The following is a 576,716-nucleotide window of genomic DNA, read 5'->3' as shown; positions in this document are numbered from 1 at the left end:
TATCAATATTGATCCACTCTCTGGTTGGAAAGACTGTAAACAATCATGCAGAGCTTGTGAGAAAATACTTGGACTGTCTATGAAACCTTGTGGTAATCGAGTCCAAGTGTACTGAACTCCTCTGTATGTGAATGCGAATAAGTATTGACTGTCAGGGTGCAGAGGTACCGAGAAGAAAGCGGAGCAGAGGTCAATCACAGTGAAAAATTTGGCAGTGGGAGGGATTTGCATAAGGATGACAGCTGGATTTGGTACTACGGGGAATTGACTCTCAACTATTTTGTTGATCCCTCTTAGATCCTGCACTAATCGGTAACCCCTCCCCCCACTCTTTTTAACAGGGAAGATGGGACTATTTGCAGTGCTGGACGTCCTTACCAGAATGCCCTGTTGTAGCAAGCGCTCTATTACAGGGAAAACTCCTAACTCCACCTCTGGCTTCAGAGGATATTGTGGGATCTTTGGAGCTATCCTACCATCTTTTACTTGCACAACTACTGGGGCTACGTTTGCCATCAATCCAGTGTCTTGTCCATCCTTGGTCCAAAGTGATTCCGGTATCTGGGAAATCATTTCCTCTACCTTGGACGGACACCTATTTACAACAACAGTGTGTGATATTAATCTTGTTGGGGAGTCTAGCATATCCTGCGCTTCCTGAGCGTGGTTTTTGGGTATGTCCAAGAACACACCTACAGGAGTACAGTATATGACGCATCCCATTTTGCACAGTAAATCTCTCCCTAGGAAATTAGTCGGAGCCGATGCAGCCAGCAGGAAAGAATGCTTGGTATGCAAAGGCCCTATCGTAATCTCTGCAGGTTTGCTTAAAGGGTAGTGCTGTACTACTCCTGTTACTCCCATGGCTGGAATAGTTTTACCAGTGGTTCTCATGCCCACGGTCGAATTTATCACTGACTTGGCCGCCCCCGTATCTACAAGGAAATTTAGAGATTTACCAGCTACATCAATTGTGACCTCGGGTTCACTTCCAAGGTTCGCAATTAATTTCACTGGCTGTAGATTACAGGTGTGGCCTCGCCCCTATGGTGCATGGTGGCCTCCCTGCATTGCGCTGGCAGCTATTACCTGTGAAGGGGGTAAATGGGATCTATCAGTGACTTGCCAGTCTCTTTTTGGGGGATACCTTTTTGTTTCCCCTGCGTGTGGCTCATAGCTCCGTCTCTGCGGTCCTTGGTCCCAATTTCGTGTGTCATGTCGTTGTCTAGGGGGTTGATATGATTTTTGTGCATTCTTTGATCTACAGTCTCGTGCATAGTGTCCCTCTCTATGACAGTAATAACAAGTTACCACATTTGACTTACCCACAGGGGTCTGAGATTTATACTGAGGTGGCCTTGTGGTCAGGGCCTGTATACTTACGGCCATTAACTTATAACTCTGCGACTCCCTGTGTCTGGTGATATTTCGATCATGATCAATAGCGGCCTCTCTCAAAGTAGCCACCGACAGACCTTGCCAACATGGTTGGGTGGTCTGTACCCTCGTCCTCAATACTTCCTTTAAACCATCCATTAACACAGATACTGCTACTTCTCTATGATTCACATTTGTCTTAATGTCTTCTATGCCTGTATACTTAGCCATATCCTGTAGTGCCCGATGAAAATAATCAGCTGCTGTTTCTCCCTCTTTCTGTTTGATGGAGAAAATTTTGTTCCATTTGACAACAGCTGGAAAATACTCTTTTAACTGTAAATTTATTCTCTTTACATTATCTTGGTTGTACACATCCGTGAGGGGTACATCTTCATCTGATTTACAGTCAGCTAAAAATCTCGCTGAGTCGACATTGGAGGGTAAACATGCCCTCAGCAATATCTGCCAGTCTTTGTTATTGGGCTCCACAGTATTTCCTAGCTCTCTAATGTATTCCTGGCTTGCAACTAGATCTTTCCTAGGATCAGGGAATTCAGACACCATTGATCTTAATTCCATTCGGGAAAAGGGGCAGTGCATGGCAATGTGTCTGAGAGGAGTGACTCCTGAAGTGTCAGTTTTCCCATTTGGCACTGCAATTACCCTAACGGGATTAAGTCCAGTAACATCATTCTGAGTAGATTCTACAGCATGTGGTGAAATGGTTTCAGCATATTGTATGGTGCCGTACTTACCAGTTGATACGATCTCACCTGTCCCTCCACTAGGGGCCTTTGATACTAATCTTACGGGTTGGGCCGTGCCCACTGTTGTTTCTGCTATGGTGGCTGCTAGAGAGAGTGCCAATATTGTTGTTGGTTCATCCTCATGGTCACAATCCTGGGGAAAGTTTAAAACAGGGTACAGCTTGCACGGGTTAACATTAGCATCAACAATCTTGGTTACATTAGTCTTAACATTTATACAGTTACTAAGTGCATGTTTATCATTCACCAGTGTGCCATTCTCTGCAACCACCTTCTCTCCCGTTATGTATGGTGGTGGTGGCGCGGTGGCTATCAGTTTTCTGATAGGGTTAGATCCACCCGCTTGAGCCAATCCTCTTTGTATTTCACCTTCCTGTTGCCATAACTGTAAATAATCATAATGTTTGATCCGTCTCTTTGCAGATTTAATGAGACATATCCTTCTCCTTAGATTCTGTTACACCTCGGGACTAAAACTGCCTACCCGTGGGAACTTTTCCCCATCGTGCACAGTCATTCTTTCCCATTCATCGCACAAAACTTCTGTGTGTGAACCGTATTTCTCACACATTACATACCTTGCCGACCGGATTGGTCGGTTTACTAAATCAACCCGAACCGAGGTTGATCGCCCCCTACCTGAACAACTGGCCCCCATCTTTGCAGGTGTTGCTTTCACTACCTCTGACCTTCAAATCATGGTCTTCAGCGAACCCTTACAAAAACCAAGATGTCCGGGGTAGGCCGGCGGCGGAAGTTTACCGAGTACTCCACTCACTCGCCCACGTCGACCAATACGCCCACACACTGCTCTAGCGCTGGCGTACTCGACCTAGGGCCCCTGCGACCTGAACCTCTATTTACTGGAACATGTGGGTGTGATCCGAAGAGCACTTAACCCTTTCCAGTAACTATTGGTTGTTGGATAGTTCCCAAGTGACCAGCGAACTTCCCTTAAAATAAAAAAATTACACAAATCACGTTAGAATGTACAAATAGCGTTTATGACCCCTCTAGCGTACGCAAATGGTACTGGGTCAAGTTACTAACTTAATGCACACAATTACGTGCGGTACAATCGTTCTGCACATAAGCAACTAATCTTATGTGCGGAGCGACCAGTGGAATCGAAAATTGCGGCTGCGAATTCCTTCAGCCTGAGCTTAATGGCCTATATGGGTACCGCACCAACCCTTTCTGGTGTTGTGCTCTTTTACTCTTTATCTATAGCGGACTTCTTAGTCTGCTGTACCTGGACCTCCTGGTCTGTCTGGACCTCCTGGTCTGTGCTACAGTAGACCTCCTGGTCCGCTATACTCTAATGCTCTTTTTTAAATGTTTAACAAGGGATGCCTCCCAAGCCACCATGCAGTCACTTACACGTATGTACCTTCACGAGAACTCGATGATTTCCTTTGGTTCAACCCCAAAAATTAGAAACTTATATATATGTATACACACTCTTTCACCTCATATACTCTTTACTTTCGTTTCTGCGCAGAAATCCCTTTCATTCAGTATCACAGGCTAATCCCGAGGAGTTACAACTAGAGAAGGATCTATTAGCTTAAAATTTTGGACACTGAGATCGATTTGCGCTATTATCGCGTTGCCTCCTTATCGCCTAACTAAAACAATACTATCGTGTGATTTGTATTATGTGGGCATACCCAGATGCTCCGTTGCGTAATATACGCTCCGTGCGTCGGCCCTTGCGTCGCGTACACTAGTCCCGCCCTTTGTTAGAGACACGTGCACGCCAGCCAGGTATTTCCACAGAAATACAATTAACACGTTTTATATCAATGTAGATGATCTTTAACTGTAATCATCTACCGAACACCACACTAAACTTCCTTGTATCTTAGGCAAGCCGTGCGCGTGTATTACAAATTACTCCTTAACGTATTAATATTACTTTTAACTACCAATAGCAACACATCTTTCTCAGCACGTTATCAATTATGAAATGGCAAACAGGAAAGTGATATGTGAGAATACACAAATGAAAAGAAATACAGGTGTGTGCGTGCGTGTGTACGCAAAACAGAAATAAACAGTTTTAAAAGACACTAGCGTATTGTTCTTACCTCCGGTTCCGGATTCCACCAGCACTCCTTCAACGTAGCGAAACAGACGCTTATCTAGCCAGCACTACTGTATCCCGATACGAAGGGATACTGCCTTCCCGCCCTTGCTGACAGATAAAGTCTGTGTTCGCTAGTGCGGATATGTGGAGGACGGACGAGCCGCCAATTGATAAAGCTAACTATTTATCTTATAACATTCACAATAATGGGTAAGAGACACAGTACGCAATTGGCGTATGGGGTACCGTAAGGGTACGCACTTAGCGTATCATACGCTCAGCCGTGATCGAGACGCACATGCGACACGCTCGTTCACAGCTTAATGCGTGGTGTCGAGCACGCTATAGGCGGTTGACTACCGTAATGCTACGCTACAAGCGTAGCGGACGCTCGAGACCACGAGGAGATCACGAGCGGCGCAGACGCTCACAGGATGACAATCAGTAAACCTTGAATGTAACACACAGAAAGGATACTCTTATGCTGTAAACCTTGTACTGAAATACTGTAGCGATATAACGCTGCTTAACCTTGTTTATGCTAAAGCTGCTTGAGCGATCGAGATGCTCCTATTACCTTCTGCAATATAATAAACACACGATACCTTGCTAAGGTTCCAACACCTTTACTAACAAGCTTTCAGTTATATTGAAAAGGGGAAACAGTTACAAGTCATACACTACAAGCTAACATATAATTCTAACAGAATATCTAGACAGAAATATACAATAGCGTCACAAACTTATACTATAACAGAGAGAGAGGGAATGGCCAATACAAACAGAGAATAAGTTGGTTTGCAGAGAATTACTTACACACACTGGGAATGATCGCTGCGCAGCCTTCTGGTACCAGCTCCGAGTTAGTCAAGATGAAAACCGTTTGTGGAGAGTTAGAGAGCTGCCCAGGCTGGCTGATCTTATATACACTGAGTACAGTATACTACAAAGGGACCTATAATCTCATTGTTCATTGGACACAGGAATGTCTCCTCGCATCATAACAAAAGGTCATAGGTTAGTTTGAACAGGTGGGCTGCGACTATGTCAAACTGCTCAGGTGGGAGGGAATCTGAAGATTCCCGCCGCATGGGTAATGAATCGCAAATATAGTAAATGTCCAGAAAATACTAATGGCCATATCTATACGCAGGAGCGATTAATCTTTACCTAACCAGCACCGGATTATTGCTATTAAAATGTTCTTTAGTTAGGTACCAGACACAGCTATTCAAACCCTGTCTGACCCTTCGTACCATACAAAGAGGAATTCCTCTGTCCAGCGACCATTTACATTAAACAAACTTACAGTCATTATTAAGGGGAACATTATCTATAAAACATACTATTTGGTTTTATTATTTAACGATTGAGTCGCCCGCTAGACGCACACAAACTCTACCGTAAATGCACATACCACACGCTCGAGCACATGGCCGAGGCGCCATCACGCGGCTGCGAGTATCCGCACGCACAGGAGAGAATGTGCACGTGCAGCAGGCACGCGCATGGGGTGGATATATGGCAACGTGTAGCATGATATTTTTCCGACTTTGACAGGGTGGAGCCTGTGCAAGGGGCGGAACCTCAGCTGTACCAGCCAGGTAAAATAAATATCTTCTCTATCTTTGATTGGGGTGTAAGGAGGGTAGACCCGGCTAGGGCACTGAAGGGCCTTGAAACTGCAGTGCAATGCTCCAAAACAGCACTTCGCTGCATTGCTAACCATGCACTCCCTTCTGGTCTCACACAGTTTCTGCTCCCAGTGACTAAACTGCACCTGCTAAAGTTGTGGCAGTAGGCAGGTCTCTGCCCGAAGCTTCTGTTCTCTGTTCCACACTGAAGCTGGCTGTGCAGCCTCCGCACACACTGCCTTGTCTGCAGGACAGACAGTCCAACAGTCAGCCACCGCTTACACACTTTGATAGCAGAGATGTATCACGTGCAGCACTCGGCCCCTGGCATTTCTGGACTCGAGCATGCGGTCCAGATTTTCAGAAGGATCTGTAAAAACCGGGAGGCATGCCAAGGTTTGCGGGGCAGCGGGAGGGTCAATCAAAAAACGGGAGCCTCCCGCTGAATGCTGGAGAGTAGGCAACCTTAATGTAATGTGGTGCTATTCATGTTATGTGGTGCTATTTGTGTAATGCAGTGATATACGTGTAGTGCGGTGCTATACATGTAATGCGGTGCTCTACGTGTAATATGGTGCCATTCATGTAATAATGTGGTGGATATGTATGTAATCAGGGGCGGATTGGCCACTGGGACAGATTCTGCTGCACTGGTCCCATGTGTCTGTGTTTCACTACTTGCTCCCTCCCTGTACTGTATGTAGTGTGTGCTCCCTCCCTGTACTGTGCTGTATGTAATGTGTGCTCCCTCCCCTGTATTGTGCTGTATGTAGTGTGTGCTCCCCCTCCCTGTATTGTGCTGTATGTAGCGTGTGTGCTCCCTCTCCCTGTACTGTGCTGTATGTAGTGTGTGTGTGTGTGTGTGTGTGTGTGTGTGTGTGTGTGTGTGCTCCCTCCCTGTACTGTGCTGTATGTAGTGTGTGCTCCCCCTCCCTGTGCTGTATGTAGTGTGTGTGCTCCCTCCCTGTACTGTACTGTTCTGTATGTAGTGTGTGCTCCCTCCCTGTACTGTGCTGTATGTAGTGTGTGCTCCTTCCCTGTACTGTGCTGTATGTAGTGTGTGCTCCCTCCCTGTACTGTGCTGTATGTAATGTGTGCTCCCTCCCCTGTATTGTGCTGTATGTAGTGTGTGCTCCCCCTCCCTGTACTGTGCTGTATGTAGTGTGTGCTCCCCCTCCCTGTATTGTGCTGTATGTAGTGTGTGCTACCCCTCCCTGTATTGTGCTGTATGTAGTGTGTGGTCCCTCTCCCTGCACTGTGCTGTATGTAGTGTGTGTGTGTGTGTGTGTGTGTGTGTGTGTGTGTGTGTGTGTTCCCTCCCTGTACTGTGCTGTATGTAGTGTGTGCTCCCCCTCCCTGTGCTGTGCTGTATGTAGTGTGTGCTCCCTCCCTGTAATGTGCTGTATGTAGTGTGTGCTCCCTCCCTCCCTGTACTGTATGTAGTGTGTGCTCCTTCCCTGTACTGTGCTGTGTGTAGTGTGTGCTCCCTCCCTGTACTGTGCTGTATGTAGTGTGTGCTCCCGCTCCCTGTACTGTGCTGTTTGTAGTGTGTGCTCCCTCCCTGTAATGTGCTGTATGTAGTGTGTGCTCCCTCCCTGTACTGTGTTGTATGTAGTGTGTTCTCCCCCTCCCTGTACTGTGCTGTATGTAGTGTGTGTGTGCTCCCTCCCTGTACTGTGCTGTATGTAGTGTGTGCTCCCCCTCCCTGTACTGTGCTGTATGTAGTGTGTGCTCCCTCCCTGTACCGTGCTGTATGTAGTGTGTGTTTCCTCCCTATATTGTGCTGTATGCAGTGTGTACTCCCTCCCTGTACTGTGCTGTATGTAGTGTGTGCTCCCTCCCTGTACCGTGCTGTATATAATGTGTGCTCCCTCTCCTGTATTGTGCTGTATGTAGCGTGTGCTCCCCCTCCATGTACTGTGCTGTATGTAGTGTGTGGTCCCTCTCCCTGTACTGTGCTGTGTGTGTGTGTGTGTGTGTGTGTGTGTGTGTGTGTGTGTGCTCCCTCCCTGTACTGTGCTGTATGTACTGTGTGCTACCCCTCCCTGTGCTGTATGTAGTGTGTGCTCCCTCCCTGTAATGTGCTGTATGTAGTGTGTGCTCCCGCTCCCTGTACTGTGCTGTATGTAGTGTGTGCTCCCTCCCTGTAATGTGCTGTATGTAGTGAGTGCTCCCTCCCTGTACTGTGCTGTATGTAGTGTGTGCTCCCGCTCCCTGTAATGTGCTGTATGTACAGAGGCAGAACTCTGGGAGGCAACGGAGTCATCTGCCGCCGGGCTCCTGCTCTGAAGGGGGCACCTCTCCTCCCATTCTGTGACACCATTGAATTAATTGATAGCTGTCGCTGTCTTTTCAGTGGCCGACTTCCTGACTGGTCCCTGCACCTTACACATCACACCCTCTTTATTATACTGAATATACATATTTTACAAGTGTCATACCCAGGATTAAAAACCACAACCTATTACACTGGAAGCAGACACCTTATTGATGAAGCTGTTTGCTCATGTATAGAAAATATGAGAATTTTAACTATATGAAGCTACTTCTCAGACAATTACACGTAACTTCATATAGTAAGAATTCTCATGCTTCCTCTACAGGAGCAAATAGCTCCACCAGTAAAGTGCCTGCTGTCAGTGTAACAGGTCATTGGTTCTAATCCTGGGTATGACTGCTAAGAAATGTGTGATTTAAAATAAAAGACAATAAAATGTATAAATACAGTATATAATTTTTTTTCAGAACACGCACACACACACGCACACACACGCACACACACACACACACACACACACACACACACACACACACACACACACACACACACACATCTTTATCTTAATATAGGAAATAGGGGGGCACCAATATTTATCTTGCCTCCGGGCAACTGGGACAAACTTACGCCACTGTGTATGTAGTGTGTGCTCCCTCCCTGTAATGTGCTGTATGTAGTGTGTGCTCCCTCCTTGTACTGTGCTGTATGTAGTGTGTGCTCCCTCTCCCTGTACTGTGCTGGATGTAGTATGTGTGCTCCCTCCCTGTACTGTGTTGTATGTAGTGTGTGCTCCCCCTCCCTGTACTGTGCTGTATGTAGTGTGTGCTCCCCTCCCTGTACTGTGCTGTATGTAGTGTGTGCTCCCTCTCCCTGTGCTGTGCTGTATGTAGTGTGTGTGCTCCCTCCCTGTACTGTGTTGTATGTAGTGTGTGCTCTCCCTCTCTGTACTGTGCTGTATGTAGTGTGTGTGCTCCCTCCCTGTACCGTGCTTATGTAGTGTGTGCTCCCCTTCTCTGTACTGTATGTAGTGTGTGCTCCCTCCCTGTACTGTGCTGTATGTAGTGTGTGCTCCCTCCCTGTACTGTGCTGTATGCAGTATGTGCTCCCTCCCTATACTGTGCTGTATGTGTGCACCCTCCCTGTACTGTGCTGTATGTAGTGTGTGCTCCCGCTCCCTGTACTGTGCTGTATGTAGTGTGTGCTCCCTACCTGTAATGTGCTGTATGTAGTGTGTGCTCCCTCTCCCTGTACTGTGCTGTATGTAGTGTGTGCTCCCTCTCCCTGTACTGTGCTGGATGTAGTATGTGTGCTCCCTCCCTGTACTGTGTTGTATGTAGTGTGTGCTCCCCCTCCCTGTACTGTGCTGTATGTAGTGTGTGCTCCCCTCCCTGTACTGTGCTGTATGTAGTGTGTGCTCCCTCTCCCTGTGTTGTGCTGTATGTAGTGTGTGTGCTCCCTCCCTGTGTTGTGCTGTATGTAGTGTGTGCTCTCCCTCCCTGTACTGTGCTGTATGTAGTGTGTGTGATCCCTCCCTGTACCGTGCTTATGTAGTGTGTGCTCCCCTTCTCTGTACTGTATGTAGTGTGTGCTCCCTCCCTGTACTGTGCTGTATGTAGTGTGTGCTCCCTCCCTGTACTGTGCTGTATGCAGTATGTGCCCCCTCCCTATACTGTGCTGTATGTAGTGTGTGCACCCTCCCTGTACTGTGCTGTATGTAGTGTGTGCTCCCTCCCTGTACTGTGCTGTATGTAGTGTGTGCTCCCTCCCTGTACTGTGCTGTATGTAGTGTGTGTTTCCTCCCTATATTATGCTGTATGTAGTGTGTACTCCCTCCCTGTACTGTGCTGTATGTAGTGTGTGCTCCCTCCCTGTACTGTATGTAGTGTGTGTTTCCTCCCTGTACTGTGCTGTATGTAGTGTGTGCTCCCTCCCGGTACTGTACTGTACTGTACTGTATGTGGTGTGTGTTTTCTCCCTATATTGTGCTGTATGTAGTGTGTACTCCCTCCCTGTACTGTGCTGTATATAGTGTGTGCTCCCTCCCTGTACTGTGCTGTATGTAGTGTGTGCTCCCTCCCTGTACTGTGCTGTATGTAGTGTGTGCTCCCTCCCTGTACTGTGCTGTATGTAGTATGGGCTCCCTCCCTGTACTGTGCTGTATGTAGTGTGTGCTCCCCCTCCCTGTACTGTGCTGTATGTAGCGTATGCTCCCTCCCCGTACTGTGCTGTATGTAGTGTGTGCTCCCTCCCTGTACTGTGCTGTATGTAGTGTATGCTCCCTCCCTGTACTGTACTGTATGTAGTGTGTTTCCTCCCTGTACTGTGCTGTATGTAGTGTGTGCTCCCCCCCTGTACAGTGCTGTATGTAGTGTGTGCTCCCCCTCCCTGTAAAGTGCTGTATGTAGTGCGTTCCCTCCCTGTACTGTGCTGTATGTAGTGTGTGCTCCCTCCCTGTACTGTGCTGTATGTAGTGTGTGCTCCCCCTCCCTGTACTGTGCTGTATGTAGTGTGTGCTCCCCCTCCCTGTACTGTATGTAGTGTGTGCTCCCTCCCTGCAAAGTGCTGTATGTAGTGTGTGTTCCCTCCCTGTACTGTGCTGTATGTAGCATGTGTGCTCCCTCCCTGTACTGTGCTGTATGTAGTGTGTGCTACCCCTCCCTGTACTGTACTGTATGTAGTGTGTGCTCCCCCTCCCTGTACTGTGCTGTATGTAGTGTGTGCCCCCTCCCTGTACTGTGCTGTATGTAGTGTGTGCTCCATCCCTGTACTGTGCTGTATGTAGTGTGTGCTCCATCCCTGTACTGTGCTGTATGTAGTGTGTGCCCCCTCCCTGTACTGTGCTGTATGTAGTGTGTGCCCCCTCCCTGTACTGTGCTGTATGTAGTGTGTGCTCCCCCTCCCTGTACTGTGCTGTATGTAGTGTGTGCCCCCTCCCTGTACTGTGCTGTATGTAGTATGTGCCCCCTCCCTGTACTGTGCTGTATGTAGTGTGTGCTCCCTCCCTGTACTGTGCTGTATGTAGTGTGTGTTCCCTCACTGTACTGTACTGTACTGTATGTAGTGTGTGCTCCCCCTCCCAGTACTGTGCTGTATGTAGTGTGTGTGCTCCCTCCCTGTACTGTACTGTATGTAGTGTGTGCTCCCCCTCCCTGTACTGTGTGTAGTGTGTGCTCTCCCTCCCTGCACTGTGCTGTATGTAGTGTGTGCTCCTTCCCTGTACTGTGCTGTATGTAGTGTGTGCTCCCTCCCTGTACTGTGTGTAGTGTGTGCTCCCTCCCTGTACTGTGCTGTATGTAGTGTGTGCTCCCCCTCCCTGTACTGTGCTGTATATAGTGTGTGCTCCCTCCCTGTACTGTGCTCTATGTAGTGTGTGCTCTCCCTCCCTGTACTGTGCTGTATGTAGTGTGTGCTCTCCCTCCCTGTACTGTGCTGTATGTAGTGTGTGCTCCCTCCCTGTACTGTGCTGTATGTAGTGTGTGCTCCCTCCCTGTGCTGTATGTAGTGTGTGTTCCCTCCCTGTACTGTGCTGTATGTAGTGTGTGCTCCCCCTCCCTGTACTGTGCTGTATATAGTGTGTGCTCCCTCCCTGCAGGGCCGGCGACAGGGGGGGTCAAAGGGGACAACTGTACCGGGCCCCAAGGGTCAGAGGGGCACCAAGGATATGCCACTTAGTGACCGTCAGGGATGTGAGCCGTCTTGTCCAAATAGGTGGTGTGGGCGCAGCCTCAGAGTAATCAGGAGGGCGGGGGTAGCAAGTCTGCGCTGTATAGGACTGAGACAGCTGGCCATGTGGAGAGTGCCAGGGCTCCCTAAGGGCTCAGTACAAAAGTACAAAATGAAAAAGGGGGTGTGCTCTCTCTACAATGGAGCCTCAGAGTGACAGGAGCCTCTTACACACAGTCATTATGTGGCGCAAGTGTGCACCTGCTATTCCGGGTCCCTATCTGTTGCAAGCAGTTATGGGACATGGCAGCAGCTCCGCTGGGCAGGATTCCTGTGCCCTGTGCTGGCCTCTTCTGGTGGGGTGTGAGGGCCGCATGGTATCTGCTGTGTGGTGTGCGGGTCTGGATAGTGGAAAGTGCAGCGCAGGTGAATCTCTCCCCTGGGTAAGAGTGGATTGGTGAAGGTTTATATTGCTTTGGCATAGGGTAGGGAAGCTAGGAATGCAGCATGTAGTCATTGGGGACAGACAGACTGAGGGAGCCACAGCTGGGTTGGACACATGTCCCCAGCATGGACGTTATTTGTGAGAATATTCCAATATGCCATATGCTAACTTTGCACTAGTCGTGTCTTGGATGACATTAAATCACTTTATGCTATGAATGGAGTGCTGGTCTTGTCTGCAGCATAGCCCCTGCTGGAGCCTCTGTGTGTGGATAGATAGATAGATAGATAGATAGATAGATAGATAGATAGATAGATAGATATAAAATTAGATGGGGCCCCACAGATATCACTGTACGGGGCCCCGAGATTTCTGTTGCCGGCCCTGCCTCCCTGTACTGTGCTCTATGTAGTGTGTGCTCTCCCTCCCTGTACTGTGCTGTATGTAGTGTGTGCTCTCCCTCCCTGTACTGTGCTGTATGTAGTGTGTGCTCTCCCTCCCTGTACTGTGCTGTATGTAGTGTGTGCTCCCTCCCTGTACTGTGCTGTATGTAGTGTGTGCTCTCCCTCCCTGTACTGTGCTGTATGTAGTGTGTGCTCCCTCCCTGTACTGTGCTGTATGTAGTGTGTGCTCCCCCTCCCTGTACTGTGCTGTATGTAGTGTGTGTTCCCTCCCTGTACTGTGCTGTATGTAATGTGTGCTCCTCCTCCCTGTACTTTGAAACATATAAGGTAAAAAAAGGGGGTTTGTTGAATGACAAATCAATAAAATCAGAAGTAGATTAAAGCATGACAGCAGTGTCAGTAGACACTGAAAGTGGGCATATCAGTCCTTGTATATTTATATGTACAGATGTACATCAGGGAAGGGCATTGTAGCAGCATATGCATAAAGTCGCAGGTAAATATTAGCATAATGAAAAGCAAAGGAGGCCCCAACTGTGTCTATGTCAGAATCAGGACCTCTGAGGAGTAACCCCGCCATCTTGACAGGCCCCTCCCCTCGACAGACTTCGCCCGCAGTAGGGCTGCTTCCAAAAATTTCCCGGGCTGGTGTTCGATCCCAATCCGCCCCTGATCACAAGACACAAAAAAATCATGGTCTCCATGCAACCCATGCATCCAAATTGAAAACATCCTAATAGGCTAGCTGGGCCAGAGTATAAATGCAGCTCTGGAATTGGGTACAACTGGCTTCATTCATGTTCTGGTCACTTATAAGCAGTGGAGGTCCCAGAAGTGGGGCTGCAGTGCATCCAAATTTCCAATATAGTGAGCCATAACAACTGCCAGTGAGTCCGTTTGGGAAGACAGTTGGTGGCAGTTGGTGTGGCTCCCTTACTTGAAATTTGGACTGCTCTGCAGCCCCACCTCTGGAGCCGTCGCTGCTTATAAAAATCATTTGGTTTATACATTTACAAAAACAACTACCTAGCCCAACATAAAGAAACACAAAGCAATAATAGTATTTGACAAACCCAAAGAAAACCATTGTATTGAGCGATATACTACAGCATATCAGACCCTCTCACCACAGCCTCTGATGCCATGTCATTAGATGCTTACATGGACCAAAGAGGACCTGATCTACACCAAGGATAGTTGAGTATGGCATTATGTTTACAGGTATCGTGGATGCTACTGGAGAAGGGGATGTGAATGGCTACAGGGTATGTGTGAGTGTGCATGGGTGTTTATTAAAGTTGTACAATAACGGTGTGCACGTAATGTCTTTTCTTAATTTTTTTTTACATGGGACTACTATAGGAACCAGCGGGCCCTTCAATGCCCTGCATGCTGGTACTTGTGCTTCTCCAAGTACCAGCATGTCTGGGGAATTCTTTATGGGCTTTCATGTTGGTTAAGTCAACTAGTCCCAGTGATCACATAAATTAGCGATATTTTGCGACATATGACACCCAAACACAAACTCCCTCTGGCAGCATGCTGCACTTAGTAGTTTACTTTGCACCTGCCACTGCATGACACCCCCCGGAGCAGCAATAGACACATCTATAGGTGGAGCTAGATACACCCTTTGGGTGGAACCAGGCTTTTTGCCCGGGATGCTGCAGTCCTGAGGGTGCCGCTGCCGGCTGACCCTCCCACTGGTGCCGTGCCGTGCGCCTGATGTCATCGTGCACCGCACGACATTGTGGGAGCGGCCGCAGACACTAGAGGTCATAATTGACCTCTAGAGTCTGTGCAGTCATGACATCTCTCCCATAGATCCGAGGAGCGCCAGCCGGAGACGGAAGACAGCTGCAGCGGTCGGGAAGCAGGAGCGGGCTGGTGAGGTTTTTTTTTTTTAATTATTATTTTATTTTATTTTTTTTGTAAGCGCCGCTACTAGGGGCACAGCAACAGGGGACAAAACTACAGGAGCACAACTACTGGGGGCACAGCAACAGGGGACAAAACTACAGGAGCACAACTACTGGGGCACAGCAACAGGGGGGCAAAACTACAGGAGCACAACTACTGAGGGCACAGCAACAGGGGACAAAACTACAGGAGCACCACTACTGGGGGCACAGCAACAGGGGGGCAAAACTACAGGAGCACAACTACTGAGGGCACAACTACTGAGGGCACAGCAACAGGGGACAAAACTACAGGAGCACAACTACTGGGGGCACAGCAACAGGGGACAAAACTACAGGAGCACAACTACTGGGGGCACAGCAACAGGGGACAAAACTACAGGAGCACCACTACTGGGGGCACAGCAACAAGGGGCAAAACTACATGGGCACAACTACTGAGGGCACAGCAACAGGGGACAAAACAACAGGGGCACAACTACTGAGGGCACAGCAACAAGGGGCAAAACTACAGGGGCACAACTACTGAGGGCACAGCAACAGGTGCACAACTACTGAGGGCACAGCAACAGGAGGCAAAACTACAGGGGGCACAACTAATGAGGGCACAGCAACAGGGGGGCAAAACTACAGGAGCACAACTACTGAGGGCACAGCAACAAGGGGCAAAACTACACGGGCACAACTACTGAGGGCACAGCAACAGGTGCACAACTACTGAGGGCACAGCAACAGGAGGCAAAACTACAGGGGGCACAACTAATGAGGGCACAGCAACAGGGGGGCAAAACTACAGGAGCACAACTACTGAGGGCACAGCAACAAGGGGCAAAACTACACGGGCACAACTACTGAGGGCACAGTAACAAGGGGCAAAACTACACCGGCACAACTACTGAGGGCACAGCAACAGGAGCACAACTGCTGAGGGCACAGCAACAGGGGGCAAATCTACTGAGGGCACATTTACAGGGGTCAAAACTACTGGGGGCACAACTACCGAGGGCACAGCAACAGGGGACAAAACTACAGGAGCACCACTACTGGGGGCACAGCAACAGGGGGGCAAAACTACAGGAGCACAACTACTGAGGGCACAACTACTGAGGGCACAGCAACAGGGGACAAAACTACAGGAGCACAACTACTGAGGGCACAGCAACAGGGGACAAAACTACAGGAGCACAACTACTGGGGGCACAGCAACAGGGGACAAAACTACAGGAGCACAACTACTGGGGGCACAGCAACAGGGGACAAAACTACAGGAGCACCACTACTGGGGGCACAGCAACAAGGGTCAAAACTACATGGGCACAACTACTGAGGGCACAGCAACAAGGGGCAAAACTACACGGGCACAACTACTGAGGGCATAGCAACAGGGGCACAACTACTGAGGGCACAGCAACAGGAGGCAAAACTACAGGGGCACAACTACTGAGGGCACAGCAACAGGGGGGGAAAACTACAGGAGCACAACTACTGAGGGCACAGCAACAAGGGGCAAAACTACACGGGCACAACTACTGAGGGCACAGCAACAGGTGCACAACTACTGAGGGCACAGCAACAGGAGGCAAAACTACAGGGGGCACAACTAATGAGGGCACAGCAACAGGGGGGCAAAACTACAGGAGCACAACTACTGAGGGCACAGCAACAAGGGGCACAACTACTGAGGGCACAGCAACAGGTGCACAACTACTGAGGGCACAGCAACAGGAGGCAAAACTACAGGGGGCACAACTAATGAGGGCACAGCAACAGGGGGGCAAAACTACAGGAGCACAACTACTGAGGGCACAGCAACAAGGGGCAAAACTACACGGGCACAACTACTGAGGGCACAGTAACAAGGGGCAAAACTACACCGGCACAACTACTGAGGGCACAGCAACAGAAGCACAACTGCTGAGGGCACAGCAACAGGGGGCAAATCTACTGAGGGCACATTTACAGGGGTCAAAACTACTGGGGGCACAACTACCGAGGGCACAGCAACAGGGGGCAAAACTACAGGGGCACAACTACTGAGGGCAGAGCAACAGGGGGCAAAACTACTGAGGGCACAGCTACAGGGGGCAAAACTACTGGGGGCACAACTACCGAGGGTACAGCAACAGGGGGCAAAACTACAGGGGGCACAGCAACAGGGGGCAAAACTACAGGGCACAGCTACGGGGGCAAAACTACTGGGAGCACAACTACTGAGGGCACAGCTACAGGGGGCACAACTACTGTGGGCACAGCTACAGGGGGCAAAACTACTGGGGAACAAAACTACAGGGGGCATAACTCTACAGGGGGCACAACTCTACTGAGGGCACAGCTACAGGGAGCACAACTCTACTGGGGGCACAACTCTACTGGGGGCACAACTAAAGGGTGCAAATCTACTGGGGGCACAGTGGGAGTGGCCACAGACGCTAGAGGTCATAATTAACCTCTAGTGTCTGTGCAGTCATGACGTCTCTCCCATAGATCCGAGGAGAGGCGGCCGGAGACGGAAGACAGCAGCAGTGTTTGGGAAACAGGAGCGGGGCTGGAGAGTATTTTTTTTTATTATTATTATTATTATTATTATTATTATTTTAATTTTTTTTGTAAGCGCCGCTACTAGGGGCACAGCAATAGGGGACAAAACTACAGGAGCACAACTACTGAGGGCACAGCAACAGGGGCACAACTACTTAGGGTACAGCAACAGGATGCAAAACTACAGGGGCACAACTACTGAGGGCACAGCAACAGGGGGCAAAACTACAGTGGCACAGCAACAGGGGGCAAAACTACAGGGGCACAACTGCTGAGGACAGAGCAACAGGAGGCAAAACTACAGGAGCACAACTGCTGAGGACAGAGCAACAGGAGGCAAAACTACAGGGGCACAGCTACAGAGGGCAAAACTACTGGGGGCACAGCTACTGAGGGCACAACTACTGGGGGCACAGCTACTGGGTGCAAAGCTACAGGGGCACAACTCTACTGGGGGCATAACTCTAAAGGGTGCAAATCTACTGGGGGCACAGTGGGAGCGGCCGCAGACGCTAGAGGTCATAATTGACCTCTAGTGTCTGTGCAGTCATAACGTCTCTCCCATAGATCCGAGGAGTAGCGGCCGGAGACGGAAGACAGCAGCAGCGGTCGAGAAGCAGGAGCGGGGCTGGTGATTTTTTTATTTTTGTAAGCGCCGCTACTAAGGGCACAGCAACAAGGTACAAAACTACAGGGGCACAACGACTGAGGACACAGAAACAGGGGGCACAACTACTGAGGGCAAAACTACAGGGGCACAACTACTGAGGGCAAAACTACAGGGGCACAACTACCGAGGGCATAGCAACAGGCAGCAAAACTACAGGGGCACAACTACTGAGGACAAAACTACAGGGGCACAACTACCGAGGGCATAGCAAAAGGGGGCAAAACTACAGGGGGCACAGCAACAGGGGGCAAAACTACAGGGGCACAACTACTGAGGGCGCAGCAACAGGGGCAAAACTACTGGGGGCACAACTACAGGGGGCAAAACTACAGGGGCACAGCTACAGGGGGAAAACTACTGGGGGCACAACTACTGTGGGCACTGCTACAGGGGTCAAAACTACAGGGCCACAACTACAGGGGCACAGCTATAGAGGGCAAAACTACTGGGGGCACAAGTACTGAGGGCACAGCTACTGGGGGCACAACTCTACTGGGGGCACAACTCTTCTGGGGGCACAACTCTACTGGGGGCACAACTACAGGGGGCACAACTACAGGGGGCACAACTCTACTGGGGGCACAGCTACAGGGTGCAAAACTACAGGGGGCAAATCTACTGGGGGCACAACTACAGGGGGCATAACAGTGGCCACGCCCCTTCGCTATGAAGCCACGCCCTATTTTTACGCGTACCTACAGAGCGCACTGACTCTGTTTTGCCTGTCAGGGGGGGCTCCAAAGGAAACTTTCGCCCTGGGCGCCACAAAGCCTAGAACAGGCCCTGGATGGAACATGACACACCCCCTCGGTGGCGTGGCGCACAAACTCTCATACCACCTAGAGGCCCAGATGTATTAAGCCTTAACATGAGATACATCTGAGACACATAAGGAGTGATAAATGACCAGCCAATTAGCTTCCTAACTACCATGTCACACGCTGAATTTAAAAATAACAGTTAGGAGCTGGTTGGCTGGTCATTTATCACTCTTTATCAGTCTCAGATTTATCTCTTGTTAACGCTTAATACATTTGGACCAGAATCTCCCTGAAACTAGTTTCCAAAAGTAGGCAAGTACAGTATGTCACAGACACTCACAAATAATGATGAGACAAAACACGGGACAAAAACAGGACACACTTTACAACTGTGCAACCACACTTCACCACCAATGCATGTGTTCCCAGCGGTTTGTGGGTGTTTTAATAACAACATGGTGATGTCACTGTAGCATGTGCATTTTCTGATCAATCGGAATGTTTTGGGGGGTTTTGTCGCTTTATGGAGACTTGCGCGTCAAATTGTGCTTCTTGTGTTGCAAATTAAGGCATGAATTGGTTTGTGCTGGCAAGCGACGTCTGAGGCATTTTAGTAAGACTTATAGCGCATTCAAGTGCGACTTCCCATGCTAAAACGGCAAAATTTACACAAATCACACACATCAACATTCAACTACATACACTATCGGCAGACATCACGCAAGCCAAAATGCTTGTTAGTAAATGTGAGAATTTTGTTCAATGACATCACTCTGGGGGCAGCCCAGCATCCCCGGAGATGCTGGGCTGCCCCCGAAGCCTGAGCTTCCTGCAGTGTCGGCTCCTCTTCAATGACAGGAGCGGGAGCTGCAGGAGAATGTCACACCGCAGCACCCGCTCCTGTCACTGCAATGGAGCTGAAATGTTGTTGTCACCTTATCTGAGGGTGACACCAAGTGCGGGACGCATCCCCCTCCTGGTGCCACTGCCGGCGATGCATATGCAGGTGCACACACAATGCATATACAATTTACTGCACCGGGCTGCGACTATTCTCACCCGTAATCTCATAATTGTTACAGAACTCCAGCACAATTATATGAGACCCCTAGAGTGGGTCTTTGCCTACAACAGCTGCCTGTTGTACCATTAGTGTATTATGCACACTGCAGTACTTAGGATGCCACCAGGTTTTAAACCTCAAGCAGTAGGGGTGTATACAATTGATTGAAGACCACAGGATTATTGGCTGGAGTAATATACAAGCAGACTGGTAGTCAACAAGGAGATTGCACACAGAGTTTAAGCAGGATCTTGGTCTCAGCAACAACAGATAAGGCACTATGGGGGTCATTCCCAGTTGATCGCACGCTAGCTATTTTTTTGCAGCGCTGCAAACAGGTCAAAACTCGGCAAAACTGCTCATGCACCGCAATGCGCAGGCGCGTCATACGGGTACAAAGCGGATCGCTGCTGGGCAATGGATTTAACAAAGAATCCATTCGTACAGCCGATCACAAGAAGAGTGACAGGAAGAAGGTGTTTATGGGTGTCAATTTACCATTTTCAGAGAGTGGTTGGAAAAACGCAGGCGTGTCTAAATGTTTGCAGGGCGGGTGTCTGACGTCAATTCCAGGACCAGACAGGCTGAAGTGATCGCAGCGGCTGAGTAAGTTCAGACCTACTCAGAAACTGCACAAACTGTTTTTGTACCGCTCGGCTGCACAAGCGATCGCACACTTGCAAAGCGAAAACACACTCCCCCATAGGCGGCAACTATCTGATCGCAGCGCTGCAAAAAATAGCTAGCGAGCGATCAACTCGGAATGACCCCCTATGAGTGATGTACTGCTGTACACAGTGCAGTTGGAAAGAGAGCTTGCAGGCTGAGCTGTGGGAGCAATAGCAACAGAAAAGAAAGGCAAGGTAATAACCAAAAGGTAACAACAATAGCAAGACTAGGTAAAAGCACACAGTATCCACAGGAACGGTACTGGAATGAATCTGGGACACATACCAGCTACTTACAAATACTGTAGGTATAAGCCAGTGATCTCCAACCCGTAGCTCGCGAGCTACCGGTAGTTCGCCGTAGTATTTTCGGTAGCTCACAGAGCGCACAGGCTTGGGCAGTCACTGGCACTCCTCCTCCCTTCATTTTTCATATGGTGCCGGCCGTCAGCCAATCATAGCTCGTGGACCGGCAGTGGCGGCACCTGATTGGCTGCCGGACCGCGAGTTTTGATTGGCTCACTTACCGGCACCATATTTTAAATGCCTGCCGCCGCCGGAGACTCTGTCACCCTCACCGCAGCTGCTCTCTGGACTTCACAGGAGAGGCGCGCGCTGCGCTCTCCTCCCCTTCCGTCCCTCATACAGGAGGAGCAGCACCGGCGGCAGTAGAAGAAGCCAGCAAGGGTAAGCTCTGTGTGGGGCACTGTATCGGACACTGCGGGGGGGGGGGAGCATTTTGTCTGGCACTGCGGGGGGCATTTTAAATGGCACTGCGGGGGGAATTGTATCTGGCACTGGTGTGGGCACTGTATCTGGCACTGCTGGGGGGCATTATTTGTGTATCTGGCACTGCTGGGGGCATTATTTGTGTATCTGGCACTGCTAGGAGGCATTATTTGAATATCTGGCACTGCTGAGGGGCATTATTTGTGTATATGGCCCTGCTGAGGGGCATTATTTGTGTATCTGGCACTACGCAGGGGGGCATTACTTGTAGTTGTGAGGCCGCACCCACTTTTGTGAGGCCGTACCCACTTTCGCAGGAACGCACGCGCATTGGGGGGAGGGGGTAGCTCCTTCAGAGGTTTTATTTTCCGAAAGTAGCTCACACCCCAATTAAGGGTGAAGACCACTGGTATAAGCTATATCCAGCAGGAGTAAGCAGGGCTGACTTCCTTATAACAGCAAGGACCAATCAGGAGGGTCAGAATGGGAAGGAGGGCCACAATAATTAATGATTTCATGCAGCTGCAGCACTGCTTGTAGCCGGGCTTCCAGGCTGATAGGTTACTGCAGCCACCGTAGCTGTCCGGTGTCCCAGTTGCCTGGCAACGAGCGGGACTATCAGGCATTGTGGATGGCAGACACGGGCGTTTATTTACTAATATTCGTGTTTTGTCCGTTTTGAAGGGTGTTTGAACTCGAATGGTATCGGGTGCATTTTACTGCAACTTTTTGAATCCTGATACGGTCATTCACTAAGCTGCCGAGTTTTTCACAATCGCTTGATCCGATGTCGATGTGATTCGTAATATCAGGCAGTGTTTTACGGGAGTGATGAGTAAAACACTGCCTGAAAAATCTGTGAGATCCATGCAGGGCTTCATTGTGTACCTTAAAAAGTTCTTTAAATTCTTTAAAATCCTGGAAAAAATTGCGTGGGGTCCCCCCTCCTAATCATAACCAGCCTCGGGCTCTTTGAGCCGATCCTGGTTGAAAAAATATGGGGGGGGAAATGACAGGGTTTCCCCCATATTTAATCAACCAGCACCGGGCTCTGCGCCTGGTCCTGGTTCCAAAAATACGGGGGACAAACAGCGTAGGGGTCCCCCGTATTTCTGAAACCAGCACCGGGCTCCACTAGCTGGGGAGATAATGCCACAGCCGGGGGACACTTTGATATCGGTCCCTGCAGCCGTGCCATTAAAACCCCAACTAGTCACACCTGGCCGGGGTACCCTGGAGGAGTGGGGACCCCTTCAATCAAGGGCCCCCCTCCAGCCACCCCAGGACCAGGCGCAGAGCCCGGTGCTGGTTGATTAAATATGGGGGAACCCCTGTCATTTTTTCCCCCATATTTTTTCAACCAGGATCGGCTCAAAGAGCCCGAGGCTGGTTATGATTAGGAGGGGGGACCCCACGCAATTTTTTTTCCAGATATTAAACTAAACAGACCCTTTCCCATAGATAACCATGCACAGATCTCACTGATCCGTGCATGGTTATATCCAAACTCGACTGGAAAAAGCAGGTCTATTTTTTTGCTGCTTTTTTTAACGTTTCGAAAAAAAACAGACCCGCACTTGAGCACTCAGAAACTAACACCCAAATACGAATGAATAGTGAATACCCGTATTCTATGAAATAACAGCCGCGTTTGACCGATGGTCTATTCATTCGTATTTCGGGACGTTGTCATTCAAACCATTACGAATAGACCAGACACTGCCGAGATTGGTGCTTAGTAAATTCCCGGATTGGGACTTAGAAAAAAAAACACAAATCGACCAAACTCGGATTTTTAGTAAATACTGGCCATGGTGTCCTGGTTGCCTAGCAACAACCGGGACGTGCCAAGGAAACAAGCTGCCTGCGGCGGCTTGCTTCTACAATGTAATGTCTATGGATCGCCAGTGCAAATAGTCGCAAACGAGTCGTGGGTACAAATAGCCGCAGCTCAGATGAGTGTGGCTACATTTGTATACCTGTGCTTGTTCTAGTCTGCTTCCAAGCCTCCTGCATGCAGTGTCCTCACTATATATCCCCTGTGTTCTAAGCTGCAACTGACTGTCCAAGGAACTATGGGGGTCATTCCGAGTTGATCACTAGCTGCCGCTATTCGCTGCGTAGCGATCAGTGAAAAAAATGGCTAATCTGCGCATGCGTATGCACCGCAATGCGCACGCGCGACGTATGGGTACAAGGAGCATTGTGGTTTTGCACAGGTTCTAGCAAAGCTTTCAGTCGCACGGCCGAACGCAGGAAGATTGACATGAAGTGGGCGTTTCTGGGTGTCAACCGACCGTTTTCAGGAAGTGCTTAGAAAAACGCAGGCGTGTTGGGAAAAACGCAGGCGTGGCTGGGCGGGTGTGTGACGTCAAAAGCCGTCCCTCCATCGTTAGAATCAACGCACATGGGGGGTAATTCCAAGTTGATCGCAGCAAGAAATTTTTTAGCAGTTGGGCAAAACCACGTGCACTGCAGAGGAGGCAGATATAACATGTGCAGAGAGAGTTAGATTTGGGTGTGGTGAGTTCAATCTGCAATCTAAATTGCAGTGTAAAAATAAAGCAGCCAATATTTACCCTGCACAGAAACAATATAACCCACCCAAATCTAACTCTCTCTGCAAATGTTATATCTGCCTCCCCTGCAGTGCACATGGTTTTGCCCAACTGCTAAAAAATGTCCTACTGCGATCAACTTGGAATTACCCCCATGAAGAGTAACTACAGGGCTGGTCTTGTTTTGCACAAAATAATTTTGCAGGCGCTCTGCTGCACAAGCGTTCGCACTTCTGCAAAGCGTAAATACACTCCCCGGTGGGCGGTGACAATGCGTTTGCACGGCTGCTAAAAGTAGCCAGCGAGCGATCAACTCGGAATGACCCCCCCCTATAGCTGTAGTGCCGGATTAAACCCTGTGGAGGCCCCAAGGCAGTCGCAATCTTGGGGCCCCTCTCGCAAATTATCATTTTTAATTTTACCAATCAACAGTCTACAATCTGGAAACTGTAATATGAATCTGATGTCTATGGTTTATATACTTTAAGTTGTTAATGGGTACATTACATTAATACAGTACTTTATAGAGTCTTTAATGTAAATTTTATTTCTCTATCGTCCTAGTGGATGCTGGGGTTCCTGAAAGGACCATGGGGAATAGCGGCTCCGCAGGAGACAGGGCACAAAAAGTAAAGCTTTATGATCAGGTGGTGTGTACTGGCTCCTCCCCCTATGACCCTCCTCCAAGCCTCAGTTAGGTTTTTGTGCCCGTCCGAGAAGGGTGCAATCTAGGTGGCTCTCCTAAAGAGCTGCTTAGAAAAGTTTAGCTTAGGTTTTTTATTTTACAGTGAGTCCTGCTGGCAACAGGATCACTGCAACGAGGGACTTAGGGGAGAAGAAGTGAACTCACCTGCGTGCAGGATGGATTGGCTTCTTTGGCTACTGGACATTAGCTCCAGAGGGACGATCACAGGTACAGCCTGGATGGTCACCGGAGCCTCGCCGCCGGCCCCCTTGCAGATGCTGAAAAGAGAAGAAGGTCCAGAATCGGCGGCAGAAGACTCCTCAGTCTTCTTAAGGTAGCGCACAGCACTGCAGCTGTGCGCCATTGCTCTCAGCACACTTCACAGTCACACGGCAGTCACTGAGGGTGCAGGGCGCTGGGGGGGCGCCCTGGGAAGCAATGTAAACCTATTTTTTGGCATAAAATACCTCACATATAGCCTCCGGGGGCTATATGGAGATATTTAACCCCTGCCAGAATCCGTTACAGAGCGGGAGACGAGCCCGCCGAAAAAGGGGCGGGGCCTATCTCCTCAGCACACAGCGCCATTTTCCTCACACAGCTCCGCTGGTCAGGAAGGCTCCCAGGCTCTCCCCTGCACTGCACTACAGAAACAGGGTAAAACAAGAGAGGGGGGGCAAAATTGTGGCAAAATTATATATATTAAAGCAGCTATATAGGGAGCACTTATTATAAGGCTATCCCTGTCATATATAGCGCTTTTGGTGTGTGCTGGCAAACTCTCCCTCTGTCTCCCCAAAGGGCTAGTGGGGTCCTGTCTTCTTTAAGAGCATTCCCTGTGTGTCTGCTGTGTGTCGGTACGTGTGTGTCGACATGTATGAGGACGATATTGGTGTGGAGGCGGAGCAATTGCCAAATATGGGGATGTCACCCCCTAGGGAGTCGACACCAGAATGGATGGCTTTATTTATGGAATTACGGGATAGTGTCAACACGCTAAAGCAGTCGTTTGACGACATGAGACGGCCGGACAATCAATCAGCACCTGTCCAGGCGCCTCAAACACCGTCAGGGGCTGTAAAACGCCCGTTACCTCAGTCGGTCGACACGGACCCAGACACAGGCACTGATTCCAGTGGCGACGGTGACGAATCAACCGTATTTTCCAGTAGGGCCACACGTTATATGATTTTGGCAATGAAGGAGGCGTTACATATTGCTGATACTACAGGTACCACAAAACAGGGTATTATGTGGGGTGTGAAAAAACTACCTATAGTTTTTCCTGAATCAGATGAATTAAATGAGGTGTGTGATGAAGCGTGGGTTGCCCCCGATAAAAAACTGCTAATTTCAAAGAAGTTATTGGCTTTATACCCTTTCCCGCCAGAGGTTAGGGCGCGCTGGGAAACACCTCCTAGGGTGGACAAGGCGCTCACACGCTTATCAAAACAAGTGGCGTTACCCTCTCCTGAGACGGCCGCACTTAAAGATCCAGCAGATAGGAGGATGGAAAATATCCAAAAAAGTATATACACACATACAGGTGTTATACTAAGACCAGCTATAGCGACAGCCTGGATGTGCAGTGCTGGGGTAGCTTGGTCAGAGTCCCTGATTGAAAATATTGATACCCTGGATAGGGACAATGTTTTACTGTCTTTAGAGCAAATAAAGGATGCGTTTCTTTATATGCGTGATGCACAGAGGGATATTTGCACACTGGCATCACGGGTAAGTGCTATGTCCATTTCGGCCAGAAGAAGTTTATGGACGCGACAGTGGTCAGGTGATGCGGACTCAAAACGGCATATGGAAGTTTTGCCGTATAAAGGGGAGGAGTTATTTGGTGTTGGTCTATCGGATTTGGTGGCCACGGCTACAGCCGGGAAATCCACCTTTTTACCTCAAGTCACTCCCCAACAGAAAAAGACACCGACTTTTCAGCCGCAGCCCTTTCGTTCCTTTAAAAACAAGAGAGCAAAGGGATATTCATATCTGCCACGAGGCAGAGGAAAGGGGAAGAGACTGCAACAGGCAGCTCCTTCCCAGGAACAGAAGCCCTCCCCCGCTTCTACAAAAGCCTCAGCATGACGCTGGGGCTTCTCAAGCGGACTCGGGGGCGGTGGGGGGTCGTCTCAAGAATTTCAGCGCGCAGTGGGCTCACTCGCAGGTGGATCCCTGGATCCTGCAGATAATATCTCAGGGTTACAGGTTGGAACTAGAGACGTCTCCACCTCGCCGTTTCCTGAAGTCTGCTTTACCAACGTCCCCCTCCGACAGGGTGACGGTCTTGGAAGCCATTCACAAGCTGTACTCTCAGCAGGTGATAGTCAAGGTACCCCTTTTACATCAAGGAAAGGGGTATTATTCCACTCTATTTGTGGTACCGAAGCCGGATGGCTCGGTAAGACCTATTCTAAATCTGAAATCCTTGAACCTGTACATAAAAAAGTTCAAGTTCAAGATGGAGTCACTCAGAGCGGTGATAGCGAACCTGGAAGAAGGGGACTTTATGGTATCCTTGGACATCAAGGATGCGTATCTCCACGTTCCAATTTACCCCTCACACCAGGGGTACCTCAGGTTCGTCGTACAGAACTGTCACTATCAGTTTCAGACGATGCCGTTTGGATTGTCCACGGCACCTCGGGTCTTTACCAAGGTAATGGCCGAGATGATGATTCTTCTTCGAAGAAAAGGCGTATTAATTATCCCATACTTGGACGATCTCCTAATAAGGGCAAGGTCCAGAGAACAGCTAGAGATGGGACTAGCACTGTCTCAAGAAGTGCTAAAGCAGCACGGGTGGATTCTGAATATTCCAAAATCCCAGTTAATTCCGACAACACGTCTGCTGTTCTTAGGGATGATTCTGGACACGGTTCAGAAAAAGGTTTTTCTCCCGGAGGAAAAAGCCAAGGAGTTATCCGAACTTGTCAGGAACCTCCTAAAACCAGGAAAGGTGTCTGTACATCAATGCACAAGAGTCCTGGGAAAAATGGTGGCTTCTTACGAAGCAATTCCATTCGGCAGATTCCACGCAAGAATTTTCCAGAGGGATCTGCTGGACAAATGGTCAGGGTCGCATCTTCAGATGCACCAGCGGATAACCCTGTCTCCAAGGACAAGGGTATCTCTTCTGTGGTGGTTGCAGAGTGCTCATCTATTGGAGGGCCGCAGATTCGGCATACAGGATTGGATCCTGGTGACCACGGACGCCAGCCTGAGAGGCTGGGGAGCAGTCACACAAGGAAGAAACTTCCAGGGCGTGTGGTCGAGCCTGGAAACGTCTCTTCACATAAACATTCTGGAACTAAGAGCAATCTACAATGCTCTAAGCCAGGCAGAACCTCTGCTTCAAGGAAAACCGGTGTTGATCCAGTCGGACAACATCACGGCAGTCGCCCATGTAAACAGACAGGGCGGCACAAGAAGCAGGAGTGCAATGGCAGAAGCTGCAAGGATTCTTCGCTGGGCGGAGAATCATGTGATAGCACTGTCAGCAGTGTTCATCCCGGGAGTGGACAACTGGGAAGCAGACTTCCTCAGCAGACACGACCTTCACCCGGGAGAGTGGGGACTTCATCCAGAAGTTTTCCACATGCTTGTAACCCGTTGGGAAAGACCAATGGTGGACATGATGGCGTCTCGCCTCAACAAAAAACTGGACAGGTATTGCGCCAGGTCAAGAGATCCGCAGGCAATAGCTGTGGACGCGCTGGTAACGCCTTGGGTGTACCAGTCGGTGTATGTGTTTCCTCCTCTGCCTCTCATACCAAAAGTATTGAGAATTATACGGCAAAGAGGCGTAAGAACGATACTAGTGGCTCCGGATTGGCCAAGAAGGACTTGGTACCCGGAACTTCAAGAGATGATCACGGAGGATCCGTGGCCTCTACCTCTGAGAAGGGACCTGCTTCAGCAGGGTCCCTGTCTGTTTCAAGACTTACCGCGGCTGCGTTTGACGGCATGGCGGTTGAACGCCGGATCCTAAAGGGAAAAGGCATTCCGGAAGAAGTCATTCCTACCTTGATTAAAGCAAGGAAGGAAGTAACCGCGCAACATTATCACCGCATTTGGCGAAAATATGTTGCGTGGTGCGAGGATCGGAGTGCTCCGACGGAGGAATTTCAACTGGGTCGATTCCTACATTTCCTGCAATCAGGATTGTCTATGGGTCTCAAATTGGGATCTATTAAGGTTCAAATTTCGGCCCTGTCGATTTTCTTCCAGAAGAAATATCTCACATGGAAAGTGACCATGCTACTAGCCCTGGCTTCGGCCAGGAGAGTGTCAGAACTGGCAGCTTTATCTTACAAAAGCCCATATCTGATTTTCCATTCGGACAGGGCAGAACTGCGGACTCGTCCGCATTTTCTCCCTAAGGTGGTGTCAGCATTTCATCTGAACCAGCCTATTGTAGTGCCTGCGGCTACAAGCGACTTGGAGGACTCCAAGTTGTTGGACGTTGTCAGAGCTTTAAAAATATACATTTCAAGGACAGCTGGAGTCAGGAAATCTGACTCACTGTTTATACTATATGCTCCCAACAAGTTGGGCGCTCCTGCGTCTAAGCAGACTATTGCGCGCTGGATTTGTAGTACGATTCAGCTTGCACATTCTGTGGCAGGCCTGCCACAGCCAAAATCGGTAAATGCCCACTCAACAAGGAAGGTGGGTTCTTCTTGGGCGGCTGCCCGAGGGGTCTCGGCATTACAACTCTGCCGAGCGGCTACGTGGTCGGGGGAGAACACGTTTGTAAAATTCTACAAATTTGATACCCTGGCTAAGGAGGACCTGGAGTTCTCTCATTCGGTGCTGCAGAGTCATCCGCACTCTCCCGCCCGTTTGGGAGCTTTGGTATAATCCCCATGGTCCTTTCAGGAACCCCAGCATCCACTAGGACGATAGAGAAAATAAGAATTTACTTACCGATAATTCTATTTCTCGGAGTCCGTAGTGGATGCTGGGCGCCCATCCCAAGTGCGGATTATCTGCAATAATTGTACATAGTTATTGTTACCTAAATCGGGTTATTGTTGTAGGGAGCCATCTTTCAGAGGCTCCTCTGTTATCATACTGTTAACTGGGTTTAGATCACAGGTTGTACGGTGTGATTGGTGTGGCTGGTATGAGTCTTACCCGGGATTCATAAATCCTTCCTTATTGTGTACGCTCGTCCGGGCACAGTATCCTAACTGAGGCTTGGAGGAGGGTCATAGGGGGAGGAGCCAGTACACACCACCTGATCATAAAGCTTTACTTTTTGTGCCCTGTCTCCTGCGGAGCCGCTATTCCCCATGGTCCTTTCAGGAACCCCAGCATCCACTACGGACTCCGAGAAATAGAATTATCGGTAAGTAAATTCTTATTATTTCTTTGCGTATATTAATTTTTCATGATTTCAAGATCAAATTAATATTATTTTGATCCATTGTCGCGGAGCCCCTAAAAGACGTGGTGCCCATAGGCCAGTGCCTACTCTGCCTATTTGGTAATACGGCAATGTACAGCTGCCTCCACAGATACACGTCATAGTGTGTTATTTGTATCATCCTGACTCCAAGATTTGTTGCATCGTAATTCAGGACTGCTAACTACTGTACAGTTTGTTACTCTTTACTGTAGGCAAACACAGGGGGGGTTCCAGTTGCCCGTACCCCCTCCCCCCCTGCCTGGCCAGTGGCTACTTCATGCAGTATGAAGGAAGGAAATGAGCTGCTGCATATACAGTACCTAGTGGCAGCAGATTTTCGTACCAAGGGGGTCATTCCAAGTTGTTCGCTCGTTATTTTTTTCTCGCAACGGATCGATTAGTCGCTAATGCGCATGCGACTGCGCCAGTGCGACTGCGCCAAGTAAATTTGCTATGCAGTTAGGTATTTTACTCACGGCACTACGAGGTTTTTTTCTTCGTTCTGGTGATCGTAATGTGATTGACAGGAAGTGGGTGTTTCTGGGCGGAAACTGGCCGTTTTATGGGAGTGTGTGATAAAACGCTACTGTTTCTGGGAAAAACGCGGGAGTGGCTGGAGAAACGGAGGAGTGTCTGGGCGAACGCTGGGTGTGTTTGTGACGTCAAACCAGGAACGACAAGCACTGAACTGATCGCACTGGAAGAGTAAGTCTCGAGCTACTCAGAAACTGCACAGAGAAGTCTTTTTGCAATATTGCAAAACTTTCGTTCGCAATTTTGATAAGCTAAGATTCACTCCCAGTAGGCGGCGGCTTAGCGTGTGCAATGCTGCTAAAAGCAGCTTGCGAGCGAACAACTCGGAATGAGGGCCCAAGTCTGCTCTGTGTGTGTGTCTGTGGACCTGAGTGCTCAGTCACTGCACCAGTGTACATTATATCTGAAGTACTGTATTACATAAACTGCATTTCGTTTGGTACAGACTATAGCTTGTTACATTGCTAAATATGTGTAATTCATGGTCTGGCAACAAACGCTCTACATTCAGGCATTTGGAAACACCCCTCCAGAAATCCTGTTTTTGTCCCTGTTTACAGCTTCCTCTGTAAAGCTCCATACATTACCTGCAACACTAGTATCACTACCCATGGACAGCTTGCCTTTCCCTGTGGACTAAACTGATGCTACTGACTATTGCCAACTGGTTAGCTGCATCAACAGATACACATACAGTATACCTACCATGTATTTAAACTACCCATACTGAGTTCTTACAAGCAAGGACTCCCAACACACATCCAAAATCCCCACACCGGAACCCCGACCGCCGTCATCCCGAACGTAAGTATGCCGGGGTCTCCTACATTTTTCGGACAGCAACAAAGTGCATCACCGGTCAGCGACGGGATGGTGCAAAATATCCGATCGCGCGGGCATTCATAAGGTGATTGACAGGAGGAAGCCATTTATGGGTGGTAACTGACCGTTTATTGGGAGCGTCTGGAAAAACGCAAGCGTTCCCAAGCGTTTTCAGGTAGGGTGTCTGACATCAGCTCCGGCCTCAATCAGCCTGATGTGATCGCACTGTAGGAGTAAATCCTGGGCTGCGCATAGACTGCACAAAGTGGATTTTAGCAGCTCGGCGTACACATAGGATCGCACACTTGCATGGCGAATTTACACTCCCCCTGGAGGCGGCAACTATCTGAACGCAGGACAGCAAAGTTAGCAGCCCAGCGATCAGATCTCAATCACCCTCAATGCCCTGAGTCATGGTTGGCCGCATACCAACTCTCCATCGTGCACATGTGCTCTACTGGAATTGAACCATACTTGCCAACTCTCCCAGGATATTCGAGAGACTGAGAGAGTTTGACAATCTTCCTGAAGCTAGGCTGAAGCACAGTGTGATGACACTATTCAAGATATCAATCTCTACCAACCATGGAGAAAACACTGGTGAGAATAAGTAATGACTACATCTGGGATACAGTCACTTTACCGGCTGTCGGGATCCCGGCGTTCAGGAGACCGATGTCGGAATCCCAACAGCCGTTGAAATACCGGTCCTCGGAATCCCAACAATCGCTTGGTATTCCTTCTTGGTTGGTCGGTCCATGCCACCACTTAGAGTGAATAGAACCTGTGGCGAGAGAAGCGAGCCACTAGGCCCGATGCATGGCGAGCACAGGGAATCGCTGCCTCACTGCCGGGATTCCAGCAGATGGGATGCCGCTGTTGGTATAGTGAAAGCCGGCATCCCATGAGCCGGGATTTCATGTGTATTCCCTATATCTGTGTGTTGGAGATCATCTTTCTTGTAGTTCACATCCTCCTTGTTATCTGCTCTCCTACCCTACAACTTCTTTAGACTGTCTATCACCGCCTCACCACATTCCATTGCAAACCATTCCTTTCCCAACCCTCTCCAATTTGGTTTCTGGCACCTCCACTACACTGAAACTGCCCTCACCAAGGTCTCCAATGACCTTCCCATGGCCAAATCCAAGAGTCATTTCTCTCTGCTCATCCTCCAGACTCTGCCATCTTCAACATTGTGGATCACCCTCTCCTCCTAAACATGCTCTGCACCATTAGCCTCCATGACTCTATCCTATCATGGTTCAACTCTTACATTACCAACCTCTCCTTTTCTGTTTCTAACTCTGACAACCTCCCTTCAACTTCCTCTATCTATTGGAGTCCACCAATAATCCCTTTTCAGACTCCCTCCCTACTCCCTCTGCACCTCCTCCCTTGAAAATCTCATAATCTCCTGACTACCAACTCTTTCTGGATGTCATAGCACTTCATGAAACAACATGACCAAGACCAAACTAATTGTTTTTCTTCTTTTTAGGGTCCCTCCACCTGCTACCTGCTCTCTCTGTTGATAATATCACCGTTGGTGTCATTCTTGACTCCACTATCGTCTTTATTCCAACATTCAGGCCATCTCTCAATCTTGCCGCTTCCACTTCTCTGGAACATCCGCCTCTTACTTACCGCCAATGCTACCAAAACTCTCATTCATGCTCTCATCATGTCTTGTTTAAGCTACTGTAACCTCCTCCCCTCTGACCTCCTTCACTCTCTTGCCTCTCCGCATTTCAATTTATTCTTAACATTGCTGTCCAGCTCATTTTTCTCTCCCTCCATATAGCTTCTGTCTACCTCCACTGCAAATTGCTTCACCATTTCCCTATCCCACTCAGAAAGAATCCAGTTCAAACTCCTCTCACTCACAAAGTCACCACTCCTCCCCTCCTTACATTTCTAACCTCATTTCTGTCCACACTCCCTCCTGCCCTCTCTGCTCAACTCTGCCCAACACCTCTTCTTCACCCTGGTCACTTCCTCTCACAATCACTTCCATGATTTCTCTTGAGGTGCCCCCATCCTCTGGAACTCACTCCCTCGCTCGGACTCTCTATCAGTTTTCCAGCTTTAGATGTACCCATAAAAAGTACCTTTTTATCAATGTGTACCAGCTGCCTCACACTTGATACTTTTCTCCTCCACCCCTTATCCATATATGTGTCCCAGTTTGCCCTCCGATTGTTCATCCCTTCCCCTTTTTATGTAACATCATATGGGAGGGCCATTCTTACTCTTGTTCTTCCATGTGTGCTCTACTCATTTGTCATATTTACCCCTTAAGTGATTCTATATACTATATGTTGGATACAGGATCACTGATTACTGAAATGATTCCCACCTATAACAAACAACACTACAGATATGTTCTCATACAGCTTATCGGCAGTTACTCCAAAAAGCCCCTCTAGGCTGTCAAATCCCTTGTGACACTTCTAGCGTTGGGCGTTTTGTCTTTTATGTAGAAAATGTATCTTGGTGGCTAGGACACACCAGGAGACTATGCTGATTAATTTGATATGCAACACTTTGATATATGCGTGCGATGAGTCTCTGAATCTATATACTGTAGAAAGTGCTACAATGTAGCAGCCACAGCTTTTTTCCAATACAAGTTCCATTGTGCTCTATGGGGGTCATTCTGAGTTGTTCGCTCGGTACAAATCTTCGCATCGCAGCGATTTTCCGCTTAATGCGCATGCGCAATGTCCGCACTGCGACTGCGCCAAGTAAATTTGCTATGCAGTTAGGATTTTTACTCACGGCTTTTTCATCGTTCTGGCGATCGTAATGTAATTGACAGGAAATGGGTGTTACTGGGCGGAAACAGGCCGTTTTATGGGCGTGTGGGAAAAAACGCTACCGTTTCCGGAAAAAACGCAGGAGTGGCCGGAGAAACGGGGGAGTGTCTGGGCGAACGCTGGGTGTGTTTGTGACGTCAAACCAGGAACGACAAGCACTGAAATGATCGCAGATGCCGAGTAAGTCTGGAGCTACTCTGAAACTGCTACGAGGTGTGTAATCGCAATATTGCGAATACATCGTTCGCAATTTTAAGATGCTAAGATTCACTCCCAGTAGGCGGCGGCTTAGCATGAGCAAATCTGCTAAAATCCGCTTGCGAGCGAACAACTCGGAATGACCCCCTATATACAGACACAGTCACACACAATATACGACTAAGTTGCATTTTTGCAACATGGATAAAATATGCAGGAAATTTCCTAAACACTCCTACAGCGCATGCGTTAGACAAAGTATGCACAGACGCATGGTATCGGAAATGTGGTGGAAAAGTGATGGGAGTTCTTGGGCAGGGACTGTGAAATGGGCGTGTTAATGAAAGTGGCTGCATTTACAGACGCACAGGAGTAAGCATACAAGTCCATAGTCAGAAGAAGCTGTTCCCACCATAGGACTACTGATTATATTACTACTTGTACAGGAGCAGAAAGTGAAAGTCTCAGTCTTTGCACATTCCGGCCACACAGATGTACACAAGGAGGGATGGAGTTTGTAGCGGCATTTGTACATACCTCCCAACTGTCCCGAATACAGCAGGACAGTCCCGCTAATTTGACACTGTCCCGCAGTCCCACCCGCGGGCTGCAGTGATCACTGCTGCTCTGCTCTGCAAAGCAGCCGGTGAGCACTGAATAGATGCCGTGGGGCTGCTCAGGGAGCGCTGGGCACACCCTCAAAGTGACAAAAACAGGGTTGCAATGCTAGGCCCCGCCCCTCCCAAGGACCCACTTTTTTTTACGGCCGTGCCTCCACCGTGGCACAGGTCCCAAGTCCACAGACTCGAAAGTTGGGAGGTATGATTTGTATAAAGTTGCAGTAGACGCTGCTGCATGCGCTTCTGCTTCTAGCTCAGAATCAGGCCATTAATCTTCAGTTGGAAGAAAAAGTAAACATTTTATAATATAGTATATGTTTACAAGCACAAACTTCAAGTTCAAACTTACAAATTGAGCAAACATCTTAGTAGGTATAAAATATGCACCATGGAGAGAAAAAAACAAATGTAATTGAAATATTTTTGATAAAAAGTTTGAGGTCATCAAAGGCGGCAAGTGCATGTTATGGTGCAACATTTTCCCTTTCATGAAGCACTTGTGTGGTATTGTGGATTGAGAGTCACCCCTGGGCATAGGTGACAAAGGGGTCTATTTACTAAGCCTTGGAGAGAGTAGATGGAGATATAGGGGTATATTCAATTAGGGTCGGATCCATTCCGACATGCATTTGTCGGAATGGATCCGACAAGGGCTATTCAATGCACATCTCAATTCGACTTTAAAAAAGTTCAATTGAGATGAGGGATCGGAGAGAGCTGGGAGAGCCGCGGGCAGACGGGGGACAGCAGCGCTGCAGGAGGATGTGGCACAGCCGCCAGACCTCACGGCAGCGTCCACCCAGCTCCAACAAGCGGGACCTCACTTGCTGGAGCCGGGTGGATGCTGCCATGAGCGGCAGCTATGACACATCCTCCTGCAGTGATGTGCTGTAGCGCTGTTGTCCCCTGTCTGCCCGTGGCTCTCCCCTGTCTGCCCGCGGCTTTCCCCCCTCTCCTCCTCTCAGGTCCCTCATCTCAGTTCGACTTTTTTTTAAGTCGAACTGAGATGGTCGGAAACGGGGCCAAAACCTGTCGAATTTGGCCCCGTTTCCGTCAGAAGCACGTGAATCGGCAGCTATACCGCTGATTCACGTACTATTCGACAAGTCGAATTCGCTGACTTGTTGAATAAAAATGCTGGGGACTGAATAGGTCGTAACCCCTCCGACCTGAAAAAGTCGAAAACTGCCGTCTTTTCGACAAGACGGCAGTTTCGACCTTAATTGAATATACCCCATAGTACCAACCAGCCAGCTCCTTACTGTCATTTTTCAAACACAGCCTGTGACATGGCAGTTAGGAGCTGATCGGCTGGTACTTTACCTTAATCCACTTTATCTCTCTCCAAAGCTTAGTAAATAGACCCCCAGTGCACCCACTGCTGCCCTCTTTACCATAGGCTCCTTGCCCCTTGCTAGGGGCAAGGAGCCTATGGTAAAGAGCAGACATTAAGAGACATTAAGAGAAGCCATCACCTCCATCACCCAGCGCAGGTTTTTGTGCAGCTGTAGTAGCGTCCTTCCTCAGGCATCCAGCCAGAATCCCAGGCCTGCTTGGGCACAGCATGCCTCCACTGGCTTCCAGGTTGGCACAGCTCGATTGAACCTTGTGATCCTCAGCATAAGAGGGAAAAAAATCTTGTCCAATACAAAATGGAGTAGGATCACTAAGCGCACAAACTAGACAGTTCAAGATTCAGGAATGACAAAGAAGTGTTCACTGTCTTTCTATAATAAAAACTTCTATAGTTGGGGTGTTCTGGCGATTAATTTTGGGAATCTTTTCCAAATTACACAGCACATAGAAACAAAAAATAAAAAATAGAGGTACATAGGGGGTAATTCCAAGTTGATTGCAGCAGGATTTTTGATAGCAATTGGGCAAAACCATGTGCACTGCAGGGGAGGCAGATATAACATGTGCAGAGAGAGTTAGATTTGGGTGGGGTGTGTTCAATCTGCAATCTAAATTGCAGTGTAAAAATAAAGCAGCCAGTATTTACCCTGCACAGAAATAAAATAACCCACCCAAATCTAACTCTTTCTGCACATGTTATATCTGCCTCCCCTGCAGTGCACATGGTTTTGCCCAATTGCTAACAAAAATCCTGCTGCGATCAACTTGGAATTACCCCCATAGTGCATTTTGTTTGCTTTACTTCTCACCCATTGCACATATCACACTTCAGCCTTTAGATGGTGATGATGCCCTTCTCTCAGTATAAAATATCAGTTCTTATAGTGCTGAAAAAGCCGAACACCAACCTAATGGTTCATAAGGTCGTCAGTGTCTAGGTTGACCCCAAAAGGTCGACTTGCACAAGGTCGACATGAGAAAAAGGGCAACAGACGCAAAATGTCGACATAACAATGGTCATACTGTACATCTAAAAAACATATCCAAAATACGACCATACTGTACCTTACACAAGACTGTAATCCATGAATGGATTATTGCAACAGTCTCCTTACTGGTCTTCCCCAATAGGCTCTCACCACTACAATCCATTTTGAATACAGCTGCGATGCTAATCTTCCTCACTAGACGTTCACCATCTGCTGATCCGCTCTGTCAGTATTCAATCTAAAATACTTTTACTTACACATAAAGGTATTAACTAACTGCACCAACATACATCACTTCACTCATCTAAAAATATACCTCAACTCGACCTCTTCACTCTGCACAAGATCTGTATCCACATGCATTACTCGTGCCATTCATGCAGGACTTCCTTTGGGTTGCACCTACTCTGTGGAATGCTCTCCCACGCACAATGAGACTCCCCTCTAGTCTTCAAACCTTCAAGTGTTCCCTGAAAACTCACCTATTCAGGCAAGCTTATCACATTCCATAGCCACACACATAACCTTCATAGATCTTCCTATCTAATTACATCCCCTCTGTACAGTCCACACATCCTAACATACAGAATTTTCTTTTCCTTCAATTTGAAATGCTCCTGACCTCTAGTCAACATTGCTGTGTGACTATAGGTGGGTTCACACTTAGCGATAAAGTAAACAACGTTGTTTATTTTGACCCTTCCTCAGTGATGTTGTTTACTTAACAGCTAAGTGTGTATGCTGCCGCCAATGAGCAATGCGCAGCCCCGCGGGTCGTTAACGAGCTTCTGTGTCGGCTGTACATGCAGCTCAATTTGGAGTCATTGTCCCAAAACTGCATGCTCCGGCCGGTCACGGCATGATGTCACTCTGCGATATCATTAGTGATATCGCACAGTGTGTAGGCCCAATATCCGGTGGCCCAGCCTGGGAAACACTAGGCGACCTCACTCATCGAGCACATCGCCTAGTGTGTACCCACCTTATGTCATACAGCCCACCAAGAAACTCTGCAATCTGTCTGGACAATTATGCAATAGATAGCACCTATCTTTGTGTATCAATGCCTATTTCCCTATAGAGTGTAAGCTTGCGAGCAGGGCCTTCCTACCTCTATGTCTGTCTGTTATTACCAGTTTTGTGTTATCACTGTAGTTGCAATTGTAAAGAGCAACAGAATATGCTGCTCTATATAAGAGACTGTTGATAAATAAATAATTACCCTATATTGGGTTCACATGCATATCTCATACCCTTCCGGGATACTCTTGTGAATTCCAGTAGCTGGAGATAATTTATGCACATAAAAAAGAAAGAACATCTAGTGCAATTCTGGCATTGATAAAATGTAGTCACACAAAATGACATGCATCAAATATTAATAATAGTATCACAAAATGCCTACCAAATGGTATAGTATATGGGCATAATCAACAGATCAGTCCAACAGACTATATAATAAAAGACCAATTCCATAATTACAAACTACCTACCTGATGGATACGGAGATCAGGCATGTAACTAAAAACCCAGTAGCTCAGGTATGGATCACAGGGTCTACCCTAATTAGCCTGGTCGACAGTCATTAGGTCGACCACTATTGGTCGACAGGATTAAAAAAAAAAAAGGTTGACGTGGTTAATAGGTCAACACTGGAAAAGGTTGACAGGGACAACAGGTCAACACTGGAATAGGTCGAAATGTTAAATGGTCAACACAAAAAAGGTCAACACCATTTTTTCTGGGGTTTTTTGTGTTTTCGCCATCAAAGCACGTGGAACCCCAATTAGTGCACGGCATCCCCTCACTCCACTACCGCTGCACTCAGCACAGGTTACTATTCCCAATCATAGTCCAAGTGGATAATAAAGTATGAAAAAGTTGGAAAAGAAAAATAAGATTTTACACTTACCGGTAAATTTATTTCTCGTAGTCCGTAGAGGATGCTGGGACTCCGTAAGGACCATGGGGAATAGACGGGCTCCGCAGGAGACATGGGCACTTTAAGAAAGACTTTAGACTCTGGGTGTGCACTGGCTCCTCCCTCTATGCCCCTCCTCCAGACCTCAGTTAGAGAAACTGTGCCCAGAGGAGATGGACAGTACGAGGAAAGGATTTTTGTTAATCCAAGGGCAAGATTCATACCAGCCACACCAATCACACCGTATAAGTTGTGATAAACTACCCAGTTAACAGTATGAACAAACAACATAGTCTCGGTCCAAACCGATGAACTATAATATAACCCTTATGTAAGCAATAACTATATGCAAGTCTTGCAGAAGAAGTCCGCACTTGGGACGGGCGCCCAGCATCCTCTACGGACTACGAGAAATAGATTTACCGGTAAGTGTAAAATCTTATTTTCTCTAATGTCCTAGAGGATGCTGGGACTCCGTAAAGACCATGGGGATTATACCAAAGCTCCCAAACGGGCGGGAGAGTGCGGATGACTCTGCAGCACCGATTGAGCAAACAGGAGGTTCTCCTCAGCCAGGGTATCAAACTTATAGAACTTTGCAAAAGTGTTTGACCCCGACCAAGTAGCAGCTCGGCACAGCTATAGTGCCGAGACCCCTCGGGCAGCCGCCCAAGACAAGCCCACCTTCCTAGTGGAATGGGCCTTAACCAATTTCGGTAACGGCAATCCTGCCGTAGAATGCGCCTGCTGAATCGTGTCACAGATCCAGAGAGCAATAGTCTGCTTTGAAGCAGGGCCGCCAACCTTGTTGGCTGCATACAGGACAAACAGTGCTTCTGTTTTTCTGATCCTAGCCGTTCTGGCCACGTAAATTTTCAAAGCCCTGACCACATCAAGGGACTCGAAATCCTCCAAGTCACGTGTAGCCACAGGCACGACAATAGGTTGGTTCATATGAAAGGATGAGACCACCTTAGGTAGGAATTGAGGACGGGTCCGCAACTCCGCTCTATCCATATGGAAAACCAGATAGGGGCTTTTATGTGATAAAGCCGCCAATTCCGAAACTCGCCTAGCCGTAGCCAAGGCTAACAACATGACCACCTTCCAAGTGAGATATTTCAACTCCACTGTTTTAAGTGGTTCAAACCAATGTGACTTAAGGAAACTTAACACCACGTTAAGGTCCCAAGGCGCCACCGGAGGTACAAAAGGAGGCTGAATATGCAGTACTCCCTTCACAAAAGTCTGTACTTCAGGTAAAGAGGCCAATTCCTTTGAAAGAAAATGGATAAGGCCGAAATCTGAACTTTAATGGAGCCTAATTTTAGGCCCAAATTCACTCCAGTTTGTAGGAAGTGAAGAAAACGGCCTACATGGAATTCTTCCGTAGGAGCATTCCTGGCCTCACACCAAGAAATATATTTTCGCCATATTCGGTGATAATGTTTAGACGTCACGTCCTTCCTAGCCTTTATTAGCGTAGGAATGACCTCATCCGGAATACCTTTTTCCGCTAGGATCCGGCGTTCAACCGCCATGCCGTCAAACGCAGCCGCGGTAAGTCTTGGAACAGACAGGGACCTTGTTGTAACAGGTCCTGCCTTAGAGGAAGAGGCCACGGATCTTCTGTGAGCATTTCTTGCAGATACGGATACCAGGTCCTTCGTGGCCAATCTGGAACAATGAGAATTGTTCTCACTCCTCTTCTTATTATTATCCTCAACACCTTGGGTATGAGAGGAAGAGGAGGAAACACATATACCGACTGGAACACCCACGGTGTCACTAGGGCGTCCACAGCTACCGTCTGAGGGTCTCTTGACCTGGCGCAATACCTTTGTAGCTTTTTGTTGAGACGGGATGCCATCATGTCTATTTGGGGTAGTCCCCACCGACTTGCAATGTGCGCGAAGACTTCCTGATGAAGTCCCCACTCTCCCGGATGCAGATCGTGTCTGCTGAGGAAGTCTGCTTCCCAGTTGTCCACTCCCGGAATGAACACTGCTGACAGATCGCTTACATGATTCTCCGCCCAGCGAAGAATTCTGGTGGCTTCCGCCATTGCCACTCTGCTCCTTGTGCCGCCTTGACGGTTTACATGAGCCACGGCTGTGACATTGGCTGATTGAATCAGAACCGGTAGGTCGCGAAGAAGATTCTCCGCTTGACGGAGGCCATTGTATATGGCCCTCAATTCCAGTACGTTGATGTGTAGACAAGCCTCCTGGCTTGACCACAGTCCCTGGAAGTTTCTTCCCAGTGTGACTGCTCCCCATCCTCGGAGGCTTGCGGTTTACATGAGCTACTGCGGTGATGTTGTCTGACTGGATCAGAACTGGTCGATTGCGAAGTAAGATCTCCGCTTGATGTAGGGCGTTGTATATGGCCCTTAGTTCCAGGATGTTGATGTGAAGACAAGTCTCTTGACTTGACCAAAGTCCTTGGAAATTTCTTCCCAGTGTGACTGCTCCCCAACCTCGGAGGCTCGCGTCTGTGGTCACCAGGATCCAGTCCTGAATGCCGAACCTGCCGCCTTCCAGGAGGTGAGCACTGTGCAGCCACCACAGGAGAGATATCCTGGCTCTGGGAGACAGGGTGATCCTTTGATGCATTTGTAAATGAGACCCGGACCATTAGTCTAGTAGGTCCCATTGAAAAGTCCTCGCATGGAACCTGCCGAAGGAGATGGCCTCGTACGATGCCACCATCTTCTCCAGGACACGGGTGCAGTGAAGCACTGAACCTTTTTTTTGGCTTTAATAGGTTCCTGACCAGAGCTATGAGCTCCTGAGCCTTTTCCATCAGAAGAAAAACCTTTTTCTGTTCTGTGTTCAGAATCAGGCCCAAAAAGGTCAGACGCGTTGTAGGAACCAGCTGGGATTTCGGAATATTGAGAATCCAGCCGTGCTGTTGCAACGTCCTCACTGACAGTGACACGCTGTCCAGTAACTTCTCTTGAGATCTCGCCTTTATGAGGAGATCGTCCAAGTATGGGATAATTGTGACATCCTGCTTGCGCAGGAGCACCATCATTTCCGCCATTACCTTGGTGAAAATTCTCGGGGCCGTGGAAACGTCTGAAATTGGTAATGACAGTCCTGTACCGCAAATCTCAGGCACGCCTTTTGAGGAAGAAACATCGGAACATGAAGGTAAGCATCCTTTATGTCCAGGGAAACCATCCAATCCCCCCCCCCCTCCAGGCTGGCGATGACCGCTCTGAGCGCTTCCATCTTGAACTTGAACTTTTTCAAGTACAGGTTCAGGGATTTCAGATTCAAAATGGGTCTGACCAAACCTTCTGGTTTCGGAACCGCAAACAGGGTTGAGTAATACCCCTTTCCTTGCTGGAGAAGAGGAACCTTGACTATCACCTGTTGCAGGTACAATTTTTGAATTGCAGTTAACACTAACTCCCTTTCTGACGGAGAAGATGGCAGAGCCGATTTGAAAAACCGGCGAGGAGGCATCTCTTCGAATTCCAGCCTGTATCCCTGAGAAACAATCCCTATTGCCCAGTGATCCACCTGTAAGTGAACCCAGACGTGGCTGAAAAATCGAAGACGTGCCCCCACTTGATCTGGCCCCCCCAGGGAAGCCCCAGCGTCATGCGGTGGATTTTGCAGATGTAGGGGGGGACTTCTGCTCCTGGGAACTAGCTGTGTGCAGCTTTTTTCCCTTGCCTTTACCTCTGGCAAGAAAGGACGATCCCCGTACCTTTTTGCTTTTATTTGAACGAAAGGACTGCATTTGGTAATGAGGTGCCTTCTTAGTATGTTGTGGGGGAACATAAGGTAAAAAATTCGATTTACCAGCCATAGCAGTAGAGACAAGGTCCGAGAGGCCTTCTCCAAACAACTCCTCCCCCTTGTAAGGCAACAACTCCATATGCCGCTTTGAGTCGGCATCCCCCGTCCACTGTCGGGTCCACAAGAGTCGCCTAGCAGAAATAGACATAGCATTTATTCTGGAGCTTAGTAAACAAATGTCTCTTTGAGCATCCCTCATATATAACGCAGCATCCCTGATATGCTCTAGGGTCATTAGAATGGTATCCTTATCTAGGGTCTCAATCTCCGTAGACAAGGAATCTGTCCATGCTGCGACAGCACTACAAACCCAGGCCGATGCCATAGCCGGCCTAACAATAGTACCAGAATGTGTGTAAATGTACTTCATGGTAACTTCCTGCTTACGATCCGCAGGATCCTTGAGGGTAGCAGTATCCTGGGAAGGCAGTGCCACCTTCTTGGATAAGCGCGTCAACGCCTTGTCTACTTTAGGCGAAGATTCCCATCGTATCCTGTCCTTTTGTGGGAAGGGATACGCCATAAGAATCCTTTTGGGAACTTGTAGTCTCCTGTCTGGAGATTCCCAAGCCTTTTCGCACAATTCGCTTAGCTCAAATGAGGACGGAAAGGTGATCTCAGGCTTTTTCTCTTTATACATGTGTACCCTCGTGTCAGGGACAGGGGGTTCCTCAGTAATATGCAAAACCTCTTTAATAGCAATGATCATGTAACGAATACCTTTAGCCACTTTTGGCTGTAATTTTGCCTCCTTATAGTCGACACTGGAATCTGAATCCGTGTCGGTATCTGTGTCAGTGATCTGGGATAATGTGCGTTTCTGAGACCCAGAAGGTCCCGGTGCCACTGGGACAGGCATGGTCTGACTACCTGACTGATCCCTAGCTTCAGTCTTGTCTAATCTCTTATGCAATAAATTTACATTAGCATTCAAGACAATCATGCACTCCCCCTCCTCCTTAGGCGAGCCTTCATCGTCAAACATGTCGACACACGCGTACCGACACACTCCACACACACAGGGAAACTCTTTTCTGAAGACAGGTTCCCCTTTAGGCCCTTTGGACAGACAGAGAGAGAGTATGCCAGCACACACCCCAGCGCTATATGACCCCGGAGAAAAACACAGAATGTTTACCCAGTAGCGCTGCTGTAATGTATAATCGCCAATTATGTGCCCCCCCCCCCCCCCCTCTACTTTAAAACCCTCTTTCACCGTGTGTCAAGCAGGGAGAGTCCGGGGAGCTTCCTCTCAGCGGTGCTGTGGAGAGAAAATGGCGCTGGTGAGTGCTGAGGGAGAAGCCCCGCCCCCTCGGCGGCGGGCTTCTGTCCCGCTCAAACTTAATAAAATATGGCGGGGGCTCTTTTATATACATGTACAGTGCCCACCTGTACATGTATATAGTCATTTGCCATAGGAGAGGTATTCTATTGCTGCCCAGGGCGCCCCCCCTGCGCCCTGCACCCTTACAGTGACCGGAGTGTGTGAGGTGTATGGGAGCAATGAGGCACAGCTGCAGTGCTGTGCGTTACCTCAGTGAAGCACCCGAGGGCTTCTGCCGCCTCAGTAGTCTTCTTTCTTCGATTTTTCCGGCTCTGTGAGGAGAACGGCGGCGGCGCGGCTCTGGGATGAACGCCCAGGACGAACCTGTGTTCCACTCCCTCTGGAGCTAATGGTGTCCAGTAGCCGAGAAGCAGAGCCTATCATTTAAGTAGGTCTGCTCCTCTCTCCTCAGTCCCTCGATGCAGGGAGTCTGTTGCCAGCAGAGCTCCCTGAAAATAAGAAAAAAATCTAACAAAATGCTTTCTTAGCAGGAAACTCAGGAGAGGAGCCAGTGCACACCCAGAGTCTAAAGTCTTTCTTAAAGTGCCCATGTCTCCTGCGGAGCCCGTCTATTCCCCATGGTCCTTACGGAGTCCCAGCATCCTCTAGGACGTTAGAGAAATAAAAAATAAAAAAAGCTGCGTCGGACATATTTGTGTCAACTACATGTGTGGCAATGATTTGCACCTGTCGACTTTTTGAACCTGTCAGCCATATGCACTGTTGACCTTTTACATGTCGACCTAATGACTGTCTACCTTTTGTTCATGTTGACCTAATGCGTCTCAACCATTAAGGTCGACCTATCATCTGGATACCGGTAACTCCACAGTCTCAAAGTCAGATCAGCTGCGTGAGAAAGATAACTGTGAAACACGTTGATAGCACACTAGTGCACACAGGGGGGTTGCAAGTACCTAGAACCCCCCCCCCCCCCCCCATCCCCCTCCTGCTGCCGATATATCGCTGTAGGTGACCGATTTTTAGTGGGGCAGGTGGTGGCGGGGAGACAGAGGAGCTGTGTCAAGTGACACTGCAGCTGCTTTCTATTGAAAAAGACCTTAAACGTCCTGATGGACTTACCAATATAATGACTGCTACAAGGGCATCTAATAAAATATATTGTATACCTGGTGGAACATGTTAATACGTGTTTAATGGGGATCCTTTTCCCTGTATGGGGGTGTGCAAATCAGTCCACAATTTCCATATATGAACAGGTTGTACACCCTAGACACCGATATACACCTGGCTTTTTCGTCAAGAAATTAGTTACAACTGGTTTAAATCTCGCTACATCAGTACATACCATACTGTCCCTCAGATTCCTTCCACTTCTGAAACAAGACATCAATCAGGGCCGGTTCTGGACCTTGTGGCGCCCAGGGCGAAAGTTTCCTTTGGCAAATCCCCCCCACGACAGGTAAAACAGAGTTGGTCCGCACGCCCAAAAATAGGCTTCATAGGGACGGGCGTGACCACAGTTGTGTCCCCTGTAGCTGTGCCCCCAGTAGTTATGCCCCCAGTAGTTATGCCCCCCTTTAGCTGTGCCCCCAGTAGTTATGCCCCCTGTAGCTGTGCACCCAGTAGATTGCAGATTTGCCCCCAGTAGATGTGTTCCCAGTAGTTTGCCCCCTGTAGCTGTGCCCCCAGTAACTGTCCCACCTGTAGTTGTGCCCCTGTACCTGTGCCCCCAGTAGTTATGCCCCCTGTAGCTGTGCCCCCAGTAGTTATGCCCCCTGTAGCTGTGCCCCCAGTAGATTGCAGATTTGCCCCCAGTAGATGTGTTCCCAGTAGTTTGCCCCCTGTAGCTGTGCCCCCAGTAACTGTCCCACCTGTAGTTGTGCCCCTGTACCTGTGCCCCCAGTAGCACCGCTTACACGAAAAAAAAGAAACACACAATACTTACCAGCCCCGTTCCTGCTTCCCGACCGCCGCTGTGCTGCCCTCCGTCTCTGGCCACCTGCTCCTCTCTATGGGAGAGACTTCTCCATAGCAGCACCGCACAAGCACTAGAGGTCAATTATGACCTCTAGCGTCTGACAGTGGCGCCGGCTGCAACGGGCGCCCACACAGCCCACGGTGCCTGCTGCAGCTGGGGAGCGGGGTGCAGGTTGGCCTGTGGGGTGACTGCGGCCGCGCCCACTGGCCGCAGCGCCCTAGGCGCCCGCCCTGCTTGCCCGTGCCTAGAACCGTTCCTGCATCAATCTATTATTTTTAATTGATGGTAATTGTGCATCCTGTTGCACTGCAGGCCACAGACGTTTTGCTTCCCTTGTTAAATTGAGACTCTCCTCAGTATAGTTATTAACCCAAACAATAGAGTCTAGGGTTTCTACTTCATCCACATGAGGTAATGGAATCTTTGGGGCCAGTATTGGCTTATTCATAGCTACATTTAGAGCTGTGCTATTATACCCACGTTCAGTGCCGTAACTAGACATTTTAGTGCTGTGTGCAAGAAACAGCATTGCCCCCCCCCCCCCCCCCATTTAAAATAGGGCCGGAGCATGCGACAAAAATATAGAGGATTGGATTCATGGGGAAGGGGGGTGGATACAAAATAATTGTTCAAATGACGCCGCACAGTAGCACCACTTAACACATTACGCCAGGTAGAGTCCTCTTTTTTTCCACATTACGCCAGGTACTGTAGAGCTCCCTTTTACACAGTACGGCAGGTAGAGCTCCCTTTTACACAGTACGGCAGGTAGAGTCCCCATTTACACAGTTCAGCAGGTAGAGACCCCATTTACAAAGTACGGCAGGTACAGTTCCTTTTTACACATTACGGCAGGCAGAGTCCCTCTTTTTACACATTACGGCAGGCAAAGTCCCCCTTTTACACATTACAGCAGCAGAGTCCCTCTTTTTACACATTATGGAAGGCAGAGTCCCCGTTTATACATTACAGCAGCAGAGTCCCTATTTTTACACATAGCAGCAGAGTCCCTCTTTTTACACATAGCAGCAGAGTCCCTCGTTTTACACATAACAGCAGCAGAGTCCCTCATTTTAAACATTACGACAGCAGATTCCCTCGTTTTATACATTACGGCAGCAGAGTCCGCCGTTTACACATTACAGCCGCAGAGTCCCTCTTTTTACACATTATGGCAGGCAGAGTCCCTCTTTTTACACATTATGGCAGGCAGAGTCCCCTTTTTACACATAGCAGCAGAGTCCCTCTTTTTACACATAACAGCAGCAGAGTCCCTCTTTTTACACATAGCAGCAGAGTCCCTTTTTTTACACAAAGCAGCAGAGTCCCTTTTTTTACACATAGCAGCAGAGTCCCTCGTTTTACACATTATGGCAGCAGAGTCCCTCGTTTTACACATTACGGCAGCAGAGTCCCTTGTTTTACACATTACGTCAGCAGAGTCCCTCGTTTTACACATTACAGCAGCAGAGTCCCTCGTTTTACACATTACAGCAGCAGAGTCCCTCATTTTACACATTAAAGCAGGCTATCACTGGGGAGGGGGGCAGACTGCATACCTCCCAACTGTCCCAATTTTTTTGCGGGCCAGTCCAGTTTTTTTGGGTCTGTCCCGCTGTCCCTACCGCGGGCCGCAGTGTCCCGCGGTGGGGGGGGGGGGCAGTTGGGAGGCTCTCTGTCACTCGCTGCCGTGCTCAGTTCAGTGCAGAGCAGTGGTGAATAGACGCTGTGCGCATGCGCATAGCATCTATTCCAGTGAAGCAGGGGGACTGGAGGCATGGCCAGCAGCTCACAGAGCGCTGGCCATGCCCCGAATGTGGCGAAAATTGGAAGTGTGGCTCACGATCGTGTCATCCATGCAAGGGCACGCCCCCTTTTCAATAGACCACGCCCCCTTCTCAGCGCTGCGCGAAGTCCCTCCTTCACAAATCCAAAAGTTGGGAGGTATGAGACTGTCAGCTCTGCACAGCAGGCTGGGGAGTGGGAGGGAGAGCGCTGCTATCACACAGGACACTGCCAGGAGAGATACATTACCCCACTGCTGTGGATGCTCCCATTTCCTACGCCGTCCTCACACAGCGGCAGGACGCAGCCACCCCCCACTGTCCTCACATAGACAGCGGCATGACGCGGCCACCCCCGCCATCCTCACAGTAGCAGGACGCGGCCACCCCCACGCCGTCCTCACACAGCGGCAGCACGCGGCCACCGTCACTTTCATACCCTGCACTGCATGAGAGACATGGGACTGTGAGCCTCTCTAAGCCAGCGCTGCCAGTGCCTGCTGTCATCTCAAGGGCGGCCAATCGGGGACAAGGCACACAATGCGCTCCAAGTACAAGTGCGCTGTGTGCAATGCACACTTTGCACACATGTAGTTACGGCTCTGCCCACGTTGCAGAAATCTATTCCTCATCATAGCAAGATGTATCCTCTCAGTTTCTGCCTCATTGCATATCCTTGCAGTGAGGAACTGCGAGTAAGGCAGACCTTTCTTAAGAGGTACTGGATGAAAACTGCTTGCCTCCAGCATAGTGTTGCAGTCAGTTGGCTTTGAATATAAGGAAGTCTTAAGGATATTATTACTCAAAGTAACTTCTACATCTAAATAATGAATACTGGTTTCCTGCATCTCATATGTGAACTTGATATTAGGGTCTAAGGTGTTAACAACTCCTATCGACTCGACAAACTGTTCTTTCGTTCCTGACCACAACATGAAGACGTCAGCAATGTACCGGGTGAGGAAGCACATGTTCCCAGAGAAAGACCTCCCAAAGAACAAAAACCTCTCCACCCCAAACATGAATGTATTAGCAAACACTGGGGCGACGCAACTTCCCATCGCACACCTCAGCGTTTGCAAAAAATAAACATCATCAAACAGGAAATAATTACTGCTTATAGCCATATGCAACAATTTCAAAAAGAAAGACAAATCACGATATTCTTAATCAAGAATTATTTTCAAGCAAATTCTGTACGGCCTCTACTCACCTATACCATGGAATGTTCGTGTACAAGCTGACAACGTCCGCTCTACACAGCCAACATGGGGAGGGAGTTTCTCGTAATGATCTCAATTTAGACAAAAAAGTATTAGTGTCCTTAAGGTAAGTGTCCTGTGCTTGCACTACTGGCTGGATATAATAATCCAGGTACTTGGACACCTCGTAAAATAGTGACACATAGACACAATTGGCCTGGGTTTTTATTCCGCGCTGAGAGCCGCACCTCCAAGCTGCTACACTGTTCTACATGTGATGGCACCGGCCGCAGTTACATAGTGTTGTTGGGAGTGCCAGTCCTGCTTCTATCTATCTATCTATCTATCATCTATCTATCTATCTATCTATCTATCTATCTATCTATCTATCTATCTATCTATCTATCTATCTATCTGTCACTTACAGTATATGTATGTACATATATATATATATATATATATATATATATACACACACACACACACCTCATTATGCTTGGCTCCACCTCCTCTTTGGAAACCCCCATCACAAAACCTGCATTTGCCCCTGTAGCAGGACCTAAGAGCGTAACAAAAGCCTTCACACCAGGGACCAGCTGACTGTGTTCAGACTGGAATTTCTGTGTTTGTTTGTTTGTTTGTATTGTTTGTGCTATAAAAGGTTATAGGTGGTTTGGCAGTGTAACATATAAAAGGTTATAGGCAGTTTGGTAGTGTAACATATAAAAGGTTATAGGCAGTTTGGCGGTGTAACATATAAAAGGTTATAGGCAGTTTGGCAGTGTAACATATAAAAGGTTATAGGCAGTTTGGCGGTGTAACATATAAAAGGTTATAGGCAGTTTGGCAGTGTAACATATAAAAGGTTATAGGTAGTTTGGCAGTATAACATATAAAACGGTTATAGGCAGTTTGGCGGTGTAACATATAAAAGGTTATAGGTAGTTTGGTAGTATAACATATAAAAGGTTATAGGCAGTTTGGCAGTGTAACATATAACGGGAGTGTGGCCGGAGAGCCCCCAGCCACGAGGCAAATGGCCGCCCTGGCACTGAAGGGGTTAATCCTTAGTGCCCGGCGCCATTTGCCAAGACAAAGGGGCTCTTGGCGCCAAATTTGAATTGCATTTGCGGGCGCTAGGCGCCGTGTTTTATAAATGTATAAAATGTATTTTTATGTATTTTTAAATGTGCCGTGGTCCCGGACCCCTCCGGAGACCACGGCAGGGAGGACAGCCCCCGGCGCGCTCAGCAGAGTGTGCGCGCCGGGGGAGAGGAGGCAGCCTCTGACCGCCGGAGTCCGGGAGCTCCGCTCCCGAGCAGCGGTCAGTGTAGCCCCGGGCGCCCTGGAGTGTGCGCGCCGGGGAGAAGGGTGAGCGCTGCGGCTGGGAGCTCGGCTCCCGCTGCAGTTGCTCTATGTGAGAGCCGCCGCTGGGGGCCGGGAGCTCTGCTCCCAGCGCCTCAGCACAGCACGGGTGGCCAGCCGCAGCAGCCGGGACGGACGTCCCGGGCTGCTAGGCGGCGAGGGGGGTGCGCTGCAGCCCGGCTCCCCGCCGGACGCTGCAGCGAGGCCAACAGACAGGCGCCGCTCATGGGGGAACCGGGCTAGCCGGCTCCCTAGCGGCGTGGGCACATTAGGCGGGCCAGCAGGATGGTGAGCGCTGGGGTCCGGGAGCTACGCTCCCGGCGCCTCAGCGCTGAAACAAGCCAGGGTCACGGCGGGCCGGGACAAGTGTCCCGGTCCGCCGGGCTTATGGTACAGGGGGGTGCGCCGCTGCGTGCGGCGAGGCCACTGATAGTGCCACCCTGGGGGGACAGGGAGAGCCAGCTCCCTGGAACCCCAGAGGCAGAAAAGCAGGCTGGAGGATGGGGGAAGCCAGCCCCATACCTCCAGCACACAGAGAGCCCCTCGCAGCCAGGCTGCAGGGCTAGGGAAGGCACTGCAGTGCCTGAGTATGTAGAGCCTGTGCAGGGCACAGGCTCAGTGTATATTTAACAAAGGGAAATGTACAGTGTGATTCAAAAATGTAATGTATTTAAAGATAAAATGCACTTACTTGATTGTGTGTCCCAGGAGGGGGAATCCATAGCTGTGCAGGCTGATGGATTCTCCAGACCTTTTCCCTAAAAACGGAATGCATTCCCATCCAGCCTCACAGTTCCAATAGGGACAGGGAGAAAGAGAAGCAGCTCAGCTATAGAACAAGCTGAGGGGTTTCTTGGAGCTCCATGGAGATCAGCCGTAGTGAACCAGAGACCTGGACCGGGGAGCAGGCTGCCCAGCTCTGGAGCCCAAATCCAGGCTGCAGGCAGTGAGAGGGGTCCCGGGCAGGTTTCTGGAAGTCAGTTTAGGAGGGAAAAACTTCCCCCCAGCCAGACTGAACGGCACCGTGGGAGTAGCCTGCTCTCCAGATGGAGAGACAAAGGAGACCGGCCACTCCCCACTGTCCATTGGGACAATGTTAGGTGTGCATGAGTCCAGAGCATGCACAGCTCATGGGTAAACATTGATTGGTTGTACACCACAGGGCGGGCTTACCCCCTGTGGTAGAGGGTCTTGGAGAGGGATAAAAGGAGGCAGTTGGCCCATAGGAGTGTGTATTGTAACATCTTCTTCCTGCTGAAACATCTTAATTGTATGCTGTTGCCCACTAGCAATAGGGAGGAGCCTTTTTAAAGGTTATTTGAGCAATAAACACCTTTGCCTCAAGAAGACTGCTTCATCTTGTGACCAACAGGGTTAGGCCAAACCTAGCCCGTCCTCCGCCTGTCCAGGGAAGCACCTGACGTCTCCAAGCTCCGCCTTCCGCCAGCTACCGGTAGAGGCCTAGCAAGTGGCTAGTGGGGATTCGTCGACACCACACAGGTGTGGTAAAGCAGTGCGTCGGCACATACAGAGCAGAACCGTGGTTCCAAACGCCACGGCAGGTTAGGAGTTTGGTGGTGGCAGCAAGAACCCGCCCACAGCGCAGTGGGTGGAGTCAGTAACAGGCGGTTACTGACGGTAAGCGGGAATCCCCTATGTGGTCAGGCCTCGTGCGGCTTGACCTTCCATTCTGTGCGCAGTCAACGGGACGCGGAAGCTGCGAGTGCTTCCGTACGGTATCGTCCTGTCACAGGGATTTATGGTAAGAACTTACCGTTGTTAAATCTCTTTCTGCGAGGTACACTGGGCTCCACAAGGATTCACATCGGGGGTGTAGAGTATGCTCTTGATCCGAGGCACCAACAGGCCTCAAAGCTTTTGACTGTTCCCAAGATGCTCAGCGCCGCCTCCTCTATAACCCCACCTCCATGCACAGGAGCTCTGTTTCATTAACCAGCCCAATGCAGTAGCAGGTACCAGAGACGACAATCGCTCGTAGCCAAATACACCACACTCTCACCACAGGAGAGGGTGTCAGCGGCTATGCCAATACCAACACAAAGAAGCAAAGTGCGTCAGGGTGGGCGCCTTGTGGAGCCCAGTGTACCTTCGCAGAAAGAGATTTAACAACGGTAAGTTCTTACCATAAATCTCGTTTTCTGCTGCGGGATACACTGGGCTCCACAAGGATTCACATTGGGGATGTCATAATGCAGTTCCTTATGGGAGGGGATGCACTGTAGCGGGCATGAGAACCCGGCGTCCAAAGGAAGCATCCTGGGAAGCGGAGGTATCGAAGGCATAGAATCTTACAAACGTGTTCCCGAAGGACCACGTTGCCGCCTTGCACAATTGTTCAAGGGTCGCACCACGGTGGGCCGCCCAAGAAGGTCCAACCAACCGAATAGAATGGGCTTTAATGGTAGCAGGAACCAGACGACCAGCCTGTACATAAGCATGTGCAATCACCATTCTAATCCATCTGGCCAGAGTCTGCTTGGAAGCAGGCCAGCCACGTTTGCGAAAACCAAACAGCACGAAAAGAGAATCGGATTTCCTAATGGAGGAAGTCCTCTTCACATAGACATGGAGAGCCTGTACCACATCCAAAGACCACTCTTTGGCAGACAACTCAGGAGAATTAAAGGCCGGGACCACAATCTCCTGGTTAAGGTGGAAGGAAGACACCACCTTGGGTAAATAACCTGGCCGCGTTCTAAGAACTGCCCGGTCACGGTGAAAAATCAAATAGGGAGACTTACAGGATAAGGCACCCAAGTCCGAGACCCTTCTAGCTGAAGCAATAGCCAGCAAGAACAACACCTTAAGGGAAAGTTACTTAAGGTCAGCAGAGGTAAGAGGCTCAAACGGAGACTCTTGCAAGGCCTCCAAAACCACCGACAGATCCCAAGGGGCCACAGGTGGCAAATAAGGAGGCTGAATTCGCAACACACCCTGAGTGAATGTATGGACATCAGGTAGGGTATCAATCTTTCTCTGAAACCAAACCGACAAGGCTGAGATATGAACCTTGAGTCCAGGACTTGTTGTAGAAAGGCCAATAGTTTGGCCGTACTAAACTTGAAAACGTCATGATTGTGAGACGCACACCAAGTAAAGTAAGCATTCCAGACCCAATGGTATATCCGAGCAGAAGCCGGTTTACGGGCCTTCAACATAGTTTGAACAACCGCCTCAGAAAAACCCTTGGCCCTCAGGACAGAAGCTTCAAGAGCCATGCTGTCAAGGCCAGACGGGCCAAATCCTGGAAAACACAAGGGCCCTGAATGAGGAGGTCTAGTCGTTGTGGAAGTAGAAGGGGACGATCCAACGAGAGGCCCTGTAGATTGGAGAACCAGTGCCGCCTGGGCCACGCTGGAGCGACTAGAAGTAGGTTTCCTCCTTCTTGCTTGAACTTCCGTATTACTCTGGGCAGGAGTAACACCGGAGGGAACACATACGGCAGCTGAAAGTTCCACGGGATTGACAGAGCATCCACGAACGCTGCTTGAGGAACCCTTGTCCTTGCTCCGAAGACCGGAACCTTGTGATTGTGTTGAGACGCAATCAAGTCCACATCAGGGAGGCCCCACTTGTCCACGAGAAGTTGAAACACCTCTGGATGTAGGCTCCATTCTCCGGCGTGCACGTCCTGACAACTGAGATAGTCCGCCTCCCAGTTCAGAACGCCCGGAATGAACACTTCTAATATGGCCGGCAGATGGCGTTCTGCCCACTGAAGAATCCTTGATATTTCCCTCATTGCCATGCAGCTTCGAGTACCGCCTTGATGATTGATGTACGCCACCGTTGTCCGATTGCACTTGAACAGGTCTGTTCTGTATGAGATGCTGGGCCACTGTCAATGCATTAAACACTGCCCGCAGTTCCAGAATGTTTATCGGGAGTAGGGACTCCTCCTTGGTCACCGACCCTGGAGAGAGTGTTGTTCCAACACCACGCCCCAACCTCTCAGACTGGCATCCGTCATCAGCAGGACCCAGTTGGATATCCAGAAAGGACGGCCCCTGCTCAATCGTTGGTCCTGAAGCCATCAGCTCAGTGACAAGCGGACCTCCGGAGATAGAGAGATCATGTGAGATCTGATCCGGTGAGGCAGGCCGTCCCACTTGGACAGAATCAACTTCTGCAGAGGGCGAGAATGGAATTGAGCATACTCCACCATGTCGAAAGCCGACACCATGAGACCTAGCACTTCCATCGCCGAATGAATCGACATTTGCGGACGAGATAGGAAGCATTGGATCTTGTCCTGATGTTTCAGGACTTTCTCCTGAGACAAGAACAAACGCTGGTTGTGAGTGTCCAATAACGCTCCCAGGTGTACCATGCTCCAAGCAGGAACCAGGGAGGATTTCTTCCAGTTGATCAGCAACCCGTGGGCTTTCATGCACTGGACCGTCAGATCGAGATGACACAAGAAGTTCTGGGGAATTTGCCAGGATCAACAAATCGTCTAGGTACGGTAGTATCCTGACCCCTTGACGGCGAAGTGAAGCCGTCATGACTGACATTACTTTGGTGTAAACTCAGGGAGCCGTTGTCAAACCAAAGGGTAACGCCCAAAATTGGTAATGAAGGTTGCCCATCGCGATCCTAAAGTACTGCTGATGAGACACTGCAATTGGAATATGCAGGTAGGCATCCTGTATGTCCAGGGAGACCATATAGTCCCCAGGCTCCAAGGCCGGAACAATAGAGCGCAGAGTTTTCATACGAAACTTGGAGACCCGCACATACTTGTTCAAGGACTTCAGATTGAGAATGGGCCGCGAGGACCCGTTCGGCTTCGGGACTAGAAACAGTGGTGAATAGTACCCCTTGCCTCTCTGAGCCAGAGGCACTTGTACCACCACTTCTTTGGTCAGGAGGGACTGTACCACCGAATGCAGAGTGTTTGCTTTTGCCGGGTCCAGAGGAACATCTGTCAGGCAAAATCGATGAGGGGGACAATTCTTGAAGGGTACGGCGTATCCTCGAGTGACGACTTCCCTTACCCAGGTATCCGAAGTGGTCTTCAACCATTCCTGGGCAAAACCTAGAAGTTGGCCTCCCACCCTGGGATCCCCCAGAGGGAGGCCCGCCCTGTCATGTGGCAGGCTTGTCAGTTTTGGAAGCAGGCTGACGGGCAGCCCAGGGTCGCTTAGGTCTGGGCTTGGCAGGTCTGGAAGCACGAGTCTGCTTTGGGTACGCCTGACCTTTTGCTTTACCGGAAGGACGAAAGGGCCGAGGGAAAGTACTTTTAGCCTTCTGTGCGGAAGGAGCCGTACTAGGTAGGCAAGCTGTTTTAGCAGTAGCCAGATCAGTCACAATCTTATTGAGGTCTTCTCCAAAGAGAATGTCTCCCTTGAAAGGAAGCACCTCCAGGGTTTTCTTGGAATCCATATCCACCGACCAGGATCTCAACCAAAGGATACGTCTGGCCAAGATGGACGTAGTATCAGCCTTGGCCGCCAGCACCCCGGCATCGGAGGCCGCCTCCTTAAGGTACAGAGAAGCCGTGGTAATATAGGAGAGACATTGTCGAGCGTGCTCAGATGCATTGGAAGGATGTTCCGCCTCAAGCTCCTGAGCCCACGCCTCAACAGCTTCAGCAGGCCAAGTCACTGCAATGGTTGGCCTATGCACAGCCCTGTTAGGGTATAAATCACTTTTAAACAACCTTCCACACGTCTATCCGTCGGTTCCTTCAGAGAGGTGACAGTAGTTACTGGCAGAGCAGAGGAAACAACCATACGCGCCACATGAGAGTCAACGGGCGGAGGGGTTTCCCAATTCTTACATACCTCCGCAGAGAGAGGATAGCGAGCCAACAGTCTCTTGTTCGGTGTGAATTTTGTCCCCGGATTTTCCCAGGATTCCTGACGTATGTCAACCAGGTGTTCAGAATGAGGTAAAACTTGTTTAACCACCTTCTTACGTTTAAACCTATCTGGTTTCTTAGAGACAGCCTCAGGCTCAGGATCATCAGACACCTGAAGAATGAGCCTAATCGCTTCAATCAAATCCGGGACATCCACTAACGACTTTCCTTCCCCATCAGAAACATCTGTATCAGTGACTGTGGGATCAGTATAAGCACCATCCTCATCAGAGGATGTGTCTGGGATAGCAGTGGATTGGGAGGAAGTAATGGCCCGTTTAGAAGACGACTTAGTCTTAGGCGGGCGAGAGTGACACTTAGATTTAGTCATAGACCGGTTCAACTGCTGTAACTGAGTGGAAAGCTGATCTGCCCATGGCGGGTTAACAGCAGGGACCATAAACTGTTGCAGTGGCACAGGTGGTCCCACAGGGGGCGTCAGTTTAGTTACAAGCTTGTTTAACAATGTGGAAAATGTAGCCCAAGGTGGGTCTTGTGATGCCCCAGGTGCTACTGACCCACTGGGGGTAAGGAACCCCCTGAACCTGAACTCTTAGCTGCCATATTATCCTCCGTAACGTCCGCGGCCTCACTACCACGCAGTGTGGGAAAAGCCCCAGCGACGTTGCCACGTGTAGCAGACATAAGTATGTGCACAATATTTGGCAACCTGGTACAAAGTGTAGCAGCACTATACCTAGCAAGAACTCTCAGTAAAGGAGTTCAAGAGATATAAACTATATGGTGACTATAAATCACAAGTAAAAATACACTGCGAGTATATCTTGTGATACAATCCTATATGAAACAGAGAAACAGTTAAACATAAAGAGAAAAGGTCGCACAAGTCATTTCTATTTCTTCTAAATGACCCCCTTAAATTTTTACATTTTATTTGTGTGAATTATCTTCATTGGGGGGTGCTACCACAGGCAAAATGGGGTGATATGTATACAAAGGAAAGAGAACAGAGTTGCCTTTTTGTGGTGCACGACAAAAAGGCAACTCTGTTCTCTTTCCTTTGTATACATGAAACAGAGAAAACCTGAAAACACTTGGCCCCTTCAGGTATAGCAATATAGGAATAACCCATTGAGTGAAATAAAATACCCTTTAATAAGGCAACCACGCAGCAGCTACATGCACACACACATATATAGTCACAAACGTACCATGCAGAAATGATGTACCATAAAACTGCACTGGACTAGCAATACACAGTAATACTTAGTATGGTTATATGTGTTAACAATAGATATAACAAAGCACAGTTAATACTGGATGTATATCACAGGGTGTTTGTACCACACAACCCTGAATGGGTGTAGTATGATATGCCAGCGGCCGGGCTCCCGGCGACCAGCATACCGGTGCGGGATCCTGACCGCCGGCATACCGACAGCGTGGCAAGCGCAAATGAGCCCCTTGCGGGCTCGCTGCGGGCACTACGCGCGCCACGCTATTTATTCTCCCTCCAGGGGGGTCGTGGACCCCCAAGAGGGAGAAAAAGTGTCGGTATGCCGGCTGTCGGGATTCTGGCGCCGGTATACTGTGAGCTGGGATCCCGACAGCCGGCAAACTGAAGACCACCCCCCTGAATGTATGCACTCTTTCTTAACTGACACTGTCTTAGTGATAGGTAGAATACTTAAGTGTCCTGTAAGAAGCACAGCACTGGCTATCAGGCGGTTCTACAGAGGAGGATTTGCCTTAGCAGTCCTAGAAACAGCTCAGCTCAATCTGTGATGGCCACTGGTCAGACGTGTGAGGGTGAGATATGTAGCTCCAGGGCGGGAACATTGCAGAAATGGTGCCCTGGGACTGGGGGGAGGGGCCTCAGGTCCGACCTGCTCCCCCTGCTGGCATCTCCACCGGGCGCTGCGGGCAGTAAAAAGCGGGATTAATATAGTAGAAAAACCCCCAGACCTGTGCCCCTTAACTGTCCCTGGTGGCTAGTGGAGCGGCTGCCCAGTAATCAGTGTCCACGCAAGCGCGCACGCGGCCCGCCTCCTACGGCCGCGCTGGATCGCGGTAAAGTGCGGGCACGATGCCCCTTATCTCCCCCTTATCTGCGAACCCACGATCCGGGAGGACGGCGGCGTGTGTGTGACTGACCTCTGTGAAGAAACCAGCGCCTCTGCTGCAGTGACCCGGCAACCAGGTCGCGGGAGTATATAAAGACTCCTCTGCTGCAGCCCTTGTAGATGATGTAAAAGAATCTTCTTTCTTTAAAATAAAGCTAAGAATAGGCTGCCTGAGGAAGCCCCCTGTTAAGTGCCTGCTTACTGCATGGCACCAACTTACAAACTGAGCTCCCTGTACATGGAGGCAGGGTTATAGAGGAGGCGGCGCTGAGCATCTTGGGAACAGTCAAAAGCTTTGAGCCAGTTGGTGCCTCGGATCAAGATCCTACTCTACACCCCCGATGTGAATCCTTGTGGAGCACAGTGTACCCCGCAGCAGAAAAAAAGGTTATAGGCTGTTTGGCAGTGTAACATAAAAGGTTATAGGCAGTTTGGCGGTGTAACATATAAAAGATTATAGGCTGTTTGGCGGTGTCACATAAAAGGTTATAGGCAGTTTGGCAGTGTAGCATATAAAAGGTTATAGGCAGTTTGGCAGTGTAACATATAAAAGGTTAGAGGCAGTTTGGCAGTGTAACAAATAAAAAGTTATAGGCAGTTTGGCAGCGTAATGTATAAAAGGTTATAGGCAGTTTGGCAGTGTAACATATAACAGGTTATAGGCAGTTTGACAGTGTAACGTTTAAAAGGTTATAGGCAGTTTGGCAGTGTAATGTATAAAAGGTTATAGGCAGTTTGGCAGTGTAACATATAAAAGGTTATAGGCAGTTTGGCAGTGTAACGTATAAAAGGTTATAGGCAGTTTGGCAGTGTAACATATAAAAAGTTATAGGCAGTTTGGCGGTGTAACATATAAAAGGTTATAGACAGTTTGGCAGTGTAACATATAAAAGGTTATAGGCAGTTTGGCAGTGTAACATATAAAAGGTTATAGGCAGTTTGGCGGTGTAACAAATAAAAAGTTATAGGCAGTTTGGCGGTATAACATATAAAAGGTTATAGGCAGTTTGGCGGTGTAACATATAAAAGGTTATAGGCAGTTTGGCAGTGTAACGTATATAAGGTTATAGGCAGTTTGGCGTTGTAACATATAAAAAGTTATAGGCAGTTTGGCGGTGTAACATATAAAAGGTTATAGGCAGTTTGGCAGCGTAACATATAAAAGGTTATAGGCAGTTTGGCAGTGTAACATATAAAAGGTTATAGGCAGTTTGGCGGTGTAACATATAAAAGGTTATAGGCAGTTTGGCAGTGTAACATATAAAAGGTTATAGGCAGTTTGGCAGTGTAACATATAAAAGGTTATAGGCAGTTTGGCGGTGTAACATATAAAAGGTTATAGGCAGTTTGGCAGTGTAACATATAAAAGGTTATAGGCAGTTTGGCAGTGTAACGTATAAAAGGTTATAGGCAGTTTGGCGGTGTAACATATAAAAAGTTATAGGCAGTTTGGCAGTGTAACATATAAAAGGTATAGGCAGTTTGGCAGTGTAACGTATAAAAGGTTATAGGCAGTTTGGCAGTGTAACATATAAAAGGTATAGGCAGTTTGGCAGTGTAACGTATAAAAGGTTATAGGCAGTTTGGCAGTGTAACATATAAAAGGTATAGGCAGTTTGGCAGTGTAACGTATAAAAGGTTATAGGCAGTTTGGCAGTGTAACATATAAAAGTTATAGGCAGTTTGGCGGTGTAACATATAAAAGGTATAGGCAGTTTGGCAGTGTAACGTATAAAAGGTTATAGGCAGTTTGGGGGTGTAACATATAAAAAGTTATAGGCAGTTTGGCGGTGTAACATATAAAAGGTTATAGGCAGTTTGGCAGTGTAACATATAAAAAGTTATAGGCAGTTTGGCGGTGTAACATATAAAAGGTTATAGGCAGTTTGGCAGTGTAACATATAAAAGGTATAGGCAGTTTGGCAGTGTAACGTATAAAAGGTTATAGGCAGTTTGGCAGTGTAACATAGGTTGCTGCTACCAGCAGGTTTTAACTTGTGATCCATGTAAGGAATTAGATAATAATTATTAGGGGAAATTACCCGAAAAACTGTTTTACTGGATGGATTATGAATACAGACTGTTTAGTAACTTTAGTTGTATTGGCTGGTAGAACATACCTGTGAGCATAGTTCAGGAACACATACAAAAACAGCAGCCTACCAACCCCTGCAATAAGTGTCCTACTTACCAATGACAAATATGCCCAAGCCTTGGTATCTTTTAATCATACCATCCAGGATTCATGTTTGTGGAGGCCCAAGGGCACCTAGCAATAAAATTGTCAGTAAGATATACCAGTTGGGTTATTAAAAAGCATAATGGGCAAATACTCCCAATACCACAAATATATTAAACACACTGTAATGGACACAGTTCACATACAGTATGCTAGTGTGCTGCATGATTGTGATGTAGCTATGTGGGGGGTGAAAGGGGGGGCAATGTGTGGGGGTCCCAGAGCAATAACCCTGTCTGCCTGTTGTTAATCTTTATCAGTGAACAACAAACTGAGCTATATTTGTATCATGTGATACAAATCACATGAATCTAATGTAACCCAATGCAACACTATCTAAAGGATTACCTGCCTATTACTGAAGATGAACTTTAGAAGGGGCGAGGCATCACCCATCACATGATTTGTTTCCTCTGCAATTCGGGTGACTTGGTTTTCTTATGTACTGTATGCAGTCATGCTGATATGACTCATGTGAAATGTAGGGGATTTTGAACACACTGTGTTTTACTCTGTGAGTGAATGGATTACTACATCAACCAAGTATGATCACGAATGACAAGTAATGCTATTTCTCTGACGTCCTAGTGGATTTTGGGAACTCCGTAAGGACCATGGGGAATAGCGTCTCCGCAGGAGACTGGGCACAACTAAAAGAAAGCTTTTAGACTACCTGGTGTGCACTGGCTCCTCCCACTATGACCCTCCTCCAAGCCTCAGTTGGATTTCTGTGCCCGGCCGAGCTGGATGCACACTAGGGGCTCTCCTGAGCTCCTAGAAAGAAAGTTTATTTTAGGTTTTTTATTTTACAGTGAGACCTGCTGGCAACAGGCTCACTGCATCGAGGGACTAAGGGGAGAAGAAGCGAACCTACCTGCTTGCAGCTAGCTTGGGCTTCTTAGGCTACTGGACACCATTAGCTCCAGAGGGATCGACCGCATGGAACTGGCCTTGGTGTTCGTTCCCGGAGCCGCACCGCCGTCCACCCTTACAGAGCCAGAAGCAAGAAGAGGTCCGGAAAATCGGCGGCAGAAGACATCAGTCTTCACCAAGGTAGCGCACAGCACTGCAGCTAATGCCTCAGTTTGTATCATTTCATCATATCTGCGAAAAATTAACATATATACAGTGGGGCAAAAAAGTATTTGGACAGCCTTCGATTGTGCAAGTTGACCCACTTAAAAAGATGAGAGAGGTCTGTAATTTCCATCATAGGTACACTTCAACTGTGAGAGACAGAATCTGGAAAAAAAAAAAAACAGGAAATCACATTGTATGATTTTTAAACAATTTACTTGTATATTCTTGTGGAAAATAAATATTTGGACACCTACCAAGCAGCAAGATTTCTGGCTCTCACAGACATGTTACTTCTTCTTTAAGAAGCTCTTCTATCCTCCACTCGTTACCTGTATTAATGGCACCTGTTTGAACTGGTTATCTGTATAAAAGACACCTGCTCACACCCTCAAACAGTCAGACTGCTACCTCTCCACCATGGCCAAGACGAGAGCTGTCTAAGGACACCAGGGACAAAATTGTAGAGCTGCACAAGGCTGGGATGAGCTACTCGACAAAAGGCAAGCAGCTTGGTGAGAAGAGATCAACTGTTGGCGCAATTATTAAAAAATGGAAGAAATATAAGATCACTGACAATCTCCTTCGACCTAGGGCTCCATGCAAGATCTCACCTCGTGGGGTATCAATGATCTTGAGAACAGTGAGGAATCAGCCCAGAACTACACAGGGGGACCTGGTCAATGACCTCAAGAGAGCTGGGACCACAGTCACAAAGGTTACCATTAGTAACACACTACGTCGTCATGGATTGAAATCCTGCAGCGCCCGAAAGGTCCCCCCTGCTTAAGCCAGCACATCCAGGCCCGTCTAAAGTTTGCCAGTGATCATCTGGATGATCCAGGGGAGGATTGGGAGAATGTAATGTGGTCAGATGAGAGCAAAATCGAACTTTTTGGTATAAACTCCACTCACCGTGTTTGGAGGGAGAAGAATGATAAATGGCATCCCAAGAACACCATACCCACTGTGAATCATGGGGGTGGAAACATCATGCTTTGGGGCTGCTTATCTGCAAAGGGGACAGGACGACTGATCCGTATTAAAGAGAGGATGAATGGGGCCATGTAACGTGAGATTTTGGGCAAAAACCTTATTCCCTCAGTAAGAGCATTGAAGATGGAACATGGCTGGGTCTTCCAGCGTGACAATGACCCAAACACACCACCGGGGCAACTAAGGAGTGGCTCCGTAAGAAGCATTTCAAGGTCCTGGAGTGGCCTAGCCAGTCTCCAGACCTCAACCCGATAGAAAATCTGTGGCTACAGCCCCAAAACATGACAGATTTAGAGAAGATCTGCATGGAAGAGTGGGCCAAAATACCTGCTACAGTGTGTGCAAACCTGGTCAAGAACTACAGGAAATGTTTGGCCTCTGTAATTGCCAACCGAGGTTATATTACAAAGTATTGAGTTAAACTTTTTGATTGTCCAAATATTTATTTTCTGCAAGAATATACAAATAAATTGTTTAAAAATCATACATTGTGATTTCCTGTTTTGTTTTTTTTTTTTCAGATTCTGTCTCTCACAGTTGAAGTGATGGAAATTACAGACCTCTCTCATCTTTTTAAGTGGGTCAACTTGCACAATCGGTGGCTGTCCAAATACTTTTTTGCCCCAGTGTGTGTGTGTGTGTGTGTGTGTATATATATATATATATGTATACATACATGTGGTAAAAGAAGGGGGGGAATAGGGGTACCAGCGACTTACAGTGTCTACCAAATTAATATATCTATGAAGAATATAGCAGGATACGGTTTTAAAAAAGGGGTAACAATATATTTATTTATACAATTTATAACATAATGATGGGATAAAAAAGTTGGTAAAAACTTGATATGCAGTAAAAAAGATTTTTTTTTTAAAACATAAACGGATGTAATAAAAATTGAATGTATAATTTAGCTAGAATCCAAAATCACGTAAAATCAGTAAAAGCAATTTCATACTGATAAAAAGTATTTTAGGATGGTAAAAATGATGCTTATCTTTGAAGATGGAGAGTCAGTGGAGGTACACCCAACGCGTTTCGTCCTCAGACTTCATCAACATACATATACATATATACTACACTGCTCAAAAAAATAAAGGGAACACTGAAATAACACATCCTAGATCTGAATGAATGAAATATTATTATTAAATACTTTGTTCTTTACATAGTTGAATGTGTTGACAACAAAATCACACAAAAATTATCAATGGAAATCAAATGTATTAACCCATGGAGGTCTGGATTTGGAGTCACACTCAAAATTAAAGTGGAAAAACACACTACAGGCTGATCCAACTTTGATGTAATGTCCTTAAAACAAGTCAAAATGAGGCTCAGTAGTGTGTGTGGCCTCCACATGCCTGTATGACCTCCCTACAACGCCTGGGCATGCTCCTGATGAGGTGGCGGATAGTCTCCTGAGGGATCTCCTCCCAGACCTGGACTAAAGCATCCGCCAACTCCTGGACAGTCTGTGGTGCAACGTGGCGTTGGAGGATGGAGCGAGACATGATGTCCCAGATGTGCTCAATTGGATTCAGGTCTGGGGAACGGGCGGGCCAGTCCATAGCATCAATGCCTTCGTCTTGCAGGAACTGCTGACACACTCCAGCCACATGAGGTCTAGCATTGTCTTGCATTAGCAGGATCCCAGGGCCAACCGCACCAGCATATGGTCTTACAAGGGGTCTGAGGATCTCATCTCGGTACCTAATGGCAGTCAGGCTACCTCTGGCGAGCACATGGAGGGCTGTGCGGCCCCCCAAAGAAATGCCACCCCACACCATTACTGACCCACTGCCAAACCGGTCATGCTGGAGGATGTTGCAGTCAGCAGAACGTTCTCCTTGGTGTCTCCAGACTCTGTCACGTCTGTCACATGTGCTCAGTGAGAACCTGCTTTCATCTGTGAAGAGCACAGGGCGCCAGTGGCGAACTTGCCAATCTTGGTGTTCTCTGGCAAATGCCAAACGTCCTGCACGGTGTTGGGCTGTAAGCACAACCCCCACCTGTGGACGTCGGGCCCTCATACCACCCTCATGGAGTCTGTTTCTGATCGTTTGAGTAGACACATGCACATTTGTGACTTGCTGGAGGTTATTTTGCAGGGCTCTGGCAGTGCTCCTCCTGTTCCTCCTTGCACAAAGGCGGAGGTAGCGGTCTTGCTGCTGGGTTGTTGCCCTCCTACGGCCTCCTCCATGTCTCCTGATGTACTGGCCTGTCTCCTGGTAGCGCCTCCATGCTCTGGACACTACCTTGACAGACACAGCAAACCTTGCCACAGCTCGCATTGATGTGCCATCCTGGATGAGCTGCACTACCTGAGCCACTTGTGTGGGTTGTAGGGAGGTCATACAGGCACGTGGAGGCCACACACACTACTGAGCCTCATTTTGACTTGTTTTAAGGACATTACATCAAAGTTGGATCAGCCTGTAGTGTGTTTTTCCACTTTCATTTTTTTTTTTTATATATTCTTTATTTTGGTTTTACAGAAGAAATAAGGACATTAACAAGAGTACAACAAATCGTACAATGTAGAAACACATGGGTCAATAGACCAGTAAAATATAAAACATCCAAAATCCACACAAAAAACAAGACAAAGGTTAGAGGGGGGAAATGGGAATAAAATCAGGGAAGGGGAATGAGCGAGCTAATCAATCTTAACTAGATATAAGTTTGGGTTCCGTACAGCGAGGCGGGCTACCCAGATAAGCGGCATCATGCTGAGTCTAGCGGGATCTGGTCTTTGTAGGTAGAGGTAGATTTAAATTCCATCCAAGAAAACCACGTGGCGACATAATCGGCATGTGAGTCAAGGACTGAATGAAAAATATCCTCCATTGATCTATAAAATTCTATCCGCTGGAACCATTCTCGGGGGGGGGGGGGACTTCCAGTGGACCAGTACCACCGCTCTCGCTGCGTTATTGAGGTGTTTGAGAAGGGAGTGTTTATACTTTGCTAGTGGAATTGTAGTGCGGGAGAGCAACCAGAAGTCAATTCCAGTAGGAGCCTGAAACCCCAGGATCTTGGAGGAGATTTGCATTACCTGGCCCCAAAAGGTAGCGATCAGGGGACAGTCCCACCATATATGAATAAGGGTGCCACACTCCTTCCACATCTCCAACACAAGGGGGATACTGAGGGAAAGAACTTATGCAAAAGGGAGGGACAGCGATACCATCTAGTAAGCAGTTTATACTGTGTTTCAATAACTTCTAAGCTTGTAGAGCAACGGGACATAACTTCACAGTGTTTCTTCCAGTTAATATGTATCCCTCTAGGTGTAAGATCAGCATCCCATTTCTCGCAGAAAGCGGGATCACCGGGGAAACAACCATGTAGCAATATCTTATATAGACCTGATACAACATGTGAGGGTTCAGAGGATTGGGAGCACATTGCTTCAAAAGGGGTAAGACTACCAGTCAATGCAGCAGCTGTCCTGTGAGACAAAATAAAATGTCGAGTTTGGAGATAGAACCAGAAGTCTTTTCCACTTTAATTTTGAGTGTGACTCCATATCCAGACCTCCATGGGTTAATAAATTTGATTTCCATTGATAATTTTTGTGTGATTCTGTTGTCAGCACATTCAACTATGTAAAGAACAAAGTATTTAATAAGAATATTTCATTCATTCAGATCTAGGATGTTATTTTAGTGTTCCCTTTATTTTTTTGAGCAGTGTATATAAATATACAGGGTGATTCAAAAGTCGCAGTACACCCTTTTGTTTCAAAAACTGTGCAGGAAGTGGGAAAACTGAATACTCTAGTAAGGTATGATTGAGGTGGGCTATCTTTTAGGATATGTTCCGAACATGGGCGCCATCTTGAAATCGACCATCTTGAATCTAAGTCCGTTTTTTCAAATGAAAAGGGGGTCGTGTAACATGTCAAACAACATCAGATTTGAAATAGCAGTTATGGTTCAAAAGTTACAACACTTTTTTTGTTGCAGGTAACTGAAGATGGCTTTGACAAAAGAGGAGAGAATTGAGGTCATTTTTATGTCTGGCTAACAAACGTTGTGTGCTGCGTTGTGGGCTCTTCACAAAGGTTGACAAAACCATTGTTGTGGATATCTCGTCAGTAGCACTTTTTGGATGACCACTCCGTGACTTGTCAGCCACAGTCCCAGTTTCTCTGAATTTGGAAATTAGGCACCTGACAGTTTTATGTGAAATTGGAGGTCTTTCTGGATGCCGGTTGTTAAAATCTGCAGCTATGACACGGAAACTTCGTCCTCCAGACATCAAAATGACCTCAATTCTCTCCTTTTGTCAAAGCAATCTTCAGTTACCTGCATGTACCATATTCAGTAATTTCTATTTTTCTCTGACTCTCGTTAATCACGCACCGCATTGCACTAAGCTGCCCTTATCTTTGGGGGTAATTCCAAGTTGATCGCAGCAGGATTTTTGTTAGCAGTTGTGCAAAACCATGTGCACTGCAGGGGAGGCAGATATAACATGTGCAGAGAGAGTTAGATTTGGGTGTGGTGTGTTCATACCTCCCAACTTTGTCCCCTTCCAAAGAGGGACACACGCGCGGCGAAGCCGCGCACGCTCCCGGAAAAGGGGTGTGGCCTAAGTAAATGGGGCGTGGCTTCATGGGAGGACCCGCGATCGCGAGCCACGCCCCGTTTTCATCACTGAGGGGGCATGCCCAGCGCTCTGTGAGCCGCTGGCATGCCCCCTCTCCCTCTGACTTCAGTGAATGCGCACAGCGTCTATTCACCGCTGCTCTGCTAAGCAGGGCAGCGACAGACAGAGCCTCCCAACTGCCCCCCCCCCCACCGCGGGACACTGCGGCCCGCGGGTGGGACAGCGGGACAGTCCCCAAAAAACGGGACTGTCCCGCGAAAATCGGGACAGTTGGGAGGTATGGTGTGTTCAATCTGCAATCTAAATTGCAGTTTAAAAATAAAGCAGCCTGTATTTACCCTGCACAGAAATAAAATAACCCACCCAAATCTAACTCTTTCTGCACATGTTATATCTGCCCCCCCTGCAGTGCACATGGTTTTGCCCAACTGCTAACAAAAATCCTGCTGCGATCAACTTGGAATTACCCCCTTTGTCCAGTCACTAACCTTATGTGAGCAGCTTTCCCTGTGATATTGCCTACTGCTGGTGACTTGTGTGTTGCCTGGGCTTTGGAGTAGTATGAGACAGGGCAGCAGCAAAGGCCTGGTATAGGCAGTTGCTACCATTATGACATCACAGCATGACCTCACAGACAGACACACAAACTGACCAATGCATTTTATTTGTTCACTTTGTGATTTGGGCCCTGGCCCCGCAAGGGGTGGATTATTTTCACTTCAAACCCTGCCAGTATTTTAAGTAGGATAAATAAGGATATGTGTACAAAGTTTTGTCCAGATCCATCATGGCATGTGGGAGCCAATGAAGAACAAACACACATATATACTGTACATACATACTTTGACTTTGCTACTTGCAAAAAAAGCAAGTAGCTATAAATACAACGGGGCAAAACCATGCTGCACAGAAGGGGGGGGGGGGGGGGCGTAACTTGTGCAAAGCGAGTTAGATTTTGGTGAAGTATGTCCAAACTGAAATCTAAATTTCAATGTAAAAATAAAGCTTCCCAGCATTTGTGGGCTACATGCTGAAGCAGCCAGTACTTTCCTTGCACAGAAAATAATTAAAAATAAATGTATTTGCACCCTTTGCATTGCAACATGGTTTGTCCCAGATACAAGTTACAGTACTTGCTTGTTTTGCTTTACTTCCAAACCAGAATCAGGCCCATACCGTTCAGGTGTGTGCACACACATACATACAGGTAGGAAAAGACTGACAAGTGGCCCTTTTAACTGCTGTGGTGACATTACCCCTTTAAATGAAAGTCTGTCAGGTGCATGCTGGGAGAGTGGGCGGGTGACAATTGTAGGAAAGATCAGCAGCAGCAGCAGTTGGAGGAGTCCTGACTTCTGTGTAGGAATCAGAGCAGTGACAGCAGCGTCAGCAGAGAGGGGCACGCAGCAGCAGCAGCAGCAGCAGCAGCTGTAAGTATGATTACATGATATATGAGGAAGCAGCAGCAGCAGCAGCACTACAGAGTGTAGCCTGGGGGTCTGTGGTCACTGTGTCCCCTGCAGAGACCTGTAGCTGCACATCAGCTGGATTGCCTGTTGTCCTCGTGCCTATGTCCTCATGTGACAGCAGCTAATACTCTGTACTGTCCACACAGCAGATTAAGGGTGATGTATAAAGAGAGCAGAAGTTGCCCATAGCAATCTTTTGAAAGCTTATAACACATGCCCCTTAATCCACTGACTGTCTAAGGGTTGGTATCGTGTAACTGGTGGTACTGACTGCGGAATCCTGGCATTTAGATGCCCGGCGTGAGGTGCGAGCGCAACGAAGCCCCTTGCGGGCTCAGTGGCGAGCTGTGCTCACCACAGGTTGTATTTCCACTCTGTGGGTGTCGTGGATACCCATGAGTGTGAATAGTCCCTGTTAGTCGGCATGCCGACTATGGCGATTGTGAGGGGGCGGGATGTAGCCGTTGGTAATGTGAGGAGACCGCCGGTCACATAACTACATCCCCTTTCTAATCATTGCCTGAAAGACTGCTTCTGCGCATGACTCGTAGGAAGATACAGAGCCGGCACTAGTGAGGGTGGGTTAGGTGTGCGAGTGTCACAGAACGTCAACACTCACAACGGGGACACTGAGGCTGAACCCAGCATGCCAGACTGCTAATAAAGGGATGTGCTGCATTTTAACATTGTCCGCTTTACAACTTCAAAGATGATGGTAAAGCAACAGGTTAAAAGTTATCAAGCCGACGCTATTAAAATGCCGTAAATAACATTATTAACATGTCGGCATTCTCAGTTTCCCCGTCGTGAGTGATGACATCCTACTTGTTAGACATACCAGTAAGGGCATAAGGCTGGCAGGAGCATCTCTAGCAAAGGGTGGTCTTCAGTATGCCGAATGACGGGATCCCGGCGCACAGTATACCGTGCCCACAAGGGGCTCATTTGCGATCGCCACACTGTCGGTATGCCGGCGGTCGGGCTCCCGGCGCCGGTATGCTGGTCGCCGGGAGCCCGGCCGCCGGCATACCATACTACACCCCTAGCAAAGAGTAAATCCAATTCCTGCAGTATGAATGATGAGAAAAGTATGTTGGTAGGGGGAGTATTCATTAAGATGAACACTTATTTTATGTAAGGTGCCCATTCACCATTGAGGTCCCGCTGTGGCAGCCGTCCGCACTGAAACCGTTTGGAGCGTGATTGCGAGAAAGAACGGCAATTTCAGATGATATCCCATTTAGCCCCCGGACAGAGGTTATATTTATTTGTCCCTCTTCCTTCCCCAGCCCTCTCTGTACACGTGCACTAGGGGGGTCATTCCGAGTTGATCGTAGCTGTGCTAAATTTAGCACAGCTACGATCATCTTCCCAGACATGTGGAGGGATGCCCAGCACAGGGCTAGTCCGCCCCGCATGTCATTCTCCCCCCCCCCCGCATAAGTACAAAAGCATCGCACAGCGGCAATGCTTTTGTACTTGAAGAGTGACTGCCGGCCAGCGCAGCTCCTGCGGCTGGCCGGAAGTTACTCGTTGCTGCCCCGGGTCGCAGCGGCTGCGTGTGACGTCACGCTGCGGAACACCCCCCACACGGTCCGGCCACGCCTGCGTTGAATGGACCGCACACCAAAAACGGCGGCCCCCCAGCAACCGCCTCTGCCTTTGGCCGTCTGACATGCGCCGCCACATGCGCAGTTCCGACCCGATTGCTGCGAACAACTGCAGCGTGCAATTGGGTCGGAATGACCCCCTAAGTTCCTGCAGTTTCACTGCTTGTGAGTCTAAACTTTCACCTCGTGGCAAAGGCGTGTATTTTGGGGATTGCAGGGTTGGTGCTTATCAGAGCAGCTATTCTGGCAGCAGAGCAATACTGAATTGCTCTCATACATAGTTGTCTGCCACCGCTGTAATTTGCAAACTTAAGTTCTGCTGTGTCACAATAAGTGATAAGCCCCTGAATATCTTTTTGTAAAAAAAAAACCCAGATGAACAGTATATTAATTGGTGATTGTGCTTTAACGTAGCTGCAGTGTCTTTTTCTGTTGTCTCTCAGAACGTGTGCTGGTGAATGTTAGCACTATACCGAACCTGGGGGCATATTAAGAGAGGAGGGGACCCGTGTGTAGCCTCTAACCCCCCTGCCTCTGTAGCAAGCAGTGACCGTAACTCTGACCACTAGGTGGTGTGCAGGTCTCCAGGAGAATGGCGCAGTGGCCATTTTCACCGAAATTTTCTCTATTGCGCATGCGCAAAACACTGGGAAAATTTCAGCTGTGTAATTTTCCCGTAGACCTGCACAACCCCTTGCAGGCTTGCCACACTGCGGGCTCAGTGGTGACCTGTTGGCATTCCGACCGTCTCGATTGTGAGGGGGCGGGATGTAGGAGGAGGTTATGTGACCGACGGCCTCCTGACCACCAGTCACTTGACTACATCCTGGTAAATTAAAGTGTCCCTTTCACCCAGTAAGAAAAAAACATCAGTCAGTAAAAATAGGATCCCTCGCCCCTAGTAAAACAGTAACACGTACAGTGTGGCAAGCATGTGTGGCTTTGTAAATACTTGATTTTAATTCCCTCAGGCCAGAGCCTTAGGATCTCTTAAGCAACACACTACTTTATGGTCCTCTCCCCCCCATCCCTCCACTTGTCAAAAAAGAACTCCACATAGAAATGGGTTAGGCTGGGTACACATCAGGCCGATATCGACACTGTTTGCATATCATCTGATGTTCACGCTCTATTACGTACATCAGTGGGTCACATGCGACATCTTCCTGCCGACCGTGCTGCACGGCCAACCGGGCAATATTGCATGCGTCGCCAGGCATTTAATGAAGGACTGAACAGTCATCGTTCACTAAATCTTCCAGGTGTGTACCGGCAATCTGGCATGGTCCGAGGCACAGGGAAATCGCCCTGACCATTGGCCCGGTTGCTGGTTGTTCTGAAGTGTAGCCGCCATTAATTAATTATGTTGCACATGATGCTTCCGTGTTCTAAAGGAATTTTCATATAGCAATATGCGTCATTAAACAATGATACGCCTTTGTCAAGTTTTATAGAATTGTCCAATGCGCAGGCATGTCATAGGAGTACAAAGCAGATCATTGCTGAGCGATGGATTTAATGAAGAATCCATTCTCACAGCCGATCGCAAGGAGATTGGCAGAAAGAGGGCGTTTGTGGGTGTCAACTGACCGTTTTCTGGGCGTGGTTAGAAAAACGCAGGGGTGTCCAAGCGTTTGCATGGCGGGTGTCTGACCTCAATTTCGGACAAGATCAGGCTGAAGTGATCGCAGCAGCTGAGTAAGTTCAGAGCACAAAACTTTTTTGTAGTGCTCGGCTGCACATGCGCTCACACACTTGCAAAGCAAACATACACTCCCCTATAGGTGGCGACTATCTTCGCAGCGCTGCAAAAAATAGCGAGCGATCAACTCGGCGTGACCCCCATAGTCTTTCATTAGCAGAAGCACATCACGGTCTGTGTCCCAATGCGGTGCTGTGCTAGTTCTGTATGCCTGGGGTCCCAGAATTTGTTATTGGTGTTCCATGACTGTCGTATGCCATACAATAGGCTTGTTGTGTTATACGTGTATGGACACTATGCAATATCGCATACGATCCGGCTGATATCGGCTGGTACGCTGCAATATTGTATAGTGTGTACGCTTGATACAGGATACGATGCGCGCTCCCGTGGGGTCGTATCATGCATTGCACATTGGACCTGCATGCAGGTCCGACGTGCGATATTGCTTACGAGGGCCATGCTGCCGAATGCCGCATGGCCCTGCTCCTCCCCCCATCTCAGCCAACATCGACAAATGTGTATGCACTTGCCGATGCTGGATCCCGTCACGGATGACATCGCATGGTTTTCAGTGTTGTCCTAATGTGTACATAGCCTTAGCGTTGTTTTGGGAGATTGGCCTCTTGTATTCAGGTGCTAGCAAGTGTACTGTTTGTGGTTACATGCTACACAGAGGTGTATTGGAGTGCCACACACTATCCCTGTGCTAGCCTATGCTTAGGCGAGAGACTGGTGCCTATCACTGGGAGCTCCCTAATTTGTCTGCCTCACCTGTCCTGTGTTTGTGCTTCTGTTCTGTGCCAGGAATTGTTGTTCAGGAGCTGATAAAACTTACTACTGTTAAGACCATACAGTACTGTAACTGTGATATATATATTTTCCTAGAGGAAAGAAAGCCTAGATGAATGGGATTGCATACGTAATAGCGGTGGACGGGATGCCGGCTGTCAATATCCCGACCGCGGCATCCCGTCCACCAAAATGCCGGCAGCGGAGCGATCGCTAAGAGTCCCCTTGCGGGCTCACTGCGCTCGCCACAGGATTTATTCTCACTCTATGGCTGTCGCGGACACCCACGAGGTGGGAATAGCTGGTGCGCCGGGATTCTGGCTGGCGGCATGGTCGGTTGGCGGTATTTCGGCGTCTGTATCCTGAATGCCGGGATCCCGACATCCGGCATTTTAACTGCATTCCAATGAATGTACCTACAGCATGTAGAGTCACACATATCTCAAGGTCCAGCTCAAAACACGCTAGTATTTACATGTTAGGTGGGCAAATGTGTATCTTGGGCCCCATGATAGTGTAGAAATGGAGTTTGTAATAAATGTGAAGTCTCGAAACTGTATTTGTACACATAGGGGCATATCCAATTAGCGCACTGCCTGATTCAGTTACTATAGCTGTAGGAACCCTGCGCAACTCCCCAGAGACAGGATTTTTCCACGCATTAAGGCCCTCATTCCGAGTTGTTCGCTCGGTAAAAATCTTCGCATCGCAGCGATTTTCCGCTTAATGCGCATGCGCAATGTTCGCACTGCGACTGCGCCAAGTAAATTTGCTATGCAGTTAGGAATTTTACTCACGGCTTTTTCATCGTTCTGGAGATCGTAATGTGATTGACAGGAAATGGGTGTTACTGGGCGGAAACAGGCCGTTTTATGGGCGTGTGGGAAAAAACGCTACCGTTTCCGGAAAAAACGCAGGAGTGGCCAGAGAAACGGAGGAGTGTCTGGGCGAACGCTGGGTGTGTTTGTGACGTCAAACCAGGGACGACAAGCACTGAACTGATCGCAGATGCCGAGTAAGTCTGAAGCTACTCAGAAACTGCTACGAGGTGTGTAATCGCAATATTGCGAATACATCGTTCGCAATTTTAAGATGCTAAGATTCACTCCCAGTAGGCGGCGGCTTAGCATGAGCAAATCTGCTAAAATCCGCTTGCGAGCGAACAACTCGGAATGAGGGCCTAAATGTATCCCTCTGGATTTAAGGTATGGGGAAACCCATTCGATTCCGCATTCTGCATGGAATCAGTGGATACTTGCACTTTACCAGATGTAAAACTGCGTGGACAAAAGGCAAAATAATTGAATAGCTCCAAGCATTAAACATGGAGCTTTCCCAGCGTATTAAAACTCAAGCTTAATTAAGTATCCTATACATCAGCGAATAGTGTCTAAAAAAATGTGCAAGTTGCATTTTACAGGCTACATCCACAACATGGTCTCCTCTACGGGGTGTCCGGGATAGTGTGGGGTTTTATATGGAAATGTGCATTTTCAGCATACTTTTTATAGACTTTTTATATAGTGACAGAAGATTTTATGAATAGTGATCTTCTTTATGGTTTTGAAGTACAACTATTATAAAGTGTAAACAACTGTTGCTGTACGTACAGATGTGTCCACATACATCGAGCCTCCCTGCACGTTAAGCAGCCCTTCTAGTCTCGCCATGCCGTGGTGTGACTCTGTAGCGCTGAGCGTCTTTACACACAACTTTTTCCATTAAAATGCGTTTTATTTTCAAATTGCAAAATGATATGAATAGGACGCACATGTATCTACCGTTGCGTGGCGTATTGGGGCAAGATGTGTACCATTCTAAGCTGTTCTTCTGTTTGTTCAGAAGACCAGCAGTAAACTATAAATGGGAGCGCAAACAAATGCTTGAGACATTTAGCCAGGCAAATATCATTCTTGGTTAAAGTGCAATTCCATGAAGAAAAAAAATTCAGATATTCTAAAGTGTTATGTGACTACCATGGCAACCACAGTCACATGGAGCTGAGGTGCTTTGGAACATACCTCTCTCCTGTTTTCACTGTCTCCCTCCTCTGCCCTCACATGACCTGCTGAGCGCCTGTGTCTGTGTGGCAGCCAGTTAATGGTCTATTTGCTAAGCCTTGGTTAAAGTGGATGGAGATAAAGTACCAGCCAATCAGCTCCTAACTACCATGTCACAGGTTTGAAAAATGACACTTTATCTCCATCCATGGCTTAGTAAATAGACCCCAATTTGTTTTGTGACTGCTCAGTGCACTGTGCCCTCCTCATTCACTCCCTTCTGCTCTCGCATGGCATGCCAAGAGCTATAACAATGTGGAAGACAAATTTGTGTTCCCTCCAGACAAGTATTACACATGAGATAATGGTCTATAGGATAGTTAAGCATGTTGATGCTTACTTAAGTTAATTAAAGGTTACAAATGTGTGATTACTGCTTTAATTGTTGACTATAGAGATGTTACATTTATAATAAACTTCTGTAGCCTTAATTGTATTTCGTATTTTACTAAAACTATGATTTCTCTGACGTCCTAGTGGATGCTGGGAACTCCGTAAGGACCATGGGGAATAGACGGGCTCCGCAGGAGACTGGGCACTCTAAAAGAAAGATTAGGTACTATCTGGTGTGCACTGGCTCCTCCCTCTATGCCCCTCCTCCAGACCTCAGTTAGAATCTCTGCCCGGCCAGAGCTGGATGCACCTAGTGGGCTCTCCTGAGCTTGCTAGAAAAGAAAGTATTTGTTAGGTTTTTTATTTTCAGTGAGATCTGCTGGCAACAGACTCACTGCTACGTGGGACTGAGGGGAGAGAAGCAAACCTACCTGCTTGCAGCTAGCTTGTGCTTCTTAGGCTACTGGACACCATTAGCTCCAGAGGGTTCGAACACAGGGCCTGACCTCGATCGTCCGTTCCCGGAGCCGCTCCGCCGTCCCCCTTGCAGAGCCAGAAGACAGAAGAAGGAGATGAAATCGGCGGCAGAAGACTCCGGTCTTCATTAAGGTAGCGCACAGCACTGCAGCTGTGCGCCATTGCTCCCACTGCACACCACACACTCCGGTCACTGTAGGGTGCAGGGCGCTGGGGGGGGCGCCCTGGGCAGCAATAAGAGTACCTTTTGGCAATATATACACATAATACAGTCTGGAAAACTGTATATGTGTAAAACCCCCGCCATTTTTAGTCAGAAACAGGACAGAAGCCCGCCGCATTTTCTCTTCACAGCTCCGCTGGAAGGAAGCTCCCCAGGCTCTCCCCTGCAGTATCCTGGTACACAAAGGGTGAAAAGAGAGGGGGGGCACATAAATTTAGGCGCAAAATTTGTATATACAGCAGCTACTGGGTAAACACTGAGTTGTAGTGTAATCCCTGGGTTATATAGCGCTGGGGTGTGTGCTGGCATACTCTCTCTCTGTCTCTCCAAAGGGCCTTGTGGGGGAACTGTCCTCAAATAGAGCATCCCCTGTGTGTGTGGTGTGTCGGTACGCGTGTGTCGACGTGTCTGAGGTAAAAGGCTCCTCTAAGGAGGTGATAGAGCGGATATGTGTGTGAGAGGGTGTCTCCGTCGACAACGCCGACACCTGTTTGGATATGTGTAAGTGCTAAGGTGAATTTATTGCACAAAAGGTTAGGGAACAGACAGGAAATCTACCCATGTCTGTCCCTATGTCACAGAGACCTTCAGAGTCTCTCAATGCTCACTATCCATAATAACAAACACTGGTATCGACATGGAGTTTAACTCCACTGTCGACTACGATAATGCAAAGTTACAGCCAAGATGGCTAGAAGATATTCAATATATGATTATTGAAATAAAAGATGATTTGCATATCACTGATGACTCATCTGTCCCTGACACGAGAGTACACATGTTTAAGGGGAAGAATGCTGAGGTAAATTTCCCTCCTCTCATGAGGAAAAAGAGCGGGAATCTCCAGACAAGAGACGGCAGCTTCCCACAAGAGAATTCTCAGGCTGTATCCTTTCCCCACTAGGGCCAGGATGTGTTGAGAATCTTCCCCTAGGGTGTCCTGTTTGCACAGACGGTAGCACTTGCTATTCTCAGGGATCCTGCAGATAGCGTGCACATTCTAGTATACTACCCAGACCGGCGATTGTGTCGGCATGGGTTTATAGCGCTGTGGCAGCGTGGACAGGTACCTTATCAGCAGAGATTGAGACCCTAGTAAATATATTAAAGATGCTGTCTTAAGTGATAGATATATAGTTATAAAGCATGCCCAAAGAGACATGAGTATACTGGGTCCTAGAGTCAAAGCTATGTCGATCTCTGCTTGACGTGTCCTGTAGAATATGCATTGGACAGATGATGCCGACTTAAGAGGCATATGGAAGGCTGAGGATTGTGTGGAGAAGGGTTCTCGGGCCTGGTCTCCACAGCTATAGCTGGTAATTCTGCTAGTTTGCCTTATATTCCTGCACAGCCTAAGAAAGCACGGCATTATTAAATGCAGCCTTTCGAATAAAGAAACAAGAAAGTCTGAGGTGCGTCCTTTCTTGTCAGAGCCGGGCAGCTAGTTCCCAGGAACAGAAGTCCTCCCCGGCCCCTACAAAAATCCACCAATGTCGCTGGGGCTCCACAGGCGGAGCTAGGCCCGGTGGGGACACGTCTTCGTAAGTTCAGCCACAAGTGGGTTCACTCCCTGTTCGATCCCTGGGCAATAGATATTGTGTCTCAGGGATACAAGCTGGACTGTGAGAAGAGGCCCCTCACCGACGGCCCTGCGGGCTTCCCCCCCAAGAGAGGGAGCCAGTGTTAACTGCAATTCACAAATTGTATCTTTAACAGGTGGTGGTCAAGGGTCCCCTCCTTCAACAAGAGGGTGTTATTATTCGACCATGTTGTAATCCCGAAACCAGACGGTTCGGTCAGACCCATATTGAATTCAAAATCCCTGAACATATACCTGAGAAGGTTCAAGTTCAAGATGGAATCGCTAAGAGCGGTCAGTGCAAGCCTAAAAAGGGGGAGACTTTATTGTGAATCGGGACATAAGGGATGCATACCTTCAGGTCCCCATTTATCCACCTCATTAGGCGTACCTCAGAATTGCGGTACGGGATTGTCATTACCAATTTCAGATGTTGCCGTTTGGTCTCTCCACGGCCCCGAGAATATTCACCATGGTAATGGCGGATATGATTGTGCTCCTGCGGAAGCAAGGTGTCACTATTATCACGTACTTGGACGATCTCCTCATAAAAGCGAGATCAAGAGAGCAGTTGCTGAACAGCGTATCACTTTCTCTGGAAGTGTAACCGCAACACGGCTGGATTCTATATATCCAAAGTCGCAGTTGGTTCCTACAGCTCATCTGCCTCTCCTAGGCACGATCCTAGACACAGACCAGAAAAGGGTTTATCTCCCGATAGAGAGAGCTCAGGAGCTCATGACACTAGTCAGGAATCTATTAAAACCAAAACAGGTGTCAGTGCATCACTGCACTCGAGTCCTGGGAAGGATGGTGGCATCATACGAGGCCATCCCCTTAGGCAGGTTCCATGCGAGGACCTTCCAAGGGGACTTACTGGACAAGTGGTCCGGATCACCTCTTCAGAGGCATCGGTTAATCACCCTATCCCCCAGGGCCAGGGTGTCTCTCCTGTGGTGGCTGCAGAGGGCTCACCTTCTCGAGGGCCGCAGATTCGGCATTCAGGGCTGGATCCTGGTGACCACGGATGCAAGCCTCCGAGGGTGGGGGGCAGTTACACAGGGAAGAAATTTCCAAGGTCTGTGGTCAAGTCAACAGACTTGCCTTCACACCAATATCCTGGAACTAAGGGTCATATACAACGCCCTAAGTCAAGCGGAGATCCTGCTTCGCGACCAACCGGTTCTGATCCAGTCAGACCGCAGGGGTTCATGTAAACCGCCAAGGCGGCACAAGGAGCAGGGTGGCGAGATAAGAAGCCACCAGAATTCTTCGCTGGGCGGAGAATCGAGTAAGCGCACTGTCAGCAGTGTTCATTCCGGGAGTGGACAACTGGGAAGCAGACTTCCTCAGCAGGCACGACCTCCACCCGGGAAAGTGGGGACTTCATCAGGAAGTCTTCACGCAGTTTGCAAATTGATGGGAACTGCCTAAGGTGGACTAGATGGCGTCCCACCTCAAAAAAAAGCTAAAAAAGGTTTTACGCCGAGTCAAGGGACCCTCAGGTGATAGCTGTGGTCGCACTAGTGGGTGTTCCAGTCGGTCTATGTATTCCCTCCTCTTCCTCTCATACCCAAGGGCTGAGAATTGTAATAAAAGGAGGAGTGAAAACAATATTCTTTGCTCCGAATTGGCCAAGAAGGACTCGGTACCCGGAGCTGCAGGAAATGCTCTCAGAGGACTCAGGGCTTCTGCCTCTCAGACAGGACATGTTGCAACAGGGGCCCTGTCTGTTCCAAGACTTACCGCGGCTGCATTTGACGGCATGGCGGTTGAACGCCGGATCTTAGCGGAAAAGGGCATTCCGGATGCAGTTATTCCTACGCTGATAAAGGCTAGGAAAGACGTGACAGCAAGACTTTTTCACTGTATATGGCGAAAATAGGTTGCTTGGTGTGAGGCTGGGAAGGCCCTACGGAGGAATTCCAGCGGGGTCGATTCCTGCACTTCCTACAGTCAGGAGTGACTATGGGCCTAAAATTAGGATCCATAAAGGTCAAGATTTCGGCCCTATACATTTTCTCTAAAAATGAACTGGCTTCACTGCCTTAAGTTCAGACGTTGTTCCGGGGGTGCTGCATATTCAGCCGCCTTTTGTGCCACCGGTGGCACCTTGGGATCTTAACGTTGTGTTGGATTTCCTGAAATCCCACTGGTTTGAGCCACTTAAGACCATGGAGCTAAAATATCTCACGTGGAAAGTGGTCATGCTATTGGCCTTGGCTTCGGCTAGGCGTGTGTCAGTATTGGCGGTTTTGTCATGTAAAAACCCTTATCTGATCTTCCATATGGACAGGGCAGAATTGAGGACTCGTCCCCAATTTCTTCCTAGGGTTGTATCATCGTTTCATTTGAACCAGCCTATTGTGGTGCCTGCGGCTACTAGGGACTTGGAGGATTCCAAGTTGCTGGACGTAGTCCGGGCTTTGAAAATGTATGTTTCCAGAACGGCGGGAGTCAGAAAGTCTGACTCGCTGTTTATTCTGTATGCAGCCAACAAGGTTGGCGCTCCTGCTTCGAAGCAGACTATTGTTCGCTGGATCTATAGCACGATTCAGCTGGTTCACTCTGCGGCTGGATTGCCGCATTAAAAATCGGTGAAAGCCCATTCCACAAGGAAGGTGGGCTCTTCTTGGGCGGCTGCCCAAGGGGTCTCGGCTTTACAGCTTTGCCGAGCTGCTACTTGGTCGGGGTCAAATACGTTTGCTAAGTTCTACAGGTTTGATACCCTGGCTGAGGAGGACCTTGAGTTTGCTCATGCGGTGCTGCAAAGTCATCCGCACTCTCCCGCCCGTTTGGGAGCTTTGGTATAATCCCCATGGTCCTTACGGAGTTCCCAGCATCCACTAGGACGTCAGAGAAAATAAGAATTTTTCTCTAACGTCCTAGTGGATGCTGGGGACTCCGTCAGGACCATGGGGAATAGCGGGCTCCGCAGGAGACAGGGCACATCTAAAAAAGCTTTTAGGTCACATGGTGCGTACTGGCTCCTCCCCCTATGACCCTCCTCCAAGCCTCAGTTAGGTTTTTGTGCCCGTCCGAGAGGGTGCAATCTAGGTGGCTCTCTTAAAGAGCTGTTTAGAAAAGTTTTTTTTTAGGTTTCAATCTCAGTGATTCCTGCTGGCAACAGGATCACTGCATCGAGGGACTTAGGGGAGAGATTTCCAACTCACCTGCGTGCAGGATGGATTGGAGTCTTAGGCTACTGGACACTTAGCTCCAGAGGGAGTCGGAACACAGGTCAGCCTGGGGTTCGTCCCGGAGCCGCGCCGCCGATCCCCCTTACAGACGCTGAAGAGACGGCAGAACGGAGGTCCGGAAAACAGGCGGCAGAAGACTCCACAGTCTTCATGAAGGTAGCGCACAGCACTGCAGCTGTGCGCCATTGTTGTCACACGGCTCACTGACTCAGTCACGGAGGGTGCAGGGCGCTGCTGGGGGCGCCCTGGGCAGCAATATAATTACCTTTAGTGGCAAAAGAAATACATCACATATACCCATTAAGGCTATATGTATGTATTTTGACCCAGGCCAGTTTCTTAAAAACCGGGAGAAAAATCCCGCCGAAAAAGGGGCGGAGCTTATTCTCCTCAGCACTCAGCGCCATTTTCCTGCTCAGCTCCGCTGGTGAGGAAGGCTCCCAGGACTCTCCCCTGCACTGCACTACAGAAACAGGGTAACAAAGAGAAGGGGGGCATAAATTGGCGATATTTATATATTAAGAGCGCATATATAGTAAACAACACCTTCTAGGGTTGTTTTTATACATTTATAGCGCTTTTGGTGTGTGCTGGCAAACTCTCCCTCTGTCTCCCCAAAGGGCTAAGGGGTCCTGTCTTCGATTAGAGCATTCCCTGTGTGGCTGCTGTGTGTCGGTACGTGTGTGTCGACATGTATGAGGACGATGTTGGTGTGGAGGCAGAGCAATTGCCGATGATGGTAATGTCACCCCCTAGGGAGTCGACACCGGAATGGATGGCTTTAGTTATGGAATTACGTGATAATGTCAGCACACTGCAAAAGTCAGTTGACGAAATAAGACGCCCGGCAAACCAGTTAGTACCGGTTCAGGCGTCTCAGACACCGTCAGGGGCTGTAAAACGTCCTTTACCTCAGTCAGTCGACACGGGTACCGACACAGATGAATCTAGTGTCGACGGTGAAGAAACAAACGTATTTTCCAATAGGGCCACACGTTATATGATCACGGCAATGAAGGAGGCGTTACAGATCTCTGATACTGCTGGTACCTCAAAAAGGGGTATTATGTGGGGGGTGAAAAAACTACCTGTATTTTTCCCAGAATCAGAGGAATTGAATGATGTGTGTGATGAAGCGTGGGTTACCCCCGATAGAAAAATGCTAATTTCAAAGAAGTTGTTGGCATTATACCCTTTCCCACCAGAGGTTAGGGCGCGCTGGGAAACACCCCCTAAGGTGGATAAGGCGCTCACACGTTTATCAAAGCAAGTGGCGTTGCCGTCTCCTGATACGGCCGCCCTCAAGGATCCAGCAGATAGGAGGCTGGAAACTACACTGAAGAGTATATACACACATACGGGTGTTATACTGCGACCGGCAATAGCCTCAGCCTGGATGTGCAGTGCTGGGGTAGTGTGGTTGGATTCTCTGACTGAAAATATTGAGACCCTGGATAGGGACAGTATTTTATTGACTCTAGAGCAATTAAAGGATGCTTTTCTTTATATGCGAGATGCTCAGAGGGATGTTTGTACTCTAGCATCAAGAGTAAACGCGATGTCCATATCTGCTAGAAGAAGTTTATGGACGCGACAGTGGTCAGGTGATGCGGATTCCAAGAGGCATATGGAAGTATTGCCATATAAAGGAGAAGAATTGTTTGGGGTCGGTCTTTCGGACCTGGTGACCACGGCAACTGCCGGCAAATCCACCTTTTTACCTCAGACCCCTTCACAACAGAAAAAGACACCGTCTTTTCAGCCGCAGTCCTTTCGCTCCTATAAAAAGCGACCAAAAGGACAGTCTTATCTGCCGAGAGGCAGAGGAAAGGGTAAGAAAGGGCAGCACGCAGCCCCTGCCCAGGAACAGAAGCCCGCCCCGGCTTCTACAAAGCCATCAGCATGACGCTGGGGCTTTACAAGCGGACCCAGGAACGGTGGGGGGTCGACTCAAGATTTTCAGCAATCAATGGGCTCACTCACAAGTGGACCCGTGGGTCCTGCAGATAATATCTCAGGGTTACATGCTGGAGTTCGAAAGGTTTCCCCCTCGCCGGTTCCTAAAGTCTGCTTTACCAACGTCTCCCTCAGAAAGGACGTCGGTTTTGGAAGCCATTCACAAGCTGTATTCTCAGCAGGTGATAGTCAAGGTACCCCTCCTACAACAGGGAAAGGGGTATTATTCCACACTATTTGTGGTACCGAAGCCGGACGGTTCGGTAAGACCTATTCTAAATCTGAAATCCTTGAACCTGTACATACAGAAATTCAAGTTCAAGATGGAGTCACTCAGAGCAGTGATAGCGAATCTGGAAGAAGGGGACTTCATGGTGTCCCTGGACATAAAGGATGCTTATCTGCATGTCCCAATTTACCCCTCACACCAAGGGTATCTCAGGTTCGTGATACAAGACTGTCATTATCAGTTTCAAACGATGCCGTTTGGTTTGTCCACGGCCCCTCGGGTCTTTACCAAGGTAATGACCGAAATGATGGTTCTTCTACGAAGAAAAGGCGTATTAATTATCCCTTACTTGGACGATCTCCTGATAAGGGCAAAGTCCAGAGAACAGCTGGAAGTCGGTGTAGCACTAACCCAGGTAGTGCTTCAGCAACACGGGTGGATTCTGAATCTTCCAAAATCTCAATTGACCCCGACAACTCGTCTGCTGTTCCTGGGAATGATTCTGGACACGGTTCAGAAAAAGGTGTTTCTCCCGGAGGAGAAAGCAAGGGAGTTATCCGAACTTGTCAGGAACCTCCTAAAACCAGGAACGGTGTCAGTACATCAATGCACAAGAGTCCTGGGAAAGATGGTGGCTTCGTACGAAGCGATTCCATTCGGCAGATTCCATGCACGGACATTTCAGTGGGATCTGCTGGACAAATGGTCCGGATCGCATCTGCACATGCATCAGCGGATAGCACTGTCACCAAGAACAAGGTTGTCTCTCCTGTGGTGGCTGCAGACTGCCCATCCGTTAGTGGGCCGCAGATTCGGCATACAGGACTGGGTCCTGGTGACTACGGATGCCAGCCTACGAGGTTGGGGAGCAGTCACAAAGGGAAGAAACTTCCAGGGCGTGTGGTCAAACCTGGAGACGTCTCTTCACATAAATATACTGGAGCTAAGAGCGATCTACAATGCTCTAAGTCTGGCAAAACCGCTGCTTCAGGGTCAGCCGGTGTTGATCCAGTCCGACAACATCACGGCAGTCGCCCACGTGAACCGACAAGGCGGCACGAGAAGCAGGAGTGCAATGGCAGAAGCGGCAAGGATTCTGCGCTGGGCGGAGAATCATGTCATAGCACTGTCAGCAGTGTTCATCCCGGGAGTGGACAACTGGGAAGCAGATTTCCTCAGCAGACACGACCTTCACCCGGGAGAGTGGGGACTTCATCCAGAAGTTTTCCACATGATTGTGAACCGTTGGGAAAAACCAAAGGTAGACATGATGGCGTCTCGCCTCAACAAAAAATTGGACAGGTATTGCGCCAGGTCAAGAGACCCTCAGACAATAGCTGTGGACGCTCTGGTAACACCGTGGGTGTACCAATCAGTGTATGTGTTCCCTCCTCTGCCTCTCATACCAAAGGTACTGAGAATTATACGGAAAAGAGGAGTAAGAACGATACTGGTGGCTCCGGACTGGCCAAGGAGAACTTGGTATCCGGAACTTCAAGAGATGCTCACGGAGGATCCGTGGCCTCTACCTCTAAGAAGGGATCTGCTTCAGCAGGGACCTTGTATGTTCCAAGACTTACCGCGTCTGCGTTTGACGGCATGGCGGTTGAACGCCGGATTCTAAAAGAAAAGGGCATTCCAGAGGAAGTTATTCCTACCTTGATTAAGGCTAGGAAGGAAGTGACTGTACAACATTATCACCGCATTTGGCGAAAATATGTTGCGTGGTGTGAGGCCAAGAAGGCTCCAACGGAAGAATTTCAATTGGGTCGATTCTTACATTTCCTGCAAGCAGGATTGTCTATGGGCCTAAAATTGGGGTCTATTAAAGTTCAAATTTCGGCCTTATCAATTTTCTTCCAGAAGGAATTGGCGTCAGTGCCTGAAGTACAAACTTTTGTCAAAGGTGTACTACATATACAACCCCCAATAGTGCCTCCAGTGGCACCGTGGGATTTGAACGTGGTTCTAAATTTTCTCAAATCTCATTGGTTTGAGCCGTTAAAATCGGTAGAATTAAAATACCTTACATGGAAGGTAACCATGCTGTTGGCCCTGGCTTCTGCCAGGAGAGTTTCAGAGTTGGCAGCTTTGTCATACAAGAGCCCATATCTGATATTCCATTCGGACAGGGCAGAATTGAGGACACGTCCTCAATTTCTCCCTAAGGTGGTTTCGGCATTTCACTTAAACCAGCCTATTGTGGTGCCTGCGGCTACTAGCGACTTGGAGGACTCCAAGTTACTGGACGTTGTCAGAGCATTAAAAATATATATATTTCAAGGACAGCTGGAGTCAGAAAAACTGACTCGTTGTTTACATTGTATGCACCCAACAAGATGGGTGCTCCTGCGTCTAAACAGACGATTGCACGTTGGATCTGTAGCACAATCCAACTTGCACATTCTGTGGCAGGCGTGCCACAGCCTAAATCTGTAAAGGCCCACTCCACAAGGAAGGTGGGCTCATCTTGGGCGGCTGCCCGAGGAGTCTCGGCATTACAACTTTGCCGAGCAGCTACGTGGTCAGGGGAGAACACGTTTGTAAAATTTTACAAATTTGATACTCTGGCTAAAGAGGACCTGGAGTTCTCTCATTCGGTGCTGCAGAGTCATCCGCACTCTCCCGCCCGTTTGGGAGCTTTGGTATAATCCCCATGGTCCTGACGGAGTCCCCAGCATCCACTAGGACGTTAGAGAAAATAAGAATTTACTTACCGATAATTCTATTTCTCATAGTCCGTAGTGGATGCTGGGCGCCCATCCCAAGTGCGGATTGTCTGCAATGCTTGTACATAGTTATTGTTACAAAATCGGGTTATTACTGTTGTTGTGAGCCATCTTTTCAGAGGCTACTTCGTTTTGTTATCATACTGTTAACTGGGTTCAGATCACCAGTTGTACGGTGTGATTAGTGTGGCTGGTATGAGTCTTACCCGGGATTCAAGATCCTTCCTTATTGTGTACGCTCGTCCGGGCACAGTACCTAACTGAGGCTTGGAGGAGGGTCATAGGGGGAGGAGCCAGTACGCACCATGTGACCTAAAAGCTTTTTTAGATGTGCCCTGTCTCCTGCGGAGCCCGCTATTCCCCATGGTCCTGACGGAGTCCCCAGCATCCACTACGGACTATGAGAAATAGAATTATCGGTAAGTAAATTCTTATTATTCACCGGTAATTCTATTTCTCGTAGTCCGTAGTGGATGCTGGGCGCCCGTCCCAAGTGCGGACTCTCTGCAATACATGTATATAGTTATTGCTTAACTAAAGGGTTATTGTTATGAGCCTTCTGTTACTGAGGCTCAGTTGTTGTTCATACTGTCAACTGGGTATGGTTATCACAAGTTGTACGGTGTGGCTGGTATGAGTCTTACCCTGGATTCCAAATCCTTTCCTTGTTGTGTCAGCTCTTCCGGGCACAGTTTCCTTAACTGAGGTCTGGAGGAGGGGCATAGAGGGAGGAGCCAGTGCACACCAGATAGTACCTAATCTTTCTTTTAGAGTGCCCAGTCTCCTGCGGAGCCCGTCTATTCCCCATGGTCCTTACGGAGTTCCCAGCATCCACTACGGACTACGAGAAATAGAATTACCGGTGAGTAAATTCTTATTTCTCTGACGTCCTAAGTGGATGCTGGGACTCCGTAAGGACCAAGGGGATTAGCGGCTCCGCGGGAGACTGGGCACAACTAAAGAAAGCTTTAGGACTACCTGGTGTGCACTGGCTCCTCCCACTAAGACCCTCCTCCAGACCTCAGTTAGATTCTTGTGCCCGGCTGAGCTGGATGCACACTAGGGGCTCGCCTGAGCTCCTAGAAAGAAAGTATATTTAGGTTTTTTATTTTACAGTGAGATCTGCTGGCAACAGACTCACTGCAGCGAGGGACTAAGGGGAGAAGAAGCGAACCTACCTAACAGGTGGTAGTTTGGGCTTCTTAGGCTACTGGACACCATTAGCTCCAGAGGGATCGACCGCAGGACCCGACTTTGGTGTTCGTTCCCGGAGCCGCACCGCCGCCCCCCTTAAAGAGCCAGAAGCATGAAGAGTCCGGAAAATCGGCGGCAGAAGACTTCGGTCTTCACCAAGGTAGCGCACAGCACTGCAGCTGTGCGCCATTGCTCCTCATGTACACCTCACACTCCGGTCACTGATGGGTGCAGGGCGCTGGGGGGGGGGCGCCCTGAGGGCAATATAAGACACCTTGGCTGGCAAATCTTCACAATATATAGTCCCAGGGCTATATATGTGATAAATTACCCCTGCCAGAATCCATAAAAAAGCGAGAGAAAAGTCCGCCGAAAAAGGGGCGGGGCTTCTCCCTCAGCACACTGGCGCCATTTTTTCTTCACAGTGCAGCTGGACGACAGCTCCCCAGGCTCTCCCCTGTAGTTTTCAGGCTCAAAGGGTTAAAAAGAGAGGGGGGGGCACTAAATTTAGGCGCAATATATGTATACAAGCAGCTATTGGGGGAAAAATCACTCAGTTATAGTGTTAATCCCTGCATTATATAGCGCTCTGGTGTGTGCTGGCATACTCTCTCTCTGTCTCTCCAAAGGACTTTGTGGGGTCCTGTCCTCAGTCAGAGCATTCCCTGTGTGTGTGCGGTGTGTCGGTACGGCTGTGTCGACATGTTGGATGAGGAAGGTTACGTGGAGGCGGAGCAGAGGCCGATAAATGGGATGTCGCCCCCTGTGGGGCCGACACCAGAGTGGATGGATAGGTGGAAGGTATTAACCGACAATGTCAACTCCTTACATAAAAGGCTGGATGACGTAACAGCTGTGGGACAGCCGGCTTCTCAGCCCGCGCCTGCCCAGGCGTCTCAAAGGCCATCAGGGGCTCAAAAAACGCCCGTTACCTCAGATGGCAGACACAGATGTCGACACGGAGTCTGACTCCAGTGTCGACGAGGTTGAGACATATGCACAATCCACTAGGAACATCCGTTACATGATCTCGGCAACGAAAAATGTGTTGCGCATTTCTGACATGAACCCAAGTACCACATAAAAGGGGTTTTATTTATTGGGGAGAAAAAGCAGCCAGTGTTTTGTTCCCCCATCAGATGAATGAATGAAGTGTGTAAAGAAGCGTGGGTTCCCCCGATAAGAAACTGGTAATTTCTAAAAAGTTACTGATGGCGTACCCTTTCCCGCCAGAGGATAGGTCACGTTGGGAGAAATCCCTTAGGGTGGATAAGGCGCTCACACGTTTGTCAAAAAAGGTGGCACTGCCATCTTAGGATACGGCCACCTTGAAGGAGCCTGCTGATAAAAAGCAGGAGGCTATCCTGAATTCTGTATATACACACTCAGGTTATATACTGAGACCTGCAATTGCCTCAGCATAAATAGTGCTGCTGCAGCGTGGTCTGATACCCTGTCAGATAATATTAATACTCTAAGACAGGGATAATATTTTGCTAACATAGAGCATATTAAAGACGTCGTCTTATATATAAAGGATGCACAGAGGGATATTTGCCGGCTGGCATCCAGAATTAATGCAATGTCCATTCTGCCAGGAGGGTATTAGAAACCCGGCAGTGGACAGGTGATGCTGCCTGTAAAAGGCACATGGAGATTCTGCCTTATAAGGGTGAGGAATTGTTTGGGGATGGCCTCTGGAACCTTGTATCCACAGCAACAGCTGGGAAGAAAATTTTTTACCTCCGGTTTCCTCACAGCCTAAGAAAGCACCGTATTTTCATGTACAGTCCTTTCGGCTTCAGAAAAGCAAGCGGGTCAAAGGCGCTTCCTTTCTGCACAGAAACAAGGGAAGAAGGAAAAAGCTGCACCAGCAGCCAGTTCCCAGGATCAAAAATCTTCCCCCGCTTCCTCTGAGTCCACCGCAAGACGCTGGGGCTCCACAGGTGGAGACAGGTGCGGTAGGGGCGCGTCTCGGGAACTTCAGGGACCAGTGGGCTTGCCCACAGGTGGATCCCTAGGTTCTGCAAATAGTATCACAGGGATACAGGCTGGAGTTCAAGGCGACTCCCCCTCGCTGTTACCTCACATCAGCCTTGCCTGCTGCCCTCGGAGAAAGGTAGTACTGGCGGCAATTCACAAGCTGTACTTCCAGCAGGTGAAATCAAGGTACCCCTCCTTCAACAAGGCCGGGGTTACTATTCCAAAATGTTGTGGTACCGAAACCAGACGGTTCGGTGAGACCCATTCTAAAATTGAAAGCTTTGAACACTTATATACGAAGGTTCAAGTTCAAAATGGAATCGCTCAGGGCGATTATTGCAAGCCTGGAGAATTTCATGGTATAAAGGACATCAAGGATGCTTACCTGCATGTCCCTATTTACCCTCTTCACCAGGAGTACCTCAAAATTGTGGTACAGGATTGTCATTACCAATTCCAAGACGTTACCGTTGGTCTGTCCCCGGCACCGAGGTATTTACCAAGGTAATGGCCGAAATAATTGTCCCGTACTTGGACGATCTCCTTATAAAGGCGAGGTCCAGGGAGCAGTTGTTCGTCGGATTAGCACTATGTCGGGAAGTGCTACAACAGCACGGCTGGATTCTGAATATTCCAAAGTCGCAGCTGGTTCCTACGACGCGTCTACTGTTCCTGGGTATGGTTCTGGACACAGAACAGGATAAAAAGGGTTTCTCCCGGAGGAGAAGTCCAAGGAGTTGGCGTCTCTAGACAGAGACCTCCTAATACGTATACAGGTGTCGGTGCATCAATGCACGCGAGCCCTGGGATAGATGGTAGCTTCTTACGAAGAAATTCCATTCGCCAGGTCCCATGCAAGGATTTTCCAGTGGGATCTGTTGGACAAGTGGTCCGGGTCGTATCTTCAGATGCATCGGCGGATAACCCTGTCTCCAAGGGCCAGGGTGTCGCTGTTGTGGTGGCTGCAGAGTGCTCATCTTCTATGGGGCCGCAGATTCGGCATACAGGACTGGGTCCTGGTGACCACGGATGCCAGCCTTCGAGGCTGGGGGGCAGTCACACAGGGAAGAAACTTCCAAGGCTATGGAAAAGTCAGGAGACTTCCCTACACATAAATATTCTGGAACTAAGGGCCATTTACAATGCCCTAAGTCAGGCTAGACCCCTGCTTCAACACGGGCCGGTGCTGATCCAGTCAGACAACATCACGGCGGTCGCTCATGTAAACCGACAGGGCGGCACAAGAAGCAGGATGGCGATGGCAGAAGCCACAAGGATTCTCCGGTGGGCGGAAAATCATGTGTTAGCACTGTCAGCAGTGTTCATTCCCGGAGTGGACAACTGAGAAGCAGACTTTCTCAGAAGACACGACCTCCACCCGGGAGAGTGGGGACTTCATCCAGAAGTCTTCCAAATGATTGTACACCGTTGGGAAAGGCCACAGGTGGACATGATGGCGTCCCGCCTCAACTAAAAGTTACAAAGATATTGCGCCAGGTCAAGGACCCTCAGGCGATAGCTGTGGACGCTCTGGTAACACCGTGGGTGTACCAGTCGGTGTATGTGTTCCCTTCTCTGCCTCTCTTACCCAGGGTAATGAGAATAATAAGAAGGAGAGGAGTAAGAACTATACTCATTGTTCCGGGTTGGCCAAGAAGAGCTTGGTAACCAGAACTCCAAGAAATGATCTCAGAGGACCCATGGCCTCTGCCGCTCAGACAGGACCTGCTGCAGCAGGGGGCCTGTCTGTTCCAAGACGTACCGCGGCTGCGTTTGACGGCATGGCGGTTGAACGCCGGATCCTGAAGGAAAAGGGAATTCCGGAGGAAGTCATCCCTACGCTATTTAAAGCTAGGAAAGAAGTGAACGCAAACCATTATCACTGCATATGGCGGAAATATGTTGCGTACTGTGAGGCCAGGAAGGCCCCAAAGGAGAAATTTCAGCTAGGTCGATTTCTGCACTTCCTACAGTCAGAGGTGACTATGGGCCTAAAATTGGGTTCCATTAAGGTCCAGATTTCGGCTCTATCGATTTTCTTCCAAACTTGAACTGGCTTCACTGCCTGAAGTTCAGATTTTTGTTAAGGGAGTGCTGCATAGTCAGCCCCCGTTTGTGCCTCCAGTGGCACCGTGGGATCTCAACGTGGTGTTGGATTTCCTGAAGTCGCATTGGGTTGAGCCACTTAAATCCGTGGAGCTATAATACCTCACGTGGAAAGTGGTCATTCTGTGGGCCTTGGCGTCGGCCAGGCGGGTATCAGAATTGGCGGCTTTGTCATACAAAAGCCCTTATCTGTATTTTATATGGATAAGGCGGAATTGAGGACTCGTTCCCAATTCCTTCCTAAGGTGGTATCAGTTTTTCATGTGAACCAACCTATTGTGGTGCCTGCGGCTACTTGGGACTTGGAGGATTCCAAGTTACTGGACGTAGTCAGGGCCCTGAAAAGTATATGTTTCCAGGACAGCTGGAGTCAGGAAAACTGACTCGCTATTTCTCCTGTATGCACCCAACAAGCTGGGTGCTCCTGCTTCTAAGCAGACGATTGCTCGCTGGATCTGTAGCACGATTCAACTTGCACATTCTGCGGCTGGACTGCCGCACCCTAAATCTGTAAAAGCCCATTCCACGAGGAAAGTGGGCTCTTCTTGGGCGGCTGCCCGAGGGGTCTCGGCTTTACAACTTTGCCGAGCTGTTACTTGGTCGGGTTAAAACATTTTTGTAAGAGTCTACAAGTTTGATACCCTGGCTGAGGAGGACCTAGAGTTTTCTCATTCGGTGCTGCAGAGTCATCCGCACTCTCCCGCCCGTTTGGGAGCTTTGGTATAATCCCCATGGTCCTTACGGAGTCCCAGCATCCACTTAGGACGTCAGAGAAAATAATATTTTACTCACCGGTAAATCTATTTCTCATAGTCCGTAGTGGATGCTGGGCGCCCATCCCAAGTGCGGATTGTCTGCAATACTTGTTTATAGTTATTGCCTAACTAAAGGGTTATTGTTGAGCCATCTGTTGAGAGGCTCCGTTATATTTCATACTGTTAACTGGGTATAGTATCACGAGTTATACGGTGTGATTGGTGTGGCTGGTATGAGTCTTACCCGGGATTCAAAATCCTTCCTTATTGTGTCAGCTCTTCCGGGCACAGTATCCTAACTGAGGTCTGGAGGAGGGTCTTAGTGGGAGGAGCCAGTGCACACCAGGTAGTCCTAAAGCTTTCTTTAGTTGTGCCCAGTCTCCTGCGGAGCCGCTAATCCCCATGGTCCTTACGGAGTCCCAGCATCCACTACGGACTACGAGAAATAGATTTACCGGTGAGTAAAATCTTATTTTTAGCATACATTTGGAGATTACCAAATATAATCTAGTGAGTCTATGGGGTCTATTCAATTACAGTCGGAATTTCCGACAAGTTGGAAATAATCCGACACCCCCGGCCCCGATTCAATTGTGGGCGTTTCTGACAGGTTTTTGGTCCGTTTTCGCCAATCCGCCGATCCACGTGTTTTCCAACAAGTTGGAAAAACAGCACTAGAATTAAATAAGTCGAATCCAGATTTGACCTAAGAAAATTGCAAAGTGCTGTTTTTACGACTTGTCGGAAATTCTGACACTTATTGAATAGACCCCTATATGTGCTAATGACCATGTCTACTGTAACCTGGGCCTGGCTGGTCAGACACAGATTATGGAGTGTTGTATTTGCAGAGCATATGTAGGTAGGTTACCCTTTCCTCTGATTGGCTGGAGAGTGGCTGAAAATTCTAGTTTGTGAAATATCCAGTAATAATCTCCAGTGTTAGTGAAATAGTCTGGACCAGGCAGTTTACATGTCAGATAAGACACCAGCTTCCCATCCACATCACCAGGACATTGTACGGTGTAGCAGGAAATGATACAATTTATTCAGCCCATTTGATGGTCATTCAGGTCTGAAGCTGCTGCTGTAATTGCACATGATCACAGATAACAATTGTGGATTTAACGTGAGCTTTTAAGAAGTCACATGCTTGGGCTGGCCAGCAGCCAGATTGGGTGATTATCTGAGTGACAGCCAGTGCTTCCAATGCATCATGTACTGGAGAATCCTGTCTTACAAGAACCGCAGGAAACTTCTGTCTGGGCTCTCTGTCTTTTACTCCCAAATCCAGCATCTTAGCAGCATCATAAATATATATGCATTGGTATGGTAAATGAAGGTATTAAAGTTTTATTCTTTTTAATCTCTTACTTGTTTTTGAGTTGTACAATAATACAAAATGATTGGTATGTAGTCCCTGGGGGGAGTCATCGCTCCCAATTTACACTTGATCCGGGTTTACCCTTTTCCACTTGCCAAAAACACGGGTAAATGCGCGCCCCCGTGCATTTACCCGTGTTTTTTGAGCTAGTGGAATAGGGGTATTAAGACAGGGTTTAGCCGCGTAAAGCAGCAAAACCTGAAAAAACGAATAGGCGTGATTGGAAAAGTGCTATTTGGGCACGCTGAGTTTTCGCATATTTCAGCTCGCCACCTTGATCAGAAGCCCATTCGCCGTGGCAGACACATTTCAGCTGGCATCCCCTCATGGCATCTGAAATGTGTCTGCCGCCGCTAATGGGGTTCTGATTGAAGCAACAATTGAACAGCTCCAAAAGATGCTTATAAAATCAACTGAATTACCCCCATTATGTTGACATGGTCATTATATCGACATTGTGAATGTTTACAGTCACACTGTTAACATAACAGGGTTAGAGGCTACGATTAGGGTAGAGTTAGGGCTCTAACACTATAAAACATTATGGTGACATGCACAATGGGGGTCATTCCGAGTTGATCGCTCGCTAGCTGTTTTTAGCAGCCGTGCAAATGCTATGCCGCCGCCCCCTGGGAGTGTATCTTAGCTTAGCAGAAGTGCGAATGAAAGGATCGCAGAGCGGCTACAAAAAAATTGTGCAGTTTCAGAGTAGCTCCAGAGCAACTCGGCGCTTGAGATCACCACAGACTGTTCAGTTCCTGTTTTGACGTCACGAACACACCCTGCGTTCGCCCAGCCACGCCTGCGTTTTTCCGTTCACTCCTTGAAAACGGTCAGTTGACACCCAGAAACGCCCCTTTCCTGTCAATCACTCTGCGGCCAGCAGTGCAACTGAAAAGCTTCGCTAGACCTTGTGTGAAACCACTTCGGACGTTGTAAAAGTATGTCGCGCGAGCGCATTGCACCGCATGCGCAGAAGTGCCCTTTTTTTGCATCATCGCTGCGCAGCGAACATTTTCAGCTAGCGATTAACTCTGAATGACCCCCAATGTCCAAATAGCCACACTCAAAATGATTAGTTGATTTGTAAAACAGTAGGGCAGATGTATTAAACCTGGAGAAGTGATAAAGATTTGATAACGCATCAGCCAATCAGCTCCTGTCACTTTTCAAACCTGTAATGATTGGCTGGTGCGTTATCACCTTCCACTTATCACTGCTTTATCACTTCTCCAGGTTTAATACATCTGCCCCAATGTTATTAAACTAACAGGGGATAATGTACAATCAGAAAATACTTAAGCCATCCATTCAGAAATTAAAAGATCCCTAGAACCCAAACTAACATTTATCCTTTATGAATCAAAGTAATGTACATTTTCCGAGTTTAATGTGACATCAAGTCAATTAAAAAGTACGTCCTCTCTCCATTACAAGCATCTGAAGCACCTCCCACATCTGATGCAGGTTAAAAAAAAAAAAAGCATAAATTATTTTTAGCTACTGTGACATCACTGGATCCACCCCTTCATCTATATCAGCCAATCCACACAGCGCAAGTCTGCTAATCTGTCAGTCACTGTGTCTGCTCAGGTTGAAGCACCTCTAAAGGGCCCCATACACTACTGCGACATGTCCGTCTGACATGTCGCCGGCGATCACTCCCGGCAGCCACCCGGGGGGCAGGATCACCCAAGATACATCGTATGCTGCCCTTTTGCATACAATGTATCTTGGGCGATCCCAGCCATGCCTGCGGGGTCGGACCAGATTGAATGTGCAGCACATTCAATCTGGAGGATCCGATCCGATGCTCACGGGAACGTGCATCGGATCGGAAACGCCTCCAAAATGCCAGATTTCATTCGATATATTGATCAGAATGCCCAAAATCGGATGAAATCGGGCATTATCATCCTAGTGTATGGGCCCTTAACTTTACAGTGCAAAGGAGTGAAAACCATTAGTGGGTTTATTAAAGTACAAATGAAACTATTCCATGTATGTTATGTAACTCACAGCTTGTCAGATAGTGGTTTTACTTCATCTTTAAAGGGCTTTTTTTAAATGGGTAATACACTGTAGTTCTTAAAGTACATGTTTGTGAGCTGACAGCTATTGTGATACCTCTGAACGAAGTGTAATGTAATGCTATGAATAACATATCAGAAAGGTAAAAGAATCCAAAGTGGAACAGTTCACCTTAAATTATAACCTACCCATGTTGCAGTTTACCCTTTTACAGTGTAGATTCTATTTTATACCGTAGTAGATTGTTTTCAGTTTGACATTTACTAAGAATCTGTAGCATATTGTTTTATATCTATCTTCTTGCATGTGAGTCGTAAGAAATACTGATTAAAATGAGGCATTATTACAGCTCACAAAAATGCAAGAAAAACTATGTTTACGACATGGCCTGTTGAGGGCACTTAATTGATATACAGCATGCAATATGTGTCAATAAATGTGTAATCATGGGATTACAGCGCCAATGATGTTCATGAACCTGTACCGAAAGAGTTAGAAATGAGGCTAAGTAAAACAAATTTATTCAAGAACCGGTTATGTTAATGTTTCTGTACCGTCATCAGCTGACAACCCGAGCTGGGTTACTGTACACAACTACCAAGTGAAAATAGCACATTTCTCTAACGTCCTAATGGATGCTGGGGACTCCGAAAGGACCATGGGGAATAGCGGCTCCGCAGGAGACTGGGCACAGAAGTAAAAAGCTTTAGGACTACCTGGTGTGCACTGGCTCCTCCCCCTATGACCCTCCTCCAAGCCTCAGTTAGATTTTTGTGCCCGAACGAGACGGGTGCAGGCTAAGGGGCTCTCCTGAGCTGCTTAGTGTAAAAGTTTAAAGTAGGTTTTTTATTTTCAGTGAGACCTGCTGGCAACAGGCTCACTGCACCGAGGGACTAAGGGGAGAAGAAGCGAACTCACCTGCGTGCAGAGTGGATTGGGCTTCTTAGGCTACTGGACATTAGCTCCAGAGGGACGATCACAGGCCCAGCCATGGATGGGTCCCGGAGCCGCGCCGCCGGCCCCCTTACAGAGCCAGAAGAGTGAAGAGGTCCGGAAAATCGGCGGCAGAAGACGTCCTGTCTTCAATAAGGTAGCGCACAGCACCGCAGCTGTGCGCCATTGCTCTCAGCACACTTCACACTCCGGTCACTGAGGGTGCAGGGCGCTGGGGGGGGGCGCCTTGAGACGCAATAAAACACCTTTTTTTTTGGCAAAAAATACATCACATATAGCTCCTGGGCTATATGGATGCATTTAACCCCTGCCAATTTTTCCTAAAAAAGCGGGAGAAAGGCCGCCGAGAAGGGGGCGGAGCCTATCTCCTCAGCACACTGGCGCCATTTTTTCCTCACAGCTCCGTTGGAGGAAGGCTCCCTGACTCTCCCCTGCAGTCCTGCACTACAGAAACAGGGTAAAACAAGAGAGGGGGGCACTAAATTGGCATATAAATATATACAGCAGCTATATTAGGGAAAAACACTTATATAAGGTTATCCCTGTATATAAATAGCGCTCTGGTGTGTGCTGGCAAACTCTCCCTCTGTCTCCCCAAAGGGCTAGTGGGGTCCTGTCCTCTATCGGAGCATTCCCTGTGTGTGTGCTGTGTGTCGGTACGCTGTGACGACATGTATGAGGAGGAAAATGGTGTGGAGGCGGAGCAATTGCCTGTGTTAGTGATGTCACCCCCTAGGGAGTCGACACCTGACTGGATGGTCTTATGGAAAGAATTACGTGATAGTGTCGGCACTTTACAAAAGACTGTTGACGACATGAGACAGCCGGCAAATCAGTTAATACCTGTACAGGCGTCTCAAACACCGTCAGGGGCTATAAAACGCCCGTTACCTCAGGTCGATACAGACACTGACACGGACACTGACTCCAGTGTCGACGGTGAGGAAACAAACGTATTTTCCAGTAGGGCCACACGTTACATGATCACGGCAATGAAGGAGGTTTTGAACATTTCTGATACTACAAGTACCACAAAAAAGGGTATTATGTGGGGTGTGAAAAAACTACCCGTAGTTTTTCCTGAATCAGATGAATTAAATGAGGTGTGTGATGAAGCGAGGGTTTCCCCCGATAAAAAACTGCTAATTTCTAAAAAATTATTGGCATTATACCCTTTCCCGCCAGAGGTTAGGGCGCGTTGGGAAACACCCCCTAGAGTGGATAAGGCGCTCACACGCTTATCAAAACAAGTGGCGTTACCGTCTCCTGATACGGCCGCCCTCAAGGAACCAGCTGATAGGAAGCTGGAAAATATCCTAAAAAGTATATACACACATACTGGTATTATACTGCGACCAGCAATCGCCTCAGCCTGGATGTGCAGTGCTGGGGTGGCTTGGTCGGATTCCCTGACTGAAAATATTGATACCCTGGACAGGGACAATATATTATTGACTATAGAGCATTTAAAGGATGCATTTCTATATATGCGTGATGCACAGAGGGATATTTGCACTCTGGCATCAAGAGTAAGTGCGATGTCCATTTCTGCCAGAAGAGGGTTATGGACGCGACAGTGGTCAGGTGATGCGGATTCCAAACGGCATATGGAAGTATTGCCGTATAAAGGGGAGGAGTTATTTGGGGTCGGTCTATCGGACCTGGTGGCCACGGCAACGGCTGGGAAATCCACCTTTTTACCCCACGTCACCTCACAGCAGAAAAAGATACCGTCTTTTCAGGCTCAGTCCTTTCGTCCCCATAAGGGCAAGCGGGCAAAAGGCCACTCATATCTGCCCCGGGGCAGAGGAAGGGGAAAAAGACTGCAGCAGACAGCCTCTTCCCACGAACAGAAGCCCTCCCCCGCTTCTGCCAAGTCCTCAGCATGACGCTGGGGCCTTACAAGCGGACTCAGGCCTGGTGGGGGCCCGTCTCAAGAATTTCAGCGCGCAGTGGGCTCACTCGCAAGTGGACCCCTGGATCCTGCAGGTAGTATCTCAGGGGTACAAATTGGAATTCGAGACGTCTCCCCCCTCGCCGGTTCCTGAAGTCTGCTTTACCAACGTCTCCCCCCGACAGGGAGGCGGTATTGGAAGCCATTCACAAGCTGTATTCCCAGCAAGTGATAATCAAGGTACCCCTCCTACAACAGGGAAAGGGGTATTATTCCACGCTGTTTGTGGTACCGAAGCCGGACGGCTCGGTGAGACCCATTTTAAATCTGAAATCCTTGAACACTTACATAAAAAGGTTCAAGTTCAAGATGGAGTCACTCAGAGCAGTGATAGCGAACCTGGAAGAAGGGGACTATATGGTGTCTCTGGACATCAAGGATGCTTACCTCCATGTCCCAATTTGCCCTTCTCACCAAGGGTACCTCAGGTTTGTGGTACAGAACTGTCACTATCAGTTTCAGACGCTGCCGTTTGGATTGTCCACGGCACCCCGGGTCTTTACCAAGGTAATGGCCGAAATGATGATTCTTCTTCGAAGAAAAGGCGTCTTAATTATCCCTTACTTGGACGATCTCCTGATAAGGGCAAGGTCCAGAGAACAGTTAGAGGTCGGAGTAGCACTATCTCAAGTAGTACTACGACAGCACGGATGGATTCTAAATATTCCAAAATCGCAGCTGATTCCGACGACACGTCTGCTGTTCCTAGGAATGATTCTGGACACAGTACAGAAAAAGGTGTTTCTCCTGGAAGAGAAAGCCAGGGAGTTATCCGACCTAGTCAGGAACCTCCTAAGACCAGGCCAAGTGTCAGTACATCAATGCACAAGGGTCCTGGGAAAGATGGTGGCTTCTTACGAAGCGATTCCATTCGGCAGATTCCACGCAAGAACTTTTCAGTGGGATCTGCTGGACAAATGGTCCGGATCGCATCTTCAAATGCATCAGCGGATAACCCTGTCTCCAAGGACAAGGGTGTCTCTCCTGTGGTGGTTACAGAGTGCTCATCTCCTAGAGGGCCGCAGATTCGGCATTCAGGATTGGGTCCTGGTGACCACGGATGCCAGCCTGAGAGGCTGGGGAGCAGTCACACAGGGAAAAAATTTCCAGGGCTTGTGGTCAAGCATGGAAACGTCACTTCACATAAATATCCTGGAACTAAGGGCCATTTACAATGCCCTAAGTCAGGCAAGACCTCTGCTTCAGGGTCAGCCGGTGTTGATCCAGTCGGACAACATCACGGCAGTCGCCCACGTAAACAGACAGGGCGGCACAAGAAGCAGGAGGGCAATGACGGAAGTGACAAGGATTCTTCGCTGGGCGGAAAATCATGTGATAGCACTGTCAGCAGTGTTCATTCCGGGAGTGGACAACTGGGAAGCAGACTTCCTCAGCAGACACGATCTTCACCCGGGGGAGTGGGGACTTCACCCAGAAGTCTTCCACATGATTGTGAACCGTTGGGAAAAACCAAAGGTGGACATGATGGCGTCCCGCCTCAACAAAAAACTGGACAGATATTGCGCCAGGTCAAGGGACCCTCAGGCAATAGCTGTGGACGCTCTGGTAACACCGTGGGTGTACCAGTCAGTGTATGTATTCCCTCCTCTTCCTCTCATACCCAAGGTACTGAGAATCATAAGAAGGAGAGGAGTAAAGACTATACTCGTGGCTCCGGATTGGCCAAGAAGGACTTGGTACCCGGAAATTCAAGAGATGCTCACGGAGGACCCGTGGCCTCTACCTCTAAGAAAGGACCTGCTCCAGCAGGGACCATGTCTGTTCCAAGACTTACCGCGGCTGCGTTTGACGGCATGGCGGTTGAACGCCGGATTCTGAAGGAAAAAGGCATTCCGGATGAAGTCATCCCTACCCTGATCAAAGCCAGGAAGGATGTGACCGTACAACATTATCACCGTATTTGGCGGAAATATGTTGCGTGGTGCGAGGCCAGGAAGGCCCCTACAGAGGAATTTCAACTGGGTCGATTCCTGCATTTCCTGCAAACAGGACTGTCTATGGGCCTAAAATTAGGGTCCATTAAGGTTAAAATTTCGGCCCTGTCAATATTCTTCCAAAAAGAACTAGCTTCTGTTCCTAAAGTTCAGACGTTTGTCAAGGGAGTACTGCATATACAGCCTCCTTTTGTGCCTCCAGTGGCACCTTTGGATCTCAATGTAGTTTTGGGATTCCTAAAATCACATTGGTTTGAACCACTCACCACTGTGGACTTAAAATATCTCACATGGAAAGTGGTAATGCTGTTAGTCCTGGCTTCAGCCAGGCGTGTTTCAGAATTGGCGGCTTTATCCTATAAAAGCCCTTACCTAATTTTTCATACGGACAGGGCAGAATTGAGGACTCGTCCTCAATTTCTCCCTAAGGTGGTTTCAGCATTTCACTTAAACCAGCCTATTGTGGTGCCTGCGGCTACTAGGGACTTGGATGATTCCAAGTTGCTGGACGTAGTCAGGGCCCTGAAAATATATGTTTCCAGGACGGCTGGAGTCAGAAAATCTGACTCGCTGTTTATCCTGTTTGCACCCAACAAGCTGGGTGCTCCTGCTTCTAAGCAGACGGTTGCTCGTTGGATTTGTAGTACAATTCAGCTTGCACATTCTGTGGCAGGCCTGCCACAGCCAAAATCTGTAAAAGCCCATTCCACACGGAAAGTGGGCTCATCTTGGGCGGCTGCCCGAGGGGTCTCGGCTTTACAACTTTGCCGAGCAGCTACTTGGTCAGGGGCAAACACGTTTGCTAAATTCTACAAATTTGATACCCTGGCTGAGGAGGACCTGGAGTTCTCTCATTCGGTGCTGCAGAGTCATCCGCACTCTCCCGCCCGTTTGGGAGCTTTGGTATAATCCCCATGGTCCTTTCGGAGTCCCCAGCATCCACTAGGACGTTAGAGAAAATAAGAATTTACTTACCGATAATTCTATTTCTCATAGTCCGTAGTGGATGCTGGGCGCCCATCCCAAGTGCGGATTGTCTGCATTACTTGTACATAGTTATTGTTACAAAAATCGGGTTATTGTTGTTGTGAGCCATCTTTTCAGAGGCTCCTTCTGTTATCATGCTGTTAACTGGGTTCAGATCACAAGTTGTACGGTGTGATTGGTGTGGCTGGTATGAGTCTTACCCGGGATTCAAAATCCTTCCTTATTGTGTACGCTCGTCCGGGCACAGTATCCTAACTGAGGATTGGAGGAGGGTCATAGGGGGAGGAGCCAGTGCACACCAGGTAGTCCTAAAGCTTTTTACTTTTGTGCCCAGTCTCCTGCGGAGCCGCTATTCCCCATGGTCCTTTCGGAGTCCCCAGCATCCACTACGGACTATGAGAAATAGAATTATCGGTAAGTAAATTCTTATTTTCTCTGACGTCCTAGTGGATGCTGGGGACTCCGTAAGGACCATGGGGAATAGACGGCTCCGCAGGAGACTGGGCACATCTAAAGAAAGATTTAGGACTATCTGGTGTGCACTGGCTCCTCCCCCTATGACCCTCCTCCAAGCCTCAGTTAGATTTCTGTGCCCGGCTGAGCTGGATGCACACTAGGGGCTCTCCTGAGCTCCTAGGAAGAAAGTGTTTGTTAGGTTTTTTATTTTCAGTGAGACCTGCTGGCAACAGGCTCACTGCATCGAGGGACTAAGGGGAGAAGAACCGAACCTACCTAAGTGGTGGTAGCTTGGGCTTCTTCGGCTACTGGACACCATTAGCTCCAGAGGGATCGAACACAGGACCCGACCTCGTCGTCCGTTCCCGGAGCCGCGCCGCCGTTCCCCTTACAGAGCCAGAAACAAGAAGGTGGTCCGGAAAATCGGCGGCTGAAGACTTCTGTCTTCTCCAAGGTAGCGCACAGCACTGCAGCTGTGCGCCATTGCTCCTCATGCACACCTCACACTCCGGTCACTGATGGGTGCAGGGCGCTGGGGGGGGCGCCCTGAGCAGCAATACTGACACCTTGGCTGGCAAACTGGCACCATATATAGCCCCAGAGGCTATATAGGTGCTTTTTAACCCCTGCCAGAATCCATAAAAATGCGGGAGAAAGTCCGCAAAAAAGGGGCGGAGCTATCTCCTTCAGCACACTGGCGCCATTTTTCCCTCACAGCTCCGTTGGAGGGAAGCTCCCTGGCTCTCCCCTGCAGTCAATACACTACAGAAAGGGTTACAAAGAGAGGGGGGGCACAATTTAGGCGCAGTATACAATATATATAGGCAGCTATAAGGGAAAACACTCTTTATATGTGATATCCCTGTGATATATAGCGCCCTGGTGTGTGCTGGCATACTCTCCCTCTGTCTCCCCAAAGGGCTTTGTGGGGTCCTGTCCTCTGTCAGAGCATTCCCTGTGTGTATGCTGTGTGTCGGTATGGCTGTGTCGACATGTATGAGGAGGATAATGATGTGGAGGCGGAGCGAATGCCTGTAAATGTGATGTCACCCCCTGCGGGATCGACACCAGTGTGGTTGGACTTATGGAAGGATTACGTGAAAGTGTCAACTCCTTACACAAAAGGTCGACGACACAGAACAGCCGGCTACTCAGCTTGTGCCTGTTCCAGCGTCTCAAATGTCATGGGGGGCTCTAAAAACGCCCGCTACCTCAGATGGCAGAAACAGATGTCGACACGGATACCGACTCCAGTGTCGACGACGATGAGACTAGTGTACCCTCCAAATAGGTCCACCCGTTACATGATTGAGGCAATGAAAAATGTATTACACATTTATGATAATACCCCAGGTACCACATAAAAGGGTATTATGTTTGGTGACAGAAAACTACCAGTAGTTTTTCCTGCATCTGAGAAATTAAATGAGGTGTGTGAGGAAGCGTGGTCTTCCCCCGGTAAGAAATTGATAATTTCTAAACGGTTATTGGCAGCGTACCTTTCCCGCCAGAGGATAGGTCACGTTGGGAAACACCCCATAGGGTAGATACAGCGCTTACACGCTTATCAGAAAAGGTGGCACTACCGTCTCCGGATACGGCCGCCCTGAAGGAACCTGCTGATAAAAAGCAGGGGGTTACCCTGAAAGATATAGTCACACACTCGGGCATTATATTGCGACCAGCCATTGCTTCGGCATGGATGTGCAGTGCTCCCGCTGCGTGGTCAGTTTCCCTGTCGGAAAATAACTATGGATAGGGACAATATTTTGCTGACAATAGAGCATATAAAAGACGTGGTCTTATACATGCGTGATGCACAGAGGGATATTTGCCGGCTGGCATCAAAAATAAGCGCTAGGTCCATTGCCGCCAGACGGGGGTTATGGACTCTGCAATGGTCAGGCGATGCCGACTCGAATCGGCACATGGAAGTTTTGCCCTATAAGGGGGTAAAACTGTTTGGGGATGGTCTTTCAGACCTCGTTTCCACAGCTACTGCTGGGAAATCGACTTTTTTGCCACAGGCTACCCCACAACAAAGGAAAGCACCGTATCATCAAGTACAGTCTTTTCGGCCCCAGAAAAGCAAGAGGGCTAGAGGCTCATCCTTTCTGCCGAGAGGCAAAGGTAGAGGAAAAAGCTGCAGCGCACAGCTAGTTCCCAAGAGCAGAAGTCCTCCCTGCGTCCGGTAAGTCCACAGCATGACGCTGGGGCTGCTCAGGCGGACCCGGGTACGGTGGGGGCCCGTCTCAGAAATTTCAGCGCCCAGTGGGCTCTCTCACATGGATCCCTGGGTCCTTCAAGTAGTATCTCAGGGGTACAGGCTGGAGTTCGAGACGTTCTTCCCCCCGCCGTTTCCTAAAATCTGCCTTACCGGCACCTCCCTCTGCCAGGGAGGCGGTGTTGGTGGCTATTCAACACTATAATCACAACAAGTGATTGTCAAGGTGCCCCTCCTTCAGCAAGGAAGGGGTTACTATTCCACAATGGTTGTGGTACCGAAACAGAACGGTTCGGTGAGACCCATCTTAAAATTAAAATACTTGAACTTTTATATCAGAAGATTCAAGTTCGAGATGGAATCGCTCAGGGCGGTTATTACGAGCCTGGACGAGGGGGATTACAGGGTCTCCCTGGACATCAAGGATGCGTACCTGCATGTCCCCATTTACCCTCCTCACCAGGAGTACCTCAGATGTGTGGTACAGGACTGTCACTATCAGTTCCAGACGCTGCTGTTGGAGTTGTCCACGGCACCGAAGGTCTTTACCAAGGTAACGGCTGAAATTATGATACTCCTTCGCAAGAAGGAAGTTTTTATTATCCCGTACTTGGACGATCTCCTGATAAAGGCGAGGTCCAAAGAACAGTTGGTAGTAGGGGTAGCACTCTCTCGGGAAGTGCTACAACAGCACGACTGGATTCTCAATATTCCAAAGTCACAGCTGGTCCCGACGACACGTCTTCTGTTCCTGGGAATGATTCTGGACACAGACCAGAAAAGAGTGTTTCTTCCAGTGGAAGCACACGAGTCCTAAAAAAAAATGGTAGCTTCGTACGAAGCATAATTCCATTCGGAAGGTTCCACGCAAGGACGTTCCAGTGGGACAAATGGTCCGGGTCCCATCTACAGATACAACAGCGGATAACCCTGTCGGCAAGAAACAGGGTGTCGCTGCTGTGGTGGCTGCAGAGGGCTCATCTACTAGCAGATTCCGAATACAGGACTGGGTCCTGGTGACCACGGAGGCCAGCCTTCGGGGCTGGGGTGCAGTCACACAGGGAAGAAATTTCCAAGGAGATTTCGCTTCACATAATTATTCTGGAGCTAAGGGCCATTTACAATGCCCTAAGCCAAGCAAGGCCCCTGCTTCAAAACCAGCCGGTACTGATCCATTCAGAAAACATCACGGCGGTCGCCCATGTAAACAGACAGGGCGGCACAAGAAGCAGGATGGCGATGGCAGAAGCCACAAGGATTCTCCGATGGGCCACCTACACCCGGGAGAATGGGGACTTCTTCCAGAAGTTTTCCAAATGCGGGTAAACCGTTGGGAATGACCACGGGTGGACATGATGGCGTCCCGCCTCAACAAAAAGTTGAAAAGATATTGCGCCAGGTCAAGGGACCCTCAGGCGATCGCTGTGGACGCTCTAGTGACACCGTGGGTGTACCAGTCGGTTTATGTGTTTCCTCCTCTACCTCTCATACCCAGGGTGCTGAGAATAATAAGAATGCGAGGAGTGAAAACCATACTCATGGTTCCGGATTGGCCAAGAAGAGCTTGGTACCCGGAACTTCAAGAGATGCTGGCAGAGGACCCTTGGCCTCTGCCGCTCAGACAAGACCTGCTGCAGCAAAGACCCTGTCTGTTCCAAGACTTACCGCGGCTGCGTTTGACGGCATGGCGGTTGAACACCGGATCCTAAAGGAAAAGGGTATTCCGGAGGAAGTCATCCCTACCCTGATCAAAGCCAGGAAGGATGTCACCGCAAGACATTATTACCACATTTGGCGGAAATATGTTGCTTGGTGTGAGGCCATGAAGGCCCCGAAGGAGGAATTTCAACTGGGTCGATTCCTACACTTCCTGCAAGCAGGGGTGACGTTGGGCCTCAAATTGGGGTCCATTAAGGTCCAGATTTCGGCTCTGTCGATTTTCTTCCAAAAAGAACTGGCTTCACTGCCTGAAGTTCAGACTTTTGTCAAAGGAGTTCTGCATATTCAGCCTCCTTTTGTGCCCCCAGTGGCACCTTGGGATCTCAATGTGGTTTTGGCATTCCTGAAATCACATTGGTTCGAACCACTTAAGACTGTGAAATTAAAATATCTCACGTGGAAAGTGGTCATACTGTTGGCCCTGGCTTCGGCCAGGCGGGGTTTCAGATTTGGCGGCTTTGTCTTGAAAAAGCCCTTATCTGATTTTCCAGATGGATTGGGCAGAATTGAGGACTCGTCCTCAGTTTCTCCCGAAGGTGGTCTCAGCTTTTCACTTGAACCAACCTATTGTGGTGCCTGCGGCTACTAGGGACTTGGAGGATTCCAAGTTGCTGGACGTAGTCAGGGCCCTGAAAATGTATGTTTCCAGGACGGCTGGAGTTAGAAAACCTGACTCGCTGTTTATCCTGTATGAACCCAACAAGCTGGGTGCTCCTGCTTCTAAGCAGTCTATTGCACGCTGGATTTGTAGCACTATTCAGCTGGCGCATTCTGCGGTAGGATTACCGCAGCCTTAATCAATAAAAGCCCATTCCACAAGGAAGGTGGGCTCATCTTGGGCGGCTGCCCGAGGGGTCTCGGCTTTACAACTTTGCCGAGCAGCTACTTGGTCGGGGGCAAACACGTTTGCTAAATTCTACAAATTTGATTCCCTGGCTGAGGAGGACCGGGAGTTCTCTCATTCGGTGCTGCAGAGTCATCCGCACTCTCCCGCCCGTTTGGGAGCTTTGGTATAATCCCCATGGTCCTTACGGAGTCCCCAGCATCCACTAGGACGTCAGAGAAAATAAGATTTTACTCACCGGTAAATCTAATTCTCGTAGTCCGTAGTGGATGCTGGGCGCCCATCCCAAGTGCGGATTGTCTGCAATACTTGTACATAGTTATTGTTACAAAAATCGGGTTTTGTTGTGAGCCATCTCTTCAGAGGCTCCAATTGTTATCATACTGTTAACCGGGGTTCCTATCACGTGTTATATGGTGCGATTGGTGTGGCTGGTATGAGTCTTACCCGGGATTCAAAATCCTTCCTTATTGTGTCAGCTCTTCCGGGCACAGTTCCTAACTGAGGCTTGGAGGAGGGTCATAGGGGGAGGAGCCAGTGCACACCAGATAGTCCTAAATCTTTCTTTAGATGTGCCCAGGCTCCTGCGGAGCCGTCTATTCCCCATGGTCCTTACGGAGTCCCCAGCATCCACTACGGACTACGAGAAATAGATTTACCGGTGAGTAAAATCTTATTTTTTAAAGCTTTGTATTCATGTGATCAGATTTGATTATAACCCCGGGTGACTGCGCTGATGCTTTTAATAACCATTTTGTACATGCACATTGTGGGGAGGTCATTCAGATCTGATCGCTGCTGTGTGTTTTTGCACAGTGGACGGTCATATCCGAACTGCGCATGCGTAAGCACCACAATGCGCAGGCGCGACGGATGGCTGCAACAGGGATCGCCGGTCAGCGACAGGATTGTGCGAAGGATCCATTCACACGGGCGTTTGCAAGGAGATTGACAGTAAGAAGGCGCTTGTGGGTGGTAACTGACCGTTTCAGGGAGTGTCCGGAAAAACCGCAGGCGGGACCAAGCGTTTGAGGGGAGGGTGTCTGACATCAAATCTGGTCCCGATCAGCCTGATGTGATCACAGCGGCTGAGTAAGTCCTGGGACTGCACAAAATCAGTTTGTTCAGCTCTGCTACACATGCGTTCGCACACTTGCACAGCGAAAATACCCTCCCCCTGTAGGCGGCGACTATCTGATCGCAGGACAGCAAAAATCGCTGCTTAGCGATCAGATCTGAATAACCCCCATTGTGCGTTGTATAGTTTTGTAATGTGATAGTGGAACATCAATAAATGACAGGAAATCAGTTGTTGTTTATGGTGCACTCCATCTGATATTTACTAAAGGAACTGTGTAGACACATTAGAAACCTAAAGATACAAAATAGGGGATGTAGTTAATATCCCGGTGCTCAGGATCCCGATGGTCAGAATCCTGATGGTGAGTACTGGGGTTAAGATTAGGCACTAGGGGGCAGTTAGGGATAGGCTGTGGGAGGGGTGGGTTAGGATTAGGGTTAAAATACTTAATACAAAATAGTGTTATTTATTTTTCTCTAACGTCCTAGTGGATGCTGGGGACTCCGTAAGGACCATGGGGATTAGCGGCTCCGCAGGAGACTGGGCACAACTATAAAGAAAGCTTTAGACTACTGGTGTGCACTGGCTCCTCCCACTAAGACCCTCCTCCAGACTTCAGTTAGATTCTTGTGCCCGGCTGAGCTGGATGCACACTAGGGGCTCTCCTGAGCTCCTAGAAAGAAAGTATATTTAGGTTTTTTATTTTACAGTGAGATCTGCTGGCAACAGACTCACTGCTACGAGGGACTAAGGGGAGAAGAAGCGAACCTACCTAACAGGTGGTAGTTTGGGCTTCTTAGGCTACTGGACACCATTAGCTCCAGAAGGATCGACCGCAGGACCCGACCTTGGTGTTCGTTCCTGGAGCCGCGCCGCCGTCCCCCTTACAGAGCCAGAAGCAACGAAGAGGTCGGAAAATCGGCGGCAGAAGACTTCGGTCTTCACCAAGGTAGCGCACAGCACTGCAGCTGTGCGCCATTGCTCCTCATGTACACCTCACACACTCCGGTCACTGATGGGTGCCGGGCGCTGGGGGGGGGCGCCCTGAGGGCAATATATGACACCTTGGCTGGCAAATCTACATCATATATAGTCCTAGAGGCTATATAGATGTAAAATTACCCCTGCCAGTATTCCAGAAAAAGCGGGAGAAAGTCCGCCGAAAAAGGGGTGGGGCTATCTCCCTCAGCACACTGGCGCCATTTTTCCCTCACAGTTCCGCTGGAAGGAAGCTCCCTGGCTCTCCCCTGCAGTCTGAACACTACAGAAGGGTAAAAAAGAGAGGGGGGGCACTAAATTTAGGCACAGTATAGATATATATATTTGATATATAAATAAGCAGCTATAAGGGAAAACACTCATTTATAGTGGGATCCCTGTGTTATATAGCGCTCTGGTGTGTGCTGGCATACTCTCGCTCTGTCTCCCCAAAGGGCTTTGTGGGGTCCTGTCCTCTGTCAGAGCATTCCCTGTGTGTTTGCGGTGTGCCGGTACGGCTGTGTCGACATGTTTGATGAGGAGGCTTATGTGGAGGCGGAGCAAATGCCTGTAAACGTGATGTCACCCCCTGCGGGGTCGACACCTGAGTGGATGGTGCTGTGGAAGGAATTACGCGACAGTGTCGACTCCTTGCATAAAAGGTTTGACGACATACCTAATGTGGGACAGCCGGCTTCTCAGCCTGTGCCTGCCCAGGCGTCTCAAAAGTCATCAGGGGCTCTAAAACGCCCGCTACCTCAGATGACAGACACAGATGTCGACACGGATACTGACTCCAGTGTCGACGACGATGAGACTAATGTAACTTCCAGTAGGGCCACACGTTACATGATTGAGGCAATGAAAAATGTGTTGCACATTTCTGATGTTACCCCCGGTACCACAAAAAAGGGTATTATGTTTGGAGAGAAAAAACTACCAGTAGCTTTTCCTCCATCTGAAGAGTTAAATGAAGTGTGTGAAGAAGCGTGGGCTTTCCCTGATAAAAAGCTGGTAATTTCTAAGAGGTTACTAATGGCGTACCCTTTCCCGCCAGAGGGTAGGTCACGCTGGGAAACATCCCCTAGGGTGGATAAAGCGCTCACACGCTTGTCAAAGAAGGTGGCACTACCGTCTCCGGATACGGCCGCCCTGAAGGAATCTGCTGATAGAAAGCAGGAGGCTATCCTGAAATCTATATATACACACACAGGTGTTATACTGAGACCAGCTATTGCGTCAGCCTGGATGTGCAGTGCTGCTGCTGCGTGGTCAGATTCCCTGTCAGAAAATATAGATACCCTAGACAGGGACACTATATTGCTAAACGTAGAGCATATAAAAGACGCACTTTTATACATGAGGGATGCACAGAGGGATATTTGCCGGCTGGCATCCAAAATTAGTGCAATGTCCATTTCTGCCAGGAGAGGGTTATGGACTCGGCAGTGGACAGGAGATGCAGATTCCAAACGACACATGGAAGTTCTGCCTTATAAGGGTGAGGAGTTGTTCGGGGATGGTCTCTCGGACCTCGTTTCCACAGCAACAGCTGGGAAGTCTACATTTTTACCCCATGTTCCCTCACAACCAAAGAAAGCACCGTATTATCCGGTACAGTCCTTTCGGCCCAATAGGGGCAAGCGGGTTAAAGGCGCGTCCTTTCTGCCCAGAGGCAGAGGTAGGGGAAAGAAGCTGCAGCATACAGCCAGTTCCCAGGAGCAAAAGTCCTCCCCCGCTTCCTCTAAGTCCACAGCATGACGCTGGGGCTTCACAGGCGGAGCCAGGTACGGTGGGGGCCCGTCTCAAATTTTTCAGCAATCAGTGGGCTCGCTCACGGGTGGATCCCTGGATTTTTCAGATAGTATCTCGGGTACAAGCTGGAATTCGAGACGTCTCCCCCCCGCCGTTTCCTCAAATCTGCCTTGCCAACCACTCCCTCAGGCAGGGAGGCAGTGTTACAGGCAATTCACAAGCTGTATTCACAACAGGTGATAGTAAAGGTACCCCTACTTCAACAAGGACGGGGTTACTATTCCACAATGTTTGTGGTACCGAAACCGGACGGTTCGGTGAGACCCATTTTAAATTTGAAATCCTTGAACACATATATAAAAAAATTCAAGTTCAAGATGGAATCGCTCAGGGCGGTTATTGCAAGGCTGGACGAGGGGGATTACATGGTATCACTGGACATCAAGGATGCTTACCTGCATGTCCCCATTTACCATCCTCACCAGGAGTACCTCAGATTTGTGGTACAGGATTGTCATTACCAATTCCAGACGTTGCCGTTCGGTCTATCCACGGCTCCGAGGGTCTTTACCAAGGTAATGGCTGAAATGATGATACTCCTTCGAAAGAAGGGTGTTTTAATTATCCCGTACTTGGACAATCTCCTGATAAAGGCGAGGTCCAGAGAGCAGTTGTTGGTCGGGGTAGCACTATCTCGGGAGGTGCTACTACAGCACGGCTGGATTCTAAACATTCCAAAGTCACAGCTGGTCCCTACGACACGTCTACTGTTCCTGGGGATGGTTCTGGACACAGAACAGAGAAAAGTGTTTCTCCCGGAGGAGAAGGCCAAGGAGCTGTCATCTCTAGTCAGAGGCCTCCTAAAACCAAAACAGGTGTCGGTGCATCACTGCACGCGGATCCTGGGAAAGATGGTAGCTTCCTACGAAGCGATTCCATTCGGCAGGTTTCATGCAAGAACCTTTCAGTGGGACCTGCTGGACAAGTGGTCCGGATCGCATCTTCAGATGCATCGGCTGATAACCCTGTCTCCAAGGACAAGGGTGTCTCTGCTGTGGTGGCTGCAGAGTGCTCATCTTCAAGAGGGCCGCAGATTCGGCATACAGGACTGGGTCCTGGTGACCACGGATGCCAGCCTTCGAGGCTGGGGGGCAGTCACACAGGGAAGAAACTTCCAAGGACTATGGTCAAGTCAGGAGACTTCCCTGCACATAAATATTCTGGAACTGAGGGCCATTTACAATGCCCTAAGTCAGGCAAAACCCCTGCTTCAAAACCAGCCGGTACTGATCCAGTCAGACAACATCACGGCGGTCGCCCATGTAAATCGACAGGGCGGCACGAGAAGCAGGACGGCAATGGCAGAAGCCACAAGGATTCTCCGATGGGCGGAAAATCACGTGTTAGCACTGTCAGCAGTGTTCATTCCGGGAGTGGACAACTGGAAAGCAGACTTCCTCAGCAGGCACGACCTCCACCCGGGAGAGTGGGGACTTCATCCAGAAGTCTTTCAAATGATTGTAAACCGTTGGAAAAGGCCACAGGTGGACATGATGGCGTCCCGCCTAAACAAAAAGCTAGAAAAATATTGCGCCAGGTCGAGAGACCCGCAGGCGATAGCTGTGGACGCTTTAGTGACACCGTGGGTGTACCGGTCGGTTTATGTGTTCCCTCCTCTTCCTCTCATACCAAAGGTACTGAGGATAATAAGGAGAAGAGGAGTAAGAACTATACTCATTGTTCCGGATTGGCCAAGAAGAGCTTGGTACCCGGAACTTCAAGAAATGATGTCAGAGGACCCATGGCCTCTACCGCTCAGACAAGACCTGCTGCAGCAGGGGCCCTGTCTGTTCCAAGACTTACCGCGGCTGCATTTGAAGGCATAGCGGTTGAACACCGTATCCTGACGGAAAAGGGCATTCCGGAGGAAGTCATTCCTACGCTGATTAAAGCTAGGAAAGAAGTTACCGCAAACCATTATCACCGCATATGGCGAAAATATGTTGCGTGGTGTGAGGCCAGGAAGGCCCCAACGGAGGAATTTCAGCTGGGCCGTTTCCTGCACTTCCTACAGTCAGGGGTGACTATGGGCCTTAAATTGGGTTCCATTAAGGTCCAGATTTCGGCTCTATCGATTTTCTTCCAGAGAGAACTGGCTTCACTACCTGAAGTTCAGACTTTTGTTAAGGGAGTGCTGCATATTCAGCCCCCTTTTGTGCCTCCAGTGGCACCTTGGGATCTCAACGTGGTGTTGGATTTCCTAAAGTCACATTGGTTTGAGCCACTGAAAACCGTGGATTTGAAATATCTCACGTGGAAAGTGGTCATGTTGTTGGCCTTGGCTTCGGCCAGGCGTGTATCAGAATTGGCGGCTTTGTCATGTAAAAGTTCTTATCTGATTTTCCATATGGATAGGGCAGAATTGAGGACTCGTCCCCAGTTTCTCCCCAAAGTGGTATCAGCTTTTCATCTGAACCAACCTATTGTGGTGCCTGCGGCTACAAATGACTTGGAGGCTTCCAAGTTGTTGGACGTAGTCAGGGCCCTGAAAATCTATGTTTCCAGGACAGCTGGAGTCAGAAAGACTGACTCGCTCTTTATCCTGTAAGCGCCCAACAAGTTGGGTGCACCTGCTTCAAAGCGGACTATTGCTCGCTGGATCTGTAGTACGATTCAGCTTGCACATTCTGCGGCTGGACTGCCACATCCTAAATCTGTAAAAGCCCATTCCACGAGGAAGGTGGGCTCTTCTTGGGCGGCTGCCCGAGGGGTCTCGGCTCTTCAACTTTGCCGAGCAGCTACTTGGTCGGGGTCAAACACGTTTGCTAAATTCTACAAGTTTGACACCCTGGCTGAGGAGGACCTAGAGTTTGCCCATTCGGTGCTGCAGAGTCATCCGCACTCTCCCGCCCGTTTGGGAGCTTTGGTATAATCCCCATGGTCCTTACGGAGTCCCCAGCATCCACTAGGACGTTAGAGAAAATAAGAATTTACTCACCGATAATTCTATTTCTCGTAGTCCGTAGTGGATGCTGGGCGCCCATCCCAAGTGCGGATTGTCTGCAATACTTGTATATAGTTATTGCTTAACTAAGGGGTTATTGTTGAGCCATCTGTTGAGAGGCTCAGTTGTTATCATACTGTTAACTGGGTATTGTATCACGAGTTATACGGTGTGATTGGTGTGGCTGGTATGAGTCTTACCCGGGATTCAAAATCCTTCCTTATTGTGTCAGCTCTTCCGGGCACAGTATCCTAACTGAAGTCTGGAGGAGGGTCTTAGTGGGAGGAGCCAGTGCACACCAGTAGTCTAAAGCTTTCTTTATAGTTGTGCCCAGTCTCCTGCGGAGCCGCTAATCCCCATGGTCCTTACGGAGTCCCCAGCATCCACTACGGACTACGAGAAATAGAATTACCGGTGAGTAAATTCTTATTTTTTCTCACGTCCTAGATGATGCTGGGGTCCATATTATTACCATGGGGTATAGATGGGTCCACCAGGAGCCATTGACACTTTAAGAGTTTAATAGTGTGGGCTGGCTCCTCCCTCTATGCCCCTCCTACCAGACTCCGTTTAGAAAATGTGCCCAGAGGAGCCGGTCACAGCTAGGGGAGCTCTACAGAGCTTTCTTAGTAAAAGTTTTCTTGGAGTTTTTTGTTATTTTACAGGGAGGCTGCTGGCAACAGCCTCCCTGCATTGAGGGACTGAGGGGGGGAGCAGTGTCCATCCTACGGGGTCTGAGCCACTGTCTCCGCTGACTGGACATTGAGCTCCAGAGGGGATAGATCGCTCCCCGCCACAGTGGAACGCTCACCCCAGCAGCATACCGCCGCCCCCTTGCAGAGCTGAAGTGTGGCGAGTGAGTCACCCCCCCCCCCCCCCCAACAAGCGGGGGGTCGGTGTGAAGATGGTGACTACAGGGTAGGAGCGCAGTATTAACCGCGCTCCAAGGCAGCTCAGCGGTACATAGGTACGGCGCTGTGAGGGGCGCCCTGAGCCAGCGCCTGACCCTACGCTGACCATTTCAGCCTGTCGGGGTCTGCGGATCTCAGCCAGCACACAAAAACCTCAGGCCAGTATAATCTTGAAGAGCGGGAAGACAGCGCCATTAAGGGGGCGGAGCTTCTCCTCAGAGTGGACCCTGCAGCGTTTCAGCGCCATTTTCCTGCCTGCAGTCGGATGCAAGTGGAAGATCAGTCCCTCCAGTGCAACTCCAGCTATGTGTACGGTACCACGGGGTTGTAGAAGGGAGACAGTCAGCGCTGGTTTAGGGTCTCCCTATACCTGTAATAGCGCTGTGTGTGGGTTGGCTCCAATCTCTGTGTCTCTCTGCCATTCTTGGGGGGAAAACTCTGTCTACCCAGTACCCTGTGTGTATGTGGGGTGAGTGGTGTGTATTAGCAAACATGTCTAGAGACTCTGTTTCATATGCTGCAGAGGATTTATCTTCTCAGGAAGATCCCATCCCATGTAATCAGGATTGCACTGTTGTAGCGCAGATCCCAGCTAGAGAACCGGAGTGATTAGCCTCTCTTAGGGGGACTATTTCTCAGATTTCTGAAAGGGTTGCAAGAACTGAGCATGCAACTCAGGTATTGCAATCCTCTATGGTTGTATGGTCTGATACTGCTCCCTCAGGGTCCCCTGCGGTACATTCTCACAAACGTGCACTTGCCAAGATTATGCAGGATGACACGGACACCAATTCTGACACTTCAGACGGTGACAGGGATGTGTCGAGGGGAGCGGCATCACTTGCAAAGGGGGTGCAGTTAATGATTGAGGCCGTACGGGATGTGTTGCACATTTCTGACACAACTCCTGAGCAGGTTGAGGTGGCCTTTTTCACGGACAGTAAAAAGGCCCCTCTCACCTTCCCAGCATCTAAGGAATTAAATGCTATATTTGAAACAGCCTGGGAAAATCCGGAGAAAAAATTCCAGATCCCTAAGAGGGTCTTGTTTGCTTTTCCCTTCCCAGAGAAAGATAGAAAGAAGTGAGAGTCTCCACCGATAGTTGACGCCTCTGTCTCCAGGCTGTCAAAACAGGTGGTTTTTACCAGTCCCGGGATCTACCGCGTTGAAGGACCCGGCAGATCGCAAGGTGGATGCTACACTCAAATCCATTTACACGGCCTCTGGGGCGATACTGCAGCCTACTATTACCTGTGCATGGATTTCTAAAGCTATAGCCAGGTGGTCAATCACTCTGCAGGAGGACTTGACTACGATGGATAAAGGTGACGTTGATTTATTTTTACGTAATATTCAAGATTCTGCAGGGTTCCTGGCAGATTCCATGAAGGACCTGGGTTTCATGGCTGCGGGGATCCCCTCAATGTCCGTCTCGGCTCGCAGGGGTCTCTGGCTGCGCCAATGGTCTGCGGACGCGGAATCCAGGAAAAGTGTGGAGAGCCTACCCTATACAGGTCAAGCTCTCTTTGGGGAGGCGCTGGATGCGTGGATTGCCACGGCTACCGCGGGTAAGTCTCCTTTTCTCCCCTCAGCTGCACCGGCTACGAAGAAGTCTTTTACACCAGCCATGTCACAGTCCTTTCGGCCCGCGAGGCCTAGAAAGAACAAGCCTTCTCGCACCTTCTTCAGAGGTGGTCGTGCTAAAGGAAAAAAGCCTGCTCCCGCAGGTTCCCAAGACCGGTACCTCAAAGTCCTCCGCATGACGGTGGACAGCACAGCCTGGAGGAAGGTCAGGTGGGAGCAAGACTCCGGTATTTCAGCCACGTCTGGATGTCGTCTGGCCTGGACCCTTGGGTACAGGATATAGTGTCCAGGGGGGGTACAGGCTGGAGTTTCAAACTCTCCCACCTCACCGTTTCTTCAAATCAGGCTTACCAGCTCTGCCGGTAGACAGAACAATTCTTCTGGAAGCTATCCGAAAATTGGTAGTGTCCGAGGTCATTGTTCCAGTTCCGCCTCATCAGTGGAACAAGGGTTACTATTCGAATCTTTTCGTGGTACCGAAGCCGGATGGAGTTCAAATTCAAGATGGAGTCTCTGAGAGCTGTCATCTCAGGACTGACTGAGGGGGAGTTCCTGGTGTCCCTGGACATCAAGGATGCGTACTTCCACATTCCCATTTGGTCGCCGCATCAGGCATATCTCAGGTTTGCACTGTTAGACGATCACTATCAGTTTCAGGCGCTGCCGTTTGGTCTCTCCACGGCACCGAGGGTCTTCACCAAGGTGATGGCAGAGATGATGGTTCTCCGCAAGCAAGGGGTGAACATAATTCCGTATCTGGATGATCTCCTGTTCAAGGCGTCGTCCAGGGAGAAGTTGTTAATATCCATTGCTCAAGGAGCACGGTTGGATCTTGAACCTTCCAAAGTCTCATCTGGAGCCGACAAGGAGGCTGTCTTTCCTGGGGATGATCCTAGACACGGAAGTGCAGAGGGTATTTTTACCGGTGGAGAAAGCATTGGTGATTCAAACAATGGTCCGGGATGTCTTGAAGCCTACCCGGGAATCAGTTCATCAGTGCATCCGCCTTCTGGGGAAGATGGTTGCCACCTACGAGGCTCTGCAGTATGGAAGGTTTCATGCTCTATCCTTTTAGCTGGATCTCTTGGACCAGTGGTCGGGATCTCGCCTACATATGCACCAGAGGATACGTCTGTCACCGAAAGCCAGGATTTCGCTCCTCTGGTGGCTACAACTACCACACCTTCTGGAAGGCCGAAGGTTCGGAGTTCAGGACTGGATCCTTCTAACCACAGATGCAAGTCTAAGAGGTTGGGGAGCAGTCGCTCAGGGGGAAACCTTCCAAGAAAGGTGGTCGAATCAAGAGTCCCTTCTCCCAATAAACATCCTGGAGCTAAGGGCCGTATACAACTGCCTTCTTTAAGCAGCACACCTTCTACAGGATCGGGCTGTTCAGGTGCAGTCGTACAACGTGACCACAGTGGCCTACATAAACCGTCAAGGTGGAACGAAGAGCAGGGCGGCAATGTCAGAGGTGTCAAGAATCCTCCTTTGGGCAGAAAGAAACGCGGTGGCGATGTCGGCAATCTTCATTCCGGGAGTAGACAACACGGGAAGCAGACTTCCTCAGCAGACACGATCTCCATCCAGGAGAGTGGAGCCTCTATCCGGAGGTGTTCGAGGAGGCAACAGGTTGGTGGTGGGTTCCTCACAGACATGATGGCCTCCCGCCTCAACAAGAAGCTGCGGAGGTACTGTTCCAGGTTGAGAGACCCGCAGGCAGTGGCGGTGGACGCACTGGTAACACCGTGGGTGTTCACATCAGTGTTGTGTTCCCTCCACTTCCTCTGATACCAAGAGTTCTTCAACTTGTAAAAAGAACAAAGGTTCTGGCAATCCTCATTGCTCTGGACTGGCCAAGGAGGGCTTGGTACGCGGATCTGCTGGATCTTCTGTTGGAAGTTTCAAGGCCCTTACCTCTTCGGGAGGATCTGCTACTGCAGGGGCCGTTCGCTTATCAAGACTTACCACGGCTACATTTGACGGCATGGCGGTTGAGCACCAGATCTTAGCTCAGAAGGGTATCCCGAGTGAGGTTATTCCTACCCTGATACAGGCTAGGAAGGGGGAAACGTCTAAACATTACCATCGAATTTGGAAAAAATATGTTTCTTGGTGTGAATCCAAGAAATGTCCTGCGCTGGAGTTTCAACTTGAACGTTTTCTCCTTTTCCTGCAAGCAGGTGTGGATATGGGCCTGAGATTGGGCTCCATCAAGGTCCAGATCTCAGCTTTGTCCATATTCTTCCCAAAAAAATTGGCTGTCCTCCCATAGGTTCAGACATTTTGAAAGGGGTTTTGCACATCCCCTCGCCAACAGCACCCTGGGATATTGATGTGGTGTTGCAGTTCCTGCAATCTCATTGGTTTGAGCCTCTACAGGAGGCTGAAATCCAGTTTCTCACGTGGAAGGCGGTCACTTTGTTGGCCTTGGCTTCTGCTCGACGTGTGTCGGAATTGGGGGCTTTGTCTTGTAAAAGCCCCTATCTGATCTTCCATGAAGATAGGGCGGAACTTAGGACTCGTCCGCAGTTCCTGCCTAAGGTTGTATCAGCTTTTCATATCAACCAACCTATTGTGGTGCCAGTGGCTACTGACTCCTCAATTGCTTCAAAGGCCTTGGATGTTGTGAGGGCTTTGAAAATATATGTAAAGAGGACGGCTCGTCATAGAAAATCTGACTCTCTGTTGTCCTCTATGATCCCAAGAAAATTGGGTGTCCTGCTTCTAAGCAGTCGATTTCACGCTGGATCAGGTTCACCATCCAGCATGCATATTCTACGGCAGGATTGCCGTGTCCAAAATCTGTAAAGGCCCACTCTACTCGTAAGGTGTGGCTCTTCATGGGCGGCTGCCCGGGGTGTCTCGGCTGTACAGCTTTGCAGAGCAGCTACTTGGTCTGGGTCGAACACGTTTGCTAAGTTTTACAAGTTCGATAATCTGATGACCTCAGTTTGGTCAAGCAGTCTTGCAGGAGCCTCTGCGCTCTCCCTTCCGTTCTGGGAGCTTTGGTACATCCCCATGGTACTAATATGGACCCTAGCATCCTCTAGGACGTAAGAGAAAATAGGATTTTAATTACCTATAGGTAAATCCTTTTTTCGTAGTCCGTAGAGGATGCTGGGCGCCCGCCCAGCGCTTCGTTTTCCTGCATTGGTTTTGTAGTTCAGTACTGCCTGGTTCCTAGGTAAGTTCTGCGTTATTTACTGTTTCAGTACTGTTTCAGCTGTTGCTGAGTTTTCCGGCATGTTAGCCGGATTTGCCTGTTGTGTGAGCTGGTATGAATCCAGTAGCGGATCTTGCCATGGGCAAGCAGAACTTTTGCCCGGGGCGCTGCCTTCCGGAGGGCGCTGGCGCCATCCGGAGGGCGCCGCACCATGGCAAGATCCGCCACTGCTGTGCCCTCCGCTGCCCGCTGTGTCCCCCGTCTGTGCCTCCTGTGAAGGGAACTAGACGCGTAGCGTCTAGTTTCCCTTCGTGGAGAGTACCTTTTGCTGTGCGGTGCGCGATGACGTCATCGCGCACCGCTCAGCATTCAAGCGGCGCTACTAATGTACAGGGGGCATAACTGACCACGCCCCCTGTATTAAGCCACGCCCCGTTTCCTGCCCGAGGCGCAGAGCGGGCTTGAATCGGCCCTGTATGAATCTCGCCACTATCTGTGTATTTCTTTCTCTCGAAGTATGTTGTCTCCTCGGGCAGTTTCTAGACTGAGTCTGGTAGGAGGGGCATAGAGGGAGGAGCCAGCCCACACTATTAAACTCTTAATGTGCCAGTGGCTCCTGGTGGACCCGTCTATACCCCATGGTACTAATATGGACCCCAGCATCCTCTACGGACTACGAGAAAAGGATTTACCGGTAGGTAATTAAAATCCTACTTACTGTAATATGATTGTATATATGGGTGGGGTGTAAATCGGTGATGGAAAATCTATGAATCCCTGTCCTATATACATTATTACCTAAGGATACAGCTGCATGTTCAAGTATTTTTAAAGTATCTGTAGCTAATCTTATGAATTATTCTCATTCTCAGCAACAAATATCACTAATTGTATGATCTTCCTTTTGAAGACGGCTGCTCCAGCTATAGTCATTTATATTCAAAGATTACTGAGGATGGATGTGGCAGTCTGCACAGACTACTATTATTGTTCATAAATCTCCATGTTTGTTTATTTTTAAATATATATAATTTTTTTTTTTTTTTTTTGTCAAATCATTTATTTTGTTTCCTGACACTTCATGTCGTAAATTATTCTGTAACATGTGAAATACAGGAACTGCAGGGCAGGGATTAATGTGATACCTAGGCTATTATTAGCTGGGTTACATAATTCCTGACATATATAATCTGCATGCTTGCATATCCTTATTGATGTTGAATTTTTAAAGATGTAGATTGCTGGTATTATACTATATTTATACAGCAGCAACATATTGTACAACCAGAGAAAGAAATGAAACACCAATATATTCTGTGCGGTGCCCACCTTTTATGTCAAGCAGGATTATATACATTTTGGTTCGGATTTTTTATTTTGGGGGCCTTACAAAATGTTAAAAAAAATATATATATTGCATTGTGTACAAGTTCTTTCTCGCTTACGTCTGTGTTACAGTATATAAGGAGTTGCGGCAATGTACTTAGGTGCTCAGTAGTGTTGTATACAACAGACTCCCAGCTGACTGCTGTACATAAATAGACAGTTGTTTTTGCTGAGTGCTTGGGCTACTGTTCCTTGAATTTGTATCTTCTTTTTCTATTTCAGTGATGGAGAAGCAGCCACTTCCAGGGATGCAGGAAAACGCCTTAATTCGGAGCATTGAGGAAGAGTACAGGAAAGCATTCCAGTATATAAATAAAGGTCTGAACGCAGATGAAGCTGGTTACAAGCAAGATGCTCGCAACTTTTACATACAAGGCCAGGAGAATTTGCTCAGAGGATTAAGTGTCTCCTTGCAGGGACCAGAGTGCAGGGGTCCGGCTTGGGATACTGCCAGGCAGATGCAGGAAAAGATGCAGGAGACATTGGAGAACATAAACACAAGATTGAATATTTTGCAGCACAGTATGTCTGGTAGCCCTGCCGCGGGGGCATCAGCTCTATACCCATCGCTGCCCTTGAAAGAAAAAGAAAGGCCAGAGCGCCCACCACCCCCTCAGATGGCTCCATGCCCTTTAGAGCCAACCAATGGAGTCTCGTGTATAGCAACAGAAGCCACCAATCCCCGTATAGGAGGTGCAGCAGCCCCGCCAGCCTACACCCCCCAGGCCACAGATGGACATTACACCGTCTCCTATGGGACAGAGTCTGGGGAATGTTCCATAGTAGGGGATGACTTCTACTGTGTGTATGCACAGCCACCCCCAGTGCAGAGTCTGGGGGTAGACGCAGAGGAACTGATCCTCATTCCCAGAGGGGTTCAGATCTTCTATGTCACCCCAGATGGTCTGGTGAGTGCCCCCTCATATCCAGGGTATCTCCGCATTATAAAGTTTATGGATACCACCAGTGAAATGGCTCAGGAGCGCCCCCCTGCTTTCCTCCAGGTAAGGTACACAGCTAACCTTTAGTCTCTGACACTTGACACTGATTCTTATCACTATGTCGTCTACTGGTGTAGTTATGTTTATACCCCTTTTCCACTGCCTTTAAAAACACGGGTAAATGCGCCGTGGCGCGCATTTACCCTTGTTTTTTCGTAGTGGAAACGGCCCCCCCGGCAAATTCCCGGATCGACTGATCCGGGAATCCTACCCGGGTATTTTGCAGGGTTGAACACGTGTTCAACCCGGTAAGCTGTGTAGTGTGAACGGAAGCCGCGTCGTGGCGACACTGCTCCCGTTCACAGTGTATGGAAGGACGGCGCTGGAATATCATGTGATCTCCCAGCGCCGCCCCTGCCGCGTCAGCATCAGCGTCACCGACCTTGGTGAGCGCGCTGTGGGTAAGGGGGCTGTAGCACGGGTCGCAGCCATGTCAGGCTCCCGGCTGCGACCCGTGCTACAGGTGGATAAGGGGTATAAGTTACCCTGTACTTGTCCTATATTGTCTTCAACTGTAAAGGTGGGTACACACTAGTAGATATATCTGCAGATCAATTGATCTGCAGATATATCTATGTACGGATCGGGCAGTGTGCTATGCATACACACTGCCCGATCCGTCGGGGGACTGACGTCATGAACTGGGCGGGCGGGCGTGCGCCCGCCCAGTTCACCTGTCAATCACCGCTGGCCGCCGCAGCATGTGTACGGGCGGTCGGACAACCGCCCCGTACACACACAGCGACGCGCCAATATATCGTTAGATATATTGGCCGTCGGCTGTGCTGCGCGGCCGACGCGATACGTCTGTGAACGACGGAGTTCACAGACGTATCGGCCGTACACACTGGCCGACGGTCCCGCGATATATCGGCCGTTCAAGAGAACGGCCGATATATCGACCAGTGTGTACGGGCCTTTAGTCACTGTTTTCCTGTTTTGATTATCTGCATGTGTACTCTGTAATTGAGCGCTGCGGAACCCTTGTGGCGCCATATAAATAAAGCATAATAATAATCCTTCTGTCACAACACAGTTCATCTATTTATGTACTTAAACTTTCCCGGTCCTAAGTTGTCTTTAAGATGGACTATGTGATCCAGCACATCCGCTGACGTAGTGCTGACACACACACCGGGATTTCCCTTTTCAGAGTATGAGTTAAGCGACTGTACGTTTGTCACAGTCACATGAATGTATTGTAAAGTGACGTTTCCTGTGTATTGCTGTAATGGTTAGACAGCAATCCTACCCTGTCACGTGCTGCTGCTGTGTCTGCTGCTTATGGTGTCTGATGTCAGGTTACTTTGTCTTGTTGATGAGCTAAAGTGACTTGTACTGAGTAATGCTTTAACTCTCTGGACAAAAGGGAAACTAAAGTGTAGTGGAAATCCCTCAGAAATCTGGTACAACTTGACAAACTGGAAACCCTTTCCCAATTTTTTGGGTCTGTGCATGTTCCCAAATCATTTGTGTCCTATTGTTCCCATGTGCAGTGTTTGGAAGAAAAACCTTAGTTTTATTTATTTTCTTTGGTTCTTGTTAATAATGTCGGCATGTACCTAGAAATGCGCAAATGACGGCGCTCCCGATATGAGCTGTCATTTGCAATCACTGGACTTCTGAGTTTAGGACCTGGAGTCCTACTGCCAATGTGAAGTGAGATCTGGACACCGCGGGGCTGCTGGGAGGGATCTCTCTGGGGAAAATGGGGCGATAAGCCGATAGATTTCTATTGCCCACCAGGTCCAAGCTCCAGAATGCATTTCTTTCTAGAGCTTGGTACATATGGGAAATGCTGACAAAGCTCTGAAAACGACATTTTTTGAAGTTTTGGCCGCATTTTCAAGGTTAGGACATCCCACCTTTGTTGTTTTTGGCACAGATCAGTTTATAAGCCTGATTAAGAGTCAGACGCAGCAGCGTCCATCTTTTGCCCAGTCGTACATCTGCAACTTTATGCTAATACCACTGTCAGGCTCCTCCCCTGTGCCTCTGTGCACCTACTTTCAGCATCTGCAGCCAGCGCCGCAGTCATGCTCAGTGTGCCTTTAGCATCAGTCGCACCATGGTAACTAGTACCAGGCCCACACAAGGAGCAGATTCTCCATCAGATTATGGCCTCCAATGTGAACGATTAGGCGTTTGTGTACACAAACATTTCACCAACACTCCACAACACATCAATAAGACTGATCATCTCCGTGCGTCTGAATAGCCACCTCCCTGTCACCGCGCAGGAATTTCCAATCCATTGTCAATACAATTCTGTGCGCGTGCATCTGACATTGTAACGCTGACTTTCTATGAGCACAATTGGGGCACGTGTGCGGTGTGCAGGCATACTAAAAAAATTGCTCAACTACTTCAGACACTGACACAGTGGGGTATATTTACTAAGGTCCCGATTTTGACCGAGATGCCGTTTTTTCTTCAAAGTGTCATTTCGGTAATTTACTAAGCAAAAATCTCGGCAGTGATGAGGGCATTCGTAATATTTTGGAAGTCCTTGGAAAAAATCACGAATCAATACACCATCGGTCAAATACGCCTGTAATTTGGTAGAAATCGGTAATTTACTAAAAAGTGCAAATCACAAACACTGCCGACAATAGCCAAACACTGCCGTGATGAAATACAAATCGTGAAAAAGTGCTAAAAAAAAACAGACCTGCTTTTTTATCCCGTGTTTGTATAGGCATGCAGGGATCCATGAGATCCGTGCATGTTTATCAGTGGGAAGGGGATGGGAAAGTGTTTTTTTTTCTAAAAAAAATTGCGTGGGGTCCCCCCTCCTAAGCAAAACCAGCCTCGGGCTCTTTGAGCCGATCCTGGTTGCAAAAATATGGGGGGGAAAATGATAGAGGTTCCCCCATATTTAAACAACCAGCACCGGGCTCTGCGCCTGGTCCTGGTTCCAAAAATACGGGGGACAAAAAGCGTAGGGGTCCCCCGTATTTCTGAAACCAGCATCGGGCTCCACTAGCCAGATACATAATGCCACAGCCGGGGGACACTTTTATATAGCTCCCAGCGGCCCTGGCATTACATAACCAACTAGTCACCCCTGGCCGGGGTACCCTGGAGGAGTGGGGACCCCTTCAATCAAGGGATCCCCCCCCTCCAGCCACCCAAGGACCAGGGGTGAAGCCCGAGGCTGTCCCCCCCCCCTCCCCCCCCCCATCCAAGGGCTGCGGATGGGAGGCTGATAGCCGTTGTGTAAAAAAAAAAAAATGTTTTTAGTAGCAGTTCTACAAGTCCCAGCAAGCCTCCCCCGCAAGCTGGTACTTGGAGAACCACAAGTACCAGCATGCGGAGGAAAACCGGGCCCGCTGGTACCTGTAGTAGTAGTAGTAGTAGTAGTAGTAGTAGTAGTAGTAGTAGTAGTAGTAGTAGTAGTAGTACTACTACTAAAAAAAATACCCCAATAAAAACATAAGACACACACCTTGAAAGTATAACTTTAATGCATACATCCACACCTCCATATACACATACTTACCTTATGTTCACACGAGGGTCGGTCCTCTTCTCCATGTAGAATCCATGGTGTACCTGTGGAAAAAATTATACTCACAAAATCCAGGGTAGAAGCCTCTTCTTCTTGTAATCCAGGTACTTGTCAAAATAAAAAAACGGACACCCGACCTCGCACTGAAAGGGGCCCCATGTTTTCACATGGGACCCCTTTCCCCGAATGCCAGAAACCCCCTCTCACTTATGTCTAAGAGGGTTCCTTCAGCCAATCAGGGAGCGCCACATTGTGGTACCCTCCTGATTGGCTGTGTGCTCCTGTACTGTATGACAGGCGGCACACGGCAGTGTTACAATGTAGCGCCTATGCGCTCCATTGTAACCAATGGTGGGAACTTTGTGGTCAGCGGTTGACCGAAAGTAACCTCACCGCAGACCACAAAGTTCCCACCATTGGTTACAATGGAGCGCATAGGCGCTACATTGTAACACTGCCGTGTGCCGCCTGTCATACAGTACAGGAGCACACAGCCAATCAGGAGGGTGCCACAATGTGGCGCTCCCTGATTGGCTGAAGGAACCCTCTTAGACATAAGTCAGGGGGGGTTTCTGGCATTCGGGGAAAGGGGTCCCATGTGAAAACATGGGGCCCCTTTCAGTGCGAGGTCGGGTGTCCGTTTTTTTTATTTTGACAAGTACCTGGATTACAAATGGATTACAAGAAGAAGAGGCTTCTACCCTGGATTTTGGGAGTATAATTTTTTCCACAGGTACACCATGGATTCTACATGGAGAAGAGGACCGACCCTCGTGTGAACAATAAGGTAAGTATGTGTATATGGAGGTGTGGATGTATGCATTAAAGTTATACTTTCAAGGTGTGTGTCTTATGTTTTTATTGGGGTATTTTTTTAGTAGTAGTACTACAGGTACCAGAGAGCCCGGTTTTCCTCCGCATGCTGGTACTTGTGGTTCTCCAAGTACCAGCTTGCGGGGGAGGCTTGCTGGGACTTGTAGTACTGCTACTAAAAACAATAATTTTTTTTTACATAACGGCTATCAGCCTCCCATCCGCAGCCCTTGGATGAGGGGGGACAGCCTCGGGCTTCACCCCTGGTCCTTGGGTGGCTGGAGGGGGGGGACCCCTTGATTGAAGGGGTCCCCACTCCTCCAGGGTACCCCGGCCAGGGGTGACAAGTTGGTTATGTAATGCCAGGGCCGCCGGGAGCTATATAAAAGTGTCCCCCGGCTGTGGCATTATGTATCTGGCTAGTGGAGCCCGGTGCTGGTTTCAGAAATACGGGGGACCCCTACGGTTTTTGTCCCCCGTATTTTTGGAACCAGGACCAGGCGCAGAGCACGGTGCTGGTTGTTTTAAATATGGGGGAACCCCTATCATTTTCCCCCCCATATTTTTGCAACCAGGATCGGCTCAAAGAGCCCGAGGCTGGTTTTGCTTAGGAGGGGGGACCCCACGCAATTTTTTTTTTAAATTTAACACTGTTTTTTTTTTTTTTGTAAATAAAGGTGCACAATGAAGCCCAGCACGGATCTCTCAGATCCGGCCGAGATTCATTGTATTAAAGTCGGCAGTGTTTTACAAATCACTCACGTAAAACACTGCCTAAAAAAACGAATGACATCGACATCGGTAAAACCGAAAATGCAGAATACGGCAGCTTAGTAAATTAGTCGTACTAAATTCAAAAAGTTGCATATTTACTCTTTCGATGTCATTCGTGATTGAACTTTGACCTCAAACGGGAAAATACGATTTTTAGTAAATATACCCCAGCGTGTGACTCTAAATTGGGCCATATCTATGCAAGCTATGCTACATCTTTAGCTGCTCTATCTGATCATACCCGATCATGTCATACTTCTTACCCAATGATACCATACACAGAGCACTTGGTACTAGGCCATGGGTGGGCAAAGTGCGGCCCGCGGGCCGGATGCGGCCCGCTACCTCTCATCAGTGTGCAGGCTGGTAACTTTGTCTGGGGAGGGGGGAAGCTGGTAACTGTGTCTGGGGAGGTGGGGAGCTGATTATTTGGTCCAGGGAGTGGGAGAAGGGGGGCTGATTATTTTGTCCAGAGATGGGGGGAGCTGATTATTTTGTCCAGGGAGGGGATAGACTGGAGGGAAGATGATAACTGTTATCTAGCTCATACACTTGTGAGATATCAGGTACAATCCTTCGATTTCCACTGCATTTGTGAGATAAATCGAAGGATTGTATGCACGTTTTAGGTACCATGCGACGCAATGCGTGGTCACGATATTTTCTGTGCGGCCCTCGAGTATTCGCTGGAGTGTCAAGTGGCCCCCCAGCTGAAATAATTGCCCACCCCTGTACTAGGCCAAGCCCTAATATATTGTATCAGGAGTTCATTATCTCACGCCTCTATTGGATTATGGGGAAGAGTTGTCAAACAATGGTAATTTCCATGAATGTTGAGATGCAAACTGATTTACTAGCACCATCAAAGTAATTAGGTAAAATCTTGTTAAAAATATTTATTTTCTATTTTCAAGAAATTTTTAATAAAAAATAACTTTTGCCAATGGCAAAACAAGTAGCAAATGCCTTAAACAGGCACTAGATAGAGAATCTGTTGCAGTAAAATTAAACATAATTGGCATCGGCAAAAAAGTACAAATGTGTAATTTTGCCTAAAATGTATAAAGAATGATAGAGTGAAGAATAGGATGGGAGGGTGAGGGAGAAGGAATAGAGGCCAAGATGGGAACGGGAGCTTCACTACTTATGAACTGCTCCTGTACTTAAGTTCCCGCCACTGAAATTCCCGGCAAGTTGGATGCTTGATAATCAAGGACCATCCGGCCCCTGATGATGAAAAGGGCCCTAGGTACCAAATTATTGCCTTAGGTGCCAAACATTTTTTGGGCTTGGCTGGCGTTGTTGCATCAAATGCGACCCCACCAAGCTGAGTTTTTGCTGACATGGTTGCATTTGTGTCAACTTTAAGTCGGTCATCTCAGATGCAACTCTAATTTTTCAATTGGAAAGGTAGTCAAATCACATATCAAACAGATGCAGAATTTCATAAGAAAAATAAGTGTTCTTCATTTTAACATATCTTTATTCATTCTCGAGAGTTAACTGCGTTTTCTTGTGCAGGTACTTTGTTAAAACTCAAGAATGAATAACGATACATTAAAACAAAACACCATTGTTTTTCTTAGTAAATTCTGAATCCGTTTGATATGTCACATGATTACCTTCCCAATTACAAATAATTAGAGTTGCATCCAAGATGGCTGACTTCAAAATGGCCACCATACTGGTGACATACCCTAAAAAGTTTTCCCATCACTCCTATATCATATGCGTAGACACTGAATTGCTATTTCCGTATTCATTTCATTTTTATAATGGGGGTTTCCACACTGATGGACCACCCTGTATTTTTGTACATAAGAGCAGTTATCGATGGCGATCCTAGCCTTTTTGCTGAGTGAGATGCAATTGTCCCTGTGTTGAATGCTGTCTGTAGTAGCTGCGCTTAGAATGCCCAGGTGGCGAGTGCCAGCTAGTAAGGCCACTAGCAGCAGGTGCGGCGCTCGCCTGAATAAGGGTCTGTGTATTTGGAGCTATGTAAGTGGCAATCTACGGCATGCTCCCTTCCTATGTTATTAGGGGCTTCTGTGTAATTCAGAGATTAACCCTTGCCTGACTGTACTAGACAGGGCTACTGCATAACACCCGCAAAAAAGAGAACATTACTAGTTACTTGATCTGCTCTAATCGCTAGAGGAAAGCTCCTGCACACTAATTATAAGTAATATGCTCTGTGTAGTGTGACGTTGCGTACCCATTAAAGTGCTATGAATGACCTCCCAGGAGTGCTAAGTGGACTTGTTTATTACTGTGTAGGCTCTGTGATTAGTAAACACTGTCATATACTTATCTGTCAGGTTGTAAGAACAGGGCAAAGTTCCTTAGTCCACTATGAAGGTGACTGGCTGGGTGCCTGTCATTTAGTTAATGGACTTCCGTGCTCGCACTCCCCAGCCCTCAGCATAGTACTGATGGGGATGCTGTGTGTCAGTGGCACTTGTAATCATTGATATGGTATATTATATCCCAATAACATGGGCACAGAAATAGTCATTCCCAGTAGCACGCAGCAGGATTCTTACTGCTCACAAATTTATTGGTCTAAGTATACGAGGAACGTTTCGGTCCACACATGACCTCAATCACTCCATAACAAGTCCCCATACACGTGTGTGTGTGTGTGTGTGTGTGTGTGTGTGTGTGTGTGTGTATTAGTGACATATGGCCTTATACAGTGGTGCACACTGTCTCATGCATAGCTGTGATTTCATTTGCAGCGGACTTGCTAAAATATGCCAATGTCTCAGCCGCTGTCTGGTGCACAGAGAGACCCACTGCCAGGCTCTCACATCCTCCGCTTACATACAGAAGTGGGAACATAGGTTGCACATCGGCCACACCATTGAGCATCAAAACACTGTGCTGTCTCACGTAAGGTGCCGGGGCTTCTCTTGCTGCATATGCATTTGCAGTGGCTGACTATGACACCCCCAGAAAATGGCCCCGAGATGGCTGCATTTCTCTAACCCTCTCCCCCCCAAACGCTGACTACCTGCCCCTCACTCTGTAAATACCACTCCTTCTGAGATCGACATTGTAGCAATGGTGAATCAGGCCCATATCACAGTGCCCTCCATAATTGTGGCAGCAAATTATAATCAAATAATACAGATAGAATCAGCAAATCCTTTGTTCACAATCTGCTTTTAGGAAATGTTATGATCATTATCCTAGCTGTGATTTTATCACTGATCTATAAGGGTGCTGTACACCAGCTGCTGTGGAACTATACATCCCAGCATGCCCTGCCAAAGTTTCCGCAAGTCCTGATAGCAAAACTTGGCAGGGCACGCTAGGGATGCGTACTTCCCCCAGCCATTGGAGTGTCGCGTGCTGAATGTTCATACTTGTGTATGTTATTTTTTTTTTTTTTTATGGCCGTATAAAGACCCAGTGTGGGCCAGATGTTTGCCTGTTGGCCTGATTGCTGCTGTCTGGGGCACTGCTTTTTCTTCTGTTGGGTCTATACTGCAGCAATATAAAATAACTGAGACACGGACAGAGCCCATCTCACATCCTGTGAATACCACAAGTGTGTTCTACACTATAATGATTTAACTCCCTATGTTGGTGACATGACCCCCTGCACTCCCCGAACATGCAGCTCAACAATATAGTTAAAGTTGAGGTAGATAATGCTTGAACGAGAACGACCCGTGGGTGCGGGCAACGTTCAGACATGCACACTAGAAGATATGAACAATAGATCTTTTAAAAAAGATTATCGTTAAGATCGTCTAGTGGATTGCCCAGTGTGTATGGGGCTTAAGAGATGTACAATAACAAAATATTGTTACACCAAATGCCAGAAAAGAAGTCCACTATATTTTGTTCTATAGCCGAAGCAAATCTAATGCTAGGTACCCAAGACTCTTGCGTGCCAGCCTCTGCATATAGCTGCTACCTGCTACCATCTCCGATCATGGTGCGCTCTCAACTGCTCAGATCGCCTCATGATAGATTCTGCGTTATTTCCCTAGCTGATTAGTTGTTTTCATAATTGGATCTCCAATCCCCATACTGTTGTAGGTCATGTGACTCTGACCCGCCATATGCTCAGCCACCGCTAAATCCATGAAGAAAACTGCTAGAGTTAGCAAGACCAACCCCTAAATTATGGATGTGGCACATTCCTAATAAAACGCTGAAAACACAGACTGCTGTGGAACAATGTACTGCTCCATCTTTCTTAAAACAATTGTATTAATTCCTACTGTGTATACATATTAAATGAACACTGTAAAAATGATGTGCAATTTATATTTATGGGTAAACATAAAATTGAGTTTGGAAAACATTTGAAATGGTGTTTATGCTTTTATCCGTACAGAACTGTTGTTTGTTTGCAGGTGTGTGACTGGCTGTACCCATTTATGTGTAGCCAGTCCCCTGTTCTACGCACAAACACTGGGGTCTACATGTTCCCAGACCTGATGTCACAGGTGTCCGGCTCCTATGTGGGTGTGGTGCTCTCTGCTCAACTGCCGGCCGATGACCTGGAGCTATTTGAGGACCTGCTAAAACAGTTGTCTGATCTGAGAATCCAGGTAAGTGTAAGGAAACTCCAAAGAGAGTATACAGTGGTGCCCATTTAATGAGCACTGTATTGTTAGCCCCTCTAAAGAGATAAATAAAGAAATCAAGACTAACGTGTCCACTTTCTTATAGTGGTTTCCACCTATCACCTGATTTGCTCTATAGAGGACCTGTCGCATGCATGATGTTATACAGTAGGTGTACTTCCTACAGTATATCACTCTACACCGACCGCGCTGTTCTGCGTAATGCCCACAGTAGTAAGGGAGTTCCTACCACCCTCATTATCTGCTTCTCCTTCTCATACCAACCTGACTCGTCACAGAGGGATTTGCAGATTCTTCTTTAGTCTGAATGCAGCATTTTCCGTGAACTTTTCCTCCATTTCACTTCTTTTGAGATTCATGTATTACACTTGTTCCCTCAGGATTACCGTTATATATATACGCCACAGACTTTCATCTTCCCACAAGACTTTCTTGCTGTCTCAGCACCTTGGCTAACTTTAAGCCTCTCCTCAGAAGCTCCATCTATATTGTCTCATGGATGATCTTCCCCCTAGGCCAGTGGTTCCCAGACTTGGTCCTTAAGGAACCCCTACAGTTCATGTTTTGCAGGTCACCCAGCAGGTGCACAGGTGTATTCATTACTCACGGACACATTTTAAAACTCCACAGAGCTAATTATTTCACTTATGATTCTGTGAGTAGACCTGGAAAACGTGAACTATTGGAGTTTGGGAACCACTGCCCTAGGCTGGAGTCTCACCTGCTCACGCCATTCCTCCTCTGGTCTCAAACCGTGCCGTGGAACTACATCCTGGACCTAATATAAAAAAAAAAAAATGTTGGGCCTAATTCAGACCTGATCGTAACAGCAAATTTGTTAGCAGTTGGGCAAAACGATGTGCACTGCGGGTAGGACAGATATAACATGTGCAGGGAGAGTTAGATTTGGGTGGGGTGTGTTCAAACTGAAATCTAAATTGCAGTGTAAAAATAAAGCAGCCAGTATTTACCCTGCACAGAAACAACGTAACCCACCCAAATCAAACTCTCTCTGCACATGTTATATTTCCCCCCCCTGCAGTGCACATGGATTTGCCCATCTGCTAACAAATTTGCTGCTACGATCAGGTCTGAATTTGGCCCATTGACTTGACAATTGCTTATTTCCACTTTAGATGCAGCACCTCCACTACTGCCCTCCTCCTGTTACCGCAGAGAAACCCTTTTCTCCCTCAGGTTCTCTATTCATCTTGTCCGTGGCACTGCTATGTTAATGGTTGTTGTATTTCTAGTTGCACCATTAGTTCTCTTTCAATATGAGCCCTCAGCTGTTCTGGATATAGATGTCTGCATTGCTTTATGATCACTGCTAGGCTAGGACTTCTGCTCTTTTCCCATCCCTTATCATGCTGATGACACCAAGCTGTATTTATCAGCACAATATTATACCGGAATAACCATGTCCATGTGCAGCACTGGTACGCCAGCCTGACACGAATTATCTGTTCTTAAGTATAGATTTGATTCCTACAACAACTAAAACATATGAACAGGGATTCTTCAACAACCGCATCTTTTTAGCGTTTCAGAGAACTGATATTTTAAAGAATTCATTGTGTTGGGCCTTTGATTATTTAATAAACAGAGACACAAAAAGCCCTATTGTTGTGAGCACAATTGTGTTTCTTTATGCTGTGTGTGTGTGAGTGAGGCTGCAGAATCTCACATGGCATAGACTGGAGAACATCCAGTCTGGTACCAGACACGGACCCCTTATCCTTTGTTTCAGAGCTTCGCTGCAATATTCGTGAATATAAAGGAAAACACAGATATGTTACAATCTTGTTTGGTTTACTGTATCCCCAGTCTAGGGATGTTCATCCGTAACCATCAGTGCTTTCAGCTGGATGGTGGGTTTTTTATTTATTTTTTATTTTTTTATCAACCCAATTCTGTGAGGGCAATGGTGGAAGCGATCGCCGGCTTTGTTCTGGTGATTGTTGATGTCACTCCTCCTGGGTACACAACAAGCAGATCTGAGTCTGTAGCAGTGAACTTACACATGCGCAAACTAGTTCTCTCCATCGATTGGTTTGCAAAGATGGTTCCATCTTCCGCCATTTAATGCTAGTCTTTTGATCTTCATCCCTGCCCCGACCTATGCTGTATGTTACTTTTTTGTCCGTCTGTTTTTCTTCCTAACACCTTCCCATGCTGTTGACGCAGTTGAGCAGAAAGGAGGTGGTTCCTGGCACGCCAAACGCAGGGCATTATTTTCAAAGTGAGCACTGTGTTCTGCTTCCTCAGTTGTAGTACATATCCTGTGGTGTCACAGGGTCTTCCCCAGCACAGTGCACCTGAGACCTACATCCCGTCTCTCCTGCTGCTAATACAATTACTCCATGTAAATTGATAAACAGACGTAACGTCCAGGTTACATCAAATCAATTCATGTTGTAATGGAGAAGCTGGTCACACAAACCGGAGTTTCCCTAAATTAGAAAAAGTAATAGACTATAAAATCAAAACAATAAAAAATATTTACTGAACTGAAGTTACTTATGGGGTACTTGAAAGCACTAGGTTATTAATAGTGGTCATGAAGTAGTTAACAGAACATACAGTACATGGGGAATGGTTATATAATTGTCTGTTCACCCATATGGCAATAATGATGATTAAACTTTGTCTCTGCTATTCAAGCCCTCTGACACCTCTGGTGAAGTCATAGATTTGGCCCAAACGATACATATAGTTCCTATACCTGAGCCTGAGCCAGAACGAAAGGAGAAGGAAGACCTGCCGCCGTGGAGTGAGAAGGTAGCATCAGGAATTCTCCAAGGTAAGAAAGCAGAGAGGAAGCCAGTCATTCCATGACTCTTCCTCTTGTGCAGTCTTCAGTGACGTTTAGGAGGATGAATGAAATGTATAAGACCTGTTGGGGTGATATGAATAATGGACCAGTTTGTAGTTATCTCTGTATCCAGTTGCTAAGATGCAGGATCAGTTTTATTATGTGCACGTCCTGGCTACTGAAAAGCAAACGGATAAAGGGCTATAAAATCTAAGATGGCTTTAGATGCTGAAGGCGTAGAGGAAATGGTTTTAACCTAAGTAAATGTGTATATGGATCACTCTGCTCTGCTAGAGAACCTAACTAACTTGTTTGGTCTTGTAGGGGCCTCTTGGCTGAGTTGGGGTTTGGCAAAAGGAGCTGAGCTTACAGAAAAAGCCATCCACAAAGGTGCTACTAAAATAAGGGAAAACATTCAACCTGAGGATAAACCTCTGGAGGTCAATCCCACCGTGGCCAAAGGACTTCACGTGGCTAAGAAAGCCACCGGCGGAGCAGTTAAAGTCAGCCAGTTCCTTGGTAACAAAATTTGTTTTGTATTTATCATACATTGTATATCTGTACATTGTCGCATTTCTTATTACGTTATGTATATTTTACCCGGTCCATGCATCATGAACTAATTACTTCTGTATATGCTAAAACTGGATGGCAAATTGTAATCCAACCGCCGCTTCAGAGTCACAGGATGTTACCTAGTTATTGATTGACAGAGACCATGGGGGTTATTCAGGTTTACTAGCAAACAAAAATAGCACACTAATGGGCAAAACCATGTGCACTGCAGGTGGGGCTGATGTAACACGTGCAGAGTTAGATTTTGGTGGGTTATATTTCTGTGCAGGGTAAATTCTGGATGCTTTATTTTTAAAATGCAATTTAGATTTCAGTTTGAACACACCACACCCAAATCTAACTCTCTCTGCACATGTTACATCTGCCCCACCTGCAGTGCACATGGCTTTGCCCATTAGTGTGCTTTTTTGGTTTGCTAACAAACCTGAATAAGGCCCCATATCATCATCTCCATTTAGTTTTTTCTCAACTTTTCTATCATTTCTGTGTTGAATCGGAAGAAGGTGCATGCTTTTGGACAATATTTAAAAAATATACATGTTTAAGTTATTTTAAAATTGACATCATGGTAGACTAGTGAATGGGAGTAAGATCTGTGTAGGGTCAGCTTTAATTCAGAGCAATGTGGCATTGGATCTCTCATTTTGCCTCACACCCCCATAGAGGTGCACAGGAAAATGAGCGATGTTTCTGTAATTTCACTGTTATTCTGTGTGATGTGGGCAGCAACTCATCACTCCGAATTGAGTCGTCCCATGGGGGGGAGGGTAAATGGCTAAATAGTGACATTGATCATGAAGTTGATGGATGATGTGTAAGAAATATCGGCATCTCTGGAACAGAAGCACCAAGTCATGGTTTCCTCCCAGAAATGTCCTTCCAGTGCATCAGTTGAATGAACGCTGAAGGGACCAGATATGATGGAATCCTAGTGGGGAGGTAGGGGGTAAGTAGTAGTAGTACTCGTAGTTGTTGTAAGGAAAGTCACTAGTAGTAAGGAAGCTCCTGGCTTTGCTATGACCCAGGTAAACCTCTTTTCATATAGATCACTGATTCATGTATTGTAGGAAAATAAATATTAAATTATGGGTAAGCATGGATCTCCCCTCTCCCATATTTAATGATGTCGCATTTTTCCTTCTGGCACTAGTGGACGGTGTGTGCGCTGTTGCAAGCTGTGTTGGGAAGGAGCTGGGGCCACATGTAAAAAATTATGGAAGCAAGCTTCTTCCTGAGTCTCTGAAGAAAGATAAGGATGGCAAATCTCCACTGGATGGCGCAATGGTGGTAGCAGCCAGTGGCGTACAAGGTACTCGCATGATTACTGAGATATACAGTGTATAGGTGTATATATACTCCTGTGCCAGGAAAACTGAGACTAGTGATGTGTAGGTCCTCCTTTACAGCAACATGAAGGGACATGGACTCCACACTGAACTGCATCCCACATGTGTACCATTGGGTTCAAATCCGGCGAGTGAGGCAGGAATGCTGCTCCATTCATAATCTGGTGGCTACTGACCTGTGCGGTGGCACTAGGGTGGCCAATCCCGGGCCATTTTTTCAACCCCAAGGATCTGGATTGAAAAATGATCATTCCCGGGATTGGATTCTCTTCAGTGTGCCCCGCCCAGTCCACAAAACTCACCGTAACCTGGACAGGCGAGAGGCTGGGCCACTTGCTGGAGGAGGTGAGATGTGAGGCAGTGCAGGAGGTGAGGTCCGGCTGGTGGGCGGCTGGCTGCGCAGCGTGACCTCTGACTTCACGTCACGCTGTGCAGCCGAGGGCAGGGGGAGCTGAGCAAGGTAAGCCGGGCAGCGTCTGAGTCTCCTTAGGACACTCAACGCTGCCCGGCATAGAGAAAAGTAAAGTGGTGGCCAATCCTGAAATCCCCGGGATTGGAAGCTCCAATCCCGGGATTAAATCCCAGCCAATTTTAGGTCCGAATACTGGGATCCCGCCGATCCTGATCCCAGGATTGTCCACCATAGGTGGCACATTGTCGTGCTGAAAGAACCCACACCTGGCTTTGTGAATGAATGTATGAACAGATGTAAATAGGGGGCCATTCCGACCTCATCACACGCTAGGTTTTTTCGCTGTGGTGCGATCAGGTCAAAACTGCGCATGCGTATGCACCGCAATGCGCAGGCGCGTCGTATGGGTACAAAGCGGATCGTTGCTTAGCGATGGATTTAACAAAGAATCCATTCGCACAGCCAATCGAAAGGAGATTGACAGGAAGAGGGCGTTAGTGGGTGGCAACTGACCGTTTTCTGGGAGTGTTTGGAAAAATGCAGGAGTGTCCAAGTGTTTGCAGGGCGGGTGCCTGACGTCAATTCCGGACACGAACAGGCTGAGGTGATCGCAGCGGCTGAGTAAGTTCAAACCTACTCAGAAACTGCAAAAAACTTTCTTGTACCACTCGGCTGCAAAAGCGATTGCACACTTGCAAAGCAAAAATACACTCCCCTATAGGCGGCAACTATCTGATCGCAGCGCTGCAAAAAGTAGCTAGCGAGCGATCAACTCGGAATGACCCCCATAATCTGCAAGGATGGTTACATAGCAACTACTGGTCAGTGATGTCTGCAGATATACTGTATTGGGGTCCTTATGCATGCCAGCTTAAAACACCCCACACCATAACAGTGCCTTGTTGGAATGCGGGGTCCATTGCCTCGTGGATTTTTTTCACATGCGTAATCGTCCATTCATTGGCCCAGGCTACACGTTTCCAGGCATCCAGTGTCTGTGTTCACAAGCCCAGTCATTACACAGAGCCATGTGCTCTTGGGTCAGCAATGGGACCTGAGTGGGCTCTCGGCTCCTGTACTCCATAGAAGAAAGGGAATGTTGTACTGTTCAAACACTGATGTTGCTTGTGGTCCCAGCATTACATTTTGCTGTTATATGCGCCAATGTTGCATGCCGGTTGGATGTTAGTGTGTGCTAGACGACGCTGTCCATGATTGTTCAGAGTTTGTAATCAGTCCCAGTGGTGTCGCACGCTGGATGTCTTCCCGGATGTGAAAATCCAAATTTTGAGTTTATTTTGAAGATGGATCGACCCATCTCCCTGGAACGTACTTTCAAGCGTCGATCAAAGTCTCTTAAATTATTATAAGCTAACATCTTCACTACAAACTATACGACGACCGTTTGCAGATGTATCTGTAATGTAGGGGGTATGGTGGCATGTACTGGACTGAAAGCAGCTGTCTCAGTTTTTCAGGCACGTGTATATACTGTATTAGTTATTATTATTTCTCCACTTTCCACATTTATGCTTTTAATGTGCTTTTATATGTAAGGATTTGCAACAGTCTGGCTGGGCCTGGAGCATGCTGGGAAAACCATCGCTAAGAGTGTGGCCTCCGAGACTGTACACACTGTCAAGTACAAGTAGGTCTAATTGTCTGTTGTGACCTGTTATACTGAGCCATGCATAGTGCTTATGGTCCCGCACAGAGCTGAATAACCCAGGGTGTTCCCTCGCTGTCCATATTCTCCAGAATTTGGTTTGTTTTACATATTTATAGAACAATAACGTGCAAACCTAATTGCATCAAAATGAAGACCATTTTTATTTAATAGAGATTGCCAGGTATTAACATGGGGTCTGCTTGAGTAGAATCTACAGGAAAGAATGTGCCAAGCTCAGGGAGCTACACCCTATTTGCTATTCATACATTCTTTAGTAATTTCCCCCCCCCCACCCCCCCCCCAACGTATAAAAATAAGAATCTTTGGTGTCCTCATCAGCCATCTGTAACTAATTGGTGTCTGAAAAAATAAATAGTCGTGAAGAGACCCATCAGAATCATTGCAAACAATACAATAAATAATAGGGCCCATTTATCAATTAGTGATAAAACTGTCTGTGAAGGATAAAACTGGTTGTGTATGATAAATGGTGCCCGGCCAATCAGCTCCAAATTGTCATTTTTCAAACACATGACCGTTAGGAGCTGAACACATGACAGTTGGGAGCTGATTGGCTGGCCACCATTTATCATACACTTAGGGGGGGATTCAATTGTTATCACCCCCGATCTCCCATCTATAAGTGACGGGAGATCACAGGAGCGATATACAATAGATGTCCCCGATCGTGCCCATTAGTGTTGGATCACTTTTCACACATTTCAGCTTGCCACCTCCGGCGGGTGCGAGCTGAAGTGCAGACGCCGGGCGGCAGCCGATCGCGCCCCGACGGAGCTACATTTCAATAGCTCCATTCGACACCATCTAGTGGATGCCAGCGGGAATAAGATTTGAATTCCTCCCAATGAGTTTTATCAATGCCTGGATGCTAAAATAAGTCAATTAAAATACATGACAACTTTAATATGTAAAAGTTAACATGCAAATCTCACTTACTGTAAAATGCAGGAATTCTATTCTTTTCATGAGACAACAGTTGGAATTCTAATCAGACTGGCTACCATGCTAATAAACCTGGATATCTGGCAGGATGTAATAGTCAGAGTTCGCCCAACAAGTGCGATGCCAAATTTTATTTTTTTAAAGGGGCATTCATTTACAAGGTATGGTTTTGCCTTGTAAATGACTGCCCCTTTAAAAAAAAAAAAAAGTCTAAGTTCGGCCGACATCCCCCACGTTGGGCGAACTCTGACTCTATTACATCCTGCCCATCATGTCAATTTTGGCCAATGCCGGCCCTTGCTCCACATTAGCACTGTAATCCAGTTAGAAGCACTGGTGTGGCATGACGGGCAGGTAGCACTGGGACACAGTGCTACTGGGTACACTACCGCATCCCAAACACATCATCCATTTGTCCCTCTCCTGGATGGACTGGAAGGAGGTGGAAAAATGATGGCTTTGAATTACCTGTATAAAGTAAGCTAAACTCAGGTCCTCTATCAATCGTCCTTGTGACGTGTTTTCCAGGCTATAGTTTTTATTACAGGTTGAGTATCCCATATCCAAATATTCCGAAATACGGAATATTCCGAAATACAGACTTTTTTGAGTGAGATTGAGATAGGGAAACCTTTGTTTTTTGATGGCTCAATGCACACAAACTTTGTTTAATACACAAAATGATTAAAAATATTGTATTAAATGACCTTCAGGCTGTGTGTATAAGGTGTATATGAAACATAAATGAATTGTGTGAATGTAGACACACTTTGTTTAATACACAAAATTATTAAAAATATTGGCTAAAATTACCTTCAGGCTGTGTGTATAAGGTATATATGAAACATAAATGCATTCTGTGCTTAGATTTAGGTCCCATCACCATGATATCTCATTATGCTATGCAATTATTCCAAAATACGGAAAAATCCGATATCCAAAATTCCTCTGGTCCCAAGAATTTTGGATAAGGGATACTCAACCTGTAATATATTGGATGTTAATGACTAATTGAATGTACAGTCCTGTGTAAACCAAATCTAATACAAGTGTCTGGATGCTGCTGACATCACATGAGAAATAGAGTTGAAGGTTCTGTGATGCATTGGGCATATATGGTATTTGCTAATTATCTGCAGCTATAAGAGATGTGTGACATTTCCATTTTAGATATAAGGGACTCCATATGGATGAACCTCCAGCTACAAAACCTTAAGTGAATACCATTTATTTATCGCTTAATATGTAATTATGTCCTTTTATAATGAAGCCTTTTGTCTATTCAGTATTATACCCTAAAATCTATTCTTTAAAAATGATTACCTGCAATAATTGGTTCTGTGACTGCTGTTATCTCGTGTCTTCTGTTATTTTTCTCCTAAAATATTAATATTTCTATAGCTGCAAACTTCCATGTTACAGACTGGTCCTACAAGTGTTTCCTAGAGTAAGGGACCTATTTCCAGTCACTGGGTCAATTCTGGAAGTGGAATTATAACAAAACTGTATAATAGTTTCTCTGCAGACTATTATGAGCCAAATAAGCGGGTTGACTGCATATCCTTTGTCACTTACTTTTATTTTAGTATATCAGGCTCCAGAATGTCCCCATTTCTGTATTTCTAGAATTCCATTCCTGCCACTACCCCAATTATAATATACCCCAGTCACACCACTAGCCACTCTCCAAAGTTATTGCATACGGAGAGAAAATATTCATTGCAATTAAGATTGACAGGAGGGCTGAGAGTAGGTAAGAGAACCTAAACAATGGTCCTTTACTGAATGTTACATTCTACATTTCTACAAACCACATAGAACAATTATTAGAATAATTATTATTAGAAATACAAAGTGGAAACAACACTGAATGGACAGTTTCAGCTATAAGAGTATATGCTAAAACGAATGCACAAATCCATTACTACACTTTTTTTTCCAGTGAAAAATGATTTATTTGAGGGTATAATATCTCCCGTAAGTGTTCTAGAAAGACTGATGTAATCCTGTGTGTAATATGACCTGTTGCACTGAAGATCTGCACATTGTAAAAACTGAAGGAATCATCATTGGTTATACGTCTAAAAAAAGTATTATGCTGTTTTTGCATCCTCTGTACATTTTACACAAGGCGCATAGGATGTAATGCCGCAGAAACACATCCTCAGGTGGAGACCATGGAAGCCAGGTTACTGCTGTGGTGATGGGATGATACCCCAAGAGCTACAGGGGTAGGAAAGACTGGAAGTCCACTTGTGCTGGGCCCTGCTCTGTATGATCCTTCTTCTTTTACAGTTGCAGCATCTGACTCTGCATACCTGACAGTACAGATGTAGCACACTCTGGTGTTCCTCCAGCATGGTCATTATTAATGTGCCTTCGCTGCTATTAAATATAGGCTTCATCTCACATGGTATACTCATTTCTGCTCGTCTCTCTCACGTTCCTGAGCTAAGGGCCTGATTCATTACGGGGTCGCATCCACGATCCTCCTTGTAGATCCCCCGCTGATTGAGTCCTGCGCATGTGCAGAACGGGTCCTGCGATCGTGGTGCAGATATGTGAACACCTTTGCCTGACTGACAGGCAGAGGCGTTCGCAGGGAGGGACGGCCGGCATTGGAGAAAATGGGGGAGTGTCGCCCCCATGTTCCAGGAGTCGCAAGGCCACACTGCGACGGCAGGGTTGAGTAAGTTGAAGCTTACTCAGTCTGCCGTCGCAGATGAACATTGCAACCAATTCTACTGGAAATTATCACATAATATATATATAGCAGTGCTCCCCTCTCTCGTCCTCAGTTACTCACATGCCAGCAAGAAAATGAGGGCAGCGCAGGGGGCAGCCCCAGCGCTCAGGTGACCAGCAGAAACCCCAGTGGCGCCCCCAACCTCTGTCCACCCTGACCCTCTGTTGCTCCTGGCAGAGGACATTTCCCGATTGGGAGAGGGCTCAGAAGTACTATATCTGGCACAAATCTACCCATCTCTTAGATCTGTCCTGCATCTCACAGCAGCTACAGAGAACACTTCTGGTGCCCGGCTGGCGTGGTGGGCGAACTCTCTGGCACTGCCCCAGTGTTAACCACCTAGCCAGTGGCAGCAGCAGAGGTCACCCCTGACTTGTCTTTGGCTGGTGCCTTAGTGGTAGACACCTCCGGCTGCCAGATCACTTTCCAGAGTGCAGTCAGGTTCCCTTCTGTTTTCTTATCTGTGCAGCGAAATTGATTGGTAATTGCCGGGACAGTGATCCAGCAGCCAAGGGTGGCAATAGCCTGCAGCCACCATGGCTCCAGTAACTGTTACAATGTAGAATAGATGGCAGCTGTGCAACTATTCTTTTATTGTACACCCCATCACATCAGACAGCTGGGTGCAGTGGCTCCACTCTTCTCCAGCAGAGACACGAGGATGGGAGACAGACCGGTGGTGTAATGAGGTACAGTTATCCAGACACTGCGGGAAGGATCTGAACAGCGCCCTCTGCTGTACAAGCTGGTGTGTAAACGGCAGCTTGTGAAGAGATTTGGGTGCAGGTATGCCATCTTTGGACGGCCTACAGTTACACACAAATTCCCCAACCCCCCCCACCCCCCACCCCCCACCCCCACACAAAAGAAATGCTCTTTGTGAACATGATGAATTACATAATGTCCACACCCTTATACAAAAGTAGGTGGAAATATACATTTTCAGCTACAATTCTAGAAATTGATGATGAATAAACCCCTAAAGCTTCCATAACGATATAAAAATGTAACTGTACCCCTCCTTCCTCTGCCATCACGAAGGAGCTTCCTAACTGACTGGCTCAGGAGAAAGTCATTATTTATTTTAGCCAAGTGAGCCAACACAATAGCATAACACATTATACCATATGAAATCTTACGAGGAGCCACGTGTTGGTGCAGGACACAGTGGTGGAGAACATTTTATGATCACTATACAGCAGCTTCTATAACAACAGAGCGTGCTGCATTGTACTGACAGAGTAAGTAACGGATGACCCTAATGGTAATTCAATTGTGCTGAATCCAGGAAATTGGGCAATGATTAATGTCTGGCAATTTATTCCGATTGAATCTTAATTTCTCTAACGTCCTAAGTGGATGCTGGGGACTCCGTAAGGACCATGGGGAATAGCGGCTCCGCAGGAGACTGGGCACATCTAAAGACAGCTTTAGGACTATCTGGTGTGCACTGGCTCCTCCCCCTATGACCCTCCTCCAAGCCTCCGTTAGATCTGTTAGATCTTTGTGCCCGAACGAGAAGGGTGCACACTAGGGGCTCTCCTGAGCTTCTTAGTGAAAGTTTTAGTTTAGGTTTTTTATTTTCAGTGAGACCTGCTGGCAACAGGCTCACTGCATCGAGGGACTAAGGGGAGAAGAAGCGAACTCACCTGCGTGCAGAGTGGATTGGGCTTCTTAGGCTACTGGACATTAGCTCCAGAGGGACGATCACAGGCCCAGCCATGGATGGGTCCCAGAGCCGTGCCGCCGGCCCCCTTACAGAGCCAGAAGACAGAAGAGGTCCGGAAAATCGGCGGCAGAAGACATCCTGTCTTCACCAAGGTAGCGCACAGCACTGCAGCTGTGCGCCATTGCTCCTCAGCACACTTCACACTTCGGTCACTGAGGGTGCAGGGTGCTAGGGGGGGGCGCCCTGAGCAGCAATAAAAACACCTTGGCTGGCGAAAATACATCACATATAGCCCCCAGGGCTATATGGATGAATTTTAACCCCTGCCAGAATCCATAAAAAAGCAGGAGAAAAGTCCGCGAAAAGGGGCGGAGCCTATCTCCTCAGCACACTGGCGCCATTTTCCCTCACAGCTCAGTTGGAGGGAAGCTCCCCTGGCTCTCCCCTGCAGTCACTACACTACAGAAAGGGTTAAAAAAGAGAGGGGGGCACTAATTAGGCGCAGTATTAACAATACAGCAGCTATAAGGGGAAAAACACTTATATAAGGTTATCCCTGTGTATATATATAGCGCTTTGGTGTGTGCTGGCAAACTCTCCCTCTGTCTCCCCAAAGGGCTAGTGGGGTCCTGTCCTCTATCAGAGCATTCCCTGTGTGTGTGCTGTATGTCGGTACGTTTGTGTCGACATGTATGAGGAGAATAATGATGTGGAGACGGAGCAGATTGCCTGTAATAGTGATGTCACCCCCTAGGGGGTCGACACCTGAGTGGATGAACTGTTGGAAGGAATTACGTGACAGTGTCAGCTCTGTATAAAAGACAGTGGTTGACATGAGACAGCCGGCTACTCAGCTTGTGCCTGTCCAGACGTCTCATAGGCCGTCAGGGGCTCTAAAGCGCCCGTTACCTCAGATGGCAGATATAGACGCCGACACGGATACTGACTCCAGTGTCGACGGTGAAGAGACAAATGGGACTTCCAGTAGGGCCACACGTTACATGATTGAGGCAATGAAAAATGTTTTACACATTTCTGATAATACGAGTACCACCAAAAAGGGGTATTATGTTCGGTGAGGAAAAACTACCTGTAGTTTTCCTGAATCTGAGAAATTAAATGAGGTGTGTGATGATGCGTGGTTTTCCCCCGATAACAACTGATAATTTCTAAAATGTTATTGGCATTATATCCTTTCCCGCCAGAGGTTAGGGTGCGTTGGGAAACACCCCCTAGGGTGGATAAAGCGCTCACACGCTTGTAAGGGCTCTACCCTCTCCTGAGATGGCCGCCCTTAAGGATCCTGCTGATAGAAAGCAGGAGGGTATCCTAAAATGTATTTACACACATACTGGTGTTATACTGCGACCAGCAATCGCCTCAGCCTGGATGTGCAGTGCTGGGTTGGCGTGGTCGGATTCCCTGACTGAAAATATTGATACCCTAGATATGGACAGTATATTTTTGCCTATAGAGCATTTAAAAGATGCATTTCTATATATGCGTGATGCACAGCGGAATATTTGCCGACTGGCATCAAGTCTAAGTGCGTTGTCCATTTCTACCAGTAGAGGGTTATGGACACGTCAGTGGTCAGGTGATGCGTATTCCAAACGGCATTTGGAAGTATTGCCTTAATAAGGGGAGGAGTTATTTGGGGTCGGTCTTTCAGACCTGGTGGCCACGGCAACAGCTGGGAAATCCACGTTTGTACCCCAGGTCGCCTCTCAACATGAGAAGACGCCGTATTATCAGGCGCAGTCTTTTCGTGGACAAGCGGGCAAAATGTTCCTCATTTCTGCCCCGTGACAGAGGGAGAGGAAAAAGGCTGCAGAAATCAGCCAGTTCCCAGGAACAGAAACCCTCTCCCGCCTCTGCCAAGCCCTCAGTATGACGCTGGGGCTTTACAAGCAGAATCAGGCACGGTGGGGGGCCCGTCTCAATGAATTTCAGCGCGCAGTGGGCTCACTCGCAAGTAGACCCCTGGATCCTTCAGGTGATATCTCAGGGGTACAAATTAGAATTCGAGACGTCTCCCCCTCGCCGTTTTCCTAAAGTCGGCTTTACCGATGTCTCCTTCTGACAGGGAGACAGTTTTGGAAGCCATTCACAAGCTGTATTCCCAGCAGGTGATAATCAAGGTACCCCTCCTGCAACAGGGAACGGGGTATTATTCCACACTGTCGTGGTACCGAAGCCGGACGGCTCGGTGAGACCGATTCTAAATCTAAAATCTTTGAACACTTACATACAGAGGTTCAAATTCAAGATTGAGTCACTCAGAGCAGTGATTTGCGAACCTGGAAGAAGGGGACTACATGATGTCTCGGGACATCAAGGATGCTTACCTTCATGTCAAAATTTACCCTTCTCACCAAGGGTACCTCAGGTTTATGGTACAGAACTGTCACTATCAGTTCAGACGCTGCCGTATGGATGGTCCACGGCACCCCGGGTCTTTACCAAGGTAATGGTAATGATGATATTCCTTCGAAGGAAGGGAATTTTAGTTATCCCTTACTTGGACGATTCCCTGATAAGGGTAAGATCCAGGGAACAGTTGGAGGTCGGTGTAGCACTATCTCAGGTAGTGTTGCGGCAGCACGATTGGATTCTCAATATTCCAAAATCGCAGCTGGTTCCGACGACTTGTCTTCTGTTCCTAGGGATGATCCTGGACACAGTCCAGAAAAAGGTGTTTCTCCCGGAGGGGAAAGACAGGGAGTTATCCGAGCTAGTCAGGAACCTCCTAAAACCGAGCCAAGTCTCAGTGCATCAATGCACAAGGGTTCTGGGTAAAATGGTGGCTTCCTACGAAGCAATCCCATTCGGCAGATTCCACGCAAGAACTTTCCAGTGGGACCTGCTGGACAAATGGTCCGGGTCGCATCTTCAGATGCATCAGCGGATAACCCTGTCACCAAGGACAAGGGTGTCCCTCCTGTGGTGGTTGCAGAGTGCTCATCTTCTAGAGGGCCGCAGATTCGGCATTCAGGACTGAGTCCTGGTGACCACGGATGCCAGCCTGCGAGGCTCGGGAGCAGTCACACAGGGAAGGAATATCCAGGGCTTATGGTCAAGCCTGGAGACATCACTTCACATAAATATCCTGAAGCTAAGGGCCATTTACAATGCTCTAAGCTTAGCAAGACCTGTGCTTCAAGGTCAGCCGGTGTTGATCCAGTCGGACAACATCACGGCAGTCACCCACGTAAACAGACAGGGTGGCACAAGAAGCAGGAGGGCAATGGCAGAAGCTGCAAGGATTCTTCGCTGGGCGGAAAATCATGTGATAGCACTGTCAGCAGTATTCATTCCGGGAGTGGACAACTGGGAAGCAGACTTCCTCAGCACGACCTCCACCCGGGAGAGTGGGGACTTCACCCAGAAGTCTTCCACATGATTATAAACCGTTGGGAAAAACTCGACAGGTATTGCGCCAGGTCAAGGGACCCTCAGGCAATAGCTGTAGACGCTCTGGTAACACCGTGGTATGTGTTCCCTCCTCTGCCTCTCATACCCAAGGTACTGAGATTGATAAGATGGAGAGGAGTAAGCACTATATTCGTGGCTCCGGATTGGCCAAGAAGGACTTGGTAACCGGAACTTCAAGAGATGCTCACGGAGGATCCGTGGCCTCTACCTCTAAGAAGGGACCTGCTCCAACAAGGACCCTGTCTGTTCCAAGACTTACCGCGGCTGCGTTTGACGGCATGGCGGTTGAACGCCGGATCCTGAAGGAAAAAAGGCATTCCGGATGAAGTCATCCCTATCCTGATCAAAGCCAGGAAGGATGTAACCGCAAAACATTATCACCGCATTTGGCGAAAATATGTTGCGTGGTGCGAGGCCAGTAAGGCCCGACAGAGGAAATTCAACTGGGTCGATTCCTACATTTCCTGCAAACAGGAGTGTCTATGGGCCTGAAATTGGGGTCCATTAAGGTTCAAATTTCGGCCCTGTCAATTTTCTTCCAAAAAGAACTAGCTTCAGTCCCTGAAGTTCAGACGTTTGTAAAAGGGGTACTGCATATACAGCCTCCTTTTGTGCCTCCAGTGGCACTTTGGGATCTCAATGTAGTTTTTTGGGTTCCAAAAGTCACATTGGTTTGAACCACTTAAATCTGTGGAGTTAAAATATCTCACATGGAAAGTGGTCATGCTGTTGGCCCTGGCCTGGGCCAGGCGCGTGTCAGAATTGGCGGCTTTATCCTGTAAAAGCCCTTATCTGATTTTCCATTCGGACAGGGCGGAATTGAGGACTCGTCCTCAGTTTCTCCCTAAGGTGGTTTCAGCGTTTCACCTGAACCAACCTATTGTGGTGCCTGCGGCTACTAGGGACTTGGAGGACTCCAAGTTGCTAGACGTTGTCAGGGCTCTGAAAATATATGTTTCCAGGATGGCTGGAGTCAGAAAATCTGACTCGCTGTTTATCCTGTATGCACCCAACAAGCTGGGTGCTCCTGCTTCTAAGCAGACTATTGCTCGTTGGATTTGTAGTACAATTCAGCTTGCACATTCTGTGGCAGGCCTGCCACAGCCAAAAATCTGTAAATGCCCACTCCACAAGGAAGGTGGGCTCATCTTGGGCGGCTGCCCGAGGGGTCTCGGCTTTACAACTTTGCCGAGCAGCTACTTGGTCAGGAGCAAATACGTTTGTAAAATTCTACAAAATTGATACCCTGGCTGAGGAGGACCTGGAGTTCTCTCAATTGGTGCTGCAGAGTCATCCGCACTCTCCCGCCCGTTTGGGAGCTTTGGTATAATCCCCATGGTCCTTACGGAGTCCCCAGCATCCACTTAGGACGTTAGAGAAAATAAGAATTTACTTACCGATAATTCTATTTCTCGTAGTCCGTAGTGGATGCTGGGCGCCCATCCCAAGTGCGGATTGTCTGCAATACTGATACATAGTTATTGTTACCAAAAAATCGGGTTATTGCTGTAGTGAGCCATCTTTTCTAGAGGCTCCTCTGTTATCATGCTGTTAACTGGGTTCAGATCACAGGTTGTACAGTGTGATTAGTGTGGCTGGTATGAGTCTTACCCGGGATTCAAAATCCTTCAGTATTGTGTACGCTCGTCCGGGCACAGTATCCTAACTGAGGCTTGGAGGAGGGTCATAGGGGGAGGAGCCAGTGCACACCAGATAGTCCTAAAGCTTTCTTTAGATGTGCCGTCTCCTGCGGAGCCGCTATTCCCCATGGTCCTTACGGAGTCCCCAGCATCCACTACGGACTACGAGAAATAGAATTATCGGTAAGTAAATTCTTATTTATGCTATGATGATGAAATAAAAAAAACGTAAATTTAAAATGTGCAAATGATTTGCCAGGGACCAGTCAGTTAATTGATTGTGAAAACAACACTGACCTGCTTCTGTGTGTGACGTAGGTATGGAAAAGACGCCGGGCACGCTACTGACAATGCAATGAATTCTGCCATCAATGTTGGCGTCACTGCACTGAACATAGACCACATTGGTATAAAAGCAATTGTGAAGAAGACGGCAAAGGAAACCAGTTATACCATTCTGGATGATTACAAATTAATTGAGAAACAGGACAAGAAGGAGGAACCTCACTGAACCATTAATAGTGCTCTCCCTGTTGCCTTAATGTGTGACTCTAAGCTTTCTCAATGGAATGACCAGAATAACTGCGTGTTCCTCCATTCCCAGTTACATTTCCCGTCTGAGAAAGACCATTCTACTACTAGAAACTAGGATTGAGATTTTATGTCCGAATCTGAACCGTAAACTTGGGGCCTAAGAATTTTTTTTTGTGTTTTTTTTTTTTTTTTTCCAGTAGAGTAGATTGAAGTTATACTTGGGTCGTCCTGAGCTTCAGTATGTTCCATTACTCGGTTATTCTCTTTACCCACTAAACAGTAGACATAATAACAACTATGCGGTCAGACATTAGTCAGTTTTTCCTGCATCTTTTATCATGTAACACACATAAACTGCCACAATAAGGTCTGACATCTGTTCCAGCACCTTATGCACACTAAAATGACCCAATCGAACATCTCTCTGGTTGTTACAGAACAACTGCACTAAGTTATTAAATAAACCATTAAGTGTACTTGTATATATTGTGTTCTTCAGCAGAGTTCTCCCCACCGCAAAGACAATGGCTTACTGCTATTTTATATAGCTTGTTATAGTTTTGTTACTTTGAAAGAGCTTATTTCTAAATAGTTTGTATTTCTCTGCAGTTTATGAACAGTTGGATTATACTTTAGAAAGTATTATAGCGTGTATGACCCAGAAATCCACACTTCTCTATTTATAACCTACTAGAAGCCAATGTGAAATGACTACTGCAGTTTAGTTGATCATGCTAATTTATCACTGCCTAAACCTAACAACCCCCACCCCCTGTGCGGCCTGACCCTAAGGAGCACCGGCATACTTGCGTTCGGGATGCCAGCAGTTGGGATTCCGGCGCTAACATGTTGATCTATGTCTGGATCCCAGCTTCTGCATTCCAACCAGTGTTGGAAATTCCAGCCTCCTGCATCCTATATAACATACTGTATAACTAAAGGGTGTGGTTCATCAAATCGACAGTGTCTACGTCGACAATGTTTAGGTCGACCACTATAGGTCGACAGTCACTAGGTCGACATGGATGGAAGGTCGACAGGGTTTCTAGGTCGACATGTGCTAGGTCGACAGGTCTAAAGGTCGACATGAGGATTTTTTTTTTTTTGTGTGTCGTTTTCTTCGTAGAGTGACCGGGATCCCAAATTAGTGCACCGCTTCGCTCGCCATGCTTCGGGCATTTTGCCTTCGCTTCGCTCGGCACACTTTACCGTTCCAATCGTAGTCCACGTGGATCGTTAAGTATGAAAAAATTCAAAAAATGAAGAAAAAAAAATGTGAAAAACTCATGTCGACCTTTAAACCTGTCGACCTAGAAACCCTGTCGACCTTCCATCCATGTCGACCTAGTGACTGTCGACCTAAACATTGACACTTGCTCTAAAGTGATCTGCCTACATACAGTAATTCATTAAAACCAAGGCTAGGAGTGGAAAGACAGGACAATTGTTATGTATTGCTTTTATCAAAAGTGAGTCAGGGGATGAAAGCATATGTCTGCCTACTTGGCTCCTTCGCTTATTATGGGGCCGAGTCTCAGTCTTTAATGTATACATGGGAAGGATTTTGTTGCAAATGCTGCTACAAATGCCTTCCCTTGTGTACATCAGTGCAGCCGAACGTGTAAGGACAGAGATGCCCACTTTTAGCGCCCATGCATGCTGTAATACCGATTGGTGCATCCTTATACGCCACCATCAGTCGTACCATGGAAATTTGCACTATGGCAGGTGCAATTTGTCCATCTAACCAGGGCCTCCTATGCTTGTGGCTGTGCGTCTGTGAACGCGCCCTCTTACACTAGACACACTTATTTTTCTGTGCACTGCTAGCCACATCCCAGATACTGCCTGACCCGATCACAGCGCCATAGGGGTTTTCAGAATGTGTGCAGCTCAGAATACAGCCCAATATCCCAATAAAGTAGCAGAAGACCTGGCAGTAAATATAATAAAAATATAGATACAGGTTGAGTATCCCATATCCAAATATTCCGAAATACGGAATATTCCGAAATACAGACTTTTTTGAGTGAGATTGAGATAGTGAAACCTTTGTTTTCTGATGGCTCAATGTACACAAACTTTGTTTAATACACAGTTATTAAAAATACTGTATTAAATGACCTTCAGGCTGTGTGTATAAGGTGTATATGAAACATAAATGCATTCTGTACTTAGAATTAGATCCCATCGCCATGATATCTCATTATGGTATGCAGTTATTCCAAAATACGGAAAAATCCCATATCCAAAATACCTCTGGTCCCAAGCATTTTGGATAAGGGATACTCAACCTGTATATATAAATGTCTAGGTTAGGGTTTGAAAACGGTTATTTTACCATTTTCAGTTTTTTCCTTTTGTTTTTAAAATAAAGTAGAAATTTCTAAAACTAATACTCAACATCGTAAACCATTTGTGTTATTCATGGTCATATTGTCTTTGTTACAACACTGACATATACAGTAAAACACAATAAAAGATAATACTGATAGTCACTGTAAATGTACCTACAGATGTAGCCACCTTTGTCTTGACCGATTCTCCGCCTAGACGTCCGTTTAGTCACGCTAAGGCGATAGCTGAGTTTAATCACAGGCAGGCGCGTTGAGGCTATCTAGATACTCAGCATGCATTACACATCTCCACCACTGGGTGGCTAATGCTCCACTAATCCAGTACTTTCGATCGTACAGTATAGCGGCGGATTGATCTACCTGTACAGCTCTGGCAATTGGTCAGTGACGACTGTAATGTTAATACTGTAGGCGTAACGGGAGGCGGTGGAAAAAGATGGTGACCTACTGTAGAGTACTGTATGTGTATGGAGACGCAACTAATTGTGTAAAAGGAAGAATGTACAGTACAATGTATAAACACCGTGCTTTTAAAATACATGAGCGTCTGAGTTCCCTAAGGCATAATGGGAATGGAGGGCTAGCAGGAGGCGGTGGAAAATACCGTGCTTTACAAATGCGAGTGTCCGAGTCCTCTAAGGCAGGGGTGTCAAACTCAAATTCATCGGGGGCCGCATCAGCAGTTTGGTCCCCATCAAAGGGCCGGTTGTATCTGTAGGTCTATCCAAAATTTACCGCTCCACCTGCCTTATATGTGCCCAGCCATGTGCCCCCTTTTAAAGTGCCCAGCCATGTGCCCCCTTTTAGTGCCCAGCCATGTGCCCCCTTTTATAGTGCACAGGTCCCCATTTTACACATTGTGGCAGGCACAGGTCCCCATTTTACACATTGTGGCAGGCACAGGTCCCCATTTTACACATTGTGGCAGGCACAGGTCCCCATTTTACACATTGTGGCAGGCACAGGTCCCCATTTTACACATTGTGGCAGGCACAGGTCCCCATTTTACACATTGTGGCAGGCACAGGTCCCCATTTTACACATAGCGGCAGGCACAGGTCCCCATTTTACACATTGTGGCAGGCACAGGTCCCCATTTTACACATTGTGGCAGGCACAGGTCCCCATTTTACACATAGCGGCAGGTACAGGTCCCCATTTTACACATTGCGGCAGGCACAGGTCCCCATTTTACACATTGCGGCAGGCACAGGTCCCCATTTTACACATAGCGGCAGGTACAGGTCCCCATTTTACACATTGTGGCAGGCACAGGTCCCCATTTTACACATAGCGGCAGGTACAGGTCCCCATTTTACACATTGTGGCAGGCACAGGTCCCCATTTTACACATAGCGGCAGGTACAGGTCCCCATTTTACACATTGTGGCAGGCACAGGTCCCCATTTTACACATTGTGGCAGGCACAGGTCCCCATTTTACACATAGCGGCAGGTACAGGTCCCCATTTTACACATTGTGGCAGGCACAGGTCCCCATTTTACACATTGTGGCAGGCACAGGTCCCCATTTTACACATTGTGGCAGGCACAGGTCCCCATTTTACACATAGCGGCAGGTACAGGTCCCCATTTTACACATTGCGGCAGGTGGTGGAAGGAGGGAGAGAGAGAGAAAGAGAGGAAGGGAGAGGGGCTGACTTACATTTGAAGCGGTTCTCGCCGCTCTTCAGCCGCCTCTCCCTCCTCGTCTGCGCGGCTCCCTTCTCCCTCCTCCGACGGGGTTTCGTTGAATGACGCGTTTGCGCCGTGACGTCACGACGCAATCGCGTCATTCCGCGAAACCCCGCCCCCCCCGAGCTGGGCACTCGGGAGAAGGGGGTTTCATGGCGGCGGCACCGCGGGCCATCAGACGAGGTCTGGCGGGCAGGATTTGGCCCGCGGGCCTTGTCTTTGACACCCCTGCTCTAAGGCATAAACCAACACCAATGGGGTGGGGGCCGGGCGCTGTACTATCTGTGTCTGTATCGTATATACTGTATTAAATAATGCAGCGTAATGAGTATTTACTGTATGCAGCGTAATGAGACGCCTTAGTAAAGTAGTCCTTATTATATATTTCAGTATTGTATTTTACGGGAGACCACACGCATGCTCAGTGGTGATTGTAAAAAGCGACATCTGGTGGCTGATCGCAGGTATTACACGTAAAGGTAACGCCAAACGCTCTGTCTGCCTCCGTGCGATTAGGTACGCCTCTCTGTGACTAGGCGCGCCTCCCTACGCTGCGTATGCTCGATCGGGACAAACGCCTCAGCCAGTCAAGATAAAGGTGGCTACATCTGTATGTTCTAGACAGACTGGTGTGCAGCTCAGAATACAGCCCAATATCCCAATAAAGTAGCAGAAGACCTGGCAGTAAATATAATAAAAATATATATACAGGTTGAGTATCCCATATCCAAATATTCCGAAATACAGACTTTTTTGAGTGAGATTGAGATAGTGAAACCTTTGTTTTCTGATGGCTCAATGTACACAAACTTTGTTTAATACACAGTTATTAAAAATACTGTATTAAATGACCTTCAGGCTGTGTGTATAAGGTGTATATGAAACATAAATGCATTCTGTATTTAGACTTAGATCCCATCGCCATGATATCTCATTATGGTATGCAGTTATTCCAAAATACGGAAAAATCCCATATCCAAAATACCTCTGGTCCCAAGCATTTTGGATGAGGGATACTCAACCTGTATATATAAATGTCTAGGTTAGGGTTTGAAAACGGTTATTTTACCATTTTCAGTTTTTTCCTTTTGTTTTTAAAATAAAGTAGAAATTTCTAAAACTAATACTCAACATCGTAAACCATTTTTGTGTTATTCATGGTCATATTGTCTTTGTTACAACACTGACATATACAGTAAAACACAATAAAAGATAATACTGATAGTCACTGTAAATGTACCTATGTTCTAGACAGACTGGTGCCTTCTGTATGACAAAGTACACCTAATGGCAGTGCTACCATGACCAGAAAAACTGCAGCATTTCAGATCAGGAATGCATTGTCAATGTAACATTCCCCTCTCACACCAAAGCTTAGTACAAGGTGCATTGCACTGACTGTGTGTATCCTCACTATACCATGCTGTGTCCCATTACAGCACCAGGTGGCACTGTACTGCACATAATGTCACTACAATGGGTGGCCCATATGAAAATACCACTTCTGCATGCTTAACAAGAAATAATTTTCGATCTGCTTTATGACATTTACTTAAATGTTTCTGTAAAATAAATGCTTTTATTTTCCATATAAAATAAAGTTTATTTATTTGTGTAAAAGATTATACATTGTCATTATTTTCATACACAGTTGCACTTGTGATCTTAATTATCCAGCACCTCTCCTCAGCTGATCCGACTTATAAATCTAGCATTTATCTATGGTGGTGTTTTACAGGATTAGGCCTTATACTCTCCATAGCACTTGATTTTTTGAAATGAGAAGCTCAAACTCATTTTAACATGTGGCTGCAATCTAGCATTGTACTGACACTCAGGAGGTCATTGGAGATAACACCATTGACCGAAGGGGGTTATTCAGAGTTTGTAGAAGTTTTTGCTAAATTAGCAAAAACTGCTACTGATCAACTCGCATGCTGCTGGCTGCCCAGCACTGGGCAAGGCTGCCTATGTATGATGCCGCCCTGCATTGTGATTGCAAATACATTGCGATCGCAGATTCAGAAAATAGGAGGTTGACACCTGCCTACACAGCCTGGCTGCATATGCAGGTGCACAGCCACCATGTTTCCCATCGCAGGAAACTGCCATGACACGCCTGTGTTACCTGCTCCACCCCCCACCCCCAAAGCCAGTCAGTCATTTTGACCTTTGAACGTGTTCTGTGATATTTGGCACCATTAGCAGCAGATCCTAGAAGTTCTGTAAATTGCGAGGTTGGGCCTCCATGGCTCGTACTTGATTTGCCAGCACATCCCACAGATTCTCGATCTGATTGAGATCTGGGGAATTTACACATCAAGTCAACACCTTGAACTCTTATGATCTTCAAACCATTCCAGAACAATTTTTTGAGCCATCGGGGGAACACAGTTACCATGAAGTGATGTACTTGGTCTGCAGCAATGTTTAGGTAGGTGGTACATGTCAAAGTAATATCCACATGAATGCTAGGACCTAAGGTTTCCCAGAAGCACACTGTTCAGAGCATCCCATCCTATAGTATATTCTGGTGCCATCTCGTCACCAAGTAAATGACGTACATGCTCCTGGCTGTCCACATTATTTAAAAGAAAACGTGATTGAGCATTAATAACTTTTTAAGCAATTTGTGCTACAGTAGCTCTTTTGTGGGATCAGAGCAGATGGGCTAACCTTTGCTACCCATGCGCATCCTGGGAATCCATGACCCTATCGCTTGTTCACCAGTTCTCCTTCCTTGGACCACTTTAGATAGTTACTAACCACAAGCACCCAACAAGACATGCCGTTTTGAAGATACTCTGCCCCAGCCGTTTAGCCATCACAATTTGGCCCTTGATTTGTCACTCAGATCCTTAAGCTTGCCCATTTTTGCAGCTTCCAACACATCAACTTCAAGAACTGATAGTTCACTTACTGCCTAATATATCCCACCCCTTGATAGGTGCTATTGTAAAGAGAATTAGTGCTATTCAGTTCACCTGTCAGTTGTTTTTATGCTCCGGTTCAGGCATGGCCAACCCGTGGCTCTCCAGCTGTTATGAAACTACAAGTCCCAACATGCCCTGCCACAGTTTTGCTATTAAAAGGAATAATAAATAATAATCAGCTTTAGAACTCTGACCAGGGTGTGGCAGCTTAGATGGCTTTAGAGGAGTATTTAGAGGAGGGGGAATAGCGGCTCCGCAGGAGACAGGGCACAAAAAGTAAGCTTTTAGGATCACATGGTGTGTACTGGCTCCTCCCCCTATGACCCTCCTCCAAGCCTCAGTTAGGTACTGTGCCCGGACGAGCGTGCATAATAAGGAAGGATATTGAATCCCGGGTAAGACTCATACCAGCCACACCAATCACACCGTACAACCTGTGATTTGAACCCAGTTAACAGTATGATAACAACGAAGGAGCCTCTGAAAAGATGGCTCACAACAAGAATAACCCGATTTTTGTAACAATAACTATGTACAAGTATTGCAGACAATCCGCACTTGGGATGGGCGCCCAGCATCCACTACGGACTACGAGAAATAGAATTATCGGTAAGTAAATTCTTATTTTCTCTAACGTCCTAAGTGGATGCTGGGGACTCCGTCAGGACCATGGGGATTATACCAAAGCTCCCAAACGGGCGGGAGAGTGCGGATGACTCTGCAGCACCGAATGTGAGAACTCCAGGTCCTCCTCAGTCAGGGTGTGCCCCTGACCAAGTAGCAGCTCGGCAAAGTTGTAAAGCCGAGACCCCTCGGGCAGCCGCCCAAGATGAGCCCACTTCCTTGTGGAATGGGCTTTTACTGATTTTGGCTGTGGCAAGGCTGCCACAGAATGTGCAAGCTGAATTGTACTACAAATCCAGCGAGCAATCGTCTGCTTAGAAGCAGGAACACCCATCTTGTTGGGTGCATACAGGCTAAACAGCGAGTCAGATTTTCTGACTCCAGTCGTCCTGGAAACATATATTTTCAGGGCCCTGACAACGTTAAGTAACTTGGAGTCCTCCAAGTCCCTAGTAGCCGCAGGTACCACAATAGGTTGGTTCATGTGAAAAACAGAAAACACCTTAAGGAGAAATTGAGGACGAGTCCTCAATTCTGCCCTGTCAGAATAAAAAATTAAGTAAGGTCTTTTATATGATAAAGCCGCCCATTCTGACACACGCCTGGCTGAAGCCAGGGCTAATAGAATTTTCACCTTCCATGTGAAATATTTTAATTCCACAGTGGTGAGTGGATCAAACCAATGTGACTTTAGGAAACTCAAAACAACATTGAGATCCCAAGGTGCCACTGGGGGCACAAAAGGAGGCTGTATATGCAGTACCCCTTTTACAAACGTCTGAACTTCAGGCACTGAAGCCAGTTCTTTCTGGAAGAAATTCGACAGGGTCGAAATTTGAACCTTAATGGACCCTAATTTTAGGCCCATAGACAGTCCTGTTTTCAGGAAATGTAGGAAACGACCCAGTTGGAATTCCTCTGTAGGGACCTTCTTGGCCTCACACCACGCAACATATTTTCGCCCAATGCGGTGAAAATGTTTTGCGATTACATCCTTCCTGGCTTCGACCAGGGTAGGGATGACTTCATCTGGAATGCCCTTTCAGGATCCGGCGTTCAACTGCCATGCCGTCAAACGCAGCCGCGGTAAGTCTTGGAACAGACAAGGCCCCTGCTGGAGCAGGCCCTCTCTTAAAGGTAGAGGCCACGGTTCTTCCGTGAGCATCTCTTGAAGTTCCGGGTACCAAGTCCTTCTTGACCCATCCGGAACCACGAGTATCGTTCTTACTCATCTCCTTCTTATGATTCTCAGTACTTTTGGTATGAGATGCATAGGAGGGAACACATACCCTGACTGGTACACCCACAGTGTTACCAGAGCGTCCACCGCTATTGCCTGAGGGTCCCTTGACCTGGCGCAATATCTGTCTAGTTTTTTGTTCAGGCGGGACGCCATCATGTCCACCTTTGGTTTTTCCCAACGGTTTACAATCATGTGGAAGACTTCCCGCTGAAGTCCCCACTCTCCCGGGTGGAGGTTATGCCTGCTGAGGAAGTCTGCTTCCCAGTTTTCCACTCCCGGAATTAACACTGCTGAGAGTGTTATCACATGATTTTTCGCCCAGCGAAGAATCCTTGCAGTTTCTGCCATTTCCCTCCTGCTTCATGTGCCGCCCTGTCTGTTTACGTGAGCGACTGCCGTGATGTTGTCCGACTGGATCAATACCGGCTGACCTTGAAGCAGAGGTCTTGCTAAGCTTAGAGCCTTGTAAATTGCCCTTAGCTCCAGTATATTTATGTGGAGAAAAGACTCCAGACTTGATCACACTCCCTGGAAATTTTTTCCTTGTGTGACTGCTCCCCAGCCACTCAGGCTGGCATCCGTGGTCACCAGGACCCAGTCCTGAATGTCGAATCTGCGGCCCTTTCATAGATGAGCACTCTGCAGCCACCGCAGAACAAAACACCCTTGTCCTTGGAGACAGGGTTATCCGCTGATGCATCTGAAGATGCGATCCGGACCATTTTCCCAGCAGATTCCACTGAAAGGTTCTTGCGTGAAATCTACTGAATGGGATCGCTTTGTAAGAAACCACCATTTTTCACAGGACCCTTGTGCAATGATGCACTGATACTTTTCCTGGTTTTAGGATGTTCCTGACTAGCTCGGATAACTCCCTGGCCTTCTTCTCCGGGAGAAAACATCCTTTTCTGGACTGTGTCCAGAATCATTCCTAGGAACATTAGACGTGTCGTCGGAAAAAGCTGCGATTTTGGAATATTTAGAATCCACTCGTGCTGTCGTAGAACTACTTGAGATAGTGCTACTCCGACCGCCAACTGTTCTCTGGACCTTACCCTTATCAGGAAAGCGTCCATATTTCTTTTAGGAAGAATCATCATTTCGGCCATTACCATGGTAAAGACCCGGGGTGCCGTGGACAATCCAAACGGCAGCGTCTGAACTGATAGTGACAGTTCTGTACCACGAACCTGAGATACCCTTGGTGAGAAAGGCAAAATTTGGACATGTAGGTAAGCGTCCCTGATATCCAGTGACACCATATCGTCCTGGTTCGCTATCACTGCTCTGAGTGACTCCATCTTGATTTGAACCCTTGTATGTAATTGTTCAAATCTTTTAGATCTCACCGAGCCGTTTGGCTTCAGTACCACAATATAGTGTGGAATAATACCCCTTCCCTTGTTGTAGGAGGGGTACTTTGATTATCACCTGCTGGGAATACAGCCTGTGAATTTTTTCCCAATACTGCCTCCCTGTCGGAGGGAGACGTTGGTAAAGCAGACTTCAGGAACTTGTGAGGGGAAGACGTCTCGAATTTCCAATGTACACCTGGGATACTACGTGTAGGATCCAGGAGTCCACTTGCGAGTGAGCCCACTGCGTGCTGAAACTCTTGAGATGACTCCCCACCGCACCTGAGTCCGCTTGTATGGCCCCAGCGTCATGCTGCGGACTTGGCAGAAGCTGTGGAGGACTTCTGTTCCTGGGAATGGGCTGCCTGCTGCAGTCTTCTTCCCTTTCCTCTAACCCTGGGCAGATATGACTGGCCTTTTGCCCGCCTGCCTTTATGGGTACGAAAGGACTGAGACTGAAAAGACTGTGTCCTTTTCTGCTGAGATGTGACTTGGGGTAACAAAAGTGGATTTTCCAGCTGTTGCCATGGCCACCAGGTCCGATGGACCGCCCCTTTATACGGCAATACTTCCATGTGCCGTCTGGAATCTGCATCACCTGACCACTGTCGTGTCTATAAACATCGTCTGGCAGATATGGACATCACATCTACTCTTGATGCCAGAATGCAAATATCCCTCTGCGCATCTCGCATATATAGAAATGCATCCTTAAAATGCTCTATAGTCAATAAAATATTGTTCCTGTCAAGGGTATCAATATTTTCAGTCAGGAAATCCGACCAAGCCCCCCCAGCGCTGCACATCCAGGCTGAGGCGATTGCTGGTCGTAGTATAACACCAGTATGTGTGTATATACTTTTTAGGATATTTTTCAGCTTCCTTTCTCTATCGTCCTAAGTGGATGCTGGGGTTCCTGAAAGGACCATGGGGAATAGCGGCTCCGCAGGAGACAGGGCACAAAAAAGTAAAGCTTTTACCAGATCAGGTGGTGTGCACTGGCTCCTCCCCCTATGACCCTCCTCCAGACTCCAGTTAGATTTTGTGCCCGAACGAGAAGGGTGCAATCTAGGTGGCTCTCCTAAAGAGCTGCTTAGAGAAAGTTTAGCTTAGGTTTTTTACTTTACAGTGAGTCCTGCTGGCAACAGGATCACTGCAACGAGGGACTTAGGGGAGAAGTAGTGAACTCACCTGCGTGCAGAGTGGATTTGCTGCTTGGCTACTGGACACTAGCTCCAGAGGGACGATCACAGGTACAGCCTGGATGGTCACCGGAGCCGCGCCGCCGGCCCCCTTGCAGACGCTGAAGAGAGAAGAGGTCCAAAATCGGCGGCTGAAGACTCCTGAGTCTTCATAAAGGTAGCGCACAGCACTGCAGCTGTGTGCCATTTTCCTCTCAGCACACTTCACACAACAGTCACTGAGGGTGCAGAGCGCTGGGGGGGGCGCTCTGAGAGGCAAATAAAAACCTTATTAGAGGCAAAAAATACCTCACATATAGCCCACAGAGGCTATATGGAGATATTTAACCCCTGCCTAACTTCAAAAATAGCGGGAGACGAGGCCGCCGAAAAAGGGGCGGGGCCTATCTCCTCAGCACACAGCGCCATTTTCTCTCACAGAAAAGCTGGAGAGAAGGCTCCCAGGCTCTCCCCTGCACTGCACTACAGAAACAGGGTTAAAACAGAGAGGGGGGGCACTGATTTTGGCGATATTGTATATATATAAAAGATGCTATAAGGGAGAAACACTTATATAAGGTTGTCCCTATATAATTATAGCGTTTTTGATGTGTGCTGGCAGACTCTCCCTCTGTCTCCCCAAAGGGCTAGTGGGTCCTGTCCTCTGTCAGAGCATTCCCGGTGTGTGTGCTGTGTGTCGGTACGTGTGTGTCGACATGTATGAGGACGATGTTGGTGAGGAGGCGGAGAAATTGCCTGTAATGGTGATGTCACTCTCTAGGGAGTCGACACCGGAATGGATGGCTTATTTAGAGAATTACGTGAGAATGTCAACACGCTGCAAGGTCGGTTGACGACATGAGACGGCCGACAATCTATTAGGACCGGTCCAGGCGTCTCAGAAACACCGTCAGGGGTTTTAAAAAACGCCCATTTACCTCAGTCGGTCGACACAGACACAGACACGGACACTGAATACAGTGTCGACGGTGAATAAACAAACGTATTTCTCATTAGGGCCACACGTTAAGGGCAATGAAGGAGGTGTTACGTGTTTCTGATACTACAAGTACCACAAGAAAGGGTATTATGTGGGAGTGAAAAAACTACCTGTAGTTTTTCCTGAATCAGATAAAATAAAATGAAGTGTGTGATGATGCGTAGGGTTACCCCGATAGCAAATATTGGCGTTATACCCTTTCCCGCCAGAAATTAGGGTACGTTGGGAAACACCCCTTAGGGTGATAAGGCGCTCACACGCTTATCAAGTGGCGTTACCGTCTCCAGATACGGCCGCCCTCAAGGAGCCAGCTGATAGGAAGCTGGAAAAATATCCTAAAAAGTATATACACACATACGGTGGTTATACTGCGACCAGCGATCGCCATCAGCCTGGAGATGCAGTGCTGGGTTGGCTTGGTCGGATTCCCTGACTGAAAATATTTTATTCATGTAGAGCATTTAATAGGATGCATTCTATATATATGTATGTGAGATGCACAGAGGGATATTTGCTCTCTGGCATCAAGATAAGTGCGTTGTCCATATCTCCCAGAAGATGTCAGGGACACGACAGTGGTCAGGTGATACAGATCCCATACGGCAGATGGAAGTATTGCTGTATAAAGGGAAGGAGTTATTTGGGGGTCGGTCCATCGGACCTGGGGACCACAGCAACAGCTGGGAAATCCAACCTTTTTTACCCCAAGTTACATCTCAGCTAAAAAAGACACCGTCTTTTCAGCCTCAATCTTTCCTTTCCCATGAGGGCATGCAGGCAAAAGGCCAGTCATATCTGCCCAGACATAGAGGTAAGGGAAGTAGACTGCAGCAGGCAGCCCTTTCCCAGGAAAAGAAGCCCTCCACCGCGTCTGCCAAGTCCTCAGCATGACGCTGGGGCCGTGCAAGCGGACTCAAGGTGGGGGGGTAGTCTCAAGAGTCTCAGGGCGCAGTGGGATCACTCGCAAGTTGACCCCTAGATCGTACGAGTATTATCCCAGGGGTAAAGATTGGAGAGTCGAGACATCTTCTCCTCGCAGCTTCCTGAAGTCTGCTTTACCAACGGCTCCCTCCGACAGGGAGGCAGCATTGGAAACAATTCACAAGCTGTATATCCAGCAGGTGATAATCAAAGTACCCCTCCTACGACAAGGAAAAGGGTATTATTTTTCCACACTATATTGTGGTACTGAAGCCAGACGGCTTGGTGACACATAGTCTAAATCTAAAATGTTTTGAACACTTACATAAAAGGTTCAAATCGAGATAAAGTCACTCAGAGCAGTGATAGCGAACCGGAAAAAAGGGGACTATATGGTGTCCCTGGACATCAAGGATTACCTCCATGTCCAAAATTTGTCCTTCTCATCAAGGGTACCTCTGGTTCGTGGTACAGAACTGTCAATATCAGTTTCAGACGATGCCGTTTGAATTATCCACGGCACCCCGGGCCTTTTTACCAAGGTAATGGCCGAAAAGATGTTTCTTCAAAGAAAAGGCATCTAAATTATCCCTTACTTGCACGACCTAAAAAGGGCAAGTTCCAGAGAACAGTTGGAGGTCGGAAGAGCACTATCTAAAGTAGTTCTTCGACGGCACGACTGGATTCTAAATATTCCAAGAATCGCAGCTGTTTTCCGACGATACGTCTGCTGTTCCTAGGGATGATTCTGGACACGGTTCAGAAAAAGGTTTTTCTTCCCGAGGAAAAAGCCAAGGAGTTATCCGACCTGTCAGGAACCTCCTAAAACCAGGAAAGGTGTCTGTACATCAATGCACAAGAGTCCTGGGAAAAATGGTGGCTTTTTACGAAGCAATTCCATTCGGCAGATTCCATGCAAGAATTTTCCAAAGGGATCTGTTGGACAAATGGTCAGGGTCGCATCCTCAGATGCACCTGCGAATAACCCTGTCGCCAAGGACAAGGGTATATCTTCTGTGGTGGTTGCAAAAGGCTCATCTATTGGAGGGCCGCAGATTCGGCATACAGGATTTGATCCTGGTGACCACGGACGCCAGCCTGAGAGGTTGGGGAGCAGTCACACAAGGAAGAAACTTCCAGGGGGTATGGACGAACCTGGAAAAGTCTATTCACATAAACATTCTGGTACTAAGAGCAATCTAAAATGCTCTAAGCCAGGCGGAACCACTCCTGCAAGGAAAACCGGTGTTGATTCAGTCGGACAACATCACGGCGGTCGCCCATGTAAACAGACAGGGCGGCACAAGAAGCAGGAGTGCAATGGCAGAAGCTGCCAAGATTCTTCGCTGGGCGGAGAATCACGTAATAGCACTGTCAGCAGTGTTCTTCCCGGGCGTGGACAACTGGGAAGCAGACTTCCTCAGCAGACACGATATACACCCGGGAGAGGGGGGTCTTCATCCAGAAGTCTTCCACATGCTAATAAACTGTTGGGAAAGACCAATGGTAGACATGATGGCGTCTCGCCTCAACAAGAAACTGGACAAGTATTGCGCCAGGTCAAGAGATCCACAGGCAATAGCTGTGGACGCACTGGTAACACCTTGGGTGTACAAATCAGTATATGTGTTTCCTCCTCTGCCTCTCATACCAAAGGTATTGAAGATTATACGGTGAGGAGGAGTAAGAAATACTAGTGGCTCCGGATTGGCCAAGAAGGACTTGGTACCCGGAACTTCAAGAGTTGGTCACGGACGACCCGTGCCCTCTACTTCTGAGAAGGGACCTGCTACAACAGGGTCCCTGTCTCTTTCAAGACTTACCGCGGCTGCGTTGACGGCATGGCGGTTGAACGCCAGATCCTAAAAGGGAAAGGCATTCCAGAAGAAGTCATTCCTACCTTGATTAAGGCAAGGAAGGAAGTCACCGCGAAACATTATCACCGCATTTGGCGAAAATATGTCGCGTGGTGCGAGGATCGGAGTGTTCCGACGGAGGAATTTCAACTGGGTCGTTTCCTACATTTCCTACAATCAGGATTGTCTAGGGGTCTCAAATTGAGATCTATTAAGGTTCAAATTTCGGCCCTGTCAATATTCTTCCAAAAAGAATTGGCCTCAGTTCCTGAGGTACAGACTTTTGTTAAAGGAGTACTGCATATACAGCCTCCTGTGGTGCCTCCGGTGGCACCGTGGGATCTAAATGTAGTTTTAGATTTCCTCAAATCCCATTGGTTTGAACCATTGAAAAAGGTGGATTTTAAATATCTCACATGGAAAGTGACTATGTTACTGGCCCTGGCTTCCGCCAGGAGAGTATCTGAATTGGCGGCTTTATCTTATAAAAGCCCTTATCTAATCTTCCATTCGGATAGGGCAGAACTGAGGACTCGTCCGCATTTTCTCCCTAAGGTGGTATCAGCGTTTCACCTGAACCAACCTATTGTGGTGCCTGCGGCCACTGGCGACTTGGAGGACTCCAAGTTGTTGGACGTTGTCAGAGCCTTAAAAATATACATTTCAAGGACGGCTGAAGTCAGAAAATCTGACTCGCTGTTGATACTATATGCACCCAACAAGTTGGGTGCCCCTGCTTCTAAGCAGACGATTGCTCGTTGGATTTGTAACACAATTCAACTTGCTCATTCTGTGGCAGGCCTGCCACAGCCTAAATCTGTTAAGGCCCATTCCACAAGGAAGGTGGGCTCATCTTGGGCGGCTGCCCGAGGGGTCTCGGCATTACAATTCTGCCGAGCAGCTACGTGGTCGGGGGAAAACACGTTTGTAAAATTCTACAAATTTGATACCCTGGCAAAAGAGGACTTGGAATTCTCTCATTCGGTGCTGCAGAGTCATCCGCACTCTCCCGCCCGTTTGGGAGCTTTGGTATAATCCCCATGGTCCTTTCAGGAACCCCAGCATCCACTTAGGACGATAGAGAAAATAAGAATTTACTTACCGATAATTCTATTTCTCGGAGTCCGTAGTGGATGCTGGGCGCCCATCCCAAGTGCGGATTATCTGCAATACTGTACATAGTTATTGTTAACAAATTCGGGTTATATTGTTAAGGAGCCATCTTTAAGAGGCTCTTTCTGTTATCATACTGTTAACTGGGTTTAGATCACAAGTTGTACGGTGTGATTGGTGTGGCTGGTATGAGTCTTACCCGGGATTCAAATTGCCTCCCTTATTGTGTACGCTCGTCCGGGCACAGTACCTAACTGGAGTCTGGAGGAGGGTCATAGGGGGAGGAGCCAGTGCACACCACCTGATCTGGTAAAAGCTTTACTTTTTTGTGCCCTGTCTCCTGCGGAGCCGCTATTCCCCATGGTCCTTTCAGGAACCCCAGCATCCACTACGGACTCCGAGAAATAGAATTATCGGTAAGTAAATTCTTATTATCAGCTGGCTCCTTGAGGGCGGCCGTATCTGGAGACGGTAACGCCACTTGTTTTTATAAGCGTGTGAGCGCCTTATCCACCCTAAGGTGTGTTTCCCAACTCGCCCTCACTTCTGGCGGGAAAGGGTATACCTCCAATAATTTTCTATCGGAGGAAACCCACGTATCATCACACACTTTAATTTATCTGATTCAGGAAAAACTACAAGTAGATTATTCCCACCCTACATAATACCCTTATTTGTGGTACTTGTAGTATCAGAAATATGTAACACCTCCTTCATTGCCCTTAACATGTAACGTGTGGCCCTAAAGGAAAATACGTTTGTTTCTTCACCGTCGACACTGAAGTCAGTGTCCGTGTCTGTGTCGACCACTGAGGTAAATGGGCGTTTTTACAAGCCCCTGACGGTGTCTGAGACGCCTGGACAGGTACTAATTTATTTGCCGGCCGTCTCATGTCGTCAACCGACCTTGCATCGTGTTGACATTATCACGTAATTCCTAAATAAGCCATCCATTCCGGTGTCGACTCCCTAGAGTGTGACATCACCAATACAGGCAATTTGCTCCGCCTCCTCACCAACATCGTCGTCCTACATGTCGACACACACGTACCGACACAGCACACACACAGGGAATGCTCTGATAGAGGACAGGACCCCACTAGCCCTTTGGGGAGACAGAGGGAGAGTTTGCCAGCACACACCAAAAACGCTATAATTATACAGGGACAACCCCTTATACAAGTGTTTTCCCTTATAGCATTTTCACATATGTAATCATATCGCCAAATAAGTGCCCCCCCTCTCTGTTTTAACCCTGTTTCTGTAGTGCAGTGCAGGGGAGAGCCTGGGAGCCTTCCTCACAGCAGAGCTGAGCAGGAAAATGGCGCCGTGTGCTGAGGAGAATAGGCCCCGCCCCCTAAAACGGCGGGCTCTTCTCCCGGAGTTTGTGAGATCTGGCAGGGGTTAAATACATCCATATAGCCTCAAGGGCTATATGTGATGTATTTTAGCCATAAAAAGGTATAATACATTGCTGCACAGGGCGCCCCCCCCAGCGCCCTGCACCCTCAGTGACCGCCGGTATGAAGTGTGCTGACAACAATGGCGCACAGCTGCAGTGCTGTGCGCTACCTTATGAAGACTGAAAGTCTTCTGCCGCCTGTTTCTGGACCTCTGGACCTCTTCAACTTCGGCATCTGCAAGGGGGGTCGGCGGCACGGCTCCGGGACGAACCCCAGGGTGAGACCTGTGTTCCGACTCCCTCTGGAGCTAATGGTGTCCAGTAGCCTAAGAAGCAAATCCATCCTGCACGCAGGTGAGTTTACTTCTCTCCCCTAAGTCCCTCGTAGCAGTGAGCCTGTTGCCAGCAGGACTCACTGAAAATAAAAAACCTAACTTAAACTTTTATTCTAAGCAGCTCAGGAGAGCCACCTAGATTGCACCCTTCTCGGCCGGGCACAAGAATCTAACTGAGGCTTGGAGGAGGGTCATAGGGGGAGGAGCCAGTGCACACCACCTGATCCTAAAGCTTTTATTATTGTGCCCTGTCTCCTGCGGAGCCGCTAAACCCCATGGTCCTGACGGAGTCCCCAGCATCCACTTAGGACGTTAGAGAAAATAAGATTTTACTTACCGATAAATCTATTTCTCGTAGTCCGTAGTGGATGCTGGGACTCCGTCAGGACCATGGGGATTAGCGGCTCCGCAGGAGACAGGGCACAAAAATAAAAGCATTAGGACTAGGTGGTGTGCACTGGCTCCTCCCCCTATGACCCTCCTCCAAGCCTCAGTTAGGATACTGTGCCCGGACGAGCGTACACAATAAGGAAGGATTTTGAATCCCGGGTAAGACTCATACCAGCCACACCAATCACACCGTACAACTTGTGATCTGAACCCAGTTAACAGTATGACAAACGTAGGAGCCTCTGAACAGACGGCTCACAACAATAACAACCCGATTTTTTTGTAACAATAACTATGTACAAGTATTGCAGACAATCCGCACTTGGGATGGGCGCCCAGCATCCACTACGGACTACGAGAAATAGATTTATCGGTAAGTAAAATCTTATTTTCTCTGACGTCCTAGTGGATGCTGGGACTCCGTCAGGACCATGGGGATTATACCAAAGCTCCCAAACGGGCGGGAGAGTGCGGATGACTCTGCAGCACCGAATGAGAGAACTCCAGGTCCTCTTTAGCCAGGGTATCAATTTGTAGAATTTTACAAACGTGTTCTCCCCCGACCACGTAGCTGCTCGGCAGAGTTGTAATGCCGAGACCCCTCGGGCAGCCGCCCAAGATGAGCCCACCTTCCTTGTGGAATGGGCCTTGATAGATTTAGGCTGTGGCAGGCCTGCCACAGAATGTGCAAGTTGAATTGTGCTACAAATCCAACGAGCAATCGTCTGCTTAGAAGCAGGAGCACCCAGCTTGTTTGGTGCATACAGTATAAACAGCGAGTCAGATTTTCTGACTCCAGCCGTCCTTGAAATATATATTTTCAATGCCCTGACAACGTCCAGCAACTTGGAATCCTCCAAATCGCTAGTAGCCGCAGGCACCACAATAGGCTGGTTCAGGTGAAACGCTGAAACCACCTTAGGCAGAAACTGAGGACGCGTCCGCAGTTCTGCCCTGTCCGAATGGAAAATCAGATATGGGCTTTTATACGATAAAGCCGCCAATTCGGACACTCTCCTGGCTGAAGCCAGGGCCAGTAGCATGGTTACTTTCCATGTAAGATATTTCAAATCCACCGATTTGAGTGGCTCAAACCAATGGGATTTGAGAAAATCCAAAACTACATTAAGATCCCACGGAGCCACTGGGGGCACAACTGGGGGCTGTATATGTAGTACTCCTTTTACAAAAGTCTGGACTTCAGGAACTGAAGCCAATTCTTTCTGGAAGAAAATCGACAGGGCCGAAATTTGAACCTTAATGGACCCTAATTTGAGGCCCATAGACAATCATGTTTGCAGGAAATGTAGGAATCGACCCAGTTGAAATTCCTCCGTCGGGGCCTTCCTGGCCTCACACCACGCAACATATTTTCTCCAAATGCGGTGATAATGTTGTGCAGTCACCTCCTTCCTGGCTTTTACCAGGGTAGGGATGACCTCTTCCGGAATGCCTTTTTCCCTTAGAATTCGGCGTTCAACCGCCATGCCGTCAAACGCAGCCGCGGTAAGTCTTGGAATAGACACGGTCCCTGCTGAAGCAGGTCCCGTCTTAGAGGTAGAGGCCACGGATCTTCCGTGAGCATCTCCTGAAGTTCCGGGTACCAAGTTCTTCTTGGCCAATCCGGAGCCACGAGTATCGTTCTTACTCCCCTTTGCCGTATAATTCTCAGTACTTTTGGTATGAGAGGCAGAGGAGGAAACACATACACTGACTGGAACACCCACGGTGTTACCAGAGCGTCTACAGCTATTGCCTGAGGGTCTCTTGACCTGGCGCAATACCTGTCCAGTTTTTTGTTGAGGCGGGACGCCATCATATCCACCTTTGGTTTTTCCCAACGGTTCACAATCATGTGGAAGACTTCTGGATGAAGTCCCCACTCTCCCGGGTGTAGATCGTGTCTGCTGAGGAAGTCCGCTTCCCAGTTGTCCACTCCCGGAATGAACACTGCTGACAGTGCTATCACATGATCTTCCGCCCAGCGAAGAATCCTTGCAGCTTCTGCCATTGCCCTCCTGCTTCTTGTGCCGCCCTGTCTGTTTACGTGGGCGACTGCCGTGATGTTGTCCGACTGGATCAACACCGGCTGACCCTGAAGCAGGGGTTTTGTCAGGCTTAGAGCATTGTAAATCGCTCTTAGCTCCAGTATATTTATGTGGAGACATCTCCAGGCTTGACCACACTCCCCCTGGAAGTTTCTTCCCTGTGTGACCGCTCCCCAGCCTCTCAGACTGGCATCCGTGGTCACCAGGACCCAGTCCTGTATGCCGAATCTGCGGCCCTCTAACAGATGAGCACTCTGCAACCACCACAGAAGAGACACCCTTGTCCGTGGAGACAAAGTTATCCGCTGATGCATCTGCAGATGCGATCCGGACCATTTGTCCAGCAGATCCCACTGAAAAGTTCGTGCGTGGAATCTGCCGAATGGAATCGCTTCGTAAGAAGCCACCATTTTTCCCAGGACTCTTGTGCATTGATGCACAGACACTTTTCCTGGTTTTAGGAGGTTCCTGACAAGTTCAGATAACTCCCTGGCTTTCTCCTCCGGAAGAAACACCTTTTTCTGAACCGTGTCCAGGATCATTCCCAGGAACAGCAGACGTGTCGTCGGGGTCAATTGAGATTTTGGAAAATTCAGAATCCACCCATGTTGTTGCAGCACTACTTGGGTTAGTGCTACTACGTCCCCCAGCTGTTCTCTGGACCTTGCCCTTATCAGGAGATCGTCCAAGTAAGGGATAATTAATACGCCTTTTCTTCGCAGAAGAAACATAATTTCGGCCATTACCTTGGTAAAGACCCGAGGTGCCGTGGACAATCCAAACGGCAGCGTCTGAAACTGATAATGACAGTTTTGCACCACGAACCTGAGGTACCCTTGATGTGAAGGGCAAAATGGGACATGCAGGTAAGCATCCTTGATGTCCAGGGACACCATAAAGTCCCCTTCTTCCAGATTCGCTATCACTGCTCTGAGTGACTCCATCTTGAACTTGAATTTTTGTATGTACAGGTTCAAAGATTTCAGATTTAGAATAGGTCTTACCGAGCCGTCCGGCTTCGGTACCACAAATAGTGTGGAATAATACCCCTTTCCCTGTTGTAGGAGGGGTACCTTGACTATCACCTGCTGAGAATACAGCTTGTGAATGGCTTCCAATACCGTCGCCCTGTCTGAGGGAGACGTTGGCAGAGCAGACTTTAGGAACCGGCGAGGGGGAGACTTCTCGAATTCCAACCTGTAACCCTGAGATACTACCTGCAGGATCCAGGGGTCCACCTGTGAGTGAGCCCACTGTGCGCTGAAATTCTTGAGTCGACCCCCCACCGCCCCTGAGTCCGCTTGTAAAGCCCCAACGTCATGCTGAGGGCTTTGCAGAAGCCGGGGAGGGCTTCTGCTCCTGGGAGGGAGCTGCTTGGTGCACTCTCTTACCCTTTCCTTTGCCTCGGGGCAGATATGACTGTCCTTTTGCCCGCTTGTTCTTATAGGAACGAAAGGACTGCGGCTGAAAAGACGGTGTCTTTTTCTGTTGGGAGGGGACCTGAGGTAAAAAGGTGGATTTCCCGGCTGTTGCCGTGGCCACCAAATCTGATAGACCGACCCCAAATAATTCCTCCCCTTTATACGGCAATATTTCCATATGCCGTTTGGAATCCGCATCACCTGACCACTGTCGCGTCCATAAACTTCTTCTGGCAGATATGGACATCGCACTTACTCTCGATGCCAGAGTGCAAATATCCCTCTGAGCATCTCGCATATAAAGAAAAGCATCCTTTAATTGCTCTATAGTCAATAAAATACTGTCCCTATCCAGGGTATCAATATTTTCAGTCAGGGAATCCGACCAAACCACCCCAGCACTGCACATCCATGCAGAGGCGATGGCTGGTCGCAGTATAACACCAGTATGAGTGTATATACTTTTCAGGGTAGTTTCCAGCCTCCTATCAGCTGGATCCTTGAGGGCGGCCGTTTCAGGAGACGGTAACGCCACTTGTTTTGATAAGCGTGTGAGTGCCTTATCCACCCTAGGGGGTGTTTCCCAGCGCGCCCTAACCTCTGGCGGGAAAGGATATAATGCCAATAACTTCTTTGAAATTAGCAGTTTTCTATCGGGGTAAACCCACGCTTCATCACACACTTCATTCAATTCCTCCGATTCAGGAAAAACTACAGGTAGTTTTTTCAGACCCCACATAATACCCCTTTTTGTGGTACTTGCAGTATCAGAGATATGCAAAGCCTCCTTCATTGCCGTGATCATATAACGTGTGGCCCTACTGGAAAATACGTTTGTTTCTTCACCGTCGACACTAGATTCGGTGTCCGTGTCTGGGTCTGTGTCGACCGACTGAGGTAAAGGGCGTTTTACAGCCCCTGACGGTGTCTGAGACGCCTGGACAGGTACTAACTGGTTTGCCGGCCGTCTCATGTCGTCAACTGATTTTTGTAACGTGCTGACATTATCACGTAATTCCATAAACAAAGCCATCCATTCCGGTGTCGACTCCCTAGGGGGTGACATCACCATTACCGGCAATTGCTCCGCCTCCACACCAACATCGTCCTCATACATGTCGACACACACGTACCGACACACAGCAGACACACAGGGAATGCTCTTATCGAAGACAGGACCCCACTAGCCCTTTGGGGAGACAGAGGGAGAGTTTGCCAGCACACACCCAAGCGCTATAAATATATAGGAACAACCCTACAGAAGTGTTGTTTCCTTTATAGCAGCTTAATATATCAATATCGCCAAAAAAGTGCCCCCCCTCTCTGTTTTTTTTACCCTGTTTCTGTAGTGCAGTGCAGGGGAGAGTCCTGGGAGCCTTCCTCGCAGCGGAGCTGTGCAGGAAAATGGCGCTGTGTGCTGAGGAGATAGGCCCCGCCCCCTATTTCGGCGGGCTCGTCTCCTGGTGTTTGTGAGACCTGGCAGGGGTTAAATACATCCATATAGCCCCAGGGGCTATATGTGATGTATTTTTAGCCAGAACAAGGTATTATCATTGCTGCCCAGGGCGCCCTGCACCCTCAGTGACCGCTGGTGTGAAGTGTGCTGACAACAATGGCGCACAGCTGCAGTGCTGTGCGCTACCTCATGAAGACTGAAAAGTCTTCTGCCGCCGGTTTCTGGACCTCTTCACTTTTCGGCATCTGCAAGGGGGTCGGCGGCGCGGCTCCGGGACCGGACTCCATGGCTGGGCCTGTGTTCGATCCCTCTGGAGCGAATGGTGTCCAGTAGCCTAAGAAGCCAATCCATCCTGCACGCAGGTGAGTTCACTTCTTCTCCCCTAAGTCCCTCGTTGCAGTGAGCCTGTTGCCAGCAGGAATCACTGAAAATAAAAAACCTAATAACTTTTTCTAAGCAGCTCTTTAAGAGAGCCACCTAGATTGCACCCTGCTCGGACGGGCACAAAAACCTAACTGAGGCTTGGAGGAGGGTCATAGGGGGAGGAGCCAGTGCACACCACCTAGTCCTAAAGCTTTTATTTTTGTGCCCTGTCTCCTGCGGAGCCGCTAATCCCCATGGTCCTGACGGAGTCCCAGCATCCACTAGGACGTCAGAGAAATTTATTTTACACCAATGTCTACTTGCACCAGTTTAATATGAACTCAGCTGCACTACTCTGTTTCATTTGTAATGTTAAAATGTTAGATGGTCATATTAGCATATTCTGCCCCATTCCAAACATTACACCAGGGGAATTCAACATGCGACCCTCCAACTGTTGTGGAACTATATATCCCAGCATACCCTGCAGCATAACTGTGGCAAGGCATGCTGGGATGTGTACTTCCACAGCAGCTGTTGAATACGTTACACAGACAAGCAGAAGCAGGAGTTGGTGACTCTGTAATACCCCTGTGATGTTAACATTTTAATACACAGATTTGCTTCCGCCCTGTTAACTTGTTTTTTTGATCATTTACGTGTACTCCTTTGTGTAGCATTAACACCGGAAGTGTGTTGACCCTAGAAGAGTACACATATCATAGTAAGAAATAATGGCAGGACACAGTGTAACACCTACCTGGATGTATCATGGTTTATTTACCAATAAGAACTATGAAAAGCAGGTACTGGTTTATAAACAAATGGAACAATGTTTCAGCATAGCTTCCCATTAAAGTCAATGCAATATTAAATAGATAAAGTCTACAAAAAGGGCAAGTCAAAAAATATCTAATCAGTCAAATACTGCTTTTAATTTATATTGCTATTCAATTAATAAAATAGATTGTTTTGGAACCATCTACTATGTATCCAAACAAAGCACAATGAACATACATTGCATGTTATTTTATGCCCCGACATCAGTGATCATCTCCAAACATACATTGGACCAAATGTATTAAACCTTAACAAGTTATATAGTGGAGATGGATAAAGAGTGATAAATGACCAGCCAATCAGCTCCTAACTGTCATTTTTCAAACACAGCCTGTGACATGGCAGTTAGGAAGCTGATTAGCTGGTACTTTAGCACTCTTTATCCGTCTCCACTTTATCTCTTGTTAAGTCTTAATACATTTGGGCCTTTTTATCAATAAAACTCTAGAACACTAAACTACACTGACACACTGCATATGTGCACAGAAGGCTTAACATATTAAATATACGGAAACGATAAGTGGAGAGCAAACTTGATATAGTGGGCTTCATCTCCTGCTATATGATCATTATGGTGGAACATGTTTTACAGAAGGGTTTTGCAGAGGCCTGGCTTTATAGCGGCAACACGCACAAGTCTGGACTGGACCTGTAGAGAAAAACATACAATTCTATAGAAGATGAATGCAATTAAATTATCATCTATTAAAAACAGCAATGGATGAAACAAAGGTCAGCCTTTTTCCCTTCCTGCAAAGGATTAGACCTAGGATTTGAGTTGCTGAGTAACATACGAGTTTGTTTCAATAGATCTACAGTATGTGAAAAAGGTCCACAGTGAATAGGTCAACCCCAAATGGTCGACATGGAAAAGGTCAACAGGTAAAATGTAGACACTAAAAAGGGTCAACAGGGACAAAAGGTTGAAAAGGAAATGATTGTAACAAAAGAGGTTGACAAGTTTTTTTTGTTTTTTTTTTACTTTTGTCCTACTAGAAACCCCCATTAGTGAACCACTACGCTCGCCACGCTTTGGGCGAGGTGCCTTGCTGCGCTCGGCTCAGGTTAATATTACCAGTCGTAGTCCATGTGGATGGTAAAGTATGAAAAAGTTGAAGAAAAATAATAATGTGTCGACCATTGTCATGTCGACATTTTGTATTGTCTACCTTTTACATATCGACCATTTTGGGTCAACCTATTATCCAGATACCGGAACGATATTGTTCAGCGACTTCCTGCTGCGGCTGTCCCAAACATGCAGTTTTGGACGATCTAGTCCAAATTGAGCTGCATGCACAGACGAAGGCTATATCGTTAATTACCCACAGAAGCGCGCATTGTTAACGATATAGGGGGTCATTCCAAGTTGCTCGCTGTTTTAAGCAGTGCTGCGAACGCATAGTTTCCGCCCACAGGGGAGTGCATTTTTGCTTTGCAAGTGTGCGATCGCACGTGCAGCCGAGCTCTGCAAAAACATTTTGTGCAGTTTCTGAGTAGCTCTGAACTTACTCAGCCGCTGCAATCACTTCAGCCTGTCCGGGGCCGGAATTGACGTCAGACACCCGCCCTGCAAATGCTTGGACACGCCTGCGTTTTTTCCAAACACTCCCAGAAAACGGTCAGTTGACACCCACAAACGCCTTCTTCCTGTCAATCACCTTGCGATCGGCTGTGCGAATGGATTCTTCGTACAATCCATCGCCCAACGACAATCCGCTTTGTAGCCGTACAATGCTCCTGCGCATTGCGGCGCATGCGCAGTTCTGATCTGATCGCAGCGATAAAACCTAGAGTGCGATCAGGTCGGAATGACCCCCATAGTGCATACACACTGGACAATATTACAAACGATATCAGAAGGGTGAAAATGAGCGATATCTTTTAAAATATCGCCCAGTGTGTATGCACCTTAACACTCAAGTAATGGTTGCTACTTAACTACCACCCATGTTGCTACAATGCTCTACTCCAATCTGAGGCACAAAACCAGCATTTCACAGTTCCTAAATGAATTCTTGTCCCAGAGGATGGGAACTATTATATTCTCTGTTCTAAGCAAGGTGGGCAGAGCAGTGTGAAGGCGGTCACAGCAGTGTGAAGGCAGGCCTGCCCAGGAAGCTGAGTGACTCTAGAACTTTGTGGAACCCTTCAAAATATTGCTCTGCGGTCCCAAGATTTTTCAGGTTCAGTATATACTGTATGTTTGACAATCACAACGACATAAGAATGACATTGAACATGTGTTTAAAATGTCATATTGACGATACAAACATTCAGCATGTTGACAGTCAGTAATATGGTTAACCTTTCATATAGTCATTTAGGGCGGAATTCAATTGTTGTGCATGGCAACTGTCAGTGCCGGGCGCCCGACAAGCAATTCAATTGTTGCTCTGTTTGGGTGCGAACAGGTGCTGGCATTTTGGCTTTCAGCCTTTTGAGATGGCAAGCTGTAATGAGTAAAAAAAAAGTGACCCATTTGGGCGCCCAAATAGGACTTTTCGCTTCAAGCCTAATACTTTAGCCAGGTTTAGCTGCTTACTATGACTAAACATGGCCTGATCAGCGCAATAATTAAAGGACGCCCAAAAACAACTGAACGGCAACACTGGGCACCCATTAATTATCGCGGCTAAAAAAAATGGAATTCCGCCCTTGAGGTGCGTACACATGGTGCAACTTGTGCTTACGATTTTGGCTAATAGTCAAAATTGTAAAAAAAAGTTAGCACAAATCACACCATGTGTATGCACTTGCGATGCCGATGCGCGGTCCCGCGGGATCGACATCGTAAGGAAATATAGTGTGTGCAGGCAGGGTCAACACTGACTAGATCGGAGGTTTATGACTCAGGGCAGTTTCTAGTCAATATCGGCCGTAAGACAGAATCGGACCATGCATACGAACCTTTAGATTGTTCAATTTGCTCACAAGTGACGCTGGGAAGAAGGGTAAAGTCAAGCATACAGTAGGATAGGCTCTTTGTTTACATTTCCTGATCAAAACAAGGGAGATGTTCCTACTCATGAAATGTACTTGTGGCATCACTTTCCCACATCACAGTGCAGGTATAACCATTTTATATTCACTTATTTTACAGCCGATACTCTGAAATACTGATAGAATGGTGGAAGACACACATGAAGGAGACAATAAACACAAGGTACTAGTAAGAGAATCCTGGGGGAGAAGTTACAATCGAATGCAGTTTGTTTTTAGTTTCTAAACAATGTAAGAAATCTTACCTGATCAAAGCTTGTGTTTAACGTTTTCAGTGCCATGTTGTTCTCTCTTATTCGCTTATTATGCTCAGCCAGTACCCCTGCTTCACTGGTTAGTTTCTCTGCAAGGACAGAAGTAATTGATTTTCATAGAAATAGGTTTATGAGGACTGTATAATATAAAAAAAAAAAAAAAAGAAGAGGGATCACACTCCCTAGTAAAACCCACTGTGATGTAGGGGCACCGTCCCTTTTGTACTCATATGGTGAGGGATCCCCTTCTCCCTACTTGTTACCATTTTGTAGCTGTCTCGCTGCCAGCTATAACAACTAGATGGAACGCAGTCTGTGCTGTGAAAATTGGGCTCAGGATTCACATTTCTGCACAATGTAAATAGTGAATGACAGCATCAGCTACTACAATTACCTTTTATTTGGAGGCACCGCAAAGTGTATGGATCACTGTGTACAGCATATAAACACAGTGTAGACATGGCATATCAATGGAACAGGCTGAGTCAGACAGCTGCTAACTAGTAACTATGGGCCTAATTCAGCTTCAGTTGTGTGAAAAATCTCAAAACGACACCTATTTTCTTTAACATGCAGGGGGCCGCCCGACACAGGGCAAAGGCCGCCCCGCAAGCCCGGTCCTGCCCGCCCCACTAACATGCGAGCGCATCGCTGTAAAGTGATGCCCTCGCGTTGCTTAAGGTAGCCTCCTGCCTACGCAGCCTAGCTACGTAGGCAGTTGGAGGGCCGCCATCTTTTGGGTTGTAGCGGCTGCGTGCGACGTCACTCAGCCACCGTGGCCCGCCCCTTCAACGTTACAGAAAAGCCTCCATTGCCTGGACCATGCCCCTAAAGCGGAGCGTCAATGCCCCGTTCCCACGCCCCTCCAGGTCTTAGACTGCGATCGCAGTTTAGGATCTTGCACATGAACGCACTCAACAAATAGCGATTTTAGCACATTTGCGTCTGAATCAGGCCCTATGTGGCATATAAGATAAGACCATCCACCCAACACTTACTGGATTCTTATGTAAAAGTGATGGCATGTAAATATGTTAGAATACCTATGAATGCAGGGAAAATCACATTAAAAGCAAATGAACACAATACAAAGCTCCAGGTGACAGAAAACTATGGATAGCCTGACAATATATATTACAATAAGATTTTACTTACCGATAAATCTATTTCTCGTAGTTCTTAGTGGATGCTGGGACTCCGTAAGGACCATGGGGAATAGCGGCTCCGCAGGAGACAGGGCACAAAATAAAAGCTTAAGGATCAGGTGGTGTGCACTGGCTCCTCCCCCTATGACCCTCCTCCAAGCCTCAGTTAGGATACTGTGCCCGGACGAGCGTACATAATAAGGAAGGATATTGAATCCCGGGTAAGACTCATACCAGCCACACCAATCACACCGTACAACTTGTGATCTGAACCCAGTTAACAGTATGATAAACGCAAAGGAGCCTCTGAAAAGATGGCTCACAACAATAATAACCCGAATTTTTGTAACAATAACTATATACAAGTATTGCAGACAATCCGCACTAGGGATGGGCGCCCAGCATCCACTACGGACTACGAGAAATAGATTTATCGGTAAGTAAAAATAAGATTTTACTTACCGATAAATCTATTTCTCGGAGTCCGTAGTGGATGCTGGGGTTCCTGAAAGGACCATGGGGAATAGCGGCTCCGCAGGAGACAGGGCACAAAAAGTAAAGCTTTTCCAGATCAGGTGGTGTGCACTGGCTCCTCCCCCTATGACCCTCCTCCAGACTCCAGTTAGGTACTGTGCCCGGACGAGCGTACACAATAAGGGAGGATTTTGAATCCCGGGTAAGACTCATACCAGCCACACCAATCACACCGTACAACTTGTGATCTAAACCCAGTTAACAGTATGATAACAGCGGAGCCTCTGAAAGATGGCTTCCTTCAACAATAACCCGAATTAGTTAACAATAACTATGTACAATTATTGCAGATAATCCGCACTTGGGATGGGCGCCCAGCATCCACTACGGACTCCGAGAAATAGATTTATCGGTAAGTAAAATCTTATTTTCTCTATCGTCCTAGTGGATGCTGGGGTTCCTGAAAGGACCATGGGGATTATACCAAAGCTCCCAAACGGGCGGGAGAGTGCGGATGACTCTGCAGCACCGAATGAGAGAACTCCAGGTCCTCCTTAGCCAGAGTATCAAATTTGTAAAATTTTACAAACGTGTTCTCCCCTGACCACGTAGCTGCTCGGCAAAGTTGTAATGCCGAGACCCCTCGGGCAGCCGCCCAAGATGAGCCCACCTTCCTTGTGGAGTGGGCCTTTACAGATTTAGGCTGTGGCAGGCCTGCCACAGAATGTGCAAGTTGGATTGTGCTACAGATCCAACGAGCAATCGTCTGCTTAGACGCAGGAGCACCCATCTTGTTGGGTGCATACAATATAAACAACGAGTCAGATTTTCTGACTCCAGCTGTCCTTGCAATATATATTTTTAATGCTCTGACAACGTCCAGTAACTTGGAGTCCTCCAAGTCACTTGTAGCCGCAGGCACTACAATAGGCTGGTTCAGATGAAATGCTGACACCACCTTAAGGAGAAAATGCGGACGAGTCCGCAGTTCTGCCCTGTCCGAATGGAAAATCAGATATGGGCTTTTGTAAGATAAAGCTGCCAGTTCTGACACTCTCCTGGCCGAAGCCAGGGCTAGAAGCATGGTCACTTTCCATGTGAGATATTTCAAATCCACCTTCTTTAGTGGTTCAAATCAATGAGATTTTAGAAAGTCCAAAACCACATTGAGATCCCACGGTGCCACTGGAGGCACCACAGGAGGCTGTATATGTAGCACTCCCTTAACAAAGGTCTGGACTTCAGGGACTGAAGCCAATTCTTTTTGAAAGAAAATCGACAGGGCCGAAATTTGAACCTTAATAGATCCCAATTTGAGACCCATAGACAATCCTGATTGCAGGAAATGTAGGAATCGACCCAGTTGAAATTCCTCCGTCGGAGCACTCCGATCTTCGCACCACGCAACATATTTTCGCCAAATTCGGTGATAATGTTGCACGGTTACTTCCTTCCTTGCTTTAATCAAAGTAGGAATGACTTCTTCCGGCATGCCTTTTTCCTTTAGGATCCGGCGTTCAACCGCCATGCCGTCAAACGCAGCCGCGGTAAGTCTTGAAACAGACAGGGACCCTGCTGAAGCAAGTCCCTCCTTAGAGGTAGAGGCCACGGATCTTCCGTGATCATCTCTTGAAGTTCCGGGTACCAAGTCCTTCTTGGCCAATCCGGAACCACTAGTATCGTCCTTACGCCTCTTTGCCGTATAATTCTCAATACTTTTGGTATGAGAGGCAGAGGAGGAAACACATACACCGACTGGTACACCCAAGGCGTTACCAGCGCGTCCACAGCTATTGCCTGCGGATCTCTTGACCTGGCGCAATACCTGTCCAGTTTTTTGTTGAGGCGAGACGCCATCATGTCCACCATTGGTCTTTCCCAACGGGTTACCAGCAAGTGGAAGACTTCTGGATGAAGTCCCCACTCTCCCGGGTGAAGATCGTGTCTGCTGAGGAAGTCTGCTTCCCAGTTGTCCACTCCCGGGATGAACACTGCTGACAGTGCTATCACATGATTCTCTGCCCAGCGAAGAATCCTTGCAGCTTCTGCCATTGCACTCCTGCTTCTTGTGCCGCCCTGTCTGTTCACATGGGCGACTGCCGTGATGTTGTCCGACTGGATCAACACCGGTTTTCCCTGAAGCAGAGGTTCTGCCTGGCTTAGAGCATTGTATATTGCTCTTAGTTCCAGAATGTTTATGTGAAGAGACGTTTCCAGGCTCGTCCATACTCCCTGGAAGTTTCTTCCTTGTGTGACTGCTCCCCAGCCTCTCAGGCTGGCGTCCGTGGTCACCAGGATCCAATCCTGTATGCCGAATCTGCGGCCCTCCAATAGATGAGCACTCTGCAACCACCACAGAAGAGACACCCTTGTCCTTGGAGACAGGGTTATCCGCAGGTGCATCTGAAGATGCGACCCTGACCATTTGTCCAACAGATCCCTTTGGAAAATTCTTGCGTGGAATCTGCCGAATGGAATTGCTTCGTAAGAAGCCACCATTTTTCCCAGGACTCTTGTGCATTGATGTACAGACACCTTTCCTGGTTTTAGGAGGTTCCTGACAAGCTCGGATAACTCCTTGGCTTTTTCCTCCGGGAGAAAAACCTTTTTCTGAACCGTGTCCAGAATCATCCCTAGGAACAGCAGACGAGTTGTCGGCATTAACTGGGATTTTGGAATATTCAGAATCCACCCGTGCTGTTTTAGCACTTCTTGCGACAGTGCTAATCCCATCTCTAGCTGTTCTCTGGACCTTGCCCTTATTAGGAGATCGTCCAAGTATGGGATAATTAATATGCCTTTTCTTCGAAGAAGAATCATCATCTCGGCCATTACCTTTGTAAAGACCCGAGGTGCCGTGGACAATCCGAACGGCAGCGTCTGAAACTGATAGTGACAGTTTTGTACAACGAACCTGAGGTACCCCTGGTGTGAGGGGTAAATTGGAACGTGGAGATACGCATCCTTGATGTCCAAGGATACCATAAAGTCCCCCTCTTCCAGGTTCGCTATCACTGCTCTGAGTGACTCCATCTTGAACTTGAACTTCTTTATGTACAGGTTCAAGGACTTCAGATTTAGAATAGGCCTTACCGAGCCATCCGGCTTCGGTACCACAAAAAGAGTGGAATAATACCCCTTCCCTTGTTGTAGAAGAGGTACCTTGACTATCACCTGCTGAGAGTACAGCTTGTGAATGGCTTCCAAAACCGTCTCCCTTTCGGAGGGGGACGTTGGTAAAGCAGACTTCAGGAAACGGCGAGGTGGATCTGTCTCTAATTCCAACCTGTACCCCTGAGATATTATCTGCAGGATCCAGGGATCTACCTGCGAGTGAGCCCACTGCGCGCTGTAATTTTTGAGACGACCACCCACCGTCCCCGAGTCCGCTTGAGAAGCCCCAGCGTCATGCTGAGGCTTTTGTAGAAGCCGGGGAAGGCTTCTGTTCCTGGGAAGGAGCTGCCTGTTGCTGTCTCTTCCCTCGACCTCTGCCTCGTGGCAGATATGAATAGCCCTTTGCTCTCTTATTTTTAAAGGAACGAAAGGGCTGCGGTTGAAAAGTCGGTGCCTTTTTCTGTTGGGGAGTGACTTGAGGTAGAAAGGTGGATTTCCCGGCTGTAGCCGTGGCCACCAAATCTGATAGACCGACTCCAAATAACTCCTCCCCTTTATACGGCAAAACTTCCATATGTCGTTTTGAATCCGCATCGCCTGTCCACTGTCGCGTCCATAAAGCTCTTCTGGCCGAAATGGACATAGCACTTACCCGTGATGCCAGTGTGCAGATATCCCTCTGTGCATCACGCATATAAAGAAATGCATCCTTTATTTGTTCTAACGACAGTAAAATATTGTCCCTGTCCAGGGTATCAATATTTTCAATCAGGGACTCTGACCAAACTACCCCAGCACTGCACATCCAGGCAGTCGCTATAGCTGGTCGTAGTATAACACCTGCATGTGTGTATATACTTTTTTGGATATTTTCCATCCTCCTATCTGATGGATCTTTAAGTGCGGCCGTCTCAGGAGAGGGTAACGCCACTTGTTTAGATAAGCGTGTTAGCGCCTTGTCCACCCTAGGAGGTGTTTCCCAGCGCTCCCTAACCTCTGGCGGGAAAGGGTATAATGCCAATAATTTCTTTGAAATTATCAGCTTTTTATCAGGGGCAACCCACGCTTCATTACACACGTCATTTAATTCTTCTGATTCAGGAAAAACTATAGGTAGTTTTTTCACACCCCACATAATACCCTGTTTAGTGGTACCTGTAGTATCAGCTAAATGTAACGCCTCCTTCATTGCCAAAATCATATAACGTGTGGCCCTACTGGAAAATACGGTTGATTCGTCACCGTCACCACTGGAGTCAGTGCCTGCGTCTGGGTCTGTGTCGACCGACTGAGGCAAAGGGCGTTTCACAGCCCCTGACGGTGTTCGAGTCGCCTGGACAGGCACTAATTGATTGTCCGGCCGTCTCATGTCGTCAAACGACTGCTTTAGCGTGTTGACACTATCCCGTAGTTCCATAAATAAAGGCATCCATTCTGGTGTCGACTCCCTAGGGGGTGACATCCTCATATTTGGCAATTGCTCCGCCTCCACACCAATATCGTCCTCATACATGTCGACACACACGTACCGACACACAGCAGACACACAGGGAATGCTCCTAACGAAGACAGGACCCACTAGCCCTTTGGGGAGACAGAGGGAGAGTTTGCCAGCACACACCAAAAGCGCTATATATAACAGGGATAGCCTTATAATAAGTGCTCCCTTATAGCTGCTTTATATATATCAAAATATCGCCATAAATTTGCCCCCCCTCTCTGTTTTACCCTGTTTCTGTAGTGCAGTGCAGGGGAGAGACCTGGGAGCCGTCCTGACCAGCGGAGCTGTGAGAGGAAATGGCGCCGTGTGCTGAGGAGATAGGCCCCGCCCCTTTTCCGGCGGGCTCGTCTCCCGCTATTTAGTGAATCCAGGCAGGGGTTAAATATCTCCATATAGCCTCTGGGGGCTATATGCGAGGTATTTTTAGCCTTTATATAGGTTACATTTGCCTCCCAGGGCGCCCCCCCCCAGCGCCCTGCACCCTCAGTGACTGCGTGTGAAGTGTGCTGAGAGGAAAATGGCGCACAGCTGCAGTGCTGTGCGCTACCTTTAGAAGACTGCAGGAGTCTTCAGCCGCCGATTCTGGACCTCTTCTGACTTCAGCATCTGCAAGGGGGCCGGCGGCGCGGCTCCGGTGACCATCCAGGCTGTACCTGTGATCGTCCCTCTGGAGCTGATGTCCAGTAGCCAAGAAGCCAATCCATCCTGCACGCAGGTGAGTTCACTTCTTCTCCCCTCAGTCCCTCGTTGCAGTGATCCTGTTGCCAGCAGGACTCACTGTAAAATAAAAAACCTAAGCTAAACTTTCTCTAAGCAGCTCTTTAGGAGAGCCACCTAGATTGCACCCTTCTCGGCCGGGCACAAAAATCTAACTGGAGTCTGGAGGAGGGTCATAGGGGGAGGAGCCAGTGCACACCACCTGATCTGGAAAAGCTTTACTTTTTGTGCCCTGTCTCCTGCGGAGCCGCTATTCCCCATGGTCCTTTCAGGAACCCCAGCATCCACTAGGACGATAGAGAAATCTTATTTTCTCTGACGTCCTAGTGGATGCTGGGACTCCGTAAGGACCATGGGGATTATACCAAAGCTCCCAAACGGGCGGGAGAGTGCGGATGACTCTGCAGCACCGAATGAGAGAACTCCAGGTCCTCCTCAGCCAGGGTATCAAATTTGTAGAATTTAGCAAACGTGTTTGCCCCTGACCAAGTAGCTGCTCGGCAAAGTTGTAAAGCCGAGACCCCTCGGGCAGCCGCCCAAGATGAGCCCACTTTCCTTGTGGAATGGGCTTTTACTGATTTTGGCTGTGGCAATCCTGCCACAGAATGTGCAAGCTGAATTGTACTACAAATCCAACGAGCAATCGTCTGCTTAGAAGCAGGAGCACCCAGCTTGTTGGGTGCATACAGGATAAACAGCGAGTCAGATTTTCTGACTCCAGCCGTCCTGGAAACATATATTTTCAAGGCCCTGACAACGTCAAGCAACTTAGAGTCCTCTAAGTCCCTGGTAGCCGCAGGTACCACAATAGGTTGGTTCATGTGAAATGCAGAAACCACCTTAGGTAGAAATTGAGGACGAGTCCTCAATTCCGCCCTGTCAGAATGAAAAATTAAGTAAGGGCTTTTATATGATAAAGCCGCCAATTCTGACACACGCCTGGCTGAAGCCAAGGCTAACAGCATCGACACCTTCCATGTGAGATATTTTAAGTCCACAGTGGAAAGTGGTTCAAACCAATGTGACTTTAGAAAACTCAACACCACATTGAGATCCCAAGGTGCCACTGGAGGCACAAAAGGAGGCTGTATGTGCAGCACCCCTTTTACAAATGTCTGAACTTCAGGTACTGAAGCCAGTTCTTTCTGGAAGAAAATCGACAGGGCCGAAATTTGAACCTTAATGGACCCTAATTTTAGGCCTATAGACAGTCCTGTTTGCAGGAAATTAAGGAAACGACCCAGTTGAAATTCCTCTGTAGGGGCCTTCTTGGCCTCACACCACGCAACATATTTACGCCAAATGCGGTGATGTTTTGCGGTTACGTCCTTCCTGGCTTTGACCAGAGTAGGGATGACTTCTTCTGGAATGCCTTTTTCCCTCAGGATCCGGCGTTCAACCGCCATGCCGTCAAACGCAGCCGCGGTAAGTCTTGGAACAGACAAGGCCCCTGCAGTAGCAGGTCCTTTCTTAGAGGTAGAGGCCACGGTTCGTCCGTGAGCATCTCTTGAAGTTCCGGGTACCAAGTCCTTCTTGGCCAATCCGGAACCACGAGTATAGTTCTTACTCCTCTCCTTCTTATGATTCTCAGTACTTTTGGTATGAGAGGCAGAGGAGGGAACACATACACTGACTGGTACACCCACGGCGTTACCAGAGCGTCCACTGCTATTGCCTGAGGGTCCCTTGACCTGGCGCAATATCTGTCCAGTTTTTTGTTTAGACGTGACGCCATCATGTCCACCTTTGGTTTTTCCCAACGGTTTACAATCAGGTGGAAGACTTCTGGGTGAAGTCCCCACTCTCCCGGGTGAAGGTCGTGTCTGCTGAGGAAGTCTGCTTCCCAGTTGTCCACTCCCGGAATGAACACTGCTGACAGTGCTATCACATGATTTTCCGCCCAGCGAAGAATCCTTGCAGCTTCTGCCATTGCCCTCCTGCTTCTCGTGCCGCCCTGTCTGTTTACGTGGGCGACTGACGTGATGTTGTCCGATTGGATCAACACCGCCTGACCCTGAAGCAGAGGTTTTGCTTGACTTAGGGCATTGTAAATGGCCCTTAGTTCCAGAATGTTTATATGAAGAGATGTTTCCATGCTTGACCACAAGCCCTGGAAATTCCTTCCCTGTGTGACTGCTCCCCAGCCTCTCAGGCTGGCATCCGTGGTTACCAGGATCCAATCCTGAATGCCAAATCTGCGGCCCTCTAGTAGATGAGCACTCTGCAGCCACCACAGGAGAGACACCCTTGTCCTTGGCGACAGGGTTATCCGCTGATGCATCTGCAGATGCGATCCGGACCATTTGTCCAGTAGATCCCACTGAAACGTTCTTGCATGGAATCTTCCGAATGGAATCGCTTCGTAAGAAGCCACCATTTTTCCCAGGACCCTCGTGCACTGATGCACTGAGACCTGGCCTGGTTTTAGGAGGTTCCTGACTAGCTCGGATAACTCCCTGGCCTTCTCCTCCGGGAGAAACACCTTCTTCTGGACTGTGCCCAGAATCATTCCTAGGAACAGTAGACGTGTCGTTGGAATCAGCTGCGATTTTGGAATATTTAGAATCCACCCGTGCTGACGTAACACTACCTGAGATAGTGCTACTCCGACTTCTAACTGTTCCCTGGATCTTGCCCTTATCAGGAGATCGTCCAAGTAAGGGATAATTAAAATGCCTTTTCTTCGTAGAAGAATCATCATTTCGGCCATTACCTTGGTAAAGACCCGAGGTGCCGTGGACAATCCAAACGGCAGCGTCTGAAACTGATAATGACAGTTTTGTACTACAAACCTGAGGTACCCTTGGTGAGAAGGGTATATTGGGACGTGGAGATAAGCATCTTTGATGTCCAGAGACACCATATAGTCCCCTTCTTCCAGGTTCGCTATCACTGCTCTGAGTGACTCCATCTTGAATTTGAACCTTTTTATGTAAGTGTTCAAGGATTTCAGATTTAAAATTGGTCTCACCGAGCCGTCCGGCTTCGGTACCACAAACAGCGTGGAATAATACCCCTTTCCTTGTTGCAGAAGGGGTACCTTGATTATCACCTGCTGGGAATACAGCTTGTGAATGGCTTCCAAAACTGCCTCCCTGTCGGAGGGAGACTTTGGTAAAGCAGACTTCAGGAACCGACGAGGGGGAAACGCCTCGAATTCCAGTTTGCACCCCTGCGATACTACCTGTAGAATCCAGGGATCCACTTGCGAGTGAGCCCACTGCGCGTTGAAATTCTTGAGACGGGCCCCCACCATATCGGAGTCTGCTTGTAAAGCCCCAGCGTCATGCTGAAGACTTGGCAGAAGCAGGGGAGGGCTTCTGCTCCTGGGAAGCGGCTGCATGGTGCAGTCTTTTTTCCTCTTCCTCTGCCCCTGGGCAGAAAGGAGTGGCCTTTTGCTCACTTGTACTTATGGGAACGAAAGGACTGAGTTTGAAAAGACGGTGTCTTTTTCTGCTGATGTGAAGTGACCTGGGGTAAAAAGGTGGATTTTCCAGCCGTTGCCGTGGCCACCAGGTCCGATAGACCAGCCCCAAATAACTCCTCCCCTTTATACGGCAATACTTCCATGTGCCGTTTGGAATCCGCATCCCCTGACCACTGTCGCGTCCATAACGCTCTTCTGGCAGAGATGGACATAGCACTTACTCTTGATGCCAGGGTGCAAATATCCCTCTGTGCATCACGCATATATAGTAATGCATCCTTTAAATGTTCTATAGTTAACAAAATATTGTCCCTATCCAGGGTATCAATAGTCTCAGTCAGGGAATCCGACCATGCGACTCCAGCACTGCACATCCAGGCTGAGGCGATTGCTGGTCGCAGTATAACACCAGTATGTGTGTATATACTTTTTAGGATATTTTCCAGCCTTCTATCAGCTGGTTCTTTGAGGGTGGCCGTATCAGGAGACGGTAACGCTACTTGTTTAGATAAACGTGTGAGCGCCTTATCTACCCTAGGGGGTGTTTCCCAACGCGCCCTAACCTCTGGCGGGAAGGGATATAATGCTAATAATTTTTTAGAAATTAGCTGTTTTTTATCGGGGGAAACCCACGCTTTATCACACACCTCATTTATTTCCTCTGACTCAGGAAAAACTATTGGTAGTTTTTTCACACCCCACATAATACCCTTCTTTGTGGTACTTGTAGTGTCAGAAAGGTTCAATGCCTCTTTCATTGCCGTGATCATGTAACGTGTGGCCCTACTGGACATTACGTTTGTCTCGTCACCGTCGACACTAGACTCAGTATCTGTGTCAGGGACTGTGTCGACCCACTGAGGTAACGGGCGTTTTAGCGCCCCTGACGGTGTCTGAGACGCCTGGACAGGCACTAATTGATTTGCCGGCTGTCTCATGTCGTCAACAGTTTTTTGCAAATTGCTGACATTATCACTTAATTGTTTAAATACAATCATCCAGTCAGGTGTCGACTCCCTAGGGGGTGACATCACCAACACAGGCAACTGCTCCGCCTCCACATCATTTTCCTCCTCATACATGTCGACACACGCGTACCGACACACAGCACACACCGGGAATGCTCTGATAGAGGACAGGACCCCACTTAGCCCTTTGGAGAGACAGAGGGAGAGTCTGCCAGCACACACCCAGCGCTATATATATATACAGGGATAACCTTATATAAGTGTTATTCCCTTATAGCTGCTGTTATTATCGTTATTTGCTGCCAAAAATGCCCCCCCTTCTCTTCAGGGAGCCGTCCTTCCAGCGGAGCTGTGAGGGAAAATGGCGCTTGTGTGCTGAGGAGATAGGCTCCGCCCCTTCACGACGTCCTTATCTCCCGCTTTTTTGTGTAAAAATGGCAGGGGTTAAAATACATCCATATAGCCCAGGAGCTATATGTGATGTATTCTTTTTGCCACCTAAGGTATATACTGTTATATTGCGTCTCAGGGCGCTCCCCCCCAGCGCCCTGCACCCTCAGTGACCGGAGTGTGAAGTGTGCTGAGAGCAATGGCGCACAGCTGCGGTGCTGTGCGCTACCTTAGTCTGAAGACAGGATGTCTTCTGCCGCCGATTTCACCGGACCTCTTCGTCTCTTCTGGCTCTGTAAGGGGGACGGCGGCGCGGCTCCGGTGACCCATCCAGGCTGAACCTGTGATCGTCCCTCTGGAGCTAATGTCCAGTAGCCTAAGAAACCCGATCCACTCTGCACTCAGGTGAGTCCGTTTCTTCTCCCCTTAGTCCCACGATGCAGTGAGCCTGTTGCCAGCAGGACTCACTGAAAATAAAAAAACCTAAACTAAACTTTTATTCTAAGCAGCTCAGGAGAGCCACCTAGATTGCACCCTTCTCGGCCGGGCACAAAAATCTATCTGAGGCTTGGAGGAGGGTCATAGGGGGAGGAGCCAGTGCACACCACCTGATCCTTAAGCTTTTATTTTGTGCCCTGTCTCCTGCGGAGCCGCTATTCCCCATGGTCCTTACGGAGTCCCAGCATCCACTAGGACGTCAGAGAAAAATGTTACTAGGAAGAGGCACAGGATCCTGTAGATGCAGGATGTCACGCGGATGCAGGATGTTACAATACTAAAGCACTGCTCAGTTTTGAGGTGCACGTAAAAAACAGTGGCGTACAACACAGTAAAATATACACCAATGTACACAGGAGCATCCATGCAGGGCTACTACAGGACCTCGTTCAGCAACGTACACAGGAGCACCCCATGCAGGGCTACTACAGGACCTCGTTCAGCAACGTACACAGGATCACCCCATGCAGGGCTACTACAGGACCTCGTTCAGCAACGTACACAGGAGCACCCCATGCAGGGCTACTACAGGACCTCGTTCAGCAACGTACACAGTAGCACCCCATGCAGGGCTACTACAGGACCTCGTTCAGCAACGTACACAGGATCACCCATGCAGGGCTACTACAGGACCTCGTTCAGCAACGTACACAGGATCACCCATGCAGGGCTACTACAGGACCTCGTTCAGCAACGTACACAGGATCACCCATGCAGGGCTACTACAGGACCTCGTTCAGCAACGTACACAGGATCACCCCATGCAGGGCTACTACAGGACCTCGTTCAGCAACGTACACAGGATCACCCCATGCAGGGCTACTACAGGACCTCGTTCAGCAACGTACACAGGAGCACCCCATGCAGGGCTACTACAGGACCTCGTTCAGCAACGTACACAGGAGCATCCCATGCAGGACTACTACAGGACCTCGTTCAGCAACGTACACAGGATCACCCCATGCAGGGCTACTACAGGACCTCGTTCAGCAACGTACACAGGATCACCCCATGCAGGGCTACTACAGGACCTCGTTCAGCAACGTACACAGGATCACCCCATGCAGGGCTACTACAGGACCTCGTTCAGCAACGTACACAGGAGCACCCCATGCAGGGCTACTACAGGACCTCGTTCAGCAACGTACACAGGAGCATCCCATGCAGGGCTACTACAGAACCTCGTTCAGCAACGTACACAGGAGCACCCCATGCAGGGCTACTACAGGACCTCGTTCAGCAACGTACACAGGAGCATCCCATGCAGGGCTACTACAGGACCTCGTTCAGCAACGTACACAGGATCACCCCATGCAGGGCTACTACAGGACCTCGTTCAGCAACGTACACAGGAGCATCCCATGCAGGGCTACTACAGGACCTCGTTCAGCAACATACACAGGAGCATCCCATGCAGGGCTACTATGGGACCTGTTCAGCAAGTAACACGGTATCACCCCATGCAGGGCTACTACTGTCTTGAGACGGGTGTAGTACGGTATGCCGGCGCTCGCGCTCCCGGCGACCAGCATACCGGCGCCGGCATACCGACAGCGTGGCGAGCGCTAAGGAGCCCCTTGCAGGCTCGCTACGCGCGCCACACTATTTTATTCTCCCTGCAGGGAGGTCGTAAACCCCCACGAGGGAGAATAGCTGTCGGTATGCCGGGTGTCGGGATTCCGGCGCCGCTATAATGTGCGCCGGGATCCCGACATTCGGCATACTGAAGACCACCCCTTGAGACACTCCACTGAGCTGAGTCATGTGTCTCAACTACTCAATTCAATGTATCTCTTTGCCCATGACTATTTACCACCTTATGCTAATGCTTACCTCCCAACATGACCCTCTCCAGGAGGGACACAATGCTCTGCTTCTGGATTTGTGATTGCCAGCACCTGTTTTGAACAGGTAAATGGATAAGAAAGGTGTTTCAGCACAGGTGATGGCAATCATAAATTAAGAGGGAAGTCCAGGAGCAGAGCATTCTATCCCTCCTGGAGAGGGTCATGTTGGGAGGTATGCTAATGTCAGTATCTGTACAGCGCCATGTGAATAGTCACACTGCCCAGCGTTCTCCCATCTGCAGCCGTAACCATCATTGGGGTCGATTAAATTCGGCAACAGATGAATAGCGCCGGGAATTAGCTCCCGACGCTATTCAATTCAGCTACTAATTACCCGCAATTGTCGGGAATTCTTCTCTCACCCCCCGGGGGTTAGAGAAGAAAACCGCCAAAAGAGCTGCCGCGAGGCTGATTCTGTCGGGAATCAGCATCGCTGCGGGTAGTTAAGTCGGAGAATGCTCGTTCTCCCGACAAAACTACCTGTTAAGTTGGCGAGATCGGCCATTCGCCGACTTAACTTCAGCTGAATTGAATAGCGTCGGGAGCTAATTCCTGGCGCTATTCATCTGTTGCCGAATAGAATCGACCCCATTGTAAGGATCGGCCCTTACTGCAGCCGGATAATCAGCTACAGAACCTGTGTAATCCATGAGAGTCCCGGTATAAAGGGATGGTACGGTGGTCATAATAGCCAGGCATGGGAGCTGCGTTACCCAGGTCAGCCAACACGCCGGAGTACACCCGCACAGACTCGTTCTCCACCATTTCGTATCAGCCGCCTAGACACCGGTGACGTCACCAAGCAATAACCTTCTCCGTGCCGCCGTTGCGCGCCCACAGCGACGCATAATGACAGCTCCCGCCGGCACACACACACTGCGCGCGTCTGCCACTTTCCTCTGCGTGACGTCAGCACGTTACAACCGTTACGCTGCTTGTAGCCATAGAAACCGGTAAACAGCCGGCCTATCCATCGGTCATACAGGCTTGTGTTAAGGACTAGGGGGAGGAGGATGGAGCGGGTCCGGGCACCCTCTGAGAACCAGGCGCTGGTCGACGAGCTGCAGGTGGAGAGGAGGATGAAGTGAGACACAGTAGTCTTTTATCTTGTGCGTTAGCTGCACTAGTACTGTCACCCTGTTCCCTGTCACAGAGGGAGCAGCCAGGAGAGTCACCGTCAGGCTCTGTGTGCTCTGCAGCAGGCATAGGCAACGTGTGTTGCTGGTAGGGCGTGCTGGCACTGCTGGGATGCAGGGCTGGTTCTAGACCTTGTGGCAGCCAGGGCAAAAGTTTCCTATGGCACCCCCCGGTAAAATAGAGTTGGTGCGCCCTGAAAGGCGTGCGGTCAAAAATAGGGGTGTGTGGATCCTTCATTCGGAAGGGTCATGGCCACAGTTATCCCCTAGTAGTTGTGCCCCCCAGCAGCTGTGCCCCGTTTAGCATACCTCCCAACATGACCATCTCCAGGAGGGACAGAATACTCTGCTCCTGGACTTCCCTCTTAATGTATGATTGCCATCACCTGTGCTGAAACACCTTTCTTATCCATTAACCTGCTCAAAACAGGTGCAGACAATCATACAGTAAGAGAAAAGTCCGGGAGCAGAGCATTGTGTCCCTCCTGGAGAGGGTCATGTTGGGAGATATGATTTAGTAGTGCCCAGAGTTGATTTGCCCATAGTAGCTGTTCCCCCCGTAGCAGTGCCCTCTGTAGTAGTGCCCCCTATAGTAGCGCCGCTTGAAAACAAGAAAAACAAACAAAAAAACAATACCAGCCCCGCTCCTGCTTCCGGACCTCTGCTGTCTCTGGCCGCTGCTGGCTCCTCTCTATGGGAAAGACGTCATGACGTCTCTCCCATAGCAGCGCCGCACTGACACTAGGTGTCAATTATGACCTCTAGTGTCAGTCAGCGACGCCGGCTGCAACGGGCGCCCACACAGCCCACGGCGCCTGCTGCAGCCGGGGAGAGGGGGTCAGGAGTAGCGGCTCCCGGCGGCGGCGCCCTCAGGGTAGCGGCGCCCCGGGCAAAAAGCCTGCTTGCCTGTGGCAAGAGCCGCTACTGCTGGGATGTATAGTACTTCCGCAGCAGTTGGAGTTGTGCACGTTGCCTATCCCTATGCCTCTGTGGCGGTTCTAGACATAGGGGGGGTGGATTAAGAATTATGACTCCTACCCCTAATCATAGCTCCTCCTACTTAGAAATGCCCCTCCCGTTCGCATCTAAAATTTCTTATTGTTGCCAGTTAGTGGAGTGAACCCTGCGCACTGGTGATACAGACTGGCAAATCGCCATTCCTGCATGCATCTGCACATTTGTAGATCACACATGCACAATCATGCAGCCCAGATTTGGGCTACCAGTCCAGAGAGAAAAAAGTTAAATAAATTTACTTTGGCAGGAAAAAAAGCTTTATATAAATACTCATTTCTTTCTTTTAATAGATCCTGTGATGGCATAAGTAATAGAACAACAATGGTACACATTATAGCACACGATAGGAGCCGAAATTCACATTACTGTATACCACACAGTATGAGCCGAAAATTCACATTATAGCACATAGAATGAGCTGAAATACACATTATACCACACGGTATGAGACGAAATTCACATTATAGCACACTGAAGGAGCCGAAATTCACATTATAGAACACGGAATGAGCCGAAATTCACATTATAGCACACAGCATGAGCCAAAATTCACATTATAGCACACAGTATGAGCCAAAATTCACATTATAGCACACGGTATGAGCCAAAATTCACATTATACCACACAGAATGAGCCAAAATTCACATTACAGCACACAATATGAGCCGAAATTCACATTATGCCACATGGAATGAGACAACATTCAGGGAGAGTGATAGCAGGGATATAGGGACAGGGAGAGTGACAGATGGATAGGGAAAGTGACAGCAGGGATATAGGGACAGGGAGAGTGTCAGAGGAATAGGGAAAGTGACGGCAGGGACATGGGGACAGGGAGAGTGACAGCAGGGACAGGGAGAGTGACAGGGGGACAGGGAAAGTGACAGCACGGACATAGGGACAGGGAGAGTGACAGAGGGATAGGGAAAGTGACAGCAGGGACATAGGGACAGGGAAAGTGACAGCAGGGACATAGGGATAGGGAGAGTGACAGAGGGACAGGGAAAGTGACAGCAGGAACATAGAGACAGGCAGAGTGACAGGGAAAGTGACAGCAGGGACATAGGGAGAATGACAGAGAGAGGGACAGCAAGGGCATACAGTAGGGATTAGGGAAAGAGAAAGGCAGCAGGGTAAGACTACCTATTTAGCAGCGGTGGTGCTGAGGATGCTGTGGTCTGCTGTGTAGTGGATAAGGAGGCTGTGGTTGGTATGGTGCGGAGGAGGCGGAGCAGGATTTTGGTGGGGATAAGCACCCCCCCCCCTCCCCCTCAGCTCCCCTTCCCAAGACACACAGTAAGGCAATTACAGTTCTGTGAGCCCGCTCCTAGCTGAATACCACACAAAGTGGAAAGACTCCAAAGTGATCATGTAACTGCAGCCTCACACACAGAACATTGCTGCACACACAGTACAATTTCAGACATGCGAGTAAACAGCAGTGCTCTGATTGTGGATTACCAATGTTTTATGGAGCACAAAATTTGCACCAGAGAGGGAGCAATGAGACTTACAGCAGATCTAGAGAGCTCACCTACACACACAACGAGGCAATTACAGGCTTTAGCTCCTCTCTCCGTGCCTGCTCCTCCGCTGCTGTAAAAATGGCGCCAGCCTGCCCCTGAATGAAACGCTTTCTTGGCGTCCACATATGCTTACTGCGCATGACAGTGTTTGTCATTGTGCAGAGGCATCATATCACTGAGGACAGGGGAGGGGAGCCGGGAGCGGCGGAGAAGACAGTGACTAACACACTGCTTGCTCCGGGCTCCGGCTCCCTGCACTTAGTAGTCTCTCACTCAGTCAGACTCTCAGCGGCGGCGAGCTGTGTTAGTGCTGCCGCAGGTGATCGGCGCGGTAACCGGACCCGGCCATTTATGTCGGAGTAGTATGTGTAGGGGGGGCGTTCGCCCTTTTCGCCCCTGTCTGTATCCGCCGATGCTATGCCTGGCAATCCAGCTTTGTAAATAGAGGTATAGTGCATCCGGAAAGTATTCACAGCGCTTCACTTTTTCCACATTTTGTTATGTTACAGCCTTGTTCCAAAATGGAATAAATAATTTTTCTCTAACGTCCTAGTGGATGCTGGGGACTCCGTAAGGACCATGGGGATTAGCGGCTCCGCAGGAGACTGGGCACAACTATAAAGAAAGCTTTAGACTATTGGTGTGCACTGGCTCCTCCCACTAAGACCCTCCTCCAGACTTCAGTTAGATTCTTGTGCCCGGCTGAGCTGGATGCACACTAGGGGCTCTCCTGAGCTCCTAGAAAGAAAGTATATTTAGGTTTTTTATTTTACAGTGAGATCTGCTGGCAACAGACTCACTCCAGCGAGGGACTAAGAGGAGAAGAAGCGAACCTACCTAACAGGTGGTAGTTTGGGCTTCTTAGGCTACTGGACACCATTAGCTCCAGAGGGATCGACCGCAGGACCCGACCTTGGTGTTCGTTCCCGGAGCCGCGCCGCCGTCCCCCTTACAGAGCCAGAAGCAACGAAGAGGTCCGGAAAATCGGCGGCAGAAGACTTCGGTCTTCACCAAGGTAGCGCACAGCACTGCAGCTGTGCGCCATTGCTCCTCATGTACACCTCACACTCCGGTCACTGATGGGTGCAGGGCGCTGGGGGGGGGCGCCCTGAGGGTAATATATGACACCTTGGCTGGCAAATCTACATCATATATAGTCCTAGAGGCTATATAGATGTAAAATTACCCCTGCCAGTATTCCAGAAAAAGCGGGAGAAAGTCAGCCGAAAAAGGGGCAGGGCCATCTCCCTCAGCACACTGGCGCTATTTTTCCCTCACAGTTCCGCTGGAAGGAAGCTCCCTGGCTCTCCCCTGCAGTCTGAACACTACAGAAGGGTAAAAAAGAGAGGGTGGGCACTAAATTTAGGGGCAGTATAGATATATATATATGATATATAAAAAAGCAGCTATAAGGGAAAACACTAATTTATAGTGGGATCCCTGTGTTATATAGCGCTCTGGTGTGTGCTGGCATACTCTCTCTCTGTCTCCCTTTGGGGACTTTGTGGGGTCCTGTCCTCTGTCAGAGCATTCCCTGTGTGTTTGCGGTGTGTCGGTACGGCTGTGTCGACATGTTTGATGAGGAGGCTTATGTGGAGGCGGAGCAAATGCCTGTAAACGTGATGTCACCCCCTGCGGGGTCGACACCTGAGTGGATGGTGCTGTGGAAGGAATTACGCGACAGTGTCGACTCCTTGCATAAAAGGTTTGACGACATACCTAATGTGGGACAGCCGGCTTCTCAGCCTGTGCCTGCCCAGGCGTCTCAAAAGTCGTCAGGGGCTCTAAAACGCCCGCTACCTCAGATGACAGACACAGATGTCGACACGGATACTGACTCCAGTGTCGACGACGATGAGACTAATGTAACTTCCAGTAGGGCCACACGTTACATGATTGAGGCAATGAAAAATGTGTTGCACATTTCTGATGTTACCCCCGGTACCACAAAAAAGGGTATTATGTTTGGAGAGAAAAAACTACCAGTAGCTTTTCCTCCATCTGAAGAGTTAAATGAAGTGTGTGAAGAAGCGTGGGCTTCCCCTGATAAAAAGCTGGTAATTTCTAAGAGGTTACTAATGGCGTACCCTTTCCCGCCAGAGGATAGGTCACGCTGGGAAACATCCCCTAGGGTGGATAAAGCGCTCACACGTTTGTCAAAAAAGGTGGCACTACCGTCTCCGGATACGGCCGCCCTGAAGGAATCTGCTGATAGAAAGCAGGAGGCTATCCTGAAATCTATATATACACACACAGGTGTTATACTGAGACCGGCTATTGCTTCAGCCTGGATGTGCAGTGCTGCTGCTGCGTGGTCAGATTCCCTGTCAGAAAATATAGATACCCTAGACAGGGACACTATATTGCTAAACGTAGAGCATATAAAAGACGCACTTTTATACATGAGGGATGCACAGAGGGATATTTGCCGGCTGGCATCCAAAATTAGTGCAATGTCTATTTCTGCCAGGAGAGGGTTATGGACTCGGCAGTGGACAGGAGATGCAGATTCCAAACGACACATGGAAGTTCTGCCTTATAAGGGTGAGGAGTTGTTCGGGGATGGTCTCTCGGACCTCGTTTCCACAGCAACAGCTGGGAAGTCTACATTTTTACCCCATGTTCCCTCACAACCAAAGAAAGCACCGTATTATCAGGTACAGTCCTTTCGGCCCAATAGGGGCAAGCGGGTTAAAGGCGCGTCCTTTCTGCCCAGAGGCAGAGGTAGGGGAAAGAAGCTGCAGCATACAGCCAGTTCCCAGGAGCAAAAGTCCTCCCCCGCTTCCTCTAAGTCCACAGCATGACGCTGGGGCTTCACAGGCGGAGCCAGGTACGGTGGGGGCCCGTCTCAAATATTTCAGCAATCAGTGGGCTCGCTCACGGGTGGATCCCTGGATCCTTCAAGTAGTATCTCAGGGGTACAAGCTGGAATTCGAGACGTCTCCCCCCCGCCGTTTCCTCAAATCTGCCTTGCCAACCACTCCCTCAGGCAGGGAGGCAGTGTTACAGGCAATTCACAAGCTGTATTCACAACAAGTGATAGTAAAGGTGCCCCTACTTCAACAAGGAAGGGGTTACTATTCCACAATGTTTATGGTACCGAAACCGGACGGTTCGGTGAGACCCATTTTAAATTTGAAATCCTTGAACACATATATAAAAAAATTCAAGTTCAAGATGGAATCGCTCAGGGCGGTTATTGCAAGCCTGGACGAGGGGGATTACATGGTATCACTGGACATCAAGGATGCTTACCTGCATGTCCCCATTTACCATCCTCACCAGGAGTACCTCAGATTTGTGGTACAGGATTGTCGTTACCAATTCCAGACGTTGCCGTTCGGTCTATCCACGGCTCCGAGGGTCTTTACCAAGGTAATGGCCGAAATGATGATACTCCTTCGAAAGAAGGGAGTTTTAATTATCCCGTACTTGGACAATCTCCTGATAAAGGCGAGGTCCAGAGAGCAGTTGTTGGTCGGGGTAGCACTATCTCGGGAAGTGCTACAACAGCACGGCTGGATTCTAAACATTCCAAAGTCACAGCTGGTCCCTACGACACGTCTACTGTTCCTGGGGATGGTTCTGGACACAGAACAGAGAAAAGTGTTTCTCCCGGAGGAGAAGGCCAAGGAGCTGTCATCTCTAGTCAGAGGCCTCCTATAACCAAAACAGGTGTCGGTGCATCACTGCACGCGGATCCTGGGAAAAATGGTAGCTTCCTACGAAGCGATTCCATTCGGCAGGTTTCATGCAAGAACCTTTCAGTGGGACCTGTTGGACAAGTGGTCCGGATCGCATCTTCAGATGCATCGTCTGATAACCCTGTCTCCGAGGACAAGGGTGTCTCTGCTGTGGTGGCTGCAGAGTGCTCATCTTCAAGAGGGCCGCAGATTCGGCATACAGGACTGGGTCCTGGTGACCACGGATGCCAGCCTTCGAGGCTGGGGAGCAGTCACACAGGGAAGAAACTTCCAAGGACTATGGTCAAGTCAGGAGACTTCCCTGCACATAAATATTCTGGAACTGAGGGCCATTTACAATGCCCTAAGTCAGGCAAAACCCCTGCTTCAAAACCAGCCGGTACTGATCCAGTCAGACAACATCACGGCGGTCGCCCATGTAAATCGACAGGGCGGCACGAGAAGCAGGACGGCAATGGCAGAAGCCACAAGGATTCTCCGATGGGCGGAAAATCACGTGTTAGCACTGTCAGCAGTGTTCATTCCGGGAGTGGACAACTGGGAAGCAGACTTCCTCAGCAGGCACGACCTCCACCCGGGAGAGTGGGGACTTCATCCAGAAGTCTTTCAAATGATTGTAAACCGTTGGAAAAGGCCACAGGTGGACATGGTGGCGTCCCGCCTAAACAAAAAGCTAGAAAAATATTGCGCCAGGTCGAGAGACCCGCAGGCGATAGCTGTGGACGCTCTAGTGACACCGTGGGTGTACCGATCGGTTTAGGTGTTCCCTCCTCTTCCTCTCATACCAAAGGTACCGAGGATAATAAGGAGAAGAGGAGTAAGAACTATACTCATTGTTCCGGATTGGCCAAGAAGAGCTTGGTACCCGGAACTTCAAGAAATGATGTCAGAGGACCCATGGCCTCTACCGCTCAGACAAGACCTGCTGCAGCAGGGGCCCTGTCTGTTCCAAGACTTACCGCGGCTGCGTTTGACGGCATGGCGGTTGAACACCGGATCCTGAAGGAAAAGGGCATTCCGGAGGAAGTCATTCCTACGCTGATTAAAGCTAGGAAAGAAGTAACCGCAAACCATTATCACCGCATATGGCGAAAATATGTTGCGTGGTGTGAGGCCAGGAAGGCCCCAACGGAGGAATTTCAGCTGGGCCGTTTCCTGCACTTCCTACAGTCAGGGGTGACTATGGGCCTTAAATTGGGTTCCATTAAGGTCCAGATTTCGGGTCTATCGATTTTCTTCCAGAGAGAACTGGCTTCACTACCTGAAGTTCAGACTTTTGTTAAGGGAGTGCTGCATATTCAGCCCCCTTTTGTGCCTCCAGTGGCACCTTGGGATCTCAACGTGGTGTTGGATTTCCTAAAGTCACATTGGTTTGAGCCACTGAAAACCGTGGATTTGAAATATCTCACGTGGAAAGTGGTCATGTTGTTGGCCTTGGCTTCGGCCAGGCGTGTATCAGAATTGGCGGCTTTGTCATGTAAAAGCCCTTATCTGATTTTCCATATGGATAGGGCAGAATTGAGGACTCGTCCCCAGTTTCTCCCCAAAGTGGTATCAGCTTTTCATCTGAACCAACCTATCGTGGTGCTTGCGGCTACAAATGACTTGGAGGCTTCCAAGTTGTTGGACGTAGTCAGGGCCCTGAAAATCTATGTTTCCAGGACAGCTGGAGTCAGAAAGACTGACTCGCTCTTTATCCTGTATGCGCCCAACAAGTTGGGTGCATCTGCTTCAAAGCAGACTATTGCTCGCTGGATCTGTAGTACGATTCAGCTTGCACATTCTGCGGCTGGACTGCCGCATCCTAAATCAGTAAAAGCCCATTCCACGAGGAAGGTGGGCTCTTCTTGGGCGGCTGCCCGAGGGGTCTCAGCTCTTCAACTTTGCCGAGCAGCTACTTGGTCGGGGTCAAACACGTTTGCTAAATTCTACAAGTTTGACACCCTGGCTGAGGAGGACCTAGAGTTTGCCCATTCGGTGCTGCAGAGTCATCCGCACTCTCCCGCCCGTTTGGGAGCTTTGGTATAATCCCCATGGTCCTTACGGAGTCCCCAGCATCCACTAGGACGTTAGAGAAAATAAGAATTTACTCACCGGTAATTCTATTTCTCGTAGTCCGTAGTGGATGCTGGGCGCCCATCCCAAGTGCGGATTGTCTGCAATACTTGTATATAGTTATTGCTTAACTAAAGGGTTATTGTTGAGCCATCTGTTGAGAGGCTCAGTTGTTATCATACTGTTAACTGGGTATTGTATCACGAGTTATACGGTGTGATTGGTGTGGCTGGTATGAGTCTTACCCGGGATTCAAAATCCTTCCTTATTGTGTCAGCTCTTCCGGGCACAGTATCCTAACTGAAGTCTGGAGGAGGGTCTTAGTGGGAGGAGCCAGTGCACACCAGTAGTCTAAAGCTTTCTTTATAGTTGTGCCCAGTCTCCTGCGGAGCCGCTAATCCCCATGGTCCTTACGGAGTCCCCAGCATCCACTACGGACTACGAGAAATAGAATTACCGGTGAGTAAATTCTTATTTTTTCCCCTCAAAATTCTACACACAATACCCCATAATGACAATGTGAAAAAAGTTTTTTTTTAGATTTTTCTCAAATTTATTAAAAATAAAAAAAACTAATGGGCTCTACAGACACGGCGATCCGCCGCCGAGCAGCCTGACCGCCGATACGGCAGACAGGCGACCCGGCGGCGGGGGGGCAGTGACAATGGGAGTAAAGTTTCTTCACTCCCTCCGTCACCCGGCTCCATACAAGTGCAGGCAAATATGGACGAGATCGTCCATATTGGCCTGCATGCACAGCCGATGGAGCACCAGTGATGAACGAGCGCGGGGCCGTGCATCGTTCATCGCTGGTGACTACACACTCAAAGATATGAACGGTATCTCGTTCAATAATGAACAAGATCGTTAATATCTTTGAAGATTGTCGGCCAGTGTGTAAGGCCTATAAGAAATCACATGTAATTAAGTATTCACAGTCTTTGCCATGAAGCTCAAAATTGAGCTCAGGTGCATCCTGTTTCCACTGATTGTTCTTGAGATGTTCCTACAGCTTAATTGGAGTCCATCTGTGGTAAATTCAGTTGATTGGACATGATTTGGAAAGGCATACACCTTTCTATATAAGGTCCCACACTTGACAATGCATGTCTGAGCACAAACCAAGCATGAAGTCAAAGGAATTGTCTGTAGACCTCTGAGACAGGATTGTCTCGAGGCACAAATCTGGGGAAGGGTACAGAAAAGTATCTGCTGCTTTGAAGGTCCCAATGAGCACAGTGGCCTCCATCATCCGTAAATGGAAGAAGTTCGGAACCTCCAGGACACTTCTTAGAGCTGACCGTCCGTCTAAACTGAGCGATCGGGGAAGAAGGGCCCTAGTCAGGGAGGTGACCAAGAACCCGATGGTCACTCTGTCAAAGCTACAGCATTCCTCTGTGAAGAGAGGAGAACCTTCCAGAAGGACAACCATCTCTGCAGCAATCCACCAATCAGGCCTGTATGGTAGAGTGGCCAGACAGAAGCCACTCCTTAGTAAAAAAGCACATGGCAGCCAGCCTGGAGTTTGGAAAAAATGCACCTGAAGGACTCTTAGACCATGAAAAACTAAATTCTCTAGTCTGATGAGACAAAGATTGAACTCTTTGGTGTGAATACCAGGCGTCATGTTTGGAGGAAACCAGGCACCATCACCAGGCCAATACCATCCCTACAGTAAAGCATGGTGGCGGCAGCATCATGCTGATGGATGTTTTTCAGCGGCAGGAACTGGGAGACTAGTCAAGATAGAGGGAAAGATGAATGCAGCAATGTACAGAGACATCCTTGATGAAAACCTGCTCCAGAGCGCTCTCAGACTGGAGCGACTGTTCATCTTTCAGCAGGACAACGACCCTAAGAACACAGCCAAGATATCAAAAGAGTGGCTTCAGGACAACTCTGTGAATGTCCTTGAATGGCCCAGCCAGATCCCAGACTCGAATCCGATTGAACACCTCTGGAGAGATCTGAAAATGGCTGTGCACTGACGTTTCCCATCCAACCTGATGCAGCTTGAGAGGTGCTGCAAAGAGTAATGGGCGAAACTACCCAAAGATAGGTGTGCCAAGCTTGTGGCATCATAATCAAAAAGACTTGAGGCTGTAATTGCTACCAAAATTGCATCAACAAAGTATTGAGCAAAGGCTGTGAATACTTATGTACATGTGATTTCTTAGTTTTTTATTTTTAATAAATTTGCAAAAATCTAAAAAAAAAAAGAAGCTTTTTTCACATTGTCATTATGGGCTGTTGTGTGTAGAATTGTGTCCGACCGATCGGATAGTCTGCAGATCGATCTATTGATTGGTAAGGTGTATGTACAAACAATCTTATGCATACACACCAATCCACCAGGGACGTACATTCAGGGGATGTAGTGTCTCCCCTGTCATAATGATTAAAATAATACAAAGAAGATATTTATAACAGATTCTGTGATATATTCTTTTTTTTTATTTTTATAATTTCCCCCTGTGAAAATCCCTGCATCTTAGGGTGGGAGGCAGCGGGAGAGGTGCCTCCCGCGGCTAACGCTAAAGTTCGGGGGGCGGGCAGGGCGTAGCCATAGGCTGTAGAAGCCCATTGAATAAGTATAGGGAAGCAGCAATTATACTTGTGCCTCAATGACAGGGCGTGCATTCAGCCCACCTGAATGCACGCCCCTGTCACTCCCGCAGATGCGATTGGACCAGCGGATCCACTGGCCAGCGGGCACATGCGGTGGCAGGCATCGTGGCGGCAGGACCCGGCAGAGAAAGGGTGGCTGGCGGCAGACATGGATACAAGAGGATCCAGTCCCTGCCAGCCATTTGGCAGCGGAGAGCCGGCTTCCCTTTTCGTCATCTTTTTTAATTCAAGATGGCCACCGCAAGCCTATTACGGCTCGCCGCGTCATCACCCCGCCCTCTCAATTGACTTATATAACCCGGCGGCTAGGCAGCAGCAGTCAGTCCGGCGGAGGAGAGGGAGCAGGGAAGAGCTCCCGGAGACAGAAGACACCGGAAGCTCTGGGTTGGCGGCGGCGGCCATGAAAAAGAGCTTTCTCATACGTCCTAGAGGATGCTGGGGACTCCGTAAGGACCATGGGGTATAGACGGGATCCGCAAGAGACATTGGCACACTGTAAGACTTTGAATGGGAGTGAACTGGCTCCTCCCTCTATGCCCCTCCTCCAGACCTCAGTTAGATTCTGTGCCCTGGAGTGACTGGACACACACTAGGGGAGCTCTACTGAGTTTCTCTAAAAGACTTTATTGTTAGGTTTTTTATTTTCAGAGAGACCTGCTGGCTACAGGATCCCTGCATCATGGGACTGAGGGGAGAGAAGTCAGACCTACTTCTGTGAGTTAAAGGCTCTGCTTCTAAGGCTACTGGACACCATTAGCTCCAGAGGGTTCGATCACTTGGTGCGCCTAGCTGCTTGTTCCCGGAGCCGCGCCGTCACCCCCCTCACAGAAGCCAGAAGAAAGGCAACAGACCTTTGTATCAAAACTGTTAGGAAAAACACAAGGAAAAGGAAGCCAGTGTGGTTTGCAAAAGAAGTAGCAAATATTGTGAGAGCAAAAAAGATGGCTTTTAGGAAATATAAGCAGACACAAAATAATGAAGACAAAAAGATATATCTTGTTAGACAGAAGGAGACAAAGAAGGTAATCAGATATGCAAAGGCACAAGCTGAGGAGAAAATGGCCCAGTCAGTGGGTAAAGGAGGCAAAACTTTTTTTAGGTATATAAGCGAAAAGAGAAAAACAAAAGGCGGAATTATAAAACTAAAGACGGACACTGGGAGTCTTGTTGAAGGAGACAATTTAATAGCAGATCATCTTAATGATTATTTTTGCTCAGTATTTACTACTGAAAGAGAGGGGAAGGGGCCACAGTTAAGTTGCAGGGATATTCAGGAAAATGAAACAAGTACATTTACAGAGGAGAAGGTCCTAACAGAACTCTCAAAGCTGAAAGTGGACAAATCTATGGGGCCAGATGGGATACATCCAAGGATACTAAAAGAACTTAAAGAGGTGCTGGTAGCACCATTGACAGAATTATTCAACCAGTCATTAGCTACAGGAGAAATTCCAGGGGACTGGAAAAGAGCAAACGTAGTCCCACTGCACAAAAGTGGAAGCAAGGAAGAGGCAAACAACTACAGACCAGTGAGTCTTACATCAGTAGTAGGGAAATTGATGGAAACACTCTTAAAAGAAAGAGTTGTAGATTATCTCAAATCCGGCAATTTACTGGATCCCAAACAGCATGGATTCACTGGGGGGAGATCATGTCAAACAAATCTTATTGACTTTTTTGATTGTGTGACTAAAGTGATGGATAAAGGTGGAGCCATGGATATAGCTTATCTAGACTTTAGTAAGGCTTTTGACACAGTTCCACATCGCAGACTGCTAAATAAACTTGAAAGTTTGGGATTGGATATTAGGATTATTGAATGGATAAGATCTTGGTTGAAGGATAGAAAACAGAGAGTTGTGGTAAATGGAGTGCATTCACAGGAGGGAAATGTTACCAGTGGAGTACCCCAGGGATCTGTACTTGGACCAGTGCTTTTTAATATCTTTATTGGTGACATTGCAAATGGCATTAAAGGGAAAGTATGCCTTTTTGCAGATGACACAAAGGTATGCAACAGGGTAGACACACCAGGTGGGGTAAAACAAATGATTGAGGATCTAGGTAGACTAGAGGAATGGTCAAGAGTCTGGCAATTACAGTTTAATGCCAAAAAATGCAAAATCATGCACTTGGGTCTCAAAAATCCTAAAGCTAAATACAGTATTAATGGCACTATACTGGAAACTACTGAGGAGGAAAGGGATCTAGGAGTCACTATTTCAGATGACTTAAAAGCAGGTAAGCAATGTAACAAGGCAATGAGGAAGGCTAGTCAGATGCTTGGCTGCATTGGGAGAGGAATCAGCAGCAGAAAGAAAGAAGTAATAATGCCACTGTATAGGTCATTGGTACGGCCTCATCTAGAATACTGTATTCAGTTCTGGAGGCCATATCTTCAAAAGGATATTAATACATTAGAAACTGTACAAAGGAGGGCAACTAAAATGGTGCATGGCCTACATCACAAAACATACCCAGAAAGACTAAGAAATCTCAATATGTATAGTTTGGAGCAGAGAAGGGAAAGGGGGGACATGATAGAAACTTTCAAATATATGAAGGGTTTTAACAAAGTCCAGGAGGGAAACATTCTCCAAATGAAGAGAAGCAATAGGACACGAGGACATGCACTGAGACTGGAGGGGGGGAGGTTCAGGGGAAATTTGCGGAAAAATTATTTCACAGAAAGGGTAGTGGACAAGTGGAATAGCCTCCCATCAGAGGTGGTAGAGGCTAAGACAGTAGAGCAATTTAAACATGCATGGGATAGACATAAGGATATCCTTACAAAGAAATAAGGATCAAATAAGGTTAGTGATAAAAAATAATATTAAAAAAAAAAAAGGGTCAGACTAGATGGGCCAAGTGGTTCTTATCTGCCGACAAATTCTATGTTTCTATGTTTAAAGAAGCCGGGTGAGTGTTAGAAGAACAGAAGACTTGCAGAAGACTTCAGTAACGGAGGTACAGCGCAGTAACGGAGGTGACGGCAGAAGACTTCAGTAGCGGAGGTACAGCGCAGTGGTCGCGCTGCGCTCCATGCTCCCACACGCCAACGGCACTCACAGGGTGTAGGGCGCTGGGGGGGAGCGCCCTAGGCAGCAAGTTACTGAGGGTCTTTCCACTGGCAGCAGATGCATATTCGGTGCCCGGGCACCGTGTACGATACCCCCGCCAGTATGACGCAGCGGTCGCGCTGCGCGCCATTGCTCCCACACACCAGCGGCTTTACAAGGGTGCAGGGCGCAGGGGGGGCGCCCTGGGCAGATATATATACCTCATTTGAGTGTGGCAAAACGTGTATACAGTGCGTAGGCACTGTTTACTGACCCCTGCCAGCATTAAAAGCTATTTTAATAGCGGGGCTGAAGCGCACCGAGAAGGGGCGGGGCTTAGCCCTCTCATCTGGATTCAGCGCCATTTTCTCCAAGTCCCCGCCAAAAGCAATGTATACAGTGCAAACGAGGGGGGGGCACAGTGTTTTAGTGCTATATAGAGGGAATATAGCACTATTTTAGAAAATGGGCATGTAATCATTGTGCATATATCTCTGTGTGTTCCCTGTCAGATATACCCACTATAGTTTTTTTCAGTCCACATATGTCGACATGCGTGAGTGCTCTGTCAACAGCTGTGGGGATCACTGTCGGCATCGCCGACGCCTGTTGGTACTTGGTTCAGTAGATGCAGTATCAGCAGGTCGGTAGTTGTATGCTTGTCAAAAGTAAACACTGTATGGGAGACACAGTAGTAAGTGGGTGCCCTGTCGGCACCATCTGTTATTACTAGGTGTAAATTAACATGCTGTAACTGCCTTATATCTGTATATATATTTATATGTATATGTATGGTACGGTTCCATGGGCCTGTAGCTCGAGCACATACATGGTAGTATATGTGGGGGAGTGTTAATAAAATTATATATGTATACTTCCCGCGGACCCCTCGGGTTGCAAGAATGTTATTTTGCCTGGTTATTACTCCCTGCTGTCGACGAATACTAGGTTTTATGTCGACCATTACGTTTCCTGGTAGATCCACAACTGGGGCATTCAGTACATGGTCATACACATTGAAAACACATTAATGAAGCCGCTTATATGTATGATATATATATTTAGGATATGTGTGTAATTGTGTATGACACTATGTATATTCATATTATGATCTATAGTGAATGCTGAAGTACAAGTATTCCTCCTCATGTGCTGGTTGCTCTGTTGATAAAGCTCTAGGTCAGCCGTGACGAGTTGGTCTCAGATCCTCTCAAGGAGTCCGAATGTTTATTCTTTTCCCGCCGCGGATAGAATACTGTGAAAGTCAACTCCTGGTCGACACGGGGCCCTGTCACAACGGATCGTACACAGGAAGCTAAGTGCTATTTTATTTCTATGCTTTGGAGTTATTTGCATTACATGCACATGGGGGAGTGTTTATATTCGGAAAGGCATCCGATAGAAGTACCCTAAAAAGAGAGGGGATGTTTCTTAGGTTGGTTCTTCTCTGTAACATTGCGGCAGGCTGCCGTGCGTATACAGGAGGTGTGGCCGGGGGAATGCTGAGGCTGACTCCGAGAGATACTGGAGTTTCTTCCTGGGACGGTGTACCGCTGTTGGGGAGGCCTCAGTTCAGTCAATCTCGGCGGATACTACTGGTATATCTAACTTCGTGAGTTAGACTCCTTCACAACGGTTGGTGACGCATTCTTTTGTGGGATGCAGTCATTTTAACCGGTTCGATACCGTTCTTTTTTCCTTTTCTGTGCAGATAGTGGGAAAAGGTAAGAGTTCTGCAGCCTTGTTAGGTTCGCAGAAGCAGATGTCGTTTTCGGTTTCTACCACACCACCACATGTCGCTGGGTCTATCTTGTTCGAGCCCACTCTGGTGGAAACTCGTCTACTACTTTTCAGTCAGTCCAGGGAATAGACTAGGACCTGTGAGTTAATTATAGAATCCAAAGGGGGACATTCTGGCGTTTACAGATGTTTCCCCTCACTGATTTTTCAGATAGATCTTGACGTTGCCCCTCTGGAAGGGGAGATAGTACGCGACGCCATACCAGAGTTGCGTCAGGTTCAGGGCATTGTCCTGCTGTCCCTGTTTAAAAAAAAAAAAACAAAAAAAAAACTAAGGGGTTTAGATGCGTTGTTCTCCGCATTAGCTTACCTGGGTGGATATCCAGGATTGTCTTTGCTATTTCATCGGAGTGATGGCAGTAGGATGGTATTCTTTCAATAGTAAGAGTCATTGTTATTCTGTAATGGGACTCTCTCCTGATTAAGGCGAGGTCATGACACAAGTGGTGCAAATCGTTGTTTTCTCTCTGACTGTTCTTCAACACAGGGGAAGGCTGTTATTCCCAACGACGCAGACGTCGGAGGTGGGTATCAGAGTAGATACGGAAACGGTTGAAGTTCTGTGTTCCTGTGGAATGAGGTCTGAGGATCCGGAGTCGGATCAGATTTGCAGTGGCAATCCATCAATATGTTCTGTGGATGAAGAAGATGGGTGCGGCCTAAGAGGGTTTTTTTCGGTGAGCTGGTCAAGTGCCAGAGTGGTTTTCACGGGGCCAGTTGGATATGTGGTCCGGGTCTCACCTGCACATGCACAGGAATATAATCCTAATGGCCAGGATATCGCTCCTGTGGTGTCTGCTCAATTCTCACCTCCCAGGGGAATGAAGGTTCGGAATCCAGGATTAGATCCTGGTGTCCATGCATGCAGATTTCCGAGACTGGGGAACAGTCCTTGCAAGGGAAGTATTTCCAGAGGAAAAGGTCAAGATAGGAAGCTTGTCTGCAATAAGCTTTCTTGAATTAAGAGCTATTTTCAATGAACATATGCTTCGAGATGTGCCCGTGTTAATTCTGTCGGACAACTTGACAACAGTGGTGTAAGTAAGCCGCTAGGGCGGAACAAGGAGAAAAGCGGTAATGGCAGAAGCCGAAAAAGGTTTCCGCTGGGTGAGAAGACTGGTAAACGCTATATTAGCAGTTTTCGTTCCGGATATGAACGACGGAGAAATAGATTCCTCTGCAGACGCGATCTCCATACGGGAGATATACAGTCGTCGTCGAGAAGCTTTTACTGAAGTGACAAGTCTTTGAGGAGTGCCTCAAGTGGACATGTTGGCGTCTCGCCTCAACGAGAGATGGCAGGGATATTGTTCCGGGTCAGGGGACACTCAAGCTATGGCAGTGGACGTCCTCGCGACACCTTGGGTGTTTTCAGTCGGTCTTTGTGTCCCCTCCGTTTTCACTCCTCGGAAGCTGATAAACGTAAGAAGAACAAAGGTTCAGGCGATCCTCATTGTTCAGGTCTGACCAAGAGGGCTTGGTATCCAGTTCCTCAGGATTTACTCATAGAAGATCCATGGCCTCTTCCGCTACGTGAGGAACTGGTACAGCAAGATCCGGGCGTGTATCAGGTCTTACCGCGGCTGCGTTTGACGGCGTGGCGGTTGTACGCCATATCCTAGCCAGAAAGGGGATTCCCAGTGAAGTCATTTCCACACTTCTTCAGGCTAGAAAAGAAGTAACGGCAAAGCCTTACCACCATGTTTGGAGACAATATGTGTCTTGGTGAGAATCCAAGAAGGCTACTACGGAAGATGTTCAGCTGGGTCGTTCTTCTCCATTCTTGCAAGCAGGTGTGGGTGCAGGCCTAAAGTTAGGCTCCATTTAAGTGCGGTTTTGGCCTTATAAAGTTTCTTTCGAGAAAGAATTGGCAACTTTTCCGGAAGTTCGGACCTTCGTGGAAGGAGTACTGCACATCCAACCTCCATTTGTGCCTCCAGTGGCACCGTGGGACCTTGACGTGGTGTTACGTTTTCTTGTGACACAATGATTGGGACCTTTTATGAAAGGTTGTGTTAAAATTTCTCTCTTGGAGAGTGGTCATGTTTTTGGCTTTGGCGTCCGCAAGGCGGGTGTCGGAAGTAGCGGCTGGGTCTCACAAGAGCCCCTGTTTGATCTTCCAGGTGGATAGATCGGAATTGAGAAATCGGTTAATAGTTCTGCCAAAAGTTGTCTCGGTGTTTCGCAGAAACCAGCCTATTTGATGCCTGTGGTTACTTAAGCATTGGCTGATTCAAGGTCTCTCGATGTAGTCAGGACTTTGAATATTTATGTCGCCAATTTGGCTCAGATTGGAGAAACAGAGGCTCTGTTTTTCCGGTATGCTCCCAGCGTGATTGGGGCGCCTGCGTCTTTGCAGTCTGTTACACGCTAGATCTGTGTTATGATTCGGCGTGCTCGTTCTACGGCTGGATTGCCGTTACCGAAGTCGGTGGTGACCCATTCTACTAGGAAGATGGGCTCTTCTTGGGCGGATGCCCGAGGAATCTCGGCAGTTCAACTTTGCCGAGCGGATACTTGAACGGGTTCAAGTACTTTTGCTAAGCTCTACAAGTTTGATACCCTGGCTGATGGGGACCTCATGTTTGCTCAATCGGTGCTGCAGAGTCATCCACACTCTCCCGCCCGGTCTGGAGCTTTGGTATAAACCCCATGGTCCTTGCGGAGTCCCCAGCATTCTCTAGGACGTATGAGAAAATAGGATTTTAATACCTACCGGTAAATCCTTTTCTCTTAGTCCGTAGAGGATGCTGGTTATGGTTACACTCTTGTGGTATTTCTTTTCTGTCAGGCTGTTGCTGACGTTGTGCATGCCATGCCATGCGATGTCTTATTATTGGTTGTGTTGACACACTGGTTGTGTTACATATTCTCTCAGCATGTGGCTGTGTATTGTTCATGCCGTTGGCTGGTATTCTATTGAATGCCACGTTCTGCGGTATGTTCGTGGTGTGAGCTGGTATGACATTCACCGTGTTTAAACAATAAATTCTTTCCTCGAAATGTCCATCTCCCTGGGCACAGTTTTCTAACTGAGGTCTGGAGGAGGGGCATAAAGGGAGGAGCCAGTTCACACCCATTCAAAGTCTTATAGTGTGCCCATGTCTCCTGCGGATCACGTCTATACCCCATGGTCCTTACGGAGTCCCCGGCATCCTCTATGGACTAAGAAAAAAGGATTTACCGGTAGGTATTAAAATCCTATTTAAAGGCTGCCGCCCCAATGTGAAGGTGCAGCTAATTAAACTATTAAAACATTAGGAGTTGTGTTTTTATTTTAATATTTTCTTTACAGGCGGACAACGGGTGCCAACGGGCCCTTAGTGTCTGGGCATGCGGGCACTTGTGGTTCTCCAAGTGCCCGCATGCTGGGGCAGGCTTGCTGGGACCTGTAGGCCGCCTGTAAAGAACAATATTACTATGTCATGAACCCCGCTCCCACTGCCACCAGGGTTGCGGGCCATAGCACTGCTTGTTGTTGCTCAGGAGGGGGGACCCCATTTACATTTTTGGTGTCCCCACTTTTTGAGGAATGCCAACCCTGGACTGACTGGTTTGGGGGGTGTTTAATGCTATTTCAGGGGGACCCCACACTGTGTCTCCCCTGCTTATGGCATTATTCCTCCTGGCTGGTTCAGCCTAGTGCTGGTTTTGGTTAAATAGGGGGGGCCCTATGGTTTTTTCTTCTTCTTTCTTGGGGGCGTGACGCGCCATAAGCCAGTGCCTCACCATTCACTGCCCTCACGGCACGTCGCTGCAATCCACTGTCCGATATGTCTGGCAGCAGAGTCATTTGAATATGCCCGTCCACTTGTGACATCATATTCAATGACTGCTGTGGCCGACCTGTTATGCGGGCAGCCAGACGTACTGATATATCTGCAGGATGTATCGGCTGTGCTGCAGTGCCGACAGACATCGCTCACAGACATATTGGGTCTTCACACCTACCAGTGTCCTATTGATGTATCGTTCCTCAATTGATTTAACAATATATAGAAAAGTACCCAATCCTACACCATTCAAACAAACCAAGGGCTCTATTTAACACTGAGACATAACCCCTATGCAAATGCATTACACAAAATGTTCACACAACGGTGCTGTTGTGACTAAGACAGATGGTATCAGAAATGACTTGGAAAAGTGCTGGGCGTTCCTAGGCCATGGCTGGGAGATGGCTAGAAATGAACGCAAAAATGTTCCAATCGATGGACATGTTATGGGAGTGTTGTGGGCACATCATTGCAAGCGGTATCACAGCGCATGGATTTTAAAAGTGGGCATCTCAGACCTTGCACATTGGATGGCATGGATGTACAGAACGGAAGGCATTTGTACTGGCATTTGCATGAAGTTGCAGATGGATGACCGCCAAAAGATCCTGCTGCGTGCACTTAATTGTGCAACTCAAGTTCCAAGCTCTTGATGCATTTTATGGGGAGAATTCAATTGTTATATCACACCGAATCTCCCATCTAAAGTGATGGGAGATTGCGGGACGATATTCAATTGTTCTTTTTTATTGCGCCCATAAGTGTCAGGTTTAGCCACGTAAACCCGACCAAAGTAATCAGCGCAATTCAAAAAGTCCTGTTTGAGCACTCAAACGCCTCACTTTTCTCTAATTTCAGCTCAGTGCCCCCTAGGTGTGCAAGCTAAAGCCGATCATGCACGAACAGAGCAACAATTGAATTGCTTTGTTGGGCGCCATCTAGTGGTGGCTGGTGTGAATAACAATTGAATTCTCCCCCAATTTGTAACCTTTGTCGTAGTCACCTGTGATAATCTTTTTGGTGACTAAATTGATTTAAAAGAAACTCCATCCAAAACTAGTGATGTATGTTTTATGTGTGGTTTAAGTAGTTAATACAAAAATAACTTCCATGTGTTTTTAATTTGCTTATTCTGCCAATACCCACAGTGGCTGTAAGACCCACTCCTTGCTCTTCTCATTAGTGTCTGGGTGTTCCAAAGGATGAGAGGCACAGCGTTCCTTCCATAGGGGGGAATTTAATTCAGAGCGAGTTTGTTAAGCTTCCAGGTTGAGTGCCCGGTAGCGGTCTACAGACCTGTGAGCTATACAAGGAGATATATTGTGTGGGTCAGTATAACCGTCCTCAGTCACAGGAAAACTGATTCTAAGGCACAGATGCAGCAACGGCAATTTCCAGAGGTCACAAATGTGCAGTCTCCAATTATGTAAATTCAGCCCCGATCGCAGGGTATAATTAAAATGAGGCCTTAATGATTTGTCACTTCTCTGTTAATGTGATATGGAGCACTATTGAAGGAGCACAGTTCACTCAAAAGCCCTGTTCTTGGCACTTGTAAATATGTAATTATTTCTGAATAAGACATTTTGCACGATAAATGCCTATAGAACTAATTTCTGAAATAATTAGTTCTTCTGTTTTCTCTGCTTATTAGCACTATACACGGTACTTAAGTTTTCAGTATTAATAGTAAAGTTCAATATTTTTGTTTTAATCAGAGAAATGTTGGAAAACTCCATATTTGAAATGAAAAACACAATTGTAGATCTGGAAAGAAAATTGAAGAGTATGGATAATGAAGGTAAAGAATATGTTTTATAAAAGGAAAATAAGTACGATATAATTAACGGAGGGATTGCAGCTACATCAGCAAACAGGAAACTCTCCAAATAGCCAATCATAAAACTGATACATCAAACTGAAAATCCATCCTAACATTTACTACAAGAGTTCAGGTAGCGGTATAAATCAAGGTCAGACTGTAACCAGAGGTTCCACCAAAACTGAACTCTTATGGGGAAGAACTGAGATCTTTGGAGGTAGCTGGTAATGTTCCATTGTCATTGTGCTCTTTGCTCATGTCCCAGAAGTTATAGAGCATATTTACTTACAATATCTCGTAGAAAATGAATGGAATATTGGGTATTGGATTTCTAGGTCATCCTACTAATTCATGGTTCTGAAACCCCATACACACTGGGCGATATCAATGTACGATACGAACGATTACGATAAAAAAAAAAAAAAAAAAGATCTATCGTTCATATTGTCCAGTGTGTACACTTGAACGAATCGCGCACCCGCTGGTCTTCATGTGGTCTTCAGTCGACTATACATGCAGTTCACTTTTGCTATATCTTTCATGTTGATAGTCATTAATATTCAGTGTCTGTGCATGAACGATATGAACAATATACGTCCGCCAATCCACTCCCCGGGCACTGAACGGAGCTGAAAGGAGCATCAAGTTTCTGCTGCTGAATGGACTATACACAACAATGTTTCTGGGGGGATGCCCACTGACCACCAATGTTTGTAGGCCAAATTGTAGGCCAAATTGCACCAACCCACATTACACTGGCCCCAATGGACACATGTTTCTGCTGCGGGGTACACTGGGCTCCACAAGGAATGGACAATGGGGTGTGGAGTAGGATCTTGATCCGAGGCACCAACAGGCTCAAAGCTTTGACTGTTCCCAGAATGCATAGCGCCGCCTCCTATATCACCCCGCCTCCCTGCACAGGATCTCAGTTTTGTAGTTGGTGCTGCAGTAGCAGGCACTTAACAGAGGGGCTGCTCCAGGCAGCCCTAAGAAGAGCTTTTTTTCTGAGGAAAAAAGTGAAGACTTCAAGGGCAGCAGCAGTGTTACATGTCAGTGGACATTCACAGCTGCAGCTCTGGCTCTCCCCAGCGGCGCTGTACACTCCCGAGCCCTGGTTGCTGGGAAACTACAGCTGGAGGCTCCGGTTTTCTTCTTGTCAGACACACACGACGGGGGCTCTCCGGGATCGTGTGGCCGCGCTTCGGGAGGTGGTAAGTGAGGCCTGCTTGCGGGACCCGGTCTTTATCGCGATCCGGCGCGGTCAGTGGGAGGCGGGCCGCGCGCGCTGGCGGTGGACACTGTGGCAGTACAGGCGATCCCACTAGATCACCAGGGCATGGGCGCAGGTCAGGTTTTCTCTTTAAACCGTTTTATTAGAGCCCGCAGTACCCGGTGGTTTTGCCAGCAGGGGGTTAGAGCTTGGACCTGAAGCCCCTCCCCCAGCCCCAGGGCACCATTTTCTGCAAATGTTCCCGCCCTGGAGCTGCATATCTGTCTCAACCTCACTACCTGGCAGTGTCTGCGGCGCCATTATCTCTCAGCGCACTGTTCCTGGGAATGCTTGGGCAAATCCTCCTATGTAAAGCCACCTGGTTGTCAGTGCTGTGACTTTACAAGACACTTAATTATTCTACCTGCCTTTTTTAGTCAGTGTTAGTTAAGAAAGAGTGCATTTAGCCAGGGTTTCCGAGTACAATTACCCTGTGATATACATCCAGTTCTTACTGTGTACTGTTATATCTATTGTTATATAGCTGTGTAAGCTAGTCCAGTGCAGTATTATTGTTAGTAATAACCTCTGCATTGTACAAACTGTGACTATTTGTGTGTGCATTTGATAGCTGAGTGGTGTCCATTTCGTGTCTTTAACTCAACCTGCTATCCCTATATTCTATAACCTGAGGGGGCTTGGTGCGTCAGGTTTTATCTAATATAGGATTTTCACAAAGATATACTGTATTACGTATTTTTCTCTGTGATTTAGTCACCATATCTCTCCTTTATCTCTGCTAGTGCTGACTACACTGCGCAGGGGTTTGGGCTAGAGGTATCGTGCTGCTGACAAATTGTACTGTGTTACCTGATACTGCAAGTTATATCATGTCTGCTTCTGAGGGTAACAGTTCTGGGGCTGAACACACTGCCGGTGTTGCTGAAGCCGCAGATACCTATGAGGAGAATATAGCATCTTTGGGCTCTTGTTCTGGGGGCTCCTTGCCCCCCAGTGGGACGGTGGCAACGGGGGCAAATAATGACCCACCGTGGGCCGCTTTTTATACGCTTCTGCATAGGCTAGTTCATAAACTAACACCACCTATGGGACCCCTAATGCCGGTACAACAGTTTGTGGTCCCTGCAGCTACCCCGCCGTGGGCAGACGATTTATCTGCTCAAATAAAAAAGTTGAACCAGTGCCTGACTACTAAAATGTCGGACCGTCGCTCGCCTACGTCCAAGGGGTCCTCTAAGCGAGCGCTTGTCTCCTCACAATCCACTGCTGTCACTGACACCTCGTCGGATGAAGATGGCACTTACACTGACCCCACAGGTTCTGACTCAGATACGGCTGATGGGGAGGGTGGTTCACATGTGGATGTTCCTGATCTCTTGGAGGCTATTAAGTTAATTTTACAGATTACGGATGATCCCGAGCCATCCGTTCCTCCTAAGAAACCAGATAGGTTCAAGCGTCAGAAGGTGATTAAACAAGTTTTACCTCACTCTGACCACCTAGTGGATATACGTCAGGAACCCTGGGAAAACCCGGGTACGAAGTTTGTGCCTCAAAAGAAGATGCTGGCTCGCTATCCCCTCGCGCCGGAGCTGTCTAAGAATTAGGAAACGTTTCCTCCAGTGGACTCACATGTGGCTAGGATGGTGGTTTCCTCAGCTCTACCGGTCACCACCGTCACGTCTCTAAAAGAGCCTACGGATAAACATGTGGAGGGTTGTCTGAAAGCGATTTACACCCTCACGGGTGCTGCACAAACGCCCACTATTGCAGCTACTTGGGCTGCAGAGGCCATTGAAGCATGGGCCTTGGAGTTAGATGCTAAAATCTCCTCTGACCATGCTAGACAATGCTTGTCTTATATTGTCACAGCTTCTCGTTATATTAAAGAGGCGACTTCTGATGCCGGTATCCTGGCAGCCAAGGCCTCTACTACATCAGTCCTGGCTCGCCGAATATTGTGGCTGGGATCCTGGTCTGTGGATCTGGACTCTAGAAAAACCCTGGAGGTACTCCCTTTTAAGGGAGATATTCTGTTTGTGGAGGATTTAAATAAGATAGTGGCTGACTTGGTTACTGCCAAAACTGCCTGTCTGCCAAGTACTGCTCCTTCTGTGTCGAAGGCTAATGGTACTTCCTTTCGCCCCTTTCGTCCTTCAGGTAAAGCAAAAGGTCAGGCGTACAACAAGCAGGCCCACACTTCCAAACCTGGTAAGCCTAAGCCCAAAAGAGCCTGGGCGGCCCGTCAGCCAGCTTCCAAGACAGATAAGCCTGCCGCATGATGGGGCGGGCCTCCCTCTGGGGGATCCCAGGGTGGGGGGCCGGCTTCTTGGGTATACCCAGGAATGGTTGAAGACCACTTCAGATGCCTGGGTACGGGAAGTCGTCACACGAGGTTACGCCATAGCCTTCAAAAACCGACCCCCTCATCGATTTTGCCAGACAGATGTCCCGTTGGACAAGACAAAGGCAAACACTCTACATTCGGTGGTACAGACCCTCCTGGATACAGGAGTCGTAGTACAGGTGCGTCTTGCGCAGAGGGGCCGGGGGTACTATTCTCCGCTGTTTCTAGTCCCGAAACCGAATGGGTCCTCCCGGCCCATTATCTACCTCAAGGCAATGAACAGGTTTGTGAAGGTTTCCAAGTTCCGGATGGAAACCCTTCGCTCTATAGTTCTGGCATTGGATCCTGGGGACTTCATGGTCTCCCTGGATATACAGGATGCTTACCTGTATGTTCCTATAGCAGTGTCTCATCAGCAATACCTGAGATTTGCGATTGGCAACTGCCATTACCAGTTTCTGGCGTTACCTTTTGGTTTAACAACGGTTCCGCGAGTCTTTCCAAAAGTCATGGCGGTGATGACGGTGGTACTCCGCCGTCAAGGGGTCAGGATACTGCCGTATTTGGACGACTTGTTAATCCTGGCAAATTCCCCAGAACTTCTCCTGTGTCATCTAGATGTGACGGTCCGGTTTCTGCAAGCCTACGGGTGGCTCATCAACTGGAAGAAGTCACCCCTGATCCCTGCTCAGAGCATGGTGCATCTGAGAGCACTATTGGACACTCACAACCAGCGGTTGTTCCTGTCTCAGGAGAAAGTCCTGAAACTTCAGGACAGGATTCGTTGCTTCCTATCTTGTCCGCCAGTGTCGATACATTCGGCGATGCAGGTGCTGGGCCTCATGGTGTCAGCATTCGACATGGTGGAGTACGCTCAATTTCATTCTCGCCCTCTCCAGAGGCTGATTCTAGCCAAATGGGACGGCCTGCCTCACCGGATCAGGTCTCAAATGATCTTATTGACTCCGGAGGTCCATCTGTCGCTGCTCTGGTGGCTCCGGGACCAACAACTGTGCAGGGGCCGTCCGTTCTGGATATCCGACTGGGTCCTGTTGACGACAGATGCCAGTCTAAGAGGTTGGGGCACGGTGCTGGAGCAACACTCCCTTCAGGGGCGGTGGACCAAGGAGGAGTCCCTCCTCTCGATCAATATTCTGGAGTTGCGGGAAGTCTTCAATGCCTTGAACCTGGCCCAGCATTTAATTCAGAACCGCCCTGTTCAAGTACAGTCGGACAACGCCACCACTGTGGCTTACATAAATCATCAAGGCTGCACTCGGAGCCGCCTAGCAATGAAGGAAGTCTCACGGATTCTACAGTGGGCAGAACGCCATCTACCGGCCATATCGGCAATATTCATTCCGGGAGTCCTGAATTGGGAAGCGGACTTTCTCAGTCGTCAGGACGTGCATGCCGGCGAGTGGGGCCTCCATCCAGAAGTATTTCAACTCCTAGTGGAAAGGTGGGGCCTTCCAGATGTAGATCTGATGGCGTCTCGACAGAATCACAAGGTTCCGGTCTTCGGAGCAAGGACAAGGGATCCTCAAGCAGCATTCGTGGATGAGCTGGCGGTACCGTGGAAGTTTCGGCTGCCGTACGTGTTCCCTCCGGTGTCACTCCTGCCCAGGGTAATTCGGAAGTTCAAGCAAGAAAAATGAATTCTGCTTCTAATAGCTCCAGCGTGGCCGAGACGGCACTGGTTCTCAGACCTGCAAGGCCTACCGTCAGAGCGTCCAATTCTACTTCCACAACGCCCAGACCTCCTCGTTCAGGGCCCCTGTGTCTACCAGGACCTAGCCTGGCTGTCTTTGACGGCGTAGCTCTTGAAGCTTCCGTCTTAAGGGCTAAAGGGTTTTCTGAGGCGGTCATTCAAACTATGTTGCGGGCCCGGAAACCGGCTTCGGCTCGGATTTACTATAGGGTCTGGCATTCTTACTTTGTTTGGTGCGCATCTAACGATTATGACGCTTCCAAGTTTAGTGTAGCCAAGTTGTTGGCTTTTCTTCAGCAGGGCCTGGACTTAGGCCTGCCTTTCGAAAAAGACGCCCTGCTGGCGTTGAAACGCGTTAAGGATACAGGCTCTGCACCCCAGGGATCTACACTGCTGTCTGCTTTTTATTGATCCAGTAATCGTATACAGGAGCCCGGTTCTGACTACTGCAGTCAGGAACACTCGTTCTGCAGTCTTCACCTTTACAGCCCCAGCCGCCCATCTCAAGTTGGGGCGGTAGAAGTCACAGGTGCTGTTCCTACCCAGCCCGGCACACGGAGATTACACCGGGTGTCCGCTTCATCCAAGAAAGGCCGATTGCTGGCCGAATACACCCGGACCGATCACCATAACAACTCCGGAATACCAGCTGATTGTCTCCGTTTGGAAAGTACGGAGGTACCGGAGGTGGTGTGGATCGGGTAAGGACGGCTCATCGGGACTCCCCGCACGGAGCGGCATCCATTCCATTTCGCTGAGGCTCTGGTGTGTGTCTCTATTCAGATAACGGGACAACACCAGGGAGCAGGAACCGAAAAAGCTCCTGCCCAGCGGTATATGTGCAGCTAAATTTCAATTTATTCTACCTGCACCAGCCGTTTACTGCTAACTATCCGTGACATATGCAATTCTTCTAAAGCACACAGCCGTGAGTGATTCTTGTTCTGACAAAGCATTTAACAGCCTTATATTTTTGTGCATATACTGAACCCGGTTTATAACCTTCCAGGTGCTATTAATAATTAACTACATGTAAATAAGATCATCTTTAATTGGTGTTCATATTACAGTTTGAACACTTAGCTACAATACAGTATTAATGTGATGTTTTAACATTGTTATTTACCCCCGGGAGGTTGTTGTAATTCTTATATATATTTTTTAAAATAAATGTTTTCAAACTTTTTGATTGTCAAGCGCCACTTGTTATTTGTTTGATAGTTTTGTGGTTAAGGGACTGGCAATTCCCTTTACAAGAGGCTGCTGACAATCACAGTGCAGTGCTACTCACCGGAGCGCTTAGTCTCCCTTTTTTCAGCTAGAAGAGTGTCGGATTTGGGTGCCTTGTCCTGTAGTTCCCCATATCTGATATTTCACCGTGACCGGGCGGTTCTTAGGACTCGTCCCGGCTATCTACCTAAGGTGGTTTCTTCGTTCCACCTTAATCAGGAGATTGTAGTTCCGGCACTTGTTTCTCCTGATCTGTCTCCCAAAGAGCGGTCTTTGGATGTGGTACGGGCTCTCCGTATCTATGTGAAGAGAACTGCTCCTATTAGGAAATCGGATTCTCTTTTTGTTGTGTTTGGGTTTCACAAACGTGGCTGGCCTGCTCACAAGCAAACTCTGGCCAGATGGATTAGAATGGTGATTGCACATGCTTATGTGAAGGCTGGTCTCTCTGCTCCTGATCACATTAAGGCCTATTCTACTCGGTCTGTTGGATCTTCTTGGGCGACCCAACGTGGTGCGACCCTTGAACAATTGTGCAAGGCGGCTACGTGGTCCTCTGTGAACACGTTCATAAGGTTCTATGCCTTCGATACTGCCGTTTCCCAGGATGCTTCCTTTGGACGCCGGGTTCTTGTGCCTGCTACAGTGCGTCCCCTCCCATAAGGAACTGCTTTAGGACATCCCCATTGTCCATTCCTTGTGGAGCCCAGTGTACCCCGCAGCAGAAAACCAGTTTTATGGTAAGAACTTACCTTTGTTAAAACTCTTTCTGCGAGGTACACTGGGCTCCACAAGGCGCCCACCCTGACACACTTAGCTTCTTTGGGTTGGTATGGCATTAGCCGCTGACACGTCTCCTGTCGCGAGAATGCGGTGTTGTGGCTACTAACCGTTGTTGTCTCTTTTCCTGCTACTGCATTGGACTGGTTAACTAAAAACTGAGATCCTGTGCAGGGAGGCGGGGTGATATAGGAGGCGGCGCTATGCATTCTGGGAACAGTCAAAGCTTTGAGCCTGTTGGTGCCTCGGATCAAGATCCTACTCTACACCCCATTGTCCATTCCTTGTGGAGCCCAGTGTACCTCGCAGAAAGAGTTTTAGCAAAGGTAAGTTCTTACCATAAATCTCGTTTTTATTATTATAACATGCTTCCACTGGCCACCAATGTTTCCAGGGGATGAGGAGGGGGTGGGGGTGGGTGGTGGGGGGGGGGGGGGGGGATCTGGCCCCTATAGTGCCAGCCCAGTATTTAAATTAGGCTGAAACCAAAAGATGCAGAAGGGTTTTTTGTTGTTAAAAATGTGTGCTGTTAAAAACAAGGATTTGCAGCAGAAAAACACATAAAAGGAATGTTCATCCAACACTCCAGGGAATACGAAGATGGAGTATGGATTTATGTGTTTAATCCTGCGCTTCCCTGTTTAAACATGTAAAGAATAATACTCCACAGTGATAACAATATTTCTCATACGTCCTAAAGGATGCTGGAGACGCTTCAAGAACCATGGGGTATAGACGGAATCCACAGGAGACATGGGCACTTTAAGACTTTGAATCGGTGTGAACTGGCTCCTCCCTCTATGCCCCTCCTCCAGACTCCAGTTTAGATTCTGTGCCCAGTGAGACTGGTCACACACAGGGGAGCTCTACTGAGCTTCTCTGAAAAGACTTTATGTTAGGTGTATTATTTTCAGGGAGCACTGCTGGCAACAGTCTCCCTGCATCGTGGGACTTAGGGGAGAAAAGCGGACGTACTTTTGTGAGTTTCAAGGCTCTGCTCCTTTGGCTACTGGACACCATTATCTCCAGAGGGTCTGATCGCTAGGTACGCCTAGATGCTCGTTCCCAGAGCCCGCCATCACCCCCCTTGCAGAGCCAGAAGTCAGAAGACGGGTGAGTAGAAGAAGATCAGAGGACTTCAGTGACGGCTTTGGGGTTCCGCACAGCGGGCGCGCTGTGTGCCATGCTCCCACACACACACAGGCACTGTAGGTTGCAGGGGGGGGGGGGGGGGGGGCGCCCTGGGCAGCATATAGATCCTCAACAGAGACTGGCAAACGAATATATCAGTGCCCAGGCACTAGATTTAACCCCCGCCAGTATAAATATATGTAAGAAATAGCGGGGCTGAAGCGCCACATTAAGGGGGCGGGGCTTACCCCTCACAGCTCATTTCAGCGCCATTTTCTCCTCACAGAGGCGCTGGTCCTTCCAAAACACTGCTGTACAGATCACAGTGAAAAACGAGGGGAGGGGGGGCACAGTTGTTTAGTGCATTATAAGTTAGAAATAAAAAGCACACTATATAATGAGCGCTGTGGAAATGAGCTGGTAAACTCCTTCTGTGTTTCCCTGACAGAATGTACTGGGGTCTATCCCTTATAGCCAGTGTAATGTCGGTGGGTGTTTGGTACACGTGTGTCAGCATATCTGAAGCTGGGTGCTCTGCCACAAACGCCTGTGGGAATAACTCTATCAGCACCGCCGACTCCTAATGGTACTTGGTACATGTAAATAAGGGTCAACATGTCAGTAGATGTATGTTCTTCCCGAGAGAAAACTATATGGGAGACACAGACGTGTGGTGGTGACCCTGTCGGCACCAACAATATCTGACTGGGTAAAAATTGGCATGATAATGTGATGCATATCAGAAAGGGCTATACCTATATGTATATGTATGTATAGTAAGGTTGCATAGGTCTGTGACACGAACAAAGACGTAGTAATATTTATGGAGGGTGTCATATTCATAGAATAGATTTCCCTCAGACCCCTCGGGATCGCAGAAATGTTATTTTGCCCAGTTACTACTCCCGGAGATCGACACGAATACTGTTTCTTATGTCGACCATGTTTCCTGACTAGATCCACAAAATCGTCATTCAGTACATGTTTCATACACATTAAGAACGTATTAACGTCACTAGGGACCCTGCTGTTCCTGTCAAAGGGATATTTATATATGGGTTATATATATAGATATTTGTGTGTATAGGTGTATTTAAAGGTGTATATATATAAAAAAAATTATAATGAATGCTGAGGTAAAGTTATTCCTTCTCATGTGCTGAGCGGCCGTGACAAGATGTTTTCAAATCCTTAAGAGGATTCCGAGTGTTTATTCTTTCCCCCCCCAGTTCTGCACGGGGCCCTGTCACAAAGGATCGTATGCAGAAAGATATGTGATACTTTAATTATGTGTCTGCATGTACATCGATTATACTTGCATTACATGCGCATGGGGGAGTAGTTGTATGCAGGGTACTCCTTAAGTTGGGTCATATCTATAACATTGCAGCATACTGCCGTGCGACTACAAGGGATATAGGACTCTTGGGTTTGCGGGCCAATTCCATGGCGGTCTCGACTAGGAGGGTGTGGTGGATTCACCAATGGAATGCTGAGGCTGACTCCGAAAAGAACTGGAGTCTCTTCCCTATAAAGGTGAAACCTGGTTTGGGGATGGCCTTGTTCAGTTGATCTCGGCAGATACCACTGGTAAGTCTACCTTCTTGCCCTATGTTCCCTCACAACAGTCGATGACGCATTATTGTAGGATGCAGTCATTTCGACCGAATAGATACGGATTTCCCTTTCTTTGCAGGTAGAGGAAGGTGAAAAGGTAAGAGGTCAGCAGCCTTTTCAAGTTCGCAGAAGCAGAAATCATCCTCTGTTTCTGCCAGATCCACCGCATGACGCTAAGTCTATCTTGTGGGAGCCCACACCGGTGGGACCACGTCTAATACTCTTCAGTCAGTCCTGGAACGGACATGGACCAGTGAGTTTAAGAAGGGGGACATACTGGAGGTTCCAGACGTTTCCCCTCACCGATTTTTCAAATAGACCTTATCGATTCTCCTCTGGACGGGGAGGTAGTATGCAACGCCATACAAGAGTTGTGTCAGGATCAGGTCATTGTCCTGCTGTCCCGGTCACAAAAAAAAAGAAGAAGCTGTTATTCAAGCTTTTACGTGCTTCCGAGGTCGGACGGCTCAGTCAGAACAATCCTATATCTAAAATCCCAAAAATTTCTACTTAAAAAGTTGAACTACAAGATGAAATCTCTCAGGACAGGGATCTCCAATCTGGAAAAAAGGAGAAAGTGGGTCTAATTACGGTTTCTTCCGCATTAGGCTTACCTGGGTTTGCTATTCAGGATTGTCATTACCAATTCACCGGAGTGATGGCGGTATGATGGTTTTCCTTCTATAGTAAAAGAGTCATTATTATTCTGTACTGGGACGCTCTCCTGATTACGGCGAGGTCAAGAAACCAAGTGGTGCAAAACGTTGCATTCTCCCTGACAGTCTTCAACAAAGTGGTTGGCTCCTGAACTTGCCAGAATCACTGTTGATCCCAACGACGCGGTTGTCGGCGTTGGGAATAATCTTAGATACAGAACTGTTGCTTCTTCCAGTGGAAAAAGCTTGAAGGATCCAGAGTCGGGTCAGATCTGCAACAGTGTCAATCCGTCAATACATTCCGTTGATGAAAAAGATGGTTGCGGCCTACGAGGCCATTCAGTGAGCAGGTTAAATGCCAGAGTGTTTTTAGCGGGACCAGTTGGACAAGTGGTCCGGTTCCCACCTGGGATAATCCTGTTTTCTCTAACGTCCTAAGTGGATGCTGGGGACTCCGTAAGGACCATGGGGAATAGCGGCTCCGCAGGAGACTGGGCACATCTAAAGAAAGCTTTAGGACTAACTGGTGTGCACTGGCTCCTCCCCCTATGACCCTCCTCCAAGCCTCAGTTAGATTTCTGTGCCCGACGAGAAGGGTGCACACTAGGGGCTCTCCTGAGCTTCTTAGTGAAAGTTTTAGTTTAGGTTTGTTATTTTCAGTGAGACCTGCTGGCAACAGGCTCACTGCATCGAGGGACTAAGGGGAGAAGAAGCGAACTCACCTGCGTGCAGAGTGGATTGGGCTTCTTGGCTACTGGACATTAGCTCCAGAGGAACGATCACAGGTCCAGCCTGGATGGGTCCCGGAGCCGCGCCGCCGGCCCCCTTACAGAGCCAGAAGAGCGAAGAGGTCCGGAAAAATCGGCGGCAGAAGACGTTCCTGTCTTCAATAAGGTAGCGCACAGCACTGCAGCTGTGCGCCACTGCTCTCAGCACACTTCATACTCCGGTCACTGAGGGTGCAGGGCGCTGGGGGGGGCGCCCTGAGACGCAATAAAACATGACAGAAATACCTTACATGGCAAAAAATACATCACATATAGCTCCTGGGCTATATGGATGCATTTAACCCCTGCCAGAATATACAAAAAATCGGGAGATAAGGCCGCCGTAAAGGGGGCGGAGCCTATCTCCTCAGCACACTGGCGCCATTTTCCCTCACAGCTCAGTTGGAGGGAAGCTCCCTGCTCTTCCCTGCAGTCACTACACTACAGAAAAAAGAGAGGGGGGCACTAATTAGGCGCAGTATTAAAACATACAGCAGCTATAAGGGGAAAAACACTTATATAAGGTTATCCCTGTATATATATAGCGCTCTGGTGTGTGCTGGCATACTCTCCCTCTGTCTCCCCAAAGGGCTAGTGGGGTCCTGTCCTCTATCAGAGCATTCCCTGTGTGTGTGCTGTGTGTCGGTACGTTTGTGTCGACATGTATGAGGAGAAAAATGATGTGGAGACGGAGCAGAGTGTCTGTAACAGTGATGTCACCCCCTAGGGGGTCGACACCTGAGTGGATGTACTGTTGAAAATTACGTGACAGTGTCAGCTCTATATAAAAAAACAGTGGTTGACATAAGACAACCGGCTACTCAGCTTGTGCCTGTCCAGACGTCTCACAGGCCGTCAGGGGCTCTAAAGCGGCCGTTACCTCAGATGGCAGATACAGACGCCGACACGGATACTGACTCCTGTGTCGACGGTGAAGAGACAACCGTGATTTCCAGTAGGGCCACACGTTACATGATTGAGACAATGGAAAATGTTTTTATACATTTCCGATAATACGAGTACCACCAAAAAGGGGTATTATGTTCGGTGAGGGAAAAACTACCTGTAGTTTTCCTGAATCTGAGAAATAAAATGAGGTGTGTGATGATGCGTGGGTTTCCCCCCGATAACAAATTTCTTAAAAAGTATTGGCTGCATACCCTTTCCCGCCAGAGGTTAGGGTGCGTTGGGAAACACCCCCTAGGGGGGATAAGGCGCTCACACGCTTGTAAGAACAAGGGCTCTACCCTCTCATGAGATGGCCGCCCTTAAGGATCCTGCTGATAGAAAGCAGGAGGGTATCCAAAAAGGTATTTACACACATACTGGTGTTATACTGCGACCAGCTATCGCCTCAGCCTGGAGGTGCAGTGCTGGGTTGGCATGGTCGGATTCCCTGACTGGAAATATTGATATCCTAGATAAGGATAGTATATTATTGCCTATAGAGCATTTAAAAGATGCATTTCTATATATGCATGATGCACAGCGGAATAATTGCCGACTGGCATCAAGTATAAGTGCGTTGTCCAAGTCTACCAGTAAAATGGTCAGGTGATGCGGATTCCAAACGGCATTTGGAAGTATTGCCTTTGAAAGGGGACATTTGGGGTCGGTCTTTTAGACCTGGTGGCCACGGCAACAGCTGGGAAATCCACGTTTGTACCCCAGGTCGCCTCTCAAAATAAGACGCCGTATTATCAGGCGCAGTCCTTTTTTGGCAAGCGGACAAAAGGTTCCTCTTTTCTGCTCGTGACAGAGGGAGAGGAAAAAGGCTGTAGAGATCAGCCAGTTCCCAGGAACAGAAACCCTTTCCCGCCTCTGCCAAGCCACCAGTATGACGCTAGGGCTTTACAAGCTCAGGCACGGTGGGGGCCCGTTCTCAATGAATTTCAGTGCGCAGTGGGCTCACTCGCAAGTAGACCCCTGGATCCTTCAGGTAATATCTCAGGGGTACATATTGGAATTCGAGACGTCTCCCCCTCGCCGTTTCCAAAAGTCGGCTTTACCGACGTCTCCCTCTGACAGGGAGGCAGTTTTGGAAGCCATTCACAAGCTGTATTCCCAGCAGGTGATAATCGAGGTACCCCTCCTGCAACAGGGAACGGGGTATTATTCCACACTATTGTGGTACCGAAGCCAGACGGCTCGGTGAGACCGATTCTAAATCTAAAATCTTTGAACACTTACATACAGAGGTTCAAATTCAAGATTGAGTCACTCAGAGCAGTGATTGCGAACCTGGAAGAAGGGGACTACATGATGTCTCGGGACATCAAGGATGCTTACCTTCATGTCAAAATTTACCCTTCTCACCAAGGGTACCTCAGGTTATGGTACAGAACTGTCACTATCAGTTCAGACGCTGCCGTAGGGATGGTCCACGGCACCCCGGGTCTTTACCAAGGTAATGGACGAAATGATATCCCTTCGAAGGAAGGGAATTTTAGTTATCCCTTACTTGGACGATTCCCTGATACGGGTAAGATCCAGGGAACAGTTGGAGGTCAGGTAGTGTTGCGGCAGCACGATTGGATTCTCAATATTCCAAAATCGCAGCTTGTTCCGACGACTTGTCTTCTGTTTCCTAGGGATGATCCTGGACACAGTCCAGAAAAAAGGTGTTTCTCCCGGAAGAGAAAGCCAGGGAGTTATCCGAGCTAATCAGGAACCTCCTAAAACCGAACCAAGTCTCAGTGCATCAATGCACAAGGGTTCTGGGTAAAAATGGTGGCTTCCTACGAAGCAATCCCATTCGTTAGATTCCACGCAAGAACTTTCCAGTGGAACCTACTGGACAAATGGTCCGGGTCGCATTTTCAGATGCATCAGCGGATAACCCTGTCACCAAGGACAAGGGTATCCATCCTGTAGTGGTTGCAGAGTGCTCATCTTCTAGAGGGCCGCAGATTCGGCATTCAGGACTGGGTCCTGGTGACCATGGATGCCAGCCTGCGAGGCTGGGGAGCAGTCACACAGGGAAGGAATATCCAGGGCTTAGGGTCAAGCCTGGATACATCACTTCACATAAATATCCTGAAGCTAAGGGCCATTTACAATGCTCTAAGCTTAGCGAGACCTCTGCTTCAAGGTCAGCCGGTGTTGATCCAGTCGGACAACATCATGGCAGTCACCCACGTAAACAGACAGGGTGGCACAAGAAGCAGGAGGGCAATGGCAGAAGCTGCAAGGATTCTTCGCTGGGCGGAAAATCATGTGATAGCACTGTCAACAGTATTCATTCCGGGAGTGGACAACTGGGAAGCAGACTTCCTCAGCACGACCTCCACCCGGGAGAGTGGGGACTTCACCCAGAAGTCGTCCACATGATTAAAAAACTTGACAGGTATTGCGCCAGGTCAAGAGACCCTCAGGCAATAGTTGTAGACGCTCTGGTAACACAGTGGGTGTACCAGTCAGTGTATGTGTTCCCTCCTCTGCCTCTCATACCCAAGGTACTGAGATTGATAAGATGGAGAGGAGAAAGCACTATATTCGTGGCTCCGGATTGGCCAAGAAGGACTTGGTAACCGGAACTTCAAGAGAGGCTCACGGAGGATCCGTGGCCTCTACCTCTAAGAAGGGACCTGCTCTAGCAAGGACCCTGTCTGTTCCAAGACTTACCGCGGATGCGTTTGACGGCATGGCGGTTGAACACCGGATCCTGAAGGAAAAAAGGCATTCCGGATGAAGTCATCCCTATCCTGATCAAAAGCCAGGAAGGATGTAACCGCAAAAACATTATCACCGCAATTGGCGAAAATATGTTGCGTAGTGCGAGGCCAGTAAGGCCCGACGGAGGAAATTCAACTGGGTCGATTCCTACATTTCCTGCAAACAGGAGAGTCTATGGGCCTGAAATTGGGGTCCATTAAGGTTCAGATTTCGGCCCTGTCAATTTTCTTCCAAAAAAGAACTAGCTTCAGTCCCTGAAGTTTAGACGTTTGTAAAAGGGGTACTGCATATACAGCCTCCTTTTGTGCCTCCAGTGGCAATTTGGGATCTCAATGTAGTTTGGGTTCCAAAAGTCACATTGGTTTGAACCACTTAAATCTGTGGAGTTAAAATATCTCACATGGAAAGTGGTCATGCTGTTGGCCCTGGCCTGGGCCAGGCGCGTGTCAGAATTGGCGGCTTTATCCTGTAAAAGCCCTTATCTGATTTTCCATTCGGACAGGGGGAATTGAGTACTCGTCCTCAGTTTCTCCCTAAGGTGGTTCCAGCGTTTTCACCTGAACCAACCTATTGTGGTGCCTGCGGCTACTAGGGACTTGGAGGAATCCAAGTTGCTGGATGTTGTCAGGGCCCTGAAAATATGTTTCCAGGACGGCTGGAGTCAGGAAATCTGACTCGCTGTTTATCCTGTATGCACCCAACATGCTGGGTGCTCCTGCTTCTAAGCAGACTATTGCTCGTTGGATTTGTAGTACAATTCAGCTTGCACATTCTGTGGCAGGCCTGCCACAGCTAAAATCTGTAAAAGCCCGTTCCACAAGGAAAGTGGGCTCATCTTGGGCGGCTGCCCGAGGGGTCTCGGCTTTACAACTTTGCCGAGCAGCTACTTGGTCAGGGGCAAACATGTTTGCTAAATTCTACAAATTTGATACCCTGGCTGAGGAGGACCTGGAGTTCTCTCATTCGGTGCTGCAGAGTCATCCGCACTCTCCCGCCCGTTTGGGAGCTTTGGTATAATCCCCATGGTCCTTACGGAGTCCCCAGCATCCACTTAGGACGTTAGAGAAAATAAGAATTTACTTACCGATAATTCTATTTCTCATAGTCCGTAGTGGATGCTGGGCGCCCAAGTGCGGATTGTCTGCAATACTTGTACATAGTTATTGTTACAAAAATCGGGTTATTATTGTTGGGAGCCATCTTTTCAGAGGCTCCTCTGTTATCATACTGTTAACTGGGTTCAGATCACAAGTTATACGGTGTGATTGGTGTGGCTGGTATGAGTCTTACCCGGGATTCAAAATCCTTCCTTATTGTGTACGCTCGTCCGGGCACAGTATCCTAACTGAGGCTTGGAGGAGGGTCATAGGGGGAGGAGCCAGTGCACACCAGTTAGTCCTAAAGCTTTCTTTAGATGTGCCCAGTCTCCTGCGGAGCCGCTATTCCCCATGGTCCTTACGGAGTCCCCAGCATCCACTACGGACTATGAGAAATAGAATTATCGGTAAGTAAATTCTTATTTTTTCAAGACCAGAATCAGGGGTGTATCTAGGGGTCCAAGCGCCACTGGCAAAGTAAGGGTCTGGCTCCCCGCCCCCGCTACACACATTTGAAATAAGGTGTGAGTATTGGAAATGGGGCATGGTCTTGTAGGGGAAGAGCGTGGACACAATAGTACTTTCAAATCAAATTATCCACACAGTAGTGTCCCTTATTCACTTTACACCACACAGTAGTGTCTCATATTCACGTTACACCATCCGTCCCCCCTAACCCACCCTTCCCAAAGCCTGACCCTAACCCGCCTCCTTCCCCCCAGCCTCTTCAGTGGTGCCTAACCCTAACCCACCCTTCCTAATCTCCCTCCCTGCAGACTAACCCTAACCCTACCAGCCTCGCAGCCTAACCCTAACCCTCCCACATGGCTTGCCAGTGGAGACTTTGGCACCAACTTGATCCGGATTTTGGCATTCTCCATCGCTATCTATGTTGAGATGCTAGCATCAGCATTCCAAGCAGTTTCGGGATGCTGGCGTCAGCTTTCCGACCACCGGGATGCCAAACGCCGGCATCTTGACTGCATCCTGAATTAAATGCTAATGAGATGCTGTGAGATGAGCCTCAAATGGACCCAGCCATTAACCAAACAGCATAAGTTGGATGGTAGAAGTGCTTCCTGTTAGAAGAAACATCAGGGTGCCATCACTTCCAAGATAAAATTATCAATTATAAAATTAACTGAACCTTGAACCTGGCCTTGAAATAGGTAAGATGTGTATTTTCTTTATTGTACTCAACAAGTTAAAGTTTTCGCTTACTTACTACTTACTTACATCTAACATGCATGAAAATCATGTAGTTTTCCAGGTACTACAGTCCCTTCTCCCAAACATTGCCACTTTTTTATTATCTTCAACAACAAATAGATCTATAGCACTGTGCTATGTAACAATTGCTGTGTACCTGGTGAGAGTCTGTTACTGCCGGCGTGTCCATCAGCACCGCACTGCACTAGTGATCAGACTAGTGTCCGGCAGCACCGCACTGCAGTAGTTATCGGACTAGTGTCCGGCAGCACCGCACTTGTAATCAGACTCAAAATAAACTACAGTTCCCAGCAGCCCTTGCTGCTGGGAGCTCCCAGCGACAAGGGCTGCTAGGAGCTGTAGTTTATTTTGAGTATGATTACAAGTGCTGTGCTGCCGGACACCGGCACAGCTTCAGCAGTAACAGACTCTTACCAGGTACAGTCTGATAGTACTACTTTTCTACCCATTGGCCGTGGGTGGCACCGCCAGGCGGCGCCCCCTCCTTGCCTGGCGCCCCTGGCGAGTGCCATCCTGGCCAATGGGTAGATACACCCCTGACCAGAATTTCACTCCTGTGGTAGCGGCGCAGTTCTCATAAGCGCAGGTTCGGGTTCCAGGACTGGATCCTAGGGACCACGGATGCATGCCTTCGAGGCGGAGCAGCTGTCACACAGGAGGAAAACTTCCAAGGAAGAGGGTCAAGTTAGGATACTTGTCACTAAATTAACGGTCTAGAGGTAAGGGCCGTTTATAACGGTTTTCTACAAACAAAAACCGAAGCAGCAATGGCAGAAACCAGAAAGATTTTCCGCTGGGTGACGAAATCATATACGCTTTCTGTCAGCGATGTTCGTTCCAGGAGTGAACAACTGGGAAGCAGGCTTCCTCGGCAGACACGTTCTCCATCCAGGAGAGTGGTGTCTTCATCCAGAGGTTTTCACAGAAGTGACAGGTCGTTGGGGGATTCCTAAAATAGACAAGATGGCGTCTCGCCCCAACAAGAAGCTTCAGAGATATTGTTACAGGTCAAGGGACCCTTAAGCAATAGCGGTGGAAGCCCTAATGACTCCGTGGGTGTTTCAGTTGGTCTATGCGTCCCTTCCGCTTCCATTTTTTTTCTCCAAAAATGCTAAAGATCATAAGAAGAACAAAGGTTCAGGTGATCCTCATTGTTCCAGACTGGCCTAAGAGGACCTGGTATCCGGATCTTCAGGTGAACGCCGGATCCTAGCCGAAAGGATATTTCCAGTGAAGTCATCCCTACTCTTCTTCAGAGCAGTAGAGGAGTAACGTAAAAACATTACCACCGTATTTGGAGAAAGTATGTGTCTTGGTGCGAATCCAAGTAGGCTTCTACGGAAGATTCCAGTGGGGTCGTTTTCTCCTTTATTTTCACAAGATGGTGTGGATGCGGGTCTTAAGTTGGGCTCGATTTAAGGTTCAGATTTCAGCCTTATCGGTTTTATTCCAAAAACAATTGGCCTCCTTTACAAAAGTTCGAACTTTCGTAAAAGGAGTGTTACACATCCAACCTCCCTCTGTGCCCCCCTGGAGCTCCATGGGGTCTTAACGTGGTGTTGCAGTTCCGGCAATCTCATTTATTTGAACCTTTACGTAAGATAGAGTTGTAATTCGTCACTTGGAAAGTGGTCAGGCTGTTGGCCTTGGCATCCCCAAGGCGGGTGTCTGAATCAGCGGCTTTGGCCCACAGGTGGCCCTACTTAATCTTCCATGCAGATAGAGCGGAGTTGAGAACTTGTCAGCAATTTTCTGCCAAAATTGGTTTCATTGTTTCACATGAACCAACCTATTGTGGTGCCAGTGGCTACTGAAGCCTTGACGGAATCGAAGTCTCTCGATGTGGTCAGAGCTTTGAAAATTTATGTCGCCAGAACGGCTCAGATTAGGATAACGGAGGCTCTGTTTGTGCTGTATGCTCTCAACAACATTGGGGCTCCTGCTTCGAAGCAGACTATTGCAAGCTGGATCTGTAATACGATTCAGCAGGCTCATTCTACGGCTGGATTGCCGTTACCGAAATCGGTGAAGACCCATTCTACCAGAAAGGTGGGCGCATCTTGGGCGGCTGCCCGAGGGGTCCCGGCGTTACGGCTTGGCCGAGCAGCTACTTGGTCAGGTTCAAACACCTTTGCAAGGTTTTACAAGTTTGATACCCTGGCTGTTGAGGACCTCTTGTTGGGTCAATCGATGCTGCAGAGTCATCCGCAGTCTCCCTCCCGTTCTAGAGCTTTGGTATAAACCCCATAGTTCTTGAAGCGTCCCCAGCATCCTCTAGGACGTATGAGAAAATAGGATTTTAATACCTACCGGTAAATCCTTTTCTCTTAGTCCGTAGAGGATGCTGGGCGCCCATCCCAGTGCGTACTGTACAAGAAAATAGAAAGAGTGCACTGTCAAAAAGCTGCTGGTGTAGGGGGTGGTAATTCCCCAAAGGAATATGTACAATAAAAATGGTGGTCACCAGCGCTAGGTTGTGTGAAGTATATATACAATAATACACTAATTATAAAAAATCCAGGACGGTAGGTTATGTTGAAATAATATATATGGTAATTATATTATTTCAACATAACCTACCGTCCTGGATTTTTAATAATTAGTGTATTATTGTATATATACTTCACACAACCTAGCGCTGGTGACCACCATTTCCAGTGCGTACTGTATCTGCAGTTATTGGGTATGGTTTCACACATGGTGTGTTGCGTTTAAGTCAGCCTGTTGCTGACGTTATTCATGCCGTGGCATGCGTTATGCTGTTATTGGTTGTGTTTACACACAGGTTGTGTTACGCTTTATGTTAGCATATTGCTGCATATTCTTCATGCCGTCGGCTGGTGTTCTATTGAATGCCACGTTCTGCGGCATACTGGAGGTGTGAGCTGGTAAGATGCTCACCGTGGTTTAACAATAAATTCTTTCCTCGAAATGTCCGTCTCCCTGGGCACAGTTACTTAAACTGGAGTCTGGAGGAGGGCCATAGAGGGAGGAGCCAGTTCACACCCATTCAAAGTCTTAAAGTGCCCATGTCTCCTGCGGATCTTGTCTATACCCCATGGTTCTTGAAGCGTCCCCAGCATCCTCTACGGACTAAGAGAAAAGTATTTACCGGTAGGTATTAAAATCCTATTTTCATATGGGTGCACACAACATGAACCACATATACTGTATAACAGAAAAAAATACTGAGCTTTTTTAATTTTTGTTTGAATAATTCATCATCTCTTTCGGATATCTCGTGGATATAAATGAGAACAACTAGCGTCATTTAGATGAAGAATCTGAAACAATATATGTGCAATGCACAAAGAATGATAATGATAGTGCAGTAGTTTTCACAAAACAAGTGGGTTTAATACAGAATGCTCTTACAAAACAAAAGGTTAAAATTCACATATAAAACATCCTCATTGGCAATCACAGGAACACTGCATATATCTCATGGAGTCCCACAGGTGTTTCAGTGTGGTACCAGCAGCTCCAGCTCCAGAATCTGCAGTCACTCCTCCAGGGTGATAATACAGCGCCAGCGGGTGTCCAAACAACGGGAAGTCACAATAACCACACTTTACGCGTTTCGGACCTCACCGGGTCCTTCATCAGAAGTGTGGTGAATGTCCCTTACTCAGCCTTATAAAGAGCTTTCTAATTAGTCCAATGTAAAACACCGTTATCGGTGTTTCATTTTCTTAAGCCAGGGCGGAAGTTACCCGGAAGTCAGCGCTCTTTCCGGCGCCTGTCTGCGTTCCACAGATGCGTTCCACGGGCTTCTCTTACTTCCACCATTCAAAAACGGAAGTGATGCGACCCGGAAGTCAATGCGCATCCCGGCGCCGGTCTGCGTTCCACCTTATAAGTCCTGATCTTATATCCATTTTTAAATTCCATATTAAATATTGAATAATTTTAAGTAATTGGGCTCTGCAAAATACATAAAAACTGTATTGTGGATAGAAGTTTTATCTTTCACCTTCATATTGCAATATACCACCACCATTTCAAAGAGAGGGTCGGGTCTCTTAAAGTGACAGTAGTGCACATTAAATAATAAAATGCAGCATAATAAAATCATTCAAAATACACCAAATAGAAAATAGAACAAAGAACAAATAAAAGAGGAACATTAGGTTAAAAAACATCCCAGTTCGAACTCACTATTCAAGCCTTTAGGAATTAAAGACTTTAATTGATAAATCCAACGCATCTCGGCTTTGGACAGTCTTTTTTCTAAGTCACTAGTCCTAGTTTTTGGTAGGACTTGTTCTGTGCCACAGGAAAGTTTAATGTGGCATTCTTTCTTATTATGGGACTTTTTAAAGTGTGCCGACACGGTATGTGTGTCCAGGCCTTTTCTAATGTTGTATATGTGTTCAGGCCAACCGTGTTTTTAAGGCTCTCGTTGTTTTGCCCATATACTGCATGCAGGCCACAACTACATTCTAACACGTATACAACATTACGCAAATTACAAGTGATAAACTGGTTAATAGTATAGAACTTATTGTTAATAGTGAGTTCTTTAATTTTACTGGTATCACTCTTAACTGTCCTGCACATCAAACAACACCCACGCCGGTGAAAGCCCTCAGTACGAATACTATGACGTAATTCTGTATCTAAGCTACTCCTTACAAGTTTGTCTTTTAAAATCGATGCCCTTCTATAAATAAATAATGGAGCTGGAGGTAGATTATCAAAAAGAACTGGATCTTGTAATAAAAAAGTTTCCAGTTGGCTCAAAAAATTCTTTCTACATCTTTAAAATTACTACTATACTGACTGATAAAAGCCCACTCATACTTATCGACCTTAGGGGATGCGGTCAAGATCCCGCCGGACGGAATCCCGACAGTCGAAATACCGACACCGGAATCCCGACCAGCACAATCCCGAGATATTCTCCCTCCGTGGGTGTCCACGACACCCATAGAGGGAGAATAAAATAGTGTGCCGAGCGTAGCGAGGCACCGTGCTTGCAGCGTTCCGCTCGACACCCCTGTCGGAATTGTGCTGGTCGGGATTCTGGTGTCGGCATTTCGACCGCCGGGATCCCGTCCAGCGGGATTTCGTACTGATCCCATCCTTTGTGTTTCTCGTGTCTTTAATCTTAAGTAGATCCTCTCTCTCTACATTATTTATTTTGGTTCTTGCTTTTTCAATTGTAGATGATGCATAGCCTTTCTGAACAAATCATTCTGTTATCTCATCCAATTGTAGGTTACATACTTCTACATCCGTACAGTTTCACTTACCCTTGAGAACTGGCTGAAGGGAATCCCCTCCAGTTGGATTTATCAATTAAAGACTTTAATTCCTAAAGGCTTGAATAGTGAGTTCGAACTGGGATGCTTTTTAACCTAATGTTCCTCTTTTATTTGATTCTTTGTTCTATTTTATATTTCTGCTGCGGGGTACACTGGGCTCCACAAGGATTGGACAATGGGGTGTAGAATAGGATCTTGATCCGAGGCACCAACAGGCTCAAAGCTTTGACTGTTCCCAGAATGCACAGCGCCGCCTCCTCTATAACCCCGCTTCCCTGCACAGGAGCTCAGTTTTGTAAGTTGGTGCTGCAGTAAGCAGGCACTTAACAGAGGGGCTGCTCCAAGCAGCCCTAAGAAAAGCTTTTTATGAGGTAAAAAGTGAAGACTTCAAGGGCAGCAGTGGTGGTAAATGTCTTGTGACATTCACTGCTGCAGCTCCAGCTCTCCCCAGCTGCGCTGTACACTCCCGAGCCCTGGTTGCCGGGTACCTACAGCGGAGGCTCCGGTTTTCTTCACGTTATACACACACGGCTGGGGCTCTCCAGGATCGCGTGGCCGCACTTCGGGAGGTGGTAAGCGGGACCCGGTCTTTATCGCGATCCGGCGAGGTCAGTGGGAGGCGGGCCACGCGCGCTGGCGGTGGACACTGTGGATACAGGCGATCCCACTAGATCACCAGGGCATGGGCACAGGTCAGGTTTTCTCTCTAAACCAATTCTTATATCGCCCACAGTATCCGGTGGTTTTGCTAGCAGAGGGGATAAGGCTTAGACCTGAAGCCCCTCCCCCAGGGCGCCATTTCTAGCAAGTGTTCCCGCCCTGGAGCTGCATCTCTGTCTTTTCCACACTCCCTGTCAGTGTCTGCGGCGCCATTATCCCTCAGCTCACTGTTCCTGGGACTGCTTGGGCAAATCCTCCTATGTAAAGCCGCCTGGTTGTCAGTGCTGTGACTTTACATGACACTTAAGTATTCTACCTGCCTTTTTTAGTCAGTGTTAGTAAGAAAGAGTTCACTTAGTCAGGGTTTCCTAGTACAATTACCCTGTGATATACATCCAGTTCTTACTGTGTAGTGTTATATCTATTGTTATATAGCTGTGTAAGCTAGTCCAGTGCAGTATTATTGTCAGTAATAACCTCTGCATTGTACAAACTGTGACTATCTGTGTGTGCATCTGATAGCTGAGTGTTGTCCATTTCGTGTCTTTCACTCAACTTGCTATCCCTATATTCTATAACCTGAGGGGGCTTGGTGCGTCAGGTTTTATCTAATATAGGATTTTCACAAAGATATACTGTATTACGTATTTTTCTCTGTGATTTAGTCACCATATCTCTCCTTTATCTCTGCTGGTGCTGACTACACTTGGCAGGGGTTTGGGTTTAGAGGTATAGTGCTGCTGATAATTGTACTGTGTTACCTCATACTGCAAGTTATATCATGTCTGCTTCTGAGGGTAACGGTTCTGGGGCTGAACACACTGCCGGTGTTGCTGAAGCCACAGATCCATATGAGGAGAATATAGCAGCTGTGGGCTCTGGTTCTGGGGGCTCCTTGCCCCTCAGTGGGACTGTGGCAACGGAGGCACATACTGACCCACCGTGGGCCGCTTTTTCCACGCTTCTGCATACGCTAGTTCATAAACTAACACCTCCTATGGGACCCCTAATGCCGGTACAACCGTATGTGGTCCCTGCAGCTAACCCGCCGTGGGCGGACGATTTATCTGATCAGTTAAAGAAGTTGAACCAGTCCCTGACTACTAAAAAGTCTGACCATCGCTCGCCTAAGTCCAAGGGGTCCTCTAAGCGAGCGCTTGTCTCCTCACAATCCACTGCGGTCACTGACACCTCGTCTGATGAAGATGGCACGTATACTGACCCCACAGGTTCTGACTCAGATACGGCTGATGGGGAGGGTAGTTCACATGTGGATGTTCCTGATCTTGTGGAGGCTATTAAATTAATTCTACAGATTACGGATGATCCCGAGCCATCCGTCCCTCCTAAGAAACCAGATAGGTTCAAGCGTCAGAAGGTGGTTAAACAAGTTTTGCCTCACTCTGACCACCTAGTGGATATACGTCAGGAACCCTGGGAAAACCCGGGTAAGAAGTTTGTGCCTCACAAGAAAATGCTGGCTCGCTATCCCCTCGCGCCAGAGCTGTCTAAGAATTGGGAAACGCCTCCTCCAGTGGACTCACATGTGGCTAGGATGGTGGTTTCCTCAGATTTGCCTGTCACTACCGTAACGTCTCTAAAAGAGCCTACGGATAAGTGTGTGGAGTGTTGTCTGAAAGTGATTTACACCCTCACGGATGCTGCGCAAAGGCCCACTATTGCAGCTACTTGGGCTGCCGAGGCTGTTGAAGCGTGGGCCTTGGAGTTAGATACTGAAATCTCCTCTGACCATGCTAGACAATGCTTGTCATATATTGTCACAGCTTCTCGCTATATTAAAGAGGCGGCTTCAGATGCCGGTATCCTAGCAGCCAAGGCCTCTACTACATCAGTCCTGGCTCGCCGGATATTGTGGCTGAGATCCTGGTCTGTGGATCTGGACTCTAGAAAAACCCTGGAGGTACTCCCTTTCAAGGGAGATATTCTGTTTGGTGAGGACTTAAATAAGATAGTGGCTGACTTGGCTACTGCCAAAACTGCCTGTCTACCAAATACCGCTCCTTCTGTGTCAAAGGCTAAAGGTACGTCCTTTCGCCCCTTTCGCCCTTCAGATAAAGCAAAAGGTCCGGTGTACCACAAGCAGGCCCGCACTTCCAAACCTGGTAAGCCGGAGCCCAAAAGAGCCTGGGCTGCCCATCAGCCAGCTTCCAAGACCGATAAGCCTGCCGCATGACGGGGCGGGCCTACCCCTGGGGGGCCAGCTTCTAGGGTATACTCAGGAATGGTTGAAGACCACTTCAGATGCCTGGGTACGGGAAGTCGTCACTCGAGGTTATGCCATAGCCTTCAAAAACCGACCTCCTCATCGATTTTGCTAGACAGACGTCCCGTCGGACCAGACAAAGGCAGACACTCTGCATTCGGTGGTACAGACCCTGCTGGATACAGGAGTCGTAGTACAGGTGCCTCTTGCTCAGAGGGGCCGGGGGTACTATTCTCCGCTGTTTCTAGTCCCGAAACCGAATGGGTCCTCCCGGCCCATTCTCAACCTCAAGGCATTGAACAGGTTTGTGAAGGTTTCCAAGTTCCTTATGGAAACCCTTCGCTCTATAGTTCTGGCCTTGGAACCTGGGGACTACATGGTCTCCCTGGATATACAGGATGCTTACCTGCATATTCCTATAGCAGCGTCACATCAGCAATACCTGAGGTTCGCTATTGGCAACCTTCATTATCAGTTTTGGGCGTTACCTTTTGGTTTGACAACGGCTCCGCGAGTCTTCACCAAAGTAATGGCGGTAATGACGGTGGTACTCTGCCGTCAAGGGGTCAGGATACTGCCGTACCTGGACGACTTGTTAATCCTGGCAAATTCCCCAGAACTTCTCCTGTGTCATCTGGATATGACGGTCCGGTTTCTACAAGCCCACGGGTGGCTCATCAACTGGAAGAAATCCTCCCTGGTCCCTGCTCAGAGCATGGTGCACCTGGGAGCGCTATTGGACACTCACAACCAGCGGTTGTTCCTGTCTCAGGAGAAAGTCCTGAAGCTTCAGGACAGGATTCGTTGCTTCCTTTCTCGTCCGCAAGTGTCGATACATTCGGCAATGCAGGTGCTGGGCCTCAAGGTCTCAGCATTCGACATGGTGGAGTATGCTCAATTCCATTCTCGCCCCCTCCAGAGGCTGATTCTAGCCAAGTGGGACGGCCTGCCTCACTGGATCAGGTCTCACATGATCTCATTGACTCCGGAGGTCCGTCTGTCGCTACTTTGGTGGCTCCGGGACCAACAGTTGTGCAGGGGCCGTCCCTTCTGGATATCCAACTGGGTCCTGTTGACGACAGATGCCAGTCTAAGAGATTGGGGCGCGGTGCTGGAGCAACACTCCCTTCAGGGTCGGTGGACCAAGCGAGGAGTCTCTCCTCTCGATCAACATTCTGGAATTGCGGGCGGTCTTCAATGCCTTGAACCTGGCCCAACATTTAATTCAGAACCGTCCTGTTCAAATACAGTCGGACAACGCCACCACTGTGGCTTACATAAATCATCAAGGCGGAACTCGAAGCCGTTCAGCAATGAAGGAAGTCTCACGGATTCTACGTTGGGCGGAACGCCATCTACCGGCCATATCGGCAGTATTCACGTGCATGCCGGCGAGTGGAGCCTCCATCCAGAAGTGTTTCAACTCCTAGTGGAAAAGTGGGGTCTTCTAGATGTAGATCTGATGGCGTCTCGACACAATCACAAGGTTCCGGTCTTCGGAGCAAGAACAAGGGATCCTCAAGCAGCATTCGTGGATGCGCTGGCGGTGCCGTGGAGGTTTCGGCTGCCGTACGTGTTCCCTCCGGTGTCACTGCTGCCCAGGGTAATTCGGAAGTTCAAGCAAGAAAAAGGAAATCTGCTTCTCATAGCTCCGGCGTGGCCCAGACGGCACTGGTTCTCAGACCTGCAAGGCCTATCGTCAGAGTGTCCACTTCTGCTTCCACAACGCCCAGACCTCCTCGTTCAGGGCCCCTGTGTCTACCAGGACCTAGCCCGGATGTCTTTAACGGCGTGGCTCTTGAAGCTTCCGTCTTGAGGGCTAAGGGTTTTTCTGAAGAGGTCATTAAAACTATGTTGCGGGCCCGGAAACCGGCTTCTGCTCGGATTTACTATAGGGTCTGGCATTCCTACTTTGTTTGGTGCGCATCTAATAATTATGACGCTTCCAAGTTTAGTGCAGCCAAACTTTTGGCTTTTCTGCAGCAGGGCTTAGATTTAGTCCTGCGTCTGGCCTCCCTCAAGGTTCATATTTCTGCCTTGTCGGTGTGGTTTCAGAGAAAATTTGCGACTTTACCTGATGTTCATACTTTCACTCTGGGTGTGTTGCGTATCCAACCTCCCTATGTCCCGCCTGTGGCTCCTTGGGACTTGTCGGTGGTTTTGGAGGCGTTGCAGGAGCCTCCGTTTGAACCCCTGGGTTCAGCTGATCTTAAGTGGCTTTCCCTTAAGGTGGTGTTCTTGCTGGCTATTGCCTTTGCTAGAAGAGTGTCGGATCTGGGTGCCTTGTCTTGTAGTTCCCCATATCTGATTTTTCACCGTGACCGGGCGGTTCTTAGGACTCGTCCCGAATATTTACCTAAGGTGGTTTCTTCGTTCCACCTTAATCAGGAGATTGTGGTTCCGGCCCTTGTCTCTCCTGATCTGTCTCCCAATGAGAGGTCTTTGGATGTGGTACGGGCTCTCCGTATCTACGTGAAGAGAACTGCTTCTGTTCGAAAATCTGATTCTCTCTTTGTTTTGTTTGGATTTCACAAACGTGGCTGGCCTGCTCACAAGCAGACCCTGGCCAGATGGATTAGAATGGTGATTGCACATGCTTATGTGAAGGTTGGTCTATCAGCTCCTACTCACATTACATCCCATTCTACTCGGTCTGTTGGACCTTCTTGGGCGGCCCAACGTGGTGCGACCCTTGAACAATTGTGCAAGGCGGCTACGTGGTCCTCCAGGAACACGTTCATAAGGTTCTATGCCTTCGATACTGCCGCTTCCCAGGATGCTTCCTTTGGACGCCGGGTTCTTGTGCCCGCTGCAGTGCGTCCCCTCCCATAAGGAACTGCTTTAGGACATCCCCATTGTCCAATCCTTGTGGAGCCCAGTGTACCCCGCAGCAGAAAACAAGATTTATGGTAAAAACTTACCTTTGTTAAATCTCTTTCTGCGAGGTACACTGGGCTCCACAAGGCGCCCACCCTGATGCACTTAGCTTCTTTGGGTTGGTATGGCATTAGCCGCTGACACTTCTCTTGTCGTGAGAGTGTGGTGTATGTGGCTACTAACCGTTGTCGTCTCTTTTCCTGCTACTGCATTGGGCTGGTTAAATAAAAACTGAGCTCCTGTGCAAGGAGGCGGGGTTATAGAGGAGGCGGCGCTGTGCATTCTGGGAACAGTCAAAGCTTTGAGCCTGTTGGTGCCTCGGATCAAGATCCTACTCTACACCCCATTGTCCAATCCTTGTGGAGCCCAGTGTACCTCGCAGAAAGAGATTTAACAAAGGTAAGTTCTTACCATAAATCTCGTTTTGGTGTATTTTGAATGATTTTATTATGCTGCATTTTTTTATTTAATGTGCACTGTCACTTTAAGAGACCCGACCCTCTCTTTGAAATGGTGGTGGTATATCGCAATATGAAGGTGAAAGATAAAACTTCTATCCACAATACAGTTTTTATGTATTTTGCAGAGCCCAATTACTTAAAATTATTCAATATTTAATATGGAATTTAAAAATGGATATAAGATCAGGACTTATAAGGTGGAACGCAGACCGGCGCCGGGATGCGCATTGACTTCCGGGTCGCGTCTCTTCCGTTTTTGAATGGTGGAAGTAAGAGAAGCCCGTGGAACGCAGACCGGCGCCGGAAAGAGCGCTGACTTCCGGGTAACATCACTTCCGCCCTGGATTCAGGAAATGAAACACCAATAACGGTGTTTTACATTGGACTAATTAGAAAGCCCTTTATAAGGACGAGTAAGGGACATTCACCACACTTCTTATGAAGGACCCGGTGAGGTCCGAAACGCATAAAGTGTGGTTATTGTGACTTCCCGTTGTTTGGACATTCGCTGGCGCTGTATTTTCTATTATGTCCTAGAGGATGCTGGGGTCCATATTAGTACCATGGAGTATAGATGGGTCCACCAGGAGCCATTGGCACTTTCAGAGTTTAACAGTGTGGGCTGGCTCCTCCCTCGATGCCCCTCCTACCAGACTCAGTTTAGAAAATGTGCCCGGAGGAGCCGGTCACAGCTAGGGGAGCTCTACAGAGCTTCATTAGATAAGTTTATTTTAGAGTTTGTTTTTTTACAGGGAGACTGCTGGCAACAGCCTCCCTGCATCGAGGGACTGAGGGGGGGGAGCAGTGTCCGCCCTGCGAGGTCTGAGCCACTGTCTCCGTTGACTGGACACTGAGCTTCAGAAGGGATAGATCGCTCCCCGCTGCAGGGAACGCTCACCCCAGCAGCATGCCGCCACCCCCTTACAAGAGCTGAAGTGTGGCGAGTGAGTCATCATCTCCCTAACAAGCAGGGAGCCGATGTGAAGATGGCGGCTACAGGGTAGGAGCGCAGTAGTGAAGATGGCGGCTACAGGGTAGGAGCGCAGTACTAACTGCGCTCCAGGAAGCTCAGTGGTACTTAGGTGCGGCACTGTGAGGGACGCCCTGAGCCGGCGCCTAAACCCTACACTGACCAGAAAGCCTGTTGGGGTCCGCAGATATCAGCCAGCACAAAATCCTCAGGCCAGTATAATCTAGGAAGAGCGGGAAGACAGCGCCATTATGGGGGCTGAGCTTCTCCTCAGAGTGGACCCAGCAGCGTTCAGCGCCATTTTCCTGCCTGCAGACGCAGTCCCTCCAGAGCACCTCCAGCTATCTGTACGGTACCAGGGGGTTGTAGAAGGGAGGGGAGGCTGTGTAAAGACTGTGTCACCAATTAAGGGACACAGTCAGCCCTGGTTAAGGGTCTCCCTATACCTATATAGCGCTGTGTGTGGGTTGGCTCCAATCTCTGTGTCTCTATGCCATTCTTGGGGGGGAAACTCTGTCTGCCCTGTACCCTGTGTGTATGTGGGGTGTACAAGCAAACATGTCTAGAGACTCTGTCTTATGTGCTGCAGAGGATTTGTCTTCTCACGAAGATCTCATCCCATGTAATCAGGATTGCACTGTTGTAGCGCGGATCCCAGCTAGAGAACCGGAGTGGTTAACCTCTCTTAGGGGGGCTATTTTCTCAGATTTCTGAAAGGGTTGCAAGGACTGAGCATGTTACTCAGGTGTTGCAGTCTTCTATGGCAGTATGGTCCGATACTGCTCCCTCGGGGCCCCCTGCGGTACATTCTCACAAACGTGCTCTTGCCCAGATTATGCAGGATGACACGGATACCGATTCTGACACAGAAGACGGTGATGGAGATGTGTCGAGGGGGTCGGCATCATTTGCTAAGGGGGTGCAGTTGATGATTGAGGACTTGCGGGATGTGTTACATATTTCTGACACACCTCCTGAGCAGGTTGAGGAGACCTTTTTCACAGACAGTAAGAAAGCCCCTTTCACCTTCCCGGCATCTAAGGAATTAAATGCTATATTTGAAAAAGCCTGGGAAAACCCGGAGAAAAAATTCCAGATCCCTAAAAGGGTTCTGGTTGCTTTTCCCTTCCCGGAAGATGATAGAAAAAAATGGGAGTCCCCGCCTCTGTCTCTAGGCTTTCAAAACAGGTAGTCTTACCAGTCCCAGGATCTACCTCGTTGAAAGACCCGGCAGATAGCAAGGTGGATGCTACGCTCAAATCCATATACACGGCTTCAGGGGCGAGATTGCGGCCTACTATTGCCTGTGCATGGATTTCAAAAGCTATAGCAAAGTGGTCAATCACTCTGCAGGAGGACTTGACTACGATGGATAAAGGTGATGTGGATTTATTTTTACGTAACATACAGGATTCTGCAGGGTTCCTGGTAGAATCCATGAAGGATCTGGGTTTCATGGCTGCGGGGATCTCCTCCGTCTCCGTCTCGGCTCGCAGGGGTCTCTGGCTGCGCCAATGGTTTGCGGACGCGGAATCCAGGAAAAGTGTGGAGAGCCTACCCTATACTGGTCAGGCTTTGTTTGGGGAGGCACTGGATGAGTGGATTGCCACGGCTACCGCGGGTAAGTCTCCTTTTCTCCCCCACAGCTGCATCGACTACGAAGAAGCCTTTCACTTCCAACACATCACAGTCCTTTCGGCCCACTAGACCTAGAAAGAACAAGCCCTTTCACACCTTCTTTAGAGCTGGTAGTGCCAAATCCAAAAAGCCTGCTCCCGCAGGTTCCCAGGACCAAAACCCTGCTTCTGGTACCTCAAAGTCCTCAACATGACGGTGACCGCAAAGCCTGGAGGAAGGTCAGGTGGGAGCAAGACTCCGGCATTTCAGCCATGTCTGGGTGTCATCTGGCCTGGACCCCTGGATAAAGGATATTGTGTCCCGGGGGTACAGGCTGGAGTTTCAAACTCTCCCACCTCACCGATTCTTCAAATCAGGCTTGCCGGCTTTGCCGGCAGACAGAGCTATTCTACTGGACGCTATCCGAAAATTGATAGTGTCCAAGGTCATTGTTCCAGTTCCACCTCATCAGTTGAACAAGGGTTACTATTCGAACCTTTTTGTGGTACTGAAGCCGGATGGTTCAGTAAGACCAATTCTGAACTTGAAATCTTTGAACCTTTATCTCATGGACTTCAAATTCAAGATGGAGTCTCTGAGAGCGGTTATCTCAGGACTGACGGAGAGGGAGTTCCTGGTGTCCATGGACATCAAGGATGCGTACCTCCACATTCCCATTTGGTCGCCGCATCAGGCTTATCTCAGGTTTGCACTGTTAGACGATCACTATCAGTTTCAGGCATTGCCGTTCGGTCACTCCACGGCACCGAGGGTCTTCACCAAGTTGATGGCAGAAATCATGGTTCTCCTCCGCAAGCAGGGGGTGAACATAATTCCATATCTGGATCATCTGGTGATCAAGGCATCGTCCAAGGAGAAGTTGTTAAGTTCCATTGCTCTCACGACGCATCTGCTCAAGGAGCACTGTTGGATTCTGAACCTTCCAAAGTCTCATATGGAGCCGACAAGGAGGCTGTCTTTCCTGAGGATGATCCTCGACACGGAGGTGCAGAGGGTGTTTCTACCGGTGGAGAAAGCATTGGTGATTCAAACCATGGTCCGGGATGTCTTGAAGCCTACCAGGGTGTCGGTTCATCAGTGCATCCGCCTTCTTTGGAAGATGGTTGCCTCCTACGAGGCTCTGCAGTACGGAAGGTTTCATACTCGATCCTTTCAACTGGATCTTTTGGACCAGTGGTCGGGATCTCACCTACACATGCACCAGAGGATACGTCTGTCTCCGAAAGCCAGGATTTCACTCCTCTGGTGACTACAACTACCACACCTACTGGAGGGCCGAAGGTTCGGAGTTCAGGACTGGATCCTTCTAACCATGGATGCAAGTCTAAGAGGTTGGGGAACAGTCGCTCAAGGGGAGACCTTCCAAGGAAGACGGTCGAGTCAGGAGTCCCTTCTTCCGATAAACATCCTGGTGCTAAGAGCCGTATACAACAGCCTTCTTCAAGCAGCACACCTTCTACAGGATCAGGCTGTTCAGGTGCAGTCGGACAACGTGACCACAGTGGCCTACATAAACCGACAAGGCGGAACGAAGAGCAGGGCTGCAATGTCAGAGGTGACAAAAATCCTCCTCTGGGCAGAAAGGCACGCTGTAGCGATGTCAGCAATCTTCATTCCGGGAGTAGACAAGTGGGAAGCAGACTTCCTCAGCAGACACTATCTCCGTCCAGGAGAGTGGGGCCTCCATCCGGAGGTGTTCGAGGAGGTAACCGGTTGGTGGGGGGTTCCTCACATAGACATGATGGCCTCCCACCTCAACAAGAAGCTGCGGAGGTACTGTTCCAGGTCGAGGGACCCACAGGCAGTGGCTGTGGACGCACTAGTAACGCTGTGGGTGTTCACGTCAGTGTCTCTGATTCCAAGAGTTCTACAACTTGTAAAAAAAACAAAGGTTCTGGCAATCCTCATTGATCCAGACTGGCCAAGGAGGGCTTGGTACGCAGATCTGCTGGATCTACTGCTGGAAGATCCAAGGCCCCTACCTCTTCGGGAGGATCTTCTGCTGCAGGCGCCGTTCGCTTATCAAGACTTACCACGGCTATGTTTGACAGCATGGCGGTTGAGCGTCAGATCTTAGCTCGGAAGGGTATTCCGAGTGAGGTTATTCCTACCCTGATACAGGCTAGGAAGGGATAACGTCTAAACATTACCATCAAATTTGGAAAAAATATGTGTCTTGGTGTGAATCCAAGAAATTTCCTGCGGTGGAGTTTAAACTTGGACGTTTTCTCCTTTTCCTGCAAGCAGGTGTGGATATGGGCCTGAGATTGGGTTCCATCAAGGTCCAGATCTCTGCTTTGTCCATTTTCTTCCAGAAACAGTTGGCTGTCCTCCCTGAGGTTCAGACCTTTTTGAAAGGGGTTCTGCACATCCAGCCTCCCTTTGTGGTGTCAACGGCACCCTTGGATCTTGAAGTAGTGTTTCAGTTCCTGCAATCGGTTTGGTTTGAGCCTCTACAGGAGGCTGGAATCAAGTTTCTCACGTGGAAGGCGGTAACTTTGTTGGCCTTTGCTTCGGCTCGACGTGTGTTGGAATTGGCTTTGTCCTGTAAAAGTCCCTATCTGCTCTTCCATGAAGATAGGGCGGAACTCAGGACTCTTCAACAGTTCCTTCCTAAGGTTGTGTCAGCATTTCATATCAACCAACCTATTGTGGTGCCAGTTGTGACTGACTCCTCAGTTGCTTCAAAGGCGTTAGGCGTTGTGAGGGCTTTGAAGATTTATGTGAAGAGGACGGCACATCACAGAAAATCTGACTCTCTGTTTGTCCTCTATGATCCAAAGAAAATTGGGTGTCCTGCTTCTAAGCAGTCGATTTCCCACGGGATTAGTTTCACCATCCAGCATGCATATTCTACGGCAGGATTGACGTGTCTAAAATCTGTTAAGGCCCACTCTACTCGTAGGGTGGGTTCTTCCTGGGCGGCTGCCCGGGGTGTCTCGGCTGTACAGCTTTGCCGAGCAGCTACTTGATCTGGATCAAACACGTTTGCTAAGTTTTACAAGTTTGATTCTTTGGCCTCTGATGACCTCAGGTTTGGTCAAGCAGTTCTGCAGGAGCCTGCGCGCTCTCCCTCCCATTCTGGGAGCTTTGGTACATCCCCATGGTACTAATATGGACCCCAGCATCCTCTAGGACATAAGAGAAAATAGGATTTTGGTAAATCGTTTTCTCGTAGTCCGTAGAGGATGCTGGGCGCCCACTCGGGCACAGTTTCTAGACTGAGTCTGGTAGGATGGGCATAGAGGGAGGAGCCAGCCGACACTGTTAAACTCTTAAAGTGCCAATGGCTCCTGGTGGACCCATCTATACCCCATGGTACTAATATGGACCCCAGCATCCTCTACGGACTACGAGAAAAGGATTTACCGGTAGGTAACCAAAATCCTATTATCACCCTGGAGGAGTGACTGCCGATTCCGGAGCTGTAGCTGCTGGAACCACGCTGAAACACCTGTGGGACGCCGTGAGATATATGCAGTGTTCCTGTGATTGCCAATGAGGATGTTTTATATGTGAATTTTCACCTTTTGTTTTGTAAGAGCAATCTGTATTAAACCCACTTGTTTTGTGAAAACTACTGCACTATCATTATCATTCTTTGTGCTTTTCCCTCCATTGCTGGAAAATGCATATGTGAGGGAAGCACATATATTGTTTCTCATACGTCCTAGAGGATGCTGGGGTCCACTTCAGTACCATGGGGTATAGACGGTTCCGCAGGAGCCATGGGCACTTTAATACTTTTCAAGGGTGTGAACTGGCTCCTCCCTCTATGCCCCTCCTCCAGACCTCAGTTTAGAAAATGTGCCCAGGCAGACTGGATGCACTCCAGGGGAGCTCTACTGAGTTTCTCTGAAAAGACTTATGTTAGGTTTTTTATTTTCAGGGAGAACTGCTGGCAACAGTCTCCCTGCTTCGTGGCACTTAGGGGGCAGAAGTAGGAACCAACTTCCTGAATAGTTTCATGGCTCTGCGTCTGGCTGACAGGACACCATTAGCTCCTGAAGGGAACTGAACGCTAGCTGCGGCTATGTGCTCACTCCCACAGCCTGCCGTCACCCCCTTACAGAGCCAGAAGTCAGAAGACAGGTGAGTGTAAGAAGAATTATTCAGATATCGCGACGGCTAAAAGGTACTGCGCAGCGGCCGGGAACGCTGCGCGCCATGCTACCCACACATACACAGGCACTGCAGGGTACAGGGCGCGTGGGGGAGGGGGTGCCCTGGGAATCATGAAACCTAGTAAAACTGGCAAATAAAGGGGCATAAGATGCTGAGACAGAGTCCTACCCCCGCCAGTATAAAAAATTACCTCATAAATGCTGAGGAGAAACGCGCCATTATGGGGGCGGGGCTTTCTCCTCAGTCAGCCAGCACACTGCTCAGCGCCATTTTCTCTCCTTCCAGGCTGTAGAGAAGAACGCTGGTCCTCCTCCACTGCTGAACCAAGTATCAGGGTGCAAAACGGGGGGCACAGTGAAATTTGGTGCTTTATATTGTGTGATTACCATTATAAAAGCGCTGCATGTCAGTGGGAATTTTGTGTTTCACAGACAATTTACAGTATTACTGGCGCTGGGTTGTGAACTGGCAAATCCTATCTGTGTCCTTCTGACAGTTTTACTGTGGGTCTGTCCCCTATAAGCCCCGGAGTGTCTGTGGTGTGTTTGTGCACGTGTGTGACATGTCTGAGGCAGGGAGCTCTTCCCCTGAGGGAGCCATTTTAGGGACACAGAGTTGTAATGTGGTGGCGCTGCCGGCACACCACGAGCCTGAATGGGTGAAAGAATTACGTGATAGTGTGAATCATATCAGTAAGAGATTAGATAAGTCTGAGTCTCATGCAGAGAGCTGGAGAAAATCAGTGGAAGATGTAATTTTTCATAGTTCTGCCTTTTCATCCGCAGGCGACCCCTCTGGGTCACATAAGAGACCATTTGCACAAATAGTACATACTGATACCGACACGGACTCTGATTCCTGTGTCGACGATAGTGATTCCAGGGGTATAGATCCTAAATTGGCAAAAAGCATTCAATATATGATTGTTGCTATAAAGGAAGTTTTGGAAGTCACGGAAGCCCCTCCTGTACCTCAGGAGAAGGCATATTTTTATAAAGAAAGAAAAATTCCCTCCTTCTCATGAGCTTTATACTCTATTTGAGGGAGTTTGGGTAAACCCTGAAAAGAAATTTCAGATTCCCAAAAGGATTCAGATTGCTTATCCTTTCCCGGCAGAGGACAGGAAAAGATGGGAGTCACCCCCCATATTAGACAGTGCCCTGTCAAGGTTAACTAAAAAGGTGATTCTCCCTGCGCCTGGGACGGCTTCACTGAAGGAGCCGGCAGACCGCAAGTTGGAGACTATGTTAAAATCTATTTATGTGGCCAATGGTACGTTGCTCAGGCCCACCATTGCTTGCGCGTGGGTGAGTAGGGCTATCGAAAAATGGTCAGATAACTTGTCATCAGAAATTGACTCGATAGATAGAGACGAGATACTCCTAACGTTAGGTCATATCAAAGACGCTGCTGCATACATGCTAGAAGCCATGAAAGATATTGGACTCTTGGGTTCAAAAGCCGCTACCATGGCAGTATCAGCTCGGAGGGCGTTGTGGATACGCCAGTGGAATGCTGATGCAGATTCCATAAGAAATATGGAGAATCTCCCGTATAAAGGTGAGGCCTTGTTTGGAGATGGGCTGGATGCGTTAGTTTCTGCGGCTACCGCAGGTAAGTCGACATTCTTGCCTTATGCTCCTGCACCGGCAAATAAGACACAGCACTCTCAAATGCAGTCCTTTCGGCCCAACAAATACAAAAAGGCCAAAGGTTCCCCCTTCTTTGCAGGTAGAGGAAGGGGAAGAGGAAAGAAATCCGCAGCGTCTCCAGGATCGCAGGAGCAGAAATCAACCCGTGCTTCTGCCAAATCTGCCGAATGACGCTGGGGCTCCCTTGCGGGAGTCTGCTCGGGTGTGAGCACGTCTGAAACTTTTCCGTCAGATCTGGCTTCAATCTGTCCTGGACCCATGGGTCTTACAAATAGTGTCCCATGGATACAAACTGGAGTTTCAAGACGTCCCCCCATGCCGATTTTTCAAATCGACCTTGCCGGCTTCTCTTCCAGACAGAGAAGTTGTAACAGCTGCAATTCAAAAATTGTGTCAGGATCAAGTCATTGTCCTGGTACCCTTGTCAAAGCAAGGAGAAGGTTTTTATTCAAGCCTTTTCGTAGTTCTGAAGCCGGACGGCTCGGTCAGACCAATTTTAAACCTGAAAAATCTGAATCTCTACCTCAAAAGCTTCAAGTTCAAGATGGAATCTCTGAGGGCAGTGATTTCCAGTCTGGAGGAAGGGGAATTCATGGTGTCAGTAGACATAAAAGATGCTTACTTGCATGTTTCCATTTATCCTCCTCACCAAGCTTATCTGAGATTCGCAGTACAGGTTTGCCATTACCAGTTCCAGACGTTGCCGTTCGGGCTCTCCACGGCACCGAGGGTATTCACCAAGGTGATGGCAGAGATGATGGTCCTCCTTCGACAACAAGGAGTCAATATAATGCCTTACCTGGATCTCCTGATAAAAGCGAGATCCAGGGAACGGTTGGTGCAGAACATTGCACTCTCCCTGTCAGTACTCCAACAACACGGTTGGATCATGAATTTTCCGAAGTCTCAATTGGAACCGACGACAAAATTGTCCTTTCTGGGGATCATACTGGACACAGAAGTACAGAGAGTATTTCTTCCAGTAGAAAAGGCTCTGGAAATCCTGAGAATAGTCAAACAGATTTGTAAACCAACAAGAGTGTCAATACATCAATGCATTCGGTTGTTGGGGAAAATGGTGGCGGCCTACGAGGCCATACAGTTTGGCCGATTCCATGCCAGAGTATTCAAGTGGTCCGGATCCCACCTACACATGCACCGGAAGATAATCCTGTCCTCCAAAGCCAGGATTTCACTCCTGTGGTGGCTACACAGTTCTCACCTACTAGAGGGACGCAGGTTCGGGAGTTAGGACTGAGTCCTAATAACCACAGATGCAAGTCTCCGAGGCAGGGGAGCAGTCACACAGGGGAAAAGCTTCCAAGGAAAATGGTCAAGTCAGGAAACCTGCCTTCACATAAACGTTCTGGAATTGAGAGCCATTTACAACGGCCTTCTACAAGCGGTACATCTTCAAGATCAACCCGTGCAGATTCAGTCGGACAATGTAACAGCAGTCGTGTACATAAACTGTCAAGGCGGAACGAAAAGCAGAGCGGCAATGGCAGAGGTGACAAAGATCCTCCTCTGGGCAGAAAGGCATGCAAGAGCTCTGTCAGCAATTTTCATTCCAGGAGTGGACAGCTGGGAAGCAGACTTCCTAAGCAGACACGATCTCCATCCAGGAGAATGGGGCCTCCACCAAGAAGTCTTCACAGAGGTGACAAGTCTTTGGGGAGTTCCTCAAGTAGACATGATGGCATCTCGTCTCAACAAGAAGCTTCAGAGATATTGTTCCAGGTCGGGAGACCCTCAAGCAACAGCAGTGGATGCACTGGTGACCCAGTGGGTGTTTCGGTCGGTATATGTCTTCCCTCCACTTCCACTGATACCGAAAGTTCTAAAAATCATAAGACGAACAAGGGTTCGAGCAATCCTCATTGCCCCAGACTGGCCAAGGAGGGCTTGGTATCCAGATCTTCAGGAGTTGCTTATAGAAGACCCTCGGCCTCTTCCTCCTCGCGAGGACCTGCTGCAGCAGGGGCCGTGTGTGTATCAAGACTTACCGTGGCTATGTTTGACAGCAAGGCTGTTGAGCGCCGGATCCTAGCCCGAAAGGGTATTCCCAATGAAGTCATCCCCACTCTTATTCAGGCCAGGAAAGGAGTAACGTCTAAACATTACCACTGTATTTGAAGAAAATATGTGTCTTGGTGTGAATCCAAGAAGGCTCCGACGGAGGAGTTTCAGTTGGGACGTTTTCTCCATTTCTGCAGGCTGGTGTGGATGCGGGCCTAAGATTGGGTTCAATCAAGGTCCAGATTTCGGCCTTGTCAGTTTTCTTTCAAAAACAATTGGCTGCCCTTCCAGAAGTTCAGACGTTCGTGAAAGGGGTGCTGCATATCCAGCCTCCATTTGTTCCTCCAATCCTTCAATCGGATTGGTTTGAACCTCTACAGGAGATAGAATTTAAGTTTCTCACTTGGAAAGTGGTGATGCTTTTGGCTTTGGCGTCTGAGTTGGGGGCCTTGTCTCACAAGAGCCCTTACCTGATCTTCCTTGAAGATAGGGCAGAGTTGAGAACTCGCCAACAATTTCTTCCAAAGGTGATTTTGTCTTTCCATAGGAACCAACCTATTGTGGTGCCAGTGGCTACTGACACTTTCACTGAGTCAAAGTCAGAGCTTTGAAAATTTATGTCACAAGAACAGCTTGGATAAGGAAAACAGAGGCTCTGTTTGTCCTGTATGCTCCCAACAAGATTGGGTGTCCTGCTTCTAAGCAGACTATTGCGCGCTGGATCAGAGGGACGATTCAGCACGCTCATTCCACGGCAGGATTGCCGAAGTCGGTAAATGCCCATTCTACTAGAAAGGTGGGCTCATCCTGGGCGGCTGCCCGGGGGGTCTCGGCATTACAACTTTGCCGAGCAGCTACTTGGTCAGGGTCAAACACGTTTGCAAAGTTCTACAAGTTTGACACCTTAGCCGATGAGGACCTCAAGTTTGGTCAATCGGTGCTGCAGGGTCATCCGCACTCTCCCGCCCGTACTGGAGCTTTGGTATAACCCCATGGTACTGAAGTGGACCCCAGCATCCTCTAGGACGTATGAGAAAATAGGATTTTAATACCTACCGGTAAATCCTTTTCTCCTAGTCAGTAGAGGATGCTGGGCATCCGACCCAGTGCGTACTTTATCTGCAGTAGTTATTTTTTTGTAGTTACACAAGTGTTGTGTTACAATTATTTTCAGCATGTTGCTGCAAATGGTTAATGCCTGTTGGCGTGTGTTCTGTTGAATGCCATGTTGTGCGGCATGGTTGAGGTGTGAGCTGGTATGAATCTCACTGTTAAATTAAAAATAAATCCTTTCCTCGAAATGTCCATCTTCGTGGGCACAGTTCCTATACTGTGGTCTGGAGGAGGGGCATAGAGGGAGAAGCCAGTTCACACCCTTGAAAAGTCTTAAAGTGCCCATGGCTCCTGCAGAACTGTCTATACCCCATGGTACTGAAGTGGACCCCAGCATCCTCTACGGACTAGGAGAAAAGGATTTACCGGTAGGTATTAAAATCCTATTTTTAGATTCTTCATCTAAAGGGCGCCAGTTGTTCTCATTTATATCCATGAGATATCCGAAAGAGATGTTGATTTATTCAAACAAAAATTAAAAAAGCTCAGTATTTTTTCTTTTATATATGTGGTTCATGTTGTGTGCACCCATATGAAATACTGTTATCACTGTGGTGTATTATTCTTTACATGTTTAATTAGGGAAGCGCAGGATTAAACACATAATTCCATATTGAAACCAAAAGATACCTTTCAACTCCTTTTTTCATTTGGTCGTTTGAAAAATCTTATGTGTGCACAATTTAATCTATCAGGGACTCCGGGAAGTTCAAAGGATATCGTTCATAGAGGCTAATTCAGACCTAATCGCTGCTTTGCGTTTTCGCACAATGGGCGATCAGGTCTGAACTGCGCATGCACGGCAATGCACAGGTGCGATGGCCGCAGCGATGGGCAGCAACGGGTGGTGCGAAAAATCTGATCGCAGCGGCGATCGCAAGAAGATTGACAGGAAAAGGGCGTTTGTGGGTGGCAACTGACCGTTTCTAGGGAGTGTCCGGAAAAATGCAGGATGGACCCGGCGTTTTGTGGGAGGATTTGTGGCGTCGGCTCCGGCCCCGAACATCGCAGCGGCTGAGTAAGTCCTGAGCTGTGCAGAGACTGCACAAACTTCTGTTTGTGCAGCTCTCCTGCACATGCAATCACTCCCCTGCACAGCGATTTCCCCCTCCCCCTGCAGGCGGCGACTACATGATTGCAGGGATGCAAAAAAACGCACCCTAGCGTTCAGGTCTGAATTACCCCCATAGTACAAATCATTCTTATCGCCCAGTGTGTACGTGGCTTTAGAGGGATCATATGAAATAATTAATGTAAAATCAGGCGCTGAATTCAGAGCTGTTTTTTCAAGCTGCTGTTCAACCAGAGGTAGTCAATCTCCGTAATAGGGAATAACTAGAAATATAAACTAAAACAGTGCTAAATCTAGAATAGACAGGTGCCTACATAACAAACAATGCATTTATTCATAGGTAAACATAAAAAAAATAATTGCATATGAATGGCTTTACTGACGCTACAATGCTGGCAGGGGGGCGAGCAAGTGGGAATAACCCCTGTTAGCCGGGATTCTGGCTGGCGGCATTGTCAGTGGTGGGGATTCCGCCGTCGTTATCCTGCCTGCTGGGATTCCGACTGCTGGCAATGTAACTACATACCTCTGGAAAGGCTTAAGGGGGGACCTCGCGGGAGAGATGTGTGCTGAGCGATCTTAACACAGACCGCTCAGCACACATCTCTCTCCCCGCTCAGCACAGCGCGATGTGCTGAGCGAGGGGGAAAGCCGACGGGGGGCCGCTCACTTCACACAACGGTGAAGTGAGCGACCCGCTAGATTAAGCCTGCATGCAGGCTCAATCTAGCACCGGCTATAGCGATGCGCGGGGCCGCGCATCGCTATCGCTGGGAGGCATACACACGGCAGATCCGTGCTTAATATCTAAGCAATCTAGCAAGATTGCTTACATTTTAAGCATGGATCTCTCTGCGTGTACCCCCCTTTAACGTACATGCACAAGAATGTCCATCCCTTTACTGGCATAATTGTGTGTACTATCAACTTATAAATTGTTTACCTCTGAATAAATGTGTTGTTTGTTATGTAAGCACCTGTCTGTTCTAGATTTAGCTCTGTTTTAGTTTATATCTCTGTACGGGGCTTTAGTCATCTGATTGGCACTGACTTTTCCATGCCAATCTTTTTAATAGTGATAAGCTGCCTCCCAAGGTCACTGACTTTGTCCCTGAATACAGATGTCTATCTTGTCCCCTCTTTATCATGACACTGCTTTCTTCTTGTTTGTAACCTTAGTGTGAGGGTAATCCAGAAAGTAAAGACTATTTGTGCATTCCCGCAGTGCAGGTGATTTACCCTCCCCAGTTCATGGGCATTGGTCTCCCTAACCTGTTTTCTAAGTGCTCTGTGAGTGGCTTGCTGTTATGGTTGTTTTTGGCTATGTTGTGCATTGTTAAAATGACCACTACAATACAACATCCCCCGACTGTGAAGTGAGGAGTGTAATTCGATTCTTAAATGCACAGAAAGTGAGACCTGACGAAATGTATTGGCAATTGAAGCAGGTGTATGATGATGTGAGAAAGTGCTGTGAAATGTTCAATAATGGACGAACAACGTGCATGGTGAAGATCCACTGGGACCCTCATCACTTGTCACAGTTTGAGTAGGAGGTTTTCAATCGTCCACCCCATTATCCGAACCTTGCACCAAGCGATTTTCACTTTTCGCTAAGCTCAAAGAGTTCTTAGGCGGGAAACAATTTGGAAGTGATGATGAGTTGAAACTTGCAGCCAACAACTGGTTCAGTAGACTTGAGGCAGCCGGGTACCAGCGGATTCTAAAGCTCTTTGTCAGATATGATAAGTGCTTAAATGAAGGAGGTGCTTATGTGGAGAAATAGACAAAAGGTACTATTTTTATTTTTTTTAATTGCAGCCAAATGTTTTTTTATTTTCTGGATTAGCCTCATATTAATGTAAAGAGTTTCTAACACCATATAAAAGATACATGCACACACCTGAGATCACTTCCATATTCAAAGGACATAACATACAAACTACTATTCAGTTCTTGTAAACACCAAAAGCACAAAAGGGTGATTCTCCGGAAAGTGAACATAAAGTCCCGTTCATCACATGCTTTTAATTTTTTTTCCTTTTAAACTGATTTGTTAAGAAATTGTTTCGTTGTTTAGTAGCGATGCCTTACCCTATTTGTGTACCTGTCCCGTACATCACGGAGAATTGCCCCAAAACACAAGACATCATGCAGGGTTTTTATGATGAACTGAGCAGATACATAAATGAAAGGAGAATATACAGTAGGACGTGATACCTCTTATCTCATTGTAACTGTGAATATTTGAGTGTGGGGTCCCGCAGCCGTTGGCACGTATCGATCAGGTTCCATCCACCTACATAGAGCTGGGATTGTTAAATCCCACTCCCTGGAGTTATTTTATGTATATTTTGTTATTACATTTAATATTTTCTATTATATGTTGCGGTGTTTTTTGTGTTTCTGTGTTCATAGCGCCACCTATTCTCTTTTTACTGTAGTTATTGTGAGGGGGTTGGCATTACTCTTTGAAGGTTGGTAGCTGATCAGCTGTTACAAGAATACAGAGGGGTTTTTATGTGTACTAACCACCCTGCGCCTTTTTTTTTTTCCTCAAACAGAATTCTATATTGTCTGGAAACACATGGGCCAGTAATTACGAAAAATCCGAGTTTGGCCGATTTGTGTTTTTTTTTCCTAAGTCCCAATCCGGGAATTCACTAGCACCAATCTCGGCAGTGTCTGGTCTATTCGTAATGGTTTGAATAACAACGTTCCGAAATACGAATGAATAGACCATTGGTCAAACGCGGCTGTTATTTAATAGAATACGGGAATTCACTATTCATTCGTATTTGGGTGTTAGTCTCTGAGTGCTCAAATGCGATCGTATTTGTTTGCGATTCGTAAAAAAAGCGGCAAAAAAATAGACCTGCTTTTTTCAGTCGTGTTTACATGTGTTGCAAATAAAAAATCACTCACACCTGAATTAGGATGCCTATAAAAGGATGTTAGGCCCATTTCAATACACCTACACTCAGAAATGGCAGCAGGACTGTGGGCCAGTGATCTTTTGTGTGCTGTGGGATTCCTCAGACTCAGACATCAGCCTGTAAGTAACCAGGGCCAAGAAACTGAACATGGTCAGCAGGTTGTACAGGTTCCGCGGAGGCTGCGCAGGCCTCGTTTTTTTAGGGGGCGTTTAAACTTGAACGCATTGTCCGATGATAAGGTCATACAGATGTTCCGTCTAAATCGTAACAACATTTTCCGTCTGTATGACCTTGTCAAACTGGGCCTAGACCCTGAGACAGCACGCTCTCGACCTGTCTCAGGCCTGCACAAACTCCTGGCTGTGTTGCACTTTATGGCTACTGGCAGCTTTCAGGCTGTGTCACTCTGGGGATGTCATAGGAATCTCACAGCCCTCATTTGCCAGAATCTTAACACAGGTGATGTATACCTAACGACCTCTTCTGTTTTGTGTTTGTTTTAATTTTTCGGTGGCCAGTTCTGTCCTAAAATCTCATGTTTATTGTTCTTTAAAATATACACACAGGTGTTGGCTGTTTTGCAGCCCCACATCGAGGCCTCAATCTGCTTCCCTATCCAGGAGTCTCAGTGGCATGCCGTCAGGGTAGATTTCTATGAGCTGGCTGGCATGCCCAATGTGCTTGGAGCCATAGATTGCACACACATTCAGCTGAGACCACCTAGGGGCAGGCAGCACATATATACAAACCGCCATTTCGAACACTTCACAAATGTGCAGGTGGTTTGTGATGCAAATCTCAAAATAATGAGTGTTGTTGCTGGTTACCCTGGGGGCTGCCATGACTCCTTCATCCTGAGTCAGTCATCCCTCTTTGATAAGTTTGAGGACGGACAAATGCTAGATGGATGGCTGCTGGGTATGTAATTTGATATGTGTAGGCCTGCGTATACTTTGTCCAAATACAGGGGCAGATGTATTAACCTGTAGAAGGCATAAGGAAGTGAGAAACCAGTGATCTGTGCAAGGTGATAAAGGCACCAGCCAATCAGCTCCAATATGTAAATGAACATTTAGGAACAGATTGTCTGCTGCCTTTATTACCTTGCACATATCACTGGTTTTTCTCTTCCTTATGCCTTCTACAGGTTAATACATCTGCCCCACAGTGTGTTACTTATGTTTTGCTGTATCTTAACATGAATCACGTTACTATATCTGTCTTTTAGGTGATGGAGGATATGGCTGTTTCTCTTGGCTTCTAACTCCATTGTCCCGACCTGATACCCCTGCTGAACACAATTACAATCATGCACATAAGTCCACGCGGAATGTGATAGAAAGATGTTTTTGTGTGCTGAAATCTAGGTTTCGGTGTCTGGATAAGTCTGGTGGCCTTTTGTTGTATAGTCCCTCTAAGGTGACTCAAATTGTGTTCTGCTGCTGCTTTCTTCATAACATGTGTTTGCAACAACATCTGCCACATGTTGAGGAGGAGGAGTAGGAGGAGGAGGAGGAGGAATTAGAGACATCTGGTGATACTTGGAGTACTGATGTAGGGAGGCAGGTTAGGCAAGAGATCATCAATCGCTATTTCTAAGGTAAGCTTGGTTTGCTTATTTCATTTGTTGTGTAATCATAAATAGATGTTTTGCCTTTTTTTCTAAAAACCATTACTCAGAATGTGTCTGTCTCCTTGACACATACAAACATACCCTCGCTATATGAAAAACAAATGTCGCATGTGTATTGTGTGTATTTTTATTCTCAAAACAACAGATTATGAGTGGCATGCATCAAAGTCTGGATAAGTGATCGTAAACTTGCAGTGCTAATTTCTTACAAGCCCACATCATCCATTTAGTATTTCACTTTATCATTGTGTGTAACGTCCTAATGCACAGGTTCACGAACTCGGCCCTCAGGACCACACACAGTGCATGTTTTTCTCGTAACCCAGTAGAAGCACAGGTGTATGAATTACTCGCAGACATATGTTAAAAGGTTCACAGGTGTAGCTAATTATGTCACTTGTGATTCTGTGAGGAGACCTGCAAAACATGCACTGTGTGGGGTCCTGAGGGCCGAGTTTGAGAACCTGTGTTCCCAAAAAACACTCCTCAACATATAATATGTTAGCCTTGAGGAATACATGTGTCCCTATGTGTGATGCGCCATCATATTTAAGACACACAAACTTACTGTAATCAGGAATAATTTATTTCCTAATGTTTGATGCTGTAAACTTGATGATGTGTAAGTAAATACACAGTTTGCCACACATATACATTATTATACACTTTTTTTGTTTTTTGGTGTAAAAGTACATATTTGTTTGTTTCAGCATCATGTGTAAAAACATTCTTACTAATTTTTAACACACACAAACATGTCCCAACAATACTGACATTCATTTGGACAATGTTTTTCAAACAAAACAAAGCCAACATATTACAAGCTTTTTACGCAACTCAATTGTGTTCTTCTTGTAATGTTGTATAGATAAGAAAGCTAAGATATGTATCAATAACATTGTAATTTGGATTGTCTGCAGGAAAAGAGAATGATTGGAATCTAGAAAGAGTAATGATTAGAAAAAAATCAAGTGGTCAGTTTACTTCCTGCTAAAGACATTCTGCCTGGCTGGCAATTATTGTATCTGCAGGAAAAGAGTATGATTGGAATCTAGAAAGAGTAATGATTCGAAAAAAACAAGTGGTCAGTTTACTTCCTGCTAACATGTATGTGTGGCTCCTTCAACATTTCCCTCCTCCAATACAAAAAAAAAATGGTAATGAATAAATGTGCGTACAAAATTTATGTTTTTGTTTGTACCACTTATAATTAATGATGTTGTAAAAAGTGTCAAGGAGCTAAGTGTTATATTTTTAATGCAAAAATAAAAACTTGCTAACTATTTTGAGTTACTTATCACAAATGTCTAACTTGTTTTTTTTTCACGTTTTTTTGGGTGGCTGCTTGTCCTGCCCTTTGCCTTTAGCACTGTCATGTTGTCGTGTTCTGGTGGAGCGTCTTGGTGGTGATGAGACTGGCGTAATATTTGGAGTAGTCGTACCAGTACTGCTGCTTGTTTGCTGTTGGTGCATGCATCTGTTTCATTCAGGTTAGTGAGGGTTGCATTGAGTTCACGTGTAGCAGCATTTTGATTGTCTACTATTCGGAATAAACTTTAATTAATCTTTTGATTGTTTTGAAAAATGCTCATATAACTTTGCTGTTGTCTGTGCTGTTCTTCCATTATGCGCTGTAAGTTGCCCATGACCTGTGTAATGTCTGTACGCATGAGTTCCATGGTATTGCCTATTTTGGTTGTTTGTTCATTTTGTCTACTCAGATTTCTTGATATTCTTCTGAGGTGAGATGGTAGGCTTGCAAACATTTGTGTCTGCTTACGCAGGCAATCTTCATTAGTGGCCTGCTGTCTAGCCCAAATAGTCCAAAACACCTGATCAGGGCCTTGTGTTCCTGGTGTTGTTGGCCTGTGTTGTGGTGGTGGTGTGCTTTGCTGTGGTGGTGTACTCACAGGTGCTGGGGGGCTCATTCCTTGCATTAATGGCTGCATTTCTAAGATGTTTGTCTCCTCCATGTCACTGTGTTGGTGTTGTTGCGGAGGGATGCTGTTCCCAGGACTCGAAGCTGAAATGTTAAACAAATCTCCGTTAGCTATCCATATGTTTGTGAAATGTAAACAAATCACTACACATGGAACACATGTCATTCACTGTTGCTTTCAACTATTCTGGCTAGCAACATCATCACTCATAGCTTAAATACATACATATGCCTGTTTGAGGCAAATGTGTCTGGTTACTTAGTTGTGAAAGCAAACACTTTAGTTTTATTGTAGCTCACACATACTCCACCATAAAAAAACATTAGAATACATAATGTGTTACCTTATAGCTTTATTCAAACAAACATAGTAATGTTTTTATATGTATTTTGCAATGTTACCTCAAGCACACATGTGAAATTTGGAAAAACAACCTTACTTTTTGCAAACAAACCAACATGCTTTTTTGTTGCAGCATCTTACACACAAAGTCATACTGTATGGATCAAGTGGACATACATATCTTTATTGGATGTGGACAAGGCCATTTAGCTTGGATTCCATTTCAGCTTTTAATTACTGCTGTAAGTATTTTAGTTTTTGATGTGTTTTGACTTAATGCGGTTATGAATGATTTTGATTATGTTCTGACATTTTACACATTTTTTTCAGTTTGATACTCACAATCAAGATGAGGGGAGTGTGGATGACGTCTTGGAGGTGTGTCCAAAATTTGGAGTGGGGGTACAGAACATACGGACGATAATCTTCGTGGCGGGGTAGCCTGCTGTGTTTGTGCCGGGACATACGTCCTTGCTTTCTTTTCGGCCACAGGTTTTTTGTGGTGATGTCTTACAGAAGTGCCACTTCTGCTGCTCCATACTTCTTTTGATGGACCTTTTAATGAAAGTGCAATTTTGTTATGGCCATTCCTTTACAAGCATACCCTATACTACAATGGACACTTTACCTGCTTCCGCAGCGTCATCATCATCAGATGTGATAGGAGTTACTGGCCGACGAGTAGTACTGCTTTTTTTAAACACTGTATAAAAAAAAATTATAAAAAAAATTCATGCTATTGTGTATACATCCACCCATTATGCTTATAAACATTTATTCTTTTAGAAATGCTTGGTTTTTATTTAGAACAAACATAAGGACCAGAAATAAAAAAACAAAAAACAAAACAAAAACAACATTGACAAAAACACATATGCACTATGGCAACATCAACACAGGAAAACATGTACAGGACACTGACATAGGCCACAAGTTCAAGAAGAAAAAATAAAATAAAAAAAACACACAACTTCATTTTGTATTGAAAGGAAAAATATTACAGATGCAATATATAAATTGCTCTGTGATGTTGCACTCCAAAGACACATTACCACTATATGAGCAAAAACAAAATGCAGCAATCTTTATAAAAATTACACTGCAGTGTGGTGTCACGGTACAAATACAAGCAAAAAAAAAAAATATATATTGTTTTTTAAAATAAATAATTAACATTATCTAAAGATGACATTACACATGTAAGTGGTTTCCAAACCACTTTCCAGTACTCCAGCCTCTAACATGACAACCACTGTTTTTAAAACATTGCACATGGATCACTTAAATATAAAACATAGTCACAATTTTTTTTTTGAAAAACGCACAAAAGGAAAACATTATTGCAGGACAATTCAGAGACACACCAAGTCCAAACTACACATGCAAAATATCTATCTGAAAAACACATGACATACAATAAAGTAAGATGTTACATTGGCTTTTGTATAAAACATTAACCAAAACAATGTATTTGCTGACACACACTTGAAGATGGGAGTAAAATGCCACGTCACATGACACACATTTAAAAAAAAAAACCAACATAGAATGTAATTGCAAATACACATGCTCACCATTCTTCCTGGGCCTATCTGAATCCCGGACATGGGTTGCAGAGACAACTTCTGGAGGGATTACACTCTGCATGGGCTCCTCATACTCCAGATAACTTGCAATATAGGGCTGCCCACCACCGGTTTTCCGAGCCGACTTGGCCTCCTTGGCCATTTTGGACTTGACATGTCGCTTTATGTCATAGTACCATTTGCGGCACGTGTCCTCCGTCCGCTTGACCACTCCCTCACTATTGACAGCAGCAACAACTTTCGCCCACAACACCGTCTTCCTCCGTGTTGGCACCTTGGCGGACTCAGGGCCAAATAGCTGCCTCTGATACTTCATAAGCTCACGCACCAATGCCACATTTTCAGCAAAACTAAACTTAACATTCCGCCCAGTCTTAGTAGTGGTGCGTGGCTGCGGAGCACTCTGACTGTCACTATCACTTGAGGCTGCTGCAGCAACCTCACCCACCTCCTCCACCTCACTAACCTCACTAACACTCACCTCCTCCACCTGACCAACCTCCTCCCCCTCACTGACACCCTCCACCTCTGAGTCACACATACAGTAATTGTGTGTCTAAACAGTTAACACAGAAAAAAAAAAAGAAAAAAAACACACTCCTCCACTACCACTACACAACTCACACACCAACACACACACACACACACACACACACTGACAAGGGACTATAAAGAAAAATAACTTGGACTAAAAATGAGACAAAACCACAAAATACAAGACAACAAGAATGACAAGACGACTTCCAAACACAATACCACACTCAGAAATCGCTACCAACACTACTCACCAAACCACAAATTCACCTACCTCCACAGCACAACCTCCCTCCTCCTCACCACTAACTAAACCACCGAGGTGCGGATGGTTTGGGGCGTATTTATATGGTTGCGCACAGACACTCCTACCATCTGAAACACAACCAATCACGGACGGGGATGAAAATCGAAACTGAAAGTGAAAATGCGGCCGCGGAAAATAAAAAAAACCCTGCCGCGTTTAACTTAGGAAAAAAAAACAACAAATACTACAAAAACACGTACGCAAACGACAATGACGGCCGTAAATGTGCCAAAAAAAAAACGACTGGCATCGACATCGGAAAACACGACAACCATAAAGTCGACGGCTTCGTAACTTTGCGTATATGGATTCAAAAAGTTGCATGAAAATGCACCCGATACAAAACGAGTTTAAACACTACACAAACCAACTCAAACACGAATATTAGTAAATATTGCCCATTGTGTTCGTATTAGCTCTTCTGTTGCCATATTATTATTTCCTACCATTGATTATATGCTGTTTGAATCAGTCTGTAAAAGGCTTCATATTATGTTTGATGTGAAGTAAAATGCAATTTTATGATTAGCAACATATGGTTATGTAAGTACTAATGGAGAGGCTTTTCTATATCCCCAGGAGTCTCCTGCAATGACTACAAGGATTTTCAATGTACAGTAGTATTAAATCCTTAAGAGCACAAGAACGCAGTAAGAGAAGTGACTCATGTTCTCCATTAAGGAGGCTGAGCATTACACAAAAGTTGTTAAAACCAACCTATTCAGGTTATGGGGATTGAAAGGCACTAACATATTTGTCCAGCTTATGTTTACCAAAGCATCAGCAGCTGTTCTATGGATTATCTATCTATGGGTGATTGTACAGTCAGCCCCTATTCCTCCAGTGGCTACAAAACTACATTTACGGGATGCTCAGCCATCCAGATGGCCAAAGGTGTTACTGGGTGGCATTTCTCCCTGGATGAGATCATCATCACTATTATCATTATTATTATTTTACTATTACGCTTTATAGCACTGACAGCTTTAGTCATTAACATAAAATTTTAGATATGGTGTTATAAAGTACTGTATATATGACTGTATCTATGATGCGTGTTCCCCTATAAGACTTGTATAACGATCTAACGTCTAATGGCATTTACTTTGATTATACGCAAAATTACTGTGCCCACATTTATTATTTTTGTTTGGTTTTAATTGGGTATAGTAATTTTATGGGTTTTTTTTCAATATTACGTTTTTATTATTGAGTTTTCAAACACATTACAATTACAAATAAATTGGCAAATGTAATCTGAAAAAGGGGGAGAAGACATATATATAACATAACTAATAAAGACAAGGGGAAGGATAAGTAGGTATCAGGGGGATCATAGTTCAGCAATGATATTATATTGTGATGAAGGGCAGAAGGTCTGCATCGCGGAACAAGCTAATGTCCAATATGGATCGGGGAGTGAAGGACAGAGAGGTCAGGTATGTCAGCTGGTGTACCAGAGGTACCGATTTGGCCCGATCTCTCCTTATATAGGGACCATTTAAGCCATTTCTTTCTAATAGGGATAGTCTCCGAAGAGTGGGTGCCCTCAGCTGTTTCGAACACATAGTGTTGATGTACCTTTTGTACTATCATTGCTAAGGTGGGGACGACTGCCGACTTCCATTTGGAAGCTATAGCGGCCTTGGATGCTATGAGAATGTGTCCTAAAAGATACCTATCTGGACTAGACATTTCCCCGTAATAATAGTGAAAGAGTGCCAACAGGGGGTCAGGTGTAAGGGTTACTCCTAATATGTGGGAGATAAAAAGGAACACCTCCCTCCAGAGCGACTGTATTGCTGGACATAACCAAAATATATGAAGGATATCTCCCACCATCCCACAATTCCTCCAACAGCCCGCGGAGACATCAGGCCAAATCTTGTGTAACCTCTCCGGTGTAAAATATACCCTATGGACCAATTTGTAATACATTTCGCAGTGATTTACACATTTGGAAATTTTGAAACAAGATTTAAAGATCGCTTTCCATATATCTTCGGTGAAGACCATAGGGAGGTCTTTCTCCCATTTAGTCTGAGAGGGGAAAGTCCCATGCCGGGATTCAGCGACCAGATATTGGTACCATCTGGAAATTCCCCCCCTATTACCACTAGGCAATAAAAGGGAGGTCAGGAATTTAGGAAGACCGGTATGGCGGGCTCGGTTGGGGGAGCAGCTTTGGAGCCAATGTCTCAGTTGCAGATACTTATGGAAATCTTGTTTAGGCACCTGAAATTGTTCCTGGAGTAGGGAAAAGGGGACTAAAACACCGTCTAGTAGGACATCCTGCAGGGTGGATATGCCCATGTCCCTCCAATGGTGCAAATGCAGATCTGGGATCAACAGGGCTATAGTGTGGAGAGATAATTGGGGGGAGGGCATAGCGCCAGCAGGGAGAGATTTAAGTACCGTTCCCCATATCCGCATCGTTATTTGGACCGCGGAGCATTCAGCTACCTCAGCGGGGATTGAGGTGGTAGGTAACCAGAACAAGTCTGGTAATGTAAAGGGGGATACAGCGTTCTGTTCTAAGGATACCCATGGTTTAGGAGTGCTCTGGGAGAGCCAATCACTGGCCTGGGCGAGTAAACACGCACTATGGTATCTTTCTAAATCTGGGTATGCAACTCCACCGGCACATTTTGGCGCAATTAAAGTGGATTTCGCTATTCTCGGCTTTGAGCCTCCCCAGACATAGTTGGTTATCAATCTGTTAAACTTATTGCAAATATCTTTAGGGAAGGTTCTGGGGATGGTTCGAAAAAGATACATCAATTTAGGTAGGAGGACCATTTTTGCGGCTGCCACTCGTCCAACCCAGGAAACCTCCTGCATCATCCAGTCTTTGATAAATAGTTCAAATGCCCGAAAGAGAGGGTCGTAGTTACACCCCATTAGATCCCGTTCCCTAGATATATGGACGCCTAAATATTTAAGTGATCTGAGTTGCCACGCGTATTTGTAATCGTTTTTTTAGACGTCTAAGGGTATTGTCGGGCACATTCAGAGGGAGGGCCTCGGTCTTAGTAGTATTCAACTTGTAGTATGAGACTGCTGCGTAAGAGTTCAAGAGGGAATGTAAGTGTGGCAGCGACGATTCAGGCTCTCTAAGGCATACTAAGATATCGTCGGCAAAGAGACAGATTTTGTGAGACATTCCCCCTATCACTGGACCAACAATTGAGTCTAACGTCCTGATCCGCTCCGCCAGAGGTTCGACAGCCAGCACAAAAATGAGGGGTGACAGGGGGCAACCCTGGCGAGTCCCATTAGTTATATTAAATGTAGAGGAGATGCACCCATTAGTGAAAACCGAAGCCGAGGGTGAGGAATACAAAGCCAGTATGGAGTCTAGTATTTTGCCCGCAAACCCAAAACAGCCCAGGGTGGCCCTTAGATAGTCCCAGTGGAGTCTATCGAATGCCTTCTCTGCATCCAGAGAAAGGAGCAAGAGAGGTTCGTCTCGGGCTTGGCAGCGTTCAATCAAGTTAATTACTCTGCGTGTGTTATCTGATGCTTGCCGGCCTATTACAAAGCCATAGTGGGAAGCGACAGCCCATCTAAGAACTTAGCTATGTCTGCCGGAGTGGGCTGAGGGATACTAGGGTCTTTTCTAAGGTTATACAGCTGCGAATAATATGCAGCAAACGCATTAGCTATCTCACCTGGATCAGTTACTTTAACTCCCGAGGATGTATGGATTGCTTGTATGCGTTCTTTTGCTCTGCGCCCCCTCAGTTTACGTGCCAGTAGACGGCCCGCTCTATTACCGAGCCTATAGTAATTTTATGTTTTATGATGTATGACATATTTAATAAATTGTACTACATTACTTCTACACCATGATTTCTTAAAATTGTTGCCATGTAGGAGCACTGTGTTTTTTAGGATTAGTTGAATGATGATCTGTATGCCTCCCTCAGCCGTATGCCGGCAGTCATGTCACTGACTCCAGAACACCAACATCCGACACCTGGAAGGTAAGTATCTAGGTTAGTGCCGGGGGGGGGGGGGGGGGAGGGGGTTTGGAGTTAGGCACTTGGAGTAGTTAGGTACTGGGTGAGTGGTTATCCATAGTCGCCAACCCCTGAAGGTTAGTCGCAACTGCCACCCCCAGAGGGTTAGCCATGGAAATCCCCCCCCCGAGGGTTAGTGAAGTGGAGTGGGGAGGGTTAAATACCTCGTCCATTGTAGGGATCTTGGGTGGCGGGATGCCGCTGTTGGTCATGTGACTACTGGCATCCCGAGCACTGGTATTACATTACCATCCACCCTCAGCAGTGTCTTATGTGGTGAATAGTAGCTACATTTCCTGGTTGTGTCTGGTGATTTTAGTTTTCATTGCAGGAGCATTCAACAAAGTGGTATTCTGTATTCCAGATTTCTCTAACGTCCTAAGTGGATGCTGGGGACTCCGTAAGGACCATGGGGAATAGCGGCTCCGCAGGAGACTGGGCACAAAAGTAAAGCTTTAGAACTACCTGGTGTGCACTGGCTCCTCCCCCTATGACCCTCCTCCAAGCCTCAGTTAAGATTTTGTGCCCGAACGAGAAGGGTGCACACTAGGTGGCTCTCCTGAGCTGCTTAGTGAAAAGTTTAGTTTTAGGTTTTTTATTTTCAGTGAGACCTGCTGGCAACAGGCTCACTGCATCGAGGGACTAAGGGGAGAAGAAGCGAACTCACCTGCGTGCAGAGTGGATTGGGCTTCTTAGGCTACTGGACATTAGCTCCAGAGGGACGATCACAGGCCCAGCCATGGATGGGTCCCAGAGCCGCGCCGCCGGCCCCCTTACAGAGCCAGAAGACAGAAGAGGTCCGGAAAATCGGCGGCAGAAGACGTCCTGTCTTCAACAAGGTAGCGCACAGCACTGCAGCTGTGCGCCATTGCTCTCAGCACACTTCACACTCCGGTCACTGAGGGTGCAGGGCGCTGGGGGGGGGCGCCCTGAGACGCAATAAAAACACCTTGGATGGCAAAAAATGCATCACATATAGCTCCTGGGCTATATGGATGCATTTAACCCCTGCTAGAATACATAGAAAAACGGGAGATAAGGCCGCCGATAAGGGGGCGGAGCCTATTTCCTCAGCACACTGGCGCCATTTTCCCTCACAGCTCCGTTGGAGGGAAGCTCCCTGGCTCTCCCCTGCAGTCACTACACTACAGAAAGGGTTAAAAAGAGAGGGGGGGGCACTAATTACGCGCAGTATTAAAGATACAGCAGCTATAAGGGGAAAAACACTTATATAAGGTTATCCCTGTATATATATATAGCGCTCTGGTGTGTGCTGGCAAACTCTCCCTCTGTCTCCCCAAAGGGCTAGTGGGGTCCTGTCCTCTATCAGAGCATTCCCTGTGTGTGTGCTGTATGTCGGTACATTTGTGTCGACATGTATGAGGAGAAAAATGATGTGGAGACGGAGCAGATTGCCTGTAATAGTGATGTCACCCCCTAGGGGGTCGACACCTGAGTGGATGAACTGTTGGAAGGAATTACGTGACAGTGTCAGCTCTGTATAAAAGACAGTGGTTGACATGAGACAGCCGGCTACTCAGCTTGTGCCTGTCCAGACGTCTCATAGGCCGTCAGGGGCTCTAAAGCGCCCGTTACCTCAGATGGCAGATATAGACGCCGACACGGATACTGACTCCAGTGTCGACGGTGAAGAGACGAATGTGACTTCCAGTAGGGCCACACGTTACATGATGGAGGCAATGAAAAATGTTTTACACATTTCTGATAATACGAGTACCACCAAAAAGGGGTATTATGTTCGGTGAGGAAAAACTACCTGTAGTTTTCCTGAATCTGAGAAATTAAATGAGGTGTGTGATGATGCGTGGGTTTCCCCCGATAACAACTGATAATTTCTAAAATGTTATTGGCATTATATCCTTTCCCGCCAGAGGTTAGGGTGCGTTGGGAAACACCCCCTAGGGTGGATAAAGCGCTCACACGCTTGTAAGGGCTCTACCCTCTCCTGAGATGGCCGCCCTTAAGGATCCTGCTGATAGAAAGCAGGAGGATATCCTAAAATGTATTTACACACATACTGGTGTTATACTGCGACCAGCAATCGCCTCAGCCTGGATGTGCAGTGCTGGGTTGGCGTGGTCGGATTCCCTGACTGAAAATATTGATACCCTAGATAGGGACAGTATATTTTTGCCTACAGAGCATTTAAAAGATGCATTTCTATATATGCGTGATGCACAGCGTAATATTTGCCGACTCGCATCAAGTCTAAGTGCGTTGTCCATTTCTACCAGTAGAGGGTTATGGACACGACAGTGGTCAGGTGATGCGGTTTTCAAACGGCATTTGGAAGCAACATGAGAAGACGCCGTATTATCAGGCGCAGTCTTTTCGTGGACAAGCGGGCAAAAGGTTCCTCATTTCTGCCCCGTGACAGAGGGAGAGGAAAAAGGCTGCAGAAATCAGCCAGTTCCCAGGAACAGAAACCCTCTCCCGCCTCTGCCAAGCCCTCAGTATGACGCTGGGGCTTTACAAGCAGAATCAGGCACGGTGGGGGGCCCGTCTCAATGAATTTCAGCGCGCAGTGGGCTCACTCGCAAGTAGACCCCTGGATCCTTCAGGTGATATCTCAGGGGTACAAATTGGAATTCGAGAAGTCTCCCCCTCGCCGTTTCCTAAAGTCGGCTTTACCGATGTCTCCTTCTGACAGGGAGACAGTTTTGGAAGCCATTCACAAGCTGTATTCCCAGCAGGTGATAATCAAGGTACCCCTCCTGCAACAGGGAACGGGGTATTATTCCACACTGTTGTGGTACCGAAGCCGGACGGCTCGGTGAGACTGATTCTAAATCTAAAATCTTTGAACACTTACATACAGAGGTTCAAATTCAAGATTGAGTCACTCAGAGCAGTGATTGCGAACCTGGAAGAAGGGGACTACATGATGGACATGATGTCTCATGATGTCTCATGTCCAAATTTACCCTTCTCACCAAGGATACCTCAGGTTTATGGTACAGAACTGTCACTATCAGTTCAGACGCTGCCGTATGGATGGTCCACGGCACCCCGGGTCTTTACCAAGGTAATGGCCGAAATGATGATATTCCTTCGAAGGAAGGGAATTTTAGTTATCCCTTACTTGGACGATTCCCTGATAAGGGTAAGATCCAGGGAACAGTTGGAGGTCGGTGTAGCACTATCTCAGGTAGTGTTGCGGCAGCACGATTGGATTCTCAAAATTCCAAAATCGCAGCTGGTTCCGACGACTCGTCTTCTGTTCCTAGGGATGATCCTGGACACAGTCCAGAAAAAGGTGTTTCTCCCGGAGGAGAAAGCCAGGGAGTTATCCGAACTAGTCAGGAACCTCCTAAAACCGAGCCAAGTCTCAGTGCATCAATGCACAAGGGTTCTGGGTAAAATGGTGGCTTCCTACGAAGCAATCCCATTCGGCAGATTCCACGCAAGAACTTTCCAGTGGGACCTGCTGGACAAATGGTCCGGGTCGCATCTTCAGATGCATCAGCGGATAACCCTGTCACCAAGAACAAGGGTGTCCCTCCTGTGTTGGTTGCAGAGTGCTCATCTTCTAGAGGGCCGCAGATTCGGCATTCAGGACTGGGTCCTGGTGACCACGGATGCCAGCCTGCGAGGCTGGGGAGCAGTTCCACAGGGAAGGAATTTCCAGGGCTTATGGTCAAGCCTGGAGACATCACTTCACATAAATATCCTGGAGCTAAGGGCCATTTACAATGCTCTAAGCTTAGCAAGACCTCTGCTTCAAGGTCAGCCGGTGTTGATCCAGTCGGACAACATCACGGCAGTCACCCACGTAAACAGACAGGGTGGCACAAGAAGCAGGAGGGCAATGGCAGAAGCTGCAAGGATTCTTCGCTGGGCGGAAAATCATGTGATAGCACTGTCAGCAATTCCGGGAGTGGACAACTGGGAAGCAGACTTCCTCAGCAGACACGACCTCCACCCGGGAGAGTGGGGACTTCACCCAGAAGTCTTCCACATGATAATAAACCGTTGGGAAAAACTCGACAGGTATTGCGCCAGGTCAAGGGACCCTCAGGCAATAGCTGTAGACGCTCTGGTAACACCGTGGGTGTACCAGTCAGTGTATGTGTTCCCTCATCTGCCTCTCATACCCAAGGTACTGAGATTGATAAGATGGAGAGGAGTAAGCACTATATTCGTGGCTCCGGATTGGCCAAGAAGGACTTGGTAACCGGAACTTCAAGAGATGCTCACGGAGGATCCGTGGCCTCTACCTCTAAGAAGGGACCTGCTCCAGCAAGGACCCTGTCTGTTCCAAGACTTACCGCGGCTGCGTTTGACGGCATGGCGGTTGAACGCCGGATCCTGAAGGAAAAAAAGGCATTCCGGATGAAGTCATCCCTATCCTGATCAAAGCCAGGAAGGATGTAACCGCAAAACATTATCACCGCATTTGGCGAAAATATGTTGCGTGGTGCGAGGCCAGTAAGGCCCGACGGAGAAAATTCAACTGGGTCGATTCCTACATTTCCTGCAAACAGGAGTGTCTATGGGCCTGAAATTGGGGTCCATTAAGGTTCAAATTTCGGCCCTGTCAATTTTCTTCCAAAAAGAACTAGCTTCAGTCCCTGAAGTTCAGACGTTGTAAAAGGGGTACTGCACATACAGCCTCCTTTTGTGCCTCCAGTGGCACCTTGAGATCTCAATGTAGTTTTTGGGTTCCAAAAGTCACATTGGTTTGAACCACTTAAATCTGTGGAGTTAAAATATCTCACATGGAAGTGGTCATGCTGTTGGCCCTGGCCTGGGCCAGGCGCGTGTCAGAATTGGCGGCTTTATCCTGTGAAAGCCCTTATCTGATTTTCCATTCGGACAGGGCGGAATTGAGGACTCGTCCTCAGTTTCTCCCTAAGGTGGTTTCAGCGTTTCACCTGAACCAACCTATTGTGGTGCCTGCGGCTACTAGGGACTTGGAGGACTCCAAGTTGCTAGACGTTATCAGGGCCCTGATAATATATGTTTCCAGGACGGCTGGAATCAGAAAATCTGACTCGCTGTTTATCCTGTATGCACCCAACAAGCTGGGTGCTCCTGCTTCTAAGCAGACTATTGCTCGTTGGATTTGTAGTACAATTCAGCTTGCACATTCTGTGGCAGGCCTGCCACAGCCAAAAATCTGTAAATGCCCACTCCACAAGGAAGATGGGCTCATCTTGGGCGGCTGCCCGAGGGGTCTCGGCTTTACAACTTTGCCGAGCAGCTACTTGGTCAGGAGCAAATACGTTTGTAAAATTCTACAAAATTGATACCCTGGCTGAGGAGGACCTGGAGTTCTCTCATTTGGTGCTGCAGAGTCATCCGCACTCTCCCGCCCGTTTGGGAGCTTTGGTATAATCCCCATGGTCCTTACGGAGTCCCCAGCATCCACTTAGGACGTTAGAGAAAATAAGAATTTACTTACCGATAATTCTATTTCTCGTAGTCCGTAGTGGATGCTGGGCGCCCATCCCAAGTGCGGATTGTCTGCAATACTGGTACATAGTTATTGTTACCAAAAAATCGGGTTATTGCTGTAGTGAGCCATCTTTTCTAGAGGCTCCTCTGTTATCATGCTGTTAACTGGGTTTAGATCACGAGTTGTACGGTGTGATTGGTGTGGCTGGTATGAGTCTTACCCGGGATTCAAAATCCTTCCTTATTGTGTACGCTCGTCCGGGCACAGTATCCTAACTGAGGCTTGGAGGAGGGTCATAGGGGGAGGAGCCAGTGCACACCAGGTAGTTCTAAAGCTTTACTTTTGTGCCCAGTCTCCTGCGGAGCCGCTATTCCCCATGGTCCTTACGGAGTCCCCAGCATCCACTACGGACTACGAGAAATAGAATTATCGGTAAGTAAATTCTTATTATCAAGCTTGTATTGGCTTTGGCAGCATGTTATACCAGCAACACCGACACAGGACATAGCATTTGAACTTTGTGGGCAAACTCGTGCCAGGAAAGTGCTGTCGACATAAACAGTGCCGACATTTTAACATGTTGACATTTCATCACTATGATACATAATGTCAGCATGACCATGTCAACTCCCCCTCCCACAGCCTAACCCTAATTCTCTTGCCCATGCAGCCTAATCCTAATGTAACACTCTGACAATGTCGACATTTCGCCTATAGGCAGTCTGACAGTGTCAGCACATTGCCTGTCGATGTCATAAGTATCTGCATTATGATACTTACATCACTTTGCCACTGTTAACTCCCTCCGCTGCCCACCACCACCTCCTCTCCCTTCCTCATTGTCTGCGCTTGACTTTGCCACTTATTTCACATCCAAGATTGACTCCATACGTCAGGACATCACATCCCACCAGACCAGCAACCAGCCACCACCCATCCCTTGCCACCCCTCCCCTTCGCTCTCACCAACTCTGACATCTTTCTCCCATGTGCCAAACAACAAAACCAAATATTGAGCCCAGGCGCTCACATAACACATATGCACTTCCCTTAAGGTTTTTTGATGCAGTAGATCTGGGGGTTCTTCCTTTCAATTTTCAAGATGTATTCATATGCATGAAAAAGAACACAAACATACACCCAGATCCTCGTGTATTACTGTAAGGTGATGTTGGTAATCAATCTAAAACCATTTCCATAAAACAATATGAAAGTGACGGGGAATCCCCCCTTCCAAAACACTTACAATAGTGCAAAACAAACGTGCATGTAGATATAAAATCTTTGTGGATAATCGTCCGTCACCACGTGAATGAAAGATATCGGGGTTGCCCCCTATATATGGCACTCACAATTTTGCTGATATACAATATGCATATAAGGTGGGTCTTTCTCTTCCACTCCTTATTTAGAGGTCACGCACATTTTGTCCAAAAGAAATATATCGGAGAGGATATTGAAGTATAAAAAGTTCTTTTTTTATTAACAAACAAACATCAAGTAAAAGCAATGGTGATCATACCCAAGTGGATAGAGGTGATTGGATGTAGTACAGAAAAAACGGGGCCCCGTTAATCTGATCTCCTTTAATCTCCACAAGGGTGTGTATATCAGTCCAGTGCAGCACAGTAATACACGAGGATCTGGGTGTATGTTTGTGTTCTTTTTCATGCATATGAATACATCTTGAAAATTGAAAGGAAGAACCCCCAGATCTACTGCATCAAAAAACCTTAAGGGAAGTGCATATGTGTTATGTGAGCGCCTGGGCTCAATATTTGGTTTTGTTGTTTGGCATATTTGTTTGTGTGGGACTTTTGTGATTCCATATCCATTTATTCTTCAGGCTGCAACACATTAGCGCACAGAGGTACCTCAAATTCTCTAATATTGGCTACATTTTTCTCCCATGTATTTGGCGAGGAAGTCATGGCCCTCATCCGTTCCTCCATTCCCCCCACAACCTCCCCACTTGACCCTATCCCCTCCCACCTCCTCCGCTCCTCTCTCCTTATGCCTGTTCCCATCTTTGCCGACCTTCTCAATCTCTCCCTCTCATCAGGCACTGTCCCCTCTGCCTTCAAGCATGGTCTTGTCTCCCCTATTCTTAAAAAACCTATTCTTGATCCAAACACTCTTTCCAACTATCGACCCATCTCTCTCCTCCCTTTTGCCTCCAAACTTCTTGAGCGTATTGTCTATAATCGCCTCACTGCCTTTCTTTCCTCTCACTCACTGCTTGGTTTCCATTCACTCCACTGAAACTGCCCTCGCAAAAGTCTGCAATGACCTCCATGCAGCCAAATCTAAGGGCCACTACTCTCTGCTTATTCTTCTTGACCTCTCTCCTGCTTTTGACACTGTGGACCACCCTCTCCTTCTGCAAATCCTTCACTCTCTTGGTCTGCGTGATACTGCCCTCTCCTGGCTGTCCTCCTACCTCTCTGATCGTTCCTTCTCTGTCTCCTCTCATGATGCTACCTCCCCCCCACTTCCACTAACTGTTGGTGTCCCCCAAGGCTCTGTTCTTGGTCCTCTCCTTTTCTCTCTCTAACCGTCCTCTTTAGGTGAACTCATTGGTTCTTTTAACTTCCAATACCACCTCTATGCTGTTGACACTCAAATCTACCTCTCCTCCCCTGATCTCTCCTCGCTCTCCTCACTCGTACCTCCAACTGTCTTTCTGCTATCTCTTCCTGGATGTCCCAGCGCTTTCTTAAACTCAACATGTCTAAGACTGAGCTGATCATCTTCCCACCCTCCCGCTCAACCTCACCTCCCACAATCTCATCCATTGATGGCATGACTATCTCCTCTAGCCCCCAAGTACGCTGTCTTGGCGTAATCCTTGACTCTTCCCTCGCCTTCAAACCACACATTCAGCACCTCTCACAAACCTGTCATTTCCATCTCAAAAACATTTCCAGGATCAGACTTTTTCTCACCCAGGATGCCACTAAGATCATTATTCACTCACTGATTATTTCCAGACTGGAATATTGTAATCTCCTCCGAACTGGCCTCCCTGACAATTACCTCTCTCCACTCCAATCTATCCTCAATGCTGCTGCCCGGCTCATCTTCCTCACCAAACGCACTACGTCCACCTCCCCTCTCCTACAAGCCCTTCAATGGCTTCCCTTCCCTTTCAGAATCCAATTCAAACTTCTCACACTCACTTACAAAGCACTCACCCACTCCTCTTCCATTTTACATCTCTGACCTTATCTCCCTTTACTTTCCCACCCGTCTTCTTCGCTCTGCTAATGCACGCCGACTCTCCTGTCTTCTGATTACTTCCTCCCACTCCTATCTCCAAGATTTTTCACATGCTGCTCCCTTTCTCTGGAATTCTTTACCTCTCCTCCTCAGACTCTCCACCTCTCTACAAAACTTCAAACGAGCTCTTAAGACCCACTTCTTTACCAAACCCAGCCAAATCTCATCCTAACCCTCTGTTCCATGCTCTCTATGTCACCCCTGTCTGTCTACCCCTCTCCTTAGAATGTAAGCTCTCACGAGTAGGGCCCTCTTCCCTCATGTGCTTATCCTTTTCTTACTTTAATAATCCTCAACTGCCCAAATCCCGCAGTCTTTTGGCCACCTTGGAACTCATCTCTGTCGTTTACTGGTGTAGTTATGCTTAGTTACCCTGTATTTGTCCTTTATTGTCTTCAACTGTAAGTCACTGTTTTCCTGTTTTGCTTCTTTGCACATGTACTGTGTAATCGGGCGCTGCGGAACCCTTGTGGCGCCATATAAATAAAGGATAATAATAATTACGCTTGCCGTTATTGTTTTTGTCAACCTTTTGAATACATCCCAACATTACCTCTCACTTGCTGGGATAGAGTTGGCTTCTATGCTCTGACTGTGGACCGACCCACAAACTTTCCTGTAATGTAATTTCATTATGACCTTTTTGAATGTAGGAAGACTCAATATGCCAAGTAAGGGAGAAAAAGGTCACTTCTTGATAAGACATACAGAGACATACAGCAAATACATGCAATAACCATTCTCATGTTTTATGCTGCCAATATTTCCCCTCAAGAATTATTTCAACAATTATATCACAGTGCTTTATCATTATATTTAAAGTTCTAGAGCCAATACAGTTACAGTGCTTTACATCGCACTACTACCATATCATCACTCCATGGGGGTCATTCCGAGTTCGCTCGTTGACGATTTTCGCAATGGAGCGATTAAGGCGAAAATGCGCATGGTACGCAGTGCGCATGCGCTAAGTATTTTAGCTCAAAACTTAGTAGATTTACTCCCCTCCGAACGAAGAATTTCCATCGTTGAAGTGATCGGAGTGTGATTGACAGGAAGTAGGTGTTTCTGGGTGGAAACTGGCCGTTTTCTGGGAGTGTGCGGAAAAAAAGCAGGCGTGCCTGGATAAAACGCGGGAGTGTCTGGAAAAACGAGGGAGTGGCTGGCCGAACGCAGGTCGTGTTTGTGAAGTCAAACCAGGAACGAAACGGGCTGAGCTGTTCGCAGTGTAGGAGTAAGTCTCGAGCTACTCAGAAACTGCTAAGAATTTTCTATTCGCAATTCTGCTAATCTTTCGTTTGCAATTCTGCTAAGCTAAGATACACTCCCAGAGGGCGGCGGTCTAGCATGTGCAATGCTGCTAAAAGCAGCTAGCGAGCGAACAACTCGGAATGACCCCCCATGTCCGATATAACATTGTCCCATCTAATAGAATCTGACTGAATTATTAGTGGGGTGTAATTTGTTTTAGGGCTGTATAATTTGCATTGGTGAACTTTTCCTAATACGATACAGTGTATGGCCAGCTTCTCCTCCTTCCCTTTCACTGGTCACTTACACCAGAGTTTCTCAATCTCAGTCTCCAGTATGGATGGTGTATTGGTTAGCATTACTGCCTAACAGCACTGTGGTCATGGGTTCAATTCCCACAACAGACCTAACTGTTGCATGAGTTTCCTCCAGGTACCCTGGTTTCCTCCTCCCACAATCCAAAAATACAGTATACTGCCAGGTTAATTGGCTCCCGACAAAAAATGAACCCTATTGTGTGTGTTTACTGTACACGTGTTTAGGACAGACTAGATGGGCCAAGTGATATTTATCTGCTGTCAAACTGTAGATTTACTAAAACTTCTAAACCAAAGAAGAGAAGGTATTGCCCATAGCAACCAATCAAATCCTGTCAGCTATTTTCTAAAATACAATAGAGAAATTGTAGCTAGAAACTGATTAGTTGCTATGGGCAGCACTTCTACTTTTTATTTTTAGAAGTTTTAGTAAATCTACTCCCAAGGACCCCAACAGTCCAGGTTGGGAAATCCTAGTTTAGCAACAGCATGGGGACTGGATTTTTCTCTGTTTGTGACCATAATGCACAGTAGCCTTGATTCTCTATGTATTTATTTGCATAAACAAGGAGATTTTGAACAACATGTTTGTTACAGAGTCAATTAGAATTAGCAGAATTTCCTTACCTTTGAAAAAATTACGATCAACAAGCCTAATGTGGTCTTGACCTATTTTCCCATGTACCAGGCAGTGAGTGGAAGACGAGGTATGAGACACAACTCGAACTAAACAAACAATTAGACAGACAAAGTCATGTACTGCAAGAGAAATCGGAATATTTACGTGGCAATCCAACTGGTACGTAATCTCTGTATTATTGTATTTAGTAGAATAAGAGTGAGATGCCATGTTGCTTTCTCTAGACATAAGGTACTGTATATTTGTCTCCTAGACACATCGAAGATAGGCATTTTGTGGGCTGAGTCCATCAATTAGTAACACAACTAACACTAGTGACATCACTGTCGTGGTCTCCTGCTTCTGTGATGTCACTATTTAATAATGAATTAATACTTCCGTTTGTGTAGGTACAGTATTAGCCCAGTGACAACCAGATGGCCAGGACAAGCTGTAGTCACATATTTCAGAAACCATAATTTACCTAGTAAGAAAAGAGATATGAAATTTACATCTTAATAAATGCATTCATAATTTATCATTTTTAAGGATTGGGTACAGGAAAAATTTACTCACTATGACCACTGTGAGTAAACTAAAATGATAAGTCTGGTGCCAGGATCCCTGCATGCCAGTGACGTGCAGTGAGGTCAGTGTCTGGGGAGGCACACATGGAGGTGGGTCTTACCATACCCTGCGACACTGCGCCCACCTGCACCGCCACCCCCTGCCACACTGTGCCCACCTGCACTGCCACACTGCACAGTACACGTAACACACATAACTAGCAGACTCCCAGACGGAAAATACGCTACCGCTGCAATATACAGCAGCGCTGGCAGCCCCCCTCCCCTACAGCGGCTCTTTCCCCCACAGCAGCCGGCAACCCTTCTCTCTCACCCATCCCCCCCTTCCCATGCAACAGCCGGAAACCCCTCTCTCTCCCCCTGCAGCAGCTCTTTTCAACTGCGGCGGCTGTATACGATTTGCCCTTAGACTGGCAGATCAAGTAACGGGCGAGAGACACCCGCAGCCGTAGTGAGCGGTCAGTGGCTGGTAAGCAGAGGGGATCTTGTCTGCAGAGCTGGAGGGGAGGACAACCAAGCAGCTGCAGCAGTGGCGAATTTAAGTGTCAGTGTACAGTGCCTTGCAAAAGTATTCACCCCCCTTGGCATTTTACCTATTTTGTTACATTACAACCTGTAATTTTATTTATTTTTTTAATCTGAATTTTATGTGATGGATCTGCACAAAATAGTCTAAGTTGGTGAAGTGAAATGAGAAAAATATATAAAAAATTATTTTTATAAATAAAAATCTGAAAATTGGCATGTGCATATATATTCACCCCCTTTGCTATGAAGCCCCTCAAAAGTTCTGGTGCAACCAATTAACTTCAGAAGTCACATAATTAGTGATATGAAGTCCACCTGTGTGCAGTTTAAGTGTCATATGATCTATCAATATATAAACACACTTTTTCTGAAAGGCCCCAGAGGCTGCAACACCACTAAGCAAGAGGCATTACACCATGAAGACCAAGGAGCTCTCCAAACAAGCCAGGTACAAAGTTGTAGAGAAGTACAAGTCAGGGTTGGGTTATAAAAAAATATCCAAATCTTTGATGATTCCCCCGGAGCAACATCAAAGCCATCATCTTCAAATGGAAAGAACATGGTACCACAACAAACATGCCAAGAGAGGCCAGCCACCAAAACTCACAGACCGGGCAAGGAGGGCATTAATCAGAGAGGCAGCACAGAGACCAAAGGTAACCCTGAAGGAGCTGCAGCGTTCCACAGCAGAGACTGGTGTATCTGCACATGTGACCACGATTAGCCGTACACTCCATAGAGCTGGGCTTTATGGAAGAGTGGCCAGAAAAAAGCCATTACTTAGTGTTAAAAATAAGAAGGAACGTTTTGAGTTTGCCAAAAGGCATGTGGACGACTCCCCAGATGTATGGAGGAAGGTGCTCTGGTCAGATGAGACTAAAATTTAACTTTTCAGCCACCAAGGAAAACGCAATGTCTGGTGCAAACCCAACACATCCCATCACCCCAAGAACACCATCCCCACAGTGAAACATGGTGGTGGCAGCATCATGCTGTGGGGATGTTTTTCAGCAGCAGGGACTGGGAAACTATTTTGAGTCAAGGGAAAGATGGATGGTGCTAAATACAGGGATATTCCTGAGCAAAACATTTTTTTTAGTCTGCCTGTGATTTGAGACTGGGACGAAGGTTCACCTTCCAGCAGGACAATGACCCGAAGCATACTGCTATAGCAACACCTGAGTGGTTTAAGGGGAAACATTTAAATGTGTTGGAATGGCCTAGTCAAAGCCCAGATCTCAATCCAATTGAGAATCTGTGGTCAGACTTGAAGATTGCTGTTCACAAGCGAAAACCATCCAACATGAAGGAGCTGGAGCAGTTTTGCCTTGAGGAATGGGCAAAAATCCCAGTGGCAAGATGTGGCAAGCTCATAGAGACTTATCCAAAGCGACTTGCAGCTGTAATTGCAGCAAAAGGTGACTCTACAAAGTAATGACTTTAGGGGGGTGAACAGTTATGCATGCTGAAGTTTTCTGTTATTTTGTCCTATTTGTTGTTTGCTTCACAATAAAAAAAAAAAAATCTTCAAAGTTGTAGGCATGTTCTGTGAATGAAATGATGCAAACCTTCAAACAATTCATTTTAATTCCAGGTTGTGAGGCAACAAAACATAAAAAATGCAAAGGGGGTGAATACTTTAGCAAAGCACTGTATGAGATCCGTATGGTGTTGACCTCCTGACCACATCCCCATTCTTACAACCACCTCAATATCCTTTTATAGGCAATTACAGAAAATATCAGGACAGATGTCAGTTACAAACTGTCAAAAGTATGAGGGACATGTATTTATTAAAGATGGTGCACAGAGGAAAGATGACGTAACCTATAGCAACATCTCCAGCTCTAAGTTTCCCATAGCAACCAATCATATTCTCTCTATCATTTCTTTATTGCATCCTAGTAAATGATAGAGAGAATCTGATTGGCTGCTATGGGCAACATTACCTCTTTTCCTTTTTAGAAGCTTTAGTAAATTTACCCCTGGGTTATTCCACACCAAATCAACACATGTTTCAGACTCACCGTTTCAGATTGGGATGACATTTGGTATATTAAATGCTGCCATGGGTGTAAATGAAACCTCCAAATCTTAGTCTGATATATTCAATGGTTTTGAAGTTACAGTGCATCCAGAAAGTATTCACAGCGCTTCACTTTTTTCACATTTGGAATAAATATTTTTTTCCCCTCAATATTCTATACACAATACCCCATAATGACAATGTGAAAAGTTTTTTTCTGAGATTTAAAAAATATGCGCTATAGCGCTTTTTGCGATCACTGGGAAATATACTTTAATTGTGTTAAATAGGCCCACCTTTTACATTTTCCAAGAAAAACTTTGCCAACTTATGCTCTCATATAGATGCTTTTGTTATAGAAGCAGAGCTGCATTTTTTGCGACTGCTTATGACAAAAGGCCTTGTGATAGTGTAGGTGGCACAGTGAAGAGGTTAGAATCCTGAGCAAGCATGCAGCATCCATATGACAATCCGATTCTTACCCCACAACAACTTTTTGACTGGGCAGAGGAAAACTATACAGGAATGAATGTCACTTTCTGCAGCGGGGTACACTGGTATTCCACAGGGAATAACATCAGGGTGTAGAGTAGGATCTTAATCCGAGGCACCAACAGGCTAAAAGCTTTGACTGTTCCCAAGATGCTAAGCGCCGCCTCCTCTATAACCCCACCTCCGTGCACAGGAGCTCAGTTTGTAAGTTGATGCCTGCAGTGCAGGCAGCTAACAGGCAGGGCTGCTCCGGCAGTCCTAAGAAGAGCTATTTTAAAGACGATAGAAGACTTCAAGGGCTGCAGAAGAGGCACTCTAGTGCTAGATATCATTCTGATATCTCCTGCTTTGGAACCAGGGGACTATATGGTATCCCTGGATATACAGGATGCTTACCTGCATATCCCTATTGCCATGTCACATCAGCAATACCTGCGGTTTCCTATTGGCAATCTCCATTACCAATTCCGGGCCTTACCGTTTGGTCTGACCACGGCTCCCCAAATTTCCACCAAGGTCATGGCAGTTATGATGGCTTTACTCCGCCGTCGGGGCATCAGGATTGTGCCATATCTGGACGACCTGCTGATACTGGCCAATTCCCCAGAAGTTCTCCTCCGTCATTTGGATCTGACGGTCTAGTTTCTGCAAGCCCACGGGGGGCTCATCAACTGGAAGAAATCATCCCTGGTCCCTGCCCAGAGCATGGTGCATCTGGGAGTGTTGTTCGACACACACAGCCAGAGGTTGTTTTTGTCACAGAAGAAAGTCATGAAGCTTCAGGACAAGATACGTTGCTTCCTCTCTCGTCCGCGTGTGTCGATACACTCGGTGATGCAAGTACTAGGCCTCATGGTGTCGGCTTTCGACATGGTGAAGTATGCTCAATTTCATTCCCGCCCTCTGCAGAAACTGATTCTTGCCAAGTGGGACGGCCTGCCTCACCGGATCAGGTCTCAAATGATCTCCTTGTCTCCGAAGGTCCGTCTGTCACTGACCTGGTGGCTGCAGGACCAACGATTGAGCAGGGGTCGTCCCTTCTGGATCTCCAACTGGGTCCTTCTGACGATGGATGGCAGTCTGAGGGGTTGGGGCGTGATGTTGGAGCAACACCCTCTTCTGGTTCGGTGGACCAGGGAGGAGTCTCTCCTCCTGATAAACATTCTGGAATTGCGGGCAGTGTTCAATGCTCTGAAACTGGCCCGGCATTTGGTACTGAACAGGCCTGTTCAAGTACAGTCAGACAACACCACCATGGTGGCGTACATAAATCATCAAGGTGGCACTCGAAGCCGCATGGCATTGATGGAAGTGTCACAGATTCTTCAGTGGGCGGAAAGCCATCTGCCAGCCATATCGGCAGTGTTTATTCCGGGGGTCCTCAACTGGGAAGTGGACTTCCTCAGTCATCAGGGCGTACACGCCGGAGAGTGGAGCCTTCATCCAGAAGTATTTCAACTCCTAGTGGACAAGTGGGGCCTACCAGATGTAGACCTGATGGCGTCTCGACACAATCGCAAAGTTCCGGTCTTCGGAGCAAGAACAAGGGATCCTCAAGCGGCGTTCGTGGACGCACTTGCAATTCCATGGAACTTTCGGCTGCCGTGCGTGTTGCCTCCGGTATCACTCCTGCCCAGAGTAGTGAGGAAGTTCAAGCAAGAAGGAGGAATCCTTCTTCTAATATCTCCAGCGTGGTCCAGACAGCATTGGTTTTCAGACCTACAGGGTCTCTCGCTAGAGCGTCCTCTTCTACTTCCGCAACGACCAGACCTAATCATTCAGGGCCCTTGTGTTTACCAGGATTTGACCTGACTGGCTTTGACGGCGTGGCTCTTGAAGTTTCCGTACTGAGTGCCAAAGGATTTTCTGAGGCAGTCATTCAAACTATGTTGAAGGCCCGTAAGCCGGCTTCTGTTCGGATTTACCATAGGGTCTGGAATGCTTACTTTGCTTGGTGTGCATCTAACAATCATGACGTTTACAAGTTTAGTACGGCCAAACTTTTGGCCTTCCTACAACAGGGCCTGGACTTGGGCCTTCGGCTGGCCTCCCTCAAGGTTCATATTTCTGCCTTGTCGGTATGGTTTCAGAGGAAAATTGCGACTCTGCCTGATGTTCATACATTCACTCAGGGTGTTTTACAGATTCAAGCTCCCTATGTCCCACCTGTGGCTCCTTGGGATTTGTCGGTGGTTCTGGAGGCTTTGCAAGAGTCTCCGTTTGAACCTCTTGAATCTGCGGACCTTAAGTGGCTCTCCCTCAAGGTCTTGTTTCTGCTGGCTATTGCCTCTGCTAGACGGGTATCAGATTTGGGTGCCTTGTCTTGTAGGTCCCCCTATCTGATTTTTTACCGTGACCGGACGGTTCTTCGGACGCGCCCTGGTTATCTACCTAAGGTGTTGTCTTCTTTCCGCCTTAACCAGTAGATTGTGGTTCCGGTCTTGGTCTCTCCAGATATATCCTCCAAAGAGAGGTCTTTGGATGTGGTACGGGCTCTCCATATCTATGTGAAGAGGACAGCCTCCATTAGGAAGTCTGATTCTCTCTTTGTACTGTTTGGTTTTCACAAACGTAGCTGGCCTGCTAACAAGCAGACCTTGGCCAGATGGATTAGAATAGTGATTGCACATGCTTATGTACATGCTGGCCTTCCAGCTCCTGCTACCATCAAAGCCCATTCTACTCAGTCTGTTGGACCTTCTTGGGCGGCCCGCCGTGGTGCGACCCTTGAACAATTGTGCAAGGCGGCTATGTGGTCCTCAGTGAACACTTTCATAAGGTTCTATGCCTTCGATACTTCTGCCTCCCAGGATGCTTCCTTTGGACGCCGGGTTCTTGTGCCCGCTACAGTGCGTCCCCTCCCATAATGAACTGTTTTAGGACATCCCCGATGTTATTCCCTGTGGAACCCCAGTGTACCCTGCTGCAAAAAAGGAGATTTATGGTAAGAACTCACTCTTGTTAAATCTCTTTTTTTTTTTCCAATAAGTGTTTATTGATTTATAACAGAATAACAGAATATGGGAGACAGCATGCACCTTTTGACTTGTATTACAGGGAAGTACAATCCAATGGATGCGAGCAATGACAGATAAACATAGTTATTACGGCCATTAATATAAACTCGATGTCTAGATGGATGTAACATATCCCCAGTCAAATCAGACATTGCTGTCTAAACAAAGCGTTTCACAACATAAGAACATACAAAGAGAAAAGGAGATAAAAAAGAAAGCAGAATAGAAGAAATAGAGAATCAGAGGAGGGGCGGGGAGGGTAAGGGCAGTATGGACCTTCCAATGTCCACTCGGACCTGAGAGAAAAAGTGTCATCATCTAGCTCCAATTAACAATAAAGCAGTTAAAAATCGGAAATGAAGATCCCTGTGAAGGGCCCAAGATCAAGTCACGAGTGTCGGGAATGCTTGTGAAGACTTGAATTCCAACCAAGGGGACCAAATAGACGTGAATCTCCGATGACTATCCGGTGTTACCCGCAGTTCCTCCATAGACATATGCCAGTCCATTCTGGCGACCCAGTCCCTCACAGTGGGTGGTTCAGTGGATCGCCAACGAACCGGAATAACCGCTTTTGCAGCGCTATTAATAAACTTTAGTAAAGAGTTTTTGTAAGCCGACAGGGGCCATGTAATTTAATTGAGAAGCCAGAAAGCAGGCTCAGAGGGAACCTCCGAACCCACAATCAATTTTGAGATTGTGATAACTTTGTCCCAGAAGGGCGATGAAGTATACAACAGTCCCACCAGATATGCATCGGGGATCCCGTTTCGTTGTTACATCTCCAGCACGTGTCTGGTACGTCAGGGAACATTTTAGCCAACGTTAGCGGGCACCTGTACCACCGAGATAAGACTTTGAATTGCGTTTTGAGGACCGAATAAGTAGATGAACTTGCAAAGGTGGTTTGGAAACTTTTTTCCCAGTCTTCCTCTGACAACTCAATCTGTAAGTCATGGCTCCAGTATCTGGTATACTTAGGGAGATCAGGGAATGATAAAAAATCTATAACATTTGGATAGGAAGTGCAACGGGCGAGATGGGTCTGAACACATAGTCTCAAAAATCGTCAAGGGTCTGGTCAGGTTTGGGCGGACATTACTCCCTAAGGCGAAGTGTTTCAGCTGAAGGTATTTCCAGATCTCCGATGGAGGGAGATTACACTTCGCCTGCAATGAAGGGAAAGGGATCATCTCTCCACGCTCCACCAGCTAGCCAACACGCCCCCCCCCCCCCCCAATTTCCAGGAGTCAAACCCCTGGCCCGAAATTGCCGGCGGGAAATCTGGGTTGTAGAACAGTGGAGTCAGGAGAGAGAATTTGGAGGAAATGTACGGATGAACTCTAAGTCTGTTCCAGCGTGAGAGTGTAGGGCCAATGGTGGGATGTTCAATGATTGGTACCTTCGAGCGCCACGGGTAGTAAGCAATGGGGGCAGGTAGCGCTGCCTCCTCGATAAGCACCCATTGTTTTGTGTCATGTGGGCGGGACCATTCCATAATCCTATGGAGAACAATGGCATCATAATACAATGTGAAATGCGGTAGCTGAAGACCGCCCATGTGTTTACGGCGGAAAAGTATGGCATGTTGGAAACGAGGTCTTTTGTCCCCCCCCAAACAAATTCCCTAACCAAATTGTGTAGGTCCCTGAACCAAGTTTTAGGAATATAGACCGGGAGCGCCTGGAGGAGATAAAGGACTCTGGGCAAAACGTTCATTTTAATTACACTAGGGCCCTCATTCAGAGTTGTTCACTCGCTAGCTGCTTTTAGCAGCCGTGCAAACGCTAAGCCGCCACCCTCTGGGAGTGTATCTTAGCTTAGCAGAAGTGCGAACGAAAGGTTTGCAGCGCTGCTACAAAAAAAGATTGTGCAGTTTCAGAGTAGCTCGAGACCTACTCCTACCTTGCGATCACTTCAGACTATTTAGTTCCTGTTTTGACGTCACAAACACGCCCTGCGTTCGGCCAGCCACGCCTACGTTTTCCCAGCCATTCCTGCATTTTTATCTGGCACACCTGTGTTTTTTCACACACTCCCCGAAAACGGTCAGTTACCACCCAGAAACACCCATTTCCTGTCAATCACTCTGCGGCCAGCAGTGCGACTGAAAAGCGTCGCTAGAGCTTGTGTAAAACTGCATCGGCTTTTGTGAAAGTACGACGCGCGTGCGCCCCATACTCATGCGCAGAATTGCCGTTGTTTGGCCTGATCGCTGCGCTGTGAACAAAAGTAGCTAGCGATCAATTCGGAATGAGGGCCTAAGTCTCCCCAAACAGGATAGTCTCCGGTTACCCCAGTCCCGGAACTCAGAGCGAAGTGTGGTTAGTAATTTTTTTAAATTTTCATCAAAAAGGCGCGATAGGTCCTTATTTAAAGTGACCCCAAGATATTTAAAGCTAGAGGGGTGCCAATGGAAGGGGAAAGAATGTTTAAGACCATCCATGGCGGGAGAGGGTACTGATACAGTCACCGCCACTGACTTAGAAAGGTTAATTTTAAAATTTGACAGGGAGCCATATCTATCTAATTCGGACATCAAGTTAGGAACGGATACCACCGGGTTAGACATGATAGCTAACAGGTCATCCGCAAACAGCGCTAGTTTGTATTCTCTGCCCCCCACCATGAGTCCCGAAATGTTCGGATTCAACCGAATGGATCCTGCCAGAGCCTCCATGCAAAGAATAAAGATGAGGGGCGAAAGGGGGCACCCTTGTCTAGTACCGTTCCTAATCAAGACTGGGCGGGACAAGTCTCCATTAATTTTGATCCTCGCAGTCGGGAAGTTATATAATGCCAGAATACGGCTTAAGATGACCGGACCCATCCCCAAGTGTCGCAGGACCCCCTCCATAAATACTCAGTTTACCCTGTCGAAAGCCTTCTCGGCATCAGTTGAAAGCACCACCATCGGGTTATGGCTATGTGAGGCTAAATGCATCAGGTCAATAATTTTGGTCGTGTTGTCACGAGCTTCCCTCCCAGGTATGAAACCTGCTTGGTCTGAATGTATAATGTTGGGGAGTAATTGCTTCAATCTGTTTGCTATGAGCTTAGCAAACAGCTTGATGTCAGTATTAACGAGTGATATCGGGCGGTAACTGGCACATTGAGCCGGGTCTTTCCCTACTTTCGGTATTACAGTGATGAAGGCCTCTAGTGATTGAGGGGAGAAACCACGATTGTCGGAAACCTCATTAAATGCCATTAGCATCTTAGGTAAAAGGGAGTCCTTAAAAAGTTTATAGTAAGAGATGGTATATCCATCTGGACCCGGACTCTTCCCAGAAGGAGTCTCCTTGAGAGCCTGTTCCAATTCTGGGAGAGAGAACGGGGAGTCTAGCTAAGCGCTATCGTCTTCCGATATTCTAGGGAGCCCAGCATCACAGAGGTACCTCTCCACCAAATCCCGAATAATCAATGAAGACCCAGGGGGTCTAGATTCATAGAGGTTGTATAAATTAGCATAATAAGAGTGGAATGCATCAGAAATATCCTTTATGAGCGTGCGACGGGACCCCGCCGCATCCTGTATCGACTGGATGAATAGAGTGGCCCTCTGCGCGCGGAGCGCCCTAGCCAGAAGCTTCCCCAGTTTATTGCCCCATTGAAAAAAGCGATTTCTACATAGCCTATAATCCCTCTTGATGTCCTCAAACAACAGGGCATTGAGAGCTGCTCTCGTCTCGTTCAGTGCGGTCAGCACCGGTGGAGACGGGCCCGCCTTGTGTATTGTCTCCAAATCCCTCAACCGCTGAAGTAAAGCAGTTTTTTCCCCCAAACTTTTCTTTTTTCAGCATTGAGCCTAGCTGTATAAGCTTCCCCCGCAGGACACACTTATGTGCCTCCCACACCATGACCCGGGAGACGTCTGGTGTTTCATTTGTTATAAAATAATACTCTATTGTGTCAAGCAGCTGGGGTTGAAACCGCGTGTCCATCAGAATTTGGTCGTTCAACCGCCAAGTACACTGTTTGGAGTGCGGATATGACATCTCCAGAGTCAGGGAGATGGGAGCATGGTCTGACCAAGTAATTAAACCAATATCAGTATCCCTTAATAAATGCAGAAATCTATGGGGCAAGAGGAGATAGTCAAGCCTACAGTAGGTGTCGTGTGGCCTGGAATAGAATGTGTAGTCTCTGTCCCCGGAGTGTTGGAACCTCCACATGTCAATCAGCTGGTGGTCATGGAGAGAACGTAGCACTCTACGATGTGAGGCTAGGGATGGCCTAGCCTGTGACCCGGAGATGTCCACCTCCGGCTGGAGAGACCAATTGAGGTCACCTCCAAGAACTGGGATACCCTCGATCAAAGGTGCAACCCGATTCAGAGCTGACACTAGAAAGAACCTAACGCAGTCAAAAAATTGACAATTCAAACAATGATTATAGAAATAGAACACACTACCGCCACTTGGGAGCCCAGATGCGACTGTCGCGTTGAAGACCAAGAATACTCGGGCGGTGCAGGGGCGAACCGGGGGTCGGTGCCGATCCCAGCCCCAACAGGAACTTTAATGTAACAGTCAGAGATGGTACTAAGAGTTCAAACACACAGCAATAAAGCATTTCAAGAACAACATATAGTACGAAACAACATCCTCCACCTCAAGCCAGTCGGGTGAACACTCGTCAAATCAAGTACGATTTCAATGTCGCGAGCACAACTCCAACAGGGGAGTAAGCGCATCGCCTCAAGGAAATCCCTCGACTCAGCAATTTACCTTTTAAACATAAACAAGAGACATTCGAATATACAAAAACAAATGTTCTAAATCAGAAGAAGACCCTCATTTCGTCACCGACTGCGTCAGGGAGCGCCGCTCCCTAGGGGGTTTGGGGTTATGGTGGACGAGGTGCCAGTCACCATCAGGGTGAGAGAGTTCCGGTAGAACATTGCGGGTCAGGGGCTCCTGCCAGTCCGGGAGAGTGACCAAAGGCACTCCAAGCTCTCGACAGAAAGAGGGTAAATCGGAGGGATCTCTAAGGGAGTACTGCTTCCCATTATGCGAGACCTGCAGACCAAAAGGAAAGCCCCATCTATATTTAATTCCTGACTTCCGGAGCTCAGCCGGGTTGACCACGATAGGTCCTGGAAGATCTGAATTCTATGAGATGCAGTCTCTATTACGTCCATGCGACGAGTTTTACAAAGGATTTCCTCCTTTTCTGTATAGTAATGTAGGCGACAGATGATGTCGCGAAGGTGATCAGATGGTGCGCCTCTGGGTCTCAGGGCTCGATGGGCCTTATCAAACTTGATTGTCGAAGCAGGATCTTGGCCCAAGAGTTCATTAAAAACCGTTGTGAGATAGTCGATAAGGCCGTTGGGTGAGACGTCCTCCGAGACCACCCGAACCCTCAAATTATTTTTCCTTCCACGGTTATCTAAATCTTCTACACGATCTTGAAGCTGCTGAAGGCTAGACGCCTGTTTGATAACCGTGGCTCTAAGGGCGTTGTGAGCCGCTGCCACATCTGAAGAGAAGCCTTCCAGTGAGGTTAGGCGGGATCCGATATGCGATATCTCAGATTGAACAGCGGCAATTTCCAAGCGGACTGTGTCTCTGACCCTACCTTCCAAATGCTCAAAGTCCTGTTTTGTTGGGAGGGCCTGAAGAAGGTTCAAAATCTGAGAGGCTTCCCGGATCCGTCGCAGTGTGTTGGTCTGCCACAAGGGCACCCGCTTGAGAAGCAGAATCCGAAACTGGCGAGAGACGTGGGGTCGAAGGCGAAGAAATATCTCCCGTGGGAGCAGAGCCCTGGGGAAGGAGGAATTGCCTCATAACAGCAGAAGGCGGAATATCCATTGCACGTGTGGGAGTGACCTTTTGCGACTACCTCCATCTACCTTGCGATCATCTTTTACCGCTCACCATGAGGCGCCCAGGTTATATCAGTAGAGCATCCAGACTAGTGCTGTATGATTAGAGCAGCATCCTGTCAGGGCAAACACCGGCACACAGCCCCTAGAATCGACGTTGCTAGCCGGACATCAGTGAGGGAGTAAACTTGCAAAGAAGGAACAGTAAGCACGTATGGCCCCAGGGGGGCGGCACAACATCATATATTTACGGACGGCAGGTAAATTAGAAAAAATCCATCCTTTGCTGCTGCAAAGGTATAGCAATGGAAGCATATAGTGGAGGCTGGGCGCAGAGTGGGCGATGAAAGAAGCAGGGGTGGCCGCAGCTCTCAGCTCCCAGACAGCAGGCAGCCTGCCAGGCTCGCAATGCAGTGAGCCCCTAGGTGAGATTAGTGTGCCTGTGCGCTGCCCCGAGTATCTCAGTGGGTGAGCAGCTGCAGACCAACAACATCAGAATATCTAACTGTGAGAGGCACCGTGTATGCACAAGGACTGTGGTGATGCAGGGCAGATATGGCGCCAACCCCAAGATGGCCGCCGCACTCCAATAATATTGGCTCCCACGCGGGTCTTCCAGCCGTCAGCCGTCAGCCGCCACCAGCAAAGGGGGAGTACTCCCAGCGGGGGTGTAGGGGATAAGAGAAAAATGGGATGATTCCCAAGCGCTGTTCTACATATATAGATATTTTCCCATTGGACTTCAACCACAAGTATCCTTAGGAAGAGAGAGAAACACAAACACGTCCTGTGTGTATAAATTAATCTCAATTCTTTATAATGAGGAGAAGGGATCCACCACTGACCTCAAAACAAGGCCCTATGTTCACGTAAAGGTATCTTTCTGGAACTTCACTTTAAGTATATCCAAGTATATTCATATTCGTTTTTACTTGACTCATTGGTATATAGGCCCTCATTCCGAGTCGTTCGCTCGGTATTTTTCATCGCATCGCAGTGAAATTCCGCTTAGTGCGCATGCGCAATATTCGCACTGCGACTGCGCCAAGTATCTTTGCTATGAAGATAGTATTTTTACTCACGGCTTTTTCATCGCTCCGGCGATCGTAATGTGATTGACAGGAAATGGGTGTTACTGGGCGGAAACAGGCCGTTTTATGGGAGTGTGGCTGAAAACGCTACCGTTTCCGGAAAAAACGCAGGAGTGGCCGGAGAAACGGGGGAGTGGTTGGGCGAACGCTGGGTGTGTTTGTGACGTCAAACCAGGAACGACAAGCACTGAACTGATCGCACAGGCAGAGTAAGTCTGGAGCTACTCTAAAACTGCTAAGTAGTTTGTGAGCGCAATATTGCAAATACATCGGTCGCAATTTAAAGATGCTAAGATACACTCCCAGTAGGCGGCGGCTTAGCGTGTGTAACTCTGCTAAATTCGCCTTGCGACCGATCAACTCGGAATGAGGGCCATAGCTCACCTCCAATAAGCACCCTATGTTCACCAAAAGGTATCTTTATTCCGTGGATCCACCGTAGCATAGAATCCTACGCGTTTCGGAACTGTTTGTGTTTTTCTCTCTTCCTAAGGATACCTGTGGTTGAAGTCCAATGGGAAAATATCTATATATGTAGAACAGCGCTTGGGAATCATCCCATTTTTCTGTTTTGGTGACTGTGATAAGGAGTGGTGCTCTTAGGGTTGGAACCCGAGCTGCTGTTTTTGGGCGCAAGTTACTATTATCCTTCTTTTCGATTTCGTGTAGGGGATAAGAGCCAGGGCCCAATATGCCGTGGGTCCGCGCTACGGGCTGTGCAGGACTTGGGGGGCCGAGCGGCGCCAACCGCAAGATTAGTCATGGGCAAAGTGATTCACTGAACTGAGCTGAGACACATGACTCAGTTCAGTGAAGTGTCTCGAGTCAGTGTCTCGGCACATGAGTCATGACTCATTTGTATTGGAATGTATTGAAGAAACTGCACATGTATCAGTGAGTTGCCAGTGCTGGCAGATCAGTGCTGGACTCATGGAGGGAGTTATTCAGCTGCAGTGATTGTGCAGTGTATCTGGGGGAGGCAGCTGCTTATGCACTAATTGTTAATAATATATTAACATAGATTCACTGTTATGTTGATATATTATTAATAAGCACTTATTGCATACTAGTTACAGAATATGCACATTACTTCTGGTTGAGAGAAAGCTTAACAGCCATGAAACACATCATTCCGTCTGTCACTAAACCAAATAAAAACATTTTTTTTTACTTTGCATACTTTGCTAATTGGATGATTTTAGGTGGGCTTGAATTTATTATATTATCCACTATCTAGCCTCCAGGGAGTTTGCCCCCCACAATCACATTGAGCAGGAACAGTGAGTTGAGAACAGTGAGTTGAGAACACTGTACCACAGGGGCTCCACCTCCTGCAGGCTTATGCTGCATGAATTAGATCCATCCACTGAGTCAGTGGGGTATATTTACTAACATTCGTAATTCTCCCGATTTGGTGGGAGAATAATCACGAATGACATCGAAAGTGTAAAACTGCAACTTTTTGAATTTTTCTCTAACGTCCTAAGTGGATGCTGGGGACTCCGTAAGGACCATGGGGAATAGCGGCTCCGCAGGAGACTGGGCACATCTAAAGAAAGCTTTAGGACTATCTGGTGTGCACTGGCTCCTCCCCCTATGACCCTCCTCCAAGCCTCAGTTAGATCTCTGTGCCCGAACGAGAAGGGTGCACACTAGGGGCTCTCCTGAGCTTCTTAGTGAAAGTTTTAGATTAGGTTTTTTATTTTCAGTGAGACCTGCTGGCAACAGGCTCACTGCATCGAGGGACTAAGGGGAGAAGAAGCGAACTCACCTGCGTGCAGAGTGGATTGGGCTTCTTAGGCTACTGGACATTAGCTCCAGAGGGACGATCACAGGCCCAGCTTGGATGGGTCCCAGAGCCGCGCCGCCGGCCCCCTTACAGAGCCAGAAGGCAGAAGAGGTCCGGAAAATCGGCGGCAGAAGACGTCCTGTCTTCAACAAGGTAGCGCACAGCACTGCAGCTGTGCGCCATTGCTCTCAGCACACTTCACACTTCGGTCACTGAGGGTGCAGGGCGCTGGGGGGGGGGCGCCCTGAGACGCAATAAAAACACCTTGGATGGCAAAAAAAATGCATCACATATAGCTCCTGGGCTATATGGATGCATTTAACCCCTGCCAGAATCCATAAAAAAGCAGGAGAAAAGTCCGCGAAAAAGGGGCGGAGCCTATCTCCTCAGCACACTGGCGCCATTTTCCCTCACAGCTCCGTTGGAGGGAAGCTCCCTGTCTCTCCCCTGCAGTCACTACACTACAGAAAGGGTTAAAAAAAGAGAGGGGGGCACTAATTGGGCGCAGTATTAACTATACAGCAGCTATAAGGGGAAAAACACTTATATAAGGTTATCCCTGTATATATATAGCGCTCTGGTGTGTGCTGGCAAACTCTCCATCTGTCTCCCCAAAGGGCTAGTGGGGTCCTGTCCTCTATCAGAGCATTCCCTGTGTGTGTGCTGTATGTCGGTACTTTTGTGTCGACATGTATGAGGAGAAAAATGATGTGGAGACGGAGCAGATTGCCTGTAATAGTGATGTCACCCCCTAGGGGGTCGACACCTGAGTGGATGAACTGTTGGAAGGAATTACGTGACAGTGTCAGCTCTGTATAAAAGACAATGGTTGACATGAGACAGCCGGCTACTCAGCTTGTGCCTGTCCAGACGTCTCATAGGCCGTCAGGGGCTCTAAAGCGCCCGTTACTTCAGATGGCAGATATAGACGCCGACACGGATACTGACTCCAGTGTCGACGGTGAAGAGACGAATGTGACTTCCAGTAGGGCCACACGTTACATGATTGAGGCAATGAAAAATGTTTTACACATTTCTGATAATACGAGTACCACCAAAAAAAGGGGTATTATGTTCGGTGAGGAAAAACTACCTGTAGTTTTCCTGAATCTGAGAAATTAAATGAGGTGTGTGATGATGCGTGGGTTTCCCCCGATAACAACGGATAATTTCTAAAATGTTATTGGCATTATATCCTTTCCCGCCAGAGGTTAGGGTGCGTTGGGAAACACCCCCTAGGGGGGATAAAGCGCTCACACGCTTGTAAGGGCTCTACCTTCGCCTGAGATGGCCGCCCTTAAGGATCCTGCTGATAGAAAGCAGAAGGGTATCCTAAAAGGTATTTACACACATACTGGTGTTATACTGCGACCAGCAATCGCCTCAGCCTGGATGTGCAGTGCTGGGTTGGCGTGGTCGGATTCCCTGACTGAAAATATTGATACCCTAGATAGGGACAATATATTTTTGCCTATAGAGCATTTAAAAGATGCATTTTTATATATGCGTGATGCACAGCGGAATATTTGCCGACTGGCATCAAGTCTAAGCGCGTTGTCCATTTCTACCAGTAGAGGGTTATGGACACGTCAGTGGTCAGGTGATGCGTATTCCAAACGGCATTTGGAAGTATTGCTTTATTAAGGGAGGAGTTATTTGGGGTCGGTCTTTCAGACCTGGTGGCCACGGCAACAGCTGTGAATTCCACGTTTGTACCCCAGGTCGCCTCTCAACATGAGAAGACGCCGTATTATCAGGCGCAGTCTTTTCGTGGACAAGCGGGCAAAAGGTTCCTCATTTCTGCCCCGTGACAGAGGGAGAGGAAAAAGGCTGTAGAAATCAGCCAGTTCCCAGGAACAGAAACCCTCTCCCGCCTCTGCCAAGCCCTCAGTATACGCTGGGGCTTTACAAGCAGAATCAGGCACGGTGGGGGGCCTGTCTCAATGAATTTCAGCGCGCAGTGGGCTCACTCGCAAGTAGACCCCTGGATCCTTCAGGTGATATCTCAGGGGTACAAATTAGAATTCGAGACGTCTCCCCCTCGCCGTTTCCTAAAGTCGGCTTTACCGATGTCTCCTTCTGACAGGGAGACAGTTTTGGAAGCCATTCACAAGCTGTATTCCCAGCAGGTGATAATCAAGATACCCCTCCTGCAACAGGGAACGGGGTATTATTCCACACTGTTGTGGTACCGAAGCCGGACGGCTCGGTGAGACCGATTCTAAATCTAAAATCTTTGAACACTTACGTACAGAGGTTCAAATTCAAGATTGAGTCACTCAGAGCAGTGATTGCGAACCTGGAAGAAGGGGACTACATGATGTCTCGGGACATCAAGGATGCTTACCTTCATGTCAAAATTTACCCTTCTCACCAAGGGTACCTCAGGTTTATGGTACAGAACTGTCACTATCAGTTCAGACGCTGCCGTATGGATGGTACACGGCACCCCGGGTCTTTACCAAGGTAATGGCCGAAATGATGATATTCCTTCGAAGGAAGTGAATTTTAGATATCCCTTCCTTGGACAATTCCCTGATAAGGGTAAGATCCAGGGAACAGTTGGAGGTCGGTGTAGCACTATCTCAGGTAGTGTTGCGGCAGCACGATTGGATTCTCAATATTCCAAAATCGCACCTGGTTCCGACGACGTGTCTTCTGTTCCTAGGGATGATCCTGGACACAGTCCAGAAAAAGGTGTTTCTCCCGGAGGAGAAAGCCAGGGAGTTATCCGAGCTAGTCAGGAACCTCCTAAAACCGAGCCAAGTCTCAGTGCATCAATGCACAAGGGTTCTGGGTAAAATGGTGGCTTCCTACGAAGCAATCCCATTCGGCAGATTCCACGCAAGAACTTTCCAGTGGGACCTGCTGGACAAATGGTCCGGATCGCATCTTCAGATGCATCAGCGGATAACCCTGTCACCAAGGACAAGGGTGTCCCTCCTGTGGTGGTTGCAGAGTGCTCATCTTCTAGAGGGCCGCAGATTAGGCATTCAGGACTGGGTCCTGGTGACCACGGATGCCAGCCTGCGAGGCTGGGGAGCAGTCACACAGGGAAGGAATATCCAGGGCTTATGGTCAAGCCTGGAGACATCACTTCACATAAATATCCTGAAGCTAAGGGACATTTACAATGCTCTAAGCTTAGCAAGACCTCTGCTTCAAGGTCAGCCGGTGTTGATCCAGTCGGACAACATCACGGCAGTCACCCACGTAAACAGACAGGGTGGCACAAGAAGCAGGAGGGCAATGGCAGAAGCTGCAAGGATTCTTCGCTGGGCGGAAAATCATGTGATAGCACTGTCAGCAGTATTCATTCCGGGAGTGGACAACTGGGAAGCAGACTTCCTCAGCACGACCTCCACCCGGGAGAGTGGGGCTTTCACCCAGAAGTCTTCCACATGATTAAAAACTCGACAGGTATTGCGCCAGGTCCAGGGACCCTCAGGCAATAAGCTGTAGACGCTCTGGTAACACCGTGGGTGTACCAGTCAGGGTATGTGTTCCCTCCTCTGCCTCTCATACCCAAGGTACTGAGATTGATAAGATGGAGAGGAGTAAGCACTATATTCGTGGTTCCGGATTGGCCAAGAAGGACTTGGTAACCGGAACTTCAAGAGATGCTCACGGAGGATCCGTGGCCTCTACCTCTAAGAAGGGACCTGCTCCAGCAAGGACCCTGTCTGTTCCAAGACTTACCGCGGCTGCGTTTGACGGCATGGCGGTTGAACGCCGGATCCTGAAGGAAAAAAGGCATTCCGGATGAAGTCATCCCTATCCTGATCAAAGCCAGGAAGGATGTAACCGCAAAAACATTATCACCGCAATTGGCGAAAATATGTTGCGTGGTGCGAGGCCAGTAAGGCCCGACGGAGGAAATTCAACTGGATCGATTCCTACATTTCCTGCAAACAGGAGTGTCTATGGGCCTGAAATTGGGGTCCATTAAGGTTCAAATTTCGGCCCTGTCAATTTTCTTCCAAAAAGAACTAGCTTCAGTCCCTGAAGTTCAGACGTTTGTAAAAGGGGTACTGCATATACAGCCTCCTTTTGTGCCTCCAGTGGCACTTTGGGATCTCAATGTAGTTTTGGGTTCCAAAAGTCACATTGGTTTGAACCACTTAAATCTGTGGAGTTAAAATATCTCACATGGAAAGTGGTCATGCTGTTGGCCCTGGCCTGGGCCAGGCGCGTGTCAGAATTGGCGGCTTTATCCTGAAAAAGCCCTTATCTGATTTTCCATTCGGACAGGGCGGAATTGAGGACTCGTCCTCAGTTTCTCCCCAAGGTGGTTTCAGCGTCTCACCTGAACCAACCTATTGGTGGTGCCTGCGGCTACTAGGGACTTGGAGGCCTCCAAGTTGCTAGACGTTGTCAGTGCCCTGAAAATATATGTTTCCAGGACGGCTGGAGTCAGGAAATCTGACTCGCTGTTTATCCTGTGTGCACCCAACAAGCTGGGTGCTCCTGCTTCTAAGCAGACTATTGCTCGTTGGATTTGTAGTACAATTCAGCTTGCACATTCTGTGGCAGGCCTGCCACAGCCAAAAATCTGTAAATGCCCACTCCACAAGGAAGGTGGGCTCATCTTGGGCGGCTGCCCGAGGGGTCTCGGCTTTACAACTTTGCCGAGCAGCTACTTGGTCAGGAGCAAATACGTTTGTAAAATTCTACAAAATTGATATCCTGGCTGAGGAGGACCTGGAGTTCTCTCATTTGGTGCTGCAGAGTCATCCGCACTCTCCCGCCCGTTTGGGAGCTTTGGTATAATCCCCATGGTCCTTACGGAGTCCCCAGCATCCACTTAGGACGTTAGAGAAAATAAGAATTTACTTACCGATAATTCTATTTCTCATAGTCCGTAGTGGATGCTGGGCGCCCATCCCAAGTGCGGATTGTCTGCAATACTTGTACATAGTTATTGTTACAAAAATCGGGTTATTATTGTTGTGAGCCATCTTTCAGAGGCTCCTCTGTTATCATGCTGTTAACTGGGTTCAGATCACAGGTTATACGGTGTGATTGGTGTGGCTGGTATGAGTCTTACCCGGGATTCAAAATCCTTCCTTATTGTGTACGCTCGTCCGGGCACAGTATCCTAACTGAGGCTTGGAGGAGGGTCATAGGGGGAGGAGCCAGTGCACACCAGATAGTCCTAAAGCTTTCTTTAGATGTGCCCAGTCTCCTGCGGAGCCGCTATTCCCCATGGTCCTTACGGAGTCCCCAGCATCCACTACGGACTATGAGAAATAGAATTATCGGTAAGTAAATTCTTATTATTACGACTAATTTACTAAGCTGTCGTATTCTGCATTTTCTTTTGTTCCGATGTCGATGTTATTCGTGTTTTTTTTTAGTTTTTTACGGCAGTGATTAGCAAAACACTGCCGACTTTTTCTAAATGAATCTCGGCCGGATCTGTGTGATCCGTGCTGGGGTTCATTTTTTTTTTTTAAATAAGCACTGTAAAACTGTAAAAAAAATGGCGTGGGGTCCCCCCTCCTAAGCATAACCAGCCTCGGGCTCTTTGAGCCGATCCTGGTTGCAGAAATATGGGGAAAAAAATGACAGGGGTTCCCCCATATTTAAGCAACCAGCATCGGGCTCTGCGCCTGGTCCTGGTTCCAAAAATACGGGGGACAAAAAGCGTAGGGGTCCCCCGAATTTTTAAAACCAGCACCGGGCTCCACTAGCTGGACAGATAATGCCACAGCCGGGGGTCAATTTTATATAGTGCCCTGCGGCCGTGGCATCAAATATCCAACTAGTCACCCCTGGCCGGGGTACCCTGGGGGAGTGGGGACCCCTTCAATCAAGGGGTCCCCCCCCCCAGCCACCCAAGGGCCAGGGGTGAAGCCCGAGGCTGTCCCCCCCATCCAATTGGCTGCGGATGGGGGGCTGATAGCCTTTTTGTAAAAGTGTAAGATATTGTTTTTAGTAGCAGTACTACAAGGCCCAGCAAGCCTCCCCCGCATGCTGGTACTTGGAGAACCACAAGTACCAGCATGTGGCGGGAAAAACGGGCCCGCTGGTACCTGTAGTACTACTACTAAAAAAATACCCAAAAAAAGACAATACACACACACACCTTGAAAGTAAAGTTTTATTACATCCATCCACACAAACATACATACATACTTACCTTATGTTCACACGCAGGTCGGTCCTCTTGTCCAGTAGAATCCATGGGGTACCTGTTGAATAAATTATACTCACCAGATCCAGGGTACCAGGCTCCTCGGATAATCCTTTTGTAATCCATGTACTTGATTAAAAAAATAAAACGGAGACCCGAGCCACGCACTGAAAGGGGCCCCATGTTTTCACATGGGTCCCCTTTCCCCGAATGCCAGAAACCCACTCTGACTTCTGTCTAAGTGGGTTTCTTCAGCCAATCAGGGAGCGCCACGTTGTGGCACCCTCCTGATCGGCTGTGTGCTCCTGTACTGACTGACAGGCGGCACACGGCAGTGTTACAATGTAGCGCCTATGCGCTCCATTGTAACCAATGGTGGGAACTTTCAGGTCAGCGGTTGACCGAAAGTGACCTCACCGCTGACCTGAAAGTTCCCACCATTGGTTACAATGGAGCGCATAGGCGCTACATTGTAACACTGCCGTGTGCCGCCTGTCAGACAGTACAGGAGCACACAGCCGATCAGGAGGGTGCTACAACGTGGCGCTCCCTGATTGGCTGAAGAAACCCACTTAGACATCAGTCAGAGTGGGTTTCTGGCATTCGGGGAAAGGGGTCCCATGTGAAAACATGGGTCCCCTTTCAGTTCGTGGTCGGGTATCCGTTTTTTTTATTTTTTCAAGTACGTGGATTACAAAAGGAGTTACCGAGGAGCCGAAAACACTGGATTATGTGAGTATAATTTTTTCTACAGGTACACCATGGATTCTACTGGAGAAGAGGACCGATCTGCGTGGAAACATAAGGTAAGTATTAGTGATGAGCTAGTAAGTATGTGTATATGGAGGTGTGGATGGATGTATTAAAGTTATACTTTCAAGGTGTGTGTGTGTTGTCTTTATTGGGGTATTTTTTTAGTAGTAGTACTACAGGTACCAGCGGGCCCGTTTTTCCGCCGCATGATGGTACTTGTGGTTCTCCAAGTACCAGCTTGCGGGGGAGGCTTGCTGGGCCTTGTAGTACTGCTACTAAAAACAATATCAATCACTTTTCACAAAGGCTATCAGCCCCCCATCCGCAGCCTATTGGATGGGGGGGACAGCCTCGGGCTTCACCCCTGGCCCTTGGGTGGCTGGGGGGGGGACCCCTTGATTGAAGGGGTCCCCACTCCCCCAGGGTACCCCGGCCAGGGGTGACTAGTTGGATATTTGATGCCACGGCCGCAGGGCACTATATAAAAGTGACCCCCGGCTGTGGCATTATCTGTCCAGCTAGTGGAGCCCGGTGCTGGTTTTAAAAATACGGGGGACCCCTACGCTTTTTGTCCCCCGTATTTTTGGAACCAGGACCAGGCGCAGAGCCCGATGCTGGTTGCTTAAATATGGGGGAACCCCTGTCATTTTCTTTCCCATATTTCTGCAACCAGGATCGTCTCAAAGAGCCCGAGGCTGGTTATGCTTAGGAGGGGGGACCCCACGCAATTTTTTTTCAAAAAATTAACACTTTCCCACCCCTTCCCACTGATATATATGCACGGATCTCATGGATCCGTGCATGCCTATCCAATCACGGCTCAAAAAAGCAGGTCTGTTTTTTTTTAGCACTTTTTTACGAGTTGTATTTTTTCACGGCAGTGTTTTTTTTTTTTTGGCTTTGCACTTCTTAGTAAATGACCGAGATTCATACTTAAACAGCCGCGTTTTGACCGATGGTGTATTCATTCGTATTTTTTTTGTTGGACTTCAAAAAAAATACGAATGCCCTCATCACTGCCGAGATTTGAGTTTAGTAAATGACCGAGATGACACTTTGAAGAAAAAACGGCATCTCGGTCAAAATCGGGACCTTAGTAAATATACCCCACTGAGTCTACACAGTGTACAACTGTCTCAACCCACTGGCAGACTCAGGATGAATCATGATTCATGACATACAGCAGCACAGCACTCACTGACTAGTGAGTCGTGACTGCTCCCTCCCCCCTCCCACTGGGTGTCACCTGGTATAGCCTCTGGCCAATCACAGCTAAAGGCACACAGCAGAACACACTGACTGAAGGACACACTGAGTTTCCTCCCTCTGAGAGAGGCTGCTGCTGCAGCTGTCTCGACTCATTAAACAGTGAGTGACTCGAATCATTCATACTTCCTGATGATTCGAGTCACTGTGTTGAGACAGTGAGTCAGTAGCCATTTCTACGCAAGATGGCCGCCGCCCGCCGATCACACGCGGCCCGGCCGTTACCTGTAACGGGTCACCCAGCCTCCGGTCTCCTGCAGAGAAGGAAGATCCAGTGGTGGGGAGCAGTGCACAGATGGGGGAGAGAGTCCGCCGTGCTAATAGAGCCGGTCCCGACAGACAGTCTTCCTCGGCGGCCTCCATCCGAAATCAAGGTCCCAGCTGCCGCTGTGGAGGTGGAAGTGAGTGGGCCGCTGTGCGTGCGAGTGTCTCTGCCGGGGGTACGGGGACTCAGCGACAGGCAGCGGGTCAGGTAGTGCTGATGGCCACTCCAAAGGTATCTCTGGCGGACACGCTGCAGCAGGAATCCGCAGGATTCGGGCCTTCCGGTTCACCCCCCAGGCAGGCTGGAAAATCTAGGCCCCGGCGTCAGAGTGGAGGTAGGCCACAACCTGCAGGAGCGTTCTACAACACTCCCCAGCTCCGCAACACAAACCTATCCACAGCAGGTGGTGAGCAAGGGTAGAAGGGCAGTGGATGGGGCAAAAGGGCAGGTAGGAAGGGAGCTCAGGGAATCTGCAGCCACTCTCCTCTGCCGTCAGGCCACGCCCCCCCCCCCCCCCTTGTTAAATCTCTTTCTGCGAGGTACACTGGATTCCACAGGGCGCCCGATCTGACGCACTTAGCTTCTTTGGGTTGGTATGGCATTAGCCGCTGATACCTTCTCCTGCCGTGAGAATGTGGTGTCTGTGGCTACTAACTGTTGTTGTCTCTTTTACCTGCTACTGCATTGGACTGGTTAACAAAACTGAGCTCCTGTGCACGGAGGCGGGGTTATAGAGGAGGCGGCGCTGAGCATCTTGGGAACAGTCAAAGCTTTTAGCCTGTTGGTGCCTCTGATCAAGATCTTACTCTACACCCCAATGTTATTCCCTGTGGAATCCAGTGTACTCCGCAGAAAGAGATTTAAGAAGGGTAAGTTCTTATCATAAATCTCCTTTTTTGCCTTGCTTTCAAAGTTTTACTTGCTCTTAAATTGTGCGGCAGACCCATCGGAGCAGTAGAAAATATTTTTTAGTGATTTTTCAAATTTATTCTACAAGAAGTTTGAGTTTCTTCTGGAAGCAGTAGACTGTCCCTGTGTTGTGTTTCAGACAGTCTGAAATAACAGCATAGCTAAGATGCTCCATTTTTGTTTCTCTGACGTCCTAGTGGATGCTGGGGACTCCGTAAGGACCATGGGGAATATCGGCTCCGCAGGAGACTGGGCACAGCTAAGAAAGATTTAGGACTACCTGGTGTGCACTGGCTCCTCCCACTATGACCCTCCTCCAGACCTCAGTTAGAATCCTGTGCCCGGCTGAGCTGGATGCACACTAGGGGCTCTCCTGAGCTCCTAGAGAGAAAGTATATTTTAGGTTTCTTATTTTACAGTGAGATCTGCTGGCAACAGACTCACTGGCAGCGAGGGACTAAGGGGAGAAGAAGCGAACCTACCTAACTGGTGGTAGCTTGGGCTTCTTAGTCTACTGGACACCATTAGCTCCAGAGGGGTCGACCGCATGGAACCGGCCATTGATGTTCGGTCCCAGAGCCGCGCCGCCGGCCCCCTTACAGAGCCAGAAGCAAGAAGAGTCCGGAAAATCGGCGGCAGAAGACATCAGTCTTCACCAAGGTAGCGCACAGCACTGCAGCTGTGCGCCATTGCTCCTCATACACACTTCACACTCCGGTCACTGAGGGTGCAGGGCGCTGGGGGGGGCGCCCTGAGCAGCAATAAAAACACCTTGGCTGGCAAATATATCACAATATATAGCCCCAGAGGCTATATATGTGATAAATACCCCTGCCAGAATCCATTAAAAAGCGAAGAAAAGTCCGCCGAAAAAGGGGCGGAGCTATCTCCCTCAGCACACTGGCGCCATTTCTCCCTCACAGCTCCGCTGGAAGGAAGCTCCCTGGCTCTCCCCTGCAGTCTACACTACAGAAAGGGTAAAAAAGAGAGGGGGGGCACTAAATTTAGGCGCAATATACGGGTTCACTACGGGTGGCCGGCGGTCGGGCTCCCGGCGACCAGCATCCCGGCGCCGGGAGCCTGACCGCCGGCTTACCGACAGCTTGGCGAGCGCAAATGAGCCCCTTGCGGGCTCGCTGCGCTCGCCACGCTACGGGCACGGTGGCGCGCTACGGGCACGGTGGCGCGCTACGCGCGCCACACTATTTTATTCTCCCTCTATGGGGGTCGTGGACCCCCACGAGGAAAAATAAGTGTCGGTAAGCCGGCGGTCGGGCTCCCGGCGCCGGTATACTGAGCGCCGGGAGCCCGACCGCCGGCAAACAGAAGACCACCCCAATATACATTTAGCAGCTATAAGGGGATATAATTTAGTTAATCCCTGTATTATATAGCGCTCTGGTGTGTGCTGGCATACTCTCTCTCTGTCTCCCCAAAGGGCTTTGTGGGGTCCTGTCTTCTGTCAGAGCATTCCCTGTGTGTGTGCGGTGTGTCGGTACGGCTGTGTCGACATGTTTGATGAGGCTTTTGTGGAGGAGGAGCAGGTGCCTATAAATGTGTTGTCACCCCCTGCGGGGCAGACACCTGAGTGGATGGACTTGTGGAAGGAATTACGCGAAAGTGTCGACTCCTTACATAAAAAATTTGACGACATGCCAAATGCGGGGCAGCCGGCTTCTCAGCCCGTGCCTGCCCAGACGTCTCAAAGGCCATCAGGGGCTCTAAAACGCCCGCTACCTCAGATGGCAGACACAGATGTCGACACGGATACTGATACCAGTGTCGACGACGAAGAGACTAATGTAATGTCCAATAGGGCCACTCGTTATATGATTGAGGAAATTAAAAATGTTTTACACATTTCTGTTGTGACCCCAGGTACCACAAAAAAGGGTATTATGTTTGGGGAGAAAAAACTACCAGTAGTTTTTCCCCCTTCTGAAGAATTAAATTAAGTGTGTGAAGTAGCGTGGGCTTCCCCCGATAAAAAATTGGTAATTTCTAAAAAGTTACTAATGGCGTACCCTTTCCCGCCAGAGGATAGGTCACGCTGGGAAACACCCCCTAGGGTGGATAAAGCGCTTACACGCTTATCAAAAAAGGTGGCACTACCGTCTCCGGATACGGCCGCCCTAAAGGAACCTGCTGATAGAAAGCAGGAGCATCTCCTGAAGGCTATTTATACGCACACTGGTATTATACTGAGACCAGCTATTGCTTTAGCATGGATGTGCAGTGCTGCAGCTGCGTGGTTGTCGGAAAACATTGACACCCTAGACAGGGACACTATATTGCTAAACATAAAGCATATTAAAGACGCTGTCTTATACATGAGAGATGCACAGAGGGATATTTGCCGGCTGGCATCAAAAATAAGTGCACTGTCCATTTCTGCCAGGAGAGGTTTATGGACTCGGCAGTGGACAGGTGATGCAGATTCTAAAAGGCACATGGAAGTTTTGCCTTATAATGGTGAGGAGTTGTTCGGGGATGGTCTTTCGGACCTAGTTTCCACAGCAACAGCTGGGAAGTCAGCATTTTTACCACATGTCCCCTCACAACCAAAGAAAGCACCGTATTATCAGGTACAGTCCTTTCGTCCCCAAAAGAACAAGCGGGGTAGAGGCGCGTCCTTTCTGCCCAGAGGCAGAGGTAGGGAAAAAAAGCTGCAGCATACAGCCAGTTCCCAGGAACAAAAGTCCTCCCCCGCTTCTTCTGCTAAGTCCGCCGCATGACGCTGGGGCTCAACAGGCGGAGCCAGGTACGGTGGGGGCCCGTCTCAAAAACTTCAGCAATCAGTGGGCTCGCTCACAAGTAAATCCCTGGATCCTTCAAGTGGTATCTCAGGGGTGCAGGCTGGAATTCGAGACATTTCCCTCCCCCCCGCCGTTTCCTCAAATCTGCCTTGCCATCGACTCCCTCAGACAGGGAGGCTGTGATAGAGGCAATTCACAAGCTGTATTCCCAGCAGGTGATAGTCAAGGTGCCCCTACTTCAACAAGGACGGGGTTACTATTCCACAATGTTTGTGGTACCGAAACCGGACGGTTCGGGGAGACCCATTTTAAATTTAAAATCCTCGAACACATATATAAAAAAATTCAAGTTCAAGATGGAATCGCTCAGGGCGGTTATTGCAAGCCTGGAAGAGGGAGATTACATGGTATCTCTGGACATCAAGGATGCTTACCTGCATGTCCCCATTTACCATCCTCACCAGGAGTACCTCAGATTTGTGGTACAGGATTGTCATTACCAATTCCAGACGTTGCCGTTCGGCCTGTCCACGGCACCGAGGGTATTTACCAAGGTAATGGCCGAAATGATGATACTCCTTCGAAAAAAGGGAGTTTTAATTATCCCATACTTGGACGATCTCCTGATAAAGGCGTGGTCCAGAGAGCAGTTGTTGGTCGGCGTAGCGCTATCTCAGGAGGTGCTACACCAGCACGGTTGGATTCTGAATATTCCAAAGTCACAGCTGGTTCCTGCAACACGTCTACTGTTCCTGGGGATGATTCTGGACACAGTCCAGAAAAAAGTGTTTCTCCCAGAGGAGAAAGCCAAGGAGCTGTCATCTCTAGTCAGAGGCCTCCTGAAACCGAAACAGGTGTCGGTGCATCACTGCACGCGAGTCCTGGGAAAAATGGTAGCTTCCTACGAAGCAATTCCATTTGGCAGGTTCCATGCCAGAACTTTTCAGTGGGACCTGTTGGACCAGTGGTCCGGATCGCATCTTCAAATGCATCGGTTGATAACCCTGTCTCCAAGGACCAGGGTGTCTCTGCTGTGGTGGCTGCAGAGTGCTCATCTCAAAGAGGGCCGCAGATTCGGCATACAGGACTGGGTCCTGGTGACCACGGATGCCAGCCTTCGAGGCTGGGGGGCAGTCACACGGGGAAGAAACTTCCAAGGACTTTGGTCAAGTCAGGAGACTTCCCTACACATAAATGTTCTGGAACTAAGGGCCATTTACAATGCCCTAAGTCAGGCAAAGCCCCTGCTTCAAAACCAGACGGTTCTGATCCAGTCAGACAACATCACGGCAGTCGCCCATGTAAACCGACAGGGCGGCACAAGAAGCAGGACGGCGATGGCAGAAGCCATAAGGATTCTCCGATGGGCGGAAAATCACGTGTTAGCACTGTCAGCAGTGTTCATTCCGGGAGTGGACAACTGGGAAGCAGACTTCCTCAGCAGGCACGACCTCCACCCGGGAGAGTGGGGACTTCATCCAGAAGTCTTCCAAATGATTGTAAACCGTTGGGAAAGGCCACAGGTGGACATGATGGCGTCCCGCCTAAACAACAAGCTACAAAAGTATTGCGCCAGGTCAAGAGACCCGCAGGCGATAGCTGTGGACGCTCTAGTGACACCGTGGGTGTACCGGTCGGTTTATGTGTTCCCTCCTCTTCCTCTCATACTCAAGGTACTGAGGATAATACGGAGAAGAGGAGTAAGAACTATACTCATTGTTCCGGATTGGCCAAGAAGAGCTTGGTACCCGGAACTTCAAGAAATGATCTCAGAGGACCCATGGCCTCTACCGCTCAGACAAGACCTGCTGCTGCAGGGGCCCTGTCTGTTCCAAGACTTACCGCGGCTGCGTTTGACGGCATGGCGGTTGAACACCGGATCCTGAAGAAAAAGGGCATTCCGGAGGAAGTCATTCCTACGCTGATTAAGGCTAGGAAAGAAGTAACCGCAAACCATTATCACCGCATATGGCGAAAATATGTTGCGTGGTGTGAGGCCAAGAAGGCCCCAACGGAGGAATTTCAGCTGGGTCGATTTCTGCACTTCCTACAGTCAGGGGTGACTATGGGCCTAAAACTGGGTTCCATTAAGGTCCAGATTTCGGCTCTGTCGATTTTCTTCCAAAAAGAACTGGCTTCACTACCTGAAGTTCAGACATTTATCAAGGGAGTGCTACATATTCAGCCTCCTTTTGTGCCTCCAGTGGCACCGTGGGATCTCAACGTGGTGTTGGGGTTCCTAAAGTCACATTGGTTTGAGCCACTTAAAACCGTGGATTTAAAATATCTCACGTGGAAAGTGGTCATGCTTTTGGCCTTGGCTTCGGCTAGGCGTGTGTCGGAATTGGCGGCTTTATCATGTAAAAGCCCCTATTTGATTTTCCATATGGATAGGGCAGAATTGAGGACTCGTCCCCAGTTTCTTCCTAAGGTGGTATCAGCTTTTCACTTGAACCAACCTATCGTGGTGCCTGCGGCTACTAGGGACTTGGAGGACTCCAAGTTACTGGACGTAGTCAGGGCCTTGAAAATTTATGTTTCCAGGACGGCTGGAGTCAGAAAGACTGACTCGCTATTTATCCTGTATGCACCCAACAAGCTGGGTGCTCCTGCTTCGAAGCAGACTATTGCTCGCTGGATTTGTAGCACAATTCAGCTTGCGCATTCTGCGGCTGGCCTGCCGCAGCCTAAATCGGTAAAAGCCCATTCCACGAGGAAGGTGGGCTCTTCTTGGGCGGCTACCCGAGGGGTCTCGGCTTTACAACTTTGCCGAGCTGCTACTTGGTCAGGGGCTAACACGTTTGCAAAATTCTACAAATTTGATACCCTGGCTGAGGAGGACCTTGAGTTCTCTCATTCGGTGCTGCAGAGTCATCCGCACTCTCCCGCCCGTTTGGGAGCTTTGGTATAATCCCCATGGTCCTTACGGAGTCCCCAGCATCCACTAGGACGTCAGAGAAAATAAGATTTTACTCACCGGTAAATCTATTTCTCGTAGTCCGTAGTGGATGCTGGGCGCCCGTCCCAAGTGCGGACTGTCTGCAATACTTGTATATAGTTATTGTTACCTAAAAGGGTTATTGTTGAGCCATCTGTTGAGAGGCTCTGTTATGTTCATACTGTTAACTGGGTATAATATCACGAGTTATACGGTGTGATTGGTGTGGCTGGTATGAGTCTTACCCGGGATTCAAAATCCTTCCTTATTGTGTCAGCTCTTCCGGGCACAGTATCCTAACTGAGGTCTGGAGGAGGGTCATAGTGGGAGGAGCCAGTGCACACCAGGTAGTCCTAAATCTTTCTTAGCTGTGCCCAGTCTCCTGCGGAGCCGCTATTCCCCATGGTCCTTACGGAGTCCCCAGCATCCACTACGGACTACGAGAAATAGATTTACCGGTGAGTAAAATCTTATTTTTTCCCTTGTAATACACCACAAATGGGAGAATTGTACAGTAGCTATAGCACTGGTCCAATGATAACCGGGTGACTGAGACTTCTGCTTGTGAGTACAGTGTTGCACTCAGGAGGTCATTCTGACGTGAACACTCGCTGCAGTTCTTCGCAGTGCAGCAGTCAGGTCAGAACTGCGCATGCGCCGGCGCCGCAGTGCGCGGGTACATGGCTGACAGCAGACGGTTGTCATTGCCTAGCGATCGCCTCTGCCTGCTTGACAAGCAGAGGCGGACGCTGGGCAGGAGGGGAAGGCACGTTTTGTGGGTGCAGTCCGACCAACGCAGGCATGGTCGTACCGTGCGGGGGGCGGGCTGCAGCGGCTGCGTGACGTCACACACAGCCGCTTCGAGCCGGGTGGCGACGAGTAGCTCCCGGGCCAGCACGCAAAAGCTGCGCTGGCCGGGAGCTACTCCTGAAGTAGAAAACGATGCTTTTGTACTTCAGCGACGGGACAGGGACTGACATGCGGGGCGGGCTAGCCCTGTGCTGGGCGTCCCCCTGCATGTCTGTGTTCCTGATCGTAGCTGTGCTAAATCTAGCACAGCTACAATCAACTCTGAATGACCCCCTCAGTCTGCTGTGTCTCTCCCTCCCAGCACCCATTCTCCATGTTGCTGTTCCTTCCTGCTCCCAGCACACATTCTTCCAGGATCAGTATGATATACCGACGGTCGAGATGCTGGCTGTCAGTATATGACAACGGCATCCCGGGCGTCAGTATGCTGGCAGCAAGGAGAGTGCAAAGAGTCCCCTTGCGGGCTCGGTGGCTTGCTGCGCTCGCCACAGGTTCTCACTCTTATGGGTGTCATGAATACACCCACAAGTGGGAATAGCACCTGTTAGCCGGGATTCCAGCTGTTGGCATTGTCAGTGGTCAGGATTCTGGCGTTGGTATCCTGACCGCCGGGATTCCGACCGCCAGCAAATTAACTACACCCCATTCTCCCAGTATGATACTCCTCTGTAATTAAACACTCCGCTTTTTCAAAGGTGACACAAATGGTCCAGGGACAGGGTAGGTTTGGGTGGTCTTAACTTACTGACCAATGGGCTTTGCTTCACTATTTAAAGCCCACCCAAACCTATCCTGTCCCTTGACCACTTGCAGGGCCCATTTAACACAACTGAAGTGTCTTTCCACATGGAGTATCTATCCACTTAAGTTTATGCCCCTGCACAGAAGTGGGAGCAGGCGCGGTCTGTAGAATCTCATCCCCAAACACGTGCGTTCCTCTAATGAAGTGAATTTGATGATTTTTTTAATACAATTTTCATGAATCACTCAAAAATGAAACTTTTTGTAGCAAGTGATCCCATCATGATCCCAAAACAAAACTTTGACTATTTATTAACAACAGTATGAACAATTTTTGACATTGTTTTCAAAAAATTTAAATATTGGCTTTTTGAGAAAATCTAAATTATGTTTTTGAAAATGTGTTATTTTTTTATGGAAACATACTGCTGTGTTATATCATATGAAAGCTCATAAAAATAGGTTTAACATGAGACCTTGCCCAACTCTGTAGTTCAATTAGTTGAGCTGCAAATGGAATTTAAAAAACATTATTACAGTAGCACATTTTCCATGAAAAATTGCAGCTTTAAAGGCATATAACTTCAAAACCGTTGAACATATCAGCCTAAGATATGGGGTTTTTATTTACACCCTTGGCAGCATTTAGTGTACCACATGTCATCACAATTTGAAATGGTCAGTCTGAAACCTGTGTTGATTTGGTTTTAGTTTGTATATGCCGTAACCACCTACTATCATTTGTTTCCAGATGTCCTTTTCTGTAGATGCTTGTGTCCAGAATATGAGAGTAACCATTTTTAAATATTCTTGGTGACCCCTGAAATGTTTGGAAGATCTCTTCACACTGGCGAAGGTTATGATCTCCTCTTGCAGGCAGTTCTGTAATAATAGGATTTTAAGAACCTACCGGTAAATCCTTTTCTCATAGTCTGTAGAGGATGCTGGGGTCCATTTTAGTACCATGGGGTAAAGACGGTTCCGCAGGAGCCTTCGGCACTTTAAGACTTTTTAACAGTGTGAACTGGCTCCTCCCTCTTTGCCCCTCCTCCAGACCTCAGTATAGCAACTGTGCCAGAGGAGACGTACATATTCGAGAGAGGATTTACTAATAAACTTGTGGCAAGATTCACACCAGCTCACACCATACACAAGAAACATGTCGGCTAACATGGCCTTTAACATAACTCATGCCAACCAGCATGTATAACGTAACCGCAACAGCTGTCAACATCTAAACACAAGTGTGTAAATTTTTTTAAACGTAATCAGCAGGAAAAATGGAGCACTAGGCGGGCGCCCAGCATCCTCTACGGACTACGAGACAAGGATTTACCAGTAGGTTATTAAAATACTATTTTCTCTTACGTCCTAGAGGATGCTGGGGTCCATTTTAGTACCATGGGGATATACCAAAGCTCCCAGTACGGGCGGAAAAGTGCTAATGTTCCTGCAGAACTGACTGACCAAATTTTAGGTCGTCAGCAGCCAAGGTGTCAAACTTATAAAACTTAGCAAACGTGTTTGCACCTGACCAAGTAGCGGCTCGATAGATTTGCAAAGCCGAGACACCCTGGGCAGCCGCCCAGGACGAACCCACTTTCCTAGTAGAGTGGGCTTTTACCGAAGTCGGTAACGGCAATCCTGCAGTGGAATGAGCGTGCTGAATGGTACCCCTGATCCAGCGCGCAATAGTCTGCTTAGAAGCAGGACCCCCAATCTTGTTGGGGTCATAGAGGATAAACAAAGATTCTGTTTTCCTTATCCTAGCCGTTCTTGCAACATACATCCTCAACGCTTTGACGACATCCAAGGATTTTGAGACGGCTGAGGTGTCAGAAGCCACTGGCACCACCACTGGTTGGTTGATATGAAAAGAAGACACAACCTTTGGAAGAAAGTGCTGACGTGTTCTCAGTTCAACCCTATCTTCATGAAATATTAAGTAAGGACTCTTGTGTGATAGAGCTCCTAACACTCGTCTGCCTGAGGCCAAGGCCAACAGCATGACCACTTTCCAAGTGAGAAACTTTAACAGTACCTCTTGTAGAGGCTCAAACCAGTCCGATTTAAGGAACTGCAACACCACATTAAGATCCCATGGCGCAGCAGGAGGCACAAAGGGAGGTTGGATGCGCAGAACCCCTTTCACGAAGGTCTGTACCTCAGAAAGAGAAGCCAATTGTTTCTGAAAGAAAACTGACAAGGCCGAAATCTGAACCTTGATAGATCCTAATCTCAATCCAGCATCCACACCCGCCTGTAGAAATAGGAGAAGTCGTCCTAATTGAAACTCCACCGCAGGAGACTTCTTGGATTCACACCAAGATACATATTTTTTCCAAATCCGATGGTAATGTTTGGACGTTACCCCTTTCCTGGCCAGAATAAGTGTGGGAATGACTTCATTGGGAATACCCTTACGGGCTAGGATCTGGCGACCAACAGCCATGCCATCAAACGCAGCCGCGGTAAGTCCTGATAAACTAAAGGCCCCTGCTGAAGCAGGTCCTCGCGAAGAGGAAGAGGCCGAGGATCTTCCAGTAATAACTCTTGAAGATCTGGATACCAAGCCCTCCTTGGCCAATCTGGAACAATGAGTATTGCTCGAACTCTTGTTCTTCTGATGATCTTGAGAACTTTTGGAATAAGTGGAAGTGGAGGGAACAGATACACCGACTGAAACACCCACTGGGTCACCAGTGCATCCACTGCTATTGCTTGTGGGTCTCTGGACCTGGAACAATATTTCTGAAGCTTCTTGTTAAGGTGTGATGCCATCATGTTCACTTGAGGAACACCCCAACGACTTGCCACCTCCGCAAAGACTTCTGGGTGGAGGCCCCATTCTCCTGGATGGAGATCGTGTCTGCTGAGGAAGTCTGCTTCCCAGTTGTCCACTCCCGGAATGAAAATTGCCGACAGAGCTTTTGCATGTCTTTCCGCCCAGAGGAGTATCTTTGTCACCTCTGCCATCGCCGCTCTGCTTTTTGTTCCACTTTGACGGTTTATGTAAGCTACTGCCGTTACATTGTCTGACTGGATCTGTATGGGACAACCTTGAAGAATGTGTGCCGCCTGATGAAGACTGTTGTACACAGCTCTCAATTCCAGAATGTTTATGTGAAGTCGAGTTTCTTGACTTGACCACTTCCTTGGAAGCTTTCGCCTTGCGTGACTGCTCCCCATCCTTGGAGACTTGCATCCGTGGTCACCAGGATCCAGGTCTGAATCCCGAACCTGCATCCCTCCAGGAGGTGAGACATTTGTAGCCACCACATGAGCAAAATTCTGTCTTTTGCTGATAAGATTATCTTTTGATGCATGTGGAGATGCGACCTGGACCACTTGTCCAGTAGGTCCCACTGGAAGATCCTGGCATGGAATCGGCCATATTGTAGCGCCTCGTAAGCCGCTACCATTTTCCCCAACAGGCAAATGCACTGATGAATTGATACTGTTCTTGGTCTCAAAAGTTGTTTGACCATGCTCTGGATCTCCCGAGCCTTTTCCACTGGTACAAATACTTTCTGTACCTCTGTGTCCAGTGTCATTCCCAAAAATGATAACCTCGTCGTCTGTTCCAACTGAGATTTTGGGAAGTTGATGATCCAACCGTGCTGTTGAAGTACCGTCAGGGATACCGCTGTGTTTTGGATTAACTTGTCCCTGGATCTCGCTTTTATGAGGAGATCGTCCAGGTATGGAATTATGTTGACTCCTTGTTTGCGAAGGTGAACCATCATCTCCGCCATCACCTTGGTGAATATTCTCTGAGCCGTGGAGAGCCCGAACGGTAATGTCTGGAATTGGTAGTGGCAATCCTGAACTGCAAACCTCAGGTATGCTTGATGTGGCAGGTAAATGGGGACATGCAAGTAAACATCCTTGATGTCCACTGACACCAGAAATTCCTTTTCTTCCAAGCTGGAAATCACCGCTCTCAAGGATTCCATCTTGAATTTGAATCTTTTTAAATAAAGATTCAGAGATTTTAGGTTTAAAATCGGCCTGACCGAGCCATCCGGCTTCAGTACTACAAACAGGCTTGAATAAAAACCTTGATTCCTTTGTTCGGCAGGAACCAAGGAAATTACATTGTCTTGACATAATTTGTGTATTGCATTCAGGACATTTGCGCTGTCCTGAGCAGAAACTGGTAAGGCTGATTTGAAAAATCGGCATGGGGAAGGTCTTGAAATTCCAACTTGTAACCTTGGGATATTATCTGTAAAATCCAAGGATCCAGGTCTGAGCGAAGCCAGACCTGGCTGAAAAATAGTAGACGTGCCCCCACCCGATCGCACTCCCGCAGAGGAGCCCCAGCGTCATGCTGTGGTTTTTGCAGAAGTAGTTGTTGATTTCTGCTCTTGGGAGCCTGAGGGTGTTGTAGGTTTTCTACCTTTTCCTCTCCCTTTTCCTGTGAAAAAAGGGGTACTTTTAGCCTATGTGTACTTGTTGGGCTGAAAGGACTGCATAGTATGAGAATTATATACTGTTTTAGCCGGCGCAGCTGCCGACGGCAGAAATGCTGACTTGCCAGATGTAGTAGTTGATATCATGGCATCTAATTTCTCTCCAAAGAGGGCCTCACCATTGTATGGGAGTGACTCAATATTTCTTTTGGATTATGCGTCAGCATTCCATTGGCGTACACAGAGCGCCCTGCGGGCTGAAACCGCCATAGCAGAGGCACGTGAGCCCAGTAAGCCTACGTCCTTCATAGCCTCAACCAAATAACCTGCAGAATCTTTGATATGACCTAGAATTTGCAGCATGTCATCTTTATCGACCGTGTCAATATTAACAATCAAGTTATCTGCCCACTTTTCGACTTCGTTACCTACCCACGCAGAAGCATTTGTGGGCCTGAGTAACTTACCCGTAGCAACATAGATGGACTTTAAAGTCGTCTCTAATTTCTTTTAATGAAGCTGACCCTGATTTTCTTTGACAACCTAGAAACTGAGGTGTCTATCATTGGGGGTGACTCCCACTTACACCTATCCTCTTCTGGGAAAGGGTACGCTACCCGCAACCTTTTAGGGATAGCAAATTTATTTTCCGGGTTAGCCCAGGATTCCTCAAAAAAATTATTTAAGTCCTTAGACGGAGGAAAAGTCACCACCTGTTTTTTATTTAATTTAAAATAATCTTTTTCCTCAGGTGGAGGTGTTGTGTCAGGAAATTCCAACACCTCTTTTATAGCGACTATCATACATTGAATGCTCTTAGCCAGTTTGGGGTCTACCCCCCTCAAATCCCCAGTGTCGACTTCAGTGTCGGAATCTGTGTCAGTGTCCCTTTGCATAATTTGGGCCAGGGACCTTTTCTGGGAACTGGAGGGGTACCGAGTGGATGATGTGGAACAATCTGCAAATAGAGCATATTCCACAGACTGTCTCCAAAGCTTTGTCTGTTCCTTATACTCAGAGAATTTCTTCGCTAGTTTAGCCATATTACTCTGCAGCTTTCTCACCGACACAGGCTCAGAACACTCTTGTGCTTCTAACATGGGTACCTCTGGGGAAGAGCTTTCTCTAGACATGTTACACGCGTGTATAGTCACACCACTCACACACACACGGGAGCTAATGGGGACAGACCTACACTAATGTCTGTCAGAGGGACTCAGAGGGAATGCCAGTCCACACCACGCGCCCTATATGTATTACATACAATGAATATACATATATACCAAAAACAGCGCTTTTTATCCAATGTGAAGCCCGCAGACTTCAATAAATTATGTGCTCCCCTCCCCTTCTATAACACCCTGGTACTTGTATCAGCGATGTGTGAGGAGAAGCAGCCTGTAGGATCAGCGCTTCGGCGTCTCTGTGAGGAGAAAATGGCGCCAATTGAGTGCTACAAGCAATTCTGAGGTGAAGCCCCACACCCTGTAATGGCGTGGTTCAGCCACAGTAATATTTATACTGGCGGGAGTAGTGTACATCAGCGGCTCACATGTATGTACATTTTGCCAGTGAGAGTAAGGATATATCTCGTCCCTCAGAGCGCACTCCCCCCCCCCCCCCCCGCATGCTCTGCACCCCGTGCTGAGAAACATGTTGCTGTGCAGCGTCCCGCGCTGCTCTGGTACCTTTACGCCGCCATGATGACTGGAGGGCCCCTCTCTGCAGGTCTCCGGTAAATACTCACCAGCCTTCTGACTTCTGGCTCTGTTAGGGGGTGGCGGCAGTGCTGTGGGAGTGAGCAGCAGCCAGGCAAGGGCTGTGTACAGTACCCTTCAAGAGCTAATGTTGTCCTGTCAGCGGAAGCAGAGCCATTAAACTAACTGAGAAGTTGGTTCCTACTTCCCCCCCTAAGTCCCACGAAGCAGGGAAGCTGTTGTCAGCAGCTTCCCTGTAAAATAAAAAACCTAACAAAGTATTTTTCAGCAGAACTCTGTAGAGCTCCACTGGTGTGCATCCAGTCTCCCGGGCACATTTTCTAAACTGAGGTCTGGAGGAGGGGCATAGAGGGAGGAGCCAGTTCACACTGTTAAAAAGTCTTAAAGTGCCGAAGGCTCCTGCGGAACCGTCTATACCCCATGGTACTAAAATGGACCCAGCATCCTCTAGGACGTAAGAGAAAAATAATAATCAGTCTTTCTTAAACATCCCCAAAAAATGCATTGTTGTTGCCCAAGGACTAACAGTGACGAACACCTATAATCTATTATTATTGCCTTTACATTATATATAACATTATTTGTAGTTGATTTTTCTCACCATACAATTTTTTCTATCATTGTGTTTTGTCCTATTTTAGATCGACTGTCTGCTGTTCGCTCCTTTGAGCAAATGTCTGTGGTAAGCATTTACAGGACGGTTTATGTTTTTGGCCTTTCCTATTTATCTGTTCTGTCTGCTTAAGGGTTCTGGGGCTGATTCCCAATTGGGAGGAAAGCAAAAAGAAAGGAGTAACTTTGCACCTGAACAAACAGTTTCAGGGGTGCAAATACATTTAGTTTATTTTATATGCAGGATAAATACTGGCTGTTTTTGCGTGTAGCCCACAAATACTGGGCAGCTTTATTTTCACACTGTAATTCAGAATTGAATTTGGGCACATCCCTCCCAAATATAAATTTACCTGTCCCACCTGCAATGCAATTTGGTTTTTACCAAGGTGTAAATTTACTTTGTTTTTTGTTGTTTTTTCTTTGCTTTCAAGCCTCCCTGTGCAAAATAGATATAAGCATCCTGTTTCACAAATATAGCCCCTATCCAAATATTAACTGTTTGCTATATATAGCAAAGGCTGTGACAACACTGACAATTTTAGCTATGTTTGTGGTGATTTTTTCTGAAGTGTGCCATGTCTCCGAAGAAGTCTCCGGAAACATGGCGCAGATAGCTGCCAGGTAAAATAAGGCAATGGGTACAGCGTGGCGAGTAAAGCATTTTAATGGATGCAAGATGGGTTCCTGAGCCATGGGACGTGCAGGTGTCCCCTGACTCAGGGGCACACCCTTCACCAACTATGACATGCCACTGCTAGTAACCCTTACCTCACCTGAAATTTCAGCTGTCATTGGTGGTCTGGATGGAAACTTTGACAGCGGCTCACAAACTTTTTTGAGTCATGGCACCCTAAAGTATCAGAATTTTTTTCACGGCCCCCCATGGCCAAAAGTTTCTTACTGAGAAATTTAGGAAGAAATATTAAGCAAATTGTGTTTAGATGTCATCCTTAGGGTCAATAATGTGATGAGGGACAAGATTTGCTTCTGTTATGATTGACAGCCACCAGCACTGGTTTTGCCTATTACATTGACCATAAATAATTTGAATTGATCCTGGACTACCAATCCAAGGCACCCCTGCAAGTGCCCTGAGACACCCCAGAGTGGCAGTTTGAGAATCACTTGTCTATGACAAGCCCCTCCACCACATCAGTAACCACATCTTTGAGTTTAACTGAAAAGCGCAACTAAATGTTCTCCAAAATAAATGATGACGTATTGTTGTGTGTTGGTTGTAGGCAGAGAAATTAGGATGGCCAGCCCAGCAAAGATGGCAGAAACTGCAGGAGGATGTAAGCTCTATACATACTATACTAGATAGTGCACATAGTAGACAGTTATCCATAGTCTTTATTTGGAATTGACCCTTTGCATTTAGTTTGCACCTTTATCATACCTATTTACAAAAGCAAAAAAAAAAAAGAGGATTATATTCATGTAAGTGTTACCGGCAGAGTCAGAAATTAGCAGAGTACACAAAAATTCAACCAACTAATCATACGTGATACTGAGAATTATTATTTTTCTTTCTGTAGAGTGTTGGTGGTGCTCCCAGGAATCTATCGTGGTAAAGTATCAAAGGTATCAAAGAAAAGAAGACTCTTTTACGTGCCCAAAAAAAAGAGTCTTCTTTTACTTGATAAAACCTTTATCATACCTCCCAACATTAAGACACGCTCCACCCCAATCTGCACCTACTGTAACCGCCCAGATACATCTACCTTAGGTGAAACACCACACTTTGGAGATGCAAATCAGGACTCTGCTATGCCTCTATAACCTAAAAAAAATCCAGAAAAATAGAAATTGCCTTTAGCATTTTTTATTTATATAAATATGCTAGTTTGCATGGTTAAATGAAAGAGAGTTTGAAGTGCTGCAGGGGACGGGGACCACCAGTGTAAAAGGCCCAAGGCAGCCTAAAACTACCCTACTCTGTAAGTCCCGGTATTTTGCAGAAGCCTTCCCATCTTTCGGTGCCCCTTCTGGCACCCCTCGAGATACCTGGTCCCCAGAGGCAAATGCAAAGTGATATTAACTACTATTCAGGGAGTTCACATACTATACCAGTGGTCTCTTCTGGATGGCCATCATGGTTGTTTATGAGCATTCCAGTGTGATTTCAGCAGAACACTAGAACATTTTTCAGTGGTAGGAGAAGAAACTGGCTACAATGATGGTAATGCTATAGGTTGCTCCATTAATATTTTGTTGGAACGCAGTCCATTCTTTCTCTTACCAAAGGATCTAATGTTCATTAGGGCTATAAGTAATATATCTGGCCTTTCAACTTTCTGCACATATCTTTTCAGCCTTGTTTTTTTATTGTTATAATATAGTATTTCTACTATTCCTAAAGCTTGATGATTATGTTAATATAAACAATTATATATTTATTTCTGCAGCGGGGTACACTGGTATTCCACAGGGAATAGCATTGGGGTGTAGAGTTGGATCTTGATTCGAGGCACCAACAGGCTAAAGCTTTGACTGTTCCCAGGATGCACTGCACCGTCTCCTCTATAGCCCCGCCTCCAGGCTTTGGAGCTCAGTTTGTAAGTTGGTGCCTGCAGTGCAGGCAGCTAACAGGTGGGGCTGCGCTAGGCTGCCCTAATAAGAGCTTTTTGAGAAGAAAGGCACTAGATGCTGTGTATGTCATGCTGACATTTTGTGCTGCAGCTCCATCACCTCCCCCAGCGGCGCTGCATACTCCCGCGCCCTGGTTGCCAGGTACTTGCAGCGGAGGCGCTCCGGTCATCAGGCACACATCACTGCTACTACACTCCTGGATCGCGTGGCCGCACTTCAGGGAGGAGGTAAGAGGGTCCCCCAGGTGGGACCACCGAAATCGTGATCCGGTCGCGGTCCCAGGAGACGGACTGCGCCACTGGCGTGGACACTGTGGCCATGCAGGGACCTGACTATATCCATCAGGGCAGTGAGCACAGGTCGGATTTACTAAAATCCGTTTATTGTAGGCTCCATAGTACCCGGTGGTGAAGTCCAGCAGAGGGAATAAGGCGCTGACCTGTAGCCCCTCCCCCAGCTCCAGGCGCCATTTACAGCAGGTGTTCCCGCCCTGGAGCTGCATCTCTCTCTCTCTCCCTGATACTGATACATTTATTGTCATTATCAAACAAAACAAAATTCAATTTGTACAACACAAAGCAATAAAAAAATAAAAAAAATAGAACATAGTTATAAAAAATAGCATACAATAACACATATTAGAGATGACACATTATTCACAATGAGTGTTTAGCATGCGCACAGCAGTTGAAAAGAAACTGTTTCGTAGACGATTTGTGCGTGCCTTCAAGGATCTAAAACGCTTACCAGAGGGCAACTTAGTAAAAGATATGCAGACGGGTGGCTGGAATCAGACAGTATACTCCTAGCTCTATTTATCAATCTTGCTGCAAAGAGATTTTTAACAGTCTGCAACTGGACCGCAATAATTTTACTAGCTGAGCGAACCAAGCGCTCCAACTCTCCTTGCTCGCGGATGGTACAGTTTCCATACCAAAGCATGATTTGATAAGTTAAAACACTCTCAATAGCACATCTGTAAAAAATTCATTAACGCACCAACGCCCACACCTGCAACATTAAGACGGCGAAGGAAAAATAAGCGTTGGTGTACCTTTTTAACTATTATCTGGGTATTAACCACCCACGATAAACTGGAGGAAACATGGATGCCTAAAAATTTAAAAGAATGAACAACCTCAATATTTTACCCATTTATAAATACTGGGAGTAGTGAAAAATCACAACTACACCTGACATCCATCACCAGTTCCTTGGTTTCATCCACATTTAATTGAAGGTGATTAACCTCATTCCAGGCCACCAAATTCTCAATTTCCCTGCGATAACTCTCCTCATTCTCACCAGAAATTAATCCAATGACTGCTATGTCAGCCGCAAATTTTATGATCTGCACATTTTCAGAGGAAGACACGCAATCATGGGTAAATAGAGAGTAAAGAAGAGGACTTAGGGCCTAATTCTGAGATGATCGCAGCAGCAAATTTGTTAGCAGTTGGGCAAAACCATGTGCACTGCAGGGGGGACAGATATAACATGTGTAGAGAGAGTTAGATTTGGGTGGGGTGTATTCAAACTGAAATCTAAATTGCAGTGTAAAAATAAAGCAGCCAGTATTTACCCTGCACAGAAACAAAATAACCCACCCAAATCTAACTCTCTCTGCAAATGTTATATCTGCCCCCCCTGCAGTGCACATGGTTTTGCCCAATTGCTAACAAACTTGCTGCTGCGATCAACTCAGAATTACCCCCTTAGTACACAACCTTGTGGGACACCCGTACTAATTGTTACAATCTTAGATAAAAGGTTACCTAATTTAACCTACTGAGGTCTATTTAATAAAAAATATAGTAACCAATTACGGGTTCCCTCACTCCCTGTCAGCGTTTGGGTGCCATTTCACGCCTGGGGGCAGGAAGTGGTCTCTCACAGGTACGCGTTCTCTTTAAAGAGACGTCCCCCTCGCCAGTTTTCCTCAATGGTTATCCCTCCGGATCCGTTAAAAGCACAAACTCTACATTTGGTTGTCCAATCCCTCCTGGATACAGGAGTAATAGTGCCGGTGCCTCTGTCTCAGGCAGGGGATACTATTTGACGCTGTTTCTAGTTCCGAAGCCGAATGGATCCTCCTGGCCTATACTCAACCTCAAATCTTTGAACAAATTTGTGAGGGTGTCCAAATTCCGTATGGAAACTCTGCGCTCTATTGTACTGGTTTTGGAACCCAAGGACTATATGGTATCCCTGGATATACAGGATGCTTACCTACACATACCTATTGCCTTGTCGCATCAGCAATATCTACGGTTTGCTATTGGCACCTTCATTATCAGTTCCAAGCCTTGCCTTTCGGACTGACCACGGCTCCTCGGATCTTCACCAAGGTCATGGCAGTCAGGATGGCCCTTCTCCGCCGTCAGGGTATCAGAATCCTGCCGTATCTGGACAACTTGTTGATCCTGGCGAACTCCCCAGAGGTTCTCCTCCGTCATCTGGTACTGACGGTCCAATTCCTACAAGCCCACGGGTGGCTCATCAACTGAAAGAAATCCTCACTGGTCCCTGCTCAGAGCATGGTGCACCTTGAGGGCATTACTGTACACACACAACCAACGTTTGTTCTTATCTCCAGAGAAGGTCCTGAAACGTCAGGACAGAATCAGATGCTTCCTCTCTCACCAAAGAGTGTTGATACACTCGGCGATGCAAGTACTAGGCCTCATGGTGTCGGCTTTCGACATGGTAGAGTACGCTCAATTTCATTCTCGCCCTCTGCAGAGGTTAATTCTTTCCAAGTGAGATGGCCTTCCTCACCGGATCAGGTCTCAAATGATCTCCTTGACTCTGGAGATTTGTCTGTCACTGAGTTGGTGGCTACAGGACCACCAATTGAGCAGGGGTCAATTGGTCCTCCTAACGACGGATGCCAGTCTGCAGGGTTGGGGCGCGGTGTTGGAGAATCACTCTCTCCAGGGTTGGTGGACCAGGGAGGAATCTCTCCTTCCGATAAACATTCTGGAATTGCGGGCAGTGTTCAGTGCGTTGACATTGGCCCTGCCTTTCGTACAGAACAGGCCCTTTCAAGTACAATCAGACAACGCCACCACGGTGGCGTACATAAACCATCAAGGCGGCAATCAAAGCTGCATGGCAATGATGGAAGTGACAAATATTCTTTGATGGGCGGAACGCCATCTGCCAGTAATATCGGCAGTGTTCATTCAGGGGGTTCTTAACTGGGAAGCGGACTTCCTCAGTCGTCAGTACACGGTTCTCAGACCTGCAAGGTCTCTCGATAGAGCATCCTTTTCTACTTCCTCAACGCCCAGACCTCTTCGTTCAGTGCCCTTGTGTTTACCAGGACCTGGCAAGAGTGGCTGTGATGGCGTGGCTCTTGAAGCTTCACTCTTGAGGGCCAAAGGATTTTCTGAGGCGGTTATTCAAACTATGTTGAAGGCCCGCATGTCACAATCCAGGTAATTCCTTATCAGTATTTACCTTCCAAATGCCTCCTGAGACTGTCCCAGTGTTCAAAGCCTGGATTCCATCTGCACTGTCTGCATGCAGCACGCTGCATCTCATTGTCTCAAAACTCTTCACTGTGATTCTGGCAGCTTCATGGTTAAAGCTCACATGCAAGTTACAAACAATCTTTCCCTCCAAAAGCAAACATGGGCGCAGCCATGTTTGCTTTCATCACATGTTGCTTTTCAGCCTATCAGCTGCACTCTGGTTTCTACCTAATTACCCAGCAGCTGCACTCTAGACTCTGCTTAATCAGCCAGCCAATCCCTGTTTCCCAGCTGGTATAAATATCTTGTTCCTGGGCTGGAAAGATTGTCAGTGCTTCAATTGTCTTCAGTGATTCCAGTGTGCAGTTCTCCCATGGACTTTCTCTGCAGTACAGCCTGACTCCCTGGTGATTATACTCTGCAGTGTAACCCGACACTCCAGTGATTAACCCTCTACAGTCTACCCTGATTCACCTGTGTCTGAACTCCGGCTTCCCAGCAGCCATTCCCAGCTTCTTCTCCAGCAATCCCCAGAATCACTTCATGCTTCACCTGTGCTTCTAAGTACAATAGTGCATTTCTATCTGCGAACCCCAGCTTCACTCAAAGCTTACCAACAATCCCAAAGTAACCATCGGTGTTCCGTCATCGATCCCAAGTATTTCTCTGAACTGTGTTTCCTATTACCAGTACCAAGTCATCAGTATTCCTCTGAACTGTGTTTAATAAAACCTTTGAACTTTCCCTTGTTGTCGTGGTCACGCCTTCGGGCATTTGTTCTAAAGGTTCCCTGCATGTCCAAGAACCCTGTACTGCCTCCCAGGTACACATATACCTCAGCCCCTACAACTGAGGCTTCCCCCTGGTCAGCACCAGCCCTCAGTTGTGACACCGCAAACCGGCTTCTGCACGGATTTATTATAAGGTCTGGAATTCTTACTTCATCTGGTGTGCTGCTAAGAATTACGATGCATACAAGTTTAGTACTTCCAGACTTCTGGCTTTTTTGCAACAAGGCCTGGATTTAGGACTTCGCCCTGGCCTCCCTCAAGGTTCACATTTCTGCCTTGTCGGTGTGGTTTCAGCGAAAAATTGTATCTATTCCTGATGTTCACACATTCACTCAGGGTGTACTACGGATTCAGCCTACCTACGTCCCTCCTTTGGCTCCATGGGATCTCTCTGTTGTCCTTAATGCCCTTCAAGAGTCTCTGTTTGAACCTCTTGAGTCTGTGGACCTTAAATGCCTTACGCTTAAGGTAATTTTTTTGTTTGCTACTGCCTCTGCTAGGAGGGTGTCTGACTTAGGCGCTTTGTCCTGTCGTCCACCCTTTCTGATTTTTCACCGTGACTGGGCAGTTCTTAGAACTTACCCTGGTTATCTACCTAAGGTGGTGTTATCTTTCCACCTTAACCAAGAGATTTTGGTTCCGGCCTTTATCTCTCCTGGTTTGTCCTCCAAAGAGCGGTCTTTGGATGTGGTACGGGATCTCACCGTATGTAAGTAGAAAGGACTGTCTCTATCAGGAGATCAGATTCTCTTTTTGTTTTTCAAAAACGTGGCTGGCCTGCGAATAAGCAGACCTTGGCCAGATGGATTAGAATGGTGATAGCACAAGCTTATGCGCAGGTTGGACTCCCAGCTCCTGCTGCTATCAAGGCCCATTCTACTCGGTCTGTTGGACCTTATTGGGCGGCCCGCCGTGGTGCGTCCGCTGAACAATTGTGCAAGGCGGCTATGTGGTCCTCAGTGAACACGTTCATCAGGTTCTATGCCTTTGATACTTCCACCTCGCAGGATGCTTCCTTTGGACGCCGGGTTGTTGTGCCCGCCACAGTGCGTCCCCTCCCATGAGGAACTGCTTTAGGACATCCCCGATGTTATTCCCTGTGGAATACCAGTGTACCCTGCTGCAGAAAAGGAGATTTATGGTAAGACTTACCATTGTTAAATTTCTTTCTGCGAGGTACACTGGTTTCCACAGGGCACCCACCCTGACTCACTTAGCTTCTTTGGGTTTGTATGGCATTAGCCGCTAGTCCCTTCTCCTGTCATGAGAATGTGGGTCTATGTGACTAACATCTACTGTCTCTCTTACCTGCTACTGCATTGGACTGGTTAACAAAACTGAGCTCCAGTGCCTGGAGGCGGGGCTATAGAGGAGGCGGCGCTAGGCATTCTGGGAACAGTCAAAGCTTTAGCCTGTTGGTGCCTTGGATCAAGATCCAACTCTACACCCCGATGTTATTCCCTGTGGAAACCAGTGTACCTCGCAGAAATAGATTTAACAATGGTAAGTCTTACCATAAATCTCCTTTCTGCTGCGGGGTACACTGGGCTCCACAGGGAATGACATTGGGGTATAGAGTAGGATCTTGATCCGAGGCACCAACAGGCTCAAAGCTTTGACTGTTCCCAGAATGCCTAGCGCCGCCTCCTCTATAACCCCGCCTCCATGCACAGGAGCTCAGTTTTGTAGTTGGTGCCATGCAGTAAGCAGGCACTTAACATGGGGGGCTGCTCCAGCAGCCATGAGAGAAGCTTTTAAAGAACTTCAAAGACTTCAAGGGCTGCAGCAGAGACACTGTCTGTGTTAGATGTCAGTCAGACATCTCCCGCTGCAGCTCCATCACCTCCCCCAGCGGCGCTGTACACTCCCGCGCCCTGGTTGCCGGGTACCTACAGCGGAGGCTCCGATTTTCTTCCTTGTTAGTCATACACAGGACCGCTGCTCTCCTGGATCGCGCGGCCACACTGAGGGAGGAGGTAAGTGGTCCCCTCAACGGGACCCGCTGTAAATCGCGATCCCGCGCGACCGGTGGGAGGCGGGACGTGCGTGTTGGCGTGGACACTGTGGTAGTACAGGGACCCCACTAGACCACCAGGGCATGGGCACAGGTCGGTTTTCTCTTATAAAACCAGTTTACAAAGCCCCCAGTACCCGGTGGTGAAGTCCAGCAGGGGGATAAGGCTTTGACCTATAGCCCCTCCCCCAGCCCGCCATTTAGAGTAAATGTTCCCACCCTGGAGCTGCATATCTCTCTCTCCCTCACTCCCTGTCAGTATTTGGGCGCCATTATAGCAAGCAGAGCTGATCCTGGGACTGTTTGGGCAAACCCTCCTATGTAAAGCCGCCTGCATGTCAGCGCTGTGCATTTTACAGGACACTTAAGTATTCTACATGTCTGCTGACAGTGGGGGTCATTCCGAGTTGTTCGCTCGCTAGCTGATTTTAGCAGCATTGCACACGCTAGGCCGCCGCCCTCTGGGAGTGTATCTTCGCTTAGCAGAATTGCGAACGAAAGATTAGCAGAATTGCGAATAGAAAATTCTTAGCAGTTTCTAAGTAGCTCGAGACTTACTCCTACACTGCGATCAGCTCAGTCCGTTTCGTTCCTGGTTTGACGTCACAAACACGCCCTGCGTTCGGCCAGCCACTCCCCCGTTTCTCCAGCCACTCCTGCGTTTTATCCTGGCACGCCTGCGTTTTTCTGCACACTCCCAGAAAACGGTCAGTTTCCGCCCAGAAACACCCACTTCCTGTCAATCACACTCCGATCACTTCAACAATGAAAATTCTTCGTTCGGACGTGAGTAAATCTACTAAGTTTTGTGCTAAATTACTTATGCATGCGCATTTTCACCTTAATCGCTCCATTGCGAAAATCAGCAACGAGCGAACAACTCGGAATGACCCCCAGTGTTAGTTAAGAAAGAGTGCATTTAGTCAGGGTTATTTAGTACAAGTACCCTGTGATATACATCCAGTCTTTACTGTGCATTGTTATATCTATTCAGTGTATAGCTATACATAGTACGGGGGAGGAGAGGAGGAGACGGGGGGAGCAGCGGCTGCAGCAGCGTCCACCCGGCTCCAGCAAGCGGGACCTCGCTTGCTGGAGCTGGGTGGACGCTGCCGCTGGGTTCCTGCTCTCCCCGCTGCTCCCTCTGTCTGCTGCTCTCAGCTCCCTCATCTCAATCTGACTTTTTTTAAAGTCAGATTGAGATTGTCGGAAACGGGGCTAAAACCTGTCGGGTTTGGCCCCGCTTCCGACAATGCACGCTGATCGGCGGCTGAAGCTGCCTATCAGCGTGCATTCCGACAAGTCGGGTTTCCCGACTTGTCGGAAAAATGGGGCCGTAATGAATAGGTCAGAATACCTTCCGACCTAAAACTGTCGGAAGCTGCCGTCTTTCTGACAAGACGGCAGCTTCCGACAGTTATTGAATATACCCCTTAGTGTCTGCTTTGGCACATGGGTCAGTCAGCCTTAATGGTATCTGTATGATAGATTGACAGTCAGTAGGTAAACACCATATGGTCGACAGATGAAATGTCGTCAGGTACAAAAGGTTGACAGGTTCAAAAGGTCGACATGACAATGGTCGACACATGTTTTGTGTTGTTCACATGTTTTCCCAACATCTATCGGGAATAGTAACCTTGTCTGAAGCGTGGCGAGCGAAGCAAGCACGCGAGGGTCTACGTTTGTACTGATGGTGGTCACAAGATGTGACAAAATAAAAATACAACCAAAAAATGTGTTGACCATTGTCATGTCGACCTTTTGTACCGGTCAACCTTTTATATGTTGTCATTTTGTACCTTTCAATCTTTTGTATCTGTCGAACTAAAGTACGTTGACCATTTAGTGTCGACCATAACATTGTTGATCTATTATACCACACCCACCTTAACTAATCCTGTTTATATACACATAATTATTAAAACAGATTCAAAGCTGATACATTTTCTCATTAGTCTGATATCACAGCATAAGACAGAAGAATACATTTCCCACACCATTTATTTCTGTACATATTTGCATTAAAGTAGGTGGAAACTGTTACCTTGCTCTGTGGGTTGAGGTGAGATTTACATCATTGGACAGCAGACCCTGTGGTCAAAAGAGAAAGCAAATTGGTAAGGCCAGTACTAATGGGAGAGATGTGTGCTGAGCGAGGGGTGGCGACGACGGTGGGGGCGCTCACTTCACACCGCGCTGAAATGAGCGACCCGCTAGCTTGAGCCTGCATGCAGGCTTAATCTAGCACCGGCGATAGCTTATCGCTGGGGGGCATACACACGGCAGATCCGTACTTAGAATCTAAGCAATCTAGTCAGATTGCTTAGATTTTAAGAACGGATCTCTCCTTGTTTAACCCCCTGTAGAATACAGAACTGCTGTGCATTATCAAGCTATGAGGCACATTAAGCCTGGAGAAGTGATAAAGCAGTGATAAGTGCAAGGTGATAACGCACCAGCCAATCAGCTTCTAACTGTCATTTCTCTGACGTCCTAAGTGGATGCTGGGGACTCCGTCAGGACCATGGGGAATAGCGGCTCCGCAGGAGACAGGGCACAAAATTAAAAGTTTGACCACTAGGTGGTGTGCACTGGCTCCTCCCCCTATGACCCTCCTCCAAGCCTCAGTTAGGTTTTTGTGCCCGGCCGAGAAGGGTGCAATCTAGGTGGCTCTCCTAAAGAGCTGCTTAGAATAAAAGTTTGTTAGGTTTTTTATTTTCAGTGAGTCCTGCTGGCAACAGGCTCACTGCAACGCGGGACTAAGGGGAGAAGAAGCGAACTCACCTGCGTGCAGGATGGATTGGCTTCTTAGGCTACTGGACACTAGCTCCAGAGGGACGATCACAGGTACAGCCTGGATGGGTCACCGGAGCCGCGCCGCCGGCCCCCTTACAGATGCTGAAGAGAGAAGAGGTCCAGAAATCGGCGACTGAAGACGTCCCAGTCTTCTTAAGGTAGCGCACAGCACTGCAGCTGTGCGCCATTGCTCTCAGCACACTTCACACCGCGGTCACTGAGGGTGCAGGGCGCTGGGGGGGGGGGGCGCCCTGGGCAGCAATGTAATTACCTTTACTGGCTAAAAATACATCACATATAGCCCCTGGGCTATATGGATGTATTTAACCCCTGCCAGGATTACAGAAAAAAACGGGAGAAGAGCCCGCCGTGAAGGGGGCGGGGCCTATCTCCTCAGCACACAGCGCCATTTTTCACACACAGATCCGCTGGTGGGAAGGCTCCCAGGCTCTCCCCTGCACTGCACTACAGAAACAGGGTTAAAACAGAGAGGGGGGGCATATTTTGGCGATATTAATATATATTAAGCTGCTATAAGGGAAAACACTTACTATAAGGTTGTCCCTGTATAATTATAGCGCCTTGGTGTGTGCTGGCAAACTCTCCCTCTGTCTCCCCAAAGGGCTAGTGGGGTCCTGTCCTCTATCAGAGCATTCCCTGTGTGTGTGCTGTGTGTCGGTACGTGTGTGTCGACAGGTATGAGGACGATGTTAGTGGAGGCGGAGCAATTGCCTGTAATGGGATGTCACCCCCTAGGGAGTCGACACCGGAATGGATGGCTTTATTTATGGAATTACGTGATAGTGTCAACACGCTACAAGGTCGGTTGACGATATGAGACGGCCGGCAAACCAATTAGTACCTGTCCAGGCGTCTCAAACACCGTCAGGGGCTTTAAAACGCCCATTACCTCAGTCGGTCGACATAGACACAGACACGGACACTGACTCCAGTGTCGACGGTGAAGAAACAAACGTATTTTCCAGTAGGGCCACACGTTACATAATCACGGCAATGAAGGAGGCGTTACATATTTCTGATACTACAAGTACCACAAAAATGGGTATTATGTGGGGTGTGAAAAAAAAACTACCTGTAGTTTTTCCTGAATCAGATAAATTGATTGAAGTGTGTGATGAAGCGTGGGTTACCCCCGATAGGAAGTTGCTAATTTCAAAGAAGTTATTGGCATTATACCCTTTCCCGCCAGAGGTTAGGGCGCGCTGGGAAACACCCCCTAGGGTAGATAAGGCGCTCACACGCTTATCAAAACAAGTGGCGTTACCGTCTCCTGATACGGCCGCCCTCAAAGATCCTGCTGATAGGAGGCTGGAAAATACTCTAAAAAGTATATACACACATACTGATGTTATACTGCGACCAGCAATCGCCCCAGCATGGATGTGCAGTGCTGGGGGGGTTTGGTCGGAATCTCTGACTGGAAATATTGATACCCTGAATAGCGACAATATTTTATTGACTATAGAGCATTTAAAGGATGCATTTTCTTTATATGCGAGATGCACAGAGGGATATTGGCACTCTGGCATCAAGGGTAAGTGCGCTGTCCATTTCTGCCAGAAGAAGTTTATGGACGCGACAGTGGTCAGGTGATGCGGATTCCAAGCGGAATATGGAAGTTTGCCGTATAAAGGGGAGGAATTATTTGGGGTCGGTCTATCGGACTTGGTGGCCACGGCAACAGCCGGAAAATCCACCTTTTTTACCTCAGGTCACCTCCCACCTCCTACCTCAGGGCACCGTCTTTTCAGCCTCAGTCCTTTCGTTCTCATAAGAACAAGCGGGCAAAAGGCCATTCATATCTGCCCGAGGCAAAGGAAAGGGTAAGAGACTGCAGCAAGCAGCTCCTTCCCAGGAGCAGAAGCCTTCCCCCGCTTCTGAAAAGTCCTCAGCATGTCGCTGGGGCCCTACAAGCGGACTCAGGTCCGGTGGGGGGGTCGTCTCAAGAATTTCAGCGCGCAGTGGGCTCACTCGCAAGTCGACCCCTGGATCCTGCAGGTAGTATCACAGGGGTACAGATTGGAATTCGAGACGTCTCTTCCTCGCAGATTCCTGAAGTCTGCTTTACCAACATCTCCCTCCGACAGGGAGACGGTGTTGGAAGCTATTCACAAGCTGTATTCCCAGCAAGTAATAGTCAAGGTACCCCTACTACAACAAGGAAAGGGGTATTATTCCACGCTGTTTGTGGTACCGAAGCCGGACGGCTCGGTGAGACCTATTCTAAGTCTGAAATCTTTTGAACACTTACATACAAAGGTTCAAGTTCAAGATGAAATCACTCAGAGCAGTGATAGCGAATCTGGAAGAAGGGGACTTTATGGTGTCCTGGGACATCAAGGATGCTTACCTCCATGTCCCAATTTGCCCTTCACACCAAGGGTACCTCAGGTTCGTGGTACAAAACTGTCACTATCCGTTTCAGACGTTGCCGTTTGGATTGTCCACGGCACCCCGGGTCTTTACCAAGGTAAAGGCTGAAATGATGATTCTACTTCAAAGAAAAGGCGTATTAATTATCCCTTACTTGAACGTTCTCCTGATAAGGGCAAGATCCAGAGAACAGTTAGAGGTCGCAGTAGCACTATACCAAGTAGTGCTACAACAGCACGGGTGGATTCTAAATATTCCAAAATCCCAGCTGATCCCGACAACACGTCTGCTGTTCCTAGGGATGATTCTGGACACAGTTCAGAAAAAGGTTTTTCTCCCGGAGGAGAAAGCCAGGGAGTTATCCGAGCTAGTCAGGAACCTCCTAAAACCAAGAAAAGTGTCAGTGCATCAATGCACAAGAGTCCTGGGTAAATGATGGCTTCTTACGAAGCGATTCCATTCGGCAGATTCCACGCAAGAACCTTTCAGTGGGATCTGCTGGACAAATGGTCCGGATCGCATCTTCAGATGCATCAGCGGATAGCCCCGTCTCCAAGGACAAGGGGGTCTCTTCTGTGGTGGTTGCAGAGTGCTCACCTTTTTGGAGGGCCGCAGATTCGGCATTCAGGACTGGGTCCTGGTGACCACGAATGCCAGCCTGAGAGGCTGGGGAGCAGTCACACAGGGAAGAAATTTCCAGGGAGTGTGGTCAAGCCTGGAGACTTCACTTCACATAAATATACTGGAGCTAAGGGCAATTTACAATGCTCTAAGCCTGGCAAGACCTCTGCTTCAGGGTCAGCCGGTGTTGATCCAGTAGGACAACACCACGGCAGTCGCCCACGTAAACAGACAGGGCGACACAAGAAGCAGGAGGGCAATGGCAGAAGCTGCAAGGATTTTTCACTGGGCAGAAAATCATGTGATAGCACTGTCAGCAGTGTTCATTCCGGGAGTGGACAACTGGGAAGCAGACTTCCTCAGCAGACACGATCACCACCTGGGAGAGTGGGGACTTCACCCAGAAGTCTTCCACATGATTGTGAACCGTTGGGAAAAACCAAAGGTGGACATGATGGCGTCCCGCCTCAACAAAAAACTGGACAGGTATTGCGCCGGGTCAAGAGACCCTCAGGCAATAGCTGGGGACGCATTGGTAACACCATGGGTGTACCAGTCAATGTATGTGTTCCCCCCTCTGCCTCTCATACCCAAGGTACTGAGAATTATAAGGCGAAGGGGAGTAAGAACGATACTCGTGGCTCCGGATTGGCCAAGAAGGACTTGGTACCCGGAACTTCAAGAGATGCGCACGGAGGATCCGTGCACTCTACCTCTAGACTTACCGCGGCTGCGTTTGACGGCATGGCGGTTGAACGCCGGATCCTGAAGGAGAGGGCTCCGACGGAGGAATTTCAACTGGGTCGATTCCTACATTTCCTGCAAACAGGATTGTCTATGGGCCTCAAATTGGGGTCCATTAAGGTTCAAATTTCGGCCCTGTCGATTTTCTTCCAGAAAGAATTGGCTTCAGTTCCTGAAGTCCAAGCTTTTGTCAAAGGAGTACTACATATACAGCCCGGTTGTGCCTCCAGTGGCACCGTGGGATCTCAATGTAGTTTTGGGATTTCTCAAATCCCATTGGTTTGAGCCACTCAAATCGGTGGATTTGAAATATCTTACATGGAAAGTGACCATGCTACTGGCTCTGGCTTCGGCCAGGAGAGTGTAAGAATTGGCGGCTTTATCGTACAAAAGCCCATATCTGATTTTCCATTGGGACAGGGCAGAACTGCGGACGCGTCCTCAGTTTCTCCCTAAGGTGGTATCAGCGTTTCACCTGAACCAACCTATTGTGGTGCCTGCGGCTTCTAGCGACTTGGAGGACTCCAAGTTGTTCGACGTTGTCAGAGCCTTAAAAATATATATATATATTTAAAGGACGGCTGGAGTCAGAAAGGCTGACTCGCTGTTTATACTGTATGCACCCAACAAGCTGGGTGTTCCTGCGTCTAAGCAGACGATTGCTCGTTGGATTTGTAGCACAATTCAACTTGCGCATTCTGTGGCAGGTCTGCCACAGCCAAAATCTGTAAATGCTCACTCCACAAGGAAGGTGGGCTCACCTTGGGCGGCTGCCCGAGGGGTCTCGGCATTACAACGCTGCCGAGCAGCTAAGTGGTCAGGGGAGAACACGTTTGTAAAATTCTACAAATTTGATACCCTGGCTAAGGAGGACCTGGAGTTCTCTCATTCGGTGCTGCAGAGTCATCCGCACTCTCCCGCCCGTTTGGGAGCTTTGGTATAATCCCCATGGTCCTGACGGAGTCCCCAGCATCCACTTAGGACGTCAGAGAAAATAAGAATTTACTTACCGATAATTCTATTTCTCGTAGTCCGTAGTGGATGCTGGGCGCCCATCCCAAGTGCGGATTGTCTGCAATACTTGTACATAGTTATTGTTACAAAAATCGGGTTATTATTGTTGGAAGCCATCTTTTCAGAGGCTCCTCTGTTATCATGCTGTTAACTGGGTTCAGATCTCAAGTTGTACAGTGTGATTGGTGTGGCTGGTATGAGTCTTACCCGGGATTCAAAATCCTTCCTTATTGTGTACGCTTGTCCGGGCACAGTATCCTAACTGAGGCTTGGAGGACGGTCATAGGGGGAGGAGTCAGTGCACACCACCTAGTGGTCAAACTTTTAATTTTGTGCCCTGTCTCCTGCGGAGCCGCTATTCCCCATGGTCCTGACGGAGTCCCCAGCATCCACTACGGACTACGAGAAATAGAATTATCGGTAAGTAAATTCTTATTTTTTCAAATCCGTAACTATTGGCTGGTGCGTTATCACCTTAAACTTATCACTGATTTATCACTTCTTTATCCCTTCTCCAAGCTTAATACATCTGCCCCAATATGTTTTTGAACCAAGCAAATACTGATATGGAATAATTGTTGTGTAATCGTCCTTTTTATTAACCTCACAGTATCTGTTATTTATAAATATTGTTAGTATTATTTATTATCATCATTGCAATTACCATTTAGTTACACAGCCTCACGGGTAAGATTTATTATTACAGCACTTATCATGCCACAAAGCAGGAAGCAATAACGCTGAGCTGTATTAACCCCTCGGCTACTGGGGTGGGGAAAGTAAAGCTTCCCCCTCTGGCGATCTCTGCAAGTCCCATAGAGCATCACTCTAGTGCCAATGTGCTACGTCTTGCCTCTTGGCCAACCCCAATGCACATGTGCTAGATCTTATGCGCAGAAGAATGCGCTCTCACCTCCGCTGTTGCCAGCAGTCAGGTACCACTGGACAGTACACATCCTGCCAATATATGAAAACAACAATAAGCCACAGAAGTGTTCTTATCTTTTATTTTTAACAGTAGCTGCCAAATTTCCATCTCCATTCAACAGTATAGCGACGGCAAATTGTTATATGTTTGTAGATACCATAGAGAAAAAGACAGTAACGACTTGAATAAATGTTGATGTCTGATATAAGTATCTTTATAGTGAATGTTTCATCATTCTCATCAGTCCCTGCCACAGAGGAGTTTACGGTTTAAAAAACTGGGGTTGATTTCATCCAAAGTGAATCTACCTGCCAGAATGTTTTTGGGTTCTTGGGGGAAGCTGAAGTACCTGTAGGAAACACATGCAAACTCCTCACAGATACTACCATGGTCATAACTGATCCCAGTGGTAACATTGCTAATAAACTAATTACATTTATTGTACTTTCAGGGTTCATTAAACCAATACCTCAAGCGATTAGAAGATGAAAAGTCTTTGATGGACAATCAGTTAAAAGACTTTGAACTCCGAATGGAGCAAGAAGCGAAGGTATTTTTGAATTTTGTTTATTTTTTCCATTCTCCTTTTAGGGGTATATTCAATTAGGGTCGGATCCATTCCGACATACATTTGTCGGAATGGATCCGACAACTCCTATTCAATCTCATCTCAATTCGACTTTTAAAAAGTCGAATTGAGATGAGGGACCCAGAGGAGGAGAGGGGCGGGGGGAGCCGTGGGGAGACCAGCGGGGACAGCCGCGGGCAGACGGAGGAGAGCAGTGTTACAGTAGCGCTGCAGGAGGATGTCTCACATTCGCCCGACCTCACGGCAGTGTCCACCCAGCTCCAGCAAGCGTGACCTCACTTGCTGGAGCCGGGTGGATGCTGCCGTGAGCGGCGCGGCTGTGAGACATCCTCCTGCAGCGCTGTGCTGTAGCGCTTCTCTCCCCTGTATGCCCGCGGCTTTCCCCTATCTCCCCGCGGCTCCCCCCCTCCCCCCCCCCCCCCCCCCCGCCTCCTCCTCTGGGTCCCACATCTCAGTCCGACATTTTTTTATGTCGGACTGAGATGGTCGGTTCACGTACTTTTGAATGAAACGGGGCCAAATTCGATTTGGCCCCGTTTCATTCAAAAGTACGTGAATTGGCAGCTATACCAAAGATTCACAAACTATTCGACAAGTCGAATTCCACAACTTGTTGAATAAAAACTGATGGGACTGAAAAGGTCGAATCACTATTCAACCTTAAAAAGTCGAAAACTGCCGTCTTTTCGACAGACGCCAGTTTTCGACCCTAATTGAGTAAACCCCTTAATATGTTACTAAAACAAATTTACAATGGCCCTCATTCCGAGTCGTTCGCTCGGTAATTTTCATCGCATCGCAGTGAAATTCCGCTTAGTACGCATGCGCAATATTCGCACTGCGACTGCGCCAAGTAATTTAACAATGAGGATAGTATTTTTACTCACGGCTTTTTCTTCGCTCCGGCGATCGTAGTGTGATTGACAGGAAATGGGTGTTACTGGGCGGAAACACGGCGTTTTATGGGCGTGTGGATAAAAACGCTACCGTTTCCGGAAAAAACGCAGGAGTGGCCGGAGAAACGGGGGAGTGTCTGGGCGAACGCTGGGTGTGTTTGTGACGTCAAACCAGGAACGACAAGCACTGAACTGATCGCAGATGCCGAGTAAGTCTGAAGCTACTCTGAAACTGCTAAGTAGTTTGTAATCGCAATATTGCGAATACATCGTTCGCAATTTTAAGAAGCTAAGATTCACTCCCAGTAGGCAGCGGCTTAGCGTGTGTAACTCTGCTAAAATCGCCTTGCGAGCGAACAACTCGGAATGAGGGCCAATATACCAACCCCACAGATTCTAATTCCTTCCATATATTGGTCAGACAAATCAAATGCATTCCCAGTTCCTCTGGGAGGTGTCACCACCCAAACCAATTAACTGCACTAAAGAGCAGGGAAGTTTCCAAGTGTGAATTCAGGAAATAATTATAATATGTTACTATAATCCAATATTTATTTGAGAAAACATTTTGTAATTCCACATGGTCCAATTAAACACTGTGAAATAAAGCCAAAAGTAAAACAGTGTAGTGATAGGAAATAAAAGTGACATACTTCAGTTATAATATCTATATATTTGATAAAGATAATTTCTCTAACGTCCTAGAGGATGCTGGGGACTCCGTAAGGACCATGGGATAGACAGACTCCGCAGGAGACATGGGCACTTTAAGAAAGACTTTAGGTCTGGGTGTGCACTGGCTCCTCCCTCTATGCCCCTCCTCTAGACCTCAGTTTGATACTGTGCCCAGAGGAGATGGGTGCACTACAGGGAGCTCTCCTGAGCTTCCTGTCAGAAAGTATATTTGTTAGGTTTTTTATTTTCAGGGAGCCTGCTGGCAACAGACTCCCTGCATCGAGGGACTGAGGAGAGAGAAACAGACCTACTTCTGTGAGTTTCAAGGCTCTGTTTCTTAGGCTTCTGTACACCATTAGCTCCAGAGGGATGGGTACGCAGGTCTCACCCTCGCCGTCCGTCCCAGAGCCGCGCCGCCGTCCTCCTCGCAGAGCCGGAAGATAGAAGCCGGGTGAGTATGAGAAGAAGACTTCAGAGGCGGCAGAAGACTTCATGATCTTCACTGAGGTAACACACAGCAGTAAAGCTGTGCGCCATTGCTCCCATACACCTCACACACCGCAGTCACTGTAAGGGTGCAGTGCGCAGGGGGGGCGCCCTGGGCAGCAATAAAACCTCTCCATTGGCAAAATAAGTATATACATGTACAGATGGGCACTGTACATGTATATAACAGAGCCCCCGCCAGTTTTCAGGAATTTTGAGCGGGACAGAAGCCCGCCGCTGAGGGGGCGGGGCTTCTCCCTCAGCACTCACCAGCGCCATTTTTCTCCACAGCACAGCGCTGAGAGGAAGCTTCTCGGACTCTCCCCTGCTAATACACGGTGATAGAGGGGTTTTAAGAGGGGGGGCACAAATTTGGCGGATATAAAGTATAAACAGCGCTACTGGATAAACATTTAGGGCCATATTCAATTTATCGAACTGCGCCACACGTTTTCGGGTGAAATGTGTTTTCGGTGCATTCGGTCGATAAGTATTACTTTCGGTTTCGTCTTTGCGCAGGTATCCAATTAGCAACGACTTAACGCCCCCTTCATCCGTTAACTGTCCAATCGGCCGTATATGGGGTGGTGCCATATATTACTATATAAAAGGCTGTTTTTCCCGCCGCAGTTCAGCCTCCACGGTGCATAGCATATATGTATGTTATATGTGGAAGTACTGCAGTGCCAAGAAGCCAGCAGCCAAGAAGCCAGCAGCCAAGAAGCCAGCAGCCAAGAAGCCAGCAGCAAGAAGCCAGCAGCCAAGAAGAAGCATATTTTTCTTGCATGTTTGGACTGGTTTTGGTAAATTGCATAAATCTGTGTTGTCCGTCCACCTGCCCATCCGAACCTGCCATGTGGCCACATGGGCCCCCCGTTATCCCCCCTGTACCATGTGGCCCCCGGGGGCCCCGACCCCCACCCACCTGTCTGAGCTTGCCATGTGGCCACATGGGCCCCCCCGTTATCCCCCCTGTGCCATGTGGCCCCCGATCCCCACCCGCCCATCCACGCTTGCCATGTGGCCACATGGGCCCCCCCCGTTATCCCCCCTGTGCCATGTGGCCCCCGGGGGCCCCGACCCCCACCCGCCCATCCGCGCTTGCCATGTGGCCACATGGGCCCCTTGTTATCCCCCCTGTGCCATGTGGCCCCTGGGGGCCCCGACCCCCACCCGCCCATCCGAGCTTGCCATGTGGCCACATGGGCCCCCCCGTTATCCCCTCTGTGCCATGTGGCCCCCGGGGGCCCCAACCCCCACCCGAGCTTGCCATGTGGCCACATGGGCCCCCCTGTTATCCCCCCTGTGCCATGTGGCCCCCGGGGGCCCCGACCCCCACCCGCCCATCCGCGCTTGCCATGTGGCCACATGGGCCCACCGTTATCCCCCCTGTGCCATGTGGCCCCTGGGGGCCCCGACCCCCACCCGCCCATCCGAGCTTGCCATGTGGCCACATGGGCCCCCCGTTATCCCCCCTGTGCCATGTGGCCCCCGGGGGCCCCGACCCCCACCCCGCCCATCCGAGCTTGCCATGTGGCCACATGGGCCCCCCGTTATCCCCCCTGTGCCATGTGGCCCCCGGGGGCCCCAACCCCCACCCGCCCATCCACGCTTGCCATGTGGCCACATGGGCCCCCCGTTATCCCCCCTGTGCCATGTGGCCCCCGGGGGCCCCGACCCCCACCTGCCTTGCCATGTGGCCACATGGGCCCCCCGTTATCCCCCCTGTGCCATGTGGCCCCCGGGGGCCCCGACCCCCACCCACCTGTCTGAGCTTGCCATGTGGCCACATGGGGCCCCCCGTTATCCCCCCTGTGCCATGTGGCCCCCGATCCCCACCCGCCCATCCACGCTTGCCATGTGGCCACATGGGCCCCCCCCGTTATCCCCCCTGTGCCATGTGGCCCCCGGGGGTCCCGACCCCCACCTGCCCATCCGAGCTTGCCATGTGGCCACATGGGCCCCCCCGTTATCCCCCCTGTGCCATGTGGCCCCCGGGGGGGCCCGACCCCCACCCACCTGTCTGAGCTTGCCATGTGGCCACATGGGCCCCCCCGTTATCCCTCCTGTGCCATGTGGCCCCCGATCCCCACCCGCCCATCCACGCTTGCCATGTGGCCACATGGGCCCCCCCATTATCCCCCCTGTGCCATGTGGCCCCCGGGGGCCTTGACCCCCACCCACCTGTCTGAGCTTGCCATGTGGCCACATGGGCCCCCCCGTTATCCCCCCTGTGCCATGTGGCCCCCGATCCCCACCCGCCCATCCACGATTGCCATGTGGCCACATGGGCCCCCCGTTATCCCCCCTGTGCCATGTGGCCCCCGGGGGCCCCGACCCCCACCCGCCCATCCGCGCTTGCCATGTGGCCACATGGGCCCCCCGTTATCCCCTCTGTGCCATGTGGCCCCCGGGGGCCCCGACCCCCACCCGCCCATCCGCACTTGCCATGTGGCCACATGGGCCCCCTGTTATCCCCCCTGTGCCATGTGGCCCCCGGGGGCCCCGACCCCCACCTGCCCATCCGAGCCTGCCATGTGGCCACATGGGCCCCCCGTTATCCCCCCTGTGCCTTGTGGCCCCCGGGGGGGCCCGACCCCCACCCACCTGTCTGAGCTTGCCATGTGGCCACATGGGCCCCCCCCGTTATCCCCCCTGTGCCATGTGGCCCCCGATCCCCACCCGCCCATCCACGCTTGCCATGTGGCCACATGGCCCCCCCGTTATCCCCCCTGTGCCATGTGGCCCCCGGGGGCCCCGACCCCCACCCGCCCATCCGTGCTTGCCATGTGGCCACATGGGCCCCCCGTTATCCCCCCTGTGCCATGTGGCCCCTGGGGGCCCCGACCCCCACCCGCCCATCCGTGCTTGCCATGTGGCCACATGGGCCCCCCGTTATCCCCCCTGTGCCATGTGGCCCCCGGGGGCCCCGACCCCCACCCGCCCATCCGAGCTTGCCATGTGGCCACATGGTCCCCCCGTTATCCCCCCTGTGCCATGTGGCCCCCGGGGGCCCCGACCTCCACCCGAGCTTGCCATGTGGCCACATGGGCCCCCTGTTATCCCCCCTGTGCCATGTGGCCCCCGGGGGCCCCGACCCCCACCCGCCCATCCGAGCTTGCCATGTGGCCACATGGTCCCCCTGTTATCCCCCCTGTGCCATGTGGCCCCCGGGGGCCCCGACCCCCACCCGAGCTTGCCATGTGGCCACATGGGCCCCCCGTTATCCCCCCTGTGCCATGTGGCCCCCGGGGGCCCCGACCCCCACCCGCCCATCCGCGCTTGCCATGTGGCCACATGGGCCCCCCGTTATCCCCCCTGTGCCATGTGGCCCCCGGGGGCCCCGACCCCCACCTGCCCATCCGAGCTTGCCATGTGGCCACATGGGCCCCCCGTTATCCCCCCTGTGCCATGTGGCCCCCGGGGGCCCCGACCCCCACCCACCTGTCTGAGCTTGCCATGTGGCCACATGGGCCCCCCCGTTATCCCCCCTGTGCCATGTGGCCCCCGACCCCCACCCGCCCATCCACGCTTGCCATGTGGCCACATGGGCCCCCCCGTTATCCCCCCTGTGCCATGTGGCCCCCGGGGGCTCCAACCCCCACCCGCCCATCCGAGCTTGCCATGTGGCCACATGGGCCCCCCGTTATCCCCCCTGTGCCATGTGGTCCCCGGGGGCCCAGACCCCTACCCACCTGTCTGAGCTTGCCATGTGGCCACATGGGCCCCCCGTTATCCCCCCTGTGCCATGTGGCCCCCGGGGGCCCCGACCCCCACCCGCCCATCCGCGCTTGCCATGTGGCCACATGGGCCCCCCGTTATCCCCCCTGTGCCATGTGGCCCCCGGGGGCCCCGACCCCCACCCACCTGTCTGAGCTTGCCATGTGGCCACATGGGCCCCCCCCCCCCCCGTTATCACCTCTGTGCCATGTGGCCCCCGGGGGCCCCGACCCCCACCCGCCTGTCTGAGCTTGCCATGTGGCCACATGGCCCCCCCCCCCCCCCCGTTATCCCCTCTGTGCCATGTGGCCCCCGGGGGCCCCGACCCCCACCCGCCCGTCCTTAGTGCTGCATGTTCTATCATGTTCAATGTACTGCTGCATGTTTACTTCTGTTTTTAAAAACAGCGTTTAGAAGAATGTCACGTGAAAAGAGACAGAGGCCAAACCCTTCTCCAGTGTCTTCAAATCCTGGTAGTGATGAGGAGTGGCAGCCTGAGCCAAGACAGACTTCAGAGTCTATGCATCATCAACAGACACAGGTATTTTTTTTTAAAAACCAGTGGTTCACAAACTCCTCCACCACTCCACCATATCCATCCATCCATCCCCACCCCCCCACACACATGCACCCACCCCTCCACACACATGCACCCACCCCTCCACACACATGCACCCACCCCTCCACACACATGCACCCACCTCACCATCCCTCCACTCACATGCACCCACCCCTTCACACACATTCACCCACCCCACCATCCCTCCACTCACATGCACCCACCCCTTCACACACATTCACCCACCCCACCATCCCTCCACTCACAAGCACCCACACCCACCATCCCTCCACTCACATGCACCCATCCATCCACTCACATGCACCCACCCCTTCACACACATTCACCCACCCCACCATCCCTCCACTCACAAGCACTCACACCCAACATCCCTCTACTCACATGCACCCACACCCACCATCCCTCCACTCACATGCACCCACACCCACCATCCCTCCACTCACATGCACCCATCCCTCCACTCACATGCACCCACCCCTTCACACACATTCATCCACCCCGCCATCCCTCCACTCACAAGCACCCACACCCACCATCCCTCCACTCACACTGCAGGGAAGGATGGATCACAGGAGCCAGGGACAGGTATGTGTGGGCACAAAGGAGACGCCTCTCATGGAGTCAAGGTAGCAGCAAAAATTATATTTAAAAAAAACAAAAACACAAACTTAACATAATTGAAATAGCAACTTCATTCACATCATAACTAATATACAAATTTCATACCTGATGGGATATACATTTTATAAAAAAGCCTCCAACTAGTAAATTGAAAAATAAACAAAATGCGCTTCAAACAGCAAACAAGTAAAACCAAATGGCCATATTTTAAACAACAAGGGCCAAACTCAGATGAAAATCTCAAGCACATTCTTCTGCAATAAAAAAAAAAAAAAAAATTAGTATGATCAGTATCTAACAAGCACAAACAAATTGAAAGGCAATTAAAAAAAACTCACCAGTGAAGAATCCATCTATTAGTGTTTGACGAGTATCACCTCCATCATTCATACCCTCAAGTGATGCTGTGCAAATGTCCGAATCCGGCCAAACACCTGGATCTATATTCTCCGGATATCAGTTTGCAACACAAATGTTATGTAAAATGCAACAAGCATTAACTATATTGCAAACTTTATCCGGAGAATATAACAGCGTACCCCCGGACCTGTCTAAACAGCGAAACCGGGATTTAAGCACACCGAAGGTCCTTTCAATTACACCCCTCGATGTAATTTGCGCTTTTTGGTACATATGCTCAGCATCACTATCGGGATTGGACAATGGGGTAAGAAGCCAACTCTTGTTAGGGTATCCACCATCACCTTTAAGAAATAAATGGGTGAAAAAATAAATAAATAATAAACCACAATTAAAAAATGTAAAAATCAGATTTAAAAAAAAAAACTCACCCAACAGCCACCCATCTGGCATGTTGCAATCTTCAAAATCACGGAACACGGATGACTGGCTCAAAATAAAGGAATCGTGGGCCGACCCAGGGAAGCCCACAAAAAGATTGGTTATTTTCAATTTGGCATCACACACCATCTGAACATTCAAGGAATGGAAAGATTTTCTATTACGAAAACACTCTTCCATTTGCCTTGGTGGTGCGATCGCCACATGAGTGCAATCTATCGCGCCCAGAACATTGGGAAAGCGTGATTTCTCAAAAAAATCCAATTTGACCTCCCTCCATTCGCTGACAGTGCTTGGAAAATGAATAAACTGGGTCGTTAATTTACGGAAAGCCGTACAGACCTGAGTTAAAATACGCGACAATGTGGGCTGTGAAAAACCGACTGTTTGGGACAAAACTGGCTGGAAAGTGCCAGACGCAAAATAATGTAATGCAGCCAGCAGTTTAGATATACCACTGACTGCGTGATTAGTGGGCACCCGTGGTTCAAGGTCCGGCTCCATCAAGTCATACAGCATATGGATTGAACGAGAGGATAAGCGAAAGTTCTTAATCACATCCTTCTCGGAGAAGTCTGCCAGCACACGCCTACAACGATAGTTACGTGGGCGTGGGCGTGGAATTGAAACGCGCTCTACCTCACCACCTGGAGCAATTGACTGATCACCTTCCTCACCTGTCCTGTCCTCCTGTGTCACAACAGCAGCCTGGATCATGAACATCCAAACTGTATCAGTGAATGGCTCCATGATTGTAGACAGAGCTAAAAAGTTGTCAAGTAATAAATCCGCAAACTAACCGCAAAAAAACGTATCCAACAGCAGACTGCACAATTGCTGTGTTTCTCCTTGAAGTTCCAAGAGAGGAGTGACAGATTCCTGTCAGAACTGGAGCAATGCATCCTGGGGACTTTTGCATTGCATCATGGGGATTAATATTACAGTAACCAAAAAAAATATTTAAAAATGCTTTTAAAAATATAAAAAAAGATAAATAATAAAAAAAAAACATTGGGCACTCTTTTAAAAAAATAAAACAACTAAACTATTGCCTTTTTGCAGCAAAAAAAAACCCTTTAAAATATATTTCACCTACTCAGCAGTAGGTGAAGTAAAATGGCGATAAGTACCTGTCTAAACGACCGAAAAAAATCGGTTGCGAAAAATTGAATATCATTCCGCGATAAACCTATCTTTAACCATTGAAAATCGGTTACGGGCGAAAGCAAAAACTAAAATACACATATCACCCGATAAACACGTAAATGAATATACCGATAACTTTTCACCCGGAAAAATGATCTCGTGACCGCAAATTAACGGGTCTTAAGACGTTATCGATTTCAATTGAATTCGCTAGTTAGTGTTTTTTTTCCAGGGTCATATAGCGCTGGTGCAAAAATAAGGTAAAAAATACCCAAAGGTATTCAGGCGCTGTGAGGCGAGTTGCTTGGCTAAGCAGCAGCCAATATTACGGGGAAGTCACTCCCTAGAGGAAAACTGCAAGAAAGAAGGAGGCTGCGCTGTCAGAGGAAAGAACAATGTCAATCACTGAATGTGTAATTTTTAAAACAATTTATTAAAAAGCAATAACTCATTAAAAAAAACAGTATTCTGTGCAAGATAAAATGCCAAATATATGCAAAAAATGGATTTTACCAATTATATGCAAAAGATGGAGTTTACCCAAGGTATTGGTACAGGACTGATGGTTTATATCCTATAGGATCCGTTCCACATTTTGCCCATGAATAATACGTCCAGTTATAATCCACTATGGAAAGTCCCTTTTAGATGGTAATTTAGAGAGTCCATGAAAAAGTTCCATATGCCGCTAGAGGGTTAATGCAATGTCCCATAAATGGTGAATACCTCATGCAGTGCGGAGATAGGAAACGCATAGCGGCATATGGAACTTAATGAGTTATTGCTTTTTAATAAATTGTTTTAAAAATTACACATTCAGTGATTGACATTGTTCTTTCCTCTGACAGCGCAGCCTACTTCTTTCTTTCATATAGCGCTGGGGTGTGTGCTGACATACTCTCTCTCTGTCTCTCCAAAGGGCCTGGTGGGGAAACTGTCTTCGGATAAGAGGTTCCCTGTGTGTGTGGTGTGTCGGTACGCGTGTGTCGACATGTCTGAGGTAGAAGGCTCACCTAGGGAGGAGGGGGAGCGTATGAATGTGAGGTCTCCGTCGGAGGTGCCGACACCTGACTGGATGGATATGTGGAATGTTTTAAGTGCTAGTGTGAACTTATTGCACAAAAGATTAGACAAAGCTGAAGCTAAGGAACAGTCAGGGAGTGAACCCATGCCTGTCCCTATGTCGCCGGGACCTTCAGGGTCTCCGAAGCGCCCACTATCCCAGATAGGAGACACAGATACCGACACGGATTCGGACTCCAGTGTCGACTACGATGATGCAAAGTTACAGCCAAAAGTGGCTAAATGTATTCGATATATGATTATTGCAATAAAAGAAGTGTTGCATATCACAGAGGAGCCCCCTGTCCCTGACACGAGGGTACACATGTATCACATGTATAAGGGAAAGAAGCCTGAGGTAACTTTTCCCTCCTCACATGAGTTGAACGAATTATGTGAAAAAGCGTGGGAATCTCCAGACAAAAAACTGCAGATTCCCAAAAGGATTCTTATGGCGTATCCTTTCCCGCCAACGGACAGGATACGTTGGGAATCCTCCCCTAAGGTGGACAAAGCGTTGACACGCTTGTCAAAAAAGATAGCGCTGCCACCCCAAGATACGTCTACCCTCAAGGATCCTGCTGACTGCAAGCAGGAGGTTACCTTGAAATCCATTGACACACATTCTGGTACATTACTCAGACCGGCAATTGCGTCGGCCTGGGTTTGTAGCGCTGTAGCAGCATGGACAGATTCCTTATCAGCGGAAATTGAGACCCTAGATAAGGATACCATTTTATTGACCCTAGGCCATATAAAGGATGCTGTCTTATATATGAGAGATGCTCAGAGAGACATTAGTTTACTGGGTTCCAGAATAAACGCAATGTCAATTTCTGCTAGACGAGTCCTCTGGACCCGGCAGTGGACAGGTGATGCCGAATCAAAAAGACATATGGAGGTTGTGCACAGGAGACGGGACGCAAAAGCGGTGAGTGCGAATGGAGGGTCAGGTCACACGGGACCTGGCCACATAGGGGATTCCCGCTTACCGTCAGTAACCGCCTGTTACTGACTCCACCCACTGTGCTGTGGGCGGGTTTATGCTGCCACCACCAAACTCCTAACCTGCCGTGGCGTTTGGAACCACGGTTCTGCTCTGTATGTGCCGACGCACTGCCTTACCACACCTGTGTGGTGTTGACGAATCCCCACTAGCCACTTGCTAGGCCTCTACCGGTAGCTGGCGGAAGGCGGCACTTGGAGACGTTAGGTGCTTCCCTGGACAGCCGGAGGACGGGGCTATGTTTGGCATAACCCTGTAGGTCACAAGATGAAGCAATCTTCTTGAGGCAGATGAGATGTTTATTTGCTCAATAATAGCCTTAAAAAAGACTCTTCCCTATTGCTAGGGGCAACAGCATACAGCAAGATGTTCCAGCAGAATGAAGATGGTACAATACAATTTTCATGGGGCAACTGCCCTCCTTTTATCTTACTCCAATACACATTACCACAGGGGGTAAGCCCGCCCTGTGGTGTACAACCAATCAATGTTTACCCATGGGCTGTGCATGCCTTGGTCACATGCACAGCTAACATTGTTCCCTATGGACAGTGGGGAGTGGTCGTTCTCCTTTGCCTGTCCCATCCTGGAGGATTAGGATACGCCCCGGTGCCGTTCAGTCTAGGCTGGGGGAAGTTTTCCCGCCTAAACTGACTTCCAGAAACCTGCCCGGGACCTAGCCCACTGCCTGCAGCCTGGATTTGGGCTCCAGAGCTGGGCAGCCTAGATCCCCGGTCAAGGTTTCCTGGCCACTACGGGTGATCTCCATGGAGCTCCAGAAAACCACTCAGCTTGTTTCAAAGCTGAGCTTCTCCTCTCTCTTCCAATGCCCCTTTCAAGAGTGAGGCTGGAAGGGAAAGTATTCCGTTTTTGGGGAAAAGGTCTGGGAGAATCCATCAGCCTGCACAGCCATGGATTCCCCCCTCCTGGGACACACAACCAAGTAAGTGCAATTTACCTTAAAATAAATTTCTCTAAAACATATCAAACACACGGCGCCTAGCGCCCGCCACATTTAAAATTGTCGCCAAGCGCCCAGTGTCCCTATAATGGCGCCGGGCACTGAGGGTTAACCCCTTCAGTGCCGGGGCCGCCATTGACCATGTGGCTGGTGGGTGGTCCGGCCACACTCCCCCCCCCCCCCCACCAATTCAAGCGGGAAACCAGGGTGTCATGTCCCAACGATATGGCTCCTGGTCCCGCAGTCCCTTGTGTTGAAGGGGACGCTACCTAGGGGGTGTAGGCTCCGGCCTAGACAGTTCATCCATAGTGCAGTGGGCCTCTCTTCGTGGGTGCACAATGTTCAAAAAGTCCACCTGAAGTCCAAGTTCAAGGCTCCACCACAAAAGTCTGTCCAATTTCCCCAAGGTAGGTTGTAGCCACCTAACAGGTGGGTGGTAAGTCACCACGGTGGGGGGCCAGTTACACACAAGTGCCACCCACGGTGTCCCAATTGTGGCATATCCCACCTCCCACCATAGCAGTTTTCTGCTCAAACAGGCCACAGGGTGCTCCTGCCCATATGGCTCTTTCTGGCTCGGTACTGCTCCCAGTCCGTGCAGTGGCGCAGTAGTTCGTAACACACAGTCCTGGTCAAAAATGTGCGCCATCAGCACTGGAGCGGGTACCAGAGCCTCCTTCAATGACTGGAATGCCAACTCGCAAGCGGGTGCAAAGTCCACTGACTTGGGAATGCCCTTCCTAGCCATCTTGGTAAGGGGGTTCACTACAGGACTAAAGTCAATGACAACGTGTCCGTAGGGCCTTACAGGTTCTAAGGTCAGTACCGGTCTAGGTGATGTGGGCCGGGGACAGCCTCTGGTTGCCTCCACCCCCTCTGGTTTGGGCCTACCCCTGTCTCCTCCCACATGGTGCCCCAGGCACTGCACCTCCGTCATACCTATCTGGCAACTGTCTGCCCTAACTGTCAGACCAGCCCTCCCATCCTCCTCTGTCGACCTATGACTCGGGAAACCTACCCTGTCACCTAGGCCTACTCCTTCTTCCTCGTCCGCTACCTGTGCCACAGTGATGGCGTCCAGACCACCAGCCTCTGGATCCTGTGTGGCATCCACTACAGGGAGGCTGCGTGTCTTCCCCGATCTACTGCGCACAGGCAGGGGACCTGCTATGTCCACAGCAACTTGCTGCAAGGGTTCCCCTATGGGCAGAGGCCCAGAGACAACACAACCGCTGGAGTGCCCCAGCTGCCAACGCATGGCACCAGCCTTACAGTTGGTCTGGGCGTCATCCGACATTCCAGACCAGGGTAAGCACTGTGTCAGGCACTTCAGGGTACGGTCTATCTCAGGGTTACTGTCCAAAGGGGTTTGGCTGGCAACCGACACCGGTTGCGCAGGAAAATTCCCTGGGGGGACCAGTTGGACACATTCCCTATCTGGTCTATCCCCTCCCACTTTCCTGTTTACCCTGTACCTTAACCCTTCCCGCCAGGTCAAACTTCCTGCCCCAACCCTGTCAAGCTCGCTGCCAGAGTGGCGCCTCATGCCTTTCAGGGATGGGTCAGAGGGTTGAGCCTCCCTAAACTCCTGCCTGCCGCCCTCAATCTCTCCTAAATTTGGGACACACTACAGGGGGATCTAGGTGGGGACTAATAGGGTCAGTCAGTTAGGGGTCAGTCATGGAAAAGTCAGTGTGGTTTCTCATACTCACCGCCGGAGTTGGCAAACCACTTGGGTCAGGAGCATCATTGGGCACCCCCACAGGATCAAACGAGCTGGAACCAACAGCCTCTGCGTTGCTAGTGGACGTAGGCATACCAGAGGCAAAAGGCATGCGGGGTCGATGTGCTGATCTAGCCGCTGTAATCTTTTCCTCTGGGCTGGCTGAAGCTGTGGTTGGCTGTGCTGGCAGTTGTCTAGCAGCTGTAGTCTTTACCTCTGGGCTGGGCTGTGCTGGAGCAGCTGATGACAACAGTGGTTGTGGAACTTGACTCCGGGGAATGGCGCCAACAAACGTAGTGACGATCCCACCACCCAGATCATTTCCTAGGACCACATCAGTTGGGAGACCATCCATGACGGCAACTTCTCGCAACTCTGGTCCAGCTCCCCAGTCCAGGTAGACTCTTGCCATGGGAACCGCTTTCTCCATTCCATCTGCCAGGGTGACCTTGGCAGTGCGACCCTGCAATACTGCAGCAGGATCTATAAGGTGGGGGCTCACCACAGTGATTGAGGCCCCAGAGTTTCTTAGGCCTTCTCCCTGCAGGGGTCCCACGTGGACCGGCTGCAGGTGCCTCCACATATTGTGTAGGGGCTGTTTGGCCATGCAGGTGACTCTCTCCGCAGAGTGCACCTGTTTCTCGCCACACTCCATCGGACTGACTGGAGGGGGAACAGTCTCTGTAGGCTCCTCTCCTCTCGTCAGACAAGCGAGCCGGGCTCCAGCACTCGGCTTTGGGGCACGAGTCTGGGGTGCTTGGGATGCAGGACAGTTCATCCTCAGATGTCCGATTTTCCCACAGCCGTAGCACTTCTTCTCCAGTCGTGGCACCGATGATCTCTGATCAGTTGCAGGGACGCTGCGGTGCGGTTGCTGGCCAAGAGCACCCGGGTTGGAAGATGCTTGTCTTTGGGGGTGTTGAGCTGAAGAGGGGGGCCCCCTTGGTGGTACAGTCTTTTGGAGCTGGCTGCTGGCTGGGCGCTTCTGTCCCTGTGGCCGAATTGCCACATACTTGTCTGCTAACTGGGCAGCCATCTTTAAGCTGGGTGGCTCCCGGTCTAGCACCCACTCCTTCACTTCTGGGGCGCACCTGCGATAGAACTGCTCCCTGCAGATCAGGTCGATCAGTGCGTCCCATGTAGTGGCTTAAGAATCCTTCACCCACTTCACCACATACTGCCGCAGCTGGGTGGCGAACTGCTCATGGGTGCTGCTAGGATTCTTGGGCAAGTCTCTGAACTTCTTCCTGTAAGACTCTGGAGTGATGAAGAATCGCTGGAGGAGGGCCCGTGAGACTTCGTCGTAGTCCCCACAGTCCTCCGTGGCCACTCTTCGATAGGCCTCCAAGGCCTCTCCATGCAGAGTGGGCACAAAGTGTCTCACCCACTCCGACTTGGGTAAGTCCTTTCAAAAACTTGTAAATGTCCATCAATGTCCCCATCACTGTCTGCAAACTTGGCAAACTGAATGCGTCCTGATCTGTGTACAACAGCTGACAACGGCTCCCGGGGTACCACGGCCTGTGGTGCCCGTTCCGCATTCCACATCCGAATGACAAGCATGCGTTCTTGCTCCGTTGCCCTTTCCCCCAATTCCGCTAGCCGATCTGCTAGGGTATCCGGGCCGCCCCCCCATGGACGTTGGGATCCTGGCCCTGCTAGTTATTGCTGGGAAACATTGCTGCTGTGAGAGAGGGCGGGGCTTGTGGGTCTCACCGATTCCTTACGAAGGTCCACTGTTGGGCCGTCCTCTGCTATGCTGACGCCGTCAGTGCTTTCCACCTCCGCCCGATGGGACTCCTCCACGCTCATAAGCGCCGCCTTCATGACGCTTCTGGACGCGTTGAAAGGGATATCCACACCCTTCTCCTGGCACACGATCTCCAGATCATCCTTGGACATTCCGCTGAATTCCGCCATCTTGTGCGTTCTCCTGCGCTGCAGTTACTCCTCCCCTGAGTAACTCGGCTTCTCCAATCGGGTGATGAAAAGCCGCCTGGGATTATCCCACCGCTATGTCACCAATTTCTGTTACAGGACGGTTCCGTACGAAAGCACTCACCGCTTTTGCGTCCCGTCTCCTGTGCACAGAATGGAGGGTCAGGTCACACGGGACCTGGCCTCATAGGGGATTCCCGCTTACCGTCAGTAACCGCCTGTTACTGACTCCACCCACTGCTGTGGGCGGGTTTATGCTGCCACCACCAAACTCCTAACCTGCCGTGGCGTTTGGAACCACGGTTCTGCTCTGTATGTGCCGACGCACTGCCTTACCACACCTGTGTGGTGTTGACGAATCCCCACTAGCCACTTGCTAGGCCTCTACCGGTAGCTGGCGGAAGGCGGCACTTGGAGACGTTAGGTGCTTCCCTGGACAGCCGGAGGATGGGGCTATGTTTGGCATAACCCTGTAGGTCACAAGATGAAGCAATCTTCTTGAGGCAGATGAGATGTTTATTTGCTCAATAATAGCCTTAAAAAAAACTCTTCCCTATTGCTAGGGGCAACAGCATACAGCAAGATGTTCCAGCAGAATGAAGATGGTACAATACAATTTTCATGGGGCAACTGCCCTCTTTTTATCTTACTCCAATACACATTACCACAGGGGGTAAGCCCGCCCTGTGGTGTACAACCAATCAATGTTTACCTATGGGCTGTGCATGCCTTGGTCACATGCACAGCTAACATTGTTCCCTATGGACAGTGGGTAGTGGTCGTTCTCCTTTGCCTGTCCCATCCTGGAGGATCAGGATACGCCCCGATGCCGTTCAGTCTAGGCTGGGGGAAGTTTTCCCGCCTAAACTGACTTCCAGAAATCTGCCCGGGACCTAGCCCACTGCCTGCAGCCTGGATTTGGGCTCCAGAGCTGGGCAGCCTAGATCCCCAGTCAAGGTTTCCTGGCCACTACGGGTGATCTCCATGGAGCTCCAGAAAACCACTCAGCTTGTTTCAAAGCTGAGCTTCTCCTCTCTCTTCCAATGCCCCTTTCAAGAGTGAGGCTGGAAGGGAAAGTATTCCGTTTTTGGGGAAAAGGTCTGGGAGAATCCATCAGCCTGCACAGCCATGGATTCCCCCCTCCTGGGACACACAACCAAGTAAGTGCAATTTACCTTAAAATACATTTCTCTAAAACATATCAAACACACGGCGCCTAGCGCCCACCACATTAAAAATTGTCGCCAAGCGCCCAGTGTCCCTATAATGGCACCGGGCACTAAGGGTTATCCCCTTCAGTGCCGGGGCCGCCATTAACCATGTGGCTGGTGGGTGGTCCGGCCACAGAGGTCTTACCTTACAAGGGTGAGGAATTGTTTGGGGAAGGGCTCTCGGACCTGGTCTCCACAGCTACGGCAGGTAAATCAAATTTTTTGCTTTATGTTCCCTCACAACCTAAGAAAGCGCCACATTATCAAATGCAGTCCTTTCGTTCAAATAAAAGCAAAAGAGTACGTGGATCGTCCTTTCTTGCCAGAGGTAAGGGCAGATGTAAAAAGCTGCACAGCACAGCTAGTTCCCAGGAACAGAAGTCCTCCCCGGCCTCTGCAAAATCCACCGCATGACGCTGGGGCTCCGCTGAGGGAGTCTGCCCCAGTGGGAGCACGTCTTTGACTTTTCAGCCACATCTGGGTTCACTCACAGGTGGATCCCTGGGCTATAGAAATTGTTTCTCAGGGATACAAGCTGGAATTCGAAGAGGTGCCTCCTCGCCGGTTTTTCAAATCGGCTCTACCGACTTCTCCCCTAGAAAGGGAGATAGTGTTAAATGCTATTCACAAATTGTGTCTTCAAGAAGTGGTGGTCGAAGTTCCCCTGCTTCAGAGAGGGAAGGGATACTACTCAACCCTGTTTGCAGTTCCGAAACCGGACGGTTCGGTCAGACCCATATTGAATTTAAAATCCCTGAACCTATACTTAAAACAGTTCAAGTTCAAGATGGAATAGCTCAGAGCGGTCATCGCCAGCCTGGAAGGGGGGGGGGGGATTTTATGGTATCTCTGGGCATAAAGGATGCATACCTTCATGTCCCCATTTATCCACCTCACCAGGCGTACCTGAGATTTGCGGTACAGGATTGTCATTACCAATTTCAGACGTTGCCGTTTGGGCTTTCCACGGCCCCGAGGATTTTCACCAAGGTAATGGCGGAAATGATGGTGCTCCTGCGCAAGCAGGGTGTCACAATTATCCCATACTTGGACGATCTCCTCATAAAAGCGAGATCACGAGAGAAGTTGCTGAACAGCGTGTCACTTTCATTGAAGGTGTTACAGCAACACGGCTGGATTCTCAATATCCCGAAGTCACAGCTGGTTCCTACGACTCGTCTGACCTTCTTGGGCATGATTCTGGACACAATCCAGAAAAGGGTTTTTCTTCCGATAGAAAAAGCTCAGGAACTCGTGACTCTAGTCAAGAACCTATTGAAACCAAAACAAGTGTCTGTGCATCATTGCACTCAAGTCCTGGGAAAGATGGTGGCAACATACGAAACCATTCCCTTCGGCAGGTTCCATGCAAGGACTTTCCAATGGGACCTATTGGACAAGTGGTCCGGGTCACATCTACAAATTCATCAGCTGATCACCCTGTCACCCAGGGCCAGGGTATCTCTCCTGTGGTGGCTGCAGAGTGCTCACCTTTTGGAAGGCCGCAGGTTCGGCATTCAGGATTGGATCCTGGTGACCACGGATGCGAGCCTCAGAGGGTGGGGAGCAGTCACACAGGGAAGAAACTTCCAAGGACTTTGGACAAGTCAAGAGACTTGTCTTCACATCAACATCCTAGAACTGAGGGCCATATACAACGCCCTACGTCAAGCGGAGAACTTACTTCACGACCAACCAGTTCTGATCGAGTCAGACAACATCACCGCAGTGGCTCATGTAAACCGCCAAGGCGGCACAAGGAGCAGAGTGGCAATGGCGGAAGCCACCAGGATTCTTCGCTGGGCGGAAAATCATGTAAGCGCACTGTCATCAGTGTTCATTCCGGGAGTGGACAACTGGGAAGCAGACTTCCTCAGCAGACACGACCTGCATCCAGGGGAGTGGGTACTTCATCGGGAAGTCTTCACACAGATTGCAAGTCAGTGGGGACTGCCCCAGATAGACATGATGGCGTCCCGCCTCAACAAAAAGCTACAGAGGTATTGCGCCAGATCAAAAGAACCTCAGGCGGTAGCAGTAGACGCCCTAGTGACACCGTGGGTGTTCCAGTCGGTCTATGTGTTTCCTCCTCTTCCTCTCATACCCAAGGTGTTGAGAATAATAAGAAAAAGAGGAGTGAGAACAATTCTCATTGTTCCAGATTGGCCACGAAGGACCTGGTATCCGGATCTGCTGGAAATGCTCACAGAAGATCCGTGGCCTCTTCCTCTAAGACAGGACCTGTTACAACAGGGGCCATGTCTGTTCCAAGACTTACCGCGGCTGCGTTTGACGGCATGGCGGTTGAACGCCGGATCCTAGCGGAAAAGTGAATTCCGGATGAGGTCATTCCTACGCTGATAAAGGTTAGGAAAGACATGACAGCGAAACATTATCATAGGATATGGCGAAAATATGTTTCTTGGTGTGAGGCCAGGAATGCTCCTACAGAAGAATTCCATCTGGGCCGTTTCCTTCACTTCCTACAGACGGGAGTGAATTTGGGCCTAAAATTAGGCTCCATTAAGGTTCAGATTTCGGCCTTATCCATTTTCTTTCAAAAAGAATTGGCTACTCTCCCAGAAGTACAGACTTTTGTGAAGGGAGTACTGCATATTCAGCCTCCTTTTATTCCTCCGGTGGCGCCTTGGGACCTTAACGTGGTGTTGAGTTTCCTTAAGTCGCACTGGTTTGAACCACTTCAAACGGTGGAGTTAAAATATCTCACTTGGAAGGTGGTCATGTTATTAGCCTTGGCTTCGGCTAGGCAGGTGTCGGAATTGGCGGCTTTGTCTCATAAAAGCCCCTATCTGGTTTTCCATATGGATAGGGCGGAATTGCGGACCCGTCCTCAATTCTTGCCTAAGGTGGTGTCATCTTTTCATATGAACCAACCTATTGTGGTGCCTGTGGCTACACGAGATTTGGAGGATTCCGAGTCCCTTGATGTAGTCAGGGCTTTGAAAATTTATGTGGCCAGAACGGCTAGAGTCAGGAAAACAGAAGCACTGTTTGTCCTATATGCAGCCAACAAGGTTGGCGCCCCTGCTTCGAAGCAGACTATTGTTCACTGGATCTGTAACATGATTCAGCAGGCGCATTTTTCGGCTGTATTGCCGTTACCAAAATCGGTCTAGGCCCATTCCACTAAGAAGGTGGGCTCGTCTTGGGCGGCTGCCCGAGGGGTCTCGGCACTACAACTATGCCGAGCTGCTACTTGGTCGGGTTCAAACACCTTTGCAAAGTTCTATAAGTTTGATACCCTGGCTGAGGAGGACCTAAGGTTTGCTCATTCGGTGCTGCAGAGTCATCCGCACTCTCCCGCCCGTTTAGCAGCTTTGGTATAATCCGCATGGTCCTTACGGAGTCCCCAGCATCCTCTAGGACGTTAGAGAAAATAAGATTTTAAACCTACCGGTAAATCTTTTTCTCGTAGTCCGTAGAGGATGCTGGGCGCCCGTCCCAAGTGCGGACTACTTCTGCGAGACTTGTATATAGTTTTGCTTACATAAGGGTTATGTTATAGTTTCATTAGGTTGGACTGATGCTACGTTGTTTTTTCATACTGTTAACTGTTTAATAGATACACAAGTTATACTGTGTGATTGGTGTGGCTGGTATGAATCTTGCCCTTGGATTAACAAAAATCCTTTCCTCTTATTGTCCGTCTCCTCTGGGCACAGTTTCTCTAACTGAGGTCTAGAGGAGGGGCATAAAGGGAGGAGCCAGTGCACACCCAGACCTAAAGTCTTTCTTAAAGTGCCCATGTCTCCTGCGGAGCCCGTCTATCCCATGGTCCTTACGGAGTCCCCAGCATCCTCTGCGGACTACGAGAAAAAGATTTACTGGTAGGTTTAAAATCTTATTTTTTCATACGTCCTAGAGGATGCTGGGGATGACATCAAGACCATGGGGTATAGACGGGATCCGCAGGAGACATGGGCACTCTAAAGACTTTTCATTGGGTGCGAACTGGCTCCTCCCTCTATGACCCTCCTCCAGACTTCAGTTGTAGAAATCTGCCCAGGTCGACTGTATGCACTCTGAGGAGCTCTACTGAGTTTCTCTGATAAAGACTTATGTTAGGTTTTTTATTTTCTGGGAGATCTGCTGGCATCAGACTTCCTGCTTCGTGGGACTGAGGGGGCAGAAGCAGAACCAACTTCCTCAGAGTTTCATGGCTCTGCTTCTGGCTGACAGGACACCATTAGCTCCTGAAGGGTACTGAACGCTAGCCGTGTCTAGATGCTCACTCCCACAGCACGCCGTCACCCCCCTCACAGAGCCAGAAGTCAGAAGACAGGTGAGTATAAGAAGAATGATCTTCTATCAAGTAAGTGACGGCTGAGGTTGCTGCCCACACACACAGGCACTACAGGGTGCGGGGGGGGGGGATGTGCCCTGGGCAGCAATAAAAATACCTCAAGCTGGCTTACAGGGGGCATAAGTTGCCGCTGGCGCAGCCCTACCCCCGTCAGTATAAATATTACAGTGTATATGTGAGTGTAAGGACGTGCCATGGCGGGGGCAGAGCTTCTTCCTCAGGCAGCCAGCACACTACTCAGTGCCATTTTCTCTCTCTCCTCAGGCTGCAGAGAATACGCTGGTCCTCTCCTCCACTTCTGACAAGTACAGAGTGCTATTAAGGGAGGCACAAAGCGATTGTGGTGCATTTGATAGTGTGTATTACTATTAAAAAAGCGCTGTTAGGCTGTGGACATACTGTGTTCACAGGAAATACTCGCGCTGGGATTGTGAACTAGCTGCTCATATCTTGTGTCCCTCTGACAGATTTTACTGTGGGTCTGTCCCCAAAATAAGTCCCAGTGTGTCTGTTGGTGTGCTGTACACGTGTGAGGCATGTCTGAGGCAGGGAGTTCTTCCCCGGAGGAAGCCATTTTAGGGACACAGAGTTGTAATGTGGTGGCGCTACAGGCACATCAAGAGCCTGCATGGGTGAGAGAGTTACGTGACAGTATGCATCTGATTAACCGTAGATTAGATAAATCTGAATCTAAGGCTGCATGCTGGAGAAAATCTGTGGAAGATGTGATTTTTCAGGATGCTGTTATTCCTTATGCGGGCGGCCCCTCTGGGTCACATAAGAGACCATTTGCAAATGTTGCAAACACTGATACCAACACGGATTGTCGACGATAGTGAATCCAGAGAGATAGATCATAAATTGGCAAAAAATATACAATATATGATTGTGGCTATAAGGGACGTGTTGGAGGTTACAGAAACCACTCCTGTACCTCAGGAGAAGGCTTATTTATGTAAAGAAAAGAAGTCCAAAGTCACGTTCCCCCCTTCACACAAACTAAATGCTCTGTTTGAAGGGATGTGGGTGAATCCTGATAAAAGATTTCGTATTCCCAAAAGGATTCACATAGCTTACCCTTTCCCGGTTGAGGACAGGAAAAAGTGGGAGTCACCCCCAGTGTTAGACAGTGCACTTTCCAGGTTGACAAAGAAAGTAATTCTCCCTGCTCCTGGCACGGCTTCTCTTAAGGAGCCGGCAGACCGCAAAATGGAGACGACATTGAAATCCATTTATGTTACCAATGGTATACTGATTAGGCCCACTATTGCCTGCGCATGGGTGAGTCGCGCTATTGAATAATGGTCAGAAAGCGTGTCATCAGAAATTGAGACGATTGATAAAGATGAGATACTTCTTAAATTAGAGAATATCAAGGACGCTGCCGCCTACATGCTGGAAGCATTGAAGGATATTGGACTCTTGAGTTCACAGGCCGCTACCATGGCAGTATCGGCTAGGCGGGTGTTATGGATTCACCAGTGGAACGCGGTTGCAGATTCCAAAAGAAACATGGAGGCTCTCCCATATAAAGGTGAGGCCTTATTTGGCGATGGCCTGGATGCGTTAGTCTCGGCGGCTACCGCAGGTAAGTCGACATTTCTGCCCTCTGGGCCAGCACCGGCAAAAAAGACCTATCACCCTCAAATGCAGTCCTTTCGGCCCAATAAATACAAAAAAGCGAGAGGTTCCCCCTTCTTTGCAGGTAGGGGAAGGGGAAAGAAGCCCACAGCGGCTCCAGGTTCCCAAGAGCAGAACTCTACCCCTACTTCTGCCAAATCCCCAGCATGACACTGGAGCTCCCTTGCGGGAGGCCGCTCGGGTGGGGGCACGTCTCAAACTCTTCAGCCAAGGTTGGATTCTGTCTGGCCTGGATCCCTGAGTGTTGCAAATAGTATCCCAGGGATACAAACTGGAGTTTTAAGACGTGCCTCCATGCCGAGTTTTCAAATCGACCTTGCCAGTTTCTCTGCCAGAAAGAGAAGCAGTAACAGCGGAAATCCAAAAATTATGTCAAGACCAGGTCATAGTCCTGGTACCGTCGTCTCAACAAGGGAGGGGTTTTTATTCCAGCCTCTTTGTTGTACCGAATCCGGACGGCTCGGTCAGATCGATCCTAAATCTAAAAGATCTGAATTGTTACCTAAAAAGGTTCAAGTTCAAGATGGAATCACTTCGGACAGTGATTGCCAATCTGGAGGAGGGGGACTACTTGGTGTCGGTGGACATAAAGGATGCTTACCTGCATATTCCCATTTATCCTCCTCACCAGGCTTATCTGAGAGCCGCGGTCCAGGATTGCCATTACCAATTCCAGACGTTGCCTTTCGGTCTCTCCACGGCGCAGAAGGTATTCACCAAGGTGATGGCGGAGATGATGGTCCTCCTTCGTCAGAAAGGAGTCAATATAATTCCTTATCTGGACGATCTTCTGATAAAGGCGAGATCCAGGGAGCAGTTGTTACAAAACATATCACTCTCTCTGTCAATACTCCAACAACACGGGTGGATCATAAATTACCCAAAGTCACAGTTGGAACCGACGACAAGGTTGTCCTTCCTCGGGATGATTCTGGACACAGAAGTTCAGAGAGTATTTCTTCCGCTGGAAAAGGCTCTGGAAATCCAGAACATGGTAAAAGAGATATTGAAACCATCAAGTGTGTCGATCCATCAGTGCATTCAGTTGTTGGGGAAGATGGTGGCGGCCTACGAGGCCATACAGTTTGGCAGGTTCCATGCCAGAGTATTCCAGTGGGACCTGTTGGACAAGTGGTCGTGGTCACACCAACACATGCACAGAAAAATAATCCTGTCGCCAAGAACCAGGATTTCGCTCCTGTGGTGGTTGCACAGCTCTCACCTGCTAGAGGGACGCAGGTTCGGGATTCAGGACTGGGTCCTGGTAACCACGGATGCAAGTCTCCGAGGCTGGGGAGCAGTCTCTCTGGGAGAAAACTTCCAGGGACGTTGGTCACATCAGGAAGCCTGCCTTCACATAAACGTTCTAAGAGCCATTTACAACGGCCTTCAACAAGCGGTACATCTTCTTCAAGACCGTCCGGTGCAGATCCAGGCGGACAATGTAACAGCAGTCGCATACATAAACAGGCAGGGCGGAACGAAAAGCAGAGCGGCAATGGCAGAGGCAACAAAAATCCTCCGCTGGGCAGAAAAACATCTACAAGCTCTGTCGGCAATATTCATTTCGGGAGTAGACAACTGGGAAGCAGACTTCCTCAGCAGACACGATCTCCATCCAGGAGAGTGGGGCCTCCGCCAAGAAGTCTTCGCAGAGGTGACAAGTCTTTGGGGAGTTCCTCAAATAGACATGATGGCGTCTCGTCTCAACAAGAAGCTTCAGAGATACTATTCCAGGTCGAGAGACCCTCAAGCAGGTGCACTGCATGCACTGGTGACCCAGTGGGTTTTTCCGTCAGTGTATGTCTTCCCTCCACTTCCGCTGATCCCAAAAGTACTCAGGATCATAAGAAAAACAAGGGTTCGAGCAATCTTCATTGCCCCAGACTGGCCAAGGAGATCTTGGTACCCAGATCTTCAGCAGTTGCTCATAGAAGATCCTCAGCCTCTTCCTCCTCGAGAGGACCTGCTGCAGCAGGGGCCTTGCGTGTACCAAGACTTACCGCGGCTACGTTTGACGGCATGGCTGTTGAGCGCTGTATCCTAGCCAGGAAGGGTATTCCCAAGGAAGTCATCCCCACCCTTATTCAGACCAGAAAGGGAGTAATGTCGAAACATTACCACCGTATTTGGAGAATATATGTGTCTTGGTGTAAATCCAAGAAAGCTCTTACAGAAGAGTTTCACTTAGGACGTTTTCTCCATTTTTTGCAGGATGGTGTGGAGGCGGGCCTCCGATTGGGGTCAATCAAGGTCCAGATTTCGGCCTTGTCAGTGTTCTTCCAAAATCAATTGGCCTCGCTTCCAGAGGTTCAGACCTTCGTGAAAGGGGTTCTGCACATCCAGCCTCCATTCGTGCCTCCAGTGGCACCATGGGACCTTAACGTGGTATTGCAGTTCCTTCAATTGGATTGGTTTGAGCCTCTACAAAAGATAGAGTTGACGTTTCTCACTTGGAAAGTGGTGATGCTTTTGGCACTGGCATCCGTGCGGTGAGTGTCTGAATTGGGGGCCTTGTCTCACAAGAGCCCTTACCTGATCTTCCATGAAGATAGGGCAGAGTTGAGGACTCGTCAACATTTTCTTCCGAAGGTGGTTTCATCTTTCCACATAAACCAACCTATTGAAGTGCCAGTAGTTACTGAGACATTCATTGATTCAAAATCTCTAGATGTGGTTAGAGCTTTGAAAAACTATGTTGCTAGAACAGCTCGTATACGGAAAACAGAGGCTCTGTTTGTCCTGTATGCTCACAACAAGATTGGCTGTCCTGCTTCCAAGCAGACTATTGCACGTTGGATTAGGAATACGATTCAGCAAGCTCATACTATGGCTGGATTGCCGTTACCGACGTCGGTGAAGGCCCACTCCACTAGGAAGGTGGGCTCATCCTGGGCGGCTGCCCGGGGGGTCTCGGCATTACAACTGTGCCGAGCAGCTACTTAGTCAGGGTCAAACACGTTTGCTAAGTTCTACACGTTTGACACCTTGGCCGATGAGGACCTCAAGTTTGGTCAATCGGTGCTGCAGGGTCATCCGCACTCTCCCGCCCGTACTGGAGCTTTGGTATAGACCCCATGGTCTTGATGTCGTCCCCAGCATCCTCTAGGACGTATGAGAAAATAGGATTTTGATAACCTACAGGTAAATCCTTTTCTCCTAGTCCGTAGAGGTTGCTGGGCACCCGTCCCAGTGCGTTTATTATCTGCAGTTTAGTTACTACAGTTAAACAAGTTGTGTTATCTTAGTTTCAGCATGTTGCTGCATTTGGTTCATGCCTGTTGGCGTGTGTTATGTTGAATGCCATATGTGCTGCATGGTTGAGGGTGTGAGTTGGTAAATATCTCACCACTAGTTAAGTAATTCCTTTCCTCGAAATGTCAGTCTCCCTGGGGACAGTTCCTACAACTGAAGTCTGGAGGAGGGGCATAGAGGGAGGAGCCAGTTCGCACCCAATGAAAAGTTTTTAGAGTGCCCATGTCTCCTGCGGATCCCGTCTATACCCCATGGTCTTGATGTCATCCCCAGCATCCTCTAGGGACTAGGAGAAAAGTATTTACCGGCAGGTTATCAAAATCCTATTTCTTCTATAAATATTAGCGATGTGCACCGGACATTTTTCGGGTTTTGTGTTTTGGTTTTGGATTCGGTTCCGCGGCCGTGTTTTGGATTCAGACGCGTTTTGGCAAAATCCCCCTGAAAATTTTTTGTCGGATTCGGGTGTGTTTTGGATTCGGGTGTTTTTTTTCAAAAACAGCTTAAATCATAGAATTTGGGGGTCATTTTGATCCCATAGTATTATTAACCTCAATAACCATAATTTCCACTCATTTCCAGTCTATTCTGAACACCTCACACCTCACAATATTATTTTTAGTCCTAAAATTTGCACCGAGGTTGCTGGATGACTAAGCTAAGCGACCCAAGTGGCCGCCACAAACACCTGGCCCATCTAGAAGTGGCACTGCAGTGTCAGACAGGATGGCACTTAAAAAAATTGTCTTCAAACATCACATGATGCAAAGATAAATTAAAGAAAAAAGAAGTGCAAGATGGAATTGTCCTTGGGCCCTCCCACCCACCCTTATGTTGTATAAACAGGACATGCACACTTTAACAAACCCATCATTTCAGCGACAGGGTCTGCCACACGACTGTGACTGACATGACTGGTTGGTTGGGCCCCCACCAAAAAAGAAGCAATCAATCTCTCCTTGCACAAACTGGCTCTACAGAGGCAAGATGTCCACCTCCTCCTCATCGTCCGATTCCTCACCCCTTTCACTGTGTACATCCCCCTCCTCACAGATTATTAATTCGTCCCCACTGGAATCCACTATCTCAGGTCCCTGTGTACTTTCTGGAGGCAATTGCTGGTGAATGTCTCCACGGAGGAACTGATTATAATTCATTTTGATGAACATCATCTTCTCCACATTTTCTGGAAGTAACCTCGTACGCCGATTGCTGACAAGGTGACCGGCTGCACTAAACACTCTTTCGGAGTACACACTGGAGGGGGGGCAACTTAGGTAAAATAAAGCCAGTTTGTGCAAGGGCCTCCAAATTGCCTCTTTCCTGCCAGTATACGTACGGACTGTCTGACGTGCCTACTTGGATGCGGTCACTCATATAATCCCCCACCATTTTTTCAATGGTGACAGAATCATATGCAGTGACAGTAGACGACATGTCAGTAATCGTTGGCAGGTGCTTCAGTCCGGACCAGATGTCAGCACTCGCTCCAGACTGCCCTGCATCACCACCAGAGGGTGGGCTCGGAATTCTGAGCCTTTTCCTCGCATCCCCAGTTGCGGGAGAATGTGAAGGAGGAGCTGTTGACGGGTCACGTTCCGCTTGACTTGACAAGTGTCTCACCAGCAGGTCTTTGCACCTCTGCAGACTTGTGTCTGCCGGAAAGAGAGATACAACGTAGGTTTTAAATCTAGGATCGAGCACGGTGGCCAAAATGTAGTGCTCTGATTTCAACAGATTGACCACCCGTGAATCCTGGTTAAGCGAATTAAGGGCTCCATCCACAAGTCCCACATGCCTAGCGGAATCGCTCCGTTTTAGCTACTCCTTCAATCTCTCCAGCCTCTTCTGCAAAAGCCTGATGAGGGGAATGACCTGACTCAGGCTGGCAGTGTCTGAACTGACTTCACGTGTGGCAAGTTCAAAGGGTTGCAGAACCTTGCACAACGTTGAAATCATTCTCCACTGCGCTTGAGTCAGGTGCATTCCCCCTCCTTTGCCTATATCGTAGGTAGCTGTATAGGCTTGAATGGCCTTTTGCTGCTCCTCCATCCTCTGAAGCATATAGAGGGTTGAATTCCACCTCGTTACCACCTCTTGCTTCAGATGATGGCGGGGCAGGTTCAGGAGTGTTTGCTGGTGCTCCAGTCTTGGGCACGCGGTGGCTGAATGCCGAAAGTGGCCCGCAATTCTTCGGGCCACCGACAGCATCTCTTGCACGCCCCTGTCGTTTTTAAAAAAAAATCTGCACCACCAAATTCAATGTATGTGCAAAACATGGGACGTGCTGGAATTTGCCCACATGTAATGCACGCACAATATTGGTGGCGTTGTCCGATGTCACAAATCCCCAGGAGAGTCCAATTGGGGGTAAGCCATTCTGCGATGATGTTCCTCAGTTTCCGTAAGAGGTTGTCAGCTGTGTGCCTCTTATGAAAAGCGGTGATACAAAGCGTAGCCTGCCTAGGAACGAGTTGGCGTTTGCGAGATGCTGCTACTGGTGCCGCCGCTGCTGTTCTTGCTGCGGGAGGCAATACATCTACCCAGTGGGCTGTCACAGTCATATAGTCCTGAGTCTGCCCTGCTCCACTTGTCCACATGTCCGTGGTTAAGTGGACATTGGGTACAACTGCATTTTTTAGGACACTGGTGAGTCTTTTTCTGACGTCTGTGTAGAGAAATGGAACCTAGATGGTATTTGGTACCGGGGACACAGTACCTCAAACAATTCTCTAATTCCCTGTGAATTAACGGTGGATACCGGACACACGTTTAACACCACCGCAGCTGCCAAGACCCGAGTTATCCGCTTTGCAGCAGGATGACTGCTGTGATATTTCATCTTCCTCGCAAAGGACTGTTGGACAGTCAATTGCTTACTGGAAGTAGTACAAGTGGTCTTCCGACTTCCCCTCTGGAATGACGATCAACTCCCAGCAGCAACAACAGCAGCGCCAGCAGCAGTAGGCGTTACACTCAAGGATGCATCGGAGGAATCCCAGTCAGGAGAGGACTCGTCAACCTTGCCAGTGAGATGGCCTGCAGGACTATTGTTTTTCATGTCTAATGAGGAAATTGACACTGAGGGAGTTGGTGGTGTGGTTTGCAGGAGCTTGTTTACAAGAGGAAGGGATTTAGTTGTCAGTGGACTGCTTCCGCTGTCACCCAAAGTTTTTGAACTTGTCAATGACTTCTGATGAATGTGCTCCAGGTGACGTATAAGGGAGGATGTTCCTAGGTGGTTAACGTCCTTACCCCTACTTATTACAGCTTGCCAAAGGCAACACACGGCTTGACACCTGTTGTCCGAATTTCTGTTAAAATAATTCCACACCGAAGAGGTGATATTTTTTGTAATTTGACCAGGCATGTCAATGGCCATATTCGTCCCACGGACAACAGGTGTCTCCCCGGGTGCCTGACTTAAACCACCTCACCATCAGAATCCTCCTTGTCAATTTCCTCCTCAACGCCAGCAACACCCATATCCTCATCCTGATGTACTTCAACAGTGACATCTTCAATTTGACTATGAGGAACTGGACTGCTGGTGTTCCTTCCAGCATTTGCAGGGGGCGTGCAAATGGTGGAAGGCGCCATCTCTTCCCGTCCAGTGTTGGGAAGGTCAGGCATCGCAACCGACACAATTGGACTCTCCTTGGGGATTTGTGATTTAGAAGAACGTACAGTGCTTTGCTGTGCTTTTGCCAGCTTAAGTCTTTTGATTTTTCTAGCGGGAGGATGAGTGCTTCCATCCTCATGTGAAGCTGAACCACTAGCCATGAACATAGGCCAGGGCCTCAGCCGTTCCTTGCCACTCCGTGTCGTAAATGGCATATTGGCAAGTTTACGCTTCTCATCAGACGCTTTTAATTTAGATTTTTGGGTCATTTACTGAACTTTTGTTTTTTTGATTTTACATGCTCTCTACTATGACATTGGGCATTGGCCTTGGCAGACGACGTTGATGGCATTTCATCGTCTCGGCCATGACTAGTGGAAGTGGATCTTGATCTTTCCCTATTTTACCCTCCACATTTTTGTTCTCCATCTTTTAATGTGTGGAATTATATGCCAGTAATATATCAATAGCAATGGACTACTGTACCGTACTGCTATATATATATATATATATACTTGACGACACAGAGGTAGAGCAATGGACTACTGTACCGTACTGCTATATATATACTGGTGGTCAGCAAAATTCTGCACTGTCCTCCTACTATATACTGCGCACAACTACAATGCAGCACAGATATGGATAGTATACTTGACGACACAGAGGTAGAGCAATGGACTACTGTACCATACTGCTATATATATATATATATATATATATACTGGTGGTCAGAAAAATTCTGCACTGTCCTCCTACTATATACTGCGCACAACTAGAATGCAGCACAGAAATGGATAGTATACTTGACGACACAGAGGTAGAGAAATGAACTATTGTACCATACTGCTATATATATATATATATATATATATATACTGGTGGTCAGCAAAATTCTGCACTGTCCTCCTACTATATACTGCGCACAACTACAATGCAGCACAGATATGGATAGTATACTTGATGACACAGAGGTAGTGCAATGGACTACTGTACCGTACTGCTGTATATATACTGGTGGTCAGCAAAATTCTGCACTGTCCTACTATATACTGCGCACAACTACAATGCAGCACAGATATGGATAGTATACTTGACGACACAGAGGTAGAGCAATGGACTACTGTACCGTACTGCTATATATATACTGGTGGTCAGCAAAATTCTGCACTGTCCTTCTACTATATACTGCGCACAACTACAATGCAGCACAGATATGGATAGTATACTTGACGACACAGAGGTAGAGCAATGGACTACTGTACCGTACTGCTATATATATACTGGTGGTCAGCAAAATTCTGCACTGTCCTACTATATACTGCGCACAACTACAATGCAGCAAATATATGGATAGTATACTTGACGACACAGAGGTAGAGCAATGGACTACTGTACCGTACTGCTATATATATATATATATATACTGGTGGTCAGCAAAATTCTGCACTATCCTCCTACTATATACTGCGCACAACTACAATGCAGCACAGATATGGATAGTATACTTGACGACACAGAGGTAGAGCAATGGACTACTGTACCGTACTGCTATATATATACTGGTGGTCAGCAAAATTCTGCACTGTCCTCCTACTATATACTGCGCACAACTACAATGCAGCACAGATATGGATAGTATACTTGATGACACAGAGGTAGTGCAATGGACTACTGTACCATACTGCTATATATATATATATATATATATATACTGGTGGTCAGCAAAATTCTGCACTGTCCTCCTACTATATACTACGCATAACTACAATGCAGCACAGATATGGATAGTATACTTGACGACACATAGGTAGAGCAATGGACTACTGTACCGTACTGCTATATATATATACTGGTGGTCAGCAAAATTCTGCACTGTCCTCCTACTATATACTGCGCACAACTACAATGCAGCACAGATATGGATAGTATACTTGACGACACAGAGGTAGAGCAATGGACTACTGTACCGTACTGCTATATATATACTGGTGGTCAGCAAAATTCTGCACTGTCCTCCTACTATATACTGCGCACAACTACAATGCAGCACAGATATGGATAGTATACTTGACGACACAGAGGTAGAGCAATGGACTACTGTACCATACTGCTATATATATATATATATATATATATATATATACTGGTGGTCAGCAAAATTCTGCACTGTCCTCCTACTATATACTGCGCACAACTAGAATGCAGCACAGAAATGGATAGTATACTTGACGACACAGAGGTAGAGAAATGAACTATTGTACCATACTGCTATATATATATATATATATATATATATATATATATATACTGGTGGTCAGCAAAATTCTGCACTGTCCTCCTACTATATACTGCGCACAACTACAATGCAGCACAGATATGGATAGTATACTTGATGACACAGAGGTAGTGCAATGGACTACTGTACCGTACTGCTGTGTATATATACTGGTGGTCAGCAAAATTCTGCACTGTCCTACTATATACTGCGCACAACTACAATGCAGCACAGATATGGATAGTATACTTGACGACACAACACAGAGGTAGAGAAATGGACTACTGTACCATACTGCTATATATATATATATATATATATATATATATATATACTGGTGGTCAGCAAAATTCTGCACTGTCCTCCTACTATATACTGCGCACAACTACAATGCAGCACAGATATGGATAGTATACTTGACGACACAGAGGTAGAGCAATGGACTACTGTACCGTACTGCTATATATATACTGGTGGTCAGCAAAATTCTGCACTGTCCTCCTACTATATACTGCGCACAACTACAATGCAGCACAGATATGGATAGTATACTTGACGACACAGAGGTAGAGCAATGGACTACTGTACCATACTGCTATATATATATATATACTGGTGGTCCGCAAAATTCTGCACTGTCCTCCTACTATATACTGCGCACAACTACAATGCAGCACAGATATGGATAGTATACTTGACGACACAGAGGTAGAGAAATGGACTACTGTACCATACTGCTATATATATATATACTGGTGGTCAGCAAAATTCTGCACTGTCCTCCTACTATATACTGCGCACAACTACAATGCAGCACAGATATGGATAGTATACTTGATGACACAGAGGTAGAGCAATGGACTACTGTACCGTACTGCTTTATATATACTGGTGGTCAGCAAAATTCTGCACTGTCCTACTATATACTGCGCACAACTACAATGCAGCACAGATATGGATAGTATACTTGACGACACAGAGGTAGAGCAATGGACTACTGTACCGTACTGCTATATATATACTGGTGGTCAGCAAAATTCTGCACTGTCCTCCTACTATATACTGCGCACAACTACAATGCAGCACAGATATGGATAGTATACTTAACGACACAGAGGTAGAGCAATGGACTACTGTACCGTACTGCTATATATATACTGGTGGTCAGCAAAATTCTGCACTGTCCTACTATATACTGTGTACAACTACAATGCAGCACAGATATGGATAGTATACTTGACGACACAGAGGTAGAGCAATGGACTACTGTACCGTACTGCTATATATATACTGGTGGTCAGCAAAATTCTGCACTGTCCTCCTACTATATACTGTGCACAACTACAATGCAGCACAGATATGGAGCGTTTTCAGGTAGAGAACGTAGATATTTGCAGCACACTAAGCACAGATATTTGCAGCACACTGAACACAGAAACTGAGAGAACGCAGCCACGTCCTCTCGCTATCATCTCCAATGCACGAGTGAAAATGGCGGCGACGCGCGGCTCTTTATATGCAATACGAATCTCGCGAGAATACGACAGCGGGATGATGACGTTCGGGCGCGTTCGTGTTAACCGAGCAAGGCGGGAAGATCCGAGGCTGCCTCGGAACCATGTAAAATAGGTAAAGTTCGGGGGTGTTCGGATCTCGAGGAACCGAACCCGCTCATCTCTAATAAATATATCATATGCACAATGGTTTTCAATAAAATCAATGTAAAAGAGACTTTACTTTTATTATTCTGGTGTCTCTGTTGTTGGCTGAGGTAGTGGAAAGGCAGTCTTGCTCAGCTTTGCACTTACTGTCTAAATAGAATTGTCACAATCGGGTACAACACAGTTTAGTTCTAACAATGTTTCAGTGGAATCTCTCCATCATATTATGATTAGTACGTGTTTTGCACCCAAGGACGGGAGTTACTTAGAATATGTGGTGTGTTGTGTTCATCTCAGCTGTGTTTCTTGCGGTCAAACTTGGATCCTTGTAAGATTAGCTACAATGCTTGTTACTAATGAACAATAGGGAGAGGTTAAATCTTGCAGTACAATGGTGGAACTAAAATGTAACATTGAACTGACAAGGCTCTATCTGCATGTGACTATTCTATATATGTAGCAAGGGCAGCACTTGTTACAAGGCTGGAGTTTACTAATAAAAATGATGAGGAGGATGATAATATAATAATGTCTTGTGTGTAACAGAAGGTTATTCATTTTAATTACTTTTCTCATACGTCCTAGAGGATGCTGGGGATGCTTCAAGAACCATGGGGTATAGACGGGATCCGCAGGAGACATGGGCACTTTAAGACTTTAAAAGGGGTGTGAACTGGGTCCTCCCTCTAAGCCCCTCTTCCAGACTCAAGTTAGATTATGTGCCCAGTGAGACTGGATGCACACTGAGGAGCTCTCCAGAGTTTCTCAGAAAAAAAGACTTTTGTTAGGTTTATTAGTTTCAGGGGAGACCTCCTGGCAACAGGCTCCCTGCATCGTGGGACTGAGGGGAGAGAAGCAGACCCATTTCTGTGAGTTTCTGGGCTCTGCTTCTTAGGCTACTGGACACCATTAGCTCCAGAGGGTCTGATCACTTGGTGCGCCTAGCTGCTCGTTCCCGGAGCCGAGCCGTCACCCCCCCTTGCAGAGCCAGAAGTCAGAAGGCGGGTGAGTAGAAGAAGATCAGAAGACTTCAGTGACGGCAGAAGACGGCGTTTGAGGTACCGCGCAGCGGCCACACTGCACGCCATGCTCCCACATACATGATGGCACTCCAGGGTGCAGGGCGCAGGGGGGGCGCCCTGGGCAGCATATATCCTCAAATTACCGACTGGCAAGAGTGTATACAGTGCCTGGGCACTAAATACAGACCCCCGCCAGTATAAAGATGTAAAATTAAGCGGGACTGAAGCGCGTCATTGAGGGGGCGTGGCTTAGCCCTCACAGCTCTGACCAGCGCCATTTTCTCTGCACAGAAGCTGCAGAGACGCTGAGCCTGTCCTCCCACACTACTGTGCAACTAACAGGGTGCAAAACGGGGCGGGGGCACAAGAGATTTGGTGCTATTTGCTTGAAATTAAAAGCGCTAGCAGGTCTGGCCAGTATATTACTCGCTTCAGAACCAGGTCAGGCGCTGGGTTGTGAGCTGGCAAAACTCCCTCTGTGTTTCTCTAACAGGCTTTGCTGTGGGTCTGTCTCCTATAGCCCCAGTGTGGTTGTGGGTGTCGGTACACATGTGTCGACATGTCTGAGGCTGAGTGCTCTTCCCAGGAGGAGGCTGGAGTGGGGACAGAAAAGACTGTGGGAGTGACCGTGTCGGCACCGCCGACGGCTGATTGGGTAAACACGTTGAGTGTTTTGAATGCAAATGTGGCTCGGTTGACTAAGAGATTAGATAAATGTGAGTCTAAAAACCAGACATGGAGGAAATCCATGGAGGATGCATTGTCACAAACTCAGATCCCCTTCGGGCTCACAGAAATGTGTATTTACCCAGATAGCAGATACAGATACCGACACGGACTCTGATTCCAGTGTCGACTATAGTGATGCCAGATTAAATCCTAAACTGGCTAAGAGCATTCAGTACATGATTGTGGCAATAAAAGAAGTTTTGCATATCACAGAGGACCCTGCTGTTCCTGATACTAGGGTCTGTATGTTTAAAGGAAAGAAACCTGAGGTAACGTTTCCTCCCTCTCATGAAGTGAACGCTCTTTTTGAAAAGGCTTGGGAAAATCCTGACAAGAAGGTACAGGTTCTCAAAAGAATTCCAGTGGCATATCCGTTCCCCTCTGGGGACAGGGAAAAGTGGGAGTCAACCCCCACGGTGGACAAAGCTCTATCGCGTCTGTCCAAAAATGTGGCGCTTCCGTCTCCTGACACGGCAGCCCTAAAGGATCCTGCGGATCGTAAGCAGGAAAATACATTAAAATCCATTTATGTCACTACAGGTTCGCTACTCAGGCCTGCCGTTGCTTCGGCATGGGTGAGTAGCGCTATTGAAAAGTGTGCAGATAACTTGTCATCTGAGATAGATAGTGTGCTTTTGACTCTGGGTCATATCAGGGATGCTGCAGCATATTTAAAGGAAGCTGCGAGGGATATTGGCCTTTTGGGATCAAGGGCCAATGCCATGGCAGTCTTGGCTAGGAGGGCATTGTGGATTCATCAATGGAATGCTGATGCTGACTCTAAGAAGACTATGGAGTATCTACCGTTTAACGGTAGTGTCTTGTTTGGTGACGGACTCACTGACCTGGGGGGAAATTTACTAAGCTCCCGATTTTGACCGAGATGGTGTTTTTTCTTCAAAGTGTCATCTCGGTCATTTACTAAACAGAAATCTCGGCAGTGATGAGGGCATTCGTATTTTTTTAGAAGTCAACGGGAAAAAATACGAATGAATACACCATCGGTCAAATATGCCTGTTATTCGGTAATTTATCAAGAATTCGTATTTGTATTTTTCACCGTGAAAGGTCCATTACGTTCGTGTTCAAGATAGAATCGTAAAAAAATACGCAAAAAAAATAGACCTGCTTTTGAAAAGCGTGTTTACATGTGTTGCACCCTCACCAAAAATTACACATATAATTGTGATACTTTAAAAGGTCAATAAGTACAAAATTAACATCTCACCCTCAGAAATGGTAGAAATAGCGATTATCCACAACATTTTTATGTTTAAACCACAAATATGTTTATTAAAGTGTGAAAGTGTGTACATTGCAAACGTCAACAGACAGTGTTAACCCCACTTATGCATCTGCCATCTGCAGAGGCTGGCTTTATTTTTTTCGTGTAGCCTTGGAGGCTTCAGAGTTGGGGCCAGGGACATGAGGTCTTGATCTGCTTGACCTCCTTATTGGGGAGGTCACTGGGGTATTTATTGGAGTTGTAGTTCCTGAGCTAGTGCTCGCTTGTTGGGAGTGTAAAGCACTTATGTTGTGGCTTAAGTTAGTGAGTGTAGCATTTAATTGGTTATTGGAGGCCGTGTTATTCTCTATAATTCTACCCAGACTTTCTGTAAGGCTATTGTTCCTTTCAAGGAGATGCAGGTAGTTTTGGTGTTGCCTCATTTGTTCATCCAGAATTCTCTGTAAAGTGGTCATCATGGTGCTGTTTTCTGCCCGCATTTGCTCCAGACAAGTCGCCACACGACTGGTTTCCAAATGTTCTCTGCTGAGATTTCGACTTATGCGTGGCATGTAATGTGGCAGACTTGCCAGCAGCTGGTTTTGTCTTTGGAGACAGTCTGAATTGAGCCTCTGGTGGTTTGCCCAGTTGGCCCAAAATGTCTGCTCTTCAGTTTGAGCCAGTGGTGTACTTGGGCTAATTATTGGTTGCGGACTTGTTTGTTGTGGAGGCGGGGCCACAGGTACCGTGCTAGGTTGCGTTGTCTGTAATGGGCGGAGATCCAGAACAAACGTGGCATCAGTTTGCAGTGTCTGCTGGTCCGTGGGCATGCTGTCATCATCTGTGTGTGGTATAATAATACAACATTGTAGTAATATGCAACATGTATTTTATACTTCTATCATATTGCATTGCATTTATTATTCTGTTTGTCAAAAAATAACACACATATGTTTGTAACAAAAGCCACAACAAATATTTTTCTTAACGAAAGACCCTATTTTGTTTTAGGTTCGTGGTTTTGATTGTTTTAAAAACATTAGACAATCCGGAATAGACAAAAAAACAATCATGTACAAACCCTGTTGAAGTAAGATGAGGCAGAAAACACAACATGAATGGAATAGTAGACCAACATTTTTTTATTTTTTGTAAGGTCGCAGGAGCAGGGACTTCTTTCCTCATGTTCCTTTTCTTTAATTATTTTCACTATCTTATACTCAATACTCCCTTTGATGGCACCTAACACCGGCTTTTCTAAACCTGTCCTATTTTGTCCTGTAGTATAACTGCTTTTCAAGGTTTGCAGATTTAATTATGTACTGTGTTATGGGCGCTGCGGATCCCTTGTGCCGCCATATAAATCTAGGAAAATATTAATAATAAGATTAAAACCCAATAAGCAATGATACTCATGTGCTGAAGCTTGCCCAGCAAATTATGGTGTGCACTTTAATAAGCATTATATTACTGTATACCTCAAGTGTGCACTCATGTAGTTTGGTTGCTTTAGTGAGGAGGTGTTCAGCCCTTTACATTAATGTTTGTTTTAGTCTAAAAAAAAATTATACTGACGCTGCATTGTTTCGTTGACATATTATCAGAAGTACACTGTGTTTGTAAGTTTTCAGATGTGTTATTTTATGGACTCACCAGCCAGATGAGGGGATTCTGCTTCCCGTGTTGGGGAAGGTGCCAGTAATTGTGATGGTGGCCTTGAGGACACAGTAGAGATGCGTCTGTGAGGGGGAGATGCAGATGTGGCCCTCGGGAGATCTGGGCGTGGTCTTTTCAACGCCACGTGTTTGCGGCTGGATGTTGGTTGTCCTGTGCGCATTTGCGGACTAAGGTGTGGCCTGGATGGGACTATGGAAAAACGCAGTACATTAGTGTATTTTCAAAAATATATTTTGGCAAAAAAACCCCATAAAGGATACTTTACCTGTAGTAGCAGCAGCATCCTCCTGTGCAACATTTGTCCTGCTACTACGGGCTGCTCTTCTTTGTGACACTGAAAAATATTTAGCATTATGGTATGTATTTTTGCCAAAACATTTACAACATGATAAACAACATTAGCCATGTAGCCATTAGGAAAATCAAAACCATACCTGTGTTTTGAAAATTGATATTAAAAATAGTCCGCCATATATTGTCGTCAGCAAGTACAGATATAATATACATCTAAAAATACAACAACATGACCACACCTGCTTACTTTACTAAAAACACCTATGCTTACTACAACATAGATGTTTGCCACAAACAAGGAATGTGCAGTAAAACACTACATAACAAATGCTATATTCAAATACCACATATGCTTACAACTTATACATACAGTAGAATTGACAAAAATCAGCTGCAGCAAATATACCATCTGATACTGAAAACAAAAAACCATGCTAAGCACATTCAACATAAATGGATAAAGGTAATGGATACAACTAGGAACACAACGTTTTACACACATCACTACTTCAACAATTTGTACCAGACAACGTAAGCCAATATTAATAGGTTTAAACATTAAACAATCAAACTGGGAACATACAAATTGCAAAAAAAACAGTATGGTCTGAGCCCCATATGGCACACATATTCGTTCCTTTTACATAACGTAAATTATGGTGAAAATACCACAAAAAAAAAACAAAAACACAAACATTTCATATGTCATAATACATATCCCTCACACACAAACATAGGCGTGCGCACGGGGGGTGCCTGGTGCGCACAGGCACCCCCTAATGTCCGGCACCTCGCACGCTGCCTGCTACAGCACAGTGATAGAATAGCCAAGCCTGCAGCCCATTGCTGTGCCTCCCCCTACCGCTGCGCCCGGCGCCCGCTAATAAGTGATGACAGTGCTTAGTGTACTTTACGTGCCGGCGGCCTCACAGGGGGAAACTGAAGTCATCTGATGTTATTATATCACAGCGTGCGTCTGCCCATGCTCTCCTCCCGGCCGTCGCGCTCTCCTCCTACCCGCGCTCAGTCTCAATCCTAGGGTGCAGCCAAGCCACAGCCAGCGTTCCTCTCATGGGGACTCAGAGCCGTCACTGGAGGACACATTCTGCTGGGGCAGTTCAACAGAGACTCTGTCACCGAGATGGACAGTGAGTCACTGTTTCTGATATTGTGAGTTCCATTACCAGTAGCCAAATTTATCAATATCCTTCCCTATCATCATACATACAAGTATTAGAGATCCTATTAAAAAAAAAAGGGGAAAGATAATAAATAATATAATATGAATGTGACATCATTATTGGAAGTATAATTTTTTTTTTCTTGCAGCCATACTTATGCTACCAGTGGTGAATTTGCCATAAGTTACCCAAGGCACATGCTGTGTGGCTTAATATGAATTTCGGCTCATACTGTGTGGCGTAATATGATTTGTGGCTCATACTGTGTGGCGTTATATGAATTTCGGCTCATACTGTGTGGCGTTATATGAATTTCGGCTCATACTGTGTGGCGTTATATGAATTTCGGCTCATACTGTGTGGCGTTATATGAATTTTGGCTCATACTGTGTGGCGTTATATGAATTTCGGCTCATACTGTGTGGCGTTATATGAATTTCGGCTCATACTGTGTGGCGTAATATGAATTTCGGCTCATACTGTGTGGCGTAATATGAAATTCGGCTCATACTGTGTGGCGTAATATGAATTTCGGCTCATACTGTGTGGCGTTATATGAATTTCGGCTCATACTGTGTGGCGTAATATGAATTTCGGCTCATACTGTGTGGCGTTATATGAATTTCGGCTCATACTGTGTGGCGTAATATGAATTTCGGCTCATACTGTGTGGCGTAATATGATTTTTGGCTCATACTGTGTGGCGTAATATGAATTTTGGCTCATACTGTGTGGCGTAATATGAATTTCGGCTCATAATGTGTGGCGTAATATGAATTTCGGCTCATACCATGTGGCGTAATCTGAATTTTGGCTCATACTGTTTGGTGTAATGTGAATTTCGGCTCATACTGTGGCGTAATGTGAATTTTGTCTCATACTGTGTGCTGTAACGTGAATTTCGGCTCATACTGTGTGGCGTACTGTGATGTGAATAAGGGGCACTAATGTCAGTAGCTGGTGAGCACGGGGACATATGTGACAAATGCTGGTATCCTGCAGAGGAGGTGGGATCTGATGGCATAGAAAGAGGCAGATGTGGCTCTTATGGCACATGTGTACATTTTAAACGTTACCTGTGTTATGTAAAAACTCAAACGTTTGGCCCCGTAAATCTCCCGTACTTTTCAGGATGGCTCACTCAAAATCAGGGTGTAGGTGCTGGGGGGTGCAAGGGTTGGTGATGGTGGGGAAGGGGGGTGGAATGTATATGCACCTAGGCCCACCACTCTCTAGTTCCGCCAGTGGGTCAGGGATAGGTTGAGTAAGTGTAAGCAGCGGTAGGGTGCAGCGGCAGCTAGGACTCAGGGTTATTCCGTAGCAGACAGTCAGTACTGGCCGGTGGTTGCACAATTATGTTTAATTTTATTTCTCTGCGGTGTATTATATCTATTTGTATAATTAATAACTAGGGAGAAATTAGATTAAGCCATGTTACTTTATTGAGAGAATGTAAGTGGTAGACATGTCCCTGGGCGGTGCACCCCCTAATAAAATTAGCTGCGCACGCCTATGCACACAAACACATTAAAACAACACATCCTCAATGCAACAAATATGCCAAACACTAAAAACAGTTTTGCCCACATTAAAACACATTTTTAAAACAATTACACTGATAAGAAGAAACAAAACAATACTCACCATCCTGCCTGGGCCGATCAGAATCTCTGACATGAGTGGCACGGACAACTTCGTGTGGAATAATGCGACGCACGGGCTCCTCCCACTCAGCATATGTGGCAATGAAAGGATGGCCACCCCCAGTTTGTCGGGCTGACTTTGCCTCCTTGGCCATCTTTGCCTTTACCCTGCACTTTATGTCATAAAATCGCTTTCGGCAAGTGTCCTCAGTCCGCCTCACCACACCCTTGCAGTTCACTGCCGAAACTACTTGACCCCACAGCACAGCCTTTCTGCGAGATGTCACCTTGGAGGCCTGAGGGCCAAACAGGTGCCGATGATGACGCATTAACTCATTCACCAATGCCACATTTTCTGCGTGACTAAATTTTACATTTCTGCCTGTCTTCGTAGTGGTGCGTGGCTGCGGAGCGCCATCAGCATCACTCTCACTCTCACTGGAGGCCGCAGCAGCAACCTCACCCTCCTCCTCTGCCTCACTAACCTCCTCCCTCTCACTCACCTTCTCCACCTCACTCACCTCCTCCACCTCACTCACCTCCTCCCTCTCACTCACCTCCTCCACCACACTCACCTCTGACTGGGACATAATCAGGACAAACAACAAATAACACTGAGAAAAAAAAACAGTTAACACACTCCACCACTACACACCACACACCAAACACACACACACACACACACACACACACACACACAATGACAATAGACGTAAAAAAAAACAAAGACAAAAAACTAGACAGACTTTTAAATAACTACACAACAAGTATGACAAGACTACTTACACACACAGTACAGCACTCAACAATCGCAAAGAACCTCCTCCAAACCGCCAAAAACTCCAAACAACTCACCAACTCCTAACACACCTTCCTCTCACCTCTCCACTAACTAAACCCACGAGGTGCGGCCGGTTTGGGGCGGATTTATAGTAATGAGCACAGACACTCCTCCATCACGAAACAAACCAATCACGGACGAGTGACAAAAACGAAACTTAGAAAAAAAACGCGGCCGGGAACGGATAAACACTGCCGTAACCGAAAAATTACGCAGTCGGTAAAAAAACCACATAACACGGCCGCAAATCTACAAAATCGGCCGCATTCTACCTTTGAAAAACACGAATGACATCGACATCGGAAAACACGAAAATTTCAAATACGACAGCTTAGTAAATGAGTCGTAATCCATTCAAAAAGTTGCACTTTTACACATTCGATGTCATTCGTGTTTGAACTTTAAGCTCATTCTGAAAAATACGAATTTTAGTAAATAAACCCCCTGGTATCTACGGCTACCGCGGGTAAGTCATAATTTTTACCTTATGTTCCTGCACAACAAAAGAAAACGCCCCACTATCAGATGCAGTCCTTTCAGCCCAATAAATACAAAAAAGGACGAGGGTCCTCCTTCCTTGCTGCGAGAGGAAGAGGAAAGGGAAAAAGGTCACAGGCTGTGGCAAGTTCCCAAGAGCAGAAGTTCTCTCCGGCTTCTACCAAATCCACCGCATGACGCTGGGGCTCCTCTGAGAGAGTCCGCACCGGTGGGGGCACGTCTCCAACTCTTCAGTCAGGTCTGGGTCCACTCAGACCTGGATCCTTGGATATTAGAAGTAGTAACCCAGGGGTACAAATTAGTGTTTCAAGACGTGCCCCCTCACCGATTTTTCAAATCGGCCTTTCCAGCTTCTCTTCCAGAAAGGGAGGTAGTATGCAATGCAATACTAAAGCTGTGTCAAAATCAAGTCATTGTCACGGTACCCCCGTCACAACAGGGGGAGTGTTTTTATTCAAGTCTGTTCGTGGTCCCGGAAGCCAGATGGCTCAGTCAGACCGATTCTGAACCTAAAATCCCTCAATTTCTTTCTAAAAAAATTCAAATTCAAGATGGAATCTCTCCGAGCAGTGATCTCCACTCTGGAGGAGGGGGATTTTATGGTGTCGGTCGAAATAAAGGATGCCTACTTACACGTTCCCATATATCCTCCACATCAGGCATACCTGCGGTTTGGTGTTCAGGATTGTCATTACCAATTTCAGACGTTGCCGTTTGGTCTGCAACGGCTCCGAGGATTTTCACCAAGGTTATGGCGGAAATGATGGTTCTCCTGCGCAAGCAGGGAGTCACAATTATCCCGTACTTGGACGATCTCCTCATAAAGGCAAGATCCAAGAAGCAATTGCTGAAAAATGTTGCGCTCTCACTGACGATTCTGCAACAACATGGTTGGCTCCTAAACTTGCCAAAATCGCAGTTGGTTCCGACGACGGAGCTGTCGTTCCTGGGTATGATTCTGGATACAGAATTACAGAGAGTTTTTCTTCCAGTGGAAAAGGTTCTGGAAATACATAACATGGTAAAACGGATTCTGAAACCGGCAAGACTGTCCATTCTTCAATGCACTCGGTTGCTGGGAAAGATGGTGGCGGCCTACAAGGCCATTCTGTATGGCAGGTTCCATGCCAGGGTATTTCAGTGGGACCTGTTGGACAAGTGGTCCGGGTCTCACCTGGAAATGTACCGGAAAATAATCCTATCTTCCAGGTCCAGAGTCTCCCTTCTGTGGTGGCTGCACAGTTCTCACCTTCTGGAGGGTCGAAGATTCGGGATTCAGGATTGGATCCTGGTGACCACAGATGCAAGTCTCCGAGGTTGGGGGGCAGTCACACAGGGGAGAAACTTTCAGGGAAAATGGTCAAGATAGGAAGCTTGTCTGCACATAAACATTCTGGAATTAAGGGCCATTTACAACGGCATTCTGCAAGCAGAACATCTTCGCGGTCTGCCCATCTTGATTCAGTCAGACAACATAACAGCAGTGGCGTACATAAACCGCCAGGGCGGAACAAAGAGCAAAGCGGCGATGGCCGAGGCCACGAAAGTTCTTTGCTGGGCGGAGAGACATTTAAGCGCTCTGTCAGCAGTCTTCATTCCAGGAGTGGACAACTGGGAAGCAGACTTCCTCAGCAGACACGATCTCCATCCAGGAGAGTGGGGTCTTCATCAAGAGGTCTTTGCAGAAGTGACAATTCGTTGGGGAATTCCTCAAATAGATATGATGGCGTCCCGCCTCAACAAGAAACTTCAGAGATATTGTTCCAGGTCGAGGGACCCTCAAGCAATAGCGGTGGACGCCCTAGTGACACCGTGGGTGTTTCCGTCGGTCTATGTGTTCCCTCCACTTCCACTCATTCCGAAGGTGATAAAGATTGTAAGAAGAACAAGGGTTCAGGCGATACTCATTGTTCCAGATTGGCCAAGGAGGGCCTGGTATCCAGATCTTCAGGAGTTGCTCATAGAAGATCCCTGGCCTCTTCCTCTACGGGAGGACCTGTTACAACAAGGACCGTGCGTGTATCAATACTTACCGCGGCTGCGTTTGAACTCCAAATCCTAGCCTGGAAGGGTATTCCCAGTGAAGTCATTCCCACACTTCTTCAAGCTAGAAAAGAAGTAACGGCAAAGCATTACCACCATATTTGGAGGAAATATTTGTCTTGGTGTGAATCCAAGAAGGCTCATACGGAAGAATTTCAGCTGGGGCGTTTGCTTCATTTTTTGCAAGCTGGTGTGGATGCAGGCCTAAAGTTAGGCTCTATTAAAGTACAAATCAATCTTCTTTCAGAGAGAATTGGCCTCCCTTCCAGAAGTTCAGACCTTCGTGAAAGGCGTGCTGCACATCCAACCTCCATTTGTGCCCCCTGTGGCACCGTGGGATCTTAATGTGGTATTGCAGTTCCTGAAATCTCATTGGTTTGAACCTTTACGTAAGCTTGAGTTAAAATTCCTTACTTGGAAAGTAGTCACGTTGTTGGCCTTGGCATCCGCAAGGCGGGTATCTGAGTTAGCGACTTTGTCTCACAAAAGCCCCTATTTAATCTTCCAGGCTGATAGAGCGGAGTTGAGAACTCGTCAGCAATTTCTACCAAAAGTGGTTTCATCATTTCACGTAAACCAGCCTATTGTGGTGCCAGTGGCTACTGATGCCTTGGCGGAATCGAAGTCTCTCGATGTGGTCAGAGCTTTGAAAATCTATGTCGCCAGAACGGCACAGATTAGGAAAACAGAGGCTCTGTTTGTCCTGTGGGCTCCCAACAAGATTGGGGCTCCTGCTTCCAAGCAGACTATTGTGCGCTGGATCTGTAATACGATTCAGCAGGCTCATTCTACGGCAGGATTGCCGTTAACGAAATCGGTAAAAGCCCATTCTACCAGAAAGGTGGGCTCATCCTGGGCGGCTGCCCGAGGGGTCTCGGCATTAAAGCTTTGCCGAGCTGCTACTTGGTTGGGTTCCAACACCTTTGCGAAGTTTTACAAGTTTGATACCCTGGCTGAGGAGGACCTCTTGTTTGGTCAATCGGTGCTGCAGAGTCATCCGCATTCTCCCGCCCGTTCTAGAGCTTTGGTATAAACCCCATGGTTCTTGAAGCATCCACAGCATCCTCTAGGTCGTATGAGAAAATAGGATTTTAATACCTACCGGTAAATCCTTTTCTCTTAGTCCGTAGAGGATGCTGGGCGCCCGTCCCAGTGCGGGCTGTATCTGCAGTTTGGTTATGGTTACACTCATGTTGAGTTAATTTCAGTCAGCCACTGGCTGATGTTGGTCATGCCGTTGCATGCGTTGTTGTTGAATGCCATGTTGCCGTTTGAGGTGTGAGCTGGTATGTGTCTCACCTTGGTTTAAAAATTAAATAAATCCTTTTCCTCAAAATGTCCGTCTCCCTGGGCACAGTTCCTATAACTGGAGTCTGGAGGAGGGGCATAGAGGGAGGAGTCAGTTCACACCCCTTTTAAAGTCTTAAAGTGCCAATGTCTCCTGCGGATCCCGTCTATACCACATGGTTCTTGAAGCATCCCCAGCATCCTCTACGGACTAAGAGAAAAGGATTTACCGGTAGGTATTAAAATCCAATTTTCTTTCTCTAACGTCCTAGTGGATACTGGAAATTGATGATTACCATGGGGTATAGATAGGGTCCATTGGAGCCTGGCACTTTAAGAAATTAATAGTGTGTGCTGGCTCCTCCCCTCTATGCCTAGCAGACTCAGTTTATAAAAATGTGCCCATGGAGCCGGGTGCATTGTGTTGCTCTCCAGAGAGTTTTCTTCAGAATTTTATATTAGTTTATTATTTTCAGGCAGCACTGGTTGGCAGCCAGTCTGCCTGCGTTGTGGGTGGAGACCGAACCAACTTCCTTAGAGTTGATGGCTCGTATCCCTGCTGACAGGACACTGAGCTCCTGAGGTGATGTTCTCATACTCCTCGGGTTTGAGCCCACGCCAGCATCATGCCGCTACCCCTAACAGATGCCGAAGATGCGGTGTGGTATGTTATACGCCAGGGTCCCAGAAAGCGGGTTGCCGGTGCAAATGGCGGCATGAAGGGACAGTGATCACCCAGCTACGGGCTGTGGTGCCCACTGAGTACCTACACTGGCGATTACATAAATAGGGGTCCCACGCACGTTTTTTATTATATTAAGGAGATGCCAGTATAAATAACTTAGAGGGGCCGCGCGCCATTACGGGGGGCGGGGCTTCCCGGAGAGCGGGACTAGAGGCTCTGAGGTGCCATTTCCTGTGGCTGCTGTACAGGCTGCATGTGGGCTGCTCCTCCACAGGACCCACTGTATGACCAACGATAACTAGTACCGGAGGTTATAGTGAAGGGGGGAGCGTAGTATCAGCGGTTTCACCGCTGTGAGGTAAATTACACATAATATATATACCCGGCAGGCCGCTGCTCTTCCTGAGGTATCGTGTGCTGGTCCAACCTTCTCTCTGTGTCACTCCATTCAGGGTTGTCTAGAATAAGTGTGCTGTCTCTATAATACTGCACTGTGTTTTTCTCTCTTAACTCTGTGTTTTCTACAAAAGCATGTCTACTAATAAGTCTGTGTGTACTGCATGCAAGGCTAGGTTTACACCTTCCTCACAAAGGTCTCTAATGTGTACCCAATGTTCACTACCTTTACAGAGTAGTGATGGGAAGGAACCTGAGTGGATAGATTCCTTTAAAAATATGATTACAAACATAAATTCAAAGTTAGCCATGGCTAAATAAGAGAGGCAAACCCTGAAACAGTTAATCGACACATTCATGTTAACCAATACTGACCATAGACAGGCTCCTCAGCCCTCCCTGTTGGTCTCTCATAAATGCACTCCCACAGATATTGCTGTCTGACTCTGATTCTGAATTACCAGAATTAGATGAGGATGAGTTAGGGGCGGATGAGGATAATTCCCTGTCCCCGGGAGTTGAGGCCCTAATTTTTGCTATTAAGGAGGATCTCAATATTCCTGATAAGGAAGCAGAACCTACAGAGGAACTGCATTTTAACGTATAACCAAAATCCTCTGCAACTTTCCGAGGAGTGACAAAAATTTTGTCAGGATTTAACCACCCAGCAAAGGCTGGGTGGTTAAATCCTGACAAAATATTTGTCACTCCTAAACGGGTACTAAATTTCTTCCCATTTCCTATAGAGGATAAGAAAATCTGGGAAAACCCCCCGACAGTGGATACGTCTGTGTCCAGACTGTCACGTAAAATTGTACTACCTGTACCTGGGGCCATTTCTCTCAAAGAGCTTGCAGATCGCAAAATGGAGACCACTTTTAAGTCTATTTATTCTGCAGCAGGTGTAGCCCAACGCCCTACCGTAGTGTGCGGCTGGATTTCCAGAGCCATGGTCAAATGGTCTGATATTATTTTAAAAGGGTTGCATACACTACTTCAACATATCCAAGATGCTGCAAACTTCATGAGTGAGGCTGTTAAGGAACTGTGTATCATTAACGGCCGTACCTCGGCTATGGCGGTATCGGATTGCAGAGCCCTGTGGCTGCAACAATGGTTCTGCAGACGAGTCTAAGAAAGGGGTAGAGAACCTTCCTTTTACAGGTGATGCCTTGTTTAGGAAAGAACTGAACAAGTGGATATCTCAGGCGACTACAGGTAAATCTACATATCTGCCGTCTGCAGCACAACCTGCTACACGTCTCTATCTGGTGCCCTTTCTGTAGTCCTTTTGTATGGCCAGATTTAGAGGCCGAGCCAGAGGTGCCTCCAATGCTGCTAGAGGAACTCGGGGTAAGGCCCGTAAACCAGTGGCTGCTGGAACTTCGGACCAGACCTCCGGATCCTCTTCCACAAAGCCCTCCGCATGATGGGTGGCCCCAGCAGCAAGGCGATTTTCAGGTAGGTGCTCGCCTTCAACACTTCGCCCACATATGGGCAGAATCCTGCCGGGATCCTTGGGTGAGGGATCTCGTATCCCAAGGGTACCGGCTGGAATTCCAGGAACTCCCTCCTCTCAGATTCTTCAGGTCGGGCTTGCCAGCTTCACCTATAGCAAGGGTTACCTTGCAAGAGGCATTTCAAAAACTGTTTTCAGCAGGAGTTATTGTTCCAGTTCCTCCTCCTTTCCACACAAAGGGGTTTTATTCAAGTCTCTTTGTGGTCCTGAAACCGGACAGCTCTGTACGGCCGATCCCGGACCTGAAATCCCAGAACCCTTCAAGATGGATTCACTGAGAGCAGTGATAGCAAGTCTGGTGAAGAGGGAGTTCCTGGTATCCCTGGATGTCAAGGATGCATACCTGCATATCCCAATATGGCCACCTCATCAGGCGTTCCTACGGTTCACTGTCCTGGACCAACACTTCCAGTTTCAGGCCTTACCCTTTGGTCTCTCCACAGCCCCATGGGTATTCACGAAAGTCAAGATGATGCTGCAATTGCATATGATGGGTGTCAACATAAACCCGTACCTGGACGATCTCCTGATAAAGACTATGTCCCGGGAACAACTGTTGCGCAGCATCAACTTGACTACTCGTCTGCTTACAGATCACGGATGGGTTCACAATTTCAAGAAATCTCACCTGGAACCATCGCAGATAATTCAGTTCCTGGGAATGATCCTGGATATGGTGTCTCAGAAGGTTTACCTTCAGTTAGACAAGGCCTTGACAATTCAGTCTATGGTCCTCTTGGTTTTAAAACCACGCAGGATCTGAATTCATCTTTGCATTCGCTTGCTGGGCAAGATGGTAGCCTCTTACGAGGCGATACAGTATGGCAGGTTTTATGCATGGCCATTCCAACTGGATCTGTTGGACAAATGGTCGGGTTCTCACCTGCACATGCATCAGCCTATAACTCTGTCGCTGAAAGCAAGGATATCCCTACTATGGTGGCTACAAGTCTCCCTTCTGGTGGAGGGTTGGAGTTTCAATATCCAGTCTTAACAATGGATGCCAGCCTCCAGGGTTGGGGGGCTGTGACCCAGGGGGTGCAGTTCCAGGGGAAATGGTTGTGTCAGGAATTTGCACTTTCAGTCAACATCCTGGAACTCAGAGCAATTTACAATGCTCTCCTGCAAGCCTCATACCTCCTTTGGAATCAGGCCATCCAGGTGCAGTCGGACAACGCCACGGCAGTGGTGTACATCAATCGACAGAGAGGAACAAGAAGCAGGGCCGCAATGCGAGAGGTGTCAAGAATACTTCTCTGGGCGGAAGCCAGTGCTTGACCTCAATCCAGAGGAATGGGGCCTTTACGCTCAAGTGTTTCAACACCTGATTCACCGGTGGGGCTGTCTGCAAATAGACCTGATGGCTTCTCGTCTCAACAAGAAGTTCCATTGTTACTGCTCCAGAGCGAGGGATCCACAAGCGATAATGGTAGACGCTCTGTCGACATAATGGACTTACCAGTTTGTGTACCTGTTTCATCCGCTTCCTCTTATTCCAAGAGTTTTAAAAAGAATCAAAAAGGAAAGAGTTCAGGCAATTCTGGTTGCCCCAGATTGGCCTCAACGGGCCTGGTATGTGGACCTGCTGACTCTGGCTCAGGGGGAACTCTGGCCTCTGCCGCTACGCAAGGGCCTTCTTCAGCAAGGACCGTTCGTCTATCCAGACTTACAACAGCTATGTTTAACAGCTTGGAAGTTGAGAGGGAGATTTTAACTAGAAAGGGTCTCCCATCCAAGGTTATTTCCACTATGGTCCAGGTCCGTAGGGTGGTTACATCCAAACATTACCACCGTATTTGGAATAAATATGTTTCTTGATGCGAGGGTAGAAAATATTCCCCTGTGGGATTGCGTCTGGGCCGGTTTCTACTGTTCCTGCAAGCAGGCGTGGATAAGGGCCTAAGATTAGGCTCCATCAAGGTTCAGATTTCGGCTCTCCATCTTCTTCCAGAAACAACTGGCGGTACTTCCAAAAGTACAGACTTTTGTAAAGGGTGTTATGCATATTCAACCACCCTTTGTCTCTCCCATGGCTCCATGGGACCTCAATGTGGTCTTAACCTTTCTCCAGTCAGATTGGTTTGAACCCTTACATAGGGTAGACTTGAAGTACCTAACGTGGAAGACAGTTATGTTACTGGCCTTAGCTTCTGCTCGATGGGTGTCGGAATTGGGGACCGTATCCTATAAGAGTCCATACGTGATTATTCTTGAGGATAGAGCGGAGCTCAGAACTCGCCCACACTTTTTGCCGAAGATTGTGTCGGCGTTTCATGTGAATAAACCAATTGTGGTTCGAGTATTAGCCGACCCTTCTATTGCTCCAAAGTCCCTAGATGTGGTTAGGGCTTTGAAGGTCTACATCAAAAGGACTGCTCGTCACAGGAAGTTGTCACTGACCTGGGTTGGGGATGTTGTGGACTCGGGGGTTCTTCCGATGGTCGGGAATAGGAACCACAGGTGGGTCGGAGCAGGGATGGTCGGATATAGGATTTCCTCATACAAGACTCTAATAGTTAGGTTTGGTAAAAGAATGCTGAGGAACTTTATTAAAGAAAGGGAGCAATACAGCGGCACATGAAAGAGCGTGAACTTGTAGGCAATGTCAAAAAGTTACTGAAGAATTCATGAGCAATGATGAAGGACACTAAAGAATTTGTGAGCGATGTTTAAAGACACTGATGAATGAAGAACTTGTGAGCGATGGTAAATGACACTGAAGAATTGGTGAACGATGTTTTAAAGACACTGATGAATGAAGAACTTGTGAGCGATGGTAAATGACATTGAAGAATTGGTGAGCGGTGTTTAAAGACACTGATGAATGAAGAACTTGTGAGCGATGGTAAATGACACTGATGAATTGGTGAGCGGTGTTTAAAGACACTGATGAATGAAGAACTTGTGAGCGATGGTAAATGACACTGAAGAATTGGTGAGCGGTGTTTAAGGACACTGATGAGTGAAGAACTTGTGAGCGATGATAAATGACCCTGAAGAATTGGTGAGCGGTGTTTAAAGACACTGATGAATGAAGAATTTGTGAGCGATGGTAAATGACACTGAAGAATTGGTGAGCGGTGTTTAAGGACACGGATGAATGAAGAACTTGTGAGCGATGATAAATGACACTGAAGAATTGGTGAGCGGTGTTTAAGGACTCTGATGAATGAAGAACTTGTGAGCGATGGTAATTGACACTGAACGGTGGAAGCACTAAGGTTGGTTCGGCCCGCAGGCCTTACTGAATCCAGGGAGCGCTGGCAACTGCACTGCAGAGGAACACACTAGTTGCTCGGATCACTGGAGACTGTGCTGCAGGAAGGCACCCTGAATGCTAGGTGCAAAGGAGTATAGCTGCTGGGAAACACACTGCGTACGGGAGCTCTGGCATCCAGTTCGGAAAAGTGACTATACTCAGGCACCGAGGCTCTGCCCGGCGTCTGACTTTGAATCTCCCGCCTCCGCTGGATTGGCGGAACAGTCTGATGACATCACCTGCTCCCCGCCCACGTGATGCCGGGTGTCATGGCGGCGCCCCTGACCCGGAGAACCGCCGGGAGCCGCGCCAGCCAGACGCCGGAGCCTGTGGACCACCGAAGGCGGAGGCTGCAACACAGTACAGCAAGCACGCAGGGGTAAGCGCGGCGAACGCCGCCTCTGGCGTGTGACAGAAGTCTGATTCGCTTTTGGGAGCTTTGGGACATCCCCATGGTAATCTTCAATTCCCAGTATCCACTAGGACATTAAAGAAAAGGGGAATATAATACATACCAGTAATTCCTTTTCTCGTACTCCGTAGTGGATACTGGGCGCCTGCCTCAGTGCTTCGTTTCCTGCTTACCTGGTTGTAAGTGTTCTTGGTTGGGTTTGCTGTTGCTTTCCGTGTTCCATGTTTGGTTAGCGTTGCTATCCTTCTATTGTTAGCGTTGCTTTTCTTTGTTTTGGTTAGCTCTGTTATCTTGTTACTGTGTGTGTTGGTTCGTTACCTCACCGCTTTTTGTGTTATATCCTTCTCTCAAAGTATGTCCGTCTCCTCGGGCACAGTTTTCCTGGACTGAGTCTACAGGAGGGGCATAGAGGGGAGGAGCCAGCACACACTATTAATTTCTTAAAGTGCCAGGCTCTAGTTTACCCCGATCTATACCCCATGGTAATCTTCAATTCCCAGTATCCATTACAGACTACGAGAAAAGGAATTACCGGTAGGTATTAAATTCCCCTTTTTTTTTTACAATACTGCAGTCATCAACTGGGATTTAAAAGGATGTTACATTGATCTATTGTGTATATAATATTATAATTGAACACTGTGGAAGTAAAACATACATTATAGTGAAATGGAAGTAAGAATTGAATGTTAAGAAAATGTATTGTTACCACTATTATTATTATTATTATTATTATTATTATTATTTTTTATTATTTTTTATCCTTAAGTGCATAACATTAAGAAATATCTCTGCAATGTCTCCGGTCTTTAGTGTTGTTAATTATTTAAACAATCTAAAGGCCTTGACAATTCAGTCATGGTCCTCTTGGTTTTAAAACCACGCAGGATCTGAATTCATCTTTGCATTCGCTTGCTGGGCAAGATGGTAGCCTCTTACGAGGCGATACAGTATGGCAGGTTTCATGCATGGCCATTCCAACTGGATCTGTAGGACAAATGGTCGGGTTCTCACCTGCACATGCATCAGCCTATAACTCTGTCGCCGAAAGTAAGGATATCCCTACTATGGTGGCTACAAGTCTCCCTTCTGGTGGAGGGTTGGAGTTTCAATATCCAGTCTTAACAATGGATGCCAGCCTCCGGGGTTGGGGGGCTGTGACCCAGGGGGTGCAGTTCCAGGGGAAATGGTTGTGTCAGGAATTTGCACTTTCAGTCAACATCCTGGAACTCAGAGCAATTTACAATGCTCTCCTGCAAGCCTCATACCTCCTTTGGAATCAGGCCATCCAGGTGCAGTCGGACAATGCCACGGCAGTGGTGTACATCAATCGACAGAGAGGAACAAGAAGCAGGGCCGCAATGCGAGAGGTGTCAAGAATACTTCTCTGGGCAGAAGCCAGTGCAAGGGCCATCTCAGCCATATACATTCCAGGGGGTGGTCTTCTGTTTGCCGGCGGTCGGGCTCCCGGCGCTCAGTATACCGGCGCCGGGAGCCCGACAGCCGGAATACCGACAATTATTTTCCCTCGTGGGGGTCCACGACCCCCATAGAGGGAGAATAAAATAGTGTGGCGCGCGTAGCGCGCCACCGTGCCCGTAGCGTGGCGAGCGCAGCGAGCCCGCAAGGGGCTCATTTGCGCTCGCCAAGCTGTCGGTAAGCCGGCGGTCGGGCTCCCGGCGCCGGGATGCTGGTCGCCGGGAGCCCGACCGCCGGCCAGCCGTAGTGAACCCCATTCCAGGAGTGGACAGCTGGGAAGCGGACTTCCTCAGCAGGCACGACCTCAATCCAGAGGAATGGGGCCGTTACGCTCAAGTGTTTCAACACCTGATTCACCGGTGGGGCTGTCTGCAAATAGACCTGATGGCTTCTCGTCTCAACAAGAAGCTCCATTGTTACTGCTTCAGAGCGAGGGATCCACAAGCGATAATGGTAGACGCTCTGTCGACATAATGGACTTACCAGTTTGTGTACCTGTTTCATCCGCTTCCTCTCATTCCAAGAGTTTTAAAAAGAATCAAAAAGGAAAGAGTTCAGGTAATTCTGGTTGCCCCAGATTGGCCTCGACGGGCCTGGTATATGGACCTGCTGACTCTGGCTCAGGGGGAACTCTGGCCTCTGCCGCTACGCAAGGGCCTTCTTCAACAAGGACCGTTCGTCTATCCAGACTTACAACAGCTATGTTTAACAGCTTAGAAGTTGAGAGGGAGATTTTAACTAGAAAGGGTCTCCCATCCAAGGTTATTTCCACTATGGTCCAGGTCCGTAGGGTGGTTACATCCAAACATTACCACCGTATTTGGAATAAATATCTTTCTTGATGCGAGGGTAGAAAATATTCCCCTGTGGGATTGCGTCTGGGCCGGTTTCTACTGTTCCTGCAAGCAGGCGTGGATAAGGGCCTAAGATTAGGCTCCATCAAGGTTCAGATTTTGGCTCTCCATCTTCTTCCAGAAACAACTGGCGGTACTTCCAGAAGTACAGACTTTTGTAAAGGGTGTTATGCATATTCAACCACCCTTTGTCTCTCCCATGGCTCCGTGGGACCTCAATGTGGTCTTAACCTTTCTCCAGTCAGATTGGTTTGAACCCTTACATAGGGTAGACTTGAAGTACCTAACGTGGAAGACAGTTATGTTACTGGCCTTAGCTTCTGCTCGATGGGTGTCGGAATTGGGGACTGTATCCTATAAGAGTCCATACGTGATTATTCTTGAGGATAGAGCGGAGCTCAGAACTCGCCCACACTTTTTGCCGAAGATTGTGTCGGCCTTTCATGTGAATCAACCAATTGTGGTTCGAGTGTTAGCCGACCCTTCTATTGCTCCAAAGTCCCTGGATGTGGTTAGGGCTTTGAAGGTCTACATCAAAAGGACTGCTCGTCACAGGAAGTCTGATTCGCTTTTGGGAGCTTTGGGACATCCCTATGGTAATCTTCAATTCCCAGTATCCACTAGGACATTAAAGAAAAGGGGAATATAATACATACCAGTAATTCCTTTTCTCGTACTCCGTAGTGGATACTGGGCGCCTGCCTCAGTGCTTCATTTCCTGCTTACCTGGTTGTAAGTGTTCTTGGTTGGGTTTGCTGTAGCTTTCCGTGTTCCATGTTTGGTTAGCGTTGCTATCCTTCTATTGTTAGCGTTGCTTTCCTTTGTTTTGGTTAGCTCTGCTATCTTGTTACTGTGTGTGTTGGTTCGTTACCTCACCGCTTTTTGTGTTATATCCTTCTCTCAAAGTATGTCCGTGTCCTTGGGCACAGTTTTCCTGGACTGAGTCTACAGGAGGGGCATAGAGGGGAGGAGCCAGCACACACTATAAATTTCTTAAAGTGCCAGGCTCTAGTTTACCCCGATCTATACTCCATGGTAATCTTCAATTCCCAGTATCCATTACAGACTACGAGAAAAGGAATTACCGGTAGGTATTAAATTCCCCTTTTTTTTTTGCAATACTGCAGTTATCAACTCGGATTTAAAAGGATGTTACATTGATCTATTGTGTATATAATATTATAATTGAACACTGTGGAAGTTAAACATACATTATAGTGAAATGGAAGTAAGAATTGAATGTTAAGAAAATGTATTGTTACCACTATTATTATTATTATTATTATTATTATTATTATTAATTATTATTTTTTATCCTTAAGTGCATAACATTAAGAAATATCTCTGCAATGTCTCCAGTCTTTAGTGTTGTTAATTATTTAAACAATCTAAAGGAATGTAAAGCACGCATTTACATCCATAGAGGTTTCAGTGGTGAATAAAAAATATTTGAGGAAAGATACATTTACGCTGACATCCTATTTAGTAAAACATATCCTACATCACCTTTGTGCAATATGCCTTGCTTTACAGTACCCTTATTTGGTAGTATTGGTTGAAGGAATGGGTGAACAGTCCTAGGGGTATGTTTACTAAAGTGTGGGTTTTAGCAATGGAGATGTTGCCCCATAGGCAAACGCAGGGGGGGTTTCCGGTTGCACGGAAAGTGGCTCACATTATGGCAACAATAGCAATGGTATATAATATGATTACTAGAACTAGCGCCACATCACCCGTTTACCACTACACATGCCGAGTGGTAGTAGCTTCCTCTACCAAGTTTGCTGTGTGTGTGGATCTGAGTCCTCCATCAGTGCTCTGGACCAGAGAGTAGCTACCAGGAAGAAGAGACAGGGGCCTTACCACGAGGTGGGAGAATGTGTGCTTAGAAAGTGCAGTACTGGTTCTATTAGGTTTGTGTATTCATTCATTTATTTATTATGATATCTTTAACCTTTTCCTGACCACTTTGTTTGATACAGTCTATACTAGAGACCATCTATATTGATAAATAATAATGTATTCCATATAGTATCCAGTGTATAAAAAGACTGTCACAATCCATGCAGTTTCTCCTCCATGCCTGCGGTGGCGCTCTCTGCTCTGGTGCTCAGCACTCTCTGCTCTGTATCTGCAGCTTGGTAATTAGCTGTTACCACAGCTGTGAGCAGCACCTGAACTCACTACTTAGGCCAGCCATACAGGCTCCCTGTTGCCAGTTCATCGTGTCAAAGTTGTTTCAGCTCCTGGTCCTGGTTATGCTGGTCTCTACTACTAAATCGTCCATAGAACTGCCAGACTCTACCACAGTGCAATCCTGTCATCCTGCTACAGTGCAATCCTGGTACGTGCATACTCTACCACAGTGCAATCCTGTCATCCTGCTACAGTGCATATTCTACCAGTGCTATTCTGTGATCCATCTACAGTGCAATCCTGGTACATGCCTACTCTACCACAGTGCAATCCTGTCATCCTGCTACAGTGCATATTCTACCAGTGCTATCCTGTGATCCAGCTACAGTGCAATCCTGGTACGTGCATACTCTACCACAGTGCAATCCTGTCATCCTGCTACAGTGCATATTCTACCAGTGCTATCCTGTGATCCAGCTACAGTGCAATCCTGGTACGTGCATACTCTACCACAGTGCAATCCTGTCATCCAGCTACAGTGCATATTCTACCAGTGCTATCCTGTGATCCAACTACAGTGCATCCTGCTATGGTGCAATATCCACTACTGAACAATCCTATTGCAAAGTGCCTTCACAGTCCACAGTGTCTCTAGTATTTCCACAATCTACACCATTTTCAAATACTCAGTCTCCTGGCATCCCATGTCCCCTCAGTTCTCCCTTTCTTTTTGTGTTCTCTAGTTATTCCTGGTTGATATTTATTGTTTACAGTTGTACACTGCTTTATTAAACTTACTATTATACCGTGAACATCAGTCCCTGCTAATATGTTCTCAAAATGGGAAATCCAAACGGATTCTGACAGTATGAACTGGCCAAAAACAAACAGCAGGGGAGATAATTGCAGTCTGCCTGAGGGAGTTTTCTCACAGCTTGTCCAGCCCCAGGAGGGGGTTCTTCAGAGCGTCCAGCCCCAGGAGGGGGTTCTTCAGCGTGTCCAGCCCCAGGAGGGGGTTCTTCAGAGGGTCCAGCCCCAGGAGGGGGTTCTTCAGAGGGTCCAGCCCCAGGAGGGGGTTCTTCAGAGGGTCCAGCCCCAGGAGGGGGTTCTTCAGAGGGTCCAGCCCCAGGGGGGGGGGGTTCTTCAGAGGGTCCAGCCCCAGGGGGGGGGGTTCTTCAGAGGGTCCAGCCCCAGGAGGGGGTTCTTCAGAGGGTCCAGCGCCAGGAGGGGGTTCTTCAAAGGGTCCAGCGCCAGAGAGTCTACAGAGCGCTGCCCAGCCAGAGAGTCTTCAGAGCGCTGCCCAGCCAGAGAGTCTACAGAGCGCTGCCCAGCCAGAGAGTCTACAGAGCGCTGCCCAGCCAGAGAGTCTTCAGAGCGCTGCCCAGCCAGAGAGTCTTCAGAGCGCTGCCCAGCCAGAGAGTCTTCAGAGCGCTGCCCAGCCAGAGAGTCTTCAGAGCGCTGCCCAGCCAGAGAGTCTTCAGAGCGCTGCCCAGCCAGAGAGTCTTCAGAGCGCTGCCCAGCCAGAGAGTCTTCAGAGCGCTGCCCAGCCAGAGAGTCTTCAGAGCGCTGCCCAGCCAGAGAGTCTTCAGAGCGCTGCCCAGCCAGAGAGTCTTCAGAGCGCTGCCCAGCCAGAGAGTCTTCAGAGCGCTTCCCAGCCAGGGAGTCTTCAGAGCGCTTCCCAGCCAGGGAGTCTTCAGAGCGCTGCCCAGCCAGGGAGTCTTCAGAGCGCTGCCCAGCCAGGGAGTCTTTAGAGCGCTGCCCAGCCAGAGAGTCTTCAGAGCGCTGCCCAGCCAGGGAGTCTTCAGAGCGGTGCCCAGCCAGGGAGTCTTCAGAGCGCTGCCCAGCCAGGGAGTCTTCAGAGCGCTGCCCAGCCAGGGAGTCTTCAGAGCGCTGCCCAGCCAGGGAGTATTTAGAGCGCTGCCCAGCCAGGGAGTCTTCAGAGCGCTGCCCAGCCAGGGAGTCTTTAGAGCGCTGCCCAGCCAGGGAGTCTTCAGAGCGCTGCCCAGCCAGGGAGTCTTCAGAGCGCTGCCCAGCCAGGGAGTCTTCAGAGCGCTGCCCAGCCAGAGAGTCTTCAGAGCGCTGCCCAGCCAGAGAGTCTTCAGAGCGCTGCCCAGCCAGAGAGTCTTCAGAGCGCTGCCCAGCCAGAGAGTCTTCAGAGCGCTGCCCAGCCAGGGAGTCTTCAGAGCGCTGCCCAGCCAGGGAGTCTTCAGAGCGCTGCCCAGCCAGGGAGTCTTCAGAGCGCTGCCCAGCCAGGGAGTCTTCAGAGCGCTGCCCAGCCAGGGAGTCTTCAGAGCGCTGCCCAGCCAGGGAGTCTTCAGAGCGCTGCCCAGCCAGGGAGTCTTCAGAGCGCTGCCCAGCCAGGGAGTCTTCAGAGCGCTGCCCAGCCAGGGAGTCTTCAGAGCGCTGCCCAGCCAGAGAGTCTTCAGAGCGCTGCCCAGCCAGAGAGTCTTCAGAGCGCTGCCCAGCCAGAGAGTCTTCAGAGCGCTGCCCAGCCAGAGAGTCTTCAGAGCGCTGCCCAGCCCCGTGAAGTGGGGGCTCTTGCCTCAGCCCAGCCCCGTGAAGTGGGGGCTCTTGCCTCAGCCCAGCCCCGTGAAGTGGGGGCTCTTGCCTCAGCCCAGCCCCGTGAAGTGGGGGCTCTTGCCTCAGCCCAGCCCCGTGAAGTGGGGGCTCTTGCCTCAGCCCAGCCCCGTGAAGTGGGGGCTCTTGCCTCAGCCCAGCCCCGTGAAGTGGGGGCTCTTGCCTCAGCCCAGCCCCGTGAAGAGGGGGCTCTTTCCCCAGCCCAGCCCCGTGAAGAGGGGGCTCTTTCCCCAGCCCAGCCCCGTGAAGAGGGGGCTCTTTCCCCAGCCCAGCCCCGTGAAGAGGGGGCTCTTTCCCCAGCCCAGCCCCGTGAAGAGGGGGCTCTTTCCCCAGCCCAGCCCCGTGAAGAGGGGGCTCTTTCCCCAGCCCAGCCCCGTGAAGAGGGGGCTCTTTCCCCAGCCCAGCCCCGTGAAGAGGGGGCTCTTTCCTCAGCCCAGCCCCGTGAAGAGGGGGCTCTTTCCTCAGCCCAGACCCGTGAAGAGGGGGTTCCTGCCTTAGTCCAGCCCCAGGAGGGGGCTCTGAGCATTATGCCAATCTCAGAAGAGGAATCTAGCACCCTTGTTTTTCACAACACAGGCCATATATCTAGGCACGTAGGCACTGCTGTAGTCCTGGGTTCCAATCCTACTACTAACCTGTTGGCTCACGATTTGGGTATAGCCCAGTCTCCCAGGACTTCCAGGAAGGACCAAATCCAAAAAGTGCCATCCAAGTCTCTAGTCAAAGTTCGGTTAAGATCATCATATAGTTCTGACCAGTCTCCTGAAAGTCTGTCCCCTCCTCAGTGTCCTGATGATCCATCTCCTGTGTTTCCAGAAAATCAAGCTTCCACTTCACAGAATTCATCCAACACTCCATCTTTGGATTACTTTGATGGAGATTTAACGCAATACTTCGCACTAGTTAACCGATATCTTACCATGATGGAGACAGACCCTTCCCTCGGAATTACTCCCTCCAACATAGTTAAATTGTTATTCCTGACCTTCAGAGGAGAAGCCTTGGAATGGGTTAGTCCACTAATTGAAACCAATGACCCAGTTCTTCTCAATCTTGTGGCCTTCAGTGAGGTGGTAATTAAGAAATTCAGTTCATGGTCTTATCAGTCTTCAGTCCCAATTGAGGTTCCTGCCCAGCCGGGGCCATCTTAGGTTCCTATCTATCTTGGTTCATCCGAGAATCCTGTTGCCAGCTTAGAGACTCCAGCAATCAGCTTACCTGTTGGTTTTCTTCAGCTTCAGTCTACTGTTCCTACTGGGAAATCCACAAAAAGGAGAAAGAAGAAAAAGGGAAAGTCTAAGTTGAAAGCCTCTGTTGGACTTCCTTGGTAGCATGAGGATACCCTGATATGTCCTCTACCTTTTGATTCAGACTCTGACATGTGTTGAGCATCTGGAATCCGCTCCTTAGGGAGGGGGTACTGTCACAATCCATGCAGTTTCTCCTCCATGCCTGCGGTGGCGCTCTCTGCTCTGGTGCTCAGCACTCTCTGCTCTGTATCTGCAGCTTGGTAATTAGCTGTTACCACAGCTGTGAGCAGCACCTGGACTCACTACTTAGGCCAGCCACACAGGCTCCCTGTTGCCAGTTCATCGTGTCAAAGTTGTTTCAGCTCCTGGTCCTGGTTATGCTGGTCTCTACTACTAAATCGTCCATAGAACTGCCAGACTCTACCACAGTGCAATCCTGTCATCCTGCTACAGTGCAATCCTGGTACGTGCATACTCTACCACAGTGCAATCCTGTCATCCTGCTACAGTGCATATTCTACCAGTGCTATCCTGTGATCCAGCTGCAGTGCAATCCTTGTACGTGCATACTCTACCACAGTGCAATCCTGTCATCCTGCTACAGTGCATATTCTACCAGTGCTATTCTGTGATCCAGCTGCAGTGCAATCCTGGCACGTGCATACTCTACCACAGTGCAATCCTGTCATCCTGCTACAGTGCATATTGTACCAGTGCTATTCTGTGATCCAGCTACAGTGCAATCCTGGTACATGCCTACTCTACCACAGTGCAATCCTGTCATCCTGCTACAGTGCATATTCTACCAGTGCTATCCTGTGATCCAGCTACAGTGCAATCCTGGTACGTGCATACTCTACCACAGTGCAATCCTGTCATCCTGCTACAGTGCATATTCTACCAGTGCTATCCTGTGATCCAGCTACAGTGCAATCCTGGTACGTGCATACTCTACCACGGTGCAATCCTGTCATCCTGCTACAGTGCATATTCTACCAGTGCTATCCTGTGATCCAACTACAGTGCATCCTGCTATGGTGCAATATCCACTACTGAACAATCCTATTGCAAAGTGCCTTCACAGTCCACAGTGTCTCTAGTATTTCCACAATCTACACCATTTTCAAGTACTCAGTCTCCTGGCATCCCATGTCCCCTCAGTTCTCCCTTTATTTTTGTGTTCTCTAGTTATTCCTGGTTGATATTTATTGTTTACAGTTGTACACTGCTTTATTAAACCTACTATTATACCGTGAACATCAGTCCCTGCTAATATGTTCTCAAAATGGGAAATCCAAACGGATTCTGACAAAGACCACTGTTTACATTAATGTCCAGGGTCGGTACTAGGTTCATCTGCCGCTCCCCAGATTCCCACACTTGCTCAAACGTTCTGTAGAGTGGGAGATTGTGGACTGACATTTGGAACCCCCCCCCCCCTCTAAAAATCCTGCATTTGCCACTGTGTCCATAGCAACAAATCGGATTCTAGCTATTGTCTTCTAGAATAGTGGTTCCCAAACTCTGTCCTCAATGATCCTTAACAGCTGATTTTTTCCTGGTCACCTAGCAGGTGCACAGGTATACTCATTACTCACTGACACATTTTAAAAGATCCACAGGTGGAGCTAATTATTTCACTTGTGATTCTTTGAGGAGACTGTTGGGGGTCCTTGAGGACCAAGTTTCGGAACCACTGGCCTAGAAGGTGCTAGACAATTGGTAAGTAGAATCTGATTGGTTGCTATGGGCAGCATCTCCACTTCTTAAAACCTGCGCTTTAGTAAATATACCCCTTATAGTATATTAAATAGGACCTGATTCTGATTTGCAAGCAAAGCATTAAAGTAAATAACTGGGAAAAACCATGTTGCACTGCAGGTGGGCAGATGTAACATGTGCAGAGAGAATTGGATTTAGGTGGGGTGTGTTCAAATTGAAATCTAAATTACAGTGTAAGAAAAAAAGCTGTCTAACATTTGTGGGCTACATGCAAAAGCAGCCAGTATTTACTTGGCGAAGATGGCGGGCATATCAGTGGTGCTCCACTTATCTATAAGTTACAAGAACTGGGGCTACGGAGCACAACATGCACTTGGGTTAGAGATTGTCTGGATAATAGGGAGCAGCGAGTAGTGGTAAATGGAACTTTTTCAAATTGGACTAAAGTACTAAGTGGCGTGCCACAAGGGTATGTACTGGGACCACTATTGTTCAACATTTTCATAAATGATCTAGAGGTAGGTCTAGAGAGCATGGTGTCAATTTTTGCAGACGATACCAAACTGTGTAAGATTATAAATTCGGAGGGGGATACTGAGTCTCTTCAGAACGACCTATTTAAACTAGAAACATGGGCTGTAAAATGGAGAATGAGGTTCAATATAGACAAGTGTAAGAACAAAAATGCTACCTACATACTAAATGGGGAAAAACTAGGGGATTCTGTACTGGAAAAAGATATAGGTGTTCATATAGACAACAAACTCAGCAGTAGTACCCAAAGTAGGATTTCAGCAAAGAAGGCAAACAAGGTATTAGCATGCATAAAACGGGGAATTGATGCAAGGGATGAGAGTGTTATAATCCCATTATATAAATCACTTGTGAGGCCACATCTTGAATACAGTGCACAATTTTGGGCATCATACTACAAAAAGGATCTCCTGGAACTAGAAAAGGTTTAGAGACGTGCGACCAAATTGATTAAGGGGATGGAGACACTAGAATACGAGGAAAGGCTTGCTAATCTAGGCATGTTTACACTGGCAAAGAGGAGATTAAGATGGGACATGATTAACATTTACAAATATATAAGGGGACAATACACAGATCTAATTGTCCTAAGAATAATACAGCGTAGGAGACCACTATCAGGTTGAACTCGATGGACAAATTGTCTTTTTTCAACTTCAGAAACTACGTACCTATGATCTACCATTGAGGATCTGTGGTGATGTCTTAGGGTCCAGCGCGATGCAACTCAAACCACGATCACTAGCTGATCGTGGTCCGATCCCCCTGCCTGCTCCCTGCTTCCCGATGCGCTGCCGATGCGCACTGGAAGCAGAGAGCGAGTCCTCTCAATATCAATATTCTTCTATATAAACTTGGCGATTCCACAGCACTGGGGTTGAATACTTATGTAAACAGCATTTTTCAGTTTTTAATTTTCTGTCAAAATAATCTGCAGACAAATAATGAATTATGAGTGTAAGAGCCTACTGGTTTGCAGTGATAATACAATAATCTGAAATGTTGTGGGATGATACAGTATGTCGTGTCTAGTCAAAATGTAGATATTTATCATGTCAACATGGTAATGTCAATATTTTGATAATAATTTTGACCGATTTGACTTTCATCATGTCGAGAGTAATGAAATATTAACATGTTAGAATGTAGACATAGCATACCTGGTAACTCAGTGGTAATTTACCTGCTTCTGGTGGCTGCAGCGGCTCCAGCACAGCTTCCAGGTCCCGGCGGTCATGTGACTGACCAAATCGTAGCTGTGATCCTCTGGCATTACTGAGTATTTCTCTCCTAATCCTTTGCCCTTACCCTGCCTCTAGTGCCTCATTCTAACCCCCCACCCCGCACACCCTAACCTTCCCCTGCCTGCAGCCTTACCCCAATGTTGACATCTTAACTGTCAACATTTTTGTGTTGATATTATCATTGTCAACCTTTTGACTACATTCCGTCTGAAGCAATCTGTTTATGTAATAATGTATTTGTAATACAGGCAAGTGTGTTTACTTTTTAGGGGGTAGAATACTTTTGGAAGCCATTGTGCATGCTTTGGGGGAGACGTTCATGATTTCCATGTTGTCATTTTTAGATTATTTAACGAATGTATTTTTTTTTAACAGGCATACTACAAAATTAATGATGAAAGGAGAATGTATGTTGCTGAGATTGCACAGGTTTGTATTCTAATACTTGTTCCATTCATGACTATTACAATGGAGAAAGGTTGCCGGTATTTGGCTGGTGTAATATAAATATTTATGTGGTTGTACATTAGTACATAAATACTAAATTGTATGGTACAATTACAAAAAAAAGAACTTCTGCAAATCTTAGCATATAAACAAATGGGCTTGTTTGTACCTGAATGTATATCAGTGGTTAACCTGTAATGGGTGCACGGTGTGCAGTGCTACCAGCCCCCGTGCCACCCACTGCATCCAACACCAACATATTCCACTGCTGTTGTATGCCAGAATACTTATCTAAAAAGAGCAGTGCAGAAGCTCTGTTTCACCTTTCCACATCGGTGCAACGGGATGCGGTCACATGACGGCGGTCGGGATCCCGGCGGTCAGGATGCCGACGCCAGCATCCCGATCGCTGGCAGTGCTAGCGGTTGGCATACTGGCACACAGAGACTATTCCCAGTCGTGGGTGTCCATGACACTCTTAGTGTGGGAATAGAACTTGTGGCGAGCCACCGAGCCCGCTGCTTCATGCTGCCGGTCACAATACTGTCACCTACATCCTGCCCCCTCACTATCCCGTCATCCATCTATCATGCCAACCAACAGGGACTATGCCCACTCGCCACCAAGCCCGCAGCGTTGCGAGCACAGCAAACCCGCAGCGGGGCGAGCACAGCAAGGGGCTTCATTGTGCTCGTCCCCCCACCGGCAATCTAACAGCCGGGATCCTGATGTCGGTATTAGACCGCCGGTCACACATACCCAACCCGTTTTTTTTTACATGTTTTACCAACTTTTGCTTGATTTACTGTGCACATGGACTATGATTGGGAATAGTAACCTTGCCCCAAGAGTGGCGAGCGAAACAAGCTTGCGAGAGTACACGCTTTCACCAATTGTGATTACATATGATGAAACATGTCAAAGTTACAAAAGAAGAAGAGAGACTCTGTGTTGGGGCACGCTTGAAAAACTAAAACTTAACTTTTAATTATAGTATGATAAAATTATGGTACACAATTCAACACACATATAGTATATAATATTTAAGGAGAAAAGCAAATGATTCTCACTTACGAAGTAATAATTTTGGAGTAGCAGTTCTCCAAGTAATATTACTATTTGAGGTGACAGTGACACCTGAGATGAAAATATTAAGAATTTAATTTCAGCATAACAGAAAATTTCTTCCAATGCCTATTATAATGGTATGTCCTGGTAACGATTAATCTGCTATTTCCAAATTTTCTGATCAATAATTGCATTATGCAAAAGAGCTCTAGATGAGTGTATGATCAGAAAGAAAATTCAATGAGAAGAAGGAAAATTAGAAATGAAAATGGTAATGGTCAAAGGTTGCTCCAACACCTCTGCTTTTCACATGAATACAGAGATATTTATTACTGCACCTAATATTCCCTGGAAGTCTCCCATCCAGGTACTAATCAGGCTATTCACTGCTTAGCTTCCAAGATCAGGCGAGATTGGGCGTAGCCAGTGAGATGTGGCAGTAATATCACATAGGTTGTGAATGAGAGAGTGTATGTTATTGGCATATACCAGTTAGAGTACTTCTGCTGTCCATTATTGCGCACAGTTTCCCTGTTACTTTTAGCATTGCAGGGGAGTTATATGACTGGCGTCAGGATGAGAGAGTACTGAAAAAGTAAGATATAGGAAACGTATAGGTTCAGAGCCCGTCTTCTGCTGTCCACTGTCATATAATTTACTATAGCGGACAGTGGATGAGAGAGGCGGGCTATCTGGGCCTATTGAATAATGGTGTGAAATTACACAGATATCTTAAGGTTTCTTATGATAGTGCATAATTAAATTTCATATTCTTAATCCTAATAGTAGTGGGCAAAGGGATTTTTCGCTATTGGCGATGCCCCTAGAATATTGCAGAGGAAGGCCGAAGCCAGCTATTAGGGATATCTCAAAACACACGTAATAGTATGAAATTCTATCTCACTAATTAGGGTATGAGAGTGAGAGAGAAAAGAGACATCAAAGAGCGTTAAATGTCCTAACACTGTAAATAATAGGTAGCAGATTAAACAATAATTAAACAATTAAAGACAAAACATTTTTTTGTCAAATATACGATACCAGGAGGTGAGTGGGCTGAACCGTGCACTGTTCAGCACCACTTGTCACAGACGGCCGTTTCACCTGGAGGTGGCTTGTTCACTGTGTGAGGTGGTGGTGGAAGAGAGTCTATTTAAGGCAAAAAGGGGGGGTGGTCTCAAAATTCAGACCAATCACAGGAAAGAGGAAGTAGAATGTGTGATGTCAATAAGACATCCTGCGCATCACTTCCGGTTTTAAAATCCGGAAGTTGATGTTATTATAATTATGCATGGGGCCGTATCTATGGTTAGATAGGGCTTGTAATATAGCGTGGGATAGAATGAATAAATAGGGAAGATAATATTTAGAGTTAATTATTGGGGCCAAGATCGAAGTATTAGCTCCGTTGCCGGAAGTTTAGCAGTCACTGGAGTTGTCAGGGGCGTGTCCCTGGATATGGTGGCGTCATTTCCGGTTGAAAAGACCGGAAGTGGCGTGCGTGGCCGTCATTCTGGATTTATGTAGGGCTAAATAGAAAGATCACATAGGGCTGAGAATAACTGGTGATGAGCCTCAAGGGGAGTGGAGGGGTACATATTAGCACGGATGATGTGGCCACAATTGGAGTAAAAACGCCGTGATCGGAGATGGCATCAGTGTACCGTCATACAGTAAATTCGTCATTTTCAATCCGCCACACTTTGCTGGCGGACTCTAATAAAAAAATTTAAAAACATGTTTTTTTTTGTGTTTTTTTTAATGGTAATAGCATATCTATTTATATTAGAAGGGATTAGGTACTTGGTTTGTCTATTTAGGAGGCACAAGTATTATTTATATATTTTAAAAAATATTTTTTATTTTATTTTATTTTTAAATGGAATGGGGTAAAAATCAGAAACAAAAATGTGTGGGGTCCCCCTTCCTAAGCATAACCAGCCTCGGGTTCTTTGAGCCGGTCCTGGTTGACAAAATACGGGGAAAAAAATGACAGGGGATCCCCCGTATTTTAACAACCAGCACCGGGCTCTGCGCCTGGTCCTGGTGCAAAAAATACGGGGGACAAAAGAGTAGGGGTCCCCCGTATTTTTTGTACCAGCACTGGGCTCCACTAGCTGGACAGATAATGCCACAGCCGGGGGTCACTTTTATACAGCGCCCTGCGGCCGTGGCATTAAATACCCAACTAGTCACCCCTGGCCAGGGTACCCTGGAGGAGTGGGGACCCCTTCAATCAAGGGGTGTGTCCCCCAGCCACCCAAGGGCCAGGGGTGAAGCCCGAGGCTGTCCCCCCCATCCAAGGGCTGCGGATGGGGGGCTGATAGCCTTGTTGAAAATGTAAGAATATTGTTTTTTGCAGAAGAACTACAAGTCCCAGCAAGCCTCCCCCGCAAGCTGGTACTTGGAGAACCACAAGTACCAGCATGCGGGGGGGAAACGGCCCGCTGATACCTGTAGTTCTACTGCAAAAAAAAACCAAATAAAAACAGAACACAGACACCGTGAATGTATAACTTTATTACATACATGCCGACACACATACCTATGTTGACACGCCGACTCTGGCCACGTCTCCAATGTCGACGTCAGGGGTACCTGAAAATAAAATGATACTCACCTGATCCAGTGTCCAGTTCTTTTATTGTAATCCACGTACTTGGCAAAACAAAAAAACGCATTTACCCGAACCAGACGGACTGAAAGGGTTCCCATGTTTACACATGGGACCCCTTTCCCCGAATGCAGAGACCCCCCGTGACTCCTGTCACAGAAGGTCCCTTCAGCCAATCAGGAAGCGCCACTTCGTGGCACTCTCCTGATTGGCTTTGCGCGTCTGAGCTGGCAGACAGCGCATCGCACAGCTTCCTCCATTAGTTTCAATGGTGGGAACTTTGCGGTCAGCGGTGGGGTTACCCGCGGTCAGCGGCTGACCGCGGGTGACCTCACCGCTGACCGCAAAGTTCCCACCATTGAAGATAATGGAGGGGGCTGTGCGATGCGCGTCTGATAGCTCCGACGCGCATACAGCCAATCAGGAGAGTGCCACGACGTGGTCTCTGCATTCGGGGAAAGGGGTCCCATGTGTAAACATGGGACCCCTTTCAGTCCGTCTGGTTCGGGTAAATGCGTTTTTTTGTTTTGCCAAGTACGTGGATTATAATAAAAGAACTGGACACTGGATCAGGTGAGTATAATTTTATTTTTAGGTACCCCGGACGTCGACATTGGAGACGTGGCCAGAGTCGGCGTGTCAACATAGGTAAGTATGTGTGTCGGCATGTGTGAAATAAAGTTGTATTTTCACGGTGTGCGTGTCCTGTTTTTATTTGGCTATATTTTTGCAGTAGAACTACAGGTACCAGCGGGCCCGTCTCCCCTTCGCATGCTGGTACTTGTGGTTCTCCAAGTACCGGCTTGCGGGGGGGAGGCTTGCTGGGACTTGTAGTTCTTCTGCAAAAAACCAATATTCTTACATTTTCAACAAGGCTATCAGCCCCCCATCCGCAGCCCTTGGATGGGGGGGACAGCCTTGGGCTTCACCCCCTGGCCCTTGGGTGGCTGGGGGGGGGACCCCTTGATTGAAGGGGTCCCCACTCCTCCAGGGTACCCCGGCCATGGGTGACTAGTTGGGTATTTAATGCCACGGCCGCAGGGCGCTGTATAAAAGTGACCCCGGCTGTGGCATTATCTGTCCAGCTAGTGGAGCCCGGTGCTGGTACAAAAAATACGGGGACCCCTACTCTTTTTGTCCCCCGTATTTTTTGCACCAGGACCAGGCGCAGAGCCCAGTGCTGGTTGTTAAAATACGGGGGATCCCCTGTCATTTTTTTCCCCATATTTTGGCAACCAGGACCGGCTCAATGAGCCCGAGGCTGGTTATGCTTAGGAGGGGGGACCCCACGCAAATTTTTTTCGGGTTTTTTACCGTTTTTTAAACATTTTTAAAAATCTAATCAAAATCCGTCAAATCGGTCGTTTTTCGACAGCGGGACTGTCGAATTAGTTTTTTATTGAATATGTCGAATTCCGGCACCCACCTGCCGGAATTCGGTGGTCAAATTGTGTCGAATTTAAAAACGGGCGAAAAAGTGCCGCAATTCGCCCGCAATTGCATATACCCCAATATGTTTTAGGTAAAAAAACACACACCCTTCCCTCCCCTGGCTAGCCAGTCCAAGCATGGGCAGGCCCCCTCACTGTCCGGGCCTGGAACTCCATTCCAGTCCTCCCCTGATGGCAGCTCTGGTAACTAACATCCCAATGTTTTGCATGGGAAAATATTTGCAGGAGAGCCCCAGTAATGGCTACCTCTGTTGATAGCCATCACAGGGGGCAGGGCTTCATAGAGAGAAGACCCATCTCCTGGAAAAAAAAAACATAACATTTTCTGCTGCGGGGTACACTGGGCTCCACAAGGATAGACATAGGGGTGTAGAGTAGGATCTTGATCCGAGGCACCAACAGGCTAATAAGCTTTGACTGTTCCCAGAATGCATAGCGCCGCCTCCTCTATAACCCCGCCTCCCTGCACAGGAGCTCAGTTTTGTAGTTGGTGCTGCAGATAGCAGGCACATAACAGAGGGGCTGCTCTGGGCAGCCCTGAGAAGAGCTTTTTAGAAGAAAAATGAAGACTTCAAGGGCAGCAGCAGTGTGTATATGTCTTTTGACATTCACTGCTGCAGCTCCATCTCTCCCCAGCGGCGCTGTACACTCCAGAGCCCTGGTTGCCGGGTAACTACAGCAGGAGGCTCCGGTTTTCTTCCATGGTCAGGCACACACGACGGGTGCTCTCCGGGATCGCGTGGCCGCGCTTCGGGAGGTGGTGAGTGGGACCCGTTCTTTATCGCGATCCGGCACGGTCAGTGGGAGGCGGGCCGCGCGCGCTGGCGGTGGACACTGTGTCAGTACAGGCGATCCCACTAGATCACCAGGGCATGGGTGCAGGTCAGGTTTTCCCTTAAAACCATTTTAACAGTAGCCCGCAGTACCCGGTGGTTTTGCCAGCAGGGGGATAAGGCTTAGACCTGGAGCCCCTCCCCCAGCCCAAGGGCACCATTTCCCGCAAATGTTCCTGCCCTGGAGCTGCATATCTGTCTCTTCCTCACTCCCTGTCAGTGTCTGGGCGCCATTTCTCTCAGCTACACTGTTCCTGGGACTGCTTGGGCAAATCCTCCTGTGTAAAGCCGCCTGGTTGACAGCGCTGTGACTTTACATGACACTTAAGTATTCTACCTGCCTATTAGACAGTGTTAGTTAAGAAAGAGTGCATTTAGTCAGGGTTTCTAGTACAATTACCCTGTGAACTACATCCAGTTCTTACTGTGCAGTGTTATATCTCTTGACTACATAGCTATACAAGCTGGTCCAGTGCAGTATTATTGTTAGTAATAACTAGAGATGAGCGCCGGAAATTTTTCGGGTTTTGTGTTTTGGTTTTGGGTTCGGTTCCGCGGCCGTGTTTTGGGTTCGACCGCGTTTTGGCAAAACCTCACCGAATTTTTTTTGTCGGATTCGGGTGTGTTTTGGATTCGGGTGTTTTTTTCAAAAAACCCTAAAAAACAGCTTAAATCATAGAATTTGGGGGTCATTTTGATCCCAAAGTATTATTAACCTCAAAAACCATAATTTCCACTAATTTTCAGTCTATTCTGAATACCTCACACCTCACAATATTATTTTTAGTCCTAAAATTTGCACCGAGGTCGCTGTGTGAGTAAGATAAGCGACCCTAGTGGCCGACACAAACACCGGGCCCATCTAGGAGTGGCACTGCAGTGTCACGCAGGATGTCCCTTCCAAAAAACCCTCCCCAAACAGCACATGACGCAAAGAAAAAAAGAGGCGCAATGAGGTAGCTGTGTGAGTAAGATAAGCGACCCTAGTGGCCGACACAAACACCGGGCCCATCTAGGAGTGGCACTGCAGTGTCACGCAGGATGTCCCTTCCAAAAAACCCTCCCCAAACAGCACATGACGCAAAGAAAAAAAGAGGCGCAATGAGGTAGCTGACTGTGTGAGTAAGGTAAGCGACCCTAGTGGCCGACACAAACACCGGGCCCATCTAGGAGTGGCACTGCAGTGTCACGCAGGATGTCCCTTCCAAAAAACCCTCCCCAAACAGCACATGACGCAAAGAAAAAAAGAGGCGCAATGAGGTAGCTGACTGTGTGAGTAAGGTAAGCGACCCTAGTGGCCGACACAAACACCGGGCCCATCTAGGAGTGGCACTGCAGTGTCACGCAGGATGTCCCTTCCAAAAAACCCTCCCCAAACAGCACATGACGCAAAGAAAAAAAGAGGCGCAATGAGGTAGCTGACTGTGTGAGTAAGATAAGCGACCCTAGTGGCCGACACAAACACCGGGCCCATCTAGGAGTGGCACTGCAGTGTCACGCAGGATGTCCCTTCCAAAAAACCCTCCCCAAACAGCACATGACGCAAAGAAAAAAAGAGGCGCAATGAGGTAGCTGACTGTGTGAGTAAGATAAGCGACCCTAGTGGCCGACACAAACACCGGGCCCATCTAGGAGTGGCACTGCAGTGTCACGCAGGATGGCCCTTCCAAAAAACCCTCCCCAAACAGCACATGACGCAAAGAAAAATAAAAGAAAAAAGAGGTGCAATATAGACTGGATGATAATGAGATGTAGTATGTATAAAGAAGAAAAAAAAAACCACGGGTAGGTGGTATACAATTATGGATGGACTGCCGAGTGCCGACACAGAGGAAGCTACAGCCGTGGACTACCGTACTGTACTGTGTCTGCTGCTAATATAGACTGGATGATAATGAGATGTAGTATGTATAAAGAAGAAAGAAAAAAAAAACCACGGGTAGGTGGTATACAATTATGGATGGACTGCCGAGTGCCGACACAGAGGAAGCTACAGCCGTGAACTACCGTACTGTGTCTGCTGCGACTGGATGATAAATAATGATATAAAAAATATATATATATCACTACTGCAGCCGGACAGGTATATATTATATAATGACGGACCTGCTGGACACTGTCTGTCAGCAGAATGAGTTTTTTATAGAATAAAAAAACACCACACAAGTCACACGACGAGTGTTTAACTTTTTCAGGCAATCACAATATAGTATACTATACTGGTGGTCAGTGTGGTCAGGTCACTGGTCAGTCACACTGGCAGTGGCACTCCTGCAGCAAAAGTGTGCACTGTTTAATTTTAATAATATGTACTCCTGGCTCCTGCTATAACCTATAACTGCTCCCCAGTCTCCCCCACAATTAAGCTGTGTGAGCACAGTCAGATATTATACATAGATGATGCAGCACACTGGGCTGAGCACAGATATGGTATGTGACTGAGTCACTGTGTATCGTTTTTTTCAGGCAGAGAACGGATTATATTAAATAAAACTGCACTGGTGGTCACTGGTCAGTGGTCAGTCACTAGTAAACTCTGCGCTCTCTAGTACTCCTAAGCTCCAGTAAATCAAGTGTCTCTGTCTCAATCTCACTCTCTCTCTTCTAATCTAAATGGAGAGGACGCCAGCCACGTCCTCTCCCTATCAATCTCAATGCACGTGTGAAAATGGCGGCGACGCGCGGCTCCTTATATAGAATCCGAGTCTCGCGATAGAATCCGAGCCTCGCGAGAATCCGACAGCGTCATGATGACGTTCGGGCGCGCTCGGGTTAACCGAGCAAGGCGGGAAGATCCGAGTCGCTCGGATCCGTGTAAAAAAAGCTGAAGTTCGGGCGGGTTCGGATTCCGAGGAACCGAACCCGCTCATCTCTAGTAATAACCTCTGCATTGTACAACTGTGACTATATGTGTGTGCATTAGCTTGCTGAGTGGTTTCCATTTCGTGTCTCTCACTCAACTTGCTATCCCTATATTCTATAACCTGAGGGGGCTTGGTGCGTCAGGTTTTATATTTATATAGGATTTCACAAGATATACTTTAATACGTATTTTTCTCTGTGATTTTAGTCACCATATCTCTCCTATAGCTCTGCTTGTGCTGACTATACTGCGCAGTGGTTTGGGTAAGAGGTATTGTGCTGCTGCCAATTGTACTGTGTTACCTAATACTGCAAGTTATATCATGTCTGCTTCTGAAGGTAACGGTTCTGGGGCAGAACACACTGCTGGTGTTGCTTAAGCCACAGATCTATATGGGGAGATTATAGCAGCTGTGGGCTCTGGTTCTGGGGGCTCCTTACCCCCCAGTGGGACTGTGGCAATGGAGGTCCATCATGACCCACCATGGGCTGCTTTTTCCACGCTTCTACATACGCTAGTTAATAAATTAACACCCCCTATGGGACCCCCTATGCCGGAACAACCGTATGTGGTCCCTGCAGCTAACCCGCCGTGGGCGGACAATTTATCTGCTCAATTGAAGAAGTTGAACCAGTCCCTGACTACTAAAAAGTCTGACCCTCGCTCGCCTAAGACCAAGGGGTCCTCTAAGCGAGCTCTTATCTCCTCACAATCCACTGCTGTCACTGACACCTCGTCTGATGAAGATGGCACTTACACTGACCCCACAGATTCTGACTCAGATACTGCTGATGGGAAGGGTAGTTCACATGTGGATGTTCCTGATCTTTTGGAGGCTATTAAGTTGATTTTACAGATTACGGATGATCCCGAGCCATCTGTCCCTCCTAAGAAACCACATAGGTTCAAGCGGCAGAAGGTGGTAAACAGGTTTTACCTCACTCTGACCACCTAGTGGATATACGTCAGGAACCCTGGGAAAACCCGGGTAAGAAGTTTGTGAGTGGGACCTCCATCCAGAAGTGTTTCAACTCCTAGTGGAAAAGTGGGGCCTTCCAGACGTAGATCTGATGGCATCTCGACACAATCACAAGGTTCCGGTCTTCGGAGCAAGGACAAGGGATCCTCAAGCAGCATTCGTGGATGCGCTGGCGGTGCCATGGAGGTTTCGGCTGCCGTACGTGTTCCCTCCGGTGTCACTTCTGCCCAGGGTAATTCGGAAGTACAAGCAAGAAAGAGGAATTCTGCTTCTCATAGCTCCAGCATGGCCCAGACGGCACTGGTTCTCAGACCTGCAGGGCCTATCGTCAGAGCGTCCAATTCTACTTCCACAACGCCCAGACCTCCTCGTTCAGGGCCCCTGTGTCTACCAGGACCTAGCCCGGCTGTCTTTAACGGCGTGGCTCTTGAAGCTTCCGTTTTGAGGGCTAAAGGGTTTTCTGAGGCGGTCATTCAAACTATGTTGCGGGCCCGGAAACCGGCTTCTGCTCGGATATAGTATAGGGTCTGGCATTCTTACTTTGTTTGGTGCGCATCTAACGATTATGACGCTTCCAAGTTTAGTACAGCCAAGTTGTTGGTCTTTCTTCAGCAGGGCCTGGACTTAGGCCTGCGTATGGCCTCCCTCAAGGTTCAAATATCTGTCCTGTCGGTGTGGTTTCAGAGAAAGATTGCGACCTTACCTGATGTGCATACCTTTACTCAGGGTGTGTTGCGTATCCAACCTCCTTATGTCCCGCCTGTGGCTCCTTGGGACTTGTCGGTGGTTTTGGAGGCGCTGCAAGAGTCTCCGTTTGAACCTCTTGGTTCAGCTGATCTTAAGTGGCTTTCCCTTAAGGTGGTGTTTCTGCTGGCTATTGCTTCAGCTAGAAGAGTGTCGGATTTGGGTGCCTTGTCTTGTAGTTCCCCATATCTGATATTTCACCGTGACCGGGCGGTTCTTAGGACTCGTCCCGGATATTTACCTAAGGTGGTTTCTTCGTTCCACCTTAACCAGGAGATCGTGGTTCCGGCACTTGTTTCTCCTGATCTGTCTCCCAAAGAGCGGTCTTTGGATGTGGTAGGGGCTCTCCATATCTATGTGAAGAGAACTGCTTCTATTAGGAAATCTGATTCTCTCTTTGTGCTGTTTGGATTTTACAAACGGGGCTGGCCTGCTCACAAGCAAACCTTGGCCAGATGGATTAGAATGGTGATTGCACATGCTTATGTGAGGGCTGGTCTATCAGCTCCTGCTCACATTACGGCCCATTCTACTCGGTCTGTTGGACCTTCTTGGACGGCCCGCCGTGGTGCGACCCTTGATCGATTGTGCAAGGCGGCTACGTGGTCCTCCGTGAACACGTTCATAAGGTTCTATGCCTTCGATACTGCCGCTTCCCAGGATGCTTCCTTTGGACGCCGGGTTCTTGCGCCCGCTCCAGTGCGTCCCCTCCCATAAGGAACAGCTTTAGGACATCCCCTATGTCTATCCTTGTGGAGCCCAGTGTACCCCGCAGCAGAAAACGAGTTTTATGGTAAGAACTTACCTTTGTTAAAACTCTTTCTGCGAGGTACAGTGGGCTCCACAAGGCGCCCACCCTGACAAACTTAGCTTCTTTGGGTTGGTATGGCATTAGCCGCTGACACTTCTCCTGTCGTGAGAGTGTGGTGTATGTGGCTACTAAACGTTGTCGTCTCTTTTCCTGCTACTGCATTGGGCTGGTTAACTAAAAACTGAGCTGTGCAGGGAGGCGGGGTTATAGAGGAGGCGGCGCTATGCATTCTGGGAACAGTCAAAGCTTTTCAGCCTGTTGGTGCCTCCGATCAAGATCCTACTCTACACCCCTATGTCTATCCTTGTGGAGCCCAGTGTACCTCGCAGAAAGAGTTTTAACAAAGGTAAGTTCTTACCATAAAACTCGTTTTTATCAGCTTTAATCCCCCCATCCGTATTTATTTTACTTCTTTGAGCTATTAAAGTTTACATTTATTAAAGAAGAGCATTTAAATGCAAGCTATTTTATTAAAATGATGTACAGTAAACATTTGATTATGGGAGGTGGCTATGCAGCAAGCTCACTTGTAATGCACCACATGTAACATGCTTGCATGCATCCTTCCACCTACTAGTGTACCAATAAATGGTGCCACCATAATACAATGTTGGTGAAGTTTAAAGTGATTATAAAGTTCATTGCTGCAGTAACACATACTGCACCTAAGTTTTTTCTATAATGTGAAACTGAAATGAACAGATGATACGGCTGTGCTATAGCAGATGGCAAACCCTTGTTGAAATTGGTCAGGATAGCTAATTGGAAGTCAAGTCGTCCAGAAAAACATAGTGATTTTAATGAAGATATCAGCTGCAGAAAACATTTGATTATTATTTCTCTAACGTCCTAAGTGGATGCTGGGGACTCCGTAAGGACCATGGGGAATAGCGGCTCCGCAGGAGACTGGGCACATCTAAAGAAAGCTTTAGGACTATCTGGTGTGCACTGGCTCCTCCCCCTATGACCCTCCTCCAAGCCTCAGTTAGATCTCTGTGCCCGAACGAGAAGGGTGCACACCAGGGGCTCTCCTGAGCTTCTTAGTGAAAGTTTTAGATTAGGTTTTTTATTTTCAGTGAGACCTGCTGGCAACAGGCTCACTGCATCGAGGGACTAAGGGGAGAAGAAGCGAACTCACCTGCGTGCAGAGTGGATTGGGCTTCTTAGGCTACTGGACATTAGCTCCAGAGGGACGATCACAGGCCCAGCTTGGATGGGTCCCAGAGCCGCGCCGCCGGCCCCCTTACAGAGCCAGAAGGCAGAAGAGGTCCGGAAAATCGGCGGCAGAAGACGTCCTGTCTTCAACAAGGTAGCGCACAGCACTGCAGCTGTGCGCCATTGCTCTCAGCACACTTCACACTCCGGTCACTGAGGGTGCAGGGCGCTGGGGGGGGGCGCCCTGAGACGCAATAAAAACACCTTGGATGGCAAAAAATGCATCACATATAGCTCCTGGGCTATATGGATGCATTTAACCCCTGCCAGAATCCATAAAAAAGCAGGAGAAAAGTCAGCGAAAAAGGGGCGGAGCCTATCTCCTCAGCACACTGGCGCCATTTTCCCTCACAGCTCCGTTGGAGGGAAGCTCCCTAGCTCTCCCCTGCAGTCACTACACTACAGAAAGGGTTAAAAAAGAGAGGGGGGCACTAATTAGGCGCAGTATTAACTATACAGCAGCTATAAGGGGAAAAACACTTATATAAGGTTATCCCTGTATATATATAGCGCTCTGGTGTGTGCTGGCAAACTCTCCCTCTGTCTCCCCAAAGGGCTAGTGGGGTCCTGTCCTCTATCAGAGCATTCCCTGTGTGTGTGCTGTATGTCGGTACTTTTGTGTCGACATGTATGAGGAGAAAAATGATGTGGAGACGGAGCAGATTGCCTGTAATAGTGATGTCACCCCCTAGGGGGTCGACACCTGAGTGGATGAACTGTTGGAAGGAATTACGTGACAGTGTCAGCTCTGTATAAAAGACAGTGGTTGACATGAGACAGCCGGCTACTCAGCTTGTGCCTGTCCAGACGTCTCATAGGCCGTCAGGGGCTCTAAAGCGCCCGTTACCTCAGATGGCAGATATAGACGCCGACACAGATACTGACTCCAGTGTCGACGGTGAAGAGACGAATGTGACTTCCAGTAGAGCCACACGTTACATGATTGAGGCAATGAAAAATGTTTTACACATTTCTGATAATACGAGTACCACCAAAAAAGGGGTATTATGTTCGGTGAGGAAAAACTACCTGTAGTTTTCCTGAATCTGAGAAATTAAATGAGGTGTGTGATGATGCGTGGGTTTCCCCCGATAACAACTGATAATTTCTAAAATGTTATTGGCATTATATCCTTTCCCGCCAGAGGTTAGGGTGCGTTGGGAAACACCCCCTAGGGTGGATAAAGCGCTCACACGCTTGTAAGGGCTCTACCTTCGCCTGAGATGGCCGCCCTTAAGGATCCTGCTGATAGAAAGCAGGAGGGTATCCTAAAAGGTATTTACACACATACTGGTGTTATACTGCGACCAGCAATCGCCTCAGCCTGGATGTGCAGTGCTGGGTTGGCGTGGTCGGATTCCCTGACTGAAAATATTGATACCCTAGAGACGCTGCCGTATGGATGGTCCACGGCACCCCGGGTCTTTACCAAGGTAATGGCCGAAATGATGATATTCCTTCGAAGGAAGTGAATTTTAGTTATCCCTTACTTGGACAATTCCCTGATAAGGGTAAGATCCAGGGAACAGTTGGAGGTCGGTATAGCACTATCTCAGGTAGTGTTGCGGCAGCACGATTGGATTCTCAATATTCCAAAATCGCACCTGGTTCCGACGAGGTGTCTTCTGTTCCTAGGGATGATCCTGGACACAGTCCAGAAAAAGGTGTTTCTCCCGGAGGAAAAAGCCAGGGAGTTATCCGAGCTAGTCAGGAACCTCCTAAAACCGAGCCAAGTCTCAGTGCATCAATGCACAAGGGTTCTGGGTAAAATGGTGGCTTCCTACAAAGCAATCCCATTCGACAGATTCCACGCACCAGTGGGACCTGCTGGACAAATGGTCCGGGTCGCATCTTCAGATGCATCAGCGGATAACCCTGTCACCAAGGACAAGGGTGTCCCTCCTGTGGTGGTTGCAGAGTGCTCATCTTCTAGAGGGCCGCAGATTAGGCATTCAGGACTGTGTCCTGGTGACCACGGATGCCAGCCTGCGAGGCTGGGGAGCAGTCACACAGGGAAGGAATATCCAGGGCTTATGGTCAAGCCTGGAGACATCACTTCACATAAATATCCTGAAGCTAAGGGACATTTACAATGCTCTAAGCTTAGCAAGACCTCTGCTTCAAGGTCAGCCGGTGTTGATCCAGTCGGACAACATCACGGCAGTCACCCACGTAAACAGACAGGGTGGCACAAGAAGCAGGAGGGCAATAGCAGAAGCTGCAAGGATTCTTCGCTGGGCGGAAAATCATGTGATAGCACTGTCAGCAGTATTCATTCCGGGAGTGGACAACTGGGAAGCAGACTTCCTCAGCACGACCTCCACCCGGGAGAGTGGGGACTTCACCCAGAAGTCTTCCACATGATTAAAAACTTGACAGGTATTGCGCCAGGTCCAGGGACCCTCAGGCAATAAGCTGTAGACGCTCTGGTAACACCGTGGGTGTACCAGTCAGGGTATGTGTTCCCTCCTCTGCCTCTCATACCCAAGGTACTGAGATTGATAAGATGGAGAGGAGTAAGCTCTATATTCGTGGTTCCGGATTGGCCAAGAAGAACTTGGTAACCGGAACTTCAAGAGATGCTCACGGAAGATCCGTGGCCTCTACCTCTAAGAAGGGACCTGCTCCAGCAAGGACCCTGTCTGTTCCCAGACTTACCGCAGCTGCGTTTGACGGCATGGCGGTTGAACGCCGGATCCTGAAGGAAAAAAGGCATTCCGGATGAAGTCATCCCTATCCTGATCAAAGCCAGGAAGGATGTAACCGCAAAAACATTATCACCGCAATTGGCGAAAATATGTTGCGTGGTGCGAGGCCAGTAAGGCCCGACGGAGGAAATTCAACTGGGTCGATTCCTACATTTCCTGCAAACAGGAGTGTCTATGGGCCTGAAATTGGGGTCCATTAAGGTTCAAATTTCGGCCCTGTCAATTTTCTTCCAAAAAAGAACTAGCTTCAGTCCCTGAAGTTCAGACGTTTGTAAAAGGGGTACTGCATATACAGCCTCCTTTTGTGCCTCCAGTGGCACTTTGGGTTCTCAATGTAGTTTTGGGTTCCAAAAGTCACATTGGTTTGAACCACTTAAATCTGTGGAGTTAAAATATCTCACATGAAAAGTGGTCATGCTGTTGGCCCTGGCCTGGGCCAGGCGCGTGTCAGAATTGGCGGCTTTATCCTGAAAAAGCCCTTATCTGATTTTCCATTCGGACAGGGCGGAATTGAGGACTCGTCCTCAGTTTCTCCCCAAGGTGGTTTCAGCGTTTCTCCTGAACCAACCTATTGGTGGTGCCTGCGGCTACTAGGGACTTGGAGGCCTCCAAGTTGCTAGACGTTGTCAGTGCCCTGAAAATATATGTTTCCAGGACGGCTGGAGTCAGGAAATCTGACTCGCTGTTTATCCTGTATGCACCCAACAAGCTGGGTGCTCCTGCTTCTAAGCAGACTATTGCTCGTTGGATTTGTAGTACAATTCAGCTTGCACATTCTGTGGCAGGCCTGCCACAGCCAAAAATCTGTAAATGCCCACTCCACAAGGAAGGTGGGCTCATCTTGGGCGGCTGCCCGAGGGGTCTCGGCTTTACAACTTTGCCGAGCAGCTACTTGGTCAGGAGCAAATACGTTTGTAAAATTCTACAAAATTGATATCCTGGCTGAGGAGGACCTGGAGTTCTCTCATTCGGTGCTGCAGAGTCATCCGCACTCTCCCGCCCGTTTGGGAGCTTTGGTATAATCCCCATGGTCCTTACGGAGTCCCCAGCATCCACTTAGGACGTTAGAGAAAATAAGAATTTACTTACCGATAATTCTATTTCTCATAGTCCGTAGTGGATGCTGGGCGCCCATCCCAAGTGTGGATTGTCTGCAATACTTGTACATAGTTATTGTTACAAAAATCGGGTTATTATTGTTGTGAGCCATCTTTCAGAGGCTCCTCTGTTATCATGCTGTTAACTGGGTTCAGATCACAGGTTATACGGTGTGATTGGTGTGGCTGGTATGAGTCTTACCCGGGATTCAAAATCCTTCCTTATTGTGTACGCTCGTCCGGGCACAGTATCCTAACTGAGGCTTGGAGGAGGGTCATAGGGGGAGGAGCCAGTGCACACCAGATAGTCCTAAAGCTTTCTTTAGATGTGCCCAGTCTCCTGCGGAGCCGCTATTCCCCATGGTCCTTACGGAGTCCCCAGCATCCACTACGGACTATGAGAAATAGAATTATCGGTAAGTAAATTCTTATTTTCTTGACTGTGGAAACCTTTAAGTATTCTCCTTTGGTTGAAGAAACCTTATCAGGAAAAAAAGATCTTTATTTTTTGATAGATAATTATTGGCTGCATTCAATTTACAGTCAGTATCTATAAAAATGTGTGCAGATGAGAGCACTACAGATAATGTATCGCACAGAAGTAGAGGGAGAGTACTTTGAATTCTTATACACTTCCGAAAAACTATTCCAGGTGATGTGCGTTATCAGGTCAAGATTCATAAAGGCAACTTATATCAATTATGTTGGTTCTCTTGGAAAATGAATAAGCTTCTTTGGATTTCATTATCATCTCTCTGATGGAGATACCCAGATTTACCTATCTCCTATGGACCTTTCACCATCACATTTCTAAAGGTCATTTTGCTAATCATACTGGATGTCCTTGCCACACCTCAAACACAGTATTTCAGGAATGGAGCTAAATAATATTCCCACCAGCCAGCAGAAGTTACCTTTAGACAATTCACAAAATGCAGATATGCGCACCCCGGGGTAGTACGGGATAATTGTTCAGGTATTAGTTTTGTATGTAAAACATTCGATATTCAAATATTCAAATCCTTCCCTTTAGATCAGAACAGAGTTCCTCTTCATTCCTTCCAACAAAGTGTGTGGGTAATACTAATGCTCTGCAGCAGCTACAGCCCGGGTGGCACCTGCTGGACACAGCAGCCTGGTGGTGGTATAAACACCCAGCACTCTGAAAGCGGTGGCCCGGGAGGGTGCAGCACTGCTGATTTGGAGCGCTGGTTTGAAAACTTTTCTTTAATACAGCAGAAGTTACCTACCTGACATCCCAATCCCAAGTCAAAGTATCATTCTTGACTCGGAACTGTCCTTTGCTCAAATATAAAATAATTTGTCTAACAAACAAGGCCATGCACAATACTTCACTTACATACATCTGTTCCCTTGTCTCAGAATATCAAACCTTCACTGTGCACAAAATCTGTGTCTCTCATCCACACTTATTACCTGCTCCCATTCACGGTTACAGGAGTTTCTCTTACGTCTTAGAGGATGCTGGGGACTCCAAAAGGACCATGGGGTATAGACGGGATCCGCAGGAGACATGGGCACACTATAAGACTTTGAATGGGTGTGAACTGGCTCCTCCCTCTATGCCCCTCCTCCAGACCTCAGTTAGACTCTGTGCCCAGGAGAGACTGGACACACACTAGGGGAGCTCTACAGAGTTTCTCTAAAGACTTTATTGTTAGGTATTTTTATTTTCAGGGAGACCTGCTGGCTACAGGCTCCCTGCATCGTGGGACTGAGGGGAGAGAAGCAGTGCTACTTCTTCTTAGTTCAAGGGCTCTGCTTCTTAGGCTACTGGACACCATTAGCTCCAGAGGGTTCGATCACTTGGTGCGCCTAGCTGCTTGTTCCCGGAGCCGCGCCGTCACCCCCCTCACAGAAGCCAGAAGAAAGAAGCCGGGTGAGTATTAGAAGAACAGAAGACTTCAGTGACGGCAGAAGACTTCAGTAACGAGGTACCGCGCAGCGGTCGCGCTGCACGCCATGCTCCCACACACACTTCCAACGGCACTTGCAGGGGGGGGCGCCCTGGGCAGCATGTTACTGGAGGCTAACTGGCAAAAGCATATACATTATAAGTGCCTAGGCACTAAATTACAACCCCCACCAGTATAAATATTGAGATTTTGAGCGGGATTACAGCGCGCCAGTGAGGGGGCGTGGTTTAGCCCTCACAGCTTACCAGCGCCATTTTCTCTTCACAGGCGGCAGAAAACGCTGGCCCGGACCTCCACTCGCCTGAACAAGTAACAGGGAGCAAAATGGGGGGGGGGGGGGGTTATACAGAAAATTGGTGCTATTAACCCTTTTTATGAACAGCGCTGTCATCTGAGATTTGTTTTCAGTACTGAAAGAGGCGCTAGGGTGTGAGCTGGTATACTCCCTCTGTGTTTCTCTAACAGGCTTCCCTGTGGGTCTGTTCCCTATAGCCAGTGTGTTTGTGCGTGTCGGTACGTGTGTGTCGACATGTCTGAAGCTAAGTGCTCCTCCCCGGAGGAAGTTGCTGGGGGCGCAGATAAGGAGTTGGGAGTGACTCTGTCGGCACCGCCGACTGCTGATTGGGTGAATGTGTTGAGTACATTGAATGCAAATGTGGCATTGTTAACTAAAAGGCTGGATAAATCTGATTCTCAGACTCAAACGTGGAGAAAATCCATGGAGGACGCTTTGTTGCAGGTGCAGGCTCCCTCAGGGTCACAAAAGCGTTCTTTTTTTACCCAGATGGCGGTTTCAGATACCGACACGCACTCTGATTCCAGTGTCGACTATAGTGAGGCCAGTTTACATCCAAAATTGGTTAAGAGTATTCAGTACATGATTGTGGCAATTAAAGATGTTTTACATATTTCTGAAGTGCCTGCTGTTCCAGATACAAGGGTATGTTTGTATAAGGGAAAGAAGCCTGAGGTGACGTTTTCCCCCCTCTCATAAACTGAACGCTCTTTGTGAAAAAGCTTGGGAATCTCCTGATAAAAGGTGGCAGATTCCCAAGAGAATTCTAATGGCTTATCCTTTCCCCTCTGACGACAGGGTAAAGTGGGAGTCATCTCCCAATGTGGACAAGGCTCTATCACGGCTGTCCAAGAAGGTGGCGCTTCCGTCTCCCGACACTGCTGCCCTTAAGGACCCTGCGGATCGTAAGCAGGAAACGACCTTAAAGTCCATTTATGTCACTACGGGTGCACTGCTCAGACCTGCCGTGGCGTCGGCATGGGTGAGTAGTGCTATTGGTAAGTGGGCTGATAATTTGGCATCTGACATGGATACCCTAGATAGGGATAACATTCTTTTGACTCTCAGTTATATCAGGGACGCTGCAGCTTACCTAAAGGATGCGGCGAGAGATATTGGCCTCTTGGGCTCAAGGGCCAATGCCATGGTAGTCTCGGCCAGGAGAGCGCTGTGGATTCATCAATGGAATGCTGATGCCGATTCTAAGAAAGCTATGGAAGTGCTCCCGTATAAAGGTAGTGTCTTGTTTGGTGACGGCCTCGCTGACCTGGTGTCTACGGCTACAGCGGGTAAGTCATCCTTTCTTCGTTATGTTCTGGCACAACAGAAAAAGGCACCCCATTATCAGATGCAGTCCTTTCGGCCTAATAAATACAAAAAAGGACGAGGGTCCTTCTTCCTTGCCTCTAAAAGTAGAGGAAGGGGGAAAAGGTCGCCTGATGTGTCAGGCTCCCAGGACCAGAAGTCCTCCCCAGCTTCTGCCAAGTCCACCGCATGACGCTGGGGCTCCCCTACGGGAGTCCGTACCGGTGGGGGCGCGTCTCCAACTCTTCAGCCAGGTCTGGTTTCACTCGGGCCTGGATCCTTGGGTGTTAGACATAGTGTCCCAAGGGTACAGACTGGAGTTTCAGGAGATGCCCCCCCCCCCCCCCCCCCCACCACCGATTTTTCAAATCAGCCTTGCCAGTTTCTATCCCAGAAAGGGAAGTAGTGAGTGCTGCGATACAAAAGCTGTGTCAACAGTGTGTCATTGTCACGGTACCCCTGTCTCAACGGGGAGTAGGGTTTTATTCGAGCCTCTTTGTTGTACCAAAGCCGGACGGCTCAGTCAGACCGATCCTGAACCTTAAATCCCTCAATCTGTATTTGGAAACTTTCGAGTTCAAGATGCAATCTCTTCGAGCAGTGATCTCCAGTCTGGAAGGGGGGGGATTTTATGGCGTCAGTGGACATAAAAGATGCCTACTTGCATGTCCCAATTTATCCTCCACATAAAGCTTTCCTGAGGTTTGCGGTGCAGGATTGTCATTACCAGTTTCAGATGTTGCCGTTTGGTCTTTCCACGGCCCCGGGGGTCTTCACCAAAGTAATGGTGGAAATGATGGGGCTCCTACGAAAGCAGGGCGTCACAATTATCCCGTACTTGGACGATCTCCTGATAAAGGCAAGATCAAAGGAACAGTTGTTAAGAAACGTGGCACTCTCCCTGACGATTCTGCAACAGCATGGTTGGATTCTAAATTTGCCAAAATCACAGTTGATTCCGACAACTTGGCTGTCTTTCCTGGGCATAATTCTGGACACGGAAATGCACAGAATATTTCTCCCAGCGGAAAAAGCTCTGGAAATCCAGACCATGGTCAAGGCGATTCTGAAACCGGCAAGGGTGTCGATTCATCAATGCACTCGGGTGCTGGGCAAGATGGTGGCAGCTTACGAAGCCATTCCGTTTGGCAGCTTTCATGCCCGGGCATTTCAGTGGGACCTGTTGGACAAGTGGTCCGGGTCTCACCTGCACATGCCCCGGAAAATAAGTCAATCTTCCAGGACCAGAATATCTCTCCTGTGGTGGCTTCAAAGTTCTCACCTCCTAGAGGGACGCAGGTTCGGGATCCAGGATTGGGTCCTGCTGACCACGGATGCAAGTCTCTGAGGCTGGGGTGCAGTCACACAAGGAAGAAATTTCCAGGGAAAATGGTCAAGCCAGGAAGCTTGTCTGCACATAAATGTTCTGGAATTGAGAGCCATTTACAACAGTCTTCTGCAAGCGGAACACTTACTTCGAGGTCTACCTGTCCTGATTCAGTCGGACAACGTGGCGTACATAAACCGCATACAACAGCCGTGGCGTACATAAACCACATACAACAGCCGTGGCGTACATAAACCGCCAGGGCGGAACAAAGCAGAGCGGCGATGGCGGAGGCCACAAAAGTTCTCCGCTGGGCGGAAAAGCACGTGAGCGCTCTGTCGGTGGTCTTCCTTCCGGGCGGTGACAACTGGGAAGCAGACTTCCTCAGCAGACACGATCTGCATCCAGGAGAGTAGGGTCTTCATCCGTTTTTACAGAAGTGACAAGTCGTTGGGGAATTCCTCAAATAGACATGATGGCGTCTCGCCTCAACAAGAAGCTTTCGAGATATTGTTCCAGGTCAAAGGACCCTCAAGCCAGTGCAGTGGACACCCTTTTAACTCCGTGGGTGTTTCGATCGGTATATGTGTTCCCTCCACTTCCACTCATTCCAAAAGTGTTGAGGATCATAAGAAGAACAAGGGTTCAGGCGGTACTCATCGTTACGGATTGGCCACGGAGGGCCTGGTATCCAGATCTTCTGGAATTGTTCATAGAAGATCCCTGGCCTCTTCCTCTCAGAGAGGATCTGTTACTGCAGGGGCCATGCGTCTTCCAGGACTTACCGCGGCTGCGTTTGATGGCGTGGAGGTTGAACGCAAAATTCTAGCTCGAAAGGGTATTCCCGGGGAAGTCATCCCCACTCTCCTTAAAGCTAGAAAGAAGGTCAAGCTGGGTCGTTTCCTCCATTTTTTGCAGGCAGGCGTGGATGCAGGCCTGTAATTGGGTTCCATCAAAGTGCAGATTTCGGCTTTATCTATTTTCTTTCAAAAAGAATTGGCTGCTCTTCTGGAGGTTCAGACTTTCGTGAAGGGAGTGCTGCATATCCATCCTCCGTTTGTGCCACCCGTGGCACCGTGTGACCTTGACGTGGTGTTACAATTTCTTATGTCTCACTGGTTTGAACCTTTGCGAAAGGTTGAGTTGAAATTTCTCACTTGGAAAGTGGTCATGCTTTTGGCCTTGGCCAGACGGGTGTCGGAATTGGCGGCTTTGTCTCACAAGAGCCCCTATTTGATTTTCCATGTGGATAGAGCGGAATTGAGGACTCGTCAACAATTTCTTCCGAAGGTGGTTTCTTCATTTCACATAAATCAACCTATTGTGTTGCCTGTGGCTACGGATGCCGTGGCGGTGCCAAATTCTCTCGATGTCGTAAGAGCTCTAAAAATTTATGTCGCCAGAACGGCTCGTATTAGGAAAACAGAGGCTCTGTTTGTCCTGTATGCTTTCAACAATATTGGAAACCCTGATTCCAAGCAGACTATTGCACGCTGGATGTGTAATACGATTCAGCATGCTCATTCTACGGCTGGATTGCCGTTACCGAAGTCGGTGAAGGCCCATTCTACCAGGAAGGTGGGCTCATCTTGGGCGGCTGGCCGAGGCGTCTCGGCTCTCCAACTTTGCCGAGCAGCTACGTGGTCTGGTTCAAACACTTTTGCTAAGTTCTACAAGTTTGATACCCTGGCTGAGGAGGACCTCATGTTTGCTCAATCGGTGCTGCAGAGTCGTCCGCACTCTCCCGCCCGGTCTGGAGCTTTGGTATAGACCCCATGGTCCTTTTGGAGTCCCCAGCATCCTCTAGGGCGTAGGAGAAAATAGGATTTTAATACCTACCGGTAAATCCTTTTCTCCTAGTCCATAGAGGATGCTGGGCGCACGTCCCAGTGCGGACTGTTACTTGCAGTTGTATTGATGGTTATTGGTTCCTGTTACACGAAGGTTGTGTATCGGTTATATTCAGCTTGTTACTGTTTTCAGTTCATACTGTTGGTATTGCTTGTAAACCATGTTCTACGGTGTGTTGTGGTGTGAGCTGGTGCGTTCTCACCCTTGGTTAACATAAATCCTTTTCCTCGAAATGTCCGTCTTCCTGGGCACAGTTCCTATAACTGAGGTCTGGAGGAGGTGCATAGAGGGAGGAGCCAGTTCACACCAGTTCAAAGTCATATAGTGTGCCCATGTCTCCTGCGGATCTCGTCTATACCCCATGGTCCTTTTGGAGTCCCCAGCATCCTCTACGGACTAGGACAAAAGGATTTACCGGTAGGTATTAAAATCTTATTTTTTTCAGGCTGCACCTGCCTCCCTCACACAAGAAGACTTGCTTCTTGCATGCACTGTCCAAACGTGCCCTGAGAAAGCACCTTTTCAGGCAAGCTTATCAAATTTCTGAACCACCAATGTAAACTCCCTGGGCAATTCTGCCCATTTTCCTTCCATCTCACCAGTGCTTCTCAGCTCCAGTCCTCAAGTACCACCAACAGATCATGTTTTATGGATTTCTTTAGTCATGCACATGTGAGTTAATATATTTTGCATCCACAGCCAGAAATCCTTAAAACATGACATGTTGACTTCCGGTTCCGGCGCTGCTGATGTGAGGCGGCTTTCTCCTCAGCTCCAGTGCCGTCCGCCCGCTTTACCCTGCTACGGCTTCCCCGGACCACCCAGCCGCTCCAGTGACCCTTTGCTACGCCACCACAGCACCCGGGCACCATATGGACAAATTTCTGTGCCCTTCTATTTCAGAGAGATGTGCATGGATTTGGTCGCTGATTACCCATCACCATGTTACCTCTGTTGGTATTGGGACATACTCCATTGGGGTGAAGTATAGGCCACACATCTATTTTTGCCCTTTTATTTGACTGCTTATTATTGCTGCATTTATCTATGTCATTATTTTTCTGCTGATTGCTATATTTGTATGCCATGTTTTCTGCTCTCCTAACCCCCGGAAATATGTTGTAGTATGGTATTGCAATATCTCTTTGTACTTTTTCAGGTGTTGTTGTAACTACATTACCTTTTTCTGTTGCTTAAATGATGGTCACTGGTTTGGTTTTTGGAGGGAATTCTCCTCTTTCTTCCATATTTGTAGATAGGGCGGATTCGGCTGGGAGCTCTGTCTTCCAGGAATTAATAATCTCAGATATGTGAATTAGAGATGTGCACCGGAAATTTTTCGGGTTTTGTGTTTTGGTTTTGGGTTCGGTTCCGCGGCCGTGTTTTGGGTTCGACCGCGTTTTGGCAAAACCTCACCGATTTTTTTTTGTCGGATTCGGGTGTGTTTTGGATTCGGTGTTTTTTTTAAAAAAACAGCTTAAATCATAGAATTTGGGGGTCATTTTGATCCCAAAGTATTATTAACCTCAAAAACCATTATTTACACTCATTTTCAGTCTATTCTGAATACCTCACACCTCACAATATTATTTTTAGTTCTAAAATTTGCACCGAGGTCGCTGGATGACTAAGCTAAGCGACCCTAGTGGGCGACACAAACACCTGGCCCATCTAGGAGTTGCACTGCAGTGTCACGCAGGATGTCCCTTCCAAAAAACCCTCCCCAAACAGCACATGACGCAAAGAAAAAAAGAGGCGCAATGAGGTAGCTGTGTGAGTAAGCTAAGCGACCCTAGTGGCCGACACAAACACCTGGCCCATCTAGGAGTGGCACTGCAGTGTCACGCAGGATGTCCCTTCCAAAAAACCCTCCCCAAACAGCACATGACGCAAAGAAAAAAAGAGGCGCAATGAGGTAGCTGTGTGAGTAAGCTAAGCGACCCTAGTGGCCGACACAAACACCTGGCCCATCTAGGAGTGGCACTGCAGTGTCACGCAGGATGTCCCTTCCAAAAAACCCTCCCCAAACAGCACATGACGCAAAGAAAAAAAGAGGCGCAATGAGGTAGCTGTGTGAGTAAGCTAAGCGACCCTAGTGGCCGACACAAACACCTGGCCCATCTAGGAGTGGCACTGCAGTGTCACGCAGGATGTCCCTTCCAAAAAACCCTCCCCAAACAGCACATGACGCAAAGAAAAAAAGAGGCGCAATGAGGTAGCTGTGTGAGTAAGCTAAGCGACCCTAGTGGCCGACACAAACACCTGGCCCATCTAGGAGTGGCACTGCAGTGTCACGCAGGATGTCCCTTCCAAAAAACCCTCCCCAAACAGCACATGACGCAAAGAAAAAAAGAGGCGCAATGAGGTAGCTGTGTGAGTAAGCTAAGCGACCCTAGTGGCCGACACAAACACCGGGCCCATCTAGGAGTGGCACTGCAGTGTCACGCAGGATGTCCCTTCCAAAAAACCCTCCCCAAACAGCACATGACGCAAAGAAAAAAAGAGGCGCAATGAGGTAGCTGTGTGAGTAAGCTAAGCGACCCTAGTGGCCGACACAAACACCGGGCCCATCTAGGAGTGTCACTGCAGTGTCACGCAGGATGTCCCTTCCAAAAAACCCTCCCCAAACAGCACATGACGCAAAGAAAAAAAGAGGCGCAATGAGGTAGCTGTGTGAGTAAGATAAGCGACCCTAGTGGCCGACACAAACACCGGGCCCATCTAGGAGTGGCACTGCAGTGGCACGCAGGATGGCCCTTCCAAAAAACACTCCCCAAACAGCACATGACGCAAAAAATTAAATTAAGAAAAATTAATTAATTAAATTAAGAAAAATTAAAGAAAAAAGAGGTGCAAGATGGAATTGTCCTTGGGCCCTCCCACCCACCCTTATGTTGTATAAACAGGACATGAACACTTTAACCAACCCATCATTTCAGTGACAGGGTCTGCCACACGACTGTGACTGAAATGACGGGTTGGTTTGGACCCCCACCAAAAAAGAAGCAATTAATCGCTCCTTGCACAAACTGGCTCTACAGAGGCACGATCTCCACCTCATCATCATCCTCCGATATATCACCGTGTACATCCCCCTCCTCACAGATTATCAATTCGTCCCCACTGGAATCCACCATCTCAGCTCCCTGTGTACTTTGTGGAGGCAATTGCTGCTGGTCATTGTCTCCACGGAGGAATTGATTATAATTCATTTTAATGAACATCATCTTCTCCACATTTTCTGGATGTAACCTCGTATGCCGATTGCTGACAAGGTGAGCGGCGGCACTAAACACTCTTTCGGAGTACACACTTGTGGGAGGGCAACTTAGGTAGAATAAAGCCAGTTTGTGCAAGGGCCTCCAAATTGCCTCTTTTTCCTGCCAGTATAAGTACGGACTGTGTGACGTGCCTACTTGGATGCGGTCACTCATATAATCCTCCACCATTCTTTCAATGGTGAGAGAATCATATGCAGTGACAGTAGACGACATGTCCGTAATCGTTGTCAGGTCCTTCAGTCCGGACCAGATGTCAGCATCAGCAGTCGCTCCAGACTGCCCTGCATCACCGCCAGCGGGTGGGCTCGGAATTCTGAGCCTTTTCCTCGCACCCCCAGTTGCGGGAGAATGTGAAGGAGGAGATGTTGACAGGTCGCGTTCCGCTTGACTTGACAATTTTGTCACCAGCAGGTCTTTGAACCCCAGCAGACTTGTGTCTGCCGGAAAGAGAGATCCAAGGTAGGCTTTAAATCTAGGATCGAGCACGGTGGCCAAAATGTAGTGCTCTGATTTCAACAGATTGACCACCCGTGAATCCTTGTTAAGCGAATTAAGGGCTCCATCCACAAGTCCCACATACCTAGCGGAATCGCTCCGTGTTAGCTCCTCCTTCAATGTCTCCAGCTTCTTCTGCAAAAGCCTGATGAGGGGAATGACCTGACTCAGGCTGGCAGTGTCTGAACTGACTTCACGTGTGGCAAGTTCAAAGGGCATCAGAACCTTGCACAATGTTGAAATCATTCTCCACTGCGCTTGAGACAGGTGCATTCCACCTCCTATATCGTGCTCAATTGTATAGGCTTGAATGGCCTTTTGCTGCTCCTCCAACCTCTGAAGCATATAGAGGGTTGAATTCCACCTCGTTACCACTTCTTGCTTCAGATGATGGCAGGGCAGGTTCAGTTGTTTTTGGTGGTGCTCCAGTCTTCTGTACGTGGTGCCTGTACGCCGAAAGTGTCCCGCAATTCTTCTGGCCACCGACAGCATCTCTTGCACGCCCCTGTCGTTTTTAAAAAAATTCTGCACCACCAAATTCAAGGTATGTGCAAAACATGGGACGTGCTGGAATTTGCCCATATTTAATGCACACACAATATTGCTGGCGTTGTCCGATGCCACAAATCCACAGGAGAGTCCAATTGGGGTAAGCCATTCCGCGATGATCTTCCTCATTTGCCGTAAGAGGTTTTCAGCTGTGTGCGTATTCTGGAAAGCGGTGATACAAAGCGTAGCCTGCCTAGGAAAGAGTTGGCGTTTGCGAGATGCTGCTACTGGTGCCGCCGCTGCTGTTCTTGCGGCGGGAGTCCATACATCTACCCAGTGGGCTGTCACAGTCATATAGTCCTGACCCTGCCCTGCTCCACTTGTCCACATGTCCGTGGTTAAGTGGACATTGGGTACAACTGCATTTTTTAGGACACTGGTGAGTCTTTTTCTGACGTCCGTGTACATTATTGGTATCGCCTGCCTAGAGAAGTGGAACCTAGATGGTATTTGGTAACGGGGGCACACTACCTCAAGAAATTGTCTAGTTCCCTGTGAACTAACGGCGGATACCGGACGCACGTCTAACACCAACATAGTTGTCAAGGCCTCAGTTATCCGCTTTGCAGCAGGATGACTGCTGTGATATTTCATCTTCCTCGCAAAGGACTGTTGGACAGTCAATTGCTTACTGGAAGTAGTACAAGTGGGCTTACGACTTCCCCTCTGGGATGACCATCGACTCCCAGCAGCAACAACAGCAGCGCCAGCAGCAGTAGGCGTTACACGCAAGGATGCATCGGAGGAATCCCAGGCAGGAGAGGAATCGTCAGAATTGCCAGTGACATGGCCTGCAGGACTATTGGCATTCCTGGGGAAGGAGGAAATTGACACTGAGGGAGTTGGTGGGGTGGTTTACGTGAGCTTGGTTACAAGAGGAAGGGATTTACTGGTCAGTGGACTGCTTCCGCTGTCACCCAAAGTTTTTGAACTTGTCACTGACTTATTATGAATGCGCTGCAGGTGACGTATAAGGGAGGATGTTCCGAGGTGGTTAACGTCCTTACCCCTACTTATTACAGCTTGACAAAGGCAACACACGGCTTGACAAATGTTGTCCGCATTTCTGGTGAAATACTTCCACACCGAAGAGCTGATTTTTTTGGTATTTTGACCAGGCATGTCAATGGCCCTATTCCTCCCATGGACAACAGGTGTCTCCCCGGGTGCCTGACTTAAACAAACCACCTCACCATCAGAATCCTCCTGGTCAATTTCCTCCCCAGCGCCAGCAACACCCATATCCTCCTCATCCTGGTGTACTTCAACACTGACATCTTCAATCTGACTATCGGGAACTGGACTGCGGGTGCTCCTTCCAGCACTTGCAGGGGGCGTGCAAATGGTGGAAGGCGCATGCTCTTCACGTCCAGTGTTGGGAAGGTCAGGCATCGCAACCGACACAATTGGAGTCGGACTCTCCTTGTGGATTTGGGATTTCGAAGAACGCACAGTTCTTTGCGGTGCTACTGCTTTTGCCAGCTTGAGTCTTTTCATTTTTCTAGCGAGAGGCTGAGTGCTTCCATCCTCATGTGAAGCTGAACCACTAGCCATGAACATAGGCCAGGGCCTCAGCCGTTCCTTGCCACTCCGTGTGGTAAATGGCATATTGGCAAGTTTACGCTTCTCCTCCGACAATTTTATTTTAGGTTTTGGAGTCCTTTTTTTACTGATATTTGGTGTTTTGGATTTTACATGCTCTGTACTATGACATTGGGCATCGGCCTTGGCAGACGACGTTGCTGGCATTTCATCGTCTCGGCCATGACTAGTGGCAGCAGCTTCAGCACGAGGTGGAAGTGGATCTTGATCTTTCCCTAATTTTGGAACCTCAACATTTTTGTTCTCCATATTTTAATAGGCACAACTAAAAGGCACCTCAGGTAAACAATGGAGATGGATGGATACTAGTATACTTATGGATGGACTGCCGAGTGCCGACACAGAGGTAGCTACAGCCGTGGACTACCGTACTGTGTCTGCTGCTAATATAGACTGGATGATAATGAGATGAAATCAATATAATATCACTAGTACTGCAGCCGGACAGGTATGTATATTTATTATGTAATGACTGATGACGGACCTGCTGGACACTGTCAGCTCAGCAGCACCGCAGACTGCTACAGTAAGCTACTATACTATAGTAGTATGTACAAAGAAGAAAGAAAAAAAAAAACCACGGGGAGGTGGTATACAATTATGGATGGACTGCCGAGTGCCGACACAGAGGTAGCTACAGCCGTGGACTAACGTACTGTGTCTGCTGCTAATATAGACTGGATGATAATGAGATGAAATCAATATAATATCACTAGTACAGGTTGAGTATCCTATATCCAAAATGCTTGGGACCAGAGGTATTTTGGATATCGGATTTTTCCGTATTTTGGAATAATTGCATACCATAATGAGATATCATGGTGATGGGACCTAAATATAAGCACAGAATGCATTTATGTTACATATACACCTTATATACACAGCCTGAAGGTTATTTTAGACAATATTTTTTATAACTTTGTGCATTAAACAAAGTGTGTATACATTCACACAATTAATTTATGTTTCATATACACCTTATACACACAGCCTAAGGTCATTTAATACAATATTTTTAATAACTTTGTGTATTAAACAAAGTTTGTGTACATTGAGCCATCAAAAAACAAAGGTTTCACGATCTCACTCTCACTCAAAAAAGTCCGTATTTCGGAATATTCCGTATTTCGGAATATTTGGATATGGGATACTCAACCTGTACTGCAGCCGGACAGGTATGTATATTTATTATGTAATGACTGATGACGGACCTGCTGGACACTGTCAGCTCAGCAGCACCGCAGACTGCTACAGTAAGCTACTATACTATAGTAGTATGTACAAAGAAGAAAGAAAAAAAAAAACCACGGGGAGGTGGTATACAATTATGGATGGACTGCCGAGTGCCGACACAGAGGTAGCTACAGCCGTGGACTAACGTACTGTGTCTGCTGCTAATATAGACTGGATGATAATGAGATGAAATCAATATAATATCACTAGTACTGCAGCCGGACAGGTATGTATATTTATTATGTAATGACTGATGACGAACCTGCTGGACACTGTCAGCTCAGCAGCACCGCAGACTGCTACAGTAAGCTACTATACTATAGTAGTATGTACAAAGAAGAAAGAAAAAAAAAAAACACGGGGAGGTGGTATACAATTATGGATGGACTGCCGAGTGCAGACACAGAGGTAGCTACAGCCGTGGACTAACGTACTGTGTCTGCTGCTAATATAGACTGGATGATAATGAGATGAAATCAATATATATGTATATATAATATCACTAGTACTGCAGCCGGACAGGTATATATATTTATTATGTAATGACTGATGACGGACCTGCTGGACACTGTCAGCTCAGCAGCACCGCAGACTGCTACAGTAAGCTACTATAGTAGTATGTATAAAGAAGAATGAAAAAAAAAAAAACACGGGTAGGTGGTATACAATATTATATATATATATATATATTATATACAATTATATATATATATATATATATATATATATATATATATTAAACTGGTGGTGGTGATTGATTATTAAACTGGTGGTCAGGTCACTGGTCACACTATCAGCAACTTGCAAGTAGTACTCCTAAGCAGACAATCACAAAATATATTATACTGGTCTGGTGGTCAGTGTGGTCACAATGGCAGTGTGGCACTGACTCTGGCAGCAAAAGTGTGCACTGTACGTTATATGTACTCCTGAGTCCTGCTCTCAGACTCTAACTGCTCCCCACTGTCAGTGTCTCCCCCACAAGTCAGATAATTAATACAGTCACACTATCTAATCTATATCACTTCAGCAAGTAGTAGTAGTATAGTAGTACTCCTCCTAATAATGCTCCCCAAAATTACTACTACTGTGTCTCTCTCTACTGTCTCACTCTCTTCTCTAAACGGAGAGGACGCCAGCCACGTCCTCTCCCTATGAATCTCAATGCACGTGTGAAAATGGCGGCGACGCGCGGCTCCTTATATAGAATCCGAGTCTCGCGAGAATCCGACAGCGGGATGATGACGTTCGGGCGCGCTCGGGTTAACCGAGCAAGGCGGGAAGATCCGAGTCGCTCGGACCCATGTAAAAAAACCTGAAGTTCGGGCGGGTTCGGATTCCGAGGAACCGAACCCGCTCATCTCTAATGTGAATTGTGAAGTTCTTTCTTTCTAGAAGTGTTGTTGGAGTGTATCCCATGCTACTTCCTTACTGTTTTCTTTTCTCCACCTCCCCCTCTTTCCCCGCCCTGTGTTTTCATGTTTTGTTTGCTATGGAGTTTGAGTCACCTGTTTATTTTATATGTCCTGTGAAATATGGCATCGATTAAGGTGGGCTCTTGGAATGTGGGGGGGTATTCATTCCCCAATTAAACCAAAAAAGCTTCTTCTCTATTTAAATAAGATGCATTTAGATTTAGTATTACTGCAGGAGACCCATTTGTTGCTTCAAGAAACACCAAAATTGTCTACCCTTGGAAGGTCCTTGCAGCAGCCCCGTACACTTTGAAGGCTAGGGGGGTTACTCTTCTGGCAAGGTAGCGACTTCCAATAGATGTAATACACACCGATATTGACCCTGACGGTAGATATATCCTAGTAGACCTTAACATTTTTACCTCTCTGTATATTTATTGTAATATTTATGCCCCTAATTCCCACTCCACTCCATTTTTTTGTATGATAATGCGTAAACTGACCCCCTTTATGTCCAATCGTTTACTCTAGGGGGGTGACTTATTTCTTGTTTCCTCTGTCCTCAGGAGGCCACCCTCCAGGGTCGGCATCCCTTTTATCACTCAACAATTACTGTTAACTGATGCATGGAGAGCCTTGCACCCCGTTGATAGGGATTTCACATGTCTATCTGCCGCTCATGGCTCACTCTCACGAATTGATTATATTCTTTTATCAGACTCCGTATTTTCTAATATAATTTGCACGCATTGAGCCGATGTTTCTCTCAGACCACTTTCTTATCTGGGTGTCCTTTTCTTCCTCTTTGGACGTAGGTTCTTATAAACTCTGGCGTTTCCCTTCATACTTTGCCTCTTCTTTAGGTTTCCGCAATAAACTTGACTTGTTTTGGGAGGAGTTCAGGCTTGATAATCTTTCTATACTGGAATCTGTTCCTGTCCTCTTTTGGCAGACCTCTAAGGCTGTGATTAGGGGCCGTATAATTCAGTACGTTTCCTAGGCTAAAAAAGAACATGCTTCCTCATATAAACTGCTGCAATCTCAACTAACGGCGGCATACCAAACTTATAAGACTGCCCCGACTCCCAGTAATAAATCTAGTTTCTGTTACGTGCTAGAGGATGCTGGAGTCCACATTAGTACCAGAGGGTATAGACGGATCCACTAGGAGCCACTGGCACTTTAAGAGTTTGAGAGTGTGGGCTGGCTCTCCCTCTATGCCCCTCCTACCAGACTCAGTTTAGAAAATGTGCCCGGAGGAGCCGGTCACAGCTAGGTGAGCTCCATAGGAGTTCTTTTAGTTTTATTATTTTTGTTAAGAGTTTAGGCTAGAGATGAGCGGGTTCGGTTTCTCTGAATCCGAACCCGCCAGAACTTCATGTTTTTTTTCACGGGTCCGAGCGACTCGGATCTTCCCGCCTTGCTCGGTTAACCCGAGCGCGCCCGAACGTCATCATGACGCTGTCGGATTCTCGCGAGGCTCGGATTCTATCGCGAGACTCGGATTCTATATAAGGAGCCGCGCGTCGCCGCCATTTTCACACGTGCATTGAGATTGATAGGGAGAGGACGTGGCTGGCGTCCTCTCCGTTTAGAATAGATTAGAGAGACACTTGATTTACTAATTTTGGGGAGCATTAGGAGTACTCAGTACAGTGCAGAGTTTTGCTGATAGTGACCAGTGACCACCAGTTTTATTTATAATCCGTTCTCTGCCTGAAAAAAGCGATACACAGCACACAGTGACTCAGTCACATACCATATCTGTGTGCACTGCTCAGGCTCAGGCCAGTGTGCTGCATCATCTATTATCTATATATAATATTATATATATCTGTCTGACTGCTCAGCTCACACAGCTTATAATTGTGGGGGAGACTGGGGAGCACTACTGCAGTGCCAGTTATAGGTTATAGCAGGAGCCAGGAGTACATAATATATTATATAGTGAGTGACCACCAGACACACAGTGCAGTTTATTTAATATATCCGTTCTCTGCCTGAAAAAAGCGATACACACAGTGACTCAGTCAGTCACATACCATATCTGTGTGCACTGCTCAGGCTCAGGCCAGTGTGCTGCATCATCTATATATATTATATATCTGTCTGACTGCTCAGCTCACACAGCTTATAATTGTGGGGGAGACTGGGGAGCACTACTGCAGTGCCAGTTATAGGTTATAGCAGGAGCCAGGAGTACATAATATTATATTAAAATTAAACAGTGCACACTTTTGCTGCAGGAGTGCCACTGCCAGTGTGACTAGTGACCAGTGACCTGACCACCAGTATATATAATATTAGTAGTATACTATCTCTTTATCAACCAGTCTATATTAGCAGCAGACACAGTACAGTGCGGTAGTTCACGGCTGTGGCTACCTCTGTGTCGGCACTCGGCAGCCCGTCCATAATTGTATATACCACCTAACCGTGGTTTTTTTTTCTTTCTTTATACATACATACTAGTTACGAGTATACTATCTCTTTATCAACCAGTCTATATATTAGCAGCAGACACAGTACAGTGCGGTAGTTCACGGCTGTGGCTACCTCTGTGTCGGCACTCGGCAGCCCGTCCATAATTGTATATACCACCTAACCGTGGTTTTTTTTTCTTTCTTTATACATACATACTAGTTACGAGTATACTATCTCTTTATCAACCAGTCTATATATTAGCAGCAGACACAGTACAGTGCGGTAGTTCACGGCTGTGGCTACCTCTGTGTCGGCACTCGGCAGCCCGTCCATAATTGTATATACCACCTAACCGTGGTTTTTTTTTCTTTCTTTATACATACATACTAGTTACGAGTATACTATCTCTTTATCAACCAGTCTATATATTAGCAGCAGACACAGTACAGTGCGGTAGTTCACGGCTGTGGCTACCTCTGTGTCGGCACTCGGCAGCCCGTCCATAATTGTATATACCACCTAACCGTGGTTTTTTTTTCTTTCTTTATACATACATACTAGTTACGAGTATACTATCTCTTTATCAACCAGTCTATATATTAGCAGCAGACACAGTACAGTGCGGTAGTTCACGGCTGTGGCTACCTTTGTGTCGGCACTCGGCAGCCCGTCCATAATTGTATATACCACCTAACCGTGGTTTTTTTTTCTTTCTTTATACATACATACTAGTTACGAGTATACTATCTCTTTATCAACCAGTCTATATTAGCAGCAGACACAGTACAGTGCGGTAGTTCACGGCTGTGGCTACCTCTGTGTCGGCACTCGGCAGCCCGTCCATAATTGTATATACCACCTAACCGTGGTTTTTTTTTCTTTCTTTATACATACATACTAGTTACGAGTATACTATCTCTTTATCAACCAGTCTATATATTAGCAGCAGACACAGTACAGTGCGGTAGTTCACGGCTGTGGCTACCTCTGTGTCGGCACTCGGCAGCCCGTCCATAATTGTATATACCACCTAACCGTGGTTTTTTTTTCTTTCTTTATACATACATACTAGTTACGAGTATACTATCTCTTTATCAACCAGTCTATATATTAGCAGCAGACACAGTACAGTGCGGTAGTTCACGGCTGTGGCTACCTCTGTGTCGGCACTCGGCAGCCCGTCCATAATTGTATATACCACCTAACCGTGGTTTTTTTTTCTTTCTTTATACATACATACTAGTTACGAGTATACTATCTCTTTATCAACCAGTCTATATATTAGCAGCAGACACAGTACAGTGCGGTAGTTCACGGCTGTGGCTACCTCTGTGTCGGCACTCGGCAGCCCGTCCATAATTGTATATACCACCTAACCGTGTTTTTTTTTTCTTTCTTTATACATACATACTAGTTACGAGTATACTATCTCTTTATCAACCAGTCTATATTAGCAGCAGACACAGTACAGTGCGGTAGTTCACGGCTGTGGCTACCTCTGTGTCGGCACTCGGCAGCCCGTCCATAATTGTATATACCACCTAACCGTGTTTTTTTTTTCTTTCTTTATACATACATACTAGTTACGAGTATACTATCTCTTTATCAACCAGTCTATATATTAGCAGCAGACACAGTACAGTGCGGTAGTTCACGGCTGTGGCTACCTCTGTGTCGGCACTCGGCAGCCCGTCCATAATTGTATATACCACCTAACCGTGGTTTTTTTTTCTTTCTTTATACATACATACTAGTTACGAGTATACTATCTCTTTATCAACCAGTCTATATATTAGCAGCAGACACAGTACAGTGCGGTAGTTCACGGCTGTGGCTACCTCTGTGTCGGCACTCGGCAGCCCGTCCATAATTGTATATACCACCTAACCGTGGTTTTTTTTTCTTTCTTTATACATACATACTAGTTACGAGTATACTATCTCTTTATCAACCAGTCTATATATTAGCAGCAGACACAGTACAGTGCGGTAGTTCACGGCTGTGGCTACCTCTGTGTCGGCACTCTGCAGCCCGTCCATAATTGTATATACCACCTAACCGTGGTTTTTTTTTCTTTCTTTATACATACATACTAGTTACGAGTATACTATCTCTTTATCAACCAGTCTATATATTAGCAGCAGACACAGTACAGTGCGGTAGTTCACGGCTGTGGCTACCTCTGTGTCGGCACTCGGCAGCCCGTCCATAATTGTATATACCACCTAACCGTGGTTTTTTTTTCTTTCTTTATACATACATACTAGTTACGAGTATACTATCTCTTTATCAACCAGTCTATATATTAGCAGCAGACACAGTACAGTGCGGTAGTTCACGGCTGTGGCTACCTCTGTGTCGGCACTCGGCAGCCCGTCCATAATTGTATATACCACCTAACCGTGGTTTTTTTTTCTTTCTTTATACATACATACTAGTTACGAGTATACTATCTCTTTATCAACCAGTCTATATTAGCAGCAGACACAGTACAGTGCGGTAGTTCACGGCTGTGGCTACCTCTGTGTCGGCACTCGGCAGCCCGTCCATAATTGTATATACCACCTAACCGTGGTTTTTTTTTCTTTCTTTATACATACATACTAGTTACGAGTATACTATCTCTTTATCAACCAGTCTATATATTAGCAGCAGACACAGTACAGTGTGGTAGTTCACGGCTGTGGCTACCTCTGTGTCGGCACTCGGCAGCCCGTCCATAATTGTATATACCACCTAACCGTGGTTTTTTTTTCTTTCTTTATACATACATACTAGTTACGAGTATACTATCTCTTTATCAACCAGTCTATATATTAGCAGCAGACACAGTACAGTGCGGTAGTTCACGGCTGTGGCTACCTCTGTGTCGGCACTCGGCAGCCCGTCCATAATTGTATATACCACCTAACCGTGGTTTTTTTTTCTTTCTTTATACATACATACTAGTTACGAGTATACTATCTCTTTATCAACCAGTCTATATATTAGCAGCAGACACAGTACAGTGCGGTAGTTCACGGCTGTGGCTACCTCTGTGTCGGCACTCGGCAGCCCGTCCATAATTGTATATACCACCTAACCGTGGTTTTTTTTTCTTTCTTTATACATACATACTAGTTACGAGTATACTATCTCTTTATCAACCAGTCTATATTAGCAGCAGACACAGTACAGTGCGGTAGTTCACGGCTGTGGCTACCTCTGTGTCGGCACTCGGCAGACCGTCCATAATTGTATATACCACCTAACCGTGGTTTTTTTTTCTTTCTTTATACATACATACTAGTTACGAGTATACTATCTCTTTATCAACCAGTCTATATATTAGCAGCAGACACAGTACAGTGCGGTAGTTCACGGCTGTGGCTACCTCTGTGTCGGCACTCGGCAGCCCGTCCATAATTGTATATACCACCTAACCGTGGTTTTTTTTTCTTTCTTTATACATACATACTAGTTACGAGTATACTATCTCTTTATCAACCAGTCTATATATTAGCAGCAGACACAGTACAGTGCGGTAGTTCACGGCTGTGGCTACCTCTGTGTCGGCACTCGGCAGCCCGTCCATAATTGTATACTAGTATCCAATCCATCCATCTCCATTGTTTACCTGAGGTGCCTTTTAGTTGTGCCTATTAAAATATGGAGAACAAAAATGTTGAGGTTCCAAAATTAGGGAAAGATCAAGATCCACTTCCACCTCGTGCTGAAGCTGCTGCCACTAGTCATGGCCGAGACGATGAAATGCCAGCAACGTCGTCTGCCAAGGCCGATGCCCAATGTCATAGTACAGAGCATGTCAAATCCAAAACACCAAATATCAGTAAAAAAAGGACTCCAAAACCTAAAATAAAATTGTCGGAGGAGAAGCGTAAACTTGCCAATATGCCATTTACCACACGGAGTGGCAAGGAACGGCTGAGGCCCTGGCCTATGTTCATGGCTAGTGGTTCAGCTTCACATGAGGATGGAAGCACTCAGCCTCTCGCTAGAAAAATGAAAAGACTCAAGCTGGCAAAAGCAGCACAGCAAAGAACTGTGCATTCTTCGAAATCCCAAATCCACAAGGAGAGTCCAATTGTGTCGGTTGCGATGCCTGACCTTCCCAACACTGGACGTGAAGAGCATGCGCCTTCCACCATTTGCACGCCCCCTGCAAGTGCTGGAAGGAGCACCCGCAGTCCAGTTCCTGATAGTCAGATTGAAGATGTCAGTGTTGAAGTACACCAGGATGAGGAGGATATGGGTGTTGCTGGCGCTGGGGAGGAAATTGACCAGGAGGATTCTGATGGTGAGGTGGTTTGTTTAAGTCAGGCACCCGGGGAGACACCTGTTGTCCGTGGGAGGAATATGTCCGTTGACATGCCAGGTGAAAATACCAAAAAAATCAGCTCTTCGGTGTGGAGGTATTTCACCAGAAATGCGGACAACAGGTGTCAAGCCGTGTGTTCCCTTTGTCAAGCTGTAATAAGTAGGGGTAAGGACGTTAACCACCTCGGAACATCCTCCCTTATACGTCACCTGCAGCGCATTCATAATAAGTCAGTGACAAGTTCAAAAACTTTGGGTGACAGCGGAAGCAGTCCACTGACCAGTAAATCCCTTCCTCTTGTAACCAAGCTCACGCAAACCACCCCACCAACTCCCTCAGTGTCAATTTCCTCCTTCCCCAGGAATGCCAATAGTCCTGCAGGCCATGTCACTGGCAATTCTGACGAGTCCTCTCCTGCCTGGGATTCCTCCGATGCATCCTTGCGTGTAACGCCTACTGCTGCTGGCGCTGCTGTTGTTGCCGCTGGGAGTCGATGGTCATCCCAGAGGGGAAGTCGTAAGCCCACTTGTACTACTTCCAGTAAGCAATTGACTGTTCAACAGTCCTTTGCGAGGAAGATGAAATATCACAGCAGTCATCCTACTGCAAAGCGGATAACTGAGTCCTTGACAACTATGTTGGTGTTAGACGTGCGTCCGGTATCCGCCGTTAGTTCACAGGGAACTAGACAATTTATTGAGGCAGTGTGCCCCCGTTACCAAATACCATCTAGGTTCCACTTCTCTAGGCAGGCGATACCGAGAATGTACACGGACGTCAGAAAAAGACTCACCAGTGTCCTAAAAAATGCAGTTGTACCCAATGTCCACTTAACCACGGACATGTGGACAAGTGGAGCAGGGCAGGGTCAGGACTATATGACTGTGACAGCCCACTGGGTAGATGTATGGACTCCCGCCGCAAGAACAGCAGCGGCGGCACCAGTAGCAGCATCTCGCAAACGCCAACTCTTTCCTAGGCAGGCTACGCTTTGTATCACCGCTTTCCAGAATACGCACACAGCTGAAAACCTCTTACGGCAACTGAGGAAGATCATCGCGGAATGGCTTACCCCAATTGGACTCTCCTGTGGATTTGTGGCATCGGACAACGCCAGCAATATTGTGTGTGCATTAAATATGGGCAAATTCCAGCACGTCCCATGTTTTGCACATACCTTGAATTTGGTGGTGCAGAATTTTTTAAAAAACGACAGGGGCGTGCAAGAGATGCTGTCGGTGGCCAGAAAAATTGCGGGACACTTTCGGCGTACAGGCACCACGTACAGAAGACTGGAGCACCACCAAAAACTACTGAACCTGCCCTGCCATCATCTGAAGCAAGAAGTGGTAACGAGGTGGAATTCAACCCTCTATATGCTTCAGAGGTTGGAGGAGCAGCAAAAGGCCATTCAAGCCTATACAATTGAGCACGATATAGTAGGTGGAATGCACCTGTCTCAAGTGCAGTGGAGAATGATTTCAACGTTGTGCAAGGTTCTGATGCCCTTTGAACTTGCCACACGTGAAGTCAGTTCAGACACTGCCAGCCTGAGTCAGGTCATTCCCCTCATCAGGCTTTTGCAGAAGAAGCTAAAGGCATTGAAGAAGGAGCTAAAAGGGAGCGATTCCGCTAGGCATGTGGGACTTGTGGATGCAGCCCTTAATTCGCTTAACAAGGATTCACGGGTGGTCAATCTGTTGAAATCAGAGCACTACATTTTGGCCACCGTGCTCGATCCTAGATTTAAAGCCTACCTTGGATCTCTCTTTCCGGCAGACACAGGTCTGCTGGGGTTGAAAGACCTGCTGGTGACAAAATTGTCAAGTCAAGCGGAACGCGACCTGTCAACATCTCCTCCTTCACATTCTCCCGCAACTGGGGGTGCGAGGAAAAGGCTCAGAATTCCGAGCCCACCCGCTGGCGGTGATGCAGGGCAGTCTGGAGCGACTGCTGATGCTGACATCTGGTCCGGACTGAAGGACCTGACAACGATTACGGACATGTCGTCTACTGTCACTGCATATGATTCTCTCAACATTGATAGAATGGTGGAGGATTATATGAGTGACCGCATCCAAGTAGGCACGTCACACAGTCCGTACTTATACTGGCAGGAAAAAGAGGCAATTTGGAGGCCCTTGCACAAACTGGCTTTATTCTACCTAAGTTGCCCTCCCACAAGTGTGTACTCCGAAAGAGTGTTTAGTGCCGCCGCTCACCTTGTCAGCAATCGGCGTACGAGGTTACATCCAGAAAATGTGGAGAAGATGATGTTCATTAAAATGAATTATAATCAATTCCTCCGCGGAGACATTGACCAGCAGCAATTGCCTCCACAAAGTACACAGGGAGCTGAGATGGTGGATTCCAGTGGGGACGAATTGATAATCTGTGAGGAGGGGGATGTACACGGTGATATATCGGAGGGTGAAGATGAGGTGGACATCTTGCCTCTGTAGAGCCAGTTTGTGCAAGGAGAGATTAATTGCTTCTTTTTTGGGGGGGGTCCAAACCAACCCGTCATATCAGTCACAGTCGTGTGGCAGACCCTGTCACTGAAATGATGGGTTGGTTAAAGTGTGCATGTCCTGTTTTGTTTATACAACATAAGGGTGGGTGGGAGGGCCCAAGGACAATTCCATCTTGCACCTCTTTTTTCTTTTCTTTTTCTTTGCATCATGTGCTGATTGGGGAGGGTTTTTTGGAAGGGACATCCTGCGTGACACTGCAGTGCCACTCCTAGATGGGCCCGGTGTTTGTGTCGGCCACTAGGGTCGCTAATCTTACTCACACAGTCAGCTACCTCATTGCGCCTCTTTTTTTCTTTGCGTCATGTGCTGTTTGGGGAGGGTTTTTTGGAAGGGACATCCTGCGTGACACTGCAGTGCCACTCCTAGATGGGCCCGGTGTTTGTGTCGGCCACTAGGGTCGCTAATCTTACTCACACAGCTACCTCATTGCGCCTCTTTTTTTCTTTGCGTCATGTGCTGTTTGGGGAGGGTTTTTTGGAAGGGACATCCTGCGTGACACTGCAGTGCCACTCCTAGATGGGCCCGGTGTTTGTGTCGGCCACTAGGGTCGCTAATCTTACTCACACAGCTACCTCATTGCGCCTCTTTTTTTCTTTGCGTCATGTGCTGTTTGGGGAGGGTTTTTTGGAAGGGCCATCCTGCGTGACACTGCAGTGCCACTCCTAGATGGGCCCGGTGTTTGTGTCGGCCACTAGGGTCGCTAATCTTACTCACACAGCTACCTCATTGCGCCTCTTTTTTTCTTTGCGTCATGTGCTGTTTGGGGAGGGTTTTTTGGAAGGGACATCCTGCGTGACACTGCAGTGCCACTCCTAGATGGGCCCGGTGTTTGTGTCGGCCACTAGGGTCGCTTATCTTACTCACACAGCGACCTCGGTGCAAATTTTAGGACTAAAAATAATATTGTGAGGTGTGAGGTATTCAGAATAGACTGAAAATGAGTGTAAATTATGGTTTTTGAGGTTAATAATACTTTGGGATCAAAATGACCCCCAAATTCTATGATTTAAGCTGTTTTTTAGTGTTTTTTGAAAAAAACACCCGAATCCAAAACACACCCGAATCCGACAAAAAAAATTCGGTGAGGTTTTGCCAAAACGCGTTCGATCCCAAAACACGGCCGCGGAACCGAACCCAAAACCAAAACACAAAACCCGAAAAATTTCAGGCGCTCATCTCTAGTTTAGGCACAGGGTGGCTGCTGGCACAGCCTCCCTACTTCGAGGGACTAAGGGGGGGAGTAGTGTCCGCCCTGCGAGGTCTGAGCCACTATCTCCGCTGACAGGACACTGAGCTCCTGAGGGTATCGAACGTTCGCCGCCACAGGGGATCGCTCACCCCAGCAGCATGCCGCCACCCCCTTACAGAGCCAGAAGATCAGTGGCGAGTTAGTCACCGGCCCCCCCTGGCAAGCGGGGAGCCGGTGTGAAGATGGCAGCAAAACACAAATTTGATGGCCTTCTTGCCTCCCTAGGTGATAGACATAGATTTTACAAGGATCACAAGTTCTATAGATTCGGTAACAAAACTGTCTGCTTACTCTTCAAGCTAGTAAAGTATATCTAGCTAATCATTGCACACTATGCACGTCTTAAATCTGTGACGCCCCCTGGTCCGGATGGATTCTCGGGGGAGTATTACAAAATACTTCTGCCAAAACTCATAGATCCTTTGGTTTCGGTTTTTAATGCCATACCTGTTGCTCCTTCCATGCCCAAATATTTTACTGACGCTGTTATCCGCTTATTACCTAAGCCAGGCAGGAACCCTCACCTGCCTGGCTCTTATAGGCCCATATCTTTACTCAATGTGGACTATAAACTGTTCACGAAGCTCCTGGCGGACAGAATAAAATATCTGCTTCCAGGAGTTGTTAATTCGGACGAGACGGGCTTCATTGCCAGCAGACATTCCCCAGCTAACATCCGCAAGGTTCTCGCAGCTTCCCACTGCCTAAATTCTGCTTTAATTTCTGACGCTTCTTACTTGCTATCCCTTGACGCTGAGAAAGCGTTTGATCTAGTTTCCTAGGATCACTTATTTACCACCCCTGATCAATTGATCTCTCTCTTGCGTATATTATACAATGATTCACATTCTAGAATTATTTGTAATGGCTACCTGTCGGCCCCTATTCCCTTAGGCAGAGGCACCAGACAGGGCTGTCCTCTCGCCACTTTTATTCGCGTTAGCCATTGAACCTTTAGCGAATGCTCTTCGCAGCATACCTGTATTTCACGGTATTCATATTGCACACCACTCCCTCAAAGTCGCACTGTTTGCCGACGATATGTTGCTGTTCCTATTGTGGTGCCTGTGGCTACGAATGCCGTGGCGGTGCCAAATTCTCTCGATGTCGTAAGAGCTCTAAAAATTCGCCAGAACGGCTCGTATTAGGAAAACAGAGGCTCTGTTTGTCCTGTATGCTTCCAACAAGATTGGAAATCCTGCTTCCAAGCAGACTATTGCACGCTGGATTTGTAATACGATTCAGCATGCTCATTCTACGGCTGGATTGCCGTTACCGAAGTCAGTGAAGGCCCATTCTACCAGGAAGGTGAACTCATCTTGGGCGGCTGCCCAAAGGGTCTCGGCTCTCCAACTTTGCCGTGCAGCTACGTGGTCGGGTTCAAACACTTTTGCTAAGTTCTACAAGTTTGATACCCTGGCTGAGGAGGACCTCATGTTTGCTCAATCGGTGCTGCAGAGTCGTCCGCACTCTCCCGCCCGGTCTGGAGCTTTGGTATAGACCCCATGGTCCTTTTGGAGTCCCCAGCATCCTCTAGGACGTAAGAGAAAATAGGATTTTAATACCTACCGGTAAATCCTTTTCTCCTAGTCCGTAGAGGATGCTGGGCGCCTGTCCCAGTGCGGACTGTTACTTGCAGTTGTATTGATGGTTATTGGTTCCTGTTACACGAAGGTTGTGTATCGGTTATATTCATCTTGTTACTGTTTTTAGTTCATACTGTTGGTATTGCTTGTAAACCATGTTCTACGGTGTGTTGTGGTGTGAGGTGGTGCGTTCTCACCCTTGGTTAACAGAAATCCTTTTCCTCGAAATGTCCGTCATCCTGGGCACAGTTCCAATAACTGAGGTCTGGAGGAGGTGCATAGAGGGAGGAGCCAGTTCACACCCATTCAAAGTCATATAGTGTGCCCATGTCTCCTGCGGATCTCGTCTATACCCCATGGTCCTTTTGGAGTCCCCAGCATCCTCTATGGACTAGGAGAAAAGGATTTACCGGTAGGTATTAAAATCCTATTTCTGCTGCAGGGTACACTGGGCTCCACAAGTCTGGACAATGGGGGGTGTAGAGTAGGATCTTGATCCGAGGCACCAACAGACTCAAAGCTTTGACAATTCCCAGAATGCACAGCGCCGCCTCCTATATCACCCCGCCTCCCAGCACAGGAGCTCAGTTTGTCAGTTGGTGCTGCAGTAAGCAGGCACTTAACAGAGGGGCTGCTCCAAGCAGCCCTGAGAAAAGCTTTTTATGAGGTAAAAAGTGAAGACTTCAAGGGCAGCAGCGGTGGTAAATGTCTTGTGACATTCACTGCTGCAGCTCCAGCTCTCCCCAGCGGCGCTGTACACTCCCGAGCCCTGGTTGCCGGGTACCTACAGCGGAGGCTCCGGTTTTCTTCATGTTAGACGCACACGGCTGGGGCTCTCCAGGATCGTGTGGCCGCACCTCGGGAGGTGGTAAGTGGGTCCCGCTCGCGGGACCCAGTCTTTATCGCGTGTCCACTGACAGCGCGCCCGGTCAGTGGGAGGCGGGCCGCGCACGCTGGCGGTGGACACTGTGGATACAGGCGATCCCACTAGATCACCAGGGCATGGGCGCAGGTCAGGTTTTCTCTTAAAACCGATTTTAATATCGCCCACAGTACCCAGTGGTTTTGCCAGCAAGGGGGATAAGGCTTAGACATGAAGCCCCTCCCCCAGCCCCAGGGCGCCATTTCCATCAAGTTTTCCCTCCCTGGAGCTGCATCCTTGTCTTTTCCTCACTTCCCGTCAGTGTCTGCGGCGCCATTACTCCTCAGCTCACTATTCCTTGGACTGCTTGGGCAAATCCTCCTATGTAAAGCCGCCTGGTTGTCAGCGCTGTGCCTTTACATGACACTTAAGTATTCTACCTGCCTTTTTTAGTCAGTGTTAGTAAGAAAGAGTGCATTTAGTCAGGGTTTCCTAGTACAATTACCCTGTGATATACATCCAGTTCTTACTGTGTACTGTTATATCTATTGTTATATAGCTGTGTAAGGTAGTCCAGTGCAGTATTATTGTCAGTAATAACCTCTGCATTGTACAAACTGTGACTATTTGTGTGTGCATTTGATAGCTGAGTGGTGTCCATTTCGTGTCTTTCACTCAACCTGCTATCCCTATTCTATAACCTGAGGGGGGGCTTGATGCGTCAGGTTTTATCTAATATAGGATTTTCACAAAGATATACTGTATTACGTATTTTTCTCTGTGATTTAGTCACCATATCGCTCCTTTATCTCTGCTGGTGCTGACTACACTGCGCAGGGGTTTGGGCTAGAAGTATTGTGCTGCTGACAAATTGTACTGTGTTACCTGATACTGCAAGTTATATCATGTCTGCTTCTGAGGGTAACGCTTCTGGGGCTGAACACACTGCCGGTGTTGCTGAAGCCGCAGATACCTATGAGGAGAATATAGCAGCTTTGGGCTCTGGTTCTGGGGGCTCCTTGACCCCCAGTGGGACGGTGGCAACGGGGGCAGATAATGACCTGCCGTGGGCCTCCTTTTCCACGCTTCTGCATATGCTAGTTCATAAACTAACACCCCCTATGGGACCCCCAATGCCGGTACAACCCTGCAGCTAACCCGCTGTGGGTGGACGATTTATCTGCTCAAATAAAGAAGTTGAACCAGTCCCTGACTACTAAAAAGTCTGACCGTCGCTCGCCTACGTCCAAGGGGTCCTCTAAGCGAGCGCTTGTCTCCTCACAATCCACTGCTGTCACTGACACCTCGTCGGATGAAAACGGCACTTACACTGACCCCACAGGTTTTGACTCAGATACGGCTGATGGGGAGGGTGGTTCACATGTGGATGTTCCTGATCTCTTGGAGGCTATTAAGTTAATTTTACAGATAACGGATGATCACGAGCCATCCGTTCCTCCTAAGAAACCAGATAGGTTCAAGCGTCAGAAGGTGATTAAACAAGTTTTACCTCACTCTGACCACCTAATTGATATACGTCAGGAACCCTGGGAAAACCTGGGTACGAAGTTTGTGCCTCAAAAGAAGATGCTGGCTCGCTATCCCCTCGCGCCAGAGCTGTCTAAGAATTGGGAAACGCCTCCTCCAGTGGACTCACGTGACTAGGATGGATTATCGCGTGTCCACTGCCAGCGCGCCCGGTCAGTGGGAGGCGGGCCGCGCACGCTGGCGGTGGACACTGTGGATACAGGCGATCCCACTAGATCACCAGGGCATGGGCGCAGGTCAGGTTTTCTCTTAAAACCAATTTTAATATCGCCCACAGTACTCGGTGGTTTTGCCAGCAAGGGGGATAAGGCTTAGACCTGAAGCCCCTCCCCCAGCCCCAGGGCGCCAAATCCAGCAAGTTTTCCCGTCCTGGGACTGCTTGGGCAAATCCTCCTATCTAAAGACGCCTGGTTGTCAGCGCTGTGCCTTTACATGACACTTAAGTATTCTACCTGACTTGTTAGTCAGTGTTAGTAAGAAAGAGTGCATTTAGTCAGGGGTTTATATAGTACAATTACCCTGTGATATACATCCAGTTTCTTACTGTGTAGTGTTATATCTATTGACTATATAGCTGTGTAAGCTAGTCCAGTGCAGTATTATTGTCTGTAATAACCTCTGCATTGTACAAACTGTGACTATTTATGTGTGCATTGATAGCTGAGTGGTGTCCATCTCGTGTATTTCACTCAACATGCTATCCCTATATTCTATAACCTGAGGGGGCTTGGTGCGTCAGGTGTTATTTAATATAGGATTTTCACAAAGATATACTGTATTACGTATTTTTCTCTGTGATTTAGTCACCATATCTCTCCTTTATCTCTGCTGGTGCTGACTACACTGCGCAGGGGTTTGGGTTTAGGGATATAGTGCTGCTAATATTTGTACTGTGTTACCTCATACTGCAAGTATATCATGTCTGCTTCTGAGGGTAACGGTTCTGGGGCGGAACACACTGCTGGTGTTGCTGAAGCCACAGGCACATATGGGGAGAATATAGCAGCTTTGGGCTCTGGTTCTGGGGGCTCCTGCCCCCCAGTGGGACTGTGGCAACGGAGGCACATACTGACCCTCCGTGGGACGCTTTTTCCACGCTTCTGCATACGCTAGTTCATAAACTAACACCCCCTATGGGACCCCCAATGCCGGTACAACCGTATGTGGTCCCTGCAGCTAACCCGCATTGGGCGGACGATTTATCTGCTCAGTTAAAGAAGTTTGACCATCGCTCGCCTAAGTCCAAGAGGTTCTCTAAGCGAGCGCTCGTCTCCTCACAATCCACTGCTGTCACTGACACCTCGTCTGATGAAGACAGCACATACACTGACCCCACAGGTTCTGACTCAGATACGGCTGATGGGGAGGGTAGTTCACATGTGGATGTTCCTGATCTTTTGGAGGCTATTAAGTTAGTTCTGCAGATTACGGATGATCCCGAGCCATCCGTTCCTCCTAAGAAACCAGATAGATTCAAGCGTCAGAATGTGATTAAACAAGTTTTACCTCACTCTGACCACCTAGTGGATATACGTCAGGAACCCTGGCAGAGCCCGGGTACGAAGTTTGTGCCTCAAAAGAAGATGCTGGCTCGCTATCCCCTCGCGCCAGAGCTGTCTAAGAATTGGGAAACGCCTCCTCCAGTAGACTCATATGTGGCTAGTATGGTGGTTTCCTCAGCTCTACCTGTCACTACCGTCACGTCTCTAACAGAGCCTACGGATAAACGTGTCGAGGGTTGTCTAAAAGCGATTTACACCCTCACGGGTGCTGCACAAAGGGCCACTATTGCAGCTACATGGGCGGCAGAGGCTATTGAAGCATGGGCCTTGGAGTTAGAAGCTGAAATCTCCTCTGACCATGCTAGACAATGCTTGTCATATATTGTCACAGCTTCTCGCTATATTTAAGAGGCGGCTTCTGATGCCGGTATCCTAGCAGCCAAGGCCTCTACTACGTCAGTCCTGGCTCGCAGGATATTGTGGCTGAGATACTGGTCTGTGGATCTGGACTCTAGAAAAACCCTGGAGGTACTCCCTTTCAAGGGGGATATTCTGTTTGAGGAGGACTTAAATAAGATAGTGGCTGACTTGGCTACTGCCAAAACTGCCTGTCTGCCTAATACAGCTCCTTCTGTGTCGAAGGCCAAAGGCACGTCCTTTCGCCCCTTTCGTCCTTCAGGTAAAGCAAAAGGTCAGGCGTACCATAAGCAGGCCCGCACTTCCAAACCTGGTAAGCCAAAGCCCAAAAGAGCCTGGGCTGCCCGTCAGCCAGCAGCCAAGACCGATAAGCCTGTCACATGACAGGGCGGGCCTCCCCCTGGGGGATCCCAGGGTGGGGGGCCGGCTTCTAGGGTATACCCAGGAATGGTTGAAGACCACTTCAGATGCCTGGGTACGGGAAGTCGTCACTCGAGGTTACGCCATAGCCTTCAAAAACCGACCCCTCATCGATTTTGCCAGACAGACGTCCCGTCGGACCAGACAAAGACAAACACTCTGCATTCGGTAGTACAGACCCTCCTGGATACAGGAGTCGTAGTACAGGTGCCTCTTGCTCAGGGGGGCCGGGGGTACTATTCTCCGCTGTTTCTAGTCCCGAAACCGAATGGGTCCTCCCGGCCCATTCTCAACCTCAAAGCACTGAACAAGTTTGTGAACGTTTCCAAGTTCTGTATGGAAACCCTTCGCTCTATAGTTCTGGCCTTGGAACCTGGGGACTACATGGTCTCCCTGGACATACAGGATTCTTACCTGCATATTCCTATAGCAGTGTCACATCAACAATACCTGAGGTTCGCTATTGGCAACCTCCATTACCAGTTTCGGGCATTACCTTTTGGTTTAACAACGGCTCCGCGAGTCTTCACCAAAGTTATGGCCGTCAAGGGGTCAGGATACTGCCGTATCTGGACGACTTGTTAATCCTGGCAAATTCCCCAGATCTTCTCCTGCGTTATCTGGATATGACGGTCCAGTTTCTACAAGCCCACGGGTGGCTCATCAACTGGAAGAAATCCTCCCTGGTCCCTGCTCAGAGCATGGTGCATCTGGGAGCGCTGTTGGACACTCACAACCAGAAGTTGTTCTTGTCTCAGGAGAAAGTCCTGAAACTTCAGGACAGGATTCGTTGCTTCCTTTCTCGTCCGCAAGTGTCGATACATTCGGCAATGCAGGTACTGGGCCTCATGGTATCAGCATTCGACATGGTGGAGTATGCTCAATTCCATTCTCGCCCCCTCCAGAAGCTGATTCTAGCCAAGTGTGACGGCCTGCCTCACCGGATCAGGTCTTAAATGATCTCTTTGACTCCGGAGGTCCGTCTGTCGCTGCTCTGGTGGCTCCAGGACCGACAATTGTGCAGAGGCCGTCCTTCCTGGATATCCAACTGGGTCCTGTTGACGACAGATGCCAGTCTAAGAGGTTGGGGCGCGGTGCTGGAGCAGCACTCCTTGCAGGGTCGGTGGACCAAGGAGGAATCGCTCCTCTCGATCAACATTCTGGAATTGCGGGCGGTCTTCAATGCCTTGAACCTAGCCCAGCATTTAATTCAGAACCGTCCTGTTCAAGTACAGTCGGACAACGCCACCACAGTGGCTTACATAAATCATCAAGGCGGCACTCAAAGCCGTTTGGCAATGAAGGAAGCCTCACGGATTCTACGTTGGGCAGAACGCCATCTACCGGCAATATCGGCAATATTTATTCCGGGAGTCCTGAATTGGGAAGCGGACTTTCTCAGTCGTCAGGACGTGCATGCCGGCGATTGGGGCCTCCATCCAGAAGTGTTTCAACTCATCGTGGAAAGGTGGGGTCTTCCAGATGTGAATCTGATGGCGTCTCGACACAATCACAAGGTTCCGGTCTTCGGAGCAAGGACAAGGGATCCTCAAGGAGCATTTGTGGATGCACTGGCAGTGCCGTGGAGGTTTCGGCTGCCGTACGTGTTCCCTCCGGTGTCACTCCTGCCCAGGGTAATTCAGAAGTTCAAGCAGGAAAAAGGAAATCTGCTTCTCATAGCTCCGGCGTGGCCCAGATGGCACTGGTTCTCAGACCTGCAAGGCCTATCGTCAGAGCGTCCACTTCTACTTCCACTACGACCCAGACCTCTTCGTTCAGGGCCCCTGTGTCTACCAGGACCTAGCCCGGCTGTCTTTAACGGCGTGGCTCTTGAAGCTTCCGTCTTAAGAGCTAAGGGTTTTTCTGAAGAGGTAATTAAAACTATGTTGCGGGCCCGGAAACCGGCCTCTGCTCGGATTTACCATCGGATCTGGCATTCCTACTTTGTTTGGTGCGCATCTAACCATTATGACGCTTCCAAGTTTAGTACAGCCAAACTTTTGATTTAGGCCTGCGTCTGGCCTCCCTCAAGGTTCATGTTTCTTCTTTGTCGGTGTGGTTTCAGAGAAAAATTGCGACTTTACCTGATGTTCATACTTTCACTCAGGGTGTGTTGCGTATCCAACCTCCCTATGTCCCGCCTGTGGCTCCTTGGGACTTGTCGGTGGTTTTGGAGGCGTTGCAGGAGCCTCCATTTGAACCTCTTGGTTCAGCTTACCTTAAGTGGCTTTCCCTTAAGGTGGTGTTCTTGCTGGCTATTGCCTCTGCTAGAAGAGTGCCGGATTTGGGTGCCTTGTCTTGTAGTTCCCCATATCTGACTTTTCACCGTGACCGGGCGGTTCTTAGGACTCGTCCCGGATATTTACCTAAGGTGGTTTCTTCGTTCCACCTTAATCAGGAGATTGTGGTTCCAGCTTTTGTCTCTCCTGATTTGTCTCCCAAAGAGTGGTCTGTGGATGTGGTACGGGCTCTCCGTATCTATGTGAAGAGAACTGCTTCTATTCGAAAGTCTGATTCTCTCTTTGTTTTGTTTGGATTTCACAAACGTGGATGGCCTGCTCACAAGCAGACCCTGGCCTGGTGGATTAGAATGGTGATTGCGCATGCTTATGTGAAGGCTGGTCTGTCAGCTCCTGTTCATATTACGGCCCATTCTACTCGGTCTGTTGGACCTTCTTGGGCGGCCCAACGTGGTGCGACCCTTGATCAATTGTGCAAGGCGGCTACGTGGTCCTCCGGGAACAGGTTCATAAGGTTCTATGCCTTCGATACTGCCGCTTCCCAGGATGCTTCCTTTGGACGCCGGGTTCTTGTGCCCGCTACAGTGCGTCCCCTCCCATAAGGAACTGCTTTAGGACATCCCCATTGTGCAGACCTGTGGAGCCCAGTGTACCCCGCAGCATAAAACAAGTTTTATGGTAAGAACTTACCCTTGTTAAAACTCTTTCTGCGAGGTACACTGGGCTCCACAAGGTGCCCACCCTGACGCACTTAGCTTCTTTCGGTTGATATGGCATTAGCCGCTGACACTTCTCCTGTCGTGAAAGTGTGGTGTATGTGGCTACTAACCATTGTCGTCTCTTTTCCTGCTACTGCATTGGGCTGGTTAACTAAACTGAGCTCCTATGCTGGGAGGCGGGGTGATATAGGAGGCGGCACTGTGCATTCTGGGAACAGTCAAAGCTTTGAGCCTGTTGGTGCCTCGGATCAAGATCCTACTCTACAGCCCCCATTGTCCAGACTTGTGGAGCCCAGTGTACCTCGCAGAAAGAGTTTTAAAAAGGGTAAGTTCTTACCATAAAACTCGTTTTTTTTTCAGGCTGCACCTGCCTCCCTCACACAAGAAGACTTGCTTCTTGCATACACTGTCCAAACGTGCCCTGAGAAAGCACCTTTTCAGGCAAGCTTATCAAATTTCTGAACCACCAATGTAAACTCCGTAGGCTATTCTGCCCATTTTCCTTCCGTCTCACCAGTGCTTCTCAGCTCCAGTCCTCAAGTACCACCAACAGATCATGTTTTATGAATTTCTTTAGTCATGCACATGTGAGTTAATCTATTTTGCATCCACAGACAGAAATCCTTAAAACATGGCATGTTGACTTCCGGTTCCGGCGCTGCTGATGTGAGGCGGCTTTCTCCTCAGCTCCTGTACCGTCCGCCCGCTTTACCCTGCTAGGGCCTCCCCAGACCACCCTGCCGCTCCAGTGACCCTCCGCTACGCCACCACAGCACCCGGGCACCATATGGACAAATTTCTGTGCCCTTCTATTTCAGAGAGATGTGCATGGATTTGGTCGCTGGGACATACTCCATTGTGGTGAAGTATAGGCCACACATCTATTTTTGCCCTTTTATTTGACTGCTTATTATTGCTGCATTTATCTATGTCATTATTTTTCTACTGGTTGCTATATTTGTATGCCATGTTTTCTGCTCTCTTAACCCCCGGAAATATGTTGTAGTATGGTATTGCAATATCTCTTTGTTCTTTTTCAGGTGTTGTTGTGGCTACATTACCTTTTTCTGTTGCTTAAGTGATGGTCACTGGTTTGGTTTTTGGAGGAATTCTACTCCCTCTTCCATATTTGTAGATAGGGCGGATTCGGCTGGGAGCTCCGTCTTCCAGGAATTAATAATCTCAGATATGTGAATTGTGAAGTTCTTTCTTTCTAGAAGTGTTGTTGGAGTACATCACATGCTAGTTCCATACTGTTTTCTTTTCTCCACCTCCCCCTCTTTCCCCGCCCTGTGTTTTCATGTTTTGTTTGCTACGGAGTCTGAATCACCTGTTTATTTTATATGTCCTGTGAAATATGGCATTGATTAAGGTGGGCTCTTGGAATGTGGGGGGGGGGTATTCATTCCCCAATTAAACCAAAAAAGCTTCTTCTCTATTTAAATAAGATGCATTTAGATTTAGTATTACTGCAGGAGACCCATTTGTTGCTTCAAGAAACACCAAAATTGTCTACCCTTGGAAGGTCCTTGCAGCAGCTTCGTACACTTTGAAGGCTAGGGGGGTTACTCTTCTGGCAAGGTAGCGACTTCCTATAGATGTAATACACACCGATATTGACCCTGACGGTAGATATATCCTAGTAGACCTTAACATTTTTACCTCTCTGTATATTTATTGTAATATTTATGCCCCTAATTCCCACTCCACTCCATTTTTTCGTATGATAATGCGTAAACTGACCCCCTTTATGTCCAATCGTTTACTCTAGGGGGGTGACTTATTTCTTGTTTCCTCTGCCCTCAGGAGGCCACCCTTCAGGGTCGGCATCCCTTTTATCACTCAACAATTACTGTTAACTGATGCATGGAGAGCCTTGCACCCCTTTGATAGGATTTCACATGTCTATCTGCCGCTCATGGCTCACTCTCACGAATTGATTATATTCGTTTATCAGACTCCATATTTTCTAATATAATTGATGCACGCATTGAGCCGATGTTTCTCTCAGACCACTCTCTTATCTGGGTGTCCTTTTCTTCCTCTTTGGACGTAGGTTCTTATAAACTCTGGCGTTTCCCTTCATACTTTGCCTCTTCTTTAGGTTTCCGCAATAAACTTGACTTGTTTTGGGAGGAGTTCAGGCTTGATAATCTTTCTATACTGGAATCTGTTCCTGTCCTCTTTTGGCAGACCTCTAAGGCTGTGATTAGGGGCAGTATAATTCAGTACGTTTCCTAGGCTAAAAAAGAACATGCTTCCTCATATAAACTGCTGCAATCTCAACTAACGGCGTCATACCAAACTTATAAGACTGCCCCGACTCCCAGTAATAAATCTAGTTTCTGTTACGTCCTAGAGGATGCTGGAGTCCACATTAGTACCATAGGGTATAGACGGATCCACTAGGAGCCACTGGCACTTTAAGAGTTTGAGAGTGTGGGCTGGCTCTCCCTCTATGCCCCTCCTACCAGACTCAGTTTAGAAAATGTGCCCGGAGGAGCCGGTCACAGCTAGGTGAGCTCCATAGGAGTTCTTTTAGTTTTATTATTTTTGTTAAGAGTTTAGGCACAGGGTGGCTGCTGGCACAGCCTCCCTGCATCGAGGGACTAAGGGGGGAGCAGTGTCCGCCCTGCGAGGTCTGAGACACTATCTCCGCTGACAGGACACTGAGCTCCTGAAGGTATCGAACGTTCCCCGCCACAGGTGATCGCTCACCCCGGCAGCATGCCGCCACCCCCTTACAGAGCCAGAAGATCAGTGGCGAGTTAGTCACCGGCCCCCCCTGGCAAGCGGGCAGCCGGTGTGAAGATGGCGGCAAAACACAAATTTGATGGCCTTCTTGCCTACCTAGGTGATAGACATAGATTTTACAAGGATCACAAGTACTATAGTTATGTAACAAAACTGGCTGCTTACTCTCCAAGCTAGTAAAGTCCTCTGCTCCCCCATACCTTATACACTCTGTCCAGCGATCTGATGGCACTTATGCCTCCACTGGCAAAGATACTGCTTCTTTGTTCCAGGATTTTCATAGTGATATATACAGTATATATGAATATAGAGGGATAGGGGTAGCGGCGACCAGTGTTGCTAAAAAGTGGTTTAAGATTCTTATAATTTGAGAGCCAAACGAATGTAAAAAATATAAAAAATATTTAATACATATGAGAGTAAAAAAAGTTACACAATTACATTAAAAAACATAAAAAAGTTTTTATAGAAAAGACCATAGTATGTACCAAAAAGAATAAAAAAAAGGATAGGAGATCAAACTTAGCTTAAAATCAGTAGGGGGTCAGTGCAGGAAACCCAACGCGTTTCATCTCATCAGACTTCTTCAAGGGGTAGGGACAGAATGAACCTGCATGTCTATTTATACCCATATTACTTAGTAGGAGGGTTGTGACATCATAAATGATCATGTGATTCAATTATGTAGTAAACACTTCAGAACTGCTTTATAGTGCAACATAAATGGAAACAGGTTGGTGTGGGCTAGTTAATAATGCAAAAAACGGATTGATTATAGTCTGAAATGAGTCTAAAAAGACTTTGAACAGTCATAAGAGATGTATTAGCGGCATTTCCGCCACACTTCCGGTGATGGATGCCGCAGCTCATAAACATTAGTCATTTCCGCCCCACTTCCGGTCACGTCTGCACACGTGCCCACGGCGGCACCCGGCTTCAAAGCATCCTCTGCGCATATGTGTCCGCGGCTGCTCCCGGCGGCTGTATTTCATATGGGAGAGTTCTGTCTCTGTTATTGTCTATGTAGCAGCGGCCATATTAGGTGGGACTTGATCCATATATTCCCATGCTGCGGCGACCATCTTTTAGTGGTTCGTCAGACACATGTTTATTCCGGGTGCATCGGTGTCCATGGCAACGGTTCCGTAAATAAAAAGAAACAAGTGGTAATATCAGAGTATAATGTTGTTTGCAAGCATTTAGAACAGTTTCCATAGTAACAGCTCACAGTAAAATGAGGGAAGGATAGAAAAGAAACATAATAAAATATATACAAACATTAGCATTTTTATTTATATGGTAGTAGTGTAGTGAGGACTAATATAATATAAATTATAAAGTGCTAGTGCATTAGTTGGTGACCCGAGGTTATGATTAGAGATGTGCAGAAAATTATATATATAAAAATGTAAAGTGCGGAGCTTATCTTACACATGTGGAAGTCCGTGATTAAGATATGCATAGGTCAAAATATATGGAGTGAGTGCAGGATTTATCTTAATTGTATATTAATTTGTGGATAAGTCGATGTGTTTGAACTATATAGTGCTAATAAGTGTCTGCATTGAGGCTGCTAGATTGGTCAGTAGTTAGTTAACGTCATTTGTCAATCATTACAGTACCCGATCTTCCCAGGTAGTCTCCCTCCCTGCAAGAAAAAAGTAAATCTCTTTACCATAAATGGTAAAAAAACAACAGGCACTGTAACTGGGCTGGTTTCCTAAGCTGCTGTTGGAAACGGGATGATAGTTGTTCACCCCAAAAACATATATATGGATAAAACAAGAAATGCCAACTGCGCTCAAATATATTTATATATTAATTAAAATCAATATCACAAATACACATGTACATAAACAACTGAATAATATAATCTGGCACTAATAGTGCTGAACACACAATATTAAAACTAAGCCTTGATAAGCCACTCTCTGTCAGTGATTTTTCACTAGGGGCAGTCTTTGTGCAAAAATAGCCGATAAACAACTGATTGTTGGAGGAAGATGACAAGTCCTGCAACGCATGCGTTGACGTGCAAAAAACAGGTATCCAGATGAAGGAGAATATTTACCAAGTAATTCAGCCGGGTATCCCACCTGGCGGGGTTCTGGAGCAATCTCTCTATCCCACGCAACGAAGATGGTGGTTCTCCCTTTGTTAATGTCCACACCGAGGGGACTGGAATCTCCGGATGGTAAACAACGTCCTGTATATCACTTGCAGGAATCCTCAGAAGTGCCCAGGTCAGAGGTGTGGCCCCCCTAACGCGTTTCACTGTCACTTGGCAGCTTTTTCAAAGTGACAGGACTTGTCATCTTCCTCCAACAATCTTAGGCTTAGTTTTAATATTGTGTGTTCAGCACTATTAGTGCCAGATTATATTATTCAGTTGTTTATGTACATGTGTATTTGTGATATTGATTTTAATTAATATATAAATATATTTGAGCGCAGTTGGCATTTCTTGTTTTAGTCTCCCTCCCTGGTACTGGTCAGGCCCAAACACTGCTTAGCTTCCAAGATCAGACGAGATTGGGCGTACCATTGTGGTTTGACTGTACGCGAAATAGTTAGACATCACAACACCAGAGACCACGTCAGTTAGTTCTTTAATCAGAAAAGTGCATAGTGTGCAATGATTAGCTAGATATACAAATATATTACGTGAAGGTGATGAAAAATGTGAGTGGAAAGGGGTGAGGGATACTGCACCTTATAAAAAAGGTGCAATTTCGTATCCTTCATTTAGGCCAACTGGATGTAGAGTCTACAGCTGGAAAATCCGGTACATTTCTCGTCTTGAGAGTTTGTTTCCGAGATCCCCTCCTCTCTCTCCCAGGCAAACGTGTTCAATAGCCTTAAACGTAAGGTCCTCTGGATTAGAGTTGTGCTGAGATACAAAATGTCGGGAGACTGCATGGCTTTCCACCAAGTTGCTGATGTTCCTTATATGTTCTTGAATCCGTATTTTGAGGGTTCTCTTTGTCTTTCCCACGTACTTCATTTTGCAAGTGCACTCCAAAAGATAAATCACGGACGAGGTGTTACAGTTCATGAAGTCCTTTATGGTGTATTCTTTCTTGTCCTCCATATCACTAAAGGTTTTCCTATTCCGGTGTAGATATTTCCTTCTTCTGTATTGTCTATATTTAAACACACTGGGGGAGATTCAAAGTTTGAAAAGTCAGTTGGGAGTCTGTTTTTTCCTATCTAATAGACAGGGAAAAAACAGACACCCAACCGACTTTTCAAACATTTGAATTCCACCCAATAAGTCTAAATTGAAATATTTGGGTATCTATATCCCACCCTCTCTGTCCGATGTCTATGCTCTTAATTTCACTCCCACACTACAACAAATTGCTAAACAATTGGATGCCTTTTCATCCCTGTCATTGTCCCTCAAGGGAAGGGTTGCTGTGCTGAAAAGCATTATCTTATCCAGATGCTACCATATGCTCTGACGCGCCCAGATCTCCTCTACTGTGAAAAACTTTTTACTAAATTCCTATGGTCCGGTAAGAGACCTTGCATAGCTTTAGCTAAACTTAAACTACGTAAAAGTGTGAGTTGTCTGGCTGTGCCAGATATATCCGCTTTTACCAAAGCTGTGGCATTCAGATATGTCTTTGACTGGTTGCTCTCCCGCTCTACCTACTCTAATTACTCTAGAACAAACACTTTGAGCACCATATGATCTCTGTGCTTTACTTCATACCCCTAAAACTCTCCTCCCCTCCTCAGCTCGTACGAACTCTCTTTTTTGGGATGTTTACTTGGCATGGCGGTCTGTAAATAAATTGATTAAGAGAAACCCGGCTCACTCCAAAGTTATATATTTTTGTGGCAATCCATGTTTCCAGCGGCTCTAGACAATGTTCGGTTCTTTCACTGGCAGCAAAGAGGCATTGCATTAATCAAGGATGTATTCGACCCTGGGGGCGTATTAATGTCCTTCCCTGACTTGATTGACAAATACCGGATATCGCATGCCTACTTCTTTATGTATCTACAATTGAGACATTATGTCCTGTCTTTACCTCACCCATATGATCCGACCCTGAACATTGACCCTCTCACACATATTGTTGCTTTGGTAACGCTTTCACCCTACAGAACTTGTTATCTTTACTGGGATGTTTTGTCAGGGTTTGAAACACAACTGTGGTCCTTGACTGTCAAGAGTTGGAAACTGACTACCTTTCTCCTATAACACGTAAAAAGCTGACAGACGATTCTGCTAATATTCTCAAAGCGCTCCATTCGACACAGCTGCATGAGACTAGAGTTGTGCACCGGACATTTTTCGAGTTTTGTGTTTTGGTTTTGGATTCGGTTCCGCGGCCGTGTTTTGGATTCGGACACGTTTTGACAAAACCTCCCTTAAGAATTTTTGTTGGATTCGGGTGTGTTTTGGATTTGGGTGTTTTTTTTCAGAAACCCCTCAAAAACAGCTTAAATCATAGAATTTGGGGGTAATTTTTATCCTATAGTATTATTAACCTCAATAAGCATAATTTCCACTCATTTCCAGTCTATTCTGAACAGTGAACATCTCACAATATTATTTGTAGTCCTAAAATTTGCACCGAGGTCGCTGGATAACTAAGCTAAGCGACCCAAGTGGGCGGCACAAACACCTGGCCCATCTAGGAGTGGCACTGCAGTGTCAGACAGGATGGCACTTAAAAAAATTGGCCCCAAACATCACATGATGCAAAGATAAATAAAAAAAAAGAGGTGCAAGATGTAATTGTCCTTGGGCCCTCCCACCCACCCTTATGGTGTATAAACAGGACATGCACACTTTAACAAACCCATCATTTCAGCGACAGGGTCTGCCATACGACTGTGGCTGGAATGACTGGTTGGTCTGGGCCCCCACCAAAAAAGAAGCAATCAATCTCTCCTTGCACAAACTGGCTCTACAGAGGCAAGATGTCCACCTCCTCCTCATCATCCGATTCCTCACCCCTTTCACTGTGTACATCCTCCTCCTCACAGAGTATTAATTCGTCCCCACTGGAATCCACCATCACAGGTCCCTGTGTACTTTCTGGAGGCAATTGCTGGTAAATGTCTCCACGAAGGAATTTATTATAATTCATTTTGATGAACATCATCTTCTCCACATTTTCTGGAAGTAACTTCCTACGCCGATCGCTGACAAGGTGACCGGCTGCACTAAACACTCTTTCAGAGTGCACACTGGAGGGGGGCAACTTAGGTAAAATAAAGCCAGTTTGTGCAAGGGCCTCCAAATTGCCTCTTTTTCCTGCCAGTATACGTACGGACTGTCTGACATGCCTACTTGGATGCTGTCACTCATATAATCCTCCACCATTCTTTCAATGGTGACAGAATCATATGCAGTGACAGTAGACGACATGTCAGTAATCGTTGACAGGTCCTTCAGTCCGGACCAGATGTCAGCTATCGCTCCTGACTGCCTTGCATCACCGCCAGCGGGTGGTTTGGGAAATTTTATCCTTTTCCTGGCAGCTCCAGTGGCAGGAGAAAATGAAGGAGGAGTTGTTGGCGGGTCACGTTCCGCTTGACTTGACAATTGTCTCACCAGCAGGTCTTTGAACATCTGCAGACGTTTGTCTGCCGGAAAGAGAGATACAACGTAGGCTTTAAACCTAGGATCGAGCACGGTGGCCAAAATGTAGTGCTCTGATTTCAACAGATTGACCACCCGTGAATCCTGGTTAAGCGAATGAAGGGCTCCATCCACAAGTCCCACATGCCTAGCGGAATCGCTCCGTTTTAGCTCCTCCTTCAATCTCTCCAGCTTCTTCTGCAAAAGCCTGATGAGGGGAATGACCTGACTCAGGCTGGCAGTGTCTGAACTGACTTCACGTGTGGCAAGTTCAAAGGGTTGCAGAACCTTGCACAACGTTGAAATCCTTCTCCACTGCGCTTGAGGCAGGTGCATTCCCCCTCCTTTGCCTATATCGTAGGCAGATGTATAGGCTTGAATGGCCTTTAACTGCTCCTCCATCCTCTGAAGCATGTAGAGGGTTGAATTCCACCTCGTTACCACCTCTTGCTTCAGCTGATGGCAGGGCATGTCCAGGAGTGTTTGCTGGTGCCCCAGTCTTCGGCACGCGGTGGCTGAATGCCGAAAGTGGCCCGCAATTCTTCGGGCCCCCGACAGCATCTCTTGCACGCCCCTGTCGTTTTTAAAAAAATTCTGCACCACCAAATTCATTGTATGTGCAAAACATGGGACGTGCTGGAATTTGCCCACATGTAATGCACGCACAATATTGGTGGCGTTGTCCGATGTCACAAATCCCCAGGAGAGTCCAATTGGGGTAAGCCAATCTGTAAGAGGTTGTCAGCTGTGTGCCTCTTATGGAAAGCGTAGCCTGCCTAGGAACGAATTGGCATTTGCGAGATGCTGCTACTGCGGGAGGCAATACACCTACCCAGTGGGCTGTCACAGTCATATAGTCCTTAGTCTGCCCTGCTCCACTTGTCCACATGTCCGTGGTTAAGTGGACAGTGGGTACAACTTTATTTTTTAGGACACTGGTGACTCTTTTTCTGACGTCTGTGTACATTCTCGGTATCGCCTGCCTAGAGAAGTGGAACCTAGATGGTATTTGGTACCGGGGACACACTACTTCAAGCAATTCTCTAAGTCCCTGTGAACTAACGGCGGATACCGGACGCACGTCTAACACCAACATAGTTGTCAAGGCCTGAGTTATCTGCTTTGCAGCAGGATGACTGCTGTGATATTTCATCTTCCTCGCAAAGGACTGTTGGACAGTCAGTTGCTTACTGGAAGTAGTACAAGTGGTCTTCCGACTTCCCCTCTGGGATGACGATAGACTCCCAGCAGCAACAACAGCAGCGCCAGCAGCAGTAGGCGTTACACTCAAGGATCCATCGGAGGAATCCCAGTTAGGAGAGGACTCGTCAGACTTGCCAGTGACATGGCCTGCAGGACTATTGGCGTTCTTGTCTAAGGAGGAAATTTACACTGAGGGAGTTGGTGGGGTGGTTTGCAGGAGCTTGGGTACAAGAGGAAGAAGGGATTTAGTTGTCAGTGGACTGCTTCCGCTGTCACCCAAAGTTTTTGAACTTGTCAATGACTTCTGATGAATGCACTCCAGGTGACGTATAAGTGAGGATGTTCCTGGGTGGTAAACGTCCTTACCCCTACTTATTACAGCTTGACAAAGGCAACACACGGCTTGACACCAGTTGTCCGCATTTCTGTTGAAATAATTCCACACCGAAAAGGTGATTTCTCTGACGTCCTAGTGGATGCTGGGAACTCCGTAAGGACCATGGGGAATAGACGGGCTCCGCAGGAGACTGGGCACTCTAAAAGAAACATTAGGTACTATCTGGTGTGCACTGGCTCCTCCCACTATGACCCTCCTCCAGACCTCAGTTAGAATCTTGTGCCCGGCTGAGCTGGATGCACACTAGGGGCTCTCCTGAGCTCCTAGAAAGAAAGTTTATTTTAGGTTTTTTATTTTACAGTGAGACCTGCTGGCAACAGGCTCACTGCATCGAGGGACTAAGGGGAGAAGAAGCGAACCTACCTGCTTGCAGCTAGCTTGGGCTTCTTAGGCTACTGAACACCATTAGCTCCAGAGGGATCGACCGCATGGAACTGGCCTTGGTGTTCGTTCCCGGAGCCGCGCCGCCGTCCCCCTTACAGAGCCAGAAGCAAGAAGAGGTCCGGAAAATCGGCGGCAGAAGACATCAGTCTTCACCAAGGTAGCGCACAGCACTGCAGCTGTGCGCCATTGCTCCTCATGCACACTTCACACTCCGGTCACTGAGGGTGCAGGGCGCTGGGGGGGGGCGCCCTGAGCAGCAATAAAAACACCTTGGCTGGCAAATATATCACAATATATAGCCCCAGAGGCTATATATGTGATAAATACCCCTGCCAGAATCCATAAAAAAGCGGGAGAAAAGTCCGCGAAAAAGGGGCGGAGCTATCTCCCTCAGCATACTGGCGCCATTTTCTCTTCACAGTGCAGCTGGAAGACAGCTCCCCAGGCTCTCCTCTGTAGTTTGCAGGCTCAAAGGGTTAAAAAGAGAGGGGGGGCACTAAATTTAGGCGCAATATTGTATATACAAGCAGCTATTGGGAAAAATTCACTCAATATAGTGTTAATCCCTAAATTATATAGCGCTCTGGTGTGTGCTGGCATACTCTCTCTCTGTCTCCCCAAAGGGCTGTGTGGGGTCCTGTCCTCAGTCAGAGCATTCCCTGTGTGTGTGCGGTGTGTCGGTACGGCTGTGTCGACACGTTTGATGAGGAGGCTTATGTGATGGCAGAGCAGATGCCGATAAATGTGATGTCGCCCCCTGTGGGGCCGACACCAGAATGGATGGATAGGTGGAAGGTATAAACCGACAGTGTCAACTCCTTACATAAAAGGCTGGATGACGTAACAGCTATGGGACAGCCGGCTTCTCATCCCGCGCCTGCCCAGGCGTCTCAAAGGCCATCAGGGGCTCAAAAACGCCCGCTCCCTCAGATGGCAGACACAGATGTCGACACGGAGTCTGACTCCAGTGTCGACGAGGTTGAGACATATACACAATCCACTAGGAACATCCGTTACATTCCGGGGCAATAAAAAATGTGTTACACATTTCTGACATTAACCCAAGTACCACTAAAAAAGGGTTTTATGTTTGGGGAGAAAAAGCAGGCAGTGTTTTGTTCCCCCATCAAATGAGTGAATGAAGTGTGAAAAAGCGTGGGTTCCCCCGATAAGAAACTGGTAATTTCTAAAAAGTTACTGATGGCGTACCCTTTCCCGCCAGAGGATAAGTTACGCTGGGAGATATCCCCTAGGGTGGATAAGGCGCTCACACGTTTGTCAAAAAAGGTGGCACTGCCATCTTAGGATACGGCCACTTTGAAGGTACCTGCTGATAAAAAGCAGGAGGCTATCCTGAAGTCTGTATTTACACACTCAGGTACTAGACTGAGACCTGCAGATAGTGCTGCTGCAGCGTGGTCTGTAACCCTGTCAAACAGGGATACTATTTTGCGAACATAAGACGTCGTCTTATATATAAGGGATGCACAGAGGGATATTTTGCCGCCTGGCATCCGGAATTAATGCAATGTCCATTCTGTCAGGAGGGTATTAGAGACCCGACACTGGACAGGTGATGCTGACTTTAAAAGGCACATAGAGCCTTATAAGGGTGAGGAATTGTTTGGGGATGGTCTCTGGGACCTCGTATCCACAGCAACAGCTGGGAAGAAATTTTTTTACCTCAGGTTTCCTCACAGCCTAAGAAAGCACTGTATTATCAGGTACAGTCCTTTCGGCTTCAGAAAAGCAAGCGGGTCAAAGGCGCTTCCTTTCTGCACAGAGACGAGGGAAGAGGGAAAAAGCTGCACCAGTCAGCCAGTTCCCAGAATCAAAATTCTTCCCCCGCTTCCTCTGAGTCCACCGCATGACGCGGGGGCTCCACAGGCGTAGCCAGGTACGGTGGGGGGCCGCCTCAAAAATTTCAGCGATCAGTGGGCTCGCTCACAGGTGGATCCCTGGATCCTTCAAGTAGTATCTCAGGGGTACAAGCTGGAATTCGAGGCGTCTCCCGAACGCCGTTTCATCAAATCTGCCTTGCCGACAACTCCCTCAGGCAGGGAGGCTGTGCTAGAAGCAATTCACAAGCTGTATTCCCAGCAGGTGATAGCCAAGGTGCCCCTACTTCAACAAGGACGGGGTTACTATTCCACACTGTTTGTGGTACCGAAACCGGACGGTTCGGTGAGACCCATTTTAAATTTGAAATCCTTGAACACATACATAAAAAATTCAAGTTCAAGATGGAATCGCTCAGGGCGGTTATTGCAAGCCTGGAGGAGGGGGATTACATGGTATCCCTGGACATCAAGGATGCTTACCTACATGTCCCCATTTACCATCCTCACCAGGAGTACCTCAGATTTGTGGTACAGGATTGCCATTACCAATTCCAAACACTGCCGTTTGGACTGTCCACGGCACCGAGGGTCTTTACCAAGGTAATGGCAGAAATGATGATACTCCTTCGAAAAAAGGGAGTTTTAATTATCCCGTACTTGGACGATCTCCTTATAAAGGCGAGGTCCAAGGAGCAGTTGTTGGTCGGAGTAGCACTATCTCGGGAAGTGCTACAACAGCAGGGATGGATTCTATACATTCCAAAGTCACAGCTTGTTCCTACCACACGCCTACTGTTCCTGGGGATGGTTCTGGACACAGAACAGAAAAAAGTGTTTCTCCCGCAGGAGAAAGCCAAGGAGCTGTCATCTCTAGTCAGAGACCTCCTGAAACCAAAACAGGTATCGGTGCATCACTGCACACGAGTCCTGGGAAAAATGGTAGCTTCTTACGAAGCAAAATTCCATTCGTCAGGTTCCATGCAAGAACCTTTCAGTGGGACCTCTTGGACAAGTGGTCGGGATCGCATCTTCAGATGCATCGGCTGATAACCCTGTCTCCAAGGACCAGGGTATCTGTACTGTGGTGGCTGCAGAGTGCTCATCTTCAAGAGGGCCGCAGATTCGGCATACAGGACTGGGTCCTGGTAACCACTGATGCCAGCCTTCGAGGCTGGGGGGCAGTCACACAGGGAAGAAAATTCCTAGGACTTTGGTCAAGTCAGGAGTCGTCCCTACACATAAATATTCTGGAACTGAGGGCCATTTACAATGCCCTAAGTCTGGCAAGGCCTCTGCTTCAAAACCAGCCGGTACTGATCCAATCAGACAACATCACGGCAGTCGCCCATGTAAACCGACAGGGCGGCACAAGAAGCAGGATGGCGATGGCAGAAGCCACAAGGATTCTCCGATGGGCGGAAAATCACGTCTTAGCACTGTCAGCAGTGTTCATTCCGAGAGTGGACAACTGGGAAGCAGACTTCCTCAGCAGACACGACCTACACCCGGGAGAGTGGGGACTTCATCCAGAAGTCTTCCAACTGTTGGTCAACCGTTGGGAAAGGCCACAGGTGGACATGATGGCGTCCCGCCTAAACAAAAAACTAGATATTGCGCCAGGTCAAGGGACCCTCAGGCAATAGCTGTGGACGCTCTAGTGACACCGTGGGTGTACCAGTCGGTTTATGTATTCCCTCCTCTGCCTCTCATACCAAAGGTACTGAGAATAATAGGAAAACGAGGAGTAAGAATGATACTCGTGGTTCCGGATGGGCCAAGAAGAGCTTGGTACACAGAACTTCAAGAAATGATATCAGAGGACCCATGGCCTCTATCGCTCAGACAGGATCTGCTACAGCAGGGGCCCTGTCTGTTCCAAGACTTACCGCGGCTGCATTTGACGGCATGGCGGTTGAATTCCGGATCCTAAAGGAAAAGGGCATTCCGGAGGAAGTCATTCCTACGCTGATAAAAGCCAGGAAAGAAGTAACCGCAAACCATTATCACCGTATTTGGCGAGAATATGTTGCGTGGTGTGAGGCCAGGAAGGCCCCAACAGAGGAATTTCAGCTGGGTCGTTTTCTGCACTTCCTACAGTCAGGAGTGACTATGGTCCTAAACTTGGGTTCCATTAAGGTCCAGATTTCGGCTCTGTCGATTTTCTTCCAGAAAGAACTGGCTTCACTGCCTGGAGTTCAGACATTGGTAAAGGGAGTGCTACATATTCAGCCCCCTTTTGTGCCTCCTGTGGCACCTTGGGATCTCAACGTGGTGTTGAGTTTTCTTAAAATCACATTGGTTTGAGCCACTTAAAACTGTGGATTTGAAATATCTCACGTGGAAAGTGGTCATGTTATTGGCCTTGGCTTCGGCCAGGCGTGTGTCAGAATTGGCGGCTTTGTCATGTAACAGCCCTTATCTGATTTTCCATATGGATAGGGCAGAATTGAGGACTCGTCCCCAGTTTCTCCCTAAGGTGGTATCAGCTTTTCACTTGAACCAACCTATTGTAGTGCCTGCGGCTACTAGGGACTTGGAAGATTCCAAGTTACTGGACGTAGTCAGGGCCTTAAAAATTTATATTTCCAGGACGGCTGGAGTCAGGAACACTAACTCGCTTTTTATCCTGTAGGCACCCAACAAAATAGGTGCTCCTGCTTCTAAGCAGACTATTGCTCGCTGAATTTGTAGCACAATTCAGCTGGAGCATTCTGCGGCTGGATTGCCGCATCCTAAATCAGTAAAAGCCCATTCCACGAGGAAAGTGGGCTCATCTTGGGCGGCTGCCCGAGGGGTCTCGGCTTTACAACTTTGCCGAGCTGCAACTTGGTCAGGGGCAAACACGTTTGCTAATTTCTACAAATTTGATACCCTGGCTGAGGAGGACCTTGAGTTCTCTCATTCGGTGCTGCAGAGTCATCCGCACTCTCCCGCCCGTTTGGGAGCTTTGGTATAATCCCCATGGTCCTTACGGAGTTCCCAGCATCCACTAGGACGTCAGAGAAAATAAGATTTTACTCACCGGTAAATCTATTTCTCGTAGTCCGTAGTGGATGCTGGGTGCCCATCCCAAGTGCGGATTGTCTGCAATACTTGTATGTAGTTATTGCCTAACTAAGGGTTATTGTTGAGCCATCTGTTGAGAGGCTCAGTTATATTTCATACTGTTAACTGGGTATAGTATCACGAGTTATACGGTGTGATTGGTGTGGCTGGTATGAGTCTTACCCGGGATTCAAAATCCTTCCTTATTGTGTCAGCTCTTCCGGGCACAGTATCCTAACTGAGGTCTGGAGGAGGGTCATAGTGGGAGGAGCCAGTGCACACCAGATAGTACCTAATCTTTCTTTTAGAGTGCCCAGTCCTCCTGCGGAGCCCGTCTATTCCCCATGGTCCTTACGGAGTTCCCAGCATCCACTACGGACTACGAGAAATAGATTTACCGGTGAGTAAAATCTTATTTTTTTTATTTGTATTTTGTCCAGGCATGTCAATGGCCTTATTCATCCCTTGGACAACAGGTGTCTCCCCGGGTGCCTGACTTAAAAAAACTACCTCTCCATCAGAATCCTCCTTGTCAATTTCCTCCTCAGTGCCAGCAACACCCATATCCTCATCCTGGTGTACTTCAACAGTGACATCTTCAATTTGACTATCAGGAACTGGACTGTGGGTGCTCCTTCCAGCACTTGCAGGGGGCGTGCAAATGGGGGAAGGAGCCACCTCTTCCCGTTCAGTGTTGGGAAGGTCAGGCATCGCAACCGACACAATTGGGATTTGTGATTTAGAAGAACGCACAGTTCTTTGCTGGGCTTTTGCCAGCTTAACACTCTTCATTTTTCTAGCGAGAGGATGAGTGCTTCCATCCTCATGTGAATCTGAACCACTAGCCATGAACATAGGCCAGAGCCTCAGCCGTTCCTTGCCACTCCGTGTCGTAAATGGCATATTCGCAAGTTTACGCTTCTCTTCAGACGCTTTTAATTTAGATTTTTGGGTCATTTTACTGAACTTTTGTATTTTGGATTTTACATGCTCTCTACTATGACATTGGGCATCGGCCTTGGCATACGACGTTGATGGCATTTCATCGTCTCTGCCATGACTAGTGGCAGCAGCTTCAGCACTAGGTGGAAGTGGATCTTGATCTTTCCTTATTTTACCCTCCACATTTTTGTTCTCCATTTTTTAATGTGTGGGATTATATGCCAGTAATATATCTGGAATTAGACAGCAGTAATGTCCGGAATTAGATACCACTAGATAGATACCAGATACCACTGTGACTGGAATGATGATGACCTATGCACAGTGACAGGACACTACCACAGCACCCTACAGCAGCAAGATGCAGCACAAGACACTGGACTTTTAGTCACCAGAATGCAGCACTGATACTGAGCACAGATATTGAGCACTGTTTAGGATAATAGAACTGACACGGGGCAGCAAAATACAGCACTGAACTACTGTACTGTACTACTATATACTGGTCAGTGGTCACCACAATGCAGCAATGATAATAATGAGCACAGATACTGAGCACTGTTCTGGATAATAGAACTGACACAGGGCAGCAAAATACAGCACTGGACTACTGTACTGTACTACTATATACTGGTCAGTGGTCACCACAATGCAGCAATGATAATAATGAACACAGATACTGAGCACTGTTCAGGATAATAGAACTGACACGGGGCAGCAAAATACAGCACTGGACTACTGTACTGTACTACTATATACTGGTCAGTGGTCACCACAATGCAGCAATGATAATAATGAGCACAGATACTGAGCACTGTTCTGGATAATAGAACTGACACAGGGCAGCAAAATACAGCACTGGACTACTGTACTGTACTACTATATACTGGTCAGTGGTCACCACAATGCAGCAATGATAATAATGAACACAGATACTGAGCACTGTTCAGGATAATAGAACTGACACGGGGCAGCAAAATACAACACTGGACTACTGTACTGTACTACTATATACTGGTCAGTGGTCACCACAATGCAGCAATGATAATAATGAGCACAGATACTGAGCACTTTTCAGGATAATAGAACTGACACTGGGCAGCAAAATACAGAAATGGACTACTGTACTTTACTACTATATACTCGTCAGTGGTCACCACAATGCAGCATTGATAATAATGAGCACAGATACTGAGCACTGTTCTGGATAATAGAACTGACACGGAGCAGCAAAATACAGCAATGGACTACTGTACTGTACTACTATATACTCGTCAGTGGTCACCACAATGCAGCAATGATAATAATGAGCACAGATACTGAGCACTGTTCAGGATAATAGAACTGACACGGGGCAGCAAAATACAGCAATGGACTACTGTACTGTACTACTATATACTGGTCAGTGGTCACCACAATGCAGCAATGATAATAATGAGCACAGATACTGAGCACTTTTCAGGATAATAGAACTGACACTGGGCAGCAAAATACAGCAATGGACTACTGTACTGTACTACTATATACTCGTCTGTGGTCACCACAATGCAGCATTGATAATAATGAGCACAGATACTGAGCACTGTTCTGGATAATAGAACTGACACGGAGCAGCAAAATACAGCAATGGACTACTGTACTGTACTACTATATACTGGTCACTGGTCACCACAATGCAGCACTGATACTGAGCACAGATATTGAGCTGAGATTTAGCTGATATTGGGCTATTCAGGCAGAGAACGTAGCCACGTCCTCTCGCTATCTCGACAATGCACGAGTGAAAATGGCGGTGACGCGCGGCTCTTTATATGGAATCCGAATCTCGCGAGAATCCGACAGCGGGATGATGACTTTTTCCCCCGTTCGGGTTTTGCGTGTTAGGCGGGAAGAACCGAGGCTGCCTCGTACCCGTATAAACCACGTGGAGTTCGGGGGGGGGGTTCGGATCTCGACGAACCGAACCCGTTCATCTCTACATGAGACTCATGTTAAATTTTACAGAGCTTATATTACACCTGGTCAAAGAAAAAATATGGTCCCTTCTGAATCTGGGAAATGCCAAAAGTGCGGGACTCCCAATGCTTTATTTTTACACTGTTATTGGACCTACCCCAAAATAAAGAAATTCTGGTTCTAGGTTTTATGGTTCATCAATTCTGCATTGCATCTCAGATTGAAACTAGACTGCAAAGCGATGCTTAGTTTGCACTTTTCAGATTGGGGCATTTCACCACAAAAGAAACAATTTATTCCATTGTTATATGTTATTCTGAAGTTGGGGAAAAAGTTGATTCTTACTAATTGGATCATAAGATCCCCTCCCAGGCTTGATACTCTGCGTTCTCGCCTTATTCGTACTTTATACTTGGATCGCCAGTCCACCCTGCTGAATGTTGACTACAATGTTATACGCTTCTATAAAAAATGGGGCCCCTTTATAGAATCCATGGACTCCTCCCACCAACAACATGTATTATCCTTATTTGACTCAACAAAATGGTCCTTACTTCGTCGAATTGCTAATGAACCTTCATAGAGATAGTCTAAGCATTTAACACTTTTCTACTCCTGTTCTATTGGTCCTGTCGTATTTTCGGTCCTACCCTGTCATATGCCCGCTACAAATGTTCTTTTATGTATTCACCGACTTTGACTCCGTATCCTATCCCCCCTTTCTTTCTACTTTTGTCTCTCTCGTTCCTTTTCTATGTTCTCTTTCTTTCTTTTATTGTTGTTATTATTTGTTTAAATAATATTTGGGCATGTACATTATATTGCTCGATTTGGTGTCTAATCTCAGATATAACTCATATGTTCTTGCAAAAGGATCTACCATCAGATGCTGGATTCTTATACCTGTTTATATGCTGCTACTTCTCTTATTGGGTACCAGTGTACTACTATAGCTTTCTACTGTTTTACTTGAATGTACTCCAAAACCCTTTCTCTATGTCTGCACAAGTGTTTGTACCTTTCTTTGTTCTATTATGAAAATTCAATAAATATCAGGGGCAAACGCAGGATTTATTTAGGGGGGTTTCCGTGGGTGTGTATCTGTGAATGTGTGTGTGTGTGTGTGTGTGTGTGTGTGTATATATATATATATATATATATATATATATATATATGTATATATATATATATACACACACACACATATATATATACAGTATATGTATCTATATATACCGTATATATAGACACACATCTATATATATATATATATATATATATATATATATGATTCAGTTAAGATGCCGACATGCCAGAATCCTGACAGCTGGCTCTCCTGGTACATATATATATATATATATATATATTTCTCTGCCGTCCTAGTGAATGCTGGGAACTCCGAAAGGACCATGGGGAATAGCGGGCTCCGAAGGAGGCTGGGCACTCTAGAAAGATTTATGACTACCTGGTGTGCACTGGCTCCTCCCACTATGACCGTCCTCCAAGCCTCAGTTAGATCTTGTGCCCGGCCGAGGTTGGATGCACACTAGGGGCTCTCCTGAGCCTCTAGAAAGAAAGTATAGAATTAGGTTTTTTATTTTCAGTGAGACCTGCTGGCAACAGGCTCACTGCAGCGAGGGACTAAGGGGAGAAGAAGCGAACCTGCCTGCTTGCAGCCAGCTTGGGCTTCTTAGGCTACTGGACACCATTAGCTCCAGAGGGATCGACCGCAGGCCCAGCCTTGGTGTTCGGTCCCGGAGCCGCGCCGCCGTCCCCCTTACAGAGCCAGAAGCAAGAAGAGGTCCGGAAAAGTGGCGGCAGAAGACATCAGTCTTCACCAAGGTAGCGCACAGCACTGCAGCTGTGCGCCATTGCTCCTCATACACACTTCACACTCCGGTCACTGAGGGTGCAGGGCGCTTGGGGGGGGCGCCCTGAGCAGCAATAAAAACACCTTGGCTGGCAAAAATACCACAATATATAGCCCCAGAGGCTATATATGTGGTAAATACCCCTGCCAGAATCCAGAAAAAAGCGGGAGAATAGGCCGCGGAAAAGGGGCGGAGCTATCTCCCTCAGACACACTGGCGCCATTTTCTCTTCACAGTGCAGCTGGAAGAAAGCTCCCCAGGCTCTCCCCTGTAGTTTTCAGGCTCAAAGGGTTAAAAAGAGAGGGGGGGCACTAAATGTAGGCGCAATATTGTATATACAAGCAGCTATGGGGGAAAATTCACTCAGTTATAGTGTTAATCCCCACATTATATAGCGCTCTGGTGTGTGCTGGCATACTCTCTCTCTGTCTCCCCAAAGGGCTTTGTGGGGTCCTGTCCTCAGTCAGAGCATTCCCTGTGTGTGTGCGGTGTATCGGTACAGCTGTGTCGACATGTTTGAGGAGGAGGCTTATATAGTGACGGAGCAGATGCCGATAAATGTGATGTCGCCCCCTGTGGGGCCGACACCAGAGTGGATGGTTAGGTGAAAGGTATTAACCGACAGTGTCAACCCCTTACATAAAAGGGTGGATGACGTAACAGCTGTGGGACAGCCGGCTTCTCAGCCCGCGCCTGCCCAGGCGTCTCAAAGGCCATCAGGGGCTCAAAAACGCCCGCTCATTCAGATGGCAGACACAGATGTCGACACGGAGTCTGACTCCAGTGTCGACAAGGTTGAGACATATACACAATCCACTAGGAACATCCGTGACTTGATCCCGGCAATAAAAAATGTGTTACACATTTCTGACATTAACCTCTAAAAATGGGTTTTCTCTAACGTCCTAAGTGGATTCTGGGGACTCCGTAAGGACCATGGGGAATAGCGGCTCCGCAGGAGACTGGGCACATCTAAAGAAAGCTTTAGGACTATCTGGTGTGCACTGGCTCCTCCCCCTATGACCCTCCTCCAAGCCTCAGTTAGATCTCTGTGCCCGAACGAGAAGGGTGCACACTAGGGGCTCTCCTGAGCTTCTTAGTGAAAGTTTTAGATTAGGTTTTTTATTTTCAGTGAGACCTGCTGGCAACAGGCTCACTGCATCGAGGGACTAAGGGGAGAAGAAGCGAACTCACCTGCGTGCAGAGTGGATTGGGCTTCTTAGGCTATTGGACATTCGCTCCAGAGGGACGATCACAGGCCCAGCTTGGATGGGTCCCAGAGCCGCGCCGCCGGCCCCCTTACAGAGCCAGAAGGCAGAAGAGGTCCGGAAAATCGGCGGCAGAAGACGTCCTGTCTTCAACAAGGTAGCGCACAGCACTGCAGCTGTGCGCCATTGCTCTCAGCACACTTCACACTTCGGTCACTGAGGGTGCAGGGCGCTGGGGGGGGCTCCCTGAGACGCAATAAAAACACCTTGGATGGCAAAAAAATGCATCACATATAGCTCCTGGGCTATATGGATGCATTTAACCCCTGCCAGAATCCATAAAAAAGCAGGAGAAAAGTCCGCGAAAAAGGGGCGGAGCCTATCTCCTCAGCACACTGGCGCCATTTTCCCTCACAGCTCCGTTGGAGGGAAGCTCCCTGTCTCTCCCCTGCAGTCACTACACTACAGAAAGGGTTAAAAAAAAGAGAGGGGGGCACTAATTAGGCGCAGTATTAACTATACAGCAGCTATAAGGGGAAAAACACTTATATAAGGTTATCCCTGTATATATATAGCACTCTGGTGTGTGCTGGCAAACTCTCCCTCTGTCTCCCCAAAGGGCTAGTGGGGTCCTGTCCTCTATCAGAGCATTCCCTGTGTGTGTGCTGTATGTCGGTACTTTTGTGTCGACATGTATGAGGAGAAAAATGATGTGGAGACGGAGCAGATTGCCTGTAATAGTGATGTCACCCCCTAGGGGGTCGACACCTGAGTGGATGAACTGTTGGAAGGAATTACGTGACAGTGTCAGCTCTGTATAAAAGACAGTGGTTGACATGAGACAGCCGGCTACTCAGCTTGTGCCTGTCCAGACGTCTCATAGGCCGTCAGGGGCTCTAAAGCGCCCGTTACCTCAGATGGCAGATATAGACGCCGACACGGATACTGACTCCAGTGTCGACGGTGAAGAGACGAATGTGACTTCCAGTAGGGCCACACGTTACATGATTGAGGCAATGAAAAATGTTTTACACATTTCTGATAATACGAGTACCACCAAAAAAGGGGTATTATGTTCGGTGAGGAAAAACTACCTGTAGTTTTCCTGAATCTGAGAAATTAAATGAGGTGTGTGATGATGCGTGGGTTTCCCCCGATAACAAAGGATAATTTCTAAAATGTTATTGGCATTATATCCTTTCCCGCCAGAGGTTAGGGTGCGTTGGGAAACACCCCCTAGGGGGGATAAAGCGCTCACACGCTTGTAAGGGCTCTACCTTCGCCTGAGATGGCCGCCCTTAAGGATCCTGCTGATAGAAAGCAGGAGGGTATCCTAAAAGGTATTTACACACATACTGGTGTTATACTGCGACCAGCAATCGCCTCAGCCTGGATGTGCAGTGCTGGGTTGGCGTGGTCGGATTCCCTGACTGAAAATATTGATACCCTAGATAGGGACAGTATATTTCTCTATCGTCCTAAGTGGATGCTGGGGTTCCTGAAAGGACCATGGGGAATAGCGGCTCCGCAGGAGACAGGGCACAAAAAAGTAAAGCTTTACTAGGTCAGGTGGTGTGCACTGGCTCCTCCCCCTATGACCCTCCTCCAGACTCCAGTTAGATTTTGTGCCCGAACGAGAAGGGTGCAATCTAGGTGGCTCTCCTAAAGAGCTGCTTAGAGAAAGTTTAGTTTAGGTTTTTTTTCTTTACAGTGAGTCCTGCTGGCAACAGGATCACTGCAACGTGGGACTTAGGGGGAAAGTAGTAAACTCACCTGCATGCAGAGTGGATTTGCTGCTTGGCTACTGGACACCATTAGCTCCAGAGGGATCGAACACAGGCCCAGCCGTGGAGTCCGGTCCCGGAGCCGCGCCGCCGACCCCCTTGCAGATGCTGAAGCGTGAAGAGGTCCGGAAACCGGCGGCTGAAGACTCCTCAGTCTTCATAAGGTAGCGCACAGCACTGCAGCTGTGCGCCATTTTCCTCTCAGCACACTTCACTGGGCAGTCACTGAGGGTGCAGAGCGCTGGGGGGGGGCGCTCTGAGAGGCAAATATAAACCTTATACAAGGCTAAAAATACCTCACATATAGCCCATAGGGGCTATATGGAGATATTTAACCCCTGCCTGACTGGAAAAATAGCGGGAGAAGAACCCGCCGAAAAAGGGGCGGGGCCTATCTCCTCAGCACACGGCGCCATTTTCTGTCACAGCTCCGCTGGTCAGAACGGCTCCCAGGTCTCTCCCCTGCACTGCACTACAGAAACAGGGTAAAACAGAGAGGGGGGGCACATTAATGGCTATATATATATATATATTAAAGCAGCTATAAGGGAGCACTTAATATAAGGATATCCCTTGTATATATAGCGCTTTGTGGTGTGTGCTGGCAGACTCTCCCTCTGTCTCCCCAAAAGGGCTAGTGGGTCCTGTCTTCATTAGAGCATTCCCTGTGAGTTTGCGGTGTGTGTCGGTACGTGGTGTCGACATGTATGAGGACGATATTGGTGTGGAGGCGGAGCAATTGCCAAATATGCAGATGTCACCCCCCAGGGGGTCGACACCAGAATGGATGCCTTTATTTGTGGAATTACGTGATGGTTTATCTTCCCTTAAACAGTCAGTTGAGGACATGAGGCGGCCGGACAATCAATTAATGCCTGTCCAGGCGCCTCAAACACCGTCAGGGGCTGTAAAACGCCCTTTGCCTCAGTCGGTCGACACAGACCCAGACACGGGCACTGATTCCAGTGACGACGGTAGAAATTCAAACGTATTTTCCAGTAGGGCCACACGTTATATGATTTTGGCAATGAAGGAGACGTTACATTTAGCTGATACTACAGATACCGTAAAACAGGGTATTATGTATGGTGTGAAAAAACTACAAACAGTTTTTCCTGAATCAGAAGAATTAAATGACGTGTGTGATGAAGCGTGGGTTGCTCCTGATAAAAAGTTGATAATTTCAAAAAAGTTATTGGCATTATACCCTTTCCCGCCAGAGGTTAGGGCGCGCTGGGAAACACCCCCTAAGGTGGACAAGGCGCTCACACGCTTATCCAAACAAGTGGCGTTACCCTCTCCTGAGACGGCCGCACTTAAGGATCCATCAGATAGAAAGATGGAAGTTATTCAAAAGAATATATACACACATGCAGGTGTTATACTACGACCAGCTATAGCAACTGCCTGGATGTGCAGTGCTGGAGTAGTTTGGTCAGAATCCCTGATTGAAAATATTGATACCCTAGATAGGGACAATGTTTTACTGTCGTTAGAACAAATAAAGGATGCATTTATCTATATGCGTGATGCACAGAGGGATATTTGCACACTGGCATCTCGGGTGAGTGCTATGTCCATTTCAGCCAGAAGAGCCTTATGGACACGACAGTGGACAGGCGATGCGGATTCAAAACGTCACATGGAGGTTTTGCCGTATAAAGGGGAGGAGTTATTTGGAGTTGGTCTATCAGACTTGGTGGCCACGGCTACTGCCGGGAAATCCACTTTTTTACCTCAAGTCACTCCCCAACAGAGAAAGGCACCGACCTTTCAACCGCAGCCTTTTCGCTCCTACAAAAATAAGAGAGCAAAGGGCTTGTCGTACCTGCCACGAGGCAGAGGAAGAGGGAAGAGACACCAACAGGCAGCTCCTTCCCAGGAACAGAAGCCCTCCCCGGCTCCTGCAAAAACCTCAGCATGACGCTGGGGCCTCTCAAGCGGACTCGGGGACAGTGGGGGGCCGTCTCAAAAATTACAGCGCGCAGTGGGCTCACTCGCAGGTAGACCCCTGGATCCTGCAGATAATATCTCAGGGGTACAGGTTGGAATTAGAGACGGATCCTCCTCATCGTTTCCTGAAGTCTGCCTTACCAACCGTCTCTTCCGAAAGGGAGAGGGTGTTGGAAGCCATTCACAAGCTGTACGCTCAGCAGGTGATAGTCAAAGTACCCCTATTACAACAAGGAAAGGGGTATTATTCCACTCTATTTGTGGTACCGAAGCCGGATGGCTCGGTAAGGCCTATTCTAAATCTGAAGTCCTTGAACCTCTACATAAAAAAGTTCAAGTTCAAGATGGAGTCACTCAGAGCAGTGATAGCGAACCTGGAAGAAGGGGACTTTATGGTATCCTTGGACATCAAGGATGCGTATCTACACGTTCCGATTTACCCCGCACACCAGGGGTACCTCAGGTTCATTGTTCAAAACTGTCACTATCAGTTTCAGACGCTGCCGTTCGGATTGTCCACGGCGCCTCGGGTCTTTACCAAGGTAATGGCCGAGATGATGATTCTTCTTCGAAGAAAAGGCGTATTAGTTATCCCATACTTGGACGATCTCCTAATAAGGGCAAGGTCCAGAGAACAGCTGGAGACAGCTTTAGCACTATCTCAAGAGGTGCTAAGACAACACGGGTGGATTCTGAATATTCCAAAATCCCATTTAATCCCGACAACTCGTCTGCTGTTCCTAGGAATGATTCTGGACACGGTTCAGAAAAAGGTTTTCCTTCCAGAGGAAAAAGCCAAGGAGTTATCCGATCTGGTCAGGAACCTCCTAAAACCAGGAAAAGTGTCAGTACATCAATGCACAAGAGTCCTGGGAAAAATGGTGGCTTCTTACGAAGCAATTCCATTCGGCAGATTCCATGCAAGAATATTCCAAAGGGATCTGTTGGACAAATGGTCAGGGTCGCATCTGCAGATGCACCTGCGAATAACCCTGTCACCAAAGACAAGGGTGTCACTTCTGTGGTGGTTGCAGAAGGCTCACCTATTAGATGGCCGCAGATTCGGCATTCAGGATTGGATCTTGGTGACCACGGACGCCAGCCTGAGAGGCTGGGGAGCAGTCACACAAGGAAGAAACTTCCAGGGAGTATGGACGAGTCTGGAAAAGTCTCTTCACATAAACATTCTGGAACTAAGAGCAATCTACAATGCTCTAAGCCAGGCGGAACTTCTCCTGCAAGGAAAGCCGGTGTTGATTCAGTCGGACAACATCACGGCGGTCGCCCATGTAAACAGGCAGGGCGGCACAAGAAGCAGGAGTGCAATGGCAGAAGCTGCCAAGATTCTTCGCTGGGCGGAGAATCACGTGATAGCACTGTCAGCAGTGTTCATCCCGGGCGTGGACAACTGGGAAGCAGACTTCCTCAGCAGACACGATCTTCATCCGGGAGAGTGGGGTCTACATCCAGAAGTCTTCAACATGTTAATAGACCGTTGGGAAAGACCAATTGTAGACATGATGGCGTCTCGCCTCAACAAGAAACTGGACAAATATTGCGCCAGGTCAAGAGATCCACAGGCAATAGCTGTGGACGCACTGGTAACTCCTTGGGTGTACCAGTCAGTGTATGTGTTTCCTCCTCTGCCGCTCATACCAAAGGTATTGAAGATCATACGGCAAAGAAGAGTAAGAACAATACTAGTGGTTCCGGATTGGCCGAGAAGGACTTGGTATCCGGAACTTCAAGAGATGCTCACGGACGAACCGTGGCCTCTACCTCTGAGAAGGGACCTGCTACAGCAGGGTCCCTGTCTTTTTCAAGACTTACCGCGGCTGCGTTTGACGGCATGGCGGTTGAACGCCAGATCCTAAAAGGGAAAGGCATTCCAGAAGAAGTCATTCCTACCTTGATTAAGGCACGGAAGGAAGTCACCGTGAAACATTATCACCGCATTTGGCGAAAATATGTAGCGTGGTGCGAGGATCGGAGGGTTCCGACGGAGGAATTCCAACTGGGTCGTTTCCTACATTTCCTGCAATCAGGATTATCTATGGGTCTCAAATTGGGATCCATTAAGGTTCAAATTTCGGCCCTGTCAATATTCTTCCAAAAAGAATTGGCCTCTGTCCCTGAGGTCCAGACTTTTGTCAAGGGAGTACTGCATATACAGCCTCCTGTGGTGCCTCCGGTGGCACCGTGGGATCTAAATGTAGTTTTAGATTTCCTCAAATCCCATTGGTTTGAACCATTGAAAAAGGTGGATTTGAAATATCTCACATTGAAAGTGACTATGTTACTAGCCCTGGCCTCTGCCAGGAGAGTATCTGAATTGGCGGCTTTATCTTATAAAAGTCCTTATCTAATCTTCCATTCGGATAGGGCAGAACTGCGGACTCGTCCGCATTTTCTCCCTAAAGTGGTATCAGCATTTCATCTGAACCAACCTATTGTGGTGCCTGCGGCCACTAGCGACTTGGAGGACTCCAAGTTGTTGGACGTTGTCAGAGCCTTAAAAATATACATTGCAAGGACGGCTGGAGTCAGAAAATCTGACTCGCTGTTTATATTGTATGCACCCAACAAGTTGGGCGCACCTGCTTCTAAGCAGTCGATTGCTCGTTGGATTTGTAACACAATTCAACTTGCACATTCTGTGGCAGGCCTGCCACAGCCTAAAACTGTAAAAGCCCACTCCACAAGGAAGGTGGGCTCATCTTGGGCGGCTGCCCGAGGGGTCTCGGCATTACAACTCTGCCGAGCAGCTACGTGGTCGGGGGAGAACACGTTTGTAAAATTTTACAAATTTGATACCCTGGCAAAGGAGGACCTGGAGTTCTCTCATTCGGTGCTGCAGAGTCATCCGCACTCTCCCGCCCGTTTGGGAGCTTTGGTATAATCCCCATGGTCCTTTCAGGAACCCCAGCATCCACTTAGGACGATAGAGAAAATAAGAATTTACTTACCGATAATTCTATTTCTCGGAGTCCGTAGTGGATGCTGGGCGCCCATCCCAAGTGCGGATTATCTGCAATACTTGTACATAGTTATTGTTAACTAATTCGGGTTATTGTTAAGGAGCCATCTTTAAGAGGCCCTTTCTGTTGTCATACTGTTAACTGGGTTTAGATCACAAGTTGTACGGTGTGATTGGTGTGGCTGGTATGAGTCTTACCCGGGATTCAAAATGCCTCCCTTATTGTGTATGCTCGTCCGGGCACAGTACCTAACTGGAGTCTGGAGGAGGGTCATAGGGGGAGGAGCCAGTGCACACCACCTGACCTAGTAAAGCTTTACTTTTTTGTGCCCTGTCTCCTGCGGAGCCGCTATTCCCCATGGTCCTTTCAGGAACCCCAGCATCCACTACGGACTCCGAGAAATAGAATTATCGGTAAGTAAATTCTTATTTTTTGCCTATAGAGCATTTAAAAGATGCATTTTTATATATGCGTGATGCACAGCGGAATATTTGCCGACTGGCATCAAGTCTAAGCGCGTTGTCCATTTCTACCAGTAGAGGCTTATGGACACGTCAGTGGTCAGGTGATGTGTATTCCAAACGGCATTTGGAAGTATTGCTTTATTAAGGGAGGAGTTATTTGGGGTCGGTCTTTCAGACCTGGTGGCCACGGCAACAGCTGGGAATTCCACGTTTGTACCCCAGGTCGCCTCTCAACATGAGAAGACGCCGTATTATCAGGCGCAGTCTTTTCGTGGACAAGCGGGCAAAAGGTTCCTCATTTCTGCCCCGTGACAGAGGGAGAGGAAAAAGGCTGCAGAAATCAGCCAGTTCCCAGGAACAGAAACCCTCTCCCGCCTCTGCCAAGCCCTCAGTATACGCTGGGGCTTTACAAGCAGAATCAGGCACGGTGGGGGGCCCGTCTCAATGAATTTCAGCGCGCAGTGGGCTCACTCGCAAGTAGACCCCTGGATCCTTCAGGTGATATCTCAGGGGTACAAATTAGAATTCGAGACGTCTCCCCCTCGCCGTTTCCTAAAGTCGGCTTTACCGATGTCTCCTTCTGACAGGGAGACAGTTTTGGAAGCCATTCACAAGCTGTATTCCCAGCAGGTGATAATCAAGATACCCCTCCTGCTACAGGGAACGGGGTATTATTCCACACTGTTGTGGTACCGAAGCCGGACGGCTCGGTGAGACCGATTCTAAATCTAAAATCTTTGAACACTTACGTACAGAGGTTCAAATTCAAGATTGAGTCACTCAGAGCAGTGATTGCGAACCTGGAAGAAGGGGACTACATGATGTCTCAGGACATCAAGGATGCTTACCTTCATGTCAAAATTTACCCTTCTCACCAAGGGTACCTCAGGTTTATGGTACAGAACTGTCACTATCAGTTCAGACGCTGCCGTATGGATGGTACAACGGCACCCCGGGTCTTTACCAAGGTAATGGCCGAAATGATGATATTCCTTCGAAGGAAGTGAATTTTAGTTATCCCTTCCTTGGACAATTCCCTGATAAGGGTAAGATCCAGGGAACAGTTGGAGGTCGGTGTAGCACTATCTCAGGTAGTGTTGCGGCAGCACAATTGGATTCTCAATATTCCAAAATCGCACCTGGTTCCGACGACGTGTCTTCTGTTCCTAGGGATGATCCTGGACACAGTCCAGAAAAAGGTGTTTCTCCCGGAGGAGAAAGCCAGGGAGTTATCCAAGCTAGTCAGGAACCTCCTAAAACCGAGCCAAGTCTCAGTGCATCAATGCACAAGGGTTCTGGGTAAAATGGTGGCTTCCTACGAAGCAATCCCATTCGGCAGATTCCACGCAAGAACTTTCCAGTGGGACCTGCTGGACAAATGGTCCGGATCGCATCTTCAGGTGCATCAGCGGATAACCCTGTCACCAAGGACAAGGGTGTCCCTCCTGTGGTGGTTGCAGAGTGCTCATCTTCTAGAGGGCCGCAGATTAGGCATTCAGGACTGGGTCCTGGTGACCACGGATGCCAGCCTGCGAGGCTGGGGAGCAGTCACACAGGGAAGGAATATCCAGGGCTTATGGTCAAGCCTGGAGACATCACTTCACATAAATATCCTGAAGCTAAGGGACATTTACAATGCTCTAAGCTTAGCAAGACCTCTGCTTCAAGGTCAGCCGGTGTTGATCCAGTCGGACAACATCACGGCAGTCACCCACGTAAACAGACAGGGTGGCACAAGAAGCAGGAGGGCAATGGCAGAAGCTGCAAGGATTCTTCGCTGGGCGGAAAATCATGTGATAGCACTGTCAGCAGTATTCATTCCGGGAGTGGACAACTGGGAAGCAGACTTCCTCAGCACGACCTCCACCCGGGAGAGTGGGGACTTCACCCAGAAGTCTTCCACATGATTAAAAACTCGACAGGTATTGCGCCAGGTCCAGGGACCCTCAGGCAATAAGCTGTAGACGCTCTGGTAACACCGTGGGTGTACCAGTCAGGGTATGTGTTCCCTCCTCTGCCTCTCATACCCAAGGTACTGAGATTGATAAGATGGAGAGGAGTAAGCACTATATTCGTGGTTCCGGATTGGCCAAGAAGGACTTGGTAACCGGAACTTCAAGAGATGCTCACGGAGGATCCGTGGCCTCTACCTCTAAGAAGGGACCTGCTCCAGCAAGGACCCTGTCTGTTCCAAGACTTACCGCGGCTGCGTTTGACGGCATGGCGGTTGAACGCCGGATCCTGAAGGAAAAAAGGCATTCCGGATGAAGTCATCCCTATCCTGATCAAAGCCAGGAAGGATGTAACCGCAAAAACATTATCACCGCAATTGGCGAAAATATGTTGCGTGGTGCGAGGCCAGTAAGGCCCGACAGAGGAAATTCAACTGGGTCGATTCCTACATTTCCTGCAAACAGGAGTGTCTATGGACCTGAAATTGGGGTCCATTAAGGTTCAAATTTCGGCCCTGTCAATTTTCTTCCAAAAAGAACTAGCTTCAGTCCCTGAAGTTCAGACGTTTGTAAAAGGGGTACTGCATATACAGCCTCCTTTTGTGCCTCCAGTGGCACTTGGGATCTCAATGTAGTTTTGGGTTCCAAAAGTCACATTGGTTTGAACCACTTAAATCTGTGGAGTTAAAATATCTCACATGGAAAGTGGTCATGCTGTTGGCCCTGGCCTGGGCCAGGCGCGTGTCAAAATTGGCGGCTTTATCCTGAAAAAGCCCTTATCTGATTTTCCATTCGGACAGGGCGGAATTGAGGACTCGTTCTCAGTTTCTCCCCAAGGTGGTTTCAGCGTCTCACCTGAACCAACCTATTGGTGGTGCCTGCGGCTACTAGGGACTTGGAGGCCTCCAAGTTGCTAGACGTTGTCAGTGCCCTGAAAATATATGTTTCCAGGACGGCTGGAGTCAGGAAATCTGACTCGCTGTTTATCCTGTGTGCACCCAACAAGCTGGGTGCTCCTGCTTCTAAGCAGACTATTGCTCGTTGGATTTGTAGTACAATTCAGCTTGCACATTCTGTGGCAGGCCTGCCACAGCCAAAAATCTGTAAATGCCCACTCCACAAGGAAGGTGGGCTCATCTTGGGCGGCTGCCCGAGGGGTCTCGGCTTTACAACTTTGCCGAGCAGCTACTTGGTCAGGAGCAAATACGTTTGTAAAATTCTACAAAATTGATATCCTGGCTGAGGAGGACCTGGAGTTCTCTCATTCGGTGCTGCAGAGTCATCCGCACTCTCCCGCCCGTTTGGGAGCTTTGGTATAATCCCCATGGTCCTTACGGAGTCCCCAGCATCCACTTAGGACGTTAGAGAAAATAAGAATTTACTTACCGATAATTCTATTTCTCATAGTCCGTAGTGGATGCTGGGCGCCCATCCCAAGTGCGGATTGTCTGCAATACTTGTACATAGTTATTGTTACAAAAATCGGGTTATTATTGTTGTGAGCCATCTTTCAGAGGCTCCTCTGTTATCATGCTGTTAACTGGGTTCAGATCACAGGTTATACGGTGTGATTGGTGTGGCTGGTATGAGTCTTACCCGGGATTCAAAATCCTTCCTTATTGTGTACGCTCGTCCGGGCACAGTATCCTAACTGAGGCTTGGAGGAGGGTCATAGGGGGAGGAGCCAGTGCACACCAGATAGTCCTAAAGCTTTCTTTAGATGTGCCCAGTCTCCTGCGGAGCCGCTATTCCCCATGGTCCTTACGGAGTCCCCAGCATCCACTACGGACTATGAGAAATAGAATTATCGGTAAGTAAATTCTTATTTTTATGTTTGGGGAGAAAAAGCAGGCAGTGTTTTGTTCCCCCATCAGATTAATGAATGAAGTGTGTGAAAAGCGTGGCTTCCCCCTGATAAGAAACTGGTAATTTCTAAAAAGTTACTGATGGCGTACCTTTTCCCGCCAGAGGATAAGTTACGCTGGGAGATATCCCCTAGGGTGGATAAGGCGCTCACACGGTTGTCAAAATAGGTGGCACTGCCGTTTTAGGAACGGCCACTTTGAAGGTACCTGTTGATAATAAGCAGGAGGCTATCCTGAAGTCTGTATTTACACACTCAGGTACTAGACTGAAACCTGCAGAGCGTGCTGCTGCAGCGTGGTCGGTGACCCTGTCAAACATACTAGTTTGCTAACATGAGAACATATTAAAGACGTCGTCTTATATATGAGGGATGCACAGAGGGATATTTTGCCGGCTGGCATCCAAAATGAATGTAATGTCCATTCTGTCAGGAGGGTATTAGAGACCTGTCACTGGACAGGTGATGCTGACTTTAAAAGGCGCATAGAGATTCTGCCTTATAAGGGTGAGGAATTATTTGGGGATGGTCTCTGGGACCTCGTATCCGCAGCAACAGCTGGGAAGAAATAATTTTACCTCAGTTTTCCTCACAGACTAAGAAAGCACTGTATTATCAGGTACAGTCCTTTCGGCTTCAGAAAAGCAAGCGGGTCAAAGGCGCTTCCTTTCTGTACAGAGACAAGGGAAGAGGGAAAAAGCTGCACCAGTCAGCCTGTTCCCAGAATCATACTTCTTCTCTCGCTTCCTCTGAGTCCACAGCATGACGCGGGGGCTCCACAGGTGTAGCCAGGTACGGTGGGGGGCCGTCTCAAAAATTTCAGCGATCAGTGGGCTCGCTCACAGGTGGATCCCTGTTTCATTCAAGTAGTATTTCAGGAGTACAAGCTGGAATTCGAGATGTCTTCCCCCCGCCGTTTTCTCAAATATGCCTTGCCGACAACTCCCTCAGACAGGGAGGCTGTGCTAGAGGCAATTAATAAGCTGTATTCCCAGCAGGTAATACTTAAGGTGCCCCTACTTCAACAAGGACGGGGTTACTATTCCACGCGGTTTGGGGTACCGAAACCGCATGGTTCGGTGTGACCCTTTTTTATATTTAAAATCCTTGAACACATACATAAAAAAATTCAAGTTCAAGATGGAATCGCTCAGGGCGGTTATTGCAAGCCTGGATGAGGGGGATTACATGGTATCCCGGGACATCAAGGATGCTTACCTGCATGTCCCCATTTACTATCCTCGCCAGGAGTACCTCAGATTTGTGGTACAGGATTACCATTACCAAGTCCAGACTCTGCCGTTTGGACTGTACATGGCACAGAGGGTGTTACCAAGGTAATGGCCGGAATGATGATACTCCTTCGAAAAAGGAGAGTTTTTAATTATCCCGTACTTGGACAATCTCCTTATAAGGGCGAGGTCCAAGGAGCAGTTGCTAGTCGGGGTAGCACTATTTTGGAAAGTGCTACAACAGCACAGTTGGATTCTAAACAGTCCAAAGTCACAGCTGGTTCCTACGACACGTCTACTGTTCCTGGGGATGGTTCTGGACACAGACCAGAAATAAGTGTTTCTCCCGGAGGAGAAAGCCAAGGAGCTGTCATCTCTAGTCAGAGACCTCCCGAAGCCAAAACAGTTATCGGTGCATCATTGCACGCGAGTCCTGGGAAAAATGATAGCTTCCTACGAAGCAATCCCATTCGGCAGGTTCCATGCAAGAACTTTTCAGTGGGACCTGTTAGACAAGTGGTCCGGATCACATCTTCAGATGCATCGGCTGATAACCCTGTCTCCAAGGACCAGGGTATCTCTACTGTAGTGGCTGCAGAGTGCCCATCTTCAAGAGGGCCGCAGGTTCGACATACAGGACTAGGTCCTAGTGACCATGGATGCCAGCCTTTGAGGCTGGGGGGCAGTCACACAGGGAAGAAACTTCCAGGGACTTTGGTCAAGTCAGGTGACTTCCCTACATAAATATTCTGGAACTGAGGGCCATTTACAATGCCCTGAGTCAGGCAAGGCCTCTGCTTCAAAACCAGCCGGTCCTGATCCAATCAGACAACATCACGGCAGTCGCCCATGTAAACCAACAGGGCGGCACAAGAAGCAGGATGGCGATGGCAGAAGCCACAAGGATTCTCCGATGGGCGGAAAATCATGTGTTAGCACTGTCAGCAGTGTTCATTCCCGGAGTGGACAACTGGGAAGCAGATCTTCTTAGCAGACACGACTTCCACCCGAGAGAGTGGGGACTTCATCCAGAAGTCTTCCAAAGGATTGTACACCATTGGGAAAGGCCACAGGTGGACATGAAGGCGTCCCGCCTCAACAAAAAGCTATAAAAGATATTGCGCCAGGTCAAGGGACCTTCAGGCGATAGCTGTGGACGCTCTGGTAACACCGTGGGTGTACCAGTCGGTTTATGTGTTCCCCCCTCTGCCTCTCATACCAAAGGTACTGAGAATAATAAGAAGGCGAGGAGTAAGAACGATACTCGTGGTTCCGGATTGGCCAAGAAGAGCCTGGTACCCAGAACTTCAAGAAATTATATCAGAGGACCCATGGCCTCTGCCGCTCAGACAGGACCTGCTGCAGCAGGGGCCCTGTCTGTTCCAAGACTTACCGCGGCTACGTTTTGATGGCATGGCGGTTGAACGCCGGATCCTAAAGGAAAAGGGCATTCCGGAGGAAGTCATTCCTACGCTGATTCAAGCCAGGAAAGATGTAATTGCAAAACATTATCACCGCATATGGCGGAAATATGTTGCTTGGTGTGAGGCCAAAAAAGGCTCCAACAGAGGAATTTCAACTAGGTCGATTTCTGCATTTCCTACAAGCAGGAGTGTCTATGGGCCTAAAATTAGGCTCCATTAAGATACAGATCTCGGCTCTGTCGATTTTCTTCCAGAAAGAATTCGCTTCAGTACCTGAAGTTCAGACATTGTAAAAGGAGTGCTGCATATTCAGCCCCGGTTGTGCCTCCAGTGGCACCTTGGGATCTCAACGTGGTGTTGAGTTTCTTAAAATCACATTGGTTTGAACCACTAAAAACCGTGCATCTAAAATATCTCACGCGGAAAGTGGTCATGTTATGGGCCTTGGCTTCGGCCAGGCGTGTATCAGAATTGGCGGCTTTGTCATATAAAAGTCCTTATCTGATTTTCCATATGGATAGGGCAGAATTGAGGACTCGTCCCCAGTTTCTCCCTAAGGTGGTATCAGCTTTTCACTTGAACCAACCTATTGTGGTGCCTGCGGCTACTAGGGACTTGGAGGATTCCAAGTTACTGGACGTAGTCAGGGCCTTGAAAAATTATGTTTCCAGGACGGCTAGAGTCAGGAAAATTGACTCGCTATTTATCCTGTATGCACCCAACAGGCTGGGTGCTCCTGCTTCTAAGCAGACTATCGCTCGCTGGATCTGTGACACGATTCAGCAGGCGCATTCTGCGGCTGGACTGCCGCATCCTAAATCAGTGAAAGCCCATTCCACAGGGAAGTTGGGCTCATCTTGGGCGGCTGCCCGAGGGGTCTCGGCTTTACAACTTTGCCGAGCTGTTACTTGGTCAGGGGCAAACACGTTTGCAAAATTCTACAAATTTGATACCCTGGCTGAGGAGGACCTTGAGTTCTCTCATTCGGTGCTGCAGAGTCATCCGCACTCTCCCGCCCGTTTGGGAGCTTTGGTATAATCCCCATGGTCCTTTCGGAGTTCCCAGCATCCACTAGGACGTCAGAGAAAATAAGATTTTACTCACCGGTAAATCTATTTCTCGTAGTCCGTAGTGGATGCTGGGCGCCCATCCCAAGTGCGGATTGTCTGCAATACTTGTAAATAGTTATTGCTAACTAAAGGGTTATTGTTGAGCCATCTGTTGAGAGGCTCAGTTGTTTTCATACTGTCAAACTGGATATAGTATCACGAGTTGTACGGTGTGATTGGTGTGGCTGGTATGAGTCTTACCCGGGATTCAAAATCCTTCCTTATTATGTCAGCTCGTCCGGGCACAGTGTCCTAACTGAGGCTTGGAGGAGGGTCATAGTGGGAGGAGCCAGTGCACACCAGGTAGTCATAAATCTTTCTAGAGTGCCCAGCCTCCTTCGGAGCCCGCTATTCCCCATGGTCCTTTCGGAGTTCCCAGCATCCACTACGGACTACGAGAAATAGATTTACCGGTGAGTAAAATCTTATTATATATACACAGACACACACACATATATATATATATATATATATATATACAGTATATGTATCTATATATACCGTATATATAGACACACATCTATCTATATATATATATATATATATGGGATTCAGTTAAGATGCCGACATGCCAGAATCCTGACAGCTGGCTCTCCTGGTACACATATATATATATACAGACACACACACACACATATATATATATATATATATATATACACAGTATATGTATCTATATATACCGTATATATAGACACACATCTATCTATCTATCTATATATATATATATATGGGATTCAGTTAAGATGCCGACATGCCAGAATCCTGACAGCCGGTGAAATACCGACAAACGGAATCCCGATATCTGCAGGGTATTCCCACTCGGTTAGTTGCTCCAAGCCACCAACCGGGTGGGAATATAACCTGTGGCGAGCGAAGCGAGCAACCGGGCCTGCAGCGAGCCCGCGAGTGTTCTCGCCACCTCGCTTCCGACAGACAGGATGCCACTGTCGGTATACTGACAGGCGGCATCCCATGTGCTGGTAAAACATAAGAATTGTATATATATACACACAGTATGTATATAATTTACATGCAGTATAAATATATATATACATACATACAGTACATACATAGACATATGTGTGTGTGTGTGTGTGTGTGTGTGTGTGTGTGTGTGTGTGTGTGTATATATATATATATATATATATATATATATACACACACACATTCTTACATACACAAATACACATACAGAACACATACAGTAAATACATACATATGTAGGGATCATATTATACACACACATATACAGTATTGGTGGTATACTGTACATACCACCAGCGGCTGGGAGCAGTGGGAGGCGGGAGAAGACTGGAGGGTCAGTGAGGAGGGAGAGAGCTGCTGCGGCTGAGCATGCGCAGCCAGCAGCTCTCCCCGGACTTTGTCTATACAGAGAGCTACTATACGTAGCTCTCTGCTGCAGTAGCTCCGTGGTAGCGGTCGCGATTGCGATCGCGGATTTTGCTGAGACGGAGACACTGCTGTCTCCGTCTCACAAATAAAATTTGGCTCATCAGGGGGGGTTTCCAGGTACTCGGAAACCCCCCCTGCGTGCGCTACTGAATATATTAAAAAACAAAACATGACATGTTGGAAAAACTTGAGGGTTGAGGTTCATGTGTTCACTTTCCATTCTCAAACAACTCACTGATCACAGGCGAATGTAGAAAAAGTGAATATTTTACCCAGGCTCCTATATGGTTTTCAGGTCCCCCCAGTGAATATTCTCTCCTGTTCCTTCTGTATTTTCCAGCATAAAACTTAGCAATTTATGTGGTCCGGTAATAGACTAAAGGCTGAATTCAAATCTTATTGCGGGTCCTGGCACTCTGAGAGCGCCCACCGGTAGCTGTTCAAATGTTGCTGCCGACGGTCACGAGAAGTTCATTTTAGATTGCTACCCCTGGAGGTGGCGAGCTGAAATGCACGTAAAGAGACCCGTTTGGGTGCCAAGACTTACGACTCGGGAATTTCCCTGCTCAGTCCCGGGTTTTTCACCTCTGAAAAATCTGTGGTTTCTCATAGGTCCTAGAGGATGCTGGGGTCCACTTCATGACCATGGGGTATAGACGGGATCTGCAGGTGACATGGTCACTCTAAAGACTTTTCATTGGGTGTGAACTGGTTCCTCCCTCTATGCCCCTCCTCCAGACCTCTGTTGTAGAAATGTGCTCAGGTCGACTGGATGCACTCCGAGGAGCTCTACTGAGTTTCTCTGAAAAGACTTATGTTAGGTTTTTTTTTCTGCTGCGGGGTACACTGGGCTCCACAAGGAATGGACAATGGGTGTAGAGTAGGATCTTGATCCGAGGCACCAACAGGCTCAAAGCTTTGACTGTTCCCAGAATGCATAGCGCCGCCTCCTATATCACCCCGCCTCCCTGCACAGGATCTCAGTTTTGTAGTTGGTGCTGCAGTAGCAGGCACTTAACAGAGGGGCTGCTCCAGGCAGCCCTAAGAAGAGCTTTTTTTCTGAGGAAAAAAGTGAAGACTTCAAGGGCAGCAGCAGTGTTACATGTCAGTGGACATTCACGGCTGCAGCTCCGGCTCTCCCCAGCGGCACTGTACACTCCCGAGCCCTGGTTGCCGGGTAACTACAGCTGGAGGCTCAGGTTTTCTTCTTGTCAGGCACACACGACGGGGGCTCTCCGGGATCGCGTGGCCGCGCTTCGGGAGGTGGTAAGTGGGTCCCACTTGCGGGACCCGGTCTTTATCATGATCCGGCACGGTCAGTGGGAGGCGGGCCGCGCGCGCTGGCGGTGGACACTGTGGCAGTACAGGCGATCCCACTAGATCACCAGGGCATGGGACAGGTCAGGTTTTCTCTATAAACCGTTGTATTAGAGCCCGCAGTACCCGGTGGTTTTGCCAGCAGGGGGATAGAGCTTGGACCTGAAGCCCCTCCCCCAGCCCCAGGGCGCCATTTTCTGCAAATGTTCCCGCCCTGGAGCTGCATAACTGTCTCTCCCTCACTCCCTGGCAGTGTCTGCGGCACCATTATTATTATTATTATTATCCTTTATTTATATGGCGCCACAAGGGTTCCGCAGCGCCCAATTACAGAGTACATAAACAAATAATCAAACAGGAAAACAGCAACTTACAGTTGATGACAGTATAGGACAAGTACAGGGTAAATAAACATAGTTACATCAGCAGATGACACTGGAATAAGTATCAGGTGGCAGAAGACTGATGGATTTGGTGCAGTTGAAGATTATTAAAGTAAGAAAGGATAAGCACATGAGGGAAGAGGGCCCTGCTCGTGAGATTATCCCTCAGCTCACTGTTCCTGGGAATGCTTGGGCAAATCTTCCTATGTAAAGCCGCCTGGTTGTCAGTGCTGTGACTTTACAAGACACTTAAGTAATCTACCTGCCTTTTTTAGTCAGTGTTAGTAAGAAAGAGTGCATTTAGTCAGGGTTTCCTAGTACAATTACCCTGTGATATACATCCAGTTCTTACTGTGTACTATTATATCTATTGTTATATAGCTGTGTAAACTAGTCCAGTGCAGTATTATTGTTAGTAATAACCTCTGCATTGTACAAAATGTGACTATTTGTGTGTGCATTTGATAGCTGAGTGGTGTCCATTTCGTGTCTTTCACTCAACCTGCTATCCCTATTCTATAACCTGAGGGGGGGCTTGGTGCGTCAGGTTTTATCTAATATAGGATTTTCACAAAGATGTACTGTATTACGTATTTCTCTAACGTCCTAAGTGGATGCTGGGGACTCTGTAAGGACCATGGGGAATAGCGGCTCCGCAGGAGACTGGGCACATCTAAAGAAAGCTTTAGAACTATCTGGTGTGCACTGGCTCCTCCCCCTATGACCCTCCTCCAAGCCTCAGTTAGATCTCTGTGCCCGAACGAGAAGGGTGCACACTAGGGGCTCTCCTGAGCTTCTTAGTGAAAGTTTTAGATTAGGTTTTTTATTTTCAGTGAGACCTGCTGGCAACAGGCTCACTGCATCGAGGGACTAAGGGGAGAAGAAGCGAACTCACCTGCGTGCAGAGTGGATTGGGCTTCTTAGGCTACTGGACATTAGCTCCAGAGGGACGATCACAGGCCCAGCTTGGATGGGTCCCAGAGCCGCGCCGCCGGCCCCCTTACAGAGCCAGAAGGCAGAAGAGGTCCGGAAAATCGGCGGCAGAAGACGTCCTGTCTTCAACAAGGTAGCGCACAGCACTGCAGCTGTGCGCCATTGCTCTCAGCACACTTCACACTTCGGTCACTGAGGGTGCAGGGCGCTGGTGGGGGGCGCCCTGAGACGCAATAAAAACACCTTGGATGGCAAAAAAAATGCATCACATATAGCTCCTGGGCTATATGGATGCATTTAACCCCTGCCAGAATCCATAAAAAAGCAGGAGAAAAGTCCGCGAAAAAGGGGCGGATCCTATCTCCTCAGCACACTGGCGCCATTTTCCCTCACAGCTCCGTTGGAGGGAAGCTCCCTGTCTCTCCCCTGCAGTCACTACACTACAGAAAGGGTTAAAAAAAAGAGAGGGGGGCACTAATTAGGCGCAGTATTAACTATACAGCAGCTATAAGGGGAAAAACACTTATATAAGGTTATCCCTGTATATATATATAGCGCTCTGGTGTGTGCTGGCAAACTCTCCCTCTGTCTCCCCAAAGGGCTAGTGGGGTCCTGTCCTCTATCAGAGCATTCCCTGTGTGTGTGCTGTATGTCGGTACTTTTGTGTCGACATGTATGAGGAGAAAATGATGTGGAGACGGAGCAGATTGCCTGTAATAGTGATGTCACCCCCTAGGGGGTCGACACCTGAGTGGATGAACTGTTGGAAGGAATTACGTGACAGTGTCAGCTCTGTATAAAAGACAGTGGTTGACATGAGACAGCCGGCTACTCAGCTTGTGCCTGTCCAGACGTCTCATAGGCCGTCAGGGGCTCTAAAGCGCCCGTTACCTCAGATGGCAGATATAGACGCCGACACGGATACTGACTCCAGTGTCGACGGTGAAGAGACGAATGTGACTTCCAGTAGGGCCACACGTTACATGATTGAGGCAATGAAAAATGTTTTACATATTTCTGATAATACGAGTACCACCAAAAAAGGGGTATTATGTTCGGTGAGGAAAAACTACCTGTAGTTTTCCTGAATCTGAGAAATTAAATGAGGTGTGTGATGATGCGTGGGTTTCCCCCGATAACAACGGATAATTTCTAAAATGTTATTGGCATTATATCCTTTCCCGCCAGAGGTTAGGGTGCGTTGGGAAACACCCCCTAGGGGAGATAAAGCGCTCACACGCTTGTAAGGGCTCTACCTTCGCCTGAGATGGCCGCCCTTAAGGATCCTGCTGATAGAAAGCAGGAGGGTATCCTAAAAGGTATTTACACACATACTGGTGTTATACTGCGACCAGCAATCGCCTCAGCCTGGATGTGCAGTGCTGGGTTGGCGTGGTCGGATTCCCTGACTGAAAATATTGATACCCTAGATAGGGACAGTATATTTTTGCCTATAGAGCATTTAAAAGATGCATTTTTATATATGCGTGATGCACAGCGGAATATTTGCCGACTGGCATCAAGTCTAAGCGCGTTGTCCATTTCTACCAGTAGAGGGTTATGGACACGTCAGTGGTCAGGTGATGTGTATTCCAAACGGCATTTGGAAGTATTGCTTTATTAAGGGAGGAGTTATTTGGGGTCGGTCTTTCAGACCTGGTGGCCACGGCAACAGCTGGGAATTCCACGTTTGTACCCCAGGTCGCCTCTCAACATGAGAAGACGCCGTATTATCAGGCGCAGTCTTTTCGTGGACAAGCGGGCAAAAGGTTCCTCATTTCTGCCCCGTGACAGAGGGAGAGGAAAAAGGCTGCAGAAATCAGCCAGTTCCCAGGAACAGAAACCCTCTCCCGCCTCTGCCAAGCCCTCAGTATACGCTGGGGCTTTACAAGCAGAATCAGGCACGGTGGGGGGCCCGTCTCAATGAATTTCAGCGCGCAGTGGGCTCACTCGCAAGTAGACCCCTGGATCCTTCAGGTGATATCTCAGGGGTACAAATTAGAATTCGAGACGTCTCCCCCTCGCCGTTTCCTAAAGTCGGCTTTACCGATGTCTCCTTCTGACAGGGAGACAGTTTTGGAAGCCATTCACAAGCTGTATTCCCAGCAGGTGATAATCAAGATACCCCTCCTGCAACAGGGAACGGGGTATTATTCCACACTGTTGTGGTACCGAAGCCGGACGGCTCGGTGAGACCGATTCTAAATCTAAAATCTTTGAACACTTACGTACAGAGGTTCAAATTCAAGATTGAGTCACTCAGAGCAGTGATTGCGAACCTGGAAGAAGGGGACTACATGATGTCTCGGGACATCAAGGATGCTTACCTTCATGTCAAAATTTACCCTTCTCACCAAGGGTACCTCAGGTTTAGGGTACAGAACTGTCACTATCAGTTCAGACGCTGCCGTATGGATGGTACACGGCACCCCGGGTCTTTACCAAGGTAATGGCCGAAATGATGATATTCCTTCGAAGGAAGTGAATTTTAGTTATCCCTTCCTTGGACAATTCCCTGATAAGGGTAAGATCCAGGGAACAGTTGGAGGTCGGTGTAGCACTATCTCAGGTAGTGTTGCGGCAGCACGATTGGATTCTCAATATTCCAAAATCGCACCTGGTTCCGACGACGTGTCTTCTGTTCCTAGGGATGATCCTGGACACAGTCCAGAAAAAGGTGTTTCTCCCGGAGGAGAAAGCCAGGGAGTTATCCGAGCTAGTCAGGAACCTCCTAAAACCGAGCCAAGTCTCAGTGCATCAATGCACAAGGGTTCTGGGTAAAATGGTGGCTTCCTACGAAGCAATCCCATTCGGCAGATTCCACGCAAGAACTTTCCAGTGGGACCTGCGGGACAAATGGTCCGGATCGCATCTTCAGATGCATCAGCGGATAACCCTGTCACCAAGGACAAGGGTGTCCCTCCTGTGGTGGTTGCAGAGTGCTCATCTTCTAGAGGGCCGCAGATTAGGCATTCAGGACTGGGTCCTGGTGACCACTGATGCCAGCCTGCGAGGCTGGGGAGCAGTCACACAGGGAAGGAATATCCAGGGCTTATGGTCAAGCCTGGAGACATCACTTCACATAAATATCCTGAAGCTAAGGGACATTTACAATGCTCTAAGCTTAGCAAGACCTCTGCTTCAAGGTCAGCCGGTGTTGATCCAGTCGGACAACATCACGGCAGTCACCCACATAAACAGACAGGGTGGCACAAGAAGCAGGAGGGCAATGGCAGAAGCTGCAAGGATTCTTCACTGGGCTGAAAATCATGTGATAGCACTGTCAGCAGTATTCATTCCGGGAGTGGACAACTGGGAAGCAGACTTCCTCAGCACGACCTCCACCCGGGAGAGTGGGGACTTCACCCAGAAGTCTTCCACATGATTAAAAACTCGACAGGTATTGCGCCAGGTCCAGGGACCCTCAGGCAATAAGCTGTAGACGCTCTGGTAACACCGTGGGTGTACCAGTCAGGGTATGTGTTCCCTCCTCTGCCTCTCATACCCAAGGTACTGAGATTGATAAGATGGAGAGGAGTAAGCACTATATTCGTGGTTCCGGATTGGCCAAGAAGGACTTGGTAACCGGAACTTCAAGAGATGCTCACGGAGGATCCGTGGCCTCTACCTCTAAGAAGGGACCTGCTCCAGCAAGGACCCTGTCTGTTCCAAGACTTACCGCGGCTGCGTTTGACGGCATGGCGGTTGAACGCCGGATCCTGAAGGAAAAAAGGCATTCCGGATGAAGTCATCCCTATCCTGATCAAAGCCAGGAAGGATGTAACCGCAAAAACATTATCACCGCAATTGGCGAAAATATGTTGCGTGGTGCGAGGCCAGTAAGGCCCGACGGAGGAAATTCAACTGGGTCGATTCCTACATTTCCTGCAAACAGGAGTGTCTATGGGCCTGAAATTGGGGTCCATTAAGGTTCAAATTTCGGCCCTGTCAATTTTCTTCCAAAAAGAACTAGCTTCAGTCCCTGAAGTTCAGACGTTTGTAAAAGGGGTACTGCATATACAGCCTCCTTTTGTGCCTCCAGTGGCACTTTGGGATCTCAATGTAGTTTTGGGTTCCAAAAGTCACATTGGTTTGAACCACTTAAATCTGTGGAGTTAAAATATCTCACATGGAAAGTGGTCATGCTGTTGGCCCTGGCCTGGGCCAGGCGCGTGTCAGAATTGGCGGCTTTATCCTGAAAAAGCCCTTATCTGATTTTCCATTCGGACAGGGCGGAATTGAGGACTCGTCCTCAGTTTCTCCCCAAGGTGGTTTCAGCGTCTCACCTGAACCAACCTATTGGTGGTGCCTGCGGCTACTAGGGACTTGGAGGCCTCCAAGTTGCTAGACGTTGTCAGTGCCCTGAAAATATATGTTTCCAGGACGGCTGGAGTCAGGAAATCTGACTCGCTGTTTATCCTGTGTGCACCCAACAAGCTGGGTGCTCCTGCTTCTAAGCAGACTATTGCTCGTTGGATTGGTAGTACAATTCAGCTTGCACATTCTGTGGCAGGCCTGCCACAGCCAAAAATCTGTAAATGCCCACTCCACAAGGAAGGTGGGCTCATCTTGGGCGGCTGCCCGAGGGGTCTCGGCTTTACAACTTTGCCGAGCAGCTACTTGGTCAGGAGCAAATACGTTTGTAAAATTCTACAAAATTGATATCCTGGCTGAGGAGGACCTGGAGTTCTCTCATTTGGTGCTGCAGAGTCATCCGCACTCTCCCGCCCGTTTGGGAGCTTTGGTATAATCCCCATGGTCCTTACGGAGTCCCCAGCATCCACTTAGGACGTTAGAGAAAATAAGAATTTACTTACCGATAATTCTATTTCTCATAGTCCGTAGTGGATGCTGGGCGCCCATCCCAAGTGCGGATTGTCTGCAATACTTGTACATAGTTATTGTTACAAAAATCGGGTTATTATTGTTGTGAGCCATCTTTCAGAGGCTCCTCTGTTATCATGCTGTTAACTGGGTTCAGATCACAGGTTATACGGTGTGATTGGTGTGGCTGGTATGAGTTTTACCCGGGATTCAAAATCCTTCCTTATTGTGTACGCTCGTCCGGGCACAGTATCCTAACTGAGGCTTGGAGGAGGGTCATAGGGGGAGGAGCCAGTGCACACCAGATAGTTCTAAAGCTTTCTTTAGATGTGCCCAGTCTCCTGCGGAGCCGCTATTCCCCATGGTCCTTACGGAGTCCCCAACATCCACTACGGACTATGAGAAATAGAATTATCGGTAAGTAAATTCTTATTTTTTCTCTGTGATTTAGTCACCATATCGCTCCTTTATCTCTGCTGGTGCTGACTACACTGCGCAGGGGTTTGGGCTAGAGGTATAGTGCTGCTGACAAATTGTACTGTGTTACCTGATACTGTAAGTTATATCATGTCTGCTTCTGAGGGTAACGCTTCTGGGGCTGAACACACTGCCGATGTTGCTGAAGCCGCAGATACCTATGAGGAGAATATAGCAGCTTTGGGCTCTGGTTCTGGAGGCTCCTTGCCCCCCAGTGGGACGGTGGCAACGGGGGCAGATAATGACCCGCCGTGGGCCTCCTTTTCCACGCTTCTGCATATGCTAGTTCATAAACTAACACCCCCTATGGGACCCCCAATGCCGGTACAACCCTGCAGCTAACCCGCTGTGGGTGGATGATTGATCTGCTCAAATAAAGAAGTTGAACCAGTCCCTGACTACTAAAAAGTCTGACCGTCGCTCGCCTACGTCCAAGGGGTCCTCTAAGCGAGCGCTTGTCTCCTCACAATCCACTGCTGTCACTGACACCTCGTCGGATGAAGACGGCACTTACACTGACCCCACAGGTTCTGACTCCGATAAGGTTGATGGGGAGGGTGGTTCACATGTGGATGTTCCTGATCTCTTGGAGGCTATTAAGTTAATTTTACAGATAACGGATGATCCCGAGCCATCCGTTCCTCCTAAGAAACCAGATAGGTTCAAGCGTCAGAAGGTGATTAAACAAGTTTTACCTCACTCTGACCACCTAATTGATATACGTCAGGAACCCTGGGAAAACCTGGGTACGAAGTTTGTGCCTCAAAAGAAGTTGCTGGCTCGCTATCCCCTCGCGCCAGAGCTGTCTAAGAATTGGGAAACGCCTCCTACAGTGGACTCACATGTGGCTAGGATGGTGGTTTCCTCAGCTCTACCAGTCACCACCGTCACGTCTCTAAAAGAGCCTTTGGATAAACGTGTGGAGGGTTGTCTGAAAGCGATTTACATCCTCACGGGTGTTGCACAAAGGCCTACTATTGCAGCTACTTGGGCTGCAGAGGCCATTAAAGCATGGGCCTTGCAGTTAGATGCTGAAATCTCCTCTGGCCATGTTAGACAATGCTTGTCTTATATTGTCACAGCTTCTCGTTATATTAAAGAGGCGGATTCTGATGCTGGTATCCTGGCAGACAAGGCCTCTACTACATCAGTCCAGGCTCGCCGGATATTGTGGCTGAGATCCTGGTCTGTGGATCTGGACTCTAGAAAAACCCTGGAGGTACTCCCTTTTAAGGGAGATATTCTGTTTGGGGAGGATTTAAATAAGATTGTGGCTGACTTGGCTACTGCCAAAACTGCCTGTCTGCCAAGTACTGCTCCTTCTGTGTCGAAGGCTAAAGGTACTTCCTTTCGCCCCTTTCGTCCTTCAGGTAAAGCAAAAGGTCAGGCGTACAACAAGCAGACCCGCACTTCCAAACCTGGTAAGCCTAAGCCCAAAAGAGCCTGGGCGACCCGTCAGCCAGCTTCCAAGACAGATAAGCCTGCCGCATGAAGGGGCGGGCCTCCCTCTGGGGGATCCCATGGTGGGGGGGCTGGCTTCTAGGGTATACCCAGGAATGGTTGAAGACCACTTCAGATGCCTGGGTACGGGAAGTCATCACACAAGGTTACGCCATAGCCTTCAAAAACCGACCCCCTCATCGATTTTGCCAGACAGATGTCCCGTTGGACAAGACAAAGGCAAATACTCTACGGTCGGTGGTACAGACCCTCCTGGATACAGGAGTCGTAGTACAGGTGCCTCTTGCGCAGAGGGGCCGGGGGTACTATTCTCCGCTGTTTCTAGTCCCGAAACCGAATGGGTCCTCCCGGCCCATTCTCAACCTCAAGGCATTGAACAGGTTTGTGAAGGTTTCCAAGTTCCGGATGGAAAACCTTCGCTCTATAGTTCTGGCCTTGGAACCTGGGGACTTCATGGTCTCCCTGGATATACAGGATGCTTACCTGCATGTTCCTATAGCAGTGTCTCATCAGCAATACCTGAGATTTGCGATTGGCAACTGCCATTACCAGTTTTGGGCGTTACCTTTTGGTTTAACAACGGCTCCGCGAGTCTTTACAAAAGTCATGGCGGTGATGACGGTGGTACTCCGCCGTCAAGGGGTCAGGATACTGCCCTATTTGGATGACTTGTTAATCCTGGCGAATTCCCCAGAACTTCTCCTGTGTCTTCTAGATGTGACGGTCCGGTTTCTGCAAGCCCACGGGTGGCTCATCAACTGGAAGAAGTCATCCATGATCCCTGCTCAGAGTATGGTGCATCTGGGAGCACTATTGGACACTCACAACCAGCGGTTGTTCCTGTCTCAGGAGAAAGTTCTGAAACTTCAGGACAGGATTCATTGCTTCCTATCTTGTCCGCAAGTGTTGATACATTCAGCGATGCAGGTGCTGGGCCTCATGGTGTCAGCATTCGACATGGTGGAGTACACTCAATTTCATTCTCGCCCTCTCCAGAGGCTGATTCTAGCCAAATGGGATGGCCTGCCTCACCGGATCAGGTCTCAAATTATCTCATTGACTCTGGAGGTCCGTCTGTCGCTGCTCTGGTGGCTCCGGGACCAACGACTGTGCAGGGGCCGTCCGTTCTGGATATCCGACTGGGTCCTGTTGACGACAGATGCCAGTCTAAGAGGTTGGGGTGCGGTGCTGGAGCAACACTCCCTTCAGGGACGGTGGACCAAGGAGGAGTCTCTCCTCTCGATCAATATTCTGGAGTTGCGGGCGGTCTTCAATGCCTTGAACCTATCCCAGCATTTAATTCAGAACCGTCCTGTTCAAGTACAGTCGGACAACGCCACCACAGTGGCTTACATAAATCATCAAGGCGGCACTCGAAGCCGCCTAGCAATGAAGGAAGTCTCACGGATCCTACAGTGGGCAGAACGCCATCTACCGGCTATATCGGCAATATTCATTCCGGGAGTCCTGAATTGGGAAGCGGACTTTCTCAGTCGTCAGGACGTGCATGCCGGCGAGTGGGGCCTCCATCCAGAAGTGTTTCAACTCCTAGTGTAAAGGTGGGGCCTTCCAGATGTGGATCTGATGGCGTCTCGACAAAAGCACAAGGTTCCGGTCTTCGGAGCAAGGACAAGGGATCCTCAAGCAGCATTTGTGGATGCGCTGGCGGTACCGTGGAGGTTTCGGCTGCCGTACGTGTTCCCTCCGGTGTCACTCCTGCCCAGGGTAATTCGGAAGTTCAAGCAAGAAAAGGGAATTCTGCTTCTTATAGCTACAGCGTGGCCCAGACGGCACTGGTTCTCAGACCTGCAAGGCCTATCATCAGAGCGTCCAATTCTACTTCCACAACGCCCAGACCTCCTCGTTCAGGGCCCCTGTGTCCACCAGGACCTAGCCTGGCTGTCTTTGACGGCGTGGCTCTTGAAGCTTCCGTCTTAAGGGCTAAAGTGTTTTCTGAGGCGGTCATTCAAACTATGTTGCTGGTCCGGAAACCGGCTTCGGCTCGGATTTACTATAGGGTCTGCCATTCTTACTTTGTTTGGTGCGCATCTAACGATTATGACGCTTCCAAGTTTAGTATAGCCTTTTCTTCAGCAGGGCCTGGACTTAGGCCTGCGTCTGGCCTCCCTCAAGGTTCAAATATCTGCCTTGTCGGTGTGGTTTCAGAGAAAAATTGCGACCTTACCTGATGTGCATACCTTTACTCAGGGCGTGTTGCGTATCCAACCTCCCTATGTCCCGCCTGTGGCTCCTTGGGACTTGTCGGTGGTTTTGGAGGCGTTACAAGAGTCTCCGTTTGAACCTCTTGGTTCAGCTGACCTTAAGTGGCTTTCCCTTAAGGTGGTGTTTCTGCTGGCTATTGCTTCAGCTAGAAGAGTGTCGGATTTGGGTGCCTTGTCCTGTAGTTCCCCATATCTGATATTTCACCGTGACCGGGCGGTTCTTAGGACTCGTCCCGGCTATATACCTAAGGTGGTTTCTTCATTCCACCTTAATCAGGAGATTGTAGTTCCGGCACTGGTTTCTCCTGATCTATCTCCCAAAGAGTGGTCTTTGGATGTGGTACGGGCTCTCCGTATCTGTGTGAAGAGAACTGCTCCTGTTAGGAAATCGGATTCTCTTTTTGTTGTGTTTGGGTTTCACAAACGTGGCTGGCCTGCTCACAAGCAAACTCTGGCCAGATGGATTAGAATGGTGATTGCACATGCTTATGTGAAGGCTGGTCTCTCTGCTCCTGATCACATTAAGGCCCATTCTACTCGGTCTGTTGGACCTTCTTGGGTGGCCCAACGTGGTGCGACCCTTGAACAATTGTGCAAGGCGGCTACGTGGTCCTCTGTGAACACGTTCATAAGGTTCTATGCCTTTGATACTGCCGCTTCCCAGGATGCTTCCTTTGGACACCGGTTCTTGTGCCCGCTACAGTGCATCCCCTCCCATAAGGAACTGCTTTAGGACATCCCCATTGTCCATTCCTTGTGGAGCCCAGTGTACCCCACAGCAGAAAATGAGTTTTATGGTAAGAACTTACCTTTGTTAAAACTCTTTCTGCGAGGTACACTGGGCTCCACAAGGCGCCCACCCTGACGCACTTAGCTTCTTTGGGTTGGTATGGCATTAGCCGCTGACACGTCTTCTGTCACGAGAATGCAGTGTTGTGGCTACTAACTGTTGTTGTCTCTTTTCCTGCTACTGCATTGGACTGGTTAACTAAAAACTGAGATCCTGTGCAGGGAGGCGGGGTGATATAGGAGGTGGCGCTATGCATTCTGGGAACAGTCAAAGCTTTGAGCCTGTTGGTGCCTCGGATCAAGATCCTACTCTACACCCATTGTCCATTCCTTGTGGAGCCCAGTGTACCTCGCAGAAAGAGTTTTAACAAAGGTAAGTTATTACCATAAAACTCGTTATTTTCAGGGAGATCTGCTGGCATCAGACTCCCTGCTTCGTGGGACTGAGGGGGCAGAAGTAGGAACCAACTTCCTAAAGAGTTAAATGGCTCTGCTTCTGGCTGACAGGACACCATTAGCTCCTGAAGGGAACTGAACGCTAGCCGTGCCTAGATGCTCACTCCCACAGCACGCCGTCACCCCCCTCACAGAGCCAGAAGTCAGAAGACAGGTGAGTGTCAGAAGACAGATCTTCAATCAAGAAAGTGACGGCTAAAGGTACCGCGCGGCTGGCGGGAGCGCAGTGTGCGATGTTGCCCACACATACACAGGCACTGCAGGGTGCAGGGGGCGCCCTGGGCAGCATGAAACCTATGGAAACTGGCATAAATAAGGGGCAAAAGTTGCTGAGGCACAGTCCTAACCCCGCCAGTATAAAAAATTACCTCATAAAAACTGAGGAGAAACACGCCATTGAAGAGTGGAGCTTCCTCCTCAGTCAGCCAGCACACTGCTCAGCGCCATTTTCTCTCTCTCCTCAGGCTACAGAGACAACACTGGTCCTCCTCCACTACTGACAGGGGGGCCACAGTGAATTTGGGGCTATATATTGTGTGATTAACATTATAAAAGCACTGAATGTCAGTGGGCATTTTGTGTTCACAGACATTGTGTTACTGGCGCTGGGTTGTGAACTGGCAAATCCCATCTGTGTCCCTCTGACAGATTTTACTGTGGGTCTGTCCCCTATAAATCCCGGAGTGTCTGTGGTGTGGTTCTGCACGTGTGTGACATGTCTGTGGCAGGTTACTCTGTGGAGACATGTTAGGGACACAGAGATGTAATATGTCACCAAGAGCCTGACTGGGTGAAAGGTTACATGATAGTGTGAATCATATCAGTAAGAGGTTAGACTGAATCTCATACAGAAAATGAAAATAATCTGTTGAAGATGTGATTTTTAATAGTTCTGCCTTTCATCCACAGGGACCTTTCTGAGTCACATACAAATTTGCACATGTAGTACAGACTGATACCGACACGGACTCTGATTCCTGTGTCGACACTAGTGATTCCAGGGGAATAGGTCCTAAGTTAGCAAAAAAGCATTCAAAACATGTTTTAGCTATAAAGGAGGTGTTAGAAGTTACGAAGCCCCCTCTTTTACCACAAGGAGAGGGTTTACTTTAGTAAAGAAGTAATGTAATTTTCCCTCCACCTCAGGTCTGATTTAACCTGAAAAGAAATTTCAGATTCCCAAAAGGAATTCAGGAAGCTTATCTTTTTCCAAAAAAGGTGGGAGTCACCCCACATTTTAGACAGGACCCTGTCATAAAAGAGAAAAGGTGTTTCTCCCTGCGCCTGGAATGGCTTCACTTAAGGAGCCGACAGACCGCAAGTGAGTGAGGTGATTTATTGATGTGGCCAATGGGACACTACTCAGGCCTACCATTGTCTGTGAGTGGGTGAGTAGTGCTATTGAAAAGTGGTCAGAAAACTTGTCATTAGACATTGACACAATAGATGGAGACGAAATACTCCTAACGTTAGGTCATATCAAAGACGCTGCTGCGTACGTACTAGAATCCATGAAATATATTGGTTTCTTGGGATCAAGAACCGCTACCATGGCAGTATCGGCTCGGAGGGCGTTGTGGATTCGCCAGTGGAATGCTGATGTAGATTGTTTGGTGCGCAATGGCAGAGGTGACAAGGATTCTCCTCTGGGCAGAAAGACATGTTAGAGCTCTGTCAGCAATTTTCATTCCGGGAGTGGACAACTGGGAAAAAGACTTCCTCAGCAGACACGATCTCCATCCAGGAGAGTGGGGCCTCCACCAAGATGTCTTCGCAGAGGTGACGAGTCTTTGGGGAGTTCCTCAAGTAGACATGATGGCATCTCGTCTAAACAAGAAGCTTCAGAGATATTATTCCAGGTCGAGAGACCGTCAAGCAATAGCAGTGGATACACTGGTGACCCAGTGGGTGTTTCGGTCGGTATATGTTTTCCCTCCACTTCCACTGATTCCAAAAGTTCTCAAAATAATAATAAGAACAAGAGTTTGAGCAATCTTCATTGCCCCAGACTGGCCAAGGAGGGCTTGGTATCCAGATCTTCAGGAGTTGCTCATAGAAGATCCTCGGCCTCTTCCTCCTCGAGAGGACCTACTACAGCAGGGGCCGTGTGTTTATCAAGACTTACCGCGGCTACGTTTGACGGCATGGCTGTTGAGCGTCGGATCTTAGCCCGAAAGGGTATTCCCAAGGAAGTCATCCCCACTCTTATTCAGGCCAGGAAAGGAGTAACGTCTAAACATTACCACCGTATTTGGAGAAAATATGTGTCTTGGTGTGAATCCAAGAAGGCTCCTACGGAAGAGTTTGAGTTGGGACGTTTTCTCCATTTTCTGCAGGCTAGTGTGGATGCGGGCCTTAGGTTGGGGTCAATCATGGTCCAGATTTCAGCCTTATCAGTTTTCTTTCAAAAACAATTGGCCTCCTTTCCAGAAGTTCAGATGTTCGTGAAAGGGGTTCTGCACATCCAGCCTCCATTTGTGCCTCCAGTGACACCATGGGACCTTAATGTGGTGTTGCAGTTCCTTCAATCGGGTTTGAGCCTCTACAAGAAATAGAGTTGAAGTTTCTCACTTGGAAAGTGGTGATGCTTTTGGCGTTGACATCGCAAGGCGGGTGTCTGAATTGGGGGCCTTGTCCCACAAGAGCCCTTGCCTTGATCTTCCATGAAGATAGGGCAGAGTTGAGAACTCGTCAACATTTTCTTCCAAAGGTGGTTTCCTCTTTCCACATAAACCAACCTATTGTGGTGCCAGTTGCTACTGACACGTTCACTGAGTCAAAGTCTCTAGATGTGGTTAGAGCTTTGAAGATTTATGTCGCTAGAACAGCTCGAATACGGAAAACATAGGTTTTGTTTGTCCTGTATGCTCCCAACAAGATTGGGCGTCCTGCTTCCAAGCAGACTATTGCGCGCTGGACCAGAGTTATGATTCAGCAAGCTCATTCTACGGCTGGATTGCCGTTACCGATGTCAGGGAAGGCCCATTCTACTAGGAAGGTGGGCTCCTCCTGGGCGGCTGCCCAGGGGGGGTCTCGGCATTACAACCTTGCCGAGCAGCTACTTGGTCAGGGTCAAACACATTTGCAAAATTCTAAAAGTTTGACACATTGGCCGATGAGGACCTCAAGTTCGGTCAATCGGTGCTGCAGGGTCACCCGCACTCTCCCGCCCGTACTGGAGCTTTGGTATAAACCCCATGGTCATGAAGTGGACCCCAGCATCCTCTAGAACGTATGAGAAAATAGGATTTTGATAACCTACTGGTAAATCCTTTTCTCCTAGTCCGTAGAGGATGCTGGGCACCCGTCCCAGTGCGTACTTTACCTGTAGTTTAGTTATTACAGTTACACAAGTTGTGTTATTTTGGTTCAGCATGTTACTGCAATTAGTTCATGCCTGTTGGCGTGTGTTATGTTGAATGCCATGTGTGCGGCATGGTTGAGGGTGTGAGTTGGTATGTATCTCACCACTAGTTAAGTAATTCCTTTCCTCGAAATGTCAGTCTCCCTGGGCACAGTTCCTACAACTGAGGTCTGGAGGAGGGGCATAGAGGGAGGAGCCAGTTCACACCCAATGAAAAGTCTTTAGAGTGCCCATGTCTCCTGCGGATCCCGTCTATACCCCATGGTCATGAAGTGGACCCCAGCATCCTCTACGGACTAGGAGAAAAGGATTTACCGGTAGGTTATCAAAATCCTATTTTTTGCTGGAGACCCCCTTTCACACTAACCAGAGACCTAGGAAATTCCCTGTTGACCCCTTTCAGACATTATGCCTGGTCTGCCCTGGCATTCTACAAGCCAGAGCAGACCAGGCTTCTCTCATGTCACATGTCATACACACACACAAACACACACACACACACACACACACACACACACACACACACATGTCATATACACACACATGCCAAACTCATACACACACACACACACACACACATACATACATGTCATACACCAGCCACCAGACCTCACCACAGTGGCCGCGTCTCTGTTGCTAGGCTGCGCCGGCTGTGTTTACTACATACTGCATCACGGACCGCAGCAGCTGGCGCACGCCCCCTCCAGGCAGTAAACGGGGAGTAAATTCCCTGGGATTAAATTCCCGGGTCACACCATTCACACCTAACTCGGGTTATTTAACCGGGACGAAAGACCCGGTAAAAACCCAGGTCAATTGCAGGGTTGTTGACCCGGAAACATGTTCCCGAGTTGGTGCCTTTCAGGCATACCAAAATCCAAGGTTGATGCGTGTTCATGTGCAAAAACCCGGGATTTTGGAGGATGTCTGAAAGGGGTATACAATTTTAAAATAAACTTAAAATAAACAGAATGTTCTGGTTAACTATCTCCTGCAATAAAATATCTGCAGTTGTTGAGGTATTTTCTGCTGCTAAAAAGTGAGACTAAAAACAGGTCTAGCCACTCTTTATCGCACCCAAAACTATTCACTGATGCAGTTAGAAATTTGCGATGCGTGTCCACGTTAGGAATGGCATTGTGCGATTGCGACTATATACACTGGTGCTCACTAATTCACTGCCGAAATGTGTGCGCACATGCGAACGCATCGCAGCAACATTGGGTGGGGCTATATCTGTACTACAGATAAAATGCACTCCATTGTCATTAAAGGTGGTAGTCACCTAATAATGTACAAGCGTTTAAAATGTCCATATGTTCGTGAATTGATATCTGTTCTTCATTGTTTTATTCACTTTCCACACCAAAGTTTCATTCAGTAAGCCCCAGAGATGCCCTGTGTACATAACCTGCCGGGGATATAAGATTACTAGTATACCCTTGTTCAGTTCAATTAGCTGCTCTGTATTACATGTAAACACACATGGCTGAAGGGCAGGTGTATTTATTGAATATATATCAATCATGCCGCTGTCAGGAGACATAGCCGTTGTTATAGGCTTATGAGTTAATGCCCATAGTACTGTGAGTGAAAGACAATATTATTGTAGGTAGAATCTTAGTTTAAAGCTGAATCTTCAATTGTAATTTTGGTTTCTTGAGTTACAGTACTGTTTCCAGAAGGGTAAAGAACTGTAATTAAGATGCTCTAAACAGCTATGGGCATATCTATAGTTTATTCTTACTGTGCATTGCTATGGGATGCGGTCAAGATGCCGCCGGCCGGAATCCCGGCGGTCGAAATACCGACGCCGGAATCCCGATATATTCTCCCTCCGTGGGTGTCCACGACACCCATAGAGGGAGAATATAATAGTGTGCCGAGCGTAGCGAGGCACCGTGCCCACAGCGCGGCGAGCGAAGCAAGCCGGTAAGGGGCTGCGTTCCGCTCGCCACCCCTGTCGGGATTGTGTGGTCGGGATTCCGGCCTCTGTATTTCGACCGCCAGGATTCCGGCCGGCGGCATTTAGTACTGATCCCATTGCTATGTATAAGAAAGTTACATTTGACTAAGAACAACATAATGGTTTTGAACGTAAATAAAAATGTCTGTCAGAGAAATTATATACCTTGTACTGTACATCCTTCTGCAACAGTGCCCACTGGACAAAATGATAATACTCAATAAATCAGATATCCAAGGTAATGTACTGTGTATTAAGCATCCTGCGCATTGTAATTAGGATCTAGTATTTGCAGTGGTGTCTATGACTTTGGTATGGGTAAGATTTAGTAGAATGCAGGATCCAAATTTAGGAATCCAAAAGGGCGCACTTCTGACGAGCTATCATTACTGTATTATCCTTTATTTATATGATGCCACAAGGGATCTACAGCACATTTCAACATACAGGAACAGTATGAGCACAATAAAAAAGAAAAATGTGACTTACAGTATAAAACATAGCAGGACAAGGTTTATATTTACTTGCCTACTCTCCCGCAAGTGCCGGGAGACTCACGATTGTTAGGGCAGTCCCCCATACCCACGGAAGAGTGGCCAGATCTCCAGCCCGCTTCCTAGTGAAACAGACAGGAAACTACGGCGCAAAAGGGAGTGGGCGGGGCTTGGTGCAAATTTGCATAATTTAGCCCTTCCCATCCTCACAGACCCGCAAATCACATCCTTTTGGGGGCAGGGCCTAGTGATTAAAATGTTCCGTATGCTTAGTACAACTTTGTCTAGGAGTTTGTCAACATTTATTTGTGTCTTAATTGCAGAATCTTAATGAATTCATACACAAAGTTACAAACAATGTTTACATTAGTATTGTATAGATATAAACTTGTTTGTCACATATCTCTTACGTCCTAGAGGATGCTGGGATCCAGTTTAGTACCATGGGGTAAATACGGGTCCACTAGGAGCTACTGGCACTTTAAGAGTTTAATAGTGTGGGCTGGTCCCTCCCTCTATGCCCCTCCTAACAGACTCAGTTTAGAAAATGTGCCCAGAAGAGCCGGTCACAGCTAGGGGAGCACCTAGGAGTTTTCTTAGTTTTATTTTCTTCTTAAAGTTTAGAGTTTGTTGTTTTACAGGGAGGCTACTGGCAACAGCCTCCCTGCTTCGTGGGACATAGGTGGGGGGAGTAGGAACCAACTTAATAGAGAGTTAATGGTTCTCTATCTCCGCTGACAGGATACTGAGCTCCTGAGGGTGATGATCGCAAGCCCATGAGGCGACCGCTCACTCCCGCAGCACGGCCACCACCCCCTTACAGAGCCAGAAGATAGTAGAGTGGTGAGTACGGTGCCAGCGTCCCGGTTAGCGGGTCGCCGGCGTGTATGGCGGCACAAGGGTTAGAGCGCAGCTCTGAGGGGCTGCACTCCGGTATAGTTCAGCAACATCTCTGCATGTAGAAGCTGGAGGGGCATCCTGAGTCGGCCGGTTAACCCTACACTAGTCATAGCGTTAACAGGGGCTAATCCCGCTGTTAACATATAAAATCCTCTAGCCAGTTTAAATAATAAGTGTGGGAAGCCGCGCACCAGGTCAGGGGGCGGGGCTTCCTCTAAGAGCGTATCCTGCATTCACCAGCGCCGTTTTCTCCCTGCAGATTACACAGGACACTGACAGGGAGCGCTGCCCTCCACAAATCTCCAATACCTCACGGTACCAGGGTGTTATAGACAGGGGTGGGAGTGTGATAACAGTGCCAACTGCTCTGTTTAGGGTAGTTAGTTAGCGTCGGGCTTTTATCATGATAACTGCCTACAGGGTCGCGGTGTGGCTGGCTCCTTATACTCTGTGACTCTCTGAAGGTGCTCTGGGGGAAACTGTATCTGACGTGTGTGTGTGTGTGTGTGTGTGTAAGTGTATTTCTGCTGGGGGTACACTGGGCTCCACAAGGATAGACATAGGGGTGTAGAGTAGGATCTTGATCCAAGGCACCAACAGGCTCAAAAGCTTTGACTGTTCCCAAGATGCATAGCGCTGCCTCCTCTATAACCCTGCCTCCCTGCACAGGAGCTCAGTTTTGTAGTTGGTGCCGCAGATAGCAGGCACATAACAGAGGGGCTGCTCTGGGCAGCCCTAAGAAGAGCTTTTTTGAGAAGAAAAGTGAAGACTTCAAGGGCTGCAGCAGTGTGTACATGTCTAGTGACATTCACTGCTGCAGCTCTATCTCTCCCCAGCAGCGCTGTACACTCCCGCGCCCTGGTTGCCGGGTACCTACAGCAGGAGGCTCCGGTTTTCTTCTGGTCAGGCACACACGATGGGGGCTCTCCGGGATCGCGTGGCTGCGCTTCGGGAGGTGGTGAGTTGGTCCCGCTCGCGGGACCCGTACTTTATCGCGATCTGGCGCGGTCGGTGGGAGGCAGGCCGCGCGCGCTGGCGGTGGACACTGTGGCAGTACAGGCGATCCCACTAGATCACCAGGGCATGGGTGCAGGTCCGGTTTTCTCTGTAAACCGTTTTACAGTAGCCCGCAGTACCAGGTGGTTTTGCCAGCAGAGGGGATAAGGCTTAGACCTGGAGCCCCTCCCCCAGCCCCAGGGCGCCAGTTCCAGCAAATGTTCCCGCCCTGAAGCTGCATATCTGTCTCTCCCTCACTCCCTGTCAGTGTTTGGGCGCCATTTCTCTCAGCTACACTGTTCCTGGGACTGCTTGGGCAGATCCTCCTTTGTAAAGCCGCCTGGTTGTCAGCGCTGTGACTTTACATGACACTTAAGTATTCTACATGTCAATTAGACAGTGTTAGTTAAGAAAGAATGCATTTAGTCAGGGTTCTCTGGTACAAGTACCCTGTGATATGCATCCAGTTCTTACTGTACAGTGTTATATCTATTGACTACATAGCTATATATATATATATATATATATATATAAGCTGGTCCAGTGCAGTATTATTGTTAGTAATAACCTCTGCATTGTATAACTGTGACTATATGTGTGTGCATTAGCTTGCTGAGTGGTTTCCATTTCGTGTCTCTCACTCAACTTGCTATCCCTATATTCTATAAACTGAGGGGGCTTGGTGCGTCAGGTTTTATAATTATATAGGATTTTCACAAGATATACTTTAATACGTATTTTTCTCTGTGATTTTAGACACCATATCTCTCCTGTATCTCTGCTTGTGCTGACTACACTGCGCAGGGGTTTGGGCAAGAGGTATTGTGCTGCTGACAATTGTACTGTGTTACCTGATACTGCAAGTTATATCATGTCTGCTTCTGAAGGTAACGGTTCTGGGGCTGAACACACTGCCGGTGTTGCTGAAGCCACAGATCCCTATGAGGAGACTATAGCAGCTGTGGGCTCTGGTTCTAGGGGCTCCTTGTCCCCCAGTGGTACTGTGGCAGCGGGGGTACATAATGACCCACGTGGGCTACTTTCTCCACGCTTTTACATACGCTAGTTACTAAACAAACACCCCCTATGGGACCTCCTATGCCGGGTCACCCGTATGTGGTCCCCGCAGCTTACCCGCCGTGGATGGATAATTTATCTGCTCAATTGAAGAAGTTGAACCAGTCCTTGACTACTAAAAAGTCTGACCCTCGCTCGCCTAAGACCAAGGGGTCCTCTAGGCGAGCACTTATCTGCTGTCACTGACACCTCGTCTGATGAAGATGGCGCTTACACTGACCCCACAGATTCTGACACAGATACTGCTGATGGGGAGGGTAGTTCACATGTGGATGTTCCCGATCTCTTGGAGGCTATTAAGTTGATTTTTTTTTACAGATTACGGATGATCCCGAGCCATCCGTCCCTCCTAAGAAACCAGATAGGTTCAAGCGTCAGAAGTGGTTAAACAAGTTTTACCTCACTCTGACCACCTAGTGGATATACGTCAGGAACCTTGGGGAAACCCGGGAAAGAAGTTTGTGCCTCAAAAGAAGATGCTGGCTCGCTATCCTCTTGCGCCAGAGCTGTCTAAAAATTGGGAAACGCCTCCTCCAGTAGACTCTCACATGTGGCTAGGATGGTGGTTTCCTCAGCTCTACCTGTCACTACCGTCACGTCTCTAAAAGAGCCTACGGATAAACGTGTGGAGGGTTGTCTGAAAGCGATTTACACCCACACGGGTGCTGCACAAAGGCCCACTGTTGCGGCAACATGGGCTGCAGAGGCTATTGAAGCATGGGCCCTAGAGTTGGAAGCTGAAATCTCTTCTGACCATGCTAGACAATGCTTGTCTTATATTGTCACAGCTTCTCACTATATTAAAGAGGCGGCTTCTGATGCCGGTATTCTAGCATCCAAGGCCTCTACTACATCAGTCATGGCTCGCCGGATATTGTGGCTGAGATCCTGGTCTGTGGATCTGGACTCTAGAAAAACCCTGGAGGTACTCCCTTTCAAGGGAGATATTCTGTTTGGGGAGAACTTAAATAAGATAGTGGCTGACTTGGCTACTGCCAAAACTGCCTGTCTGCTAAGTACCGCTCCTTCTGTGTCAAAGGCTAAAGGTACTTCCTTTCACCCCTTTCGTCCTTCAGGTAAAGCAAAAGGTCAGGCGTGCAACAAGCAGGCCCGCACTTCCAAACCTGGTAAGCCGAAGCCCAAAAGAGCCTGGGCTGCCGTCAGCCAGCTTCCAAGACGGATAAGCCTGCCGCATGACGGGGCGGGCCTCCCCCTGGGGGATCCCAGGGTGGGGGGCCGGCTTCTAGGGTAAACCCAGGAATGGTTGAAGACCACTACAGATGCCTGGGTACGGGAAGTCGTCACTCGAGGTTACGCCATAGCCTTAAAAAACCGTCCCCCTCATCGATTTTGCCAGACAGACGTCCCTTTGGACCAGACAAAGGCAAACACTCTACATTCGGTGGTACAGACCCTCCTGGATACAGGAGTCGTAGTACAGGTGCCTCTTGCTCAGAGGGGCCGGGGGTACTATTCTCCGCTGTTTCTAGTCCCGAAACCGAACGGGTCCTCTCGGCCCATTCTCAATCTCAAGGCATTGAACAAGTTTGTGAAAGTTTCCAAGTTCCGTATGGAAACCCTTCGCTCTATAGTTCTGGCCTTGGAACCTGGGGATTACATGGTCTCCCTGGACATACAGGATGCTTACCTGCATATTCCTATAGCAGTGTCACATCAGCAATACCTGAGGTTTGCGATTGGCAACCTCCATTACCAGTTTCGGGCGTTACCTTTTGGTTTAACTACGGCTCTGCGACTCTTCACCAAAGTTATGGCGGTGATGACGGTTTTGCTCCGCCGTCAAGGGGTCAGGATCCTGCCGTATCTGGACGACTTGTTAATCCTGGCAAATTCCCCAGAACTTCTCCTACGTCATCTGGATGTGACTGTCCGGTTTCTACAAGCCCACGGGTGGCTCATCAACTGGAAGAAATCCTCCCTGGTCCCTGCTCAGAGCATGGTGCACCTGGGAGCGCTATTGGACACTCACAACCAGCGGTTGTTCTTGTCTCAGGAGAAAGTCCTGAAGCTTCAGGACAGGATTCGTTGCTTCCTTTCTCGTCCGCAAGTGTCGATACATTCGGCAATGCAGGTGCTGGGCCTCATGGTCTCAGCATTCGACATGGTGGAGTATGCTCAATTCCATTCTCGCCCCCTCCAGAGGCTGATTCTAGCCAAGTGGGACGGCCTGCCTCACCGGATCAGGTCTCACATGATCTCATTGACTCCGGAGGTCCGTCTGTCGCTGTACTGGTGGCTCCAGGACCAACGATTGTGCAGGGGCCGTCGCTTCTGGATATCCGACTTGGTCCTGTTGACGACAGATGCCAGTCTAAGAGGTTGGGGCGCAGTGCTGGAGCAACACTCCCTTCAGGGTCGGTGGACCGAGGAGGAATCTCTCCTCTCGATCAACATTCTGGAATTGCGGGCGGTCTTCAATGCGTTGAACCTGGCCCAGCATTTAATTCAGAACCGTCCTGTTCAAGTACAGTCGGACAACGCCACCACAGTGGCTTACATAAATCATCAAGGCAGCACTCAAAGCCGTTTGGCAATGAAGGAAGTCTCTTGGATTCTGCAATGGGCGGAACGCCATCTACCGGCCATATCGGCAATAGTCATTCCGGGGGTCCTGAATTGGGAGGCGGACTTTCTCAGTCGTCAGGACGTACATGCCGGAGAGTGGGGCCTCCATCCAGAAGTGTTTCAACTCCTAGTGGAAAAGTGGGGCCTTCCAGACGTAGATCTGATGGCGTCTCAACACAATCACAAGTTTCCGGTCTTCGGAGCAAGGACAAGGGATCCTCAAGCAGCATTCTTGGATGCGCTGGCGGTGCCGTGGAGGTTTCGGCTGCCGTACGTGTTCCCTCCGGTGTCACTCCTGCCCAGGGTAATTCGGAAGTTCAAGCAAGAAAGAGGAATTCTGCTTCTCATAGCTCCAGCGTGGCCCAGACGGCACTGGTTCTCAGACCTGCAGGGCCTATCGTCAGAGCGTCCAATTCTACTTCCACAACGCCCAGACCTCCTCGTTCAGATCCCCTGTGTCTACCAGGACCTAGCCCAGCTGTCTTTGACGGCGTGGCTCTTGAAGCTTCCGTCTTGAGGGCTAAAGGGTTTTCTGAGGCGGTCATTCAAACTATGTTGCAGGCCCGGAAACCGGCTTCTGCTCGGATTTACCATAGGGTCTGGCATTCTTACTTTGGTGCGCATCTAACGATTATGACGCTTCCAAGTTTAGTACAGCCAAGTTGTTGGCCTTTCTTCAGCAGGGCCTGGACTTAGGCCTGCATCTGGCCTCCCTCAAGGTTCAAATATCTGCCTTGTCGGTGTGGTTTCAGAGAAAGATTGCGACCTTACCTGATGTGCATACCTTTACTCAGGGTGTTTTGCGTATCCAACCTCCCTATGTCCCGCCTGTGGCTCCTTGGGACTTGTCTCTGGTTTTGGAGGCGTTACAAGAGTCTCCGTTTGAACCTCTTGGTTCAGCTGATCTTAAGTGGCTTTCCCTTAAGGTGGTGTTTCTGCTGGCTATTGCTTCAGCTAGAAGAGTGTCGGATTTGGGTGCCTTGTCTTGTAGTTCCCCATATCTGATATTTCACAGTGACCGGGCGGTTCTTAGGACTCATCCCGGTTATTTGCATAAGGTGGTTTCTTCGTTCCACCTTAATCAGGAGATTGTGGTACCGGCCTTTGTCTCTCCTGATCTGTCTCCCAAAGAGCGGTCTTTGGATGTGGTACGGACTCTCCGTATCTATGTGAAGAGAACTGCTTCTATTAGGAAATCTGATTCTCTCTTTGTTCTGTTTGGATTTCACAAACGGGGCTGGCCTGCTCACAAGCAGACTTTGGCCAGATGGATTAGAATGGTGATTGCACATGCTTATGTGAGGGCTGGTCTGTCAGCTCCTGCTCACATTACGGCCCATTCTACTCGGTCTGTTGGACCTTCTTGGGCGGCCCGCCGTGGTGCGACCCTTGAACATTTGTGCAAGGCGGCTACGTGGTCCTCCGTGAACACACTCATTAGGTTCTATGCCTTCGATACTGCCGCTTCCCAGGATGCTTCCTTTGGACGCCGGGTTCTTGTGCCCGCTACAGTGTGTCCCCTCCCATAAGGAACTGCTTTAGAACATCCCCTATGTCTATCCTTGTGGAGCCCAGTGTACCCCGCAGCAGAAAACGAGTTTTATGGTAAGAACTTACCTTTGTTAAAACTCTTTCTGCGAGGTACACTGGGCTCCACAAGGCGCCCACCCTGACGCACTTAGCTTCTTTGGGTTGGTATGGCATTAGCCGCTGACACTTCTCCTGTCGTGAGCGTGTAGTGTATGTGGCTACTAACCGTTGTCGTCTCTTTTCCTGCTACTGCATTGGGCTGGTTAACTAAAAACTGAGCTCCTGTGCAGGGAGGCGGGGTTATAGAGGAGGCGGCGCTATGCATCTTGGGAACAGTCCAAGCTTTTGAGCTTGTTGGTGCCTCGGATCAAGATCTTACTCTACACCCCTATGTCTATCCTTGTGGAGCCCAGTGTACCTCGCAGAAAGAGTTTTAACAAAGGTAAGTTCTTACCATAAAACTCGTTTTATATCTCACGTTACCATGTCTAAGGATTCTGTGTCCTGCGCTGCAGAGTGTTTATCTTCTCCAGAGGAGTCTATTCCATGTACTCAGGACTGCAATATGCTTTCTCAGCCTTCTGAATCCGAACCCGCATGGGTGGATTCTTTAAGGGGAATGATATCCCAGATCTCAATGAGGATGTCACATACTGAGAAAGAGACTCAGTTTTTGAGGAAGACTGTGGAGGGGTTGCAATATCCAGCCCCCACTACTTCGTCAAAAACCCCCACCTACTGTCAGGACTGTGGTTTTTGTGAACCCGTGTTAGTGAAGTCTGTGCGGGCGACTGGAGGACTATGTGAATATTAGGCTGGTCTGTAGGAATCAGTGAGAAGAAGGAGCAATCCCTGACCGGGGATCAAACCCAGGCCTCGGCAGAGGAAGCCGTATCCTGACCACTGGATCACCAGGGACTTGGTGTTGATAGCAGGATGATGAATGTATAGGTGAGATTGAACTGGATATAGTGTCACAGGAGTAGGTGCTTATGTACTCCAAGGTTACTGGCGAGATAGTAAGCCGGACTAGTTCCTGGTGAGACTGAGAACCGGCGGGCTGGTTACCTGTGAGACTGGGACGCAACTGTAATACGGGCTGGTACTAGATATAACTGGAAATGCAACTGAAAGTAGAACGATGACTGTGGCTGTGACTTTAAGATGAGGCTGAAGAACACTGCGGCTGTGACTTTGAGATGAGACTGTAGAATACTGCAGCTGTGGTTTTAAGATGAGACTGTGGAATACTGCAACTGTGACTTTAAGATGAAACTGTAGAATACTGCAGCTGTGGCTTTAAGAAGAGACTGTGGAATACTGCAACTGTGACTTCAAGATGAAACTAGAAATACTGGATATCAATGGTAACACAACTGTAATCCAGACTGGGTAGCAAAGGAGCAGAGTTATACAGGAACCAAAGTACAAGTGTTACCTTTAGGGAGCTCAGCTTCTAAGCTCACACTGAGCTGTGTGTGACACGAGGAACTGGCAGAGTTTCCAACTCAAGTCTCCTGACTTAAACTTCCTGGTCCTTGGTGATTGGTGAGCAGTGTCAGGTGATTCAGAGAGTCTCAGGCTGGCACAGGATTGGACAGCTCTGGGTCAGGTGAACAGTTACTGTCATGTGAGTACTCTAGACTAGGCTGTGATGTGGAGTGAGGCCTAGCAGGCTGAAAGAACACTGAAGCCTGAACTTCTGCAAACAAACAGAGGATGCTGGCTTTTAGGCCTAAACTTCAGATTGCTGAATTCAGACTCACACAGAAGATTAATCACCACAGGTGGAGCTCGTTAACTCTTACCTTCCAGGCAGAGAACTCAGTACTCAGGAAACTCATGGTAATGGCAATCTGTTTATCCCATTGAGCAGAAAAGACACAGGATCCAGGACAGATGGCAGGGGTAAGTCACCCAATATAAGAACTACAGTCAGGATCGTGACACCTACATACCCGCAAAAACGTCCACTTTCCCATATAATGCAAGCTGACAGAGATACCGACTCTGATACAGGAGACGGTGATGGGGATATGCAGGGGAGTATGCATCCCTTGCTAAAGGGGAGCAATTAATGATTGAAGCCATTAGGGATGTGTTACACATTACTGAAAAGGTACCTGAGCAGGAAGAGGAGACTTATTTTACTGTAAATAAGGCATCCTCGCTTACCTTCCCTGCTTCTAAGGAGTTAAACTCCTTGTTTGAAAAATCCTGGGAAAACCCAGAGAAAAAATTCCAAATTCCTAAAAGAATTCTCATAGCCTTTCCTTTCCCTGAAGAGGACAGGAAGAAGTGGGAAAACCCACCTATAGTAGACGCTTCTGTATCTAGATTGTCTAAAAAGGTGGTTTTACCTGTCCCGGGTTCAACCGCCTTAAAGGAGCTGGCTGACCGTAAGATTGAGACAACGCTCAAATTACTATACACTGCTACAGGCATGGCTTTAAGGCCCACTATTTCTTGTGCATGGATTTCTACAGCTATAGTAAAGTGGTCAGGCACATTACTAGAGGAACTAGATTCTATGGATAGGAGTGACATTGACTTGTTTTTACGTCACATACAGGATTCGGCAGGTTTCATGGTGGAAGCCATGAAGGACATTGGCCTGCTTAATGCAAGAGCTACTTCCATGGCGGTCTCGGCACGCAGAGGACTCTGGCTACGCCAATGGACTGCGGATGCGGGATCCAAGAAGAGCGTGAAGAATCTACCCTTCACAGGTCAGGCCCTGTTTGCGGAAGCACTGGATGCGTGGATATCCACAGCAACTGCGGGTAAGTCAACCTTTCTTCCCTCCGCATCTGCATCGGCTCGGAAAGCCTATCCTACACCTGCACTGCATTCCTTTTGAACCGCAAAATGTAAAAAATCCCAGGGTCCCCCCACATTCTTTAGAGAAGGTCGGAGAAAATCCAGAAAACCTGCACCAGCAGGTTCCCAGGAACAGAAACCAGGTTCTGCTTCCTCCAAGTCTTCGGCGTGACGGTGGACCTCACACCCTGGGCCTCTACTACATCAGTCCTGGCTCGCCGGATATTGTGGCTGAGATCCTGGTCTGTGGATCTGGACTCTAGAAAAACCCTGGAGGTACTCCCTTTCAAGGGAGATATTCTGTTTGGGGAGAACTTAAAGAAAATAGTGGCTGACTTGGCTACTGCCAAAACTGCCTGTCTGCTAAGTACTGCTCCTTCTGTGTCAAAGGCTAAAGGTACTTCCTTTCACCCCTTTCGTCCTTCAGGTAAAGCAAAAGGTCAGGCGTGCAACAAGCAGGCCAGCACTTCCAAGCCGAAGCCCAAAAGAGCCTGGGCTGCCCGTCAGCCAGCTTCCAAGACGGATAAGCCTGCCGCATGACGGGGCGGGCCTCCCCCTGGGGGATCCCAGGGTGGGGGGCCGGCTTCTAGTGTATACCCAGGAATGGTTGAAGACCACTACAGATGCCTGGGTACGGGAAGTCGTCACTCGAGGTTACGCCATAGCCTTCAAAAACCGCCCCCCTCATCGATTTTGCCTGACAGACGTCCCGTTTGGCCAAGACAAAGGCAAACACTCTACACTCGGCCCATTCTCAATCTCAAGGCATTGAACAAGTTTGTGAAAGTTTCCAAGTTCCGTATGGAAACCCTTCGCTCTATAGTTCTGGCCTTGGAACCTGGGGATTACATGGTCTCCCTGGACATACAGGATGCTTACCTGCATATTCCTATAGCAGTGTCACATCAGCAATACCTGAGGTTTGCGTTTGGCAACCTCCATTACCAGTTTCGGGCGTTACCTTTTGGTTTATCTACGGCTCTGCGAGTCTTCACCAAAGTTATGGCGGTGATGATGGTGGTGCTCCGCCGTCAAGGGGTCAGGATCCTGCCGTATCTTGACGACTTGTTAATCCTGGCAAATTCCCCAGAACTTCTCCTACGTCATCTGGATATGACTGTCCGGTTTCTACAAGCCCACGGGTGGCTCATCAACTGGAAGAAATCCTCCCTGGTCCCTGCTCAGAGCATGGTGCACCTGGGAGCGCTATTGGACACTCACAACCAGCGGTTGTTCTTGTCTCAGGAGAAAGTCCTGAAGCTTCAGGACAGGATTCGTTGCTTCCTTTCTCGTCCGCAAGTGTCGATACATTCGGCAATGCAGGTGCTGGGCCTCATGGTCTCAGCATTCGACATGGTGGAGTATTCTCAATTCCATTCTCGCCCCCTCCAGAGGCTGATTCTAGCCAAGTGGGACGGCCTGCCTCACCGGATCAGGTCTCACATGATCTCATTGACTCCGGAGGTCCGTCTGTCGCTGTACTGGTGGCTCCAGGACCAACGATTGTGCAGGGGCCGTCGCTTCTGGATATCCGACTTGGTCCTGTTGACGACAGATGCCAGTCTAAAAGGTTGGGGCGCAGTGCTGGAGCAACACTCCCTTCAGGGTCGGTGGACCAAGGAGGAATCTCTCCTCTCGATCAACATTCTGGAATTGCGGGCGGTCTTCAATGCGTTGAACCTGGCCCAGCATTTAATTCAGAACCGTCCTGTTCAAGTACAGTCGGACAACGCCACCACAGTGGCTTACATAAAATCATCAAGGCAGCACTCGAAGCCGTTTGGCAATGAAGGAAGTCTCTTGGATTCTACAATGGGCGGAACGCCATCTACCGGCCATATCGGCAATAGTCATTCCGGGGGTCCTGAATTGGGAGGCGGACTTTCTCAGTCGTCAGGACGTACATGCCGGAGAGTGGGGCCTCCATCCAGAAGTGTTTCAACTCCTAGTGGAAAAGTGGGGCCTTCCAGACGTAGATCTGATGGCGTCTCGACACAATCACAAGTTTCCGGTCTTCGGAGCAAGGATAAGGGATCCTCAAGCAGCATTCTTGGATGCGCTGGCGGTGCCGTGGAGGTTTCGGCTGCTGTACGTGTTCCCTCCGGTGTCACTCCTGCCCAGGGTAATTCGGAAGTTCAAGCAAGAAAGAGGAATTCTGCTTCTCATAGCTCCAGCGTAGCCCAGACGGCACTGGTTCTCAGACCTGCAGGGCCTATCGTCAGAGCGTCCAATTCTACTTCCACAACGCCCAGACCTCCTCGTTCAGATCCCCTGTGTCTACCAGGACCTAGCCCAGCTGTCTTTGACGGCGTGGCTCTTGAAGCTTCCGTCTTGAGGGCTAAAGGGTTTTCTGAGGCGGTCATTCAAACTATGTTGCGGGCCCGGAAACCGGCTTCTGCTCGGATTTACCATAGGGTCTGGCATTCTTACTTTGGTGCGCATCTAACGATTATGACGCTTCCAAGTTTAGTACAGCCTGTTGGCCTTTCTTCAGCAGGGCCTGGACTTAGGCCTGCGTCTGGCCTCCCTCAAGGTTCAAATATCTGCCTTGTCGGTGTGGTTTCAGAGAAAGATTGCGACCTTACCTGATGTGCATACCTTTACTCAGGGTGTTTTGCGTATCCAACCTCCCTATGTCCCGCCTGTGGCTCCTTGGGACTTGTCTCTGGTTTTGGAGGCGTTACAAGAGTCTCCGTTTGAACCTCTTGGTTCAGTTGATCTTAAGTGGCTTTCCCTTAAGGTGGTGTTTCTGCTGGCTATTGCTTCAGCTAGAAGAGTGTCGGATTTGGGTGCCTTGTCTTGTAGTTCCCCATATCTGATATTTCACAGTGACCGGGCGGTTCTTAGGACTCATCCCGGTTATTTGCCTAAGGTGGTTTCTTCGTTCCACCTTAATCAGGAGATTGTGGTACCGGCCTTTGTCTCTCCTGATCTGTCTCCCAAAGAGCGGTCTTTGGATGTGGTACGGACTCTCCGTATCTATGTGAAGAGAACTGCTTCTATTAGGAAATCTGATTCTCTCTTTGTTCTGTTTGGGTTTCACAAACGGGGCTGGCCTGCTCACAAGCAGACTTTGGCCAGATGGATTAGAATGGTGATTGCACATGCTTATGTGAGGGCTGGTCTGTCAGCTCCTGCTCACATTACGGCCCATTCTACTCGGTCTGTTGGACCTTCTTGGGCGGCCCGCCGTGGTGCGACCCTTGAACATTTGTGCAAGGCGGCTACGTGGTCCTCCGTGAACACACTCATTAGGTTCTATGCCTTCGATACTGCCGCTTCCCAGGATGCTTCCTTTGGACGCCGGGTTCTTGTGCCCGCTACAGTGTGTCCCCTCCCATAAGGAACTGCTTTAGGACATCCCCTATGTCTATCCTTGTGGAGCCCAGTGTACCCCGCAGCAGAAAACGAGTTTTATGGTAAGAACTTACCTTTGTTAAAACTCTTTCTGCGAGGTACACTGGGCTCCACAAGGCGCCCACCCTGACGCACTTAGCTTCTTTGGGTTGGTATGGCATTAGCCGCTGAGACTTCTCCTGTCGTGAGCGTGTAGTGTATGTGGCTACTAACCGTTGTCGTCTCTTTTCCTGCTACTGCATTGGGCTGGTTAACTAAAAACTGAGCTCCTGTGCAGGGAGGCGGGGTTATAGAGGAGGCGGCGCTATGCATCTTGGGAACAGTCCAAGCTTTTGAGCTTGTTGGTGCCTCGGATCAAGATCTTACTCTACACCCCTATGTCTATCCTTGTGGAGCCCAGTGTACCTCGCAGAAAGAGTTTTAACAAAGGTAAGTTCTTACCATAAAACTCGTTTTATATCTCACGTTACCATGTCTAAGGATTCTGTGTCCTGCGCTGCAGAGTGTTTATCTTCTCCAGATGAGTCTATTCCATGTACTCAGGACTGCAATATGCTTTCTCAGCCTTCTGAATCCGAACCCGCATGGGTGGATTCTTTAAGGGGAATGATATCCCAGATCTCAATGAGGATGTCACATACTGAGAAAGAGACTCAGTTTTTGAGGAAGACTGTGGAGGGGTTGCAATATCCAGCCCCCACTACTTCGTCAAAAACCCCCACCTACTGTCAGGACTGTGGTTTTTGTGAACCCGTGTTAGTGAAGTCTGTGCGGGCGACTGGAGGACTATGTGAATATTAGGCTGGTCTGTAGGAATCAGTGAGAAGAAGGAGCAATCCCTGACCGGGGATCAAACCCAGGCCTCGGCAGAGGAAGCCGTATCCTGACCACTGGATCACCAGGGACTTGGTGTTGATAGCAGGATGATGAATGTATAGGTGAGATTGAACTGGATATAGTGTCACAGGAGTAGGTGCTTATGTACTCCAAGGTTACTGGCGAGATAGTAAGCCGGACTAGTTCCTGGTGAGACTGAGAACCGGGCTGGTTACCTGTGAGACTGGGACGCAACTGTAATACAGGCTGGTACTAGATATAACTGGAAATGCAACTGAAAGTAGAACGATGACTGTGGCTGTGACTTTAAGATGAGGCTGAAGAACACTGCGGCTGTGACTTTGAAATGAGACTGTAGAATACTGCAGCTGTGGTTTTAAGATGAGACTGTGGAATACTGCAACTGTGACTTTAAGATGAAACTGTAGAATACTGCAGCTGTGGCTTTAAGAAGAGACTGTGGAATACTGCAACTGTGACTTCAAGATGAAACTAGAAATACTGGATATCAATGGTAACACAACTGTAATCCAGACTGGGTAGCAAAGGAACAGAGTTATACAGGAACCAAAGTACAAGTGTTACCTTTAGGGAGCTCAGCTTCTAAGCTCACACTGAGCTGTGTGTGACACGAGGAACTGGCAGAGTTTCCAACTCAAGTCTCCTGACTTATACTTCCTGGTCCTTGGTGATTGGTGAGCAGTGTCAGGTGATTCAGAGAGTCTCAGGCTGGCACAGGATTGGACAGCTCTGGGTCAGGTGAACAGTTACTGTCATGTGAGTACTCTAGACTAGGCTGTGATGTGGAGTGAGGCCTAGCAGGCCGAAAGAACACTGAAGCCTGAACTTCTGCAAACAAACAGAGGATGCTGGCTTTTAGGCCTAAACTTCAGATTGCTGAATTCAGACTCACACAGAAGATTAATCACCACAAGTGGAGCTCGTTAACTCTTACCTTCCAGGCAGAGAACTCAGCACTCAGGAAACTCATGGTAATGGCAATCTGTTTATCCCAGTGAGCAGAAAAGACACAGGATCCAGGACAGATGGCAGGGGTAAGTCACCCAATATAAGAACTACAGTCAGGATCGTGACACCTACATACCCGCAAAAACGTCCACTTTCCCATATAATGCAAGCTGACACAGATGCCGACTCTGATACAGGAGACGGTGATGGGGATATGCAGGGGAGGATGCATCCCTTGCTAAAGGGGTGCACTTAATGATTGAAGCCATTAGGGATGTGTTACACATTACTGAAAAGGTACCTGAGCAGGAAGAGGAGACTTATTTTACTGTAAATAAGGCATCCTCGCTTACCTTCCCTGCTTCTAAGGAGTTAAACGCCTTGTTTGAAAAATCCTGGGAAAACCCAGAGAAAAAATTCCAAATTCCTAAAAGAATTCTCATAGCCTTTTCTTTCCCTGAAGAGGACAGGAAGAAGTGGGAAAACCCACCTATAGTAGACGCTTCTGTATCTAGATTGTCTAAAAAGGTGGTTTTACCTGTCCCGGGTTCAACCGCCTTAAAGGAGCTGGCTGACCGTAAGATTGAGACAACGCTCAAATCACTATACACTGCTACAGGCATGGCTTTAAGGCCCACTATTTCTTGTGCATGGATTTCTAAAGCTATAGTAAAGTGGTCAGGCACATTACTAGAGGAACTAGATTCTATGGATAGGAGTGACATTGACTTGTTTTTACATCACATACAGGATTCGGCAGGTTTCATGGTGGAAGCCATGAAGGACATTGGCCTGCTTAATGCAAGAGCTACTTCCATGGCGGTCTCGGCACGCAGAGGACTCTGGCTACGCCAATGGACTGCGGATGCGGAATCCAAGAAGAGCGTGAAGAAACTACCCTTCACAGGTCAGGCCCTGTTTGCGGAAGCACTGGATGCGTGGATATCCACAGCAACTGCGGGTAAGTCAACCTTTCTTCCCTCCGCATCTGCACCGGCTTGGAAAGCCTATCCTACGCCTGCACTGCATTCCTTTTGGACCGCAAAATGTAAAAAATCCCAGGGTCCCCCCACATTCTTTAGAGAAGGTCGGAGAAAATCCAGAAAACCTGCACCAGCAGGTTCCCAGGAACAGGAACCAGGTTCTGCTTCCTCCAAGTCTTCGGCGTGACGGTGGACCTCACAGCCTGGGTATCGGTCAGGTGGGAGCGAGACTAAAAGATTTCAGTCATGTCTGGGCGGCATTGTGTCTAGACCCTTGGGTAAAAGATATTGTTACCATGGGGTACAGACTGGAATTTCAGGTACTCCCACCTCACAGATTCTTCAAATTAGGCTTACCAATTTCGCTGACAGAAAGTACAATTCTGCAGGAAGCCATTCAAAAATTGGTACACACAAATGTCATTGTTCCAGTTCCACCTCACCTAAGAAACAGGGGTTATTACGCAAACCTGTTTGTGGTACCTAAGCCGGACGGTTCGGTAATGCCAATATTGAACCTAAAGTCCTTGAAACCATACTTACAAGTGTTCAAGTTCAAGATGGAGTCTCCGAGAGCTGTGGTCTCAGGTTTGGAGGAGGGGGAATTCCTGGTATCCCTGGATATCAACGATGCGTACCTTCACATTCCGATCTGGCTGCCTCACCAGAACTATCTAAGGTTTGCGATACAGGACTGTCACTACCAGTTCCAGGCCCTGCCATTTGGCATCTCCACAGCACCGAGGGTGTTCACCAAGGCCATGGCAGAGATGATGCTCCTTCTCCGCAAGCAGGGAGTGAACATTATTCCATACCTGGACGATCTACTGATAAAGGCATCTTCCAGGGAAAGGCTGTTGCAGAGTATTGCTCTCTCAATTCAACTACTCCAGGATCATGGGTGGATCCTAAATCTTCCAAAGTCACATTTGGAACCGACAAGGAGACTACCCTTCCTGGGGATGATACTCGACACGGAGGTGCAGAGGGTGTTTCTACCAGTGGAGAAAGCGTTGGTGATCCAATCAATGGTCCGGGATGTCTTGAAGCCAGCCCGGGTGTCGGTTCATCAGTGCATTCGCCTTCTGGGAAAGATGGTAGCCTCCTACGAGGCTCTACAGTACGGAAGATTCCATGCACGGTCCTTCCAGCTGTATCTCCTGGACAAGTGGTCGCGATCGCATCTTCACATGCACCAGCGGATACGCCTGTCGCCGAAAGCCAGAATTTCACTCCTCTGGTGGCTCCAAGCTTCTCACCTGCTCGAGGGCCGCAGGTTCGGGGTTCAGAACTGGATCCTTCTAACCACGGATGAAAGTCTCAGAGGTTGGGGAGCAGTCACTTAGGGGGAAAACTTCCAAGGAAGGTGGTCCAGTCAGGAATCTCTCCTTCCAATACACGTTCTGGAACTGAGGGCCATCTACAATGGCCTTCTACAAGCAGCACATCTTCTTCAAGCTCAAGCCATTCAGGTTCAGTCGGACAACGTCACTGCGGTGTTCTACATAAACAGGCAGAGTGGAACGAAGAGCAGAGCTGCAGTGTTAGAGGTAACAAAAATCCTTATCTGGGCAGAAAGACATGCGGTGGCGTTGTCGGCGATCTTCATTCCGGGAGTGGCCAACTGGGAGGCAGACTTCCTCAGCAGACATGATCTCCATCCAGGAGAATGGGGCCTCCACCCAGAGGTATTCGCAGAGGTAACAAGTTGATGGGGCGTATCTCAAGTAGACATGATGGCCTCTCGCCTCAACAAGAAGCTTCGGAGGTACTGTTCCAGGTCACGAGACCCACAAGCAGTGGCGGTGGATGCTCTGGTAACTCCGTGGGTGTTCCGGTCGGTGTATGTGTTCCCTCCGCTTCCGCTCATCCCAAAGATTCTCAAATTAATAAAAAGAACAAGAGTTCAGGCGTTCCTCATTGCTCCAGACTGGCCAAGACGAGCTTGGTATGCGGATCTTCTGGAATTATTGCTGGAGGATCCGAGGCCTCTTCCTCTTCACGAGGACCTTCTACAACAGGGACCGTTCGCCTATCAAGACTTACCGCGGCTACGTTTGACGGCATGGAGGTTGAACGCCAGATCTTACCTCGGAAGGGCATTCCAAACAAGGACATTCCTACTCTGATCCAAGCTAGGAAGGGAGTAACGTCTAAGCATTACCATCGGATTTGGAAGAAGTATGTGTCTTGGTGTGAATCCAAGAAGTTTCCAACTATGGAGTTTCAACTAGGACATTTTCTCTTTCTGCAAGCGTGTGTGGATGTGGGCCTACGCTTGGGCTCCATAAAGGTCCAGATTTTGGCGTTGTCCATTTTCTTCCAGAAACAATTGGCTACTTTCCCTGAGGTTCAGACATTCTTGAAAGGAGTTCTGCACATCCAACCACCTTTTGTGCCTCCTACGGCACCTTGGGATATTAACGTGGTGTTGCAGCTGACTCACGCCAGGCATCTCCTTGCTTCATGACGTATTGAGGCAACATGTTTGTGGACACATCTGTATCCAAGCAGAGGCAGAGGTCACAGTGTTAGCGGCCATGTGAGTGCTGTGTGCGGGTGGGTTGGTTGTGCAGTAGTGTTCAGCATATGTGTAAGGGGCATTATGTGTGTCATGTGTATAAATGCATTAATAAAGGTTGGCATATGTGTAAGAGACATTATGTGTATAAGGGCATTAATAAAGGTTGGCATATGTAAGGCGCTTTATGTTTATAAGGACATTAATAATGTGTGTCATAGATGTAAGGGGCATTACTGTGTGGCATTATGTGTATATGGTGATCTACTGTGTGGTATAACGTATAGAAAGGGCACTACTGTGTGGTCTAATGTGAATAAAGAGCAATATGGTGTGGTGTAATGTGAATAAGGGGCAATGCAGTGTGATGTAATGTGAATAAGGAGCACTACTGTGAGGAGTAACATATATAAGGTACAGTGGTACTACTGTGTGATGTAGCGTGAATAAGGGACACTATCGCATTATATAATGTTGCACTACTGTGTGGCGTAATTTAAATTGGGGGTACTATTGTGTGGCAATGCCCCTTTCCAGCAAGAACACACCCCTTTTTGGGCTGTGCGCCGAATGTGCGAAGTGTTCCTATTTAAATTATAGGGGTTAGGAACACCAAAATCAGGACTGCTATGAGTGAGGGGTGATGGTGCTGGGAAAGGGGCTCAGGGTCAGAGGCGGAACTAAATGTGGTGCTAGGGGGCACCAGCCAAAATCTTGCCTAGGGCTTTATATTGGTTAGGGCCGGCTCTGTATACACACAATATATTGCTTCCAGTTACGTTCACATTCATGCCAAATAGTTGGGGGTGGGGGTTCTTTTCTTTTTGTTTTATTTCCAGGAAGTGTCAAAGAATTTCTCTGTATAATATCTCTAGTCAGAAACTATGGGAAACGCTGTATAGCAACAGAGAGACTATTATTTATGCATAGATGATGTTATCAGTAATGATGCACTTGGTAGCATTGTTATACACTAGTAATTAAACCCGTAGGCCGATAACAGGCAACTGCATCATATCCTATCCTCCAGTGTGTAACACTTTGCCAGTTCACTATCCCGGTTTCCTTCATCTTCATAAAGCAGGCCCCTTGCTAATAGGGGAGCACAGTGACGCAGTATTTCCTCACAATCACAGCCTCCCTGCTGATGCTAATTGCCCATCACTATGTAGGAGACAAATGAAACTGTTAGCTACTGCCATGGAAGAGTTATTTTTGTTTATCAGCTATACTGCTCTGCACCGAACAGTAAAATTAACACTTTAATAAGTGACTAAAGACTGCTGTTCCTATTATGCTGCTCTGATACTGCCTCCCAATCTCTATACTGGTCATTTCATGCTAAATTAAACTCCTCAGCCTCCATTAGAAAGCCCTCAACGAACCAATCTCCTATTGCACTGTACATCTCAGCCTCATAGCACTCTGCGCTGCCTCCTGCCCTATCCTCAAATGACTGGTGCCACAAATCCCCACTGATAATATCTGCCACTGCTGTCTACAAGAGTCTAATGAGACTCCACCAGCCTCAGTCTTACTCCATGCCAGCCCCAATCTTGTCTCAGTCGTGCCTCGCATATTAGCTTATAAGTGTGCCCTCACTCCTCCTTGTCACTCCTTGGGGTATATTTACTAATATTCGTCTTTTTGCTGTTTTTAAGGGTGTTTGAACTCGAATGGTATCGGGTACATTTTACTGCAACTTTTTGAATCCTGATACGGTCATTTACTAATCTGCCGAGTTTGCAACATTCGTCTTTTCCGATGTCGATGTGATTCGTAATGTCAGGCAGTGTTTTACGAGAGTGATGAGTAAAACACTGCCTGACAAAACACAAGGAATCCCGGCCGGATCTGTGAGATCCGTGCAGGGCTTCATTGTGTACCTTAAAAAGGTGTTTTAATTGTTTTTAAATCTGAAAAAAATTGCGTGGGGTCCCCCCTCCTACGCATAACCAGCTTCGGGCTCTTTGAGCCGGTCCTGGTTGAAAAAATATGGGGGGGGGGGGGGGGAAATGACAGGGGTTCACCCATATTTGATCAACCAGCACCGGGCTCTGCGCCTGGTCCTGGTGCCAAAAATATGGGGGACAGAAAGCGTAGGGGTCCCCCGTATTTTTTAAACCAGCACCGGGCTCCACTAGTCAGAGAGATAATGCCACAGCCGGGGGACACTTTTATATAAGTCCCTGCGGCCCTGGCATTAAATCACTAACTAGTCAGTGTCACCCCTGGCCGGGGTACCCTGGAGGAGTAGGGACCCCTTAAATCAAGGTGTCCCCCCTCCAGCCACCCAAGGGCCAGGGGTGAAGCCCGAGGCTGTCCCCCCCATCCAAGGGCGGCGGATGGGGGGCTGATAGCCAAGTGTAAAAAATCAGAATATTGTTTTTAGTAGCAGTACTACAAGTCCCAGCAAGCCTCCCCGCAAGCTGGTACTTGGAGAACCACAAGTACCAGCATGCGGTGGAAAACCAGGCCCGCTGGTACCTGTACTACTACTACTACTACTAAAAAAGTACCCAACAAAAAACAGGACACACACACACCGTGACAGTAAAAGTTTATTACATACATGCACACCTCCATACATACATACTTACCTATGTTCACACGAGTAGGGAGGCCAATCCCGGGCCAATGGTCAATCCTGGGATACCCGGGATTGGCTTTCAACTGTTTCAGGCCATCCCCCACGCCCCTCCCCACCCCTCCCCACCTGCCCCGTAGCTGGTGAGGAGGAGGCGGCGGGGGAGTGCAGGGGAACCGGTGGAGGAGTGCAGGGAAGTCGGGAGGAGGCGGCGGGTAAGTGCAGGAGGAGCCAGTAGGAGGCGGCGGGTAAGTGTAGGGGGAGCAGGGAGGAGGCGGCGGGTGAATACCGCCGTAACTTCCTGCTCTGCGGCTGCTGACAGGGCAGCGTGACCTCACAGGCACAGGTCACGCTGCGCAGGGGGAGCTGAGAGGAGGGAGCTGGGCAGCGTTGAGCGTCATGAGGACGCTCAACGCTGATCCCTCAATCCCCGGGATTGGACCTTCCAATCCCGGGATTGAATCCCGGCCGTTTTTGGGCCTAAATCCCGAGATCCCGCCGATCCCGGGATTGACCTCCCTACACACGAGGCTCGATCCCCTTCTCCATGTAGAATCCTCGGGTACCTGTGAAAAAAATTATACTCACATAATCCAGTGTATCTTCTGTTCTTTGTCTAATCCACGTACTTGTCAAAAAAACAAACCGGAAACCCGACCACGCACTGAAAGGGGACCCATGTTTACACATGGGACCCCTTTCCCCAACTGCCAGGACCCCCCCTGACTTTGCGGTCAGCGGTGAGGTTACTTTCGGGGCGGGGGTTTTACACATATACAGTCACAGACTGTATTATGTGTATTTTTATGCCAAAGGTATTTTTATTGCTGCCCAGGGCGCCCCCCCCCCCCCAGCGCCCTGCACCCTACAGTGACCGGAGTGTGTGGTGTGCTGTGGGAGCAATGGCGCACAGCTGCGGTGCTGTGCGCTACATTAATGAAGACAGGAGTCTTCTGCCGCCGATTTCATCGCTTCTCTTCTGTCTTCTGGCTCTGCAAGGGGGATGGCGGCGCGGCTCCGGGAACGGACGATCGAGGTCAGGCCCTGTGTTCGAACCCTCTGGAGCTAATGGTGTCCAATAGCCTAAGAAGCACAAGCTAGCTGCAAGCAGGTAGGTTTGCTTCTCTCCCCTCAGTCCCACGTAGCAGTGAGTCTGTTGCCAGCAGATCTCACTGAAAATAAAAAACCTAACAAATACTTTCTTTCTAGCAAGCTCAGGAGAGCCCACTAGGAGCACCCAGCTCTGGCCGGGCACAGATTCTAACTGAGGTCTGGAGGAGGGGCATAGAGGGAGGAGCCAGTGCCCTGTCTCCTGCGGAGCCCGTCTATTCTCCATGGTCCTTACGGAGTTCCCAGCATCCACTAGGACGTCAGAGAAACAGGTATTTCACAGGATATACTGTACTTACTTTGTATTTTTTTCTGTGTTTCTCAGTCACCATATACCTATTGAATCCTCTGTTTGTGCTGTCACGCTGCACAGGGGTTTCTTGGTTAGGTATTATATCTGCTGATATTGTACTGTGTCGGCCGTAGTTTACGCTTTCATATCATGTCAGATAAAGGGGGCGATGGTTCTGTGGCTGATCCCGCAATACGCGGTGGTGATGCCGCAGATGCATTAGAGGAAAACATAGCAGCGGAGGGTTCAGGTTCTGGGGGATCTCTACCCCTCAGTCAGTTTGTAGCAACGGGGGCACATCACGACCCGCCTTGGGCTACTTTCTCTAATTTACGGACTATGCTGGTAACTAGACTTATGCCCCCTATGGGACCTCACGTGCCTTTACAGTCACATATCGTCCCTGCGGTTAATCCGCCATGGGCAGATCTCCTGTCCACTCAGTTACAGCAATTGAATCACTCATTGACTAAACAAAAACCCAACTCTCGTCCGCCTAAAACCAAGGGCTCCTCTAAGCAGGTCATTACTTCCTCACAATCCACTCATGTTTCAGATACTTCGTCCGATGAGGATGGCGTGTATACTGACCCCTCAGACACTGATCCAGATACTTCTGATGGGGAGTCTGTTTCACAGGTGGATGTTCCTGACCTATTGGAGGCTATCAGGCTGATTCTTCAAATTGATGATGGCCGAGAACCTGTTGTTGCCTCTAAGAAACCTGATAGATTCAAACGTCAGAAGGTTATCAAATTAATTTTGCCTCATTCTGACCACTTAGTTGATATATGTCAGGAATCCTGGAAGAATCCAGGAAAGAAATTCACACCTCACAAGATGATGCTATCTCGCTATCCCCTCACTGCACAGTTAAGTAAAAATTGGGAAATGCCGCCGCCGGTGGACTCGCAAGTCGCTCGGCTGGTGGTGTCCTCTGCACTGCATGTCACTACCGTCACCTCTCTGAAGGAACCGACGGATAAGCGTCTGGAGGGTTGCTTAAAGTCTATTTATACCCTTGCGGTAGCTGTGCATCGGCCCACTATTGCAGCTACTTGGGCGGCAGAAGCTATTGAAGCGTGGGCTTAGGAGGTGGAAATAGAGCTGCCGTCCAATTTTTCTAATAATGCTAGACAATGTCTTTCGTATATTGTCACAGCCTCTCATTACATTAAGGAGGCGGCTTCTGATGCCGGTGTTCTGGCGGCCAAGGCCTCTTCTACGTCCATTCTGGCTCGCCGGATTCTCTGGTTGCGGTCCTGGTCTGTGGATCTGGACTCTAAGAAAACCCTGGAGGTGCTCCCTTTTAAGGGGAACATCTTTTTTGGTGAGTATCTCAACAAGATTGTTGCTGACTTAGCTTCCGCTAAGATGGCATGTCTGCCTAGTACTGCTCCTTCGGCTCCGAAGGTTAAGAGTACTTCCTTTCATTCATTTCGACCTCCAGGTAAAGCAAAGGGTCAGGCGTACCTGAAACAGGCTCGCACTTCCAAACCCACTAAGCCCAAACCTAAATGTGCCTGGGCTGCCCGTCAGCCTGCTTCCAAATCAGACAATCCTACTGCATGACGGGACGGGCCTCCCCCTGGGGGATCCCAGGGTGGGAGGCCGACTTCTACGGTTTACACAGGTATGGCTGAAGACCACTTCCGACGCCTGGGTAGGGAAGTCGTCACTCACGGATACGCCATCTCTTTCAAGAAACGTCCCCCTCATCAATTATGCCTGACAAACATCCCTTCGGATCAGGAGAAGGCAAAAACTCTCTTAATTTGGTGGTACAGTCCCTCCTGGACACAGGAGTGGTGGTGCCGGTGCCTCTGGCTCAGAGAGGCAAGGGGTACTATTCACCGCTATTCCTATTACCATGTCGCATCAGCAATACCTGCGGTTTGCTATTGGCAACCTCCATTATCAATTCCGGGCCTTACCTTTTGGATTGACCACGGCTCCGCGAGTCTTCAACAAGGTCATGGCGGTGATGACGGCTCTGCTCCGCCATCAGGGTGTCAGGATCCTACTGTATCTGGACGACTTGCTGATCCTGTCGAATTCCCCAGAAGTTCTCCTCCGTCATCTGGATGTGACGGTCCAGTTTCTGCAAGCCCACGGGTGGCTCATCAACTGTAAGAAATCTTCCTTGGTCCCTGCTCAGAACATGGTGCAACTGGGGGCATTGTTGGACACACAACCAGCGGTTGTTCTTGTCACAGGAGAAGGTCCTGAACCTTCAGGACAGGATTCGATGCTTCCTCTCTCGCCCACGAGTGTCGATACACTCGGCGATGCAAGTACTAGGCCTCATGGTGTCGGCTTTCGACATAGTAGAGTACGCTCAATTTAATTCCCGCCCTCTACAGAAGCTGATTCTTGCCAAGTGGGACGGCCTGCCTCACCGGATCAGGTCTCACATGATCTCCTTGTCTACGGAGGTTCGTCTGTCACTGAGCTGGTGGCTGCAGGACCAACGATTGAGCAGGGGTCGTCCCTTCTGGATCTCCAACTGGATCCTCCTGACAACGGATGCCAGTCTGAGGGGTTGGGGCACGGTGTTGGAGCAACACTCTCTTCAGGGTCGGTGGACCAGGGAGGAGTCTCTCCTTCCGATAAACATTCTGGAATTGCGGGCGGTGTTCAATGCTCTGAACCTGGCCCAGCATCTGATACAGAACAGGCTTGTTCAAGTACAGTCGGACAACGCCACCATGGTGACGTACATAAATCATCAAGGCGGCACTCGAAGCTGCATGGCTATGATGGAAGTGTCAAGGATTCTTCAGTGGGCGGAACGCCATCTGCCAGCCATATCGGCAGTGTTCATTCCGGGGGTCCTAAACTGGGAAGCGGACTTCCTCAGTCGTCAGGACGTACACGCCGGAGAGTGGAGGCTCCATCCAGAAGTATTTCAACTCCTAATGGAGAAGTGGGGCCTACCAGATGTAGACCTGATGGTGTCTCGACACAATCACAAGGTTCCGGTCTTCGGAGCAAGAACAAGGGATCCTCAAGCGGCGTTCGTGTACGCACTGGTAGTTCCGTGGAACTTTTGGATGCCGTGCGTGTTCCCTCCGATGTCACTCCTGCCCAGAGTAATAAGGAAGTTCAAGCAAGAAGGAGGGATCTTACTTCTTATCGCTCCAGCGTGGCCCAGACGGCATTGGTTCTCAGACCTACAGGGTCTCTTGTTAGAGCGTCCTCTTCTGCTTCTGCAGCGCCCAGACCACCTCGTTCAGGGCCCTTATGTATACCAGGATTTGGCCCGGCTGGCTTTGACGGCGTAGCTATTGAAGCTTCAGTTCTGAGGGTCAAAGGATTTTCTGAGGCGGTCATTCAAACTATGTTGAAGGCTTCGGCTCGGATTTATCATAGGGTCTGGAATGCTTACTTTGCTTGCTGTGCATCTAAAAATCATGACGCTTACAAGTTTAGTACGGCCAATCTTTTGGCTTTCCTGCAACAGGGCCTGGATTTAGGTCTTCGTCTGGCCTCCCTCAAGATTCATATTTCTGCCTTGTCAGTATGGTTTCAGAGAAAAATTGCGACCCTGCCTGATGTTCATACGTTCACTCAGGGTGTTTTACGGATTCAACCTCCCTATGTCCCACCCGTGGCTCCTTGGGATTTGTCGGTGGTTCTGGAGGCCTTGCAAGAGTCTCCGTTTGAACCTCTTGAATCTGTGGACCTTAAGTGGCTTACTCTTAAGGTCTTGTTTCTGCTGGCTATTGCCTCTGCTAGACGGGTTTCAGACTTGGGTGCCTTATCCTGTCGGCCACCTTTTCTGATTTTTCACCGTGACCGGGCGGTTCATCTACCTAAGGTGGTGTCTTCTTTCCACCTTAATCAAGAGATTGTGGTTCCAGCCTTTATCTCTCCTGAATTGTCCTCCAAAGAGCGGTCTTTGGATGTGGTACGGGCTCTCCGTATCTATGTGAAGAGGACAGCCTCCATTAGGAAGTCTTATTCTCTTTTCGTAGTTTTTGGTTTTCACAAACGTGGCTGGCCTGCGAATAAGCACAACATACAACATAGAACACCATAGGAACTAAACGCAGGTCCTCTTTAAATAAAAAATAGCATCGAAAAATCTCCTTACTTGTGCGCTTGCTTCTCCCTGGTGACGTGCTGGATAAGCTGCCTGTTTCTTAGCAGAGTCTTGTGCAGTGGAGGTCTGCAATTAAAATTGAAGAGACAAGCTTACTAGAAGCTCTGTAGAGGTAGACAGACCTTGGCCAGATAGATTAGAATGGTGGCCAGATAGATTAGAATGGTGGTTGCAGACCTTGGCCAGATAGATTAGAATGGTGATTGCACAAGCTTATGTACAGGCTGGTCTTCCAGCTCCTGCTACCATCAAAGCCCATTCTACTCGGTCGGTTGGACCTCTAGGGCGGCCCACCGTGGTGCGACCCTTGAACAATTGTGCAAGGCGGCTACGTGGTCCTCAGTGAACACTTTCATAAGATTCTATGCCTTCGATACTTCCACCTCCTTTGGACGCCGGGTTCTTGTGCCCGCTACAGTGCATCCCCTCCCATGAGGAACTGCTTTAGGACATCCCCGATGTTATCCCTGTGGAACCCAGTGTACCCTGCTGCAGAAACTGAGAGTTATGGTAAGAACTTAACTTTGTTAAATCTCTTTCTGCGATGTACACTGGGTTCCACAGGGCGCCCACCCTGACGCACTTAGCTTCTTTGGGTTTGTATGGCATTAGCCGCTTATACCTTCTCCTGTCGTGAGAATGTGGTGTATGTGACTGCTAACTGTTGTCGTCTCTTTTACCTGCTACTGCATTGGACTGGTTAACAAAACTGAGCTCCTGTGCACGGAGGCGGGGTTATAGAGAAGGCGGCGCTGAGCATCTTGGGAACAGTCAAAGCTTTTAGCCTCCCTGTTGGTGCCTCGAATCAAGATCCAACTCTACACACCGATGTTATCCCTGTGGAACCCAGTGTACCTCGCAGAAAGGGATTTAACAAAGGTAAGTTCTTACCATAAATCTCCTTTTTCCCTATTTTTAGGGCGAATTTCGATTCGCCCTATTCAATGTAAGTTCCGTTTTTTCGACTTTTTTCGGAAATTCCAACACTGTCGAAAAACAGGTGGATCTGCGAATTCCCCGCCGATCCACCTGATTTGGTGAATTTGAGGGCGATTTTGACAATTTTTTTAATCCCATTTTCGCCAATGCCAATTCGACTTTAAAAAAAAGTCGATTGGCATGCCGAAAACTGGACAAAAGTAGTCAAAAACGCCCGCAAATTTAATAAGGAACTCTCGGATCCTCTCCATCAGAGAGGATCCGATAGTAATTGAATATACCCCGTAATCCTGTACTGTACAGTATGTATTTTTTACAAACCATTATTAAGTTATGATGTCATTTAGTTCTGATATTTTTTTTTTATTCCATATCCTTGTATTAATTTTTTCATCCTTCTATTTTCCCTTAGGCTAAAATAAAGAGCAAAACTCATAATATGTCAATTTTCCCCACAGAATCCTCGCAGAAAGCTGGACTTAAAATGAGTACATTTAGATAAATACAGTAGTTTTTCTTAATATTTACTACATCAAAAACACTTGAACTGTCTACCTCTACAGAGCTTCTAGTAAGCTTGTCTCTTCAATTTCAATTGCAGACCTCCACTGCACAAGACTCTGCTAAGAAACAGGCAGCTTATCCAGCACATGTCACCAGGGAGAAGCAAGCGCACAAGTAAGGAGATTTTTCTATGCTATTTTTTATTTAAAGAGGACCTGCCTTTAGTTCCTATGGTGTTCTATGTTGTATTTACGGGGGTGGATCATAGAGTCGACAGTGACTAGGTCGACACCTGAAATAGGTTGACATGGTCTTTAGGTCGACATGAACAAGGTTGACATGGAAAAAGGTCAACATGAGTTTTTAATGTATTTTTGGTGTTGTTTTCTTCGTAAAGTGACAGGGAACCACCGTTTGTGCACCGTGTCCCCTCACATGGCTCGCTTTGTGCAAGGTGCCTCGCTCCACTACCGCTGCGCTCGGCACAGGTTACCGTTCCCAATTGTAGTCCACGTGGATCGTAAAGTATGAAAAAGTTTTTAAAAAATGAAAAAAATTTGATAAAACTCATGTCAACCTTTTTCCAATGGCGACCTAGTGACCATTTTGACCAATAGACAATGTCGATCGAATGCATGTCCACCAATAGTGGTCGACCTAAGGAGTGTCAACCTAAGTGCTGTCTACCTAAAGACCGGATACCATATTACTGCCTAGTGCACTTTCTGATAAGCAATAAAAGCAGGGTCCCCTGTATACGAAAAATACTTAAGGGGGTATCCAGTTAGCCCTGATGCATTTTCAGCTGATAACAACGTCCTGATATCGCGATTTATGACCAATGGTCATTATTGCGGTATCCAATTAGAGTCTGTTTTTAACGGCTGAAAATGGACCCGCGATTGCACAAAAACACATGGGATCGGGGATAAGTTCCCGATCCCATGTGTTATCGCGGCTCCGGTGGCTGCTTATCTGGGATGATGCTTTGCGTGCCTGAAGCACGCAAAGCATTATACCCCATAAGTGCCGGTAACGAGGGATAAGAATGCCAGCATCAAGGCTAATAGGATAGCCTCCAGGAAACCTCTTAGCAGCGGTAAAGTACATATATGCTTTGTATGTTTGCGCCATGCCCCACCATGATTGTCCCCAAAGAGAGATCTATAGAATACACAATGACATGTCCTGAGATGGGACCCGACATGTGCTAAGTCCATTTTACCAGTACAGTTATAGATTAAGGGACAGATGTATCAAGCAGTGTAAAGAGTGGACAAGTGGGGAAGTTTTCCATAGCAACCAGTTATTTTATAGAATGTACAGTACTTGATAAATGCTATCTCAAAGCGGATTGGCTGTTATGGGCAACTTGTCCATTCCTTCAGTCTTTTTACTGCTTGATACATCTCCGACGAAGTTTTTATAATGAGGGGAAATCATGACTGTCTCACATTCTCTACATATCTCACATTTGTACATTCTGATGTTTTACGTATGTGGGTTATGGGGGTCATTCCGACCCGATCGCTCGCTGCAGTTTATCGCAGCGTTCGGGTCGGGACTGCGCATGCGCCCTCGGTGCCTAGCGATCGCCTCTGAGATAGAGGCGGTCGCTGGGCGGGAGGGGGCTGAACGACGGCGTTATGCAGCCGTTTAGGGGGAGCGGTCCGGCCAACGCAGGCGTGGCCGGACCGTTGGGGGAGCAGCCGCTGCGGGCCGGGGTGTGACGAGTAGCTCCCGGTCACTCTTGAAGTGCAAAGGCATCGCCGATGTGCGATGCCTTCGCACTTCTGTGAGGGGGGGCCGGCCTGACATGCGGGGCGGACTAGCCCTGTTCTGGGCGTCCCCCCGCATGTCTGAGTTCATGATCGTAGCTGTGCTATATTTAGCACAGCTACAGTCAACTCGGAATGACCCCCTATGTTTGCAGATAAATGTGTTTTCCCAAATCATCAAAGTTCAGTACATTTGGGAAGGGAAATATTTTCAATAGTCATGTATTGCAGATTACTGTCAGTACCAGCAGTCATAGACATCACTGGCCTGTCTGCAGTGCTCAGTAGATCACTGATTCCTGGTCTTCCCAATTAGATAACTCACAGCCAACAGGTCTCCAGGGGTCAGAGAAGCATATGATCATCTAATCCAATCACAGCTGAGCACATGCTCCTCTGATCCCTGGTTTGTAGTCTCATGACCCACCCCTTCCTAGTTTCTGGACAGATGGTTAAGAGCAATAATGTTGACACAACAATCTTCAGAATGTCAACAAGTTAACAATGTTGACATCTGAAATGTCACCATGTGAAATGTTCACATTCTGAGAATGCAGACAGGGTTAGGCTCCGCCAGGAGTTTAGGCTACGGGGGGAGGTTAGGGTGAGGCTGTGGGATGAGGGGTGGTTAGGCACTAGGGGATCACCAGTTTGCCCAAGTTCCTGCCCTCAGTAGACCCAATATTCGGCTGCCCCATAGTCACTGCCATCTTAATGTGCTAAGCCAGTGGTTCTCAAACTGTGTGCCCAGGCACCCCAAAACTTGCAGGGGTGCCTTGGATTGGTGGTCTAGAACCAATTCAAATTAGTTATGGTCAATGTAATAGGAAAAGAACAGTGCTTGTGACCATAGGCGGGATCCAGGGGGGTGGGGGTACTCGGGCCCGTGCCCCCCCCCCCCCCCCCCCTTCCCTTGTCATTTCTGACTTCTTTTTTTTTTCAAAAGGAGAACAGCAGCAGCACTACTGCTATTTCCATCAGTCAGATTTGATAAAAGAGCCAGCAGGCACTAGGACCCACCGCGGCTCTAACAGCAAGTCCGTGTGCAGCTCCAGCCTCCCCCTGCTCACACCGCAACCTACCTCCCCCACTGCCAGCCGGCCAGAGTACAGCCCAGGCGCAGGGTTCAAATGCCAGCATTGAGTAAGACTGTTACTTATGACAGCGCAGAAGGCTTCATTAGCCCTCACTGCACCACACAGTTTCCCAGCGCTTCCTCCTCCACTTCCTTTACCACCATGCTAGGTGCAGTCAAACTCAGCCTCAGTTTTGAGAAGGCGGCCCGTGTGATTGTGACAGTGCTGTCCTGCAGATGTTTTATGCTGCTGTTGGAGATCCAGCTGGCTGCTTCTGCTAATCAAAGATGGGCAGTTCGTGTCCTGCAGTCTGAGTCTCAGTGCAGTGCCCAAAACAAGGTATGCTGCACCTGCCACCACCAACTAAAAACTTTAATAATTATATTGTGCTGGGGTGCCTTCCAGGATCCCATAACTAATGGAACAGGTGACCAACATTTCAAGGCCCAATCAGCCTTTTCATCAGGGTGAAACATTGGCAATAAACCAGGATGCGCTCCTACAGCCAATCATTACCTGATGGCGTATCCTGTGAGACCACACCCCTTATCTGGGAGCACGCATGTCTTAGATGCATGTAAATAGAACTATTACCGTTCTCCTATCATGGTGCCCCCCCTTTCATTTTCTTCTGGATCCGCCCCTGCTTGTGACTGCCAATCATAAAATATAGGGACAAACAGAAACAAATCTTGTCCCTCACCACACAAATCTAACCTAAGGATGACCTATAAACACAATTTACTTTATAAATTTCTCAATTATAAGACTTTTGGCCTAGGGGTGCTGTGAAAAAAAATTCTAAAAAAAGGTGCAGTGATTCAAAGAAGTTAGGGAACCACTGTGCTAAACAATAAAAACTGGAGTATAAAAATATATGTTTGAATGCCCAGGATCATATATTCATTGCCGTACTTATAATGGGTGCAGTGCACACTGGCCCCTAGGATCCAGGGGGGCCCACACCCTGCACCCATTGTTTTCAATACTTATCCTCCGGAATCCTGCGTTGGCAGTAGCAAAGCTTGTGCGTTGTGTAGTATAAGCTGCTGGCCCCTGTTTTCTGATTCTGTGAAGACTTTGTCTGTCTTGTGGATACTTTTCCAGATTCTTTACCCATTTGAGACCTAGTCCTTGCCCTGTTTGTACCTACGTTCAGCCTCAGTGTGTATTAACCCTCTGGCTGCCATCCCAGTGTTTCCGTACTCAGCCTGCAAAGTGTTCTAACTGCATGTGCCTGCATACTAACTGCACAGTGCCTGAGAGCCATCTGCACAGTGCCTGCATTCCATTTCACAGTGCCTTATCTGCCCACGTTGAGATCCTGGTCCAGCCTTGACCTTAACCTTCTGTGCTTCTGTATGTACATTTACCCTCCATTACATTCCAGCTCATTATCCTGGTCTCCAGTCTATTATGTGAGCCCCTACTGCTATAAGTCCAGGTGGCAACCTAAGTACTGGCGTGCGTGTTGTACATTAAGGGAACAGTGGGGACTGTTATTGTTATTTGCAGAAGACCCTCTCACCTCTAGGGGTCTCACACAAATAGTGCTGAAGTTCTCTAACACAGCACTAGGGTCCCCTAGTGACCCTAGTGCCCAGAGTCTACAGCGCAGCCGGCTAGAGAGGAATGTGCCCAGACGGAGTCTGCACATGGGCCTCCTCTTCTCTTGAAGCTCCCCTGTTCATATTACTGCTATGATTTTAAACAGACATTTGTAGTAAATCATATCTTTCCAGGATACAGCTGCCATGTTGTGTAAGGTTCTTCAAATTGGAAATTGTTATCCTATAATGTACAGAGTAACCAGAACAGTAAATGGGTTATAAGAAGATGTGTTGCTGTTTGTCTGTTGTAGTTTAGGCTACATAGTACTGACAAGTAAAGCACCTGTGCGGCGTGACAAGTCAGGTGTGATGGAGGGGATTAAGGAGACTGGGGAACCACAGCAATAATCACTGAAGGGAGTCGTGTAGATAAAGAAGACCCTTCAAAGGGGAAGTGTTGATTGTGGTCTGTCGCTTAGACTAGTTGAACACGCACACCCTATTTAAAGTCATTGCGTCATATCCATGGGTATGAATTAGTCCAATATAAATATTTGGGGCTGGATGTAATGACGCCAGAGTTCGGCGGCCATGCGGGATGCCGGCGGAACTTGACATTCTTTTTCTGCTGTGGGGTACACTGGGCTCCACAAGGATAGACATTGGGGTGTAGAGTAGGATCTTGATCCGAAACACCAACAGGCCCAAAAGCTTTGACCTTCTTCCCAAGATGCATAGCGCCGCCTCCTATATCACCCCGCCTCCGTGCACAGGAGCTCAGTTTGTAGTTGGTGCTTGCAGTGCAAGCATGTAACAGGAACAGCTGCTCACAGCAGCTCTAGAAAAAGCTTTTTCTGAGGAAAAAAGAAGACTACAAGGGCTGCAGCAGAGGCACAGATTGTGTTAGATGTCAGTAGACATTACCTGCTGCAGCTCCATCTCTCCCCCAGCGGCGCTGTACACTCCCAGCGGCGCTGTACACGGCTGGGGCTCTCCGGGATCGCGTGGCCGCACTTCGGGAGGAGGTAAGTGGGTCCCGTGGCAGTACAGGCGATCCCACTAGATCACCAGGGCATGGGTGCAGGTCAGGTTTTCTCTCTAAACCTTTTTACAAGTAGCCCGCAGTACCCGGTGGTTTTGCCAGCAGAGGGGATAAGGCTTAGACCTGGAGCCCCTCCCCCGGCCCCAGGGCGCCATTTCCAGTAAATGTTCCCACCCTGGAGCTGCATATCTGTCTCTCCCTGACTCCCTGTCAGTGTTTGGGCGCCATTTCTCTCAGCTACACTGTTCCTGGGACTGCTTGGGCAAATCCTTCTTTGTAAAGCCGCCTGGTTGTCAGCGCTGTGACTTTACATGACACTTAAGTATTCTACATGTCAATTAGACAGTGTTAGTTAAGAAAGAGTGCATTTAGTCAGGGTTCTCTGGTACAAGTACCCTGTGATATACATCCAGTTCTTGCTGTGCAGTGTTATATCTATTGATTATAGAGCTATATATATATATATAAGCTGGTCCAGTGCAGTATTATTGTTGGTAATAACCTCTGCATTGTATAACTGTGACTATATGTGTGTGCATTGGCTTGCTGAGTGATTTCCATTGTGTGTCTCTCACTCACCTTGCTATCCCTATATTCTATAACCTGAGGGAGTTTGGTGCGTCAGGTTTTATAATAATATAGGATATTCACAAGATATACTCTAATACGTATTTTTCTTTGTGATTGTAGACACCATGGCCCTCATTCCGAGTTGATCGGTCGCAAGGCGAATTTAGCAGAGTTACACACGCTAAGCCGCCGCCTACTGGGAGTGAATCTTAGCTTCTTAAAATTGCGACCGATGTATTCGCAATATTGCGATTACTAACTACTTAGCAGTTTCTGAGTAGCTCCAGACTTACTCTGCCTGTGCGATCAGTTCAGTGCTTGTCGTTCCTGGTTGACGTCACAAACACACCCAGCGTTCGCCCAGGCACTCCCACCGTTTCTCCGGCCACTCCTGCGTTTTTTCCGGAAACGGTAGCGTTTTCAGCCACACGCCCCTGAAACGCCGTGTTTCCGCCCAGTAACACCCATTTCCTGTCAATCACATTACGATCGCCGGAGCGAAGAAAAAGCCGTGAGTAAAAATACTTTCTTCATAGTAAAGTTACTTGGCGCAGTCGCAGTGCGAACTTTGCGCATGCGTACTAAGCGGATTTTCACTGCGATGCGATGAAAAAGAACGAGCGAACAACTCGGAATGAGGGCCCATATCTCTCCTGTATCTCTGCTTGTGCTGACTACACTGCGCAGGGGTTTGGGCATGAGGTATTGTGCTGCTGACAATTGTACTGTGTTACCTAATACTGCAAGTTATATCATGTCTGCTTCTGAAGGTAACGGTTCTGGGGCTGAACACACTGCCGGTGTTGCTGAAGCCACAGATCCCTATTAGGAGACTATAGCAGCTGCGGGCTCTGGTTCTGGGGGCTCCTTACCCCCCAGTGGGACTGTGGCAACGGGGGTCCATAATGACCCACCATGGGCTACTTTCTCCACGCTTCTAAATACACTAGTTACTAAACTAATACCCCCTATGGGACTTCCTATGCCGGTTCAACCGTATGTGGTCCCCGCGGCTAACCCGCCGTGGGCAGATAACTTGTCTGCCCAATTGAAGAAATTGAACCAGTCCTTGACTACTAAAAAGTCCTCGCTCGCCTAAGACCATGGGATCCTCTAAGCAAGCTTTTACCTCCTCACAATCCACTGCTGTCACTGACACCTCGTCTGATGAAGATGGCGCTTACACTGACCCCACAGATTCTGACTCAGATACTGCTGATGGGGAGGGTAGTTCACATGTGGATGTTCCTGATCTTTTGGAGGCTATTAAGTTGATTCTACAGATTACGGATGATCCCGAGCCATCCGTCCCTCCTAAGAAACCAGATAGGATCAAGCGTCAGAAGGTGGTTAAACAAGTTTTACCTCACTCTGACCACCTAGTGGATATACGTCAGGAATCCTGGTGAAACCCAGGAGAGAAGCATGTAACAGAAAGCGATTTACACCCTCACGGGTGCTGCACAAAGGCCCACTATTGCAGCAACATGGGCTGCAGAGGCTATTGAAGCATGGGCCCTAGAGTTGGAAGTTGAAATCTCTTCTGACCATGCTAGACAATGCTTGTCATATATTGTCACAGCTTCTCACTATATTAAAGAGGCGGCTTCTGATGCCGGTATTCTAGCAGCCAAGGCCTCTACTACGTCAGTCCTGGCTCGAGGGATATTGTGGCTGAGATCCTGGTCTGTGGATCTGGACTCTAGAAAAACCCAGGAGGTACTCCCTTTCAAGGGAGATATTCTGTTTGGGGAGGACTTAAATAAGACAGTGGCTGACTTGGCTACTGCCAAAACTGCCTGTCTCCCAAGTACCGCTCCTTCTGTGTCGAAGGCTACCACAAGCAGGCCCGCACTTCCAAACCTGGTAATCCAAAGCCCAAAAGAGACTGGGCTGCCCGTCAGCCAGCTTCCAAGACCGATAAGCCTGCCGCATGACGGGGCGGGCCTCCCCCTGGGGGATCCCAGGGTGGGGGGCCAGCTTCTAGGGTATACCCAGTAATGGTTGAAGACCACTTCAGATGTCTGGGTACGGGAAGTCGTCACTCGAGGTTACGCCATAGCCTTCAAAAACCGTCCCCCTCATCGATTTTGCCTGACAGACGTCCCTTTGGACCAGACAAAGGCAAAAACTCTACACTCTGTGGTACAGACCCTCCTGGATACAGGAGTGGTGGTACAGGTGCCTCTTGCTCGGATGGGCCGGGGGTACTATTCTCCGCTGTTTCTAGTCCCGAAACCGAATGGGTCTTCTTGGCCCATTCTCAACTTCAAGGCATTGAACAGGTTTGTGAAAGTTGCCAAGTTCCGTATGGAAACCCTTCGCTCTATAGTTCTGGCCTTGGAACCTGGGGATTATATGGTCTCCCTGGACATACAAGATGCTTACCTGCATATTCCTATAGCAGTGTCACATCAGCAGTACCTGAGGTTTGTGATTGGCAACCTCCATTACCAGTTTCGGGCGTTACCTTTTGGTTTAACTACGGCTCCGCGAGTTTTCACCAAAGTTATGGCGGTGATGACGGTGGTACTTCGCCGTCAAGGGATCAGGATCCTGCCGTATCTGGATGACTTGTTGATCCTGGCAAATTCCCTAGAACTTCTCCTACGTCATCTGGATATGACTGTCCGGTTTCTGCAAGCCCACAGGTGGCTCATCAACTGGAAGAAATCCTCCCTGGTTCCTGCTCAGAGCATGGTACGACTGGGAGCGCTATTGGACACTCACAACCAGCGGCTGTTCTTGTCCCAGGAGAAAGTCCTGAAACTTCAGGGCAAGATTCATTGCTTCCTTTCTCGTCCGCAAGTGTCGATACATTCAGCGATGCAGGTGCTGGGCCTCATGGTGTCAGCATTTGACATTGTGGAGTATGCTCAATTCCATTCTCGCCCCCTCCAGAGGCTGATTCTAGCCAAGTGGGACGGCCTGCCTCACCGGATCAGGTCTCACATGATCTCATTGACTCCGGAGGTCCGTCTTTCGCTGCACTGGTGGCTCCAGGACCAACGATTGTGCAGGGGCCGTCCCTTCTGGATATCCGACTGGGTCCTGTTGACAACAGATGCCAGTCTATGAGGTTGGGGCGCAGTGCTGGAGCAACACTCCCTTCAGGGCTGGTGGATCTCCTTTCAATCAACATTCTGGAATTGCGGGCGGTTCTACAATTTGTTGAACCTGGCCCAGCATTTAATTCAGAACCGTCCTGTTCAAATACAGTCAGACAACGCCACCACAGTGGCTTACATAAATCATCAAGGCGGCACTCGAAGCCGTTTGGCAATGAAGGAAGTCTCACGGATTCTGCAATGGCGGAACGCCATCTACCGGCCATATCGGCAGTATTCATTCCGGAGTCCTGAATTGGGAAGCGGACTTTCTCAGTCGTCAGGACGTACACGCTGGAGAGTGGGGCCTCCATCCAGCAGTTTTTCAACTCCTAGTGGAAAAGTGGGGCCTTCCAGACGTAGATCTGATGGCGTCTCGACACAGTCACAAAGCTCCGGTCTTTGGAGCAAGGACAAGAGATCCTCAAGCAGCATTCGTGGATGCGCTGGCGGTGCCGTGGAGGTTTCGGCTGCCGTACGTGTTCCCTCCGGTGTCACTCCTGCCCAGGGTAATTCGGAAGTTCAAGCAAGAAAGATGAATTCTGCTTCTCATAGCTCCAGTGTGGCCCAGACGGCACTGGTTCTCAGACCTGCAGGGCCTATCGTCAGAGCGTCCAATTCTACTTCCACAATGCCCAGACCTCCTCGTTCAGGGCCCCTGTGTCTATCAGGACCTAGCCCGGCTGTCTTTGACGGCGTGGCTCTTGAAGCTTCCGTCTTGAGGGCTAAAGGGTTTTCTGAGGCAGTCATTCAAACTATGTTGCAGGCCCGGAAACCGGCTTCTACTCGGATTTACCATAGGGTCTGGCATTCTTACTTTGTTTGGTGCGCATCTAACAATTATGACGCTTCCAAGTTTAGTACAGCCAAGTTGTTGGCCTTTCTTCAGTAGGGCCTGGACTTAGGCCTGCGTCTGGCCTCCTTCAAGGTTCAAATATCTGCCTTGTCGGTGTGGTTTCAGAGAAAGATTGCGACCTTACCTGATGTGCATACCTTTACTCAGGGTGTGTTGTGTATGCAACCTCCCTATGTCCCGCCTGTGGCTCCTTGGGACTTGTCGGTGGTTTTGGAGGCGTTACAAGAGTCTCCGTTTGAACCTCTTGGTACAGCTGATCTTAAGTGGCTTTCCCTTAAGGTGGTGTTTCTGCTGGCTATTGCTTCAGCTAGAAGAGTGTCGGATTTGGGTGCTTTGTCTTGTAGTTCCCCATATCTGATATTTCACCGTGACCGGGAGGTTCTTAGGACTCGTCCCGGTTATTTGCCTAAGGTGGTTTCTTCGTTCCACTTTAATCAGGAGATTGTGGTGCCGACCTTTGTGTCTCCTGATCTGTCTCCCAAAGAGCGGTGTTTGTATGTGGTACGGGCTCTCCGTATCTATGTGAAGAGAACTGCTTCTGTTAGGAAATCTGATTCTCTCTTTATTCTGTTTGGGTTTCACAAACGGGGCTGGCCTGCTCACAAGCAGACTTCGGCCAGATGGATTAGAATGGTGATTGCACATGCTTATGTGAGGGCTGGTCTGTCAGCTCCTGCTCACATTACAGCCCATTCTACTCGGGCTGTTGTACCTTCTTGGGCGGCCCGCCGTGATGCGACCCTTGAACAATTGTGCATGGCGGCTACGTGGTCCTCAGTGAACACGTTCATAAGGTTCTATGCCTTTGATACTGCAGCTTCCCAGGATGCTTCCTTTGGACGCCGGGTTCTTGTGCCCTCTACAGTGCGTCCCCTCCCATAAGGAACTGCTTTAGGACATCCCCAATGTCTATCCTTGTGGAGCCCAGTGTACCCCGCAGCAGAAAACGAGTTTTATGGTAAGATCTTACCTTTGTTAAAACTCTGCGAGGTACACTGGGATCCACAAGGCGCCCACCCTGACGCACTTAGCTGCTTTGGGTTGGTGTGGCTATAGCCGCTGACACTTTCTCCTGTCGGGAGAGTGTGGTGTTTGTGGCAACTTGCAGTTGTCGTCTCTTTTACTTGCTACTGCATTGGGCTGGTTAACAAAACTGAGCTCCTGTGCACGAAGGCATGGTGATATAGGAGGCGGTGCTATGCATCTTGGGAAGAAGGTCAAAGCTTTTGAGCCTGTTGGTGCTTCGGATCAAGATCCTACTCTACACACCCCAATGTCTATCCTTGTGGAGCCCAGTGTACCTCACAGAAAGAGTTTTAACAAAGGTACGTTCTTACCATAAAACTCGTTTTAAAGGGGCAATCCATTACAAGGCATGGTTTTGCCTTCTATGTGATTGGCCCTTTAAAAAAATGTCCGAGTTCAGCTGGCATCCTGCACGGACGTTGAAGTCGGGCGTCATTACATCCGGCCCCTGATATCTTTATACACTTATGTTTGTAAGCAAAGCTGCCATGGCTCCTTGGCTTTGTGATCAAGTCACGCTCGCAGCAATGACTCATATCAGTCCCCATTTCCAGCTTTCAAAAAAATACATATGGTACACGAGTATAAATATTTCTGTATGGTTAGTAGGAAGATGTAATAATCTACATTAAACTACATTTACTTAATGTGCAGCAAACATTCTAAAATGTTCCACTGAAGATTAAGCTGTCTCACGTTCCTTTTGCCTATTGCACACAGTACTGTTGTCAGACCTGTGATTTCCCTGTCTCTCACCCTTCTCTCTGTACATGTGTATTAGGAGCTATTATGAATAGGGGTGGTTAATGGTAATTTTGGAAAGTGGCACAATTACATAAAGCATTATGTTACTTTTATGTCTATATATAATACATTTTTGAATGCTTTACTCTTTCTGCTTTTCCAGGGGAATATATAATACTTCTACAAGCAAAAAGACTTCGGATGGAAAGAAAATACTGTGAGAAACACTGAACAACTAAATAACTCTCAGAAAATGAGACATATTGCCAAATATAAAACTACAAACAGTATATTGTCTTCGTCTATTTGTTCAATGATCTCTTTTATGGTTACGAAGCTGCAGCTTTTCTAGCCACACTTGCAGTCAGTGTAAAGCTCGGTGAGCCTTACATTGACTTTGAGTGCTGCTTTAAATTGTCACCTCAAAGCCGCTGCTTCGTAAATAGAGCGCAATGGGTCTTGTAGATATATGGCTTTTTTAAGGTGTGCTTAACTATGGACTGGTCACATTATTGTAATTCATATTGAACTCTGTCTTGGCTAGAATGTCCCCAGTTTTCAATTGGGTGGTTAAAGGACCAGGCCTAGCCAATCCAATCATCATGTGTGCAAATAAAGACATGGTTGAATGTGACGGAGGCAGTGAGCAGGGAAATGGTGACAGACAGGAAGCTGGAGACTGAATGGAAAGGGCAGGGTCCCTCAACAGTACAGAGTAGTGATATTGGGTTCCTGTTAGGCTTATGTGGTAAGATTATGGTATGAATAAAACTCCTTCATCTGAAACGAAGTTCATATATCCCACTACTTCACATATCAGTTTCACTTCTTATTTTTTTAATCTTGTTATTAATATGCAACAGGTTACAGTGGATACTGGACATCACAGGTGAACATTTGAGATGCAAAGTACAATGAGCAAACCTCATAGTACAATATAAATATATTATACTATGTGGTTTGCTCATTGTACTCTGTATGTACTGTATATATATATATATATATATATATAGAGAGAGAGAGATACTGTGTGATATTATTATTATTATTTTCTCATACGTCCTAGAGGATGCTGGGGACTCCAAAAGGACCATGGGGTATAGACGGATCCGCAGGAGCTTGGGCACACTATAAAGACTTAAACTGGGTGTGAACCGGCTCCTCCCTCTATGCCCCTCCTCTAGACCTCAGTCAGACTTTGTGCCCAGGAGTGATGGGTCACACACTAAGGGAGCTCTCCTGAGTTTCTCTGAAAGACTTTATGTTAGGTTTTTTATTTTCAGGGAGACCTGCTGGCTACAGGCTCCCTGCAGCGTGGGAGTGAGGGGAGAGAAGCAGGACCTACTTCTTCTTAGTTTAAAGGCTCTGCTTCTCGGCTACTGGACACCATTAGCTCCAGAGGGTTCGATTACTTGGTGCGCCTAGCTGCTTGTTCCCGGAGCCGCACAGTCAATCCCCTCACAAAAGCCTGAAGAAAGAAGCCGGGTGAGTATTGGAAGAAAAGAAGACTTCAGACTGCAGAAGACTTCAGTAACGGAGGTAACAGCAGCGGTACTGCTGCGCTCCAGGCTCCCACACACCAACGTCTCTGGCGGGTGCAGGGCGCTGGGGGGGAGCGCCCTGGGGGCATGTTGCTGAGGGTCTAGGAGCTGGCGGGGAGACATATTTAGGTGCCCGGGCACCGGGTATGTTCACCCCGCCAGTGTGCCGCAGGGGGGATCAACAGCGGTAGCGCTGTTCTCCCTGCCCCCCCACACACCATCGGCCTGCAGGGCGCTAGGGGGGGAGCACCCTGGGCAGCATATATATATATATATATATATATATATATATATACTTCACTGGCGGGGGGACATACTTCGGGGCCCACCCCGCCAGTACGCAGAGAACGGGAGGGAGCAGCAGCGGTAGCGCTGCGCTCCCTGCTCCCGCGCGCCATCGTCCTGCAGGGTGCGGGGTGCTGGGGGGGAGCGCCCTGGGCAGTATATATATGTATTTATATGTATTTATATGTATATTAGTGCGTTCTGTGTTCACTGGCGGGGGGACATCCTTCGGTGCCCGCCCCGCCAGTACGCCGCGAATGGGCGGGAGCGACAGCGGTAGCACTGCGCTCCCTGCTCCCGCACGCCATCGGCCTGCTGGGTGCAGGGCGCTGGGTGGGGAGCGCCCTGGGCAGCATATAGTGACTTTTCCTGGCGGGGGAGCGTACCCGGACGCCGGGTGTCTTCGGCCGCCGGGGGTACCGCAGCGTGCGCGCTGCGCTCAGTGGCTCCCACACACCAACGGCTTCTGTGGGTGCGGGGCACAGGGGGGGCGCCCTGGGCTGCGTGTTAAACAAACAGGGGCTTAATCCCTATAGGTATATAGGTTCCCCAGCGCATTTACATATATATATAATTACTTGAGCGGGCTTAAGCGCGCCGGGAAGGGGCGGAGCTTAGCCCTCATGCAGGAGTCAGCGCCATTTTTCTTCAGATCCCCGCCAGGACTTGCTGGACAGTAAGATGGAGGGGGGGGCACAGTGTTTTAAAGCTATATGGGGATATTATAGCTTTATGGTGGATAATGGACGCATAATCACTCTTAAATTCAAGGTTTCCCTGTTGGTACCCACTATTAGTTAGTCGACGTATGTCGGCAGGTGTGAGGGCTTTGTCACAAGCTGCTGTGGGGATAACTGTCGGCTTCGCCGGCGCATGGCGGGAAATTCAGTACTAGGAAATTGGTGTTTGTGTGCTTAAAACAGAAAACACGATAGGGGAGGTACAGTTGTTTGCGGATGCCCTGTCGGCATCGACGGTATTTCCTGGTTAACACAATTATCAGACTCTTGTTGCCTTGTACCTGTATGTGTATATATATATATATATATATATATGTGTGTGTGTATATATTATTGGTATATGTGGGGGGAGTGTTATCAAACTTGTATTGGTTCCCTTCCCTCAGATCCCTCGGGTTCTGGAATTATTTTTTGCCCGCTTACTATTCCTTGCGGTCGACATTTACTAAGTTTCTGTCGACCATAACGTTCCTGGTAGATCCACATCGGGGGCATGTCAGTACATGGTCATACACATTCACAACACATTACTGTCACTAGGGACCTGACGGGTCTGGACAATCCACTTGCGTATAGGTTATATCTATATGTATATATATGTAGATATAGGTTATATATGCATGGTTAGGATATATGTGTTTTATTGTGTATTACATGATGTATATCCATGAATGCTGAAATAATGGTATTCTTCTCATGTGCTGATCGCTCTGTTGATTAAGCTCTAGATTGGCCGGGAAGAGTTGGTTTCGATCCTCTCAAGAAGTCCAAATATTATTCTCTTCACAACGCGGAGAGAAAATCATGACAGTCAACTCCTGGTCGACGCAGAGCCCGGTCGCAAAGGATCATACACAGGCAGCTAAGTTAAATTTTATTTCTATACTTTGACCTTATTTGCACTGTATGCACTTGAGGGAGTGTAGTGTTCGGGTAGGCATCCGACAAAATTACCCTACCGAGAGTGGGTAGGCTTGCCTATGTTTATTCTACCGTATAACATTACAGCAGGCTGCCACGTGACAGCAGGAGGTGTGACCAGAAAAATGCGGAGGGTGTCTCCGGGAGATGCTGGTGGGAGGTATACAGCTGTTTGGTGTGGCCTCTGGTCAGTCAATCTCGGCGGATACCACTGGTAAGTCTAACTTCGTGAGTTAGCCTCCTTCGCAACGGTTGGTGATGCATTCTTTTGTGGGATGCAGGCGTTTTAACCGGTTCGATACCGTTCTTTTTTTTTTTCTGTGCAGACAGTGGAAGGTGAAAAGGTAAGTGTTCTGCAGCCTTGTTAGGTTAGCAGAAGTGGATGTCGTTTTCTGTTTCCACTACATCCACCACTTGTCGCTGAGTCTATCGGGCTGGTCCTCACTCCGGTGAGCACTCGTCTACTAATTTTCAGTTAGTCCAGGAATAGACTAGGACCTGTGAGTTATTTATAGAATCCAAAGGGGGACATTCTGACTTATGGTTGTTTCCCCGTACTGTTTTTTCTAATAGATCTTGCCGTTCCCCTCTGGAAGGGGAGGTAGTACGCGACGCCATACAGAGGTGCGTCAGGTTCAGGACATTGTCTGATTGTCCCTATATAAAGGTGCAAATCGTTGTTTCTCTCTGACTGTTCTTCGACACAGGGATTGACTGTTGTTCCCAACGACGCAGAGGTCGAAAGTGGGTTTCAGAGTAGATACTGACCGGTTAAGGTTCGGTGTTTTTCCTGTGGAAAGAGGTCTGAGGATCCAGAGTTGGATCGGCTTTGAGGTGACACCTCACCAATATGTTCTATTAATAAAACAGATGGGTGCGGCCTAAGAGGCCTTTTTCGGTGAGCAGGTCTAATACCAGAGTGGTGTTCAAGGGACCAGTTGGAAGTGTGTTCCGGGTCTCACATGCGCATGCACCGGAATATAATCCTAACGGCCAGGACATCGCTCCTGTGATGTCTACTCGGTTCTCTCCTTCTAGAGGAATGAAGGTTCGGGATCCAGGTTTAGATCCTGGTGTCCGTGCATACAGATCTCCGAAGCTGGGGAGCAGTCCTTTGCAAGGGACGTATTTCCAGAGGATAAGGTCAAGTTGGGGAGCTTGTCTGTTATAAGCTTTCTAGAATTAAGAGCTATTTTCGATGAACGTATTCTTCGTGTTCTGCCCGTGTTAGTTCTGCCAGATGACTTGTCAGCAGGGGCGTAAGTAAGCCGCTATGGCGGAACGAGGAGCAAAGCGGCATTGGTGGAAGATGCACAGTTTGCAGTTGAGTGGGAAGTCTGGTAAACGCTATGTTAGCAGTCTTCGTTCCGGAGGTAAATGACGGTGAAATAGATTTCCTCTGCTGACGCGATATCCAGACGGAAAAAATTCAGTCGTCATCGAGAAGTTTGCCCAGACGTGCCAAGTCTTTGAGGAGTGTCGCAATTGGACATGTTGGCGTCTCGTCTCAACGAGTGGCCTCAGGGAGATTGTTCCAGGTCAAGGGACACTCAAGATATAGCAGTGGCCATCCTCGTGACACCGTGGGTGTTTTTAGTCGGTCTATGTGGCCTCTCCGCTTTCACTTTTCGGACGATGGTAAGCGTAAGAGAATCAAAGGTTCCGATGATCCTCTTGAATCCGGTCTAGCCAGCGAGGGTTGGCTATCCAGTTTTTCATGGTTTACTCATAGAAGATTACTGCCCTCTTCCTCTACGTGAGGTTATGTTACAACAAGATCAGGGCGTGTATCATGACTTACCGCGGCTGCGTCTGACGGCGGGGCGTTTGAATGCCATATCCTAAGCCGAACGGGTGTTCCCAGTGAAGTCGTTTCCTCAATTCTTCAGGCTAGGAGAGAACTAACGGTAAAGTGTTACCACCGTAGTTGGAGTAGTTATGTGTCTTGGTGTGTATCCAGGAAGGCTCCTATGGCAGACTTTCAGCTAGGTCGTGCTTATCCATACTTTACTAGCCGGTGTGGATGCAAGCCTAATAAGTTTCTTTACAAGATTTCTCTCTTGGAAAGTGGTCATGCTATTGCCTTTGATGTCCGCAAGGCGGGTGTCGGAAGTAGTGGTTTTGTCTCACAAGTGCCTTGTTTGATCTTTCAGGTGGATAGAGAGGAATTGAGTACTCGGTTGGTAGTTCTACCAAGAGTGGTTTCTGGGTTTCGCAGAAATCGGCCTATTTTGATGCCGGTGGTTAGTTAGGCATTAGCTGATTCAAATTCCCTCAATCTAGCCAGGGATTTGAGTATGTAGGTCGTCAATTTGGCTCAGTTTGAAGAAACAGAGGCTATGTTTGTCTGGTATGTTCCCAGCACGGTTTGGGAGACTGCGTTCTGCAGTCTGTTACACGCTGAATCTGTGATGCGGTTTGGCATGTTCGTTCTATTGCTGGATTGCCGTTACCGAAGTCGGTGGAAGCCCATTCTAATGGAAAGATGGGCTCTTCTTGGGCGGATGCCCGAAGAGTCTCGGCGGTTCAACTTTGCCGAGCGGATTCTGGGTCGGGATCAAACGCTTTTGCTATGCTCTACAAGTTTGATGCCCTGTTTTTTGGGGACCTTTTGTTTGCTCATTCGGTGCTGCAGAGTCATCCGCACTCTCCCGCCCGTTTTGGAGCTTTGGTATAAACCCCATGGTCCTTTTGGAGTCCCCAGCATCCTCTAGGACGTATGAGAAAATAGGATTTTGGTACCTACCGGTAAATCCTTTTCTCTTAGTCCGTAGAGGATGCTGGGCGCCCGTCCCAGTGCGTACGGGGTCTGCAGTTAGTGTTTTTGGTTACACCCTGGTGGTGTGTCTTCTCTGTCAGGCGGTTGCTACCGATTTTCATGCCATGGCATGCGGGGTCTTATTTTTGCTTATGTGGACACACGGTTTGTGTGGCTAAAAGGGGGCATAAGATGCCGCTGGCACAACCCTACCCCCGCCAGTATAAATATTAGAAAGTATACTGAGTGTAAGGACGCGCCATTGCGGGGGCGGAGCTTCTTCCTCAGGCAGCCAGCACACTGCTCAGCGCCATTTTCTTTCTCTCCTCAGGCTGCAGAGAACACGCTGGTCCTCTCCTCCACTTCTGACAAGTACAGGGTGCTTTTAAGGAGGGGGGGGGGGGGGGGCACAAAGCGATTGTGGTGCATTTAGTAGTGTAAATTACTATTTAAAAGCGCTGTTGGGCTGTGGGCATACTGTGTTCACAGGCAACACTGGCGCTGGGATTGTGAACTGGCTGCTCCTATCCTGTGTCCCTCTGACAGATTTTACTGTGGGTCTGTCCCCAAAATAAGTCCCAGTGTGTCTGTGAGTGTGCTGTACACGTGTGAGGCATGTCTGAGGCAGGGAGTTCCTCCCCGGAGGAAGCCATTTTAGGGACACAGAGTTGTAATGTGGTGGCGCTACCGGCACACCAAGAGCCTGCATGGGTGAAAGAGATACGTGACAGTATGCATCTGATTAACCGAAGGTTAAATAAGTCTGATTTTAAGGCTGCATGCTGGAGAAAATCTGTGGAAGATGTGATTTTTCAGGATGCTGTTATTCCTTATGCAGGCGGCCCCTCTGGGTCACAAAAGAGACCATTTGCAAATGTTGTAAACACTGATACCGACACGGACTCTGATTCTTGTGTCGACGATAGTGAATCCAGAGAGATAGATCATAAATTGGCAAAAAATATACACTATATCATTGTAGCTATAAGGGACGTGTTGGAGGTTACAGAAACCACTCCTGTACCTCAGGAGAAGGCTTATTTATGTAAGGAAAAGAAATCCAAAGTCACGTTCCCTCCTTCACACGAACTAAATGCTCTGTTTGTAGGGATGTGGGTGAATCCTGATAAAAAATGTCGTATTCCCAAAAGGATTCACATAGCTTAGCCTTTCCCAGCTGATGACAGGAAAAAATGGGAGTCACCCCCTGTGTTAGACAGTGCACTTTCCAGGTTGACAATGAAGGTGATTCTCCCTGCTCCTAGCACGGCTTCTCTTAAAGAGCCGGCAGACCGCAAAATGGAAACAACATTGAAATCCATTTATGTTACCAATGGTACACTGATCAGGCCCACGATTGCCTGCGCTTGGGTGAGTCGCGCTATTGAAAAATGGTCAGAAAGTGTGTCATCAGAAATTGACACGATTGATAAAGATGAGATACTCCTTAAGTTAGGGGATATCAAAGACGCTGCCACCTACATGCTGGAAGCAATGAAGGATATTGGTCTCTTGAGTTCACAAGCCGCTACCATGGCAGTATCGGCTAGGCGGGCGTTGTGGATTCGCCAGTGGAACGCGGATGCGGATTCCAAAAGAAACATGGAGGCGCTCCCATATAAAGGTGAGGCCTTATTTGGCGATGGCCTGGATGCGTTAGTCTCGGCGGCTACCGCAGGTAAGTCGACGTTTTTGCCCTCTGCGCCTGCACCGGCAAAAAAGACCTATCACCCGCAAATGCAGTGCTTTCGGACCAATAAATACAAAAAGGCGAGAGGTTCCCCCTTCTTTGCAGGTAGGGGAAGAGGAAGGGGAAAAAAGCCCACAGCGGCTCCAGGTTCCCAAGAGCAGAAGTCTACCCCTACTTCTGCCAAATCCTCAGCATGACGCTGGAACTCCCTTGCGGGAGGCAGCTCGGGTGGGGGCACTTCTCAAACTCTTCAGCCAGGGTTGGATTCTGTCTGGCCTGAATCCCTGGGTGTTGCAAATAGTATCCCAGGGATACAAACTGGAGTTTCAAGACGTGCCTCCATGCCGATTTTTCAAATCGACCTTGCCAGTTTCTCTGCCAGAAAGAGAAGCAGTAACAGCGGCAATCCAAAAATTATGTCAAAACCAGGTCATAGTCCTGGTACCGTTGTCACAACAAAGGGAGGGCTTTTATTCAAGCCTCTTTGTAGTTTCGAAGCCGGACGGCTCGGTCAGACCGATCCTAAATCTAAAAGATCTGAATTGCTACCTGAGAAGGTTCAAGTTCAAGATGGAATCACTTCGGGTGGTGATTGCCAGTCTAGAGGAGGGGGACTATATGGTGTCGGTGGACATAAAGGATGCTTACATGCATGTTCCCATTAATCCTCCTCACCAGGCTTATCTGAGATTCGCTGTTCAGGATTGCCATTACCAATTCCAGACGTTGCCTTTCGGTCTCTCCACAGCGCCGAGGGTATTCACCAAGGTGATGGCGGAGATGATGGTCCTACTTCGTCAGAAAGGAGTCAATATAATTCCTTATCTGGACGATCTCCTGATAAAGGCGAGATCCAGGGAGCAGTTGTTACAAAACATATCACTTTCTCTGTCTATACTCCAACAACACGGGTGGATCATAAATTACCCAAAATCACAATTGGAACCGACGACAAGGTTGTCTTTCCTCGGGATGATTCTGGACACAGAAGTTCAGAGGGTATTTCTTCCGCTGGAAAAGGCTCTGGAAATCCAGAAAATGGTAAAACAGATATTGAAACCATCAAGTGTGTCGGTCCATCAGTGCATTCGGTTGTTGGGGAAGATGGTGGCGGCCTACGAGGCCATACAGTTTGGCAGGTTCCATGCCAGAGTATTCCAGTGGGACTTGTTGGACAAGTGGTCGGGGTCACACCTACACATGCACAGAAAGATAATCCTGTCGTCAAGAACCATGATTTCGCTCCTGTGGTGGTTGCACAGCTCTCACCTGCTAGAGGGATGCAGGTTCGGGATTCAGGACTAGGTCCTGGTAACCACGGATGCAAGTCTCAGAGGCTGGGGAGCAGTCTCTCAGGGAGAAAACTTCCAGGGACGTTGGTCACATCAGGAAGCCTGCCTTCACATAAACGTTCTGGAGCTAAGTGCCATTTACAACGGCCTTCAACAAGCGGTACATCTTCTTCAAGACCGTCCCGTGCAGATCAAGGCGGACAATGTAACAGCAGTCGCATACATAAACAGACAGGGCGGAACGAAAAGCACAGCGGCAATGGCAGAGGCTACAAAAATCCTCCGCTGGGCAGAAAAACATCTACAAGCTCTGTCGGCAATATTCATTCCGGGAGTAGACAACTGGGAAGCAGACTTCCTCAGCAGACACGATCTCCATCCAGGAGAGTGAAGCCTCCACCAAGAAGTCTTCGCAGAGGTGACAAGTCTTTGGGGAGTTCCTCAAATAGACATGATGGCGTCTCGTCTCAACAAGAAGCTTCAGAGATACTGTTCCAGGTCGAGAGACCCTCAAGCAGTAGCAGTGTATGCACTGGTGACCCAGTGGGTTTTTCTGTCAGTGTATGTCTTCCCTCCACTTCCGCTGATCCCAAAAGTACTCAGGATCATAAGAAAAACAAAGGTTCGAGCAATCTTCATTGCCCCAGACCGGCCAAGGAGGGCTTGGTACCCAGATCTTCAACAGTTGCTCATAGAAGATCCTTGGCCTCTTCCTCCTCGAGAGGACCTGCTGCAGCAGGGGCCGTGCGTGTACCAAGACTTAATGCGGCTACGTTTGACGGCATGGCTGTCCTCCAGTGACACCATGGGACCTTAACGTGGTATTGCAGTTCCTTCAATCGGATTGGTTTGAGCCTCTACAAAAGATAGAGTTGAAGTTTCTCACTTGGAAGTGGTGATGCTTTTGGCTTTGGCATCCGCAAGGCGGGTATCTGAATTGGGGGCCTTGTCTCACAAGAGCCCTTACCTGATCTTCCATGAAGATAGGGCAGAGTTGAGGACTCGTCAACATTTTCTTCCGAAGGTGGTTTCATCTTTCCACATAAACCAACCTATTGTAGTGCCACTAGTTACTGACACATTCACTGATTCAAAATCTCTAGATGTTGTTAGAGTTTTGAAAATTTATGTTGCTAGAACGGCTCGTATACGGAAAACAGAGGCTCTGTTTGTCCTGTATGCTCACAACAGGATTGGCTGTCCTGCTTCCAAGCAGACTATTGGACGTTGGATTAGGAATACGATTCAGCAAGCTCATACTACAGCTGGATTGCCGTTACCGACGTCTGTAAAGGCCCACTCCACTAGGAAGGTGGGCTCATCCTGGGCGGCTGCCCGGGGGATCTCGGCATTACAACTTTGCCGAGCAGCTACTTGGTCAGGGTCAAACACATTTGCTAAGTCCTACAAGTTTGATACCTTGGCCGATGAGGACCTAAAGTTTGGTCAATCAGTGCTGAAGGGTCATCCGCACTCTCCCGCCTGTACTGGAGCTTTGGTATAGACCCCATGGTCATGATATTGTACCCAGCATCCTCTAGGACGTATGAGAAAATAGGATTTTGATACCTACCGGTAAATCCTTTTATCCTAGTCCGTAGAGGATGCTGGGCGCCCGTCCCAGTGCGTATTTTACCTGCAGTTTAGTTATTACAGTTACACAAGTTGTGTTATCCTAGTTTCAGCATGTTGCTGCAATTGGTTCATGCCTGTGTGCGTGTGTTATGTTGAATGCCATATGTGCGGCATGGTTGAGGGTGTGAGTTGGTAGATATCTCACCACTAGTTAAATAATTCTTTCTCTTACGTCCTAGAGGATGCTAGGGACTCCGTAAGGACCATGGGGATAGACGGGCTCCGCAGGAGACATGGGCACTAAAAAGAACATTAGATATGGGTGTGCACTGGCTCCTCCCTCTATGCCCCTCCTCCAGACCTCAGTTTGATACTGTGCCCAGAGGAGACTGGGTGCATTACAGGGAGCTCTCCTGAGTTTCCTGAAAATAAATAATTTTTGTTAGGTTTTTTATTTTCAGGGAGCCTGCTGGCAACAGGCTCCCTGCATCGAGGGACTGAGGAGAGAGAAGCATACCTACTTAACTGCTAGGCTTTGCTTCTTAGGCTACTGGACACCATTAGCTCCAGAGGGAGTCGGAACGCAGGTCTCTCCTAGCTGTTCGTCCCGGAGCCGCGCCGCCGTCCTCCTCACAGACCTGGAAGATAGAAGCCCGGTGAGTATAAGAAGAAAGAAGACTTCAGAGGTGGCAGAAGACTTCAGATCTTCATAGAGGTAAAGCGCAGCGGTAACGCTGCGCGCCATTGCTCCCACACAGCACACACGCGGCAGGCACTGTAAGGGTGCAGGGCGCAGGGGGGGCGCCCTGGGCAGCAATTTAAGCCTCTGTTCTGGCAATAAGGGACATATATGGGCTCTGCACTGTATATTCTGACATCCCCCGCCAGTTTTAAAAGAAATCGAGCGGGACCGAAGCCCGCCACTGAGGGGGCGGAGCTTGATCCTCAGTACTCACCAGCGCCATTTTCTCCACAGCACACCGCTGAGAAGCTGGCTCCCCGGACTCTCCCCTGCTGAACACGGTGACAGAGGGTTTGAAAGAAGGGGGGGGGCACATAATTTGGCGCAATGTTATATATATATAAGAAATAAAAGCGCTATCTGAGTAATTTTTTCCCTGGGTCATTGGCGCTGGGTGTGTGCTGGTATACTCTCTCTCTGTCTCTCCAAAGAGCCTTGTGGGGGAACTGTCTTCAGATAGAGAATTCCCTGAGTGTGTGGTGTGTCGGTACACGTGTGTCGGCATGTCTGAAGCGGAAGGCTCTTCTAGGGAGGAGGTGGAGCAAATGAGTTTGGTGTCTCCGTCGGCAACGCCGACACCTGACTGGTTGGATATGTGGAATGTTTTAAATGCAAATGTGAATTTATTGCACAAAAGGTTGGACAAAGCTGAGTCCAGGGAATGTACAGGGAGTTTAGCCCTGCCTTTCACTATGTCACAGGGACCTTCTGGGTCTCAAAAGCGCCCACTATCCCAAATAGTAGACACTGATACCGACACGGATTCTGACTCCAGTGTCGACTACGATGATGCAAAGTTGCAGCCAAAATTGGCTAAAAGTATTCATTATATGATTATTGCTATAAAAGAGGTGTTGCATATCACGGATGAACCCTCTGTCCCTGACACTAGGGTCCACATGTTTGAAGAAAAGAAACCTGAGGTAACCCTTCCTCCATCTCATGAACTGAACTAATTATTTGACAAGGCTTGGGAATCTCCAGATAAAAAACTGCAGATTCCCAAAAGGATTCTTATGGCGTATCCTTTCCCGGCTAAGGACAGGATACGGTGGGAATCCTCCCCGAGGGTGGACAAAGCGTTGACACGCTTATCCAAAAAGGTAGCGCTGCCATCTCAAGATACGGCAACCCTCAAGGATCCTGCTGATCGCAGGCAGGAGACTACCTTGAAGTCTATTTACACACATACTGGTACCTTACTCAGACCGGCGATAGCGTCGGCTTGGGTTTGTAGCGCTGTAGCAGCGTGGACAGATACTTTATCGGCTGATATAGATTCGCTGGATAAGGAAACCATTTTATTGACCATGGGTCATATTAAAGATGCTGTCCTATATATGAGAGATGCTCAGAGAGACATTGGCCTACTGGGTTCCAGAGCCAACGCTATGGCGATTTCGGCTAGGCGAGCCCTATGGACCCGACAATGGACGGGCGATGCAGACTCGAAGAGACATATGGAGGTTTTACCTTACAAGGGTGAGGAATTGTTTGGGGAAGGTCTCACGGACCTAGTTTCCACGGCTACGGCAGGTAAATCAACTTTTTTGCCTTATGTTTCCTCACAGCCTAAGAAAACGCCACATTATCAGATGCAGTCCTTTCGGTCGCATAAACCCAAGAGAGTGCGGGGATCTTCCTTTCTTGACAGAGGTAAGGGCAAGGGAAAAAAGCTGCCAGCCACAGCTAGTTCCCAGGAGCAGAAGTCCTCCCCGGCCTCTACAAAATCCACCGCATGACGCTGGGGCTCCACTGAGGGAGTCCGCCCCATTGGGGGCACGTCTTCGACTTTTCAGCCACGTCTGGGTTCAATCACAGGTGGATCCCTGGGCAATAGAAATTGTTTCCCAGGGTTACAAGCTGGAATTCGAAGAGGTGCCTCCTCGCCGGTTTTTCAAATCGGCCCTGCCGGCTTCTCCCCCAGAGAGGGAGATAGTGTTAAAAGCTTTTCAAAAATTGTGTCTTCAACAAGTGGTGGTCAAAGTCCCCCTGCTGCAGCAGGGGTTGGGGTATTACTCAACCTTGTTTGTGGTCCCGAAACCGGACGGTTCGGTCAGGCCCATTTTGAATTTAAAATCCTTAAACCTATACTTAAAAAGGTTCAAGTTCAAGATGGAGTCGCTCAGAGCGGTCATCGCCAGCCTGGAAGGGGGGGATTATATGGTGTCCCTGGACATAAAGGATGCATACCTTCATGTCCCCATATATCCGCCTCATCAGGCGTTCCTGAGGTTTGCTGTACAGAATTGTCATTACCAATTTCAGACGTTGCCGTTTGGTCTTTCCACGGCCCGAGATTTTCACCAAGGTAATGGCGGAAATGATGGTGCTCCTGCGCAAGCAGGATGTCACAATTATCCCGTACTTGGACGATCTCCTGATAAAAGCGAGATCGAGAGAACAGTTGCTGAACAGCGTATCACTCTCCCTGAGGGTGTTGCAACAGCACGGCTGGATTCTCAATATCCCGAAGTCACAGTTGATTCCAACGGTTCGTTTGCCCTTCTTAGGCATGACTCTGGATACAGACCTGAAAAGGGTTTATCTTCTGATGGAAAAGGCCCAAGAACTCATGTGTTTGGTCAGGGACCTATTGAAGCCAACAAGGGTGTCGGAGCATCACTGCACTCGAGTTCTGGGAAAGATGGTGGCGACTTACGAGGCCATTCCATTCGGCAGGTTCCATGCAAGAACTTTTCGATGGGACCTTCTGGACAAGTGGTCCGGGTCACATCTACAGATTCATCAGATGATCACCCTGTCCCCCAGGGCCAGGGTATTTCTCCTGTGGTGGCTGCAGAGTGCTCACCTTCTGGAGGGTCGCAGGTTCGGCATTCAGGACTGGGTTCTGGTAACCACGGACGCGAGCCTCCGAGGTTGGGGTGCAGTCACACAGGGAAGAAACTTCCAGGGTCTCTGGTCAAGCCAGGAGGCTTGTCTTCACATCAACGTACTGGAGTAGAGCGGCCATATATAACGCCCTTCGACAAGCGGAAAATTTGCTTCGCGACCTACCGGTTCTGATCCAGTCAGACAACATCACCGCAGTGGCGCATGTAAACCGCCAAGGTGGAACAAAGAGCAGAGTGGCAATGGCGGAAGCCACCAGGATTCTTTGCTGGGCGGAAAATCATGTAAGCACCCTGACAGCAGTCTTCATTCCGGGAGTGGACAACTGGGAAGCAGACTTCCTCAGCAGACACGATCTACATCCAGTAGAGTGGGGACTTCATCAGGAAGTCTTCGCAGAGATTGCGAGTCGGTGGGGACTGCCTCAGATAGACATGATGGCGTCACGCCTCAACAAGAAACTACCGAAGTATTGCGCCAGGTCGAGGGACCCTCAGGCAGTGGCGGTGGAAGCCCTGGTGACACCATGGGGGTTTCGGTCGGTCTATGTGTTCCCTCCTCTTCCGCTCATCTCAAAGATATTGAGAATCATAAGACGAAGAGGAGTACAGACAATTCTCATTGTTCCAGATTGGCCGCAAAGGGCCTGGTATCCGGATCTGCAGGAAATGCTCACAGAAGATCCGTGGCCTCTTCCTCTCAGAGAGGACCTGTTACAACAGGGGCCCTGTCTGTTCCAAGACTTACCGCGGCTGCGTTTGACGGCATGGCGGTTGAACGCCGGATCCTAGCGGAAAAGGGCATTCCGGATGAGGTCATTCCTACTCTGATAAAGGCTAGGAAAGACGTGACAGCGAAACATCACCGTATATGGAGAAAGTACGTATCTTGGTGTGAGTCCAGGAATGCTCCTCCGGAGGAATTCCATTTGGGCCGTTGACTTCACTTCCTACAAACGGGAGTGAATTTGGGCCTAAAATTAGGCTCCATTAAGGTTCAGATTTCGGTCCTATCCATTTTCTTTCAGAAGGAATTGGCTTCTCTCCCAGAAGTCCAGACTTTTGTGAAGGGAGTGCTGCATATCCAGCCTCCTTTTGTACCTCCAGTGGCACCCTGGGACCTTCCACTTAAAACGGTGGAATTAAAATATCTCACTTGGAAAGTGGTCATGTTGTTAGCCTTGGCATCGGCTAGGCGTGTGTCGGAGTTGGCGGCTTTATCTCACAAAAGCCCCTATCTGATTTTCCATGTGGATAGAGCAGAGTTGCGGACTCGTCCTCAATTTTTGCCCAAGGTGGTTTCTTCTTTTCATATGAACCAACCTATTGTGGTACCTGTGGCTACACGGGACTTGAAGGATTCCGAGTCCCTTGATGTGGTCAGGGCATTGAAAATTTATGTGGCCAGAACGGCCCGGGTTAGGAAAACAGAGGCACTGTTCGTCCTGTATGCAGCCAACAAGGTTGGCGCTCCTGCTTCTAAGCAGGCTATTGCTCGCTGGATCTGTTATACGATTCAGCAAGCTCATTCTACAGCTGGATTGCCATTACCAAATTCAGTACAGGCCCATTCCACTAGGAAGGTGGGCTCTTCTTGGGTGACTGCCCGAGGCGTCTCGGATTTACAGCTGTGCCGAGCGGCGACTTGGTCGGGTTCAAACACCTTAACCCTGGCTGATGAGGGCCTCATGTTTGCTCATTCGGTGCTGCAGAGTCATCTGCACTCTCCCGCCCGTTTTGGAGCTTTGGTATAATCCCCAGCCTCCTCTAGGACGTAAGAGAAAATAAGATTTTAAACCTACCGGTAAATCTTTTTCTCCTAGTCCGTAGAGGATGCTGGGCGCCCGTCCCAGTGCGGACTACATCTGCAAGACTTGTATATAGTTTTTGCATACATAAGGGTTATGTTACAGTTTTGATCAGTCTAGGGCTGATGCTGTTTGGTTTCATGCTGTTAACTGGTTCGTATATTCCATGTTATACGGTGTGGATGGTGTGGGCTGGTATGAATCTTGCCCTTAGACTAACAAAAATCCTTTCCTCGTACTGTCCATCTCCTCTGGGCAAAGTTTCTCTAACTGAGGTCTGGAGGAGGGGCATAGAGGAAGGAGCCAGTGCACACCCATATCTAAAGTTCTTTTTAGTGCCCATGTCTCCTGCGGAGCCCGTCTATCCCCATGGTCCTTACGGAGTCCCCAGCATCCTCTACGGACTAGGAGAAAAAGATTTACCGATAGGTTTAAAATCTTATTTTTCCTTGAAATGCCAGTCTCCCTGGGCACCGTTCCTACAACTGAGGTCTGGAGGAGGGGCATAGAGGGAGGAGCCAGTTCACACCCAATGAAAAGTCTTTTGAGTGCCCATGTCTCCTGCAGATCCCGTCTATACCCCATGGTCTTGAAGTCGTCCCCAGCATCCTCTACGGACTAGGAAAAAAGGATTTACCGGTAGATATCAAAATCCTATTTTTATTATTAAAGGCAACAGACCTTTGTAGCAGTAGTGTTAGGAAAAACACAAGGAAAAGGAAGCCAGTGTTTGCGAAAAAAGTAGCAAGTATTGTAAAAGCAAAAAAGATGGCTTTCAGGAAATATAAGCAGGCTCAAAATAATGAAGACAAAGAGATATATCTTGTTAGGCAGAAGGAGACAAAGGGTGAAGTGTACTAAGAAGTGAAAACAGTGGAGAAGTGAGCCAGTGGAAAAGTTGCCCATGGCAACCAATCAGCATTGAAGTAACATTCATAATTTGCATACAGAGCAGCTGATTGGTTGCCATGGGCCACTTCTCAACTGGTTCACATGTCCACTCTTAACCACTGCTTAATCCTTCTCCCCCTTAGAAGGTAATCAGATGTGCAAAGGCACAAGCTGACGAGAAAATGGCTCAGTCAGTGGGTAAAGTAGGCAAAACTTTTTTTTAGCTGTATAAGCAAAAGGCAGAATAATAAGACTAAAGACAGAGGCTGGGAGTCTTGTTGAGGAGACAGTGTAATAGAAGATCATCTTAATAATTAATTTTGCTCAGTATTCACTACTGAAAGAGAGGGGAAGGGGCCACAGTTAAGTTGCAGGGATATTCAGCAAAATGAAACAAGTACATTTTACAGAGGAGAAGGCTCTAACAAGGCAATAGATTGTTGTGTGTATAAACTTAACAAATGTGAATTATGTCGTCAAATAAGCCACACCTCATCATCCTAGTGTGTACCCATCATAACCCAGGCTGTAACATATTTTCTCTGACGTCCTAGTGGATGCTGGGAACTCCGTAAGGACCATGGGGAATAGACGGGCTCCGCAGGAGACTGGGCACTCTAAAAGAAAGATTAGGTACTATCTGGTGTGCACTGGCTCCTCCCTCTATGCCCCTCCTCCAGACCTCAGTTAGAATCTGTGCCCGGCCAGAGCTGGGTGCTCCTAGTGGGCTCTCCTGAGCTTGCTAGAAAGAAAGTATTTGTTAGGTTTTTTATTTTCGGTGAGATCTGCTGGCAACAGACTCACTGGCTACGTGGGACTGAGGGGAGAGAAGCAAACCTACCTGCGTGCAGCTAGCTTGTGCTTCTTAGGCTACTGGACACCATTAGCTCCAGAGGGTTCGAACACAGGGCCTGACCTCGATCGTCCGTTCCCGGAGCCGCGCCGCCGTCCCCCTTGCAGAGCCAGAAGACAGAAGAAGGAAATGAAATCGGCGGCAGAAGACTCCGGTCTTCATTAAGGTAGCGCACAGCACTGCAGCTGTGCGCCATTGCTCCCACTGCACACCACACACTCCGGTCACTGTAGGGGGCAGGGCACTGGGGGGGGGGGGGGGGGCGCCCTGGGCAGCAATAAGAATACCTTTTGGCACTAAATACACATGATACAGTCTGGGAAACTGTATATGTGTAAAAAAACTCGCCATTAAGCTATACAAAACGCGGGAGAAGCCCGCCGCTGAGGGGGCGGGGCCTTCTTCCTCAGCACACCAGCGCCATTTTCTCTTCACAGCTCCGCTGGAAGGACGCTCCCCAGACTCTCCCCTGCAGTATCCTGTACGAGAAGGGTAAAAAAGAGAGGGGGGCACATAAATTTAGGCGCAAATAGGATAATAAGCAGCTATTGGGAAAAATCACTCATTATAGTGTAAATCCCTGTGTTATATAGCGCTGTGGTGTGTGCTGGCATACTCTCTCTCTGTCTCCCCAAAGGACTTTGTGGGGTCCTGTCCTCAGTCTGAGCATTCCCTGTGTGTTTGCGGTGTGTCGGTACGGCTGTGTCGACATGTTTGATGAGGAGGGTTATGTGGAGGCAGAGCAGGGGAAGATAAGTGTGGTGTCGCCCCCGACGGGGCCGACACCGGATTGGATGGATACGTGGAAGGTCTTAACAGACAGTGTCAACTCCTTACATAAAAGGTTCGATGACGCAGCAGCCTTGGGACAGCCGGGATCTCAGCCCGCACCTGCCCAAGCGTCTCAGAGGCCATCAGGGGCTCAAAAACGCCCGCTAGCTCAGATGGTAGACACAGATGTCGACACGGAGTCTGACTCCAGTGTGGATGAGGATGAGACAAATGTACAGTCTACAAAGGCCATCCGATGCATGATTACTGCAATGAAAAATGTATTGCACATTTCTGATGTTAACGCGGTTACTACCAAGAAGGGTATTATGTTTGGGGAGAAAAAGCAGCCAGTGACTTTTCCCCCATCTGATGAATTAAATGATTTGTGTGAAGAAGCGTGGAGTTCCCCCGATAAGAAACTAGTGATTTCTAAGAGGTTACTGATGGCGTACCCTTTCCCGCCAACGGACAGGTTACGTTGGGAAACATCCCCTAGGGTGGACAAGGCGCTCACACGCTTATCAAAAAAGGTGGCACTGCCGTCTCAGGATACGGCCGCCCTAAAGGAGCCTGCGGATAGAAAGCAGGAAGCTATCCTGAAGTCTGTGTATACACACTCGGGTACTATACTGAGACCTGCTATTGCTTCAGCATGGATGTGTAGTGCTGCAGCAGCATGGTCTGATACCCTGTCAGACAACATTGATTCCCTCGACAGGGATACTATTTTGCTAACCATCGAACATATAAAAGAAGTCGTCTTATATATGCGGGATGCACAAAGGGACATTTGCCTGCTGGCATCTAGAATTAATGCAATGTCCATTTCTGCCAGGAGAGTATTATGGACTCGGCAGTGGACAGGTGATGCTGATTCTAAAAGACACATGGAGGTTTTGCCTTATAAGGGTGAGGAATTGTTTGGGGACGGTCTCTCGGACCTCGTATTACAAGCAACAGCTGGGAAGTCAACTTTTTTACCTCAGGTTCCCTCACAGCCTAAGAAAGCACCGTATTATCATGTACAGTCCTTTCGGCCTCAGAAAGGCAAGCGGGTCAGAGGCGCATCCTTTCTGCCCAGAGGCAGGTGTAGAGGAAAGAAGCTGCACCAGGCAGCCAGTTCCCAGGAACAAAAATCCTCCCCCGCTTCCTCTAAGTCCACCGCATGACGCTGGGGCTCCACAGGCGGAGCCAGGTGCGGTGGGGGCGCGTATCCGAAACTTCAGCAACCAGTGGGTTCGCTCACAGGTGGATCTCTGGGCTGTACGAATTGTATCTCAGGGATACAAGCTGGAGTTAGAGGCGACTCCCCCTCGCCGTTACCTCAAATCAGCCTTGCCAGCTGCTCCCAGGAAAAGGGAGGTAGTACTGGCGGCAAATCACAAGCTGTACCTCCAGCAGGTGATAATCAAGGTTCCCCTCCTTCAACAGGGATGGGGTTACTATTCCACAATGTTTGTGGTACCGAAACCAGACGGTTCGGTGAGACCCATTCTGAGTTTAAAATCCTTGAACACTTATATAAGGAAGTTCAAGTTCAAAATGGAATCGCTCAGGGCGGTTATTGCAAGCCTGGAAGAGGGGGATTTTATGGTGTCGCTGGACATCAAGGATGCTTACTTGCATGTCCCCATTTACCCACCTCACCAGGAGTACCTCAGGTTTGTGGTACAGGATTGTCATTACCAATTCCAGACGTTGCCGTTTGGTCTGTCCACGGCACCGAGAGTATTTACCAAGGTAATGGCCGAAATGATGATACTCCTTCGGAAGAAGGGAGTTATAATTATCCCGTACTTGGACGATCTCCTTATAAAGGCGAGGTCCAGAGAGCAGTTGTTAGTCAGCGTAGCACTCTCTCGGGAAGTGTTGCAACAGCACGGCTGGATTCTGAATATCCCAAAGTCGCAGCTGATTCCTGCGACGCGTCTGCTTTTCCTGGGCATGATTCTGGACACAGAACAGAAGAAGGTGTTTCTCCCGGTGGAGAAGGCCCAGGAATTGTCATCTCTGGTCAGGGACCTCCTGAAACCAAAACAGGTGTCGGTGCATCACTGCACGCGAGTCCTGGGAAAGATGGTGGCTTCTTACGAAGCAATTCCCTTCGGCAGGTTCCATGCAAGGATCTTTCAGTGGGATCTGTTGGACAAATGGTCCGGATCGCATCTTCAGATGCATCGGTTGATCACCCTGTCCCCAAGGGCCAGGGTGTCTCTGCTGTGGTGGCTGCAGAGTGCTCATCTTCTCGAGGGCCGCAGATTCGGCATACAGGACTGGGTCCTGGTGACCACGGATGCAAGCCTCCGAGGATGGGGGGCAGTCACTCAGGGAAGGAACTTCCAAGGACAGTGGTCAAGTCAGGAGACTTCACTACACATAAATATACTGGAACTAAGGGCCATTTACAACGCCCTGAGTCAAGCAGAGCCCCTGCTTCAAAACCAACCAGTGCTGATTCAATCAGACAACATCACGACGGTCGCCCATGTAAACCGCCAGGGCGGCACAAGAAGCAGGATGGCGATGGCAGAAGCCACAAGGATTCTTCGATGGGCGGAGAATCACGTGCTAGCACTGTCAGCAGTGTTCATTCCGGGAGTGGACAACTGGGAAGCAGATTTCCTCAGCAGGCACGACCTCCACCCGGGAGAGTGGGGACTTCATCCAGAAGTCTTCACGCAGATTGTAAACCGTTGGGAACGGCCACAGGTGGACATGATGGCGACCCGTCTCAACAAAAAGCTAAAAAAATATTGCGCCAGGTCAAGGGACCCTCAGGCAATAGCTGTGGACGCACTAGTGACACCGTGGGTGTACCAGTCGGTTTATGTGTTCCCTCCTCTTCCTCTCATACCCAAGGTACTGAGGATAGTAAGAAAGAGAGGAGTAAGAACTATACTCATCGTTCCGGATTGGCCAAGAAGAACTTGGTACCCAGAACTACAACAAATGATCTCAGAGGATCCATGGCCTCTGCCTCTCAGACAGGACCTGTTACAGCAGGGGCCCTGTCTGTTCCAAGACTTACCGCGGCTGCTTTTTACGGCATGGCGGTTGAACGCCGGATCCTAACGGAAAAGGGCATTCCGGATGAAGTGATTCCTACGCTGATAAAAGCTAGGAAGGATGTGACAGCAAATCATTATCACCGCATATGGCGGAAATATGTTGCTTGGTGTGAGGCCAGGAAGGCCCCAACAGAGGAATTCCAGCTGGGGCGATTTCTGTACTTCCTACAGTCAGGAGTGACTATGGGCCTAAAATTGGGGTCCATAAAGGTCCAGATTTCGGCCCTATCTATTTTCTTTCAAAAAGAACTGGCTTCACTGCCTGAAGTTCAGATGTTTGTTAAGGGAGTGCTGCATATTCAGCCCCCTTTTGTGCCTCCAGTGGCACCTTGGGATCTTAACGTTGTGTTGGATTTCCTGAAATCCCACTGGTTTGAGCCACTTAAGACCGTGGAGCTGAAATATCTCACGTGGAAAGTGGTCATGCTATTGGCCTTAGCTTCGGCTAGGCGTGTGTCAGAATTGGCGGCTTTGTCATGTAAAAGCCCTTATCTGATCTTCCATATGGACAGGGCAGAATTGAGGACTCGTCCCCAATTTCTCCCTAAGGTGGTATCAGCGTTTCATTTGAACCAACCTATTGTGGTGCCTGCGGATACTCAGGACTTGGAGGACTCCAAGTTACTGGATGTAGTCAGGGCTTTGAAAATCTATGTAGCCAGGATGGCTGGAGTCAGGAAAACTGACTCGCTGTTTATCCTGCATGCACCCAACAAGCTGGGTGCTCCTGCTTCAAAGCAAACTATTGCGCGCTGGATCTGTAACACGATTCAGCAAGCTCATTCTGCGGCAGGGTTACCGCATCCTAAATCGATAAAAGCCCATTCCACAAGGAAGGTGGGCTCTTCTTGGGCGGCTGCCCAAGGGGTCTCGGCTTTACAGCTTTGCCGAGCTGCTACTTGGTTGGGTTCAAACACATTTGCTAAGTTCTACAAGTTTGATACCCTGGCTGAGGAGGACCTTGCCTTTGCTCATTCGGTGCTGCAGAGTCATCCGCACTCTCCCGCCCGTTTGGGAGCTTTGGTATAATCCCCATGGTCCTTACGGAGTTCCCAGCATCCACTAGGACGTCAGAGAAAATAAGAATTTACTCACCGGTAATTCTATTTCTCGTAGTCCGTAGTGGATGCTGGGTGCCCGTCCCAAGTGCGGACTCTCTGCAATACATGTATATAGTTATTGCTTAACTAAAGGGTTATTGTTATGAGCCATCTGTTACTGAGGCTCAGTTGTTGTTCATACTGTAAACTGGGTATGGTTATCACAAGTTGTACAGTGTGATTGGTGTGGCTGGTATGAGTCTTACCCTGGATTCCAAATCCTTTCCTTGTTGTGTCAGCTCTTCCGGGCATAGGGGGTCATTCCGAGTTGTTCGCTCGTTATTTTTTTCTCGCAACGGAGCGATTAGTCGCTAATGCGCATGCGCAATGTCCGCAGTGCGACTGCGCCTAGTAAATTTGCTATGCAGTTAGGTATTTTACTCACGGCATTACGAGGTTTTTTCTTCGTTCTGGTGATCGTAGTGTGATTGACAGGAAGTGGGTGTTTCTGGGCGGAAACTGGCCTTTTTATGGGTGTGTGTGAAAAAACGCTGCCGTTTCTGGGAGAAAAAAGCGTGAGTGGCTGGAGAAACGGGGGAGTGTCTGGGCGAACGCTGGGTGTGTTTGTGACGTCAAACCAGGAACGACACTGACTGAACTGATCGCAGATGCCGAGTAAGTCTGGAGCTACTCAGAAACTGCTAAGAAGTGTCTATTCGCAATTCTGCTAATCTTTCGCTCGCAATTTTGATAAGCTAAGATTCACTCCCAGTAGGCGGCGGCTTAGCGTGTGCAAAGCTGCTAAAAGCAGCTTGCGAGCGAACAACTCGGAATGACCCCCATAGTTTCCTTAACTGAGGTCTGGAGGAGGGGCATAGAGGGAGGAGCCAGTGCACACCAGATAGTACCTAATCTTTCTTTTAAAGTGCCCAGTCTCCTGCGGAGCCCGTCTATTCCCCATGGTCCTTACGGAGTTCCCAGCATCCACTACGGACTACGAGAAATAGAATTACCGGTGAGTAAATTCTTATTTAAACATTACAGTTCATAACTGAGGAATATCCATGTTTGATTCCAGCAGTTTAAATCTTATTTAAGTTATTCATTTTACAAACATCTGCTCAAGTATGGATAACCTTCAATCATGGACTTAAATGGCAGACATGGTTAAACGATAATCCAAAAACGATCAAAATGCATACCTTCAACGCCCCAGAAAAGCAATAAATATTAAAATAAGGTACTTACCGGACGCTAGTGCGGCCTGACTGCAGTATGAGACAGAACAGCAGCATCAATGTCCTGTATAGGCAGTTTTTACCATTATGACATCACAGCATGATGTCACAGACACACTGGACAGGCAGACAGAAAAACACACAAACAGACCAATGCATTTTCTCTATGCATTTTCATGATTGGGGACCTGGGCCCGCAAGGGGTGGATTTTCTCACTTGAAACCCCGCCAGTATGTGAAGTTAGATAATGAAGGGTATGTGTAGCAAGTCAAGGCATGTTGGAGCCTATGAAGAACAAACAAATATACATACTTTGACTTTATATATCTATATCTATCTATCTATCTATCTATCTATCTATCTATCTATCTATCTATATATATATATATATATTATTATTATTATTATTATTATTATTATCCTTTATTTATATGGCGCCACAAGGGTTCCGCAGTGCCCAATTACAGAGTACATAAACAAATAATCAAACAGGAAAACAGCAACTTATAGTTGACGACAATATAGGACAAGTACAGGGTAAATAAACATAGCTACATCAGCAGATGACACTGGAATAAGTACCAGGTGGCAGAAGACTGCTGGATTTGGTGCAGCTGAAGATTATTAAAGTAAGAAAAGGGTAAGCACATGAGGGAAGAGGGCCCTGCTCGTGAGAGCTTACATTCTAAAGGGGAGGGGTAGACAGACAGGGGTGAGACAGATGGGGTACATAGAGAGCGTGGAACAGAGGTTTAGGATGCGATTTGGCTGGGTTTGGTGAAGAAGTGGGTCTTGAGAGCCCGTTTGAAGTTTTGTAGAGAGGTGGAGAGTCTGAGGGGGAGAGGTAGGGAATTCCAGAGAAGTGGTGCAGCACGTGAAAAATCTTGGAGGTAGGAGTGGGAGGAAGTAATCCGTAGGCAGGAGAGTCGGCGAGCATTAGCAGAGCGAAGAGGACGGGTGGGAGTGTAAAGCGAGATAAGATCAGAGATGTAGATGGGAGAGGAGTGGGTGAGGGCTTTGTAAGCAAGTGTGAGAAGCTTGAAATGGATTCTGAAAGGGAAGGGGAGCCAGTGAAGGTCTAGTAAGAGAGGAGAGGTGGACGTAGTGCGTTTGGTGAGGAAAATGAGCCGGGCAGCTGCATTGAGGATAGATTGGAGTGGAGAGAGGTATTTGTCAGGAATGCCAGTCAGGAGGAGATTACAGTAGTCCAGTTTGGAGATGACCACTGAGTGGATAAGAGTCTTATTAGCATCCTGGGTCAGAAAGGGTCTGATCCTGGAAATATTTTTTAGATGAAAACGGCAGGTTTGTGAGAGGTGCTGAATGTGTGGTTTGAAGGAGAGGGAGAAGTCAAGGCTTACTCCAAGACAGCGCATTTAGGGGGTAGAGGAGATAGTAGTGCCATCAATAGATAATGAGATTGTAGGAGGTGAGGTTATGCGGGAGGGAGGGAAGATGATCAGCTCGGTCTTAGACATGTTAAGTTTAAGAAAGCGCTGGGACATCCAGGAAGAGATAGCAGAGAGACAGTTGGAGATACGAGTGAGGAGAGCAGGGGAGAGGTCTGGAGAGGAAAGATAGATTTGAGTGTCATCAGCATAGAGATGATATTGGAAACCAAAAGAACTAATGAGCTTACCTAGTGAGGACGTATAGAGAGAGAAGAGAAGAGGACCAAGGACAGAACCTTGGGGTACCCCTACAGTTAGTGGAAGTGAGGGGAAGGTGGAGTCATGAGAGGAGACAGAGAATGAACGGTCAGAAAGGTAGGACGAAAACCAAGAGAGGGCAGTGTCACGCAGACCAATGGAGTGAAGGATTTGCAGTAGGAGAGGATGGTCCACAGTGTCAAAAGCAGCAGAGCGATCAAGTAGAATAAGTAGAGAGTAGTGTCCCTTAGATTTAGCAGCATGGAGGTCATTGCGTACTTTTGTAAGGGCAGTTTCAGTGGAGTGGAGAGGACGGAAGCCAGACTGGAATGGGTCAAGCAGTGAGTGTGAGGAAAGAAAGGAAGAAAGGCGGTTGTAGACAATACGCTCAAGGAGTTTGGAGGCAAAAGGGAGGAGAGAGATGGGTCGGTAGTTGGAGAGAGTGTTTGGATCAAGGGTAGGTTTTTTAAGAATAGGAGAGATGAGTGCATGCTTGAAGGCAGAGGGGACAGTGCCTGATGAGAGGGAGAGATTGAGAAGGTGGGAAAGATGGGAACAAGCAGAATGAGAGAGGTAGCGGAGGAGGCGGGAGGGGATAGGGTCAAGTGGGGAGGTGGTGAGGGGACAGGAACCATGGGCCATGACTTCCTCTCCAGATGCTTGGGAGAAAGATGACAGAGTTGGTGCGAGGGATGGGAGAAGGCTGGTTACTGATGGTCTGGTGTGATGTGATGTCCTGACGTATGGAGTCAATTTTGGATGTGAAGTAAGTGGCAAAGTCAAGAGCAGAGAGTGAGGAAGGGAGACGAGGTGGAAGTGGGCAGAGGAGTGAGTTGAGAGTGGCAAAGATATATGTATATATAAACAGATGGGCATCCACTGCACTCGCCATTCCCAGGAGATGGGTGCACTCAGGTACTCCCCACCCCAGCCAACTAACTCAAATATACATATACAGAGAACCCTGCACTCTCCTTGGCAGCTTCATTCACCTTAATGCTTTAGTATACACCTGAATAGACAATTGAGTTTTGGTTAATGAATTATACAATGCATGTAAGCTTGCGGCCCACTCCACGGGACCCCATTTCACCGCAAGTTCTACTCTATCACATAAACTTTCACGTAGATTTTTTAGTGACCTGGCTACTGCTGTCTCATAGGGAAAAATGTGCTTACCTGGTTTAAAGCTTACCTGCCACACTATGGCTTTTAAAAGGTAAGACAGTCACCAACACAACTACACAAGTGTGCTTACCTGGTTTAAAGCTCACCTGCCATCTGTTATGAGCCACGGCTGTGGCTCATTCCTGTTTTGCATGTCAGTTAGGTATTTTATGTTATTCTTCTGTTAATGTTCCCCGTGGGTGTCATGGGGTGCTCGGAGCTCACCCTTAAGGAGGGGATACTGTTATGAACCACAGGTAGTGGTTCATTCCTATTTTATGTTTATAAGTTGTCTTACAGGCCAGGATTTCCCGTTGCTCTGTTTAAGAATACTCTTGGTTGCTGCCGCTGGTTAGTCTGTGTAATTGCAGCTTGTTCCCATGTGTTCAGCCTCACCTGGCTGCTAATTGCATCTTGTCAGTTTGGAGTCATGCAACAGGGCAGCTGCATGATATTATTAATTAGGCCTCTCTGTTATATGCTGGCTCAGTGCAATTCACAGACGCTGGTGATATTTCTAGGTTTCCAGTCTGCTTGAGTTCTGAGCTTGTTCCTGCCAGTTCCTGAGCTCCTGTGTAGCAGTGTCTGTCGAGCTGCTTCCTGTGTCGATTCCTGTGTCAGTCCCTGTGTCGATTCCTGTGTCTGATCCCGTGTCCTGCCGTGAAGCGTTCCTGTCCAGAAGTCCTGTGGCTTTGCCTATGCCTGGTCGAGTTTCTGGCTTCTTGGTGTCCACCGGTCTGTCGTTTGGGATTCTGCCTGTCCTCCAGTTCTGAGAGTCTGTGTCGGCAGCATTGGGGGTTCCTGTCCATTTGCCAGTATTCGTACCGGTTCCGTGAGTAGCGGCTCTGCCGCGTCCGTTGGCCTAGGCCGCTGTATTCCGTTATTATTTCCGTCACTGGTGTTTTGCAGAGGGTTATGCTTATGCTGTCACCGCCGGTACACAAAAGTATTGTGTCGGCGTGTGGTCAGCATTTCCTTTGTTGTTCTTTTCCTTTGGCGGCAAGCCGCACATATTTTGGTTTTGGGTTTGTTAGTAGCCCCTGGCCTTGTTGTTTAGTTAGAGGGCCCCTTGTTATCACCCTGTCTCGGTTCACTCTTTGTCTCTCATTAAGACCTGAGGGGGCATCGAAGTTGGGCAGACGTAATCCGCCCTTCAAACGCGGCTGCCGTGGGCTCAAGCAACCATAGTCTCGCAAGAGTGTACTGACAGCATGGGCGAGACAACGGAGATAGGGCGCCAGGGGCTATTCCCTTTCCATTCCCCTTTCCCAGCATTACGTCCTGGTGCTCTGGACTCACTTCATAACATCTCCCTTGTTCTGAGCACCAGGAACCTAACACCATCTGACTTCTGGCTTTCAAAGTAAGACAGTCACCAACACTCCTAAACAGCAGCTGACCCAGGTAAAAAGTAAATGAGCTTAGGGGTGCATGAGAGAGAGATACTGTATGATCACAAATGGGCCAATTTTTTTATGTGTAAATTGTTGGAGGGTATGTTGCTGCAGATGCAGAAGGCCTATTTTGGGGTGTGGACCTGGAGCTGCAGCTCCATCAGCCCCATTGTTAATCCTGCTCTGGGAATACACAGCAGCCAAAGGGCAGAGCCTACCATTGGATGTAACCTGTGTGGGAGGGCGTTTCTTGCCCAATCAGCTGTGGACTGGGTTTGATAGACCTGCTGCTAACACAGTGAGAGCTCCTAGCCACGGTCAGCGTTATACACACAGTCACAGATCTGGGCTATTATATAGGACAGCGGTGGCCAACCCGCGGCTCTCGAGCCACATGCGGCTCTTTCATCCTCCGCATGCGGATCGATCCGCTCCGGGCCACCGCTGCCCGACACACAGCAACTTCTAAGGCTTAGAAGTTGCTGTGTGTTAATCTAAGGTCTCTCCGGCGTGTGAGAAGAGGGGAGAAGAGCGCAGCGCGCGCCTCTCCTGTTCCTATGACTCCTCAGGCGGTGTCTATCTTCAATTTGGTGCCGGGCCATGAGCCAATCAGCTAAGCTCCTGATTGGCTGCAGGACCGCGAGCTCTGATCGGCTCACGTGGCGGCGCTGAATTGAAGATAGACACCGCCGCCGGATACAGAGGTACAGGAGAGGCGCGTGCTGTGCTCTCCTCCCCTCACAGCAGCAGCACAGTGAGCAGCACATGGGGGGGAGGGAAGCCACTGTGGGGACATGTGGATCTGCACTGGGGGCATAGCTGGCACTGTGGGGGCATGTGGATCTGCACTGGGGGCATAGCTGGCACTGTGGGGCATCTGGATCTGCACTGGGGGTATAGCTGGCACTGTGGGGGCATGTGTATCTGGCACTGGGGGTAAAGCTGGCACTGTGGGGGCATGTGTATCTGGCACTGGGGGCATAGCTGGCATTGTGGGGGCATGTGTATCTAGCACTGGGGGCATATATTTATCTGGCACTGTGTGGACATATGTGTATCTGGCACTGTGGAGGGGGGTATATGTATCTGGCACTGTGGAGGCACCCATTTTTTGGCATTTTTATATGTATGTGGCACTGTACTGGGGC

The 576,716-nt window shown here is 48.2% G+C and overlaps 3 protein-coding genes, 2 long non-coding RNA genes and 1 pseudogene across 9 annotated transcripts; 3 read left to right on the top strand and 3 right to left on the bottom strand.

The window, feature by feature from the left end:
* Nucleotides 1–68,394: 68,394 nt before the first annotated feature.
* Nucleotides 68,395–148,943, top strand: SPART (spartin). Of its 3 annotated transcripts, XM_063951829.1 has the most exons (9): nt 68,548–68,685; nt 120,251–121,032; nt 130,498–130,695; nt 133,396–133,534; nt 133,871–134,065; nt 135,273–135,431; nt 137,438–137,528; nt 139,683–139,728; nt 148,321–148,409. In XM_063951829.1, exons 2-8 carry the CDS (start codon nt 120,253–120,255, stop codon nt 139,726–139,728), a joined length of 1,608 nt encoding a protein of 535 aa, XP_063807899.1. In that variant the 5' UTR covers nt 68,548–68,685; nt 120,251–120,252; the 3' UTR covers nt 148,321–148,409. The 3 variants fall into 3 exon arrangements, with proteins under 3 accessions (XP_063807898.1, XP_063807899.1, XP_063807897.1); XM_063951828.1 differs by lacking the exons at nt 68,548–68,685; nt 139,683–139,728 and adding an exon at nt 68,395–68,462 and having other exon boundaries at nt 148,321–148,943; XM_063951827.1 differs by lacking the exon at nt 139,683–139,728 and having other exon boundaries at nt 148,321–148,943.
* Nucleotides 148,944–172,989: 24,046 nt separating this feature from the next.
* LOC135004583 (uncharacterized) lies at nt 172,990–191,329 on the bottom strand. Its single transcript, XR_010205334.1, has 3 exons — nt 191,120–191,329; nt 176,317–176,414; nt 172,990–173,717 (listed from the first exon to the last, which is right to left on the bottom strand). It is a non-coding gene; the product is annotated as an uncharacterized LOC135004583 (long non-coding RNA).
* CCDC169 (coiled-coil domain containing 169) lies at nt 191,324–547,579 on the top strand. Of its 3 annotated transcripts, none has more exons than XM_063951831.1 (9): nt 191,324–191,490; nt 212,827–212,909; nt 278,738–278,848; nt 317,377–317,417; nt 318,592–318,645; nt 335,175–335,273; nt 399,799–399,852; nt 535,638–535,714; nt 547,453–547,579. In XM_063951831.1, the coding sequence occupies exons 1-9, from the start codon at nt 191,420–191,422 to the stop codon at nt 547,508–547,510; spliced, it is 648 nt and encodes a 215-aa protein (XP_063807901.1). In that variant the 5' UTR covers nt 191,324–191,419; the 3' UTR covers nt 547,511–547,579. The 3 variants fall into 3 exon arrangements, with proteins under 3 accessions (XP_063807901.1, XP_063807902.1, XP_063807903.1); XM_063951833.1 differs by having other exon boundaries at nt 191,367–191,473; XM_063951832.1 differs by lacking the exon at nt 318,592–318,645.
* LOC135050585 (uncharacterized) lies at nt 260,378–261,928 on the top strand. The gene is made up of 3 exons (XR_010241680.1): nt 260,378–260,542; nt 261,468–261,576; nt 261,665–261,928. It is a non-coding gene; the product is annotated as an uncharacterized LOC135050585 (long non-coding RNA).
* LOC135050584 (uncharacterized) lies at nt 371,962–373,900 on the bottom strand. Its single transcript, XM_063957038.1, has 3 exons — nt 373,835–373,900; nt 373,546–373,758; nt 371,962–372,733 (listed from the first exon to the last, which is right to left on the bottom strand). The coding sequence occupies exons 2-3, from the start codon at nt 373,727–373,729 to the stop codon at nt 372,045–372,047; spliced, it is 873 nt and encodes a 290-aa protein (XP_063813108.1). The 5' UTR covers nt 373,730–373,758; nt 373,835–373,900; the 3' UTR covers nt 371,962–372,044.
* On the bottom strand, nt 401,265–401,383 carry LOC135051395 (5S ribosomal RNA; annotated as a pseudogene).
* Nucleotides 547,580–576,716: the final 29,137 nt, after the last annotated feature.

The sequence above is a fragment of the Pseudophryne corroboree genome, chromosome 2 (genome assembly GCF_028390025.1).
Source record: "Pseudophryne corroboree isolate aPseCor3 chromosome 2, aPseCor3.hap2, whole genome shotgun sequence".
Taxonomy (NCBI): Eukaryota; Metazoa; Chordata; class Amphibia; order Anura; family Myobatrachidae; genus Pseudophryne; species Pseudophryne corroboree.
This window is presented reverse-complemented; position numbering and strand designations above follow the sequence as displayed.

Excerpts from the sequence above, each read along its gene's own strand:
- CCDC169 (XM_063951831.1), top strand. The coding sequence starts at position 191,420 with ATGGAGCGGGTCCGGGCACCCTCTGAGAACCAGGCGCTGGTCGACGAG. Across the intron at positions 212,910-278,737 it reads GAAGAGTATGGATAATGAAG|GCAGTGAGTGGAAGACGAGG; the intron begins GTAAAGAATATG and ends CCCATGTACCAG. Across the intron at positions 278,849-317,376 it reads TTTACGTGGCAATCCAACTG|ATCGACTGTCTGCTGTTCGC; the intron begins GTACGTAATCTC and ends GTCCTATTTTAG.
- LOC135050584 (XM_063957038.1), bottom strand. The coding sequence starts at position 373,729 with ATGCGCACAGGACAACCAACATCCAGCCGCAAACACGTGGCGTTGAAA. Across the intron at positions 372,734-373,545 it reads AGAATCCCCTCATCTGGCTG|ATGATGACAGCATGCCCACG; the intron begins GTGAGTCCATAA and ends TACCACACACAG.
- SPART (XM_063951828.1), top strand. The coding sequence starts at position 120,253 with ATGGAGAAGCAGCCACTTCCAGGGATGCAGGAAAACGCCTTAATTCGG. Across the intron at positions 135,432-137,437 it reads AGCAGCCAGTGGCGTACAAG|GATTTGCAACAGTCTGGCTG; the intron begins GTACTCGCATGA and ends TTTATATGTAAG. Across the intron at positions 137,529-148,320 it reads GTACACACTGTCAAGTACAA|GTATGGAAAAGACGCCGGGC; the intron begins GTAGGTCTAATT and ends TGTGTGACGTAG.